Source organism: Hemicordylus capensis, chromosome 6, assembly GCF_027244095.1.
Source record: "Hemicordylus capensis ecotype Gifberg chromosome 6, rHemCap1.1.pri, whole genome shotgun sequence".
Classification (NCBI taxonomy): Eukaryota; Metazoa; Chordata; class Lepidosauria; order Squamata; family Cordylidae; genus Hemicordylus; species Hemicordylus capensis.
Genome location: NC_069662.1, coordinates 39,783,045 through 40,358,902, shown reverse-complemented (window position 1 = coordinate 40,358,902; position 575,858 = coordinate 39,783,045). Strand labels below are relative to the sequence as shown.

The 575,858-nt window shown below is 44.8% G+C and overlaps 12 protein-coding genes, 1 long non-coding RNA gene and 1 other non-coding gene across 31 annotated transcripts; 6 read left to right on the top strand and 8 right to left on the bottom strand.

Moving 5' to 3' along the window:
* Nucleotides 1-9,795: 9,795 nt before the first annotated feature.
* Nucleotides 9,796-11,369, top strand: LOC128328889 (uncharacterized). The gene has a single exon (XM_053259081.1). The coding sequence runs from the start codon at nt 10,062-10,064 to the stop codon at nt 10,692-10,694; it is 633 nt and encodes a 210-aa protein (XP_053115056.1). The 5' UTR covers nt 9,796-10,061; the 3' UTR covers nt 10,695-11,369.
* An 880-nt stretch (nt 11,370-12,249) lies between these two features.
* On the bottom strand, nt 12,250-61,024 carry CALCOCO2 (calcium binding and coiled-coil domain 2). Of its 4 annotated transcripts, none has more exons than XM_053262105.1 (13): nt 60,814-61,024; nt 48,107-48,307; nt 45,864-45,966; nt 45,264-45,397; nt 37,996-38,121; nt 37,124-37,282; nt 36,745-36,872; nt 35,891-35,981; nt 33,461-33,583; nt 30,189-30,284; nt 29,366-29,489; nt 16,591-16,619; nt 12,250-15,540 (listed from the first exon to the last, which is right to left on the bottom strand). In XM_053262105.1, the coding sequence occupies exons 2-13, from the start codon at nt 48,296-48,298 to the stop codon at nt 15,364-15,366; spliced, it is 1,482 nt and encodes a 493-aa protein (XP_053118080.1). In that variant the 5' UTR covers nt 48,299-48,307; nt 60,814-61,024; the 3' UTR covers nt 12,250-15,363. The 4 variants fall into 4 exon arrangements, with proteins under 4 accessions (XP_053118080.1, XP_053118077.1, XP_053118079.1 ...); XM_053262102.1 differs by having other exon boundaries at nt 60,830-61,018; XM_053262104.1 differs by lacking the exon at nt 60,814-61,024 and adding an exon at nt 58,316-58,450.
* A 40-nt stretch (nt 61,025-61,064) lies between these two features.
* Nucleotides 61,065-68,076, top strand: ATP5MC1 (ATP synthase membrane subunit c locus 1). 2 transcript variants are annotated; one of them, XM_053262108.1, is made up of 5 exons: nt 61,065-61,212; nt 63,148-63,196; nt 65,085-65,162; nt 66,844-67,019; nt 67,839-68,076. In XM_053262108.1, the coding sequence occupies exons 2-5, from the start codon at nt 63,158-63,160 to the stop codon at nt 67,951-67,953; spliced, it is 408 nt and encodes a 135-aa protein (XP_053118083.1). In that variant the 5' UTR covers nt 61,065-61,212; nt 63,148-63,157; the 3' UTR covers nt 67,954-68,076. The 2 variants fall into 2 exon arrangements, with proteins under 2 accessions (XP_053118083.1, XP_053118081.1); XM_053262106.1 differs by having other exon boundaries at nt 61,163-61,305.
* Nucleotides 68,077-70,423: 2,347 nt separating this feature from the next.
* On the top strand, nt 70,424-97,838 carry UBE2Z (ubiquitin conjugating enzyme E2 Z). Its single transcript, XM_053265105.1, has 7 exons — nt 70,424-71,041; nt 77,592-77,664; nt 80,389-80,576; nt 85,113-85,224; nt 86,049-86,161; nt 92,299-92,389; nt 95,149-97,838. Exons 1-7 carry the CDS (start codon nt 70,701-70,703, stop codon nt 95,317-95,319), a joined length of 1,089 nt encoding a protein of 362 aa, XP_053121080.1. The 5' UTR covers nt 70,424-70,700; the 3' UTR covers nt 95,320-97,838.
* A 1,973-nt stretch (nt 97,839-99,811) lies between these two features.
* SNF8 (SNF8 subunit of ESCRT-II) lies at nt 99,812-115,662 on the bottom strand. The gene is made up of 8 exons (XM_053265936.1): nt 115,503-115,662; nt 113,287-113,337; nt 112,678-112,816; nt 111,599-111,703; nt 108,888-108,960; nt 106,148-106,289; nt 102,114-102,188; nt 99,812-100,068 (listed from the first exon to the last, which is right to left on the bottom strand). Exons 1-8 carry the CDS (start codon nt 115,554-115,556, stop codon nt 99,931-99,933), a joined length of 777 nt encoding a protein of 258 aa, XP_053121911.1. The 5' UTR covers nt 115,557-115,662; the 3' UTR covers nt 99,812-99,930.
* A 4,562-nt stretch (nt 115,663-120,224) lies between these two features.
* On the bottom strand, nt 120,225-126,318 carry LOC128331907 (gastric inhibitory polypeptide-like). Its single transcript, XM_053265937.1, has 4 exons — nt 126,248-126,318; nt 124,115-124,255; nt 121,974-122,105; nt 120,225-120,315 (listed from the first exon to the last, which is right to left on the bottom strand). Exons 1-4 carry the CDS (start codon nt 126,316-126,318, stop codon nt 120,225-120,227), a joined length of 435 nt encoding a protein of 144 aa, XP_053121912.1.
* Nucleotides 126,319-157,756: 31,438 nt separating this feature from the next.
* On the top strand, nt 157,757-280,137 carry IGF2BP1 (insulin like growth factor 2 mRNA binding protein 1). Of its 4 annotated transcripts, XR_008309844.1 has the most exons (16): nt 157,761-158,413; nt 160,045-160,105; nt 215,248-215,296; nt 217,922-217,973; nt 218,518-218,581; nt 223,981-224,262; nt 226,353-226,487; nt 227,740-227,862; nt 228,871-229,006; nt 230,057-230,179; nt 232,075-232,191; nt 233,754-233,828; nt 235,795-235,926; nt 245,053-245,166; nt 248,364-253,888; nt 279,471-280,137. XR_008309844.1 is itself a non-coding variant. In XM_053261786.1 (15 exons), exons 1-15 carry the CDS (start codon nt 158,239-158,241, stop codon nt 248,454-248,456), a joined length of 1,731 nt encoding a protein of 576 aa, XP_053117761.1. In that variant the 5' UTR covers nt 157,761-158,238; the 3' UTR covers nt 248,457-255,261. The 4 variants fall into 4 exon arrangements, 2 of the variants coding, with proteins under 2 accessions (XP_053117761.1, XP_053117762.1); XM_053261786.1 differs by lacking the exon at nt 279,471-280,137 and having other exon boundaries at nt 248,364-255,261; XR_008309845.1 differs by lacking the exons at nt 248,364-253,888; nt 279,471-280,137 and having other exon boundaries at nt 157,757-158,413; nt 233,754-233,847.
* LOC128329903 (uncharacterized) lies at nt 278,251-281,761 on the bottom strand. The gene is made up of 2 exons (XR_008309846.1): nt 281,692-281,761; nt 278,251-278,629 (listed from the first exon to the last, which is right to left on the bottom strand). It is a non-coding gene; the product is annotated as an uncharacterized LOC128329903 (long non-coding RNA).
* Nucleotides 281,762-281,950: 189 nt separating this feature from the next.
* Nucleotides 281,951-282,022, top strand: TRNAQ-UUG (transfer RNA glutamine (anticodon UUG)). The gene has a single exon. It is a non-coding gene; the product is annotated as a tRNA-Gln (tRNA).
* Nucleotides 282,023-282,189: 167 nt separating this feature from the next.
* ABI3 (ABI family member 3) lies at nt 282,190-339,595 on the top strand. Of its 8 annotated transcripts, none has more exons than XM_053261790.1 (10): nt 293,314-293,350; nt 295,152-295,246; nt 315,665-316,093; nt 318,693-318,860; nt 324,625-324,801; nt 331,566-331,651; nt 333,221-333,307; nt 335,820-336,022; nt 337,273-337,407; nt 339,099-339,595. In XM_053261790.1, exons 3-10 carry the CDS (start codon nt 315,977-315,979, stop codon nt 339,260-339,262), a joined length of 1,137 nt encoding a protein of 378 aa, XP_053117765.1. In that variant the 5' UTR covers nt 293,314-293,350; nt 295,152-295,246; nt 315,665-315,976; the 3' UTR covers nt 339,263-339,595. The 8 variants fall into 8 exon arrangements, with proteins under 8 accessions (XP_053117770.1, XP_053117771.1, XP_053117763.1 ...); XM_053261793.1 differs by lacking the exon at nt 293,314-293,350 and adding an exon at nt 293,718-293,807; XM_053261788.1 differs by lacking the exons at nt 293,314-293,350; nt 295,152-295,246 and adding an exon at nt 282,197-282,371.
* On the bottom strand, nt 295,194-296,978 carry GNGT2 (G protein subunit gamma transducin 2). The gene is made up of 2 exons (XM_053261797.1): nt 296,894-296,978; nt 295,194-295,420 (listed from the first exon to the last, which is right to left on the bottom strand). The coding sequence occupies exons 1-2, from the start codon at nt 296,975-296,977 to the stop codon at nt 295,295-295,297; spliced, it is 210 nt and encodes a 69-aa protein (XP_053117772.1). The 5' UTR covers nt 296,978; the 3' UTR covers nt 295,194-295,294.
* Nucleotides 339,596-340,704: 1,109 nt separating the features above from the next.
* PHOSPHO1 (phosphoethanolamine/phosphocholine phosphatase 1) lies at nt 340,705-364,903 on the bottom strand. 3 transcript variants are annotated; one of them, XM_053265671.1, is made up of 3 exons: nt 364,572-364,903; nt 347,423-347,535; nt 340,705-345,524 (listed from the first exon to the last, which is right to left on the bottom strand). In XM_053265671.1, the coding sequence occupies exons 2-3, from the start codon at nt 347,465-347,467 to the stop codon at nt 344,763-344,765; spliced, it is 807 nt and encodes a 268-aa protein (XP_053121646.1). In that variant the 5' UTR covers nt 347,468-347,535; nt 364,572-364,903; the 3' UTR covers nt 340,705-344,762. The 3 variants fall into 3 exon arrangements, with proteins under 3 accessions (XP_053121646.1, XP_053121648.1, XP_053121647.1); XM_053265673.1 differs by lacking the exons at nt 347,423-347,535; nt 364,572-364,903 and adding an exon at nt 351,897-352,011; XM_053265672.1 differs by lacking the exons at nt 347,423-347,535; nt 364,572-364,903 and adding an exon at nt 347,135-347,399.
* Nucleotides 364,904-378,866: 13,963 nt separating this feature from the next.
* Nucleotides 378,867-445,196, bottom strand: ZNF652 (zinc finger protein 652). 2 transcript variants are annotated; one of them, XM_053262801.1, is made up of 7 exons: nt 414,486-414,576; nt 412,391-412,466; nt 395,785-396,910; nt 389,752-389,899; nt 385,643-385,758; nt 382,668-382,812; nt 378,867-381,739 (listed from the first exon to the last, which is right to left on the bottom strand). In XM_053262801.1, the coding sequence occupies exons 3-7, from the start codon at nt 396,691-396,693 to the stop codon at nt 381,225-381,227; spliced, it is 1,833 nt and encodes a 610-aa protein (XP_053118776.1). In that variant the 5' UTR covers nt 396,694-396,910; nt 412,391-412,466; nt 414,486-414,576; the 3' UTR covers nt 378,867-381,224. The 2 variants fall into 2 exon arrangements, with proteins under 2 accessions (XP_053118776.1, XP_053118775.1); XM_053262800.1 differs by lacking the exons at nt 412,391-412,466; nt 414,486-414,576 and adding an exon at nt 444,559-445,196.
* Nucleotides 445,197-460,897: 15,701 nt separating this feature from the next.
* PHB1 (prohibitin 1) lies at nt 460,898-481,418 on the bottom strand. The gene is made up of 7 exons (XM_053264101.1): nt 481,283-481,418; nt 478,107-478,241; nt 475,924-476,085; nt 474,530-474,672; nt 471,316-471,432; nt 465,128-465,223; nt 460,898-461,948 (listed from the first exon to the last, which is right to left on the bottom strand). Exons 2-7 carry the CDS (start codon nt 478,192-478,194, stop codon nt 461,736-461,738), a joined length of 819 nt encoding a protein of 272 aa, XP_053120076.1. The 5' UTR covers nt 478,195-478,241; nt 481,283-481,418; the 3' UTR covers nt 460,898-461,735.
* Between the last annotated feature and the right edge of the window lie 94,440 nt (nt 481,419-575,858).

Here is a 575,858-nt window from a genome sequence, read left to right as displayed (position 1 = left end):
CCCAATCCACAGGAGTTTTGCCTGTAATATTTTGGGTTCCATACATGGACAGACACTTGAACAGGAAATAAAACTTCTTTACTGCAGAAAGAAATGTTGAGCTGAGCTGAGTACAACTTGCACAAACTGGTTCCAACTGGAATTGGCTCCACCTTCCCTGATGACCTGTGTCAGGGACTATCTTCAAATTTCCATCATAATGTAAGGGAGTGTCTCTAAATTATAACAACCATTACATTGCCAAAGCGATAGGCAAGGAAAAGCAGCAGGGTGCCAACTTGGTGCCAAGTGCTAAGGCACCCAGAACAGCCAAAACACAGCCATGGGGAGCATTGGGGTTCTGAGGCAGTCAAGTAGATGGGTTAGGAACCCCACGCACGGAATGGTCCAGCTTTAGTGGTTCCATTCCAGGTTTGCCACAGTGAATGGCACCTGTGAAAAAGGCCAGTTCCATGCTAGGGATCATTAGGAGGGGGACTGAAAATAAGAATGCTAATGTTATAATGCCCTTATACAAATCTGTGGTGCGGCCACATTTGGAATACTGTTAGGAGCGTAGCATCTGTAGGACAAGGGGGGACAATTGTCCCCAGGACCACAGGATCTGGAGGGCCCCCCAAGGCCCCTCAGCGAGTTCCCCTTGCCCTGCTCGCCCTCTCTCCTGCTCGCCCTCCTGGGCGAGCTCAGCCTGCTGCAGTGCTTCCTTCTGCTTGCGCCTGTGGATTCCATGCCGCAAGACACATAACGGAGTCTGGAGAGGTGTGAGAGGAGCTCCCTGCGTGCTTATCGCTGGCTGGCTGGCTGGCTGTGTGTGACTGCTGTGCCCTTCTTGTTTTGGAGCAGCTGACCTTACTCCTGGCGTTTGGGGGCTTTAGTCTTCTTCCTGATTTGGTGCGTTGTGAGCGAAGTGGTGGTGGTGGTGGGCGATGGTGGCCAGTTTGGATGGCAGCACACAACCTGAGCAGGAGGCGAGCAAGCGAGCACCACCTCCATGTTGCCTGGGATGAGAATGCCTCTTGCCGAGGGTCTGGCTGGCATCCCACCACACCGTCTGCCCGCCTCTCACTCCTCCTGTCACTGTTTCTTGGGGGGGGGCTATGGGCGTGCCCTGCTGGGCGACACGGTTGAGGCCACCGAGTGGGAGACACGTGAGGCAAAGCAGCTGCAGCTGGGAAGGAAGAAAGAGGTGGAGAGCTGGCACCGGCGGTGCCTGGTGGGGCGAGAGAGTTGTTGGGTCGGGTCACCATATCTTAAGATTTGAAGGACATTGTAGAACTGGAAATGGTGCAGAAGAGGGCAACTAAGATGATCAGGGGCCTGGAGCAACTTCCTTATAAATCTTAAGGTTTATTAAGATAACTAGCTGACCCTGCACAGAGCATCGGTGTGCTCTTTGGGGCCAGCAGTTACCTCTCCCCCCAACCTCTGCCCCAGTTTCTGCTTCTAGGCCCAGCCACCTCTCCTCCCCACTGCCACTTCTGCCCCCCCTTCTTTCCCCCCTCCTGGGCCTTGCCTCCATGGCTGGGCTGCCGCGGCAACCAATCATCCTGTGTGCGCCTCAGCCAATCAGGCGCATCTGCTGCCCAGCCAATCAGCTGGGCTCTGGGACGCACATTCCAAGGCACACCCAGGAGAATTAATATAATAGATAGATTATACAATAAGTAGAGGAAGTGGAGAGAAATAATTTTTTCTTCTTCTCTCACCATACTAGAACCAGGGATCATCTCATGAAACTGAAGGCCAGAAAATTTACGACCAACAAAAGGAAGTACTTTTTCACACTGTGCTTAATTAATCTATGGAACTCACTGCCACGGGATGAGGTAATGGCCACTAGCTTGGATGACTTTAAAAGGGACTTAGACAAATTCATGGAGGACAGGTCTATCTATAGGCCACCTCTATCCTCAGAGGCAAGATGCTTCTAAATACCAGTTGCAGGGGAGCAGCAGCAGCAGAAAGGGCATGCCCCCATCTCTTGCCTGTGGGCTTCTCAGAGGCATTTGGTGGTCCATTGTGTGAAACAGGATGCTGGACTGGAGATCCAGCAGGGCTGTACTTATGTTTAGTTATTCTGTCCAGGGGTTCCCAGGCAGTCAGGGAATGGCCTGTAGCAAGCCCACACAGGAAATGGCTCAGAGACATTTCTACTCTTAGTTTCAGTGATGTCCAGGACATTCTTATGCAAGTCTCCCTGCAAAAAGCGAACATAAGAATCATCCAAAGATAGTTTTAGTTTAGGATTTCAGCTCAGAATGGAGATTCAGCAGTCCAATTATTCAGCTCAAGGCGGAAGAGGGTCTTTTGCCAGACATCCTCTCATCTCTGGAAACCCTGGCTTCTGAAGAAAGCAAGGACTGAGCAAGTAATGGCCAACCTGTTGGTGCGAGGAGGGACGCTGGCCTCTTTTGGATCAAATAGCTGTGTCTACCACATTCTGAATGGTTGCAGAAACTACCCTAGGAAATGCAGAGGATCCGCTCATCTTTAATTCTGTGCATTCTTAACGAAGCCAAAATCCCTGACACAGCAGAGAATCTTAAAAAACAACAGACTGTAATAGGGGATTACTATAATTGGGGACTGTAAGCCCCTCAGGGCAGGGGCCTATCTTTTAAAGTGTCATGTACACAGATGGCATTGCATTCATGTATGGACCAGCAGCAAAATGCAATAAAATGGCCTGCATATAAAAAGCTGGGGGGGGGGGGATATGCAATGAATTCTGCATATTCAAGGAGGCTTTGGACCTGTTTTGTTTTTGTTTTTTAAAACACTCTCTCACTTCAGGAAACCTCCTTGTAGCTCAGTGGTAGAGCACATGCTTTGGGGACACCCAAATGACCCACGTTCAATGGAGCCAGCATGGTGTAGTGGTTAGGGTGCTGGACTAGGACCGGGGAGACCCGAGTTCAAATCCCCATTCAGCCATGATACTAGCTGGGTGACTCTGAGCCAGTCACTTCTCTCTCGGCCTAACCTACTTCACAGGGTTGTTGTGAGGAGAAACTCAAGTATGTAGTACACCGCTCTGGGCTCCTTGGAGGAAGAGCGGGATATAAAATGTTAATAAATCATCATCATCATCATCATCATCTCTAGAAAAGACCCCTATCCAAGACATCGCTAGAAAAGACCCCTAACCAAAACACTGGGGGGCCTCTACTACACCCGTATAGACAATACAGAGCTTGATGGACCAATGGTCTGACTTGGTATAATATGTATACAGAAGTGAGTTTTAAAAACAGTTGGTTATATGGCTTGGGAACAAGTACAAAAACCCGTCGAACATGCCTAGCCCTTGAGCACAAGTTGTTATTTGGAACCTTGCTGTTCTGTTCCTGTCCTACCATTTCCCTTCAGACACCTTGAAAACCAACATCTCATTTTAATATAGTAGAAACCAAAGGAAAAACAAAGTGAAACACAACCACAGCACTCAGATTCATAGAGCTATGGCACAAAAAGCTCTCTGGCTGCCCAGGATATACAAGCATGCAGAGTGACTATGCAAACTCTGGTACATCTGTTTTAATCTCTTCTTCAGTCTTCATGGTGATGTTACCCTGCTATTTGCCACTATGAAAATCCCCCTCACCCCATGTACAAAAGAGGTCAGGTGACTCTAACCAGCCACCCAACAGCTGCTTTCCCATTACCAACTGTTCTGATTCCCTAGCCCGCTCTCAATGTCTCCCACCTCTTCCCCTCCCCTGTGTCCTACCAATCTATGTTTCCTGATACATGCTGCAGACTTGCAGTCCCACAGGAGTGATAGTGTGATGGAAATGAGGGAGGGCATGTAGGTAGAACTGCTGCACAGATTTACAGTGCTCACAGGGCTTCCATTAAAATCCTTGACAACTTGTAATTGATGAGCAGGCCCTCCTGCTTCACTAATAGCCCAGACCTAGGAACTATCCTATTCCCATGATGGAAATAGAACAAAAACAAGCTTGGCTGGAGAAACAAAATGTGAGAAGCCTGGTTTGTGAATTTCATAAACCACATCCTTTGCCTGGTTGATAAAACTCAACCAAACTCTTATTTTTAATTGTGCAGCCTTTCTTTTAGAGCCTTCAGGCAACCTAGAATTCTACGGACCAAATAATGTGTGGGTGAATACAGGCTGGGTTCAGACATAACACAAAACTGGAGACCCCTTCACCTCTGGTTTCACTAGCCAAACATATGAATGTGGTGAACTGCAGTTAAATTAAAAAATGGACCCATGGTTTCCATCCCCAAACTCCATTTGTCATCTTAGGTTATTGCTAAGTTTCCTCGTTCCATCCTCCAGTTTGGCAGTGCTAACGTTGCATCCAAATGTAGCCTTATCCACAACTGGAGTTGAGGGAGGAAGCTCCTCCCTCACTTCAGCTGCTATTGGCTGTGCAGGCTGTCCTTCAGGAAAGAAGCCCAGACAGCTAGCTCCCCTGCCTCTTTGCAGTCTCGCTGACTGTAGGGAGGCCCAAATCCCCAGTGTCCGAACATGGACAGGAGAGTGGGGGAAGGGGGCACGGAACCGCGGGTCCATTGGACCATGACTCTGGAGATAGAGTTACACAAGACCCGCGGTTCCGTGCCCCCTTCCCCCACTCTCCTGTCCATGTTCGGACACTGGGGATTTGGGCCTCCCTACAGTCAGCGAGACTGCAAAGAGGCAGGGGAGCTAGCTGTCTGGGCTTCTTTCCTGAAGGACAGCCTGCACAGCCAATAGCAGCTGAAGTGAGGGAGGAGCTTCCTCCCTCAACTCCAGTTGTGGATAAGGCTACATTTGGATGCAACGTTAGCACTGCCAAACTGGAGGATGGAACGAGGAAACTTAGCAATAACCTAAGATGACAAATGGAGTTTGGGGATGGAAACCATGGGTCCATTTTTTAATTTAACTGCAGTTCACCACATTCATATGTTTGGCTAGTGAAACCAGAGGTGAAGGGGTCTCCAGTTTTGTGTTATGTCTGAACCCAGCCTGTATTCACCCACACATTATTTGGTCCGTAGAATTCTAGAATTGGACCATGACTCTGGAGATAGAGTTACACAAAACTGATATCCCTCCGCAAATTTCCCCAATCCAGTAAACGCAACTTTCTAAAGTTTCCCACAGTTCTCTGGGTCAAAATTCTTAAACTTGTTGTATGAAACAAAAGCTCTGTTAAAGTTCTGTGACACTGGAATAATGGGAAATTGTTTAAAATAAAGGCATTGACAACCCCAACACCATACAGTCACATAGAACAAGTTAGGTCCTTAACATTTTATAAAAGAACATGCTTATTTATGGAGTGTTCCCTATCCCTTTCTATTAGAATGTGTAACTAACAGTAAATTAGCACTGTGCCGATCAACAGCATAATTATTTGAGACACTTGGACATTTTGCTGTGAGAAAATTGCTCGCTTTCTTAATTATGTCTTATTCTTTCTTCCTTTTTCACTCTCTTGCATTTTTCCTGGAACCCTCTTACAGACTGACACAACTTGCATACTAAATACGGAGCATTTATTACAAATGAAAGTTAGCAGCTGTATACTTACCTCCTTACCACAAAGAGACATCATGTACGGATAAAGGGACAACATGTACCATGGCCTGGGAATAAATACTGAAAACAAGACTTGTAATTCTATTATTTTTGACATTAACTAGTTTATCTGAAGAATCACCAAACACCTTCATTAAATGCCTCACTTTTCACCATCCTTTTCATCATTTACTATAAATGTCAGCATTTGCCATAGCTGGGAAATGTCCAGAATTCTAACGGAATTGACTGATTTTCAAACATTTGGTTGCATGTATACTTCTTTAAGCACAAGTCGATATATTTCAAGTCTATGCCAACAGACATGGATCGTCTGTTGGCAGAAAGAACAATACGGGAATGACTGAATGACAAGGAAGAAAACAAGACCAAGAGTAGGGCTGAAGGCAGCATTTAACTCATAAGGAAATCTCCTGGGTGTGTGCACCAGCTTGCCATGTGCAGTGCCAAGCTGGGTGTTGATTTATTCACAGGTATATGTGCTCATAGCTTTGTGAGCTAGCCAAGTTTCTAAAATCTAGCGTATTTATAACATATAAGCAGTATATCCTATACCATAAAAGCCTTCGGCGTGCGGCCGTGCTGCCCGTGTCTTTTTGGGCCGATCTGGGCATGCGCGGAGCGCATGCCCAGATCGGCCCAAAAAGACACGGCCGCCCAGACACGGGCGGCCATGTTGGAACAGGGGAAGCGGCGGCCTAGGAGAAGCGGCCACCGCCAACGAGAAAAGAGTGCTGGCGAGGCGGCAGGGGAGCCACGGCCTCGGCCAGAGGTGGCAGTGGCCGCGGCGGGGCGACTGGCCCCGATGGCGGCGGTGGCCGCCAGCGAGAATGCGGGTGAAGCGGCGGTGGCCGTGGCGGGCGACTGGCCCCGATGGCGGCAGCACAAGTGCGGGTGAGGCAGCGGCAGCTGGCCGACTGGCCCCCGATGGCGGCGGCCGCCGCCAAGGGAGTATGGGCGAGGTGGCGGCAGAGCTATAGGTACGGCCGAGGCAGCGGGGGAAGCCAGAAAGGGGAGGCCGAAGGTGGCGGGGCGGACTGGGAAGGACTGGGCCCGCTGGCGGCCGCACTCGGGGGGGCGGGGGTGGTCTACTAGCGCCCGTTTATCTAACGGGCTGAAAATTGCTAGTGTATTAATAACACTGTTGCTCACTTTCTGCTTTCCCATGGTGAGGAATTCCAGGGGCAGTACTGTTTTGGGGAAATCTCAGGCTCAGATCAAATATTATTTATTGTTTTTGTTGTTGTTGTTGTTGTTTACACAGTCAGACAGGTGTTATTGACTGGTTTGTTTTATCCAGACATTGAGTCCTTCCCAAGGACCTGGGATGGCTGAATTTTATTGTCAGTGTTGTTGCTGTTGTTATAGATATCATTGCAGAATATAGGCTGTTCCCAGTAAAGTTGCTTTTTGTAATTGGCTGGTGGTGATTTCTGTGGCCCCTATGGTGTTGAGGTGCTCTTCAAGGTCTTTTGGAACTGCACCCAGGGCGCCAATTACCACTGGGATTACTTTGGTCTTTTTCTGCCACAGCCTTTCAATTTCAATTTGTAGATCTTTGTATTTGGTGATTTTTTCTATTTCCTTTTCTCCTATTCTGCTATCCCCTGGTATTGCTATGTCGATTATTTTGACTTGTTTTTCTTTCTTCTTGACTACAGTTATATCTGGTGTATTGTGTGGCAGATGTTTCTCTGTTTGTAGTCGGAAGTTCCATAATATTTTTACATCTTCATTTTCTACCACTTTTTCAATTTGATGGTCCCACCAATGTTTGGCTACAGGTAGCTTGTAGCTTGTATTTTTTGCAGATGTTCCAGTGTATCATCCCTGCTACAGTTTGTCATGCCTTTGTTTGTAGTCAGTCTGGCTCAGGGCAGTTTACACAGAGAAATAATAAATAAATAAGATGGATCCCTGTCCCCAAATGGCTCACAATCTAAAAGAACACAAGATAGACACCAGCAACAGTCACTGGAGGTACTGTGCTGGGGGTGGATATGGCCAGTTACTCTCCCCCTAAAGAGAATCACCACATTAAAAGGTGCCTTTTTGCCAAGTTAGCAGGGGTTTAAGGCAGAACTTTTCATATGCCTGTTCACAGTCAAGTCCACTGCAATATCTGTTTAATCTACTAATTTATACTGGTCTTCCCTCAGATCATGAAATAAGAGAGCCTCTTCAAGAAGCTATAATACAAACACATGTACTTTTATTTATTAAAAAAAGAAGACTGTATTCCAAACACATGTACATGTTAACTTGTCTTTTTGGAAAAGATAGGAATGCCTGCCAAGGAGAGCAAAACTTGCTGGGGCTTAAGCTCTCACTTTCACATGATGGATAACCACCTATGTGCTAAATTGTAGTGTAGTGCGGAACTAGGACCGGGGAGACCCGAGTTCAAATCCCCATTCAGCCATGATACTAGCTGGGTGACTCTGGGCCAGTCATGTCTCTCTCAGCCTAACCTACTTCACAGGGTTGTTGTGAGGAGAAACCCAAGTATGTAGTACACCACTCTGGACTCCTTGGAGGAAAAGTGGGATATAAATGTAGTAGTAATAATAATGATGATGATGATGATGATGATGATGATGATGATAGAAAAATCCACAACAAACAGCAAGTGCCGCCTTTGTAAAGAATCAGATGAAACAGTGGACCACCTAATCAGCTGTCCGTATATTCAGTAGCGATATAGCAATGGAGTTTGGACTAGACAAGTGTGCTGCATTAATAATGAAGAGAGGAAAAATAACAAAAACAGAAGGAATAGAACTGCCCAATAGAAGCCTGGAACCTGGAAGAGAAAGAACATTACAAATACTTGGGCATTCTCCAGGCTGATAACATTGCACACACTGAAATTAAAATAAAAATTGGAAGTGAATACATCAGGAGAATTAGAAAAATCCTCAAGTCCAAATTCAATGGCGGGAACACCATATAAGCCATAAACACCTGGGCTATACTTGTTATCAGATACACTGCAGGAATAGTAGACTGGACCCAGGCAGAGCTAGAGACGCTAGATCGTAAGACCAGGAAAATCATGACCATCAATCATGCTCTGTACCCCCGCAGTGATGTAGATAGGCTATCTTTCCCTCGCAGCTCAGGTGGAAGAGGAATGCTGCAAGTCCATCAAACAGTAGAGGAGGAGAAAAGAGGCCTTGAAGAATATATCAAGGACAGTGAAGAAGATGCACTTCAAATGGTCAATAATGAGAAACTATTCAACACCAATGAAACAAAGCAGGCCTACAAGAAAGAACAAGTCAAGAACCGAGCAGAAAAATGGAAAAATAAGCCACTGCATGGTCAATATTTGCACAACATAAGTGGAAAATCAGACATCACCGAGACCTGGCAATGGCTTAAGAATGGCAGCTTGAAGAAAGAAACAGAATATTGGCTGCACAAGAACAGGCACTAAGAACAAATGCAATAAGAGCAAAAGTCGAAAAATGTCAAAAGTCAACAACAAACAGCAAGTGCCGCCTTTGTAAAGAAGCAGATGAAGCTGTGGACCACCTAATCAGCTGTTGTAAAAAGATCACACAGACTGACTACAAACAAAGGTATGACAAGGTAGCAGGGATGATACACTGAAACATCTGCAAAAAATACAAGCTACTTGTAGCCAAAAATTGGTGGGACCATAACATTGAAAAAGTTGAAGAAAATGAAGATGTAAAAATATTATGGGACTTCCGACTACAAACAGACAAACATCTGCCACACAATACACCAGATATAACTGTAGTCGAGAAGAAAGAAAAACAAGTCAAAATAATAGACATAGCAATACCAGGGGATAGCAGAATAGGAGAAAAGGAAATAGAAAAAATCACCAAATACAAAGATCTACAAATTGAAATTGAAAGGCTGTGGCAGAAGAAGACCAAAATAATCCCAGTGGTAATTGGCGCCCTGGGTGCAGTCCCAAAAGACCTTGAAGAGCACCTCAACACCATAGGGGCCACAGAAATCACCATCAGCCAATTACAAAAAGCAACTTTACTGGGAACAGCCTATATTCTGCGACGATATCTATAATAATAACAGCAACAACTTTGACAATAAAATTCAGCCGTCCCAGGTCCTTGGGAAGGACTCGATGTCTGGATAAAACAAACCAGTCAATAACACCTGCCTGACTGTGTAAACAAGAAATAATAATAAAAAATAATCATAGAATTAGAAAAATAGAATTACCCTACCACATAGCTTCAAAATTAGTACTAATAATAGCCATCATGGTATGTGGATATGGATTAAAAATGGCTTTCAGCAGCAAGAGAAGCTGTTCCATGGCTTTTACAACCAGAATTCTTTGCGCTTCCTATGAGCTAGCCAAGCTCTGGTTACATCAAAACTTCCTGCGTCAGAGAGCTAGTCTCAAATCCTCCAGCGTGTCTGCTGCCAGCAAGACAGGGAAATTCCTACACCACACCCCCTAGAGTTGAGCCAATGAAATGACAGCTGGTTTCCTATAAGAATGAAGCCGATCCTTCGCTATGCTATACTTTGCTACAACAGTGACTGTATCTGGACTGGAACAGCGTCTGCCATGGGACTTTTACTCAGCCGGATTCAACATGCTTTGCAGAGTTTCTACGGGATGGAAGCTCGTATCCTCCTGTTGGGTCTGGATGCTGCTGGCAAAACGACTCTCCTCTACAAGCTGAAACTGAACGAAACTCCAATGACTATCCCCACTCTGGGCTTCAATGTGGAGACGATACAACCGATCAACAACGTCACCTTCACCATGTGGGATGTGGGTGGTCAAGACCGGATCAGGGCCCTGTGGAAATATTATCATGCCAACACCGATGGGCTGGTTTTTGTAGTGGACAGTGCGGACAGCAGTCGCTTTGAGGAGGCCAGGTTTGAGTTGGAGGCCTTGCTGGATGCAGATGACCTGCGCAGGGTGCCTGTGGTGCTGCTTGCCAACAAGCAAGACTTGCCTGGAGCCTGCCCCCCCATGGAGGTAGCAGAAAAAATTGGACTGAGGAAATTGCAAGGGAACAGGTGGCATGTGCAGGGCTGCTGTGCTGTGAGTGGGGAAGGGATCCCTGAAGCAATGGCGAAGCTATCAGAGATGGTCAAGCTGCATCGCAATGCCTGAGTTAATTAGGAAAGCACCAAGACCCCTAACGTACATAAAGAACACAAGATATCCTGCATCTTAATTTCCTGTTTTGACTCAGATTCTCTTGCTATGGCATTTGCATAAGGCCAACAGGAGTTTATCCTGCTTATCAACAACTTACGAGAAGATGCAAATTCTGTGGTGTCTGATTTTTTTCTTGGTCAGAGACAGAGGTATCTAGCTATACAGGGCTCCTGAGTTTTGCTAATCAAGATGTCATCACTGGCAAAAATACAGAATCAAGGACTCTTAGACTTTGGACTCTCAAACAACCTGAACCACAATCAAATTCTCAGCATCCTTGACTGGAACCACAGTTGGCTATTATAGCCCATTTCTGTCTGATTGCTTATTTCTGCCGTCTGTGTCACTGATTGCATCATCTGTGTACCAGGGAAGGCCTATTTCTTCCTTCCATATCTGTAACCCAACTCAGTTCTCTCTGTTTTTATATGATTTTAGATTTAATAGGTCTGTGACCATTCAATATTCTTGAAACTTGATATGATTTTAGATTGCAGTTTGCCACTGCATTGTTTCATCCTTGTTGAAGTTCTAAAGAGCTTTATTTGAATAGAAGAACAGTATATACATATTTTATATACTACTACTACTACTACTGTAAATAAAGATATTGCTTATTGAAATCTCCTAATGTCTATTTTTGCTTCAGTGTCTGGGTGATCCATGTTGTAAAATACATTAGGACTGTCAGTTATTCAAGAAAGGAGGGTCAGTGGTTGTACATTAGTATAAAGATTTAGAGTTCTTTATAATGGATGTTGCTGATCAATCCTCTGTAATTGTTTTGCACCCTAAACTTGAGAAGAAAATAGCCATGTTCTCCAGTCTGCTAGACACATTTTGCTCCCCCGTGTTCTATTCAGTCTTCTCCCCTTATGATCCTGATATGATTTTCTAGTGAGACGCAAGCAAGACAGATAGATTTCTCCATCCCATTACTATCCCTGTTGCTTCCCATGGAACCCACCACCTACCCTTACACACTTTACTCCTGTGTTGCTTTGTCTCCAATGTTACAAGGCTAGGGATGTGCATAGATCGTGATTTGCAGCACGATTTGAAATACATTCCCAGCACCTTTAAAACGGAGGAGAGCAGGTGCATACCAGCTCCTACACCACTCGCTGATGCTTTCTGAATCGGCAGTGCTCCTCCCATCTATCTCTGTGTGCCGGCACACACATGGCCTCCATGGATGTTGATCATGCACATGGCCAGCGTGCATGCCAGTGTTGTGCAAGGGCAGCTGGGGAAGAACGCCACTGGCATGTGAAGATAGCTGGGAGGAGCACCCCTGATTCTGGAAGCTGTGGAGGAATTGGTATGCATCTGCTCTCCTACATTTTAAAAGGTGCCAGGGATGTGTTTCGAATCGCACTGCAAATCAAGATTCATGCACATCCCTATACAAGTGTTATGCAAATCATACCTCTCTAAATTAAAAATGCTAATGAAAAAAGTGTGTGCAGAATTCAATCCCCAATGACTACTTGAAATGAGAAAAAAGAAAATCTGAAGTATATTTATTTAATTAACTGCAGGTCAAAAAATACAACTGTAGATCTTCAGCACTGGGGGGGAAAACACCCCCTTTGTTTAAAGGAATCACCTTTTAAAAAAGCAATTACTGTATCAAATACAATTGAAAACAGGATGCTGTGAAAACTCCAATAGATTCCTCTACAACATTAGGCATCTATCAGTCATTAATACACTGTATAATACCTGTAGGTAGTTAATCACTGCTGCAGCTTTTGGTCTTGCGTAGGGAAACATATGCGGTCAACATTAACATAAATTTAAAAACATTGTGCAAAAAGCAGAGTAATAACTGTAGGCACTTGTTCAGCTTTAACCATCATGAATATGTCCTGAAGGTAGGTTCTTTAAAATTAGAGAACTGAAGTTTGGACCAAGCCTTGAAAGTTTCAAAGCGGCAGTGCAAGTGCATAGATTGCATCAAAGGATTCAATTGCATTGCTACTTTGATTCTTGAGCTACCTGTCAGCATTTAATAGCAGTAGATAAAAATAAGAGCCATTTATTTTAAAAGAAAGGAAACTTGTTCAAGCTGCATTCAGTAAAACTGCTGTTACTAATAAAGGGTGGCAAGAAGATGCAAGGGCAGATGGTGGAGATGGAAGATGCAAGCAGACCACCAGGCACGTTCACAAGATGAACTACCAGGCACGTGCACAAGAAATAAGATAGGACAAATGTCCTACCCAAGGTCAGGAGCTGTGCATGCTCCCATTTTCCGTTTGTGTGCAAGGTAGGAGGCATTGGCAGTGATTGTCTGCTAGCCTCCTACTGGGTAGGAGGGCTTTTCTTCCTACCCCATTCAGAAATTGGGTACAGCTGCTGTGTAGGACATAGCCCTCCTAACCAGGAGGTGGCTAGCAGACAATTTTTGCCAGCGCCTCCTACCTTGTTTTTCCCTCACACATGATCAGAAAACAGGAGTGTGCACAGCTCCCAAACTTGGGTAGGATGCTTGTCCTACCCTCATTGTGTGTACGAGCCTGACATGTACTCTACATTAGCAGAGTTCCAAGCCCCCAGTGTTTAACTGATGGCTGTTTTAGTGACCACCAGTGCTTTGTACCACTGGCAGGGACAGAGGGATAGCCCAGCCATATTGGTTTGACAGGTTTAGAGCTATTAGTGCTGTCAAAGTCTTTGAGATTGCACCCCTAAGCTGAAGTTTATCCCCCCCCCCGGTACTGCCACCATTTAGAAGACAATTCACTCCAAAGTTCCCTTTAAAGAAATGGGAACTGGATAAGAGCAGGGGCAGGGGGCGGTTTACACCTCCCCTTCATTTCAATATGGGCTTTTGCACAGGACTTCCTGGCGAACTGTGCCTACAGTGGATCAGCAACTGAAGGACCTTGGGGCAAATTTGACCCCCTCAAAGGGGACCAATTGCCACTTCCCCAACCCTTAGTTGCTTACCTGGCAAAGGAGATGGAGAGGAAGTGATGCCTTTGGCAACTAGTTGACAGGCCACTTTAAAGAATAGGGGGGTAACATGTTCACCTAACACCCACCCCTCATTTGCTTCTTAAGATGGCCCTTCTGAAAAATTAGCTGCCACTCAGGGCTGGTATACCTGCAAACAGTGTTCCCTCTAACAGGGTTTTCCAGATATTGTTGACTACAACTCCCACAATCCCCAAGCAAAAGCTATTGCAGCTGGCAATGTTGGGAGTTGTAGTCAACAGCATCTGGGAATCCATGTTAGAGGGAACACTACCTGCAAAGTGGCTATGTGGGACTCATTTGATTTATTTTCAGTTTAGCATCACAGTTCTGTAAAACCACAAAGGAATATTAGACACAAGGCTTTAAGCTTAGAACTTCAATCAAGGCAAAGTTCATGCCTCTTTATTCTGATCTCAGTCACTGGCACTCTTACTGTTACTAGAAGGTCCACTTTTAGAAGAAGTATGACTAAGATCTGATCATGGTGCAAAGTAAGATACACGGACTTGTCTCCTTACTGCTGTACAAATAGCAAGGCGGCAAGAGGCTGGCACCACCACACTTGTGAATTGTTTCAAGATTACTCCCTTCTTTATGTGTGAACTGAGTACAAAGCAAGCAAAGATAGAATTACCATGGTGTATAAAGCTAGACAAACTATATTACAAACCAAAGCTCTTTTCCGCTAGAGAAGCTAGGGCTGTTCCAGATGACAGTAAAATGCTGGATCTGCAAAGCTTCCCCACAGACTTACACACCATCTAACTCACAGTCCACACACACACACTCACACACACAGACTTCCACACTCCTGCCCAGCACAATCTTATCTTCTGGCCACATGCTAAGCAGAGACCTCGTGCAATTTTGACAGCTCCACCTGCTGGCCAGCTCTTGCATTCCAAGAAGAGCCCATACATTTCCACAGCCACCACAAAAGCAGTGGGAAGTGCTTCTTGGAAGGCAAGAGCTGGCTGGTAGGTGGTACTGCAAAAATTGTGCAAGGTCCCTAGTTGGCATGTGGCCAGAGGATAAAATCATGCTTGGAAGATGCACGGAAACCTACATAAGTGTGTAGACTGTGAGCAAGATGGAGTTTGGAGCTTTGCAGATCCTGCATTTTATTATTTGGAAGACCTTCAATTACAGACATATATTGTTTTGTCGGTTTTAATATGCTTTATTGAGTTATCGTATTCTTGTGTCACTCTTTGTGAGGTGCCCTGACAGTATTTTCATCACAGGGCAGCATATGCACTTTTAAAATAAATAAAAATAAAATAAATTTAGAAAGCAAGTAACCATCCAATTTAGTACAAGGCGTGGGAGGAAAGAAGCCTCCTTTTGAAATAAAATACAGCAAGATTTAAGCTGCTGAAGGATTGAGTCAGTTAACAAATGCATATCCTTTCCCACAGCAGAAGCATAATGCTCATTTAATTAGCAGACTGCATAACGGAAGGAAGGAATCGATCAATGCTGCAGTCCCAACAACAGGTTTCACCCTAGCACAGGGAGCTTTACTGCAGCATGTCTTTCAGAAATCATTCTGAGACAGTCTCTGCTAGATCATACAAAGAAAAAAGAGAGAGAGAGGCATTATCCTTTGTAGCTTATGGCTTAAATGGACGGCAACTTAGTCTAAGCCATGGCAGTAGATATGGTCTTCATACACTTGTTTGTTGGATTTGTCAAAACTCTCCTCACAATATGGGCACTCCAGAAGGTGGCTTCGCACATGACTCATGTACTGCTGTTCTCCAATGTCGCTAGGGAAGACTGTATCGCACATGGGACACTTTTTCATGGGTTCCTAAAGAGAGACCGTGAAAGTGGAAGCAAAAAAGAAAGTCTGCTTACAATGCACATTTATGTTGCAGTAAATAAAATGTTGGTTGTGGTGGGATTTGTGGCAAATGACTAAGTGCAGGAACAAAGGATGGTGGGTGGGTGGTACCAGGCAGTGATGGCAAGGGTGAAAGAAACTAAAAAGCCCAGAAGCAGGAAGCTGATTGCCACTCATCCTTCACTTCCTGCTATTTTTAAGTTCAAGATTTGTCATAGTTTAGCTTCCTTATAAGGATTTCTAACGGAAGGAGTAAAATGTCAGGAAGAGAATCCAGGGGAGAAGACAAGAAATTTTCCCCAAAGGAGCCATTCCCAGACATCTCCGCCATTTTAAAGTTTAAGTCATCCTGCCCCTTTTCAGGCAGTTCTTCAAGACTCAGTATCTTTCCCTCTTTTTCTGTGAGAGAGAGTGGCTGAGAGGCAGGTCTCAGAAATTTTCTTTGGAAACACAAAAATAATAATCCTGCATTAAAAATTAAAAAGGAAGCAGCAGCTTAAGATCTCTTTAAAAACAAACAGTCACTAAGTATTCCCACATGCTGACTCCTTCTGAAACATGCCTCCACCTTTGAGCTGCCAGGCTCCAGGGTCTGAGCCTTGGGAGACCTGGCAATCCAACATCCAATTCCATATTGTATAGCTCACTTGTAAAATTTGGGCAATCATGGCATAAGGTTTGGCCTGGCCTTCCAGGCTTTTAAAACTGTAAATGTTTGCCCTGGTTTTCCAGGTTGTTGGGTTTTTTTTTAAAAAACTGTTTTAAATGTTGTAATTGTTAATGGCTTTATGCTGTTTTTATAGAATGTAAATAAAATAAAATAGCAAGCCAGCCATGATTTTGAAGGCACCATACATGCCATGCAGAAGGAAAAGTGGAATGGAGCAAGTGAAAACAATTTTCTGCCCCCTTATTTAGCGCTAATACATTCTGTTTAAATGTAACAGATAAGGCTCCAGCTTCCCAGAATCCAACACTCAAATTCTATCCCCAAGCTCCAGGAGTACTATAACTTACCAAGCTTGTATCAGGAAGTTCTGTGATTACTGCAAAACAAACAGTACGTGTTAGCCATAGAAAGAAAACACAGTGCTCATAAAGTGATCGAAGGGATTTTGTGGTAATAATGGTCAGATTTTCTATGTAAACTGCTTTGAGGTTTTGTTGTTGTTGAAAAGTGGTATATAAATATTCTTCATAAAACAAACCATAAAACAAACAACAATTCTAGCAGTGATTGGCTTAGCTGCCCAACTGAGCAGAAATTGCGGCCCTCTGGCTGCCATTGGGCTGAGCTGCTCTGACCCTACAGAGAGGAAGGGTGTGCCAAATGTCCTAAGAATGAGGGGGTAGAAAGGAGGAGACAAAGACCCGAGAAGGCAGCAAACGAAGGAAGGTGGGGTGTGCTGAAAGAAACGAGGGTTGAAAGAAGGAACGGTACTCTACATGAAAGAAGGAAAGCAGAGCAAACAGAGGCAAGGATTGAACAGAGAGGAAAATGGGGTAAGAATAGGCAAAGGTGGATATGGCCAGCAGCAGCAGCAAAAAGAGCTAAAGTTCAACAGTTTATTTGAAAGAATCATATGTAACTTTGGCTGAAGACTTTTAATCAGTAGCTGACGTCCTGACTAACACTGTACTTATGCAAGGATGTTGTGCTAATGCAAGTGTGTTCCAGAACAGTGCACAAGCATGTTTACTCTTCTTGAAAAAGTGCACAATCTGTAGCAGACCTCATGTGTTTTGAAGGGAATGTTTCCTCAATAGTGCAATTTTGAAAATCCCCGTAACTTTGCATGGGTATGGAGGAGAGCTGGGTTCATGGCAGCAAGCATTAATTGTCCCCTTTGTTAAGGAGGGTCCACCCTGGTTTGCATTTGAATGGGTGACTACATGTGAGAACTATAATATATTCCCCCTCAGGGGATGGGGCTGCTCTGGGAAGATCATCTGCTTTGCATGCAGAAGTTCCCAAGTTCCCTCCCTGGCATCTCCAAGACAGGGTTGAGAGAGACTCCTGCCTGCAACCTTGGAGAAGCCACTGCCAGTCTGTGTAGACAATACTGAACTAGATGTTGGTCTGCCTCAGTAGAACTTGACAACTTCCTATGCACCTTCTTGCACTAACACAACTTTGGCCAATGTTTTTATTAGCAGAAGCCTCGAAGCATCAAATAGGAGATTAGCAATAGCACTTAGCAATAGCACTTACATTTATATACCGCTCTATAGCGGGAGCTCTCTAAGAGGTTTACAATGATTTAACATATTGCCCCCAACATTCTGGGTACTCATTTTACCGACCTCGGAAGGATGGAAGGCTGAGTCAACCTTGAGCCCCTGGTCAGGATCGAACTTGTAACCTTCTGGCTACAGGGCGGCAGTTTACCACTGCGCCACCAGGGGCTCTTTATTTGGGAAACTGAGGACATCATGTGTGCTTAAAACTGCAGGCATAGAGAGTGCCCTGTTGATGGGCAAAAGACTGACATTCTTTCCAAAATAAAAGCACATGCATTCAAATATATATATTAAAACAGACTGGAACACCTTCCCAACAGAACCCAGATAAGTTTCACCTTCTGGTAGCAAATAAAGATATGTTTACTTCAGCAAGTGTTTAATGGATTGGTCCTTGAGGGCACAATCCGGTAAGAAGTTTCCCTCCAGCTCCCATGCACTTCAACAGGGCTTACATGAGAGATCTTTTCGGTTGGATTACTCTTGGCTCCTTTATCTTTATACACTGCTGAAAGCAATCTGGGCTGTGTGTGTGTTTTGGCTATTTTCTATAACCCTCTATAAACCTGTTGCTTTTAAACCTTATTAAGTCAAGCAGCAGAACAGCAGTTGGAGTTTAATTCTAAGTTTTTAAAAAAACTTCTGTACATACAGGGGACCACAGGGTGGCACTATTGGCTTTCCCCACAGGTCTCCTGAATAAAACTCAACCTTTCCCCCACTTCCAAACAAAAAACAAGGGCCCATTACTTCAACTTGATCCCCACCACCAGCAGACTCTGGTGCTTGAAATGAGAGAAGGCGATATTGGAGCAGGCTCCAGTGGTATTTGGAACGAGTCTTACTACCCCTGCTGAGACAAAGTTTCAGGCCTGCCAGGTTCTATTCCCCTGACTCACCCTGGACTACTCCAAGGTAAAAAAAAAATCTAACAAAAGCAGCAGTAGCAACCCTAAGTGATTTGTCTATGTGCTTGTAGAAATCTTTAATTTTCCACCCTTGTTTATTACATTAAGCTTATATTTTTTAAAAAATTGTCTGCTTTGGCCCTATTGTATGAGGCCTGAACACTAGATTTTTCAAATATAAATAGCAGCTGCACAGGGCCCTAATCCAGATTGAAAATGTGATGTGAAGGGAGGGGATTTCAACCCTTTACCCCCATAATCCAGATTCCAACTGCTTAAAGCCCCCCTCTCCCCATCTTGTGGTCCCAATCCATACTGGTGCCACAGGCAGGTTCTGCTTACATTGGGTGGGGCGGCAGGGGAACACACAGGCACCAATCATACAAGAGAAAGTAAGGACCAGATTAGCTGATCCATTAAATTCTCTTCTTCTCATGAAGCAATTATATCGCACTTTACACTGTTCAAAGCACGTCACATAAATTACCTTGTTGAAATTCTTACTGCAATCCTATAAGGCAGTTCAGTATTATGACCCCCATATTGCAGATGGGGAGAGGCTGAGATTGAGAAAGACTGACTTGCCTGAGGCCACCTAGTGAGATTATGGAGCTCTGATGTCTCTTCCTTACCAATTCAAACAAAAGGAAGTGTGCTTTGAAACAGGCTTATCTATTCTAGAATTCTGTTCTGTTCAGGAAATGCACCAAGTATGTACCGTATGATTGGATGCCACAATTCTCTTAGAAGATGGGACTTCAGCCAGTGATCTTTGATAATTCAACTAGGACTTTTAGAGAGGAGAGCTGGTCTTGTGGTAGCAAACATGACTTGTCCCCTTAGCTAAGCAGGGTCTGTCCTGGTTGCATATGTAGAATTATGCTAGCTTTGTGATAGTAGTGATGCATAAAGTACTTGGCTAACTCGCAAGTTTATAAAGATCCAGAAATAAGAAACAATATATTAATTTGCAACAGTGAAATACTTGGCTGAATCGCAAGCTTATAATGATCTAGAGATAAGAAACAATATACTAATTTGTAATAGCTCGTTTCTGTAACCCTATGAGCCATGTGATTTTGACAAATTAAGAAACTTAGGTAGTGCTTACAAACAGTATGTATGGAGGAATGCATGCGTGAGCAACATCGTGTGCCCCAGCCCCCCCACTCTCAATCTCTCTCGAACACGAACAATGTTGGGGACGATGCCAAAGGCCTGAAGAATTGGTGAAAACCAGGGAGAACTGCCAAAGACATTGTAAAGGAGAAAGAACTGGGAATAGAACAAAAAGATAAGATGAGTACATCTTGTGATCACGGAAATGGAAGTGGACTGCAGATGTACCAACCGGAGTGGAAACATCCCTTTATAAGTCAGGCAGGAAACCAGAAGATCCCTGAGAAGCATCACCACCCAGAGGGAGGCCTCCACGCTTCTTCCAACACCCCTTTCACCTTTCAAAGACTGATCATCTTTGGAGTGGGGCTGGTGAGTATGAGAGAGAGAGAGAGAGAGAGTGTGTGTGTGTGTGTGTGTGTGTGTGTGAATTAGGAGCTAGCTTGCTGTTTGACTATAATAAACATGAATCATTGATTGACTAAAACCAGCTGGTGTCTGTGTCCGTTTTCCTGGGGCTGCCTTGTTGTTGGATCGTGCAGTGCTAGAGGACTTAGAGTAAATAAAAGGGTCCCACACATATGAATGGGAGACTAGAAGTGTGAGCACTGGAAGATATTCCCCTCAGGGGATGGAGCCATTCTGGGAAGAGCATCTAGGTTCCAAGTTCCCCGACTCCTGCCTGTAACCTTGGAGAAGCCACTGCCAGTCTGTGAAGGAAATACCGAGCTAGATAGACCAATGGTCTGACTCAGTATATGGCAGCTTCCTATGTCCCCATGTTTAGTGATATTTTAGAAACTATTTATTGTTTATTATTTTTATTATTTACATTTTATAACCCGTTCTTCCTCCAAGGAGCCCAGAGTGGTGTACTACATACTTAAGTTTCTCCTCAGAAAAACCCTGTGAAGTAGGTTAGGCTGAGAGAGAAGTGACTAGCCCAGAGTCACCAACAAGTATCATGGCTGAATGGGGATTTGAACTCGGGTCTCCCCAGTCCTAGTCCAGCACTCTAACCACTACACCACACTGATCTCCTTAATACTAGATAAATCAAGTCTGAACTTTCTGCCACCATTCCATTTTTTGATACAGTTGATTTAGCTTTCCAATGCCTAGCAAAAATCAATCTTACAATTGTTGATAAGCTTAATACCAGTTCTTTCAGGGTCAAAGTAGACGGCCAGCCCACAAATGTCTGCTATAAAGGTATGCTTCCACCTTTTCTCATACAAAGCTCATGTTTCATTTTCTCCTGTTACTCGTTGACTACAAAAACACGTTGCAGTGGTTTTGTGTGGGTGTGGATATGGATGTGTACAGAGCACAAAAACTGTGGGAATTTTGCAAAGACAGGTTGATATTCACTGCTTGAGTACCAGCGATAATGTGCAATATATACAACATTTGTTTGTGCACTAATCCATATATCCTCCTTCCTTTCTGCATGGTGTTCCTAAAACAATTTTCAAAGCCAACTATGAATCCAGAGATGTACAACTTTGGCTCTCCTGCAAATGTTGAACTACAGCTCTCATCATCCCTACTGGCCGCTGTGATGGGAATGATGGGACCTGTAGTCCAATAACAGCTAGAAGGCTGAACTGGTGCAGCTCCTGTAATGAATTCTGATCATCTGCTGCTTTCCCTCCTGTTCACCACTCCTTCTGTGGCAATAAGGCTCCGCAGCTCTCTCAGAGGAGAGCTGGTCTTGTGGTAGTGAGTATGAATTGTCCCCATTGCTAAGCAGGGCCAACCCTGGTTGTATATGAAAGGGAGACTAGAAGTGTAAACAACAGAAAATATTCCCCTCAGGGGATGGAGCCGCTCTGGGAAGAGCAGAAGGTTTCAAGTTCCCTCCTTGGCTTCTCCAAGATAGGGCTGAGAGAGATCCCTGCCTACAACCTTGGAGAAGCCGCTGCCAGTCTGTGAAGACAATATTGAGCTAGATAGACCAATGGTCTGACTCAGTATATGGCAGTTTCCTATGTTCCTATGTAAGGTATAGGGTTAGTGCACAGCTACATGGAACAGTGGTATATCGTTGATAAAGAACATCGCATTGCCCCTTTTACACAGAGAGTTCTGTTGACTAGCGTACAGTAGCATGCCTTATACATGTTTGGTTGCTCCCCGCAGCAAAGGTAGTTTAGATTGTAATGGTATCTTGAGTGATAAAATGCTGGCCAACATCCCCCTTGAATGGTGTGGAGACACAGCACGCAAAATGCCTCGCAGCAAAATGCTGCGTGTCCGCACCATTAGCAGGGATGTTGGCCACAGGATTTTACTCTGGCAAGTCCATGAGCTATCAAGGCCAGGTAGCAAGTGCCTCATCAAATTAAGCTCACATGTAATGGATAAACCATTATTTTCTTCAATTGTACTGCTTTTTCTTGGGAGTACGGTGGAAATGTTACATGGTGAAACATACAACCAGAAGAAAGGATTATTCAGAACTTTTTCCATGCTTTGTCCCATTTCCCTAGATCTCAGCCTTATACAGTTCCTGAGCTGTTGATATCTACTGTACAGAATTTCCAGAATTGCAGCACAAAGCTGCAACATGTACAGGTGAAACTCGGAAAATTAGAATATCGTGCAAAAGTCCATTAATTTCAGTAATGCAAATTAAAAGGTGAAACTGATATATGAGACAAGACGCATTACATGCAAAGCGAGATGTCAAGCCTTAATTTGTTATAATTGTGATGATCATGGCGTACAGCTCATGAAAACCCCAAATCCACAATCCCAGAAAATTAGAATATTACATGGAACCAAGAAGACAAAGATTGTAGAATAGAACAATATCGGACCTCTGAAAAGTATACAGTGTACTGTGCTTGATTGGCCAGCAAACTCGCCTGACCTGACCCCACAGAGAATCTATGGGGCATTGCCGAGAGAAGGATGAGAGACATGAGACCAAACAATGCAGAAGAGCTAAAGGCCGCTAATGAAGCATCCTGGTCTTCCATAATACCTCATCAGTGCCACAGGCTGATAGCATCCATGCCACGCCGCATTGAGGCAGTAATTGCTGCAAAAAGGGGCCCAAACCAAGTACTGAATACATATGCATGCTTAGGTCCGATATTGTTCTATTCTACAATCCTTGTCTTCTTGGTTCCATGTAATGTTCTAATTTTCTGGGATTGTGGATTTGGGGTTTTCATGAGCTGTACGCCATGATCATCACAATTATAACAAATTAAGGCTTGACATCTCGCTTTGCATGTAATGCGTCTTGTCTCATATATCAGTTTCACCTTTTAATTTGCATTACTGAAATTAATGGACTTTTGCACGATATTCTAATTTTCCGAGTTTCACCTGTAGGTGGGGCAAGAGAGATCTGACACATGGCTTCTTTTCAGAGTTCATTTGGGTGACAAAACACAAGCCCAGAAGGCTATGCAAAAGTGCACAAGAAAATGCAGGCAAAGGGGATGTGGTCAAGGAGAGGGATGAAGGAAGAAGACTTTGTCCATTCCATTTCCACAGCTTCAAACAGCCATTCCAGTTCTAATTTCCTGCACTCATGTGAATGGTGTGCTGCCCATGCTGTTCCTTCCATAAAGCAGTGCAGCCTGCTGGTAAATATCAAATATAACACTTAAGCACCAAGAATAACTAGAAACTGTTTAAAGGACAAGGAAGCACAGTCTGTGTCCTTAAGTTTACAATTATCTGAGGTAGGCATGGTATCTCTGGAAATAAAGCGAAACTGCAGAATATGAGGTGCCAAGCTGAAGAGCAGGGAACAGGGAGAGAAAAATAAAGGACGTACACAAAAGAGTAAGTTTTCAGTGGTTTTAAACAAGTTAGATATAGTGGGTAACATCCAGACTCATTAGTCAAGACTAAAAACCATTAAAATAAATGAGACCAGTTAATCATGAATAAAGCCCTATTCATTTTAATGGGATTTAATCATGACTAATTTGGACTGAATGCTGTCCACTGTTTTTTGCCCCATGGGGCAAAAACAACTGCATGTTTGATTTTGCATGAGTGATTTTGCAAAAACAACAGCGTGTGTGTGATTTTGATCAAGAATGGCACGAGACGTGGGAAGTGTTAACACCCCCTTCCCTTTGTCGTCACTGCTCTGAACAAATGGGCTGCCTCTGCAGCCGCCTGTCAGTCTTTCTTCTGAAGTCAAATGATCAATTAGGGATCCAAGTTTGACCGCAAGGGGGGCATGTAGAACTAGTACAAGAGCAACATAGAAAAAGAGAATTTCCTTTTTAGAAATACCACCTAGAAGCACACAAACATCTTGGTGGCGGTGTTAGTCTCCCCCACCCTCTTTTGGGGGGAGGGGCTAAAGTCAAAGGAAGGTAGTATTTTTATTAGGGCCAACTAAACTATCACAAAGTAGTGAGTAAGCAGAGATTGCACAACTTTGGCCCACCTGCAGATGCTGTACTACAACTCCCATTATACCCAACTACTGGCCACTGTGGCTGGAGATAATGGAAGCTGTAGTCTAAAAACAGTTTGAGGGCCAAAGCTCTGCAGCCCTGGAATAAATGTTTGAATTCTTTAGTACTGAATTCCTTAGTACTTTTCATGTTAACTTCTCCCCCACACCCCCGCCCTGGCTTTCCTCCACACCAGTGGGCTTGGATATTTACGAATACAACAATGAATATTCGTATACTGCTTTTCATTCAAGCCCACTGGCACAGAGGAAAGCAGTGGGAAGAAGAAAGCAGGGGCAAAAGGAAGAAACCAGAAAGTGAGGGAGACAGCAGAAATCAGAAAAGTGGGGTGAGGAGCAGAAGGCAGGAAGAAATAATCGAGCAGAAAGTGAAAAGAAAGTAGAAGGCAGAAAGAAAGAAGCAGAAAGAAAATGTTGGGATGAAAATGTTGCTTGTGAACTGCCCTGAGCCGAATTGAGTAGGGTGGTATAGAAATTCAATAAATAAATAAATAAAATAATAAAAACAGGGGCAGAAAGCAGGGGCCAGGAAAAATGGGGCAGAAAGGAGAACCCAAGTGGGAGAAAGCAAGGGATTGCATCCCCACTCCCAACAAACAAAACCAACAAGCTAGCAGGGAAGCTCAAACTTACAGGCAGCCAGCAAATCCTCCAAAGCACGGAGATTCATCTAGTCCCACCTTCCTGCCTGTAACTTCCTTTTTTGGTCTTACTGGCTAGGGCAGTTGTGACTCAAAGCTATTCTAGCTTCTGATTCCTAGGGGGCACCTCCTGGCACCTCCTCAAAAGGAAATTTTTAAAAATGGGTAGAAAATACACTTCCTGGTGGGCTCTTGGGTATCTGGGGCAAACAGGAACTGCAGAACCAGCTCTGCAACAGCCATCACAATTTAAATTCAATCTAGTTCATTGACAAGACAATGGATGAATGGGACTTTCAATGCCATCAATCTCTCTGTTCCCCTGCACATGGTTTGATGAACAGCATCAACGTTGCAGAGAACTAGGAGCCACTTCAAAGCAGGCATTAACAACTCCGCTCCTCCAAGAAAGCAGGAGACTGGGAAGACAACACGGAGATTTAAATAGCTAAAAAAGCCATTTAAAGCCTCAAAACTTTAGAGTGTGTCCCAAGAGAAACTCTTCAAGCTCTTGGGTTGAAATCTGGATGGAATTAAGGCCTCACAAGGGTCTACTGTACATCTGGAATTTAACCCATTCTGAAAAGAAACAACCCAGTTATAAGCAAGTTAGTGATTTCCTATTATAGGCAATGGCTGAAGCATGTGTGAGAAATACAGAAGCATAAGGGAAAATAAAAAATCTCAACAGAAGAATATATGCATGTTTACTTGGAAGTATGTACCACTAAGTTCAATGGGGCTTACTCTTAGGATTGTATAAGACTGCAGCCATGTCATTAAAGGAAAGGTTCTGTGAGAGGAAGCTATTTCAGGAAGTGATTAATTAAAAAGGAACAAATGTCCAGAGCAACAGATACACTCAAAGCATTTGTTGTTTCCACAAATGTCCAGAGCAACAGATACACTCAAAGCATTTGTTGTTTCCACTTTATTTATTTTCTTCTTCTCACTCTCTCTCCCCATTCTAAGCTCCTGGGAACTTAGAAAAGGCTTGCCACAATGGGGAGGAGCAATGCTGTAAAGTATGACAAGCCAGAAAAGCACAACAGAATTTAAAATAATAAAATGGGTACAGCAGTCATTCCATTTCTTTCCCTTCCCTGACAGTAAATGGTGTGTTTCTTCATTTAAATCCATTAAGGTCTGCAACTAATCCAAACCCTTGTGAAAATCAAGCTTCACACCCTCCCCTTCCTAATCTAATGCCGATAAGCCCTAGTTTGATTCAATCAGGTTGCAAAGCCTAACAGATGTTGCTGCGATTGTGCCCGTCTGCGCTCAAGCCAGCAGCATAACCGATGCATGTTTACTCAGAATTAACTTCCACTAATTGCAATGGGACTTACTCCCAGGAAACTGTGCAGCCAAGTCATTAGATGGGGACAGCTGGGGAGGAGGAAAGGGGAACAACTTAGTGGGATTTTCAGGATGTTACTAGGGGTGTGCACGGAACTGCGGAGCTGCAGTCCGGCACTGGGGTGGGGGGTTCCTTTAAGGGCGGGGGAGGGTTTACTTACGCCCTAGTTTGATTCAATCAGGTTGCAAAGCCTAACAGATGTTGCTGCGATTGTGCCCGTCTGCGCTCAAGCCAGCAGCATAACTGATGCATGTTTACTCAGAATTAACTTCCACTAATTGCAATGGGACTTACTCCCAGGAAACTGTGCAGCCAAGTCATTAGATGGGGACAACTGGGGAGGAGGAAAGGGGAACAACTTAATGGGATTTTCAGGATGTTACTAGGGGTGTGCACGGAACCGCGGAGCTGCAGTCCGGCACTGGGGTGGGGGGTTCCTTTAAGGGCGGGGGAGGGTTTACTTACCCCTCCCGCCGCTTTCCCCCTTCTGGCATGCGTATTCTCTTTAATAATCGGGGCGGCAGGATATCTCCCTGCCTCCCCTTCCCCCGCTTGGCTGCAAAAGGCTGCAAGAAGCCTTTTGCGCGTGCGCACATCGCGCGCACGCTTCACATCTCCGTGATGTGCGCACGTGGCCACACACGCACGTTGTGGAGACGTGAAGCGTGTGCGACGTGTGCATGCGCAAAAGGCTTCTTACAGCCTTTTGCAGCCAAGCGGGGGAAGGGGGGGCAGGGAGATATCCTGCCGCCCCGATTATTAAAGAGAATACGCGTGCCGGAGGGGGGAAAGCGGCGGGAGGGGTAAGTAAACCCTCCCCCACCCTTAAAGGAACCCCCCACCCCAATCCCTCCAAAACCCGAACCGCCCACGTCCAAACCGGTCCGGAGGCCTGTAGAATGGCCTCCGGACCGGTCTGGGCACATCACTAGATGTAATTAAGACGTCAGCAACAAAGTGCAGAGGAGAAGATACTCAGTTTCTTCCAATCCAAGCTCCATGGGAGTTTTGACAAAAGAAGGGTAAGAAAATGCTGCCGAAGTTCAGTAAGCTGCAAGTGTACTATTGAGAAACAGCAAAATGTAAATAAGGAAGTAAAATACGTTGCTTTCTGCTCACGCACACATTAAGCACAGAGCAGGGGTGTCGCTACAATTGAGCAAGGGGGGCTGCAGGCTGGGCGACAGCTTGCTCTTTGCTCTTCCTCTCCCACCTCTCCAACAAGGTGAATCATGGCTAGCTGTTCATTTTGGCTTCAAGGTAGATGAGTCCCCTCCAAGATGGAAGGGGGGAGAAGTAGCAAGCAGCATCCCTCCTTCCACCTCTGGACTGGCTGGCTAACGCTCGGATTCAGTTCACCCCATCTCAGCCTGACTGACAGGAAGAAGGCAGTGGGGTGGGTGGGAGTGTTGGCATCTTCACTTTTTCTCCCAGGGCCCACTCCGATCTTTAGAGGTGCTTTAGAGGTGGTGAGGCACAGGAGGGGTGACAGAGAGGGGAAGGGAAGGACTGTAACCTACCATGGCGGCCTTGGTGTGGGCAGAAAATAGTGGAATGAACTAGTGCAAGTACTGCCAGGTGTGGCTGCCCAGCATTAGCTCCTGCAAGCAGTTCTTGCACGAGCCCACCAAGCCTTCCACAAACAGGGATGTTGTGCACTAACCTGTTCGGCGTCCTATTCTTAGAACACCAAACAGGTTCAGAACCCCCGTGTTCGAACACGGGGGCGGGGGCTGCTTTAAGGATGGGGAAGGGCCGCAGAATACCTCCTTGCCGTCCTGTTGTTTCACTGTCCAGAAGTGACCGGAAGTTCCGTGAGCATGTCGCAGGCGGGCGGAAGTCGCATGCACGATGTGTGCACACCTGCCTGCAACGCACAACTTCTGGTCACTTCCGGTCAGCGAAACAACAGGGTGGCAAGGAGGTACGCTGCCGCCCCGCTGGACTATTTATACATGGAGCGCCAGAGGGGGAAGTGTGGCTGTGGCAGCAGGGGTGGGGAGTGCACCCTCCCCTGTCCTTAAAGTGATCCCCGCCCCACCATCGGCTCGAAGGGAGCAGGTTCCATGCATGTCCCAATCCTCAAAAAAACCTCTCCATTGAGAAATACTCCTAACAACATAAAATAATATATACAATCAAAAGTTGTACAAAGAAAGTTACTTCCTTAACCTTCAAGTAGAAATAGCAGTTTTTCATTATTGCAAAATTTGGTTCTGCATGCATGAGAGAATCATCTTAGAGAGCACCTTCTTCTACATGATCCCCACCACACATTAAGGTCATCTGAAGAGGTCCGTCTCCACCAGTTCGTTTGGTGGCGACTCAGAGGCGGGCCTTCTCTGTAGCTGCTCCTGGGCTGTGGAATTCACTCCCGGCAGAAATCCGCAATCTTAATTCTTTATTGACCTTCAGGAGAGCCCTTAAAACCTATCTGTTTGGCCTGGTTTTAAAACTGTTTTAAATGTTTTATTTAATGCTCTAGCCTGGTTTTCAGGGTTTTAATTGTTCTGATTGTTTAATTGTTTTTTAAGATGTTTTAATTGTTAATTGGTGTTTATATTTATATTTCTGTTTTAATTGTCATTGGTTTTAATGGTTTCTATTTTAATTGTAAACCACCCTGAGCCATTTTGGAAGGGCGGTATAAAAATCAAATCAAATCAATAATGATAATGCATTTTTAAACACTCAGGGGTGCTTTCCAGTTTACATCTTGCAACGGGGTTACAACGAATCTCTGAAGTGTGTTCCACACTTCCTGTGTTGTGACACTGCAGTCCCTACACTGAGAGCAGGGTGCCGTTCATATTTCCAATGACTTGTTTCCAATTTAATCGCTGAGATATAGTGCTATGATGTCATATATCCGACGTAAAAAATTTGCTGTTTTTTCAAGTTGGTAGTTTTTGTAAGACTGCTCCCCCCGCTGTTTATGTTTTGAAAGCAATTTGCCTGAATGGAAGCATTTTTGCTGCTGTTGAGTGGCTAATCTGGAAAGTGCCAGGCATAAAGATGAAGAATTCACACACCTATGCCTACAGAAGCATCCAGTTAGAAGTATACTCACATGAATATGGGTTGCCAAACAGAAGACTTGCATTTTCTGCCAACTGGTTTGGGACCCCAGGAGGCATATCAGGTATAACTTCAGGTGAGTATGCCATCAGCTCCTCATTCTTTTGCTTTAATCTCTATAAAGAAACAAATGGCAGAATGAAAAATCAATACCTTTTGAAGCTACAGCTTGTAAGCAGTGGATCTGAAGTAGCTGCTTGCATCCAAAATATAAAAACCAGAACTGTTGCAAAACTCTATTCAATTTAAAAAGCCTATTTTGTTTTTTAACCTGTTTCCTGATCTGATCTATAATACTGGACAATCCACACCAGTTGGATGGGCTAGACTAGAGGGCTTTTGATTGGCCAATTTAGAGCATGCTATTTCAGCTGGAACATGCAAGTAGCACCAGCAGGTAGAGAGGCAAGGATATTTTTTTTTTAAAATGAAATATTTATATCCTTTCCATCCTAAAAACCCACAAAACAAACCCTTAAAGCAACTAATCATCATCATAAAACAATACCACAAAAACCAAGACCAAAACTAATAGCAACAGTTTTAAGAAACTGGGGAAAACCTATTTTCAGACAGTGGGCACTTTCAGACATGCTCCTTGTAGTGCCACCCTGTTCTTGCTTCCCCACTATGTTGTTTTTGTTCATAGAAGCAGCAATCCTTTCCCAGCAACCAACACACTTCGGTCCATTGCACAATGATTCCTGTAAGCTCTTAAACACAGCACATGTATATTGACAGCACTGGAGCATTTCTGCCTCAGAAAGCATGCAGATGAAATCCACCCCCACCTCCCCACTTCTCAAAATTTGAACCTGATTCTCCTTTTCCAGGTCATCCTTTTCTTTCTGCAGGGCCTGAAGCAAAAGTGTTTTCTCCTCCAGCTTCTTATCCAAATCAGCATATTTTTGCTGAGGAAACAAAACAAAACAAAAGCAATGAGCAATGATGAGCCAAATACTGAAAGGAATCTAACACAGCTGCACACTGTTACAGAAGGGTAGTAGTCAGTGCCCTGATGAATTCATCTCTGTATATGTCAAGGGCATTGGCAGAGAAACTGGCAGCACATGGCTACCTGGTGACCTGAATGATGGAATCTCAGAGGGCAAGCCTCTTCCCTTCCCATACTCTCTAAATTCTTGTGAGTCAGCCTCAAATGCCCTGCTTCTTCCTTGCTGTGCTCTACATGGTGTTTCTAAAACACTATGAGGCGAGTCTCATGATCGGTGGGACCTGCCTTCAGAGGGTTTGTCCCCGCAAACAATCCCCAGACAGACGATCCCCGGAGCCAGCGGGGGCTGCAGGGATCGGGGGCTGCACGGCCCCCAGAAGTTCTAGGATGCCCTATACGAGGCATCCTGGAGAGACACACACACACACACACACCCCGGGGTCAGGAAGCTTGTTTCAGCCTCCTGCCGGGGGTCTCCTTGTGCGTTGCCGCGGTGCAGAGCTGCAGTGCGGCAATACATGGCCCAAAAGATGGGGTGAGCAGAGCACTCGCTCCGCTAATCTTGGCTAATGGGGGGGGGGAGAATTGGGAGAGTTTGCTGCCGGGAGCCGCATGGCTCCCGTGGCAGCAGACGATCAGCACAAAGCGGGCTAAGCTCCCTTAGCCCGCTTTTTGCTGATCGGGAGAATCGCCTCTATCTCCGAGTAACCTTCAGCTTTCAGAATGCTTAAGTTTTCTTACTTCCCCATCCTTCAGAAGGTGAAACCACAGAGGCAAGCTTCAACAGAGAAACCATAGAAGATCGCCTATTCAATTGCTTCACTCACCTGAATCAGCTTCAATGAAGAGGCGAGCTCTGATGGGTTCTCCCCCTTCTACTCTTAGCAAGGACATTTCCAGATGGTGGGGGGTTTTTTTTGCAGGAGGTTCAGCACACCTCCACAAGACCTGCCTACAGGACTTATTCTTGGGCACCCACACCTAGCAGCTCTTGCAGTAGCTCATCCCACTATTTCCCATCTGCACCAAGATGGACATTGTGAGATATACTCCTCCCACCCTCACCACTTCTAAGATCCATAATGTGCATACGTACAGAAAGCAACACATTTGATTTCTGTAGTTAAATGTTGTTGTGAAATAGCATGCTTCCAGCCTACTGAACTTCTGTAGCATTTCCCTCCCACCCACATACTTCTCTCAAAATTCTTGTGGAGCTTGGATTCTTGTCCTCTGGACTTGGTTGCTAATATCTTCATAAATTACTTCCTGAAAAACCTGCTGAACTGTTTCCTTTTCCTCTTGCCCAATCATCAGATGCACGTGTGTGTGTGTGATTACAGACAGGTGCATCATTTGCTATCTGTTGTGTCTACTACTGCAGATAGGGCATATCAAAACAAAGGATGCAGTGCTCAGGCGGTGGCATTTGAAGTACCACATGCACACAGATGCCTTTGTCCTGCCCCCATTTGGAGAAGCAGAGCAGAGAAGGGCTCCCCGTCTCTCTTGTGTGCACATTTGCATTCCGTTGCAGAAAAGCATGACTTGACCATGTCACAGATGTCATGCACAGAAAGCAAAATGCTTAAAAGGAAAGGTAGAAACCAGCAGGGATGTATGGATTAGCGCTTGTATTCTTCTCTCCAACTGTATACATTGCTTTACTTGTGGGCATGAAGTGGCGATGGTGGCGGGGATTTAAATGAAAGAGAAAAAGAACACAATGCTCTCTCTTCTTCTAGAGGCAACAACTATTGCCTGCTGCAGATTAGTGCTTTCTAATGGCTGCATCAAGCGGGGAAAGTACAGCTGGTGCATCTGCAATTGGCAGAAGAGAAGCCAAACAAAGAACATGTCCTTGTGCAGACGTGGATTTTCTCTCAAACTGGAGGAGAAAGATTCAATGGCTGACATTCTGCCTAGCAAAACACAGGTGGTACAGACCCTCCCGCACTGTGGTGAACATGTTGAACGCCCACGGTGTTGCAGGATAGGGTTGCTGCACTGCTACCTAAAATGGTGCAATCGCAATTTCACAATGCTACATTAATTAATTAATTAATTAATTAATTAGATTTCTATACCGCCCTTCCAAAAATGGCTCAGGGCAGTTTACACAAAGAAATAACAAATCAATAAGATGGATCCCTGTCCCCAAAGGGCTCACAATCTAAAAGAAACATAAGATAGATACCAGCAACAGTCACTGGAGGTACTGTGCTGGGGGTGGATAGGGCCAGTTACTCTCCCCCTGCTAAATAAAGAGAATCACCACGTTAAAAGGTGCCTCTTTGCTAAGTTAGCAGGGAATACATCTGTTGGAAATAATGGATGGAGCATTGCATGACTAAGATTGCCCAATTTTAAGTAGCCACAATATTATTAATTATTATTATTATTATTTTTACATTTATATCCCGCTGTTCCTCCAAGGAGCCCAGAGCGGTGTACTACGTACTTGAGTTTCTCCTCACAACAACCCTGTGAAGTAGGTTAGGCTGAGAGAGAAGTGACTGGCCCAGAGTCACCCAGCATGTATCATGGCTGAATGGGGATTTGAACTCGAATCTCCCCGGTCCTAGTCCAGCACTCTAACCACTACACCACGCTGGCTCACAATACCATATGGGGAATCACAGACCAAAAACCAAACGGGAAACAACAAATCCATGAAACAGTCTTGAAGGTCAATGTATAGTACACATATATTTACATATATGTTTGTGTCATATACACTGACCTTCAAGATTGTTTCACGGATTTGTTGTTTCCCGTTCAATTTTAAGTAGCAGCACACCAGCCCTGTTCCGCAGCACTGAGGGCATTGCGAGACGCACACAGCAACATGGAAGGGTCTGAACTGCCTGTGTTTTACTGCGCAGCATGTTAGCTAGTGCTCCCTGAAGTTCTACAGCAGCAGCATTCAAACTTCGTTCCTTAGGAAAATCCTTTCTGCACTGAATTGTCTGCCCATCTGCCACAGGGCTGCAGAGGATTTGGGATCATGTTCTGACAAAAAAATTCATGAGCAGGCAAAACGTACGTTCAACCAGTAGCCTACAGTCCCTTCTCTGGGGTTCCCAGAGCACATTTGAAAGCCAATAATGAGGAGGGATGAGGGAAGACTACCTGTCTCAGCACAGTGGCATTCATCTGGCGATTCTCTTCCTTCAGCTGTTTCAAGTGCCTTGATTTGGCTTCATCTGCTTCCTGCAGGTTTTCCACTTCCTGCTGCTGACTCTGGACCTGGGCCTGAGGTGGATCAAGAGGCACATTTCCCCAAATCCAGTTTATAAAAGGGAACACTGAGAACTCAGGTTAGAAGTTTGCTCCCATGATGTTTTGGTGACACTTCCAGATTTATAAATTGCAACATTGCTAACATTCTAGATAGAACAATGGTCTCATGAAAAAGTAGAAAATAAGAACCCATTGGGATTAAGATAAGGAACCTCTTTATTTCTGAGCCACATGGCAACACATATTCAAATTGAGAGCAAATGCTAAATAAATTATTCTGTTCCCCCCACCCCCAAGTCTAAAGATGCAGAAGGAAATGGACGGCTGAGCCCTTTTCTCCTCCACAATCAAAGACAGGATCAGTGGTGGCTGATAACAGGTGGGGCTGGGGGAGGGGTAAATGAGTCGCTGGGTGATCCCCAAACTAGTCAACACCTGCCTGCATGCCTGCAGTTAACACCATGGTGAGGTGACAGACAGAGGCAGCCCAGACAGAGAAAGGCGAGCACAAATGAGCCACACCTATGGCTCATGTTCTGGGCCCAGCCCCGTATTAACTAGGCACTGGGGTGGGGGACTCTTTAAGGGCGGAGGGAGGGTGTACCACCCCTCCCGCCGCGTTTCCCCCGTTGGTGCATTAGTTTTGGAAAGCTTTTGGGGCGGCAGGATACCTCCCTGCCGCCCCTTCCCCCAGTTGTTGGCAAAAGTCTTCAAAAAGCCTTTTGCGCTTGCGCACGTCGCGCGCGCACATCATGTCTCTGTGACGCGCGCGTGCACGTGACACGGAGACGTGACGTGCGCACGCGCAAAAGGCTTTTTGAAGCCTTTTGCCAACGACTGGGGGAAGGGGCGGCAGGGAGGTATCCTGCCGCCCCAAAAGCTTTCCAAAACTAACGCACCGGCGGGGGAAACGCGGCGGGAAGGGTAAGTACACCCTCCCCCTGCCCTTAAAGAACCCCCCCACCCCAGTGCCGGACCGCCCTCATGTCTGGACCGGTCCGGAGGCCTTCAGAATGGCCTCTGGATCGGTCCGTGCACATCACTAGTATTGACTGCCACTGGGCAAGTTTACTCTCACTCGTCATTAATTCCAAGGAGAAACATCTACACATTGCACAGAAGGAGTGGGTAGAATCTGGGGCTGGGTCACATCATCTGCATGCGTGTGTATGTTGAGGGGATGTGTTTTAAAGTGCTGCTGCTTTTTCTTTTTCAAGGATTCCCCTTCATATAAACTCACCAACTGGAGAAAACGAGTTAGTGTGTGTGTCTTCTTGGTATGCCATAAAGAGGAGAAGCTTTTTAGGTGAGTGAACCTTTAGAAATATGACCCCTGCATTGCAGTATGAAGTTATACAGTGCAGGATTCTATTTATTTAGATAATTTTAGCTTGCTTTCCCATTTTTACTAGATTCCCAAAACAGGGTACATTAAACAATTAAACAATTTTTAAAATTGTTTGAATTAAACAATTGTTTGAATTAAACAATTTTTTAAAAAAATTACAAGTAGAGAAACAAAATGAAAATACAAGCTGGCATTAAAACAAGAGCTGGGCAGATCTTTAAAATGGCAGGCAGGAACAAAGCCACCATTTAGAGAAAGGACACATTTTATAATCTCATTCTGCATAGCGTGTAGCACAGCTCAGACATATTTTTAATTATCACATTACTATCACCGCCCTCTTTCCCATTAGAAATCAGTATCTGAGGATGCATTGAAATCATCAGACGGGGAGCATCCAAAGGAGGTGGTTCCTGAATTCCAACAGCAATTGTAACTATGCATCATATCTCCATTTGTAATTGGATGGAATGAACAAGCAGCTGTGATGTGTGAATGAGATCAACCATTGGTGAAGCCACTGAATGAATTTAGCCCTATCCACTCAAGCACTATTTCTTTTCATGTTCTTCAAAATATAGTGGCTGATATCCAGACTAACCCTGTGCTAATATGCCAGGGTTTTCCGTCTTGCAAGGGGCAACTTGCCTTCCACCCCTTCCCTCTGCAGTCAGCTGTCCCCCCAAAACTATGTCCTTGAGGAGTGAAGGGCCCCAAGGGGCACAGTTACAGGAGATACAGGCAGCTGCAGAGGGAATGGTGGTGGTGGTGGATCACCAAAAATTGCTCCACCTTGTGCAATGGAAAAATCTGGCACAGCAGCATGGGATTAGTCTCGATGTTAACCACAGATTCTTTTTTTTTTTTTTAAAGCAGTCTTCTCAAATGCCTATATTCCCATTCAGAAAAGGACTTGAAAAGCTGTCCTGGGCAATTTGTAGGCCTTGAGGAAAGATCTGGGAGTTGCCTACCTGAAGTTGATCCATGCGATCTAGAGTGGCTTTCAGCTTATTTTCTAGCTGATCCTTTGCAGATAACACAGTTTTATTCTCTTCTTTTATCCTGTTTGGGAATAAATTGTGTGGATGAATTCCGGCATACCCACAGACATACACATAGAGGCGGGTCTCATGATCACAGAGACCCACCTGGGAAGGGTAAGCGGGGAGAGCAGGCTTAGCCTGTTCTCCCCGCACACGAGCAGATAGTCTGCTCTGGGCGGCCAAAGTGGCCGCCCACACGACTGCCAGCTCCGTTACACAGCTGGCGGGTGCTGGGGGGAGCGGGGGCCAACTGGCCCCTGAAAGCTCCAGCATGCCCTGCGTGAGCGCTCAGGGCATGCTGGAGAGACCCCTGGAGCTGGGAGGCGGCTTTTCGCCTCCCCTCTGGGGGGGGGTCTCCTCATGAGTTGCTGTGGCACGGAGCCAGGCTGCGGCAACTCACAATTGCTTAAAACGGGTTTGCGGAGCGCTCGCTCTGCAAACCCAGTTTAAGCACTGGGCTGCTTAAGCGGGTGACCCGCTTAAGAACCATTCGGCTCGCAGCCGAGCCTGGTGGTTCTCACGATTATAGAAAATTGGGCTAGCGGAGGCTAGCCCAATTTTCTACAATCGTGTGAATAGCCTCAAAGACTCGATGCCTCTGTGCCTGGTAAGTGGCCATCAGTCCCCTACATTTCCAGAGCCAGTAAAAAAAACTCAGGCTGTCCAACTGCAGGTTCAAAATAGTACATCCCTAGCTTGCAAGACCCTGCAGAGAAAGAGTTTTAGTGTCCCTACCTTCTGACTCCAATCTAAGAAAGAAAGAAAGAGAAAGATGGACTCACTGGTGCAGTTCTGCCTCCTTGGCGCCATTCTGGGTCTCCAGTTGAGCAATCTCAGTTTTAAGAAAATTAAGTTGTAAATCGAATTTCTCATGGCTGCTTTTTAATGTCTCCAAGCTTTTCTGAAGATCCTGAAGAGTCAGGCATGGAGACAGAAATCATATCAGAGGAGATGCCCAATTTCTTATCAGTGTCATACAAAATCTCCATGTACTTGATGCAAACAAAGAAACAATGTGAATGCCCATCATCCATCCCATCCCATCAAAATGTTAACCCTTCCTCCTCCAGTTTCCATTTTTAATCAGTTAATTAATCTTCCCACTGTGGAATGTAGGAACCTGTAGAAACCACCCAAACAACAGTCCTCTTTCTCATTTACCTGGTTTTCCCTCTGCAGTTTCACATTTGTTTCTGTAACAACAGCTAGCTCTGTCTGAGCAGAGCTTATCTCTAAAACCTGTAGATCCTGTGTTCTTTGAAGCTCCATGGTCTCGCTCTGCAGCAAATGGACTTTACTCTCAAGCTCCTTTGCTTTCTCCTAGACATGACATGATGGGGGGGAAAACAGAGTGTAAAAAATATAAAAGCAAGGGTATATATTTATTTCATTTTAATCTGACCCTTTCTCCAAGGAGCCCAGGGCAGTGTACCTGGTTTCCCACCTTCCCCCTGTTTTATCCTTGTAACAACCCTATAAGGTAGGTTAGGCCAAGAGAGCGTGACTGCTGGTTCAAGGTCACCTAGCGAGGTTTTATGGCTGAGTGGAGCTTTGAACCTGGGTCTAGACATCTGTATGGTTACAACTGTTGGGTGCAATCCAGCACTGGATAAATCTTCCTTTTCTAAATCTCCTGCCACTTGTTCTCTGCCACCTTCCTACATTCCATTTTACAGAAATGCCTCTAGGTTCCCCCCACCCCCAGCTTTTTGTAACTCTGTACACTGGAACATTCACTCTCATCCCTCCAGCCTTGCTTTCTGAGAAGGTGCATCATATTCCATGCTTCCCCTTTCCATCCTTCCAATCCCTGCCAAAATCACAATTAAAATGAAGCAAGACAAGTAAGCACTCTGCTTATGCACTCTAAAATAAGCAACCACGTACATTTTATCTGGATATGCATTCTAGTGGCAGAAATTTAGGGGTCTGAGTTGTGACTGTAAATTCTAATGATTCTAGAAAATGTTTAGGTGCTTTAATCTGTGTGGAGAGCTTTTTTCTTTCTTTCTTTCTTTTGAGAACACTGCTACCTGTGCAGCCGTGAGCTTTTCCTGCAGATCTTCATTCTGCTTCTGGAGATTTGTTAGATTTTCCTTCAGCTTCTGGTTTTCCTGTTGCAGAGTTGCATTTTGCTGTTCAATCTCCTCCACTTCTCCCTGCCAAGAACAATAAAAGCTGAAAAGCACTGACACAATTGTGCAGAGCGATACTTGCAAATGTCCCCAAGTATAGTTTGTTCTTCAAGTGGAGGACCTGCTACGTATTTGCTACGTATTTGCGGTAACCCACTCCAACTGCAGGAATCCCTAAGATGGCTGCAAAAAGGTAACACAGTAAAAGACCTACGGCCAAGACAGATGGAGCAGCAGATGCCTCTGGATATTACTCTTGGACAAGTTACTATATGACACAGAGAGGATTGAAGAAGGACCCTTCCGAGAGCACAGCTGCTCACAGTGTCAAATGCTTTGATTAAGTCAGCGCACTTGACACTGTGAGCAGATGTGCTTTCTGGGGGCTCTTCTCTGTTCTCTGGGGAGCTCTTATTCCTCTTCTTCAAACTTGGCTGACTGAAGAGATGAATCAGCAACACTTGATCATAGCACAGCCCTATCGAGTGTCCGTTATGATGAAACCCCAGAAAGCTTTGCTCCTCAATCTCTTCTCATCCTCGTCCTGGAACCCCCCTGGACTCTTCAATGCTTCCACCCATTCTCCCTTGCTGCCTGGAACACCTTGCGATGCCATTGCTTCTTCTTCCTTTAGATCCAAAGCCATGATTTTAGTGGGGGGGGGAGGGAGCACCTGCTCTGCATGCTAGAAGTCTCAGGTATAATCTCTGAGAACTTTGGGTAGTGCTGGGAAGCACTCTTGTCTGAAACCCTGGAGAGCCACTACCAGGCAGTGCAAACAAATACTTAGTTAGACAGGCCAAAGGTCTGATTCAGCAAGGCAGCTTCGTATGGTCATCATATTCATTCATTCATTCATTCATTCATTCGATTTCTATACCGCCCTTCCAAAAATGGCTCAGGGCAGTTTACACAGAGAAATAACAAATAAATAAGATGGATCCCTGTCCCCAAAAGGCTCACAATAAAAAAGAAACATAAGATAGACACCAGCAACAGTCACTGGAGGTACTGTGCTGGGGGTGGAAAGGGCCATATCATCTTTTCTAAGAACCCATTGACTTTCTCTTTAGCCCCAACCAAAATGAAGCCTAAGTCCACATAACTACATCTACACACATTCATATTGTTATCCTCACCTCTCCTTCTTCCCTCTCATTGCCATTTCCTTACTACCACCCCTGCAATATATCTACATTTAGATTCCAAGCTCTCTGCGACATAGTAGTGTTTCCTTCCACTTACTTTGTAAAATGCTAGGCATGTTGGTGATCCTATATGATGGTTAAAAAATAAACATCACCAATGGTACAAAGCAGTGTAATGTTCCCACAATGCTGCTGCTTCTATTTTCTCTGGTGTGCTGCTAAATTATGGAGAGGAGAGCTGGTCTTGTGGTAGCAAGCACGACTTGTCCCCTTAGCTAAGCAGGGTCTGCCCTGGCTGCATATGAATGAGAGACTAGAAGTGTGAGCACTATAAGATATTCTCCTCAGGGGATGGAGCCACTCTGGGAAGAGCATCCAGGTTCCAAGTTCCCTCCCTGGCATCTCCAAGATAGGCTGAGAGAGATTCCTGCCTGCAACCTTGGAGAAGCCTCTGCCAGTCTGTGTAAACAATGCTGAGCTAGATGGACCTATGGTCTGACTCAGTATATGGCAGCTTCCTATGTTCCTAAATTACCTTTAGAAGTACTGAAGACTGGGCAGCCTGCATTAATGACTTGCATGTTGAGCCTCCATCAGCTTCCAGCAAACACCACATGCACCAGAAATGCTTTATCTATGACAACAATGCTCTTCGCCCACAGAATTGCTGATACAACTTTCTTTAAAAAACACTTTGACTCTACAGCTCACTAGGTTGCTCTGACCACTATTGGCTCATCTTTCAAAATGCAACTGAACCTGTCAGACTGGATACTGTCTTAGTGTCAAACTGGACATTACTTTAAGCACGAGATTGGCTAGTAGACTTGTTCATGCTGGTTTGCTAGTATTCCGTAAAGAGCAGCTGGATGGGTCCCCTGTGGATCAGGACCATGGCATGTGTCGGGGGTGGTGGTAACCCTCTGCCCTCGCTACAGTCCTGATCAAGCCTGCTTTGGCCTGGGGGAAAAGCTCCCATTAGTGCCAAGGGGAGCTTTTTATCCCAGGCCAAATAGCAGCCGGGGGTGGGAGTCAGGTAGGCTTAATCCAGACCGGGGCCATGATGGGTGTTAAGCCCCCTCCCTCATGCCACCTTAACTTGGATAAAAAGAAACCGACACCTAGTTGTGTCATATTTATTATTATTTTTATTTTTACATTATATCCCGCTCTTCCTCCAAGGAGCCCAGATTTTGCCTTGTAAAGGCAAATCGTTGCCATTGGGGAGCTGAGCCTGAGAGGGAGTATCATGCCTAAGTCCACTTAGTGAGTTAGAGGCAGAGGCAAAATTAAGATTATTATTATTTTACATTTATATCCCACTCTTTCTCCAAGGAGCCCAGAGCGGTGTACTACATACTTGAGTTTCTCTTTCACAACAACTCTGTGAAGTAGGTTAGGCTGAGAGAGAAGTGACTGGCCCAGAGTCACCCAGCTAGTTTCATGGCTGAATGGGGATTTGAACTGAGGTCTCCCCGGTCCTAGTCCAGCACTCTAACCACTACACCACGCTGGCTCTCATCTGATAATTATATTTATCTCATCTGGTAATTATATTACCAGAGGGAGTCTGGTAAATATTATAAATGCTTCTCTGAGGGAGGGCAGGATGTCTCCTTGTCTTAAGGAGGCTATTATTTGACCACTTTTGAAGATTGGGATCCCTCAGAGTTAGCTAATTACAGACCAATTTCCAATCTTCCATGTTTGGGCAAGGTGACTGAGTGTGTGGTGGCCTCAGCTCCAGGCAGATTTGGATGATGCAGATTATCTAGACCCATTTCAAACTGGCTTCCGTGTGGGCTGTGGGGTTGAGACCGCCATGGTTGGCCTGATGGATGATCTCCAACTGGCTATCGACAGAAGGAGTGTGACTCTGCTGATCCTTTTGGATCTCTCTGTGGCTTTTGATACCATCAACCATGGTATCCTTCTGGACTGTCTGAGGGAGGCAGGATTGGGTGACACTGTGTTACAGTGGTTCCGTTCCTACCTCTCTGGTAGATTCCAGATGGTATCACTTGGAGACTACTGTTCTGCAAAGTGAGAACTAAAATGTGGAGTTCTAAAGGCTCCATACTCTCTCCAATGCTTTTTAACATCTACATGAAACTGCTGGGAGAGTTCATCAGGAGGTTTGGTGCTGAGTGTTATCAATATTGATTGACTGACTGATTGATTGAATCTGTATACCGCCCCAAACTTTTGTCTCTGGGTGGTTAACAATAGCATAAAACAAGTTTAAAACATATACAAAAAACTTAAAACAATTTAACAATTTAAAAATAAACCTGAGATTAAAACCTAAAAAATTTAGGAAGCTGAGAAAGCTTGGGCAAAGAGATGGGTTTTCACGTGTTTTTTGAAAATTGCCAATATGCTGATGACACCCAGATCTACATCTCCATGTCAACATAATCAGGAAATGGTATATTTTCTCTAAATGTCTGTTTGGAGGCGGTAATGAGCTGGATGAGGGATAACAAACTGAAGTTGAATCCAAATAAGATGGAGGTACTGATTGGGGGGGGGGGGCTGTACCTGAGAGATGGTTTAGATCTGCCTGTTCTGGACGAGGTTACACTCCCCCTGAAAGATCAGGTACGTAGCTTGGGAGTGCTCCTGGACCCAAAGCTCTCCCTGGTTTCTCAGGTTGAGGCAGTGGCCAGGAGCGCTTTTTATCAGCTTTGGCTAATGTGACAGCTACATCCATTTCTGGAAATAAATGACCTTGAAACAGTGGTATATATGCTGGTAACCTCCAGGCTTGACTACTGTAATGCGCTCTACGTGGGGTTGCCTTTGTATGTAGTCTGGAAATTACAATTGGTACATAATGCGGCAGCCAGATTGGTATCTGGGACAACTCGAAGGTATCATAAAACACCAGTTTTAAGGGAACTGCACTGGCTGCCAATATGTTTCCAGGTGAAATACAAAGTGCTGGTTATTACCTATAAAGCCCTTAATGGCTTGGCTCCAGGGTATTTAAGAGAGCGCCCCCTTTGTCATGAACCCTGCTGCCTGTTACAATCTTCTGGAGAGGTCTGGTTATGGTTGCCACCGGCTTGTGTGGTGGCAACTCAGGACCAGGCTTTCTCTGTGGCTGACCCAGGACTTTGGAATATGCTCTCTGAAATCTCCTTCTCTGTTTGTTTTCAGAAGACCCTCAAGACTCACCTGTTCTCACAGGCTTTTAATTAGAATTAATTTGAATAATTTGTTTTAATAATTGTTTTATGCTGCTTTTCATTTCTGTTTTATGCTGCTATTTTTATTTCTGTTTTATGCTACTGTTTTAATTGTTTTGTATATTTTAATTTGTGCCGATTTTTAAATATTATTTTAAATTTTGTACACTGCCTAGAGATGTACCTATCAGGCGGTATAAAAACATGATAGATAGATAGATATTGGCTAATTCCTAGTAATCATTTCCCGCATAGTGATGTACTTGAGTGTGTGAATGCATGGAGACATCCGCTGGTCAAAACTAAATTACTGCATGTGCATAGATCTTTCTTTTGGGGCCATAATTTATATTTGTAAATATACAATTTGTAAAATTGTATTTGTAAACTGCCCCAAATATCTATCTCTGGAAAGTTTACAACAACATAAAACATATTAAAATAAAGACCTTAAAACAATTTAAAACCACAGTCCAGTTAAGAAGCTTGGGTGAAAAAATGAGTCTTTAGAAACTTTTAAAAAGTTGTCAGAGAAGGGGAGGCTCTTATTTCAGCATGGAGCGCATTTCAGAGTCTCTGGGCAGCAACAGAGAAGGCCCGTCCCTGCATAGCCACCAGACAAGCCAGTGGCAACAGGAGATGAACCTATCCAAATGATCTCAATGTGCAGTGGGGCTCATGATGAAGAAGACATTCTCTTACAATACCCTGGGATTAGGCTGTTTAGGGCTTTATAGGTTATAACCAGCACTTTGTATTTTGTCTGGAAACTTGCCCGGTAGAGAGTGTCACTCTTTTGGTATAGGAGTAATATGGTCTCTCTGAGATGACCCTGAGACCAACCTGGCTGCTGCATTCTATATCAACTGCAGTTTCTGGACTATACACAAAGGCAGCCCCACATAGAGTGCATTGCAGTAGTCAAGTCTGGAGATTACCAGCATATATACCATTGTTTTGAAGTAGTTTATCTCAAGAAACAGACGCAGCTGGCATATCAGTTGGATAGAAAGCACCTTGGCCACCGCCTCGACCTGAAACACCAGGGAGAGGTTTGGATCCAGAAACACCGCCAGACAGCATACCTGTTCCTTCTGGGAAAGTGTTACCCCATTCAGAACCAGTAGGTAAAAATTGTCTTCTGAGTTCCGACCCCATACAGTAAGTACCACCGTTTTATCTGGAATCAGTTTTTTATCCCTCAGTCAGCCCATCAATGCCTCCAGGTAGGCATTTAAGGAGGTTATGCCTTCACTTGATGATGTTGACATGGAGAAATAGATTTGGGTGTCATCAGCATATCTGGTTGTCATCAGCATAGTGGTCATCACCAGTATGCTGATGACACTCTGCACCAAATCTCCCAATGATTCCTCCAAGCGGTTTCATGTATACGTTAAAAAGCATTGGAGACAATATGGAGCCCCGGGGGACATCATATAAAAGTTCAGATTTTGAAGAGCAAGAGTCTCCAAGCAACACCATCTGTAATCTGCCCAAGAGGTAGGAGTGGAACCACCACAAAGCAGTGCCTCCTACCCCCAAACCCTTCAGAAGCTCCAGAAGGATACTATGGTCAATAGTATCGAAAGCTGCTGAGATCTAAAAGGACGAACAGAGTCACACTCACTGTGAATTCCCAACTGGAGATCATCTATCAGGCTGGCTGACCAAGATAGTCTCCACCCCACAGCTCATGAAGCCTTGTTAGGGGGTGCATGGTGTACACAGAACCCTCCCACCTTCCTGACTTACTTGCATGCTTCAGCAGTGGCTCCTTCTTGGGGGGTGGGGGGGGATCAGGCAGCATCCCTTCCTCCTCCATGTGATTGGCTGTACATGGGGTACACAGAACCCTCCCACCTCCCTTGCATGCTACAGCAGTGGCTCCTTCTCAGGTGCGGGGAGTAATCAGGCAGCATCCCTCCCTCCTCCTCTCCATGTGATTGGCTGGCTACATGCTCAGTCCACCCCTCCCTCAGCCTGACTGACAGGTTCGGCAGGGAGGGAAATGCTCTGATGTCAGTGCCAGCACTGCCCTTGCTGGAGAGCATGTCAGGCAGGCTGAGCGAGGCGTGGACTGAACCCGAGCATTTAGCCAGCCAGTCATGTGCAGATGAGGAGGGAGAGGTGGGTTCAAATCAGGGGTATGCTGTGGAGCTCTAACCATGAGGTTCCAGAGGACAAGAGAAGGAAGGAAGCCACAGAAAATTTAGGGGTTTGGGGTGTTGTTGTTTTTGCCTGATTCCAGGGCAGATTCACTTAGCTTGTATTTAATTTGCCACCAACTCTGGCAAAATTTACTTCTGGGGGCCACAATTCTTGGCTGCTTATATGGGATACCTGAGCTGAAGCTTTGAGATAGAAAGGGGAAGACTTGTTTAAAAAGTTTGAAAACTGGTTTAGACCACCCTATTAAAAATGAAGGCAACAAAGAACAAAAACAAAAACAATCAGGAAGCAAAAATGCCTCCCAGGTGGAAATCTGCTCATAGGAGATTCACAGGAAATCTGCTCATAGGAGATTCACAGGAAAACCCTCCTTTTTAGATCAACTTCAGTAACTATTTATGCCTTTCTGTCCTCTGGCAGTTCATTACTGATAATCTCTGCTTTTTATTATGGATTAACGTGTGCTGCTTATATGTGCTGCAATTGTACTTTTATGACTTTTTAAATGTGTTTATATGCTGTACTCCACCTTCAGGCATCCATGCAAACAGTAGTATGTACATCTAACCATAAAATAAAATAAAATAAATAAATAAATAAATAAATAAAATAAAATAAAAATGGACTGTCACAGAAACCAAGAAAAGAAGCCAACCTGTGTAGTGACCACCAGCATGTCATCCTCAGCCTCTGCACGGAACTGAAAGGGGACGCTGGCTCCACGGACTATCCCATCATGGTCAACGTAACAAAACTGATAATATTCATCGTCCTTTGGCAGGTAGTAGGCTAAAAAAAACAAAAGAGAAACATCGCACGGGTCACTTCTTCAGCTTGCAACATGGCTATAGCAGAAGCCAGAATGCCAGCTAGGAAAAGAGATTAAACAGGCCTGCCTCTGCTAGCACTGCAAGCTGGCCTCTAATGGAAGGAAGGGAAGGATATGGAGGAGTGCCAGAGGCAGCTGGTGTCCAAGACAATTTAACATCCCAACAACAGCCACCAATCAATTTTGAAAAGGGGAGGGGGGGGGAGAAAGAAAGCTACTTGGATACACAGTCATTTGGTACCAGATTCTTTTATAGTGGTCATTGATTATCCAAACAAACCCTGGATTTCAACAGTCCATCCTGTGATCCTAGGTTCTACACTGTAGTTCTCCGGAAACTGAGGTTTTGGCATGGAACGGTAGCAATAACAAAGAACATCTATTGCATGCTTGCACCACCCAATCCCATCTCTTCCTATAACTGACCTTTAAACAGCACTTGCTGGTGTTTGGCATCACTGTTGTCTGGGCCGCTTGGCGAAGGCGCCCACATAAATGTGTAGTATTCACGAGTTGTCTTCCATCCCACCTGCAATGGCAAAATATTTGTGGCAGCCTTCAATTAATGAAAAAGGAGGCTAGAAATAACTCAGAATTAGGGCCCTAGAGAAGGAATTAGACCTTATTTTCCCTAATCCACTGTGCCAGAGAGGCCTTTCTAGGAGAGAGACTCTACATTGTGGCAGTGACAGCTCAAGGCATTAGGCAGCTCAAGGCATCCACAAATGTCACACACACCCCTTGTGCACACTCTCCTCTCCCCTTCCCCCCTTTTGAAAAAGCAGCGGGCAGGAGGATATCTTGCTGCCTTGCTGGCAGCTCAAAAATCTGCTGCCTGAGGTGACCGCTTTGCCTCATGGAAAGGCTGCTCTTGCATCTCGGACTTGTGTAAGTTTCATAACAAGAATTACTTTCCCCCCAAGAATCATGGAAAGTGCAATTCTGCAGGGAGGGCAAGGGATCTCTAATGGACCATTCTCACTACCCACGGAAAACTACAGTTCCAAACATTCTTGGGGGAAATCATAACACTTAAATGGGTTCACAACTGATGCAAATTTGTAGTGCAATGGTGAAACTTTTGCCAATAGCTTCAACAACTACATGGTTCTCTGTGCTAAGAGGAAATGGAAACACTTCATTTATGAATGTTATAGCATTCAAAGGTTAAAAGCAAAAGAGTATCACTACCCAACTTTATCTTGTGAAAAAATTCTTTCTGACCTCAAGATTTGTCTCTCATACTGAGCATACAAGAGTCCCATCTGCTAAATCTGCTTCTCTTCCTACCTTTGAAAAGTCCAGAGTATTCTAGTGTATCTGCAGGGAGCTTGCATTCTCCCCACCACCACAAAAAACACTCTAACTGCCAGTTACCCAAGGACTGCAGAACTCAAGGCAAATGCATGCTGGCCTCTGCTCTGCTATCAACCAGAGGACTAAAAGCCACTTAGAGCATGCACAAGGAAGAACATCAGTGCAAGACCCGCCCACTCCCAGGCATCAGCCAGAGAAGCTGCAGGGAGCCTGCTCCCCCACCCCTCCCGCCCCGCCAGAAAAAACATTGTCAAGGATAGGAGGACTGGAGAGCAGAATTGAAAGCAAATGCAGTCTGGTCTCTGCCAAGCACCCTAACCCCTGCTAACTTGGCAAAGAGGCACCTTTTAACGTGGTGATTCTCTTTTATTTAGCAGGGGGAGAGTAACTGGCCCTATCCACCTCCAGCATAGTACCTCCAGTGACTGTTGCTGGTGTCTAGCTCATGTTTCTTTTTAGATTGTGAGCCCATAGGGAACAGGGATCCATCTTATTTCTTTATTATTTCTCTGTGTAAACCACCCTGAGCCATTTTTGGAACGGCGGTATAGAAATCGAATAAATAAATAAATAAATCCAGAGGACTAAGAGGCCACTGGGTTGCATGTGTACATGTGGGTGTTTCTTTGTTTGTATTATCATAATCTATTGTAAACCACCTTGACAATCATTCACTCAAAAGGCAGGGTATAAACTGGTTCTGCTCCTGTCTTTTCTTTACTCTTAGATGTTTATGAGCTTTCTTTTTAAAAAAACTGGTCTATGGCTTTCTTTCTTTTTGGTCATTGCCCTGCTAACTGGGCAAAGAGGTACCTTTTACCGTGGTGATTCTCTTTATTTAGCAGGGGGAGAGTAACTGGCCCTATCCACCCCCAGCACAGTACCTCCGGTGACTGTTGCTGGTGTCTATCTTGTGTTTTTTTAGAATGTGAGCCCTTTGGGGACAGGGAGCCATCTTATTTATTTATTTATTTATTTTCTCTGTGTAAACCGCCCTGAGCTATTTTTGGAAGGGCAGTATAGAAATCGAATTAATAATAATAATAATAATAGTTATTTTTGTATTACTTGTGAACTGCGTTGGGTATTTTGAGTAACAGAAAGGTGGGATAATATGTTTCCATAAATTAAAAAAAAATATGACTCTCCTAACTTAAACAGTAGGATAACTCTATCCTGATCAGTATTCTTTCTGGATCTGTAGCCATGCCTGACAGAAAAACAGAAGCTTTCATGACCCCAAATGGCTATTACATTGAAAAACAAAAACAGTTTAGAAATCACCAAGAGTCTATTTTGACTTCCATGCAGCATGACCACAAAGGCAGTGATCTCCCTAGATGCAAACTTACCCTGAATATGCCCACCCAGTCCTTTTTACATGGTTTGATGTACTGGGAAAGAGTGTAATGGCAAGTTACATCTGCTCCAGGGACGTAGAACTTCTCCACGGTGGTAAAGATGACCTGAGAGAAATGGCAGCTGTCCAAGAGGGCAATGGAAGTAGGAGGTTCCTCTGAATTATCATTTAATAAAGCTTCCATACTGGAGTTCTGTAAAAGGACACACAAAGAAAAAGTTAAGGGGGAGGGGAGGGGAAGAGACAAGGACAGCTAAACAACCACTGCCAATGCTGACCTCAACTTCAGTGTTGCATCAGGTATATAGGATGACAAGATGGTGCATGTGGAATTTTACCTGAGGAAACATTCCGGTGGTGTTGACAGAACACCAGTGACGAGAAGGTTAGAAGGCAAGGAAGAGGATGTGTGTGTGTGCGTAAGTAACTCCACACTAGGAGAGTACACCTTCTCCTGTAAAAAGCTAGCTATACTTTATATGCAAGTTTATGTAAAAAGAATCGAAATCATTTTGTCTTAGCCCTCCTCCAGGTTGGGGAGGGCTAAAAGACGAAGCTACTACAAATCAGGATGTTTCCGATGACAAGATTCATTAATGAAGCAGGCTCCATATCAAACAAATTGACAAAGCCTGCCAGAAATCAATTCTGTGGTTTCCTAGATCTTTAGTAGCAGAATTGAGAGTTATTTATAGCAGAAATGAACTTACTAGGTGATCTTAGGCAAGCAGTTCTCTTTCTCTCCGTTTCATTCCCACCCCCTTATCTGTTATCTCAAATCCAAACTATCTAATAATGAGGGACACGGTGATGACCTGACCACGAGGCAAGGTGAGGCAGCTGCCTCAGGTAGCAGAATTTGGGCATCATCAAGGGTAGCAAAATAGTGATACCAGGAACTTCTCTTGTGCAAGCTTCACTGAAATGATCAGGAGCTACACAAAAACACTACTACCCACAGGGCTGGCTCTAGACCAAACAACACCCCAGGTGAGAAGTGTCTTGGGCATCCTTTCAACTTTTTCAACATGTGAATACCTTAATTTTTTAAAGTGCATTTGTAGCCCCTTTCACAACATTGATGCATAGTCTGTATGCATGATAGGAGCCCATTAAGCTGCCTTATACTGAATCAGGTCATTGGTCCATCTAGCTCAGTATCCAAGGTTTCAGGCAAGAGACTTTCCCAGCCCGAGTTAGAGATGCCATTGAACCTGGGGCCTTCTGCATGCAAAGCAGATGCTCTAGCTCTGAGCTATGGCCCCATCCTCTAAGGGGAATATTTTATAGCAGATAATATATGTTATAGCTCACATGCGGTCATGCATCCAAATGCAAACCAAGGTGAACCCTGATTAACAAAGGGGACAATTCATGCCTGCTACCACAAGACCAGCTCTCCGCGATGTCATAAAAGATCACACATTTGCAAGAATGGATCTGTAAATCTAAGTCTTTTGATATGAAGAATAAGTAAAATATCCAGAGCCCCTCAAACCCAGCACTCTAGGTAGATGCCTGGGCTGCCTTCCCCAGAATCCGGCCCCGACTGTGCTGTTGTGCAGCTCCTGTCCATGGCATTGAGGCTCACACAGGCAAATTTCTTGGGGGATTGCAGCCCATGTCATTTAGAGGAAGCGGGGAGAGGTGCCTAGCACATCAGGCATCATCATGTTATGGCCAGTCTTGGCTGCCTAGAGAAAAACAAAATACAATGCTCCAGGAGGAACCTGATCACACCCTGGCTAGCCACCAGAGGGGAGGGGCTCTCTGCCGAGATGGCTTTCCTGCCAATCCCAGACTACTCCAGTTCTAGGAAATGAGAAGCACGAGTTTCCCAGCTGATCCTCCCAGCAGTGACCACGAAGTGAGGCATGACCTCTCCAGATAACAGAGATACAGAACACTGAGGGTGAAGGGAAAGGGACACTAATGGGAATGCCAGCAAATGGACACATACAATTTGGTTTCGATGCTATCCTTACTTGGGCCAAGGTCATACTGAATCAGACATTATAACATTTCAAGAATTTAGAGAGAAAGAGAATTTTGAAAATAAGCACAACTCATAATGTTGTATAGCAAATACATACAGATTCTTGATAGAAGTATTGCTTTCACTTTTGAAAGGGAAAAAACAAGCACCATTTAAAAAAAGCCCACTAATGTTTATGGAGAGAAGACACAAACAGCTTGGGATGGAGACAGGAAGTTTTATGACTAGGATCCCCAGATCCTCCTTTTTGTCATTGCTTTCCCCACAAACACCAGAGCTTCACCAAGCATGAGCTGCAGTCAGATCAGGCAAATTCGGTGAGCTTGCCAAAGGTTCTGGAGTTATTTATAGTAGAAATCGGAATGATTTGTGCATGCAAGTGACATACTAGGGGGATATGTTCAGCCAATTCAGTGAGCAGGGAAAGTCCCCTCCTCAAGTCAACTTGGCCTCAAGTTGCAGAGTTACTCCTTTCCCAGCATACCCCAGGACAAAAACTCCCCAAAATCTTTAACAGCCACAGACAGGTGTAAAGTGGCCCTATGAGGGACATCAAACTTCTCATCGAATCTCAAGTAGTAAATGTCTGACTCATGGAGCACAATCCACTGAGAGGTTATCCTGTGTTACCTGCACAAGTCCCCTGAAATTAATACAGGCCATGCAAGAGTGCTCTTGCATAACTCCCACTTGTTTTGATGGGATTTGTGCAGGAGAACGTCCCACTAGATCACACTCCATGTTAATTGTACACCCTTGTACACCCCATGTACATGCTGCACAAGCGTCTTCTTCACTATGAGTCACTATGAGCCACACCGCTCATTGAGGTCATCAGAGGAGGTCCGTCCCTAGCTACCACCAACTCGTTTAGTGGCTACACAGAGACGGGCCTTCTCAGTCGCTGCCCCGAGATTGTGAAATGCACTCCCTGCTGAGATACGATCCTCCCCATCTTTGGCAATTTTTAAAAAACACCCGAAAATGCATCTTTTCACCCAAGCTTTCCCAGCTTTTTAAAACTGTTTTTAATTTTATGACTGTTTTTAAATTATTGCGTTGTTTTAACTTTTATATGTGTTTTAATTGTTTTTATGTTAACCACCCAGAGATGAAAGTTTGGGCGGTAAAGAAGTTTAATAAAATAAATACATCAATAAATTTGGGCACAAGATGGCCTTTTGGACCTCTTGACTCAATCCACCTTATGTGTTGGGCCTTCCCCCCCAGGTGGGGGGAAAGGTAGCACAAACACAAGAAATGCCTTATGTCCCCTTCCTCATCCCAAGCAGAGCTGCCTCCATGAACAGCCCTTAGGCTCTGAAACAGAACCAGAGGATTTCTTCCCGAGTCCTGGAGGAAGATTTCTCTACCACCATCAGGGTTTGCCAGCATTTCCTGTGAATTGCTCCTGTGCCTTTAAGAGCTGCTCACAACACGGAAGTCGTGCCAGGAAAAACACTTGACAAACATATTCTGCACTCCACCAGCTTGCCCTCTCTCTTAGCCTTTGAACCCCTGAACTACCTCCAAGGAGGCAGCAGGAGTGCTGGCTGGGAGACTTCAGAAAAATGAGGTAACAGCAGGCCCACCCATACCTGCTTCTTCCTGGAGGCTTGCTCTCAGACACTCTTCCAGCAAATATATCCCTCAGAGTTCTCCACAACAGGCTCTAGATGCAGAAGGGCAAAGAATGCAGCATAGGCAGCTCTTTGCTATGTGCTACTTGTCTGTATTCCTCTTCCCCATTCTTTTCCAATTAGATATACCGTATAATGGCGGCGTGTAACGGGGCTGACTGCCAGCAATTCAATTTCCTGCCATTAAGAAAGCGTTTCAGGGCCTGTTGAGAACAGAACCACACAGCCGAAAGCTTTCGCTTTCAACATGTCACAGAAAAGCCACACCCTATGCGAGTTCCAGGAATTGTCCCTGCTGCATGGTGTAGGCAGCACACCTGTGTCCTCCTCTGCCTCAGACTGGTTGACTGGTTCTGTGCCTTCCGCAGCAGCCTGACGTGCAGAGATTATTAAGGAGGCTTCCCTCATCACTTTCACTGAAGTTTAGAGTTGGAAGGAGCCTTGGAGGTCTTGTGCACAATACACTCCATCTCTGTGTCAGGAAAAGCTTCAGCTGCCCAATTTCTAAACACCACCACTTAACATTTGTGCAGTACTTTAGGGTATGTCAAGCATTTCACTCATGTTGTCTTAGTAATCCTTACAGCAGCCCTAGAACCAGCGTAATATGGTGGTTAGAGTATTGGACCAGGGAGACCAGACTTCAGCCATAGGAATATAGGAAGCTGCCATATACTGAGTCAGACCATTGGTCTATCTAGTTCAGTACTGTCTTCACAGACTGGCAGTGGCTTCTCCAAGGATGCAGGCAGGAATCTCTCTCAGCCCTAACTTGGAGATGCCAGGGAGGGAACTTGAAACCTTCTGCTCTTCCTAGAGCAGCTCCATCCCCTGAGGGGAATATCTTACAGTGCTCATACATCAAGTCTCCCATTCAGATGCAACCAGGGTGGACCCTGCTTAGCTAAGGGGACAAGTCATGCTTGCTGCCACAAGACTAGCCATGAAACTCGCTGTGTGACTCTTGAGCCAGTCACTTCTCTCTCAGCCTAATCTACCTCACAGGTGGTTGTGAGGCTACAAATAGCCCTGTACACTGCTCTGGGCAGTGCCTTGGAGGAAGAGGAGGACAGACATGAAAAAAATAAAATAAATATTTTCATGCCCACACTGCAGAAAAAGGGACCAGAGAGAACAATTCACCTAAGGCAGGGCTGCTCAACTCTGGCCCTCCTGCAGATGTTGGCTTACAAATTCCATAATCCCTGGCTATTGGCCCCTGTGGTTGGGGATTATGGGAGCTGTAGTCCAAAAACAGCTGGGGGGCCAAAGCTGAGCAGGCCTGACCTAAGGCCTCTTCACAGGTACTATTGTAGTGTTGTGTTGTGTTTTGTTTAAGTCAGCAGCTCTAATTGTCCAGTGAAAACTGAACCACAACCTCCCAGTTCATCGTTCAATCTCTTCACCACCAGCTTACGCTAATTGTCAGGCTGCTTTTAGAGGCACAGGAGCAGGGGCAGCAGACAAATGCGGTGATCCTACTGTGGAATCAAACACAGATTATGAAGTATTTTTTTCTGAATTTATCTCTCAGGCAGTCTAGGACGAATGTGAATACACAGACACAAGGGATGCACACAATTGCACTACCACAGAGAGGCTATACGAGGCACGTGGGAAATTTCAATAGGCACTTTTGCACAGCCACAGTTAGGGGTATAAAGCTATATATCTGGGTAGGGCTGCTCATGTGAAGGCAGATCCCAGTGCTAGAGTTGCCAACATTGTGTTGGCCAAAATCGAGGTACCGGGGGGGGGGGCTGGGGGGCAGGGCCACCTTGGGGCAGGACTTGCATTCACTGCCCCAGGTGGCAGCTGCCGGGCGCACTTACCTGGTGGTGGTCACCATCACCAGGTCCAGGTGTGGCTGCTCCTGCTGCTGTGCAGCGGGGGCAGAGCAAGGATGGCGACGAGAGATCCTCCCGCCTCCCCAACTAAGTGAAGTTGGCAGGCATGCAGGCTGCTGCTCGGGGCGGGCATGCTGAAGGGCGTGCTGAAGGCACTGCAGGTGGGACTTGGGAGAAGGCGGCGAAAGAGTCCCAACCCGACCTGCCTCCCTCCCCCAAACGAGGCTGATTTCAGGCCCGAGCTTTTTACCCAGGCTTTTACCTGGGTTAAAGGGTGCAAGCGCGCCCCTTATCCCAGGTCCGGGGTAGTGTGAATGCACGGGCTGAATGCAGTCACAGAGCTGGGCGCCTAGAGTGCCTGGCTGGAAGGGGAATCCCCAATGCACTGTGCTGCTCACACAGTGCATTTTGGGATTCCTGGAGGCTGAGACTCATTTTCCCAGCCTCAAGTGATCCGCACTGCTCAGAGCAACACAGATTGTGTGAACATGTGCTGGGATGGTGATCGGGAAGCGGGGGGGGAGGTTCAACCTTGCCTCCCCCCCCCATTGCCCTCCTTCCCCTCGCAACCAACGGCCATGAGAACAACCTTAATTGTCAACAGAATATCAATGCCAACGCGAAGCAAGGATGAAGAAATCTGAAAGAAAAAAAGTAAACGAAAGAGGACTGAAAAGAGGGGCAAGGGTCATGAAGAAACAGCCTCAAATCTAGAAAGACTCTAAGGCTGCAAGAACAGGCAAACAACTCTGGTATAAAGTATGTTTCCCAGGAATGGTTGATAGCATCTCTCTAGCTTCCAGGTATCTGACAAGTCTTGTTGAAGGGGCAATAAATAACAACAATAAGTCTTTATAGCATGCTTTAGAGCAGCAGTTCTCAACCTGTGGTACTTCAGATGTTGCTGAACTACAACTCCTATCATCCCCAGCCACAGCTGGGAATGATGGGAGTTGTAGTTCAGCAATGTATGGAGTACCACAGGTTGCGAACCCCTGCTTTAGAGCATTTAAGTATTTCATTTACATTATCTTAGCAATCTCAACCACAGCCCTGTATGGTAGGCCAGTATTAACTCTGTATTGCACAAGAGGGGCTGAGGCTGCACATGGGTGGTTTTCCTAAGACCACCTACTGAGTTTGCAACAGAGTCAAGTTACTGGAACATAGGAAGATGCCATATACCAAGTAGTCCTTCTATCTTAGTACAGTCTACTCTGACTGGCAACAACAGCTCTCCAGGATCTTAGACAGGGGTCTTCTGCAGACTACCTGGAGATGCTAGAGACTGAACCTGGGACCTTCTGCATGCAAGGCAAGCACTTTACCACTGAGCTATGACTCCATCCCTGCTCTTTTACTTAACCGCTAATGCTATATTCACAAATGTAAATTGTGACTTTTTTTTCACAAAACAAGAATGACATACTACATCACTGATATCAGGGTAAGAAATATGTTTTTGTAAATCACACAGATCATTTTGTATCTGAATAAGATGTACACACATTGCTTTTTGTGATTATTTTATGCTAATGGCATTTGGGACAGTATCGTTAGTAGCAGGATCACAAGAGAAATGGGTGAGGGAGGAATAGCATGTGTATGAAGGTAATTACTTCTTCGGGTGTGGGGGTCAGGATCAGAGCAATCCACTGCAACTAAGGTTTTCAGAAATGGAGAGGCATCCCGCTGCCTGCTCATCACTCACCAGCTATATTGTTCATCTTTAGGAAACAAGGCATCATACTTCTGCCCCAAATAAGTATCAGAGTCCACATGTATGCCTTACTTCAGAATTATGTAGTTGGTGGGGGCTGACTCCTTTGCCACCCCTGCCCCTAAATCTGGTCTCACAGTGGCAAATTAAGGGCTACTCCCTTTGAGAGTAAAGGACAAAAAAACCAAAAAAACCACCCTTCTTAAGACTTAAAAAACCAAAACTTTAACCCACTTTCCCATTGTCACGACTGCCATTCCAATGCAGATCCTTCCCTCAAAATATGTCACAACTACATTGCCAGTTTTTTACAGGTCTAGCTTTAAGATACCTTTATCAGCAGCCTGAAAGGCAGAGATTGAAGAAGGACTGTATTTCCTAACATAGAGATAAAAGGATGGGGAAAGTTTCCGATGTGTGTCAGGCTGCTGCTAGAGGCACAAGAGCAGGGCCAGGGGAAAGTTGGCAACTCTAGGCATACATTTTTATGCTGTGCTATGTAAAACTCTATATAATGAAGCTTCCCCCCCCCGCCACTAACAATGAGCAACATTATGTGCCAGTGAGGCATAGCGGACCAGGGAGACACAGGTTCAAAACCCTACTCAGCAATGAAGCTAAAAGGTTGGCTTTGGGTGAGTTATCTTTCAGCCTAACCTACCTCATATGTAGGTTAGTGAGGATCAAAGTCAGTGTGGTATGGTGGTTAGAGTGCTGACCTTTGGTGGTGGAGATCAGAGTACAAATCCCTGCTCAACCATGAACGATGATTAAGCATGGGAGATTTGGGACTAGTCAAGCTAACCTCAAGCTAACCTACTTCACTGGGTGGTTATGAGGATAAAATTGGGGTAGCCTGCCTACATGTATGCCACCCTGAGTTGATTGGAGGTTATCACACATTATTATTTTTTTAAAGCTGGGTGACATTTTGAGGGGAAATTGGATAACCCTCCCAACCTCCTTGGGGGAAACAACAAAATATAAATGCAATAGATAAATCTATAAATATAGAAGTTAATTTCCAATATTCTATCACACTCCAGTGCGACCAAGAACAGAACTGAAAGCAAACCTATGTAGGTAGGAAACTTGATTCTTAACAGCTGAAGTCACCAAGGGGCAGATTGTGCTCTGAGATCTCAGATGTCCTCAAAGGCATCCCCTTCCTTCCTTCCATGTAAGTGAACTGTTGCCGTTCACTCCAGTGGGGGAAATCACACAATGAGGGACTCTGGGCATCCTGGCCTTCACTGATCATAGTCATAAGAGGGATGCAGGGTGCCAAGAGATGTCGTTGCATCCTACTAGATACAAATTCTTTCTCTACATACCCATCATCACACCTGACATTTCATGAGGAACAGTAAACCTTTTTCACAGTTTAAAACCACCTCTCAATAATTTGACCTTTAAAAAGATCATTCCAGGATATTCTGCAACCCCCGCCATCCCTTGTACTAAGTAAGTTCTACTAGAGAAGCAAAGACAAGAGTATAACATCACATTATATCCAATACTTCCACCAACTCTTTTCTTCCCTTGTAACAAAATTACAAACCACTGTCTTGATGTGCAATGCACTTTCATAAATTATCCCTTTCCCAGTAACTACTGAAGAAGGCACTGAACTTGAGCAACAAGTGAATGCTTCCTGCCCCACCACTTACTCACATAACTCACCTTTCACACAGGCTGGGACTCTAAAAGATGTCTCCGCAGATACACTGCCTAAAATAAGGATTAGCTGCTGCTTCCCCAAACAGAGAAGCTAGCGATGACTAGCAGAGATAGAAATCTGATACTTTTGATCATCGGACCAGCCCAGCCTGGAAAGTTACAGCTGAAGGCACCTCCCATTGCAAAGAATGTTGGGAGATGTAGTTCTGCACATATACAGAAAATTAACACTTTCAGGAACAGTTTTCAGCAGCAGCAACTAGGGCAACTCCAGCTAAGTCTAGCAAATGTCAACTGGCTTTGCTTTGGGACAAATGACTGGGCAGATAATCAGTTAAAAAGGGGAGGAACACTATAGTAGGTTTGCTACATTATTTTCCTGACAAAAATGCCCCCAAATCTGGAGTGAACATTATTACTTATGAACATTAGCACAGGGTAGACAGCAGAAGAGAACCATTTTAAAATCAAATGCACATTTCTAAGGAATGTAGAATGCTTTCCTGAGTGACATTGATTTTTAACAAGATTTCTGAATTTCCTGCATCTTGACAGAATGAAAAGCCTTCACTGAATAGTATGTGCACTCTGTTTAAAAATGGCCTGCCACAGCTTTCTGTAGCATATTAACATCCACAAGCAAAGGATTCCAGACTAGTAATAGAATACTATGCATGTTTATTTGGAAGTAAATCTCATTGAGTTCAATGGGACTTACACCTTAGTGAGTGTGCATAGGACTGCAGCCTAAAGGGTATTCCTGCAGCCTGATCATCTGCCTTAGGGTACAATTCTATGCACACTTACTTAGGATACAATACAGTGATTTCAAGAGAATGAGCTGCAAGTCAGGCCTTCTCTGATCTTCTCTGAGCCAGCGTGGTGTAGTGGTTAGAGTGCTGGACTAGGACCAGGGAGACCCGAGTTCAAATCCCCATTCAGCCATGAAACTAGCTGGGTGACTCTGGGCCAGTCACTTCTCTCTCAGCCTAACCTACTTCACAGAGTTGTTGTGAAAGAGAAACTCAAGTATGTAGTACATTGCTCTGGGCTCCTTGGAGGAAGAGCGGGATATAAATGTAAAATAATAATCAATCATCATCATCATCATCATCATCATCTTAATTTTGGCTCTGCCTCTAACTCACTAAGTGGACTTAGGCATGATACTCCCTCTCAGGCTCAGCTCCCCAATGGCAACGATTTGCCTTTACAAGGTTGTTATAAGGATTACATCAAGATAATAGATATGAAGCACTTTCCACATGCAAAAGTGCAATACAAATATTATTTTTATTATTAACTTAATGGGACTTACCTCCAAGTAAATGCAATAGGATTGGATGGACTGTATGTGGCCCTTGAAAAATTGCGGACAGGCATATGGTTTGCTTTATAAATGTGAAGAAATCTGATTCTTAGAGGCAAATCCCAAGTAGGTTCACTTGTAAAGTCCCACTTGAGTCAAATGAGATTTACCTCCTCTTAAGTATACTCAGGGTTGCAGCTGTGCAGTCCAATCCTATGTACATGTCTACTTGACAGTAAGGTCCACTAAGTTCAGTGGGGATTGCTTCCAAGTAAGTATGTTTAGGACTGCAGCCCAAGTGTCTCACATGTGAAAAACACTTCCTATGTCATCTATTCATATTGCACAGACATTCCTTTGATAGGCGAACGTCTCCTCCTGCTGGCTGGTGAGTGAATTGGCAGGTATCTACCCATCCAATTCAAGGATACAGTAACTACAGACAAGACTAAGTGTATGAAGTGTAGAAGAAGGTGATAAATCCCACTTTTGGAGATGGCGGCAGCTTTAACCACTTCACATCATCTTCAAAATAACCTACTGGCAAAACAAATTGTCAACTAGACACTAAGGCTGGGTTCATGTAATGCGAAACCAGAGTTAAGCGGGACAGAGATTGGAACTCTAGTACATCTGAATTTGTGCAATTGCAGTTTTGGTTTGCCTTTTTATTTTTTATTTATTGTTATATTTCTATCCCACTTTTCCTCCAAGGAGCTTAGAGTGGTGTACATAGTTATTTTTATCCTCTCAACACCCCTGTGAGGTAGGTTAGGCTGAGAGACACACAACTGGCCCAGAGTCACCCAGTGAGTTTCACGGCTGAATAGGCATTTGAACTCAGGTCTTCCCAGTCCTAGTCCAACACTCTATGCTAATTTGAACTTTTGACTTTGGTTTGCCACCAAGACCCCTGGCTTGGCCACCGAAGTGTTATGTCCAAACCAGGACACCGCCATAACCACAGTTTCATGCCAATTTTCAAACTGCAATCATAGAGGCGGCAGCACTGATGGGCCCGGGATCATGGTTGCACCATGCCTGTGGAGCTTCTGACTGGCTGCCTCTCTGAGCAGGAGCCCTGCCCCTCCTGTCACCTGCACAACTATGGAGTTAACCCACAACAGTGACGCCGCTACGTTGCATCCCTGGCTTGTCAGTCTGTCGAGCGGCGCAGTCACACGGGTTATTCCCTCTTCCCAGTCTGTCCCTCGCTTCCTGCACCTGGCAAGCAGGAGGGAAAGCTGCAGACAGGATGACTGGATGGGCACAAAGTGCTTTGCTCTCTGAGAAGGAAGTGACAATGATGTATGTTTACAAGCACAAACACTCCAAGTGGCAACATAAGCAGGGGACCCCATCACACTGCCAAGAGTGGAATGGCGGTGGGGTGGGGGTGGTGCCTGGGGCCAGTGCCCGGGGCTGGGTTTAAGAAGCAGCCCTAACCAGGGATTCTCAAGCAGCCAAATTCTATTTTCTTTTAACAGAAAGATATGGCAAATGGGGCTCGGCTCCTTCCCCTTATCACCTAGACTTACTCATGAGCAGGGCCGGGCAGCAAGAACAATGTTGGCAATGCTATTCTTGCTGCCTGGCCCTTCTTATGAGTAAGCCTAGTGGCCACACAGGTACCCCCAAAGGAAAACAGCTGGGCTTCCCCTTTTCTTGTAGCTGTTGTTGACTACAACTCCCATAATTCCCAGCCAAAGGCCATCACAGCTGGAGATGCTGGGCGTTGTAGTCAACAACATCTTGAATTCTCTGTTAGAGGGAATGCTGGAAGTCATCATGTTTCCTTTCTGAGTAACAGGGAAATAGTGCGTGCCCCCACAGCCCCTAGATCTGGTAGGTAACATTTTATGTTCTGCCCTCCTGCTGCCATGCTGTGAGACATGTAACTGTTCCTCTCGTCTTTTCTGATTATAAATAAAGATCAAGAAAGAATATGCCTATGACAGCTGAGATCTGAATTCAGGCCCATATGTCCAGTGATGAAGAGTCAAGTCTTCTTGCCTGGAAGACTTTCCCTTTAATCTATTCCCATATGGGTAAAGGCCTGGCTGTACTGTTTCAGTCATAAGTGGGGGAAAGCATGTGCACATTTTCAGAACTTAGTTCTACCTTAATTGTCCTTACAAGACCAAGCACTGGTTTTCAAATCAGGCCATCTGACGTCTGTATCTACACAAAGTTGCTTAAAACTCCTTGTACTCTGTCGTGTGAAGTTCACGCATGAATTTATATTCCTAAGGCCTGATTCACAGACGTGTAAGCATCCCATTGACGACTGCAGAATCTGCTGATGATATTACGTGTGAATGGGCCATCAAGATAACGTTATTATAAATGTTAAGATGTTAATATCGAATCACACACTCTTCAAATGAGGTTCTCGCATTCAGCTACCAGTCAAGTATAGTGTAAACAAGTATACCAGCTCTACGTGATTACTCACTGGGAACCTCACGCAACGCACCCCCCACCCCCCCAGCAATTGAATACTCAACGTAATAAGACACGTGCCTGATCTTCACACGTGAGACGGCCACCACACGGGCTTTCCCCCCAGCGTCACGAACAGCAGCGGCCTGGGAGTATCACGTGACTCTAAAACGTCCCGCGGTGTTTGCCCTCCGCCGCAACCTCCAGGCTGTCAAGCAGAGCCACGCGATCCGTCCTCTCTTGCCTCCTCCTTCCGATGCACTCTATGGGATGCTCCCTGGAGCGGGATGGGGTGGCATTGTGGGGGGAGCTGTCCAATAGCCATGCGGCGAGTGTTTCAGAACTGCCCAATTCGCACGCGGAGTGAAGCCTTGCGTCCCGTGAGCCACCGGGGCCTGCCTCGGCAGCGTTCCTTGCGTCGCGGCGTCCAATAAGAGCGGAGGACGCTGTGGTGCATTGGCAAGGTGAGCGAGGGCGGGAGGGGCTTGGCTGTGGCTGGTCCTGGTCCTGAGTGTCGCGACTTTGAGGTTTGGTGGAGGCTTGCTTCGCTCTAGAAGGTGAGTAGGGCCCTGAGAGGGGCGAGAGGGATGGGGCTAGTGGGCGGAGGGGGCCTTTTGCAAAAGAAGTGTGCATGGAGGAAATGGAGCAAGAAGGCCCGTTATTCATTTTATTATCCTCGTTGTGACCTGATACTGGCCACCGAAGGCTAGCTTGAGCAAGAAATGTCTCGTATTGCTTTCACAAGCTGCAGAGGCTCAGGCTTTGGCGAGCCTCCGGGGAAGAGAATCCTAAACAGGGAGAATCCTCTGGTAGTTTAGAGGCTAACAGGAATGAAGTTGGCATCGGATTTCTTGGCTAGAGCCTCTGTCTCCAAAACGAGTGGCTATAGCATATGAAGACTTATGCCATGATAAATCTGATTGTCGTTTAAAGTCCACTGGAGACTCCTTCCTTGAGTTTACTGTAGCATGGCTATCTCCTGTGGAGTTTATCAGTAAAAATGAGGGAGAGGCAGCAGCTAAACGTGTCTCGTAAGGCTGTGCAGGCCTGATTTGGTGCATAGTTAAATGTGTTCCTGGTTGCTCTTAAAGGTTGTGTTGGGGCATAGCAAGGTAGTGATATCTTGGGTATACTATGCCCAGACTGTTGAAGGCTCTCTGAGCTATCAACTGGAGTTGAGCCAGGAAAGCAACAGAAATCTTAAGTGGAGAGAGTTGCTTGAAGTCTCTGAAAAGGGCTTGGAAGCAGTGGTGTGTGTCAAGGTGTTACTAGAAAGTATTGCTCTGTCTTGCAAATCAAGTTATGCCAAGCTTGTGGATTAAAGGAAGCCAGTAGGGGACACAAAATGACTGGCTTGAGGAAAATATGGTGTGTTTAGTTGGGATGGGGTGGAACTTGTCTGCATTGGAATGCTGGCAGAAGGGTGAAGCAAATTAATGGGAAAGCCTAGGGAAATCCAGTAGACCCAAGGACAGCAAGAAAAATGGACAATGTGTACGAGAGGACCGATGTGAAGAAAACATAGGACCCTTAAAGTGCTGGCACCCCAGAAAGCTGGTAATGGGGAAGGAGTGTATTGATGAAAATTACAGTCAATGTGTTAGACTTGTGCCTTCAACCTAACTTATGAAGCATGTGACAAGCTTGCCCAACTATTTCTTACCATTGCTAGATGGTATAGGGTTGTGCAGCTTAATATCCATTAAAAAAAAACCCTAGGGGGTTCAGACTGCTTCTATCGTGTGAAACAAAGGAAGATCCTAGTTCATCTTTCTCATAATTGTTTTTATCTGTCACCTTAGCTCATCTAGCTCAGTATTGTCTTCACAGACTGGCAGTGGCTTCTCCAAGGTTGCAGGCAGGAGTCTCTCTCAGCCCTATCTTGGAGAAGTCAGGGAGGGAACTTGGAACCTTCTGCTCTTCCCAGAGCGACTTCATCCCCTAAGGGGAATACCTTGCAGTGCTCACACATCAAGTCTCCCATTCAGATGCAACCAGGGCAGACCCTGCTTAGCTATGGGGACAAGTCATGCTTGCTACCACAAGACCAGCTCTCCTCTCCTCTTCTTAGCCTGTCTAAAGCTGGAGATCACTGTTACACACCAGCTGTCCAGTTCTCTGGTTATCCCTTAAGAGTTGCAAGGCTAGTCTGACCTTCTGGTTTTTAAGTTTGGACTGACACTTGCAGAGTCCTTGTGATAAGGGTTTTACAGTATAGCTATAGCTGCATGGAAGGAAAAGACTACTGCGGGGGGGAATGAAGAGCAAGTGGTGTTTTTCCTGTACAAATGGCACACTTCACTCACATACAGGGTTGTGTTTTTTTTTAAAAAGTGGAATTGTTAGTGTGTGTGTGTGTGCGCGCGCATATATAAACGTGTGTGTTTTACTCTTTCTAGGATAATCAGAATGCAGACTCCAGTAGCTCTCCTGGCTTCGCCAGCTTTGGTAAGAAAGTCTTGGCTCACTGGTGCCACCTTAAAAGGGGAGGGAATAGATGGCTTGTGTGCTTTATATTCCCTTTCTTTTTTATCCTTGCAACAGCCATGCGTGCGTGGTCGATCACTAAGGCTGCAAACCTAAACATACATACTAGAAAGTAAGCCTCACTGAACAAGATACTTGTTTCTGAATTAACATGCAAAGAATTGCTCTATTTCCATCTGGCAGAGAAAGAACTGAGTAAGAGTTACTTGTTCAAGACCTCCAAATGAATTCTGGTTGAGATGTAGTTTGACCCTACATAAAATGCAAAGTACAATGGCTTGTGAAGTATATATTAAGCCAACCTTGCAAATAAGTCCACAACAGTTATATATGAACACAAATGCTTACTAGTCATCTTACCTATGCATTAGGCATTAATGACTAGCCAACTGTCTTCCAGCACAACTTCCCTACTAAGTTGTCCAGAGCTGATTCTGTAGGTGGTAGGGGCAACAAACATGTGGTTATTTGCAGGTCTTGTGTTAAACTAAATGCACTCTTGGTCTATGAAGTTAATGGGGAAGCAACATCAGGTGCTCTGCACATCGAATGTAAAGACTTAGGTATGCTCTGCAGTTAAAATAGCTGAGCAGTCTCCCTGTTAGGGGTTTTATTAGGGCTGCAACATTTCGTTTCAATGATTGACTTAAAAACTTTTTAAATAAACTAAATAGGCATACTCAGCTAATTGAGCAATTCTTTTTCAAAATGGCATGGTTAAAAAAGGCATAGTGCAGTTGCCATCATAGAACAGCCATTCTTGCCTCTGAGAATTAAGACTGAATGCCTTTTCTAAGATAGTATCTGCTGCAACATACTTTCAATCTACAAACTGGGAATTTTTCTTCAGTATGTATGTTTTAAGTCGTACTGACTAGTTGGTTAGATCTGCATACATCAACTGATTAAAATTAATTTGTTCAACTAATATCTTTAATTGGATGACTATCCTGGCAAGTTAACATTTGCCACACTGGTGAAATTCAGCTAGTCCATTGGATTTTCACCAGTAGGTGAATCTGGGTCTGAAGTTGATTGCAACAGTAATACTACTATTATATTGGGATATTGGTGTTGTGAGTTCGAATTGTATCTGCAAAGAGCATTGAAGGTCACTGGCTAATTCATACCTAACTGCAATGATGTCGGGTCTCATCCAGCAAATTTGGCACATTAAAATGTCAGCACAAGTACTCAGATTTTGCTAAGTTGAATGTAGCCAAATACTCTAGATTGTGCCCACTGGACATAACTGGATATTAACCTATGCAATACTTAATTACTCAAATTACAATGTAGGAAGGATCCTAGTATGCTTAATCAAAGAATCATGTTTTATTGACACATTCTATACTAACATTTCCTTCATGTAGTCCCTTGAGGCTGCTAATGATCAACTATAAAGAACACAAACATAAAGATGAATAATAAAGTGGAAACATACATACTTATGACACATTCTTAGTCATATATTTTATGTCTTAAAAGAATGCTTCCTAAACCCAGAACCTCAAGCCAGACTTACTTTGGAGATGGGAACACTTTCCCTACCCCCATATGTTCTTGTACACAAGTAAAATTTAGCATCCCCTCCAAAGAATTTTCACGAGAACAAGATGGAAATAACTGCCTTCCAATCAGCAAAGTAACTCATCAAACTTGAAAGGGTCCTATAAAGCATGTTTTATATGTACTGAGTTCAGTTTCTGGTGTTTCCAGCTAAAGGATCTTAAATAGGCAGTTGGGAGAGATCTCTGCCTTCAACCCTGAAAGGCCACTGCCAGTAAGAATTGACAAGACTGGCACCTGTGTATATATTCTGATATGAATTAAATGTCTTTCTTTCCAGCTCCGCTGCTGTTCTCGAGGCCTAACCAGGCCAGTTTCTCTAGCTGTATTTAGCAGGCCAGAGACTCAAACTGCGCAGGTAAGAATAAACTCCATGGCCTCTCCTTGCTGTCTTATTTTTCCGTAGCTTGAAAATTCATCTAACTTCTTGGCCCTTGAGATTTCATAGCTTACCACTAGCCAGGAGCAGATAAAAATGTAGCCCCTCTTCAGTGCAGTGACAACACTATTTCACCAAAGATAAATGTATGTGTGAAACACTATAGTGGGATGTAAGAATGTTGCAAGCAAAATCCTTGAACAAGAAGCTGGAGTCTCAGTCAGTTTCTCAAGGATGTTTCCTACAAAACTTGCATGGATTTTGTGCATTGTCCAGTTCTTATTCTGGTGAATCATACATGGAAATCTGAATAACCTGTTCACTGTTTGTGGAAACGGGATTCAATGTGCCAACTAGAATTTGAATCTGTACATTTTGTGTCAACTTTCATGTTTTAAAACAGATTCTTAGTCTTCATGGTTGTTGAAAATAGACAAGAATTGCCTACACATGTAAATGTGTAGGCAATTCATGCTAACAGCTAAACAAAAAATCAAGCTTCCTGTTAATGTTTTGACTTGCACACCTAGTACAAATCCCATCCATGTCTGCATGCTTACCTTCTCATTGCTATACTGCATGACTCTCCCTCCCTACTGGCATCTTTTCAAAACCCCAGATGTGTAGGGTCACACAGCAATAGGAAACACTTGGCCTGTAAACTCTAATATGGGGTTCTAATGGGCCCATTTGGAGGAGGAAGGGGGCAGGAACTGTGAAAATTGAGATTCTTGGAATATTGCAGAGCAGGATGTAAAAGATATCTCTTAATCAAGGAAGCCTTTTCTGTGTTGCTCATCTTACATTCTGTTTACATTGTGGGAGCCATGAGAACCTAGAACCCTTGCAGAGCCCATGCTTCAGATCCTAACTACACAAGCTTCACCCCTTCTAGAAATTTGAGGAGAAGCTAGAGTACAGACTTGTGTGTTTTGAGCAGCACTGGAAGGCATTGCAGTGCATTGGCTCACAGTTAAGGAATCACTATTGCAGGGCTGCACAACTTCAGCCCTCCAGCTGTTGAGTCCAACAGTTGAGTTGTAGTCCAACTCAAGCTATTGTGACCTGTTTCCTCAGCTTATTGGACTCTGCTCTTATACAGGGGTTTGAAAAGTTACCCTAACTTGGAGTCCCTTGTGTCAGCAGTGCCCTTCTCCCTCTTCCATCTATATTTAAACTCTTCCGGATCAGATGTTGCATTAATTCCAGCCTTCATAAACCCTGTGTTGAGACACTTCCATTCATACTGTCTGGCGTCCCACAAGATTTACTTTCACCACCTCCTGGAGTCAAGGATGGCAGGATCCTCCATGACAGAGTGGGGTTTTGGTACACACAAGGAATAGCAGAGAAGGTATTCCTTGTATGTACAGTATATACACTGAGAGACTTTCAAAATCTACACATTTTTGTGGTTGCCACATCTCTTTGCTGGATGCAAGAGAGGCCATCTGTTCTTTCCAGGCTTTGATTAGGTGGGCCCAAATTGAAGCATCATATGCACCGTAGACACGTACATTTGTTTTGGGCCATTGTTTGGAAATCTACTTGGTGTCTTCTGTTTTTGTTCCTGACCGCCAGTGCTTGGAAGCTTAGCAGCCCATATATAAAGTGCTTGTTGCCTTTGTTTACTCATACAAATAATTTGCTTCCTCCCTAGTCTTTCGGCATTTCCCATCGTCAACTGGCTCACCGAGAATTCCAGACTACTGCTGTCTCCCATGATATTGATACTGCTGCTAAATTTATTGGCGCTGGTGCTGCTACAGTCGGGGTAGCCGGCTCGGGAGCTGGGATTGGCACAGTGTTTGGCAGCTTAATCATTGGTTATGCCAGGTAAACTAGCTGGTGGCAAGGATAGTGTTCCAGCATCCAATTGTATGTGTTTGAAAATACCTTAACCTGTAAATGAGCCCTATCTTGTGGGGGGACGTTTCTGTGTGCAGGTGGTGGTGGTGAACAAACCAGTCACAGAGGGCTATTACAGAAAGAAGAGGGAAGTACAGGGTTCCCAAAATAACTTTCTCAAATCAGTAACAAAGAAGCCCCTCTTAAAATATTTCACATCTGATGCAGTATATAGATGGAACCCTACCCAAGGCTGCCACCTTGTGCTTTCTGAGACATAGTTTCTTAGGGTGTCTCACCACTGAATTTGCATGGGTTTTTTAGAGTTGGAATAAAGCCCTAAAACTCTGCATGCATGTATGGAGGGAATATCTCTTCACGGCTCTTTACACAGGGAGGTGGCTAAGAAAAAACTCTCTCATATATAATATACCTTTCCCCCTTGAGGTATGGAGACATATTTTTCCTCAATTCCCCTTCTTGCTTTTTGCTCCACTCCAAGGAGCAAAAACTCCTTGTTATCAAAAACTGGTATTCAGGAAGTAAGGCTAAAAAACCCTTGTCTGTAAAGTAGGGCTTCTATTTTGAGAGCCTGAGATGTCAGTGGCTGTGTACTTATAAACAAGGAACCATCCTTAGACTTGAAATGTAACACCTTGGAAAATAAGATGTTTTGAATGTGTTTGCTCTGGCTTTAGCTCAGCCAGAAGGTTCTACAAAGAGTATTTCAAAATGGGCTTTGAAGACACCTTGCAACTTGGTGTATTGCAGAAATTAACTGGACTTTTATCTTCCTTCTACCTACAGGAACCCATCCCTCAAGCAGCAGCTGTTTTCTTACGCTATCTTGGGTTTTGCCCTCTCAGAGGCCATGGGGCTCTTCTGTTTGATGGTGGCATTCCTCATTCTATTTGCTATGTGAAAACCTCAGAGCTATGCTGCAGCTACCGCCTGTCTGTGTCCTCTCCAGTTTGAGCCTGCCTCCCTTGCCAGAGTGTTACCGATTTAAACAAACTTTATCTAAATAAACAAGATTCAAATTTTCTGTTTAGTGTTTTGTTTTTCAATATCTTCACATATCTCAAGTGTTAAGGCTTGGGTTCTTGTTCATTATTTTAAAATATGTATACATATTTAGGGGGAGAAGGTCAGCCTATTGTGAACTTCTTTTGTCGTTAACAACAAAATACTTTGGCTAAAGAGCCAGGTTAATAATTGTTGTCCATGACACTATCACCTCCTGGACAATGAGAGCTGTTCTTTGGGGTGGGGGTCTATTTATGGCTTGCCTAAAGGGCTCCAGATAACTGGCTTTAACGTTTCATGGGTATGTAAAGTTTTCAGACCTACATTTTCTAAAGTTAATTCTGCTAGGGAACAGGAAGCATGGCTTTGTGGCTACCAGACCCTAAGTCTCACAGGCAGGGGCCCTCTACATGTCATGTTCAAAAACAATCTTTTTTTTCATGCTATTGGGGCAAGTCTTTCTTCAGTCCTCTACAGCCATGTACTGGTTCATGCACACTTCTGTTGAACCCTAAAGCCTCTGCTCCACTGTGACAAGAAGGGAAAGTGTATGACTCCATTTGTATTTTGTTCTAGACACATTCAATATGCTTCTAGCAAACTAGTAAAACTGCAAAAGAAATAAGCAGCAAGGGGGAAAATTTAAAATAGTGAGAGTAGTAGTTTGTGCTACAGTCTGCACTTGTTAAAGAGTGAAAGTAGGTGGGTGACCTTCAAAACTTTCCTAGAATGGATTGATTTCCTTGAGGTGGCAACTGCATTAAAGCAACTGGAAAGGCTTTCAACTTCTGGAAACTGCCTTTATTTATGTCTCCTCGCTCCTGTTCTCTGGAGGGCCAGAGTGGAAGCAGAGGGTGTTGGTGGCAAGGACGTTCTCTAGCCGGCGTAGCAGAAGGCGCATGGCTGTTTCGGGAACTGCATAAGACCGTGAGCGTGTTCTAGTCCCAACTCGATGGTTCCGGTGCTGAATCTGAAAGATGGGGATACGCTCTAGGGATGGCAGAGCGAGTCTCTATGATCACTGAAGCGGTTGTAAGATTTGTAGGCGGAAAATAGTTCTATTGTGGTTAGGGGGCGGAGCGCGGCTCTGGAGCACCCGTTGAAGGGAAGGCGGGCCTTAGGTCGGAATAGGTGGCCCTATGCTGATAAAGGTGCAGGAGGGGCACTCCAGGGCTGCCAGCTTATGCATGCTTACGTAAGGGAAAGTCCCAGGAACTCAATGAGACAGACTTCCGAGTAAATATGTGTAGGGATGAGCTGCACGTTTGAAAGCTCTGGAACCGGTAGGGGCGCTCTACCTCGGAAAAACAAACTCTAGAGCGCAGTACGACACTTCGGTCGTTCTACCGCGGCGTTGTACTGGCTGCTGGTAGAGACAGTACACGTAAAGGGTTACAGTTGTTCTGGTTTTCTGATGGGACGGGGTCTTGGTCGCAGCTGGTAGAATCTTCCATGCGCGGGGCAAGAACGTTAGCAACAAATCTAAAGAGTGAAATTAAAGCAGGCAGTTAGAAGAAGCTCCCTTTTGCTGCAGTGTTTTGAGACGATCATGTTCTCTACCCAAAAATATGATAAAGCTATACAAAAAGGGCACTCAGGGTTCTTGTATTTTTAAAAGCCTCCCGTCACGCTGAATGCAGCAGATGGCAATTCGAGGGCGAGGAAGGCTTTCCCTGTTGAATTTGTCCCTGGTATTCGATCATCCCGGAGAGAATCTATGTGGTCACTAAGAGTCGACACCGTCTTGACGGCACTTAATCAATCAATTCGGGTTATTAAAGGCACAAGAGCGTAATTTGCATGCTTCCTTTCTTGCAATGCTTCGAGCACATCGTGTCCTCTCTGTTAGAACTTGCGATGGTGGCAGGATGATTCCCAGCCAGAAAGTGAAGAGTTAATCTCACCTTTAGAGGTGAAGGGATGTGAGGAGATACATATGTAAATAGATTATCTGTAGACCTGCTTTGTATCACGTAGGCACACAGGTACCTCTCTCAATTTAAAACAGTCAAGACACGGAACCTTGCTAGGGGCTTTTCTTATTTTAATTAAAGTTTCTTAGTTTTAAATTACAATTCCGAGTGATTTCTTCAGAACCCAACTCTAACACTGTACCCAAAAATATACAAAGCAAGGCGGCATAAGGTTAAAATTATTTTGGGGTGTAGTTAGACTGTTGTGTATTTAAAGACTATGTGACAGACAGGAAAGTCCCCACGATGGAGATGCAACAAAGGGGAAAGGCTGCAACTGCCCGTTATTCCGCCTTTTAATGGCACGGGTTTCCCCAGCTGGACCCCAAAATGTCAAAGCACTGCAACAAAAGGGAGTCCCTCGCTGCACCCTTTTCTGATTAAAGTTTTACATTTGTTCCTAGGCACGCCCTGCATAAAGAGGATCAGAATAGGAAGGGAGGCCTATGTGGAACTTTGGAAATATTATCTCCTTGGTTTTATGATGTCACTGTTGAGCACTCTCTAGTCTAGCTGAAGGAGCCAACCACAAGGAAGTGGCGTTCTGGCACCCCCAGACTCTCTGGTTGGCGTGTCTTGCCGCCGGTGGTGGGCGGAGCATAGAGATCCGCTCTGCCCGCCCCTGTCGCTGGTGTCGGAGGTCCCGGAAGCGTAGCCGGGACTATCGGCGATGATGGCGGAGAGTCCGGCTGCTGAGGAGGCGGCTGCGGCCGCGGTATTGGCGGCCCCCACGAGCGGCGGGCCCGGATCCGGAGCGGGCAGTGGCGGTCCGGGCGTGTTCCTGCCCGCCGAGCTGTGGGCGGTGGCGGGGCTGGGCTCGACCGGGGGTGGATCCGGAGCGGGATCCGGAGTCGGGTCAGGAGGAACCGCTGTGGCTGGGATTCCGCCTTCTGCTGCCGCCGCCGCTGCCGCGGGGGTGCTCCTCTCGCACTCGGCCTTCTGGGACCCCACGACCAGCGGAGACTGGGACGGAGAGAGGCCGAGCGCCGCCTGCCTGCTTCGGATCAAACGGTGAGGGAAGCAGGAGGGAGGGAGGAGTACTCTCCCCCGCTCTTCCGACCTCGGTTTAAATCTTACCCAGGGCAGCTCTGCTCCAGAAGACGAGGGTCGGTTAAACAGGACAGGGTGCCTCTGAGCGTGTGCAGAGAACGCGTTTCCGTTTTCCCGCAAGCGTCTCGGTTTGCTCCCACGCTTCGGGGGTGGGGAGGTTTCCCCCCACAAGGCACCGTCAACTCTTCCAGGAAGAGTTGTCTTATTTTCTTGGCAGGCCTCCAGGGCTGTTAATAGCTGCATAGTAGGCAACTGGGTGCAGCACTCCCAGGATGAAGATGCAGTGATTGGGGGGGGGGGAGATGCACTGCACCTGTTGAATTTCTGCATGCTGCTGTGCAGCTGTTTAAAGGTGTAGATCCTGCTACGAAAAATGAGTCATTCTGTGAGTGAAAGATTCCGGTAGTGTAGCTTCCAAGAGTCCACCCACATTGTATGATGCCCTCCCTTGGGGCAGTGAATCCCAAAGCCCTTGAAGACAAGATAAATCTCGCCTCCTACCCACCTTCACCTGAGCCTTTAAGTGTCCTTCTAAGAAGGCCATCCTCGGGTGGTTTCTGCCCTGAGCTCAGCTTGCTTGTTTTGCATCAGATAGCAAAAAGCATAAAACGTTGTCTAGTTCAGAGCCTCATTTCCGTTCCTTTTTGGCCATGTACTTGCAGTTTTAATTTTTGCATCTATGCAACCCTCCAGGATGAGACTGCTGCTTCTTTTCTAAAGCCTTTCCTCATAGAACCTTTGTTTTCTTAAGGGTGTTGCTTTGTATTTTTCTTCCCCCACTCCCTGCATCCCCCCCCCCTTCAGCTTGCTTCCTCTGCATGTAATAAAAAGATGAAAAGTTTTACTTTAGGAAGCTTTTCCTCCAGGATAGTGACAGATTCCTTTCCTAATAGGAACATAGGAGTTGTCTTATACCAAGTCAGACCATTGGTCCATCTAGCTCCTTATTGTCTACAGCAGCTGGCTTCTCCAAGGTTGCAGACAGGAGGAGTCTCTCTCAGCCTTATCTGCGAGGGAGGGAACTTGGAACCTTCTGCATGCAAGCATGCAGATGCTCTTTCCAGACGGCCCCATCCCCTAAGGGGAATAACTCACACATGTAGCCTCCCATTCAGATGCAAACCAGGGTAGTAGACCTTCCTGGAATGTAGCGGGGGTTCTCTCTACTCCTAGCCATATAAACTCAGAGAATGTGGTGTTCCCCCATAATGTCTCCTGTACCACTACAATTCTATGATATATGTTCTTTATATCCTTCTGGTTTACCTGCTGAAACAGTAAATAGCAACCCTGCTTTGCACTGTATCAGTGATTTGCAAACTGTGGTTTATGTACCCCCACCCCACCCCGTTACTTGAGGGCTTTGCTGGGAAGTGGGTAGGCATCTTGTCTTTTCCTGCAGGCCAAACTCTTATCTATTCAAGGTCTCTCTTTTGTCTGTTGCTGAACTGCTGAGGCAAAACATCAGCTGGAGAGCCAGTATGGTGTAGTGGTTAGAGTGCTGGACTAGGACCGGGGGGACCCGAGTTCAAATCCCCATTCAGCCATAAAACTAGCTGGGTGACTCTGGGCTAGTCACTTCTCTCTCAGCCTAACCTACTTCACAGGGTTGTTGTGAAAGAGAAACTCAAGTATGTATTACACCGCTCTGGGCTCCTTGGAGGAAGAGCGGGATATAAATGTAAAAATAATAATAATACTTCAGAGAGCTGGATCTCAGATGCACAGCCTGCTAAGGGTTACTAGGCAGCAGGGTTTATAAAAATTGACCATTTTAATAAATAAATGGATTTTTAATTTTTTAAAAAATTCATAAAGAACCTAGTCAAAGATACAATCATGGATATTAATCATAATTATATTATATGAACATCAGAGGCGTAACGAGGGAAAATAGCGCCTAGGGCAAGCACTGAAATTGCGCCCCTGTCCAAACAGAAATGATGGGACTTGTAGTCAACAATATTTGGAAATCCTTGTTAAAAGGAACACTGTACCATCTAGACATGGTTGTTGATCAGAGCCTGAAAACATGAGCCATCTCTGTAAAAGACCTAGAACAATAGTCAGGAGTTATGCGAGGATTCCAAATGTCATTTTCTCTGTCTCATCTCATTCTTTTTTTAAAAACATGACTTTGTCCTAGAGGATCACCTGCCCAAATAGCCACTAGCAAAATAGGGGAAGAAGAAGGTGGTGGTGGGGGTGGGCAAATGATTCCTTCCAGCCTTTGTCTTATGATGACTGTTGGCTCATGATGGGGTATATGTGCATTCACCACACCAGTGCTTACTTTGACATCAAGAGGGAGGAGGATACATTAGTTTGCCACACTAGACAGAGGCAGTTGAAACAGGAGCAAGACAGCCAAGTTCTGCCAGGGCCAAAACCAGTCCCTGCCATACTAAGAAATCATTGTAATTTGCCCCTTCCTGTCACAAGCAGTGTGCTGCTCTTTTATTATTGACTCTAACTCTCAAATATCCCAGTCATGGATGGAAAATTCAGGGTCAATTTACAAGAGACACATTTTCTACATGGAAGTTTCTTCTGTGCAGGTGTTGGCAGAAACCCATGTGTAGTGACCGCCAGGGGCATAGCAAGGTTGGAATGGGCCAAGATGAGATTTTAAAATGGGCCCCCAGCCCCTCAAAGTCCAGGGCCTCCACACACCCCAGGCCCCCAAGGATTTAAGTCTGATATTTCAAAATATGTATGCTGCCTGGAAATACATTTCACTGAATACACACATGCACACTTTACAGTATATAGTGATATACATTGAGTACTATATATTTTTGCTACTTTTAATGCCTAGAACACACTAGCAACACTAATTATTAAAATGGCCCCCTCGCTGCAGATTAGCAAAGGAGACTTTCAACCATGCAGAGTGAGCCTATGTTTGTTTTCTCAGAATTCTGAACAAATTCAGTAAAGTTTGATTCCAGGAGGTTTTTCACACGAGGCTTTTAAAGCCCTTTAACACACATCTCCTCTGGAATGGAGGTGCTGCATTCACATGTTGGCCAGATTTACTCTGAAGTCCCTGCAAGTTGTTGGAGAGCAGTTCACACACAAGAAAAATAAAATAAAAGCACAACACATGCTTCACAGTTCTCACTCAGACCTTCTGAGTTGCAAAACAACTTGAACATAAGTGCATTTATGAATGAATGAATGAATAAATAAATAAATAATTGTTCCAGAAGTTTTTGTAATTTTCTGACATGAAACAAGCCACTTATAGGCCTTTTTAGATAGTTTTTGTTTTTAAAGCCAGCACATTTTTCAGTCTGTTTTAAATTAAATATTCAGAGACTTCTCAGTCTTGCCCCACCACCCATATCAAAGCCCTATGGCAAGCAGATCCCTATATACGGGGGTAACCACAAAAAGGAATTCATAGCCTACATGCAAAAGCTGTGCTGGATGGTCTGGTCTGCAGCAGGGAGGGTCTGCTGCAGGGAGCTCTGCCAGCCTCCTTCCTGGCTTGCTGGGGCCTGCCAAGTTCAGGCTTCAGGGAGGCCTACTCGGAGGCCTCTCTGGAAGCCCCGCCCACCCGCCGATCAGCTGAGAGGCGGGGAGAGAAGAGCTCTGCAGTTTGCAGGCTGCTTCGATCTAGGCCTCGCCGATCCTAGGCCGGAGCTGGAGGCAAGTGGCTGAAGGGCCCTGGGGGTGGGCAATGGGGTGGGGGTGGCAGGAACTGGCATGGCGCCCCCCCCAGTGGAGCCTGGGGCACGTGCCCTGCCTGCCCCCCCTAGTTCCGCCTATGATGAACATGTTAAGAACATAAGAACAGCTCTGCTGGATCAGGCTCAAGGCCCATCTAGTCCAGCATCCCGTTTCTCACAGTGGCCCACCAGATGCCGCTGGAAGCCACAGGCAGGAGTTGAGGGCATGCCCTCTCTCCTGCCATTACTCCCCCACAACTGGTACCCAGAGGCACCCCGTCCCCAAGGCTGGAGGTGGCCTAGAGCCTTCCGACTAGCAGCCGTCAATAGACCTCTCCTCCATGAAATTATCCAGCAATATAACAACAGTATATGGGGATGAGAGAGAACCTATCTGATCAGTCCTATTCTGCAGGTGATACACAGAGAAGCACACACGCACACACACACACACACAATCAAGCCCTTGCTCCCCTCGCTCTCAAGTGCAAAGACAAGGTCAATGGATGAATAGAGGATTTGAGGGGATGGAGTAGATCTGAGCGAGGAGAAGTCTGGATATAAATGCATGGGAGGAGAATAAAAAGTGAAACCAAAAGTGAACAACATTTTCATGTAGTCCTGAGGAAACTTTTTTCCAAGTGTATCCTCCATTGTAGAAGGGAGACACCTATCATGGCAGCAGACTGGTTTGGGAACATTTTAATGAAGTTCCTGTACCTGTGGGTAAGAAAGGCTTGTGTGGAAAATGCAAACAGTGCAACAATGAAATGCAAGGCCTGGTTGCCCAAATGAAACAGCATTATGTGAAGTGTGTACCTATTATAGTGCATGGCTAGCTTCTAAAAATGAAAGCTACAGCTATTTCTAAATATGTATTGTTATATTAGACAACAAGAATGTACTTTTATAGAAAATGATGATTAAATAGAATCTTCCTGACTAGTAATTGTGATTTAAATCATTAAAATTGAGTCCTTCTGTGAAGCAATTTAAATCGATTTGATTTAAATCAAATCAACCCTGCTAGGCAGGTAGTTTATATATCCTGATACAAGGAAGCATCCACAACTGTGCTTTTGAGAAGGAAAATCAAGGGAGGGAAGCACAACGGGACAGTTTGGGTTTGTTCCTATGATTAACTACTTCAAGAGCAGTTAACAGCAGCTTTACGTAACCCAAGGAACAAAAGCTTTATTGTCAGGATAAGTTGAGAAGCATCAAATGAAAGTGAACTTGTAGCAAGCTTCCTTCTCAGAAGATTGTTTGGACTCCTCCCTGCTCTGTTATAGAATAAGCCATGTTCTTTGTGTCCATAGTGGACATCTGTGTCAGCAGAATCTGATGGCTGCCATGAGGATGCATTGTGTGTTAGAAGGGCTGCCTGCAGTAATGTGCTGTTGACACAATTTCCAAATTATGACAGGAGGTGCCAGGCTGTCCTTGTTCATTGTTCGCGAGAAGGAAGTGGCGACTTCAAGCAGAGTCAAAGCCAGTTGCCAGTGACTTATGATGTAGGTGTGTGCTTGTTCAGTAAAGTTCAAATAAAGAACAGTTTTTCTTGGGAATGTGTGTGCTCGGTAAGAGAGAATGAAATCTGAGTGCATGATTTTATTATGGACTGAAGTGGATGAGGAAGAAGTCCTTTCACATTAATACTGTCCTCTTGTGGAATGGCAGAACCCAAGTTGTCGGGTCAAATTGTGGGCTTTTCCTCTTTTCTCCCTTCCTCTTGCTGGGCAATGTAGTGAGATTGGTCTGATTTGAGACTATCCATAAAGTATGTTGTGCATAATGAGGGGGGAGCGAGTGGTAAGTTATGGTAAAGAACGGACTATGTATTGATCGAAACACGATAATATTAATATGACAAATATTTATATACTGCTTTTCAACAAATGTTCCCAAAGCGGTTTACATAAATATAAATAAATTAAAATAGCTCCCTGTTCCCAAAGGGACTAACAATCTAAAAAAGAAACATAAGATAGACACCAGCAACAGCCACTGGAGAGATGCTGTGCTGGGGCTGGATAGGGCCAGTTTCTCTCCCCTTGCTAAATAAAGAGAATCACCACTTTTAAAAGGTTCCTCTTTGCTCAGTTAGCAGGGGAAGAGGTCTAAAAAGGTATAACTTTACATATGGTCTCTGGGTTTTAAAAAAATACTAGCCAATTGTACACAGAGCATCTGTGTGGTGCTTTGGGGCCGGCTGTTTCCCCCTCCCTCTTCCTCCGACCCCGCGCTCTCCAGCCTTCCTGCCTTCCTGTTCCTCCCCCAACACAGAGCCTCACCCGGCGGCCAAGAAGGGCCCTGCCACCGATCCCTCCCGTCCGCCTGCCGCCGCGGCTTTTCTCTCCCCCACTCTGCCCTCCCGCCGCCACCTTCTTTCTCTCATCCACCCACTGCTGCCTTCTTTCTCTCCCCCCACCCCTGCTTGCGGTCCGCCGCCACTTTTCTCTCCCCACCCTCCGCCACCGCTTTTCTCTCCCCCTCTCCTCTGGCCGGCCGGCTTTCCCCTCTCCTCCTCACTGCACTGGAACTTTCGCAGTGTGTCACAAGAGTTCTACCGCCAAATCCTGGGCACGTCTGTCCCAAGAGAATTAAATATATAGATTTTACTGATGGAGTCCTTAGGGCAGACTGCAAAGCTGCGATTGTAAGAGCTAGAAACTTGTGTTTCTGGAGGTTCTGGTTTTATTCTACACTGAAAAATTCAACAAAGGTCTTTGGGGGCTGGGGTGCAAAATCAAGAGCTGCCCAACCTTACCTGGATAAACTTCTAGAGGAACATTTGACTGACTGCTGCTTTAGCTTTCTTTTTCTTTTATTTCTAGAGATATCATGTCAATCTACAAGGAGCCACCTCCTGGAATGTTTGTTGTGCCTGACCCCCATGATATGACCAAGGTAGGTAGAGATCAAAATGCCATTCTCCGTTATGTGCTCTGCCACTATTGTAGTTACCTTGCTGTGACTTAAAACTATTCAGTCAACAACATGTGGGGAGAGGAGAGGAGTGAAGTAATTGCCACAGGAGAAGGAGTTAGGCAAAGCGATATGTGCAAGATGTTTCTCCACCCTAAGAAACCTTTAATTAACTTGTGGTTTGTTCACACTGAGAAGTATGTTGGGGTGAGGAAGGAGGAGGAGTATGAATGCTGTCATACCCAGAAGTACAGGTGAAACTCGGAAAATTAGAATATCGTGCAAAAGTCTATTAATTTCAGTAATGCAAATTAAAAGGTGAAACTGATATATGAGACAGACGCATTACATGCAAAGCGAGATAAGTCAAGCCTTAATTTGTTATAATGGTGATGATCATGGCGTACAGCTCATGAAAACCCCAAATCCACAATCCCAGAAAATTAGAATATTACATGGAACCAAGAAGACAAGGATTGTAGACTAGAACAATATCAGACCTCTGAAAAGTATACAGTGTACTGTGCTTGATTGGCCAGCAAACTCGCCTGACCTGACCCCATAGAGAATCTATGGGGCATTGCCAAGAGAAGGATGAGAGACATGAGACCAAACAATGCAGAAGAGCTGAAGGCCGCTATTGAAGCATCCTGGTCTTCCATAACACCTCAGCAGTGCCACAGCCTGATAGCATCCATGCCATGCCGCATTGAGGCAGTAATTGCTGCAAAAGGGGCCCAAACCAAGTACTGAATACATATGCATGCTTATACTTTTCAGAGGTCCGATATTGTTCTATTCTACAATCCTTGTCTTCTTGGTTCCATGTAATATTCTAATTTTCTGGGATTGTGGATTTGGGGTTTTCATGAGCTGTACGCCATGATCCTCACCATTATAACAAATTAAGGCTTGACTTATCTCGCTTTGCATGTAATGTGTCTGTCTCATATATCAGTTTCACCTTTTAATTTGCATTACTGAAATTAATGGACTTTTGCACGATATTCTAATTTTCCGAGTTTCACCTGTATGTATTGGCTGACATCCAGACTAACACAGTCAGTGTCAGCGCATCAGCATTTTTGTCACACAGGAGGAAGGCATGATTTTTGACTATTTCCCTCCTTCCATCTACGATAGCTTGTGCCACCTGAAAATATGTCCTGGAGGATACCCCAGTCCACAGGGACACTTTTTGAGAAGGTGGTGAGAGCTTCAGGGAAGGGGGGAATTGCTGAAAACTGCATGACAAAAAACCTAGTTGCATTGACATGAAGTTAGCCTGGATGTCAGCCATTGTTGTAATTTCTAAAACTCCTGAATTAACTGATGTGCCACATGTGCATCAGAATAAGACAGAGTCCCGACTTTGCCCTCAGGCCTACAATCTAAAAGACGAAACACACAAGGGAAGGAAGCAAATTAAAAAGGTAATAGGGAGAGAGTGGTTTGAGAATGCCAGAACAAAGAAGTGTGGTGTTCAACTGATGTTTATATCCAAAGGGGGCCAAGCTAAGCTTCCCCTGCTAGTGATGTGATGGAGATGGTGCAACTACCTCCAAGGAGCCCAGAGTGGTGTACATTGTTGTTTCTCCTCACAACAACCCTGTGAGGTAGGATTCAATATTATATGAATATTGCAGGGAAGGGATCATAGTGTTTTATGTTTTGAATTTTTAAAACAAAACTGTCAACCCAAAGCTTCATGCCAAATACTTGGCAAACTGCAGAAATTATGCACACTATTCCATTTTTCATCTGTGTAAATTTTTTTATGTGGTTCTACTTGATCTAGGGTGCTGGTGCTGATGGCAGTTTCCCTCCTCATGCAAACAGCATCTTAGAGGGGAGGGTGTGATTTTTGTAAGACCTGGGTGTAAGGACATTAAAATAAACCCCTGCCCAATCCTAATTGCACCCTATGACTGCTATTTAAACACTAAAGATTGCAAGGGCAAACAATTGACATTGCAACTAGCTTGGCCTGCACCTGAGGACAGATGTGATGAGTCACTGCACTAAAAAAAACCCAAGGTAGTTGTGTTACCTACTGCCAAAGATGATCACTATTCCATCCAAGATGGGAAGCTCTTCATGGCAAATTCTGAGAGTGATCTAGGGAAGTGAAAGGAAATAGTGCTGAGAATCGTATGCTGAGCAGTGCTGACTTTGCCAGCCTTCTTATGTTCCTCATTATAGCCAAGATGGTCCCTCTGTTGAAAGTCAAGTGAGGCTGTGTTTATACAGACAGCAGATTTGATGGTGTAATTGTTTTGGACTGTACCACATCAGGTTGCACAGGAGGGATGTTCTATATTTGAATGCTTTCCTCTTGTCAGTCTCTGCACCTCACAAAATCAGGAGACTGGAAAGCAGACTAGGTTAGAACTCTTCTTCCTGACACTTAGTTTTTTGTTCTCCCTGATTGGTGGGGAAGGAAAAAAATCTGAGGTTGCATTCAGTTATGCTGTCAGCCACCTCCAGTCTGAACTGATGTAGTCCAGGAACAGTTTTACCACCTCACTTGCTGTATGTTTGAACTAGTCCTGAGAGTCAAATCTGTGATTTGCCCAAAACGTTCCTTGAGTTTTCCCTAAGTGCTTGTGACAGATGCTGCCCTCGGTCAGCCTGTGTTTCGCACGGGCTTTGCCGGTGTTGCACCCAATCGGAAGTGTTTGCGCGAGCTGGGCTTTTCTCTTGCAGATTCATGCGTTGATCACAGGCCCCTTTGACACGCCTTACGAAGGGGGTTTCTTCTTGTTCCTGTTTCGCTGTCCTCCAGATTATCCCATCCATCCGCCACGGGTCAAGCTGATGACAACCGGGAATAACACAGTGAGGTTTAACCCTAACTTCTACCGCAATGGGAAGGTGTGCCTCAGTATTCTAGGGTAAGGAATGGAGCAGCCTGAGCTGTTCTCCAGGGGCAGCCCAGGTGGGTGCTTTGGGGAGTAATGCACATTTGCATGCAGTGCGTCTTGCTACCCAAGTCTCTCGATGCGGTCTTCTCAAGGAGTGTGTGTTTGTATTTTCTGTAGAGGGCAGGTGGGCTAGTCTAACGCAGAGACAAAGCTCCAGGCTGGGGATATGCATGCACACAAAATGCTTCCATTTAGTCACCAGGCAGACAGCCATGGGCCCACACACTGCCCCTTGCTGTCGTCTGCTGCAGAAGCAGTCTTTATTGTTCACATGCAGCTTTTGAGTGGTTTTGGACATTTTAAAAAGTGCCGCCAGCCAGCCTGCAACTGGCTAGCAGTGTTTCCTTTCACATCCGAAGCTGCTCTTGGTTTGGCTGCATGACTGGTATCTTTTAAACTTTCTTTTCTGTATGTGTAGGTTTTTCGTTGTTTTTTGTGTTTTTTTAAAGGCATCATAGTTGCAGAAAACCACAAAGCATTCCCTTGAAAATGTGTGCTTTGCTCTTTCCTGTTGTGAGCTTGTGGTCTTTGTTTCCAACCGTTAATTGAGAGCAATTCAAACCAAAGTACCACAAGGAGCCCCCATGGCACAAAGATTAAACAAATGTGCCTGAGAACTCAGTGAACTCTAAAGCGACATACAATTTTTTTTTCTGGCTGTTGATGAACTCCAAACTCTACCCTGACTCTAGATGGGGCTGGGGCATGATCCTGTCGGGGATTGTGGCATTGTCCTGCTCTTCCTGTTCCTTCCCAGTCTGCTGCAGTTGGTACAAGAGAGAGAAGGGGGAGGATGACCTGAGTTTTATTCTTTGGGGCACCTGGCTGGGTGAGGCTTTAAATCTCCCAGATCCTGCCATCTTTGGAGAACCATCTTGGTACTCTCTGATTTTCTTAATTAGAAGCAGAGAAGACTTACTCTCTAAGAGAGTGATAGCCAGCATGAATTGTCCCCTTTACTAAGCAGGGTCCACACTGGTTTGCATTTGAATGGGAGACTACATGTGTGAGCACTGTAAGATATTCCCCTTGGGGATGGAGCCACTCGTATGAAGAGCACTTGTATGCTTGCATGACAAAGGTTCCAGCCCCCACCCCACCCCGCCCAGGATCTCCAAGATAGGGCTAAAAGAGACTCCTGCTTGTAACCTTGGAGAAGCCCGCTGCCAGTCTGGCTAGACAATACTGAGCTAGGTGGACCAATGGTCTGACTTGGTAGAAGGCAGTTTCCTGTGTTCTGAAAAGTCCCTCCTGTGTCCATAGTGACATCAACAACAACTGATACTTTACGTAAGAAGAGCCTTACTGGATCAGGCCCAAGGCCTATCTAGTCCAGCATCGTTTTTCTCACAGTAGCTGGGCAGATGTCTTTGAGAAGCCCAAAATCAGGAGGTGTAGGCATGCCTCCTCAGCTGTCACTTCCTTGCAACTGGTGCCCAGAGACCTCCTTCCTCTGAGCTTGGAGAGAGCCTATAGCAGGGCTGCTCAACTTTGGCTCTCCTGCAGATGTTGGTCTCCAACTCCCATAATCTCTGGCTCTTAGTCACTGTGGCTGGAGATTATGGGAGTTGTAGTCCAAAAACAGCGGGGGGTGCGGCCAAAGTTGAGTAGGCCTGGCCTATAGCCATCAAGGCTAGTAGCTATTGATAGACTCTTCCTCCTATAATTTGTCTAAGCCCCTTTTTGAAGCCTTTTACACTTTGGCAGAGCTTCTCCTTACACTCTTCAGTTGCTCATGCCTTTCTGTTTTCGATTACCCTGGAGGTGGGGAAGACAAAGATCCCTTTGCTTGGTCTTGCCATGACCAGGCAAAGCCACTTGGAGTGACCCTTCAGCTCTCATTTGGTTAAAAATTTGGCATTATTAACCAAAATGAACAAGAGCTTGAATGTAACTGCTGTCATTAGTGTACCTGACAAAATAGATCAGACTGGAACAAGGCTGCATAACTTGGGCCCTCCAGCTGTTGTTGGACTACAACTCCCATCATCCCCAGTCACAGTCATTAGGGATGACGGGTATTGTAGTCCAACAGCTGGAGGGCCAAGGTTTTGCAGCCCTGGACTAGAATATGCTTGCCTATGGATATTATGTAGTAACACTTATGAAAGGGTTTCCTTTTCTGTGACCCATTCCATGCATTAAGGCTATGATCCACTAAGCTCTGCCAATCTGTGTACCATGTTCAAACGCCCAAGGCACAGCATGCATTTTAAATCTAGTTGTGTTTTATTTATTCAAGCACTTATTCCTTGCTATTCAGTTGCAAAACGGCCATCCCCCGCCTCACCACCCCTGGCAGCTTACAGAAATCAATTGTAGTTCAGCAATAGCTGGAGTACCATAGATTGGGAACCCTGGTGTAGACAATGCTGAGATGAATGGACCAATTGCCTGATCAGTGTGTGTTCTAATTTTTTTCATCTGTGAGCAAAATGAGATTTGTTCTGGGCAGCCGTATCAAGGCAAGTGTGTGCACACATGCATTCAGAGTGGGCCCTTCCTGATTCAATCTGAGCAAGATCTAAAATTGACTGAGTTGACATCAAAAGCCGTGTGAGTGTGCACACATGTACACACCTTAGAGGGAACACTGTGTGTCTGCCTCAATTTAAGATAGCTTTGTTCCTCATTCTCCTGCAGCAGTACTACCATCACTGTTGAAAAAAAGAAAAGGGGAGGGAGCATTTTGTTATCCAGTTTCCTGATAAAACCAGCTCTTCCATTTTGAGCTCTCTCTCTTCTTATCTGGACAAAGATGTGGTACAGATAACCTTCCTAAGGTTATCTATATACCATATTTTTAATGCCTTCCAAGAACTGAGGCATAGACAGAACAGTGTGCAGTTGGTTCTGTAACCAAAAAAGTACATTAAAAAACACTGGTGCCAAGAAAAGTAGAATTTTGTGATCACTGCAAACTCGAGAAACTTACATACCTCTGCTTGTTTTTATGTAATTCTGTATTCTGCTTCTGCTAATTATGGGGAAGTCCAAAGAACTGTGTGGGGCACTGAAATGTTATGCCTTGGTTAACGGAAATCTTACTCTGTGCCCACTGGCTTCCAAAGTGGTAGAATATCAGCACACTTCCTATCTTTGCATCCATACAGTCTAGAAACGTAATACAAAAATGTGTGTAGAGGTTCTCAAGATGCTGAATTCTGTGACCCATGGTGCTTGTGTGAGATCTCAAATGCATCCTGCTCTTGATTTAGGTTGTACCCTGGAGGTTGTTCTATCTTTGTTAGGCAGTAAGCATTCATCATTTGTAACTGTGGCATTTTTCCTCTACACGCTGCTACATAAGTCAGGAGTTGGAACCTCTTACCTTCCAAGCCACTAGCAGTTCTTTCTGTCATGCTTTCATATTTATTCTGCCATAATGAAGACTAGAGAGAGAGAGAAGGCAAGGCAAGTCAAGGCAACTGTGACTTTTGGGAAAGTCCACTGGTTGCATTAAAAGTACATTGAAAATTGTGTGCTGTGTTAATGCAGATTTGAGTCCAGCAGTATGGCTTTCCTGAAGTGATTTTTCTTTCTTTCTTAAACACAACTGGTTTATTAACAACTTCATCCAGAGGCATAGCAAGGCTGGAGTGGGCCCTGGGACAAAAAAATTAAGATGGGCCTATGCCCACCTCCTCACTGCCTTCTTTGGAGAGGCAGGAGGGAGAGAGCGAAGAGCAAGGTGTCACTCAGTTGGAGGGCTGCCTCTGCTTCAGGGGCCCAGGGACTTTTGCCCCTATCCCCACCCGTTGTTCAACTAGAGCAGGGGTGGGGAACCTTGGCCCTCCAGCTGATTTTGAACTACAACTCCCACCATCCCTGTGGCTGGGGATGCTGGGAGTTGTAGTTCAACAACAGCTGGAGGGCCAAGGTTCCCCACCCCTGAACTAGAGTGACACCCCTGACTTCATCTAAACAATTTGTGAATCTGCTGCTATGGAGCCTCAGAGGCAAGGGCTCAAAGATTGCTTTCACTTTCACTTTCCTATGTGTCATGCTATACACATTCCCACCCCAGCTGTTGTTAACCCATTCCTTTCTCTGCCTTCTATTCTTCGTGTAAGTCAGCCAGGGCACCTAGAAATTTAACCGTGGAAACTAGGCTAGTATATTCCGAGACAGAGTTATATAATGAAATCTTTTTCTTTTTTTTCTTTTTTTGGCCCAGACAGCCCTTTTTATTTTCTAAGAATGTTACTTGTAAAGTAGATAAAAAGAAGCCCATTTATCCTCCCCCTCCACAATGTCCATCACGGTCTGGTAATTTTGTCAAGTGTCCATTGGCTGGCTCCTAAATTTTTGGACTGGCAGCTAGAGCCAAAGAAAATTGGTCAAGGCCTGGTGTAAGTGCCAAATCTGCGCTTGCTGATAAGAATATTAGCCTTTTGCTGCTTAAGGATATTAAGCCTTTAAAGTTTGAACATGTCGCTCACCCTGTCTTATAGAATTGTGACTTGTATATGTGCAAATCAACTCCCATCTCTTGCTGTCCAATAGCACGTGGACTGGTCCAGCCTGGAGTCCTGCGCAGAGCATTTCTTCGGTCCTGATCTCCATACAGTCTTTAATGACTGAGAACCCCTATCACAATGAACCTGGCTTTGAACAGGTAAGTAGCTCGAGTAAAGATTCAGAAGAGCCGCAGCCAAAATGATCAGAGGGCCAGAGTAGCTCCCTTGTGAGGGAAGGCTGCAACATTTGGGGCTTGATAGTTTAGCAGAAAAGCGACTAAGGGGCAACCTGACTGATGCTTATCAAATCATGCATGGTGTGGAGAGAGTGAACAGTGAGAGGGTTCCCCCCCTCTCCCACAACACCAGAACCAGGAGTCTCCCAATGAGACTGATGCCAAGAGATTTCAGACAGACAAAAGGAAGTACTCTTCCTGCAGCACATAATCTGTGGAACTCACTGCCACAGGATATGGAGATGGCCACTAATATGGATGCCTTCAAAAGGGGATTAGAAAAATTAACTGGAAAGCAATTCTATTAATGTCTACTAGTCTTACGGCTATGTGATCCCTCCAGATGCAGGGGCAGTATGAATACCAGTTGAAGGGGAGCAATGACAGGAGATGGGGTCTGTCTTAATCTTTAGCTTGTGGGTTTCCAGTGGCGTTCCGTTGTGAGAAACAGGATGCTGGACTAGATGGGCCTTGGACTCTTCTTAAGGTCTTAATTAATGGTTGACTGAAGTAACCGACCAGTCTTCTCAAAGGATAAGATCAGTCTCTGATTGTATTATTTATTTATTTATTTATTTATTTATCACATTTATATACCGCCCAAACTGTCATCTCTGGGCGGTTAACATAAATAACGTCATTGTTGTTATTAATATAGTGTTGTTGTCATCTATTAAGTTACAAGTGTCTAGCTGTGCATCTAGAACTTCTTATATGCAGGCCTTTTGGCAACTGCTCTCTTACAGGAGAGGCATCCGGGAGACAGCAAAAACTACAACGAATGCATTCGACACGAAACGATCAGAGTAGCTGTGTGTGACATGCTGGAAGGGAAATGCCCCTGTCCGGAGCCTTTACGGTACGTCTTGGGAGGCACAGTGGTTGAAACTGAAAATTCCAGACTTGGAAGCGGGGAGGGAAAGCAGTCTGTCCCTCAGGCGAGCCTGGTCACTAGCTGCCAATATGAAGTCTGTGACTCTGTATTCACTCGCAGCTCTGTGGTTGATGACTGCCACTAAATGTGTTTTGCAGATACTGTACATATCCTCATGTTCACCCCCCAGTCCAAATCTGTGTTTCACCCACTTGTTTCCAGGGTTCTGAAGTATTTTGGCCAAGTAGAGGATGGAAAGGAATCAGCAGAACCAAAAATCTTGGTTAAGACCCAAGAAATCTCATCCCTGTTTTCTGAATTTTTAGCAGATAGCACTTTCTCCTTTCCATAAGGGTCAGAAACTTGTACAGTGGTCCCTCGACTTACGAACTACTTGACATCCGAATTTTTCAACTTACGAAAGGAAAAAGTGGCTGCATGCTTACGAATTTTTCGACATCCGAACGGAAAACCGTTGGCGGTTTTAGATGCGGTTTCCTCGACTTACGAATTTTAGATGCGGTTTCCTCGACTTACGAATTTTGATAATGTGGTCATTGCCCCATGGCAAGCAATGCTCCGCAGGAGTTTGCAGAGTTTGCGGAGTTTGCATTTTGCATGCCTTTAAAGTGCACTTGATAAAGAGTTTTGCACATAAAACTGGGTGTCTGGGTCTTTTTCCTAGGCTCCGGAACGAATTAATCCGTTTCCAATGCATTCCTATGGGAAACCGCTTTTCGACTTACGAACTTTTTGACCTACGAATGTGCATTCGGAACGGATTAACTTCGTAAGTCGAGGGACCACTGTATGTGTAATGATGAACAGACATTTGACCTATGGGTTGTAAGACCCTTGCAGAACTCTCTTCTCCACCATGATCTCACTGGTCCAGTTGAGATGTTAGAGGAAACTGTGGCTTCCTGCTACCAAAATGACCCTCAGAGAGTCATAGGCTCTCTCTCTACTCCCCTTCTTTTCTTTTGCATGTGAGAGGAGGAAATTTCAAGCTTCCACTTCTGCTTTTGAACAAACCACGGTTTCCCATTGTGTACAGACATGGTTTGCTCTTGCTTTGCTTTAGAAACTCTGGCATGGTCAAAACTGAAAGTGGAAATCTCTTTCACTCACATATGAAAAAGGAGGAGGGAGCTGTGGCTTGTGTATGAGCCTGCAGTTCTCCAAGGCTTGTTGCTGTAGTGGGAGCCTGTGGGTTTCCTGTTAGGTCTGAACTGGCCTGGTTCGGAGGATCGAACAACCTATGCACAGTTTGAATTGTGAGTGTGAGTCTAAGACGCTCTCGGCCCATGTGCTGCCCTTTCCCCTCATGTGCCTGGTTGTGAAGAAGGAATCCTGGTTCGTTAAATTACAGATCGAACCCTGAAGTTGTGGTTTAATGCATTTTGCAAACCAGGAAATGAAACTGAGAACCAATATCATATCCTGGATTGTAAACCATAGTTAAATCAGAGCTCCTGGATTCGGACAACACACAGAACTGTGATTTGATTTAACCAGGGTTCTTTCAGTGCTCTGTGCCCGAGAGTGCGAGGATTAGGAATCTAGGGAAAGGAACATAGGAAATTGCCTTATTCCGAGTCAGAACACTGGCCCATCTGGCTCAGAATTGTTTACAATGACTGGCAGTGGCTCTCCAAGGATTCAGGAAGGAGTATCTCCCAGCCCTACCTGGAGATGCCTGGGGCCTTCTGCATGCAAAGCAGATGCTCTACTACTGAGCCTCTGGCTCCATTGCCTAAGGGGATTATCTTCCAGTAGACAGTGCCCTCATGTAGTCATCCATCCAAATGCTACCAGTCAGTGTAGATAATACTGAGCTAGATGGACCAATGACCAGCCCAAGGATCATTTCCTCAAATGCCATGGGCCCTCGAATGCTCTTCACCAAAAATCCCCATTTCAACACCATCACTGCACTAAACTCCCCAGTATGCTTGCCTGAGTTGCTGGAGCTGCCAGCTTCCTCTATTTAGTCTGCATGCTCAGAGAATTGGCGGCCCCTGAGTCGAGAGTGCATGAACATCACCCATTTTTACGAGAGCTGCAGTCACCCAGTGCGCCTCCTGGACTACAGATGGATTTCCCCATGAGGAACTCCCCCTCTGGCTCCGGCCCACAGCACTACACCCTTACATCCAAGAGAGCAGCATAAAGTTTCCTTCCTGTCCTAGAAAGTGGCAGGCTGGCTTGCCATCTGCAGAGACATCTCCTTCACAGACTACATCTCCCAACACGACGACATATTGGTTCAGGAAACCTGGACAACTGAGGAGCTTACACTTAATGGATTCCACTCATACTCATTTGGAGCAGAAGCCAGTGCAGGATGAGGCAGACCCAATGGCGGACTGGGGGTGTTGATCTCCACCACCTTGTGCACAACATCAGGAAGACTCCCGTACAAGCATTCCACTATAGCAATGACAATCCATTTCAGACACTGCTCCTTACTACTAATTAACATTTACCTCTCCACACAGAGTCGGAAATCCCAGGTCAGAAATCTATGGTCCAAACTGGGAAACTACCTAACGGACCTTCTCTCCTCCAATCCCAATGTGCACATAGTGCTGGGAGACAACCTCAATGCTAGGCTGGGCCCCAAAGATGACACCTTATGTGCACAACACCAGTGCTAGCCCGATCCTGAAGCAGACAGACTCCCTCTCACCTGCCACTTGAAGGACAGGAAGTCAAATTATGCAAGACTCTGTCTGGCCCAAATGGCTAGCAGACTCAATCTCTCTATCCTAAGAGGCTCATTTGGAAATGCCACCCTGCCGAACTCACCTGGACCAGGTCCAGAATGAGCATCACGGATGACATAATTGTCTCTGGAAGCCTGCTCCCATTTGCTGATCAGTTTGAGGTTATCCCCCAATTGGACAGTGACCACTTTCCAGTCTCTTGATGAATGAAGTCTTTCACCCAGCAGCCCCATACTGAGGACTTATACCAACCCCACATTCTGTCAGTGGGAAGAGCTTGCCGTGCCAAATGGACCACTCATCTAGGCAAAGCAATACTACTAACCTCTGAACACTTCCAGCACATTTGGCTGTACCTGACACCAGCAGAACCCTCTGACTCAACCTTAGAGGACTATAGCAGTCTCGTGCAGGAACTACAGAAGCACCTAACCCACAAAACCAATGCTTATCCAAAACTGCACCTGCACCACTCTAAACCATGTTTGGACAACGACTGCGTTAATGCCAAAAAAGCACTTATCAGCAACTACCATGCCTTCAAAACCAACACAAGACCAATGTCTGCGCAGGACCTCCTCAAGAAAAAGAGGCAATATAAACAACTGCTTAAATGCAAGAAAAGAGATGCTATGAAAGCCACCTGGTCACACCTCATCCAGGCAGTCAGATCCAGCGATTCAGCCTCATTCTGGCACATTACAGTGAATCTCCCCAGTAATGGCCTGATACGCCTGGACAGCTACATCCCGCCATCAATTTGGGAAAAACACTTCTGCAATCTGTACAAAAGTTAACCTGAAGAACACCATAGCCCCCAGCACGATGCAGAGGACCTGCCCACATGGCCACCAGTGACTACATCTAAGATTAGACCTGAGAAGGCTCCTGGAGAGGATCGAATTCCCCCAGAGCTAATTAAAAAAACTATTCAGAATAGTGGGCCCCTATCCTGGCCTTGTTATTAACATTTATTGACACATGTGGCTACATTCCTAAGCACTGGGGGCTAGCAGTCACTGTCCCCATCTTCAAAAATGACAGAAAGAACAACCCAGCAAACGATGGACCCATCAACCTGCTCAGCACAGTCAGTAAGCTCTACGACAGATATCTATAGTGGAAGCTTAGAGACTAGCTGGAGCAAGAAAACCTCATTGCAGAGGAGCAAGCCGGCTTTAGGGAGGGATGATCCACAATTGACTAGTATCTAATTCTACAACATCTAATTGAGAAATATTTCACCTATATTACAGCCTCCATATATGCAGCTTTTATAGACCTTAGGGCTGCATTTGATTCCATTTCATGAGTCAAACTGTGGGGAAAACTGGAAGCCTTCTCAGTTGACTGGCGCCTGCTATACCTCATCTGTATCCTACACGATGATATGTCCCTCAGCATAAGGTACAACCCCCAAGGACATCTATCAAGTGCCGTTCCAACCCATAAGGGCATCAAACAAGGCTGTATTCGTGCCCCACTTCTGTTTAACTTCAACATTAATGCCATGGTGGGTCACCTCAATAAATCAGATTTTCACCCTCTGAAGCTCGCAGAGACACATCTCTACTCTGCTGTATTCAGATGATGCAGCAATTCTCTCTAGGACCCCCATAAAAGAGCACTGAGGGTCCTTGCCCATTACTGTAAGGAAGACCAGTTGGAAATCAACTAATGCAAAACCAAAAATAATGGCCTTCACTAAGAGACCCAAGACACATTCCTGGCATATCAATGGGCACAAAATTGAGCAGGTCTTATGCTTCAAATACCTGGGGGTGGGCTTCCATGCCTAGCACCAGAAAAGCTCACAGCTCTCACGCTCACCAAAACTCAGAGGAGTGCCGCTGCCATCCTAAAAGTCTTCCATTCAAGAGGAGCCACTACATACCTGCCACTCTTAAACTGTTTGAAGCCAAGCCACTAGCACAACTCTGTGGTGCCCAACTGGGCCCCTTCTCCAACTTTGCCTCATTGGAGCTTGTCCAGTCCAAATTCCTAAGAACAGTTCTCCAAGTACCATGGTGTGTCTCTAATGCTAGCCTATGTCTGGAGGCAGGTCTGGATGACCATACTCAGCTACTGGTTAAGACTATCTTTTATCCCACTGGGGCCCCCTAACATCACAGAACAACTACCGGTCCACCTGGAAGTGGACATTCCTGACAAAAGTGCCATCCCCAGGACCTTCCCCTCGCTTTCCATGAGCTACGAACAGGCAAAAACACTCCCCAAATGCATGATGGACATAGAGCACCAAACCAATTTAGGCATTGTCCCAAATGTCCTCATCAATGAAAGATTGATACATTGCATCTCCCGCTGTAGCTGGAAGCCCCAAAACACAGAAGGACCTTCACTCTGGCCTGCTGTGGTACTCTCCCTTCAGCTGTGCTCGAAGGCAGATACAGGAGGACCCCCTTCTCGGAATGCCTGTGCCCCTGCAATTCTGGGCAAGTTGAAGCAACAGAGCATGTCCTCCTCCACTGCCCATTCTAAAGGGGCACTCATATTACCCTCATCCTCCTGCTATTAAGCAAGTCCCCAGGTCGCTCAAGCTAATTCTACATCTCTCTTCTACTCTCTGACTCCAACCCTCTCATCACACATAATGTTGCCAAGTTTTGCGCGGCAGCATGTAAAATTTGCCAGGTCCTGACAGACAGCAAGATCTAAGCAGGCCCGACACAGTGCATAGTCTCACAGTTCAGTTTTAGCATTTTATATAGTATTTTGTAGTTTGACAGCTTTACAATCCGATTTTAAGATTAAAGATGTCAAGATTTTAAGACTTTAACCACTTAAAGCTTTTATATAGTCTCACCCATTTTACCCTTTTAACACAATCCGATTTTAAGATTAAAGATGTCAAGATTTTAAGACTTTAACCACTTAAAGCTTTTATATAGTCTCACCCATTTTACCCTTTTAACACTAATTTTACCCATTTTAACTGCCGTTTTAAGATAGCTCTCCTATCTTACTGATATAGCCTAACAGTAGCTGTATAACAGTGTAAAGCGCTTAGCCTCTATACTAGACCTGCTCAACTTTGACCCCTCAGCTGTTTTTGGACTACCACTCCCATAATCCTCAGCCACGGTGGCCAATAGCCAGGGATTATGGGAGTTGTAGGCTAGCATCTGCAGGAGGGCCAAAGTTGAGCAGCCCTGCTCTGTACTCAGAGTTCCGGACATAGCTGTTTTAATGCCATTTTAATGTTGCGCTAATGTGATCTACTTTATGCTGGTCAAAGACTGTAATAAAGATTGACTGATTGATTGACTCAGTAAAAGGCAGCTTCCTATGTTCCTGAATGTTGGTAGAGTTTAAGCCATTCTTTGTTGCAATATAGCTGTGTGACCTTACACTTTGGTTTTGTTTTGTTAGGGGAGTTATGGAGAAGTCCTTCATGGAATATTATGATTTTTATGAGGGGGTGTGCAAAGAGAGGCTCCATCTCCAAGGACAGCCGATGCTGGTAAGGACCAAATGGTGTGTGTGTCTCTGTGTGTGCTCATCCTCATTAATCAAGGATTGGTTTGTTTAAAAACAACAACAATAATCATCATGAGTTGACATCTTCCCTTCCCTTTTGAGGCCTAGGTTTGTTCATTCAGCAGAAGCTTTCCCAAAGAGGAATGTGACACCCTGGGCAGGAGAGGTCACATGATATTGGGGATAAGTTGCAGGAAATAGCTGATGATCTTCAGCACCAGTGGGAGTCATGCAGTTGCAAGAGTGAAGATGAGAGGAGGGGGACTTGTGTACATCCTGGCTGTTGGGCCAGAAAGGAGCAGAGGGGAGTGAGATTTGTCCCTAAAAACAAAAGCTCTTTTAAATCCTCTAAATCAGTTTTCAAGAGGTCTGCTTCACAGTCAGGAGACTCATGAGACCGATCTATTGCTGGGCTGTGCCACTCACACTGCAAGTGGAAAGACAGCAGGGCTATGATCACAATCCTCTTCGGGGTCAGCGGGGTGGCCAAGCTGGGTTTGGGATATGCACCCCGATGGACGATGGTGAGAATTCTACAAGCCATGTAGGTGGAGGAGAAAATGATCGTCTGCAAGCTGGGTATGGAGGTGGGAGGTGCAGGAAGTGCTTTCCCTCCACCCTCGCTCTGGAGCTGGATACAAGTTCTGGACTCGCCACTTGCCTCCATACCCAGCCTGCAGATGCTCATTTCCTATATTGTTTGTAGAATCCTCATGATCACCAGTCAGGAGCACAAAGGGACTCCCGTACCCAGCCTTGCCACTCCTGGCCTGCTAAAGATTGCGAGAACTGGCCCAGCGTGTCTGAATGCTTGCCCACATTTTTCAAAAAATCAAATCTCCCTGCACCTAAAAAATCAGCAGATACGGGAGAGATTTTTCTCTTGGGCATTTTAGTCTTTGTCTGCATGGAGTTTTATATCTACGGGGAGGAATTCAAGCATGTAACCTCATCACTGCCGTCTGAAGCACCACCATCTAGCAACCAGCACGGCATAATTGTGTGATTCAGCTGCAACAGGGAATCCTAAAGACCTCGTAGCAGAGGTGCTCTTACCCCTTCGAGGCCAAAGTCCAAGGCCTCCACCGCCCCTGGGGGCCCCCCAAATCCTCTTTAGTCTGTCTCAAGTGGTGTGGTTGCCCATCGGCGCATGACGATGCTTAATTTACCGGGGGGGGGGGGGCGGCCTCCAAAGGCCTTTAGGTCCAGGCTACAAAATTATCTAGGTACACCTCTGCCTCTTAGCAACTTCTCTGAATAATAGTGTGTGAAATGGCACGTTTGGGCTACAAACACGAGCTTCTTTTTCAGTCCCATGGCTTCCCCCATGGGACTCTGGGTATAGTAGTTTTGTATGGGTTCTGAAAAGCTGATTATAAGGAGCCTCTCCCCCTGACAGAGCTACAATTCGTAGGACTCCTTCATTTTGTGGCGGGAGAAGCTGTTACATCCCTTTATATTTATTTTGTAGATATGCCCAAATTTTCTCACTTAGAAGTCTATATTGAACAAAACTGTAAAAATTGTTGTTCTGATGCAGTTTACTGACTTTGATCATTACTAAATAAAGAATACAAAGTTCTGCTTGAATATTTATAAAACATTTTAGATAAGATTTTAAGACCTCTTTTAATGAATAGATAAAACAAATAAAAACAAAGATCTTACAAACTTGATCAAACATGTTTCAGTGTTGAAACACCATTGTCAATGCTCTATCTCAAACAGCTGGAAACTCTTGACATTAAATACAGCAACTGAAACTAAATGACCATTTGCTGTATTTAATCTCAAGGGTTTCCAGCTGGTTGAGATAGAGCATTGACAATGGTGTTTCAACATTGAAACGTGTTTGCTCAAGTTTGTAAGATCTTTGTTTTTATTTGTTTTATCTACACATTAAAAGACATCTTAAAATCTTGTCTGGAGCAGGAGAGAATGTGTATATCTCCACTACTATATCGCTTTATAAAACATTTTAGTTGTGTTAGCCATAGGGTGCAGCCCCGTGGGAAGTGCTTGATGCAAGTCCTCTCAAAATTCATTTCAGCTACCCTTTACAAAATAATTTCTCATTGGATTGCACTTCTAGACTTCAGCAGCATTTCAGTGTATGGAAGACACCATATAACTGCTAACTTTAATTGGTTTTATATCATAATTGTATTAATCATTTTGTCCAGTTTTTATATTTTAACTTATGTATAGTACCTAGGGATACACATCAAGCAGTACAGAAATATGATGAATGAATGAATATGTATAAAAGGCAAAAGTCATTTTGTTTAAAATTCCAGTAATAACACTCTATAGTTATTTTATTTACATTTTTATTCACCCTTCTCCAAAGAAGCTCAAGACTACATGGGTCTCCCGCTCCCATTTTATGAAAAAATTCCAATCTGATTTAACAACAGATCAGGTTCCTTGGTCTTATCTGGCTTCGGGTTGTTAAAAAGCTGGGGCGTGGGGTAATTCTCATACCTTGGATCTAAAACAGGGCTGCTCAACTTTGGCCCTCCTGCAGATGTTGGCCTACAACTCCCATAATCCCTGGCTATTGACCACTGTGTCTGGGAATTATGAGAGTTGTAGTCCAAAAACAGCTCGGGGGCTTAAGTTGAGCAGGCCTGTTCTAGAAGGTTAAAGAAGGCTTTCACAATCCATTTTTTCCAACTGACCAAGGTAGCCTCAGAAGGTCTCGAATCAAGTTCGTTATTCCAATCTTCTTTCCACTTCCAGGATCCCTTTGGTGAGAAGCGAGGACACTTTGACTATCAGTCTCTTCTAATGCGTTTGCAAGGAATCCGTCTGAAGGTGCAGGAGAAACACCAGCAGGAGAACCCAGACATAGACTCGGAAAGTAGCTCCTCTGAAACGGAGACAGACACTCAAGGAAGCATTAAGGCTTAGATGCTTCCCACCAGATCACTTGGGAATCCAAGACTCAGGGGTGGGGATCTTCTGACTTTAGGCACTGTGGAGGACCCCAGAGAGACCTGAGAACCAGTCGGGTTCCAGAGTGGAGAAAACATGGGTGGAGAAGCATCCTTTTATTGTCTCCTTCAGTGCTCTGGAACACGCTGTTAAACAAAAGAGGATTTGATGCTAAACGGAACTGAGCTGGTGACAGGCTCTATTTTGAAAATGGTCCATTCTCTGCTGGTTACCTAATGAGCACATGGCATAAAGGTATCCCGGAAGAACCTGTGGTGGGTGGGTTTCTGTCCCCCTCTTGATTCTAAAAGAGCATGAGGTAGAGCATGACTCCTCGTTCCGTCTCTTTGTTTCCAAACATAGTGCATAATCCTAGCACCTCCTTTCCAGCTTGCCTCCAAGCCATGGTAGACTCCCAACAGCCGTGCCTGTTAAAGCACTTTTGACAGTGTTTCTGAGGAGCCCCGTTTTCACATTTGCTTTGTAGCTTCCCAGTTGGGTTGGTATTGCCTGTCCTAGACAGACCAAAGAGGAGGAACTTCTGCTGGAACTGGGCTTTAAGATGATTTTTTTAAAAAAAGTTTTCAAAGCTTTACGCAATTCTAGAGCTCCTTTTTCCTCCCCCACTTGGAATTCATGTAGGAAAGGAGTGAAAGACAAACTAGGAAAGATCCTAAATTTCCATGTTCTTCAATCTCGTGAGCAACCATCTGCCTTCAAAGGTAAACTAACCTACCTTGTTTCACATTAAGCATTGTTTTTGGTGATCCTAGGAAGGAGGAGTCATTCTGCCAGTTCATCTTCCTCTGTAAGTTGCATATAATTTTAGGGATCTGCAGGATGTTTAGCACTCTGATTCAGGGAAAGCTGTGGAGAGGCAATTCTTTATGACAATTGTGTTGGCAGGAAGAAAAAGAGCAAGTATAGATAATTGCAGCAAAAACGCCAATGCTTATCTGAAGCTTTTCTGATGCAACTGCAGGCTTTGCTGTTCAAGCAACTTGAGACCTCCAGCTTTTTGAGAGTAGGGCTAGGAGTTCAGCGATATCAAAAGGATGCAAGTACCAGAAGAAACTTGAACCATGCCAGTTCCAAGACTTTAAAGGTGGGGAGCAAACAGGACTGTTGAAATGCTCTGTGGAAGAACTGAGTCTTGTTTTTCAAGTGTCTCTGACTGAAACTGAAGTATGGAGTTGCACATTTGTGTATCTGTGTCTGTCCAATCCGCCATCAGTCTTCTCTTGGATCACTTCATTGTGGCATAGATAGAGAAGCCAGCAGTCTGAGGAACATGCCGTTTGAGGATCAAATTATGGAGTGTTTATAACCATCCGATCTGCTGGAAAACCTTTTTAGTTTTGAAAGAACAAACTGTTTCTAGGTAGAAAGATCAGAAGCTGTGTGAGCGCTTTAGAAACTGCTTTAAGATGTTTGATAACTGGAAAATGTTCCTGACATATGTACGTGCATCCTAATCTAGTGAACCAAAATTGGGCAGGGATGTCGGGCCTCTAATATCATATTAGGCATGCAAATGGCTCTTACCCGGGGAGAGTCACATTTAGCTAACCCAGTGATACACATAAAATGGTGCAGATTACACCCATCCCACCAGTCCCCGGAAGCTCTTATGTGCAGATAGTGTTTATTTTCAGGCATAGCAAAAGGCATTCAATCTTTCAGCTGTTCCTGTGCTACTCTACTATAAATTGTGGAGGGAGACATGCTGCAATTTCAAACTATTCAGGAGCCTTCCTGTTAGCAAACATATTTCCATAGATCTGCGTTTCAGAGTACGATGGACATGCTTTTCCCACTCACTGCAAGCGGGGAGAGGCTATGCACCATGGATGGAATCAGCTAAATGTTTCCTGGTGTAACTTTGCAATTAAGATGCCTTTGTGGAGAGGATCTCATGAGGTGGGCTAATCTATCATGTTCATTTAAATCTCATTGGGTGCAAGCCAGCAAAAACACACACTTAACCCCCATTGAAATCCATGGGGCTTGAGTGCAGAGTTAAAGCTCTGAAATCAATAGAACCTAGGTTGGTCTAATATTCACTGAACTGTTTCCCATTGTTTGTTGGGCTTTCCCCATTCTGTAGTCGCCAAGGCTAGTGGTGCTGCCATCAGAGCACCTGTGATTCAGAGATCTCAGTTTCAGATGCATGTTGGCCGTCGAATCATTTCATACACTTCTTTAAAACAAAAATAAATGAAAATGCCTTATGTGGTTATTTCTTTTCACGTGGCTCGCATGTGGATGTAAGAAAAAAGAATATGGTTTTCTAGCTGCCCATAGTCATCTGTTTCTGAATGTTTCCATTTCAAAAGTGACAATCCTAGATGACTGATCTAGACAAATGTTTAGTGACAGAATTTTAGGCCTAACAAGCTTAAAGAAATGCACAAGGGTCTTAAAAATAAAGAAACCTTGTTTATATACAATTGTACATACAGGTTTTTTGTGCAATAAAGTTTGTTTTGGCAGGATCTGAAGTCTTTGTGTCCTTCTGAAGCAGTTCAGTTTGTGGGAGGGTCCTCATTTTCAGACTGTGTGCCAGAGGGTGACTCTAGAAAGTGTTGCCCCACCTGCTTAATCAATGGGTCAGTTCAGATGAATGTAGCTCTCACTGGTCCCCTACGTGCATTAGAGTCCTTCACCAAGAACATGTCTGCCCTGACATCATTCAAGGACAGGCCAATGTATTCTCAGCCTATGCTTTATTATTTATTAAACTTACATACCACCTGACTCCAAAAGCTCTAGGTGGTTCACAAAGATTAACTTTACTTGTGTATCATTCGAATTTCCCCTCTACCCATGTTGCAGCATGCGTTTAGGAAGCATCTTCATCTGAACTGGCTCTACTTATTTTGAAAAATCCAGGCTTGAATCTATAGGAATGTCAGCAACTCCTGAAAATAGTGGCTGGTGTCTTGATGCGGTGCTTCTGCTAGTGCAAGGTGACTGTGTAGCTGCACAAAATCACAGGGATGTTTGAAATTGTGCACTGGTACAAAAGCTCCATGTCACAGATTGTGCCTCTCGTTGTGCAAGTGCAAACATGCACTAGTGCAACGCTAGTCTGAAATGCAAACTCCTGACTAGATGTAACTAATCTGTGCAACATCCTTATGCGCATACAGCATTAAGATGCTGGCTAGTGTTTCATGAGATCACACCCCTTCTAAATATATAAGCCCCTTTTTCATACTATCATTAGGACCTCTGACTATACTTGCCTAGTTCCTGCACACAAGTATGGCTGAAATTCTTTAATGGCATTCAAATGTGTGTGTATAGTCAACACACACTGAGTAGTTTGAAGCTTTGTCACCTTTCTGTTCCCTTTTTTTTTGTACCCTACTTCCCTACCAGTTTTACAAACAGTCTTTAAAAGATGTGTTTGTTTATTTGGCCTCATGATCTCCAAATGGAAATCTCAGTATCTCAGGAAGCTGTTTAGACCTGCTGAATTTACAGCTAGTTCATCCATGAACTCTATGAAATTTGAGGAAGAGCTGTGCCTGTGGGGCTGCCAGCATAGATTGATGCAACCAACGTATGCTAGTGTTCCTACATAGATTGATGATCAGGTATATGAATCATGCAGAGCAAGAAGGAAACAGATGTCAGGGTGGGGGGAGAGTACACAACAGAACCCAATCCTAATTCAGTTTCCCAAGTCATCTGGAAACAAACATCCATACCTTTCCAGCCATGAGGGCTAGACCTAGTAACAATTGCACATTTCTCCATTTCACAGAAGCTCCAGATTCAGAGTCAAACTATGAGGCTATTCCCATGATCACTGGGAAGCAGGCTAAGGGAGCTTAACCTGCTTCCCAGCGATCGTGGTAACCACCAGGGGAGCCCAGTGCCCTCAAGGCAGCTAGCCCGCCTAAATGAGCTTAACATTAACCTCATTTTTTTGCTCTTGTGTTGCCATGGCGATACACGAGTAGATCCCGACCGGGCGGCTGCAGCCAGCCTCCTGGGCTTGGGGGGTCTCTCCAGGATGCCTCATGTGCTCACATGGGGCATCCTGGGACCTCCAGGGGCCATGTGGCCCACAGTCCCCGCTGGCTTCATTTTGGAGCTGGCGGTTGTGTGGGCGGCTGATCCAGCTGCCCCAGGGCTGCTCTTCGATCATTTGCAGGCCCGCTCTCCCCGCAGACCCAACAAGTTCTCACGAATCGTGAGAAGAGCTTCTATGTTTTACATTAGTTTATTGCCTTTTCTTGTTAAACAGGAAATTATCAGCACCAGTGGAAGTTTCCTTCCTGAGACACACAGCCATGCTTGTCTGCTGTCTTGGGTTAGAGTCCGCCCTTCCCCTACCCCACCCCACAGTCCAGATCCCCATGAGTCTTATTTCAGGAAGAAGGGGGGAAAGCTAGTCAACAGAACATGTAATCCTTAAGTGTCAAATGTGCCTGCTGTAAACAGAAGCATGGAGGCCTTTTCTTATCAGCCTTATTTATTTTAAACATAATTCAACTTGATCATCAAACAGCAATAGTGCTGCCACTCCATTTATCTTCAAGAAGTTCAGAGAAGTCAGTCTCCTTTCCTGGGGTGTCATGGTAAAGCTTCCTTTGCTTCTTCTGGAGTGATTTCTTGAGAGTAAAGCTCTGTGAAGAGGGCTGGTAGCCAGTACTGTGGTTCTGCTGAAGCTTGGGTATCGAGCCAGGCCATTCCTTCTTTCAGCAAATGATCCTGTAAAAAGCCACAGAGTATTACTAGGGAAGGAAGAGCCTCTAATCAGAGGCTGTTTTCCAAAGTGGCCATTAGTCATGGGGGGTGGAGGAGCAAGCTGGCCCTAGCTTAAGATGTTAGAGAGTGGTCTTAAAAGTTGTGCTTGCAAAGGAGTGATGCAGAACAGCTGGAATCAAACAGTTGTCCAATAGGATTCAAGTTAATGGCCAACATGGTGCACAGTGGTACAGATCTCTAATGCTGCACCCCAGGGCTGTACTTCTAAAGCAGCCACAACACACTTAAGAATGGGCAGTAGCGCAAGGAGCAGTCTCCACATTGCCCCACAGCATTGCAGCTCCATAGCACTGTGTCGCATGTCAGCCAGTGTTAAAAATTTAATTTTATGCCATTTCAAATTAAGAGTCTACATCTCAGGTTCTCCCAGGATCTTTTCAAAGGTTACTAAGTGGCCAGAACACACACCAGCCTGTCCTGTGCCTCTCCCTTTGATATGCAGAATGAATTTATTTCATGTATATCCCCTTCTATAAAAGAACTCAAGGTGGCATATGCAGGGTTACTAGAAAGTCTCCCATTAGGTACTAACCTGCTTGGCTTCAGCAAGATGGCTGCATCTTCTGAGCATGCCCTGGAACTCTCAAGGTGAAATCCACAGGTGAAGCTTTTTTTTTTTTTTGCTCTCATTGCCCAAGATTCAGGAGCAGGTTTAATTCTCACTCAGTAATTGGGTAGAGTAGGGGTTCCCTCCCTTGGGTCCCCAGATGCTATTGGACTACAACTCCCATCCAGCTACAGTGAAGGCCCCTGGGGTAGAGTACAACCAATGCTCTTTTCTGTATATCCAAAAAGGAAGAGGGTAGAGACACTTTCATTTATTTTTTTTAATTTAGGGAAAGGACCTGAAATATCTCCAAGAGAAATTGACCCTCCATTGTGGCTATACCCTTCAATCTAAAATGTGGTGGGAGATATTTAGTATTAGTGCCTAACATGCTGCACAACATTTCATCTGCCTTGTAACAGAATGTGTGCACAAGTGTACTGCTATGCAAAATGCAAGAATTGCACAATCCATGCATTTTAAACAAGAGCGTACTTGCACATCTGCGCACATATTCTGTTACAAGGCAGACAGCGCTGTGTAGTATGTTCACCTATGATGGGATTCTTGCCATATATGGATGGATCATTAACCGATTACTTGGAATGGCTCTCAGCTTTCAAATGGAGTGTTTCTAACCCATTTCTGTAGGAAACGGGATGGGCAACACTTGATCTAGGCAGGTAAAGAGAGAAGCAGTATGAATGCAGCAGATACATAGAATGCCTTTCTGGTGAACCACATTCTGTTACCACTCCTCTTGGCATACAGAACACACAGATGAAAGTTTTGACTGAAGCCTAAACTACGTGTGACATTTAAAGCATTATGAGTCCTGACAGTCTTGGTTGTTCATTAATCATTAGTCACCCAAAAAGCACAGACTGGGGCTTTGTGGGTGAGGGGATGAAGTAAGAGCCTCCATTCATTCATTCGATTTCTATACCACCCTCCCAAAAATGGCTCAGGGTGGTTTACACGGAGAAACAACAAACAAAGTCCACCCTCTGCCACAGTCCCAATTCAGCTGCTATCGACCAAAGAAAGACTAAGCCCATCAGCGCAAGTTATGCCTTAGATTTCACATGCAGTTAAAGAATGAAGTCAAAAGGAACATTTTTGTAGAACACAAAGCACACACCGTAGAAACATGCTGTTTGCACAGGTAGGTTCCAGACCTCACCCAGACTACCAAAAAAGAATCCAAAATCCTCCCAAAATTCATTAATGTCCCAGAAAATACAGAAACACTCGCCCATTAGAATGAGACCTCAGAGAGCTAGGAAAAGCCTAGAGTCACAGAGAGATAAGCTGTACATGGGCTCACAAACTGCAAGCCCTTTTACTAGTATAAATATATGCATGCATAATGTGTACTCCCAATGCAATATTTGAGGTTCCCAGCTGACACATTTAGTCCATCTTTTCTTTGCATACTTACCAGCACCTGCTTGGCTCGCTCCGTCTCCCACTTTAAACTGGACTTGATTTCACTGATGGTTACATACCCTTTTTTCTGAAATGGGGTGGGGAGAAGCAAATTATTACAAAGGTTATTCGCCACGACTAAAAAGGGATGTTCAGAATCCTCTGGCCAGTGTTAAACTACTGAAGAGACATGTAATGCATGCCATTGTGTAGGCGAGAGTCTACAGCTGAGTGGTACAGAACAAACTTTTCATGAAGCAAGATGCAGTTTCATTCACCAGCATCCCTAGTTAGACATTACGTAGACAATAGTGAGTTAAAGAGACTAATGATCTGCACACTTTGCAGAGGTTACACCATCTCACATTCCTCTTCCTGCTAGGACAGCCATGTTTTCAGTGGCATGCAGAAGACAGGAAGTGTGCTGTTTATTTACAGGATGACTGTCCAAGCTGTAAACATATGGGGTGCATGTAGAGTTGCCATGCCCCCTGGAATTTCAGGTTTCACCTAGATTTTAAGCATCTCACCCAGATTGCTTACTCCACCCAGATTCACCCGGATTTCAGCTTTCATTAAAAAACAAAAAACAAAAAAAACTAAGTACTAGCCCTTGTAGAGCAGTGTTATGGAGCAAAATATGCAGTCACTATTCTGCTCAAAAATTATTTTCAAGCCAATGTACATAATATGCAAATTAGACACCCAGATTTGGAAAGCCAGAATATGGCAACCCTACGTGCATGCGTGTCTTTGTCACGATGGCAGTACCTCCAGAGCCATTCCTTCCCATGGCGGGGCCAGGGGCATAGCGAGGTTGGAATGCGCCTGGAGACGAGATTTTAAAATGGGTCCCTCACTGCTGATTAACAAAGGAGACTTTCAACCATGCAATGCGATCCTATGTATGTTTTCTCATAAATCCTAACAAATTCAGTAGTTTGCTTCCAGGTAAATGTGTAGAGAATTACAGCCTCAGGCAGCAAATCTAATCACATTTAGCTAGAAGTACTCGTACATTTCACTGAAACCTAAAGGACTTTGTAATTTTTTGTCATGAAACAAGCCACTTGTTTCATGACTTTTTCATAAGACTTTTTTGTTAGTTTTTTAATTTCAAAAATGTTAAAAACCACCAATTTGTCAAATCCACTTCAATTTAAATATACATATTCCTCCCACATCTTTCTGCTCAAAACCAAAGCCTTATGCCCAGTCATTCCAAGTGATCTAAAGGCTGGGGCTGAAATGGGGTTGTTTTTTTATGAAGGCAAAGGGCAGATTCTCCCATATCGGGGTGGAACTACTTTTTTTAAAATAGGATTTTTTTAAAAAAAAAAAATTCAAACCAGCAAATTCCTAAATCTCTGAATTAAATATTCAGAGTCATTTCAATTTGCCCTACCCCACCCCCCTTATATTAAAGCTCTATGGCAAGCAATCCCTAAATATTCGGCGGGGGGTGGGTGGGGTGGTAACCACAAAAAGGAAATCACATCCTATTACTAAGCCTGAGGAGTCAAAAGCTGGGCAGAGCTGTAGTGGGCAAGGGCAGCCAGCACTGGCTACCCTGCCTCCCTCCTTCCTTCCTTCCTGCTGGCACTCGAGTTCAGGCTTCAGGGAGGCCTGGCACGGAGGCCTCTCTGGAAGCCCCGCCCACCCACTGAGAGGTGGAGACTGAAGGGGCTGCAGCTGCTCGCAGGCTGCTTTGCTCCCCTGGCCAGAGCAGGAGGACTAGCAGGAGAGGGGACCAGCAGGCAAGGGGGACTGGCTAAAGGGCCGGGGGGCGGGAGACATTTGTCTCCCCTTGCCCAATGAAACTCACCCTGGACGGGGCCTTAGAGTTTTTGAGGGGAGGGGTTTTTTCCTCACCCGGTTGCTCCTCCTCTGGGCTCCTTGGGGTCACTGTGTCTCTCGCTGGAGGCCTCCACCACTTGCCCTCCAACTGCCCCTCACCATTGACCATGCTGGCCTTAAGTCTTGCTGGCAGCCCACACAACCCCCGCCCACTGTAATTGTGGCTCCGCCCTGCTTTATTAAGCTCCTTTCATCCTCGTCCCCTTCAGCTGCTCCCCTGCTCCGTTCCCTCTCTCCCGCCCTTCCCTGGGAGGCACCTCGCTGATGTCACCAGGAGGCGCCTTGCTATCAGCCTGCTTACTTCAGCTTTTGTTGAAAAGCAGTATATAAATCTTTAACCTCCCAAATGTGTACATTGGGGAGCCTTCCACATGAAGCAGCCCAAACGTACAGCCATATCAGAGGAAGTTACATGTCAGTCAGCAGCTGATACACAGCTCAGCATCCTGTGCGCATTTTAATGCTGCAGACAGACAGTTGCAAAGAGTGCTGTTGCACAAACACAGCTGTATGATGTGAGGTAATTCTCTCTAGTGGCCTACCATCACATAACTGTTTGTGCAGTTCCTGGGTTTGCACAACAGTGTCCACACAGTATTGAAATGCACAAGGAACATTGCACAGTATATCAGCCAGGGTGTCCATGCCAAAGCCTAAAAACGGAAGGCCTGCTCAATTTCTTCTCCACAAAACCAGCTCCTTTACCATTTCTTGCCACCAAGCCGTGATGACAAGGCTGCTTCCATTATTTATTCATTACATTTGTATACCTCCCCATCCAAAAGGGTTCTGGGCTGTGCACAACAACAAAAAAACCCGCTAATCAGTCATTTAAACACAATAGACACAAAAACAAATTTAAAAACCAGTTTAAAAACCACTAAACAATTAACATTTTAAAAGAGTTTTAAAACTCTGGAAGGCCAGACCAAACAAATAGGTTTGAAGGGCTCGCTTGAAGGCCCACAATGAACCCAAGCTATGGATATCTGCCGGGAATGCACTCCACAGCCCAGAAGCAGCTACAGAGAAGGCCCAGTTCTGAGTCACCACCAGATGTACCAGTGGTAACTGGAGACGGACCTCCTCAGATGACCATAACGTGCAGTGGGGATCATACAAAAGAGAGTGCTCTCTAAGGCAAGATGGACCCAAGCTGTTCAGGGCTTTAAAAAAAAGTAATAAACAGCACTTTGTATTTTGCCTGGAAACATATTGGCAGCCATTAATTATATACATGTTTCATTTTATAAATTTTAATCGGGTACATTTGTGTGTGTGAATAAACACATTGCTGAAGGGAAAAAGCACACATTGTTTTAAGATGCTGCACATAAGCGTTGATAGTAGGACTTTTTGTTCCTTCTCTCTCATACAAGGCGGAATGCCCCCAAGATGGCATTAGCTGCCTGTACAAAGGCACATAGATTAAATAAATAGATTAAAGATCTGCTGCCCAATTAAATTGGAGGCAACTTTTTAAATTAACCAAAAACGTTTTAAACCGATTAACCGGTTAATCAACTGCAGCAGTACAGAAGTAGGTGCAAAGAACAGGTGAACTGTGAACGCTCAGCAGAGGTCATATCAAATATCTTAGAATTCCTTATTCATAGACAGAGGCTGTCAATTTCAGAGAACAACTTTGACTCAGTTCCTAGAATGACCTTTGAATTGTGTTCAAAAGCCCTCATACAGTGAATATGAAATATGAATACCTGTGTTTCGATAAAAAGAAAGAAAAGTAACTTTCATATTTAAAATGTTTCTAGTCATTGTTTTAAGAACACACCACTGTCCGTGGTTACAGCATTTGTTTGCCAAGACAAATGCTGCACTTGTGGACAGATTCTTCCAGTGACTGTAACATCAACCAACCATCAAACTGTCCACAAGTAAACATTTGTCTCTGCAAACACTAACCGTGGACAGCAGGGGCAGAGCTCCTGAGCACATCAGCTCAGGGGTGGGGTTTCCAAGCACACTCTTGGGGATGCTGTACATGAATACCATGTTCCCCACTTTTTAAAGCTGCATGAGCAAGTTGTAGCTGTGGTTCAGAGCTAGAATTTAGCTACTTGTGCAGCTTAAAATGGGTGGCACAGACATTCCTGGTAAAGGCATAAGAACAGCTAAAGCCAAAAAGACATCCCAACTTCATAGTGACTTGCCCTCTCCCAGCACAGGTACCTCAGCAAGCTGTATCACAACTGTATGGTCCATGTTCAGTTCAGCCGGCACGGACTGGATCAGGTATGTTCCACCAACAGGGAGGATCCCAAAGCCATTTCCTAGAACTTTCAGCTTCTTAATTGCTCGGATGAGGTCGTCCCTGAGGAGTCAGGGGAGGAAGAATGAGTCTAGGGGGTGATGCCAGAGCACCAGCATCCTCAACTATGTCCAGGGCTAAGTGCTGACTGTGACCAGTGTTCCCTCTAGGGTGTGTGTGCACACTCAGACATTTTTTTAATGTCTGCTCAGTTAATTTTAGATCCCGCTCAGGTTGAATCTAGAAGGTCCCAATCTGAATGCATGTGTGCACACACTCTTTTGAAACCGCCACCCAGAACAAAACTTATTCCGCACACAGATGAAAAAAAATTAGAGAGAACACTGACTGTGACTCTACAGAAGCATAGAAAACCCACAAAAGTGTAGCACTGGGTGCAGAACTGATTCCCAAGAATCTCAGTTTTCTTTAAAAAAACAAAACACAGAACATGGCTAGGCTCACACAGTCACAAAGATCCTGGCTAAAATATAAATCAGGATGAATGATCCCAGTGGAACAGATTGTGAGAACCCAGAATTTCAGGGCAAGACTGGCCAAACCAGCCACCTAATGGCACAGTGAGGAAATGACTTGATTAGCAAGCCAAAGGTTGTCTGTTTGAATCCCCACTGGGATGTTTCCCAGAATATGGGAAACTCCTGTATCAGGCAGCAGCAATATAGGAAGGTGCTGAAAGGCATCATCTCATAAAACACTGGAGATGGCAAAGGTAATCCCCTCCTGTATTCTACCAAAGACAACAGGGCTCTGTGGTCACCAGGAGTCGACACCGACTCAACAGCACACTTTACCTTTACTGGCCAAACCACTGCAGTTAACCAGTATTTAATCAGCATAGATAACCAGGATCCTTATGATGGTGTGAACCCAGCACAAGTTTCTAGTTCTTATGGCTCTGAGGATGACACTGCCAGGCAGGAAGAGCTGGTGTGGTATAATGGCTAAGAGATCATGTTGCAAATGAGAACATCATCAGTTTGGATCTCACCTCCACCATAAACTCATCCAGAGGCCTTAGGCAAGACATGCCCCCTCAGCCTTAGCCACCACCCCGCACATCTGCAGTCTGGGAACAATAATATTAGGTTATCTCACGAGCTTATTGTAAGGATGCAATTGGGGAACAACCATGAGCAGCTCAGAGCCTCATCTGGTATCCCAAATGGCTTTGGAAAGTTCCCTCTGACTGCGCAACCTACTCTCACCCATGTCAGAGATTACTGTGAATGCACATGCTGGGGTGGGGGAAGCAGGATTGTGTCCAGCCCCTACACATGCACAGCCTATCTGAAAAAGCAGACACATGTACAAACTACATACTGTACATGCAAATCAGGAAGTCTTGAGTAGGCAGAATTCCCAGTAACTTCTGCAGAGCCCGTGTAGGTACCGTTTGCGCATATGTTGTGATTATACATACCACATATAATCAACTTAAGGAATTCTCCGCCACAAATTGTGGTGACAGCCAATAGCCTAGATGGCTTTAAGAGGGGTTTAGAGAAATTCATGGAGGACACGTCTATCAATGGCTACTCATCTGAGGGCTCTAGGCCACCTCCAGCCTAACAGGCAAGATGCCTCTAAACACCAGCTGCAAGGGAGTAGCAATAGGAGAGAGCATGCTCTCAGCTCTTGCCTGTGGGCTCCCCAGAGGCATCTGGTGGGCTGTTCTTATAGGCGCTCTCAGACATTATGCTGAATGCCCATAGAGCAAGGCTTCTCAGATTTGGATCCCTAGATGTGACTCGACTACAGCTCCCATCGTCCCCTTTGGCTACTGTGGCTGGGGATGGTGGGAGTTGCAGTCCAACCATCGCTAGGGATCAAAGGTTACATACATACATATTTTTATTTATGGTCCATGGCAGGGTTGAGCATCCCTGCCATGGAGGGAGAGCCAGCAGGCAAAACCTCATTTCGTTCTCTATGCATATGTAACATCTGATCAGTCCTCAAGGTAAAGCACCCTACATGATGCCCTGTCCTATGGCTTCTCACCATAGGACAGGGTATCCTGTCCTGCTGCCTACTTATACTGGTTACACCACTGCTAACTGAAGAGCCATCCTTTCCCCCTGCTCTATACCACCTCTGTGTCAGCCAAGCACCACCCTAGTTTCTTCCTTATTATTTTATTATTACTATTAATTTGATTTCTATACTGCCCTTCCAAAAATGGCTCAGGGTGGTTTCCACAGAGAAATAACAAAATAAATAAGATGGCTCCCTGTCCCCAAAGGGCTCACAACCGAAAAAGAAACATAAGCTAGACACCAGCAACAGTCACTGGAGGTACTGTGCTGGGGATGGATAGGGTCAGTTACTCTCCCCCTGCTAAATAAAGAGAATCACTATGTTAAAAGGTGCCTCTTTGCCAAGTTAGCAGGGGACTCCTTCATTAACAGTAGAGGAATCTTCCCAACTAAACCTTGTGCTTGAGTTGCTTCACTTATTAGATTTTTCCAGTGCTTTCCCCTGCTCTATCCTACACCACCCAAAACCTTGCCAGCAAGATTTCCACAACCACAGTATATTATGCCAATTAAGTTAATTGGATCTGCATAATTTGTTCCTTTCACACTTTGTGGGATTACATTGTTTCAGGGCCTGCACAGTCTTGAACGCAGAGCTTACTGGCTGACGTCTTGAGCGAATTTTCCTCTTCCCTTAAGCACTTGTTGGTGGAGTTCCTCTAACGTTATTAACCCTGATGGGAAAGAGGAAGCAGGAAACATGTTAAGGCATTGCAACAAGAGATATTGGCTCACACATTGTGGGTAGAATATACAAAATAACTCTGCCCTTAAACACATGCAAGTGAATGAAACACAAAATACTTATATTTAAAAAGGTTCTCTTCTAAATGATGCATCAAAAATTTTAAGCAAAGTAAAAATAATCTATCATTCCATTAAATGCTTCTGGATTCCTGGGTGACTGGCTGTTTAAAATGGCCCTGTTCACAACTCAACATTATCAACCAACAGCAGGTCATATGTAAAATTGTGAAGTTATAACAGAAGATACAATTTAAAACATTTTAGGTATTCATCTAAGACTTTAAGATAACTTAATGGATCACTTAATTTATTTAGGAATATTTATATACTGCTTTTTAAAAACAAGTCCACAAAGCAATTTACAGAGCAGAGATGTTAAAAAGCACTATTTATATTTTGCTTTGCATTTTTGATGTTAAAATGTAGCTTTCAATATCAACATTTTTTATTTATTAGTATGGGTGGAATAACTTTTAAAGATGGATTTCCACCCACTCCCTATACTAGTGACTTAAGTGTTCTAACTCTGTGAGGTAATTCACACAATCAAAAAACTGTGTTCGACCCGGGTTTGAGAGCACAGCTCCGAATTTTCGATTGTATGGAAGCAAGATAGGAGGAAAACCTGGGTAGCTTTTCCTCCTACCTTGCTTCCACACAATCATTCACTTCTACCCAGGTTTTCCTCTATCCTTGCTTCCACATAACCAAAAATTAGGAGCACATGCGGCTCCCAAACCTGGGTAGAACACAGTTTTTGACTGTGTGAATGACCTCTTTGATTGTGTTTTTGGAGTGGATTGATTGGCAAAGCTGTATGCTTTAAACCAGAGGTCTCCAATCTTGGGTCCTCAGATGTTGTTGAACTACAACTCCCATCCCTTTGAACATTATGGCTGGGGATGATGGGAGTTTTAGTCCCACAGCAGCTGAGGACCCAAGTCTGAGAACCCCCAGTTTAAAATAATTCAGCAGCATTAGAACAGGGAATGCAAACCATCAGACTTGCAACTTAGGGTGCATCCTTTCATTCCATTTGTCTCCCACACATTCAAGATATAAATCTGGACATTGCAACATTTATAACAGGAGAGAAAGCTAAAGGTAAAACAAAAAGGTAAGATGGGAGGTAACAACTCCCTTTTTCTTAATAGAACATTGACAAGCAACCTCTGCAAAAAGGTGGGAGGTGCACGGGAGTTTGCAGGAGGTTTTCTGGTGGGGAGGGAAGTATATACATTTTTTTAAAAAAGGAAACTGCTCCATATTAATCCTGCTATTAATCCAAGGGGGACAGCTGCTCCCTTGCCTCCCCTGCAGATGTCTGTGGATGGGTGGAAGTGGAAGTCATTGCCTTTTACTTCCTGTCATGACCTGGTCTCAACCAGCCCCGTGAACTTAAGCTTCACTGCCAAGTAGACTTTTATATTTTCTCTGGCTGTGTCTACTGAAACAGCTTTCCAAACCCCTGTTTCATTCAAAGCTAGGTAAGGTGGAAAGGCCCCTAAGTGTGAGGTGAGGAAAAAAGATAGAAGCTACAGTTAGATAGATAGAGAGAGAGAGAAATTTTACTTTAAAATAGTTCAGTGTAAAACAGTAATTCCTTTGGAAGGTTTAGTACAAGACAGCAACCATATGTGCAGAAGGAACAAATAAAATAGGAGAAAAATGCATCCAGTCTAACCTGACCCCTAATACTGTGTCTTAAGCTATAGTCCTTATCAGGAGTTTTCTTATATACACCTTCAATTAGCTTCTGCAGTGAGCATGGCTATTCCCCTTTCTCAGCTTCAGATATTGATCTTCCTTTCCAGTACTGGAGGTTCAGTTCCAGACTGATCCTTCAGCAGCTTTGAGGGTGATTCAGGTCTCAATAAAATTTCAGCTTAACTCTCCCAGTGACTCTTCAGCTCTAATTTAAGCAGCTTTTCTCACCTGGCTCTCCCACTTTTCAACTCTTCAGTTCTCCTTTCAACTAACTCTCTGATGCAGGCAAGCCTCCTTTTATTCTCTTTTTCCTCTCTAAATTTATCTAAACCAGCCAATCAGGACAACTTAAGTTCCATCCATTATTTTACAACATACCCAGTCAAATCAGGCCCTCTCTTCGCTCCAAAGGTTAACTAATAAAACTCTTTTCCCTCCTAAGCCAAACTGTAGAATAGGAGCTGTGAACTTTTGATCCCCGAACAGCTTTTTAACTCTGAACACAGGGAGTAAGCCAATACATTCGCAGTATAGAAATCTGTAACTGAAAAAGAGGATGTTCAGGCCTCATTCTCTCACACCTACCTGCTCACCTCTTGCTCTTCTTTTCATCCAGAGTACTGGATGAAAAAAAAGGGCTTTCAAACTTTGGCCTAAATCAAACAAGAGGAAGAAGCATTGCATGGGAGATAGAAACATGTGCTTTAATGTTTTCGAAAGACTCTTTGAGTGCAGCTGGAAAGCTTCCAAGAACTGACAATAACCATAGAAGACAAAGGCAGGCAATAGGAAGAACTGCAAATCCACCCTCCACCCCACCCCACCCCACCCCCACAAGTTTATGGATGCTGTCCTCACCTCCATTTCTGTGCTTCAGAGCCAGACAGACCTCAATAATCTGGACACCTAGCTCATAGTAGAAGTCTCCAACCCCCAGCATTTCAGACCAGAAGCCTTTACCAGCTACCGAAAAAGAGCAAAAAGGTAGGTGTCAACATATCAGCAACAAAAAGGGCAACACATTTTTGAAGACTCACAGCAATTCAACTTTGCAGCTATGGGTTATTTTAACGTATTTATTTTAAGAGAGTCTTAGGCCTCATCTTTGGAGGATGTTTGTTGAAGAATCCAGATTCTGCCTGTAGCTTCCAGAAGTCACAGGACAAGGCCTTCCCCATCCAGTACCCTAGCAGCGATTTCTAGAACCTGCCCTCTGGGGCAATTTTATATTTGCCAATGAGCAGTCCATGTGCACCTCCCTACCCTAATCTAGTCCTCCTTTATGCTGGGAATTCATTAAATTAAACTTGTGCTTGAACAAGAGAGAAGACTAAAGGGCGATAAAGAGGTGCAGATAGACCCTTTGTCCTGAGTGCATGAGCCAAGCAGGAGGGTTGCACAACATGGTCCTATTGAGAATCAAGTCAATTCTTCCATGAACAGGCACTGCGTTCAGAACAGGATGGATTGTGTCAGGCATATTCACCTATTTCAAGGTCTTGTTCTAGAACTTCTGAAAGCCACAGGCATGTGTGTGTTAGCTTGGTGCAGAATTCTATCTAAGAATGCACCACTGAGAGACCTGAAAGGCCAAGCTGAAGACAGATCATCCTGGAGAGAATCTATCTATGTGTTCAATAAGAGTCAACATCGACTTGACAGCACTTAATCAATCAATCAATCAATCAAAGCATACTCACAGCCCTAGGACTGAGATGATACCTACTCAGGAGGTATCAAAACATACAATATATAATCTCAGGGTTATAGCAGTTTTTGGGGAAGCGATGCTACTTTTCTTTCTTTAAAAAAGAGAAGAAAAGAAACCAAGAATATAGAAGATCCATCAGAGGTGCCAAATATAGTAGGACTGGCAGCAATATGTAGAGTCTGCCAGGAATCTTTCCCCCACAGTCTGTGCCTCTGCCATTTCTTACAGGCGAGTGGATCAACACCGATGGTTGCACACATGTCCTGGAACTGGACCCTGAACTGGGGGTTTTTACGGATCTCTTGTTTGTGTTTGCTGGCAAACTCTTCAAGGTTAGTTTTAAATGTGTCTAGTTGCTTGGACATCTGTAGACAAAGGGAAGAGAGAGGAGAAACAGGTTAGAAATACCGATTAGAAATACAGCACTCTGCTTTTAAAGCTTCCAAGGCTTATAACAGACCAAACAACTATTGGAGGTCATTTCCGAGAAGAAGCAATTTATGATAAGCTTCTTTGCACCCATTTTGTCTTCCTAATAGATTACACACCAATACTGGATTAGACAAATGGATCATCCATTTTAGAATCCCGATTACTGACAGCAGCTAGTTAGATGTTATGGAGAAGTTTGCAACCAGGGATGATTAGTAACCAATGCATTTTTTCTAATCCTTTCCCCAAGCTGTTGATGCCCTGACCATCACAACATCCTGGGCAATGAGTTCTACAGGTAAATTACACATCACACATAGAAGTCTGAGCTAATGCAAGAGGAGCCCTCTATAGTCACACAACAGCCATCCCTCCAAGAGCCAACCTCGATTTCCCACCTCACCTGGGCTAATTGGTCTTCCGCCAAAACTGTCCCACGTTCCTTGTATTTGGCCTACCAAAAAAATTAAAAATTGTTTTGTTAACCACAGAAGTATATAAAAACCACACTTTCCCCCCTCCAGTATATATTTCTACAGGTTCTAAGGTCATCACAGAAAGTCATTATTAGGGTGCCTTGTGCACTTGAGATCCATCTAGCAATCACCCCAAATGTGGCTTTCTCAGTTGTGGCAGATGCAGAGCCATATTTATTCCACTGCAGACTTGGCAATCTGCCTTGCCACATGTCTTTAGGCAACTTCTTAGCACTTTTTAATGTTATCAAAGCCCTGAAGTTAGCAAAATTATTCAGAAAACCTTCTGGCAACACCTTGTTATTCTCCGATGCTGCATAAAATGTTTGTGGCAGTTTTACAACTGGGTTCTGGGTTTGTTTTTAATTAAGGTTTTGTTTTTGGATCATCTTGTATTTTCTGGTGTTAACTATTTATTGCACACCACTTTGGATGGAAAATGCAGTATACCCAATTTACAAGGAAATAAACATTTCACGTACAAGCTATCCCTGTATTTCCTTTACCCAAGATACAACAGCATTATTCAGGAAACAAGTCTTGGAAGGAAAGGAGTTACACAGGAGTTGCCCAGTATTCTTTCTAAGCATCCTCTGGAGCTGAGGTTCCCAATATTGGCTCCCCAGAAGTTAGACTACAACTCCCATCATCCCCAGACACAATGTCCTTTAGGAGTTTATAGCAACTGTATCCCAGCAACATCTGGGGAACTGCTGATGGGGACCCCTGTTTTAGGGGTTCATTGCAGCTCTAGCTTGGCCCAGTAGTTGATCAGAGGAGTCAGTGGTTGGTTGGGGTAAAAGAAGCAGGTGAAAGTTAGCAACAGGCAGTCCCAGAGCAGAATCTTGGGAGTTGAAACCCTAGCTCAGTAGTAGAGCACCTGCTTTGCATGCAGATAGTCTCAGATTTAAGCCCTGGAATCTACAATGCCAGATTGAACAGCTGCCTAACACTGAACCAGAGCTAGCATGATGTGGTGGTTATAGAGTTTAGGGGAGGTAAAAGGTAAAGTGTGCCATCGAGTCAGTGTCAACTCCTGGCGAACACAGAGCCCTGTGGTTGTCTATGGTAGAATACAGGAGGGGTTTACCATTGCCATTTCCTGTGCAATATGAGATTATGCCTTTCAGCACCTTTCAATATTGCTGCTGCCCGATATAGGTGTCCCCCAAAGTCTGGGAAACATACCAGCAGGGATTCGAACCGGCAACTGGCTTGCTGGTCAAGTGATTTCCCCACTGCACCATTAGGTGGCTGACCCGATTTCAAATCCCAATTCAGCCATGAAACTCACTGGCTGATTCTAGGCCAGTTATTTATCTCCCAACCTAACCTACCTCACAGGGTTGTTGTGAGGATAAACATAAACATAACCATGTACACCACTCTGGGCTCAGGGAGAGCAGGATATAAATGTAAAAACAAACAATACAAACCAGAGCATTGCTCAGCCTAACTCAGTACTATCTACATTACAGTCAAATCAAATCTTACCTTTATTTTGCTCTTATACCAGCACCTACACTACAGTAACTGGCTGCCACACAGTTTCAGGTAGGGAACTTTCCTAGGTCTAGCTAAAGATGGTAGAAATTGAATTTAGGATCTTCTGTACACAAAGCATTTGCTCTACGACTGAGCCCTCCCAAATTCACCAGCATCTCTACATAACAAATGCCAGAGCTGAATCCTAGAAAATGGGGAACAAACAAGAATACCTTTGGGGTATTCTTGGGGTATTCTTGGGGTATTATGGGGAACAAACAAGAATACCTTTGAAGATATGCAAAGGGCGATTTCTTTACTCACTCTCTAGGGAGTAACCTCCATGCAACACACCAGCACTTCCTTCTGAGTAAATATGCTTAGCACTTAAGGTTGCTAACTTGACTGAAGCTATCCCTGGAGATTTGCTTCTCAACATTTCCTCCAACATTTTTCACAGTTATCAGGCCATTAAAATCTCCAAGCCAGCTTTCAATAACTCTCTGGGATGCTGATTCCCAGAGGACTGGAAACGATGAGCTGTCCTTTCCCTGGTGACCGGATGCATCCTCCAGATAGGCGCTGGAGCCCCACTGCCAGAAATGCATGCCCTGATCCCCTCGCCCTGCAAGGGCCGAGTTGCGAGAGGAAATCTCACCTCTGCCAGCTTCTTTTTGGCGATGGCACCAGCCCCCACCCCCCGGCGATGCATTTTTGCGCCCGGGGAGGGAGGTGGGTCGAGAGGAAGATGCAATGCCTGGATCTAAGCGGCTTTCCTGAAGAAGAACCAGGAAACAACAGAAGGCGGGGCAGGGAGAGGGTGACACGCCCACAGTAGCAAAGCCGGTGGCGTCATCAGCATGCGACAGGGAGTGCAATGAGCCTTGGAAGCGGGCGGAGAGAGACGTCTGTCAAGATTTTAGTGGCATCTTCAGGACTAGCCGACGGAAGCTTATTCTACAATAAGTTGCAGCAGTACTGAAGGCGCCACAAATAGGCTTTTGTGTGGCAAGGAACTTAGGGAGGAATCTGGTTGCTGTTTCCAGGAACTGGGATCCTAGAGATTTTAATGGCTTCATATTGGGAAAAAGCACCTCCAGGACGAACTTCAGTCAGAGAGTTTGCAACCCTCCCGGCTACTCCTCTGGAGTTGACTTTGTGATCCACTTCGGAGAGTGGCTAAAAATAAAACAGACGCAGATGCCCCCGATTTCAGCATTGCAGGACTGCCTGGCAGGGACGGGGTGGGTGGGTGATGTCCTCGCCAGGTTTAGCCTCTTTTCCAAACCGTATGCAGTTTTCATTTGCACCATGTGCAGCGTTAACGGATAAGGAACATGATCCAACTTCAGCCTCATCATGCAACTTTGAAATCTCTGCATGCATACGCTTCAAGGGCTGCCGTGGTACTTCTTTCCCGTGCACGGTCTTCGCCTTGAAGTGTAGATGAAAAGCGCCTAATAGGAGAGAGATCCTGTCTGATGCTCATTCCTAAATACATTTAGTAAGGAGGAAATCCCATTTGACTCGGTAGGAATTCCAAGCATACATTTGTAAGCGGATTGTGCTTCGTGGAGTAAAAATAATATCCCGTGCCCCCGGGTCTTTCCCTGTCTGTCCGAAAAGTGGGTTAAATGTGCTGTAATGTCGCCCTCTAGTGGCAAGGTGCTTAAATTAAATCCCACAAGAGCTGCAACCAGTGCGGCGGTGCTGAGTTCCCATCCCCAGAAAGCCCCTTCAGCCTTTTATCTCAGGCTCCCATCCCGATTCCCAGCTCACGCCCATAGATAATTTATGTGCCACCAAATACTCTGTGGGGCCAAAGTCTTTTTTTTTTTTTTAAAGTAGAGAACAGTGCGATCATTTGCTTCACAGACGCAGAAGACAACGTGAGCTCTATCGGTATGCCTAATGGCTCAGCGGGGAAACGACTTGCCTAGCGAGCAAGAGGTTTGTGGTTCGAATCCCCGCTGGTATGGAAAATCACCTGTATGGCGCAGCAGCGATATAGGAAGGTGCTGAAAGGCTCTGTGGTCGCCAGGACAGGAGTCGACACCCACTCGAGGGCACAGCGTTGCCTTTAACTGAGGAAAGAATGTCATTGACTGAGGATGCAGCAGTGAGAAGGAAAACCCCCATGCGAATGAACATCCAGTCTTTAGGCCTCTCAGAGTCTTAACATAGGGCATGTGTGAGGTATGTGAATATAAACCAGGTGTCCCCTCCTGTTTTCTGCGTCTGATCCTTCCCTTGTTCAAAAAATGTACATCTGATCATGTGATTGTGGAGAACAGGACTCCTTTGGCAGTGGGAAAACAACAGGACTTGCCCCTCGCCTTAATGTTTGAATACAATGGCCCAATTCACACCTTATTTCAACGCATGTGCAATTTGTGTACAATGAATGCATGTACAGATCTGTATACATATACAGTTGTTCACACATTGTGTTCAATGCATGTATAGTAGTATACTTCCTATCTGTACCCTGTGCTTGAGTGGGCTGAACACACATATTCACACAAAAACATGTGCATGTGTACAGTCATCTGTACATGCATACAACATGTCTGAATAGGACTATTCAGTATCCATTTTCTGCATGTGTAATTTACATTTACATGATATGCAACATTAATTAATAAGAAACTGGGAATCAGGATCCAGTTTTCACCTCATGCAACTTTAATATCTGTGCATGCACTTAGTTAGGAATAAGCCTCATGGACTGCAGTTGCCTTTATCTGAGATATACCGCAAATTTAATGTTGGTTGCTTCTCAGTAATCTTCTACTCATTTCCCATTGGGATATGTCTGGTACTGGATTTTCTCTCCATCCATGTTTCAAAGGTTGGTGGTTTTGTGACATCATCAGGACCCCTCAGAAATATCAGCTTTTTAAATTTGTGGTATTACATGTCCAGGCTGCTGTTAATTATATATCAAGTGTGTTTGAAACCGTGCAAAAAGGCTGAAACAGGAACTGTGTCAAAAATTTTTTAAATCATCTCCCTTTGCTGGAACCAATAAAAGGTAAAATATTCCAAATAAAGATCTCTGTTGTATACGTGAGAGCAGCACCACAGCTTAATCACCCAACTATTGATTGCTGACAACTCATTGGAAAATTAGGGGAGCAACACCCAGCATGCCTTCATCTCCTGCCTGTGGATTTCCCTGAGGCATCTGGTGGGCCACTATGGGAAACAATGCTGGACTAGATGGGCCTGATCCAGCAACGCTGTTCTTATGCTCTAAGCTCGGTTCAGAAAATTGAGGCTGTTGAGTGGGGGGCGGAGGACACAATTTCTTTGAGGATTGTCTCTAGTATCCAGTTCATCTGGGTCTTGGTTTGCCTCTTAAAGAGGCGGTATACAACAATATCATTTTGGTTGTTTTTTCTTCTGTGGGGCAAATACAACTGTGACTATTCTACAACAACAAGACTTTGATTAGATGGACTTGTTGTGACCATAATGGTTTCTAAGCAGGCTTTGCCCATAGTTCCTCCTTGGCTACTTTATGCTTTTTATTTTGGTTGGATTTATATTCCTTATTTTATCTCATGGAGGATTACAGTAAATTATTGTTTTCTTTTATCCTCCTAACCACACTGAATTTCTTGCCTAAGGCTATCCAGTGAAGCAGGGCTATGAGACAAGGCCTTAACAGTTACTGACACCTCAATTTCAGAGCTCACTCCCTAGGAAAGCTTACCAAAGTTTGTCTCTTCCGTGTTTAGGTGAAAACTTTCTTATTTCACTGAGCCTTTGTGGAGTGAGTTATGATGTTACTGGTACGTTATGAAGCTCTTTTAGAAGCATAAGCAGATTATATATTTTCTAAGTAAATAACATATTGTTATAGTTTAGTTTCTAAATCGAATAAATACATAAATAATAAATAAATAAACTTCCATTTGCTGTTTTTGCTGGTTATGGTGTTTTGTTGCTGTCTCGCTGCTTTTAAATCTTGGTGAACAGCCATGACCATTTTCACATGCAAAGGCAATTCTGTATCTTAAAAATAAATAAATAGATCCTGGACCTGGATCTCCCATGACCCAAACACAGCAATCTAATCACTGCACCATAGAACACCTAAATGCAGCTATGTCTGGGTGTGAACCTGGTTTGAGATGGGGACATGCTCAGAGCCACCTGGTGAACCTCATGGCTGAACTGCAAATGGATCCATAGTCTGCTTCCAAACATTTGACCCACTGCGCCGTCCTGGCTCACCTATTAACCCACTGATTAGCAAAATCTGTTAGTCAATTAAAGCAGGACATGTTGTAGTTCCTGATGGGAGCCCTTGCTTATTCTGCTTTGTTCTCATCAAATAACATTCTGAACCACATCTCAGTTTGAGAATAAATTATTTTATTATTGTTGCTGCTGTTGTCATCATCCTTATTGATTACTACTCATTAACAAGAGGTACAGAACTAGGGAAGTTTAGAAGTACATCCATCTTCTCCCTCGAGGAATCTCCTGAACTACTGAGTCAGGACTGAATTGCTGGGAAAAAACAGAAAAGGAAAGAAAGAAAAATATAAAGAGCCTGATGATAGGAGAAACCCACCTAGAACCATTTGGGTTGGATAGTATAGAAATCTGGTAAGAAAGAAGGGTGTGCAATTAGAGTAGACATTCTTGGTTCAAAATAAAAAGCATTTGCTTAGCACAGGGGTTTCCAAACTTGTGTTCCCAGATATTGGTTGACTACAACTCCCATCCTTCCCAGCCACAATGGTCTTTAGCCTTGTGGCTGGGAATGATGAGCATTGTAGTCCATCAACACCTAGGACCCAAGTCCCTGTTATAGGACTTTCAAGTGTCCAAAGCACTTCACATGTATTAGTTTGTTGTAATCCTTACAACAATCCTGTAAGACAAGTCAGTACTATTACACCTATATTGCAGCTGGGGAGGAGCTTTTCCAAGGTCAACCAGAAGGTTCATAGCAGAGATGAGATTCTGGTACTGGTATGTAGCCCATGATTACTCACATCAGTATTCCATCAAGCAGACACAAACCCCACCCCTGCATTCATCTCTGTGCATTTTGACGATGAATATTTTCAAAATATTCACTGGATGTACAAACTTCCAGAAATATTTTATGCTAAAGATCAGGATTTGCCATCCAATCATTTTTCAGGAGCAGTCAACAACTGACGGTAATAAACAGCTGATTTGCTGCAGTGGTCAACATACAAGAGTATCTGGCATACAGCAATCAGCAATGTCCCTTGGCTCTCTGATTACATGTTTAGCACCCCTAAAATATTGCTATCTCCAAGCCACCACTTAGGTTGCCTGCACAGTCCAATTGGCCCCAGCCATCAAAAGGAGGAAACAAAAAAGAGCGACTCACTCACATTGGCCTGCAGAGGTCAGCAGAAATCAGCCATGCCAGACATTCTCCTTCCAGGACCTCCTTCCAGTCTTTATTGGGCAGAGCATGACTACAAGAGAGAGAGACTGTGATGAAGAGACTTTTTCTGCCAATGGGACTCCCGAGATGGCTGGGGCGTGTTTTTTGTGGGAGGGACTGGAAAGAAATCCTAGCTGCCTGGTTGCCTGGGCAACTAAAAATTTGGAATTCCTGGGAATTGGAAACCCCTTTCCAGTTCTGTGTATCGGTAGCAAGAAGCACCAAGTATGTCAAGGCTAAAATAATCCATCCCATTCTTCATTTCTCTTTTTCCTTTTTTTTTTTTTTCTGCATGGAAGGTTGGTTGGTCCATTCTTTTCAGATTTTAAATGGTGTGAATATAATTTCAAGACATATATTGAATATTATACATTGAATATAAATTATATATTGAATATTAATATTATATTGGATCACAGTCTACTGTGCCGAAAAGATTCAGTCAATTCAAGGATGTTAAAAGAATGCTAGAACTGGAAGCTTACTGTTCCAGAATCCTTGGCCTCTCCTCTGAACCTCACATGCTCTCTGAGTCTGGGCTCCTCCGTCCACAGCTAAGCTCTGCTCTGCTCCCAGCTTCAGCAAGCAAGGCTCTGCAGTCAGCTGCTGGGTCCTATAATGAGAGGACTGCACATCTCTTTTATCAACCAGTCCATCTTCATGACTACAGCACATGTATTTCTTGCCTAATTATCCCTGTGAGGGTTCAGTTCCCACTGGCTGGTCTTTCTTGGGGCTCCATCTCCTCATGCCCCCATGCTTCTGGGGCCCTTGTTCACTTCAGTGGGTTTAACACCCCTTTTCTAACCATCTTTAACAGAGAAATTTTCTCGCAGATGTGAATGGAAATAACTTTTGAGTAAGAACCAGTTCACAAGTAGTTGCATGTTTCTTGTTACTCATTCACACAACATGTGCTCCGCTTGATGTCTTAGACCTTTGATTACTCAGTTTTTATTTTTACACATGTAAAATAGCTATCACAGGTCTAATGCTGCAGGCAATGCTTTCATGCCACCTGATGTCACCTTATTTTCCAGGAGAGGCAATACAGCAATGCACTGTCATCAGCTGAGTAATCAAAAGTCAAGACATTGAGTGGGGTGTGTGTGTGTGTTTCACAGAAAGCTGCCATATACTGAGTCAGACCATTAGTCCATCTAGCCCAGTATTGTCTACACAGACTGGCAGCGGCTTCTCCAAGGTTGCAGGCAGGAATCTCTCTCAGCCCTATCTTGGAGATGCCACGGGGGGAACTTGAAACCTTCTGCTCTTCCCAGAGTGGCCCCATCCCCTGAGGGGAATATCTTACAGTGCTGACATGTAGTCTCCCATTCAAATGCAACCAGGGTGGACCCTGCTTAGCAAAAGGGACAATTTATGCTTGCTACCACAAGACCAGCTCTCCTCCCTGACCTTCCTTCCCATCCCCATGTGCATGCCTCCAAAATGTCAAATAATCTCTGAGGCAGGGGTTAACAGCAAATCCTCTTTTAGGCATGGATAAGAGGCATTTAATTAGCTTGTATCTATGAGGTTCTGAATTCCACTTCATTGTCCAGCGATAGTGTGGAGGATTGTGGCAAGTTTCTTCTCTGAGCCTCAGCACTCTTCCTCAACTCTTCCTCTGACCCTCAACACTCTTCCTGTGTTGAAACTGAGTCTTATTTCACAAACCGTTGATCTCACCTTTGTTTTCTCATGTTTTTCAGAAGCTGAATAAAGACATCTTTTGTCTTCAGGGATCCATTTCCTGTGCCTTGACTGCGTACACCTAATGCAGGAGATTGGGCTTCCCTTTTGGATGGCTCAATGCTGTTCCTGGAAAAATTGCACAAGAGGGTATGAATTAACTACTAAGAAGCATTAGATTGCCTCAGCTCTGTTAAGACCATCTCTTCTCTTAGAGATTAATATGGTACCTTTTAAATAAGCTACCCCAGGACATGCCAGTAGATGTGCTCAAGTATGCCTGGCTGGCTAGGAGTAACTCAAGGGGTAATGAAAAGCCTGATAGAGTGAAAATAAGAATACTATATGTGAATACTTGAGAACAAAAACTCACTTTTGTTAGTTCTGATCAGTTCACATCAGCTACTGGCACACATAGTACAGTTTTTTGTGGCACATAAAAGTAAAGTTGAGCCATCATAAATTTGTATTAACCTGGGAAGCTACCATTTGTCCCAGACAGCAATAAACTGTGAGATGTTCAAAGCTTTCATGCAAGTTCCAGGCACAATCTTATCCCATGCAGGCTTCTGTGATCCTTCCTAGTGTGCTCTTACCCTCTGAACACGTGTTCAACAGGGGCTTCCTGCAATTTTCACAGCCCTACCTGCTGGCCAGCTCTTGCATTCCAAGAAACACTCACCTTTTCCCCCATCAGCCTTCTGTTGATCCAACAGCTCCACTAGAGAGCTCATGATCCTAACCAGCTTCGCTGCCTCACCTGACCTAGGTATGGACCTGTAGTGAAGAAGTTTCATGAAGGTCTACAAAATCAGGCTGTGGTGGAGGTGGTGGTGGTTAGAGGAGTTGCAACTGGAACCTGGTTACTTTCCTGTTTGACGCACTTTCCTTTCCATCACATCTGGGCGGGAATTCCATAAAACCTGGACTGGATGCCTGGATCAGAGTCCCACTCTGTCAATTGCCCTTCTCTCCCCAAATGATTTATCTCTAATAATTGTTTTGGAAGTAATATGAAGCTGTAGCTACCAGCAATTCCTTCTTAGTACAGCCACCAAGGGGCTGGAAGAAAGTGGCTGTGTACTACTGTGACTGTGTACTACTACTACTACTACTACTACTACTACTAATAATAATAATAATACACCACTTTTCAATACAAAAGTTCTCAAAGTGATTTATACAGACAAAGAATAAAATGGTTCCTTGTCCTCAAAGGGCTCACATTTTAAAAAGAAACACCAAGTAGAAATCAATAACAGCCACTGGAGGGATGCTGTGCTGGGGTTGAATAGGGACAGTTGCTCTCCCCCTGCTAAATATAAATAGAATCACTGCTTTTAAAGATGTCCAGTTTGTGGGGTGACTGGACAAAGTGTGCAAATCCTGAATTCTCTATATTCAGCTACCAGCACTATTGGAAATCTTTCTGGAAGGGAAATGCATCTTGCATAAATTAAAGCTACCGCGCCACCCCCAATTTTTGTGAATGTTGGTTCCCAGCTGTAGGTGATGTGGGCTTTTTTCTAAACTCACCAGAAATGGGCCAACATTCTGGGGGATGTTGCACTTTTAAGGCTGATCCATGCTTGAGAATGCTACTTCATGTTGAGAATGGTATGTGCTGTACATGTAGGGAGGGGGAATTCTGGGCGAAGAAACAGTGTTCTGTTCTTATTTATTTATTTAAGAATATTTATTTCTCTACCAAAGATAGTCCAAGATACAGCCATAATTAAAGACAATAAAACCAGCCAACCAACTTCTGTGCCACTTCAGGTGTAAACAATAATTCTTGCATTTTTCATGGAGGAGCACACCAATTGCAGTATTTGCACAAGACAGCAGTGAGCCCTACTTCCCTCCCACTCATCCTTCCAAACTTCAGTCTGAGCAAGGCTTTCCCCACAAAAATAGTATTATACGTGTCAGAAGCTGGTCTCTTTCATGAAAATGGACGCATCCGACCCTGCAAAAGCGAGAGGTAGCTCTCAAAACGTGGTGTTTCCTCTCACATATACCCTTGTGGAAAGAGGGATTCTTATCCCCATCTTTCCTCTATCAGGCGTCTCACAACCTTTTGACTTACACCAAGTCAGTCAGGGCATCTCTGATAGCAATTGGTGCTACAGACTCACTCAATCGCGTTCTCTCTCCTGGTCAAGAGCCACTCCACAAAGTTCTTCTTCAGCATATTGTCCAATGTTTGGCTGTAATCGCTCGCTAAGGTTCCTTCCGAATACCTCCTCAGGAGGATCTTAGGATTCTTTGCATTTGCTCTGGAGTAAAGAAGAAATACACACAGAACACTGGAACTCCCATAGTCTCTAGGTCTAGGCCAGGAGTAGGCAACTATAATCCCCAGTCACAATAAATTGTGGCTGGGGATGATGGGAATTGTAGTTCAACAATAGCAGGAAAGTTGCCTACCCCTGCTCTAGGCCAACACTCTGAGTAAATCAAAACTCTAAGCGCAATAAAACAGGAAGGAAGGAAGTGGCAGAGGGCCATCAAGGAGGAGGAAAGAAAAACCTATCTAGGAAGGGAGTTCCAGAGCTTGGACTCAGCCACAGAGGAAGTCTCTTCTCCCATATCCTAGCCAAATGTCATTATGTTATGGGCAGGAGAGCCTCCTGGGGCAGTCCCTCCATAAGGCTAAGTGAGGCGGTCATCTCAAGCAATAAATTTTTGGGATGCCAGTGGGGCAGCAAGATGCCCCCTGCTGCCTCATCTGCTTCCGTCTGCTACTCCCAGCATCTAAGCCACTCTTCACCAAGTGGTGGCCCAGCAAAAGTTCTCCTCCTGACACCTCTCTGCTTCTTTCTCTCTGCCACTGCCACCTCCTTGCTCACTGCTGGGCTGATTATGAGAAGGGGAAGGAAAAGGAAATGAGGAAAGGGCACTAGAGTCCTGGAGATGTTCAGTATATACTCTAATGCCATTTTCTCCTGTCCTCTTCTGCCCCTCTTCTCATGTATCAGCTTGTTGGCAAGGGATGAGATGGAGGACAATGAACGCAACAGCCAGCAGAGATGAGCATGTGCATGAAATCCAATAGTGGCGAGTACTGCTGCCACTTGGAAAAGGAGAGGTAGTATTTTGTGCCCTGTCTCAGGCACCACTGCCGGATTAACCTATTAGCAAAGGTAGCATTTGCTACGGGCCCCGCACTTTCAAGGGCCCCGCACTAAATGTTTGCATTGCAAGTTTTTCTCCTATTCCTATAATCTCCTCTCGTGTCTGGAGATCTCTCCTTCTCTCTGCTTCGGCAATCCACCCTAGGTGGGAAAAGAACCATTGCGGTCTTAGTGCTCACCGGTTACCCAGCCCTTGTAGCTTCATTCATTCTGTCCTGCCCTCTCTTCCTTTAGTGTAAAAAGTAGTGAATCCAGTTAATTTAAGTGGCAGGGCAAGGGGTGTGTGTATGTGTGTGTAAGAAAAGGAATGAGAGAAAGAGCAGAGAGGAGAAGGTAGACAGAAGGTGGCGTGAGGTGGGTGCAAGGCTATGTGTGGCTCCCCAGAGGTGCATCGGAATCTAATCTGGCCCACCACCAGATTTGCGTTTGACACCCCCTGGCATTTGCATAATGCATTTGCAAGAGACAAATAAAATCCAAGCCCCAATATTTTTATTGGGGGGGGGAATCTTTTAGCTGGGGGGATTATTGTTGTACCCCCTGTAATTTCCTGCTGGATCTGCCCCTGGCTCTTGGAAATTTCTTGTCACACCCGCTTTTTATGTGCATTTTGAAAATTTAGGGCCCCTTTATAACATATGCTACAGGCCCCGCACTAGCTTAATCTGGCCCTGTGACAGGCGCAAAGAGGTCTTGGAGCCCACTGGAACCCTCCCCCCACCCCACCGCCCAAAGCAGATTTTATTGTGCAAGGAGTGGGTTGCCATCCCAGTGGGGTGCAATATCTGCCACCCGAATTCCAATTCCTAGTTGTGGAAATCTTCCTGAGGAAAGGAGCAGGACCCAGAGTGACACTGAAACAGAGCTACAGATTTGTGAGAGCCATCAGCACACAGATTTGTTCTTAAATGATAGAAAAATACACTTGTTGAATTCGAGGATCTCCAAGGATCTCTCATCAGTCCCCACACAAACAGCTAGTTAATATAGCTTGCCCTCTACTCTATTACAGGGAACTGCTGGAAAACAAGGATACATATTCAGTTTGATAGAGCCTTAAAGCATTAGTCAAGACATGGGGGTAAACCTGGCTCTGGAAATCCCTGTGCAGTCATGTCTGATACATGCACTTACCTGGTGCCATTTTCCTCCATCAGCACAAAGCTGAGAGAGACCAGAAGGAGGGAGAGAACCTTGAAAAGCATGTTCACGGCTTCGGGTTCTGCAATGTAAAAGCAGCACATGGTGTTTGTGTTAGAAAAGCTTGCCTTTGAATTGCAACTGAAAGGGATAGTGGGTTCCCAAGGGGGAGTGCTTGTGCTTTGAATCATGCTCCAGTTTTTGGGAACTCAGTGCAGTCTTATGGAGGGTTTCTGCAGTGGCATCAGCACTTGTACTGGTCAGCGTTTATCTGTATCTGAGCCACTGACACTTGGTACATGGTCCTGAGCGGATACCTATGCTTTGCGGCCATCATGTTGCAATGGGATACAACTGGCCCAACACATTTCATCCATCCATTCATTCACTCATTCATCCATTCTACTATGCCTCCCACTCAAATTATCTCTAGGCAGTTTACAAAAACTATTAAACTCAACAATTAATGTTAAAACAGTTGAAATAATTAAACAATCCAGCACCAAATTCCTGATTCAAAAGGTATGTTTTCAAGGCCATTTTTAACACGGGCAGAGAGGTCAAACCCCACATCTCTGCAGGGAGTGCATTCCAAAGCTCAGGGGCAGTAGCTGAGAACACCAGACTCTGAGTTGCCACCAGACAGGCAGACCTCATAAGAACAGCCCTGCTGGATCAGGCTCAAGGCCCATCTAGTTCCGCATCCTGTTTCACACAGTGGCCCACCAGATGCCTCCGAGAAGCCCACAGGCAAGAGGTGAGGGCATGCCCTCTCTTCTGCTGTTGCCCCCCTGCAACCGGTATTCAGAGGCATTTTGCCTCTGAGGCTGGGGGTGGCCTATAGCCACCAGATGAGTAGTCATTGATAGACCTGTCCTCCATGACTTTGTCTAAGCCCTTTTAAAGCCATCCAAGCAAGTGGTCATCACCACATCCCGTGGCAGATAATTCCATAAGTTAACTATGCCCTGTGTGAAGAGGTACTTCACCTCCCCAGGTGATCTTAATAAACAGCAGGGGTTGTGCAGAAGCCAACATTTTGAAGCCTGCAATGAAAAATCCAAATGTCATTTTCCTCCTCCTGCTAATGAATATGGGAGCCCAATTGGCCAGGAAGTTCTGCCATGCAAACCCTCATTGCTCAGCTCTCATTCAGCTTCATGTCAATGGATTTACACAGGAGAACTTCCCCAGGATCAGTGGACAATTAAGCAGAGCTGACTGTATCCTGCTCTGCTGACAGTACATCCAACCACCCAGGACGTAGAAAGATTGGAGCAGGCCCTGGGACAAAAACTTGATCGGCCCCCACCCTACCTTCTTCTTCAGAAAGGCATGAGGGGGAAGAGTGTGTGGTCCCTCAGGGGCCAAGGGACATTTGCCCCTGTCCCCACCCACTTATTCAATCATAGCTACACCCCTGCATCCACCACATCTTGTCTCATGATGGGATTGCCTCGGCAACATTGCGATGTGCCAGCTTTGGCTTTCATATGCAGGCTGCATGCAGTGTTGCACATAAGCAACACTACACGCAATCTATTGCATACGAAAGCCAAAGCTGGCGCATGGCACTGTTGCATGGCAATCCTATCCTATTCCCCTCCCACCTGCACTGGACTTAATGACATTGTCCTGTCCTGATCAGTTGCTAGACTTCATTGTAAGGCTGCACCAGTGCTTCAGCAATTGCCCAGCACTAAGTGCCTTTTACTTGGAAGTAAGCCTCACTGAATTCACTGGATTCAATTGTAATTATTGAGATGTATACACACTTCCTTGAGAGAAAGTCCCTTTGAAAACAAGGCACTTACTTTTGAGTAAATGCGCATGGGATGGGGCTGCAAGACTCAACAGTGTTTCATGCTGATCCCGAATCTTAATTATTTTTTTGCCTTGCAAAACCAGAGGATCGGGGTTTATATATTATCTTGAGGTAAGGTAAACAGGCTCTCTAACTGACATCCTAACAGTGCCCTTGCACAATGAGCAAAGTTGACTAGCGCCAGGCAATTCCGTCACTGCACAAAGGCATGGGGGTTTTCAGGACCCCACTACTACGCAAAAGTTCTTTTTAAAGCAGCTGACGCATGCCACAGGTTGCACACCTGTGGCACTAGTGCAAACATACTTGTGCTATTATGATGAGAAAATATTCATAGTCATCATAGCCATACTACTAGAAATATTTATACTCCACTTTTCAACAAAGGTTCTCAAAGTGGTTTACACGCTAAATAAATACATACATAAATAATTAAAGAGATGGTTCCCTCTCCCCAAAGGGTTCACAGTCAAAAAAGGAAACATAAGAAAGACACCAGCAACAGCCACTGGAGGGATGCTGTGCTTGGGATGGATAGGGACACTTGCTCTCTCCTTGCTAGATAAAAAGAGAGCCACCACTTTAAAAGCTCCCTCTTTCCCCAGTTAGCAGGTCTAGTGCCACACTAGTCTGGAACACAAGCTGCAGACTTGCGCTAGTGTGAGGAACCCCTCTGTGCCACTCAAAAATATGTCCCTGATGGTTGCACAGCCCCCAAGGACATATTTTTAGATGGCACACAGTTTTTTCTGGAGCAGGACAGAGTGACAAAAATTGCCATTTTCCCACTGCACTGGTGCATTTAGGGATTTCTGTTAGGCTGCTTTCTCGCTATACTGATGCATCGTTGCTCTCTCTGTCAGCCAGGGATTGACTAAAGTGAACTCAACAGTAAGCATCTCTCTATAAGCTAGCATGGTTGTTTGTTGCAAATATGTATGCATAACACTGTATGGGGGGACAGCTGCTAGGGAGGAGCAGTTTGGGGCAGGGGAATGGCAGGCTGGGAAAGAATTGTGCAAAGCAACTCTTCTTTGAAAAGGAGAGAGGTGAGTGGGGTCAAATGTCTTCAGATCTGTTAAAAGAGCCATCAGGCTACGGTTCCATGTCTTGGTGTGTAATGCTCAGCCTGCCTGGCCCTCAGATGGATGAATCAAATGTGAGAGTCTTACCTTTTGGATCGTTCAAAGCTGCTTCTTGAGAAATAGAGATTCTGGCATCCAACAAGAGCCCCAGGGAGTCTTTATATACCCATGGGTGTGACAAAGCGAGGCCATTTCCGTTGCACAAGACAGGAAGCTCCGCACCTAATCAAACCAGATTAAAAGCAATTTAGATCAGGGACTAGGTTCACTGACCTATGGAGCATGAAAATGCCCTTTCAGAGTATGTTTGCATTCATGGCAATTAAACTTTTGCTGTGTTGCTAAAATGAAAATCCGGTGCATTTTCTATAATTAAAGCCATTAACCATCCAGATTTCCCTAGAACCATTCCTCTGTTAATTAGCAGACCCCTGTGGACAATGTCCATAGAAGTGGCCTTGTCTGTGACCTGTCCTGCATTTTGGCTCATTTCCCCAGTTTTCCATCAAAATTAGGGCTACTCCCTTTGAAGGCGGCAAACAACAAATAGTCCAGCCATTCACCAACCATTCACTATGGAGTCAAACAGGTTATCAAGGGGCTTACTGCAAGTGCAGTTTAGTCTTGGGTATTTAGTAACTATGTCTTGTTATATATATTAAATACAGAGTTGGAAAACAAGTCGCTAATACCTAATGGTCACTGTAGCCACTTATTTTTGTACACAGCATTTTCTCAGAGTGCTATTATGGCAGCAAAATAACAATGTTATGCATTCTGTTATTTCCTACAAAACAGCCTTCCCTTACTATGCACGGGTTCACACAATTACCTGCAGGTACGTACCAAGTAGGAATGTGAGGAACTAGAGATCACAAGGAGCATACGCTCCCGACGGACATGATGTCAGAATGCACCCCACACCCAAGTCCGGTTCCTGATGCCAGTTGGTTTCTACATGCCCAATGCCTATCTTAGTTTTTACAGACTTCAAGCCAACATCCGTAACCAAGATTTGAAGTCGGCTTGACAAAGTCAGAAAAACTAAAGCAGAAGTGGGTAATCGGCATCACAAACTGGACTTGAGCAATTTCAGATGTCACGTCCAACAGGAGCGCATTCCCCACTTGATTTCCAATTCCTCTTGTTCCTATTTGGTAAGTACTTACAGGTGGTTGTGTTAACCTGCCATATTAGCTTTTAGTTTTTAAAAACATATTTGCTGTTAACCTTTGTAGCCTCCAGAAGCCTTCACAGGTTGTTTCGAGTGTTTTGAGCTTGAAACAGAACACCCTTCAAATGAAGGGCCTGTTTCGAGCTCAGAACAGAAAGACCCCGTTCCAAGTCAGAACATTTTGAGTGTCCTGGGTGCCATTTTGGAGAGCTGTTTTTCCCTTGCTGACTGGTTTTGGCCCTGGCTTCTGATTGGCTTGCAATCTCCTTGCTTGTTGGTTGGCTTGTTATCATAAAAATCAACTTGATTTGTATGATAACAAGCCAACCAAGAAGCAAGGATATTGCAAGCCAAATGGAAGCCAACGTCAAAACCAGTTAGCAAGAGTGTTCATGAGGGGGCCACAGAAGTGGAGAGAAGCCTGCCCTGCCACTTGGATTTATGACATCACAGGGGAGGTGACCAATTGGTGGGAGGTGCTGGGGGAGCAGAGGATCCCTTGGCCAAGCCTTCTCTCTCCTGCCTCAGTGTGGGGCTCTGTCGGGCGGGGGGACTAAGCGTGGAGGGTAGGGGAAAGAAAGAGAAATGCTTTTCCTCATGAGCAGGGTGCTGGGGGCAGGCACTGTAGAGAACCTGAGGGAGCAAAAGGCTTATCTGGAAACTGGCACAAGCCCTTCCCACCTGCCTAGCATCCTCACCCCGCTCTCTGGAATGCCTGTTAATTAGAAGATGAATCTGTTTGCCCTCCAGTGGGGTCTATAATGGAGGTGGGCAAGAACAGTCCTACAGAATGGTGCATTTATACCACATAGCAGAAAATCCAGCTATTCTGGACATTTTGATCATTTATTAATCACCTCAGAGGGGCCTTAGCTAGTGATAGAGTACCTGCTTTGCACGTAGAAGACCTCAGTTTCAGGCCTGATATTTGTTTTTGGTATTTTTAACATTTTATATCCTGCTCTTCCTCCAAGGAGCCCAGAGCGGTGTATCATCATCATCATCATCATCATCATCACATTTATATCCCGCTCTTCCTCCAAGGAGCCCAGAGCAGTATACTACATACTTAGGTTTCTCTTCACAACAACCCTGTGAAATAGGTTAATCTATCTATCTATCTATCTATCTATCTATCTATCTATCTATCTATCTAATTTATCAAATTTATACCCCACCCAAACTTACATCTCTGGGCGGCTGGTTAGGCTGAGAGAGAAGTGACTGGCCCAGAGTCACCCAGCAAGTATCATGGCTGAATGGGGATTCAACTCGGGTCTCCCGGGTCCTAGTCCAGCACTCTAACCACTACACCACACTGTCTGAAGCCCTAGAGAGCTGCTGCCAGCCAGTATAGACACTACTGTGCTAAGTGGACCAACCAGTGGTCTGATTCAAAATAAGGCTGCTTCAGATGTTAAGTGTCAGCTTTTGTTAAAAAGTCCATGGCCATCATGACCATGGTGTGCTGGTAATGTTTGCACAGACTGGAAACTGGTGAGACCTTGGTTCAAATCCAAATCAACCACAAATTGCACTGAGTGACCTTGGGTCAGTCATCCCAAGTGGGGGGGGGAGAGAGAGAGAGAGAGAGAGAGAGAGAGAGAGAGAGAGAGAGAGAGAGAGAGAGAGAGAGAGATTGTATTCAAACTTTGAAATGCTTATTTGCTTATTTAGTTATTTATCTAGCACATTTTTGTACCATCCCATACAAAATCTCTTGTGAGGGGCGGGTATTACAAATTAAATCACAACAATTAAAACCTTAATCACAAATGACAATAACAATCAACAAAATATTAAAACATTATAAATTAAAAACTTGATGAAATAGGTGCATTTCCAAGAGTTTGTTAAAAACACCCAGAAATGGTGGGAGTGGGGGGGGGGATGTTTTCCCTGATTTCATTGTTAACATTTTATAATGAAATGTTGGCTGACAGCCAGAGCAAGGAAGCACCAGTGCAGTGAGAGAGCAATCTAACAGAACCTCCCAACTAACTGCACTGGTACAGCAGGAAAGCAGCAATTTCAGATGCCCTTCCCCAGGAAGCCCACTGTGTCACCCAAAAATATGTCCCTGAGTGTTATGCAGCCCTTGAGAACATATTTTTGCATCGCTGTGGATCATGGCCTTGGAATCAAATAGATCTGCCTCCCACCCTGCCTCCATGAATGATGCCCAACATTTCCCACCTCCCTTTGCCTCAGAATGATGCTGTAATGATGCTACAATACAAAACAGCAAACAACATGTGCACAAGGCCAGTCCACTCAGTGTAACCAGGACGGATAATCAATTAGTGGCACTTGTTTAGCCAATGACTTTATGGCCTCTGTTCCAGGCACGGCACTCCAGACCAAGCCAGATATCACGTTTCCACAAAGTGCTACTTGCCCATTTGTTTTTCCTTCATTAAGTGCTTCTGTAAGATGGGGAGTTAATAGCATGAAATAAATATCTAGCAATATTACAGACCTGCTATTATGAGCTATTGCTTGCCCTTTCATCCTATCAGCTTGGGGGGATTTACCCTGGAAATGCAACATTGCTCTAAAAACACCTTATCGCACCCTTTGAACAGGAAGCCTGCGGGAAGGAAACCACGCTGGCAACCTTGATGTGTTTGGTTTCACACCAGTCTCAATGCTTCTCTAATGACAAATATTGGTTGTTCTCCCCCTCTCCCATTTTTGACTCTGATGGGGCAGAAATGTTGGTGGGTTGGTTACGCTAAGATTGCTTAATTTGGTAAGAGGGGAGGGGGAGGGGTGCAGCTAGGGAGGAGGGGGCCCATGTTTGCCCCTCTTCCTGACAACCCCTCTGAGTGAGGGAGATAATGAAGACAATAAATAGGGGTGTAACTGAGCGGCCCTCAGGAGCTGCCCCCCCCCCGGATCCTTGAACCCATCACTACATCCTGGGAGGGGATTACAAGAGCTCTAATGGGCCAGAAGAGGCTTTCTGTCAATACTCTGATCCACACCATGGTGCAGACCATCATGGTAACAGATTTAGCTGGTTTATACATATATGTCCATTATATGAATGAAAAATCAAGGGACCAGGGGTGTAGCTATGAGCAGAGGGGTTCAAAGAACCCAGCCCCCCCCCCAGTTCCAGAAGGCCCCCCAGCTCCTGCCCTCCCTACATTCTTCATTATCCCACTCACTCTGAGGGGCGGTCGGGGGGAGAGGTGAACACAGGCCCCCTCTACCCTAGCTATGCCCCTGCAAGGGACAAACTTAGACAGGACCAGATGCATAGCAAGGATGCCATCGGCCCTGGTCCAGCCTGCCATCGGCGGCCCTCACTACCCCAACCACGCCCCCTGCGTCTGACATCAGATGCAGGGGGCATGGCTACATGAGCAAATGGGGCCACACACCCCATTTGGAATTAAAATTCAGCCAGCGCTGCATCTGCAGCATGGCCGGGATGGCGTCTCTCTGCTTGCAAAGGCAGGGAGAGGCGTTTCCAGCCAGCCTAGGAGCCCAGTGGTGGCTGAAAGTTCTGAAAAACGGAGCCGCGCAGTCACGCTGCAAATGCGGCGCTGGCCGAATTTTACTTCCAAACAGGACTTGCAGCCTCATTTACTAACGTGGCCACAGCCCCTGCACCTGACAACAGATGCAGGAGTGTGGCTGGGGTATCAGACGCAGCACCTGGGTCATGGTGGCCCAGGTTCTTTGAACCCATTCGGTCAATGGAGGCGATGCCCCTGGATACGACTAAGCACCATTGAAAAGAATAAGCCAATTTAGTCATGACTTACTCAGACTGTGCCTGAGGCAAGGTGACAGATGCCACCTCCTTGCACACAACATCCTCCCTCTCTTTCCCCTTTTTTAAAATGGGAGAGTGCAGGAGGACATCTTGCTCCCTCCCTTGCTCCCTCCCTGGCAGCCCAGAAATCTGCTGCCTGAGGTGACCATCTCACCTTGCCTCATAGAAGGGTTGACCCTGACCCTGGGGCAAAGTCCTGTGTGGGAACCCACATGTCACCCTGGGCCCTTGTGCTTCCACAAGTTTACCAGTGGGCAATGGGCAGTGATTCCTTCATTCTCTCCATTGACAAATGGGGAATAATAATAATAATAATAATAATAATAATAATAATAATAATAATAATAAGAAGAAGAAGAAGAAGAAGAAGAAGAAGATGATTGATGATGCTATTTACACACAGTCTACCAGATGTTATTGACTGGATTTGGTACTTTAATTATCGGGCCCTTTCCAAGGGTCTAGGATAACTAAAGAAAAATTAAAGATAGTGTCATAGTATTCGTGCTGTCCCGGGTAGTATGGCCTTCTGTAGCTGATGTGTTGTAATTTTATCGATGCCCAAGGTGTCAAGATGGTGTTCAAGTTCTTTTGGTACTGCACCAAGGGCACCAACAACTATTGGCACCACTACTATTTTCTTTTTCCAAAGCCGCTCAATTTCAATTTGAAGGTTGATAGTTTAGTTGTTTTCTCCAGTTGTTTTTCGCCGACTCGTCCATTTCCCTGGGATTGCAATATCAATTATCAGAACCTGATTCTTCTTGATGACTGTCAGATCCGGCGTATTATGTGCTAAATGCCTATCAGTTTGTATTCAAAAATCCCAAAGGATTTTTGCCTCCTCATTTTCTGTGACCTCAGATTCCACCAATTCTTACTTGCTGGCAATTTGTAATTCTTACAAATTATTATTTCTTGTTTACACAGTCAGAGAGGTGTTATTGACTGGTTTGTTTTATCCAGACATCGAGTTCTTTCCAAGGACCTGGGATGGCTGAATTTTGTTATCAATATCGTTGTTGTTATTATTATAGATATCATTGCAGAATATAGGCTGTTCCCAGTAAAGTTGCTTTTTGTGATTGGCCGATGGTGATTTCTGTGGCCCCTATGGTGTTGAGGTGCTCTTCAAGGTCTTTTGGAACTGCACCCAGGGCAACAGTTATTACCGGGATTATTTTGCTCTTCTTCTGCCACAGGCTTTCAATTTCAGTTTGTAGATCTTTGTATTTTTTTTCTATTTTTTTTCTTCTATTCTGCTATCCCCTGGTATTGCTATGTCGATTATTTTAACTTGTTTTTCTTTCTTCTCGACTACAGTTATATCTGGTGTATTGTGTGGCAGATGTTTGTCTGTTTGTAGTCGGAAGTCCCATAATATTTTTACATCTTCATTTTCTTCAACTTTTTCAATTTTATGATCTCACCAATCTTTGGCTACAGGTAGCTTGTATTTTTTGCAGATGTTCCAGTGTATCATCCCTGCTACTTTGTCATGCCTTTGTTTGTAGTCAGTCTGTGTGATCTTTTTACAACAGCTGATTAGGTGGCCCACTGTTTCATCTGCTTCTTTACAAAGGTAGCACTTGCTGTTTGTTGTGGATTTTTCGACTTTTGCTCTTATTGCATTTGTTCTTAGTGCCTGTTCTTGCACAGCCAGTATTAAACCCTCTGTTTCTTTCTTCAAGTTGCCATTCTTAAGCCATTGCCAGGTCTTGGTGATGTCTGATTTTCCACTTATATTGTGCAAATATTGACCATGCAGTGGCTTATTTTTCCATTTTTCTGCTCGGTTCTTGACTTGTTCTTTCTTGTAGGCCTGCTTTGTTTCATTGGTGTTGAATAGTTTCTCGTTATTGACCATTTGAAGTGCATCTTCTTCACTGTCCTTGATATATTCTTCAAGGCCTCTTTTCTCCTCCTCTACTGTTTGATGGACTTGCAGCATTCCTCTTCCACCTGAGCTGCGAGGGAGGTATAGCCTATCTACATCACTGTGGGGGTGCAGAGCATGATTGATGGTCATGATTTTCCTGGTCTTACGATCTAGCGTCTCTAGCTCTGCCTGGGTCCAGTCTATTATTCCTGCAGTGTATCTGATAACAGGTATAGCCCAGGTGTTTATGGCTTGTATGGTGTTCTCGCCATTGAGTTGTTGTTGTTGTTATTGAGTTGTTGTTGTTGTTTTACTGTGGCAGTAGTTCTTTCCCCTTCTACTCTTGGTGGGTAAGGGGGAGGAGGAGGTCCTGTTGCTGCCTTCCATCCCCATTCGCTGATGGGAACAAGGGTGGTGGTGGGGAAGAGCTGCCATCATTGTTGCGTCCTTTAGCAGCCATGGCAGCTCTTCTTTCTTCCATCCTTCCCACTGACCAATGGGCTTTCTTATAAAGGCCCCTGTGTCATCTCAGGGACTCAGGGGTGGAGCTATAACTGAGTCACAGGTTCGAAGCACCAACATGCTCCTGCCTCCAGGGCCGCCTCGAGGCTCCCTAGGGTCACCTCACTCACATCCCTCAGCCCACTGGCTAGTTATTCCTGGGTCTGCTGTGCATGTGTGTGGTGTGGGGAGGCTGAGAGAGCATGTGTGTGCCCTGAGGGAAGTGGCAGGAGCGTGGAAGTCTCCAGCAGCACTACTACGTGGATCCCCTTCTCCCCACGTGCGCTGCCCATCCCCAGCGGCACACCACCAAGAGCTTGCCATTGCTGGTGGTTGGGGATGGGGAAGCTGCCACCACCACTGCGGCAGCTGCTGCTGCAAGCGGGAGATACAGGGAAGGGGAGCTGCAGCCACCACCAGAGGGAAGACCACACAGGCCACCTATTCCCTTCCTATGCCACTGCAGAGGCTCTTGAGAGAAAGCCCTTTGGGCGATGTGGAGGGTGGAAGACATAGTAGCTGCTGAGCGAGTCACTTAGCCTAGAAATTCGGGCAACAGCTCCTCCTTCTCTCTCTGCTCTACAGCAGTCAATAGGAGAATCTCCTAGAGGCCCCACAATGATACAGCCAGAGAGCAAGGGGTCTTTGAGGAAGATGCCATCCCTTCATCTCCTGCAAACTGCCAAACTCACGGTGGCTGGCTGCAGGGAACAGTCCCTCCATGCTCTCCCCTCCTCTCCTGGGATGCACACCTGCCCATCCTGGCACAGGTAATGACTGTAAGACAGTGGCAGGCACCATAGCTGGTGCTGTCCAGGGTGCCCTGGCTTCCATAGATCTGCCTAATCCAATCCCGGGCTTCAGGCAGGGCTGTCCAATTGCACAGCGCACCTGTCCATTCAGTCCTTGATGGGCCCTTTCAGTGCGCCTACTTGCCTCCCTTCCTGCTGGGGTGATCCGGGGTCCCGTGGCAGGGAAGGGGTTACTGTGGCTATTGCTTGCTTCAGTGGCTCCCCCACCTCCCTGGCCAGCCCAAGGAGCCAATGATAGTGGGGCTGGTGCAGCCCTGAAACCATTCCTGGTTGAGGACAGGGCAATCGCTTCTGGAATGGCATCTAGGTCCTGGGAGGCCAGTGCAGTGGGGTGTGTGGTCTTCAGCAGTCATGCAGAACTGCTGGAAAGTCAAAGACAGTGATTGTGACAGTGATGGGTTCAAGCAGAGATGGGTATTGTGTGCTCCACCATGATCCTGATTGTGATTTGGGGGGCCCTGCAGATCTCCAAACAATTGTGTGAACTTGCCCATACACATACGAGAATCAAAGGTCTTCTTTATGCAACTCTTGTGTGCAAATATGTGAGAATTCAGGGATTCTCAGTGCAGAACTAGTTTGAGCAGCACAGTAGCAGTACTGCGTGGGACCAACACATCTTAGGCTCTAACATCATATGATATTGATCAAATATTCCTCCCGCTCCCTCCACCAGTTCCCTAGCATTTTTTTAAAAAAATTTTAAATGTAGAGCGACATCAGGGAGTAGAGTTGCCAATTCTCCACAACTGGCCTGACGTCTCCAGGAATTGGCACCCAGCTCCAAGGGATTGTTGAAAGCAATCCTAGGGATCTTAATACCATGATAGTGCAGAAAATATTGGAAGAAATACTGGGGTGGAGGATCCCTCCCGGAATGGCTTCTGTCACAGTTGCCAACCTTAACAGAGAGGCTGGCACCAAAGTTCGGGGCAGTGAGAAGGGGGGAGAGGGGCATCTTAATTCCTTCTATTTTCCCAACACCAAATCAGCTCTCCCAGCTGCGTTTAGCCTCTCAGAGGAAAAGACATGGGGATCTGTATTTTTTCTAGGGTGGAGCTGTAATAGAGCAGGGGAGTTAAAAGAACCTGTCACACTTTGCGCCCAGGAGCTGCTGAATGTGCAGGAGGAGCCCCACCCCCTGGTTGGGGCTCCTGCTGCCACTGCTGCCGACCACCTGCAGTTGTCTGCTTTGGCTGCTCACCCAGCTCCGCCCATCCTCCTTCCATTGGCCGGGAGTTTGGCTGATGGAAGGAGTTTGGGCGGACCTGGGTGAGCTGAAGGAGATGGTTGGTGGTGGTGGTGGTGGTGGCAGGAGCCATGGCCTGAAGGAGGAATGAGCGGGGTGCACTGCCACGAGTGTGTTCAAGTTCATTATGCGAACATGGGCCCACGTTCTCCTCGCTAGGCCCCTGAATTCTTGTGCTTCATGGGACCAAAAGCAGAGAGATGGAATATTAGCAATGAAGAAAGCTGCCCCCCCAACCCCCCACAATTCTGTGCCAGTTTCTCAATGGAGATTGCTTAAGGTTTTAACAAAACAAAACAAGAGATGTGTGCAGAGGAAAATGACAAACAAAATGTGTAGTTTGAGCTGCAGACAAAAACCATACGTGGGTGGATGAGCTGGACAGCAGGCGGGTATTCTATGTATTTCATCAATAATAAAATAATCATCATCATTCATAAAGCTACCCAATAACAATAGCTCTCTGGGCAGCTCACAGAATAAATAATAAAATACAATTAAAATATAGTTAAATGTTAATAAAACACATGAAAACAAAACAGAAACATTTAGATTGTGAGCCCTTTGGGGACAGGGAACCATCTTATTTATTACTTATTTTTCTATGTAAACTGCTTTAAGAACTTGAGTTGAAGAGCGGTATATGAATATTTGTAACAGTAGTAGTAGTAATAGTAGTAGTAGCAGCAGCAGTAGTATTATTTATTTATTTATTTATTTATTTATTTATTTGTCTCTGGGCGGTTTACAACAAGATTAAAAAGTAAAACATTAATTAAAAACAAAAGCAAAACAAAACAAAAATTTAAAAGCAAGAAATGTATGTTGTCCCACTCTCCCTCTAGGGAGTTCAGGGAGGCACACAGGGTTCATCCCTCTTTTGATCCTCACAACAGCCCTGTGAAGCAGGTTAGGCTGAGAGATATTAGGCTACTTCACACGACCGCTGACAGGGTCAGAGGAGCGCCCAGCTAGGGTGAGAGAGCTGGGTGCGCTCCCGATCGATGATCGGGTGCACCCAAAAAACAAGGTGGGGGGAGGAAAGTATGATAGTGTGCTGCAAGGAGGGAGCTGGTTGGGGCAGGTTGTCCTTCTACCGTGGTAAAATTCTGGGGAAGGAGTCAGGGTGACCGAGCTCCCTCCTCACACATTATTACACTCTCCTCCTCCCCGCTTGTGGTTTGGGTGCACACAGCCCCTGACTGGGAGTGCATCCGACTTTCCTACCCTATCAGCAGTCATATGAACTAGCCTAGTAATTGGCCAAAGAGTGAGTTTCATAGCAGAGTATGGAATCTGCTCTGAGTCCCCCACTCAAACCAAACTGGCACTGTACTATAGGTTCTCGTACTGCTGTTACTCCTGATTATCAGCCAATCAGAGTGCCCAGAAGGTGGGGAAGTCTTTTTCTTGTAGCTACTCAGAAGTATCCAATCACCATTCTGGTAATCTGGTTAGAGAGCAGGTAGGCTGGCTGTTTGGTTGTTGGTAAGTCTGATCTTTTGCTGGATTCTTTGTGTTTGTTTGGAGGGAAGAAATAAAACCTCTACTTTCTCTCCCTTGCTCTCTGATCTGATCTGTATGCAAAGCATTATAGCTCATTCCCAAAATCACATGCTGCAAAACATCGGAAGGAACAGCAAACTATAAGACTGAACTAATTAGATTAGAGAGTGGTAGAAGAAGTCAGAAAGTTATTTTCGGGCATATGTATGGATTTCTGAGTCCAAACTCCTTTTCAGATAGTTGCAGAAGTGGCTTTCCATGTGGGTGTGGCATAGAGAATATGTTGGAAGGAAAATAATTTTAAAAATCAATTTATTATGCAAAGAGATAACTAGATTTTTCTTTGGATTGTGGCAAGTATCTGTAATGTTAATATGTCCACTGGTGGTTATGGTTCAATGGACAAGGATTAAGGAAGTGATCTCTATTTTAAAAAAAACATTTGTTGCTTGCTAGGATCGACACCCAAGCTAGGTGGTGGGGACCCAAGGTGGGCAGAGAGTCTCAGCCAGCTGTTCAGAAGGCATGGAGCAGGGAGAGGTTGTCCCCAGGCATCTTTGCTTCCCTTGGTGTCCTCTAAGTTACAGGAAATGGTTCATAGCTGCAGCAAGCATCATTGAGAAACTTGTGATTTTTTCTATTATTTATGTATGCATTTTTGAAATAGGCAGGCCCTTGTAACTTCAGAATGACTTTGTTCTCCATTTTTGTAGTTGGTCTCCGCTTTGCCTGTGACTTATATATATTTATTTACTTCTACATGTATCGCTTGTGCTTCCTCCAAGAAGCCCAGAGTGGTTAACATGATTACATTTATCCTCCCAACAGCCCTATGAGGAAGGTTTTGCTGAGAGATAAGTGACTGTCCCAGTCACCCCATTCATGGCTGAATGGGGATTGGAACTTGGATTTCCCCATCTAGTCCACCACACTAACCACTGTACCACTCCGGCTCAGCGTTCTTTGATGTTGTAATTTATTAGTAGTAGTATTCATTTTTTAAATAATCAGGCAGACAGAGCTGCCCTGGTGACTTCAGAATGTATTTATTTCCCATAGAAGCAGCCTTCTGTAGCTGGTCTGTGTGCTTTACTTGTGGCTTGTACAGTTCTTTTCCTGTGTGTGTGTGTGTGTGTGTGTGTGTGTGTGTGTGTGTGTGCTTGTGTTTTGATCCTGCCACGCTAGATACAAATCTAAACACTGTAGTCCCGTTAAGCATTATCAGGGGCATAGCAAGGTTGGAGGGGGCCCAGAGACAAGATTTTAAAATGGGCCCCTCGCTGATATACACACACAAACACACTTCACAATAGATCGTGCACTCACACTCACATCCCCATTATGAATACGGTGAAAATCTAGTACACATTGAATCTAGTTTTTTTACTCTCTGCTCCTGCCGATGTCCAAGAGACTCAACATAATTCATAGGGGGTGCAACATGGGCGGGTGGGGAGTCATGTGATGTGCCTCTGGGGGGCCCCTCAAGACAGTGGGGCCCCAAGATGACTGCCTCCCCTTGCCTAATGGTAGTTACGCCCCTGAGCATTATAAATCAACTGATGTTTTCCATATTTCTGTATTGCTGATGAGCAACTGAGATTTGTGTGCTTGTGTGTGTGTTTTTGTATTTTGATCCCACTTATTAGGTACAAATTTGCACTTATTAGCTACAAATTTGCAAATATTGCTAGGCACCTCCGTAGTCCTGGCTCCACCTCTGCAGCTGCCAACAATTGGCTCCACCTCTCACTACTTGTGGCTCCACCCATCACCTGCCCTTCCTAGTGCCCCCCCAAGTACCAGGAACAACCAGCTGCCACTGCTGCCCGCGGTGGCTTGGTGCACGTTCCAGTTGTAGGTCACCTTCCCTTTGTAGCACCTGATGCACTAACTACAGGGCAAGCAGCTTCCTTCCCTCTTTCTTTTCCTTCTCAGTTTGTCTAGGTGGGTTGAAAGCGGCTTCTCTCCTCTGACAGTGTCCCTGAGGGAGGGGAGTGGAGTGGAAAAGACTGTGCATTTGGGTTTCTATAGCTTTGTTTTAGCAAGAAAACATAGTCGGAAGAAGCACAGAAGTAGGAAGGCACCCCTTTGAAATAGGTTAGATGTAGAGGACAGCTGATAGCATCTGTGTCTGCTGCTGGCTGGGATAAGAAGAAAAATCACTGAAAAAATGGGCAGCCATGCTGTCTGAGGCCCCTTCCTGAGGAGAATCAGCTTATGGTGCTGTGAAAGAAAGTGAGCAGGAGGAGAATGTGACTGGCATCTTTCTCTGCCACCCCCATTTTATTTCTTCTTCTACTACTACTACTACTACTACTAATAATAATAATAATAATAATAATAATAATAATTATTATTATTATCCTAATATTTATATGCCACTTTTCAATAAAAGTTCTCAAAGCAGTTTACATAAATAGGTAAGTAAGTAAGTAATTTGGTTCTCTGTCTCAAAAGTGCCCACAGTCTAAAAAGAAATATATAACAACCACTGGAGGCACACTTTGCTGGCATTGGACAGGGACAGTTGCTCTACCCCTGATAAACACGAGAGACAACACTTTAAAAGCGATCTCTTTGCTTAGTTAGCAGGGGTCCTCACAATTATCACAGAGGTCCTGACAAGAATGTTGAGGCATGATATGGTTATGGCTGCTAAATATATGGCTTTAAAAGAGGATTTGAAAAAAAATCAGGCACAGGTCCATCACAGGATATTAGTCATGATGTGGATTATGGAACCTCCATGTTCAGAAGCAATATACCTCTCTGAATACCAGGTGGTTGGGGGGCAGCAGCAGGAGTCTTCATGCCCTGCTTGAAGCTTCCCAGAGGCATCTGGTTGCTCACCATGGGGAACAAGAAGTTGGACCTGATGGAACTTTTGGTCTAATCCTACAGGGCTTTTCTTAGGAGGCTCTGAGATTAGTATTCCAGGTATATAATGTTGCCAGATATCCCAATTTTGGGGAAGCCTAGAGAGCACCTCTTTATATATATTACTTTGAATGAATGGCTATACAGCCTGAGACTGTGGGATCGTGGTCCCTATGGTTAACCTTTCACCTGCCTGGGTTTGGCATGACCCATAGCTGGTCACTCAGCATGAGCAAAGCATGAGGCAATGTGCACCATGGTCAGAATAGCAAAAATTGAATGGGGACTCCCCCACCCCTCTCTTTTGGAGAGAAGGCAGTGGCCAGCACGCAGACTCTATTTCAAAAGGAGAATCAGCCAGGAAAGGAATCCTCCCTTTCACAGCAGATAACAGTGGAGCACTCCTCCAGAGGCACACAGATAAGCGGTGCATTTCCTGACCCATTCTAAATTGACAACTTAGAGACAAGGACTCAGAGAAATGAGTGCCTTAAAACTGGAGATGTGCCATCTTCTACACCTGGAAGGCATCCTGTCCCTGAGATAGCCAGTCCAGCTGCTCTATTCAACATGTACAACACATTTACATAACTTTCCCCTTGCCTTTGTTGGGCAAGCTACATCCTGAGTGATTAGACTTGAGTAACCATTAATTTTTGTCTTGCAGGAATCACCTTACAGCAGGCATCCCCAAACTGCGGCCCTCCAGATGTTGCTGAACTTCAACTTCCAGCATACCCAGCCACAAAAAATTGTGTCTAGGGATGCTGGGAGTTGTAGTTCAGCAACATCTGGAGGGCCGCAGTTTGGGGATGCCTGCCTTACAGGATAGGAGAAGCCCCCAGGTAGATTCAATTCTTGCCTCGGGGCATGATTTTGAGTATATCTGCCTTTAGCAGGACACATGGTCTCAGAGTCCTGCACCCATCATCTCAGAATCTGTTTGGGTCGCTACCCTATGGACTCTCAAACAAGTGAGTTGGAGCCCTTTGCTCCTGGCTTCTCTCCCCTGACTCTCTGCTGTTCCTTACGAGGAGATTTCGGCTAACATGCAATGAACACACCACCTTAACCGGGAAGGATTGGGAAACTAACCTCTTGCCCTTCTAAGCCTCCTCTCCCCCGCTCCCGCCCCCAACTCTTTTCAGCCTCCCCACTTTCAAGCATTTTCCATGGCAAGCCTTAAGCCAGGCTCTGGTCTAAGCACCTTAGCCAAGCCGATGAATCTCTAATTAGGACTTCAAGCTATATCATTGTTAGCCTTACTCTTGCCTAGATTATCAGCTAAGATTTATTGCCTTGCCTAACTAAACATTTGCCTTCTGTGCCTCCATATACCCTTATTAAAACTTTTGAGCTGAATTCTGACTCCCCATCTTTTCCAATACTGGATACTGGAACCAAACTGCTACCTATAATCAAGCTAATTCCACATGCGAAGCCAAAACCACATTCGGAGCTTTTAGCCAGCGCTCTGGGGAAGTTCTTGTAACAATAACCTGGCAATGCTGAATTTCACCCAACATATGTGGTAGCTGTGTAATAAAGCTCTGGTAGATGATAGTACAAATCTGTCTTTTTAAACACTGGACCCAGTCTTCGGTCTGCTTAATAACGTGTAACATGTAATACTTGCTGCAACATTACATGAAGTTATATTAAGCCTTGTCATTACTGTAAGATTCATTTATGGTAGACACTGAAAGCTTTATACTATTCCCTCAAAGCAAGAGTGGCCGTGGAAGATATGGGACATTTTTCCATTTGTTAAACGGCCGCCTATCAAAAATCTGGGACTGAAGATTTTACAGCATCTTAGTAAATGACACATTGTATCCAGTGCGGTTCTACATCAAGAATGACCATTGGCTTCATCCTGTTTAAACACAGCCTTTTCTGCTGGGTATACAATTGTTACAATGATCACGAGTCTCTATGAGAAGCTTTTCATATGTTTATTTAATTTAATTTTTTATTTATTTAAAATATTTCTATACCACCCAAAACTCATCTCTGAGTGGTTTACAATTAAAATCATTTAAAGCATCAAATCAATTAATTAAAATCATTTAAAGCATCAAATCAATTAACAAAATCATTTAAAACATCAAATCAATTAACAATTAAAATAATTTAAAAGATTAAAAACATTTAATATGTTGTGTAAGCCTTCACATTTCATTCCAATCGATTTGTAATTTTCTAGTTCTGTATGTTTATAAAGGAAACCAAACGCGAGTTGCACCTTTGGAGTTGTTTCCAAATACCGATGCCTTTCCTTGCTTTTGTTTTCCTCCTGCTTGGCTCCCTTCTTGTCCTGCACTTATCCATGCCCCTGTGCAACCCTTTGCCGTCCTCATTTGAACTACCTGCATAAGACTGGCCTCTGCTTATCTCTCCCAGCTTATCTCCTGCACACCCGTCAGCATCTGAGATGAGGTGCAAATTGTCGCTTTGCTGCACACCCTTGGTGGAGGCCACGCCCCTTTCAAAAGCAACCCTTTAAAGCTTTTCAAGAGCACAGGGGACAGTGAAGAGGGACACTTGCCAGCAGCCTCCTTTTCCCATGTGCTTCCTGCATGCTTTGCAGGGAGTATGAGGAATGGTGCTCTCTGCAAAGCTTGCAAGGGCCAGGTCGGTCCCAAAGAGTTCCTCTAGTGGCAGCCGTGGGGTGCATCTTTCTGCCCTATTGGTGCCCCAGTAATCCACCATCTCAGGTGACCGTCTCACCTAACCCCTGCTTTGCTCAGCATCTGATCCTCCATAGGAACATAGGAAGCTGTCATATACTGAGTCAGACCATTGGTCCATCTAGCTCAGTATTGTCTACCCAAACTGGCAGTGACTATTCCAAGGTTGCAGACAGGAGTCTCTCTCAGCCCTATCTTGGGGATGCCAGAGGAGGAACTTGGAACCTAGATGCTCTTCCCAGAGTGGCAACATCCCCTATGGGGAATATTTTGCGGTACTCACACATCAAGTCTCCCATTCATATGCAACCAGGGCAGAACCCTAAGGGGACAAGTCATGCTTGCTAGCACAAGACCAGCTCTCCAGATACTGAGCCTCATTTGCAAACCTTCAGCCCTTTCTGAGGGGACCTGTCCCTGAACTTCCCCACAAAACTGGAACTATCAAGGTCTGCCAGTAAAGTGTATTTAAAATGTGGGAGGCTGTATCCAGAACTGGTGGAAGTTTGCTTGCCCAAAGGAAACTTGGGCAAAGGAGAGTCAGCATGGTGTAGTGGTTAGAGTGCTGGACTACGACCGGGGAGACCTGAGTTCAAATCCCCATTCAGCCATGATATTTGCTGGGTGACTCTGGGCCAGTAATTTATCTCTCAGCCTAACCTACTTCACAGGGCTGTTGTGAGGAGAAACTTAAGTGTGTAGTACACTGCTCTGGGCTCCTTGGATATAATTTTTTTTAAAGGGCTTACAGTCCATGTCAAATGGACAAGGCAGGATGTGAAAGAGGGCAGGGGTTGGCAGTTGTGTGGGCTGGGAGAGACTCTCGTGTATTAACTTGGGTTGTTGTTGTTGTTTTAAAGGAAAGATCATTGTCTTGACAATGGAGACAACGAGCTTGTTCCAAGTCCATATGCTCCAAGTGTCATTATTAAGCAGGTGGAGTCACTCTGTCTTGGCACCTATCGCTGGCAAAAACAACAGCCACCACCCCTGTTTTGTTTTGTTTTTAAAATAAATTTTAGGAAAATGTTGGGGCTGACTTTTAAAAATGTTGCTGGAGTACATAAACATGCACTAGCTTTTCTGCCCTGGGTCTCTAGAAGCTGTGTTTTTTTAATTTGGGGATAGATGTATCTTGACTCTAACTAGCCGTTTCAACCGTTGGCTTTCTTATATTTAACAGGGGGAAAGCAACTGTTCCATCACACCCTCTAGTGGCTGATGCTAGTGTCTCCCTTTTGTTTCTTTTTAGATTGTAAGCCCCATGGGGACAGGGGACCTATTTTCTCAAGCCTTTTGTTGTGTAAATCACTTTGAGAACTTTTTTGCTTGAAAAGCAGTATGTAAATACTTTAAATGACAACAACAATAATAATATTTGCACCCATGTGAACCTTGTTTCCTTGATAAGCTCTCTGCAGCTAAGAAGGGAGTGGACCAGTTAAGTAGAAAAATTGTGAATGTTATACACCTTGGATTTTGCTAAGATTTTTGAATTACAGTAATTTATTGATTGCTAGACCCTCTTGTATTACTTCACCGATATACTACTTTCAGAAGATTTGGCACCTTTTGTAATTATGTATAACAGTTGTTTTTGTTTGTTTGTTTGTTTCTCTTTATATGGTTAAACAGGTATTTAGGTATTCCTAAATCGGGCAGCAGCGATATAGGAGGATGCTGAAAGGCATTATCTCATACTGCGTGGGAGATGGCAATGGTAAAGCCCTCCTGTATTCTTCCAAAGAAAACCACATGGGCTCTGTGATTGTCAGGAGTCAACACCGACTTGATGGCACAACTTTACCTTTATTCATAAATACAGCATTTTTTTAAAATCATGGACAATCATGCTTCCCTTTCTTTCTCTCTAGAATAGCCTATCCAGACAGTTAAATGTTGACTGAATGTGCTTGAGTTGCACGTAACTCAAACACACACATGCAAGACAGTACATGGAAAAAATTACTTTTTGTTTTTATTGTTGAAAAGTAAACAAGGATCTGTGTCAGGACACTCCTATTTAACTTCTTAATAAAAGATCTGGAGCACTGATGAGCACTGAGGTCTGTGGATTACACCAAATTATTCAGGATAGGGAAATCCAAAGTCAAATGTGAAGAACTCCAGAAGGCTCTCTTCAAACTGAGTGAAAGGGCAACGAACGGCAAATAATAAGATTCAGTGTAAATAAGTCCAAAGTGATGCAAGTTGGGGCAAAAATTTCTGACCATATATTTGCTGATGAGGTCTAAATTGGCTGTGATTACCCAGGAAAGAGGTGTTACGCACTGCTCAGTTAAAATATCAACTCATTGTGCAGTGGCGGGGAGCAGGGGGAGGGAAACAAATTCTGTGTTGGGAATGGGGAAGAATTGAAAATAAAACTGCAATTATTGTAATGTTTTAAGAGGAATGTATGCTGTGTCTGACTTTGGAATACTGTGTATGACTCTGTTCAACCCATCTCAAAAGGATAGCACAGTCCTGGAAACTGCACCGAAAAAGAGTAACCAAAATGGTTGGCACATCTTCCTTCCAAGGAAAGCTAAAGCGTTTGGCATTTGACTAAAGGCTTTTTAGTGTAGAAAAATGACAATTAAGGAGTGGGGTATGATAGAGGTTTATAATTATGGATGGCATGGCAAGAAGTCCCTTCTGCAGATGCTAGACTACAACTCCCATAATCCCTAACTTCTGGCCACTGTGGTTGGGGATGATGGAAACTGTAGTCCAAAAACAGCTGGAGGGCCGAAGTTGTGCAGCCCTGGGACAGAGAGACCTGCTTCTACTCCTAATACTAGAACTCAGTTGAAATGATTGACAGTAAATTCAGAACAGACAAAAGGAATTACTGTTTCACACAATGTGTAGTGAACTTGTGGAATTAGCTGTCACAGAAGGTGGTGATGGCCGTTAGCCTAAATGGCTTTAATAATAATACTTAGCATTAGTATAACACTTCCAAATGCTCAAACTGATTCACATAAATCATTTTATAATCCTTACCACAACCTATAAGGCAAGCGTTCTCAAATTTGGGTCTCAAATTTGGCTGATTATTAGAGAGTGGAGGTGCATCCTGGTGAATGGGCCACCCTAATTTCGGGGACGTACAACAGGAGAGGCTATTGCCTTCATACTTTGGGGCTCCTTAGAGGCTTTTTGGCTGGTGCAAATGGAAACTCCATCTGATCCTGCATGGCTTTTTATGTCCTCTCACCCTCACCCATCATCTCCTCTCCCAGCTGTCACCCGTCTCCCTTCTTTCCTTCCTCCAAACTCCTTCAAATAATGTCAGTTCAGTCTCTGACTTATAGCCTGGCTGCCATATGACGCTGAACTGTTTGGATGCAATGCTGCATGGCCAAACATTAGGGCTGCAAAACATTGTCGTCGTCCCCCAACTAGTTTTGGACTATAACTCCCATCATCCCCTGCCACAGTGCCCAATAGTAAGGTATGACCGGGGTTGTAGTCCAATGTCGGCAGAAGGGCCAAGGTTGTGCAGCCTTGGAAGACACCCTCAGGAGAACCACATGGTGCGGCTATGGACTATGCCAGTGTTTTTGGAGTCATAGGCCGGTACATTCTTCATGCACAGTTTCCTGGACCAGCAGTTAGTAAAGGGGTTGTCCCCCTCACCCCCCACTCCCAGGCACGCCCCCAAACAATTTCAGGCCAGAGGGGGCCGCTGCTACTGGGAGCTCTCCAGAGCTCATTTCCAGGCAGCCTTTGCGGCAGGATAACGTTCATTTTGAGGAAATGAAATGAACGTTATCCAGCAGCGAGGGCTGCCTGCCTAGAAATGAGCTCCAGAGAGCTTGGCCGGGCTCCATGGATCCCAGGCCCTGCCCTCTGCACATGATTTCATGTGCAAAGGGGGCGGTACCCAGGATCCATGGAGCCCGAGCGAGCTCTCCGGAGCTCATTTCTAGGCAGACAGCCCTTTGCTGCTGGATAACTTTAACTCATCAAAATGAACGTTATCCAGCAGCGAGGGCTGCCTTGAAATGAACTCCGGAGAGCTCCCAGCAGCTGCCCCCACTGGCCCTAAATTGTTTTTTTGGGGGTGGTTTTTATTAGTGATGCCCCACGGACTGGTACCCAATGCTTTGCGGAATCGGCACCGGTCCTTGGACCAGCACTGGTCTACGGACCGGTGGTTGAGAAACACTGGACTATACCATTCAGTCTACAGAAGTGGTGGGGAGGTTGTATCTTTGAATGTTCCCCCAGTTAAAAGAAACAGAATGTTCTACATCTGCAAAATTACTATGTAAAGAGAAGGGTTCCAGCCTAGCCCTGATACGCCTGCTTTTCAGGTGAAGGGAAGCTTTTTGCTTTTGTTCTTAATATGAGGGAATATTCAAGCAGGAAGTCTGAACGCAAGCAGCAAAGCAAGAACTGCACTGCGTGATTATTCTCCTGGCTGTGTGTTTTAGTTCCTCAGTCCGGTGCAGTGCCTTCAACCATGCCATCACAGGGGATTTCTGATTAAATGGCTAAAATTGCCCCACCTGGGAAGGAAGGTTTGTACTACAGAAACTGCTTGCCATGGAGCCGTGTGGATAGTTCTGTTTCAGTCAGTTGCCACACGGCTGTGGTACACATGAAATGGACCGAGGAAATTTTCCTCAGACTGAGGAAAACACAGACCTGCTCAAGTGAGAACAGAGTCCCTCCTCCTGCTTGCGGGATCCTTTTGCTTCCTCATGTGCTTCTTCTTGGGGCTATTCCTGGGTGGGGGGTGGGGGGGTGGGCAGAATCCCAAATTTTTTCATAGTATCTCAAGCCACTGAAATCTCCAGGGTTGCATTCAGTAGTCGCTTGGAGATGGATGCCAGTTCCTAGAGACTCCAGACCACTGGAGGGCTGGCAAAACTATTCCTCTTTCCCGTTCCAGGTGGATGGAAAGGGCTGTTACTTTGCAGAAGAGTACCTATTTTGTGTGCAGAAGACCACAAATTAAATCCCTGTCACTGCCATGTAGGGCTGGAGAAAGACCCCTGTCAGCAAGGATACCTCAAGGTATCCTAGCTCCTGAGGTGAGGGGCCAAATGCTACCTTGTCCCATGACCCTGGGGAGAGGATCAGCCCCCTTTCAAAAGAGGGGAGGGGATGCTTTGAAAAAGGCCAGGGGGTGGAGGAGAGGGACGATTGCTAGCAGCCTCTTCTTCTCTCCTCATGCTTCTTGCAGGCTTGCAAGGAGTGTGAGGAGAGGCATTCCTTATTACGCTTCCATCTGTCCCAAAGGGTTAGTCTGAATACAGGGGTGGGGGCAACTTGCTGCCCAGGCGATGCACCAGTAATCTGCTGCCTGAGGTAACTGCCTCACCTTGCCTCATGAAGGGGGCGCCCCCACCTGTGTTGGAAGCCCTGGAGAGCTGCCAGTCTGTGCAGACGATACTGAGCTAGATGTTCCAGGGGTTTGGCTCAGTGAGAGGCAGCTTCCTGTGTTTTCACTTGTACATGGTGGGAGGCAGCTGCAACTGGATTTGACAGCAGGCCACCTTTGGGAAGCAACCTGGCTCTCCCCCCCCCCCCCCCACAACACACACACAACTGAAACTGTACTGCTTGTAAAACAGGAATATAAACTCACCACATTATATGTATATATCAATCTGCTTTGCTTGTAGAAAATTTCCAAAATGCTTGTAGCATTTCTTTTAAAGTTAGGCTACTGTCATGCATCACCATAAAAGTTTGCCATTGTCAACTCTATACCTTCCACAAATTGAGCAATATCATGATATGTTTCATTGTGGGGTGGGGTTGGCTAAATCATGGCAGGTCTGAGATCCTAATGATCTGCAGCCTGCCAGACGCGTGAAGGACTATCATTTTGACCCACTGCTCGTATTGGTGGGCATGTCAATTAAAAGCAGGATGTTGGCCCCTGTGAATTTCTTTGCATTGGTGAGGGGGTAAATGAATGAATGAGATTGTAAGGTTAAGAGGAAAAACCTTGGTACCTCTTCATCAGGAGGCATTATTAGGTCCAGAAAACTTTTAGAATGAAAGTACAGTTTCTTGAGACTTGGCATATGCTCAGTGCAGTAGCATTCAAATTTATCAGGCTATATTTAATTCCACCCTACAACACAGGACACAATTTAAATTATTAATTACATTCTTGATTACATATGTCCATCTTTTCTCTCTAGGATAGCCAGGAGGACAGGGCTCCTGCAGTTTTTAGTTTTGTTAAAGATGGAAGATGAAAAGATGGGGAGAAGAGCTGAGCTTGAGGTAGCAAACATGAATTGTCCCCTTTGCTAAGCAGGGTCTGCCTTGGTTTGCATTTGGATGAGTTTTTACATGTGAGTGGTGTAATAAATTTCCCTTAGAGGATGGGGCTCAGTGATAAAGCATCAGAGAGAGACACCTGCCTGAAATCTTGGAGAGCTGCTGCCAGTCAGTATAGACAATACTGAGCTAGATGGACCAATGGCCTGACTCAATATAAGTAAGCTTCCTATGTTTCTACGAATCTCAGCTGGTTTTGCTTGCCATGCAAGGATGAGAAAATCTGGACGCTGAAATAACTTCTACTACTATTAGAGATTAGAACTATTAGTGATATAGGAACCCTGTCTTCTTTTGCATCCGGTAATTCTCTTTCTCTTCTTCAGCCTTTTGTTTATTTTTGAAGCTAGACAACATAAAGAAAATTGTGATGGTACCACTGTTATGACTGCCTAAACTCAGGACATGTCTCTTCCTGACCCACCAGCTGAAGAGCAATGCACGAGGGGATCTTTAAAACTTATGTTTAAAAAAGTAAACTAGGGCAATGGTCTTTGAGACTTAATGCATTCATTTCAGGTAGACACAGACAGGTGTGCCTTCCTTCAAATATTTCTAAACAGCCAAAACTGACTATTTGGAAGCTGAATGAAACTGACAAACATCAAATTTATTAGACACAATGCAATAAATAGGCGGTAATTAGGGAGGAATAATGGAGATTAGAAGGTGATGTTAATGGCATAGGAAAAATTATTTCCCATGATGGTGACATTTGTTCAAGGTGTCAAAGCCCTGTGTGTTACTTGCTTCATTTTTAACCTGAAACACTTTCGTATTCTGATCAACAGCAACAAAATGTACATAGAACAATTTTTAACTTAAACAACAAGCTATACTGACATTTCTATATTTTTCTGATTTTTGTATTCCTGTTATAACAAAATCTTGACAAAGTTACTGATTTTGTTAACTCCCATGAAAAAGCTGGAAAACTGTGACTTATTTCTTATATACCAAATTATTGATTTCATAAAGATGTGGATTTAAATTAAGATTGCAGTCCTATGGATACTTACCTGAAAGCAAGACCCATTGCAATGAAATGAACATGTTTAGGATCAAGATATAAGCTTCACAAATGTCTAGAATAAGTGATGTAATTCTGTGAATTCCCAGCATTAACTCCTTAAATTCCATACAGAATGTAAAACAAATGTTCTCTATGGCTGAAGCAAAGGCACTTCCTAACAAAATCTCTTCAGATGCATCTATTAAAAGCTACCCTGTGTTTTATATCATGGATATTTGATATTAATTTCAAATTATTCAAACATCTGATAATTAAAAGATGCCTTGTGAAATTGCTGCTAAATTATACTTTCCAAAGTGTGATTTTTAAAAAATCAATAAACTGGAATGTTATGTAAATGTATTAGTAGTTGCTTAGGAAAATAAATTAAAAGTTGATCAGATAGATAAAGAAACATCTGATTTATAGCAAAAATCTGATTTATAGTAAATATTTGATTTATAGCACCTATGTCCATTGATGCAAATTAATTATAAACACCTAATGGTTTATTATGTATGTAAAGTGGGGAAACAGTTTTATAACAATGGGCACACCATGTCTGTTCTTTGTTCTTGCCTCTTAAATTTGCTTTAAAAATTAAAAAGTATCAATCCTTGAATATTATGGGGGCAACATAGCAAGATGACTGTATAAACAGATACAAAATACACATCTATCAAGAAAGAAAACATACTGAAGGGAAAATAAATAAAAATAAAAACTTGCATAGAAAAATGACTCAAGGTTTTCCACTTGAGGGAGTTCTCATTTAAGTTGAATGTTCTCTTTCAACTGTCCAGAATGGCTTTAAATAATGTAACCAAATCAAAAGAAATATGAAAGAAAGGGGGGAAGCACTGAATGAAACAGAGGAAAACAATCCAGTTCATATAATGTTTCTTGAGTGCAGTAGCTAAAACTGGAGTTCTGGTTCATGTAGAGGCAATATTTGCAGTCTCAGGAAGAAAAAAGTACTGGGAGAAAGGAAAGGGTAATGTTAATTTCATTAAAATATGCGATCGCCACAATTTAAACCATGCCAGCTTCTTCTCTATTGCCTTTCTTGTTGTGAATGGCTACAAGTCCACCCTCCTCCACCTCTAAAATGATTTAGTTGCCTCTTCTGTGGACATTCTCTAAATGTTTTGCATCTGGAATGTTTCCATCAAGGGGACACTGTTGATTTATTCTAAACTGAAGCCCTTGCTTGGAAAAACAACAAAGAGTCTTGTGGCACCTTAAAGACTCACAAATGTATTGTGGCATAAGCTTTTGTAAGCTGGCAGGCATAGACATACATGGATACAGACAGAAAACAAAAAACAAGAACAGTTTTTACACAGTGGGGCCAAAAACCCTGGCTGTTTTTGAGGTTGTTTTCACTGACTTCAGAATACATGCAAAGAGTATTTATAAGGTGAATGGTATGAGCACGCTTCTATAAACCAAAACAATCAGATTCTAAAGTATTTTAAATTCGTTAGCATGTACAAATGACTTTTGCTCCAAATGAAATCTCATCACATTTCAATAACTCTTTTTGCCTTTAGATTTAATATCTGGTATATTTTAACAACTTTAATAAGTTGTATTTAATAAAAGCACTTTCTTTGTAAATACACTATTTATTATTCCGTTTAAAGGACCAAGAGGAATGCAGATAAAACTTTTCTTGATTAAAAGCAACTGGGCTGGATCAATCACTGATAGAAGACTATTTGAGATTTTAATCAAGAGGGTGAGGTTTGTTTGAGGAATTTGTCCAAAGATTATACCTGAATATATTTATGGTGTAGGGTGTATTTAAAGGATATACTTACCTGAATTTTAGTTGAGTGAATATGTGAATTCATTTTTAAAAATTTGTTGTTAGTTTAAAAGGTTGCTTGTTTAAAATATTCCTCAAAGCAGCCTTTAGTACTTCCATGTTTAAAGTTATTTTTGAACTGAAAATTTAAGAAAAATGTTTTTAAGGGAGTTGTCAAATTGTTGTATCACATTCTTGCCTCAAATACACTCATTCACAAATATCTGTACCATTTGAGGTCAGAAAAGTGAGTCCAGTAATCAAATACTATCTCCAACCAGAAAAGATTAATTAAAAGGGGGGGGGGTCAAAACCTTAGAATGATTTTGGTTTTGTTTGTTTTGTTTTGTTTTAACGAAGCAAAGGAGAGCTTTGAATTTAGGCTTACTACTTGAATTACAATCGAAACCTGATGTTGTAGCTTACTAAAACTTTATGAAAGATTAAAAAATAAATCAGTTTCTGTGGTAGATTTCAGTGCAAGGAAAACGTTAAAAGTAAGGTCTATTCTTGTCTAGATTCACAGATACTACGAACCTTGTTAATCATTTCTCTCCTAAATGTTTAAAAAAACAAACACCCAGAGAGGCTGACTCTCATTTGAAGAATGCTACCACTTATTTCTAAAGCCGAAAGGAATTCCAGTCATGGGTGTATCAAATTTCTAGTTCGATCAGGAGAATCGATCCTTCCTGCCCACCACACACAGTCCATATTTGTGATGGGATTTTTTTTTTAATGGTTTGCTCTTAAGATCCGTTGCTTAAAAAGCAAAACCCAACCACCTCATGGTGAGAGCTCCATTCATAATCATGCAAATAAAGGTTCCAAATGCAATAGTTTAGTTCTAGCCGGGATTTCGGGGGGGGGGGGTGTATACCCACATGCTAACACTCTCACAGCAGCCATTTAAAGGTCCAGCACATTCCAGCGATGTAACCTCCCTGCCCCATCCCCCACCTCGCAATTTCCCTTCCAACCCCCTTCCCCCTACTCTCCTCTCCCTTCCCCCACCCCCAGCTCTTTGGATTGGTGGGTTGTGACTGGCATGCTTTAAAAGATTTCCCCATCTCTTCTTTATAATGGCAGGGACCAACGTTGCTGAGGGACAATTGGCGCCTCTTCAGAGCCAACTTCGCTATTGCACCAGCCCTTTAATTTTGTCCCCTCCTCCTTGGGAACCTGGAAGGACATTAAAAGTGAGGCTGGGGGAGGTAAAGGCTTGCAGCATCCACCATCTTCCTCTTTCTCCCCCACTCCCTTTTCAGGAAATTCTCCTCCTGACAGCATCTTTTTGATTCCTCTGGGTTGCCAAAGTGACTCAAAGAGGTTAGAGACGTAAAGAGGTTTCCCCATCCCCAGAGTGACTGAAAACTCAAGCATCACCGTCACTCTCTCTCTCTTTTTCTTTTTCCTATAGAGCAATAAAACCGAAGTTCTTTCCTTTGCAAGGCGTTTATTGCAATAACTCGATCCATTTCCTCCCGAAAAGAATACACATGGATGGGCTGGGTGGGGGGAAATAAATAAATAAAGGGAAGAAGGAGCACATGTTGCCGAGTGCTAGACAAGGGTTAAGCGGAAGCAGCCTTCAATCGCCACCCTTTTGGTTGGTGGAGAAATATATATTTAATGTTGATGGCTTCCCACCGATCTCCATTCATGGAACCCAGTGGCTGCTCCCATAGAGCGTGCACCATGCCCCCCCACCTTCTGGATTCCCCTTTATTTTCGTTACATAGTGGGGAGAAGACTTGTCCCTTTCAAAGCAAAAAGAACCTACACATTTAATCAGAAGCGGGGTGGGAGGGGAGACCCTCATCTATAAAAGTAGCAACGCAAAGGTGTAGGGGGTGGGTGGGCGTGTTGCTTGCATTTCTTCCATTCCTGGGCAGTGGAGAGAAGCGGGAGACCAAATACATTCACATCCCTCTGCCCCCACCCCCCGCCTATATGGATATATGGGGAAGACTGTTCCCTAGTCGAGAGGCACTCTTTATTTTAAAACCATTTATCTGGGATCGGGACATGATTTGTTAAACATCGCCTTTGAGGAGGAGAAGCACCGGCTTGGAAAGACACTCCCCCCCACCACACACACCCTCCAGCCCTTATTTGTGTATTTTTATCCCTTTCCCTCTTTTCTTTCGCGTACAGAAGGACTAGCGTGTGAGGGGGTGTGTGTCAAAAGAATCGTTGCACACGCCTCTGTGTTCCTCCACTTTCCCCGCTGAGTAGCTTGGTGGGCACAGAGAACAATTGCACTGCGAGATGTAAGTTTGGGAATCGGGCTTGATATAAATAAATCTCTTCGTGGTGGTGGGCCATCTTTTTGCCATAAGTCTTCATAACTATTCACGCAGAGCAAGAAGATCCAATATGGCTCTCATCCACCCCCACGCCACAACCCACTCCCCTACTGCATTTCGTGAACAATTGTTGCCTTTTATCCCTTATAGCCCTACTACAGGGAACCCCAGATTCTGCAGTATTCTGCAGGCAGAATAGAGGAAACTTTGGGTCTAACACGCACACGGAGACTCCCCCCTTCCTCCTAGCTCCCTTTGAATAAGTAGTACACCCAGAAAAGCCCATTCAAACCCTAAGCTCATGGGGGGAGGGGTGGGAGAAGGCTAGGGAAAGAGGAGGGGGAGGAGGGAAATTGTGACGGCGGGATTGGGGAGGGAGTGGAATAGGGAAAACTGGTGTCTTGCAGATGTGCTTCTGATGGGAAATGCACCAGCTTGGAAAGGGTTTTTTCGGCGGAGGGGTGGGGAAAGTAAATAAAATAGTATTTGCCATTAAAGCAAAAAAGCAGCCTTCCTTCTGAACACATGAGTGTGTGTGCGTTGTGTGTGCGCGCGGCCGCCCCTCCCCTTGGAGGGGGTGGTCCTCTTTTGGATCCACCACGTGGCTTCCTCTTGCAAACATTTTCACTCATTTTTCCAGGTCGATTTTATTTCGGGGCGGCGCCAAAGCCTGCCTCGGCCTCAGAGACATTCTGTGTGTGTGAGTGTGTGTGTATGTGTGTGTGACACATGAGTTGCGACTCAAAAGGAGTTGGGGGGCCGCTGGAAGGAGGGGAGGGGAAAAAAAAGAAAGAGCCATTTTCCCAAGCCCGCCACACGAAGTTGCATCCAAATCCATCAGCCCCATTGATTCTGCAAAACACGGAACATTTCCCCCCCCTTTCCTTTTAGATTATCCCCCCTCTTTCCTTCCCACACCCCAAATAACTGGCTTTTTAAACTTACTGGGTCACCAAGACTGAATAAGAAACTTTGTTTGAAGAGAGGGTAAAGGATTTTTTTTTTTTTTAAAGAATCCAAAGTTTTGGCACCGCCACCCTCCCTTCATCACTCTCCTTTCCCACCCGGTGTGTGAGTTCCCCCCCTTCCTCCCACCTCCCGTGACTCCCTCCCTTTTTGGACCTACCCAACATTTTGTGCAAAACGCATCAGCCATGAACAAGCTGTACATTGGGAACCTCAACGAGAACGTGACTCCGGCGGATCTGGAGAAAGTCTTCAACGACCACAAAATCTCCTTCAGTGGCCAGTTCTTGGTGAAATCTGGCTACGCCTTTGTCGATTGCCCAGATGACCAATGGGCCATGAAAGCCATCGAAACTTTTTCTGGTAAGCCAAATGGATCTCTCTTTCTCTTTTCCACCTCTCTTTTTTCTTTTTCTTTTAAAATTCCTCTTGCAGCCGTGGGACTTTTGAAAAAAAAAATTCCACCCCCACAAACATACAAATTATAAAAACACCATCTCAGCACCCCAAACACTAGTGATTTTTTTTTTGTTCAAAGAGCCATAAAACGTGCTTCGTAAAGATGCGTTCAGCCACACTTCTCCCGTGCTCGTGGTTCTTCCGCCCTGTTTCTTTCTCTCCCTTTCTGTGTCATCAATGAAAGTTCACTTTCGTTTCGTATTTTTTGCACACCTAGTGTGTGGGTGTGTGTCGGGGGGGTTGTTTTTCTCCCTCCTCCCACTTTTCTGTCTGATCCCGGAGTCCAGAACCAAGGTGTGTGTGCCCGTGTGTTCATTCTCGTGAAAAATAAATAAATGCCTCGTTGGGCCTAGGGTTTCCCATCTACTTCCATTGGATTTCAAGAGGGCCCCCTTAAAAAAAAAAAATCATTACCCGATTCTATTTCACGCAGATTTCCCCCCACCACCATAGTGGACGACCCCCCCCCGATCTTTTTACCAACACTTGATGGAACACCTTTTAAATACATAAAATTTGGCAAATCTGTTCCACTACTGTGAAAATAGAAAAGTGCAAAACAGACTCTTTCCTTCTTTGATCTCCTGGTGGTCTCCCTCTGTGGACAGCGCTCCCCAGAATCAGGCCTCCTCTAACTGGAGATGAAGTGGTGCAAAAAATAAATAAAGTAACTCTCATGTCCTTAAACCTGGTTCTGGTATCAACTCTCGTCTCTACCCCCACACAGTTGTTCATCTTGCAAGACCATTTGGGATTTCCCATGCAAGCAAATGCTGTTTTTTTGCACTTTGGGTGAGTGGGTTGCTTTGGCGGATGGAAAGGGTCTCTTCTAAAACAGGGATCTGAGAAGGAAGGAGGGGAGGTGTTGGACTTTGGCCATTTTGATTTTAAACTGGGTTTCCTGGGGCATGTGATGTGTGTATTAGCGCGAAGGTCGCCATGCTGCTAAGAGAGAGGAGAGAGAGGCACAGGGGAACTAGCAAGCAAACCTGATGTTGACTTTTGCTGAGAACAAATCTCCTTTACCTCCTACTCAAAATGAATCCCTAGAAAATTAGAGCCTGTCCTTTTCGTTTCACATTCTTTCCCCCCTCCTGCATACAGTTTTCATTGATTTTCTTTTTTTAAAGAAAAGGACATGAGTGCTTCAAAAGCCCAAGCAAGTTGGGTGGAATAAACCAATAGAAGAGGCCTTACAATTCTTATTTTCATCTTCACTCTGATGAAACAGATCTTTCAGCATGGAAATGTGAAATGAGTTCAATTTGGGTTTGTTTGTTTTTTTAAGTATGACACTGAGAAAGCCTCCTTGCTTGGCTTCTTCTTTTGTTTAGTCATCTCCATTTGAAATCTACTTTATCTATAAAAAATAAAATAGTGGGGGGGAATCAGACAAAGTGATTATTTTTTAAATCCACCTGCATTCCCTAATAAAATACAAGGAATTGGGGCGCAGGGGAGGAGGGGGTTGTACATCAGAATGGTGTCCAGATTCTTTTCATACATATTTTTTTAAAAAATACACTTGTTTTTAGGCAAAGTGGAGCTACATGGAAAACAGCTAGAGATTGAACATTCAGTACCTAAAAAACAAAGGTAATCCAATGGTTTAATTTCTTTAATTTTTTTTTCATGTTGAAAGGCAATGTTTGAAATAGAATAAGAAAAAAATATGTTTAAAAATCCAAATTTGTGCAACAAAACCTCCCGTTTGGAGTTGGGTGTATTTAGGTTTTCATTCTCCACTCCAGAAGATAGCTGTTTGAATCAATTCTCCTAGCCAACCAGTATATTTTCTTTCAACTCCTTTTTAAAGTTACTTTTGACATAGTAAAGTAAAAAAAAAAGTAAAGCCCTCAGTGATAACTTAAAAACTGGAAGCAGTGGCTCTGTTGTTAAAACTGTTATGTCATTTACTGTATAATTCTCTACTTGACAAGGTTTTCTTCTGTGATATTAAAAGACGAACCCCTCAATCTTTCTGTGTTTTCTTTTAATTTTCTTGCTAAAATTAAACAAGCAGGGAACTATTGGCCCTGATTCTTGAAGTGAAAAGAATGTATTGGTTTTTCATTTGTTGCTGCTCCTATGAATATTATGCATTTTTATGGAGATGTAGTTATTTCACCATGCTTTTAAGAAGTACTACTAGATTTCATATGTTTTGGGTCTTTGGTTGCCTAAATTATATTTGGCGTGTTTGGTTAGGCATACTGTAGCAAATATCCCCAGCCTTTAGGAAAAAAGTTACAATTATCCCTCGTTCATATGGAAACTAGAAAGTAGACACAAAATTCATAATTCTACTAGAATTCCAAGTGAACATTTATTTACTAAGTAGTTTAATTAAATAGAATAAAGTTAGGAGGTGGTGAGTGAATGTGAGAGTGTCTGTTTGTTTGTTGTGACATGACAACTTCTCATTTTTGGATTTCTTGGGCTTTCAAACTTTGTAGCAGAATGTGCTGATGGAGGATAAAACAATTTATGAATGGCTTCCCACAGCTCCCTCTATGGATTGGAAGGGTCCCAAAATCTATTTGATAATTTCTTTTATTGTAGCAACAGGCATAGAGGCCTTATGTAATAGAGTGATCAATAGACTTGTAACAGTCTACATAGTGTAGCAGTAGTCTTAAATGACAATTGGAAGAAAAGTTTTTGGGAAGGCAATTTCAGAATGAAACAAAGCATAATAAATTTTGGGGGGTGGGGGAGGAAAGAAAGAAGACTAGAATAAAAGGTTATCCTAGTTTCCCCTTAATACTGCTTAAAAAACAACTATCAGTTCTGTAGAACATTGGTAATTTTGAGAGATTCCTAAATTCAGTTTCCCTTAAGACTTTAAGTAATGCTAGCAAGCCACCATATGCTGATTGATCACTTAATGATTTTTGTAATTCAAGCAAATTATGTTTAAATGTGTATTCACAGAGAAAATAAGCCTGCTATTAAACTTGAGAAAGATACTTTTCTAGAAAAATCAAGTTGACTAAAGAGATGTCCAGACTTCTTATCACTTGGTGTGCTTTACCTCCATGAATTTGCTTTCTTCACATTCCCAGTGGCCATGTCTGACTGTTCAAAGTCCTCCTTAAAGGAGGTGATTTGACATCACTACTAAGATTTTATTTGTAGATTGACATAAGATACATTTTCAACTTTGTGGCCAGGATGTGTGATAAAGTTTCCCAACAATGAGTTTGCATTTCTTGCTTGTGGAATGGGGGTGGGGGGTTGATTGGTTGAGACTTTGGCAAGTTGTTAAAACAAGAAAGGGTAGTCTTTATTTCATCATCTTTTCCATTCCCTTTTGATAAAAATGTATGATCCTATGTTAGATTGAGTATTTCAAGTGTGTGTGTGTGTGTTCCCTCACTTTTCTTAGGACTTGATTTTCCTGTTTTGAAATGATACACAGATCAGGAACTAGTTAATTAAATATGATTAGCATAGTCTTGGTAACATGTGGTTAGAAAGAGTTATACACACATACACACACGATCTGTAGATATGTTCACTTTTTAGGTAGAATACAACCTATAAAAATTAAGTCTCCTTTCCTTTTCAGTGATTTTTTAAAAATAAAATCCCTTGGTTTATTGAACACCCCCACCCTCCCAAATTCAACCTGTTTGTTGAGCCTCACTAACTAGAAATTAAGAAGAATGCTTAGGTTGGCTGATGGAGTTTGTTTAAGGGATGAGTATTATCTCTGATGGCTTTATGAATGGTAGATATGCTACATCAAAACTATGCCACATTCTCTCAATTTGGCTATCTTTAATAGGAATGAAAACAGATACAGAATGTGCTAGTTACCTGTGAAATAACTGTTGGTACTGGGTATATGTCTGAAGGGTTTATCTCCATCAAAATTGATGGCTTATTTCACATTCATGTTAAGTTCAGTTAATTAATTGGCTGCTGCAGTATTTTATCTTAAACCACTTTTGAAACTCAATAAATAAGATCTGAGATCCCAAACACAGACTTTATTTTGAGTCTTTCCTAAGTAAATGGGACGTACATATGGGGAAGTGAATTTGGAGTTTCCTACTTTAAAAAAATGTTCTGCATATCAACAAACAACTTAATTGTAAATTTTAGATCAATACTATTTTGGGATGGTCATAGTTCTACTCTGTTTTACCATTCTCAGGCAAGGCCCCTTGATTTCTAGGGAACTTGAGTAACAAGAAAGTGCTCTAATTTGCCATATAAGAATGTGTGGAGTCAGGAAAAGAAGAAGACAGTGTGTGGTTGGCATGTGTGTGTTTTAAGTTGTATGTTTATTAGAAAAAGGCTGAGGGAAATTTGTAGTGTTATTCCTTAAAGAGTCAGCAAATTCCTTTTTGTGGTGGAAAGGGTTAATTAAAATAGCCTCAAAGATGTTTTAAAGACTCAAGAATGTTCAGAAATGTTTGGAGTTTATGGGTGGGGTTGTCTGAGACTGAAAAGATTGAAGAGGATAGAATTGTGAGGTGGGGGAGAGAAAGAAAACTATGAATGGTTGAAAATGAGAGTAGGGAAAATTAAGTGAATCCGTCAAGCAAACATTCCAGATATGAAGACTGGAAGTGACTTGCCTGGAGAGAATGAAACTTGGTCACTGCGGAAACAGTGATTGTACCTCACTAACCAAAATTCTAACTAATGGGAAATATTGCAAATGATGATGGTTTTAAGACAAGCTATCAACAGGTATAGTTGTGTTTTTCACAAAAGTGACCTGCTTTTTAATTCTTAGGATTAAAAAAAACCATTTTATTTGGTTTGAAATGATTTCTGTAGAATTCCAATAACATTTGCTAAAGGCATCTTGTAGAACAGTAGAGTGTGCCAATCAATACATGTGCTCTGTTTTAAGTATTACTATACTGTAAATGTTCAGTGCGTTGTAACAGAATGTGTGAAATCTTAGATCTTTGTAATATATGTTCATGTGGTCTTGTAAAGCTTTAGCTGAAGATAGGAGGGTTGTTGTTTTTTTGCCCTCAAATCAATAAGTCAATCAATCGCGCTTAAAGGATGACTACAAAATTCTTTACTTTAATTTACATTATTATCCATGTTCCAGCAAAAGAGTTAGCATTAACATTTGTTTGGGGCAAAACCCAAGTTGGAATATCTTAATCATGCTAAGGTTTTTGCTTAAATATGTGAAACGTATGATTATTTTGTAATGGTTTTGTTTTGCTTTCTGCAGATCTCTTTAGTGGATTTACCTGTTTAGTATTGCTTCATTTTTTTTTGTACAGGCAAAACATTTCTTGTCTTATGAACTGGGTTAAGGTGTAAAAGTAAACTTGAAGGAACAAGTATTAGGGACAGAAAAAGGAAAAAAAAAATTAGACAAAGATCTTAATCTTTGGGGGGTAATTATTTAAGTTTAAGTAGAATTGTTCCTGTATTAGAAAACCATAGCACAAGACTATACTACACACCCTGTGTTCATAGAAACAAGATTACAGCTAAAAGATAGTACCACACTTTCATTACTAACAACCAGAATTCAAAGAATGGTTGCAAGGAATCAAAGGTACCCCAGAATTGAGTGCCTAGTGCTATAGTTCTATAGCTTGTGCATAGATTGGGATGTAGGGAGCCCTATAGGATACATGTAGTTTTGCATGCACAGCTGGCTTGCTGGATGCATTCTGGTGACCCCATGTGTCTGGCTTTTGCACATTAAGCACAGTAGATCCACATGTGAAACCACCCAGACTAGGGAAAATGTGTCCAATTGCAATGTGGAAAATGGTCCCTTTACAATCTGAATTGATTGAAGGAGTATTTTTCTGGTCAAAATGATGAATTGGAGAGAGAATTCCAACCACCTATTTTGTTCTTATTTAAGTGGTTTTGTTCACTAGTGTAAGGTGGGGAAAGAATGTTTAGGAGAACTAGTAAATATTGCTGGTGTTTGTTTAGGGTTTGTAGGAAAACGAATTTAAAAGAACAAATAGCCCTTCTTTCTTTTCTTTTTTAAGTTACTCTGCTCCAAATACATCTAGAATGTGAATCTTTGCTAGGACTGTACCAGCAAGCATTTGGTAAAGTTCAGGAAAAAAGTAGACCCTCTTGAAAAATAACACATGCTTTGTGTTTGAAATTAACAACCACTAAAGAGAGAGAATACACCTCAAGTCTCCTCCTAGGAGGGGCTGTTAGTAGCTAATGAGCAGCCTCCTCGGATACTTGCTCAATTTGTGAATAGAATGTATTTCCCTTGGTGAACTATGAAAGTTTTTTTTTATAAAGTAGGGAGGAGAAGCCCTGGTGGGAAAATTTACAATTTCTTGACAGTGTAGTGAAGCTTGGGCCAAACAAGAATATTTGTTGTAGGAGGAAAAATAAATCATCTGGGGGAGGACAAGTTCTAGAAGTGGTACAGCTAAGTTGTTGCATCCTCTCTCCTCTGAAAATAACTCAAAAAGGTGTGCAAAAGATGGTGTGGCAAAGATTTGTGGAAAGAAAGTGAAACTCTGTTGGTTGTGAGTTGCCTTCACCTGCCCAACAAATATAGTTTTATGTCTGTTGCCTTATTTGTGCTCTGCCAATTACGCTTAGGGTATCAGAAGAAAAAGCATCTCTGCATATAAATGAGGCAGCACTGTCTGAGCCAGGATCCAAAGGACTACCGTTCTAGCTTACCCAGGACAGTGGAATTTCCCCATTTTCCTCTCTGAACAGTTGATCCCCCATGCCATGTCACAAAGCTTTTGAAGCTCCTTTCAGTTTTAAAAGTGATTTCCTGTGTATCATTGGTAGGGAGAAGCTGCTGTTTGAGAATCATAAGCTCAAATCTCCCCCACCCTCACTTGGGTGCACAACATTAGTTGCACGATTCTTTGGATCTTGGCTTAGTGTGTGGTTCTCCATGTATTTGAGGATCTCAAGCTGTAACCAATTTGGAACAGGTAGGAATGATCCTTTGAGATTGGAAGTTTAGTCTAGTTTTTGTTTTCAGTGTGGCTTCTATGGACTTCAGTGAGAACACCCTTGCTTAGGATGAAAACGAGGCATACTGTTGAAGGCTGTAGATTCTGTTTCCACTCCCCTCAAAGAAAAGTGGTAGTGAAGCAAAGGCGCTCTCTCTCTCTCTCCCTCTCCCTCTCCTTCCATTTTTTGTTGGATATTCCTCTGGACATCTGATTAGTGTATTAGAGACTGACTAGAACTCCCAAGGAAAGATGAACAATTTGTTTGGTATCTAACCAAGTGCTCATGAATGTTCTCTAAATCTAAACCAGCATTGCCACTGGTGTGCTTGTTTTTTTGTTGTTCAGAACCATACACTACTGCGGATCTCCTAAGAAGCTTTTGAGATCAGGTGTCTCGCTCTGACAAACATTCTCATGTCAGATAACTCTTTGCCCTTCCTCCATATATCCTACATATCTCAAGCTCACACACGGTGCAGCTGCTCTGCATACCCTTTACTCCGTTCCATTGGATGTAGCTGCCAAGTGAATATTTTGGAAATATAGGGCCCTTGGTGCTTGCATGGTGAAAAGTGTCTACATTGTGGAGTTAGGTATCTGTGAATGTCTGTTATGGGTTACATGATTTAATGATGTGAATGTATTTTGTGAACAGTTCTATGGATATTCTGTGTTCATTAAAACTGGTGGTCCTGTTTTAGGAAGTCATGGGAGAGTTGTCATTGGCTTTAAATTTGAGGAAACCCAACATTTCATTCTATTACTAGCTTCCATGGTATATCAGAAAAGGAGAATATGCAAGGATCCTGTCCTTTGTGATGCAGAATAGCTCTGAGCCCATTCCAGCCCATTCCAGCTAAGCCTGCTCTCCCTGTAAACCCGGAAGAACCGATTGTGAGAAGAGCTTCTGTCTCATTCTCAGTTTTCCATCTGTAAAGTAAAATAGGAATAATACTGACATACCTCATGGGGAAATCATGAAGACACAAACGGGAGAAAGAATCATCATCACCACCATCATCAGTATTATATTGCTTTTCAACAAAAAAGTTCTGAAAATGGCTTACTTAGCAAAACAAATCTAAAGCACTGTCCAGTTACAAGAAACCTCATTGAACTTCTTGGGATTTACTGAGTAAACATGCATAAAGATAATCTGCTAACCTTAACTCTGTTCAGACATTGTGTTTCTTTGCACATGTACATGTTTTTGTGTTTATGAAGAAATGTGTTCATTTAAAAAGTGAACCTTCAAAATGGATGTATGTTAAAAAATACAGTTTTAATTGGGTATTAGGAGTAGACATTTGTAAATATTTCTGTTTTTCTATTTATGTAAAAGTAAAGTAAAGTTGTGCCCGTGAGTCTGTGTTGACTCCTGGCGACCACAGAGCCATGTGGTTTTCTTTTTGGTAGAATACAGCAGGGGTTTACCATTGCCTCCTCCCGTGCAGTGTGAGATGATGCTTTTCAGCACCTTCCTATATTGCTGATGCCTGATATCAGTGTTTCCCATATTCTGGGAAACATACCAGCGGGGATTTAAACCAGCAACCTCTTGCTCACTTGGCAAGACATTTCCCTGCTGTACCATTGAAGGAAATATTTAAAAAAACAAGTGTACTTGGGTACAGGCCCCCTCAAACACAGGGTAAATGTAAAGTGTGCCGTCAAGTCATTTTTGACTCCTGGCGCCCACAGAGCCCTGTGGTTGTCTTTGGTAGAATACAGGAGGGGTTTACCATTGCCTCCTCCTGCGCAGTGTGAGAGGATGCCTTTCAGCATCTTCCTATTTTGCTGCTGCCCAATATAGTACCAGCGGGGATTCAAACTCGCAACCTTCTGCTTGTTAGTCTAGCATTTCCCCAATAGGAAATGTACCACTGTATATGCATTGAACATGCAGTGTGCAGAACTGTAGCTACTTACCAAGGACCCACAAATTTTGGCTTAACTCACTAGCCAGCTCTGATATGTAGTCTCCACCAATCATCTCTTTCTCTCAGGTCCTTTTCTGGCACACAGGCAGAGGTCTTGAGAGAGAAGCAGGGTCTTCTGTCATTTGCAGTGGGATATAGAAATAGTAAGAAACAGTGTGAGCCTTCTCCTACTGCTCAAAAAGGAGTCTTGCTGTTTCCTAACTTCTCAAAAATGGCAGTGGAAATGGATCCTCTGGGAAGGAGATCTGTGTGGTGCTGGTGTCCTACTTTAATATGTAATAATAATATGTATGTAATAATAATATGTAATAATATGTAATAATAATAATACTTTTCAGAGGGCTGGGGGCATTCGCTACTGATGAGCTGGCAAGTGGATTTGTATATGCCTGAACAAATCTGTACACACTACACATATTGCATATGCTTGAACGTAATGTGGGAATATGGCTGTTGTAACAGAGTTCTCCGGTGTCACTATGACTTTAACAGCAAATCAGTGCTAACCGTAAATCAGTGCATTTTGCAGGGTGAGGTGTGTAATTAGTTTTGTGAAGGTCTCAAAAGAGTTGATGATATTTTTCTGGGTACAGGTCAAAGTGCTGGTCATAATCTGAAAAGCGCTAAATAATTTGGAACCTAGGTAACAGAAGGACTATCTTCTTCCACATGAGTTGCCCAAACCATTGAATTGTCATCAAAAGCCCTCTTTCAAGTCCCTCCCTCTTCTGGCTAGGTGAATAGTGACCAGCAAGAGAGGGTTGTCTCAGCTGTGTACTGAAGAAGAGAATCTTTCCTGGTGCAAAATCTGATGTCTTTCTGGTGCCATACAAAGATCTTTTTATTTGCCTGCATTGGTGAAGCTAATTTTAATTAATGCCTCTATTCACTGGATTGTATCACTCTGATGTGTCCTTGTTACTTTCTGCAGTTTTAAATTGGTGTGTACTTTATTGTTTTGTGTTGATGACCCTGGAGTTTTCTGACTCTCCCTCTCTCTCTCTCTCTCTCTCGTATAAATGAAGGGTAGCACATACATTTTACAATAAATAATGTTGGTGTCAGACTCCCATGTAGAGCCAGTAGGTCAAGATTTTGATTCGGTTCCTTAGTGTTTTCCAGTGTGCAAACTGCTTTAAATTGTTTTAATTTATAATAAACATGCTGGATCACATCTTTTGACTCTGGATTAATTCATCTGGAGTAACTAGCACCCTTGGTTTGGACTCGTAGGCATGAATGCCATTCATAGTTCCCATTTCATGCTTAAACATAATGTGAATGCGTACAAGGCTGAAAATAATCCCAGGCATTTAGAACAATCGGTGCTAGTGCCTAAGAATGTTGCCATTTTCTTTGTCATCCCTGCCCAGGTTTAATGCCTTAAAAAAGTTGATGCTTGTCCCTGAGTAGTTGAATTCCCCCCCCAGACTGCTTATGGTGGTTCTGACACTGGTAGCTTAATGATTCAATAGGGATGTACAAAATGTTTTGAACTTGAAATGGGCCGTTTCAAGTGTTTTGAGCTCGAAACAAAACAACCCCGCTTTGACTTGAAACATTTCAAGTGTTTTGAGCGCCATCTTGAAGGGCTGTCTTTCCGGGGAGAGCTGGTCTACCAGTTGGGGTCAGTGGGTAGACCAGTCCTCCAAGGCAGGCCTACATGCCAAGTCTGGTGCGGAGGCCTGGTCTACCCACCGCACACAGCGGATAGACCAGGCCTCCACCTCAGACTTGGCGCATCAGCCCGCCTTGGAGGACTGGTCTACCCACCAACTCCAATTGGTATACCCGCTCTCCCCGGAAAGACAGCCCTCTAAAATGGTGCTCAAAACACTCAAAACTTATCAAGTGTTTCGTTGAAACAGCTGGCTTGGTCGTTGTTTCGATGAAACGTTTAGAGCATTTTGCATTTCGTTTTGAGCTTGAAATGAACACAAAATCCATTTCATGCACACCCCTATCATCCAGGGCTACACCAGAACAAGTCAATTAACAACAATCACAAAAGGACAGGTTTTTCAAGCACAGTACACTGTGCCTCTCTCTATTTCTACAGAGAGCTGGCACCTGAGACTTAGCGGTAGGGACTTCCAGAGGGGCTGATGTGGGGTGTGTCAGGGAGAATGGGTTGAATCACAGAGGGCTCAGAATATGCACACTTGTGTCCTGTTATTCCAATAGGCAACCACCTTGTTGCGAGACACAGGATTTGTTCGTTAAAATTAAATGTTAGGAGTGGGGAGAAAACAAAAAGGAGGGAAATGAGCAAGAGAGGCAAAAAAGGGAAGCCAGTCAGAACGAGAAAGTGTTAAAGTGCTAGGGCTTGTGGTCTGGAGTAAGCAGGGAGCCAAGCAGGATTGGTTAGGCAAAGCACAAGCTCAGTCTGTACAAGCAACCAGCAGCTGTATAGGACTGCTTGAAACCCTATTGGCCCCTTGGGCCACCTGATTCCTGCTGAGTTGGTATCTGCAGTGGTGTCATTGCAGCACAACAGAGAACAGTCCATGATTTCTCTCTTCCAGCAAGCTGCCACAGAGTGGTGCAGAGAGTGGGGCGACCAGGTTCTTCTGTTAGAATTCCCAGACCCTTGTGGGATGGAAACCCCGGTGGGAGACATAGGAAGCTGCCCTATATGGAGTCATACCATTGGTCCATCTAGCTCAGTATTGTCCACACTGACTGGCAGTGGCTTTCCGTGGTTTCTGGTAGGAATCTTGCCTAGCCCTACCCGGAGATGCCCGGGATTGAACCTGGGACCCTCTGGATTTAACACAGATACTCTGCCACTAAGCTATGGCTAAATTCCCTAAGGCAAATTCCTGCTTTACACAAGGCATTCAATTACCTTTAGGATCACCCATGTTAAAAATCCTACCACCATTTAGGCACATATAACCTGATTTCTGCAAGGCAGACTAGCATTCAGTGAATGTTCCACACACAAAGAAGCTCTCCTTGTGATCAGTGAGAAGAGCTTCCTCGAGGTCTGCAGGGAAAGTGGGTTTCCTCGAAGGGAAATGCTGCCACATGGTGCCCCCCCTAGAGCCCCCGTAATGCACTGCGCAAGTGCGCGGTGCATTTCTGGGATCTCCCTCCCCCCGCCCTCTAGTGTGTCCGCAGATACACGACCAGGAAAACGAGGCTAACAGAGCGCCCTCTCCGTTAACCTCATTTAAGAGAGTGGCTAAATTGGTGGGCTTGTCGCCATGGAGCCACCAGGCTCGCCCTCAAGCCCGCTGGTTCTCACAAGCGAGCAAAACCGGGCTGGGCTCCCTTAGCCCAGTTTTGCTCGCTCGTGAGAATAGCCCCAGGGGCTTCTCACTTTGACCAAGAGTAATCAAACTCTTTGCCTTTAATCATCATCTTTAAACAATCACCCGGTCCAATCTATATATGTCATTCTCTTGGGGCCATGCGTGCCCAGGATTTGGCGGCGGGACTCTCGCAACACGCTGCGAGAGTTTGGGACTGAGGGATTGGAAACGTCGCTTGGGGGTTGGAGGAGCCCGCCCGGAGGAGGAGGAGGAGGAGGCCGAGGGGGTGCCGCTCCGGCAGCTGGGGGCCGCAGCTAGCGAGGGGCAATGAGAGGAGAAGGGGCTAGGAGAAGAGGAGAGGAGCCTGGCTGGGTGAGCAGTGGCGGCGGGCTAGCGAGGGGCGGCTAGAGGAGAAGAGGCGGCAGGCAGTTGAGCCACGCCGCCGAGAGGAGCCCGGCTGGGTGAGTGGCGGTGGCGGCGGGCTTCTGAAAATGGCCGGGCGGAGGCTGGAGAGCAACTGGGGCTGTTGTGGCGGGCATGGGGGCTGGGAGGGGAGAGAGCAGTGGAGGAGGCAGCGGGCCCTGGCAAAGGAGGCGGCCAGCGGGCAGAAATGACAGGGAATAGATTGGGGCGGAAGGCTGGGGGAAGCGGCAAGGAGAGACTAGCGGCGCAGATGCTGTGTGTGCCGGTTCAGCTAGTTTAATATATTTTTAAAACTTCCAGCTCTTAACTATTCGTTAAGTCTTGACACTTAGAAAGCTCAAGTGATTTCATGATCGACTTGGGGAAACTTGCTGGGAACGGCATTTGAGAGACAAAGCCTATGCTGGTTTGTATACACCGTCAGAGAAGTGGAGATCAGAAGTGATGAGGAGCTTGTGGTTCCCCTGTCTGTGTAGCATACCTGGATCTAAAACAGCTGAAGGCATCTTGGAAAGGTCAGTGTTCTCCTGGCCGTCATATTGGAATAGATGTCAAAGAGTAGTTCTGCTAGTGCGGGAGGGGAATGGAGGTAGACTTGCTTGTGCCATTTTTTATTTTAAAGTCTAGGTGAAGCCTGCAAAAGAGCGATATCTTACTGGAACTGACTCATCTGAAAGGGAGAGGAGAGCTGGTCTTGTGGTAGCAAGCATGACTTGTCCCCTTAGCTAAGCAGGGTCTGCCCTGGTTGCATATGAATGGGAGACTTGATGTGTGAGCACTGCAAGATATTCCCCTCAGGGGATGGAGCCGCTCTGGGAAGTGCAGAAGGTTCCAAGTTCCCTCCGTGGCATCTCCAAGTTAGGGCTGAGAGAGATTCTTGCCTGAAACCTTGGAGAAGCCGCTGCCATTCTGTGAAGACAATGCTGAGCTAGATCGATCAATGGTCTGACTCAGTATATGGCAGCTTCCTATGTTCCTAGAAGGTGGCGAGAAATCCCTTACTGGTTTCTCTCTCTTGCCTACACACACACATACACACACACAGCAGCAGCAGCAAGTAGGTTGAATCTTGAGACTTTGAGGCCATTCACACAATCAAAAATTGTGTTCTGCCTGGGTTTGGGAGCTGTGTGTGCTCCAATTTTCTGTTGTGTGAAAGCAAGGTACAAGGAAAACCTGGGTAGCTTTTCCTCCTACCTTGCTTCCACACAATCACTTCTACCTAGGTTTTCCTCTTACCTTGCTCCCACACAACTGAAAATTGAGAGCACACACAACTCCCAAACCTGGGTAGAACACAGTTTTTGAATGTGTGAATGGCCTCTGTGCCTCGATAATTCAGTTCAGCTAGCTGGCTGTTTTGCATCTGGCAAGAGGCATCTCCACAATTTACTGTGTTTCAGCTCTCTTCAGGGCAGCCCTTCCACAAGGCAGAGTGAGACAGACTCCTCAGCGTGAGTTCAAAGAAGGGGGCAGGAGGTGGCCAGTGCTGGGTTCCCACTACCACAGACACTGCCCCACTGTCCAAGGGTCCTGTCGCCTTCATTGCTCCCCTGGGGCACACTGTTCATTTCCTTCTCTTTGCTCTTTTGCCTCCCTGCCGTTTGAGCTAGAAATGCTCCTACCACCACATAGGAAGCTGACTTATACCAAGTCAGACCACTGACCCGTCTAGCTCACTATTGTATTGAACCAGGGGTTCTCACCCAGTGGTACTCCAGATGTTTCTGAACTACAACTCCCATCATCCCCAGCACAGTTTACGTTCCGCAATATCTGTAGCACCTGATTGAGAACTCCTAGTCAACACTGGCTAGCAGCAGTTCTCCTATGTTTTCAGGCAGGAGTCTCTCCCAACACTACCTGGAGATGCCAGGGATTAAACCTGGGACCCCCTGTATGCATGTGGATAATGCAAGCAGATGCCCCGTCCCCACTGCTTGGCTTGGTGGCATTGTCATAGAAACATAGGAAGCTTCCATATACTGAGTCAGATCATAGGTCCATCTGGATAGACCAATGGTCTAACTCAGTATATGGCAGCTTCCTATGTTTCTATGTTCCTAGCTCACTATTGTCTACACAGACTGGCAGCGGCTTCTCCAAGGTTGCAGGCAGGAATCTCTCTCAGCCCTGTCTTGCTCTTCCCTGAGCAGCTCCATCCCCTGAGGGGAATATCTTCCAGTGCTCACACATCAAGTCTCCCATTCATATGCAACCAGGGTGGACCCTGCTTAGCTAAGGGGACAAGTCATGCTTGCTACCACAAGACCAGCTCTCCTCTCTGGAGAGGGCTAGCACATCGCCATCGCTGCCTCGACAGCATGGCCTGAGAATCCTGAGCACTCACCCACAGATGGGGCTAGGGTGTCATACTGTCCTTTGCCTTGAGTAGCAGAATGTCTTGGACTATCCCCGGCTCTCATACAGGATGAGTACAAGGAAGAGTGGATGTGTGGGGGTTGGTCACTTTTTGTCTCTTCTAACTCAGGCACTATCTAGTAGGTGTCTATGACACATGCTAAGCAGCATTCTACATCACAGTGACTCCATTAAACAGGGGAGAGAACTGCGTTTCTATATGTTACCATTTGAATGTGGGGGAAATGCCATACTGTATCCTCAAAACAGGTGGGTTTCCTTGAGGGAAGATGCTGTGCTCCAAATGAGCAACAGCTGCATGTGTTACACTTTAAACTTATCGGTATGTGAAGCATGTTAAAATTGCTAACGGCACATCTTGGGCAGCCAGAGACCTTATTACGCTTATTATTTCAGATGATTTTCCAGTTCACAAAAAAAGTTGTCATCCCCACCTGCTGCATGTACAAGTATGTCAAAGAATGGGTTGAGTGGTGGGCTTTCTTGGAAGCAAATATCCCCCCTCGGTGAATGGCAATACTTCATTATTTCATACCTTCAGAACTACTGTCACCTTGTCACTTAACCTTATGGGATCGGCTATTGCCCAAGCTGCATTCATTTTATCCCAGAGACTGCAGATTTGACTGGCTATTTTGAATCCATATTTCAGTGTTTTCCCCTTTACTTCTCAGTATCATCTCCCACCAAGAGTACATAACCTCCTTTCCCCTAACCATTTCTTTCTTGCCTCCTTCATCCCACTTCTTCCTTCGCTCCCCAGCCATGCTGTAGCATCCAGCCTTGGCTGTCTCTAAACCTGTGTGCCGTTTCTCTCTAGTCTCACAATTCAGAGTGCTGGTGCTTTACATCCAAAGCCCTGAATGGCTTAGGTCCTGGATACCTGAAGGAGCATTTGCCTTCATATGAACCTGTCCGCCTGCTAAGAACATGTTATGCCCGTTTTGAAAGAGCTGCACTGGCTACTGATTTGTTTCCAAATCCAATTCAAGGTGCTGCTTATTTAAAGCCCTCAGCAGTTTAGGGCCTGGATGCCTGAAGGACCACCTGCTCTCAAATGGGTTTGCCTGCCAAAAGGTAATCAGAGGGGACTTTGCTCCAGGGCTGCTCAACTTTGGCCCTCCTGCAGATGTTGGCCTACAGCTCCCACAATCCCTGACTGTGGCTGGGGGTTATGGGAGTTGTAGTCCAAAAACAGCTGGGGGGGGCTAAGTTGAGCAGGCCTAGTGACATTGAGAGAGGCTTGATTGTAGTGCACACAGGACAGTCACAGGACCTTCTTGGTTGTTGCCCCCAGGCTTTGAAACGCTCTCCTGGTGGATTCTCATTCCCTGACTTCCTTTGCTGCCTTTAAGAAGCAAGTAAAGACCTTCCTGTTTGTTCAGGCCTTTGCCCCTTAGGTGGTGCTGGTTTCTCTGTTCTCTTGCTGCTCTCCTTCTGTTTTTTATTGTTTGTATTGCTAGTCATTTTATTATGATTTTATGGATTGCTGTTGTATTTTAACCTTGTAAACTGCCTTGGCTAAATTTATGAAAGGTAATATAGAAATCTAACTATGAACAAAATAAGGCAAATAAGATAATTATCAGATTATATTATCACATAGAAATATCAAATTATATTATTATAATTTAGGTGAGGCATAGCTCCATAGTCAGCATTATTTTTAGTCCACCATTCTGCCCTCAGATCCTTTTTCTGGCACGTAGGCGGAGAGAAGAAGGTCTTCTGCCATTTGCACTGGGCTATGGAGATGGAAGGAAACAGTGGGAGCCCTCTCCCGGTGCTTAGTAAGGATTCCTGCTGTTTCTTACCTCCTCAGAAATGGCAGAGGAAAGGAGACCCAGGGAGGGAATCTGTGTGGTGCTCGTTCTGCTCACCAGAGGGTTGGGGGCACTTATAGATGCCTGATCAGAGGTCCTTTCTCGTAGCTCCCCCATCTTCAAAATGAGGGGGATTGTGACCAGGGATAGATTATCTTGATCACGGTGTCCCCATTGTGGAGTCTTCTCCCCAGGTAAACTTTCCTGGTGCCTACGCTAATGTCCTTTCCGAGCCAGGCAAAGACCCTTTTGTTTTTCCAGGCTTGTTTGTCAGTCATTTTGTGTTCTTTCATGGTGTTGTTTGTTTATTTATTTTTTAAAAAAAGACTTTAGTATGTTTTCTGGTTTTATTGTGATGTTTTATTTTGATTATTTTTATTATTGATATTCTTTATGATTTTAAATAAGCCACCTGGAATACTAAATTATTGAAAGATGGGGGTATACATGACTAAGATAAAATTGAATCAAGCAAATCTCTTTCCTGTCTTCTTTGCTTTTTTGGTGCCTGGCTTCTGTCAGCATTGAGTTCTATGGATTGCATCCCATGTTTGTGAAATTCTGTCTTAATTCATGAATTCCCATGCCTTGTATAGTAGGGCAATAGAAGACAAATCAGGCTTGTTTTAAACATGGAAGTGGGCAGAAGATTCCGCCAGGAGCCCTTTCGCTCTTTTAGGAAACGGGTCATTTATTTTATTGCAGTTGATACTTGAGAGCCATGACATGATCAGGAATGAAATTAATTATTTTCCTGGCTGCTGCAGTAGTTTTAAGCCTACACTCCTAAAGACAAATTGAGGTGGGTGCAGCGGATATGCAATAACCCACATTGGTGGGAGAAGCCGGGGTGAATTTGGGAAGCTTGTCACAAAAGTCTTTTTTCAGTAAGTAGCAGAGCGTCGTTAACCCAGCTTTCTAAGGAGTTGATGGGGAAAAGCCAGGCTTCCCGATTCAGCGAACACAATCCATGTGCAGAAATAGATTCCTTTATGCCGAACTGCTGTACTGGGTATGCAGATTGACTGCAGTGAAGGGACACATGTAGAATTCCAGCCTGACCTTCATGTGAAAGCACTATTTGAAATTAATTGCCTAAATTAAGAGAGTCGTGAGGCAGACATACAACAGTGTTGGTGGCTCTAGAACATTTTCATCGGCAAGCATTTACAACGTTTAACTGGCCTTGACAGATATACAGAATTGTGGTAGCCATGATTCTGCCCCATCCCCTTGGGAAGGGTGGACTTGTATCTCTTGACATTATGCCTAGTACAACATGAGGTCAGGGTTGACCCCCTACTCCCCTCCCCAGCTCTGAAAAGTAGGAGGAGGACAAGGACTTGTCCAAAGCATACTTTGGAGCCCGTGCTCCCTCTAACAGAGATTCCCAGATGTTGTTGACTACAACTCCCAGAATCCACAGCTGTGAGGGGGATCCCTGTTAAAGGGAATACTGTTTGGAGCTGCTTGTACAAGGTGTCCTCACCCAGTGTTGGGGGATTTCCTCTTTCCCCTGTGGCCACACATACTGCATCCCATTGCCAAGATTCCCTCAGCCCTTAAGAATGGCTTTGAGGGGCTTTGGGCTGCAAGGAAAATAGCTTACACTGGGAGGAGAGCTGGTCTTGTGGTAGCGAGCATTAATTGGTCCCTTTGCTAAGCAGGGTCTGCCTTGGTTTGCATTTGCATGGATGACAACATGTGAGCACTGTAAGATTGATAATGATACCACCACCAACAACAATAAATTTTATTTGTTAAATAAAGTTTGTTTTAACAAATTATTCTCTGGGTGGCTAACAACAGAGGATTAAAACATACAATAATTGACAATAAAGAAGGAAAGAAAATACAAAATACAATACAAAGGAGCTTAAAAGTTCATTTTGAAGTTAGTTAAAAATCAGATCAAATCTGAACACCAAAATTCTGAACACCAACATTTAAAAGGCCTGGTTAAACAAAAAGGTATTTACTAAAAGATATTCCCCTTAGGGGATAGGGCCATAGCTCATTCATTCATTCATTCATTCATTCAACTTTTATACTGCCCAAACTTTCGTCTCATTGGCAGAGCATCTGCATGCTTGCATGCAGAAGGTCCCTGATTCATTCTCTGGCATCTCCAGGTAGGGCTGGGAGAGACTCCTGGCTGAAATCTTGGCGAGCCTTTGCCAGTCTGTGTAGACAATACTGATCGAGATGGACCAATGGTCTGATGGTATAAAGCAGCTCTGTATGCTATTCAGTATCTCTGTCCTCCCCATTAGAAATAGTTGACTGGAGTGACCCATTTAAATGCAGCAAGACCAAAGTTGGCAGAGGTTGGGGACTTCAGTGCTTTTAGGGGTCCCCTTAGGAATGACAAAGTCTCTCCCCACCCCACATACACACAATTTGCATTAAAGGCATACATGCAACCTGCTTAGCAGAGTTTCCCCCAAAGCGGCTTGAGCTGAAGAGAGAGCTGTGTAAGAGCACAAGGAAAGCCCTCCTGGAGGTCTGGTTCAGCATCCTGTTTCCCAGAGTGTCCAACCAGATGCCTGCGGGGAGCCCACAAGCAGGGCTTGAAGGCAATAGACTTCCTGCTGCAGCTGTTGCTCCTCAGCAGCTGGTATCCAGTAGCTCACCGTAGGACTTCAGCATGTCTAGACCACACATTAAAAATATATCACACACCCTTATGGATGAGGGCCCTTTCCAAATTTAATTAAGCTGTGGCGTGAATATGAATACGACGGATATTTATATACCGCTTTTCAACAGAAGCTGATCACAGGAGGGATTTTCCCCGCGTCAGTGAGTTCCCAAGGTGTTTGACATAGATATAAAGGAGACTAAAGGAGCCAGCGTGGTGTAGTGGTTAGAGTGCTGGACTAGGACCGGGGAGACTCGAGTTCAAATCCCCATTCAACCATGATACTAGCTGGATGACTCTGGGCCAGTCACTTCTCTATCAGCCTAACCTACTTCACAGGGTTGTTGTGAGGAGAAACTCAAGTATGTAGTACACTGCTCTGGGCTCCTTGGAGGAAGAGCAGGATAGAAATGTTAAAAAATAAAATAAATAAATAAATAAATAAATAAATAAAATGGCTTCCTGTGCCTAAAGGCTCACAATCTAAAAAAGAAATATAAGATAGACACCAGCAACAGCCACTGGAGGGATGCTGTGCTGGGGCTGGTTAGGGCCAGTTGCTCTCCCCCTGCTAAATGAAGAGAATCACCACTTTTATTAAGTGCCTCTTTGCTCAGCAGGGGAAGACTTAAAGTGGTGGTGGAAGGCTGGGTAGTTTCCACAGTACATTATACAGTAAATTTGGCCCTGCTTCCTTGATTGGTTAACGATTGTAAAAGTTGAATAGGGAGGCCACAGTATTTCCCCCAGTGCATAACATGTGCCTGGGGGTGAGGTCCACCATCTTTTCAAATGGGCCCTATACCCGTGCTTTTGACAGTGGCCTGGTTATACAGGAATTCACAGTTTAAAGCTTTTCATAGCGCTGAGATAAACAGAATCATCTGCTAATTGCTACAGCTAAAGCTGTTAGAGACACAGCTGTAAGAGCTGGTTGGAAAGTGAGCAACTCTACCTGAGACTAACCCGAGGAACAGGCAGAACCTTGGTAGCAGGCGTGTTGTAGTAGACCTGCTGAAGTAGAGAGAATAAAGCTCAAGCTACTACCAAGACATCAGGGAAAGATCATAGGCCTTTTAAGAGTTAGTGCAACTTCAGTCTCTAGTCTCTGTGAATGAGATCTCCTTAAACAATTGATATCTGCAATCTTAAATGAAATATTTGTTTAGCCCTTCCTGACTTGAGGATAGCGATATTCATGTAGAAGTGTCTATAAGTGAGATGCAGGTCTCTGAAATTTCGACATTATGAAGCTGTGGGCTTCTGGCCATTTTCTTTACTTACAGAGAAAGGCTCTCCACACGAGCAGTGTGGAGAGCCTAAGAGGGTTCTGCGGGGAGAGCAGATGATCAGGGAGGTTGCCCTGGGCAGCTGGATTACCGGCTCCGTCATGGAGCTTGTTGGGGCGATGGGGATCAGGGGCCTCCTGGCCCCCAGAGGTCCCAGAATGCCCTGCGCAAGTGTGCGGGGCATTCTGGGAAGCCCCCTGATGCCAGGAGGCTTGTTGTAGCCTTCCGGTTGGGGGTCTCCTCGTGAGTCATCACAGTGACATACGATTGGAACGGGGTCAGCGGAGTGCTCACTCCGCTAACCTCATTTAAGGGGGGAGGATTAAACGGGCTTGCTGCCGGGAGCCACACAGCTCCCAGCGGTTCACACATGCGGTGGAAACCGGGCTGGGCTCCCTTCGCCTGGTTTCCACCGCGCGCGAGAATAGCCTCAAGAGTGTGGCTAGGTAACTATCAGGGCTAGACTCAGGCAAATCAAAGGGAAAGGTCAAGGCTGCCTTTCAAATGCATGGCAATTTACAGAGGGTGTAGGTGTGTGGTTCTGTAGCAGCAAACACACAGAGGCTTGTAGCACCATAAAGACATACATTGAGGCGGTTCCTACGATCAATAGGAACTGCCAGATAGGGTTAGCCTGCTCTCTCCACAGACGAGCACCTGCAGAGCCCCGGCGGCCGGAGCGGCCGCCCACACAACTGCCGGCTCCATCATGGAGTTGGCAGGGGCCGCAGGGATCGGGGGCCATGTGGCCCCCAGAACTTCCAGCATGCCCTGTGCAAGCGCCCAGGGCATGCTGGAGAGATCCCTGATGCTTTTTAGTCTCCCGGTTGGGGATCTACTCGTGAGTTGCCGCAGCGTGGCAACACACAATCTGAAAGCCCGGGTTAGCAGAGCACTTGCTCTGCTAACCTGGGCTTAGGGGAGGGTAAGTTTAGCGGGTTACCCGCTTTGGTGAGACTGGGCTCAGCTGCGAGCCCGGTGGTTCTCATGCGCGGGCGAAATCGGGCTAGGCTCCCTTAGCCCGATTTTGCCCAATCGTGAGAATCGCCTCTCTATCTATGGGTTATTAAGGTCGTGCAGAAATCTAGGCTCACGGGCAGCAGTGCCAACATAAGAGAGTTAATACAAGCAGCACCAGGGCAGCCCCCAAGCTTGCCGAAAAGGCATTGTTGAGGGACCCTGAGCAATAATGTGGACTCCCATCGCAGATGACTACTGGGCAACCGCCGGGTGGAAAGCCAGAATCCAGGCAGAGGACATCTTCTGCTTGCAGAGTGCCACTTGATTTTCACACTCTCCCCCTTCAGCCCACATCCTTGCTAAAGGTCCCTTGACAAAACGATTTCAGCAGGCTCAGGGGGCTGCAGCAGCAGCAGCACTGTTAGGGCTGGGTCATGGGCAGTGACCACTGGAGGGGACAGGCCCCAAAGTCAGGACCGGGCTTGCTGGGTAGACGAGCAGGAACCTCTTTCAGGGAACAAAGCAGGAGTCAGAGGCAAAGCTAGAGGTCAGAAACTGGGTCAGAGTCAAAACAAAGCAGCAGGCCAGGGTCACACCAGCAGACAAAGCACACGGAGACCAAGTAACTTGGATACTGAAGCTTACATCAGACAGGAAGCCCTTACATCCTCCTTGTTGCAAGGGGAGCCAATGATTGGTCTGAGCACTTTGGGGCTCAGAAGCTGCTGCCGTGCAGCAGGATGCTACAAGGAGCCGTGGTACAGGGCATCTCAGCCTGAGCCCAGGCAGCTCCTGACAGTTGCTTGCACTAACTCTCTTCTGCCAGCATTGCTGAATATGTGAGCCAATGTTGTTTTTAGTAACATGTATGATGGCTTCCATCACAGTGGGGAAGGGGGCCCTGTAGTGCAGTGATCCTCAGACTGTTGAGGTGGGGCCTGTTTGGGGCAACTGGAGCGGGGGAACAAAGTGGAGGGGGCAGGATCCTGGAGGCAGGCAGAGTCCTCATCCTCTCATTGACCAAGGTCTGGGTAGGCTGAATACCCCATGGCAGAGGACTCCTATTGATTCATATTGGATTTGTGGGGGCGACTGCACCCTTAATATCCCCAAAATGATTTATGGAGCTCAGGAAAGAGCTGCTGCTGTCTTTGGCCTGGTTCAGCTGTAATGCGAAACCATAGTTTCCCACTACACGGATGAGCCCTAGAGAGCTACTTCACAAGTTAGGATCTGGAACCAGAGCTTGATCCAGGTTTGTTTGAACAAAAGGAAAGGTAAAGTTGTGCCATTGAGTTGGTGTTGACTCCTGGCAACCACAGAGCCATGTCGTTGTCTTTGGTAGAATACAGGAAGGGTTTACCATTGCCATCTCCTGCGCAGCATGAGATGATGCCTTTCAGCATAATTTGCTGCTGCCTGATATAGGTGTTTCCCATAGTCTGGGAAACATACTAGCAGGGATTCAAACCGGCAACCTCTTACTCCCTAGGCAGTTTACTTCCCCACTGTGCCATTAGGTGGCTTTGCTTGAACAAACCATAGTTAAAACTGATCACAGTTTCCCAAGTTTGGATAATACACAGAGCTGTGGTTAGCTTAAAAATCAAAAGCAGAAGCTTTTTATCTCTTCTTTTGTCAGATGAAGGTGAAGGCGCAAGGAGTGAATATGTCCAAGACTTGTTCACATATCAGTGAAGCTGTGATTAAGACACTCGTGATTTCTTGTTCGACTGAAACTGGCCTTTGTATGATGTCTTCTTATGCATGGTTTTGGGAGGGTTCCTATGATGGGATTATTTCTTAATTAAAATATTTACACCCTACCTTTCAGTCATGGAAGATATCTGGGGCGACTAACAACTGTAGTCCTGGCCGTGTTCTCATGATGATGAGGAGTGTGTTTAAAGAATTAACTACCATTGCCAAGCCTTCCTTGCTTCTGTGGAGTGTGATGAGAAAATCTGGAATTTCTGGTCAATCCCAGTCAAACTGCTGTGCTTAAGCAGTATTTAACCCTAATTATCCATCCCAGTTCAATGCTGTTTAATGGCATCAGTTTGACCAGGGCTGGCTGGAAATTCCAGGTTCTCACATCACGCTCCATGGGAGCATATGAGGCTCTGCTATCACAGTTAACTCTTTAACTGTGCTTCTTGTTTTCGTGAGAATGTGTCCAATGTAAAAAAGGATTTAAAATACCCTATCCGACAACTTTTAAAAAGTTTTTAAAGACGTGTCTGTTCATCCAAGCTTTTAATTAAATACTGTTTTAATCATTTTAACATTGTTTTAAAATATTGTTTTAAAGTTTTAAATTGTTGTAATGTTTTAACTTTTTCTGTTTTCATTTATTTATTTTTAACTTATGTTTTAACCTTTTCTATTGTCATTTATTTTGTTTTGTTGTAAACCGCCCAGAGATGTAAGTTTTGGGCAGTATAAAAATATGCTAGCTAAACAAACAAAACCAAGAAAGTCCCAGCAACTGCACATCAGTAATAAAATACTACTAGCCAACCCTGCACAGAGCATCTGTGAGGCGCGTTGGGGCGGGCTGTTTCCCCCTCCCTCTTCCTCCTGCCCCGTCTCTCCTCTTTTCCCCTTTCCTCTGGCCCACGCTCTCCAGCCCTCCTCCCCTTCCGTTCCTCCCCTCACACAGAGCCGCGGCTGGCGGCCAAGAATGGCCCCGCCGCCGCTGTTTTCCCTCGCCCCGTCTGCCTGCTGCTGCCTTTCTCTCCCGCTGCCTGCCGCCACCTTTCTCTCCCCCCCCACCTTCTCTTGCTGCCGTCTTTCTCTCCCCCCCCCCCCCCGCTCCACCCGCCGGCCGGCCACTGTCGGCACTTTCTTCCCCCTCTCCTCCTCAGTCCTCACTTTGGAACTCTTGCAGCATGTCGCGAGAGTTCCGCCGCCAAATCCTGGGCACGCATGTCCAAAGATAATTAAATATATAGATGATCCACATGTGCTGTCCTCCCAGTAAGCTAAATTTTGATTATTTACTGGAAAGCAACAATAATGATGCCAGGTGGGTTTCCTTAGAAAGTGCATTCTACATTTGGAGAACAATGACAAAAAATGCTCTGTGTTGTGTACTTTACCGGCTGAACCTTCAAATTTAGTTCTCCAGTGCACAGACCCTTACAGGCTGCAGCAGTCCATATGCCTGCCACCGTGTAAGAAGATTGTTGCATGTTTGCCTGTGGAAACAGTGGTTGATGTTGAATTGGGGGACCCAGGAGAAAGAGTAGCTTTAGAAGTGTTGAAGGGAGAGAGTTCTAGTGTCCTGGTCTGTCATAAAATCTGTCTTCTAAAAAACAGGAAAGGGAAGCATGGATGAGCACTTCACTTCCTGGGCTGATCATAAAAGCTCTTCTGGCTAAGAAGAGCCGGAGAAGACCTCCAAGCCATTCTCCTAGCAGCTGCCTATCTTTCCTTTAGGAGGGCCGTCTCGCACTTTGAGAAACTTGGCTTTATTCACAGGGGAGCGAGAATAAAAGAGAGAGATCACAGTGTTCTGTGCCGTGGGTTGGATTTGCAGCCTGGCACGTGCCCGCTTTTCAGCTGCAGCTGGCTTCTCCCGCAGCTCTGCCAAGTCCGGGCAGCTCTGTTGCTTTCTTTGGGATTGCAGCATTCGGTGTCATGACATGCAGGTCTGTATGCTGCCACCCTGCTTCCCTGAACACTGCCCCTTATGCCTGGGAGGAGCTCCCTATAAAACCTGGGAAGGCTATTATTGCAGCATGCTGCCGTAACTCTTGCTCCTTCCAACATGCCATGGCCTCCAGTAAAACTCACTTGGCATCTGGCGTGTTCCGATTCCTTGCTAGAAATGCTGATCGCAGCTGACTCACTGCTTCTGTGTGTGCCCTCTGCTTTTCATCATCCATCTTCAAGTTGGACTGTGTTCACATTCTGCAGTTTAGGGGGACCATGAACGGGATGTGTGTTTGAGTGTTGGGGGGAGCTATCTGAAAAGATTGCCTGTCCTAACATTCTCTAATACTCTCTATCAAAACAATACCACATGTGTTACTATATATTGTAGCTTTTACAGGGACATTCACAATGTGTATATTACCCCATATTTATCAAATCTTCTGTGCTATTCTGATGATTTTTATATATGTCCTCTTTTATCAGACCATGATGGCAAGATTTCTAATGTGGTCGCCAAGTTCTGCCTAATTGCTAGTAGAATTCGTAAGACTATGTTATGTAATTGAATGGTCGGATTTTACTATCTATTGAAGATGGTTGTTATGATCTGTTAAGTTTTTCCTTTCCCTTTTTCCTTTTAATGTCTTTGTGAATTTTATATATCTCTATTTTTTGGGTCATTGGCTGAAAATAAACTACCATTACTAATATTTTGTGATCAGTTTCTGTTAAAGTTCTACCAGTGACAGTCCTCTATAATATAACTATATAATTGGATAAATTGGTTGACAGCCCTAGAAATTAGGGACACCGTCAAAGTTGTGTTATACTGAGCCTGATCCTTTATACTGAGCCTGATCCTCTGTCTCACTTAGTATTGTCTGTGTTTTAAAAATTTTTTTAAAGTGTTTATATTTTTATACCGCCTTTTGTCCCTAGACTACAAGGCAGTTTACAAATATTAAATATATATAGATATATAAACCCATAGGAAGCTGCCTTATACTGAGTCAGACAATTGGTCCATCTAGCTCAGTATTGTCTACACTGACTGGCAGCAGCTCTCCAAGATTTCAGGCAAGAGGCTCTCCCAGCCCTGTCTGGGAGATACCAGGGAGTAAAGCTGCAAGCATGCAGATGCTCTTGCACTGAGCTATGGCTCCATCCCCTAAAGTGAGTGAGGCTCTTCACACAATTAGTGTGAAGAGCTGTAAGGGGATTTGTGGGCAGAGCGGGCTTAGCCCACTCTCCCCACAGACAATCCAAGGGCAGCCCTGGGCGGCCGGATCGTCTGCCCACACAGCTGCTGGCTCCGTCACGGAGCCGGCAGGGGCTGCGGGGACCGGGGGCTGCGCTGCCCCCGGAAGTTCCAGGATGCCAAGCGCGAGAGCGTGCGGCATCCTAGAGAGACCCTCAACCCCAGTGGCTGCTTGCAGACTCCTGGTCGGGAGTCTATTCATGTGTTGTCGCGCGCCACGGCAACACACGAGCAAAAAGATGAGGTGAACGTAGTGCTCGCTCCGTTAACCTCGTCTAAGGGGAGGGGTATTTATGGAGGCTAGCTGCCGGGGGCCACGCAGCTCCCGTTGCAGCACATGATCTCCCCAAAGCGGGCTAGGCTCCCTTAGCTCGCTTTTGGGCGATCGTGAGAATAGCCTCAATATCTTATGGCAGTCAGTGCTCACAGGTAGTCACCCATTCAAGTGCAATACAGGGCAGACTCTGCTTAGCAAAGGGGGCAATTAATGCTAGCTACCGCAAGACCCGGTCTCCTCCCTGAACTAGTTCTCCTCCCTACAATCACTGCTCACAATAGGAATTATTCCTTCTCCTCCTCAGTAGTGATGCTCCTAAAGGGCTCGATGGAAGAAGCTCTCCTCTAGGGCTCTTGGTCACTGGCACTGCTCTCTCTTGGTGCATCTCCTATAGGGAGCTCACAGCTGCACTGACTAGCAGCAGTTCATCAAGGTTTCAAGCCATTTCCTGCCACAGCCCTACCTGGAGATGCCAGGGACTGCACCTGGGACATTCTGCGTGGAAATCATGTGTGCTACCACCGAGCTATGTTCCCTCTGCAACTGTCAGCATTATTGAGGAATGTAAAAATATGTCAGATGTGCATCTATTTATATAGCAATTTATGTAGCACAGTTTTGCTTCGAAGATCCAGGTTCCTAAAGAGCTTGGGATGATTTTGCAAGGATTGGGATGGGACGAGTGAGGAAGGTGAAGAATGAGAAAGGGGAAGGGCCTGGAAATTGTGCTTTTTGGCATGTGGAGTTCAGCAGGGGTTTCCTGGGCCAGCCAAGTCTTCCTGATGCCTGAGGTGGTGTAGTGCAGTAGCGCTGGCCCACCTCCCCAGTAGTGCATGGAGCATGCCATTCTCCGGCCCCGCTTCATTGGAAGTCTTGTACTTCCAAGACATACTTATACTGAGTATATTGCTCTGTCCCCTCCATCTTTCCATGGGGAAAAGATGAGGAGTGGGCAAGAAGAAAGATGTGGGTGAGGGAAAGAAGGGAGATTCGGGGTTGGTGGGGGCAGGCAGGCAAGTGAGGTGGTGCCTGCAGTGGGTGGAGCTGCTCCTGTTCCTGCAGTCACCTGACTTAGTCCCACTACATGAAGGGCTGAAGGGCTGTCACTGAAGGTTGCCTCTCGCCTCCCATACTGCTTAACACTTAGATGAAATCACTGGGAAGATTGTCTTGGGGCTGCTTCATAGGAACACCGGCCAAAACATGTGATCAGGACAGGGGTGTGCCAAGAACACTCCTGCCCTCAGATCACTGGAGGACATCCTAAACACTGTTGGGGCATCCCTTAATTGAGTTGAATGGTTTTAGAGTGTTGAATGGTTGAATGTTGAACGGTTTTGGAGCGTGAGCAGAGGGGTGATTCAGATGGACGTGGCTGAAGGGATGCGACACATCAGGATGTGTTCCAGTGGCGTCAAGGTGGGCGCACCCTTGCCGCGACCTCATCCTGCTCTTGTGTTGCAGCTGGTGCTTGTCTTGAGGTCCCATCCCTATGCTGATGAAACTCGGCACCATCTCTTCTGTCCTCGAGGTGCAGGCAGTATGGTTCTGAACAAGTTGTCTGAGGACAGTGGCGGATTCTGTGTGAGTGGCCAAACTGAGACTTTATCCAGACAAGATGGAGGCGCTGTCAGTTGGCGGCTCAGCTGTTTTGGATCGGATTGTAAAGCCTGTGTGAAGCACTCCCTCCTGAAACATTGGGTTTGCAGCTTGGGGTGGCTTCTGGATGCCCAGATGGTTTCACCAGCTTGCTTCATCGTCCTGGGGAGGACGGACCTGGCCATGGACATTCATGCTTTAGTAACAGCCAGACTAGCACTCTGTACTCTGTGTGGAGGTGCCTCTGAAAAACATTGAGAATAAATATGGTTCAGAATGTGGCAGCCAGATTGTTATTTGGTGCATGTCATACAGAGCACATAACTCCAGTATTTCATTTGTACTTATTATTTCTGAGTCCAAATCAAAGTGCTGGTTATTACTTTTAAAGTCCTAGATGGCCTGAAGCCAGGATATCTTAAAGACTGCATCCTTCCATCTGAACCTTGAGGGCATGACCTCAGCTCCTGCCTGGGGGCTTCCCAGAAGCATCTGGAGGGCCACTGTGTGAAGCTGGATGTTGGACTAGATGGGCCTTGGGCCTGATCCAGCAGGGCTTTTCTTATGTTCTTAACCTGCCTGCACACTCAGATCAACATCAGGTGTCACCCACCATGCAGTGGAAGGAATTGCAGTGGAACTCTTTCTCCAGTTAATGTTGTCAGGGCTAGCCCCAGCAGCCTTTTGCAGGCCAGGGAAAGTGTGGAAAGTATTTGGAAGCGTGGCCTACTAACCTGGATAGGTTCTCAGCTTTGCTAGCCTTCCTTGAGATGCAATCCTGCCTGTCAACTTAGTTCTGGAGAGGGAAGGGTGGAGATAAACTCTGGAGTCGGAGGAAGACTATTCCAACAGGCCTTGACAAGACAAAACAAAACAAAAACAAAAAAAACAAAAAAACTTGGATCTAGGAGCCTACCCCCCAAATTGCGAACCAGGCAGTGGACACTTGACAAAATTACTGGACTTTGTGACAGACATTGTGGAGTGGGAAGGTAAATGGGCTTCTCTTTATTCCCTTTAGAAGTAACGTACCTAGAACAGAAATGGGTCTGCCTGGGATAAATAACGATTTTGTTTAATAACTCTACCTCTGACTAGAAATATATAAATGCAAAATAATAAGTTTTTTAAAATCTCCGTTAGGTACAACTGTTCAATTTCTAGGTGCCATGGCTTTCTGATGCCTGGGATTTGTGTATAGGGCCACAAGCCACCACAACAAGCTGCTTGCCTTTTTCCGGCAGCAGACCTAGGCAGTGGCGCCATTTTCCATTGACGGAAGGAACTGTGTTCGTTTTGCAGGCTGGGCAATCAGCAGGAAGCTTCTCTTTTCTTTGTCAGGCAACAGCCGGAGCTTGCCTTCCACCCGCCTGAAGTAGCTAGCTTGCTCAAGAGGCTGCCACCATCACTTTCCCTGAACAAGCTAATAGTTTTCAGCACCAATGAACTTTCTTGTGCTTTACCTCGGATTTTTGAATTGCAAATTACAGTCTTGGAGTTGGGGAACTAAGCTGGTATTCCTGGAGATGATTAGCTGGAATCGTCTGCTAAAAGTAACTTTTGAGTGTGTTTACACAAAACATCAGCTCTTGGACGACCCAACGAAAGGCAGTGCAAATTATACATTAAATGTCTAGATCAAGGAGCTGTATTTATTTTTAGCCTTTCCCTGCCTGTTTCATTACAACCCTTGTACCTCTAGCCATGTGGACCACAGCCCTGGAACCTGTTTTCATCATGTCTAAAGTAATAAGAAAGGAATGCCTCCTAACATGTGCAGTATTGCCTTTCCCTTCACTAATGATAAGCACAGCTGACCCTCTCACATCGTGCATTAGACATTTCTAGATTCACCTCCCTCTGCGTTTCCCTGCATATCCCACAGAGACCACATTACCCACTAGGCTACAGCACTGCCCTTTCTGCTTCTAGGGCGAAGGATTTCAGGAACGACTGGTTTGAAATAAAAGGGAAGCCTCCCAGCCATAGCTTGTTGGTATAGGCCAGCATATTTTCAAAATAAGCAAGCGCAAAATGCCCCCTCGCGACATCTGTTATCAGAAATGGTGATGATTATTTATTTAACTTTCCATGGTAACAGGGGATGGCGTTAGCTCGCATTTCAGAGCATATATGAGGTTAGGAAAAAATTTCCCCAGATCAAATTGGCTGTTGACTAAGACTCGTTTTTTTAGTTCAGTTTCTTACAAATTTGCTCAAGTATTACCTAATCTGCTTTTCCTCTTGTCTCATCTTTCTGCTTCTTTTCCATTCCCTTGCTTTGTCTCCCATTTCTCTCCCCCTCCAATTCAGTATCACCCCCTCCCCCCCCACAATAAATAGATGAAGGAGACATGTTTTCAATTGCATTGGCTTTGGGCAATGGTTATCTATGTCTCCTTACTACTAGATCTTGAAATATTCGTGTTTATTTGATTTATATGCGGTATTTACTTTATAAAGTATATACTTTACTTGTTTTCTGGGTATTGGTGGGTGGGGTGGATGGGCACTTCCAGCTCCTTTTCAAAGCCCTTTCCCTTTTAAAACAAAACAAAACAAAACAATTTGAGGTTTTTAGGTGGTTTTTAAATTGTTAAATTGTTTTAAGTTTTTGTCTATATTTTAACTTGTTTTATGCTTTTGTTAACCGCCCAGAGACGAAAGTTTGGGGCGGTGTACAAATTTGATTAATAAATAAATAATAAATAAAACAAAACTCTGAAATGGCTGGTGAAAAACAAAAGAGTTTTAAATACCTTTCTCCCTTTGGAGCAGAAGAGGTTGTGTGAGTGTCTTGAGGGAATGTTCTTCAAGCTGATAAATTTACTGCTGTTTTTGTTAAAGCCCTCTTCCTCACAACAGAGTTCCATTACCTCTGCCCACCTGCTTGTCTGTTAACTGTTAACTGTTTTAGATTGTGAGCCCTTTGAGGACAGGGAGCCATCTTATTTATTTGTTATTTCTCTGTGTAAACTGCCCTGAGCCATTTTTGGAAGGGCAGTATAGAAATCGAACAACAACAACAACAACAACAACAACAACAACAACAATTATTATTATCAATAACAACAACAACTGTCTGAGCTCACAAACCCTCCATCCCATTGATTAAGATGGATGCAGTTTGTGGGCGGGGGGAGGTTGGGCTCCTTACGTTTTTTTTCCATCAGATTTTTTTGAACATTGACATATCTGAGTCATCCCAAGACTGCCAGTACTTGTCCACAGGCGTTCTAGTTATCCATCCGCAAAAGTCCCAAATTCCATCACTTCTGGAAATAGTATATAGATACCACTTTTCAACAAAAAGGTTTTCAAAAGCAAAAAGAATGAGAAAATGGTTTCCTTCCTGCAAAGGACTCAGCATCTAAAAAGAAACACAAAGGACTCACAAGCAGCAGCCAATGGGAAGGACCCTATGCTGGATTAGATATTATTATTATTATTATTATTATTATTATTATTATTATTATTATTTGATTTCTATACCGCCCTTCCAAAAATGGCTCAGGGCGGTTTACAAAGAGAAATAACAAATAAGATGGCTCCCTGTCCCCAAAGGGCTCACATTCTAAAAAGAAACATAAGACACACACCAGCAAGAGTCACTGGAAGTATTGTGCTGGGGGTGGATAGGGCCAGTTACTCTCCCCCTGCTAAATAAAGAGAATCACCATGGTAAAAGGTGCCTCTTTGCCCAGTTAGCAGGTGTATAGAGAGAGTTACTCTCTCTAGTTACTCTAGAGAGTTAGTTACTCTAGTTACTATAGAGAGAGTTACTCTCCCTCTGCTAAACATAAGAGAGCCATCACTTTAAAATATGCTTCTTTGTTCAGTTCGCAGGATTGAAAAATGGACAACCCATGCAGGCTAGGATATGGGAAATGGAAAGGAATTCGGGGCTACAGATGCTCATTCTTCTCCCATCTCTATGCTGGTTTATGAAGATCAACCTATGTAAATGAGAACACAGTGGCCTGGTCTAAACTCTGTTTGTTGGATTGTGAACAGACCCCTTTGGAGCATCAAACAGATATACTTTCTCCCTCCCTTGTACACTCAGCTATGAGCTAGAAATCCTTGTTAGCAGATGTTGAGGCTATTCTCATGATGGGGGAAACCAGGCTAAGGGAGCCCAGCCCAGTTTCCCCCCATCGTGAGAACTAACGGCAGCTAGCCCACCGAAGTAGCCCTACTCTAAAACGAGGTTAGCAAAGCAAGTGCTCCACTAACCTTGTTTTTTTAATCATGAGGCTCCGTGCAGCAGCAACTCACAAGTAGACCCCTGTCCGGGAGGCTGCAGCAAGCCTCCTGGCGTCGGGGGTCCCCCCAGAATGCACTGTGCACTCATGCAGGGCATGCTGGGATTTCTGGGGGCCAGATGGCCCCCAATCCCCATCGTCCCTACGGGCTCCGTGACGGAGCTGGTAATCGTGTGGGCGGCCGATTCGGCCACCCAGTAGGGATGTGCACAGAACCAGCTCCCTCCAAGCTGTTGGTGGGGCTGGGTGACTTTAAGGACGGGGAGGGGGGTGATGCCCTCACCCCCCCCCACACGCTTCCCCCTTTGGCACTCTATGGATAAATAGGCAGTTGGGGCAGCAGCGTACCTCCTTGCCGCCCTGTTGTTGCAATGACCGGAAGTGCCATGCGCACATTGGGTGTGCGGCACTTCTGGTCCCACTTCCGGTCGTTGCAACAACGGGGTGGCAAGAAGGTATACTGCTCTCCCGAATGCCTATTTATCCACAGAGTATCTGAGGGGGAAGCGCGGCAGCGGGGGGAGTGTAAGTACACCCTCCCCCGTCCTTAAAGCCGCCCCGGTGTTTGAACCGGTTCGAACATGGGGGTTCCGAACCTGTTCGGCATTCTGAGAATAGAACGCCGAACAGGTTTGTGCGCATCCTTACTGCCCAGGGGGGACGGAATGCTCAAGCCCCGCAGGCTCTCCACACTGTTCATGTAGAGAGCATCACTGAGTTCATATCCCAGTTTGCGAGTGGTAATTAAGCCAAGAGGAGATTGGCTCAGCTCCTGAGTTCTGATGGCACACATCTGTGGCTTAACTAACTAGTATGCTTACATCACATCAGGGCTCAGGAAATCCAGTAGTCTACTTGTCTGTGACAAGTGAGAAATGATGCCTAACAATCCAGAAAAAATCCTGACAAGTAATATACCAACATAGCTCAACGAGTAAAATTTCTGACTGGCTGATGAACAGAGCCAATATTCCTTGACCCCTGCATCACAGTTCTGCAACAAAGAGAGGTGAAGAGGGGAGTGTGAGGGTTCCGAACGCTTTAGGTTTGCATTTTCAGTCCCACAAGCCGTGGGTTGTTAGATCATCTGAACCAATCCAATATGGCCTGTACAGAATAATTGCTTAGAGCAAATAGCTCCAGATGACTCAGTGAAATGAACCCTGCCACAGGGAAGGGTGGCACAAAAAATCTAAGTCAACAGCTAACCTCATCTAGGGAATTCCCTTTCCAACCTCATATTTTTAGTGGTCAGCTTTGATGGGTGGGCAAACCTCATCTCCAGAGCCCATATAACCATTTGCTGCAAGGGGTATTTGGCATCCATGTACTTTAAATTAGCATACACCAATCAGCGGTGACTGGAGGGATTATCTGGCAACACTACAAACTACCAGTCTCTTAAATCCTTCACTCTCACAACAATACTCAGTTTATATATAATTCTTTCAAATGTTCAGTATGGTTTACATGCATTATTGTGTTGTAATGATTACAACAACCCTGTCAGGTAAGTCAGTCTAATGACTAGACTAATGCTGCGCTGTAAAACATGCACTAGCCAGATGTTCTAAAAAGGAGCTTGTATTCTGCAAATAGGAATACAACAATTATGTATATACCGCTTTTCAATAAAAGTTTCCAAAATGGTTTACATAGATAGATATAAATTAAATTAAATTAAATTAAATTAAATGGTTCCCTGCCCCCAAAGGGCTCACAATCTAAAAAAGAAACACAAGATAGACACCAGCAACTGGAGTGATGGTGTGCTGGGGATGGATAGGGCCCGTTGCTCTCCCCCTGCTAAATAAAGAGAATCGCCACTTTAAAAAGGTGCCTTTTGCTCAGTTAGCAGGGGTATTCTAGATTAGTGTTGCCAGAGTGCAAACATGTATTGTGCTAGTGCAACAGCATCTGCTGTGAAACTTCTTCCTCATGTTTTGGAGGGAATTTTTGTGCAAGAGCACAACTGGGATCATCCATGCAACTTCGTGCAGTGACACGGCTTTCTTGTGCTAACTGAGTGTGTGTGTGTGTGGTGGCGGGAGGCACCTTTAACTAAATTACTAGGTGCTTACCTCCCCTGCCACCACACCCCTCAGGTGGTGGAGGCCATTTGTGTGGCCAGCAGATAGCCTCCACGTGCGTGTGGAGGCCAGATGAGTGGCGGAGGCCAGTCCTCCACCGCAGAGGGTGCTAGGCGCTGCGCCACTCCTCAAAACAGCTTTCAGATGTGGCAGGAGGAGAGATAAGCACCTAGTAATTTACAGTTAAAGTTGCCCCCTTGTCTACCACAAGAGAGCTGGTCTTGTGGTAGCAAGCATGACTTGCCCCCTTAGCTAAGCAGGGTCCGCCCTGGTTGCATATGAATGGGAGACTTGATGTGTGAGCACTGCAAGATCTTCCCCTCAGGGGATGGAGCCACTCTGGGAAGAGCAGAAGGTTTCAAGTTCCCTCCATGGCATCTCCAAGATAGGGCTGAGAGAGATTCCTCCCTGCAACCTTGGAGAAGCCGCTGCCAGTCTGTGTAGACAATACTGAGCTAGATAGACCAATGGTCTGACTCAGTATATGGCAGCTGCCTGTGTTCTATGTCCTATGCCTCCCGCCACCCCTCCGGCGGTGCCTGCACCAGCTGCTGCTGGTGCTAATGCAACTTTGTCTATAGTGCAAGTGCGGCATTAGTCTGGATGTCAGCCACTGTTCTTATTCACATATTCTAGATGAGGGAACTGTGGCTGAGAGAGAATGACTTGACTAAGGAAGTGTTAGCGAATTCATGGCAGAGACAAGATTCAAACCAGAGACTCCCTGATCCACTGCTCAGTCTCTCAGCCATGACACCAGTTCAGAAAGCAGTTCTGGTACCTAATAGGGAGTGTGTAGGGTATGCAAGGAAAAAAGAGGGAGATAGTTAATGTCTAATGCCCAATGTGAAGAGGCCGGTTGTGGTTTGATTAGTTAATTGTTATTAACATTGCAACATTTTTTTGAGGGGGAGCATGATAAAAAATTCTAGCTTGGGGCAGCAGCATATCTTGGGCCAGCTCTGGTTCTGCTCCATGTGCGCTGCCTGTGATCCTGCAAAGATGATGATGTTTGGCCAGCAGAAGCAATGCATTGCAACTTGCAATGTATAGGCGGCAGCTTGCCTTGTTTCGGGGGTTTTTTTTGGCAACAGGGACTCCCTTCTTCTAAGCTGCATTCTTAGTCTCTGTCCCCTTTTTGGGAAACTGCTGCTTTCTACAGAATATGTTGTTCAACCCGCACATAATTTCCTCCTATTTTAGGGTTTCAAGGAAATACATGGTGGCTGGAGGTGTTTGGGTGCTCGTAAGAACTGTCTTGTTTCTTGAAGTGCTGGCAGTCAGGGAGATGGAGGATGTTCCAAGAACTGCGCTTTAAGGTGTAGGCTCCCCATCTTGTGCCTACCTATGAGCCGCATTATGTCCTTGCAGCCACGGAACGGAGGTTCTTGCTGGGTGTTTGTGTTTGGAGTCCAAGAAAGAATCCCTGTAAAGGGATCTGAGAATAGATGTGTTCTATATCTGTCCTTCCTTCCAGTGTTCTCTCTAATTTTTTTCGTCTGTGTGCAGAATGAGTTTTGTTCTGGGTGGCAGTATCGAGGCAGTGTGTGCGCAGAATGAAGCCTTCCTAATTAAACCTGAGCGGGATCTACAATCAACTGAGCAGACCTCAAAAAATGTGTGAGCACGCTTACGCCTTAGAGCAGGCCTGCTCAACTTCGGCCCTCCTGCAGATGTTGGCCTACAACTCCCATAACCCTTGGCTATTGGCTACTGTGGCTGGGGATTATGGGAGGTGTAGTCCAAAAACATCGGGGGGGACCTAAGTTGAGCAGGCCTGCCTTAGAGGGAACACTGCTTCCTTCTTTTCTGTGCTCATAACTTTGGCTGTTGGCTGTTTGGTGCAAAGGATTCCCTTTGCATGGAGTTCCCTTTAACCAAAGTTGCCCAGCATGAACGCTTCCACTTATTAACACTCACAGTTTTAGAGACATGCCACACACCTTGAGAGGTAGACTCTGTCCCCTTGCTAGAGTTTGTGGGTGGATTCACACATAATGGCATCAAGTACGTACTGTGGAAGAGCTGCTGTTTCCCGCTGGGCATGCACTCCTGCTGCTGCCACCATTTCCGTGTCATGAGAATGTTGGGTGGGTACTGTCGGGTACCTACTTCGGCCCATTATTTTGTAACCAGTGTTTGAAACTGACAGGCTGCGGTGGGTACTTGACATTCTCTCTTCTGGCCTTTCTTGCCACCATTATTTGTGAACTCACCTTATATATTCCTGGTGCTATATCAAGATTGGTTACTTGGTTCTTTGGGATGCTGTCTTCTAACATTGTGGGGTGGAGTTGGCATCTGAGGCTCTCCACTGGGTTTATTATTTATTATTAAATAATAATAAAAATAAATATTTATTAAATAACAACAGTTATTTTCCATGTGTAAATTTGAGGGAACAGGACCAAATTCTGAGGAAACATGGGATTTTAACTGAACTGGCCACTCCTCAGCCCTTCCTTCAACACACCACCGACTCTGCTCTCCCCCCCCCCGCCCCCCCCCCACACTTATGCTGGTGTAGCACTTAAACTGGCTTAAAAGTTATACCAGTGCAATGCCTTTGTAGCTTGGAGTTTTTCCAGCTCAAGGGATTCAGTTGCACTCCTATCCTTGTCCAGCTGGCATAACTTGAGGATAGATTTGCACTGTTAGGGGAAGGAAGGAGAAACTAATTTTGTGGCACTCAGTAGGAATGGGATGCTGGAGCAAAAGGTTGGCACGGAATAAGGTTTTTGCGCATGGCAGGTGGCCAGAGGGGAGGCTTCAAGCTGCCAAATGGAGACTGCCAGATAAACTGTTTCTTCCTCTCCATCCATGTTGCTTTGAAATGTCTATTTTTGCTCTTTTCCTGCTGACCTTTCATCCTCACCAAAACCTCACCTTTCATCCTCACCTTTCATGCAAGCTGACCTTTCATCCTCACCAAATCCCCAACCCTCTTTCCTTCTTCTCCTTCTGCCAATTCCAATGCCTGACAAAACCCACATCCTCGTGAGTCTTTCACACTGGGGCTGGGGATGTGCCAGTTCTGTGCTAAATTCCTTGTTAAGCAGGTTGATCTTGTCCCTTTTGTTGCAGCTGGAATGCAGGGTCCATGTGTGGCAGTGGCGGCAAGGATTACTTTTCTCCCTTGCAGGTTCATCTAGCTGGATCTGACAGATGAGAATCTACTTCCTGTAAATTCGAGAGTAAAACAAAACTGTGTGTGCGAGAGTGAGGGAAAGAGAGATTGATGCGGCCACTCATTCGTGATTATTCCTCTTGGAGACTTTTGGTACCAGATAAATGAATGGTTCTTATTTGAGGCTTCTCAGTTTATTTCACACTACAGAAATGCAGAAACTGCACTGAGGTCTTTTGCAGTTTTCTCTTTTCCATGGCTTAACTGCGCAAAGAGGCACCTTTCAAAATGGTGATTCTCTTTATATTAGAACTAGTATGTTAAAGCCCGTTTTAAATACGGGCTCTAGTTATGGCGCTCCTGGCCCCCCGCCGCCATTCCCCTCTTCACCGCCCGTCCGGCCTCCCTCCCTCCCAGCTGCTTTTTCCCACCCATCCCCCACGTTTAAGGGCCAAATTGGCCCATTCACTCACCCCTGGACGCAGAGAGCCAAAAAAGGGGCCTGACGGGGCCAGCGCGCCGCCGCCTCACCCGTACTTCCGCGGCGGCGGCTGCCGCCATCGGGGCCACTCGGCCCGCCGCTGCCTCACCCGCACTTCCCGTAGGGTGGCGGCCGCCTCCATTGGGGCCAGTTGCCCCGCCGCGGCCACTGCCACCTCTGGCCGAGGCCGCAGCTCCGCCGCCACCTCGCCAGCACTCTATTCCCGTTGGCGGCGGCCGCTTCTCTGAGGCCGCCACTTCTGGGCCCCAACATGGCCGCCCGTGTCTGGACGCCCGTGTCTTTTTGGCCCGATCTGGGCATGCGCTGCGCGCATGCCCAGAACGGGCCAAAAAGACACGGGCGCACGGGATCACACCGTAGCCTTTTATTATATAGGATTAGGAGGAGAGCAACTGGCCCTATTCCTGCCCAGCACAATGTCTCTCCTGTGACTGTTGCTAGTGTTTCTATTTTAGTCTGTGAGCCCCTTTGGAGACAGGGAACCTCCTCCTCCTCCTGCTATAAAGAAATAATTTCAGAAGACATTTTCAGCAAAAGAACTTCTCAGGGGGTTTTGTTTGGTTGGTTTTTTTTGCTGAAAAGCAGTATATAAACAATAGTGGCATTCTACACAGCAAAATGTCCCTCTTAGAAGTAATCCACAGCAGAAGACTAGCTTCAGTCCCATGGCATATACTTAAGATGGTTGTAGAGAGCTAGGTGAAGATGACTGAAGAAATGTGTCTTTCTAACATTGAAATGCTTCCAGGGAAGTCTGGCACATGTGGCTGGCAAAATTCCCCTAAGCTGGCCCGCCCATTGCATATGTCAGACTTGTGTCTAACTGCTATGGCTTAGAGCTTCCTGTCTATTTTCCTCTGTACATATCTTCAAGATGAGATGTTGAAATTTGCTCAGAGAGAGAAAAAAATCCATTAAAATAAATGGGATGTAAGTTAATCCTGACTACCTTTTCTTGTTGATTTCAGTGGTGCTTAATCAGTCCGGATGCTGCCCAATGTATTTAGTGGCTGAGATTGTCAGTATCACATAACACATCACATAACTCTTAGAAAAAATGACAATTTTGGAAGAGAACTTCCCCAGAGTTATTGGGAAAAGAGACAGTATGTGAGGTGATTGTTCAGTCCTTATCTCAAAATGTATAAGACCAAGGGGAATATGGAAGGTGATATTTGTTCTCAGAATTAAAGTTTGTGGATGGTGTGTGTTGGCCAACATTCCATAAGAACTGCCTCTTCTCAGAGGCAGCATCTGAGGAGATTTTCTCAATTGCCTTCTCTTCAAAAACACCCATATACTTTGTGCATAGCTAAATAAGGATGACTCCACACTGTATTACCTCTGTTATTAGAGGTTTTTATCACCACCCAACACCTTAGAGGCATTTGCCTCCAAATCCACCCCAACACCCTCTTCTTAAAGCATGGAGGCTGGTGCCTGTTAACAGACTATCCCTACCCTGACAGACCCTCTTTTTACACCTCTTCCTTTTGGTGCACAAGTTGCCAGTTTCATAAAGCCTGTTAAGTTATGACTTGCATTCTGGGCGGTCAGTTTCCAAAGGGTCTTGCCTATATTTGTGTCAGCGACAAAGCACAATTCGTTAACTATCTTCAGGATAGTTAAGCTAAGACCTTAGTTCAGAGATGGAGCGATGTGATGATTGTCCCAACCCAGCAAAACCGATTTCCACACATAATTCGGCTATACCTGCTGTACAGGGGGATAACAGACCACACCCAATAAACTGATAATGCACACACAACCCTGCAGGCTATCTTTAATGCATCTCCATAAAGTGTTGCCCTGTATATTTGAGATGGCTAAGGGTGTATAGATGTGCATGAGTGTGCATGCATGCACATGCATGTATATATGTTTATATTAAAATTGGAAGGGGGTGGGAATGAAACCAGAATTGTGCATGCTTATTTTTTCTTACAAAGTTATATCTCCCTCACACCCCAACTCAGTGAAAATTTAGTTTGTACCCTCGTGTTAATATAGCACTTTTGTTCAATTCTGCTTCAGCTTCCTATTGTTTTGTGCGATTTTCTGCTAGTTTTGCTAGTGTTTGCTGATCATTCTATGGCGGTTTTGATTGATTTGATTTTTTAATCTTCAATATTTATTTAGTAATAATTTTTTAAAAAATGTTTTGCCCTGGGAACTGCAGCCTTTTGTTGCTCCTGTAGTTGATGGGTCAGAGCCATCAACAGCTAGATTTTTCAGTTCCATTCAAGGAATCTGAAATATTTCTCCATTTGTGCCTATGGGTTTCTATTAGGTAGTCATCACCATTTGTACATAAAAACAAACAAACGGACATTTATGTTTTGTGAATGTGAACAGGGTAAAATGAACACCTGAGATTCTGTGCTAAGGTAGCCCAGATTCTGCACCAAGAAAAGCCAGATTCTGTGGCCTGAACAATATAGGATGTGGGTGTTCTGTTCCTACTAGTTTGTGCGAGTGTGTAGCGGGGTGTTGTAGCAGCATTGGGAGTGCTCAGTGGAGTTTATGTTCTCACACCTTTTCTGGTTTTTCCAGGTACTACATGTTATCCATCTTATTTTCATGGCCATAACTCCTTCTGTTTTTTCTTTTCTTTTTAAAATTAAACAAATGACGACATTCTCTAATTCTGCACTTTCAGTATTCCACAGTAATGCAATAGTGGAAATAAAGAACACATGTGGCCCAGAATATAAAGATGATTGGATGCACAGTATTCTGTGCTACAAAAAATAGAATTCTGTATTCAAGCAATCCTAGTTTAGTACCAAGAAACGGAATTTTGTGATTTGTATAAATTATGCAAATTGAGTAATTTTACATACATAATCACAGTTTGTATAATTTTTTTTTTAATGTTGATAGTCTTGTCAGAGGAGAGTAAAAAGCTTTGCAAGGTACAACCCCACCCACAGCCGCTGGAAATCTCATTTATCTATCTCTCTGGCTTCCAAGATTTCTGATATCATTGCTGCCATAAGGATTAGAACCTTAATTTGTTTGTGGGTTTCACCCCCCTTTTTAAAAAGAAAGCTAAGATTCTCAGGAAGCTGAGTTCTGTGCCCAACATCACATTTTCACTTTTCTGTACTTCTGTGGCATCATAGCTGACATATGATCTTTGGTTTTCTGCCCCTTTTCTTTGCCTCCTAAAATCTACTGCAATTGATTTCTTTTGCTCTGCGTTTTGTTTTTTGTTCATCATTAGTAGCCATGTTGGAAAAAATAGACACCAAACTGTTTAATTTGCTGGTTCAGTTCTGGTTCAGCTGTGACTGAAATACAGACTTCTAAAAATCTGACAACAGGTTTGGCACTCTTGAACCAGTTCACTGCTGGTTCGTTTGTCTAGAATGACACTGCTGTAGAGCAGTTGCTTAGCATCATCTTGGAGGTTCTTCCTTGCTACTACTAGAAGAGTTAGGGTTCGAAGCCAGTTAGAGGGGGGCATACAGGCTGGCCCCACTTAACTGAGGCCGAGGATGAATGCAGTTCTGCCTGTATATGACAAGAAGTAAGAGAATCTTTTTTCATGAGCAGTGAGGTGCTAAATTGAACTGGATCGCTAAATTGAACTGGATCCTGTCCCATTCTTATTCTCCCCCCCCCGACCCCTGCTTCTCAGTGGTACAAGTGCATTTGTATTTGCCCTGGCCCAAAGTCTTTTTACTTAGGAAAGCGACTTTTTAAGGATCCCAAGGGATTAGGCCGATTGCAAAGCTCAATCAAAACAGGGTGTTTGAAAACGTCCAGTTGCAAGCCTTGTCCTTTTAGACAAAAAAGTCTTTCTGTATTGTTAATTCTTTTCATCCTGTTGTTTTTCTGCTTATGTAGATGCTCTCAGAAGTCTTTGGGCATTGAGGTGATTAAAAAAATATATATATTCAAACACCACCCAAATCATAGTTGTGTTTGGTAGCATGGCAGAATCTATCATATAAAGTGAGAAACAAAAATGTGTTTCTTGTTGGAATGAAGGTCCTGTCCCATTTTTATTCCCCCTCCCTTCTCTTCTGGTGTGTGTGTGCGCGCGGGGTGGTGGTGGTGGTGGAAATTGTAAGGAAATCTCTTGCTTGAATGCTGTTCCATGTCCCCAAATGAATGGAGGAGCCATTGTTTAAGGAGTCTGGAATGTAAGGAATGCTGTGCTATAGGAAGGGGTCAGAGGGATTTAAGTTGATAGAGGAAAACATGTGTCTAACCAATTCCTACCCCAGCCAGTTCTGCCAGACATCTATAGAAAGGGTGGTTCATATGCTGTGCAATCTTGTGCAGAGAAATTCAAACTCTCTACTCAACGTATATTTGCAGCTAAAATGTCGTCTTGCTGTTGTTCATATGGTTGCTTAGTTTGCATTATGACTGCGAGCTTTAATCGATTTAAGTGGTGCGATTAATCAACTAAAAGCTTTCATTAAAGATTAAAATATGTCCTCCCAGTTACATGGTAAGGCAGATAAGAAGCAAATACGCTAGCTCCTTTCTTTCCCTGCCAAATTTGCTCAGGGGGGAAAAAATCCTTAAAGACAGCTTTTCCCTCCCATTTTCCCTCCCAAGCCAGCATAAAGTTTTGCCTTTCAGGGCGAAACTGCAATGCCTTTTGTTCTTGTCACAGGCAACTGAAGCTGACAATACTTGAGATAAATGTCAGGATGTTTTTCAAAACTGGATCTTCAGCAATAGCAATGTGCCTTCAACTGGTCGACTAATTTTGGAAGCCATTTTGAGTTGTTACAATTATAATTGGCTTGAGAATTTTTAAGGTGAAAATTGTGTATAAATATTATTAAAACAATAGGAAATGTTCCTTGTTCATACATTTAATAAATACAAAAGAAATTATTAAATATGACCTAGATTTCTACCAGTGAGTGGTATCTTCTGTTCATTCAGTTCCAGTATTCTGGATTCCCTGCAGGCCTTTAAGAGAATTCTAAAGTCCCATCTCTTTAGGCAGGCATTTTGATTTTGATGGCTGTTTTTAAATTGTTTTAACTGTTTTAATTGGTTTTAATTTTGGTATTTTAATGCTTGGCTTTATTTTGTAAACACAGGAACATAGGAAGCTGCCTTATACTGAGTCAGACCATCGGTCCATGTAGCTCAGTATTGTCTATACAGTCTGGCAGCGGCTTCTTCCAAGGTTGCAGGCAGGAATTGCAGTCATTGATGAAACCCTTATTCTTTTATTCAGTTTGTTAATTTATTAGAATTATATGCCTCTCCATCCTATGCGCTCAGAGTGGCTTGCAGCAATTTGTCCAGGGAACATTTTTGTACTGAAGGGATGGTCTTAAGTAATTATATTATTTGTGGGGCAGGGTAGGGACAAAAGAGGTTACATTCAGGGTGGGTTCACAATAATGGCGGTAAGCAGCGTTCCCTGTAACAAGGATTCTCAGATGATGTTGCCTACAGCTCCCATCACCCCCAGCTGCAATGACCTTTGGCTGGGGATGCTGGGAGTTGTAGTGAACAACATCTGAGGTTCCCTCTTACAGGGAACACTGGTGGTAAGTAAGGTGGTGCCAGCCCCCGGTTCACAGCGAGCACATGCTCCTGGCACAAGCCACACGTTCCACACATTTTGTGATGTTTGAACCCAGAAATGTTGTTTTGCCAAGCAGCACTCCTCTCTGCCACCTGACATCTGTAACCGACGTTTCATGGTTTGTGGGGGATAAAAGAAGCAAATGAAATAAAAATGACAATGTGGACTATGGGTTGCATCCAAAGTGGTGCTGGCTCCAACAAGCCATTTCCCCTGCCCTTTTCTTGCTACAGCCCCTCAAAAAGCAATTCCTGAGGGTTGAGGAGCCCTCTGCAGAGGTGTGGGATGCGACATAGAATCCAAAGTTTCAAAAACTGGGTGGAAAAACCTCCTGTAAGTCCTACTCTCAGAAGGTTCCCTGTCCATTTTCTAGGGAGGGATTTCTCCCTCTTCCTGCAGCCACTTGCACCACATCCCACGCTGCTGCCAAGGGTCCGTTTACTCTCAGGAGTGGCTTTTTGGGAGGCTTGGGGAGCTGCAACTCAGGCGAAGAGAGCTGGTCTTGAGGTAAAGGTAAAGTGTGCCGTCAAGTCGATTTCGACTCCTGGCGCCCACAGAGCCCTGTGGTTTTCTTTTGGTAGAATACAGGAGGGGTTTACCATTGCCTCCGCCCGCACAATATGAGATGATGCCTTTCAGCATCTTCCTATATCGCTGCTGCCTGAAATAGTACCAGATGGGATTTGAACTGGCAGCCTTCTGCTTGTTAGTCAAGCATTTCCCTGCTGAGCCACTAGGTGGCTATATGGTCTTGAAGTAGCAATCACGAATTGTCCCCTTTGCTGTGTAGGGTTTGATATGGTTTACATTTGGATGGGCCACTACATATAGTTCTTTCTGCTTTAAAATATTTCCCTCAGGAGATAGGGCCATAGAGCATCTGCTTATATCAGAAGGTCCCAAATTCAGTCCCTGGCATCTCCTCGTGGCGTTGGGAAAGACTTCTGCCAGAAACCTTGGATGACTGCTCCCAGTCAGTGTAGGCAGTTCTGAGCTAGATGGACCAATGGTCTGACTCAATATAAAGCAGCTTCCTGTGTTTCTGTGAGGAGGTAGGGGAAATGACTTATGCTGGTGCTGCTCTGAATGCTGTGCAATCTATTCTGAAAAAAGCGACACTGAAACTCCCATACCACACCATACACAACCAGTCCCAACAAGCCATTGACAGGCAGTGCTGTCTTCAAGTAACCACCTGCTGAAATGGCTATTTGCTGAAGAAGTGCTGCAGAGTGGGATGGGTTTGGTGGGGAGTGGAGCTCAGCCGTGGTGGCAGTAGTAGTAGTAGTGCTCTCGAGTCGGTGTCGAATCCTGGCGACCACAGAGCCCTGTGGTTGTTTTTGGTAGAATACAGGAGAGGTTTACTATTGCCTCCTCCCACACAGTGTGAGATGATACCTTTTCAGCACCTTCCTATATTGCTGCTGCCCAATATAGGTGTTCCCCATAGTCTAGGAAACGTACTGGCAGAGATTCGAACCAGCAACCTCTTGCTCCCTAAGCAAGTCATTTCCCCGCTGCACCATTAAGTGGCTTGGTGGTGGTGATAGTAGTGGTGATGTCTCTGGAACTCTGTAGTTAGATGCTCACTGTCTGGAATGCTTTCCCACCTTCCTTCAGAATCCTCAAAATGGCAAATGCTGAGGTTTTGCAAATAAACAGGTTTATTTAAATTTGCTTGATTACTCAGTTGCAAACCAGTTGAATTAAAAACAACAACACCAAAACCTGATTCCAAGGTTGACAACTGAGAGAGAGAGCCAGCGTGGTGTAGTGGTTAGAGTGCTGGACTAAGACTGGAGAGACCCGAGTTCAAATCCCCATTCAGCCATGATATTAGGGTGACTCTGGGCAGTCACTTCTCTCTCAGCTTAACCTACTTCACAGGGTTGTTGTGAGAAGAAACTCAAGTATGTAGTACACTGCTCTGGGCTCCTTGGAGGAAGAGTGGGAAATAAATGTAAAAATGAATGAATGAATGAATAAATAAATAAATAAATAAATAAAACTTGTGATGATTTTATGCTTTAATGTGAAAGCAGCATTTTGCCTAACCACAAAGCCTGTATCATCTCTATGGGAGGAGAGCTGGTCTTGTGATGAGATAAAAGGTAAAGTGTGCTGTTGAGTCGGCTTCGACTCCTGACAACCACAGAGCCCTGTGTTTGTCTTTGGTAGAATACAGGAGGGGTTTACCACTGCCATCTCCCGCGCAGTATAAGATGATGCCTTTCAGCATCTTCCTATATCACTGCTGCCCGACATAGGAATACCAACCTGTTTAACCATATAAAGAGAAACAAACAAAAAAGATTCTATACATCATTACAAAAGGTGCCAAATCTTCTGAAAGTAGTATATCAGTGAAGTAATACAAGAGGGTCTAGCAATGAATAAATTATTGTAATTTAAAAATCTTAGCAATATCCAAGGTGTATAACATTCACAATTTTTCTACTTAACTGGCCCACTCCCTCCTTAGCTGCAGAGAGCTTATCAAGGAAACAATGTTCACATGGGTGCATGTATTATTATTATTATTGTTGTTGTTGTTATTTAAAGTATTCACTCTGTGAGATGATGCCTTTCAGCATCTTCCTATATCGCTGCTGCCCGATATAAGTGTTTCCCAAAGTCTGGAAAAACATACCAGCGGGGATTTGAACCAACAACCTCTGGTGATAAAATAAAGTGTGCCATCAAGTCGATTTTGACTCCTGGCATCCACAGACCCCTGTAGTTTTCTTTGGTAGAATACAGGAGGGGTTTACCATTGCCTCCTCCCACACAGTGTGAGATGATGCCTTTCTGCATCTTCCTATATTGCTGCTGCCCAATATAGTACCAGCAGGGATTTGAACCAGCAACCTTCAGAAGCAGCAGAAGACTGTGTGCATGCTGCTGCATCTGTTTATGAACAGCCTTTAGCAAGGGGATCATGAAGGGGTAAAGTGTAGTTGCATGTGTTTTATTGCATTACTGGGCATGTCTTGTCTGCAGAAACCCATTGCTGCACAAAGATAAGATTCACTGATTTGGGACAATTGACTACTATCCTCACCAGTTTCTTTCTCTTTCTTTTTAAAGTTAATGCCTCCACTACTTCAGCTCTTTTTGATTCAGTAGACAGAATGTTAGGTTCCAAACAAAATCACTGTAAGAGACCTAGTGAGTAATCTTGTCTATCTCTCCTCTGTACCTAAAGCTCTGAGTTCAGATTTTGCCTCTGGCATGGGCAAAGCTGGAAGAGTTCTGGGCACATGAACTACTGTGCACATTAAACTACTCCAGTACCCAGGAACTGGAAATAGTTTCTTAATGCTGACCAGAGTTATAAATTTGAAACTGAGGTAGTTGGTGCCTGATATTTAGAAATACTTTAATAGCTCAGACCAGGGGAAATGGGTTTCTCTTTGCCTCATTGCCCTGTCTGTAAAAAGGGAGACAACAGTGATTTGCCTTATAGGTTTGTCGTGGGAACAAATGAGGTAAAGGTTTTGCAAAACATGTTGCACATTAAAAGTACATGACTGACTATGATTATGCATACCTGCTATTTGCATCCTATATTGCAGAATTCAGATGGTATTTGTACAGTGCTCCTTCTGTGCTTTGTTAATTTATTATTTATTTTTTTATTTGGTATATTTATATACTGCCCTATACAAAAAGTCCCTGGGCGGTTCACAATAATAAAAAAACATTAAACAACAATGTAATTAAAACAATTTAAAATACAATAAAAAGTCTAAAAACTGAAACTTTAAAACTATAAACTAAAAGCCTGACTGAATAGGTATGTTTTTAGTTCCTTCTTAAAAACATTCAAAGGGGAAACTCTAATTTCATTAGGAAGTGAGTTCCAGAGTCCAAGGCAACTCTAGAAAGGGCTCTGTTTTGAGTCGCCACCAATCACGCTGGTGGCAACCTCAGCCGGACCTTCTCAGATGATCTTGAGAGGTGGTGGGGTTGACGAAGAAGAAGGTGTTCTCTTAAATCCCAAGCCGTTAAGGGCTTTATAAGTAATGAGCTCTGCAGGAGTTCTTTTAGCTCTGTAGGTAGGATGGGAAATGATCAAAGTTCTAGGAAGTTTTCACATCTCCCATTCTGAATGCATGTTGAAATCTGGTTTACAGTTATCTAAGAAGCACTTCACACATTACACACAACTGCCATAGCTACACCTGTGTTCACACTGCCTCTGTCTGCAACAAAGATACAGAGGACAACTATAGCATCTTAAAAATTTGTGCTGGTGAGTCCTGGTTGTTCACAGCTCCCAGGTGTGTATCTACTGTATGTTCAGGAATGTGTGTTTACCCTTCAAGCGCCATGATTTGTTATGGGGAGCACTGCTATGCCATGGTGTCAAGTGTGAAATGGTCCTTAGAAGTGAGTGGGCTTTCTGGAAAATTTGGATTCAGAAAATTTTCTGGAAACTTTTCCTATGACTTAAATGGTGTGTTATATTATTTGGCATATTTACTTCACTTGTATATTTAATAATTTAAAAAAATTACATGGTGTATAAATAGCTCAAGAGTTTTGCTAATAGCCACAAAGTATTTAAAATGAAATATTTGATTAGGAAAAATTCAATAAAGCACATTTAATGTGATTTAAGTGTTCAAACCAATTCAAAGCTTTATATGGAAATTACTATTATTGGAATACTTGTAAAAGGTTTAAAGACAGCACACAATAGTGTTTTATACAGCACTTTCAGTCATGTGTGATGCAGAAATTTTCAACCTCCCCAGCTCAACAAAAAGGATGAGATGCTGCTTTATGTGTTTTCTGGAAAGAAATCAAAACTAATCACAGTTTTAGTTTTGCTTTTACTTGCAGTGTGAGATGGAATAAGAAGCTTAGCTTTGGCTTTGCAAGTCAACTCAAGATCAATCTGGTGAATTTATATTTTGTGTTTGGATTTGGATTATGTGTATTTTGATTTGATTTCCCCTGTTTACAAATCAATATCATTTTGCGGGGGGTGGGGTGTCCGTGTGCATGGGCGAAAGAGAGAGCGTGCGTGGGCACAATTTAAGGGATAGATTTGAAAACAATATCAGGAAAAGTAGCCATTCATTGTTGCAGTTTTAGTGGGATTACCTCTAGGAAGTATGAGGGAATCCCTCTTATTTTGTCCTGATAATCAGTTGAAAAAAATTCATTGCAACTTTGACTGCCTGATACTGTATTCATATCAATTCCTTAAGTTGCATTATTTCACGAAAGCAATATGTTCAGAAATGGAAAATGTTCAATGAAAAAATACAGCAATGGAAAATTTTCCACCCTACATCACTGCCCTTATATAGTTTGTTTCCACTGGCAAGCCAGCATGGGGTTCTATAGCTGGGTCAATTCAGAAGTTCATAGCTAGAGAGTCCATTTGTTATTACCTGGAAAAAAGCAGTTTATAAGATAATTTCCCATGAAATTATATAATTATAGTTATATAATTTCTATTATATTATAACTAATATAATAATTAGTTATAAGATAATTTCCCATGAATTAGTGCAGCTGGAAAGAGAAACAGACTAAATTTAGGATTAGTAATTCAAGTAGGGCTCAACCCTACTTTTCCCTTGCCAAATTTAGCAAGCCTGTGATGGTGAAACTATACCTGTTTCTGAGCATGTGCAGAATGTCTTTCCTTAACTAAATATCTGCAACCAGCACCCACTAATTTATGTGTTACGGAGCTTTAGGGTTTTGTTTTTTTTAAAAAAAAATACTATATTGATATGCCTCATTTATGGCAATGCACTTTGTTTATAAGGCAGTTAACCATTTAAAATAATGGCATACATTCTGATAGACACAATGTGCAAGGAAAAAAAGAAGGAAGAAGAAAATATGCAAATTTAGGTGCCACTTATAGCATTGTTAGTAATGGATCTGAAGGTATTAAGGTTGGGATGCCAGTCACTTCACCAGCCAGTTGACTGCCTTGGTCAAATATTGTCAAATATTCCATGTCCTTGTGTGGAACAGCAGGAGAAACTGACAATACTGTACCAGTGTTGACTACTCAAATATCCAGCTACTGGGGCAGGAGATTGATATCCAGAGCCCCACTGCTTCACTTTTTACAAATAAAAGCCTTTCCCCAAGAAACTAGTATGCAAACAAAAAAAGAGAATGGGAGAAGATGCAACACTACCAAACTCCTACATGCAAATAGTATGTCTAAACAGAGCTGGTGTTCCCTTGTAGAAATTGATGGGTGGTGGGTTGGCTTCAGAGTTCACAGAATGTGGAGGGCATAGATGGATAAAATATGGATTTGCATGTGTAAAATAGTCACAGCAGGTAGTGACATATGTGGCCATGGATCTGTTACAGTATTTGCATTTCACCACCCGTAAATCGCAGCTGCTTGGTGAGTTGAGGAATGTCCTGAAAGTCTGATAAAGTGGCCTTGTTCCACCTGCAGTTGTGTGGAGCAGCTGTTGCAGAGGGATGGGTTAATTTTGGCACTGAACATTCCCAACAATTCTATTTTGGGAAGCTGGAGTTAAGAAGAGCAAAATGAGGAAAAGACGGGTTGCTTACCGCTCTCAGTTTTGAACACTTGTTAAAATCCACTGTTGCCACTTATTCCTCTCTCTCTCTCTCCCTCTCTCTCTCTCTCTCTCTCTCCCTCTCTCTCTCTCTCTCTCTCTCTCTCTCTCTGCTGCGATCTTTTAAAGCCATTAAAACAAGAGCATGTTTTATAGACAACCCCTAGGCCCTTTATAGAGATTTTCTCTCTCTTTATTGACCCCCTGAGATTCAAGCTGACGCTCTCAGAGTGTAATTTTGCTCGTCCCTATCTCCTTCCGACGGATGCGCTTTTCAGAATGTTCCGGAGCGTCAAGCAGGAGACAAGGACCCAGATCCCAAAGACCTGGATCATTAGGAGACTGAATTACGTCTTGGATTTGCCTGCAGGATGTGGTAAAAGCCAAGAGTCCTAGGAGATGGGGCCGGAAGGTAGAATGGCTGATGGATGCTGTTATTTTGCCTCGACCAATACTTTGGAAGAGTTGTGAGATAATCCAGCTTGCAAAATAATTTAATACCCAAAAGAGGAACCTGTTGAAGATAAAAGGCCACACCTAGAAGCTTTCAGTGAGCCAGAGGGCTGTTGCACGATACAGCACAGAATGTGATGGTGGCAACTACTTTAAGGCTAGACCATGGGCAGTTGCTGCAGGGGACTTCTCAGTCTGAAGTTGGGACTGGGAGGACCAGGCAGGGAACAAGGACTAGAAGGAATAGACCAGGAACCAGGAACAGACCAGAAACCAAGACCAAAAAGAATGCTGAGATTCATAGACAGGGACTGAAGCCAAGCAAGTGTTCAGGAATAGCAGACATAGTGCACCAGGACCAAGAAAGCCTTGATAGTGAGGCAAAGCTCAGCCCAAGCAGGAAGTTTTTATATCCTTCCTGTCCTGGAAGGATCTGGTGGTCAGCCTGACTAGGCAGGACCAGTCTGTGGCCAGAGGGCTTTAGGTCCTGGTAAGACTGTTTCAGTTCAGTGGTCTGTTCTACAGGATAGCTGTATACAGAGTCCATGACTCTCAACTTCATCCCAGACAGCTCCTGACAGTTTCTAATAGTATCATCAAGAATTATATTTACAAAATGTTGGCACCAGGAAAGGAGGATAAATCTTGGGACTGTGCTAAACTCACCAGATATAAGAGCTAGCTGAAGATGCAGCAGAAGTGATGGGTAGAATGACGGGGGCAGTTTTTTGTTTTCTGTGTCACCTTTCTCCCTTCCCATTTATGTTAGTCTCCTTTTTCTGCCTCTTTCTGTCCTTATTTTCCTTCCCTTTGCCTGGAGTTTTTCCAGACAGCAGACTTTACTGCGGGTTTACTGCGAGGCTTTACTGCGCATTCTAAGTTGCCAAAAAAGAAAAAACACCCCCGACACAAAAACTGGATTTTTTCACCCTGTATATTAATCTGGCTACACTCTAACGCATAATGAAAAACCCAAATTCTGTGTGAAGTGCTCCCCGATAGCTCCCAGGGACTTTGGAGTAAATTTGGCTGATATGTGAACACACACCTCCATCCTGGAAGAGATATGAACAAAAACCCGGGTGTGAAAAACTTCCTGGCGAAGTCCTCCTTTCTCCTCCTGCTCCTCTTGTTTTTCTGGCCCTCCACCCCTCCTTTCTCAACCTTTCCCTGCATTTCCTTTCACTCTTGGTGACTGTTGCTGGTTTTATGTGCCATGGTTTTTTGTTACCCTCCCCCCTTTTGTGCGGCTGTATTTTTAACTGTGGTTTGGAGAATTAGCGATACTGTTTCTTTGATGGCCAGCTGAGGTTTCCAGTCGACATGAGCATTGTGAAAAGGGATGGAGATGGGGACCTGAAACATAGAACAGTAAACATTGGTGGCTGCTTGCCGAGACCTGGTCCTCCATTAAAAACAGTGGCACTTATTTGAAGGGTCATTAAATGTAATTACACTTCTGAGGTGGCGGTTTTCTATAGGGGATGGAATGTACCTCAGGTCTGAAGTTTTTAAACCCTTAAATGTCTCAGAAGATGATAGGAATATGGGTTTTATAACATGAGGAACAAACTCATGGCACATACATGTTAAACAGACATTCTAACATACATAGAAAGACAAAGAATAGATACTGATGTGCTTCACGCGACACGCTGTGGTGACACACGCGCAACGGAATGCGGTTAACTGAGCACTCACTCCGTTAACCTTATTTAAGGGGAGGGTGGTTTAGGCGGGCTAGCTGCCTTGGCAGCTCTGGGCTTTCTAGCCTGCTTTCCAGTGATCATGGGAATAGTTTCACTGTATTTCACAGGGGAAAGTGGCATCCTTTCATCAGTCTAAAAACATAACTGAGTGCTAAATAAATAAATATGGCAAATAGGCTTTTTGGTATTTTTGTTTTTTTTCTTTTTGGCTTGAATTGCATAATGTTTTAAACATATATTGTTGTTGTATTATTCTAATATGTGCTCAGGACTCTGTGCCCTCTTCAGACCCAGAAGCGAATAAGTGTGTTCAGTCTTGACCTCTGCAACTGGCAGGCAGTGAGACTGTTCACACAACTGAAAGTTGGGAGTCTGCACGTTCCCAAACCTGGGCAGGACATTTGTCTTCTCTAGTTTTTGGTTCTATTAACAGCATCAGTAAGAAGCTTCTAGATTGGCCAAGTATGCTGTAAGCACTAGGTTCCTGGCCTTCTGCCCTTGCCAACAGAATTGTTCGCTTCTGCTTGCTACACTTCAGGCTCCAGCTTTCAGCTTAAACCACTAGTGCCAGGAACTGGAAGGTCTAGATTTGGCTACAACCCCTATGACCCCAGCCTGGCTGTGAGACCTGCAAGTTAGCCATCACCCAAGACTACTCTCTGAGTGAAGCTGTTGGGGTAATACCGCTGACCTCACTGAATTCCAAAGACATCCTGACAGCACTTCATAATCATGTGTATCAAATCATGCTGACAGGTCCAGTAAGACCTACCCGGTGGTCCATCCTTTCCCATCCCAGTCCATCCCCTTTTGCACCTGGGCAAATCAAACCTGTCTCATAGCCAAATGTAAAACCAGATGGCTTAGGGGTGGGTGGGGGATAGTTTCATCCAGTAGCACCTGGAGTTGATTTGCAGCCACACATTCAGCTGCCTTGCCCTGAAAGAGTAAATTAGAAACTGGCTGGATGTCATTCTTCTGGATCAAGCGGTAGATATTTCTATTCTGGCTGCACTATTATATCTTAAGGCAGATCTCCTTTCTTGATATGAAGATGCATTCACCATCACTAAGGCATCCAGCTTCTCCTACAATCTGTAGCAAGCCAGGATTGACAAGGATCCAGCAAGTCCTTAGACAGGCAGGCCTTTCCAAGCTCTCTTTCTGCCTGCCTACATCAGGCAACAATAAGTGCTGTCTGCTTAAGCAGACGACACTAGAGATAGTATTTTACATATCCGGCTCAAGCCCTGCCACAACTACAGTGTCATAACTGGACCAGACTGGATGTGAGCCATTTTTGTCCACCAAATGAGTTTTCAGAAAACTTTAAAAACCAGTTGAGACCATACGTCTCTGGGGGAAGACCATCTTAATATATTTCACATTATTGAAAAGATCTAAAGTGCTGTGTGGACTCAAGGGTTCTGCAAGATAGGAGGGGTGCCACTGATGGTAGATATCCTATACCTGTAGGAGTTTGGAACAACATCTTGTGCCTCTCAGAAATGCATGCGTGCTTCCCTCCAGCTGCAAGCGATCCTCACCAATGGAGAATTGTGTTGATTGAGCGGAGGCTTCCCCCTTGCAAACACAAGGCCTACCTGTTTGCCGTCTGCCACCACAACTCATGATGTGCTGCACTGTGACAGAGGTCCTGGACCTCTTCCTGGTTGGTTTTTGAACACCCTATTAGTGTATCCCAAGCTCTCCTAACATAGGGTGTGGTAGCTGACTACTCGGAGCCCTGCTGCCTGCCAGGCAAGCATCCTCAGTTGCTTCAGGAATAGAGGAAGGCCTTAGTGTTCTTTCTCTCCCATTTGCTGCTGAAATGGGGGCTCCCCCTGCTAACTTAGCAAAGAGGCACCTTTTAACGTGGTGATTCTCTTTATTTATCAGGGTGGGGGAGTAACTGGCCCTATCTACTCCCAGCACAGTACCGCCAGTGACTGTTGCTGGTGTCTATCTTATGTTTCTTTTTCGATTGTGAGCCCTTTGGGGACAGGGATCCATCTTATTTATTTATTATTTCTCTGTGTAAAATGCCCTGAGCCATTTTTGAAAGGGTGGTATAGAAATCGAATTAATAATAATAATAATAATAATATTATGCTGCAGCAACCAATTACAAAAAGCAACTTTACCAGGAACTGCCTATATTTTGCTACGATATCTATAATAATAACAACAATATTGATAATAAAATTCAGCCATTCCAGGTCCTTGGGAAGGACCCGATGTCTGGATAAAACAAACCAGTCAATAACACCTGTCTGTGTAAACAAGAAATAAAAATAATAAGAAGAAAAGCAGTTTTACTGGGAACAGCCTATATTTTGCGACGATATCTATAATAATAATAATAGTAACAACAACAACAATATTGATAATAAAATTCAGCTATCCCAGGTCCTTGAGAAGGACTCAATGTCTGGATAAAACAAACCAGTCAATAACACCTGTCTGACTGTGTAAACAAGAAATAATAATAACTAGCTGAACCCAAGTGCTGCCGCCGTGGCTGGGCCGAGTGCTGCCGCCGCAGCTGGGCTGAGTGCCGCGGCCGTGGTCGCGGCCGGGCCCGCCACCACCACCACCATGCTGCTGGGCCACCCCCACCCCGTCGCTTCCGCACCACCATCACAGCGCTGTCGGGCCGGGCCGGGCCGCCCCCGCCGCCTCACATCTGCGGCCTGGCTGGGGCCCACCGCGGCTGCCACCTGGCCCGCGCCACCTGGCCCGCACCGCGGCCTGGCCCACCGCCTTGCCTCCACAGTCACCCAACAGGCCATGGCCGCCACCGCCGCTGTTCTCCTGGGTGCACCTTATCCAATCAGGCGCCCCCTCAGCCCAGCCAATCAGCTGGGCTGCTGGGACGCACGTTCTAAAGGCACACCCAGGAGAATTATATATATAGATAATATAAGAACTTCTTGTCCTTTGTGCCTTGATGCTGGAAGTGTCCAGAAGACACTACTGTGGGGAGGGGTTGGGTAAGGATGAAAAAAAGTGAGTGAGTGAGTGGGGACATGTGATCTCAACACTGACCGCCAGCTTTGAATGTTTACACCAAAATAGTCAAACTTCAAAATGACCTCTTTAATGCATAAAAGGTATTAAAATAACTTGCAGATTTTTACACAAAACATGTAAGCTAAAACAAAACCAAGCAAACCTTTTGGTGTAGTACACCATCCTCAGGGCTCCATTTAGCATGCCATCAACTGGCCCTATCCAGCCCTAGCACAGTATCCCTCCAGTGCCTGTTGCTGGTGTCTATTTTATGTTTCTTTTTAGATTGTGAGCCCTTTGGGGACAGAACAATCTGTATGTATGTATGTATGTATGTATGTATGTCACTATGTAAACTGCTTTGGGGGAATGGTATATAAATATTATTATTATTATTATTATTAGTAGTAGTAGTAGTAGTAGTAGTAGTAGTAGTAGTAGTAGTGCCACTAGTGCATGAACTGTCTGGAACAGCAGTTATTTTGTTCATGCAACTTCCTTGCACCCCATCCTATGCTAATGCAGCAGCATAATCCAAGTGCTACAGTGATGCTGATATCATCCCCCGAGTCTTTACATTTAAAGCATGCAAAACCTTTCTCTGCTCTGCACCCCTCTTTTTGCATTTCCAAGCTTTTATATTCTGGTGGTACAAATCAAAGTACTGTATGGATAGTGTTCCTTCCATACAGATATCTCTTTGTCATATTTTTATTTCTATCTATCTATCTATCTATCTATCTATCTATCTATAAATGTATTATATGTATTATATATATTTTTTTTGTGTGTGTATGTATGTATGTATGTGTATGTGTGTATATATACGTGTGTGTGTGTGTGTGTGTGTGTGTGTATATATATATATATATATATATATATATATATATATATATATATAAAAGACAGCTTCAAGATGGAGTGGGCTACAAATTTAAATAATCTCCTTTCCATCCTCCTCCTCTTTCTTTTCTTTCTTTTAGGAGCCGCAAAATTCAGATAAGAAACATCCCCCCTCAGCTACGATGGGAGGTAAGTTAGGAGACTGAAAAGTGCATAGTCTATCATGTGAATTTCTCCTTAGGCAAATGAAACAAGTGGAGCCCCACACAATACTTCCAAGACAATACCTGTTTGGGGCATAGGTAAAGAGATCCTTGGCCCTTCTATTTCTGGCTGTACATATGCTGAGGTTGAGTCCAGTTCTTGGAAAGGCTAGCCTTTCCTTTGCATGGTGGGTGTCTTGGTTCTAGAGCATGGTCTGAGTAGGGCACATCATCCAGCCACTTCATTGAAGCTAAGCAGGTTTAGGTTTGGTCAGTGCCTGGATGGGTGACTGCTTGGGAACTCTGGGTATACCATTTTGAATTTTTTGATGAAGAAAGCTGGGATTTAAATTTGATGAAGAAAGCTGGGATTTAAATTTGATGAAGAAAGCTGGGATTCATCATTTTAAACAAAGTATGATTCAAATCAGGTTTCTCACTGTTATTTCATATATTTCCAGGTATTTCATATATTTCCTAAACCAATTATTCATGCTAACTGGTTGATTTAACCCCTGAAATGTATTAATTATGTAAGAAGGTGTGCTTCTTTGCAGTCTTACTGCTTTCTGTTTTGATGCTGTTCCTTCTCCTGGACTGAATAATTGCCCAATCTGATCCTATTACCACCCCAAAAATTCAAAGTAGCTCTCAGTCTGAAACTTGTTCATACCAGGTGTTTGTTGGTTTTAATAAACAACTAAAAGTCCAGTATATTCCAGAAGCAAAGGCCAGTAGTTATTTTCTGGTCGGAATTGATTATTTTCATAAGATGAGAAGGAAATGTCCTTGTTTGTTTATAGCAAGTAAACATTCATAATTTGAGAACTGAAGAAATTACAGAGGTCAGATTGTTAAAGGGTATAATAGAAGTATGCAGGATCACCCAGGTAGACACAGTAGATTATCTTACTGATGGCATATATGATGGCATCTCCTGAAACCGGGACCTGAAGGCCAGTGCCTATGGTGACTTGGCAGTCCCTGGTCCCCAGTATCAAGCTCATGAGAACAATAGCATGTATTTTCTATTGTGCCATATTATACTGTTGAACCTAAAAAAGATGTTTCCCCCATAATTCTTTCTTTACATAGAAAAGCAGCCTTTAACAATGTGACTGACAGAGAACCATTGATTTTTAAAAAATATTATAAGCGTGATTATAGGTGTAACATGCTTGTGTACCAATTTAATTTAAATAATGCTTAGCACTTCTTGAGTGTTCAAAACACTTCACATGGATTATCTAGATACAGTCTTTACAACAGCCTTGTAAGAAGGACATTGATAAAACAGAACAGATTCAGAGGAGGTGATTGGGAAGGAACCATAACTCAGTGGTAGAGCATCTGCATACAGAAGGTCGGAGGTTCAGTCCCTGGCAGCATCTCCAGATAGGGCTGGGAAAGATTCCTGCCTGAAAACCTGGAGAACTGCTGCCAGTCTGTGAAGACAATACTGAACTAGATGAACCAATGGTCTGACTTGGTAGAAGGCAAGTTCCTATGTACCTAACGAGTGCCACTCACCCAGAGGCGTCCTACAGGTTTCTCCCATTAGTAGACTGCCTAAACTGCCATGGCCAACCCTATCAAAGAGGGGGCTGTCTTCACACCGATACCATTTCTCTATTTCGATAAAATATATTCGGTGTCATTTTTGCCCTGCCTGTCCTATCTCATCCCTTGAGCAGTAGCAGCCAGTGAGGACAGCACTGGAGGGGGGCGGCGGCGAGAGATATCTTTTAAAAATGAATCAGCGGGTGCGTACCAGCATTAGGGTAGCACCTTCAAGCTGCCTCAAGCAGTGGCGCTCCACCCAGAATCCCGTGTGGAGGCGTGGCCGTGGCCTCTGCGCATCTGCAGCTCACGCATGGGCAGAGGCCAGGGCCACACGGCCACCCCGAGGGATCCCAGGCAAAGCACTGCTGTCGCCACATGGGGTTTCGGGTGGAGCACTACTGCTTGAGGCCATGTGCAGGTGCTGCCCTAATGCTGGTAAGCAGCTGTTGATTTATTTTTAAAGATGCCTCTCGCCACTCACCAATCCACTGGCGCTGCCCTTACTGGCTGCTACTTCCCTTGAGTGAAACTTTATTGGCCCTGAGTTATCTTTGGTAAACTTACATGTACTCGAGTCTTAACCAGGTGCTAAATCTGTACTCCTGGGCTCTTTGGGATGTGTCAAGTCAAAATAATAAAGAGAGTGGCTGGTATGCTGCATGGCCTTAGGAGGCCAGACCAAACCCTTAAAGCAAAGTTTTGGAGTGTATGTAGAGGGACAATTCAGATGAACACCCCCTTCAAGTTATTAAGGGATGCCTCGACAGCTCGTCAGGGTGGGTGTGCCCTTAGTGTAACCCTGTCCTGATCACATGTTGTGGCTGGTGTCTTGTGAGGAAAGCTAATGGCAAAAAAGCATGTTGGGCATATAACAGATTATCATTAATTGTTTGGGTTTTCTGAGCATTCGTTTGAGGCCTTGTTTTTTGTTCCTGGTTTTGCCCCTCTGTTTAGTGCTTCCTTATATATATTTTTATCTTGCCAACATTTTCAGAGTAACGCAAGATTTCCCCCACCCCCTTTCTTTATTTCTTTTACATTTGAGCAGGTTCTGGATGTTTTGCTAGCCCAATATGGTACTGTGGAAAACTGTGAACAAGGTAAGATCCTTTGAGACGTTTCAGAGAATATATGAGGATAGGGCCAGAACACGGGCTCTTAATAGGGACCAGTGTTCCCTCTAACAGGGATTCCCAGATGTTGTTGACTACAACTCCCAGAATCCCCAGCTGCAGTGGCTTTGGCTTGAGGATTATGGGAGGTGTAGTCAACAACATCTGGGAATCCCTATTAGAGGGAACACTGATAGGGACAGTGCCACTTTCCTGCTTCCTTTCTGCCCATCCTTGTTTTACCCCCACTGAGAGAGGCAGGATGTGAAGAGAAGGCTGGGCTTCAGTTTTACAGCAGAACATTGCAGGATGGGCATTCTCCCTCTAGGTTCTGTCTTCTCATGGGAGAAGGAAGTGGCCTTTCATCCATTTTTGCTGGGAATGCTAAAAAACAAAAATGGATCTCTTTATCCTCTACCTCAGTTTTCTCTCATGCACTGGGGTTGAGTTGTTAATACTGAGCTATTTAGTCAGTAATAATAATAGTGCAAATTTTAGCTAACCCCATTTCCCTTTTTTTTCTTTATGTAAGTGAATACGGACAGTGAGACAGCAGTTGTCAATGTCACCTACTCCAACCGGGAGCAGACCAGACAGTAAGTTCAACATGCTTTATCGGCTTGCAGTTGATTCAGCCTTGGCCTTGGGAGTGTTTGGAACCCAGGATATGGTCTGAGGGCATATGATACAGCCACTTTGCTGAGGTTCAGCAAGCTTAGCCTGGTCAGTGCCTGACCATCTGGGAGTCCCATGTATGTGTTCAAGGGAGTCCCTTGACAAAGGGACTCCCTTGACAAATCAAGGGAGTCCCTTGACAAAAAGTGGGGTAGAAATGCAATAAATAGAATACCCAGAAGATTGACTCGTGCAGGGAGGAGTAGCTCCTCTGAGTAGGGATGTGCTTCATGGTTTGACACGCAGTTTGAGCACTTTCAGGGAAATTGTACTGGGAACTTGAAAGAAAAAGGAGAGCAGGGAAGAGAGAGGCCAGCGTTGGATGTCACCTTTGCATGGGGCGGCGGTAGAGTGTGGGTGGGAGAAGGCTAGTGCTCCTTTTCTTGCTCCCCTCTCGCTCACCAGCAAAAACCATGGTTACCCAAACCCCTTACCCACAGTTAAGGGGCTCGGATATGTGAAACCACGAGTAATGGAACCGCGGATATGGAGATTCTCCTGTACATGGTTATGTTTATCCTCACAACACCTCTGTTAGGCTGAGAAATAAATGAGTGGCTCAGAGTCACCCAGTGAGTTTCATGGCTGAATGGGGATTTGAACTCAGGTCTCCCTGGTCTAGTTCAACACTCTTAACCACTATGCTATGCAGACTCATATGAATCTAGTTTAAGGATTTACCATTGGGAAGCCCTGCCTCAAATCAAGCCCTGATGTAGCTATCCAAAAGTAGGCAGGATTTCTCTCTCTCTCTCTCTCTCTCTCTCTCTCTCTCTCTCTCTCTCTCACACACACACACACACACACACACACACACACACACACACACACACACCATTATCAATGTGTAGAAACAGTGGAGAGTGCCATGTTATCAAAACTAAATTCAGGTTATTGGAGCAGATCACTTGCTCTTGGATGTTTGAATGAGATAACAGGTTGCCCCATAATGGAGTCTTATTAATGTGAGTATCCCCATCTACAGGTCACTTTCTGGAACTGCAGTCTTGTAAAATTATATTTGAACCTTGCTTTCTGTGGCCACATTATACTATTATTACTACTACTACTATTACTAAGGATAGTTATATACCGCTCTTCAACCAAAGTTCTCAAAGTGGTTTACATAGAAACAACACATAAATAAGATGGTCCCCTGTCCCCAAAGGGCTCACAATCTAAAAAGAAACACAAGAATCACACCAGCAACAGACACTGGAGGGATGCTGTGCTGTAGTTGGATAGGGCCAGTTGCTCTCCCCCTGCTAAATATAAGATAATCACCACTTTAACAGGTGTCTCTTTGCTCAGCTAGCAGAGTTACTCAGTTAGCAAGGTTATTATATCTAAATTATATCCACATCATGTCCAAATATTATGCAGAAACAAATCTGGGTTTGTCGTTGAATTACCACCAAGGAAGACTCCTTAGCTAATCCTAGACCTCTCACAGATGTACCTGTATGAGAAACATTTTTTTTCTGTTTATCTCATTCACACTTCACATTTTTTGGTGCTCAATTAAAAATTTAAAAAATTTCATTAAAAAAAAGAGAAAGGTGTTGTACAACTAAAAATGCAGTGTGTGAAATAAACCTTTAAAACACTGACTTGCATCCTGACCAACAAAGCACTAGTGCTGCTTTTGAAGAGTTCCAGACTTAACACAGCATTGGTGTATGTATGTGTGTGTGAAATTTCAGTGACCTCCCCTTGCCTCAGAAGCCCTCTGTATCATCCAAAAACATGTCCCTGAGGGCTGCATGACACTTAGGGACATACTTTCATTTAGCACAGAATGCTTTCTGTGGAAGGGGAGGTCATTGAAATTTTGCCCCCACTGCTGAGTCAGCAGTAAAGCTGAACTAATTGAACTTTTCAGAAGCACTGGTGCTTTGTTAGCCAGGATGTCAACCACTACCACCTAGAGACCTGCAACTAAAGTAGTGGTTAGGTATCGATCTTGGTTCGATATTACTCTGATTCTAAAAGATCTACACTGGCTGCTTATAGATTTCCAGGCAAAATACAAAGTGCTGGTTATTACCTATAAAGCCCTTTACAGCTTGGGCCCACGGTATTTAAGAGAACACCTTCTTTATTATGAACCCCGTCGACTATTTAAGGTCTTCAGGGGAGTTTCATCTGAGGGTGCCTCCACAGTTAAACCTAATCCTCCATGATTTACCCAAGGCTTGGTTTTCTGTTGATCTGTGTCTGACCGTATCTCCCTGTACCATTAACTGGGGGATCAGCTGCAATGCCAAGCCAAACCTCAGAGTAAAGAGGAGGGTGTTAGCAACACCTGTGTCTTCTTCTTTTGGCACATCTTATCAAAGGGGATGGCTCCTCACTGGGAGACTATAGCCCACTCTTCTCTCTGCTCTTCATCATGGGCTAGCTCCTTTTAAGGCTGCTTCGCAAGCCAAACACTCCAGCCTCTCCCTTCCTGTTTCTGCCCCATAGCCTTTATTAATTTCCCCAGGTCATCCCCTTCCCTTCCTTTCCCCTGCTTCTCTCCTGATGCTGGTTCCTCCCCTCCGGCAACCCAAATTACTGCAATGCACTCTATGTGGAGCTGCCTTTGTGCGTAGTCCGGAGACTGCAGTTAGTTCAGAACGCGGCAGCCAGGTTGGTCTCTGGGTCATCTAGGAGAGACCATATCACTCCCACGTTGAAGGAATTGCACTGGCTGCCGATACGTTTCCAGGCAAAATACAAGGTGCTGGTCATTACCTATAAAGCCCTAAACAGCTTAGCCCCTGGGTATTTAAGAGAACGTCTTCTTCACCATGAGCCCAACCGCCTGCTAAGATCCTCTGGAGAGGTTCGCCTGCGGGTGCCGCCAACTCATCTGGCGGCTACTCGGGAACAGGCCTTCTCTGTTGCAACCCCTGGACTTTGGAATGCGCTCCCTGTTGAAATAAGTGCCTCCCCATCTCTGGCAGCTTTTAAAAAGGCACTGAAGACACATTTATTTACCCAGGCTTTTAATTACCCAGGAGAGGAGAGCTGGTCTTGTGGTAGCAAGCATGACTTGTCCCCTTAGCTAAGCAGTGTCTGCCCTGGTTGCATATGAATGGGAGACTTGATGTGTGAGCCCTGTAAGATATTCCCCTCAGGGGATGAAGCCGCTCTGGGAAGAGCAGAAGGTTTCAAGTTCCCTCCCTGGCATCTCCAAGATAGGGCTGAGAGAGATTCCTGCCTGCAACCTTGGAGAAGCCGCTGTCAGTCTGTGAAGGCAATACTGAGCTAGATAGACCAATGATCTGACTCAGTATATGGCAGCTTCCTATGTTCCTAGATTTATAGTTTTAAATAATTTTATACTGGGTTTTAAATGTTTTTAATCTTTTAAATGATTTTAATTGTTAATTGATTTAATATTTTAAATGATTTTCATTGTAAACTGCCCAGAGATGCAAGTTTTGGGAAGTATAGAAATATTTTAAATAAATGAAAATAAATACCCCCCCCCACCTCTGTCAGCCAGGTTGTGCTGCTGACATCATCAGCAGGCGCCTCCTGGCCATTGGGCCAGCCACTGTAGTCCAGCCACCTCCTCTGCCTCCGGCCGACCCAGGAACACCGCCAGCCTTGTTCGTCCCCCCATCCAGCCTCCCTCCCGGCCTCTTCATGCTCCTGCCTTCTCTCCCTCCTCCTTGGGAAGCTGGGATTGCGGGCTGGCCAGCTGGACAATCTGCCACTTCAAACTTTGGGTACAGATTGCAGTTTATTTTAAGTAAATAGGCGAGAATAAACTGAGATATGTTGGTTTGGATGTGACAACCAATCATGGTTTATTTTTACCTCAATTGGAAGTAGATGCTCACGCAAGCATGAGAGTGAGGAGGCATGCACTCCTGAAACTTGGGAATGTCACATGGGACTAGGCCAAACTATGGCTCCACATTACGTCTGAATCAACCCATTAATTTTACTTGCATTAACTAGTCACTTCACTGCAGTGGCTGACATCCAGATTAAGGAAGCAGCAGTGCTCCCAATGACTTTGACTAACACAGCAGCAGTGACACAGGGCCGGGGAGCTGGGGAGGATTTAGATACTCATCCATTTTCATGTGGCACAGAGCACTACCAGGTGGAAGGGGAGGCCGTCTAATTTCCCCCACTCTGTGTGAGTGCCAGTATTGCGCAAGCCAAGAACACATTGGGAGTGCCACCATTTACTTAGTCTGCATGTCTACCATTATTTGGGGGTTTCTTCAGTTGCAAGTTACCTCAGTCCTTGCAGAGGTCAACGTTATCCTATGTACACTTGGAAATGTCCCACTGAATTCAACATGACTTACTTCCATTGAGCTGAAAAACCAGTTAGCACTTTAACCTCTATACTGTGGACAGGATCTTTAAGAAGAAACAATGCATCTCTTTCTGCAGTCTTGTGGTAAGAACATAAGAACAGCCCTGCTGGATCAGGCCCACGGCCCATCTAGTCCGGCATCCTGTTTCGCACAGTGGCCCACCAGATGCCGCTGGAAGCCACAGACAGGAGTTGAGGGCGTGCCCTCTCTCCTGCCATTACTCCCCTGCAACTAGTACTCAGAGGCACCCTGCCCTTGAGGCTGGAGGTGGCCCACAGCCCTCCGACTAATAGCCATTGATAGACCTCTCCTCCATGAAGTCATCCAAACCCCTCTTAAAGCCATCCAGGTTGTTGGCTGTCACCACGTCCTGTGGCAGAGAGTTCCACAAGTGGATCACGTGTTGTGGGAAAAAGTACTTCCGTTTGTTGGTCCTAGACCTCCTGGCAATCAATTTCATGGAGTGACCCCTGGTACTAGTGTTGTGTGAGAGGAAAAAGAATCTCTCTCTCTCCACTTTCTCCATGCCATGCATGATTTTATAGACCTCTATCATGTCTCCCCGCAGACGTCTTTTTTCTAAACTAAAAAGCCCCAGGTCTTGTAGTCTTGTCTCATAAGAAAGGTGCTCTAGGCCCCTAATCATCTTGGTTGCCCTCTTCTGTACCTTCTCCAGTTCAACAATGTCCTTTTTAAGATGTGGTGACCAGAATTGTACGCAGTACAGTACTCCAAGTGTGGTATGTGCTGGCAAATCAAATTGCTAGGAAACCAAGAGGTTATTGGTGGCTGGGCATACACTTTTAGGAATCTGGGATAGTTGGATTATATTTTCACCTGGTTTTATTAATACTATGTACTAATTCTGGATTATGACCTATCCTGAAACTTGGGAACAAGTGAATTAGATATTTCAGTATATACGTGAGATGCAATGAAATTATTTGTGTGAGTTTCTCCTACTTCTTCTCTCTCTCTCTCTGTTTCTTCTTCAGAGCCATCATGAAACTCAATGGACACCAGCTGGAAAATCATGCACTGAAGGTCTCCTACATCCCCGATGAGCAAACTGTGCAGGGTGCAGAAAATGGACGCCGAGGAGGCTTTGGGACACGGGGTGCCCCCAGGCAGGGTTCTCCTGTGGCTTCAGGAGCGCCTGTGAAGCAGCAGCCAGTAGACATCCCCCTCCGGCTTCTGGTTCCCACCCAGTATGTGGGAGCCATTATTGGCAAAGAGGGAGCCACCATACGCAACATTACCAAGCAGACACAGTCCAAGTAAGGCCCCACTTGCATCACAATCCTTCCCATTCACTACGTTCATTTACTACCAGGAGTGTGCTAGTGATGTAGAGATGCAGTGGAGGCACAGAAGACTTAAGAGGTTAAAGAAGGGTGAGCAGAAGGGTTCAGGGAACTAAAGCACTGCCTCTCTTGGGTCCAGAGGTTGTCTTGCTATAAGGCACGGTGAGGTAGTCACTTTAGGTTGCAGATTTTGGTTGCTATATGTATGTATTTACAAATGCATTTAACACATTCTCTGTGGGAAAAAATGGCAACCAAAGCAGTGGACAATAAAAGAATATTAAAGTAAAGACAGTGGCTGACATGCCTGACTAACAAAGTTCTGGTGCTTCTGAGAAGTTCAACCAGTTCAGCTCCACTGCTGGCTCAGCAGTGTGGGCAATTTTTGACAACCTCTCCTTCCTCAGGAAGTGCTTTTTGCCAGCTTAAAATATGTCCTTGAGAGCGGCACAGCCCCCAGGGACATAATTTCAGATGACACAGAAGGCTTCCAGAGGAAGTGGAGATGGTTGAAATTCTCTACACACACAGACACACACACACAGACACACACACAGACACACACACACACACACTAGCACCAGTGCAGCATTAATCTCCATTTGTTAGTCAGAATGTTGGTCACTAACAGATGTTACTCTTTGTGTTTAATTAAAACATTAGTTAAAACCTCATAAGACAACCAGAAAGAAAGCACAGCCAGATAAATTCCACATAGATAAAAACAGAAAGAACCCAGCCCACTCAGAGACAGGCAGGATATTTTCTCCATATCTCCACCCCACCCCCCAACATTTTTCACAACTCCAGGATTGCTTTCAGCATTCACCTGGAGATTGCTGCAGACTCCAGGCCAATTCTGAAGGGATCCCCTTGAAAGTCGTCTTGTTCAAGGCAGTGAATGGGAGCTACCCAAGATTCAAAATTTCTATTAATGCAAAAATTGTTATTTAACAGTGTACCTAGCCTAGGTGGCCTGTAGGAGACATAGGCTGACATCCTGATGAACGGGATGTCATCCCAATGAACGGAACACAAGAAGTTCCGAGCCGCAGCATGAGTTCCAGACAAATGCAGCACCAGCACTTGAGTTGGGGGAGATGTGTTAATTTCCATGACCTCTCCTTCCCTCAGAAGTTCTTTATGCTGCCCAAAGTTATGTCCCTGAGGACTGAACAACCTCAGAGACATATTTTTTTTAGTGGCACAGAGTGCTTCCAGGGAAGGGGAGATCATCAAAATCCATCCCCCTCCCCCCCACATGCATGCGGGTGCTGGTGCTGCATCAGATCTGTCAGCAGCAGGTGCTTCATTAGTCAGGATGTTGGCCGTAGTTCCTGCCTGGAGAGTTTGCAAGTTGTTGTTCAGTGGACTGGGTGGAGGTGGAATAGTGGAATAGAGTGTTATTTTTCTGTGTAAACCGCCCTGAGCCATTTTTGGAAGGGTATTATAGAAATCTAATTAACAACAACAAAAAACATCTGCCACACAATACACCGGATATAACTGTAGTCAAGAAGAAAGAAAAACAAGTTAGAATAATCGACATAGCAATACCAGGGGATAGCAGAATAGAAGAAAAAGAAATAGAAAAAATCACCAAATACAGATATCTACAAATTGAAATTGAAAGGCTGTGGCAGAAAAAGACCCAAATAATCCAGGTGGTAACTGGCGCCCTAGGTGCAATTCCAAAACAACTTGAAGAGCACCTCAACACCTTCGGGGCCACAGAAATCACCATCGACAATTACAAAAAGCGACTTTACAGCCTATAAACAGCCTGTATTCTGTGATCATATCTATAATAACAGCAACAACATTGATAATAAAATCCAGCCATCCCAGGTCCTTGGGAAGGACTCGATGTCTGGATAAAACAAACCAGTCAATAACACCTGTCTGACTGTGTAAACAAGAAATAATTAATACCGGTAATATGAGGAGCTTGGCTGGAAGTAGAAGAGCAGGCAAGGGCAGCTGAGGGCTTGACGCTTCTTCTGTGGCATCTTCAGGTGTCCAATTCTTTAAGCACATGTTGTGACCCTCTCCATCCCCTTCAGGATTGATGTGCACCGGAAGGAAAATGCAGGGGCAGCAGAGAAAGCAATCAGCATCCATTCAACCCCAGAGGGCTGCTCTGCTGCTTGCAAGATGATCTTGGAAATCATGCAGAAGGAGGCAAAAGACACTAAGACGTAAGGCTGGGCTGTTTATTGATTTCCTTATGGGTGATGAGTATTTGTATCCTTGCATTTAATACAAGGCGGTTAAATAACAAAAGAAACCATAGTGACAACCATGCTTGATTTGACCTTTTATGAGGGTTTTATTGAGGAAGGGAGGGGGTAAGGTTGGTTGGTGGGGAGAAGGTCCACAGTATTTGTAGAGCCTATTCCCAAGACAAGAGGTCTGACAAGGAACACAGAAAGCTCCCTAATGCTGCTTGGTCCCTCTAGCTCAGTTTTGGCAGCAGCTCTCCGAGGTTTCAGGGAAGAGTCTTTCCTGGCCTCCCTGGAGATGCTGCAGAGTGGACCTGGGACCTTCTGAATGCAAAGCGCATGCTCTGCCACTGTGCTACAGCCCCATCCCTGAAGGGAAATACAGCATAGCGTAGTGGTTAGAGTGTTGGACTAGGATCGGGAAAACTCGAGTTCAAATCCCCATTCAGCCATGAAGCTCACTGGGTGACTCTGAGCCAGTGGCTTCTCTCTTAGCCTAACCTACCTCACAGGGTTGTTGTGAGGATAAACATAACCATGTGCACCACTCTGGGCTTCTTGGAGGAAGAGTGGGATATAAATGTAAAAATATATAAAAAATAAATGCAGTCACCCATCCAAAGGCAAAGCAGGACAGACCTGCTTTGCGAACGATTCATGCTCACTACCACAAGACCAGATCTTCTCCCCTATCCCCGCTCCCACTCCCACTCCATTTAGAGGAACATACAAAACTGCCTTATGATGGGTCAGAGCGTTGGTTGATCTGGCCCAGTACGACCTGCCCAGGGCTTGCCCCATAATAGGGCATGGTGAGGCAGTTAACTAGGGTGGCAAATTATTGAAGGAGGGTAGCTGCCACCTCCTGCCCATCACCTGGTCTGCTGGCTGTCTCAGTACCCTCAGCTTCACAGTCCTTCTTGCACCTCCTCATCTCCTCTGCAGCTGGTGTGCTCACTGTACTGAAAAGGAGAAAGGCAGTGGAAGTGTGGAGGAGAGGAGAGTGACACTTGGAGTGTCTCCCACACTTCCTCTTCTGCTCTTCTCCTTTACAACATGCCACACCCACCGAGGGGAAAGGATGGAGCTGGAGCGACCTTCAGGATTTTACCATCTCATCCCACTGCATGTGTAGCTTGTACCTGAGACATGAAAAATATCCTGGAATTGTTCAGCAGCCGATGTGCCCATGCCCTCACAACTCTCTTGATGCATTTCCCCCCCCAAGTGCTGATGAAGTACCTCTGAAAATCCTGGCCCATAACAACTTCGTGGGGCGACTGATTGGCAAAGAGGGCCGCAACCTGAAGAAGGTGGAACAGGACACGGAAACGAAGATCACCATCTCCTCGTAAGACTTTTGGGTCCTCTTTCCCCCCCTCCACTCTCAGCTTCTCCTCAGGCACACTGAAGTCTGGCAAGCCACTTCCCGGGCAGGAACCCAGCAGTGGGTGGGATCATGTCCCAGGAGTCTCTGATGATACTCAGAGGCCGTGCTCTCACGCGTTTTACATAGGGAGGGAAGGGTGTCTGCCAGGATCCTGCAGGTACTTTTCCATCCCTGTGAAAGTAAGAGGCGAGCCATAAGGTGAGAACCCTCCACATGTGTATTGAATGTAATGGCAATAGCTATGTCAGGCCAAAGACTAGAGCAAAGCTGGACAAGATTCTGAAGGACTTCTTTGCCCTCTGCCTTGAACATAGGAAGCTGCCTAATACCGAGTCAGACCATTGGTCTGTGTAGCTCAGTATTGTCTGTGCTGCCTGGCAGCATCTCCATGATTTCAGGCAGGAGTCTTTCCCAGCCCAGCCTGGAGATGCCAGGGGGTGGCAACCTGGACCTTCTGCATGCAAGCATGAAGATGCTCTTCTACTGAGCTATGGTCCCATCCCCTAAAGGGGGACTGTCTTATAGTGCTTACATGTAATCACCCATCCAAATGCAAACCAAGGTGGGCCTTGCTTTGCAAGGGGACAAGTCAAGCATGCTACCACAAGACCCTTCTCAGGGATGAGCACATTATTGGGCATTCTTTCCCACTCACACATTAGCAGCATGTAGCCTTCACTTTGTGACATCAAGAACCTTGCCGGGTAGAGCTTCCTGATACAGCACCCTTTGCCTATTGCTTGGTAGTAAGGCAGGACTTCCTGCAGTCTCTGCTCCTGCCTGTGACTTGATGCCATAGCACGCCACGGTGTTGGGAGCCTTGTGTGAAAGTGTGTGTGAGAATTTTATAGTACAGAGGTTGTGTGGAATGCTTTCTGCTGTAAACAAGGTGACCCACAAAAATGAGGAGGGGTGACCCACGAGTTGTGAGCCAGGTGCTTCTGACACTCCTGTCTTTGTCCTCCTCAGTCTGCAGGACTTGACCCTGTACAACCCAGAAAGGACCATCACTGTGAAAGGCTCCATTGAGAACTGCTGCAGAGCGGAGCAAGAGATCATGAAGAAAGTGAGGGAGGCTTACGAGAATGATGTGGCAGCTATGAGTGTGAGTGTGTTTAGGTCAGATCTTTCCCTTTCCTCTTTCCTTGAACTCAGGTGCATGGAATTTGTCCTCCAGACTTGGTCGTCAACTGGACCATTAACAGAATTAACTGGATTATTCCCTTTTGAGCAAGCTGGAAATATTTTGGGTTATTTTGGGTTAATAGCTTTTCCTTGGATTATAAAATGTACGTAGAGGTCTGGACCAAGAAGTGTTTAAAGATTTAAAGTCTGTAATGTTTTGTTCTTTTGCAATTATTAATGCCCATTTTATTTTGATGATTCATAGAGTGCCTTCTTTAAGTGCAAGATATATAGTTGTTTGGTCTTTTTTCTGGTTCAACTGCATATACGTTTCCCCTCCCCCCATATATATTAATTGTGATTGACATTCTTACTGAGACTGTTGCCATTCAATGAATTTGTGTGTGTGCAGGGATAAAGGTGCATTTCATTCTTTAAAAATGGGTAGGAGAAAACCGAGTAAAGAAGAAGTATTAAAAATGGATGAAGACAAGCTAGGGAAAAGATAACACTTTTTATTATTAGAATTGTGGGGTTTATTTACATCGGAATTACAAAATTTGAATAAAAATTTATGACAGTTGGAAGATAATATGACAAAGAAGACTGAAAACAAACTGAACTTATTTAAAGCAGATATGAATTTGACATTGGAGACATTTGGAAAGAAACTAGACCAGCATGAACAGCATATTAACATGATTTTGGGTGAACAGGAGGCACTAGCATCAGAGCAAAAAAAGTATGGCACAGTTTTGGGGAAAAATGCAAGATAGGTTACATCACTGCTTTGTATTAATGAAGTGATTCAAAAGTCATGGCTTATAGTCAGTGCTTAAATAAGGCAGTTTGACAGGTCATGGAATTAGGTCAAACTGACTGATTGTAATCAATTAGCTGAAAGCAAGTCCTGTGCAGTAAAATAAGGATGTCAGCATTAACAATTAATACACACACACACACACACACACTGTAAAACTGGTGTTTTGTTCCCCCTGTTTTATTTTCTCTCTCTCTTCTTTAATTTTAGCTACAGTCACACCTGATACCTGGTCTCAACCTAGCTGCCGTCGGCCTCTTTCCAGCCTCATCCAATGCTGTACCACCTCCTCCAAGTAGTGTCTCTGGGGCAGCACCGTATAGCTCTTTTTTGGTATGTAGTTGGCATGAACCTTGCTTCCATGTAGGAACTAGTTACACGGGTCTGTTCGCACCCACCACTAAAGTGTAAAAAAAGATGATCCCAGTCCCCGTGGTATACTTTATATACCTGGGGCCTCTGTTGGCATCCACTTAAGGACATAAGAACAGCCCTGCTGGATCAGGCCCAAGGCCCATCTAGTCCAGCGTCCTGTTTCACACAGTGGCCCACCAGATGCCTCCGGGAAGCCGACAGGCAAGAGATGAGGGCATGCCCTCTCTCCTGCTGTTGCTCCCCTGCAGTGCAACTGATATATAGAGGCATCTTTCCTCTGAGGCTGTAGGTGGCCTATAGCCCTCACTAGTATCCATTGATAGACTTGTCCTTCATGGATTTATTTAAGCCCGTCTTAAAACCATCCACTTGTTTCCCAGGTACAGTTTAGAGCAATGGTTTTGATTTAGAACACTCTTAAACCCTATTCATGTGACGTCTAACTCATGGATAATCTGTGCACAATGTACACACATACAGATCTCTATGTATGTGCAGTAATTCATACATTACGTTCACCGTACCTGCACTTCCCATCTATACCTTGGATTTGATGGACCCTGTACCCAGGTTCACTTTTTAAATGAAGGTGTGTACAGTCATTCACATGTGTACAGACACAGCACAGTGTCTTAATAAGAATTTAGAGACTGCCTTCTCTTCTTTGTCTCATCTCTGACCTCAAGATTGATCTGCACTTCAGAAGCACGTAGGGAGACATTCTTGGTAGTTGCTGTGTGATTATTGAACTTTTTCCTTGCAAAGGTTTGCCAGAGCCCTAGCCTGAGCTGAAACTTTCTCTTTTTACACGGGCAGGTAATTGAATGGGTTAATCGAATACACTGGAGTTTTAAAAAAGAGTTTATATCTGAACAGAATAAGGATGTGTGTTTAAAAAGCAGCAAAACTGCCTCTTCCACTCTCACAGTGGTTTGTACTTGAAATTGACAAAACAAGGAACCAAGAAGAGAGACCCAAGGACCCTTCAGACTTCTGCAGCTCAACCTGCTGCCTATTCTGTCCTCTTTAGCCCTCTGCCCCTGGAGTCTTATCCAGCTGCAACTCCCAGAATCCCCAGCTGCAGTGGCCTTTGGTGGGGGATTATGGGAGTTGTAGTCAACAACCTCTGGGAATCCCTGTTACAGGGAACCCTGATCTTATCCCATTAATCATTCCTGCCCCTTGCCTCACAGTGCTCCTGTCTTTTTGCCTTGAGCACATGGCCTCTCCTTTTCCCAGAACCTGTGTGAGATTCTCCCCACCGCCTGCCCATCTGAACTTCAGCTCATCTCTCTCATAGAGCCTGCATGGCTTGTCAGTATTTTGTGACAAAGGCTTAGTTTTTGTATATAGCAGCTGAGATGGTAAACATGTAAACACCTGGACTGTACCATTTTAGGCTGGTGATGGCTCAGTTGATAGAATGCCCCTCATGAAAAATTATTCGTAAACACACACATTCAAAAATATAATGTTGGGGAGAAGGGTTCTAGCCTAGCATTCTCCTGTATGTCCAGAAGAATGCTAGGTTAGAATCCTTCTCCCTGACATTCAGTTTTTATATGAAGAGAGATTTCTTTTGTATGGAGCAGTATTCAGTCATGTGAGTCTCTACCTCGCAGTTTGAAGTGGCACAGCCCATGCACAGGTTTACTACCTTAACTACTGTTTCTGAAACATAAGCCAAAGCCTTTCATCACAGCTGGCAGAATGTATATAAATTTTCTGTGATGTCATAGCAACTCAGCCAGTGGTTGGTGAGGAAAAGGCAACAGTTTTTAGTTATATATCAGATTGGGATATCCAGGTTGACGCTTACTGATTAGAGATCACAAAAAATCTTCTTTTGGCAGCCTCCTGAGCAAGAGACAGTGCACGTCTTCATCCCTGCTCAGGCTGTGGGTGCGATCATTGGCAAGAAAGGACAGCATATCAAACAGCTCTCCAGATTTGCAAGTGCCTCTATCAAGGTGCCCATTCATTTCTGTCACTTCAATGCTTTAATCTCTCAAATCAGTTGATTGCTGCAAAGTGTGGTGTCTGTCACCATTTTGTTCTAGGAAATCAGTAGAAACATACTTCTTAAGGAGGTTTTTCTTTTAATTGCACCAGCATTCATAGGTGAGAGAGCCAAGTTGTTGTTTATAGAGTTTGGGCCCAATCCACCAGGAAATTATCCTGTTCAGGTCCCATTGAACTGACAGGGATTACTGTGCTCTTATGCAGCTCCCTTTTATTTGGTTGGGGCTTACGCAGGAGAACTTCCCAGTGGAATTTGTCCTTGGATGTGAATTTGGGTATTCAAGACGCAGCTCATAGTGTGGCATCAGGCAAGTCACCGTATCCCTCTCTCTGTTTTCTGCTCTTATAAAATAGGAACAGCAGAGACACACCTCAAAGCGAGGGCAGGTCTTACTAACTGTTCTGCTTAGTACATAAGAGAGCTTGGGCTCTCAAAGTGCCAGATCTCCTAAAAGAGGAACAGCCATCCCCTCCCAAAGCAGGCGTTAATTCCTCCCTGTCACTTTTCCATCCCAACTCCATGTTGGATGTCCACTTTAATCTACCTGGATGGTGTAGTGCACACTAAAGGTAAAGTGTTCCATCAAGTCAATTTCGACACCTGGCACCCACAGAGCCCTGTGGTTTTCTTTTGGTAGAATACAGGAGGGGTTTACCATTGCCTCCTTTCGTGCAGTGTGAGATGATGCCGTTCAGCATCTTCCTATGTCACTGCTGCCCGATATAGTGCCAGTGGGGATTTAAACCGGCAACCTTCTGCTTGTTAGTCGAGCATTTCCCCACTGTGCCATTAGGTGGCCTACACACACCTTTATCTTATGGTTGAGATATGAGTGTCTGTTGTCTGGTTAGGGTCTGAAAACCAGTGGAGAAGTTTAAAAGAGTTTCTTCTCCTTCACCCCATTCCCTGTGGTTTCTGCCCATCAGGCTGTGGGGCTCCCTCTTCATTCAGTGACCTGCTGCCACTTTAGCTTGATTTTTTTTCAACCCACTTGATGTCGTGTTTCTTGTTTTTCTTTCTTTCTTGCCTGTCTCCTGCCTGGCTGCTGCAAGCTGCCCACTTGGATACAACACTCTTTTGCCTTTATACATGGATAGATTGGCCTTTGACACAACTTGCTTGTCTTGCTGGACAAAACAAGCATTAGGTTTGGTGGACAGATCAGGCTTGCTTGCCTTGAGAGAGTTTTCACACACATACACACAGACACCCCGACTAAAATTGCATGGATGCTTCAAATAATGGCACGCATATGCAGTGCTAGAGCACAAATACTTTGAAGCTCTCCTCATGTTCCAGAAGCACTCTGTTAAACATGAAACAGTCTCTGAGGATCAGGGACGTGTTTCTCAAGAATGCCCATGCTTTGGAAGCATGGGAACTAGCCCCTGAGCATACTGTTGTTTGAAGCATGCACCCAGCATTAGGATGTCTGCCAGTGAATTTTGTATTGATGCCAGATTCTTGACAAAAGTGTTTATTTTTTGTTTTTCCCTGTTTTTGCTCCAGATTGCTCCTCCAGAAACGCCGGATTCCAAAGTGCGGATGGTGATAATCACTGGACCACCAGAAGCCCAGTTCAAGGTTTCTTCTATCCCATCTTGTGTGCATTATGTTTGCAATTATGGGGGCTACACATGAAGATGGGCATTATCTTACTAATGTTTAAACCATATTTGATTCATTCTCTGCTTTCCAATTACTCAATGACATACAATTAAAAATAAAAATGTAGAGCAACATCATTAAAACAGCATCTGTTAAAATAGGCCAGCAAAGTCTAAAGCAGCAGTGATTGCCAACGCTATAAAACAAAAGAAGACAGACATAACATTCTAAGATGAAGACAGATGTAATGACAGATGCAACATTCCAAGTGATTTGAATACACATTTGCTGCATTCTGAGGTGTTAGTTTCCAGAGCAGATAACGTGCGCTCAAACTTTTTCAGAGCACTTTGCATGTTATATCTGTTTTCACCAAGAAATTTACAACAAATGTGCAAAGCACAGTTAAGAAGTAGCATAAATAATGAGATTCAGCAGCTAGAAAACAACTTCCTAAATAAAATACTTCCATTTGATAGTATACGCAAGCAAGGAGGCAGAAAGACATTCACAGGTTCTACTGTATGGGTGCCACCACTGAAAAGACCTTGGGGCCATTCTTGTGGGTGGGGAGAAGGCTGGTCCAACTCACCTCCCCCCCGCCCCCGGACAATAGCAGAAATGTTGCTGGGAGCACGGACCACACTCCCAAATGATCCGCGCCGAGCCATGCAGCACGGAGCTTTGGGTGTCAGGGTGACGCATCCCGGGCTCCAGATACCCAGCAATGCACTGCACCATGAGTGTGGTTTATTGACAGGATCTTCCGGGAGATGGGCACTCCAGACGCACTCCATCTTTATGTCCACTCAGGCTGAATGCAGCCTAAGCGAACATATGATCCTGGAGCTGGGGTTAATGGCCCTTAACCCCAGCTAAAACCCGGGCTAGGCAGCGCTGCCCCTGCCGGGATTGGGCCCAATCCTGACAGTTCTCACATGCAGCCTAACCCAGGCTGGGCTTCCCTAGCCTGGGTGAGGCTGTGCATGAAAACAGCCTCCTTATCGGTCATCCTAAGAGGTCTTGCTAGAATGAATGAGAGAGCATGAAGCAAAGTCTCCCCAGCTAGTCAAAGCCAGCTGGGAGGTGCATATGGGCAAAGGTGTTCTCTATCTTTTTTAAAATTTATTGGTTTTCCAGTAATGAACAATTAAAAATAATCATTTTGGCAGTCATTAATTTACATCAGTTGTGTAATTTTAATTTTACAACTGTTGTGATGTATATCTTAACCTTGAAAGCTTGAATTGGGTTAGAGCTGAAAAACACTGGATCTTCTTCTCCCTTTCCCTACTGAAAACTCACAGGCTGCACTCACATGAACTCGGGATGGTATACTTTCTGTCGAAACTGTTCACACATGCTTAGGGTACAGGAGTACATCTCTCATGTTTCCCCCTATAAAAAGTATTGTGTCCACTGAATAGTTGTGGGAGGAGATCACCTAATTCTTTGTGGTTCATTCTTGATTGGTAGTTGTAGGTGGTAGGCAGAGGTCCCCTGCGAAGAGGTGGAGTGGGCTGTATTCTAAAGAAACTTAGTTCTCTTTAAAGTGGTGTCTGTAATGTCATTTGCACAATTTTTGCGTTTGGGCGACTTGTATGCATGCAGCGTTACTAGACTGATGTCCTGTTGTAATTTGCAGTATATCTGCCAATATTATAATGGTAGTAGTTGTTATGCCACAGTCATTGTACATGGTGATTTAAAGAGTAACATAAGCAAACAGGTAAAAAAAAGAAAGACCCCTGCCCCAAGAAGTTTACAATCTAAATTTCAACAGCAGATGAGACAACAGAGGCCATTTAAAAATGTGTCGGTTTTAAAGCATAACTAATCCTGTGTTGTCAAGACAGGCACAAAGTGTAATACATTCATGAATAAATTAACCAGTAATTTAATAGCACTCTGCTCTTTTTTATTTCCTTCTCCCTGCTTGCAGGCGCAAGGACGAATTTATGGCAAACTTAAAGAGGAAAATTTTTTTGGGCCCAAAGAAGAAGTGAAGCTAGAGACGCACATCCGAGTCCCTGCCTCAGCCGCAGGGCGAGTCATTGGCAAAGGAGGCAAAACGGTGAGCTTCAGGGCTCAAGGTCCAGCTTGGGAAGAAACCATTTGGGGCAGTTGAGACTACCATGGCTCAGATGGGGCATTAAATGATTTGAACTGTTCCCCAGCAAAACTGCTCTTCATCTGACGTGATGATATTGGAGTTTGATGATGGATGATCCTTTCTTTAGAATATGCAAATATATTAGATTTGGGTCTTCAGTGCTTCAGATAACTGAAGTACACTAATTTTCTGAATTAAAATTGGAGGCTCAATTTACATTCACAAAGGGTTTAGATAACATAACACTAAACAGTGGTTGAGCATGAAGTCTGAACCGTCATCACCCAACAAACCATGGTTTGTAAGTGACAACTAAACCAGGATCTGAGCCACAGTTTGAAGCCAGTTTGAAAACCACAGTTTAGGTTGGAAGCCAAACATAAGAACACCCCTGCTGTTCAGGCCCAAGGCCTATCTAGTCCAGCATCCTGTTTCACATAGTGGACTACCAGATGCCCCTGAGAAGCATAACTTGGGAAGACAGCTGGTCTTGTGGTAGTGAGCATGACTTGTCCCCTTAGCTAAGCAGGGTCCACCCTGGTTGCATATGAAGGGGAGACTAAAAGTATAAGCACTGTAAGATATTCCCCTTAGGGGATGGAGCAGCTCTGGGAAGAGCATCTAGATTCCAAATTCCTTCCCTGGCATCTCCAAGATAGGGCTAAGAGAGATTTCTTCCTGCAACCTTGGAGAAGCTGATGTCAGTCTGTGTAGACAATACTGAGCTAGATGTACCTATGGTCTGACTCAGTATATGGCCCTCAGTATGTAAGCCCCTGAGGGCATGCTCACTCTCCTGCTGTTGCTCCCCTGCAACTGGTATAGAGAGGCATTGCCTCTAAGGCTAGAGGTGGCCTATAGCCACCAGACTAGTAGCCATTGATAGACCTGTCCTCCATGAATTTGTCTAAGCCCCTTTTAAAGCTGTCCAAGGTAGTGGCCATCCCCACATCCCGTGACAGAGAATTCCATAGATTACATTATGTGCTGTGTGAAAAAGTACTTCCTCTTGTTGGTCCAAAATTTCCTGGCCTTCAGTTTCATGGGATGACTCCTGGTTCTAGTGTTGTGGGAGAGGGAGTAAAATTTCTCTCTGTCCACTCTCTCTACCCCATGCATAATTGTATACACCACTGTCATGTCTGCTCGTAGTCACCTCTTTTCCAAACTAGAAAGCCCCAGATGCTGTAGCCTTGCCTCATAAGGAAAGTGCTCCAAGCCACAGATCATCTTGGTTGCTCTTTTCTGCACCTTTCCCAGTTCTACAGAGTCCTTCTTAAGATACAGTGATCAGAACTGTACATAGTACTCCAAATGTGGCTGCACCATAGATTTGTATAGGGGAATTTTTATTTTTATTTTTCAATCCCCTTCCTAATGATCCCTAGCATGGAATATGCCTTTCTCTGCTGCTGAAAGAGGACATCTTCTGGGTTATACTTTCCGGTTGCTCCAGAGGCAGGACTATGCAAATTAACTTAGAATGTTTGAATAGGAAGGATAACCCTGCCCAATTCTGATAGCCCTGTGTTTGCTCAAGAGACAGCCTTTTTTCCTCTCTCCCCAAAAGCCTTCTCTTTTTCAATTCTTTTGTTTTACCAGCTTTTCTTCCTTCTCGTGGTTACCCAGAAAAGAGCCCCCTTTTCTGCTCTGTATTCCTCACTATCCTGCTTCTCCTCCTAACCTCACTCCCCCTTCGGGTGCATTTGATTCAGTACCTCCAGCCTGGCAGACCTCGATTAAAGTCCTGCTGGATAAGTCTCTTCAGCAGTCCAGGTCATCGAAGGGGGCAAGATGTAAATGGAGAGACCCATCTTCCTCTTTCTTGTCCTGAGAAAGCCAGACTTCTAGAAAACCAAAAAAGAAAAGTAAGGGTAAAGGGAACCCCCCCCCAAAGGCATAGCTCCCCTCATTCCTCTGAGATCTCAGGCTTCGAGTCATCCAATCTGCAAGTACCCCTCAGACAGGTGCCACAAGCCCCGGTTAATGTTGAGACGGTCCCTCTTCCAGAACAACTGCTCCAGAGGACCCCATCATTCCAGAGGACTAGGATCCTGCTGATGACTTCAGAGAGGAAGGACAGCTTGCATGATGACCAACTTACTGAATCCTTTTCTTCCTCTCAGGGATTGTTGGTCCCAGATTACTTTGCCCCTCTCCAACTGTAAGGCAGTTCACACCCTGGGCTTGCAACTGGGCTCCTCCCAAGAGGACCAATCCAATTCCAGGGGAGCCCTCGTATTTCCTAAAAATAAGAACAGGGGAAATAATTTTCTTTCCCCAGAATTTTTCAGTGACACAGTGAAACAGGAATGGGCATCACCTGCTATAACCAGGAAGCCTAGTACAGTGACCAATAGATTTTCAGGTTCTCTGAAGAAAGCCTTGAGCTCCTCAAAGTGCCTCCCATTGATGGACCTGTAGTGGCCCTTTTTTGAGGCACAGTGCTCCCAAAGGATAGAGACACCTCCCTCAGGGACCCTTCTGGGGGAAAAACATAGATCCCTCCCTCAGAAGGGCTCATGAAGCCTCTTCCCTAACTATCCCACTCTTCTGCAGCGGCCTCCATCATCTCCAGGGCTTCACCCTTATGGGTTAATGATGCAATTCAAAGCCCACTAGAGGACCCAATATGCCTAAAACAAATGTTATTAAAGATCCAGAAGGCACAGGTCTTTATGTGTGACGCCACTATGGACCCAGTACACTTCGCAGCCAGGTCCACCGCTTCCACCTTAGTGGCCAGACAAACCCTAGGGTTGAAACATTGGCAGATAGATGCCATCTCTCACTCCAGTTTGGCAGCTGTCCCTTACATAGGTTCCAAGCTCTTTGGTGATAAGGCATTAAATGACCTACTCATCATAACCAAGGATAAGAGAAAAGCCCTTCATACAACACATAGGGAATTCTGTAGGCAGAATAAATGGCCCTTTCCATCCTTTTGTCCCTTCAGACCCAGGGACAGAGACAACAGAGCACAACGTCCCTTTTGGAGCAGATTCAGACCCAGTGACAAACCTACCAGACAAAGACATCAGCCCTTCATGGGACAGACTAAAACAACTAGACAGCAGTCCTGACTCACTCCTGGTGTTGGGTTGCTTAACACACTACTTTCATGCCTGGGAACTCTCCACCAATGACAGGTGGGTCCTTCAGACCATTCAGCACAGAATAGATATCACTCTAACCCCAAACAGGTTTTTGCCAACTCCATGTTCATGCTGACATACCAAGCATTCAGGTCTTCTATGGGCCATACAACATCTGGAAAATATAGGGGCAGTAAAGCCCGTGCCTCTTCAACAGCAAGTCAAAGGGGTTTACTCCATTCTGTTCACTGTGCTCAAAAAGGACAGGTTTTTTGAGATCCAGGAGTAGTTCTGGATCTCAAGTTTCTCAACAAATTTGTCAGACAAAAAATTCAAGATGGAGACTCTGAAATCAGTTGCAGGATTCCTCCACCATGTGGATCACCTCACTTCAATAAACCTGACAGAGGCCTATCTCCACATTCCAATTCATTTAGACAGCCAGACATTACTCCGCTTCAAATAAGCATGCAGGCACTGCCAATACAAAGCCTTACCTCCCAGTCTATCCTCAGCACCCAGGGTGTTCACCAAGGTCATGGCACCACTGATACCACACCTCAGGCTCCAGGGTGTCAGAATCTTTGCCTTTCTAGAAGACCTCTGTAGTTCTGGATCTATTTTCAGCCCGGTCAGACCTGAGCCTTTCGCTCCAAGTGTTGTTCACCCACAGGTTCCTAGTCAATCACTCAAAGAGCTGACTTTCTCCCTTTCAGAGACTACATCATTTGAGGATAGTAATAGACACCACACTGAACAGGTTAATCATACCCAAGGAATTTATTTGATTCCCCCAGGCACCAGGGTACCGCTTCTAACTCTGGCTTGTCTATCGGGGCTAATGGTGGCAACCCTGGAGGTGGTAGACTGGGCCAGGATTCACCTGCGCCCACTGCAGTGGTTCTTACCAGAATGTGATATCACTAAAGTCCCACATGAGAGTCTTAGCACCCTTCAATCTCCATCAGTCCCTGAATTGGTGGACAATCCTGAACTGTTTTTTTCCAAGGAAAACTATTTCTAGAACTACCTAGAGTTATCATAATGACTGATGCCAGCCTCTGGGGATGGGGAGCCCACTGCATCCAGCATTCTTGTGGGGAAATGGTTCCCACAGGAAAGGGATCACAGAAGCAATTGGTTGGAGCTGAGGGCCATCCGTCCTGCATTGATGGTTCTTCAACACCTGTTGAGAGGCAAACATGTCCTGATCACAGACAATGTCACGGTGAAAGCCCATGTCAGTTGCCAAGGAGGAACCAGGTCACTCTCCCTACACCAAGAAGCAACAAGTCTCCTCCAGTGGACAGAAACACACCTGGCATCCCTGTGGGCACATCATGTGAGTGGAATTCTAAACACCAAACCGGATTGGCTCAGCCAGAAATTCAACCATAGAAATTCACCAGCAGAATGGCGCGTCAGCCATCTAGTATTCAGCCAATTCTCAGTGCACTTCTGATGCCCACAGGTCAACCTTTTCACGGCACCCAACAACACCAAACCCAGGGTTCTTTGCCCACTTCCCGTGCCAGGGCGCAGAAGCAGTAGATGCCCTGTCAACATCATGGCCACAGGAGTTGCTGTAGGTCTTTCTTCCTGTGTCTCTGATTCCTTTGCAAGGTCCACCTGTACCAGATGAAGGTCATCCTAGTGGCTCCATACTGGCCAAGGAGACACTGGTTTCCAGAGGCGTAACTAGGGAAAATGGCGCCGGGGCAAGCACTGAAATGGCGCCCCCCGCGCCACAACATACTACATTATACTTAGGTGTTTCCTCACAAGCGCCCGCTGCCGCCGCCAAGCCAAGCCACTGACTGGCCGCCAGGCGCCAGCAAAGCAATGGGGGGGGGGCGCGGGCGGCGCAGAAGGGACCGCTCGTGGGGGATGGGCTGCCTACGCGCTCCCTTGACTGCTGCAGCGCTGCTGCACTGAGCAGGAAACATTTGTATTAACAAAAAAATTTTAAAAAATTTTTTAAAAAATTTTGTCATGTCGGCGCCCCCCATGTGACCAGAAAAGATGGCGCCCGGGGCACGTGCCCCCCCTGCCCCCCCTATAGTTACGCCTCTGCTGGGTTCCAGAGATCCTCCATCTCGCCGTAATGCACCAGTGGTTTCTGCCAGTCTCAAGACTTCCTACATCAAGGACCCATCGTGCACCATGACCCAGCCTGGTTAAAATTAGCCACCTGGAGACTGAAAGGAACCACCTGAAGCAGCATGGATATTCCAACAAGAACACGATATTAGCTTCCAGGAAAGCTTCCACTAATTATATTTATCAATTCACTTAGTGGGCCTTCTTGCAATGGTGCACTAGACACCTGAAACATAGGGAAACGTGTGACCTCAAGGACCTCCTTGATTTCTTACAGGTGGATTTGGACAAGGGTCTGAAAGTGAACATGCTGAAACGACAAGTAGCAGCACTCTTGGGACTTTTGGCCTCTTAACACCCATCAGCAATGCCTCATACAATCTCACCTCAAATGTTTCCTCAGAAGAGCTACACTGCTTTTTCCTCCTACTGTATACTGTTTCCCAACATGGAATCTGCATACCATACTCCAGGCGCTACAATGTCTCCCATTCGAGCCCATCTGCTAGATTCTGCTCTGCCTTCTATCCTACAAACTGGCATTCCTAGTAGCTGCTACTTCTGCCAGAAGGGTGTCAGAGCTTCAGGCTCTGTCAAGAAATGAGCATTTATTCATAATTTCACCGGCCTCAGACTGATCCCTGATCCAACATTAGTTCCTAAAGTGCTGTCTGTATTTCACAGATCCCAGTATGTTATCTTGCCCTCTTTTTGCCCTAATCCTTCACATCTGTTGGAGTGAGCATGGCACAAGCTAGATGTCTGCTGATGCATAAAGGTCTACATCCAACATACTGAGCCATGCCAGACTTCGTATGCCTTATTCATGTCATATCTCCCTACTTCCATGGGCCAGAAGGTCTCAAAATCCTCTGTAGCCAAGTGGATCAAAGTCTGCATTTCCCTGGCATACGATATGTTGAACCTACCAATGCCTCTACATCTCTCGGCTTATTCGACCAGGGCAGCAGCAGCAATGGCACCCTTTTCTACTAACGCTCCTCTGTCAGAGATATGTAAAGCAGCAACATGATCATCCCCATCTACCTTTACAAGACATTATAAGATGGACACTCAACGCTTTGCTGAAGCTGCATTTGGTAGAAGAGCGCTACAGCGGTTACACCCTCAGCAGTAGTCCCGGATGCTCCCACCTGGGCTCATCAGCTGTGGCATGTCCCATGAGATTTCCTCTTTCAGCAACAGGGAAAGGAGCATTGGTTACTTACTGTGAAGGCTTCTTTCTGCTGCTGGATATGAGGACAATTTGGCCCACCCACTTGGGCTGTCCTTGTATACTGTGGGGACTACAATTTTTCTCTATTTGCTGTTCCTTACAGTTCTCTTCATTTGATCTTCTCTGTTCTCTGTTATCTCAACTTAGTTCAGCTGTTCAGAACTGGGTGGGGCTATCCTTCCAAGGTCTATTTAAGCTTTTTCTAAGTCAATTTGCTTAGTCCTGCCTCTGCAGCAATGGAGAAGCATAACCCACGAGATGTCCTCATATCCTGCAGCAGGAAGAAGCCTTCATGGTAATGTTCCTTTTTCGCAGCTGCCGCACTCTGAGAACACTTTCAACAAAATGTCCACCACGACCCCAAGAGTTTTCTCCTGGTCAGTCACTGACAGCTTAGACTCCATTAGTGTATATGTGAAGTTGGGGGGGGGTTGCCCCAATATGCATCACTTTACACTTGCTTACATTGAGCCACATTTGCCATTTTGTTGCCCACTCACCCGGTTTGGAGGGATCCTTTTGGAGCTCCTAACAATCTACCCTAAATAGTTTAGTATCTGCAGATCTGGCCATTTCTCTGGTTACCCTAACTTCTATATCATTTATGAACAAGTTAAAGAGCACTGGTCCTAGTACAGATCCCTGGGAGTCTCCACTTCTGAATTCCCTCCATTCTGAAAACTGCCCATTTATTCTTACCCTTTGTTTCCTGTCCTTCGACCAGTTACCAATCCACACATGAACCTGTCCCCTTATCCCATGGCTGCTAAGTTTACTCAACAGCCTTTGATGGTGAACTTTGTCAAAAGCTTTTTGGAAGTCCAAGTATACTATGTCAACTGGATCACCTTTATCCACATGCCTGTTGACATTCTCAAAGAACTCTAAAAGGTTAGTGAGGCAAGACTTTCCCTTGCAGAAGCCATGCTGGTTCTCCTTCAGCAAGGCCTGTTCTTCTATATGTTTAACTATTTTGTCCTTAAGTATGCTTTCCATCAATTTACCTGGCACAAAAGTTAAGCTAACTGACCTGTTGCCGGAACCCCCCTGGATCTCTTTTTGAAAACCGGAGTTACATTAGCTATGTTCCAGTCCTTGTACAGAAGCCTGATTGTAGGGTAGACATTTTTGTTATTCCCCTTGACACTTTCTGATTGTAGAAATTGTTGTTATTCCCCTTGACACTTCTAGCTATATGCTCCTCAAACTCTCTCTTTGCATCCCTTATTGTCTCCTTGCATTTCTTTTGCCAGAGTTTATGTCCCTTTCTGTTCTCTTCATTTGGGCAGGACTTCCATTTTCTGAAGGACGTCTTCTTCCCTTTCATAGCTTCCCTGACTCTGCTTGTTAGCCATTCTGGTGTCCTCCTGAACTTGGTGGTATCTTTCCTCCTTCTTGGTATACATTACAACTGCGCTTCTATTATTGTGGTTTTAAATGTTTTCTGAAGTGACCCTCTTGACTTTCCCTTTCAGCTTCCTTTTTACCAGTCTCCTCATTTTTGACAGGTTTCCTCTTCTGAAGTCCAACACATCTGTGCTGGACTTCTTTGGCAATGCTCCACTCACATATAAGCTGAATTGGATCACGATATGGTCACTGTTCCCCAATGGTTCTACAGATCTGACATCTTGCACCAGGTCCTGGGCACCACTCGGGATTAAGTCCAAGGTCACTTTCTCTCTGGTTGGTTCTGCGATCAACTATTCTAAGGCACAGCCATTTAGCATTTCTAGAAATTTGGCCTCTTTGTCATTTCTTGAATATGAATTTACCCAGTCTATGTGAGGGTAATTGAAGTCACCCATTATTACAACTCTGTCTCTCTTTGATACCTCTCTGATTTGCTTCCCCGGCTTCAGGTTACTCTCAGCATTTTGATCCAGAGGGTGATAGCATCTCTCCAGTAACACATTTCCTGTCAGTCCTCATATTTTCCCCCATAATGATGCTGTGGAGGACTCTGGTCCTCCTAGGTTTTCTAGCCTGTTGGATTCTATCCCTTTAATAAACAGTGCTACTCCACCCCCAATCTGCCCCTCCCTCCTCTTTCTGAAGAGGATGGGGCTATAGCTTAGTGGTAGAGCACCTGCTTTCCATGCAGAAGCACCTGCTTTCAATCCCTGGCATCTCCAGGTAGGTCTTGGAAATACTTTTGTCTGAAACCCTGGAGAGCTACTGCTAATCATTGTAGACAGTGCTGAGCTAGTGGACCGATGGTATGACAGTATAAAGCAGCTTCCTATGTACCTCCTGATTTTATTTTGCAGCTGAACCAACAAGCCATGATTTGGGAGTTTGCGCCAACTCAGAATTCCCTGTTTGGGGTAGGATTCCCACAGAAGGTGGGTAAAGAGATAAACCTCGCAAACTGTGGCTCGTCTGAACGTCTGAAACACAAGTCATAGTTTAACTATGGCTTTAACTATGATTGGCGCAAGCCATGGTTTGGCATTGCTATGTGGAAGTGGATTAGATGTGGTTCATATTTCAAAACCCCTTGGGCACAATCCAGCTTTACTTTTTTTTTTTTTTTTTTGCATGGTTGCACAGTGAAGCTTGTGCAAGAGAACTTCCTGCTCAGTTAAGGCTGCTGGCTTAAAAATACATAGATACATGAATACAGTTACAAGTTGTTGTTCTTTCTAATTGCAGGTCAATGAGTTGCAGAACCTGACGGCAGCTGAGGTAGTTGTCCCGCGGGACCAAACCCCTGATGAGAATGAGCAAGTCATAGTCAAAATCATTGGACATTTCTATGCCAGCCAGGTAGGCACCCAAGATTGGTCGCTCTTGCCTAGTTGGATTTGTTAGAAGAGGGTAGAGGAGAACTGTATCATAAGCATGATGGTATGGCTCAATGGATTTTGTTCTTGGTGCAAGCACAGTGTTAGGATATTGGCCAATGAGCAGGCATCTATAAGCCTCATCACTACCATTGGTGAGTGCTCCCAGTCTCTGGTGAACAGGACACCTACCACCACACAGATCTCCTCCCCAGATCTCATTTCTCCTGCCATTTTTGAGAAAGCAAAGCCACCTAATGTTGCAGCAGGGATGCAACTTGCCTAGGGAGCAAGAGACTGTCAGTTTGAATCCCCGCTGGTATGGGAAACACTATATCGGGCAACAGCAATATAGGAAGGTGCTGAAAGGCATCATCTCATACTGCACAGGAAGAGGTGATGGTAAACCCCTCCTGTATTCTACCACAAAAACCACTTGGCTCTGTGGTTGCCAGGAGTCGATGCCGACTCGATGGCAAAATCTTTCCTTTTTTTCTTTCCTAAGATACAGCAGGAATGCTTTCTAAGCAGTAGGAGAGAGCTCCCACGGTTTCTTACCATCTCCATAGCCCAGTGCAAATGACAGAATATCTGCTTCTCTCCTAAGAGGAGGATCTGAGGGATGGGATGGGATGGGATGGGAGGAGAGCACAAAAAATGGCTGACCTAAGCCTAAATTTGTAGTAGTAATAGTAGTAAGTTTATTTACGGTCCATGACCAAATTAGAACACAGAAAAAGTTAAAATTCTAATAAAAATGTTAAATGCAGAGTAACATTATAAAACATTATGATATAAAAGGGGGGGAAATAGGCACATAAATATACATATTAAAAAAGATGTTTAAAAACTAATTTGGTCATTCCTTATCTTTATAGCCGTTACATAAAATCTTGCTGTGGACCCAGTGATTCCCTTATACCGATCTGACAAAAAATAGGCAACATAATACTCATCGGAATGACCTGGATATTTTCTAAGATGAGGCTCAATCCAGTTGGAGCGAATAGATTTGTAGAAAGGGCAATAGAGGAAAACATGAGCGATTGTCTCAGCCACTCCTGTGCCACAAGGGCATAGGCAATTCCTCCAGGGAATTCTCTTATATCTTCCCTCCAAAACCACAGAAGGCAGAGCATTAAACCGAGCTTGAGAAAAAGCTTTCCTCTGACTTAGGACCAACAAGTGCGTAAAATAAGCTGCCAGCATAGGGTAATTAAAAAAATTATCACAGTTAGTTCCAAGGGAGGCCGCACTTAGGTTCCTTTGTTTCTCTAGGTCCAGAATCCTCTGTTTCAAGATCTTTTTAGCTACATCAGGACCCAGGGAACATAAAAACTGATCTGAAAAGCCACAATTGCCCAAGGTGGCCTGGACATTCTTGGCCCAAGATGACTGAAATTCATCTTTTAAAACCCATGGGACAAGGCCTAAGCCATGAATATGGATTTTGAGCCAATAATTAATCGTACATAGCCAAGCCAGGGCCACAATCCTAATTAGTCCTGCTTCCAAATGTAGGGCCACATTTGAGACAGTGCGGGAGCAGGAAAATGGCTTGTAGAAATCTCTACTGTACTGCCTCAAGTGGTTGTAAATTACCTGTCAAAAAGAACTGAATTCCATACAACATCTGGGCTAAGATTTTGGCTTGAAAAACCTTTAAGTGCTGCAGGAATATAATAAGCACCCTTGGTATGAAAATTTTTTAACACCGCTGTAACCATGTTCTGCACACTTGCGGCCACTTACCCACAATGGGATCTCCATGAATTACGTTCATGAAACACAAGACCTAGCTATTTATACGTTTTGACTTGTTGGATGCTATCGCCATTAATAACCCATTTATGGGGGGGGGGGGCGGGTTTGGTCTCTTACTAAATACCATCACCTTTGATTTCTGGGTATTAATAGCCAGAGACTCCTCAGCGCAAAATTGCAGTTCTCAGGGCCCTCCTCATGCCGACCAGCGTGGTAGATATCATAGCTGCATATACTCAGCGTACAATAAAATAGAAATAGCTCTTCCTGCTAATTTGGGCTGATGAAAGGCGGGATCATCCAAAAGAGGGATTAAAAAGTTGATATAAAAATTAAATAAGAAGGGTGCCAAAATGCAGCCATGTTTAACCCCTTTCTGTAGTAAGACAGGGTCCGATAAATGCCCGTCATTATCACACTTAACCCTCAATAATGCCTCAATTTGTGGATCTCTGCCAATGAGAATTATAAAACTTAAACTGCTTTCACAGGAAAGCAGTGAAATTAATTACTTAATTTTCTGCATCTCTGCAGTGAGTTCGGATATGCTTGCAACGTTTTGTGTGGCTACAGAAGTATCACCTACTGCTTTCTAGTGCAGGAAAGTGATGCAGGCCACTCCCCCAAGGGGGAAATTATAAATATAGAATGATATTGGTGTCGGATAATGCGTGTAAATAATGCCGCGTGGCCCCCGAGCTCACCAGCCCCCGCCGGCTCCGTCACGGATCCGGCAATCATGTGGGCAGCCAATCTGGCCTCCCAGGGCTCCCTCCCTGCTCACCGCCCCAAACCGGGTCTCACTGATCATGAGACCCGGCTCAAAATATGGCAGGGCTATGGACTGACCAGCACTCATGTAGTTCAGACTCCAGTGTGCTACAAGGAGAGAGCAGAGAAATAGCTCCAGATGACTCAGGCAAGAAGGAAAGGTTCCTGCCAGAAGCTGAAATGAGTCCTTTACAACCATATTGTTTCAGGAAATGTTCACTGTAGTGTTAGAAGGCAACTGCAGATACAGGACCTTTCTTTAAAGATCAGGACTTGCAGATGCCCTAAACCAATGGATTATTTATCTTGCTTTTGCTCTTTGAGATTGGAATCTATGAACTATTGCCCTTCTTTCTTCAGATCCCTTATTGATCCCATATTGATCAATCACTTTTTAAAAGCAAACAAATACTCCCAATTTTTTTCTTAATCAACAGGGACACTCTTTGTTCTACCAGCTGCCCAAATGTGAGCTAATTTTGGGGGGAAATCATTAAATTGTATTCACCCATTACACAGTAAAGCCAAAGAATTTCTGGGATTACTAGGCAATCTGACCAGGAGGAGGGAGGGGATGGATTTCCTTCACCATACTGGGCCAGTGGCATTGGCACAAGTCCATTTGCCTTTATTCTCTCTTTCCAGATGGCGCAACGCAAAATACGTGATATCCTCGCTCAGGTGAAACAGCAGCATCAGAAGGGACAGAACAGCCAGACGCAAGCACGAAGGAAATAGGAAATTGCTTTACCCCTAGTGCATGAGAAAGAAAGAGAGAGAGACAAAAAGATGGACGAATGGACGACATTGACAACGGATGAAACAAAGCCAAGCAGAAAAAGTGATGAGCTGATGCAGAACCCTAAGAGTGTCTGGGAATCAGTTTACCGTAGGCGGGTATTAGTAATTTTGTTGTAGACGGGTGACTTAATGTCTCACGAGCCAAAGGCGGTTTTGATTGGCTCCTCAGGCATGCTGCAAATATATATATATTTGAGGGGGGGTGGGGGGATTAATTGGATCAGCCAGTAGGAAAACAAATTCCTAACCAGACCCCATAATCTGTTTCAATCAAGTAGTGTGTGTGAGATTGTCTAGCAGGACAGGAGTGTTCACACATGCCATCTGCTGAGCAGAGCAAAGGAGCATAAAATCCACTCCCTCATGCAATAAGTTTTAGGGTTTATTTGAACAATCGTTCCCCTAACAAACATTAACTTTTGCAGTCACCAGGAAAAGGAAATTAAGTGGGACCAGATTTGAGGGGGAGCTGAGGTTCCAGTAAACCTTGGATTCTCACCATTTGGACAAGCAAGTTCTGTTTGATTGCCTGGCCTTGGTGACTGTGAAAGTCAGTGCATGTTGGGATGAGGACTGGTTGTCAGAATCTCTTTTAATCTAATCATATCCCTCATTCAGCTGGAGTAGTTCAGCATTTTAACCCAAGATAACCCTACCTTCTTTGGTACACCAAAACAAGATCCTTGGGCTGGTTTTTCTGCTATAGAAAAGCAGCCCAAAGTTCTGATCAGGTGGTTTGCCATGACGCCATGCAACATCTTCCTGTTGTGGCAACCAGAACGGTGTAATCATTGGCGTGGCTGACTTTGTCTCCAGGAATATCATGCACTGTTCTGCATAGCAATTTCCAGAACCAAACATGGCTGCCCGGGGAGGGGGGGGGGCTCTACAATCCTGCTTGTTCTGCGTGTTTGGTTGTTCTATATTGCTGTGCCCCAGTTAAGACTTATGGGGCTGGTGAAGGAGGCTGAAGGTTGCATCTGGACCCTCATGCCCTCAGTTGAGTATTCCTGCCCTAGAGGTAGAACCCACCATAATCTTTCATCCCAGGGTAGCTCCCTTGGCAGGCAAATCTTTGAAGGGCTTCCTGTCAGATTAAAAATATTACTTCTTTTTGAGCATAGAATTATTTCTGCATATTAATAGAGGTTTTCTCCCTTCTCAGAATTTGTCAACAAATATGGTGGGATGTTCTAGTTCAAATTGGTCACATGATCCCAGTTATCCTAAAACCAAATAAAAGTGGGCAGGGAAAACAAGGCAATAACTCTGCCTGTACAGCGTTCTCTCTGCTGGAAACCAAACACTGGTTCAATTAAGCCACTGCACCAAACATTGGTTTCCACTGATCGTAATTTTGAACCCAAACCATGATTTAAGCTTCCAGATGTCCAGGCAAACCATGGTTTAGTGCTTCTTGTCTGCTTTAATTTTCCATCTGCTTAGTACTCCCATTGGTATAGTGAATGGAACTCTGGAGGCAGAGCAATGACTATAGCCATGGTTTGTTCAGATATCATGGCAAACCACAGTTAGCACAAACCATGGTTTGCAATCCCACCTCTAAGCATGGTTTATGATTTTGTTTTTGCTGGCTGATTACAAAGCATGATTTGCTAATGCAAACATCATACCAGACCAAACTATGGTTTAGTGTGTTGTCTGAATTGAGCCAGTTTCTTTGAAAAGCCTTATTAATTCAGAAGATTACATTCTTTCTCTTTCTCTTTCTCTCTCTCACTCTTCCCCCTGCCCGGGACAACTCCACTTGCTAAGCCAGGGAAACAATTTAAATGATTGGAAAATCAAGCAAAGGAGGAACTTGCCTTGGTTTTTATCCATCAAAGATTCAAATCAAAATACTTTTTAATGAAATGCTGAAATGGTAAAAATGTGTCCTAGAAAATTATAATAATCAAACTATCAAGTCACCAGGATGCAAATATTTTCACATCCGGTTTTTAAAAGAAATGTGTTTGGGTTGGGCTTTATTTTGGTTTTGGGTAGGAGACTCACAAACCTAGTCATTTCCTTTATCTGATTCTTTTGAAAAGTCAAAGTCACAAACCAAATTTTAGTTGTGAAGCACAGGTAGGACTGTGCACAAGTGTAACATTTTTTGAAAACGTGTGAGGATTTTTTTAACCTAATCGGTAAGGTGGTTTTGCCTTATTTTATAAAAAGCATTTTATACTCCGGTGCTCCTCTTTTGATTTTGTGGGTGCACATTTTAATATGGAAGTCCAAACCACAGCAAAATCCCTATTTTAGATACCCTATAAATGTCATTAAACATCTCAGGGTTCACATTTCTGGCTGCAGTTGACATACTCCTCTCTCAACCTGGGGACTATCCTGAAGAAAATTTAGCATGCTCAAGTCCAATGTGACTTCAGCACATGTAATGTTCTCTGGAATGTCCCTGCGTACGAACTTGCGATGGATTTCAAAGTCTTTGCAAGGAGTTTGTGGAATGCAGCCTAAAGGCTTGTTTATATATGGCATTTGTCTGCTCTTGTATCCTTGCTGCAATTTCCCACTCTTCACCTCTAGCGTATTGCCTCTAGCTGCTGCTTTAGAGGGGTCAGTTGTCACCTGGTTGTAAATGCATAAGGACAGTCTGTGGGTGGGTGGAAAGAGGATGTTTGCATGGAGTTCTACCTGATTGGAGGCCTTCTGCCTCAGGATACAGTGAGGCATACAATCATGCAAGTGTCCCTTTGAAAAAGACCTCTAGGCAAGGTTTTTCTGCTTTTGCCAATTCCTAAGGCTGCCTCTGTAAAATGCAGTCCTTACCACTTGGCAAATAAATGGAGAGAAAATGCGATGTATGCACAAGCCTTTAGATTGCATTCCATGTATCATAACCTGGCTTTGAAACATGCCTTTGGGGGGGGGGAGAATTGGATGAAAAATTTGCACACATATCCTCTAAAGCGACTAATCTTAAAAACCACTTGCCCTCCAGAATAAATTATTTGAGGGTCACAGGCTATGAGCATTAGGTCCCTGTCCCCATATTCTAGGATGGTCTTCTGCCCTTTCAAAAGCTTCTGCCATCATAGTGTGACACTTCTGGGGTGGAGTAAAGCCACCCCAGGCTTTACCTGCTGAAGAACCTCTTAAAGGGGCAGAAGCACTCTTGGTATAATGTCACCCTACTTTTTGGGAACCTCAGCACCCAGACATACCAAAAAAAGAAGAGATGGTTGTCCTGGTCTACAGAGGGCTGAATGCATGTTGCCGCTGAAATAACAGTGCCCATCATAGAGGCTGTTACGTTGCATGGGAATCCTTCTTCATGCATTACCATGTTATTGGATATGGCCTCTTCTTTTCCATATAGCAAGCTTTTCTACACCTTGGTATAGAAAGTCCACATGTGCAAACCTGTTACTGCACACAGATGGCATTCTCTAGATCAGGACAAATGGTATTGATCAGCTTACATGGGGATTTAAGGGCCTAACCCCAAGCTTAAAATTACTTCCAGGGAACCGCTGTAGAGAATGAAACAGTATGCCTGTTTGAAAATCACACAGAAAAGGAACAATTCATTCCATTAGGAACAAAATCTTAATTTTAAACAAGTACTTATAGGGAAATTTGGATTTCTTTCTGGGACTTGGGAGGGGAAAAGAAGCTGGGGATAGAAATTAAACCAAAAGTAATTTCTTGAAAATTTTGTGATTTTAAAAAAGAAAGAAAAAACCCTCCTGGTTTTGAAAAATGATGTTTTCTGCCACAAGAATACCGAGTGTCTTTATGAGGCGATACCAAATATAGACATCAGAAGAATGTAATGTGGTTACTGATCCCAGTCACTCTTACGTGAACTTTTAAAAGAAAGAAAAATGTGTAAAATATATACAAATGGATTATGAGTATTTGTGGAGGACAGGAATTGCTTGCCTGGCAGCCTGCACACAGAACGAAGTTTTGTCTCTGCGTTTAAAAAAAAGAAAAAAAAGAAAAAGCACTCACCTGATGGGGCCATTCCTCTAAGGGAAACTTTTCCCACAGTGCCCCAGAGAGCTTCATACTCAGGTAAATCCAACATGAATCCTTCTGGATTGTATCCATCATTTATTTGCATTTGTATCATTAAAAGTATGCTGTTGTTTTAATGCCCTTAAACTAAAGCCTGCCACCCTGAGACACTGTCATTTTGTATAGGCTTTTGGCATCAGTGAACCTTTGATGATATATCCCTTTCACAGTGTCCTGTGCTTTGCTTCCAAGGACTTAACTTCAAGTTACTGTCCGTAGGATTGCATCCTTACAGCACAATCCTGCACATCCTGTTTTCTTGAAAGTAAGTCTCACTGAGTTCAGTGGGCCTTCCTCCCAAGTGACTGTGTAGTGGATTGCAGCCTTAACAATATTTTATGCACCTGCTGTTGCCTAGTCTTACAGAACAGAACAAGAAATAAAATCAGTCTTGCAGACAACCGAAAAAAATGTACTAACCCACCAAAAAGCAAACAAAAAGAATAAGTCTTTCCTGGCACACCTGTCTATCCCAGGGTGGTCTAAGCCATGGACATGGACAACTCCTGGCCTGAGAAGAATTGTTACCCTTCGCAAATGATTAACTCAAAGAAATTGATGGAAAATAGTGTCCAAAGTCCTTAATCCTATTCCGGGAGGCTGCTGTGACAATCCTGTTGAATTCATCGTTATGTGGTAATTGGATTTCTGGGTCTTAAGCTCTATGATTTAGAAATAAAATGCTGTTGGAATAATTGGAATGGAGCCAAGAGGCATATGCTGTGGAGTAAACCAGAATTTTGAGGTGGATACTGTGATCCTAAGCACATTCATTTGGTTGCAAGCGCATTGATATCAATGTGTATTTAGAAACACAGTCATATTTTTAATGGATCAAACTTTGCTGATCCTTTTTAGAGGAGGGTAGGTAGGGAATAGGAATTTTGTGGGACAAATCAACCTCTTTGCATTGAAATATATGAATTTTTAGCAGAGACAAGACTTCTGTTCTAACTTGACTTGCTAGGTGTCCAGGCTGACCTTTGAGACTGGACCTGTTTGTGCCACTACAGACTGGGCTCCAGGTTTGGGCTGAATGACAGCAGGTGAATCTAGTTCCAGTGTATTTCCATGTGCCTAATACTCAATTCAATTTTGAAATAATACTCAATTCCATCTTTGAATTGCGATGAAGCAGCTGCATGGAACTTCTTGTTTACACTGAAGCAGTTACTGTCCTTTTTAATCCCTTGCAACAAGGAAGTGTGTGTGGAAAGGTCAGGCATTGCTGTGTGTTTTAAGGGAAAGGAGAAAAGAAGAAGAAAAACAGAAAAAAAAGAGAAAAGAGAGAAAAATGGGTGGGAAAAAGCTACCTCAAGGTATGAAGTTACCTCAGCAATTGTTTTGTTTTTGGGCTTGCTGATATTTTATATAAAAGCTGATAGTCTTGAATATTTTATTTTTTTAATGAAAAGAGAAGTTAAGTTTCATAATTTCTTATGAGCCAGAAGTTGTTATGCAGGTCGGCAGTGTTATGAGCTCTCTATGGAGAACGACAGAGACTTCAGACATAGTGGAAAAGACGGCAGATTTTGCTCACTTCCCAATTAACAGTGTAATTTTTGCCTTCTTCCGGGGGGGGGGGAATATATTCTGACCCTTAAGACCAGTTTAAGACCTGTGAATCTTAATTGTTGAAAACATCCCTGTAAAAGATATATCAGTGGTACACACCTTTTGTGGTCTATAGACTGGCTGATTCTAAGCACACTTAATTTGGAATTTATTTAGGGTGAGTTTATTTAATCATTATAGGTGGTTGTCATTCTGTGGTTGGTTATTTGGGTTAGGATGCTGGCATGTTGAGTTGGAACACAGTGGTTTCTGGTTTGTATACGAAGGTTGGGGTTCATTATGCATATTTTCCATCCCTAGGTGTTGCTAAAGCACTGTTTGAATATACAGTGGCACTATAGCAACAAAATGCAAAGAAAGGTATTTTGAAAACAGCTGGTCCTGGAGACACTCATTTCTCCAGCTCCATGGGACTCTACTGTACTTCATTTATACCAGCAACCATAGGAGAGGACCACCAAAGAACCCACATGGAATCCAGAAAAAGCAAAACTATCCCATGTGGTTCTTTGAATACATAAACTCACCCTCCATTGCATTGAGAGCATTTAAGTCACAAGAAGTTAAGTATGTTTAGAATTAGAATGCCAGTTGACAAGACTGTTTGCTGAGGAGCTATAGAAACAGTCGAACCGGTACGACTGTCCAGAATCTGTGAATTGGAAACCAGCTCTTGTCCTTGTAAAAACTTGGGCCCTCTTTTCCGCTATGGTGCTGTGAAATATTTTACAAAGACTACCTCAGTTTTACTGAGGAGAAACAGGCCATTATTTTTTAAGAAAAGAAATGGGAGCCAAATTTTTGTGTGTTTTTTGTACATTCTCATGGAAATGAGACAAACCTAGCGGCCACTGTTTGAAAAGTTTATAGGTTTGTTTGGTTTCCCCCCTAAAAAAAACAACACAAAAAAGGCGTATGTGTTACTCTCCCACTGCACCTGGAGCAGATAACCCTCTCCGAATGTAACATTCAAAGATCAGTGGTTGTGAATGAATTCACAGGAGGCCAAACTGATTCCTGCCTAGAGACTCTTCATCTATACTCAAGCTGGGAATTCTGGCTTCTTGACAATGGTGTATAAGGCCTCTAAATGTATGCCATTCTTTAAAATGGAAAAGTGACTACCCTTTTTCTGTAGTGTTTGGAGGTTGGGGGGAAAGCAGCCCACAAAAGCCCCTGGATCTAGAACCATTAAAAAGTATCAGATTTTCCCCTTGACAACAAACACAATTGAAAATGTAGGTTTCTAATCTGCTTTTTTGGATGGAAAACTCTGACATAGCCCTGATAATGTTTCTGGCCCTTGATATGCACAGGATGTTGCAAGGTACTCTCAGTTAGGAAAGCAACCAGAAATAGATTGGGGAGGGGGGGAGAGGAAGGTGTTGTATTGAATGCATCTATTGCTCTTGTCCCTATATAAAGTGGGTGGGGGAAACTAGTTTTCTTCTTTAAAAAGAAAAATCTCTGACTTCTCTGCTTTTAATACAGACTTGCATAGATCAGTTGTATTTTATTATGCTTTTTTAAAATTCAGACATCAGCCATAGCAAATAAGGTGGGTTTTTCCCCCCAACAGCAAGCACATTTTGGCATTGTGTTCAAACTGCATCCTTAGAGGGGGGATACAGTAGAAACTGCATCTTCCCAGTGCTATTAGAATCTAATTGCTGCTGTGCTCCGTTTTAGAATTTCCAGCTAAATGCATCAAGTTTGTCTGGGGTGAGGGTAGAAACATCTGATATATCCAAATAAGTATAATGTTAACCATTGGAAGTAGGCAGTGTTAAGATCCTAGCTTCAAATCAGGAGGCCTGTGGAATTCTCATGGAAGTCAACATGCAGTGTTTGGGAGACTGAAGCTCCTGGACCAATTGAGGATGCAGCTACTTTAATACCTTATTCAGCTATTAAATATAGAGCTAGAGGTAGGCAACCTTTGGCACTCTAACTGTTGCTGAACTATACCTATCATCATTCCCAACCACAATTTATTTATCCAATCACAGCTGGAGTGCCAAAGGTTGCTTTTTCTGGATGTAGAGGATGTTTAGGCATTGCAGTGATAGAGTGCTCTATAAAGCTGGTCCAAGGATTCCACCCCTGCTCCCCACCAAAAAAATAATAATAATAATTCCTGTAAGCACACTGTTTGGTCCTGCCATGTTGTGCCAGAGAGGCGTAGTAATGTTGCCCCTAAATTTGAGTTTTGCACAGGATTTTGAATCTTACTACATTTTACAATTTGGATTGCATTCAAATGTTGAACTCTTTTCTGTTTTGAAATTGATGTGGGGTGCTAGTTACAACTATCAACTTCTAGGAGCTGAAGCCTCCTCTGGTTTCCAGCATAGTTGGTCTGTGTTCGTGGCTTCGGTCAAGATCTGAATTGGACCGAATCAGGCTCGGATCTAGCTCTCTGAGATGAGCTCACTGGCTGCCCTACTGCACAACATTAGGTGAACATTGCAATGTCTTGTTCATGCTGTTGTGTGAAAACACTCGTGCGCAAATGCAAGAATTGTGCAAACACAGTTGTGTGGTGGTATAGCTGTAATTTCCGATGGCCGTACCATCTCTGCACTGTTTTTGCGCTTGAGCAAGATCCCTTTTGCACAACTGCACAATGGCACATTACAATATGCATGTAATGTGCAATATATCAGCCACTGTCACCCTCCCCCCACCCCCGCTTTTCTCATTTGTCCGCCTTTTCCTACCCTTGATACTGTCATTTTGAATTTCTTGTGTGTATGAAATTCAGTAGGATGTTGGCAGTAGTGGCAGAGGATAATGACAATAGCAGTCAAGCAGGCTTTGACCCACCTTTGCCCACTCTGCTACCATGTACTTATTCCTAGCTTTACCTCGAGCAAATGACTGGTCAGCAAGGCAATAACAACTAGAAAAGATCTGAAAACCTCAGGGGCTTCTCTCTTTTAAAAAAAGTAATCTTTGAACAAGCTCTTTGATAAAAGGAATGCTGGGATAAACTTTTCTACATTTAGGATAACTCAGCCGTTTGTCACCTACTTTTGTTTGTGTTAAATATCATGATTATATAACCGAATGGTTTAGAATATCTCAACTATTCCCACCCCCCTTTTAACCACCACATGGTCTGAAAATGACTCCGTGACAGCACATCCACAAGTCTTCTGCTTGGTGAAAGTTTGACAAGCCAGTAAAACAAACTCTTTACAAAAGCAGGGAGGGAAAATACCTATTCTGCTGATTACATTAGTCCCTTAGCGATCGCTGGCTTGCATTCTATGCAGCGAGCTGCCTCTTCAAGAGAGAGCCACACACACATGCTTCTGCAGCAATTTAAACCCCACTGGTGCCCCATGCTCCATGCCTACTAACTGAGCATGTCCTCACACTTCTGATGGTCCTTCCACTGGGAATGATGGGAGTGCCATCAGAAGTGTGAGAACACACTCCTTTAGTAGGCATGAAGCCTTCCTGCCTCCAGAAGCAGCACTAGTGGGGTTTAAATTGCCATTGAAGCAGCATTCACCTCTCCCTTAGATCGGTGGCTCGCTGCATAGAATGTAAGACACTGTGATCTTGCTGTGTATCAGAGGTTAACCTGGTGGGTTCCAGCCCTCCTTTTTATCCATCAGGAAATGCTGTGAGCGAGAGATCACAGTCAGTGGTTAACCTGGCTGTTTGAGGTTTATTTTTCTTGCCCATGACCATCTGTGGATGAGAGAACACTTTTAAAGGCTCAGGTGTACCAGGCTTCCACATGAGCAGGGGTGGCCTTGTTTATGGCTGCTGCAAGGAACTGTTCATGGACACAATCCCAGTTTGCCCCATCATGGAGGTTGAAGAGGGCATCTCCTGCTTACTCAAAGCTCCTGATCTCAACCTAGGTCTACATGATCCTGGGATGCAGTCTGGAGGATATGACATATGATCATATCCACAGGTCCACAAATATCAGCTTGGCTTAATAGCCAAGGATTGATGTGACTCTAAGCACATAGATAGAAAGTAGACTTCCCACGCTCCAGCAACTCCCAACCACTCAAACACTCCAAACTGCCCCCCAAACATACATGCACCATCAGCATCCCAAAGCATATTTCCAGCATACCCACTTACCCACGAAGGGTCTACAACTATGAAATCCCCCAACATGATACTGCAGCAATATTCTATGCATTTTCAAAATGAATAGCAATTTCATCAAACTGAGTGGAGTTATGTATTAACTCAGACTTTATCTAGGTCAATGAACACATACAATTATTATAATTGTTTACTTTTCATCTGTGATTTCATGGTTTTCAGCTTCTCCCCCCCCCCCCTTCTGATTTTTAAGGCTGAGCTTTCCCTTCCCTGCAAATATATTTATATGATTTTATTGAAAACTCACATATTATATGGCATTAATATTTTCTGATGTAAAATCCAAGGTTTGTGGATTTTGGCCAGTAAGATGCTTTTTGTAATTCCCTTCAAGACATCTCGGCACAAAAGCAAAGAATGACAGACAAGTTTTTCACAAAGTAAGAGTTCTGTGGCATCTTAAAGACTAACATCTTTTTTGTGGCATTAATTCATATGGACTAGAGTCTTTTTGTCAGAAGCAGATTTTTCAGGCTAGAATGTTGAATTATCTGCCTACAAGTTTGAAAAAACTATAGTCTGGACTTAATTTTTTCTTAGTATTCTTGATCCAACCAGATTTTTGACATGCTAAAATCCATTTAAGGCTCTCAGAATGGCCCAAAAGGTTCTAATAAAATTTTGAGCAATTGTCTCTATTTAAAAGAGAGAAGGGAAACCTGCTGTATTCCAGCTATAACAGTTCCTGACTAAACACTTTGGCTGAGATCCATATTCGTACAGCAGTGCTCGATCATGTGCATTTGCGAAAGAATGTTGCGCTAGAAGATGCACCAAGTCAGAAGCTTACATTCCTGACTAGCATTGTGCTAGTGCACATGTGTTTGCACTTGTGGAACAAGGTGGCACACCTTCTGCTGTGAAACCTCTTCCTTAGGGAACTTTTGCACAAGAGTACAACAGTGAATATCCCTGCAACTCTGCACTTCTGCATGACTCTTGCAGTAGGGCAACTTTATTTGTTGCACCAGCGCAGCATTACTCTTTATGTTGGCCTTTGACTCTTTATGATACTCCTAAGATTGCAATCCCATGCACACTTACATGGGAATAAACTTCACTGAAATATGGGGGATTTACTTCTGAGTAAACCTGCTTAGGCCCCAGCTCAGAAAGAAAGATTTGCTTAATAAAGGCTTTCTTCTGCCAGCTGTAATGCAGTGTTTGCATTTTTAACAAGCTAAATGACCGTGCAAAGGACTGTTACCATTTCCAAATGCTTGCTTTATTTTTCTGAAGGTTTGTTCTGACTTCGAAGCTCCATCACAGAAATGGACAGAAATATCTAGCCCTGCCCTGCATGATTTTTTCTTTCCCTCCCTCCCTCCTACCAATCTGTCTGTCTTTCTATCCACCTTTTTCTCACATTGATCTGGAAGCTTTTCCAGTCACACTACCTGCCCCCCCTTTTTTTTTTTAGCCTGAAATCCCTGCTAGCTCTGATGATCAAAGATAAGAGTATTGGTCCCACTCGCCAACGCTCCTTCAGAGAGTGGCTTGGCCAGCTTTCTACACCTTTAGCATTTGTCCTCCAAGCAAACCTTAAAGCCAGTCTGCTGCACTTTATCAGGTTTAAACCAGGAGTTCCTTTGGCACTTATTGTAGGTTTCTCAATGAGATCAGCAGACAACAAAATTCCTCACAAGGCACCTTGACTGTTTTTGTCCATCTGTGCCTGCAAATTGAGGCCACGGCAGCATGCGGAGTGTGTTCTAGGTCAGTGGTGGGCATTAGGTAGCTCAGGAGCTTCTGGTAGTTCCCAGCTTGTTGCCAGATTTGGCTTTTTTTAAGCCAAATTTTGGGTTACGGCCCATTTGACTCATGAGTATACCCCTTAGGTTCTGGCCGCACTGGAAACTTCCCGGGGCTTATCTGGAGTAGCTCTCGAGGGCTTTCGGCTTGCTTTTCCCTTCCCTTCCCTTCCCGTCAGTGCTGAAGGTCTTATTGGCCGACTGAGCGGGGGCATGGCCCTGTCATTTTTAATCTCTCTTTGGGTGCTCAGGATGGCTTTTACTTTCTCTCCAGTTTCTTCCCTCATCAAGTAGCCCCTCTTGCTCCCCACCTGTCCTGCAAGAAAATTCTGCTGGAATTCAGGGGGTTTGATGTTAAAATTCCATATTCTGTGGATGCACATTTTTGAACACGCTGCCATTTTGCAACCTGTTCTGCCTCCTCAAGCCATCATTATGTGACTGGCTCCACCTTCCCAAGTTGCTGTTTCATGCTGGTCGCTCCCAAAGCTCTGGCAAAAAAAGTATTTCCCAGAAGGCTTAGGTCTGCCCCTATTCTAAATGTCATTTCCATTCATACAGGGTGATGGGTGAGGCCTGGTAGGTGCCCCACACAAACTGTGGATGCACCCTAGGAAATACCACAAAATCCCCTGCAATGCAGCAGGGTTCTGTTGCAAACAGGCAGCAGTTCTATGGTCAACAAGCCAATGCAGAAAGGGTCCACTGGAGGTGGAAATTTTGAGAAACAGTTGGACTTCTAAGGTGCCACAAGAGACTGCTAGTTTTGCTACCACAAGTTAACAAGGCAAATTTTCGAGAAGTTGAAGTCATTTACATGCTGGATTGGGTTTTTTCTTTTCTTAAAATTGCTGCTACAGTTGAGGGAAAGGAAAGGAGAAGAGGGAAGATAACATGGATCGGAAGCATAGAGTTCTGAGTTTATGAGAGCTGGATAGTGAGATTTGCAAGGCAAACAGCCTGTAACTATAGAAGTTCTGTCCAGGCTGAGTTCTCGGTTTTACTTTTTCCTTTCCTCCCATTTTTGTCTTTTTAGCAAATGCACTGTCATGAGGCCTAGAAACTTAAAGCAATTCCCGCCGCCCTAGATACTTAGCACATTTTTCAGATTCTTTGTGGACATATGAAATATACACAGACAGTTAACACTGGGCTGGTGGTTCCACATAGAGCTTTAAAACAAGGATTGCCATGGATCTCTTAACAGCTAATGTTTTTTTGGAAAGTTGCCTGAGTGCAAACACTTTGGTTCTCTTTAGGGCTATGTCTGTAATGTATATAAATGAACTCTCATTTTCAGAGTCCGGAAGCTGGCTTTCTCTTGTGCTTAGAAGAAATTATGCCTTCAGAAGTTTTCTCCAAATTATCCCCAGTCTTAAGCTGTCCAAAAGTGCCAGTCATGGCCAAAATTCTTTGTTAAGCACGCTTTAGAATTAAAATTAAACTCTTGGGATCCAAAGCCAGGACAAAAACTTTTCAGAGGGATTGGGCTCAGGGGTCAAAGGAATTCACAGCCATTCATTTGAACAGGCTTTTAAAACATAAAATAAAATAGGGAGTGTCTTCCTCTTTTCTTATTCTTTTCTTTTTAAAGATGCATGCCATTTGTAAATGTGCGTGGCTTTTCAAAAAGAAAAAGAAAGGAAGACTGACATTTGCGAAACTGTCAAAACTATTACTTTGAGGATATGCAGATGTTACAAGCTATGGAATTTACACATATGCAGAAACTACCTCAAGCTTCACAGTAAGATATGGATTTAAAAGATTGGTGTATCTGTGTGTATGTGTGTGCGAATGCACACGTGTGTGAATGGGCATTATCCACTCTGAGGATATATCCCTTGAAAAGAAAAATCTGTACAGGATGATCCCTTGCCAATGTCTCCCCTTTAAGTGGGATGGTTACCTCAAGGAAGAATATAAGGGTATGTTCCCTGCTCCTTTCCAGAGCTGTGTCTCAAGGTCACTTTTGTTCTGGTGGAATGGGATCCAGTAAATTCTCCATTGGGGTACTGCCTGGCCAAAATACAAGATTGTGACCTGGGCTAAAAATAACAGCAGATGAGTCTGTGAATTCTGCACCACAAAATTCCAAGTTCTTCATCGAGAAAGCCCCTTGTTCTGCAAGCTGAAACATCAGGCAACACCCAACTAAGATAGTCATGACTAATTTGTCTCACTGTTCTTAATGATAACTTAATCATCGTAACTAGTTTGGATGTTGCCCAGTAGATTTAACGACACATAATTTCAAGAATTGGTGAAATGGGTCAAAATTACTCTATCATCACCATGTATCCATACCAATTAATCATCTATTAGCCATGGGTTATCTTGTGGAAGCTGAAATTTTTTTGTATGGTGCAGAACATAAGCGAGGCTTTATAAATTTTAAGAAGCCGTGCCTTTATCCTAGACTTCCATGATTCTCCAGGTGTATCTTATTTCACATCGTTTCCAGACTTGTTTGACTCAACAGAATAGACCTGTTACACTATCACCAGCAAGTAGTGTCTCTGTTTTCATTAAAAGGCTCCAAACTGCTCCTTCAGGTCATTCAGTAGACCATGGCCTGCAAGCAATTTACCAGAAGCCCATGACATTAGAATTCAAATGTTAAGGTCCTCTTAGCACTTAGCTGCCCATCCTGTCTAGCCATCCATCCCTCTATGATCTCAAAAGCAGCCAGAGGTGCCATGACTCCTCAGTTCTTATATAGGTCACTGTGACATCAGAGCAAATTAGCCAAATGTTGGTTGATGGCATTTGCAGGCCAGGGGCTGTGAGCATGATAATAATTAGAGGGGTGAGGGAGAGGCTAATTTGGATGTGTCAATCATATAGCCACCGGGGCAGTGAGTTGTGAGGAGAAGATAGGGGAAAGAAATACAGATTTGACAAGTGGGTAGTTGACAGAGACTATATCAGTTGGCTTGGTGTTTTAGTTGTGGATTTTCCTGAGAAATTCTGTAGAGACGGCCACATTCTGCAAACATTTCATGTGATTGCAGAAAACGTTATGGGTCCAATCCAAAGGGAAGTTCTACTGCACAAGTTCCATTTAAATGAATGGGAGCTGTGCAGCAATCCAGTGGGGTTTGTGCAGGAGGGCTTCTTGCTACATTGGGCCCTATGTCTCCTGATTTTTATCCTCTTGTGTGAGGTCAAGCCCAAGAATCAGTTCTCTTGTCAGCCCGGCCTCTCCATTTTAAAATGAGAAGTTTTATAAGATCTTCAAGGATCTTAGCTGGCTTCTACTGCACCAAACCTGGTGATAAGGCTGAGAGAACCGTTTCCCCTGCTCTAGGATTCCCTCGGCGGAGCTAAGACATGTGAAGGCACTACAAATCTTGATTTAGATTCCTCAGGAGGTCAGAGTTTGAAAGAGCCTGGGGACCAGTGCTGGTGCGACGTATTTTTTTCAGCCAAGGAATGATGTAGGAAATCATGAAAACGTTTTAAGTGAGCAGACGGTCGGCGTGGTTTGTTCAATGGTGTCATGTAAATTGGAACTTTCTGGAATCATGCCACGGTGGGTAAGATCAATAAATAGGTTGCATGGGAGATCTGTTCACATGAAAACATGTTCACATGCACACAGCCACCAGAACTGATCTAGGAGTTGTTCCACAGCACCTAAAAAGTGTTACATTCTGAACAGGCCTGGGAGTGGACAGGAAGATTTTCCATGTGTTGTGAAAACAGGAAATCTTCAGACGGAGGGTGGATGCAGACAGCTGTTTATCCAATGGCAACTTCTCACAGTGTGCATGTGACTAGAAAGGAAGCTGAGCTTTTGTAATGTCCCGTCCAGTGGTATTCACCAGACATCTGTCCTGTAAGAAGAAGGCAAGTGGTACATTTGGCAGCACAATACAAACCATCAGTTTCCAACATGCTCTCACACACACATGCTGTCTAAAGTTACCATTTGGTAATTTAGCCATCTATTCACTCAGGTTTGGTTACCCAAGCCCCTTGTTTTTAAAACAAAAAATGCCCCCCCCCACTCATTCAACTATGTGTTTTGAACCCTGCTGCTTTGTTGTCCATTGCCGAATATTGTATTTTTAATGTTTGACTTTTGCAAAGATGAATACCTCTCCGACATGCAGTTGGTGTAAAGGCAAAACAGGGAAGCGGCTTCAGGCACCGTAGGTGTGTAAAGAGGGCTTTGTCCTCCCCAGGCAGTAGTTGATGCCTTTCTCACAAAGATTGATTGGAAATGATTGGCTATTTCCCCAGTTCACTGCCATGCTACTGAAAAAGTGGGACGTGGGAGCTAGCTGGAATGGCTCTGATAATAAACTAAGGCACTGAAGGGAGAGTGTCAGGCAGGAGGGGTCAGATCCTCCCTCTCTTACAAAATTCTACTTAACAAGGTGTTCAAAATAAAAATGGGGGGTTTGTGCTTTCCCATGGAATCAATGGCTTAACCAGCTTTCAGAGATATTGAAATTTATTTAGGGGATTTCACTGCCTACGCACAACATACCACCCACTTGACACAGATGCTAGAATGAAAGTAAAAGTAACCGTTGAAAATATGGGGACGGGAATCACTTTTATTAATATAACGGTTGGTTTGCCTTCCAAAGGTTTTTATGAGAGCCAAATAGTTCAGGACATAGAGAAGTACCTTACATTTTGGCTTCTATAGCCCCAAAGGCAACATTTTATCAGTGTAAGCCAAATCCAATCAGCAAGAGCTAGCTGTGTAGATTCCAGACAGCAGGGCTGTCCTTAGGGCAGGGCAAGCCGGGCGACTGCCCTGGGCCCCACTCTTTTAACCCCCATGAGAATTAACTGGAAGGGGGCCCTGCACTGGCTGATTTGCCCAGGCCCTGCACCCCTCTAGGGCTCTCTTAAGAACAGCCCTGGCAAACAGCCTCCCCAATCCAAAATAGCAAAGGGTTGCATGCATGCCTTGCACAGATCAACCCTGTGCATGGGTGATGTTTGGGATGGTGCATGTATTACTAGTTTGCCATATACATTATTTCCCCTGCATTCGGCAACCTTTTACATACAGCAGGTCCATATATGCTTCCACCCATGGATTGCATTTGCAAAATCAGGGTGGCTCTGTGCTCTAAGTGCTTGGTATTTGTTACTTCTAAAAACCAGCCCACACAGTCCAGTGGCCATGAAACTGGCCATACCCTTTCTGTATTTAGTTTCGCTCTGAACAACTAAGCCTAATAATGTTTAACTCAAAGGCTCACTTCCAACCATTCAAAGACTGACTGGTTCAGTATTGCTTCAGCTATTGGAATCTAAGCCATGACTTTTGAAAAACCTGACACTCTTCTCTTCATCAGAGCCATTATATGCATCGAATGGAAATGAGGGGGAAAGCCCTAGCAGTCTTTTGGCTAAGCTCAACCCCCACCCCACCCTGGCCAATGTATCAATCAACACTCTGTTAAGTGCCTGTTGAGCTGCACTTCATGTCAATTTAGGGGCATGATGACCATATATACATATGATATGAATATAACCAATTCATGTTTGTTTATCTACCTCTTAGCACCAATAGATTAAAAAAATAGGTAGTGATAATACCACATGCTGTGTAGTGTAGGGAGAAAAATGCTCTTTTTTTCCAAAGAAATATTGTTCTGCTTAAAAAAAATAAAAAATAGAAATGGGGTCTCTCCAATTTTGAAACAGGCTTGGTGAATTGTAGAGGGCTTTGAAACTAGGTGAGAGGCAGCTGTCCTGCATTGCAGGTAGGGAGGACGGTGTCCCGGGCCATAGAGCACATGCTCCAGTATGGCCAGTGGATGCATGTTGGGCTTGGAGGCAGCTTCCTGCTGTGTCAGGGAATCATTGGGCAAGTCACTGATCCTGACCCCGAGAACAGAGGGAGCAGCAAAAGGGTGTGTGTGCGTGCTGCTGTGCTCCAATAAACAACGTCAAGGTACACACGAGTAGCACACCCAGTGATCACTATGAGGCGATACAGGTTGTCGCATTGCTGGATGTGGTCCAGCCTACACAGCAGGCATTTGCACACAGATCACCCATCTGTGATTGGGACACAGTTTGCATCGTGAGAACCCAGTAGAAACAATTCAGGGCTGCAAGTCACTGGCATGAACCTCTTGGACAGCAGCTTGTGTTTCACTGAGGTTGCTTGCCCAGCTCCCCCCTACAAGGTGATTAACCCTGATTTTAAAGTATTTGTTAGTTTTTAAGAGCCCCCAAACCTCAACCATACTCTCCCCCTTTTATGACTATTTTTAAAAATGCCACCTAATATTTGTTTTCTCTTGATCCTAAGAACTCCCATCAGAACTCATCACTCCCATTTTCTTTCCATGTTCTTAACATAAGTGATGACAGAGTTTAGGCCATTTCTTATTAGCAATTGATTGAATTGTGCCTTAAACCCACAAGAGTGTAGTCTCTTGCAAATTGTCTGTCCCCTTCCTTGGATGGTACCAAACATCTGCATTTCATTTTTAACCCAATAACTTCAAGGGATTATTGGGGGTTTCGGGATCTCTTGCCAATTAGCTTATCAAAATAGCTTGATCATAGGGAAGGAATCATAAGAACTGCTTTGCTGGGTCAGATTAAGGTCTATCTTCCAATATTCTGTATCCAACAATGGCCAAATAGATATCTTTGGGATGCTCACAACAGGAGATGAAGGGTACAGCCCTCTCTTTTTTCCAGCGTCTGGTGTTCAGAGGCTCTGAACATGGACATTAAATTCCATTATCAAAGGCCATAGCTGTTGGTAGACCTATTCTCCATAACTTGTTCTTTCTTTAAGCCACCTCAGGCAAGAAAAAACCAGCAGCAAATTGTTCACATCTTCCAGTTGCTTTGTTGGAAATGATCTTGTATTGAAACCTTTTGTAACATGCGCGTGGGTACTGATTATCTTCTGTCACAGCAATCAATTGTTATGGTCTCATTGGACAAATGATGTATGTGCAAAATCTTATGTAGATTTGGAAAGGAATCTGTTTGCTGTACAATATTATACTGACTTCAAAAGTGTATCATACCGTTTTCTCCCTTTTCTTCTAAGCCATTGAAAATCACCATGAGTTCAGATCCTTTGGCAGAAAGGTTATACTAAACAATTGTTTTCCTCCCTTTTGGTAATCTGTTAAACATTTTTTTAAATTTTTCCTTTGATCTTTCCTTTCTAATCCCTGTCCTTTGACCCCTTGTATTTTGCATGAGGCAGGTTAGTTGGCTTGGATCCGAAGTTGCGATTATGGATGGACACCAGCTCCATTTTCCTTCCAGCTTGGTTATTGCCACAAACTGCTTTACTCCACCGTTTCATTTTTAAAAATAAAAGGAGAAAAAAAAGTCAACTTGTAATTTGTGCTCTGGTTTGTCTATCAACTATGAGGCAACTTCTGGCTCTCTGGGCCCAATTCTAGCTTGCTGGTAGGTCTTAGGCAAGACCTGCTCCTCTTAATAAAAACTATTAAGAATCTGAACACCAGTTTCCCACACAGTAATTATCTTAGTGGCCTTCCTCCATCCTCTCTGAACACAGTGCATAGGTGGAGATGGGGGAGTGCAGGGAAATCCGGTACCAATGGACCCTTCCCATTCTAACCAGCTACCAGCTTCATTAGAGAATTGAGCTAGTCACAGAGCTAGTCAGGAAGTACCGTGGAAGGTGGGATGAGTCTATCAAGCCAAAGAGTTGGAAGGGGGCCTTGAAAGCCATCTAGTCCAAGCTCTTGCTCAGTGTAGAAAATGATAGCCATCTGTTGGGGAAATTCTGTCCAGAGATTCCAGACTATGTGAAGACCTGCTGGAAGGAAAAACTTCCCCACCCAAGATAACGGATTGCATGGTTGCACTGCTTTTGCCATAAATAAGTTTCTCCTCATGTTCAACTGAGAAGGACTTGCCTGAAATGTAAGCCCATTTGTCCTTGTCCTGCCCTCTGGAGCAGCACAGAACAGGTCTCCACACCCTCTTAACAGCCCTTCAGTCTTCTCCAAGTAAAGCCTTTTCTCGTGGACTTATTTTTCAGATTCCTGGCCATCTTGTTTACTCAAAGAGAATAATATTCATGGCAATTGCCCCAGTATACTTCTGTGTTCCATCACCACATCCAAGAACAAATGACTGAGAGTACACTTAGGATTACATTAGAAATGAAATGTCACATTATAAGGGACTGAGGAAAGCAGATGAAGTGGAAATGCAGGGCTGGGCAGCTACTAGGAACATGGTAAGCCAGACTGCTGCCCCTGGCTTGGCTATAATAGATTCCAGGTTGGCTTCTTGGTCTTTGTCCTGCAGAACAATGTCCTTTGTCCTTCCTTCAACAGGGCACAGGGAGCCAACCTGGCATCTATTCTAGGCAAGCCAGGGACACTGAGAGCCAAGTATAAAGGCTAAGGAGAAGGAAACCATCCATGTCTCCTATTTTCAACAAGCACAAGTAGTTTCTGCTGCAACAGACAGGTGGAATACAGAGGTTCCTTGTTTGAAAAGTTGATCTTGATCATCATGAGTGTCTTACAGTTGCAGAACTTTCATTGCCTAGGGATCTACCCAAGGTGGATCATCATACAAAAAGCTTTATTTATTTATCTGACACATTTTTATACTGCCCCATATACAAAGAGCAATTAAAACAAAATCAATTAAAGCAGTTTAAAATAATCACTAAAACTTTAAAATGTATGAACTAAAAGCTGGATCAAACAAGTATGTTTATTATTTATTTGTTTTACATTTTATATCCCGCTCTTACTCCACGGAGCCCAGAGCAGTGTACTACGTACTTAAGTTTCTCGTCACAACAACCCTGTGAAGTAGGTTAGGCTGAGAGAGAAGTGACTAGCCCAGAGTCACCCAGCAAGTTTCACTAAATAAATATCACTAAAACTTTAAAACGTATGAACTAAAAGCCGGATCAAACAAGTATGTCTTTAGTTGATTCTTAATCTTGATTTACCAGAGTGGAGAGACTAATTTTGTTTGGGAGCACATTCCAAAGTCCTGAGGCAACCCCTAGAGAAGTTCTGGTTTTTGGTCAACACTAAATGAGCTGGTGGCAACCTTAACCAGACCTCCCTCAATGATCTTAATTGGTGGCAGAGCTCATGAAGAAGAAGGTGCTCCCCCCACAAAAAAATCCCCCCCAGTATTGCACAATAACTCTGCACTAGATCAATGGGAAGGTCCAGCCACTGTAATGGAGCACTCTCCAAATGCTGTTTTGTGATCTTCCTGTGGTTGGGGTGTGGTTGGGGTTCCTGTGGTTGGAGAAGCTTCCTTCTGGAATGGAAACACTTCCCATTCTTACTGTCACCTGGAGTTTTTAAAAATAATTTTATGTTGGTGTGTTTGTGCAAGAACACCAGGACACTAGAGGAACTGCAAAATCTACCACATCATTACCTAACTGAAAAGGATATTATTTTATATATCTCATGGGACAACAGGGCACCATGCAGACACCCTCCCCAGACATCACAAAATTGTTTGTGGAAGGAAACATTGCTGGGCTGCTCTGAGGTACTAGTGTTCTTGCACAAGAACAGCATGGAGGTGTATTTTCAAAAAATAATCAAGTGGAAGGGAACATGAGCTTCCCAAGACGGAGAGGAGAGCTGGTCTTGTGGTAGCAAGCATGACTTCTCCCCTTAGCTAAGCAGGGTCCACCCTGGTTGCATATGAAAGGGAGACTAGAAGTGTGAGCACTGTAAGATATTCTCCTCAGGGGATGGAGCCGCTCTGGGAAGAGCATCTGGGCTCCAAGTTCCTTCCCTGGCTTCTCCAAGATAGGGCTGAGAGAGATTCCCTCCTGCAACCTTGGATGAGCCACTGCCAGTCTGAAGACAATACTGAGCTAGATAGACCAATGGTCTGACTCAGTATATGGCAGCTTCCTATGTTCCAAGACCTCCCCCTGCAACTGCTTTTTCTATGAATCGAGCATGCAGTCTCCATTATTTCCCACATCCTTCCATCACAGAGCTTGAAGCCTGCAATGGATTTTGCAGTAGCTGGACGACGTGCACTGCTGTTAGGGCACTAGAACACTGGGATTTTTTATTTATGTTTAAAACAGTATTAGATGGAGCTCTGAGCTAGAAGTAGACTATGGTGCAGGAAACAAATCTGCCCAGAATTGAGAGGGGTGGTAGGCAGAAGTGAAACTCTCCAAAGTCACTCCCAGACAAGCCACATACGGCTTCACAAAAATACTGGCATTTCACACGCAACCATTTAACACTTCCCCCAAAGTGCAGCTTTTAGAAGATGTGTCTATTAGGCCTTAAGGTCTAATTGTCATGAAAAAAACTGAGTAATGCTGCTGGCTGTATGAACAGCACCTTGCTGTTTCTATATTGAAGCTACTTTAAATACCCTCCTGGTCTGAACTGCCTCCCCACCAGCCTAATTGTAGAGAAGCAGGAGTCAATCACCACTTGGAGGCATTATTAATCATAATCTTAAAATGTACTCCAGAGTTTGTTTGTTTTAAATTCTGAATGACAAGGTCAAACTTTTCCCCCCTGGAAGTTATTCAGTTCAATGGGGCTTTAGCCAACCTGCCTTGTCAGGCAGGGCTACCACATTTCTAGGTGGGGTTTTTCAGACATGAATGGAAAATCACCAGTTTCCCCATATCCAGCCGAAGCCTCTATATCCACATTGCTATAAGCCCAAATGTCTGTGTCTATTCTTGTTCTGACATGTCAGATATCGATAGTTTATCCACCTGTCCTTTTAACACAAGGTCTGTGTTCAAGGAAGATGTTCATTAAAAATACAGGGACATCTTCTGAACTTCAAACAAACAGGTGGGAGGGGAAAAGAAAGGTTGCATGCATCTTCTTGGGATTGTGCCCATATTAAGATGGCCATCTGACAAACTATTCTTGGATGGTTCCCCCTCCAATATTCTTCACAAAATCAAGCCATAAAGTTCTAGGACTGCTTTCAAGGGAGATTGCTGACAATTCCTGGAGGACTGGTACCCCTAGCCCCCTTGTATTTTCTCTCTTTACCAACTTCAAGCAATCCCCCCAAATATGAGGAGGATTACAGTTCTGGCAGATTATTAAGAGGGATAAGGGCAAACGAAGGCAAGCTGTTTTTCAAGATCATTGGAAGTTACCCATCATCCCCTTTAAGCACCCAACAATACTTGCAGCCATAGTACCTGAGGAAACTTGCCTTAAAGACCACGGAAGCATGAAAAGGGCACTAATGCTTTAGGCTAGTATCACCCTTGGGAGAGCCTGAAAAAAACCCCTACCTTTTAGTCACGGGTTTGGCAGGAACTTAAGAGGTAGCCAAGTAAAGGGGTAAGAAATGAATGGTGAAATTTTTCCCTGATGCCTTCTAAGCATGCCCTACTCAAAATTGTAACAAACAGCCATTTTTCCAGGGTCACTTAATCACAAGATGGGCAATACTGGCCTTGAAAAATCCATCCAGAACCAGGGGGATTCTTGGAGGAGCAGAGCCAGGTAGGTGGAGTTTAGAGCACCATCATTTGGGGAGGACAGCAGACAGCACTGCTTTTGTTTGTTAATACATTTTGTTCTACTCCAAAACAAACTCACCCTGTTTAAAAGTGAATCTGTGTGCCACAAATATAAAAAGCCCACTTCTAAGAAACAAAACACCAAACAAAAACCATCAGGTGGTGTGCCGCAATCACCCTATAGTTAAATAGTAGGATTCAGAATGTGAAAAACCAGATCCATCCAGGGTTATTGCTTCGTCCCCTGCTAACTGAGCAGAGAAGCACCTTTTCAAAGAGGTGGTTCTCTTTATTTAGCGGGTTTGGGGGGAGCAACTGGCCCTATCCATCCCCAGCACAGCATCCCTCCAGTGGCTGTTGGTGTCTATCTTAGGTTTCTTTTTTAGACTGTGAGTCCCTTTGGGGACAGGGATCCATTTTCTATCTATCTATGTAAACCGCTTTGGGAACTTCTGACTCAGTCCTATATCAAGCAAATGCTGTTCCTGAGACGGTACTGTCAGCAACGTTGCCTACCGCAGACCGTGTTCCTCGTGCTTATAATTGTTCAGCCTTTCTTGTTTCAGCCTGTCCTTGTTCTGTTCCTTCCTTGCTCTTTTATTTCAGTTATTGCTCAGATATCATGGGGGGGGGGGTACCTAGTTTAGTTTCAAGGGGACTTCATTTTGGTTCTGCTACTTTATTTTTGAGAGTCATCCTTCGCTTTCTTCCGTGCAGCTAAGCTACTACTTTCTTATCTACAGAATGTCTATCTTGACTCACAGAAGTGGAGCTGGAGGGACCATAAATCCTGTCGGGTCAGTCGTGCCAACATATTTACAACACATCATCACATACCACACCATTTGGGCATCCCTATGTGCCCCTACAGCTGTAGCAAATTTGGTTCAAATTGGTTAAGTGATTCACAAGTTAGCCTACTTGTGCCTCAAAAGTTTACACGTCCGCCATCTTGGATCAGGGTGGATGACATCATCACAAACTACGCTGTTGAGGTGTCCCTATGTGTCCCTACAACTGTACCCTATTTGGTTCATATTGGTCTAGGTGTTGCAAAGTTGATGGGGGGTAGACACATGGACACACACAGAATGCCAGGTGATCTCATAAGCCTACTGGAAAGTAGGCTAAAAATCCACTCCTTAAGCCACTTTTCGCCTTCTTTAGGCCTTGCTCACAGTCATAAGGTGCATTTCTTTCTTTTCTTTTTATCCTTCAAGTGCACTATGGATGACAGTGACCTTGAAAAAATCAACATTGAACCAGTAATAATCTTAGGAGAAAGGAAGTCCGGTGCACTCCTATTGTAATGAAAGATCCTGGAGGAAAATCTCCAGGAAGCACTTCAGTCAGAATTGGCAACTTGGCCTTGGTAGCTAGCACATGCTAACTTCCACTGCCCCCTGCAGCTGGGTTCCCACTGCACATGAGGGCTGCCCTTTGCCGCTTCCGCTGCCGTATTCTGCAGCTGGGTTGCTGGCATAAGGGCCACCACCCTCCACCCTCCCCACTGCGCTTGACAGCTAGGTTGCCCCTGGGTCTAAGCCCCTCCTCCTTCACCAAATCTCCCCCTGGCATCTGGTTTGCTAGAGAAAGGGAAGGGACAGAGACAGAGAGGAAATGGGGGGAAGGTGCTTGGGTTGTCCCTCATCCTTTCCGTTACAACCACACAGGGGAGCGGGGCGGGTGGATCAGTGACAGAGGAGGCAATAAAGGGGAACACCTGAAAAGCTCCAGCTACGAGTGTGCCCCTCCTTACTGTCTCCTTCTTTTTAACAAGGTTGGGGTAGAGGCAGCCAATAGGTCCAAGGTCCCCCCAGCCAATCAATAGGGGCCTGAGCCCCCTTAGCCAGGTGCTAACAACGCTGATGTCCATTAACCCTAAAGTTTCATCATGAATTTGACTGAGTAGAAGAAAGACGTGTACTTTTCTTTGAGAGAGAAAAAGGCCTTTTCCGGACTGTAAGATTGTCCTGAACGGTAAGATTATGGAGTATAATTTATTTCTCACCAGTATGAAGATGATAATGGAATCTGTAATTGATCTCATTCCGTATCATACTAGGATTATCAATTATATATTTGTAAGAATTTGTTTGTGCAAAATACAGTCATACTTCCCAATGACTTACCGATACCAAATTGTGCATGAACAATCTTGCCACTGAAACTTTTTACACTGGACAGCCACCTAATGGCACAGTGGGGAAATGGCTTGACTACCAAGCCAGAGGCTGCTGGTTCGAATCCCTGCTGGTATACCTATATCAGGCAGCAGCGATATAGGAAGATACTGAAAGGCATCATCTCATACTGCATGGGAGGAGGCAATGGTAAACCTCTCCTGTTTCTGCCAAAGACAACCACAGGGCTCTCTGATCGCCAGGAGTTGACATCGACTTGATAGCACACTTTACTTTACTTTTACACTGGAATATGCTCAGTGAAATTTCAAATGATTTTTTCTTACTTACTTACTTATTTATATCCTACTCTTCCTCCAAGGAGCCCAAAGCAGTGAATAGGCTTATGTTTAGCTTCACAACAACCTTGTGAGGTAGGCTAGGCTGAGAGATATATGACCCAGTGAGTTTAATGGCTGAATGGGGATTTGAATTCAGGTCTCCCTGGTCTTCTTTATAGAAGAAATCTTGAATATCATACTTCTGGATGCAGATACCAAATTTTTAATGAACAATCCTGCCACTGTAATTAGCTGAAATTAGCAGCACCTTTTACACTGGAATATGGTTGCTGAGCAGTTTAATTTTCCTTTAATATAAAATTCTGAATATAATATGCAGATTTTAACTGTTATTGTTCTCAACAGATTTTTAACACTCAGTAATCAGATAGGTAAAACACCTAATGGTGCAGCGGGAAAATGACTTGACTAGCAAGTCAGAGGTTGCCAGTTTGAATCCCTGCTGGTATGTTTCCCAGACACCTATATTGGGCAGCAGTGATATAGGAAGATGCTGAAAGGCATCATCTCATACTGCGTGGGAGTTGGCAATGGTAAACCCCTCCTGTATTCTACCAAAGACAACCACAGGGCTCAGGAGTCAACACTGACTTGACGGCACACTTTACCTTTTACCTTTAATTAGATCTGTAATTCAAAAATGGCATCATGCCCAAGAGAAGCAGATTTTTATTAGATTAAAAGTTACCATATATGACAACTATTAAATTAAATGAATAATGTCATTGTTCTTTTATTTCCCTTTTGCAAGCACATCTCCAAAAAATTCGGTTACATATATTTAATTTCTTGGACTTCCCTATCAGTGTAACCTACGCAAAATGACTTTGCCTGGTCAGTGATGGGCCTCACCTACTAGTCAGACATAAACCAGTAAGGTTCAATCTAAATATTATAATCAGGAATCTACAAATTTAGGCATATATCAGTAGCCAGTGATCATTTATGTTCACCACCAGGCCCCTCTCCTCCACCAAATCCTTATCTGGCACACAAACAGAGAAGTGGGTCTTCTGTCATTTACCCTAGGAGATGGAGAGGGTGAGAAACAGTGGGAGCCCCCGCCTACTCCTCAGAAAGGATTCCTGCTTTTCCTTATCTTCTCAAAAATGGCAGGGGAAAATAGACCTCTGGCAAAGAGATCTGTTTTGTCATGGATGTCCTGCTTGCCAGAGGGCAAGCACTCACCACTGGTGGTCTGGCACGTGGATTCAGAGGCGCTCTTACCCCTGGACCTCGGGGCTAAAGTCCAGGGCCTACACAGCCCCTGGGGGGCCTCAAGTCCTCTTTAGTCTGTCCTGGGTGGTGTGGTTTCCTGGTGGAGTATGATGATGCTTAATTTGCAGGGGAGGGGGCCCCTCCAAAGGCCTTTAGGTCCAGGCTCCAAAATTACCTAGGTGCACCTCTGAATTGATTTGGGAATGCCTGTTTATAATTGGTTTCTGCTGTTAATGATCCAGGTCCTCCTTTTATAGAGCTCTTCTGCATTTTATTTATTTATTCTTGCACATTTCTTCCCAGCTCAGTTAATTAAATTTAGTGGGCACAATGTTCAAATATTCTGTTCAAATATTGAAATGGCGCTACTACAGTGCAACCATATTTTCAAATCCTTTAAATTACCATTCTTCCATCTTCTGGTTAAATCTGTTCCCAGGTACCTTGTGTTCCTCTTTTCCCAAGGAACTGACAAATATTAAAACTTAAGGAGAAATATTTCTAACTTTGTTTAATATATAATTTTACTATAATATGTCCAGATTGCACTCAGCTGTCACAGAGATTAACAAATTGTTCTAGTAAGAACTAATCTGCCAACTTTCCTTTCACCATCTCTACAACTTTACTAAATTTAGTCCATATCGGTTAGGCAGTTCAGAAGTTAGCCCACCTGTGCCTCAAACATTAATGTGTCCACCATATTTTATTGGGGTAGATGACATCATCACAAACTATGTGTTTGAGGTATCCCTATGTGTCTCTACAACTGTAGCAAATTTGGTCCAAATCAGTTCCCACTTGCACCTTAAACGTTCACGTGTCCATCATCAGATTATGTTTTAATCTTCTGTTGTGAGCTGCCCAGAGAGCATTTTGTTATGGGGCAGCTAACAAATAACGTTTGTTTGTTTGTTTATCATCAGCATCTTGGATCAGAGTGGATGTCATCATTACAAACTATGCCCTTGAGCCATCCCTATGTGTCTCTCCACCTGTAGCAAATTCGGTTCAAATTGGTTAGGTGGTCCACAAGTTATCCCACTTGCATCTCAAATATTCACGCGTCCATCATCTTGGATCGGGATGGATGACATCATTCCAAACGACACCATTGACCCATTCCTATGTGTCACTCACTGCAACTACTCAAATTTCTGGTATAATTTTAGTTCATACTCTACTACCTACCTTGATTTAGGTAAAATATGCAGTCTCTAACTTAATGTGTCTTCTAGAGTGTAGGGAAGAGAAGAGTTTAGCCATCCACAAGGTACCCCTTATATTCCCTGTGTGGTTAAAGTGCAGATTCCTTTGGCTAATTTTCTCCACCATTTTTCATCAGAGGCAGTACTGGAATGATGTCTAGAAGGGATGTGCATGATCCGGCATTCAGCTGGTTTGGCGGCAGCGGGGGGGGGGTTACCCTTAAGGAGCACGGAGGATGCCCTTAACACCCGCCCTCCACCGTGTTTCCCCCACTGGTGCCGTCACCAAAATCGCTGGTGTGGGGCAGCAGCATACCTCCTTGCTGCCCCAGTCCGTGTCAAGCTGGAAGTGCCCAACACATGTGTACATGTGTCAGGCACTTCGAGTTTGACACTGACCGGGACAGCAAGGAGATTAAGCTGCCACCCCGTGCCAGCGATTTTGGTGAATATGCTGGTGGGGAACACGTGGTGTGTGTGTGTGTGTGTGTATAAGAGCACCCTCTCTGCTCCTTAAAGGTAATCCCCCTGCCACCAAATTGGTCGAACGCCAGACCACCGGACCGGATCTTCGAACCAGCGGAAAAGGACCGCTGAAGTGGTTTGTGCACATCCCTAATGTCCAGGGGCGTAACTATAATAGGGCAAGGGGAGACAGTTGTCTGGGGGCCCACTGCCTTGGGGGGGGCCTCCCAGAGGCAAGTCACATGACAGACTCCCCCAGCCACACACCCACCTGGGCTTCCTTCAGTTGGATTCATCCTCTGAAATTGATGTGAGTGTTAAGACCCGGAGCTACCAGAACAGCATGTCTTTCTCTAGGACCATTCAATGACTTGCATTGTCTACAATTGAATTTTACTATGCTTTTTGTTACCACTATTCAGCCTCATTTAAGATTTCTTTACTTCATGAACTGAGCTTCGGGGGGGGGGGCATTGTAAAATCTTGTCTCTGGGCCCACTCCAACCTTGCTACGCCCCTGCTAATGTCTAGACCACTGCCCTCTCTTTAGCCTTTATGGGAAGTTCCAGTTGAACCAGTAGAGGGCAGTGGCTCACAAGTGGAGCAGCAACTGTGAAAGAAAATCATAATTTTGAGTTGTAGCTGAAGCATGTTTTGCATATTAACCTGTACCCAATGGTTAAAGTGTAAAAAGGGTGGAGCGGGATGCTGGGGGTTCAAGATGTGTCTACAAGATTCATCAAGGAGTACTGTGATGCAGTGATTAAGCACAACTGCCTTGCATGCAGTGGCTGTAGGTTTGATTCCTTGCCAATCAGCCATTGTATCTGACTGCTTTATGGAATTCACTACCACAAAATGTGGGGACACTCCTTTAAAAAGGTTAGTCATATCCATGCTTAAGGGCAGAGGTTCTCAACCTTGCATCCGCAGATGTTGTTGGACTACAACTCCCTTCATCCCCAGACACAATGGCCAAAGGCTGAGGACCTCTGCTTCATGGCATGGTAGTCTGTGGAAGGGGCAAAGGGGCAGGTAGGAAGTGTACTGCTCTACCTGTGTTCCACGTAACATGTGAATAGCTGTACCTGAGTACAGATCTGAACTCATGTGCATGACAGTTCCTCTGAGTTAAACTTCCCGGTGAATAAGATGGTGGGGGAGGGGGCGGGCTGGGAAAGGTGAGGTTTGCATGCTTTGCCTGGATGAGGGCATGGTAACATAAGGAGAAGAGCGGCGTGACTGAGATCCAGCTGGAAGCCACATTACCTGGCTTGGAAGCTTTGGTCATAAAAAAGATGTGGTGGGGGAGAACAAGAACAAAGGGGATTTGGGGGGAAATGAGTGTTGCCCTACATGTTTTATTCATTCATTCATTCATTCATTTGATTTGTATACCGCCCTTCCGAAAAGGCTCAGGGTGGTTTACAATGAAAACAGAAACCATTAAAACCAATAACAATTAAAACAGAAATATAAATATAAACACCAATTAACAATTAAAACATCTTAAAAAACAATTAAACAATCAGAACAATAAAAACCCTGAAAACCAGGTTAGAACATTAAAGCAATTTAAACTAATTAAAACCCTGTAAGGCCAGACCAAACAGATAGGTTTTAAGGGCTCTCCTGAAGGTCAATAAAGAATTAAGATTGCAGATTTCTGCTGGGAGTGCATTCCACAGCTCAGGAGCAGCTACAGAGAAGGCGCACCTCTGAGTCTGAAAGAGAAATAACAGTATGTTTCACAACAATGTTTCCATTCTATTTTAACTGAAGTAAGTCCTATTGGCTTTGATGGAACGAACTTTCAAGTAAGTATGATTAGAATTGCAAACTTATTTTCATTTTCAGTTTATTATTCAGTGAGACCAGCAGTGAATAGGGGAGGTGAAGGGTTAGCTGTTTGTCTGGGGGCCAGTTGTCCCAACATAGGTGCCACCTATTCTTGGGCCCAATCCAAGGGTCACAATGAACCAGCATATCCTCCTTTGCAACCTTCACTGAAATACATGGGGACTATACAAGAACAGTATGCAAGAGTTTCATTCATAGCAATGGGGCTAGCACAAGAGAGCATTCTTGTAGAGGGAGGCTCAGGATTCATGAAGACTGGCTGTGGTATCTCAGTACCATATCACAGCAGGAAATGACTTACCTAGCAAGCATGAGGTTGCTGGTTCGGATCCCCACTAGTACCTTTATCAGGTAGCAGCGATATAGGAAGATGCTGAAAGGCATCATCTCATACTGTGCGGGAGGAGGCAATGGTAAACCCCTCCTGTATTCTACCAAAGAAAACCACAAGGCTCTGTGGGCATCAGGAGTTGACACCAAATCGACGGCACACTTTACTTTACCATATTTATTAATCCTCTTCCAAGCCGTAGCCACACTTTTTATTCCCTATAAAACTTGACATGTAGTCTGACTGTAAGCATGTTGTTGTTTTATAGGTGTTCTGCTCATAAATACAAAGTAATCTTATGTTTGTTTAATGAAGACTTTATTCCAGGAACACCTCCATTTTCTCCTTCTCCTCTCTTTTTTTCCTGATTCCAGCCCACCTCCCCCCTCTCTATAGGATCCTCACACTGGGACAAAGTTCTAATCAACAAAACATAAAGGACTACTAGACAGAAGAATAGAATTATTATCAGAAGTCAAGAAATATGCCGCAGACTAGCACTTGGTAGGGTTGCAATGAAGGCCTTTGAAAGGATATTTAGAAGCTGTGATGTGTCTATACCTACAAAGATTAGAATCGTTCGGACAATGGTTTTCCCCGTGACATTCTATGCATGCGAAAGCTGGACTTTGAAGAAGCAAGATAGAAAAAGTATTTATGCTTTTGAACTTTGGTGCTGCAGAAGACTTTTGAGGATACCATAGACAGCCAGGAAAACAAACCAATAAATCATAAAACAAATCAATCCAGATTTTTCACTCGAGGCACAAATGACCAGGCTCAAACAATCATACTTCGGACACATTATGCGAAGACCCAGCTCCCTTGAGAAGTCCATAATGCTGGGAATGGTTGAAGGAAAGAGAAGAAGAGGATGACCAGTAGCAAGGTGGATGGACTCAGTTACGACAACAATGAATGCACCACTGAGGGACCTTAAAGGCCAAGTTGAAGACAGATCCTGGAGAGAATCGATCTATGTGGTCACTTCGAGTTCACACTGACTTGGCGGCACTTAATCAATCCGATAGAATACAACACATGTTTACTCAGAAGCAAGTCCTACTTAGTTCAATGCAACTTACTCATAAGTAAGAGCCTACATGTTACACAAAAGGAGGGTAACATCATGACTGAGGTGGTAAAGCTGGTATGAAAGTCATGACCTGACCAGAGTTCCCTGTAACAGGGATTCCCAGGTGCTCTTGAGTAAAGGTAAAGTGTGCCATTGAGTCAGTTTTGATTCCTGGCGCCCACAGAGCCCTGTGGTTTTCTTTGGTAGAATACAGGAGAGGTTTACCATTGCCTTGTCCCGCTCAGTCTGAGATGATGCTTTTCAGCATCTCCCTATATTGCTGCTGCTGCATATAGTACCAGCAGGGATCTGAACCAGCAACTTTCTGCTTGTTAGTCAAGCATTTCCCCACTGTGCTACGTTACAACACTCATAATCCCCAGTTGCAATGGCCTTTGGCTGGGAATTATGGGAGTTGTAGTCAACAACATCTGGGAATCCATGTTACAGCAGGGAAAAGTGGGCCTGACCTGGTAGTATTCTGGAGTATTCCATTTCAGACCACAGGTGGGGAGTTATATTTCCAAATCTCCCCCCCTGCAAAAGAAACCCCATCCTGCATGTAGCAAGCTAGCAGATCAGGCAAACAACTGAACTAAACCTTCCCCTCCCTCCATGTGCTCATATTCTAGCACAATGAGCTTTTTTGCTTAGGGATGCATTCTAAAATATGGCCCCACCACACACCTTCCAACTTGAAGGACTACATTTCAAAATGTCACCCCTTAAGTTGACAGCCTCATTCTGCCTATTGGCTCCCTCAGAACTGCAGCTCTAGGGTGCGGCTCCCATTCATTTCCAGTGAGGCTTGTCACGGGATAGTGGATAGTGCCTGCCTCAAAGTCTTGGGGGGGGGGATCGCAAAAGTCGGGCGGGGGTAGATTATATGGTCTTTTAATAACAATTTGCAGCCTGGGGCAAATTTTGTGGGTGTCAATTACAGCTCATTACACCCTGTAGTTAGGGGACCATGGCATCATTCCAGTCTACAGGTTTGTGTGTGTGTCACTTTAAAAAAAATGCTTCCCTATGGAAAAATGACCCTGCAAGTAGAAGCTAGCACAGCAGGGAGGGGGGGTAAGGACAGAAGATTCTACAATAATATAGGGAGCATTTATGTGGGGGACGCATTCAAAAACGTCCACCTGCAGCCTGCAGAGGAACGAACCATCCGTGCTCTTAGTCAGCTGTTCCGCCACCTCATTCTGAGGTACGGCTCGACCAAGGCCAATGATTAGCAGGAGGAGGGGCGTCACGGGCTATTCCCTTACCAGGCACCAAAACGTCTTGGACGCCGGTGGGTCCTGCTTGGCGTGCCTGGCATTTTCTGGCGTGCCATTGCCTGGCGTGCCTGGCATTTTTCTGAGACTCATTTGGCTAGCTAGCTAGGGGATCATGGGCGTGTTTTCCTCTTCCGCGTCTACAGACTGTATTTTAAAGCTGGAGGACGCCAGAGGCTACAGCACGACATAATATGGTCCGCTCGCCCCAGTTTGTGCAAACCTTGTGCAAGATGATACCTGGGTCCGTATTTATAGTCTATACGTTGCATGAGGCGGAGCGCATAGCGGGTGGATCCTTCCAGTCATGTACCATGTTTGCTTTATTCCCCGCCCCCCCCCCCCGCAAACTGTTAGAATATTTTCCCGCTCTCTCCCTTTTCCTACTCAACCCACGCCGCTTGCGTGTGTGTGGCCTCAGTGTTGCTAACGGTAAATATTGCGAGGTAAAACATTAACAGTGACTGAGGAAGCCTCCTGCTTCACAAAGAAGTCAGTAGGTCCCATGGTGTAATGGTTAGCACTCTGGACTTTGAATCCAGCGATCCGAGTTCAAATCTCGGTGGGACCTCGTGGGACATTTTTGCAGGACGCCTACATAAATTTGTGGGAAGGCACTTAGGGCAACCAAGAGCCACCGATGGCTAAATTTCCAACCGGGGGAAGGGGGCTGCCTTTTGCGGTTGCAACAGCACTGGCTTAGTAACTGCGCATGCGTCGGACTTTGGCAGCCAGAAGGAAGAGGGAAAGCCAAGAACAGCCGGAGGAAGAGGAACATTCTTTTATCTCTCATTGGGTGCGGGGATGGAAGGCCGCACCCACTGTGGCTCCGTCATTGGTCGAAGCGGGCAAACGCGAGAAAGCCACTTGCATTGCTCGAGATGGTCTATTAGTGGCGCCAAGAGAAAGTTGAATGCAAGGTAATATACACAGTCAAGCGGTTAGGCGTCTGCGCAGTCTCTCTTCTTTCCCTCCTATTTTAAGTTAATATCTTCAATTCATTAAAGGAACCGTCTTAGGGAAGACTATGCTAACTGGATGCTAGGCATGGCCATGTTTTCTACCCCAGTCCCCCAAAATGTTTTATTGAACCAGTGTTTTTGGACTTTTCAACGTTGCTTGACTGTAGGTTAAGTGCGAGCTGCGTTTGCTTCACTAGAGAAGCACAAATAAACACTCACTGCAGGGCTTACACATGACCACCTAAGAAACGGTGCAGGGTTTTGAGAATGCACACTTGGGTTTTGAGCACAAGATGCTTAGCATAGTTTTAATTAGAGCTGCAAGCTTGAATTGGTAATTAGTGAATGCTTAGCTGATTAACTCATGGGGGGCAACTTTATTAGGCAAGGGTGGGTTTTATTTGGTGGGTGGTGAGCTGAGGGTACAGATGGTTGTTTTAGAGTCTGCTCTGGTTCTGATCACCGTAAATAAAAGGTGATTATTATTTACTATTAAAGGTTAGCCTTTCTGTCTAATAAGTGAGGAGTTGTCCTGCATTATATATTGGTTTACGCTTTCTTCAGTGTCATAAAAAGACACCATGTAGAGGTTTTGGTAATACATAAATCTAATTAAATGTAATTCATGAACAAGGAAAAACAATCAATTGAGATGACTGCCTTTGCTGTAATTTAGCTAGGCAATTTGAGGTTAGCCATTCCTCCAGGCTGAATGAGTTTTAAGAAGGTGCATTGCATCATGCATATAATCACTTCTGCCATGTGCAGAGGTGCACCTAGTTAATTTTGGAGCCTGGACCTAAGGGCCTTTGAAGGCACCCCCTCCCCTGCAAATCAAGCATCATCATGCTCAGCCAGGTAACCACACCACCCAGAACAAACTAAAGAGGATTTTGGGGGGTCCCAAATGTGGAGGGAAGAAGTTCAGGGGTAAGTGCACCTCTGGTCATGTGTGTAATCACTTGTGTGTAGGATTGTGTTTCTGCCATAGAAAAGGCAGAAATTGTGTTTCTGCCTTGTGTTTCTGCCTCAGCTTGTACAGATAGTTCTCTACCATTGTTTATTGTGTAATGGCTGCTTTTATTTAATATATGTATTCCATTTAGATCCTACTTTTTTTCCATTAAGGCAGCCAATAAAGGGTTCTCAGGCAGTCTCCCACTCAGACAGTGAGGCTATTCTCACGACCAGCGAAAATTGGGCTAGGAGAGCCTAGCCTGATTTTCGCTGGTCGTGTAAACTACCAGGCTCGCAGGCGGGTAACCCGCTGAATTGCCCCTGCCCTTAAACTGGGTTTGCAGAACGAGTGCTCCGCAAACATGTTTTTTAAAATCATGTGTTGCCACGGCGCAGCTCCGCACCGCGGCAGCTCACGAGTAGACCCCCGACTCGGAGGCAGAAGAGCAGCCTCCTGTCTCGGGGTTCTCTGTGGGGAGAGTGGGCTTAGCCTGCTCTCCCCACAAACCCGATTTGGCTCTTCTCACTTGATCATGAGAAGAGCCTCAATGTCTGAATCCAATCCTGCTTAGCTAAGGGTGACTGTCATGACTCCTACCAGAGCCAGAGGAGGAGGGGGTATTTCATTGGGGTTGAATTCTTGACTGCAAGAGATTCACAGTAGGTTGCCACCACCCGCTTTATTTGATTTTATGTTAATTTTATTCCCCCTACTAACTGAGCAAAGAGGCACCATTTCAAAGTGGTGATTCTCTTTATTTAGCAGGGGTAGCTGCTAAATAACTGCAATTGGGTAGCTGCAAACATAACCCTAACCCTTTATGGGCCTCCAAACTGGTTTGAAGGCAGCGGGGGTCTCCCTTTAAGAGCGGAGGAGGGTGCACTTACCCCCTGCCCACTGGCAACAGTTTTTTTAAAAGGCCCATTGGGGTGGCAGCGTACCTCCCTGCCACCCCGTTACCCTTGTCTTCTAGATATGACCAGAGGTTACCTGTGCACACCCATGCCAGCACATGCGCAGGTGTGTCAGCGACTTCCGGTCATGGCTGGAAGACCAGGGCAATGGGGCGGCAGGGAAGTACGCTGCCGCCCCAATGGGCCTTTAAAAAAACACCCTGGCAGCGGGAAAGCGGCTGGAGGGGTAAGTGCACCCTCCCTCCGCTCTTAAAGGGACACCCCCTACCGCCTTCGAACTGCCCTGCCATGGTTCCTTGCACATCCCTACTCAGCCCAGTGCTTCCTCAGGGCACTCCGGGCACAGAAGTAACTAACAGCCCAAAGCTTTCTCTTCTTCCGTAGGTGGCTGTGTGGGTAGTTGGCCCACCCTCTGGATTGGCCCTTCAGTTTTGAATGTCCTGGGCTTTCCCCCTTATTAGGGAAGGCAGTTGCTCTAAGTGAGGTCTAGTCCTCCCCTGAAACCTTACATTCACTGCAGTGACATATGTGGGATTCGTCCTATTTACTTGCGACAGACTGTTGAGGTAGCTTAGGCTCGCACTACAGAGGGATAGTGACTGATCCTTGCTAACGCAGTGAGCATGATGGCCAAGGGCGGCTCCACATAACCGCTGGAAAGTAAGTTGGTGGGAGCTGCTGGTTCCCAGTGAGCACACACTCCTGGCGTGAAAAGCTACTTCCGCCCATTTCCATGTTGTCCAAACCTGCCAGCCTCTTTTTCTGAGCTGCACTTCCTTTTGGGAACCCAACATTCTTACCTACATTTGACGTTGGGTTGGGCGGGGGAGGTAGCTTGGGAACTGGAGGTTGGTGGGTTTGGATGACATGAAGTGGATGAAAGTCGTAATAATAATAATAATAATAATAATAATAATAATAAATTCAATTTCTATACCGCCCTTCCAAAAATGGCTCAGGGCGGTTTACACAGAGAAATAACAAACAAATAAATAAGATGGAACCCTGTCCCCAAAGGACTCACATTCTAAAAAGAAACATAAGATAGACCCCAGCTACAGTCACTGGAAGTACTATGCTGGGGGTGGATAGGGCCACCCTATCTAGAATGTGAACATACACATATGCTAGGAGTGTATGTTCACTGGGAACTGGCAGTTCCCGCCAACTTACTTTCTGGTGGTTGTATGAAGCCACCCTGAATGGGGATATTTCTCACTGGTTCAAGTCCCATACTCTGGTTGTTATACCAGCCCATGGAGAGAAACTCTGGCCGATCATTCTGGAGCCTCCAATTCTAAGCAGTCGTGTCAGTATAGTTAAGATGAGGAGTCTTTTCAACATTCCACCAGTATAAGCCTTGAACATTCTATTACTTATAAAGTTGAGTGTATGTACCCAATCCCTCTGAAATCATGCATGCAGCAATCGGGGACAAGAGATCCTACTCCTCCGAATCTGGTGCAGATCCATTGCAAATTGGCTGAGATTCAGCAGTTTCCATGCACCCACACTTGCCTTGGTCTTTCAGTTGGACATTGGGCTGGGTAGGGATGCATCCAGGCAGACATTTAATGGGTGCAGCTTCCCTAATCAATTCCTAGAGAAGCCCCTGATGAATTTCTGCCTGATACATCTCTGATCAAGGCAAAATGTGGGTGCATGTCACCTCATTTCGAAAGTCATCATCATATACCAGACTGTACAAAGTCTTTACAGCTTGTATGGTGTGGAAGTTAAGATGAGCATAACTTAACTTGCAATTTCCATTCTTTTTAGAGCATGAGTGAAAAAGTAAAGCATCTTAACTCATTTTAAACTGAAGGTTTTTGGATTACATATAGGATGTATGTGCACAGACACCTATGTAATGTATACAGGCAACATAATGTCGAATTTGGCATGAAGTTGAAAAGCAAATTGACTAATGCATTAAGAACTAGGCTTGTATCAGTCAATGGAAGACCCATTAAGAAATTAATTCTGTGTGCTGTCATCTCTGAAATAAAAAGAGGAAGGAGCTAAGGGATGTCGAGGCACTGCTGTCATTGTTTCTCATATTTTCTTCATGTTACCCTCTATTATTCTATTTATTCCAAATGCCTTCATCAAATTCACCTCTTCCCCTACATGGTCCTTTCCATCCGGGACTCTCTTATAATAGAATGTTCTCATTCCCCATTCAGCTAGGACGAGCGAGTGTCCCTTTCACTAGTCAGGAAGATTCTATTTAACCATTTTTTCCTAGTAAAAGTGCATTCTTGTTGTCTGATAAAACCTTAATACATATTCACTACTGTACTTAATACATATTTATCACTATTGTATAATACACACTATATAAGCAATTATTTATTCTGATTTCCACCCAAAAAATTATTTCTCATCAAAAAAATGGGATGATGATTTGGTCATTTTATTTAGTACCAAAGCAGATACACACTTGCATGTTCAGACATGCTCCCTTCAGTATCTTCAAATAAGGAGCTCTTCTTATTATGCTGTTTCATTTGGGCCTCCAGCCCTTGCATTTCTTTGTTGCACTGTTTGCGTTTTGCACACATACTTGTCAGGTAAAGGGACTTCATATTCATTTACCTTCTTTCTGTTTGCATGTTTAGAGAGAGAGGTAAGGGCTTGAGTGTGAGTGTGTACACACCACCTGCAGGTTAGAACTGATCAGATCTGCTATCTTTCATTTTCATATACTTTTAAACAAGTATGTTGATAGAATATAATTAGAAGTTACTATTTATGATTATTACTATGATGATTATAGATGATTACTGTTTATTTATTATTACTATTTATGATGATATCTTTGACCTAGGTTCATTTTTTAAACAAATTGTATTAAAACATTAAAATTTGGTTTAAATGTTTAAAATTTGATTTTTTTTTTTAAAAAGGAAATACGTTTATTTTTATCCACCCTGCTTTTTCCAGAATAACTGTTTTGGAAGACTAGTAGCTTTTTTCTTCAGTACTTTTTGTGTGTAGCAGGGTGAGGCCCTTGTGTTTCTTTTGGCAAACTGGCCACAAGGGGGCACAATCTGCTGTCTTCCATTATTCACTGGGGAGCATAAGATGCACTAACTTACTGCGAGTTTACGGGGAGGTTTTACTGCGAACTTGAAGTTGTCCCCACAACCCAACACAAATAGTGGATTTTTTTTACCCCGGATATAAATTGGGTTACAGTCTAATGAAAAACCCAGTGAAAAACCCAAATTGTGTGTGAAGTGTTCCCCAATAACTCACAGGGACTTCGGGGTAAATCTAGCCGATATGTGACATAGGGACATAGGAAACTGCCATATACTGAGTCAGACCATTGGTCTATCTAGCTCAGTATTGTCTTCACAGACTGGCAGCGGCTTCTCCAAGGTTGCAGGCATGAATCTCTCTCAGCCCTATCTTGGAGAAGCCAGGGAGGGAACTTGAAACCTTCTGCTCTTCCCAGAGCGGCTCCATCCCCTGAGGAGAATATCTTATAGTGCTCACACTTCTAGTCTCCCTTTCATATGCAGCCAGGGTGGAACCTGCTTAGCTAAGGGGACAAGTCATGCTTGCTACCACAAGACCAGCTCTCCTCTCCTGTGAACGCGCCCCCTCCATTCCGGAGGAGATGCGAGTTAAAGGGCTTCAAAAGTCCCGTGTGAAGAGCTTCCTGGTCAATAGGAATTTCCTGAGAAAACTTGGGAAGTGGTGGAAAAATGGTTAATTGGTGAAAGGAGAGTGAGAATGTCTGGTCCAGAGGAAAACCATACTAATGTTTAACTTCTAAAGAATGCACTCAAAAACCCTGTCCAGGGCCAGTTGGTATGAACATGACCCAAAGACATCTTTCAGTTGCGTGTGGGGGCTGTTTATCTGCATTGCCCCTAAACATGCACTCCAGAACCCTGCAATGCGTGTTTAGAGGCCATTCAGATAAACAGCACCCACACTTGATTGAAGGATGCCTCCCAGCAGCACATCAGAACGTTCTTCAGTGACCTTGCAGTATCATCTTGGCACATCCCTGCCCCTCTTTGCATGTTTGGGCTGTGTTCATGTGAACTGGCCCTCATGTGTTTTGTTCAGCCCATGTACAATTTGTGTATAGTGTGTGCATGTGCAGTTATTTACGAATTAGGTCCAACACTTATACAGCAGTAGACTTCCTATCCGTCTCCTTCGTTTGATGGGGCCTGTATCCAGGTTCACTCTTAAAACGAGCTCATACACAGTCATTCACACAAATACACGTACATGTGTACAGACAACTGTACATACATGCAGTGGAATGTCTGAATAAGGAAGGAGACAGTGTTCTCTCTAATTTTTTTCATCTGTATGCGGAATGAATTTTGTTCTGGGTGGCAATATCAAGACAGTGTGCGTGCACATGCGTTCAGAATGGGGCCTTCCTGGTTCAACCTAAGCGGGATCTAAAGTTAACTGAGCGGACATCAAAAAACTTGTGAGCGCGCGCACGCCTTGTGGTAGCAAGCATGAATTGCCCTCTTTGCTAATCAGGGACTACCCTGGTTGGTGTTGAATGGGAGACTACCTGTGAGCATTGTAAGATATTCCCTTTAGGGGATGGGGCCACTCTGGGAAGAAAACCTGCACGCTTGCATGCAGGGCGTAGCGAGACCCCCGGTCGCCCAGGGACAAAATCCTTGTAGCCCCCTCATCGCACAGGTGAAGCATGCATGCCCCAAGACACGCCCCCTGCGACTGATGTCAGCGCAAGGAGCAGGGCAATAGACATCTCCCACCACCAGCTCTGCCCTTGCCCCACCACTGCTTCTTATCTTTGCCCCCGTGACGGCGGGGGACACTGTGGCTGGGCTGAGCTGGGCCTCTCTGGCTGACCCGCATGCCTCTCTCTCTCACCAGTTGGCTGAACTGTGCGCCTGCGCACCACTGCATGGGGGCAAAAATAAGAAGCAGTGGCTGGGCAGGGGCACATCAGGGCAGTCTGTTTTTTGGGGGGGCTGGGCCTCGGGACATTTGTCCCTGCTTGTCCAGTGGATGCTATGCCCATGCTTGCATGCAGAAGGTTCCAAGTTCCCTCCCTGGCATCTCCAGATAGTACTGGGAGAGACTTCTGCCTATAACCTTGGAGAAGCTGCTGTCAGTCTATGTAGACAATACTAAACTAGGTGGACCAACGGTCTGACTTGGTATAAGGCAGCTTCCTGTGTGCCTAAGGCTAAAGTGTTTCAAATACATTATCTTGATCATTCCTGCAGCAATCCTATAAGGCCAGCCAGCCTCATAATCCCCATTTTCCTCATTCTGACATAGGTTGCAAAGTAGCAATAGCAATAGCACTTACATTTATATACCGCTCTATAGCCAGAACTCTCTAAGCGGTTTACAATGATTTTAGCATATTGCCCCCAACATTCTGGGTACTCATTTTACCGACCTCGGAAGGATGGAAGGCTGAGTCAACCTTGAGCCCCTGGTCAGGATCGAACTTGTAACCTTCTGGTTACAGGGCGGCAGTTTTACCACTGCACCACCAGGGGCTCAGCTTTGTTTAAGTACACAGTACACAGCTTTGTACACAGTACACAGCTTTGTTTAAGTAAATCCGCTGTCTTGCAGAAGACCAATATTGTGAGTGACCTTCACAAACATATTTTTGGGGGGCACAGGGTGCTTCTGGGGGAAGGAGAGATAGACACTGGAGTGCCTGAGGAAGCTCTCTCCAGTGGGGATGCTTCTTCCCAGCATGTTGGCACATGCTTAGAATGCCAGCTACCATGTCAAATGCTAAATATCATTGCATGTTGGCTTTCAAAAACTCTCATATTGGTGTGCATCATCTTTCTGTGGAGTGCGTTCAGAACAACTTACAAACAGAAATGCAATAAGCATCAATGATCAGATATGAAGTACTGGAATCAAATATAGTTGGGTGTTGAATTGAATGCAAATCTAAAATACTCAACAAATTTCAGAGTGTTCAGAGAAATTTCTGAAATATATTGAACAGAATTGCCATGGAGAGAGCCAATTAGTTTCAGCTCTACAACTGATTCTTCACCTCTTCCACCACCTGGAAGCCATTAGTTTGGAAATGAAACCAAAGGTTGTTCACTTCCTACTTAGTGTGGTCACCTGAGGACAGCCATCTATATTGCCACAAGACTGTGGACCTGTATCAAATCATGAAAGCTCTGGAGTGCTGACCATGACCTCCTTGCTCCCTGTATTGTCAGGGAAATTATCTGAGAAGAATCCAAACAGGAAAGGCCTAGACGCCCAAATCCCTTTAAGAGAGATTATTGCATTCTGACGTAGGTTACAAAGTACGTTGCTTTGTCTAAGTAGGTCAGCTGTTTTGCAGAAGACTAAGGGGCCCTCAACCTGTTAAGGGCTGACTGACTTATTCATTACATTTCCCAGAAAGATGGGCATTTTCAGCTTGTACAGCAAAATGCACTTTCTGGGTTTTTGCAAAATTATACTGGTCCAGAGCAGTGTTCCCTGTAAGAGGGATTCCCAGATGTTGTTAATTACAATTCCCAGACTCCCCAGCTACAATGGCCTTTGGCTGGGGATTGTGGGAGTTGTAGTCAACCACATCCCATTGTGGGAGTTGTAGTCAACCTGTTCTCTTACAGGGAACACTGGTCCAGAGTGAGAGAACAAATCTCACAAATCTCAGAGTGGTGAGAACAAATGCAGTGTGCCCACAAGTCGCTGTGCCTGTGGAGAACACTGCTTGTGCAGAGCCTTCTATGCAAGGAATAGGTGTGAAGTGAGTTATCTGTTTACACAGATGTTGTATTACAAGCAGAACATGCTCTGTTTCCCCCTGTTTATTAGAGGTCGGCCAATTTGAGCTCAGGCCGAGGGCTATCAAATGGCCTATGGACAACCTGATGATAAAAGGTGATTACTGCCAGAGCAATCATGCTGACAAGTGCTCCAAGCTGCTGCTGCTGCTACCACCAAGATAAACCTCCCCGCAATCCTTCTGGGGGCTTACTTTGGTGGCAGCTTAGAGTGGTCTTCAAGTAGACGCATTGGCAGCTGCCATTTTCCTATGTCTAGAATGCATAACTGCATTACTGTGGCCCTTCTGCAGCTCTTGGACCACAACTCCCATATCCCTGACTGTTGGCCCCTGTAGCTGGGGATGATGGGAGCTGTAGTTCAAAAACTTCAAAAGCTGTTGTTCAAAAGCTGTAGTTCAAAAACTTTGGAGGGCCAAAGTTGTGCAGCCCTGCAACAATACAATGCCCCTGTCATTGCATCCAATAGTGCAAAAGTGGGAATGAGGGCATTGCATTATAGTGTGACTGCCCCATCTCCCAGCACTGCTAAGGGGGCCTGGAATGGTTGAGGGCTGCTGTGAACCTAGTGCTGGCATTGCCTGCTTAGCACCTCTTTTGCATGCTGGGTACAGAAGATCTGCATGAAACAAGTTCTTGATGTACAAGGATTCACATTTATGGTGGGTCCCACCAGTGTTCCCTCTAACAGGGATTGACTACAACTCCCATAATCCCCAAGCAAAAACCATTGCAGCTTGGGATTCTGGGAATTGCAGTCAGCAACATCTGGGAATCCCTGTTAGAGGGAACACTGATGCCTACCCAGAATGTGAGAGGGCCACTGTCATGCAGTACTCATGAAGAGGCACTGTTTGTGAGAACCATGGTGTCGCCCTCACAGTTTAGGCTGCCACCTTTAAGAGCACTCACAGTCTGTGCCTGAGGTGGCTTAGTAAGCAGGGCAGATTTATTTAAATTACTTTAGAATGCTTTACTAATGCTTTGCGGGTGTGTGTGTGTGTGTGTGTGTGTGTGTGTGTGTGTGTCTGATCTGACCATACAGGCAGACAGGGAGCCATCTTATTTAGTTATTATTTCATTTTTGGAAGGGTGGTATAGAAATTGAATTAATAATAATAACAGTAGTAGTAGTAGTAGTAGTAGTAGTAGTAGTAGTAGTAGTTCTGCTGCGGTAAAAAAAACCTGTTAAATGAAAGGTCCCACCATTTTTATCATAGAATCTTGTGGTGAAGTACATTTCTCCAGCAATGCTTGCCTGAAGCTTCCAAATAAATAAATTAATTACTCAAAACAGTGCATTTCCAATGCTGCACACAAAAATCTGAATTTTTAATTAAAACATCCAGTTAGATTATTGTATTTGTACATTACCATGCAATGAAGCATTTATAAACCAACTTCAAAACTAATGTTACTTTACAAGACAATTAAAGGTGGTGATGCCGTTAAAAGAACAAACTCTATTACTTTTAGAAAAAGGATGTGAAATTGGTCCTTGACAATAGTTATGGGCCTTATTTCAGAAGGCTTGAATCCAGGAATATGTTCTGTGTTGCTCAGTAGTAGCACCAAAAATAAAAGTGCCACCAAAGTGCATTTTTGGTGAGCAAAGTACATTTTGGGGAGGTGAGCTTTGCATGTTAGATTTCTGAAAGAGAAATAATGGTGTATATCATATTAATGCTCCTACCCTAAACGTGAACAGAAATGACCCCCATAGGAACTAGTCTTTATGTGTATTGATGCTCTTTATATATGCTGAATGGCTTTTAAAAAGCACACTCTGAGTATGTGGAAGTCTTTCTTTCAAGTAACCAAAGGGGTCCAGCCACGGAGAAGGGGTGAGGCAGTGAGCGACTTGTCTGGGGGAGGCTCTTGCTCATTTGCCCCCCTCCCTATGGAGCTGCTTCCTTCCTTTCTAAATATTCCCTGGGCTAAAATATGTAGCCTAGTTCAGAGATTTAAAAATAATAATAAAGGTGGGCAGCCCATCTGAAGAACAGGAAGAGGAGCAAGACTGACTGCTGACAACCTGTTTAGTTTGATAGACTTTACAACTTTAATAGAAAAGATACAAAGCTAGGAGGCTTTATTTGGAATCCCATGAAGGGGAAAGTGGACAGGATTAAGCTGGAGCAGAGAAGCAATGGGAGGGGAAAAGATTCCGCCCCCCCACCCACCCACAATCCAGCTTCACTTCTCCAGATCTCCAGTTCTCGTCTCCTGACGAAAAGCAGTAGGGGTATGCAAGGAACCGCTAAGGTCAGTTTGGTTCGAGTTCAAACCAAACTTGAACTGAACCGCCCAGGCTGTGAGCTGATTTGTTCAGCTCACCGATTTGTGAGCTGATTTGTTCAGACCACTGGCGGTGGTCTGGTACAAGCAGTCGAACCAGTTCTACCCAGTTCGGATGCTTGTAAGGGACAATCCAGTAAGGATTCCCCTTTTCAAACATGGGCTGGGGCGGGGGGGGGGGGTTGAAAAAAGGAGGGAGGGTGGGTGGTAGTTTACCTAACACTCCACCACGCTGCCGGCGGTATCTCCCCTAGGCCCCGCTGGTGCTCACTCCCATCAGTCCAGGCTAGTGGGGGCCTGGTTTGGGCCTCCATACTTCCGCAGAGGTCTGAACAGGGCCCCCACCAGCCCAGGCTGATGGGGGGGGGATCCCATTGGGATCAAGGGTGGCCCGTTGCCACCGAGGAACCATGCGGTGCATAAGGTAACTTCCCGCCCACCCTCCTGCCTGCCTTTTTTCAACCCCCCTGATGCTTGTAAGGCAAAACTTGACCGGATTCCCCTTTATAAGCATCCGAACCAGGCCTAACCAGTTCGATCCAAACCAGGCCCGGTTTGGCTCAAACTCAGACTGGCTCCTTTTTTTGGAGGGCCCGTCCGGTTTGAGCTTGAACCGGTCAAACTGGGCCAGTTTGACTCAAACCCGGTTAAAGCTTGAGCTGTTTCTCACACTCCTAAAAACGAGACATAATTTTTTTGTTACACACACATTTGTACAATATGTAGCTAGGCTTTAAGGATTTGTGAGAAATTGCTTTTCCCCAGCACTCAAAATGCAACATTCTGCAGCTGGGGAAATATAGTATTTCCCCCAGATACAACATGCATAGATTGAACCGTCCCTCTCCTATGCTGCCACCCTTAAGAGCACTCACAGTCTGTGCCTGAGGTGGCTGCTCCATCTTGCCTCAGCATAAAACTTTCTCTGCACATGCTAGTCCCTTGCTAACTTGGCAAAGAGGCGCCTTTTCAAAGTGGCGAGACTCTTCTGTTTAGCAGGGGGTGAGCAATTGGCCCTGTTTGTCTCACAGCATCCCTTCAGGGGCTGTTGCTGGTGTTTTACCTTGTGTTTCTACTTAGACTATGAGCCCTTTGGGGGACAGGGAACCATCTTATTATTTGTTCTATGTAAACTGCTTTGAGAACTTGCATTGAAAAGTGGTATATAAATAGTAGCAGTAGTAACGGCTAAACAGTTTGGGCACTTTTGACTGAATTCTCCAAGTAGTGTAGATGTGTGCCTAGAAAAAGACCTGTCATTGCCTGCCTCTTGTAAACGTCCAGTCAATCAGTGCAATGCATTACATTACTTTACAGCACAATCCTATACATGTTTACTCAGAAGTGAGCCCCAGTGAGTTCAGTGGGACTTACTCCCATTGTAAGTGTGCTTAGGTGTGCAACTTTAGGTACAAATATGGATTTCTAACTTGAGGTGCTCCCTTTCCCTTGAAAGGTACTCGCCTCTTAAAAAGAAATATCCTGCACAATGATCAGTCCTTTTCTACTGCTCTTCTATTTCAAGCTGGTAACTACTTTAAAACAAGAAACAAACCCTCTCAAAATCATAAGCTAACCAAATTCAAGCCTGCGTTGTTGTTTTTGAGCCAGCGACTAAAACCAGGCTTCTGCAGGGAACTTTTAAAGACTACAGTGTATTTACAAAATAGACATTGGATAGAAAATCAGTTCTTAGACAGACTGAGGTTGTCTTCTCTTGGTTTGTCTTGGTGGTGACCTCTTCCCAATTTCTTTCCTTCGTGGGTAGGTTAGATTCCAGCAAAAGAGTCCAATTGTTTTTCTTGCAGAGGATAATTGACGCTGTTACGCTAGAGACAGATGAGCAAAATTCTTACAGCCCAGGTATGGTATAAGGAGGGCGGCCGTGATCTTTTCTCGGTGGGGCCGGGGTCAGCTTATTATACAACCTCCCTTCTCCTTAAATGGGTTCTTGTCTTCTGGGATACCTTTTAAGAGTGGGTCTTCGGCAGACATGGATTCTATGTAGTCCTTGAGATCTTTTGCTGTCTTGGAGACCTGTATGAGGAGGAAAAGATTATTCTGAGGACTAGTCAAGGCTTTCTGAGGCAGAATATCTAAGTGGCACCCCTTTCCTTCTGAATTAACATGGGGCAATTAACATGCACTGGGATGTGCATGCACTCATACATTTCAATTGGGCTTGTGTTATGCAGGAGAACTCGCCCATAGATTGTGCACTGTGGGTAATATGTGTCCTGCTCTGTGCCATCCTAAATGGTGCCCCAAACCCACTTCCCAGAAGCGTATCTAGGGGAGAGGGGGCCCATGTTCTCTGCTCTCTCCGGTGGCCACTTGGAGTGAGGGAGATAATGAAGAAAATAGGGAGGGGTGGAGCTGGGGGGCCCTCAGGAGCTGGGGGCCCCGGGTTCTTTGAACCCATCCATTCAGTTATAGCTACGCCACTGCCTGTAGTAGGTGCATCAGCTTTCCTCATGGTACAACTGGCTCTGGGTTTTCTGAACGACCTGAAATCAGACTTAATTCTAAGTAAACCTGCTGGGAACTGGGATGCTAGACACTAGAACCAGGGGTCACCAATGAAACTGATTGCCAAATTTTTTTAGGTCTGACAAAAGGAAGCACTTTCCCCACACAGTGCATAATTAAGCTATGGAATTCTCTGCCATGCAACGTGGTGATGGCAACCAGCTTGGATGGCTTTAAAAGGGCCTTAGACAAATTCATGGAGGAGAGGTCTCTCAGTGGCAATTCGTCTTGATGCCTATAAGCTACCTCTACGTTCAGAGGCAGGAGGCCTCTGAATAACAGTTGCGAGGAGCAACAGCAGGAGAGGGGGCATGCTTTCATCTCCAGGCAACTGGTGGTGGGCCATTGTGGGAAACAGGATACTGGACTTGATGGGCCTTGGGCTCAGTCCAGCAAGGCTCTTATGTTATTAAAAAAAACAAAGGAATCTACAATGCTGGCTCACTACATTAAAAGAATCTGAAAACTTTAATTTCAAGCCCTTAGAGGTTTTTGATAGCTTGGCATAGAGTTTTGACTTTTAAATACATTTGAGTGGCAGGGGAAGAGAAACGCTCAAGCAGATTCTCCTAGCTTGAATTTGCTTGCAAAAGTATAAGTGCATATGGTCTTAATATGTTTTGTACTTTATGTGTTTGAAATGCTAAAGGTTGTTGTCATTAGGCAGTTGTCTGCTTCAAACAGCCTCCCCTAAATATTTGCAGCAGCAAGTTACATTGGGCACAGTCCACCATTTTAATGCTTGGTCACTGTTCTTGTACAACCCCCATTCATTTCAAGATGCCTTGTGCAAGATAACTTCCTGGTGGATTATGCCCCTTTATATTTTATCAAAGCAAAGTTGAACTACTTCTCTGACCATTCCACTTCACAATCTGTTCTGTATAATTCAAAAGGTTTGCTCACACTGGCAGCAATTGGTTGGTCTGACAAAAGGTGGCACTTCACTGTTTTGTTAGAAGAGGGTATGGAAATCATTACCTTTTGTCTTTCAGTTTTAACTTCCTTTTTCAGCTGGTCTATTTCCATCTTCAAGAGTTCTTTCTCGGTCATATCCTGGGCCATCTTGCCCTATAATACAAACATGAATCTGCATTAGCCATGTAAATGGATTTTAAAGCATTTTTAAAGGATTCTGTGTGTGGCAAATCTAAACAAATTATTATCTTGAGGAATGCTTTAAATGAGGGTGGCCAGTGGCCACAAGTACAGAATTTCTGTATTCTGAGTCACATGACAGCTTTTAGTGTAATAAAAGGCCTATTCAGACATTATGTTGTATGAGTGGATGTCTGGACACTTGTACATGTTTTTATGTGAATCATGTCTGTGTTTATTTTAAAGGCGAATCTGGGTAAACGCCCCTTCAAATGCAGGGTATGGATAGGAACTGTTCTGTTATACTTTGTGTGTGTGTGTGTGTTTGTTTGTTTGTTTATTGTTAAATTTATACACCGCCTTTCATTAGAACAATCCCAAGGCGGTTTACAGCAAAATTTAAAAACAAGATGGTAAAAAAGACACAATTAAAATATTAAGTGAAAAATATTAAACAAATCTGATTAAAAATTTAAAACAAAAGCATAAAAGTAATACAGAGTACAAAGAGCAGCAGCAGAGAATCAAATAAATGCCTGGGCAAAAAGCCAAGATTTTACACTCTTTCTAAAAGCTGTGATGGAGACCGAGGAGCGAATAGCCACCGGGAGAGCATTCCAGAGTCTGGGGGCAGCAACAGAGAAGGTCCTGTCCCGTGTGCACGACAACCGAGCCTCCTTCATTGTTGGCACCCGGAGCAGAGCCCCCTCAGATGACCTCGTCAAGTGGGCAGTAACCCTTGGGAGCAGGCGGTCCCCTCAGGTATCCCGGGCCCAAACTGTTAAGGGCTTTAAAGGTCAAAACCAGCACCTTGAATTGGACCCGGAAACAAACTGGTAGCCAATGCAGCTCTTTCAAAATGGGTGTGATGTGCTCCCACCAGGCAGCTCCAGATAAAACCCTAGCTGCTGCATTTTGCACTAGCTGAAGTTTTCAGATATTCTTCAAGGGCAGCCCCACGTAGAGTGCGTTACAGTAATCCAGCTGTGACGTGACTAAGGCATGGGTAACTGTGGCCAGATCTGCCTTCTTGAGAAAGGGACGCAGCTGGTACACTAGCCAAAGCTGTACAAAGGCACCCCTGGCCACCGCCTCCACCTGAGCTTCCAAAAGCAGAGCCGGGTCCAGTAATACCCTCAAGCTGCGTACTTGCTCCTTCAAGGGGAGTGAAACCTCATCTAGAACCGGTAAAATCTCCTCATCCCGATTGGCTCTCCTACTGACCAACATTACCTCCGTCTTGTCCAGATTCAATTTCAGTTTATTAGCCCACATCCAACCCATCACGGCCTCCAGCCCCCGATTCATGACATCCACCGCCTCCCTAGGATCAGATGACAAGGAGAGATAGAGCTGAGTGTCATCAGCATATTGCTGACAACTCAGTCCAAGTCCCCGGATAACCTCTCCCAACGGTTTCATGTAGATGTTAAACAGCATGGGAGACAAGACCTAACCCTGCGGGACCCCACAGGCCAATGGCCACGGAGCCGAGCAGTAGTCCCCCAGCACTACCTTCTGGACCCTCCCCACAAGAAAGGACCGGAACCACTGCGACACAGTACCTCCGATTCCCATACACGAGAGGCGGCCCAGAAGAATGGTATCGAATGCCACAGAGAGGTCCAGCAGAACCAACAGGGACGCACTCCCCCGTCTAGTTCCCAGCATAGGTCATCCACTAGAGTGACCAAGGCAGTCTCAGTCCCATATCCGGGGCGGAAGCCAGATTGAAAAGGGTCCAGATAATCCGTATCATCCAAGACCCTCTGCAGCTGGGACACCACCACACGCTCTATCACCTTGCCCCAAAAGGGCAGGTTAGAGACCGGTCTATAGTTGTTGTTGTGTTCAACATAATGTGTGAATAACTGTACCTTTGTACAGATCTGTACCTGTGTATACTGTACATGTGTATGGGTGTTGAACATAACATCTGAATAGGGTGACAGCTATGCTGTTGGGTGATGGCTATTGTTCTTTAATGATTTTCATTAACATAATTTTTTAAAATCAAAACATTCTTAATTTGCATGTCCGAATTGCCATAAGCCATCTTGGGGACCTGCTTTGGAGGCAAAATAAGTTTAAAACAAAGCAAATTAATTAACTAACCAGCTTGATCCCGTTCATTCCAGGAGCAGCTGAAAGCTGTGAGCACACTGCACTATCTACAGAAAACACCACCTAGTGTTTGAAATCCATGCGGATCTTTATACAGTAATCCCTCGACCTACGAACTACTCGATTTACGTTGTTTTCGAGTTACGAGTGACAAAAAAGACCGGAAGTAGTTGCCGGTTTAGATTCAGCTTACTCGACCTACGAATTTTTAGATGCGGCTTCCTCGAATTACGAATGTTTTCAGACTTCCGTGGTGCGCTCCTGGACTTACGAAAATTTCGACCTCCGAACATGCGTTCGGAATGGATTATTTACGTAAGTCGAGGGACCACTGTAGTGTACTGTCTTGACTATCCCTCCCTCCCCACTGTCTAAGCACTCAAGCTTGGCAGATTCACACATAGGAACATAGTAAACTGCCATATACTGAGTCAGACCCTTGGTCTATCTAGCTCAGTATTGTCTTCACAGACTGGCAGCTGCTTCTCCAAGGTTGTAGGCAGGAATCTCTCTCAGCCCTAACTTGGAAATGCTCCCAGGGAGGGAACTTGAAACCTTCTGCTCTTCCCAGAGTGGCTTCATCCCCTGAGGGGAATATTTTGCAGTGCTCACACATCAAGTCTCCCATTCAGATGCAACCAGGGCGGACCCTTCTTAGCTATGGGGACAAGTCATGCTTGCTACCACAAGACCAGCTCTCCTCTCTCATGTACACATGATGCTGTACATGCATTATGCTCACTGGATCAAAGCGTGTGTGTATTTTCAGATTGTTACATGGATAGGGTGAGTGTTAAAAGCAACACTTTATAAGAACTTCCACAGAGCTGCTGATCTTTCTCCAGGTCCCTCTCAGACTATCTCCTTCATCCCACTACCACAAGGAAGTGGTTTTGTTGTGGTGGAACCTTGGCATTTAAAGCAGCCAATCAGGGCAGAGGTGCAGTGTTCTAAGCCTTTGGCCAGGCTCCAGTGAGGATGGTAAGATTGCTTCCATTTTTTTTAAATATGAAAACAGATTCTCCGGAGTCCACAAATGTCTGGTTTGTGTTTTTTTAAAACCAATTGCACGCTCTATGATGCAATTGTGGAAGTGAAGCTATCCAAATTCTACTTGTAATGACCAGTTTAATCAATTACTTCTGTATTTAAGCAGCTTATTCAAAGCCCTGTTACCACCATATGTCAGCACCTTGGTAATCATTCCTCTTTGTGGCTTCTGAAACCCTCATGATTTCATGCCTAAAACATGGAAGTTTTGCACTCAGGAAGCAGAAAAAATGCTAAGAGATGAACAACCCCTTTTAAACCCCTGCTGATATCACCCTTGTCCTCACATCCCTTGTGTCTTCTGTTCCACATCTCCTTTGGGACAAATCTACAGTACAGACATAAACTAGCTTAATGGTCATTCCCCCTCTCCAGAGCAGGAAACCTGTATTTTTCTGAAGGTGGGTTTGATGTCTCTAATCAAACTACAGTTCCCAGAATTCTGGGCTGAACTGATATAAAACCAGTTGTACATCTGTAATGTGGCTCTGTGTGTATTTGTTACATTTATATCCCATCTTTCCTCCAAGAAGCTCAGACTGAGATACATGGATATCCCTTTGTCTCCTTCTCCCACTTCTGGATCAGTGCCTTCTGCCACCCTGCATTCTCTGCTTAGATAAGCTTCCCCGCCCTGTTTGTTAAGCCACTGCCTTTCCTTCTTCTAGGTCCCTGCCCCACTTCTGTCACAAAGCCTTCCCCAAGCCCTCCTAGCCTCACCTGACCTCCACCTACTCTCTACCACTCGGTTTTCTACTAGTCCTATGAAAGCCCTGACCTTATTCTCATCCTGATCATTATAATAAGCCCCCAAACCAATGAATATGTTTCTGCACTCTGTGCAGCATCTGGCATGTGATGCAAGCTATATAAATGTTAGTATGCTGTGCTAAATGTTAGTAGACTATGTATAGACTATGCTATATGGTTAGTGGAGTCAGAAGCAAGCTGAAAAAAATTAACTCTGGTTTAGAACATTGCAAATTTGTTTGATTCTTTAGACTCAGTTTTGCATACTCAGCATCACAACTGTTTCTGGACTCTCCCAATTCTCAGACTGTAGGCAGGGAAGCTGCATGATAGAATGCTGCCTCTTCTCCTTCCTTCCTTCCTAACTAGGCATAATGGAGAAGGATTAACACCTAATCTTCCTGTCATATTGTTTTTCTGTCTGTAGAGATTTGTGGATGGAGAGCATTCCAAGATAATGATGCCTTACCTGCAATCCTGGTGGTACAGTCCAGGAATGGGTTTATCATATAATTTGCTGTTCAGATAACCCATGTTTTAAAAAGAGAATTATCAAGACTGAGATCCAAGCTACCCTATCAGGTTATCCTGACCTCTAATGCCAGATTTGAGAATGTGAGGAGGCACTCTGCACATGACCAAGGATGCAGTGCATCTGTTCAGGAGCTGCACTTTGACAGGCTGAGGGGTTGAAACTGAGTCCTGCATGTAGGCTGAAACAAACATTACCATTGGCGTATGGGAGCTTCTGCCACGTGATTTCAGTCTTGCTCTGCTCCAGTAGCACAGGAACCATATGGGATACGTGCATAACGTGGCTGCATCCCATATCCGATATGTCTTTTCCAGAAAATGTTCCCCATTATTTGCATAAAAATCACATTTTTAAAACCTACCAAAAAAGATTTTCCTGATGCCTTAAATAGACTGTGGTTTAATTTGGCATGATGTTTGACTTATTTGTACAGTTTAAAAAACTCCACCTCTACCATATTAATTTTCTCTCACTATATATTTAAAGCTCAAATAGCCAAGTATAAATTTTTGAAATGGAAAATTTTTCATGGGGGAAATATTCTGGAAAATGCTCAATTTTTGACATTTTTCCATTGAAAATTTCTTACCCCACATCTCTGCTGGGAGAGCTTTTTCAGTGGAAAAACAGATTAATATATAGATCTCAAACATAATGTGAATAAAGTAATCTTTCCATGAATTACAAGTGCTCCAAGACTATTTACCAGTTTAAGGAGTCTGTGTTGCTGGAAAATTGCCTGAGTATTTACCTATGAATAGGTGTTAGAATGATATCCCTTTACTGTTTCAAATCTGCTGGGGGGAAACTACCAGCTATGCTTCCTGACTTCTGAGGGTGGGGATAATTCTTTTTCAAGTGATGTTGACCTGCTTCTGATATTGGAGACATTTTGCTAACCTTGTTGCTATTTCCAGGCAGACGTTAAGAAGTTGCACTTTTTCCATCCATGAGATCCAAAGCACTTTATTATCTCTAATTAATTAAGCCTCAGCATGCCCCTGTGTGGAAGGTAAGCCTCAGCTGCATTTTGTAGACCTCTGAACTTGCAGGCGGATGGTTTTAGCAGCTTCTCCAAGGTCACTGAATAAAACCAGGTTGAAATTTAGGTTCTTGTTTGCCCAGAGCTGAAAGCCTCTCGGTACAATCATTGATTTCAACCCTTGGCAACTGCAGGCAAAGGTTACCCTTCAGCGATTTCTGGTTAGTTAGTCCATTCTGAGCTGCTTGTGTGAACACATGACTCTGGTTTCAGTGTTCAAGACATACTTGAAATTGAATTTATACGGAATTCAGTGCAAGCGCATGAATACATGGTGAACTGAATCTTATTAAGACACTGCCATGTGAAGATTAGGGTTCCTTATTCAATCTTAGGAAAGCCTTGAGGGGGGGAAATGTCATGATTTTATGTTGTTGAGGAACCCAAGAAATAATTCTTTCAAGTCCCCAGATAAGCTGTCCAAAAGGACTTTCATCTGATGTTCATGACATACTATATAAAGTCTGGATTGTGACAGCTTTTGTGTACTCAAAAATGATGTAGATATTGATAACTATATTTAGTTTCAGTTAAGACTTTAAGTCTAGTCAATACAGATCAGTAAGAAGATTTTGAATATTTCTAAATAAATATAACTTTTCTCAAAAAACATTTGACATTTTGGAAATAGTCAAAGAACTTTGCCACACTAGATTTTTTCCTCTGAGGAATTTTGCTTCTTTTCTTCAGAATGCTTCCCCTGTCCACTTTAACTATACAGGTACTACAATGCTTTTAGTATGAAAAACAGTAAACATTGTATAAAATGGTTGTGTGGATTAGATCAAGCACGTTGGTCTTCCATACTTTTCTTCTCTTGTTGTATTTATTTACTGAATGCATCCTATGGACTACAGGATGGCAAAGATCTTAGAATATAGCGGCATAGTTATATATAGGTGTAAACCCCACCCCCGCACCCCTGCCCCAATGATCCCAACTTATCTAGATACATTTGCCCCAGTCCAGTGAATGCAACCCCTCATAGTTGCAAAAGCTAGCTTTAAAAGTCCCAAGCCCGTGAACCAGAGGAGTACCAGAAGTCTGCACCATGAGCAAAAGCATCTTGTGCATATGAGAAGATCTATATGAGACTGTTCATGTTTTATCCCATTGCAAGGTGTGGTCTTTTCCAACCCAGTATACCTAGGAAAGCAGACCTATACACTTCTGCATATGGGTTGGAACTGTTGAGTTAAAGCACAGAGTTCTTAAAGGTTTCATGATTCAATCGAACCTTAGTAAGGCTTCCAGTACCTTCAGTGGTTTTGGTGGGTCATGGAAACAGCAGAGGTTTTGATACTATGGTGTCTGAGTGCAGATGTAATGGAAGTTTTGATGACATGTGATTATCTCCTGGGTTAGCTGCAAGGTTTTATTGGTCAATGAACTATTGGTCAGATATTTATCAAAGGAAAAAGATAGGCAATCACCCAAGAAGTGATTCTATCTGCCTAACAGCTGCCAAAGGCAGAAAAGACCAGTTTGGTAGACTGATGTGAAGATATATTAGAATAAGATGTATAATAGCAATAGCACTTACATTTATATACCGCTCTATAGCCGGAGCTCTCTAAGCGGTTTACAATGATTTTTAGCATATTGCCCCCAACATTCTGGGTGCTCATTTTACCGACCTCGGAAGGATGGAAGGCTGAGTCAACCTTGAGCCCCTGGTCAGGATCAAACTTGTAACCTTCTGGTTACAGGGCGGCAGTTTTACCACTGCGCCACCAGGGGCTCATTGGAACTAATCTGTTCTGTGGATTTTGCAGGTTGATGCAAAATTGTTTTAAGCTTTTAAAAAGTTGTTTTGATAGGTTTTTAATATTTAATATTTTGACAGATCCTTTAAAAGATCTATTTTTAATCTCTTAAAAAGGTTTTAATCTAAGGCAACAAATGACAATTATGCATAGCAATGTGCTTGGTTATTTGGCGCTCTCTGGATACTTTAAGATGCTAAAATTAACACAAAAGCAATTACTGTTGGCAAACGACCCTAGAACAATGACTTTCAAATTGGGTTCCACAGAAGGTTATAAAAGGGCTCTGCAATCAATGAGCCTTTATTTTTTTAAGTATTATGCTTTTATCCCATCCTTCTCCAAAGGAGCTCAAGATAATATAGGCTGCACTTCCTTCCCCACATTTCATCCTCAGCAAACCTGTGAGTTAACTTGCGCAGAGGGAATGACTGGCCCAAGGTCACCCAGTGGACTTCATGACTTAGTGGGGAATCTGAATCCTAGTCTCCCCGTCCCACTCCAGCACTCTGACCACACTGGGTCTCCACAATAAAGATCAGTAGTGGGTAGTGAGCTTCTCTTAGAGCAGGGGTTCTCACCCTTGGGTCCCCAGATGTTAGATTAGTCACATTTCTGGGGATGATGGGATTTGTAGTCCAAAACCATCTAGGAATTCAGGGTTGAGAACCAATGTTCTATGAGAACCACCAACATGTGAGAGCACCAGCATGGTGTAGTGGTTAGAGTGCTGGACTAGGACCGGGGAGACCCGAGTTCAAATCCCCATTCAGCCATAATACTAGCTGGGTGACTCTGGGCCAGTCACTTCTCTCTCAGCCTCACCTACTTCACAGGGTTGTTGTGAGGAGAAACTCAAGTATGTAGTACACCGCTCTGGGCTCCTTGGAGGTAGAGCGGGATATAAATGTAATAAATAAATAAAATAAATAAATAAAAATGTGAGTCCTCTAAAATGCACAGCTGCAGCAGCAGTGTATAAGTTCATGTGGAGTAACGGTGGGGCCCACCAGGCTTTGCTGGTACCTTGTACATCAGGGCGGAGCTACCAGTGTTCCAACATGACCCATGAACACAGGCCCATTGAAAAGGGTTCAGTCTCCCCCGCCCCCGACTGCCGCTGCCTAGACACTCTGCAGCCAGGAGCTCTGTGTGCTGGCGCGGAGGCGAGCCAAGTGGCAAGGAAAGTGCAGCAGGAATGGAGGAGGGGCCAGAGCCAAAGCCTCTAAAGTGCACGCTGCCTTAGGCCCACCCACAAAGCAGCTGATAGGCGGGCAGGCAATGCAGGAGCAGTAGGAGCCTGGCGCTCCTCAGATGCTCCAAGGGAGCAACTCCTCAGATGCTCCAATGGAGCAACTCCAAGCCTGCCTGAGCGAGCCCATGGGTGGGGTGGAAGGTTAGGGATAGCAGGGAGCAAGCGAGGAGTGTGGGAAATGGCACGGGGGCAAGCAACAGAGCTGACGAGCAAGCCAGGGATGGTGCAGGGGCAAGCTGGCCAGGGTGAGCAGAGCTGACCGCTGCAAAGTAGAAGGAAGAAAAGGAAGATGGAGTATAGAGAGCAAATGCAGACCCTTCTCTGCCCTCTCCCCCAACCACTAACTGGAAGGTTACCATTCACCAGTCACTGTTCTCTTATAATTACAATACTGTTTTTCCATACTTGCTCCAGCTTCTGTTATCCTGTTCAGCAGTCTGGAACTACTTATGCTAAGTTTGTATCTAATGAATCAAATGCAACTGGTCTGGTAGGATCTGTCTAATAATACTATATAATTGTTATTAAATGTTTATTATTCAAGCACTTAAAGTGTTGTACACACACAAGATTAACAATAAGATCCTGTCTACAAGTTTACGGTCTAAATAATATTGTAATATGGTCTAATATTTGTCATCTCAGTGCCACACTACATGAGACAAGAAATGCGCTATCATTTATCACATTTCCATCTCTTTAATTTTTTATTTTTTTTTTAAAGAATAGCAGCTGTGGGAAACCCCAATTTGGATTGGGAGGGAGATTTAATCCTTTTCTCTACCGTTTTCTCAAACAAAAATCCCCCTTCAAAGTTGCCATTTGTCCCAGAGAAGAATGGGTTCAAATAGCTTGCTTGCTTATTTATTTATTTGATTTATATACTGCCTTTCCAAAAATGGCTAAGGGTGGTTTACATAAAAAAACCAATTAAAATCAATTAATAATTAAAAACAAAACTATAAAAACAGCATAAAACTAATTAACAATTAAAACAGTTAAAAACCCTGGAGAACCAGGCTAAATATTTACAGCAGTTAAAAACAATTTACAGCAAATTAAAAACCCTAGAAAGCCAGGCCAAACAGATAGGTTTTAAGGGCTGTCCTGAAGACCAGCAATGAATTCTTACGGATTTCTACTGGGAGTGCATTCCACAGCCCTAGGGCAGCTACTGAGAAGGCCTGCCTCTGAGTCGCCACCAGACAAACCAGGGGTAACTGGAGACAGACCTCTTCAGATGACCTTAATGTTCAGTGGGGATCATGTAGAAGAAGGCACTCTAAGATAATTTGGACCTAAGCCATTAAAGGTAATAACCAGCACTTTGTATTTTGGCTTTAAAGGTAATAACCAGCACTTTGTATTTTGCCCAGAAACATATCAGCAGCCAGTGTAACTGTTTCAAAACAGGCATAATATGGTCTCTCCGGGTTGCCTCAGAGACCAATCTGACTGCCGCATTTTGAACTAACTGAAGTTTCCCAACTACGTACCAAGGCAGCCCCATGTAGAGCGCATTGCAGTAGTCAAGCCGGGAGGTTACCAGCTGATGCACCACTGTTTTGAGGTCATCCTCTTCAAGGAATGGGCGCAGCTGTCGAATCAGCCGGAGCTGATTGATAGAAAGCACTCCTGGCCATTGCCTCCACCTGAGATACCAGGGTGAGGTGTCTCTCTATCAGGGCAAAGAGCCCCTTATGTGTATGCTGGGAGTGGATAATTTTTATTGGAAGAACTGCACCAGCGGATTAAGCCCCCTTCCCACACAATAGTCCTTACCCTGGATCACGATCCCTGTGGCAACTTTTTTAAAAAGTGTAAAGAGACAGAAATGAGACCATGCATTTCTCATCTAGTTAGGTCCTTCTAAGTGCAAGGCATAAACTTTCAAAATGGTTCAGAACAAATATGCAGAATGTGACTTCCTGTGTTGTAGGGTTTCAGTTCCTTCACCTACTGTGAAATGATGCCCCAACCTCCAAGCATCTCTAGGTCAAAGAATAATTTAAGATACTTCCCCGTTTCTGTTTTACTATATTGGAATTTGCATGCATAGTGGGTGGATCAGCATGAAAAGCTCCCAAGTTGCTGGGCACAGCATTTTAGCCTTACATTGTCAAAGCTGTCCTTCAAATAGCCTTACACTGTCTTCCAGGCAGCCTAATATGCCATGCCGTTAGCAGTGATTTCCGTAGCCTGCCCAGAATCCATCATTTCCGTCATATGGCTTAGATGCACCAAGCCAGCAAATTGAAGCTCTGACAAAAATCTTATGTGGACATTCAGGCTGTGAAACATATCCTTGAATTTTTGTCTACGTTCCTAATTATGAGCGTTGAATAGTTACTTAAAATTACTAAGTGGAACTTAAGATTGAGTGCTTCCCCCCACCCCCAAGGTATCCCTTAAAGTCGAATTTCAGAAGTGCAACTTGACATTTTTCAAAACTGAAAAACTAAAATTCGGACATTTTGCCAAAAGTTAAATTTGTGCAAATTTTTGTTTTGGTTGAAGCTAGGGGTGGAGATTCCTTTTGCCAAGCATTTGAGGAGTCCCCCCTCATTTTACTGAACCACCCATATCTCTCCCCCGCAATTAAGTGAAAAGTTGCTCCTCAAACTTTCCCTCTCTCTGGTTGCAGCACACAAGCTTTAAGGTAAAACTAGATCTTATATGCAGTTATGTATATATTCTCCCAAGTTTTTTTTTTTTTTAATTTAAGCCGTCTTGGGAAGCTGCGAGCTTAATCAGAGAACCAGTGGGGGAGAAGGCTACTTAGCCCTTTCATGTCGGACTGTTTTTCAACACAAAATGCCCCCTAGCTGCTTTCCCCTTACCCAGAGGAAAATATACAAGTATCTATATCTTATGTACAAGTTTCTGTAGAAAAGCCACTGGGGGGACCTTTAGTGAAAAAACAATTGGTGGGGTGGGGGTGGGGGTTAAGCACGCCCTTCAGCCTCCTGAGGCAGCTTTTGGTATTTGAAAAACAAAGAAAAAAGAGTGTGAGGGAGAGATAGGTAGAACGGCATGTAATGTCCAGGCAAGAGGCACCATGCTGCTCCGGAAAACCCTTAAAGAGGACAAAAAAATCTCCTTTTTGCCCTAGAATTTTGGAGCCACGGGACCAATGGTTGATTTATCCCCATAATTTCCACATCTGCAGTCCTTTATATTCACTCCACTAGGCGATCTGCAAATTATCACACTTTGGGATACAAGGGTGTAACATGCTAACTTGTGAATTCCTTTGAAAAGAATGGAACTTCCAAATCAATGTGTGTAGAGTAGCCTATTTCATGCTTAAGCCATATTCTCCATCACAAACAATCCTGGCCTGTTAATGGAAAGATACCTACCTCTTTCGGTGTGTTTTCCCCTCCAAAGTTCCAAGGTGTTTTAGCGATACATCTGCGCGAGTTGCTGGGGTGATGTTTTCTTCAGTGTCCACTTCTTGGTGAAGAGATGTCGTTGGTTTTAGGTGATGGCCTGCTTTGGAACTGATTGTCTTCTGTCCTTAATCTGATAATGGACTCAGCAGTTTAAAACTGGTCAGGTGTTGAGAATTAACCTCAAAGCCCAGGGTAAGCACAGAAGGAGAGAGACGACAGCAGATGGTACATTTTAAAAAGTAGATCAATAGATCCACCCAAACTGCAGACGAGCATTTCCGTTCAAGTGCCTGTAGCATTAGACCTCCAGAACTCTTGAGTCCCCATGGTCCCATAGTAATGGAAGAGATGCAATTGATGGGGCGATTCTCACGATCAACAAAAATCGGGCTAGCAGAGGCTAGCCCAATTTTTGTTGACCGTAAGAACCACCGGGCTCGCAGCCAAGCCCGGTGGTTCTTGAGCGGGTAACCCGCTCGAGAACCCCTGGTAAAAAGCAGGTTTGCTGCACACCTTCGGCTCCGGGGGTCTCCCGCAGGGCATACTGGGGCTCGTGCAGGGCATACTGGGGCTTGCGAGGGCCGTGCGGCCTCCACTCCCCCCACCCCCCCGCCGTCTCCATCACGGAGCCAGCCATTGTGTGGGTGGTCGATCCGGCTGCCCAGGGATCCCTGTGTTAGTGTGTAGCCTGATTTATATCTGGGAGGGGGGGGATCCACTTTTTGCGTCAGTTTTTTTGGGCAACTTCGAACTCACAATAAAACCTCGCAGTAAACTTACTGTAAAGCCTGTTGTCTGAAAAAACAGTAAGGGGATAAAGAAAACCCCATTTAACCTTCCCCTCTAAATGTGTGTCACTAAGTCTGCTAATCTGGTCAAGTGTCTGGCTCCTACATTTGGGGGCTGGCTCCAAGATCCAAAGAAAATTTGTCGAGGCTTGAATTTTAGAGTAATTGCAAAGTCTATTCTGCTCCCAAATCTGTTTTCACTGCCACAATTGACTCCAGGGATATTTTTAGTAATAGTTTAGAGGCTGTGACCTCTGATCATAGCCAGATCGTGTTTCCCTTTCTCTACACAACTATAAAGCAGAACTTCCAGGTCAGGAGGGCATAGTGTTGAGGCCGATATGAGCCCTGGTCCCCGCTTTTTTAGAAATTGAGCATAGTTTCATGCTTACCTATACCAAGGTCAAATTCAAATTGTGTTTGTGTGCACACACTGGCAGGTCATTCTGTAGGAGTTAGCCTCCTAAAGTTACTTAGTGGCTTAATGTGAGCAGAGCTGGATGGTTGTCAAGAGGGATGTGTGTGCGCGCGCATGCATGTGCGTGCTCTGCCCTGGTCCAAGGAGTGTATCTCCTGTCTCATCAGGGATTTAACATCCAGAGTATCTCCAAGAAAAGGAATCCATACTTGGGCATTAATTTATCATTTAATGACAACTGGGAAATACTCTAGGCCTATTGAGACATAAAGGTTATTCACACGACCGGGCAGGCGGGGAAGTGGGTGGGTGGAGGAAGGCTGTGCAAACCTTACCTTCCCCCACAGACAAGCAGACGCATGTTGCTGGGAGCGCAGATCTGCTCTCTCAGACGAGCAGTGTGCAGCTCTGGAGGCCAGGATGACACATTCCAGCCTCCGGGCATCCCACAATGTACGGCGCACCAAGTGTAGTGCATTGCAGGATTCCCCCAGGAGAGAGGCGCTCTAGGCACCCAACTCTGTGTGCACCTGGGCTGGAAGCAGTCCGAGCTTACACACAATCAGGGAACCAGGGTTAATGGTGTGCTGGCGCCTTTAACCCTGGCTAAAAAGCTGGGATCAGGCCTGATCCCGGCAGTTCTCATATGTAGCCTAACCCAGGCTGGGCTTCCCTAGTCTGAGTTAGACTGCACGTGAGAACAGCCTCATAATGTTCAATGCACATACAATCTGTGTACGGTGAACACATGTTCAGATTTAATTTGTACAGTGAACACACATTTGGATTTTAGTTTAATTTGTATGGATGTACAGTTGTCCACACATTATGGTGAGCACAGGTACAGCAGTACACTGTATTCTGTTAAAATGAATATAGGTACAGTCATCCACACAAAAACATGTACATGTGTACAGACACCCGTACAAACATATAACAATGTTTAAGCAGGGCTACCGTAACGACTCAATCCTGTGCATGTTTACTCAGAAGTAAATCCCACTACATTCAAGGAGCCTGATTCCCAACAACGTGTGCTTAGATTTGCAGCCTAAATGTGCTTAAGACAATTAATTCTATGAGAGATGTTTATCGGATTTGTGGGCAAAGACTTGGCTTTAACTGTTTCCAGATTATACCAACAGCTGTGTTTGTTATCTGCTTCAGTAATATAGATTATAAAACATGTATATGTATTTGCATCTCAGGGGAAATAGCGGGCCCACTGCATTGCCTTGGCCCCTTTAGTTTAGACATGGGATTGTCCTTGTGGTGCCTGTTCTAACACAAGCTGATAGTTGAAACCAGTACTGTTAAAGAGAAAGTAGTTCACTTGCTGAATGGCTATGTACAGTATGTGTGCTTGTCAAAATTATCATGGACCATACATAAAGGATGTTGTACTTTCAAAGACCTTTTAAAGCCCTTTTTCACCTCTTGTTGCACTTTGCCCCATTGGTTAGCCCTTCCACTGAAACTACTTCTCCCCCACCCGCTTACTCCAATGTGTGGCATACTTTCTAAATGATGCTCCATGAAAAAACTGGTTGCTGCTGTAAATAGTAGGGAAGTTAATTACTCGGATCATGACGGAATGGGGTCCCATTGTTGTCGATGGGAGCTTTTTTTCCTGAAGTAAATAGTGGCCAGATTGGGGCTGAGGTAGAGGGGAGGTTTAAACTCCCTGCTCCATGCCATGGTCCTGATCCGTGGGAGCCCCCAATCTAGCTGCTATTGGCTAAAGAAAAACAAAGTCTATCAGGACTAAGAGTGCATTAAAGGTCACATGTCGTTTGGCCTTCAACTTAGGGTGAAAGCACACAATGTTTTTAGAGCAGTGGGATTGCAGCTAATAAATAATAATAATAATAATTATTATTATTATAATTATTAAAGCACCTAGTGTTTCTAAGTGCTATACAGATATTAAAACAAAACAACTGATATGATCTCTTCCTGATGTGTTGCAATTTCATAGACATGATACCAAAGAAAAAACAGAATGGGGCGGGAAAGAGGAAAATATAAGTTTGTTTTTTTAAAAGGTATGTCATTGGTGACTAATGAAGACTCTGAAGGAATGATGCTGTAAGATGTTTGTCCACCAGGCCTTACATGTTGCTGCTTTGCCTCTTCCAATATTCCCCTCAGAAATGTGCCTTATTAGCCAGGGAGAAGTAGCACTAGATTCTTTTGGTCCCTCGGGGGTATCTCCTCACTGGGTAATTTGATGGTTTGCTGTTCTTGGCTCTTTCCAGTCGGACAGGTGACAGATGATGGTTCTGAGGGAACCATGTTCGATGTCCACCCCCAGGCCTCGGGTATTAAAAATGGATGTAATGGAAATTTTTCCACTGGTATATTTTTCTATGGAGATCTTTGTTTCTAAAAATATTTATTAATTTTATGAAACAATGCCATGTAATTCCCTAGGGAAGGAGTGGGGCCAATTCACTCTGCCTGAGCAGCAGCCATAAAACTGGCAGGCTGTTCCAAGAATGCACTGGAACAACATCCCTTTTATGTTGCCAATCCTGGTTCTTGTGTTCCTGCTTGGAGCTAGCCAAGGTGCTAACTCCTTTGCCCTCAGAGTCTGTGTTGCTCCTGACTCCTTGCTTTGATGGAGACTACAGCTCAGCTTAGAATAGGATGCTATGTGTTAATTGCTGGTCCCTCCCCCCATCCCTGTTTGCCTATCTCTTGTTGTACATTGTAAATGCTGTTGGTAAGTATGGCGCCATGCCTAGATTCTGGACACACTAATGCACTGGGCGTACTAATAGCTCTACACACATGTTGTACAGTAACAGCTTTGTGAGACTACACTTTAAATCTGATTGAACTAGTCAGAATTCTTAATTCGTCTTGGTTCTGCATTCATAATTGCTGTGGGGATGGGGTTTTAGCCCAGTGGTCAAGCACATGCATTCTAAAACATTCTATGTTATGATGGTTGAAGTTAGATGAGAGGATGTTTGGAGGCATGTGCCCTAACCTAGCAGATGCAACCATGTGCAGAGACCCATGTGCACCAAGAAGCAGTCTTACTGAGCACAGGAAGTTTGTTGGATATGTAGGAGGGGAACATCCCACAATGGCATAGCACCTGTTCTGATTGACCAGCAATGTCTCTCCAACCAAACATGTCAAAAACAGCCTCCATAACGAAGAGTCCTAAAGAGGTTACTCTTTATCCACCACAGATCCAATCCTCGCAAATCTTGGACAACTTGCTCCCTTTTATTGCTTGTATGCAGTTTAGTCTTTGCCACTGTTTACGGAGAGTCCAAACAACATAGTTGCCAAACTGTTACATTCCAGTATTTGAGTTGTCCTGTTTCCCCCCCTTCCGTCCCGTTTTTGAAAGAGAGAGATTTAAACACAGTTGCAGTGGCAACCTATCCTGTGTGGACTGGCAAAGCACAATGAAGCTTTTCAGACATGTGTGCCTTTAATTAAAAGCATTCTACTTGCCCCAATATTGCTGCCTGTTGAGCAGAGCAGTGGGATTACTGATGAATAGCCTGTTAATTGGCCATTGAATGATCTCTCTTAACCCCTGCCAACTGAGCAAAGAGGCACCTTTCAAAGTGGTGATTCTATTATATTTAGAAAGGGAGGGCAATTGGCCCCATTGCAGCATCCCTCCAGTGGCTGTTGTTTTGTCTTTAGGTTATGAGCCCTTTTAGGATAGGGAACCATCTTATTTATTTATTCTTTATTTTCTATGCAAACCACTTTGGAACTTGGTTGAAAAGCGGTATATAAATAGTAGTTGTAGTCGTAGTCGTCTGAATTTTATTATTTTATTTATTTATTACATTTTTAGACTGCCCCATCCAAAGGCTCTGGGTGGTGCACAACAAGTTTACAAAACATAAAAACAAACACAATTTAAAACTCACTGCTTAAAACAATATAAAACAATTTAAAAACTATTCAGAACCTGTTAAAACCAATTAAAATACTTAATAACAATTTAAAAACCTCGGAAGGCTAGGCCAATCAAGTAAGTTTTTAGGGCTCTCTTAAAGGCCGACAGCAAGCCTAAACTGCGGATATCTTCTGGGAGTACATTCCATAGGCCAGGAGCAGCTACAGAGAAGGCCCGGCTCTGAGTCGCCACCAGACGTACTGGTGGTAACTGGAGACGGACCTCACCAGATGACCTCAATGCGCGATGGAGATCAAATAGAAGAAGGCGCTCTCTGTTTTGAAACAGGCATAATATGGTCTCTCTACCCCAGAGACCAGTATGGCTGCCACATTTTGAACTAAGTGAAGTTTCCAAACTACGCACAAAGGCAGCCCCACGTAGAGCGCATTGCAATAGTCAAGCCTGGAGGTTACCAGCTGATGCACCATTGTTTTGATCCTTAATGTCAGTTACACTAGCACAGCGATGCTCGTGGTGACCCATAGCTAGATATTTTGGCAGCTCCCACCACCACCGCTAGCCTCCGCCTGCCTGCCTGCCTAGTTCCCTGACTCCTGCTTGACCACAGACGGACCGCCTCCCTACCCGTTGTAGTCCACTGATGTCACTGCCCAGTGTGTGATGCAGGGTGATGATGTCATTAGCCTATGTTGTCACCGGTAAAGGGGGTGATGAGTCTACACTCTACAGCTGATTGGCAGCCACGAAGGGAGGGAGGCAGGCGGGCAGCGTGTGGCTCCTTCCGCCTTGGCCCCACTGGGCTGCCCGTATCCTCTGCACACTCTCCGTTCTTGTTCCCATGGGGGTAGGGAAGATTTTAATTATTGATTTCCTCTCTCTTAAAATAGCTTTGCTGAATGAGATTAACTTCTGAATAAGCAATACATAAGGCTCCTGGCTATAGATAGGGACAGGCATTGCTGAATAATACAGTGTTATATTAAGTGCTATATAGAACCCCTATTTTAATTCTTCAGAAAAGTAATGTCTCAGTGGAACTAAAGGCCCTAACTGTGGAAGCAATACCTCCCTCCTTTGCCTAAGCCCTTTTTGACTCCATATAGCATCCTGGTTTACATTCTTTCCAAGATATTCACAATGGAATTTGGAAGAGGCAAACTCTTCCTCGATGTTGGAGCAAAATTAAAAAGGTAGAATGTGCTGTCGGGTCGGTTTCGACTCCTGCCGACCACAGAGCCCTGTGGTTGTCTTTGGTAGAATACAGGAGGGGGTTACCATTGCCTCCTCCTGTGCAGTATGAGATGATGCCGTTCAGCATCTTCCTATATCGCTGCTGCCCAATATAGGTGTTTCCCATAGTATACCAGTGGGGATTCGAACCGGCAGCCTCTGGCTTGATAATCAAGTAGTTTCCCCACGGCACCATTAGGTGGCTGGAGCAAAATTGCCACCTCTTAAAAAGCTAACCTAGGCATCCACTAGCTGACTTAGTAGTAGAAGCCTCCCCGGCTTCCAAGGTCTCTACAATCAGAGACCGAGTAAGGTTCTAAAAATACTGGTTTCCTCTTTCAACAGTTCCTCCCCCCACCCAACATTTCCTCAATTAATTTGTATCACTTTTGTTCCCACACAGCTCATAACCTTCAAGTCTCATGCGTCGAATGGAGGTGTTCACGCTCCAGAGGTGGAGGGGTGCCCAAGGGATTCTCACACACACTGTCAAGTCGAGAGCCGCAGTAGATCTCAGGACGTCAACAAGAAGTTCTCTGGGCAAGGCGAAGGGGAGGGATCAGCTCTGTCGCAGAAGACAACTCAAGTATAAAAGAGTCCCCAGCCAGCCTGTGCCTGGACTTGCGTTGCCAAAAGCGGTGAGGTTCAAAACCTCTGTGCTGAGGCAGCGCCGACTGAGGAGGAAGTGGGGAGCCCAGACCGGCAAAGCGGCGACATGTCTGAGTTCCAGCAGCTGGTGCAAAACTCCATCCCCTGCGCAAGGGGTGTCCTGCAGGACAATTACAGGAACCTGCTCCAAGTGGCAGATTACTGCGAGAGCAACTATGAGGCGGTGAGTTGCACCATTACGGGATCGGGGCCAGCCTTGCCATGCAGAAAGACGGGGCAGCTGCCTGGGGCAAGCTCCTGTGTGGACAAGGTGTGCCTAGCATGTGGGAACAGTGTGAGAGTCTAGGCTCCCCTGCTGCTTAAAGTATGGTCAGCTCTGAATGCAAATGGAAAGGGTGGTGCTGGAATTCAGTTTTGTTAACTAAAAATTGGACATCGCACTCTTCCCTGCCCAACATGGGGGCATCCAGAGCAACTAACAGTTAAAACAACAACAACAACAACCCTCTGTGGCATTGTGGGGGATAATGAGAAGGCATTCTCTCTGTTAACATTCGCTGCTGTCCACTGCAGGAACCTGGGCTCCTAGTACAAACTGAGGTTGGGCTTCAGGAATTTCTGATGATGTAGAAAGGCCTAGAGACATTCTCATCAGGACCCTGCTAGGGGGTACAAGGAAGAACCTCAACCCAGCCCTGGAATCACAGAATCAGAGGGGCCACAATACCACCTAACATTGCCCCTGCCCCCAAAGTAGAACCTTTCACCTGCCTACTCTCCCCAAGCACTTCAGACCATCATCACTTATGTACAGAAAGCAGGCACCCTGCAGGGGCTGACAGAGCAAATGGCTCCTGGTAATTCAGGCAAGTGAGCCAAGACACACAGACACACACTCTGCAGGGGTTACAGCAGAAAAACCTTCAAGAGCTAATTGAAATGTAAGGTGGTGGGAATCCTTCCCAGCTCCCCACGAATCTTGCTCCTCTCATGAGAGGAGAGCTGGTCTACAAGAGGAGAGCTGGTCTTGTGGTAGCAAGCATGACTTGTCCCCTTAGCTAAGCAGGGTCTGCCCTGGTTGCATTTGAATGGGAGACCACATGTGAGCACTGTAAGATATCCCCTCAGGGGATGGAGCCGCTCTGGGAAGAGCATCTAGCTTCCAAGTTCCCTCCCTGGCATCTCCAAGAAAGGACTGAGAGAGACTTCTGCCTGCAACCTTGGAGAAGCTGCTGCCAGTCTGTGAAGACAATACTGAGCTAGATGGACCTATAGTCTGATTCAGTATATGGCAGCTTCCTATGTTCCTAATCTTTCCAAGGGATACATGAATGGGCACAACCTTTTTTCTTTGTCAATATCCTGCCATCAGTTGTGACCTGGCCCCAAACCAAGACGTGGCCTGAGGGCGCCAGGTTTCCCTGCCCCCAGCCATATCTGAGGTTCTCCCCAAAAGGTTGTCTGCTTTGCATGACAAAGGAAGAGACATCATCAAACTAAAAGACTTATCCAGCCTTTGGGACGGAAAGCGTCTAATTGTCCAGATCGGGTTAAAGGCAGCCAGAGGGAGAGAGAATGTTTATGCCCGCCCCGTCCTTCCATCCCTCTGGTCAATTGTATCATGTGGGTATGTGTGCTGCTATTCATTTCTCTTTTCTACATATGGGCTTGCAGCGAGTGACTCTTGAGTTAGGCACAAAGTGCTGACTCAAACACTCTCACTATTTTTGACTTGGATTCGGGGCTACCAGAGGAATCTAAGGGTGTACAAAAATTGAGGTGATTTCCCATTTCCCCCTTTATCTGGGTGCAATGTTCTCAGATTTTGAATGCCTGAAGAGGGCTAATGTCACAATGAAAACCAAGGACAGGGCCGTGCCATGTAAAGTTGTACTTCTCTAATAGAGCATGAGAGAGAAGTTATGTTTCATGCCCAGTGGTGGCTTGCTGGTGCTAGCATGAACCAGCATGAAGGAGGCCAATGGACTGTTGGAAATTCTCTGTGGTGAGAGAATCCTTTTCTCATTATAGCAGAGTGCACAGAGGCACAACACAGCGGTAGTTTAGTTAGGCATGCGTGTTTGCTGAGAGTAAAGTAACTTGGAGCCAATTCATAGTTTCAAATCAATATAAAAGGCATTTATTAAGGAACTCCATTCTAGATAGGAAAGTGAGGAGTTAGGATCTCTAATCTATCTATCTAGCTGGATGCAGATGGATTCTGCATCCTCTCTGAACACATGGTGCAGGGAGAGGGGCTTGCCATGTTGCAAGGTAGGAGGCCAGGTAGGGAAGAGAGAGAGGAAGGAGGAAGTTGAATTCCCTAAGAGTAGCAATCTACATTTCAAAGGGATAGCATCAGAGCAGTGGAGAAGGGATGACCAATGTCTTGACTCTCTAGCCCTCTGACTTACTAATCTGTCCTCCACTGTCTGAGGCAAAGAGACAGCGCAAAGTCCTTTAACTTCCAACATGGACTGTGCAGCAGCATCTCTCTCCCACTCTGCCCTGGCTGCGTATCCCTTTTTTCGCCCCACCTTGGCTGTAACTGGAGGCACATGACCTGGTCATTTTGCCTGGGGAATGACCAGTCCACACTGCTCCAGTTACAGGGCAAAAAGCGAGAGAAACACCCAGCTGGGATTGGGTGGGCAGTGAGTGGGAGAGAGACTCAGCTGTGTCCCGTTTGCCCCCACCAGCCCTACCCTCCACCCTGCTGGCACCGGCCACCACTGTTCATACCTGGGGAGCAGCCGCGAAGGACACCTCAGGATGTGCCTTTGCTGTTCTGATATGTTCCCGTTTTTGGAAATACCTTTTAGGCACAAGACAAACGGAAAGCCCTGGAGGAAACCATGGCTTTTGCAACCCAGTCTTTAGCCAGCGTGGCCTGCCAGATCAGCAACCTAGCCAGCGACATCCTCAAAATGTTGGACTTGCAGGCCACTGAAGTCCGAAAGGTGGAAGCCAACGTCTGCTCCATCACACAGGTATGCAAGAAACCCATTTGAGAAGTCAACAAGTAAGATGTGGAAGACACGCTTGCGGGTTAGGGTGTGACTAGAGATGGGACCGCGCTGGGGCCATTATCAGAGGCCAGGATAGTTGGGTAGCTGCTGAAGGCCCCAGAGGACCTTCAAAAAGGGGTGCTTCAGACTGCCTCAGTGCCCAGTAGTAGTCATGTGGTTGTGGACAGCTGGAGACTGCCTTGTGGCTGCAGCAGCACCTCCGAAGCTGCTGGAGGCAGTAAGTTCTTTAAAAAACAAACAAACATTTTTTCACTCCTCCCACCTCGAACCAGGCCTCAACCAGTTCGGACTCAAGCCAGACTGGGGCCCAGCTCAACGTGCACAAAACCGGGCCGGACCTGATTTGGCTCGATTCCGGTTCAACTCGAACTGGGTTTTCCAGTTTTGTGCACACCCCTGGTTCCTTCTGTGTTGCTTTGTGTGCTCCTAGGCTGAACTCTGGTATTCAAATAGGTTCTGGGGCTAAACCCCTAGTGAGCTGTGACTGCTTTATGTTTGGCCAGCATTTTGGTCCCTACTCCAGTGTTTTCCAACCCTCCCCAACCTGAGGTTCACCTAAATTAGTTTTTTTTTTTAATGGGGGCACACTGGTTCTCCCCGCCCCCCTGCCCCTCAACAAAGAGTAAATTTGTTTTGCAGCAGCAGAGCCATGGCACAATTTTTTCTTTATTTACCCACCTGGTAAATATGGAGCGAGTCAGCTGCAAATGTTTAGAGCTTAAACTCCGAGCATTCGCAGCTGTCTCACTCCTGTAAGCATCGGGAAGGGAAGGAGGTGCCTCATTCTTGAGCCCCTGGTGGCGCAGTGGTAAAACTGCCGCCCTGTAACCAGAAGGTTACAAGTTCAATCCTGACCAGGGGCTCAAGGTTGACTCAGCCTTCCATCCTTCTGAGGTCGGTAAAATGATTACCCAGAATGTTGGGGGCAATATGCTACATCATTGTAAACCGCTTAGAGAGCTCCGGCTATAGAGCGGTATATAAATGTAAGTGCTATTGCTATTGCTATTGCTCATTCTTGGTAAGTCTCTGGAAAAGCAGAAAACTCCTCCCTTCTGCACCTGAGCGAGTCAGCATGGCACACTGGCAAATGTCCCATGGCATACTATTGTGCCACAGCACCGTGACTGGGAAACACTGCCGAGCCTACCTTCTGTTGTCTGTTCTGTCAGCTGCTCCCCAAGGCAGAAGGCAGAAGTCTTTCCCATCCCAGCAAGGAAAATGCCAAAGTTTAATCCCAGATCCTTCTTACATGCTGAGCATGCATAATTGGCCTGATAGACAGCTCTCCCACTTGTACTGTCGATGGGAGGCAGCCGTGGGACTGCCATGAGCAGCATAGATGGACCACCAGAGGACCAAGATGGATGGTGGCCATCCATCTTGGAAAGAAGCCCCTGAAACAGCTGGAGAGCACACACACACGGCAACCTTCTTTCCAAGCCCCTCTGGGTTATTGCTAACCCTAACCCCAAAGCAGACACACGCCTGCGCTGCCGACCTCTCTGGGTCAGTCAAAGGGATTTTTCCTCCCTCCCCCTTCCCGGCATACATGATGTTCTCAGATACAAGTTCTCTCTTCCTGTTACTGAAAAGATTGGAGAGCTGCCTGATGTCTTTCCTGTTTCCCTGAGAATAATACCGTAAGGAAAGCCTAATGGATCAGGAAACATCCATGGAATGGAACACTTTAATCACCTCTGCTGTCCCACCAGTTTGATAGCTCTGAACAAAAGCTGCTTTTAGCCCAATTTCATTTAGTTGTGGGAGGAGTGTGTAGATGGTGTCGGGGAAGTTGCAAGGAGTAACAGTTCACATTGTGCTTAATTAATTTGAGTTTCCTGACGCCTTGTCAAAAGTTGCAAATTTTGCTTTTTCTTCTGTGCCTACGGATCACTCTCTACCAGACAGGGTGCCTGCTTCTGACTATGTGCAAAACCGTCATCATTAAAAAATATGTATGCTGCTGAAAATGGTTCCCGCTCGCAAAGGGGGTCACAGTCTAAACAAATGCACAAAGATGACCTTAGCAGCAGTCACTGGGGAGACGCTGCTGCTCTCTCCCTACCAATGTTCCTTCTAAATTTTTTCCACCTCTGTGCAGAATGAATTTTGTTCTGGGCAGCAGTATCAAGGCACTGTGTGCACAGATGCATTCAGAGTGGGGCCTTCCCAATTCAACGTGAGTGGGATCTAAAATTAACTGAGCAGACATCAGAAAACCTTGGAAGGAACAGTGCTCCCTACTAAATAGAGAGCACCCTTCCATGAGACAAGGTGAGGTGGATGTCTCAGGCAGCAGATTATTTGCATGACAATAGGGTGGCAAGTTGCCCTCCTGTGACCCTGCTTTTTTTTAAAAAAGGAAGTGAATTGGGGGAGGATGCTACACACAAGCAGGGGTTGCATTGGGTACCCAGCCTCAGGCACACAGAGGTCTTGAGCCCTCATTGTGGCTAAATATTCTCTCTCTCTCTCTCTCTCTCTCTCTCTCTCATTTGTATACCACCCACTACCCAAGTCTCTAGGCAGTTGACAGCAATAAAACCAAGAAATTTTAACAGTTAAAACATAAAAAGGTCAAATTAAAATACGCATCAAAACCACCAAATAGCTAAAAAGCTTGACTGAAGAGATGTGTCTTTAGTTGTTTCCTAAAACCAACTGTGATGGAGCAGCTCTGATATCAGTATGAAGTGTGTTCCGCACGAGTAGATATTGTTAATGTGTGTAATGTGTGTTCTAATGTGTAGATATTGTTAATGTGGAAACACAGGCCTTGATGTCCACTTGTCATGGACAATTTCCTGCAACTTGAATCCCCTCCTTGTTGCAGTGCTCAGTTATAGAACGGGTGATTATGACAGAATGAAGATGGCAGCTGCCATACTGGAAGTAGGGGTCCAGCAGAGTGAGCTATCTAGTCTGTCAAGCTCCCTCTGGAAGCTGTGCCTTATGACCAGGGAGCATAAGGGCGCAGTGGGGAAGCAACCTGCCTAGAGAGCAGGAGGCTGTTGGTTCAAATCCTCACTGGAAACTCCTATATTGGGCAGCAGCGATATAGAAAGGTGCTGAAAGGCATCATCTCATACTGCACAGGAGATGGCGATGGTAAACCCCTCCTGTATTCTACCAAAGAAAATCAGATGGCTCTGTGGTCTCCAGGAGTTGACGCTGACTTGACGGCACAACCTTTCCTTTTTCCTTTTGAGATATGAAAATGAGTTGTTGACTAGAGATAAGGAAAAACATTTGCCCTCTCCAGTGAAAACTTATAAGAAGCCATGGGTTTCCCCTGCAAAATATGCAGGTTTAGGTTCAGTATTAAAGGGGCGGAAATCCCTACCATACCAAGAGTCATTAAGTAGCCTAGAAACGTATGAGGTCTTTGAATCTTCCCTTAGATCTTAATGTCAAGAAGAGATTAGCCAGGCATCAGTCAAGCATGCTTTAGATTGGATATCCTGCTTCATTGGGGTAAAAAGGAAGAGGTTAATTTGAGCTAGGACTCTGTCCCAGAACCAGTTTTGAACGTAAAGATAGAACGAGGCTAGAGTCACACAGCCTGAACTTGTAGTGTTATATTAAAAATGGGCATTGATCTGTTTTGGCTATAATTCTTATGGAAGCAGAGAGTGGTGTCATACCCCTGCCTTTTTATGGCAAAAGCCCTAGACAGTTTGTATTATAATAAGAACCTACTCAATTTATTAATACCAGAGAACCATTAAGGACTGCATTTGATACTGTGCCCCCTGCCTCTGAATGCCGGGGCTCTGCATTATAATGTACAAAACAGTAATAAAGAGGACAATCATTTGGAAAGAGTCCTTTCTTGCTCTTTCTTCTGATACACTTTTAAAGGAAAGCTACATCAGCATGGTGTACTGGTTAGAGTGCTGGACTAGGACCGGGGAGACCCGAGTTCAAATCCCCATTCAGCCATGAAATTCACTAGGTGGACTCTGGGCCAGTCATATATCTCTCAGCCTAACCTACCTCACAGGGCTGTTGTGAGGATAAACATAACCATGTACACCATTCTGGGCTTCTTGGAGGAAGAGTGGGATAGAAATGTTTTTTTAAAAAAATCATTTCCCCGTTTATTTTATTTTCTCTAGCTCAGGGGTCCTCAAGCTTGTTGGACCACAACTCCCATCATCCAGCTACAATGGACAAAGGCTCAGGGGTCCTCAAGCTTGAGTCCCAAGATGGACTACAACTCCCATAATCCAGCCACAATGGCCAAAGGCTGGAGATTATGGGTGTCATTACCCAACACAGCTGGGGATCTGTGACTGGGTAACCCTGCTCTAGCAGGGCTTCATGTTTTCTGTGATTTTTTTTTTTTAAAGACACTTAAAATTTTATGCCAAATTCTGTAAGGAAAGAAATCAGGGGTGGTGTCAAGTCACTGGGAGCTGTGGGGAGCACCACGGAGTATTGGGAGCCCAGTACAGTACCTTCCATGGTGTTTCACCCACTGGCCGCATGCCTGTCCCCACTGCCTAGTTTATCTGAACGGGGAGGGAGGGAGAGGTGGTGGGCAGGCGGCAGTGATGGGGTGGCTGCTCCCTCCCATGCAGCCCTTTGGCAAATGGGGAGGGTACGATGCAAGTCAGTGGTAGAAGCTCTTCCCCCGCCCCACCTTTCAACCTTGGAGAGTGGGGGAAGAAGGAGGAGCTGCCGTGTCCCCACCCTTCCATTCACCGAAGCTGCTGCTGAGCCTCCGCCTCCCACTTAGCAAATGGCCCTTCCCTCCAGAATACCCTGCATGGCTGCCGATTTGCCTACTTACATAGAGGCAGAACATCAAAACCATCCCTAATCACATGGATCACTAGCATTCAGATGGTCCACCGCCCAACTGAATATTCGAGTGGCATGGCAGGTGGTGGAAACGGGGTGGGCGTGGCCTCACTTTTAATTACAGGGCCAGCAGATGGCATCACCCTAATCAGCCCACCGACTGGTAGTAACTGTCCAGGGTTTCGCACAGGGGTCTTTCCAAGCCTGACTTGGGGAAGCCAGGGACGGAACCTGGGACCCTGCAAAGCCAGGGATCTGGTACCACTGCTCTACAGCCCCTTCCCAATTAACCAATAGCCCAACACGTTTTGGTTCCTGAAGTGGAAAATTATTATTATTATTATTATTACATTTATAACCCGCTCTTCCTCCAAGGAGCCCAGAGTGATGTACTACATACTAGAGTTTCTCTTTCACAACAACCCTGTGAAGTAGGTTAGGCTGAGAGAGAAGTGACTGGCCCAGAGTCACCCAGCTAGTTTCATGGCCGAATGGAGATTTGAACTGGGGTCTCCCCGGTCCTAGTCCAGCACTCTAACCACTACACCACGCTGGCGTATCCAAATGGCGCCTCCCATTTTGGTGCAAACATAACAAAACTAAATGATTGGCAATTATATAAGCAAGGACAATTATTTATAAATAAAAAATAAATTATGAATAATCTATAAACAACGTATATATAATTTATAAATTATATATACATAATGACCATTTCTGTCAAAGCTGTCCTGCAGCTGTCTCCCAGGATTGTCTGCCTCGCCAAACCTAATGGTAGGGCAGGCTCTATTAGTTAGTGGTGAGAAGTTAGTGGAGCTGGTTTAACTGGAGTCTCCAGTTAAACCAGCTCCTGGCCCAGCCTCATGGTGTGCCCCAGACAAGGCCGCCCCTCCTCAAGATTTTCTCTCTGCTGCAGGTTGTAGAGATGCACACCGAGAAAGTGGCCCGTCGAGAGATTGGGACATTTGCTGTTTGCAAGAAATTTCCGCACTACCAGAAGATCATCTACCCAGACCACATTGAACCCTTGGAGGCCTATTACAGGAAACCATTGAACTTCAGCAGTCTAGATGAAATTGGCCATGGGATAAAGGTAAGAGTTAAGCAGATCTTTTCCCTAGTTTCCATGTCTCCCATGAGCCGAAATAGGTCATCAAATGAGATGCGGAACGCTCCAAATCTTAAGGCCTGTATCGTTGCTGTCAGTCTAGAGATGGAAATGCTCTTGTCCTCCTTCTTTCTTCTGTAGTGCTTTGGTCACAGACATAGGGACGTAGGAAACTGCCATATAGTGTAGTGGTTAGAATGTTGGACCATGGAGATCTGAATTCAAATCTCCATTCAGCCATTAAACTCACTGGGTGACTCTGGGCCAGTCTCTTATTTATCATACCTACCTCACAGGAGTGTAGTGAGAATAATCATAACATGTACACTGCTCTGGGCTCCTTGGAGCAAGATAGAAATGTTAAAATAAAATAAAAAAGCCAAAAGATAAAACAAAACAAAAAACCCTCCTCAGTTCATTTGACCTGAGCGGGAAATGTTCATCTTTTCTGTATCTCTGTGGTGGAAAAAGTTGACTTTTTGCTGATCTTGCAGCTAGAGCCTTAGCAGCAAAGCATAGGGTGGCAATCATACCTGGTGAAGAGATGGATCATGAAGCAAAAAAGAATTAAACTAAAAATAATTAAATAAAAGAATTTAAAAGAATTTAAAAATTAAATGATCTTTATAGATGTTTCAATGCCTCTAACATTAAAAAAAAAACCCAAACCACCACCCTCTGCGAATTAAAACAAGAAAACAAAAGAAAAATCCCACCATGGAAATGACATACATATGGAAAGTAAGGGCAGTTACCTCAGTTCCTTTTCGGAACCAGCCATAAGAGTCGGAAATGCTTCTGGAGCAAAATGTGGAGAAGATATATCCACCATCAGTTCTGTTTAGCAACGCAGTGCCAAAAGCTGTCATGCTCTGCCTGGACCTGTCACCTAGCCAGGACATTCCTGGGCAGTGCAATGTTGACACTCTGAGACAGGAGGAAGCTTGCGATATCAGATCTCCACCCAAACAGTACTGGAGCTACTAAGCATAGGAACATAGGAAGTTGCCATATACTGAGTCAGACCATTGGTCTATCTAGCTCAGTATTGTCTACACCGACTGGCAGCGACTTATCCAAGGTTGCAGGCAGGAATCTCTCTCAGCCCTTTCTTGGAGATGCCAGGGAGGGAACAACCAGGGTGGACCCTGCTTAGCTAAGGGGACAAGTCATGCTTGCTACCACAAGACCAGGTGTCCTCCAGCAGCAGCAGCAGCAGCAGCAGCAGAACAACTTCTTATTGGTATTTATTGTTGGCGTTGTTTAAGAATATTTATATATTCTTCAGTGTGGTGTAGTGGTTAGGGTGCTGGACTAGGACCGGGGAGACTCGGGTTCAAACCCCCATTCAGCCATGATACTTGCTGGGTGACTCTGGGCCAGTCACTTCTCTCTCAGCCTAACCTACTTCACAGGGTTGTTGTGAGGAGAAACTGAAGTATGTAGTACACCGCTCTGGGCTCCTTGGAGGATTGAAAATGTAAAAATAAATAAATAAAATTAAATATACTGCTTTTCAACAGAAAAAGTTCTCAAAGCGGTTTACAGAGCAAAAGGAATGGAAAATTTTTTTCCTTATCCCAAAAAGACTCACAGTCTTAAAAAGACAAGGGAGACACTGGCAACAACCACTGGAAGGGTGGCTAGCTATGCTGGAAACTTGTACTTCCACTGGGAGACCAGTTTAGAAAGTGCTTCTTTGCCTAGTTGGCAGGGTTAGAAATGTGTGTTATATGGGGCCGCTTGCCATGTAGAAAAGCACCCTCTGCATACTACTATAAACAACAAAAGCAATAATCAATATTTTTATTAATCAGTTTGGCTGGCCTAATTGCTTGCTGCACTTTCTGGAGTGGCATGTCTGATTAGCTCAGGTCTTGATGTGAGAAACTGGTTTGGCTTCCCTAGAAGATTTGATGACATGTATAGAGATAGAAACTCAACAGCAGACAGCAAGTCTCCAAGCACTTCCTCACTCGGTGGAAAAGTTTAGTCTTTTTAATTCACCGCAGAGCAATGCTTCTTCTTTTAAACAAAACTAATGAGAACAGAACATGCATGATGAGCATCATATCCTCATTAGGATATAATGATGGTGAACCGTCCTAAGCCATTTTTGGCTGAGTGGTATATAAATAAAATAAATGAATAAATTAGTTTTGAGTTGGAAGAATAATTAAAGTGGATTGGGAGGAAATTGCTTAATTCTCGTGATGACAGGGAAAATACGGAATATATTGACTGTGTTTCTGAAGGAGGAGAAACCAGCATCTTGGGAAGGACTTTCTGTGGTCGAATGTGTCCATCTGGGGAAAGGAACCTGGAGGTGGGAGCATCTGCTTTTTCAACTACTGACTCCTAGTCTCTGAAACTTGTGTGTAGAATCTCCTGTTTACAACCCCTGCCTCCCTTTTTTGTGCTCTCATTTCAATTCTGGTCAAACATTTCTGAAAAGCAAATAACTTCATTTCAGTGTATTAGCTTTTCTCCTGAGCCCAGAGTCAGAGAGCATACTCAGTCCAAAACGAACACACATAAGAGCAAGAGGAACCAAACTTTGACTTAATCAACCCACTTGCTTTGGAAACAGCAGCCTCTCTTCCCCCAACACAATATATTTCTTTCTAGTCTGATTTGTACTTGTCTCCTGTTTTGGTGACCAAAAAAAGGGGGGGGGCTTCTTTTCCCATATTCTTTAAATTAGAGGACTTGTCATCCTCATGAGGACTAATAACATGCAAAGCATGATCATCTTAATAGTTGAAACATTATTTGGTTCCATCTTGCCCGGAACTCTGTGTCTAATAGTTGAATGGCAGGCAGAAATTCAGTAGGTAGAGCTTCCCCCACCATCTGGAGACTGGAACTGCGCCCATTGAAATTCTGACTGTCATGCAGCTGAAGTACAGGCAGAAGATATAAACAGGTGCTGCTTCAACCCTATTATGCTAGGTAAAGTTGCACCTATTGAATGCCTGCCTGTCATGCAACTGTCCCAAGTCCTGGGGTCTCTGGGCCCTCTTAACAGCCCCTCCCCTTTATGAGATACAAGGTTGGAGAGTGATAAAAGCCAAAAAGGAGCACTGAGACCTAGCAGTTCTGAGGCAAGAAGGAGGAGGAGGCCACTCTCAGATAGAAGCAATCACAGCTAAGGAACTGAGGCCTATGTTAAAGGAGAACAGGCCCCAGAGACACAAGTTAACCATGTAAATGTAATAGTTGCCCTTTATTTTCAAGACCAGGCCTGCTCAACATAGCCCCCCCAGCTGTTTTTGGACTACAGCTCCCATGACCCCCAGCCACAGTGGCCAATACTCAGGGATTATGGGAGTTGTAGGTCAACATCTGCAGGAGGGCCGAAGTAGAGCAGCCCTGTTCAAGACATTTCTCCATCCCTGGGGCATCCAGATTTCACTGCTCCTGACAGAAACTCTTCTCATCTGTTTACAGGGCTAAAGACAAAAGAAGCTGGGTTTATTGACCAGCCACTGTATGCTCCTCCACACAGTAGCTCCATCCCATTTTTGTTTAAAAGGGGAAGAAAAATGAAATAAATATAGTTCTCCCTATACTGCCATATAATGGTGGTTTGTGGTTTTTGTTATTTTGGTTTTTTTTAGGGAGGAGGATTTTTGAGTTATAAAACCAGCTCTAATATCTTCACACTGCAAGAGAGAACAGGGAAGTTGAGCAGGCCTGATGTCATAATCACTTCAACCAATGCCAGAGACTTCTTGCTCTGCCAGGGAAATGTAAATCTTTCAGCAGGTTTTTAAAACCAACTACTTCAGGTCAGATAGGGGGAAAAACCTGCAACACTACCAAATGGAAGCTGCTTAATGGAGTAATACCACAAAAATGCCACATGAGATTTAGGAGGCATCCCCATTCTTTGAGGTTCACCCCTGTCCCATGGGGCTATAGGAGTTAAATCTCTGAAGTGGAAGTGCATTGTGTCTTTAGTGCAGTGATCTTCAATATTTTGGCAGCCCCTTCGGCAAAAAACCCACCCATGTGGGAGCCATTTCCCATTGAACTAGTCTCTGCATCGTGCTGTGCTTTTCTCAGTGCTGGGAGGGCCCTTTAAGGGAGGCTAAGACCTCTCTTAAGAGCTCTAAGAGGAAAGCACCAGGAAGGGCGACACTTCCCAGCACTCTGTGCATGCCTTCCAAGATGGTGCAGGGGCTCAAGCGGGCTCAGTTTCCCTTAAAAGAGTACCACTGGTGCTGGGTAAAGTACACAGTGAGATAGCTCCTCTCCGTATAGTGCCAGGACAGGAAGACTGTGCAGAGTATTCAGCTTTGGCTAAAGCTTTACACAGGCCCAGTAAGCAATGTTAGGAAGCCGCACTTCTTCTTCTTAATTAATTAATTAATTAATTTTTACATTTATATCCCGCTCTTCCTCCAAGGAGCCCAGAGCGGTGTACTACATACTTGAGTTTCTCTTTCACAACAACCCTGTGAAGTAGGTTAGGCTGAGAGAGACGTGACCGGCCCAGAGTCACCCAGCTAGTTTTCATGGCTGAATGGGGATTTGAACTCGGGTCTCCCCGGTCCTAGTCCACCACTCTAACCACTACACCACGCTGGCTCTTAGGGTTGATGGGGGCCACCACTGGCCGTCGGGCCTTACAACGAAGGACTCTGCTCTGGCATATGCATGGTCACAGAGACACCAGACCATACAGAATTTGTAGTTTCACTGCAGCTGTGCATTTGGAACTTTGATAGACTATAATAAGAAGTTTTGTGTTTGTAAAGGTAAAGTGTGTCTTCGAATCGGTGTCGACTCCTGGCGACCACAGAGCCCTGTGGTTGTCTTTGGTAGAATACAGGAGGGGTTGACCATTGCCTCCTCCCGCGCAGTGTGAGATGAGATGTGTGAGCACTGCAAGATATTCCCCTCAGGGGATGAAGCCACTCTGGGAAGAGCAGAAGGTTTCAAGTTCCCTCCCGGGCTTCTCCAAGATAGGGCTGAGAGAGACTCCTGCCTGCAACCTTGGAGAAGCCATTGCCAGTCTGTAAAGACAATACTGAGCTAGATAGACCAATGGTCTGACTCAGTATATGGCAGTTTCCTATGTTCCTATGAGACCTTTCAGCATCTTCCTATATTGCTGCTGCCCAATATAGCACATTTTAAACCCAACGAACAAATGTCACCTTGGCTTTTAAGCCGGTGAAGGATCGGCTTTTGCAGAGGAAAGAAATATAGCACGAAGAAGATGTGTAATGTCCATCAATGTGTACGGATGGTGGTGGAGAGGCCTCGGTGTGTAAGAATTGGGATGTGAGTGTGAAATGTTGGTGGATATGACATATCTTCTTTCAAAACAACTATTCTCCCACCCCCACCACTCCGTGCACACGTCTACAGATCTTAACCATTTGTTTTCTTTTTGTGGGAGCAATTCATTTCTAAATTCGGAATATGAAAATGTTGCAGCCGTAACAATGTGACTATAAGCAGTCCTTCCTTCCTGCTTTGCAAGCAACGTTTAGGATAAAACGAAACTTGGGCTGTCAGCTGTGGCTAGCCATCGCAGCCGATCAAAACCGCAAGCGTCTGAAACTGAGGTAGAGATATTTTGAACAGAGAGGGAGGGAGCTCTGTGTGAGCTTTCTGTTCCCACGCTGGCGTCTGCTTTCCCGGCGGTGTTCTCACAGCAGCCGAGGCTACTGCCACAGCAGGCGCCTTGCAAGACTTTTGCTGGTCTTTGTTGATGCATCACTTCAGCTCAGCAAGCAAAGTCGGGCAAGCAAAGTCGAGGGACGGGGAGGGCTAAAGACTTGACCCAGATTTTCTAAAGGTACACGTCTGTGGATGGGAGGGTTCTAATTTGGTGTTCTGTCGCTAAACTTGGAAGAATGGAAAGAGCTGGTCTTGTGGTAGCAAGCATGAATTGCCCCCTTTGCTAAGCAGGGGTTGACCTCATTTACATTTGAATGGGAGGCTACATGTGTGAGCACTGTAAGATATTCCCCTCAGGCGATGGGGCCACTGGGAAGAGCATCTGGATGCTTGCATGCAGAAGGTTCCAAGTTCCCTCCCTGGCATCTCCAAGATAGGGCTGAGAGAGACTCCTGCCTGCAACCTTGGAGAAGCTGCTGCTAGTCAATAGTATAGACAATACTGAGCGAGATGGACCAATGGTCTGACTCGGTATATGGCAGCTTCCTTTGTTCCTATTCATTTGCGCTCTGCCCAGAAAATCCACAGTCCTGCTAGACATCTACAACTTCACATGGCCAGTTGACTCCATTATTTAAGTTAAGTTCAAGTTGCAAAAAAGTTGCCAAAATTGTACAAAATTGTATTTCTACTCTAATTGGGAACTTAAAGCCTATCAATTAAAACTTGATTTGCTGCCTGTGTGACCTCGGCCCTGGAACATATGCCTTGCCCCATAAGGGTGTGTGTATAGGTTTTGGGCTCCTTAGAGGAAGAGCGGGCTATAAATGTAAATAAATATACACCTGCCAATTGCGGATCTTTCATAAATCTGATGGAAGTAGAATCTAGTAGTCCATGAAGGTGTCACAAAGCAATAATATTAAATACTGTATTCCTTGGGAAATCCAGTGGTAGGTTTCTCTGAATGTCTTCAGTGTATAAATTCCTTGCAAGGAAAAAAACAACAACAAAACCCCTAGAACATGGGAGAAAGTAGTTCTAGTGTACCCGTGTACAGTATGCAGATTGGATTTTCTCTCTCTCACCTATTTCCCCTCTAACATCTTTCTTAGGATCAAAACACACAGTTGGCCAGAACGGGAACTCTGGCCCGAAGAGGAACCAAGACATCAGCATCGCAGTCTTCTGGGAGCCTTGGGTGAGGTTGCATCATTTAGAGGCAGTATAACCAGAAAAGCTTATCTGACCCTCTGGCACACCCAACTGTTTTCCAAAGGTTGTCCCCCACCCCCACCCCTCCAACTTGGAAAATAACCTTTCATTAATGCTGCAACACTTGGTCAACTAATTGGTTAAATTAAATGATTTTTTTTTTACTAAGAAGGTGCTCCTGGTTAATTAGGCCACACATTTAAAAACCTTAATTTTAATTGGTACATCAAAAATGCAGATTGAAGGTAGAATCTTAGAAAAAGATTCCATTTCTCTAAAAAAGGAAAGAATTCCTCTTTTAAAATAGTTCCTGTGGTGATACACACATGCATCACCTAAAATGTTGTTTTAAAAAATGTTTTTATATTGGGGTGTGCCTGTGATACTTTTAATTAACTTTTCCAAGCTGCCTTGGGGTGTATTGCACTCAAATGGCAGGGTAGAAGTGTATTAAATAGAGAGAGAGATTTACTTCAGAAGTATGGTTTTATCCACATTCAGATTCATATAGCTTTGACTGATTAATCAACTAAGATGTCTTACCAGCACAACAGCCATCCTTTCCATGTCCATGGCACACACCCCTGGGGCTCCTCACACAGTTGTGTGCTTAAGAACATGAGAACAGCCCTGCTGGACAAGGCCCAAGGCCTATCTACTCCAGCATCCTGTTTCACACAGTGGCCCACCAGATGCCCCTGGGAAGCCTACAGGCTGGAGTTGAGGGCGTGCCCTTTCTCCGGCTGTTACTCCTGAGCACTCTTGAGGCCCTGCACCATACTGGAAGGTGTGCACAGAGTGCTGGGAAGTGTAGCCCTTCCCAGTCCTTTTCTCCCAGGTCATAGGCATATAATCTTCCTGTCCCCACATGCCCCCTCTTCAGAGAACATCAGAACAGCCCTGCTAGACAAGGCCAAAGGCCTATCTAGTCCAGCATCCTGTTTCACACAGTGGCCCACCAGATGCCCCTGAGAAGCCCACAGGCAAGAGCTGAGGGCACACCCTCTCTCCTGCTGTTGCTCCCCTGCAACTGGTATTCAGAGTCATTTTGCCTCTGAAGCTGGAGGGTGACCTATAGCCACCAGACTAGTAGCCATTGAAAGACCTGTCATCTGTGAATTTGTCATTGAAAGACCTGTCATCTGTGACTTGGACATCTTCATCATAAACAACAGGATATTCCAATAGACTATAGACAATGCAGGGTTCTGCCAATTCCTCTGTCTGGATTTCCTGTTACATTTTCATGTATGACTTTGTATCATATTTGATTTCATTTATAAACTCTTCAATCAAAAGTTCAGTTTCTCAACCTCGATTGTTGTTGTGGCTTATGGAAGTATAATGATAATGGAATATTCCTTACCCTGTCTATGAAATTTTAGAATTTCAGAATAAGAGAGAGCTGAGCCCCTAAAAGGGAGTTCGAGGAGACCCAACTGTATGGATAAAGCTCTTGATAGTCCAGTGAAATTGAAGAATTTAATCCTGTTACATATTAATCCTGCCTCTTCATAAGCAAAACTCATATATGATCCATGTCTCTTTGGTTTAGGAGAAGCCAGCGGGTCCCAGAGCCAATACGGCCACCTGTCATCCCAGATGGCAAACTCTCAGCGGCCTCATCATCGTCATCTTTGAGGTACCACCCCTGGGATCTCAGTATCCTAGCAGAAGGGAAGATGGAAGGGGGAAATCTTCATTGATATTCACAGCATTGGTTGCAGTCTGTTCAAGTAGCTTCACAAGTAGTTCTAAGTAGAACTAAAGAAGCCTGCTTTTTGCTGCTTTTAACATGGTGACTCTGACCTTGGACACCCCTCCCACATGCTGTGGATTTTGTTTGTCAGCACATGGATTATAAAGGGATGTTGTTTATACTTTCAGGGGTTGCCATCTTGTTTCAAGATGGCAAATCAGCCACACACACACAAGACCCCCAGGGCCCCTTGGATGAACTGTGAATTTGGTTTGTACTTGGTGAATTTGTGAACTGTGAATTTGGTTTGTACTTGACTGTAAATAAAAATGTTGTTAGGTGGAATACACACATGGACATAGTGATCTTATAAACTTCCTTCTCTTTTGAAAGCAGGCTAAAAATCATGTTATGTTCCAAGGGAGTCCTGCTCCAAGCAAGATCAGCATTTAGAATTATTGTTCCCCATCTCTATAAATAAGAATTATTGTTCCCCATCTCTATAAATAAAAACTACAAATACTACCCTGCATAAGAAGTTATGCTAGAAGGGTGATAAAATGGCAAAACAGTCCTTGTAATTGTTGAAAGTGCTTCACAATCCTCCTTTTACTCCTCCTTCGAGTGATATGTCCCTATCAGGAGCCAAGTAGAAGAATAACATCTATTGGCCGCTGGAATGCACTTGCGCTCTCCAGCCACATTCCAGCCTGCTTTTCTCTTTGGCCATTTGGATTCAGTACCTAATGCAGGGGTAGCAAAACTGTGGCACTCCAGCTGTTGTTGAACTACAACTCCCATCATCCCCTGCCACAATAAATTATGGCTGAGAGCCAAGGTTTTGTCTGCTCTGGACCTAAAAGCTACTGAGTAAGCAACTAACCACCTTGGGTGAATGTGTTCTATTTGCCATTCGAAAATTCATTGTATGCCTTTGGTCATTTGGAAGTGCATTCCAATGACCACTTGATGTCATTCTTTTTTAGTATCTCCCTACCAGTGTTCTCTGTAACAGTGTTTCCCAGATGTTATTTGGCAATTGCAACTGAGGATTATGGGAGTTGTCGTCAACGTTTGAGGAAAACCTTGTTACACTGCTCCCTACCATTTCCATTTTATAGATGGCAGCTGGGGTCAGGCAGAACCTGAAGTTGAGAAAGTGCCTGCTGCAAGGCCACCCACTGAGTCTAAGCTGGGGCTGGGAGCATGATTCCAAGACCCTGGCTTGGGGATGAGGCTGTATCTCATCTGCCTTGCATGCGGAAGGTTCCAGCTTTAATCCCCAGCATGACTGGGGGAAAGAGAGACTCCAGTCTGCAACCTTGGAGAGCTACTGCCTGCCAGTGTAGACAGTGTGGAGCTAAACTGGACTAGTGATATGACTTGGTACTGGGCAGTTTCCCATGTTTCTACTGTCCCCAGGAATTCCTTGGATGGCTAGTGAATCTCTAACTAAATGCAGTTTTGCTTCAGGTTCTGGAGACAGGGAGATGAGAGGTTCACAACAGTGTATGCTTTCTTCTTAGTAGCTTTGGTCAGACTCTTTATAGCTGAGTGGTCCTCAGCTTTGGGTCCCCAGTTGTTGGACTACAGCTTCCACCATCCCCAGCCCACACAGGCCATTGTGGCTGGGGATGATGGGAGCCTGTAGTCCAGTATTTGGGGACTCAAGGTTTAGAATGTTTGCTCTATAAAAAGGTGGCTCTTGTGGCTAGGGCCTTGTCTGCACAGAAAGAGGTGAACCATTATGCAATAAAGTGTGCCGTCATGTCGATTTTGACTCCTGGCATCCACAGAGCCCTGTGGTTTTATTTGGTAGAATACAGGAGGGCTATGTTGTAGACTATGCCATTTCAGATGTGGGGATGCCATTTTAAAAAAAAAGGCTCTCCCATGTAACAAACTGCCTGCAAGTGAATCATTAGCATATCAAGGAGAAACATTCTAACCCAGCTAATTGTTGCCTGCTAATTCTTTATTTGCAGCAGCTTGTTACATGGGGGAGTATTAAATTTTACAAAAAGGCATCCCCCCCACCTGCTGTCTGAAATGGTACAATCTACTCTACCATGTCACGATTCCCCTCTTTCGCTGGCAAAGGTAGACTAGGCCTTAGCTACAAGACTGGAGTCACCTTTTTATAGTCAGGAGGGAGATACCAGTTCTGAATGCTCCCTTTCTGTGTTAAAAACAAACCAAAACCTCCCTACAAATAGAAAAATAGCACATCAAGATGAAATGACCTGGCCTGCTCTCCGTATGCAAGTTTTCTGCTTGCAGGGAGGAGTATACATATGTGTGTCCTTTTGTACATATTCAAAAATGGTACCTCTCTTTTGCTGTCTGAAGTGATATAGTCTGCCCCCTCATTCTGCTGCATATGTGCAGCAAACTGAAGACTTTGACCAATATACTGTGCATTAACCTGAAACCATTCCTTGTTTGACTATTACAGTGGCCCCACAGGAACCTCAGGTGGCCCTGGTGTCAGCGCACCAACTGAACCGCCACCACCACCGCCACTGCCTCTACCCTCTTTATCACCAGCTTTCCCTCCACCTACAGAAACGGACGATGTTCCTCTTCCCACTCAAGAAGATATATTGCCGCCGCCACCACCTGTCACAATGGATGATGCACCTTCACTGCTCCTCTCTGGTGAGCTGCAACACAGTCAGCTTCAAAATCAGCTTGGGCAAGCAGCTCGGTGTACTCGGATCATAACTCATGAGTACAGTGTTGGTTTCAGCAACCTAATAAGAGGGTCTTTCACTTTTGTTTCAAAACGAAAGTAAGTTTCTAGTCCTTATTGTTGCAAATATGAGGACAATCTCTGGTGAACTCTCATAAGTGCCTGCCTGGAGGCTCTGCCCTAAGTGCCTGCCTGGAGGCGATATGGGCTGGATAAGAGATATCAGACTGAAGTTGAATGCAAACAAGATGGAGGTACTGTCTGTAGGGGGTCGGGATCCGAGAGATCGTTTAGATCTGCCTTTTCTGGATGGGGTTACACTTCCCCTAAAAGATCAGGTTCATAGTCTGGGAGTACTCTTGGATCCCAAACTCTCCCTGGTCTCTCAGGCTGAGGCTGTGGCCAGGAGTGCTTTTTATCAGCTTCGGCTGATACGCCAGATACGTCAATTTCTGGAGACGAATGACGTTAAAATGGCAGCACATATGCTGGTAACCTCTAGGCTTGACTACTGTAATGCACTCTACATAAGGCTGCCTTTGTATGTAGTTTGGAAACCACAATTGGTACAGAATGTAGCAGCCAGATTGGTCTCTGGGTTTACCTGAAGGGACCATATATCACCGATCCTAAAAGAACTGCACTGGCTGCCTATATGTTTCTGAACAAAATACGGATTACTGGTTACTACCTATAAAGCCCTTAACGGCTTAGGTTAAGGGTACTTAAGAGAGTGCCTTCTCTTTCATGAATGCTGTCACATATTAAGATCATCTGGAGAGGTCTGGTTATGGTTGCCACTGACCCGTTTGGTGGCGACTCATGACCGGGCCTTCTCTGTGGCTGCCCCAGGGCTTTGGAACGTGCTTCCTGCTGAAATAAGAGCATCTCCTTCTCTGTTTGCTTTTAGGAGGACCCTGAAGACATGCCTGATTTGTGATTTCTATCTGTTTTTATGAATTTAAATGTTTTATATTTTATATTTTAATTTGTACTCCGCCTAGTGATTTCTATATTAGGCAGTATAGAAATGCAATACATAAATAGTTAGTGAGTGACCAAACAGGGCTTCTAGTTCTTGAAAAATGAGGTGAGGGAGGGGAATATTCAGGGCCTCAGTACCCTACATAACTGTCTATTCTCCTTGGACTAGCAGAAAATAAAGCAAACATCAACAAATATAAGCATGTTTGATTACCAGCCTGTTTGTTTGCAGATCTTGATTTCCCATCATCCCCACCACCACCACCACTGGACCTTACTAATTTGGAACACCCGAGGCCTCCACTCCTTCCTCCTCCACCACCTCCAGAGAAATTGCCATGGGCCCCAGATACCTATCTGGAAAAAGGTACCTTGCTTAAGACCTACCACCGTCCTCTGACTCAGCACTCTTTCTGCCTCCTGGCAGTGGACACAGAGGTGGTTCCCAGGGCGAACTCTAAAACAAGAGGTCTAAAACAAAGCTTTCTGCTATTCAAATTCTTACACCCCATTTCCTCTGGGACTAGTTGTAGTCACTCACTTAGTACTTACAGGTGAGGCCTTCTGTACAAGTTTCTGGCTAGTAATCAGTAGGGATGTGCACGGAACCTGGTGGGGGTGGATCGAAGGCCGGTGGGGGCAGACTTTAAGGGCGTGGGGGGGTCACTTTCTCCTCCCTCCACTTTCCCCTCCTTCCACTTTCCCCCTGCTGGCACTCAAGTCCTTCAGGGCGGCAGCGTACCTCCCTGCTGCCCCGTCCATTTGGCCAGAAAAACCTGGCGCGCATGCACCTCTCTGCCTCGAAGGACTTTACAAAAACCGAGCACCAGTGGGGGGAAAGCGGAGGGAGGGGTAAGTGCATTCTCCGCCGCCCTTAAAGTCCGACACCTCCCCCCCACACACACACACTACTTTCGAACCTGCCAGTGTTCAGACCTGTTCGGAGGTCCGTAAAAGGGCCTCCGAACAGGTTCGTGCACATCTCTAGTAATCAGCCATCAGCTGTGATGGATTGGTCCTCCATGGATGTATCTTACATTATCCTTGCTAACTGCGCAAGAAGGCACCTTTCAAAGTGGTGATGTTCTTTATATTAAGCAGGGAGAGAGCAACCCACCCTATCCAACCTCAGCACAGCATCCCTCCAGTGGTTGCTGCTGGTGTCTACTCCTTTGATTCTGTTTAGACTGCCAGCCCTTTTGGGACAGGGAGCCATTATTTATTTTTCTATGTAAACTGCTCTGAGAACTTTTGCAGTATATAAATATTTGTAGTACCTGTGGTAATGGATTTTAAAAAACAAAACGTATAAGTTTTATCAGAGTCAAAGACCCTGCTAACTAAGCAAAGAGGCACCTTTTATATGTGGCAATTCTCTTTATTTAGCAGGGGGAGAGCAACTGGCCCTATCCAACCCCAGCACAGCATCCCTCCAGTGGCTGTTGTTGGTGTCTGTCTTGTGTTTCTTTTTTAGACTGTGAGCCCTTTGGGGACAGGCAGCTAAATAATTAATTACTGTATGTATGTATATAAACCACTTTGGGAACTTTGGTTGAAAAGCAGTATATAAATATCCGTCATATTCATAAAGACACCTGAAGCACAATATCCCATTTTCAAAAATATCAGGAGCTCAGTAAGAACACGGTAGTGCTTTTCACTTCAGTGGGGCTTGTGCAAAGGAACTTCTAAATGGGTTCATGGAGATTAGTCTGTCCTTCACTTTTAGTAGCACCCAGCCTCTATCTTCTTTGGCCTTTCTCTACCATGGAACTGTCTGGACAATGAATTCCATAGGTTAGTATGTATCAGTTGGATTGGATGTTCCCAAGGCAGTAGAGTGTCTGAGGCAAGGTGCTTCAGGCACCTAGTGGGGGCCATCTTGCTGTCCTGACAGGGCCTCAGTATTCTGCTGCCTGAGGCAACAGCCTCACCTTGCCTCAGGAAAGGGTTGCCTCTGACTCCACCTCTCCCCTTTCCTTACAAGGTCTGAGGAGCTTGTGTTCTGTGTGTTCCAGTCAACTGACACTTTCTCCCTGTTCTTCCCATTGCTTTCAGTGGTGACCCTCTACCCTTACGCTCAGCAGAAGGGGAACGAACTCTCATTTGAAGAGGGGACTGTGATTTACATGACACGGAGATATTCGGATGGCTGGTGTGAAGGGGTGACCAGCGAAGGTGAGGGCTTCTTCCCAGGAAACTATGTGGAGCCTTTGGCCTGAAAGAAGGCGAATGGAAGCAACAGATATAACTTCAAAATACAGGCGACTGACCATCTTGCTTTGAAAGTGCTTGTAGGAGTGGTATCTTACTGTAATATAGTTGTCCTTGAGTCCCCATTCATGTTGCTCTAAATCAGGCTGAAGTGGGGGGCCACCAAAGAGTTAGAAAGGAGCCTCCCCACCCTTTATTGAAGCACATAGAAGAATCTTCTCTTTGGTTCCTTTTGCTCCCCACTGACCAGAAAGCCTGAAGGCATCAACTATCTCCTGACCCAACACAATCCACCCCATCTTCAATTCAATACTGATAGAATTAAACATAGCTAAAGCTCACTGAAAGAGGCTGTGTGGTGGTTCTTGGTTCGTACATGCGTGTGTGGATATACACACACGTGCACATTAAGGCTGCAAGATTTGGCTGAATGGACCAATGGATTGACCTACTATGAGGCAGCTTCATGTGTTGGTATCGGGTATCTACAGATCTGCTTGCCTGTGGTGAGTGGTCCCAGCCCACTGGTGAGCAGGACACCTGCACCACATGGATCTCCTCTCCCCCCCACCCAAAGGTCTCCTTTCCACTGCCATTTTTGAGAAGGCAAGAAGCAGCGGCAATCCTTTCTGAGCGGTAGGAGAGGGCTCCTAGGGTTTCGTACCATCTCCATAGCCCAGTGCAAATGACAGTAGACCCCGCCTGTGTGCCAGAATAGGACCTGACGGAAGCTCGGTAGCAACCCCAAATAATGGCTGGCCTCAGTTGGTGGAGCCTCAGTTTGCTGGTGCCTGTGGAAATGGTTCCCCCTTCCACTAATTCACACAGAGCAGGTGCAACCCATGCCTTTCCAAGAGACTTGTGCAAGAAACTCCCCAGTAGATTGTGGCCCGGGTTCCATGCAGTGAGTCAGTTGCTGCAGGTGGCAGACGATTGGAGCACCAGCAAGGAGGCAAGATGCCCTTCACCCACCCCCACCCCATCGCTTTAAGAAAAACAGAGAGTCTGGGAGGTCAGAGTTCACCTATGGCCCAGTCTTCAGGGGTACCCAAACCCATCAGCCAGTACACTTTGCCTTATGCAAAAGGAGGACAATCTGAAGGACACATATTCCCACACCAATTCTCTGCCACTTGATTCATTCTTTTGGAGAGGGTCAGGAGACAATGTCAGAAGGATTTCCAATGGCAAGGGATTTTGCACTGGCTGGGAAGCTACTTTATGAGAAAGGAGGTAGCGGCCCCTGTGACAAGTGGTGGTAGGGAGAATAGGAGGGGCAATCCCAAATACTGTTACCAAGGCAGAGCAGAATTCAAACACGTCATGTAGCAGGAGAACTCTGGTAGCTGTGGGGACAAAACTGGTAGCCATGGAGACGAGTTGAAAACGCAGAGGCCGAGCATGCCATTTCTGCTAAATACCCACACAGTATATGAAATGCAACTCAAAGTTAGAATTACTTGCTGGATCTTTGTTTTGCTTACAAAAGAGTTTCCATGGCTTTTAAGTTCCAAAGGGAATGGACAAAACAAAGACAAAAGGCAAAAGAGGCAAACAGCAAAAAAAAGGAGCATTGCAGAGAAAACTGAATACATACATTGGATCAAGAAACACAGACACAGGTAGACAGCCTGGTTATGAAATCTGGAATGGAGAAGCAGACCGCAGTTGAAGGACAAAGGCATCCAGGTAGTTTCTGGGGAAGCAACTGGAGATTGAGACAGGAGGCTGCAGTCCAATAAAATGAAGATTTTTGCAGGAGCTATGGTGCACCCACAGTAATGCCTTTAGGTGCAATCTGCTGCAGATCATGGGGCACAATTAACATCATACCCCATGACCCATCACCCATGGTTGCAATTTAGCACACTTCCACGTGGTGGTGTGAAACGTTGGCTCTTATGGAGGATACAAAAAACTTTCCCAAATCTGGTCTGGTTGAATGTTTTGCATGGTCCCTCTTGCCAGTCTTTGTCCTGCCCCTTTTCAGCCATCACTAAAACATTTGGGCAGATCATCCTCTCTTCCCAGAGAACTGGAGTTTGGTTAAGGGTCTAGGGATTTCTAACAGAATGCTCAGCACCCTCAGCAAACTACAATTCCCAAGATACTTTGGGAGAAACCACAGCAGGAAACCTGGTATAAAACCAATATCAATATTTAGCAGAGATCAACCCTTTAAAAAATTATAGATCATGAAGTGGCAACATGGCACTTGTTCAACAAGTGCCATGTTGAACAGCTTGAGAAAGAGTTCTGTTGATTTCAGATGATGAGCCTAAGCCAGACATTCAAATATTTCATGTTCCTGTCCGTTCCACCCCCATCCCCCACCCCCAATTTACTGGGGAGGAAGGAGGTTCAATCACACAAAATGAGTAGGGAAAATTAAATCGGCAATGAATGTGCAAAGATTAGTACAAGGTCAGCAAGGGACAAAAGTGCAATGAAATGTAGCAAGAACACGTCAATATTCTGCACAGTCTGACTTTGGCAGTAGGAAGCCACAAGGACTGCTATGCATATAAGAAGCAGCAATGGAAACCATGGATGTAGCGAGATGCAAGTGCCCGTACACTTAGTCCATGAGACTAACTGGCCATTACCGTCTCCAGGGACAGATGCCCATAGTGATTTTTGGCAGTCTACACCCCCAGAGATGGAAAATAGGCGACAGCATTGTTTAGGGTAAAATTGCAGGTACTTTGGCACAGAAAAAAAGGGTTAGGATCAGGGTAAGGGCAATTGTATGCTCTCCATGGCGTAATCTTTGGAGGACATTCCTGCCAATTTTCAGTTTTCTAGTCCTATGACATTGAACACATTTTGTAGTAGTTTTTTGTGTTTTTAAAACTTTTAAAGACCACTGCACATTTAAACACTGCAGGCCAGATGGTCAGGACAATAAAAGCATGACAACACACAGAGCTGAAAGTACTGCAGTACTATCACCTATTTTCCTTCTCTAGATGTCAAGAACTCAAGTTAGACCTTGTCGAAAACCACAATGAACATTTGTCCCTCCAGGTGGTACTGACTACCCCTGTACAAACTGTTTTAAGGAGATTTGCAACATTTTGCCTCTGCCACATCTCCAGGGCTGTCTTATTTGCACAGTAGTCTCGGCAGCTTCCTACCACTGAGGATAGACTGTGCAGAATGTTGGCCACTAATCTGACAACACCATTAAAACTGACCAGTTCTTGCCCCAAGCAGCTGTGCCCAATTAGAATCATGAGCTTTCTTTTTCCTGCCTGGAAATACTAGCACCCCTACTTTTCTCCCCATTTAGAACAATAAAAGAAGATTATGTCATGTTAATGGATGGGGCAGGTCTTGAGACTGCAGGGAGAAGACTTATTGTAACATCTGCTCAGCTGTGACTAGTTAAATGCTTGGAGCCTTAGGTGATGAGAGCGTGAAAGGGATCAAGGATAAGGAGATTGTAGCAAAGCTGAATTGAGTTCTTTGCATCTGGCTTCATGGCGGAGGATACTGACCACATACCCACTCTGGAACTGAGCTTCTCAGGCTTGGAGGCTGAAGAAGTGGACCAGTTTGAGGCAACAAGAGAGGATGTTCTAAAACAGCCTTGAAAAACTAAAAAAAAAAAGCCAGGGGCAGATGCATCCACCCAAGAGATTGTAAGGAACTCAAATGTGAAATTGCTGACCCCCTAGCAGAAACATGTAACTTGTCCCTACAGTTAGGCTCTATACCAGAGGGCTGGAAAGTAGCTAATGTGACTCTGATTTTCAAAAAGGGATCCAGGAAACTACCGTCCAGTTAGCTTAACTTCTGTGCTGGGTAAATTGATGGAAAGCATATTTAAGGACAAAATTGTCAAACATAGAAGAACAGGCCTTACTGAAGGATGGCTTCCGCAAGGGCAAGTTTTGCTTCACGGACCTTTTGGAGTTCTTTGAGAGTGTCAACAGGCATGCAGATAAAGGTGATCCAATTGACACAGTATACTTGGACTTCCAAAAAGTTTTTGACAGAGTTCCTTACCAAAGGCTCTTGAGTAAACTTAGTAGTCATGGGCTAATGGGACAGGCTCAATTGTGGATTGGTAACTGGTTGAAGGACAGGAAACAGAGGGTAGGAATAAATGGACAGTTTTCACAATGGAGGAAAGTAAGAAGTGAGGTCCCCCAGGGATCTGTACTGGGATCAGTGCTCTTTAACTTATTCATAAGTGATCTAGAAATTGGGGTAAGCAGGGAAGTGGCCAAATTTGCAGATGACACTAGGGTAGTGAAATCCAAAACAGATCTCTCCAAACTGGGTGAGTGGGCCACAAAATGGCAAATGCGCTTCAATCTAAGCAAGTGTAAAGAGATGCATGTTGGGGCAAACACTCCAACTTCACATATACACTGATGGGGTCTGAGCTGTCAGTGACTGACCAGGAGAGAGAATTTGGGATTATGGTGGACAGCTCGTTGAAAGTGTCAACTCAGTGTGCAGCAGCTGTGAAAAAGGCCAGTTTCATGCTAGGGATCACTAGGAAGGGGACTGAAAATAAAAATGTTAATATTAAAATGCCCTTAAACAAATCTATAGTGCAGCCACATATGGAGTACTGTGTACAGTTCTGGTCACCCTATCTTAAGGAGGACACAGTAGAACTGGAAAAGATGCAGAAGAGGGTAACCAAAATGATCAGGGGTGTGGAGCACCTTCCTTATAAGGCAAGGCTACAGCATCTGGGGCTTTTTAGTTTGGAAAAGAGGTTACTACAGGGAGTCATGATAGAGGTGTATAAAATTATGCATGGGGTAGAGAAAGTGGATAGAGAGAAATGTTTCTTCTTTTCTCACAACACTAGAACCAGGGGTCATCCCATAAAATTGATGACCAGGAAATTTAGGACCGACAAAAGGAAGTACTTTTTCACACATAATCTATGGAAGTCTCTGCTATGGGATGTGGTGACCACTAGCTTGGATGCATTTAAACAGGGCTTAGACAAATTCATGGAGGACCGGTCTATCCATGGCTACTAGTCTGCTGGCTATAAGCCGCCTCCAGCCTTAGAGGCAAGATGCCTCTGATTACCAGTTGCAGGGGAGCAACAGCAGGAGAGAGCGCATGCCCTCACTTCTTGCCTGTGGCTTGATGCAGCAGGGCTGTTCTTATGGCTGGCCACAGAAACATTGCCCATAGGCCTTCTGAGAACCAGACCAAGAAGAAATAGTTTAGTGACTTTGGGGAATGCAAAAGCAGTTGAAAAAAAATAAGAACAAAAAAATTAAATGGCCAATCACCCACCCATCCTTCCTTGAGTGGATTTCCTAACTGCATAGAGAGCCCTTATCTCGAGACCAATGGAAAGGAAATCCAGAGACAGAGGTTTTGAGTGTCAAGAGGGAGAAAACTCAAGAGTGTCTGAGCTGAGCATGAGAGAGAGAGAGAGAGGTGCTGTTAATAATTCAAAGATTCTCTTTCCAAAACTGCTCGTTTGCTGGATCAAGAGCAGCGGCTTCTTCCACCACATTCTCCTGCTCAACATTTCTTCTTGAGAACTTCTTGGAGGTAGCTGCAAACTTCTACAGCCGAGTCCCAAGGGACTACAGCGGCCTGATAGGCCCCCGGTTGATTTTTTTCCATCTCCAAGGTCAGTTGGTGCATCGGATAGCCTTTTCTCGGAAACGCAACATCAGTTGCCTTCATAGCCACAGATGGGCAGAAGTCATTGGCTCCATCTCCGATGTAGAAGACCCTCTCGAATCTGGCTCCTTCCTGAGCTCTCTCCGCCAGGTATTCCGTCAGGATCTTGCGTTTGCACATGTTGGCTGGGCACCGGGGGCAACTGTGTGAGTGATAAGGACCTAGGGTGAAGTAACCCCTTTTGTCAAAGCTAGAAGGGTTGCTGAAGATTTTGCGGAAGAGGGAGTAAGCCCTGGCAGCCTTCAAGGCACACTCAATCCCAAACATGTTGGCATCGGAGATGAGGATGATCTCAAAGAGGTCCTGCTGTTTGGAGAGGAACTGGAAGAGATCACGCATGCCCGGAGAGAGCGGGATCTTTTCATAGATCGCTTTGAAATCCGTCATCTTCACCCCTTGATCTCCCATGTACTTCAGGACCCCCTGCATGTAATCGTTGTAGAAACCCTCCCGGTAGGTTTGGCGGATGGACTCCGGGAGCTGCTTCCCAGGAAGGGCGTGGATGATGGAGTCATCGCTGTTCTCATTGACGATGGTTTCATCAAAGTCAAAAATGAGGAGGTATTTGGGGGGCTGAGTGGCAGCCATGTTCCCATCCTGCAACAGACATAAGACCCATTAATGGAGGCTGCTTGTATGTGCACCGATGCATTTCCATTCATTAGAGTCTGTTTCATGCTCTCTACAACAGGCATATACATGCTCTACATGTTACATGCTCTACAGGGCCTTTCTCCTGGTGAGGGAACCAAGCGTGAGGGAATAAGTGGCAACATGCACACGCTACTGGGTCTACAGAGACCTAATTGGGCATTTTAGCTCTGCAAATTGCTCTCTCTGATTCCAGCTTTGCTTCCTTTCCTCATTTCTACCCTAACTGGCTCTGGGAACTGCAGAAGGGTTTCTGGGGAATCCGAAAGGGCAGATCAAGCTTACAAAAGCATATGCATGAAGCCAGACATTCCCAGCAGACTCCTTTTCATATGTGGAGATTTTTGTGCAAACTGGAAGCTCTGTTTTGCCCTAGACAAAGCAAAACGTTCATAATAATTCTTGGAAATAACTGAAGCCAGCCAATAATTGAATAAGCAAATAACTTGCTTATTTTGGTCTAGTCATATGAAGCAGACTGCTAGGGTTGTGGGGGTGGAGGAAAGCTAAAATAGCACTGGCAAGTTAGGGGAATCCTACTCAGTGACTGCAGGTCCTCTCCAGGTTGCCTCTGGTCCCTGATGGGGGATGCAGGCACAGCTCAGTGGCAGAGCATCTGTTCAGCATGCAGAAGGTCCCAGGTCCAACCCCTGGCAGCATCTCCAGGTAGGCCTGGGAAAGACCCCTGTCTAAGAGTCTGGAGAGCTGCTGCTAGTCAGTGTAGGCACTACTGAGACAGATGGACCAATAGTCCGACTTCATGATGGCAGCTTCCTATGTCCCTGTCTGGTGAAGCAGAGCAGACATCCCTGCCTTTTCAACGCTTGCATTTGCAAAGGACTAGTGGCTTTGGATTCTTTAGCATACTTGTAGACATGGAAGAATGCAACAGAGTCTGCCATTCACAGTACAGCCATGCACTAGTTTCCACGGACCATGCAATATTTTTCACCTCTCTGCCTTGAATATCGGTGACCGGCTTTCCATTTTCTTATGGAAACCCCACCGTGATGACAAATGCCTAATGAGCTGAGAGGGGAGCAAAGCTGGGAATGCAGCAATCTCAAGTGAGCCACTTAGATAAATCGTTGCCGCCGACCTGCCTTTTTGGGCATCCTTCAAGCTTTGCTGGGACCATAATCTTTTCCTCATATATCTTCAACTCTGCCCATAAGAGGCTTAGCCTGCCAGTAAAGGGGATCAGGGCTTGCGTCTCTTAATCTCAGTTGTGTACTTTAGCGAGCAAGGCGATTACTGCCCTTGAAACTTCCATGCCCCTGTCCCAAAAGGACAGCGATGTGACAGCCGAGAACTTCAGGATGCCCTGAAGATCTGAAATATGCACATCTCTGTTTATCATGACCGCCCCTCTGCATGCACAGGGTGGTGCAGAAGTGGCCATCCTGAGATGTTTAGCTTTGAATTAAATAATAATAAAGGGACTAGTCCTCATTATTATGAAGCTACTAGGAGCACTGGCAAAACCTTTCAGCGTTTTGTCTTTTACTTTCTCCCACACCATTTCCAGTCATGCACCTTTTACCTCACTCACTTACCTGCACTTCTGCCACCACACTCCCTTACACAGATTCAGCCTGCCAATCAGAAATGAGGAGTGCCAACCAATGAGGAGAGAGAGAGGTGTGGCCTAGAGATTGCAGGTGGTAGAGGCAAAGCAGGTAAGCGAACAGCTGACAATAGTACTGAAAGTATTGGGGCTTTGGCCCTTTAGCCTATGGAGGCATAAGCTTGAACCTGATTGGACCCCACCGTGTGGGTGCAATCAATAATTGTGAGATCTTCACTTCCTTTCAACTATCCTGTTTTCTGAGAATCATGCTCACCTTCAGAAAGCATCGCAGCCCGATACCCTCGAAGCACCTTTTCATCTTCAGTGCTTTAGTGGCTAACTCGGTGCATCCCCCAGTGCTGACACCCACTCTGCATGAGGCCTTTGCTGCCAATGAAATCATAAATCACAACTTTTGTGAACAATACTTTGCTGAGCCCAGCCTGTTCCTTCAGTTCCTTTCCTATGTGCAGGGGGAAACCCGACATTCTGCCCCAACATTTCCTCCCAGATAGCTCCGCTAACTGCTGTAGAATTCTTATCATTCATACATCAAGACTCCCCTAGATGCTAGACCAAGCATCACCCACTCCAAACAGAACTTCCATATAAAATACTTGCTTATTTTCTACATCTTGTTAGCACGTGATTGCTAGGTCCAGAAAAATCTCGACGTAAAGTGGAACAGGTGAGAATTTGAATGCTCCTGAACCTTCAGTGGAGAGAACGCACCAGACCTGGTTTCTCCATCACTGGCGCACTGTGAAACACTGGCGATATCCTGCCTTCTATGTATCCCTCAAGAGGAGTAGTACATTCAGGATTCAAACCTGGCAAGCCCTAGATTGGGGAGGGCTTCTTTCAAGGCAAAGAGATAGTGATCCATTCCCATCCCAATTTGTCCTCTGTTTGACTGCTTCCAGGTGGTCATCAGATGCTGCAGCAACCACCAACTCAAACTTGGTGCTTTCCCTTCTGGATGTCTTTCCTTCAAGGTCTCCCACTCAGTCTTCTTGCTTCTGGGATGAACCACTGCCCTCCCCAACTTAGAACCCTAACAGTTATTGGCTGATGCACAGGTTTTATTGGCCATCCATAGGTTGCCATAAAGCGGTTGACATGATTGGCAACTCTGGGCCACGCTGCCCTCAGGGACCCAGCCCTGCAAGCGTAAAGGGCATTTGGAGGGAGAGGAGAGAAGCAAAAAACCACCCATCTCCCCTTGGCTTTGCAACGTGCCATCATTGAAGGGCTCCTGGAAGCGCCCTGTGGGCTTGTAGCCCTTCCCTACAGTGACTTGTGGGTGTGCAGCAAGTTGGCCATTATTAACGTTTTTACCTCTGAGCTCAGGGTGGCATACAGGATTCCCCGTGGCTTTTGGCCCAAACACCACTCTGTGAGGTGGGTTAGGCCGAGTGTGTGTATTTGGTCCAAAAACACCCAGTGAGCTCCCTTTCTAAGTGGGGGTTTGAATGTGGGTCTCCTAGTCCCTAACCACTACACCAGGCTAGCTCTCATTGTCTTAGGAGGTGGCAGATGCTTGTATTGCTCATGCCCAGAAGAGAACACATAAGTGGAGCCCACTTATACTCTTCCATGGTAACTTCTCAAAGCTAGAGAAGGGACCTGAACCCAAGTTCGTAAGGATTCAAACAAATGTTATTTTGTCAAAGAGAAGCAGGTCACGTAGCTAGAAATCCTGAAGGTGATGCTCGAAAGGATCTGGGATGCTGCAGGACTGCACATTATGCAGCATCAAGTCAAATGTGGCAGCTAGGATCACATGCATGCACAATTTGTTTTCAGCCATAAACTCATGGAGGTGTGTGCGCGTCTCAGCAGGAGGACAAGTCTTCTCGCTACACTCTACTGGCCTCTTGTGGTCAGAAAGTGTAAAGGTGCAAAAAGACAGATGAATCCGAATTCACTGCCTCTGAGGAACGATCACTAGTCCATGAAAGCTCAAGCTATTAAAGTTGCCACAAGTCTCTTTGCTGTTTCCAATCATCTCTGAGAGGAAATAAATGCTACACAGAATCTTAAGAATGCATACAAGCATACCCCCAAATTAGCAGTTATTTCGGAGAGTGGAAGCAGCTCAGCTTTCTCCTGCCTTTGCTGTGGCAAAGACAAATATACAGTACGGACTAGGGATATTCATTTAAATGAAATACTGAGCAGAGAGGCACTTTTTAAAAGTGGTGATTCTCTTTATTCAGCAGGGGGAGAGCAACTGGCCCTATCCACACCCAGCACAGCATCCCTCCAGTATCTGTTGCTGGTGTCTATCTCATGTTTCTTTTTTAGATTGTGGGGACACGGAGCCATTTTATTTATCTGTTTATATACCAGTGGCATCTGGTGGGTCACCGTGTGAAACAGGATGCTGGACTAGATGGGCCTTGGGCCTGATCCAGCAGGGCTGTTCTTATGTTATCTATAAAAACCGCTTTGGGGACTTCTGTTGGAAAGCGGTATATAAATATTTGCCATATTTGTAAATATGTACTTTTTTCAAAGGAATATCATATGCTAAGAATTGTAAAACTACTCTAGGAATGGATTGGGTTAGTGAGACAAGTCAGCCATTTGGTGCTGTGTGCACAACTAGTAACTACTGCAGTCAGACAGGATGGCTTTCCCCAAGCCTGAAGGATAATAGGAGAGCTAAAGTAGCGTGTGCTTCCACAGCAGCTGGGCGACACACACGATGTGTGTCTGTACACACCCAAGCTTCCGTACAGAGCACCCCGAGATGTGCAAACTACATGGCGTCCACGTGCAGCTTGACCATTTACATGGCTGACTTTGGGAATTCTGAACGGAGTACTTGTGTATATAAAACATCCCATCACACACATGAGACAAAGCAATGCTGGAAAGACAGTCCAGTGCTGCATTTGTAACTGCCTCCTTCTCCTTCCAGTGAGGCTACATTAATGTGAGAGATTCAGCATCATACAGAAGGCCCACCAAATTAAACTGATTTACAGATCCCAATAGGAACGTAGGAGAGACAGCGTGGTGTAGTGGTTAGAGTGCTGACTTGGACTGGGGAGACCCGAGTTCAAATCCCCATTCAGCCATGATACTTGCTGGGTGACTCTGAGCCAGTCACTTCTCTCTCAGCACAACCTACTTCACAGGGTTGTTGTGAGGAGAAACTTAAGTATGTTGTACACCGCTCTGGGCTCCTTGGAGGAAGAACGGGATATAAAATGAATGAATGAATGAATGAATATAAAACATAGGAAGCTGCCTTCTACCAAGTCAGATCATTGGTCCATCTAGCTCAGCATTGTCTGCTGGTAGCGGCTCTCCCAAGGCTTCAGGCAGGATTCTTTCCCAGCCTTACCTGGAGATGCCAGGGATTGAATCTGGAGCCTTCTGCATACTAAGTAGCTGCTCTGCTACTGAGCCTATAGCTTCGTCGCCTAAGGGGAATATCTGACAGCACTCGCATGCAGTCACCCATCCAAATGCAAATCAAGGCAGACCCGGCACAGGAACAATTCATGCTAACTACCCACAAGACCACCACCTAATGGCACAGTGCGGAAATGACTTGATTAGCAAGCAGGAGGTTGCCGGATGATTCCCGCTGGTATGTTTCCCAGATTATGGGCCAGTCACTTCTCTCTCAGCCTAACCTATGTTTCCTATGGGAAACACCTATATTGGGCAGCAGCGATACCACTGTGCAGGAGATGTCAATGGTAAACCCCTCCTGTATTCTACCAAAAACAACCACAGGGCTCTGTGGGCGCCAGGAGTTGACATCGACTCAACGGCACACTTTTTACCTTTACCCACAAGATCAGTGCTCCTACCTAACAGATCACCCAGGTGGAGGGGTGTTCACAATATAGTGGAAATATAGTGTTCACAAGGGTGGAAATATTTCAAAGTGAGGCAGCAATTGCAGGATACAAGCCTAAATTGTGGCACTGCTCTGAAAGCTTCCAGCCTGAAGAGCAGTGTATTACATTTCTGGCAATAAATAATGTGGCTCCGAAGAATGAGTCGGGCGACAAGATATTTGTCCTGAGCACCAGCTTAATGTGAGAACAGTTAAGGTGGATTGTGTGTCCACCCTGCTGATGCCAATGACAGCAGCTAGATTCTGCTCTGCAAGGAAAGGCTTGCAGCCTCGAAGTTCTGGCCACGGCCGCAGTGTGAAGATCAAGGCATGTCCTAAAGCAGCCGATCTGACCGCGGTGAAGGGAGGCGGACTCCCATGAATGCCTGGAGTTTGTGTCATCCTCTCTCCTTCCACCTCCTTGCAGGTACAGAAAAATCAGAACTGCTGCCTTAAGAACAGCACGGCTGCTGGGGTAGACCAGTGGGAACCCTGCTCCAGCAGATGGCGAAGTTCGAACACCAGGAACGGCTGGAGTGTTTCCCCGTCTCACAGGATGTTCTCTGTCCTAGGCTGCCCCCGACTTGGCAAGCACAAGGCAGAGCATGTGGGATGGGCCGAGTCAGCAATGCCACATGCGACCAATTAAACACAGCGATACGTGGCACTGCAGGCAAGGATTTTTCTTCTTTTTTGAAGAAAAAAATCTTGGGGACAACTTGACCTGGCCCAATTTCTGGGATGGGCTATACCACACACAGCCGCCTATTTCTGTCAATTATCTTCCTACAAAAGCAGGGCAAACTGCAAAGACAGGTCCAATTATCTCCACATCCCATTCATGCTGGCAAGCTGGAGCAGAGCTGCAAAGAACAAAAGGAGCGGGCACCTGAGGCAAGCTTTTGAGAGCACCCCCGGAGTCTAGCAAACTGGACTTGGGTCTAGATTCCACTCCCGGTCACCTCTGCCACAGGTTCCCCTGCCTAGCCTTGGCCAAGTCATCCTCTGCCTTGCCCTTCCAAAAAAGTCTCTTTAGCAGCCTGCTGCATGTGACCACTGCAAGGGGAAACAGAATAAAGATTTTAAGGCTCTTCTGCGCTTATGTAGCTTCCGACTGCGTCTGTCAACACACTAAGTAAATAAAGATGTTGATGGATGCGTCTAGGCCAGGCCTGCTCAATTTCGGCCCTCCTGTAGATGTTGGCCTACAACTCCCATAATTCCCAGCTATTGGCTGCTATGGCTAGGGATTATGGGAGTTGTAGTCCAAAAACAGCTGGGGGGCCAAAGTTGAGCAGGCCTGGTCTAGGCTATATGTATAAGGCCAGAAACTATCGAAAGTGTGCAGCTAAGTTAACATCCCCCTACTGTTGCTCTTAAGAGATTAGCAAAATACCCATGGTCTTTACAAGTGGGGTATCTACGGGGGGTTGAGGTAGTGAAGGGACCCTTGGGAGAGGCAGCGCATCTCACATTCTGCGCGCACACACAAATCACACAACCCTAAAACCATCCCATTCAGTAAGAGCAGGCTACCCAGCAGGAGTGCTGCCCTCCACACAACAGCAACCCCACGCTCAGTGCAGATGATTTCCTAATAAGAGGAACCTTTTACCATGGTGATTCTCTTTATTTAGCAGGGGGGGAGTAACTGGCCCTATCCACCCCCAGCACAGTACCTCCAGTGACTGTTGCTGGTGTCTATCTTATGTTTCTTTTTAGGTTGTGAGCCCTTTGGGGACAGGGAGCCATCTTATTTATGTATTATTTCTCTGTGTAAACCACTCTGAGGCATTTTTGGAAGGGCGGTATAGAAATCAAATTAATAATAATAAATAATAAAGCAAACCAGCAGCACTGAGCTTTTGCCTAGAGGAGTGAATCGCAACGACTGTATTCACTTTTATGGGGGCAATAAAAGGGCTGTACTCACGGATACTGCAGTGTGTGAAAACCTTCCCTCTAGCCCTGTTGACTCTGCCTATCAAGAATCACCTCTTCCTACCAGAGTAGCCTCTTCATAGGCAGAAAGCAACATTGCCCCCCCCCCATTTATTTGCCCCAAAAGAGTATGATGCCATGTTTGGAGACTGGGATGGGATGACAAAGAACCAGCATTTAAATAGGCAGGAAGTGCATTTGTATAGTGCTTTTGAGTGCCCAAAGTGCATTGCATATATTATCCTGCTGCAATCTTTACAGTCCTATAAGACAGTGTTTCCCAACCTTCCTCATCTTGAGGGACACTTACATAAAAATCACCAGGACAACGCCCCCCCCGCCCCCACTCTTTTCGATTTAACCATTTGATTTAGCTCCCTTTCTCCCCAAGCCCAGCGCCATGCCCAGCCAGTGAATCATAGGGTGCTAAATCCCAAGTGTGTGGAGTCGAAGATCCTCCTACTTGGAACAGACGGTGCAGGCACAGGGCCATGAAAAAAGCCTGCTGGGAAAGCCTGCTGTAAGGTAAGCCGGTATTTCCCCTGCCACCATTTTTCAGATGGGGAGACAGAGAGGGGGGATGGATGGATGGATGCAGTGTTCTCTCTAACAGGGATTCCCAGATGTTGTTGACTACAACTCCCAGAATCCCCAGCCAAAGGCCACTGCAGCTGAGGATGCTGGGAGTTGTGGTGAACAACATCTGGGAATCCCTGTTAGAGGGAATAGTGGATGGATGGCATGCCTAAAGCCACCGAGTGCAGGAAAGAAGTGAAAGTCAAATTGGGGGCTTCCTACGTCATAGCTCAGTGTCTTAGCCAACACACCACACTAGAGTTTTATTTACCCCTGGATCACCCCTTGTGGCGCTCTCCAAGTGTGCATGCTCTTTTCCCAATAGGGCAGCTGTTGGTGTCCCAGCATCTTGTGAGCTTTGGGCTAATGGAAGCCTCTAGTTGGCATGCAACGCAGCCTTCCTCCCATGGCCCATGCCATTTCACCTGGAACGGCAAGAAAAGACGTGTAGCTCCATAGCAGCAGCATCATATGTGGGCCCAACATTCTCCTCTGTTAGAAACATCTCATGGCAGCCTTGACCAAAGTCCCGCCCCCTTTGCCCCAATTCCCTCATTAACAGGCAAGAGTGCTGCAAGCCAACCTCCAGGGAGCTGTAGACAGACTCCTGAGCAAAGGACCGACTTCACAAAGGACGTAATCAAAGTCAGTAATATCCAGGTTGCATGCAGAAGGAAGTGTAGCGAAAATAGGCCACCATGCAGCCACCACTCAAGGGCTTTTGAAGACCTCAAGAAGCTTGGATCCCATGGCACTGCCATTAGAGAGCAGGGCCTTGGGTCTTAGAGCCAGCCCAAAAATTCAGGAGTCGGACAATGGACACTCTGTGGCAGGGGAGAGGTGGGTAAAAGGGCTTCTTCCTTCCTTCCCTGCATATATACTTAGAACACAAGGAATAGGGCTGCCTGGGACAAATAGAGATTTCATTAAAATAATGCTACCTCTGAATATCCTAAACCTAGGCACCATAGTTAATAGCTCGTGTGGCAAGTTTTTTTTGTTTTTGTTTTTTAATAAAGTGGCCCCATCCTGGAAAATAGTGAAAATCACTGGTTGACTGCCATTCACTATAAGGAGGACTGAGCAGGACTCCTAGTGGTCACCAGGCAAATCTCAGCAGCTGAAATCTTTTTCCATTCCCAATAAAGCCGCCCCAAGCAGTAGTGCACTGAAGGCGTGGGGTATAAATAAACAAAACAAACACAAAACAATAAAATAATAATAATAATAATAATTATTATTATTATTATTATTATTGATGTTGATAAAAATGATAAAGCCACATAAAGCAATCTTTATCTTGCAATCATTATCTTGCCCTGCTAACTTGGCAAAGAGGCACCATTTACCATGGTGATTTTCTTTATTTAGCAGGGGGAGAGTAACTGGCCCTATCCACCCCCAGCACAGTACCTCCAGTGACTGTTGCTGGTGTCTATCTTATGTTTCTTTTAGATTGTGAGCCCTTTGGGGACAGGGTTCCATCTTATTTATTTATTATTTCTCTATGTAAACCGCCCTGAGCCATTTTTGGAAGGGCGGTATAGAAATCAAATTATTATTATTATCTTCCATTTGAGCTCAACAGTGTTTCTTCTAACAGGGATTCCCAGATGTTGACTACAACTCCCATAATCCCCAAGCAAAGGCTATTGCAGCTGGGGATACTAGGAGTTGTAGTCAACAGCTTCCGGGAATCCCTGTTAGAGGGAACACTGGAGCCCACCTCATCAAGACCTTCTGCTAAATCTTACTCACATTAAGATCTCTCTTAGAGACTCCACTCTGTGTGCCCACTCCTACCGGCATCAGCACTGTGGCCCTTCTTCCCTAAGGATATTATTATTATTATTTACACAGTCAGACAGGTGTTATTGGCTGGTTTGTTTTATCCAGACATCGAGTCCTTCCCAAGGACCTGGGATGGCTGGATTTTGTTATCAGTGTTCTTGCTGTTGTTATAGATATCGTCGCACAATATAGGCTGTTCCCAGTAAAGTTGCTTTTTGTAATTGGCTGATGGTGATTTCTGTGGCCCCTAAGGTGTTGAGGTGCTCTTCAAGGTCTTTTGGAACTGCACCCAGGGCATCAATTACCACTGGGATTATTTTGGTCTTTTTCTGCCACAGCCTTTCAATTTCAATTTGTAGATCTTTGTATTTGGTGATTTTTTCTATTTCTTTTTCTTCTATTCTGCTATCCCCTGGTATTGCTATGTCGATTATTTTCACTTGTTTTTCTTTCTTCTTGACTACAGTTATATCTGGTGTATTGTGTGGCAGATGTTTGTTATTATTATTATTCAATTTCTATACCGCCCTTCCAAAAATGGCTCAGGGCAGTTTACACAGAGGAATAATAAATAAATAAATAAATATGGCTCCCTGTCCCCAAAGGGCTCACAATCTCAAAAGAAACATAAGCCAAACACTAGCAACAGTCACTGGAGGTACTGTGCTGGGGGTGGACAGGGCCAGTTACTCTCCCCCTGCTAAATAAAGAGAATCACCACATTAAAAGGTGCCTCTCTGCCAAGTTAGCAGGGGTGGATGGTGGATATGCACTTCACTTACTCCCTGTTGCTTTTTGGGCTGCACTGTTCTAGTGTGCTTTGGGACTTCATGATACCTGGCATGAATTCATCTTAATGGCTGCTATTAATTCTCTTGGTGGTGTTCTGATGAATCGCTGTAGGTTATGTTGTAGCTTTCATATTTTAAATTTTTTTAAAAACAAAACAAGTAATTTGTCAGCGGCCTTGTGGCTTGTTTGAAAAAGGCTGAACACAAAATAAAATTGTGCAAGTTATACAAATCCCAGTTTTTCTTTTCTTTTCAAGGCACAGAGAGTACTACCAGCACTACACGCATTCTTCAGGACTGCTGTACAATAAGCACTAGGAACATATTGCTTTCTTACCTTCCAGGGGAGTCTTGCAGTCTTATTCTATAAAGAAGGCATTGCACAACACAGGATATTTTGAAAGCTTAAAACAGCTGCTGCCGGCTTCCTGTGCAGCACTTTCTGTGCCGTGGGTTATAGGTGCTCTCGCTAAAGCAGTCATTAATTTACAAGTGCCTTACTGCTGCATCAAGGGGGTACTCTTCCGCAAATGACAGCAAAAATAAACGAGCCTATCAGAAATGAAGATCAAGTTCATTTTGTAACATTATCCAAAGTCCAGATGACTTTGGACCAAAGGGGAAAAAGAGACCGAGGAGAGAACAAAAGCTTCCTTATTAGTCTTCATGGAAACATTCATTAAGAACACACAATGCTAAGAAGCGTCCCCTTTGCAGTAAGAGGCAGAACTGAGTCAATGTCCATAATGTTTCACCTCACTTAACCCATGATGAGCAACTTCTTGGCTTGCACCCAAAACCACCACTAAAATAAACATTAGTGAGCTGCTCTCTACAGCTCAGCTAAATCACACACACATTTGTCAAGTTTCGTATCCGAAACTGGGGAGTGGAATCAAACTTTTTTTTAAAAAACGCACAAAAGGGAGCTACAGACATGGAGTAGTACCTGGCAGAGAGGGACCAATTGAAGGAAGCAGAGATGAAATTTGTACACTAGGTTAGAGCCTGAAAAGACCCAATGCATTATTTAGTCCCAAGCCTGGATCTGAAGGGAGGACACCCTACACCTAAAGCATCCAACAGCTGGCTATCATTTTTTATAGCACTGGGAATAAGTCAAGGACATTACAGGTTATGTTCCTCACCAAACAGATTGGGAAATCCAACAAAATATTCCCACTTTACAGCTGTGACACGCCCGTGGCCACAGATTAAAGTCTATGGCCCAAGTGACATTTGAATTTGATTACAGGTTCCCCATATCCCATGATCTATTCATTTCCACTCATTTTGGAGCAGGAACTCTCAGCCAGGGTGAGGGCTGGCAGCCTGGGAATAAAGCTGAGTTCTTCCTTAGAATTCCTCCACGTGGCCCACATCATGCTATTGCTGATGTGAAGGAAAGGAAAGGAAAGGATAGAAGCATAGGGAGATGCCTTATATCGAATCAGAACATTGGTCCATCTAGCTCAGTACTGTCCCCACTGACTGGCAGTGGATCTCCATGCAAAGCAGTGGCTCTACCGCTGAGTTAAAAGCCCCGTCATCGAAGGGATCTTGCAGCAGATAGTGCTCACATGTATTCATCCATCCAAATGGAAACCAAGGTGAATCCTGCTTAGCAAAGGGGACAATTCATGCTTACTACCACAAGTTCCCATCTTGTCTCTAGGACGAAAGGAAGAGGAGAGCTAGTCTTGTGGTAAAGGTAAAGTGTGCCGTCAAGTCGGTTTCAACTCCTGGCACCCACAGAGCCATGTGGTTGTCTTTGGTAGAATACAGGAGGGGTTTACCATTGCCTCCTCCCACACAGTATGAGATGATGCCTTTCAGCATCTTCCTATATCGCTGCTTCAAGTCATTTCCCTGCTGCGCCATTAGGTGGTCTTGTGGTAGCAAGCATGACTTGTCCCCTTAAGCTAAGCAGGGTCTGCCCTGGTTGCATATGAAAGGGAGACTAGAATTGTTTGCACTGTAAGAAATTCCCCTTAGGGGATGGAGCCGCTCTGGGAAGAACGTCTACATTCCAAGTTCCCTCCCTGGCATCTCCAAGATAGGGCTGAGAGAGATTCCTGCCTGCAACCTTGGAGAAGCCGCTGCCAGTCTGTGAAGACAATACTGAGCTAGATGGACCAATGGTCTGACTCAGTATATAGCAGCTTCCTATGTTCCTGTGGGAACTTTAGGGGATGGGGCTGCTCCGGGAAGAGCTTCTGCATGCTTGCCTGCAGAAGGTTCCAAGTTCCCTCCCTGGCATCTCCAAGACAGGGCTGAGAGAGACTCCTGCCTGAAACCTTGGAGAAGCCGCTGCCAGCCTGAGTAGACAATACTGAGCTAGATGGACCAATGGTCTGACTCGGTAGAAGGCAGCTTCCTATGATCCTAAGACCACCTTGGGATTGTTTTAATGAAAGGCGGTATACAAATTTAACTATAAATAAATAAGACCAACTTTCCGCCCCACCAAAAATAGCAATGTTCTGCTATGTACTGCCAATGCAAACCGCTGGTTCCTAGGAGTGGCAGATGAAGCACTTTAGATTTCAAAATGCCTTCCTGGTAGAGCGTAAGAGGCCATCCACTCTAAGAGGCACAGTTGAGTCAAATGTGAAGGCGAAGTGTCACCTGCCCTTGCTTAATCTGCGATGAGCAACTAACTAGCTTGCAGTCAAAACACAGGCGACACATGAGGAAGCTGCTCTCTATAGCTCAGAACTAGGGAGGGGGAGAATCCTAAACTTTTAAAAAGGTTTTCAAAAGAAGAAGGAAGCTACAAGATGAATCGACAATTCTTTTGAGACACTGAGCACAAGACGACCAAAAAAGGCAGCAGTCTGCATATGGCAGATCCATCTGACCTTAAGCAGCCTTCTCTGGAGCAAGCAGACTGTTGCAAAGCTTCACCTTGCTAATTGCTCTTTGCCCAGAGATTCACCTAAAGGACAACTAGACCTTGGCAGTGTTGCGGGGTGGGGGGGTGGGGAGAAAAGAAAGTTGAGACAGCAAAGCAAGAGATAAGAACATTTGTCTTCCATTGATCACTTTGGCGATCCCTTCAAAAAGGTAGTCCAATTTGAAATGTTCAAAAATCAGACCGTCCTGTCATTACTCGATACAACCCATTCATATTGCATGATCCTTTTACTCTGTTCTGAGTAGAATGAACAGAGCTTACTTTCCACACCTTCCAACAGGGTGACTCTGACCTGGGACGCCCTCCCATGTGATGTGAATTTGGTTTGCAACGGACTGTAAATGCAAAAGTTATTTGAGGTGGACACGTGGACATGGTGCCCTTATAAGTCGTCTTCTCTTCAAAAAATAGGTTTAAAATGGGACTTTATCCACTAACATGACGTTTGTCAATAGGAGAGGGTTGCATGTGTGGAGGGTTTAATATTTTGAACACATGAAGGTTCCTTATTCTGAATCAGGCATCCATCTAGTGCAATGTCATCTACTCCGACTGGCAGTGACACTCCAGGGCCATCAACAGAGGCCTTTCCCATCATCTGCTACCAGATCCTATTCATTCATTCATCCATTCATTCAATTTCTATACTGCCCTTCCAAAAATGGCTCACTGGAGATGGCAGGAATTGAACTCAGATTGAACTAGCAATCTTCTGCTTGTTAGGTAAGCATTTCCCTGCTGCGCCATTAGGTGGCTTGAATAAGTGTACCTGTGTGGAAAAAAGAAATTCTCTCCTCACAAAACTAGCATGTCAGGTTCTAGCTAAACCTTCGCTCCAACATACTAGTTTTGTGTGTGGAGGAAACTTTGTATGGAGGAGCAATCCTGTTGAGGGCTATAGGCCACCCCTAGACTTGGAGGCAAGATGCCTCTAAATCCCAGTTGCTGGCGAGTAAGAGCAGGAGAGAGGGCATGTCCTCACCTCTTGCCTGTGGACTTCTCAGAGGCATCTAGTGGGCCACTGTGTGAAACAGGATGATGAACTGGATGGGCCAAGGTGCTGTTCTTATGTGAACCCCTCATCTGTAGTTTGACTTACAAGTGAGAAAGAGAATTAGGCCTAAGCACAAAACCATTTACAGTTCTTCTTTTTCTAACAATCCTGCGAGGTAGGACAAAAAGGAGCACTTTGCACACAGTCATGAGTATCTCCACAAAGCTGCAGTCTGAACTCAGGACTGTCAATGAAGGGATTGCTCAGCACAAAACTGGGAACAGGACTTGTTCTTAACACGCATCTGCTGCCATCCACTCTGTGTGTGTGTGTGAAGGAGAACAGTGACAGGCTTGGGAAAGGATATTTGCTTCAGAAAGGATTCAAAAAGGTATCCAAGTGGTGCCCAAATTTAGCTTTCACTGGTTGATTTTTCTTTGAAAGAGCTGGTGTAGTCTGAAATCCCTTTTTCCACAGATAAACACATGCCTTGTTTGATGGCAGCTGGTCTGTGGGAGTCCCCAGAAGGGAAAGAAACACACCCAAACACTTGACCCAGAAAAAGAGAGAAGCCCAAAGAAGAAGCAAGCAAGCAAGTAGGGAAATTAATAGGGAATGAAATAAAACTTTGTATGGAGAAGCCTGTATTTGTATTGGAAGGTCGTCTGCCCAGAAAAACAGCTTGCTTGTTTAGGGAGGATCTCCAGGATGCTATATTTGAAGGTGTCTAAACCACCATGTCAAAACACATCCTAAATTCAACACCATCCCTTTCTGCCAAAGTAGGCTAGGAAAACATGAGGGTAGCAAATTTGTATGGCAGTTTGTTGTGTGGAAAGAAAGCGAGGCGGAGGAAGGAAAATGGGATAGGATGTTCCAAGGACAAAGGGATGAGAAACTAGAGAGGCGATTGATTAAGGGGAAAGTTAAGCTGGGATACCAGAAAGGTGAGTAGAGGCTTAGGTGGTGCCCAGGAGGTAAGAGGAAAAAGCAAACAATTAGGGCAGCATGGGTGTGTATGTATGGAGAAGTGTGTGGCAGAGGATGCAAGCAAAACAGCATCCTGCTGTGTTTTAAATTTGATAATTGATAGCTACTTTGAGCATCCTGTAACTAGAATTGAAAGGCGAGTGTGTCTACGTGTAAAAATAAATATTGGGGGCTGAAAAAGTGAAGATTTGCACTTGGGTCCCCACCACCAGTAACCGCCAGGATCTTTTGCTAAGATCAAGATACAACTCATATTTAACCACATTCTATAACCTTACCCTCCAGTGACTGGTTAACACCTTTATCACAGACTGACATCTGACCCAACTGATCTAGGAGTATGTTTTTGGCAGCAAAAACCATTTCTTATGACCATGGCTATGGGTATTCCACAGGTGCACTCATCACTCAAACACAAGATCTGGTATTATTTGGCAAATAATTTAGTATTTTGATAATTTCAGCTTTCAGTAGCAAAAAAGCCCAAAACAACACACGTAAGATAGGTTTGAAAAGGCATGGACAATGATCAGTGATGTGGCCAGAGGGGATGGCTTGAACATCTTTTCTAATAGCCAGGGCTTCAGAGTCCTGTATAGACTGGCCTGAAATAGAATTGTGCAAAATAGGCAAATATGCAAAATAATTTGTATGGTGCACAGTATACACAAATAATCCTGCAGTTTTCTGGCAGAGAATTCAGATTTGGGAAGGAGAGGGTAGAGTACACTATTTCTTGCTTATGGTACAGGGACCAACTGGAAAAGAAGTTTCTACCTTTCCTATAATTCCTATTGCACTGTTAATCCTAACATATACCAATTCGAAAAGCCTTGGAAAAGAGCTGAGCTGGTCCCAGCTGAGAGGAGAACTGGTCTTGTAGTAGCAAGCATGAATTGTCCCCTTAGCTAAGCAGGGTGCACCCTGGTTGCATATGAATGGGAGACTAGAAGTGTGAGCACTGTAAGATATTCCCTTCAGGGGATGGAGCCGCTCTGGGAAGAGCATCTAGGCTCCAAGTTCTTTCCCTGGCATCTCCAAGATAGGGCTGAGAGAGATTCCTGCCTGCAACCTTGGAGAAGCCGCTGTCAGTCTGTGTAGACAAAAATGAGTGAGATGGACTTATGGTCTGACTCAGTATACGGCAGCTTCCTATGTTCCTTCCTGATGCTGTTGCTTCTGACAATGCCACCAAAAAGAACCTGCAGTTTCATTTAAATATCCTTTAGCATGGGTCTGAAACGTCCGTGGTTCAAATCTTTGTTCAGCTCATGGGCTTTAACAAGCCACCCTTTTAATCTCACTTTCCTAGTTATAAAACAGGAGTATCAGCAATACACAAGGCAGCTTTGGAAACCAGCAAGGTATGCATTGCCTTTTTTTTTTTTAAAGTGCCACTTTGAAACCAGTGCAGTCGAGTGTTGGACTATGCCCTGGAAGACCTGAGTGCAAATCCCCATTCAGCTATAAAACTCACTAGGTGACTCTGGGCCAGTCACTAACCTCACAGCCTAACCTACCTCACAGGGTTGTTGTGGGGATAAAAATAACCCTGTATACTGCTCTGCACTCCTTGGAGGGAGATATAAAAGTATTCCTCCTTGGAGGAAGAGCAGGATATAAAAGTAAAAACAAAACAAAAACAAAACAAAAGACACCACCACCTTGCTTCTGGCTGCATGCTTCCCAGCACACCAATGGGCATTGTGGCTTGCTTCCTTTGAGTACTCCTAAGCTCCTCTTCCCTCTGACACACTGCACAGTCAGACGCCTCAGCCCAAGTTTTGACAGCCATCTCACAATCCCACGACTTCTCAGATTCCTCTGGCCTGCATTGTTCACACTGGAAGTTCCCCATCTGACTACTCCAGATGACTGACAGACCAATCTGCTGAGCTGTTTCCCCAGCATCTCCTCCCAACCTCCAAGTTGCTAACAGTATCAGTTTCACCTCTTTGCTTCCTGAGCCTTTAAACTGCCATCTGTATTCTTTGCTCTCCTGCACGAGTGTCTCCACATCCTGGATTGCTGGCCTTACAAAACCTCCCAGAATCTGATTTGTCTCTCTCTAGTTTGATCCTCCCCCTGCACCGGCCACCCAAGGGGCTTTGATAAATGGGGAGAGGTCTCCCTCCAGGTCCTGTCCCCTCATTAGTGAGAGTTGCCCCCCTTTTACAAAAAGGCTGTTGGTGAGGGGAAGGATCAAGCATTCTAAATCTATGGAATTCAAGGCAGCATCCATAGGGTTCCCAGGTAGTTCCCCCATCCAGGCTTCAGCAAGGCTGATGCTGTGTCATGGTCCTGGACCATGGACTGGGACAGCTAGTGAAACCATACCTACTGTTCTCTTCCAGCACTTCTCAAAATGCTGTCACACTGCCTAGAGATGTACATATCACATGGTATAAAAACCATGATAGATAAATAAGTAGTGAGCCTCCCTCACCTCAAAAAATGGTCTAAGCCTTTTCCATTCCCAAGACAGAAAGCCAAGCCTGAAAAACCCATTCTTGAGTCCCCATGGGCAATCAAGTCCAAAGTCAAGTGGGGTTTCGTGAACTCACAACTCACTTTAAAAGATGCCAGCCAAGCAGTGGTGCTTGGGAGGAGAACTCACCTCCCTGCCCACCCACCCCCAACCCCAGCCAGCGCTCTGATTCCAGGGTGTCTAGACAACATTTGGAATGAGATCAAATCCTCACTGAGTTGTGAAGTTCACTGGCTGACCTAGGTACTCGCCTACTTTCAGCCTAACCCACCTCACAGGGCTGTTGTGAGGATAAAATGTGAGCGAGAGCAGGGTACACTCCCCTGATCCCCTTGGAGAAAGGGTGGGATAAAAATATCCTAAGTCGGGGTGGGGTGGCAACCTCAAGGCAACTCCTACAAGCATCCGCCTGCTCTAACGCTCTTCAGGCCAATGCCAAATGCTCTGGACACTGCAGTGCAAATGGCTAGTAACCACCTCACTGGGTCCTTGCCAGCTCCCTTTTCATCATCCCCATCCAGTGCGCTAACCCTTCTATAGGGAATTCTTCTCCCTCCCCAACAGATTAATCAGGTGCTTATAAATGTCAAAGTGCAGTGCTTTATAAGACTCAGACTGCAGGTTTTAATGGCTAGAATATAAACTCTACCCACGCCCCAATAGTCAAGTGTATGTTCAGCATCTTTGCACACGCGCACACACAAACACACAAAATTCTAGCCTATTATGCTCCAGAAAGCCAAATCCTCACTTTCTGGCCTGTGGTCCTCATTCCCACTCCTGCCCAGGAGACGAAGCTACCAGCTAGACCCTTCTCTCCCGCTCCCCAACTTCTCTGCTAGCCACCCCTCCCCCCGCCCCGACCCCAGATTCCCTTTGCTACTCAAGAGCACTTGGACTTGATCTCCCTCCCAACACCCCCCTGCCTCCTCCCCGCCTGCGCCTTAAGGGTCCTCTTCCAGCACCTTCTGCTCCCCCCTCCCCCCCGCCGCGCCTCCTGCGTCCCTTTTGCCCTTGGCTAATTCTGATCTCCCTCCTTCACCGCCCCCCTCCTCCGCCAAGTGCGGCAGACTCACGTGCGTTCTTGGATTGGATCTCGGTAGTACAAGCAGAGGGTGGGGTGGGGGAGCCTAGTTTCGGTTCAGACTTCAACTTTGCTCACTGCATGGCGCTTCTTGAGCTTCGGTCAATGGGGAAAAGCTCTCCCTCCCTCCCAGTCCAGCCCCCTTAGCAGTGAGACCAGGAGGGAGCTGTCCCCTTCTCCAAGGGAGGCGGCGGGGGGTGGGGGGGAGACCAAACAGGCCCGGGTTCTTGTCGCGTCTCCCCCCCGCACCCAGCCAGCCCCTGCTGCAGAGAAGCCCCGCGATTCCCGGTCTCTCGAAAGAGACGGAAACTAAGCCCGGCGCTTGCTACATAGGACACCCGCAGTCCCCTCACGTCACAAGGGGAGCAGCCAATAGGAACGGCTCCTGGGCACAGATCAAAAGGGGAGAGACCGCAACCGAGAAGGAACATCCATTACCCACCCCACCCCCGCCACCGTGCAGCTAGGGACGCTCCAAGAAGTCGGCCCTTTAACTTTGTCCCGTGGTGCTGCTGTTCTTTGCCCCGTTAACGGGGACATGCAAACAAATTAAGAGAGACGCAGCCGTTGCATCCGGGCGTGAAGGAAGATGCTCCTGATAAGATTGAGTTGAAGGCTGAATACAATGCTCGGCTATCTATAAGGAGGACTTTTATCCAAGTCCAATCACACTCGGGGCATGCGTGGGTGTTGCTTCAACAAGCGCCCACGCGGGCAGGTGTGTGTACATTTTGCGATTCTGTGGGAGCAAAAGAGCACAGAATGCAGAAATGGCAACAGAATTCTGCTTCCTGAGTTTTGTTTTGTTTTAAAAAGAAGTGTCTAGTTCATATGCTTACAAAGATATACGGGGAAGCATATGAGCAGCAACGTCTGCAAGAACCTCAAGGCTAGGGGAGGGGAACCAAAGATCCCCAGAAGTTGAGAGTGGGGTTTCAGTGTCCTGCATTACAATTTTCCTCCTCATGACAAGCAAAAAAAAGAGGGGAAAAAAAAGAGGCATATTCTTTTGGGCGGGGTGGGGAGAGCCTCAGTGACCTATGCAACGTTATATCCAAGCTAGACTACTACAAGACTCTCTCTGTGGGGCTGCAGCTTGGATGCTGCAATTAGCACAGAAAGCAGTGGGGAACAGACCAGTGTCCCATATTATACCCATACTGGCTCTGTGCTCACTTCCAGGCTGAATTCAAAGTGCTGGTTTGGGCCTTTAAAGTCCAACACAGTCTGGGATTAGGGTGTCTCAGGGACTGCCTACTTCCATATGACCCTGCCTGAGCAGAATTAGTGAATTAGTGGCAGGCCAAAGTGTAGGCCCTCTGATGCTGATTTGAGTTTTGTTTGGTGGACACCAAAGCTGGCCGTCTCTTCAGTGGCAGCGCCACACTTTTGGAATTCTTGCCCCAGGGAGTCATCATAGGCTTCCACTTTTGTGGTTTTTAAATGGAGTCAGACATTTGTGTTTCATAGGTATTTTAAACTTTGTTAGTGAAACTTGGTGCTTTTAACTGCTGCTTTTAGTACTGATTTGTTGTATTGTTATATTTTTTCATCAGGGAAAGGCAGGACAGACATTAAAATAAACGCATAAAGGCCACAGAACCGATCTCTTCTTGGCACAGAATTTTGACTGAATGGGCACAATTTTATTCTCTTTCGTGCAGAGTGCACAACACTACACACTGGTTGTTCTCACTGGTAATTAGGAGCAACACTTAAACAAGGGAGGGATAATAACTGTACCAGAGCAAGTTTTGCTGCAGAAGATCCCAGGTTCAATCCCCAGCATCTTCAGTTAGAGAACTGGGAACTGCCTCTGCCAGGGACCTTGGAAAGACCAGGCTAGACAGACCAGGCAGTAGGGTCTGACTCCATATACCTGCTTCATATAATCCAACACATAACAGAGGGATATCTGGCAAGCTCCAATGCAAACCAAACAGCTCCGCTCCTACAATAGGCTACACACACACACCCGCATGGTATTCCCTCTCCCACAGTGTGGCACATGCAATAAAGTTATGCAACATATAAAACAAACCTTGCTGGAAGGAACAAAAAACATCAAATTCATCTTTCTGCTGCAGCGTGGGACAATTCAGCACAGATCAACTCATGCAATTCAAGCCAGTGTGACACAGCACATGATAAAAGCTCCTTTTGTTTTGCTGAACACAAGAAAATGAACCTAAGAATCATTTGGATGCACTTGCCGATTCTGTGATCAGAGGACATTAGCTATACTACAGGCTTAAACCAACTAGTAGTCATTCCCCTCTTTCCAGAGACCCTGGGAACTATATTTCTGGCTACGGATTTGTGTCTCTGCACTCTCACCATACAACAATTATCATAATTTGGTGGGGTGGTGAGTCTCCCCTGGCTCCGGTGAAAACACTATTTAAGTGTTTGTAGTTTGAATCCCCACTAATATGTTTCCCAGACTATGGGAAACACTTATATCGGGGAGCAGCAATATAGGAAGATGCTGAAAGGCACCATCTCATACTGTGTGGGAGATGGCAATGGTAAACCCCTCCTGTATCCTACCAAAGACAACCACAGGGCTCTGTGGTCGCCAAGAGTCGACACCCACTCGACGGCACACTTTACCTTTAGTAGAGACATGCCCTAGTGATGCAGGTTATGCTGTGATATGCAATTGCTGTGAGTTGAATTTAGGTTTTTAAGTGTAATGTGTTTACTGCGACACATAGCCTCCTTCCTCTAATGTAGTAAAACCATATTGCTGGCACATAGAAGGACAGACATTTATTTAAAGATTTCCTGAGGCAAGATATGCTTGCTGTCAAGGCTAGTCACCTGAAGTAGCAATCCATTTTTTGACATACCAATGGAGGAGCCCTTGGAGTAAAAAGACAGAGCTAGTGGGGCCACAACCAGCCAAACATTTCCCCCCAATTCCCTGCTGCAAATTGCAGTCCCTGAAAATCTCCACCACCATTCCAACAATCCTAAACCCAGGGGCAGGCTGCAAATGTGAGCAAGGTATGCCTTGCCAGATACTTTGGCAAAAAAGGCAGACAAATAGTCTTAAAGAACTGAATTAACCAAAGCCAATTTCACAGGCTCAAAGAGAACATGGCAGTCTAAGAACCCCTCCAGGCCCCTTCCAAACTTACAATTAAAAGTTTTAATAAAGGGGTAGCTATGTTAGTCTGCTCTTGCAAATGCAATGAAGAATCTTGTGCCATCCTGAAGATTAATCAGCAGACTGCAGTGGAAGTTTTCCAGACTACAGTTCATTTCATCAGATGCAGCTGGCAAGTGGACGCTGGCCCTTGAAAGCTTTTGTTACAATACATTTAAGTCTGTAAGGTGCCACACATTTTAATACATCATGAGAGATCCATTTCAAAACCCCAGACAGTGAACAGCTCTAAGAATACCTTAAGAATGGTATTAAGAATGGTAAGAACTCTCTCTTGAAGTGTGGAAGTGAAATAAGCAAACATTCACCTATCCTTGCCCCATCCTACATTTGAAGAGAAAGTTATCTCATTCTTTAAGCATCAAGCCATACAATGGTGCCCATTTCTACTAATCTAGGGGACCCACCTCCCCCCCCACCACACACTCAAATATATTACGGAGAAGCAAACAATCCTTTCTGGCCTTAACAGGCTTATTCATGCTTTAGCAAGCAATTAAGAGAACACAATCCACCGCCTTAGAGGTGGGCAAGCCGAGTGGTCATCCAGGGCACCTACTTGAGTTTGGTGGCTTCACTGTTTGTTGAGTGTACTATTAACCAGGCCAAGTTGATGTGATAAGGCATATTTATTCAAGGACTGTCCCTGCACACATCTGCATTGGTTGCACCTAGTTTGCATGAGTGTCGTTTATAATATTACTTCAGTGCACTTTTCAGTTCTCTCCCTGAAAAAAAGGCCACTATACCAGCTCACTGGAGAAAACCAAGATGTGCTTTATAATATCCAATACTTCTCTCCAAATAGTCATTTTTAAAAAATGGCTAAATCTTCCAGAAATGTTTGGCTGGTTGTGGCCCCACTAGCTCTGTCTTTTTACTCCAAGGGCTCCTCCATTGGTATGTCAAAATCTTCTAAAGCACCTACATTATAAGCGGCTCCCAGTTCACCAGAGAAAGACTTGGAATCCAAAGAAACAAAAATAGAGTTCACTAAGAGAAGTTGCCACAGCTGGAAAGCACCACACTGCTAACGGCTAACTACAGATTTCAAGCTCTGCCAGAGAACATTAGATTACAGGGTACCAAGAAAAGGATGGCATGTTAAACAAGCTGACCCACACCCTAAAATACTATGGAGAGCTCACTGAGGCAGCACCCAAAGTATTTAGGGTACCTACTTGAGCTTGTTGGCTTGCTGTTTGTTGAGTGTACTTATTAACCAGGCCGGGGGGTGGGGAGCTGATGGAGCACGGCATCTCTCTCTCTCTCTCTCTCTCTCTCTCTCTCTCTCTCTCTCTGTCCCTGTACACATCTGCATTGGTATCACAAATTATCTTTTAATAATTTGAGTTGTATCTAGTTTGAAAAACTGTAGTTTATAATATTACTTGTGTGCACTTTTCAATGCTCTCCCCTCAAGAAACTTAAAAGGGGCGGGGGGAACACTACTAAATCACGATGTGCTTTTTAATATCCAATACTTCTCTCCAACTATTCTTTTTAAAAAAACAAACAAATGACTAAATCTTCAATCTACATTATAAGCGGCTCCCAGTTCACCAGTGAAAGACTTGGAATCCAAAGAAACAAAAATAGAGTTTACTGAAAGAAGTTGCCACAGCTGGAAAGCACCACACTGCTAACGGCTAACTACAGATTTCAAGCTCTGCCACAGAGAACATTAGATTACAGGGTACCAAGAAAAGGATGGCATGTTAAACAAGCTGACCCACAACCTAAAATACTATGGAGAGCTCACTGAGGCAGCATCCAAAGTATCTATGGTTTTGCAGAGCCTTCTAATTCAGTACCATATGCTTCAGACAGATAAGGGAAACACCTTATTAAAGCACAGGGTGTGGTCCTTAGCATATGAGAGTTTTAGCCTAGAAGAAAGTTGCAGGCATTTCCCCTCTTTTTGAAACACATACTCAAGAATGACTAAGGTCTGCCCCAAATTTAAGAAAGCCTTCAAGGTAGTACAGTGCCACAAATCCTGTCCATACTAGGCAATGTCTATCCAAAAACCTGCTCATTAAACCAACTGTTTTAATTACACCTTCTACACAAGCTTCTCTTATGAGTCTCAAACTTTAAGAAATGTGCATGGTGACTTTCCATCCCAATAGTCTCACAAGGCTTGCTATATGTGGTGTTTGGGGTTTTGCTTTTGCCATTGTACGTCTTAGAATTACTTTGGGGAAAGGAATACAAACATGGAGGCTGGCTTTCTTTGTACGCTCTTCAACACAACTGCCCTCATCCAGAGAGCCACAAACACACCACAAGGCTAAGTAACCACTGTCAAGGATACAAGACTACCAAAAATGCCAACCAGATCTCTGGATAGGATGCTTTCCATCTTTTGATCACAGTGAGGCTATGGGACAAAGGGTACAGGGGCCACATATGACTCCACCACAGGAGGCAGCCTTCCCCACATCAGCAAGCTCTTGTACACACTGACTTAGTTTAGTGAGTATGAACCTTGCATTTGTGAGCAACCCACTCTACATGAGGGGAGAGGACAGGACAGGACATTAAAAGCTTCCACTTTTGGTTGGGAATAAACCACAACTATCTGTTATGTATGAACACAGGAAACCGATTTGCCCTAACTGGTTAGTTAGCAAATGAGGATGGTTTGATTCTGGTTTCTTTGAATCAACCACAGGTAGAATAAACCAGTTTCCTAATTCAGATATCATGGGAAATTGTACTTTATTCAAAACTGGAAGCGGAAGCTTTCCATCTCTCCCCCAATCACATGGGGTGGGGGCCAGGGGGAGAAGCTTGCAAGTCTCATCCACATAATGAGAAATCAGGCCACTGTATAAAAGATCCACAAGCAAAACCAGTTTGTGGTGGGCTGCATTCTCACAAAAATCCTGGGTTGGTTTTTGGGGGGCTATTAGTTTTTATTGAAATGCATTACGTGATTTACAACATGGCCATTTTCCACTCAGTATCTCCTCCTCCCCTCCCCATACCCAACCTGAGTCAGCCCTCCCCACCCCAAACCCACCTTCTCCACTCCCCATTCCAGCTGGTGGGGAAGTGAGAAAAAGATGGAGAAACAGGAGGGGAAAGAAAGAAAAGGTAGATAGAGAAGGCAAACAGAAGAAAGGGAAGAGAAGAGAAAGAAAAGCAAACACACACACACACCCTTTTATCTATGGATATAGGTATGCAAAAACATTCTTCAAAGCTTGTGGAGGATTCCTGCATCTCAAAGGCCAGACACATATTCAAATTCAAAGCTCAGTGTAAGATTTTGAATGAGAACAATCAGTTTGATTCATTTCAGCTTTCAGGAATGTGCAAATGCAGTCCAAACACAGGTATTCACAGCCACAAAATAATTCCAAATATGGAAATTACCCATGCATCAGTATGGGCTAAGAGCCTTTTAAAGATAGAACCTGCAAAGCAGTTGTGGGATGACAGAGGCAACAACAAACAATCATCATTCTAGCAGAGTTACAACAAATTTCATTGCTTCATTACTTCTCCTTCTTGAACAATTCCATATACAAGCTGAGTATGTTGTTAGGAACATAGGAAGCAGCCTTATACCAAGTCAGGTCATTGGCCCATCTAGCTCAGTGTTGTCTACACAGACTGACAGTAACTCTCCAAGGTTTCAGGAAGAAGTGTTTCCCAGCCCTATCTGAAGATGCCAGAGATTAAACCTGTGACCTTCTGCATGCAAAGCAGATGCTCAATCTATCACTGAGCTATGGCCCATCCCCTAAGGGGAAAGGCAAGGCAAACCCTGCCTTGCTAAATTCATGCTCTCCACCCCTAAACTGGCTCAGTCTCTACATTGATTGTGCATGAGAGGAATTTGATATTGGATGCAAAATGCACTGTCTAAATCTCAGCATGTATTTTTGAAAGGCAAGTTTCCAGTCCCCAGAAGTTGTTTGGCTACAGCTCCCATCATCCCCAGCCACAAAGGCCATGGCTGGAGATGGGAGTTGTAGTCCAACATCTGGGGACCCAAGGTTAAGAAACCCTGCCTTAGGGCAACAGGAACATAGAAACATAGGAAACTGCCATATACGGAGTCAGACCATTGGTCTATCTAGCTCAGTATTGTCTTCACAGACTGGCAGTGGCTTCTCCAAGGTTGCAGGCAGGAATCTCTCTCAGTACTATCTTGGAGAAGCCAGGGAGGGAACTTGAAACCTTCTGCTCTTCCCAGAGCGGCTTCATCCCCTGAGGGGAATATCTTGCAGTGCTCACACATCAAGTCTCCCATTCAGATGCAACCAGGGCAGACCCTGCTTAGCTATGGGGACGAGTCATGCTTGCTACCACAAGACCAGCTTGATGTGGTTGTGGATGAGGATGTGGTTAATGCACAGAACGTTATTATTCCGTTTATTCCTTTCCCAGTCTTGACCAGAAAAATTATATGTAAGGCTAATATACAAAACACAAGAAATTATATGAAAAGCAAATATAAAAACCAGAACAAACAAACAAAGAGATCATACATTTCAGCTTATCTCCTACTACCTGGACTTTTGGTGCAGTGTATTGCATAATTTCTGATCACAGCACCTCTCTGAACAACTCCTCTAGAGTCCCTGCTGTTTCTCTTCTTTTTCCCAATCTTTTGGTGTGTTTTGGTTTGTCTAGGGTGGGTTTTAGGTTGTTCCTTAAAGACAGAGGGTGACCAAAGTACTTCAAAGGAGTACACGTCTCCCGTATCTTTAACAGTTATGCAGAAAGAGGAAATTTCTCGAAGGAATAGCTTTACTCATTCCTGCATGACATATTGTATCTGTTAAAATTCCCTCTTCTACACAACATTAAAGATACAGGAACTGTGTCCTCCCTTGTACTTGGTCAAGCTAAAGAGAAGAACAGCAAGAAAGTCATGCATGGTTGGGGGGGGGGGGGAGACCCAGAACTGGATCACATGTTGAAGGCTGTATAAGTGGATCCTGGCTCTGAAAATCTTGAAGACTACTGCTCTGATAATCTCCCCTTTCCTATTCATTTTCTCAAACTGCCCATGAGCTGCATTTCATCTGCTCAGGACAGAGCCAGATATAGCTGCAATGCCAGGAGTGTCCAGCTGTGGCTTAAAAAAAAAGTTAAGAAACCCAATCCTGTGATAATCTAAACCAGGGATCTTCACTATTTTTGAAGCTGGTGCCACACATGGGTGCTTGGGACAAGCACCACTGCAGCAGATAAGTACCTGCTCTCCTTTAAAAAAAGATCCTGCTACCTGTGGCGCCAAACCAGTTTGGACCTCGTCCAAATCAGTTCGGCACCAAACCTGCGCACAAGCCTCAGTTCATGCACATCCCTGTACACCAAATCCTCCAATATAAATGTGATTTCCCACTATGCCTACCTCCATGCAGTGTTGCAGCTTTCCCAGCACTGGGGATGGGCTCTTTACACAAAGTGGAGCCCTGTCAAGCCCCGACACCATCTTTGAAGCTGGACATGAGATGCTGGGAAGTGTAATCCTTTCCAGTGCTTTCCCCATAGAGCTCTGTGGGGAAAGCACCAGGAAGGACTACACTTCCCAGAGCTCTGTGTGCCACCTTCCAAGATGGTGCTGGGGAATGAGAGAGTTCCCTTTGCGTTAAAAGGAGCCCCACTGGTGCTGGGCAAAGCACAGTACTGTGCAATGCCACTTCGACAAAGTGCGGGGGGGTGGGGCTGTGCCAAGTATGTTGCTTTGCAATTAGTCAGGGAGCTACACTACGGGTTGACTGGAGCTGTCACTGGCACCCAGACCTTGCAATTAAGAACACTGATCTAGACTCTTAATATTCCATAAGCAGAGCAAAGGCAGGAGCCAGAGTGCCCCATGCCACAGTTGGGTATCATATTCCATTCCACAGAGGTAGACAAGGTTATTTGTGTCAATTACACAAACTAAATCATAAAATAATTCTTCAGTTCCATGCACCTCTCCTGATGGACATTTATGATTCAAGAAACTTGCAAAGTTTCCTAATGCAATGCTGATTTCATCTTCACTGGGGGTGTGGGGGAGATACTGGAATGCATTTTCTTGAAAATGTGCACACTTTCATAATAGTCTGGATATCAGGAAGACATAGTGTAATGCAATTTAGAATTTTAATTTGCATAGAAATTAGAGAGAATAGCCAAAGTACAAGACTAGTGATCCTATCTGTTCTCAAGTGTTTCCTATCCCACAAGCAAATATACATTCAAATAAGCAGATTATTTTCTCTCTTTCCCAAGTAGTTTTACATTTTATGTTTTACAACAAAACAAGATCAAAAGAGCCTTTGTATGGAACGGCAGCTATTTGAGCATGGAACAAGAAATGTTACATCAACTTGCAACTGTTTTGTCTGCTGAAGTTTGAGAAGCGTCAAGACAGTTTGTTGGAATGTGCCTTTAAAAAAATGTAAAATCATATTTGCTGCAGTTATTACGGATATACAGAACAGTGGTGATGGACCCTGACAGCTCCACCATCCCTCCTTGGTATCTATTCAAGGAACATGTTTGTAGCCTGAATGATTTTCTTTAAACTCCACAAAGGATGAAAAACTATTTTGCACATATCTACACTCTCTTTAAGAAACGTCATTCCCAATATGCAATTATTTTGGAGTGTGGACAAATTCTATAAGTTAAAAAAAGCCTTGTGCCACCTTAGAGACAAATATGTCACCCCAGCTGCATATGAAGAACACCCACATTCCAATTCTGAATTGTGCTAGAGATTATGAACATTATACAAATAAGCATGATTCATGTAATTTAACCAACATTATTTCCTTTGCAACACTGGGGCTTTCACAGCATCTGTAATATACATGAATTTGTAATACATGAATGGTAAAAAGGTCAAGGAAAGAGAGAACAGAAAATGTAACAGGCGCCTTGCAGCATGTGGGCAGTACAGAGATGTTGTGCAAGCACAGAACTCAACAGACCCTTGGTCCCAGAAAATAGAACTTCAGTTCCATTCAGATTTTAAGCCTTTAAGCTCACACAATTCAGACATTTCCCAAAACATACTGAGGAAGATGCTCAGGAGTTTCCTTGCATTCCTTTTAGTACCACTACTGCTCCAAAATTATGCATTTCTACTAGCATGCTTAACAAACACACCCAAAGAGACTGGGCAGAAGGAAATACCAACGCTTGACAAGAAATAGCTGTAATGGGTTGGAAAGAGTTAATTCAACATGTGAAGCTGTCTCACATGGAGTCATATCATCCATCGGTCTATCTCTAGCTCAATATTAACACAGTAGCTCTCTGGGTTTTAAAAAAACCCCAGAGGTATTTCCCAGTCTTATATGGAGATGCCAAGGATTGAACCTGGGACCATCTGCATGCAAAGCAGATGCTCTTCCACAAGGCTACAGCCCCTCCCCTCAAGCAAAGGCACACAAGGGACTAAAGCATTTAAACAGCCCTGCACTCCTCCATCCCAAGGCAGGCCACTCCGCACCATCAACTCTCAAAGATTAACCCACGATAAGTTCTCATAACACAACTGATGAGGCAAACTTAGAAATTTAGTATCTATCAGTACAGCGCACCAAGATAACAAAGCAAAACTATGACCCTCACCATGAGAAATGAATCAAATTAAAAGCAGAACCTGGCAAGAAGAAAGGTCAACGCATGCCTATCAATCTGCTGCTGTGGCAGTCTCATGTAAAGGCTATCAACAGCATTAAATTAAAGTGAATTATGGGGTTTTGCAAAGGTTGCAACGGAAGAAATCCAACTTTAAACTAGGAAAATTTGAAGGCGATATTCAGGTAAACTCCAGTACTAACCACCTAGATACCAGTATCTTGGGCAAGTCACTTTTCCTTGAATTCAGCTTAAGTATATTAAATCTTTTCCCGAGTACAAACACCAATGGGAAAAAAGTGTAATAAAGGATGCTATCAAGCATAACAGGAAAAAATCCAACAATTCTTTGCATCTTTGAGGTATAACCTTAAGGTTATATTTTTTCTTTTTTGCTATTAATTTAAACAAGTGTGGAAGCCTATAAAAATGGATGACAGAAAAAGGAAGGACAGTATTTTATTTACCAATCCACAGCGGAACTGCCAAAGGAAAGAGGTTTCTTGTTTTAAAAAGAGCACAGTAGAGTCTGTTTTTTTACAGCTTGCAACCTTACAAGTTTCTAATTTTGCAAGCCTGCTTGGATTGCCAGCCAACTTGATCGTTCCAACATTAATGACTAACTATATACACACATCTGTACAGATTCAGTAGAGAAGCTGAGGCATGGTCCCAGTGTTTGTTCTCTCCCTCCCCCCTCTCTCACACACAGATCTATATTTACCAAAACACACTGACAAAACATGCCACTTTCCACTCACCTCTCCAACCATGCAAGGGTGCTACTTGTTGCCATCCTGAATGTGAAACTGTAAGAGCAGACTTAACGATTAGGTCTCATTCAAAAACCTATGTTGATTTATAATTGAAAAACAAAATATAGATTTAAATTCAGTATCACAGACTGCCGGGGAGGAGAGAAGAGAAACGATACATACAATTCCCCATTACTGTTTATAATACAAATTTTAATATGATTGCTTACTTTTGTTACTCCCTCTCCCCCACCCCATTAGCAATGCTCTGGTTTCCCTGGGAATTTATTTTACTTATTTATTGTTAAATTTGTATACCACCTTTCATTAAAACAATCCCACGGCGGTTCATATAAAAATTAAAAACAAGACTATAAAAATGACACAATTAAAATATTAAGCTAAAATATAAAAACAAAGCTGTCTAAAAAGATTTAAAATACAAATATAAGAACTGTACAAAATACAAAGCAGCAGCAGAAGACACAATCATATAAAAGCCTGGGTAAAAAGTCAAGATTTCACATGCTTTCGAAAAACTGTGATGGAGATTGAGGAACAAATAGCCAACAGGAGAGCATTCCAGAGTCTGGGGGCAGCAACAGAGAAGGCCCTGTCCTGCGTGCATGACAACCGAGCCTCCCACATCGTAGGCACCTGGAGCAGAGCCCCCTCAGATGACCTCATCAAGCGGGCAGCAACTCTTGGGAGCAGGCGGTCCCTCAGGTATCCCGGGCACAAATTGTTAAGGGCTTTAAAGGTCAAAACTAGCACCTTGAAATGGACCCAGAAACAAACTGGTAGCCAGTGCAACTCTTTCAAAATAGGTATGATGTGATCCCAGCAGGCAGCTCTAGATAAAATCTGGAATGAAAACTCAGAGTGATTTTTGAACAGGGATAGGAAAGGAGGGGGAATAGTCCATTCATGCAATCAAGATGGTTTAATTCCTATTATACACAATGATTTGCAGCAAGCAAACACACCTTATAACTCACCACTCAATCAGGGCAAAAAACCAACAAGTAGTTTGAGACACCATCTGCTCAAATTTTTCTGTGACATGACGGAACTCTATAGTCAGGCAAAACTTGTAGTTAAAACGCTTGAGGAAATAAACATATTTTACACAGACACATGTAGCCAGCAAGATTTTTTGTATTTGAATTGGATCTGCAAGTGTCAGAAGCAAATTACACAAAATGTAAAAATGTTCAGCTAGGAATCAGGGATTGATTCAAGATCGGTTTACCATACATACAGGAATATAGTGATAGAAAAAGGTTGGTGCTGCTCTTTGCTAGGTTGTAACCAAACGTTGCTTGTCAGAACAACCAGTGCTGGACTAGTGAGAACATTAACAGGAACCACAGATCCTGTCTTGAGCAAATCTACATTTCATTGCCATTCAAACATTTGAGATGAGGTGCGACAAGGACTGCCTTCTCCCAAAGAAAGCTGCCCATATGCAGAGGACATTGTTGGAGGCCCTTCTCCAGGTGCTGCTTCCCCCCACCCCGGGCAATTCGATATTCAACAGCTGGATGGCAGCAGGAGATAGGGCCTTCTTGGTTATGGGGCTCCATCATTGGAACACTGTTCCTAGGGAGGTTGGCCTAAGAACCTTCTCACCCACCCACTAGGGCTTTTAAAATTCCTTCTGGAGTTTTATTTTGCTGCTGTGATGCTCTCGTTATGGCCTCTGTTTTAATGGTCTTTTGTCTTGATATGCTTTATTATTTTAATTCTTATTTTAAAGTTGTCCTAATGGCGCAGCGGGGAAGTAACTATCCTAGGGAACAAGAGGTTGCTGGTTCAAATCCCCACTGGTAGGTTTCCCAGACTGTGGGAAACACCCATATCGGGCAGCAGCAATATAGGAAGATGCTGAAAGGCATCATCTCATACTGTACGGGAGATGGCAATCTCCTCTTGTATTCTACCAAAGACAACCACAGGGCTCTGTGGTCACCGGGAGTCAAAACCAACTCGATGGCACAACTTTACTTTACAACAGTATATTACCAAAGGATGGAATTTAGATTCTTTCCACACACAAACACACCACAAGATTCTTGGGCAGCTTCTGAAAGTGTTGACATAAATGTCAGTGATACCTTCTTAACAGATCTGTCTATGTGGACCTCATTCTTCTGGGCCAGAACATCCATTTTCAGAGGTATGTTATAAAACGTTCCAGAAGAGAGATACCCCTGCAGGATGTTTCCTGGGCATCCAAGAATAGATGCCACCATTAGCAAAAGCATAGCTCCAATATACAAAGCTTTGTACTAGGGCAGTGGCAGCTCCTCCTGTTTTCCCAGTGTTGGGAAATGCTCGGTGTGGACATCTCCAGTCTGAGCACAGTGAATTTCCAAACACCGAGACAACCTCTGCTCAAGACAACCTCTGCTCATGAAGAAAGAGGGGTGTGTGTATGTGAGTAGCCATTATATTGAGGTTAATGTAATATGAACAAGCAGATGGCAGATCCATGGACTACTTTATCACTGTGGTAAGATGTGACGTCACTACAATGGCTCAGATTGCTGAGGGAAGTTGATTTCTGTGACGACAGATTTTGATAGGGTAAAAAGTGGATTAAAGTCTACCCATACTAAAATGTTAGTCAACTTGAATTGCACCTGCTCACTTTCTGGAAGTCCAACTTTATCCACTGAAAAGTATAAGAAGACACCCCCAAGATCCAATAGAAGCAAATAGGTTTAAAAAAAAATACAGCCATCTCAAATAGTAGGATTCATAAATAGCAGCCAAATACTGTAAATTTATTGAGAAAACTCATTGTTGCAAAATTGGATTACAACCGATTTACCATGGTGGTTTCCCCCCCGCCTTTAAATGTATAAAAGTAGATTAACAGACCACCCTGTTGGCCTGTGGCATAACTACACAGAAATGTGGGTTTGCAAACATGACATGGAATGTATAAAACCATCCAGGGTAGTAGATGGCAAACCGTTAAGTATCAATTATTCACTTTTATAGCTAGCTTTGTGGTCACCAGGAGTCAACACCGACTTGATGACACAACTTTACCTTTTAACTACCTACAAAAGAGAAGGAACAGATAGATGTTATCAAATCTTTGATTTTTCCCCCCAGAAAAAGGGATTAAGAAGTTTTTGTTCAAATATGAATAGGTACCCAAAAAAAAGGCCTAATACTATTTTTATGCAAAATCAAACTTAATAATTAGAGGGTAAAATACAATTATCAGCAACCTTGGGGGTGCAATGGTGAGGGCTTTCCATTTTATCTAATGCAATATCCCTCACCTATTTAGAACTAAATCCTCATTTTTCTAAAAAGGTGGGGAACCAACAAAATATGGTTTGAGTGGTGAAGTAAAGCTTAGGAAAAATTAATCATTAGGGTATCTCTGTGCCTTCTCCTAAAGGTGCCAACAGCTATTTCAGCTGATTAAATGGTGCTGCATTTCAACTTCTGTTAACTATATCCAAATGAGAACTGTGACTCTTTGCATTTACTTTGCCACAATTTAGTGCCACTGGCAATTGAGAAAACACAACTAGCAACTTGTTTAACATTCAAAAGTTTCTCATTCGTTACCTGAAAAACCTCAAGTCAAAGCTGAAAAAAGGTACCCTATACAATATGCATCTGTTACTTCTACTTGACACAGCTTCATTTTGTGCATGTACTCTGTGGTAAACATGACAGCCAACATGACAATCACTGTCTTACCAGATTCCTCAATTCAGATTTATGTTTTACAAATCTAGCCAAACAGCACCATATTTGTGGTTCCCACTTTTCTTCTAATGAGCTCAAGAACCTTTGCGCACCGGGGCGGGGGTTGGGGGGGAAGGGAGGAAACCAAACAAGTAGCATCAAATGTGATTCTTAGATTAGGAGTCATAGCTTAAACACACATTTATATAATGAACCAGGTAATAATGTATGCCCAAGAAATGACTGCCTACAAACTTGAAACTGCCCGCATTAATCCTCACTTCTGGTTGAATTTCTCTGACTTGCAGCTTCATATCTCAGTTTTCCCCATGAGAGAGTATATCCTTTCTGGAACACTTCACACTTCAGTCCAGCAGAGCAGAGTAAAACACATTTTTTGAAATACAGTAGTTTAATGTCTTTATCTAGCAATCCCCAAACACTGAAAAAAGATAATGTAAGGTTAAGAACCCCCCCGCCCCCTACAAATAAGTTATATAAAGTTCTGAAATCATCTTCACTTCTGAGGCAGCCTTACCAGAGACTTATTGTGTTACTTTCTCTCCCCCACAAAGCACCTTTTTAGAGTACAACAGATGTAAGAATAATTTTTACTATAGAAGCTATTTGCATCTTTTTTCCTTAAAGAATCACATTTGAATGATTATAAAAAATTATCTATTATAACAACATAGGTCCAGCTACACTGAAAAAAATTACACCGCTTATTTGAAATACATTTCATTTTAGAAACAGGCTACTAAATAGATCTATACAAAAACTCTAAAATAATTTTTCTGTATTAAAATAAAGAGTGTGTTAGGAGAACTACTCAAATGAGATTAAGTTTTGTTTACTGTCTTTTTGCTATAATGCTTGATATTCTGCAATCATGTGGCTGGCTCACTCCATAACCAGCACGCCACATATTCATTCTCTCTCTCTCTCTCTCTCTCTCTCTCTCTCTCACACACACACACACACACACACACACAAAGCTGAAAAGAAATTAACAATACACAGTGATAATTAATGCTCTGGGATTTAGTCTCACAGTCTTTTTGATTAGTACAAAGGAAACCAGGCCCATCCCCTCTTTGAGGAGAAAGTCCAGGATATAAAAGCAAGCATACCTCATCAGCTGATATGAAATTATAAAAAATTCCACAAGTCTTAGTCATTTTGAAATCTATAAAAGTCAACAGTAAAACGTGCAAGCCAAGATGGGCTTCTGTCCTATCGGTTCCCCTGGGTTTGCTGACCACTTTGCTGAACAGCCAAGATTAATTCAAAGATCTTTTACGTGAGGGCTGTGCGATACACCACAAACTCTCTTAGAGGGGGCACACTTCCAGGTGCATAAGAACAAGAGAATGGCAGGCAGAAGACAAAGCAGTTAGTGGTGCTGTACTGAACTGTTCTTTTCTGCTAGGTGTCGCAGAAAACTGTCCTCACCTTGGCCCCTATGATTTAAAGGCTCACTCTTGAACAGAGCTGGAGGTGGGGGTAAATGAGGGACAGGGGGGACAGCGAGGTGGTGTGGATGATGGGGGTGGAGGTGCAAATGAGAATATTGATGGGCAATGGGGCGGGGAGGAAGCGTGCTTACTGGGTTCATATTTATTGGTGGAGTAGGGGCAGGGGCACTGGGTGTGTTCACAACTGAAGGTACGGTGGTGACAGGAGAGGTTGTGGCAAGTGCGATCTGGGCAGCAGGTGGTACATTAACCGGACTGGTGACGCGGAAACACTTCTCCTTGTGCGCCTTAAGCATGTTCGAAAAGCGGAATCGCTGGCCACACACATCACACGGATATGGCTTCTCCCCTGTGTGAGTTCTGCGGTGTCTCTTCATGTTGGGACGACTGGTGAAACTTTTGCCACAGATTTCACAGATAAAAGGCTTCTCTCCTGTTAAAAATTAAACACGGAACTCATCCAGCAATTGGACATCATTCTTGATGTGCTAAGATTACTAACCAGATTCAAGATTTTCATTTTTAGAATTGTAATGTTACAAAGTACCCTCTGCCATCTTCTTGGCTAAGCAATGCTATCATACCACCATGGTTCCAACTCCCATGCTCCTCTGAGACCCTAGTGCCTGCACCTCTACGCACCCACCCACCACCACCACCACCCCTCACTGACACTCAACAACTGAAGCTATTCACAGTGGTCCCTTTTCACACCCATGAATCCTCTCCTCCTCCTCCAAGCCCGCATTTAGTGAGGTGACCACTATGGTCCTCAAGTGCCCCTGGATCCTATTCCCTTCCTACTTTTGTTTATCATCTCTTCAGTCATCCCTCCTGCTCAGCATAATGAAACACTTTCTGCCAGTCCTTCTCTATTTAAATCCATCCCTATTTTTCACATTCTGAAAAAATCTTCCCTCCTAGAACAAATGCACTGTGATAACAAGTCTCTCCTCAGAACCCTCCTTTCGTATCTCAAGCCTTTATATCTTATTTTCAACAGAAACTAAGGGCCAATTTACATGTTACATTAAATGCATAGTTTTGCCCTGCATACTTTGTTTTTAAAAATGTACAGCACAGCTGAAGGGAGCCCATTGAAGACTGGTACTGCACTTGCAAGGAGGGGATATTTTACCCTTTTCCTACCATATCCAGAAACTATTATTGGCCCCAGAAGGAAAGTGTCCCTCCTGGAGCTAACAGCAGCTTTGGGGTCACATTTAAATACTCAATCCCTGCCACCCCCTCACGGCTTAAGTTAAGTGCTGATTGATCTCTGAACCATGGATAATATTCAGCTTTGGAAAGTCTAGTATACTTTCATTTTGCAGAATTATTATTATTATTTACAATCTTACCAGTGTGTGTTTTCATGTGCTCATCGAAGTACTGCTTCATGTTGAAGTCTTTACCACACCACTGGCACATAAACTGCTTGTGTCCAATATGGATGCTCATATGGGAACGGAGCTGGTACTTGTACTGAAACCTTTCGTCACAGTTCTGCAACAAAGAAAGAGGAGCAGTTCCTTCATATGCAGGCAAGAAAGCAGGTAGCACAGTCCACAGTACAGAGAATGAAACTTACTCAATGTGAATTACATCTGGGGATGGTTGCTATATGGTCTCACAAGTGAAACACAGTGGACAGCATCCAGATTAAGTTAGTCATGACTGAACATCACTGAAATAAATGGGACAAGTTAGTCATGACAAACCTAAGTCCCATGAACTTCAATGAGGGCATAACCTCCCTAAATGCCTGCCTGGAGGCGGTAATGGGCTGGATGAGAGATAAACGAAGACTGAACAGATAAGATGGAGGTACTCATTGTGTGGGGTCGAAACTCGAGAGACTATCTTGATTTGCCTGTTCTGAATGGGGTCACACTTCCCCAGAAGGAACAGGTATGCAGTCTAGGGGTGCTTCTGGATCCAAGTCTCTCCCTGGTGTCCCAGGTTGAGGCAATGGCCAGAGGTGCCTTCTATCAGCTTTGGCTGATACGCCAACTGTGCCCGTATAAGAGATAGACGACCTCAAAACAGTAGTACATCTGCTGGTAACCTCCAGACTGGATTACTGCAATGCGCTCTATGTGGGGCTGCCCTTGTACGTAGTCCAGAAACTACCATTGGTCCAGAATGCCAGGCTCGTCTCTGGGTCATCTAGGAGAGACCATATTACTCCTGTATTGAAGGAGTTACACTGGCTGCCGATATGTTTCCGGGCAAAATACAAGCTGCTGGTCATAACCTATAAAGCCCTAAACAGCTTGGGCCCTGGGTATTTAAGAGAATGTCTTCTTTGTCATGAACCCCAGCGCCCGTTGAGATCATCAGGACAGGTCCGTCTACTTTTGCTACAGACTCGTCTGGCAGCTACTAAGGGACGGGGCTTCTCCGTTCCTGCCCCGAGGCTTTGGAATGCGCTCCCTAGTGAAATAAGAGACTCCCCATCTCTCACAACTTTTTAAAAGTCTTTAAAGACACATCTGTTCACCCAGGCTTTTAACTGATATTGTTTTAATTGTTTTAATGTTGTTTTTAGAATATCATTTTTGTTTTTTAAATTAAATTGCTGTGTTTTAAATTTCTTGTTTTTGTTTTTAACTAATGTTTTACTGCCCAGAGGTGTAAGTTTTGGGCGGTATAAAAAAAGTCAAATACATAAACAAACAAATAAAATAAAGGGACTTAGCCATGACTAACCTACTCTGGATTCCTGCCCACTGCAGGAATTCACCCCCACACCCGCCCCCACACTCTGGATTATCACATTGGTAGAATTGAAATAAGCAATTTTTTAAGGTTTAAAGACTACTCATTTAGGGCATGATGGGACAAAATGAAACAAGAAATGACTACATAGCAGGGATGGTAAAATAAGCAGCAATTTTAAAAATCAGTTTTTTAAAAATTAGATCATGTTTAATTTTTAAGAATGCAAAATTTTTAAGAATGCAAAATCTCATTTAAAAATAGCATGATTAAACAAACCTCATCATTGACATGATACACTAAGATGTAATCTCTTAAAAATGAATTGATGGTTCTCTCACATACATCAAGTTACCTATCAATCAAAAATGGGCATTCATTTCAGTTTAATCTCATGAAAAAGACTGTAGTCTGCTTGGCAGTGCCCAGCAACTACCCAGTAAAGTAAATACATTTTCTGGAAATTTCTTGGGTTTTAGTTGTTGTTTCTAAGCAGACTAAAATCACATGTTACGAAGACAGCTTAGATAGTAGGGTTATTGTTTGTGGAGGGCTGGGCCAAGACAGGGGAGTTAATGAAAGAGTTTGGTATTATTCACTCAAAGCAAATAAATCAACTGGGAGCTGAAAAAGCAGAAATGTGTATTTGTTTCAGTCTATGAATAAAAATGACAGTGGGAGTCAGGAAGATGAGCTACAACTTTAAAAGTTTTAAGGACAGCTTTCAGTGCTGTGATGACTTGCCAAATTTTCCACACACACAAAAAAAAAAAGAAAAAAAAAAGAAAGAAAGAAAGAAAAGAAAAGAAAAGAAAATTAAGAGCTTTAAGGACAGTCTAGGCAATTCCGGACACAGAAAACTGCTGCAATTGCAAATAGGGGAAAAATGTACATTTAAGATTTAAATGTGCTATTTTGTTTGTGGTATTTCCTTCTTGTCTTGTAATGTTCCTACATCTGCAGCTTGACACAGATAATGAGTAAATGCACCAATTATATAAAAAAACAGGTGTGCAGTATTTTCTAAATTAGTAAAAATCAAGTTATTTTAAAAATTACATAAAGTATACCCTCCTAAAAGTTGTAAATGCTTTATTGGGTTGTAAATTAACATGTTTTAGTGACCATTTTTAAAGAAATATGTGAAGCAGTATCAGTGGGAAATTTGATTTAAATCACTGACCTACGTCAGGCTTTGGCTTTTCTCTTGGTGACTTAAACCAATCTACCCTGCTACCACGTAGTGATGAATATTTTACCATGCCCCTCCTACTTCATATCTTTGATCAACTGTGAAGATGTGGCAAGATTAATTTCTCTAGATCAGGCCTGCTCAAATTAGGCCCTCCAACTGTTTTTGGACTACAATTCCCAGAATCCCTAGCCACACTGGCCAATAGCAAGGGATTATGGGAGTTGTGGGCCAACATCTGCAGGAGGGCCGAAGTTGAGCAGGCCTGCTCTAGATGATCAGGTGCTACAAATTACTGCTCCTAGACATGGCTGCAGTCACCCTACAGCAACTTTAAGCAGTCACTACAGGGCAAATAAGATTATTTTTCAAGTTCTATATCATTTCCAATTCTATTCCACACTGAATAATCAGAGTTCATACCTCACATCGAAAAGGCTTTTCTCCAGAATGCTGTAGGGAATGAACCTTGAGTGACATACTGCGTTTGAAGGATTTTCCACAGGTTTCACATGTAAATGGCATATCCTTGGTATGTGCTGAAATATCAAAACAGGGAATATGTATTCATATACCCACACGTAAGAAATCAATCAATCATGGAATACAGTTCCTTAAGTTTTGCTTTACATTCCACAGAATGTTCCTCATCAAAGACTCCTGAGGAAACTTAGCAGTCATGGGATAAGGGGACAAGTATATGTGTGGATTGCTAACTGGTTGAAGGACAGGAAACAGAGGGTAGGTATAAATGGAGAGTTTTCACAATGGAGGGAAGTAAGAAGTGAGATCTAGAGATCTGTACTGAGATCAGTACTCTTTAACTTGTTCATAAATGATCTAGAGTAAAGGTAAGCAGTGAGGTGGCCAAATTTGCAGATGATACCAAACTCTTTCGGGTAGTGAAATCCAAAAAAGATTGTGAGGAGCTCCAAAAGGATCTCTCCAGACTGGGTGAATAGGCGACAAAGTGGCAAATGCGATTCAGTGTTGGCAAGTGTAAAGTGATGCCCAACTTCAAGTATATGCTGATGGGATCTGAGCTGTCAGTGACTGACTAGGAGAGGAATCTTGGGGTCGTGGTGGACAGTTCATTGAATGTGTCAACTCAATGTGCAGCAGCTGTGAAAAAGGCCAATTCCATGCTAGGGATCATTAGGAAGGGGATTGAAAATAAAATGTCTAATATTATAATGCCCTTATACAAAACCATAGTGCGGCCACACCTGGAGTACTGCGTACAATTCTGGCCACCACATCTCAAAAAGGACATTGTAGAACTGGAAAAGGTGCAGAAGAGGGCAACCAAGATGATCAGGGGCCTAGAGCACCTATCTTATGAGGCAAGGCTACAACATGTGGGGCTTTTTGGTTTAGAAAAAAGACAACTGCGCGGAGACATGATAGAGGTCTATAAAATGGTGTGGAGAAGGTGGCTAGAGAGAAATTGTTTTCCCTCTCACATAACACTAGAACCAGGGGTCATCCCATGAAATTGATTGCCGGGAAATCTAGGACCAACAAACGGAAGTACTTTTTCACACAACACATAATCAAGTTGTGGAATTCTCTGCTACAAGATGTGGTGACAGCCAACAACCTGGATGGCTTTAGAGGGGGTTGGATAACTTTATGGAAGAGAGGTCTATCATCGGCTACTAGTTGGAGGGTTAAAGACCACCTCCAGCCTCGAAGGCAAAATGCCTCTACCAGTTGCAGAGGAGTAACAGCAGGAGAGAAGGCATGCCCTCAACTCCTGCCTGTGGCTTCCAGCGGCATCTGGTGGGCCACTGTGTGAAACAGGATGCTGGACTAGATGGGCCTTGGGCCTGATCCAACAGAGCTGTTCTTATTTTCACAGAAAAATTGATAGCAAGTTATCTCTCACTACTGTGGCAGATCAAACAAACTGTTTGGAAAAGATCCAAAAGTGATTTAGTTTATCCCTGTATACCAAAGCAGTGTACTCCACAGCCAAGCTCTGAAAACTAACTGGTATTATTGTGCCTTATAGGCACAGAATAGGAGGGGTCCGAAAAATATTATATCAGGGTTATCTTTAGGACAATGATTTATTTGACAAAACAACTCAAATGAGCTTTACCACTGAACTGAAGGCAACAGGTCTACCAATCAGACTGATAAATCATTCTCTCTACCCCCAAATTATGAAAAGAACCTCAGTACAGTATAAAATTTATAAAATTCACCTTTCACACCACCAGAGGAATCTACTTTTACCAGCAGTTCAACATTTCACCTTTAAGCTTAAACCTTCTATCCATTTGCTGCCTCAAGTAAATGGGTTCAACCAAGTCAGAATGATATCTTAAAGGCCAGATTTAACAGAACAAAGATTCAAATGAACAGTGCAATTATCAAGTCCTCCATTAACCGTCATTCAGACCCATCCATTCAAGGCAGAAATGGGCAACTTGTGATGATTCCACTACAGTAGAATTATACGAGCCACATTCTAGAAAATTAGGAATGTTCTCTCTCTCACACACAAACATACACACTCACAACACACTTACTTTATCCGATAGCTATTTCTATAAGAGCTGTATATGTTATGACCCTTATGGACACATAACTAGGGATGTTCAGGAACCGAGGTTCGTGCACTCGTTGCCACTTTGGGGAGGGCAGTGCAGTTTCCTACTGGGCGGCGCTCATCCCAAGAACCCACGCATGGCACTGGCACACGCAGTGGTGTTGCTGATCATGCAAATGGCACTGGTGCATGTGCGGATGCCCATAGGTGTGCTGGAGCCACATGCGGGTTCTTGGGTCAAGTGCCATCCCAGCAGGAAGCTACATGGGGCAGTAGAGAACAGGTAAGGACCTGCTCTCCTCTTTTTTAAAGCTCTCGCTTGTTGTTTCCCTCACCATGGTGTTGAACTCATCATCAAATCAGTGCATGAACCTTGGTTTGTACACATCCCTGCATATAACCGGAGCACCTGTGGGTGAGAGGGAGGTACCAGAAGACTTGAGGTAACCCCGCAGATAGATCAGTTTCACAAAATCTGAAGAAAAAATCCTAAAGGGGCAAAAAACCCATCCCAAACTGACCCAATGTAACTCAAGGGAGCAGCATGCTCATAGACTCAGAAGGCACTTAACAGACAACCAGATGGATAGAGCTAATGGAATTCAGGGGTGGGTGAACAAAAAGCAGGAAATTTCTCAGTTTGGAAAATATTTCCTCAGGACAGTCACAGTCCCTTCTGCTTCTAAGCAGGAAAGGTGTCTAAAGCTCTTTAATTTTCTCACCAGCCATTTCGCAGCTTTGTTTTTCTGAGATGGAAGGGGTTTGACACATTTTAGCTTTCGGTGTTGGGAGTTAACCACCCAAAGTTACATAAGAGAGAGAGAGAGAGAGAGAGAGAGAGAGAGAGAGAGAGAGAGAGAGAGAACACGAACACACTCCTCTGAGGAATGGAGTGGGGAGTTACGACTGAATCTGTTAATCTACTGATCACTGTATGTACGCACACATACACAGTCACACAACAAAAACACTCACCTATAGATATAACCTATTTCATTATCTCTTTTCCTCTATATAACCTCAGCAAATATTGATGAAAACACTGAACTTATCCCTCACCAGCCATTAGCTCTTGAAACTTTAGGACTGGATGAAAAGGAGCTGAGCACCAATGTTCCCCCACCCCACCACAAAATTTTTTTAAATAAATCCAGAAAACATAACACAACATTTGCATATGGGGACTCCTGTCTTTGTTGCAAAATTATTTTTTCATCATGCTTAGTCACAGGCTCAAGTAACACATGCACACCAGGGAAATATTGCAACATTTTGTTGGGAGTCCATACTTCTGGATGTCTATTTTTACTTTAAAAAGCAACCATCTTACTCCTACATTATATACCCTGCATTTTTCCACTAGCTCTAATCTAGCACTAAGTTTTCCTTTTCCTTCCAACTTCCTTTTGTCTCGTGTCTTCTTCAGATAATAAACCTATAGGAAGGAACTCTATTTTTGTGCCCGATATGTACTAGGCACTCTACATTTTAACTAATAAAAGGATTATTATATTCTTCCAACCTATGCTCATTACACAATTAGGAAAGGAAGGAGCTCAGTCAAAATACAATATTCCTTGACTGTACCAAGAGAGCATAACCTGCTATCTCTAAGATGCATTTACTGCTTTCACACATCAGCCCTAGGTATTACTGTGTTGGGCTGATTTTACAAGGTAACTGAGGCTGGTTTTAGAAATGCCAAATGGAGATGTCAAGGTCTGATGATCTGCTTTTCTCCCACATGGACATTTTTCCAGTTTTGAATCTCAACTGCAAAAAGGGACAGCAACGGCTGTGTAAGAAGGAATATAGTGGAGAGCACACTTGCACAAACTGAACCACACAGCATTCAGACACTTATATCATAGGAAATATTTGCTATGGTATTGGGCAATGTTCTGAATGGCCTTCGAATCAAGCAGTAGAAGTAAGGAAGCAAAATGCTGAGCAAGTACAGGCAGCAAGCACTCACCAACCATGTGCTTTCGCACGTGAGCCATAGTGTAGAACTTCTTTTCGCAAATCTCACAGGAGAATTTTTTCTCTGCATATCCGTGGACAATCTTGATATGCTCATGGAGGGACCATAGCTTCTTGAATGATTTATTACAGGAAACGCACTGAATGGGTGGGATAAAGAAGTGTAATTCACACAGAGCTTTTTTCAGATGCTACAAACCTGTTGTAACATAAACCTAAGCAAGTTTGACTACACAAAGGAAGAAATTTCAAAGAATGGTAGCAATTACTACAAAGGCATCCACTTCAGAGTAGTTTTGCTGCATTTTGTAAAGCTTAAAAGATACAAATTCAACAATGAATGAGTGGCTATTCTTGGGACTGTGACGCCACCTGCTGTTGCCTTGAGAGCAGAACAGCAGTTACATCCTGGTTTCAAGAACCTGGCAGGTATTCAGCAGCTGAATCCATCTGGTCCTGATGAGGAAAAATAGCTTCTAGCAGAGAATGAGGGAGAGGGGGAGAGTGTGTGCACTTGTGTGTGTTTAGATTTAACAATAAACTGACTCCTATTTAATGCCTGAAGTCACCTTGAGCTGATCTTAGAAACTGACATTCTACACTATTGAGGAATTTTGTGGTGTGTTTTTTGGAGAGCATATTGGAGGGCAAGTTGTAGAAACATGCTGCAGTCAACAAGGAAAAGAACAGCTTGAAGGATACACTTTTGAAAAAGAAAAAAAGATTTTGTTTAGACAAGTCAATCTTTGGAAGTGAGAAAACATTTCTACAAACAATTGACAGACATTCCATATTTCTAGCACACAATGTATGGATTCAGAATAATGAGAAATACCAGGTATGTGCCTATTCTGGACAATATATAAGCAACATATTTGCATTTAAACACACTTTGGTCTAAGTAGAACTGGTGAGTGCTCCATTTTATGTGACCAGGATAAAGCATACAGAGTAAAGCACATTTGCATTTCTTATCCAGGCTGCAGAAATCTGGAAATTTTTGCAGAAATCTGGAAATTTTTGCAGAAATCTATTTGACACAAACAAGTGCGGGAGGGGAAAAGAAGAACAAGGCTTATCAAAACATTTTCCTTCTACCAAGACTGTATGGCAGAGCAAAACTAGACAAAATCATGTGGGGCTACAGTGTTGAGGCTGAGCCTTGGTTCTAAATTAGAGTGAATTCGAACACACTTAATTAGTGGTCAAATAACAATACAACTACATCAATTATATGACAGCCAAGTATGAATTGGAAATTTGTATAGCCACAAATATCAACTTCAAATTAGTCCGTTATATGCAGTGATGTACATGCTCTGTGCTCAAATATTAAAATTATGTGCCAAGAAAAGCTAAATTTTGCAACGTATAAATTATTCAAATATATAACATGCATAATTTGTACACATTAAAAACCATTTTAAAAATAAAACACAAATATCTGGAGAAAATATAGCCTTACAAGGATTTAACCCCTTTGCACTGAAGACAAATCTTTTACACCATATTCCTTTATTAGCCTACTATATATTTTAAATGAGCACAGCCCAAAATGTGATCCTTTAATCTGCTCTCATATCTAGCCAAAGATTCAGAAAGGTAGACATGGACATAGAGGCAATAGGATTCCAGTTGCAGTTGTGGAGGGCATAAGGATTCTGGGGCTGAGGAAGTCCAAGCTGAGACAGGAGTACACAAGAAAGCTGTTGGAAAGGCGCAGCAGCCAGATTCACAAACTCAGGTTCTGTGTCTCAACCCATCAGGTTTAAACAGATAACCAAAATGTCACAATTAGTTCATAGTCAAAATACCTGTAGGTACAAAATCAGAACTTGGAACAGTAGAGGCCTCTATGGCAAACTAAGAGGACTCCTCAGTACTAGATCCCATCGATGAAAATGAGCACCCGGAACTCACCATAGTTGTTCTGCCCGAGTCACTGCAAATTCTGATTCTTTGACCATAGTATCTATCCCCCCAAAGCCTGAGGAACCAGAGTCAATTAAACTTCCTCCGCTTAGCCAAGAGACCCCAGAGAATGTCACCATCTATTCAGCAAGGACTAAAGAGGCCTAAGGTAAGGAGCATTTAAAGGTCGCCTCTATAGTCCCCTAGTCCTGTCACTGATTAAAAATGTTAACAGAGTCCAGCTGACTCCAGTCTATTGAAACCTTCAGATCCAGTGCTGCAGTTGCTGTTGCAAAGTCTTGCTGACTCATCTTGTGAACATTTGCTCCCCAAAGGATCCTCTGATTGCACATGTACCCAAAGGAACCCTGCTTAGGACAGTTTCTAAAGAACCCCTCACTTTCAGGCCCTGCATCCGCAGTAGGAACCAGACATAGCAATTTTTTTGATGAAATACAGCCTCCTTTGCTAAAGGGCTGCCCTAAGATTAAGCCTAGTTCACTAGCAGTCCCAACCCTGGAACAACCTGTTGCTTTCACTCACAATGATCCCCTTACAGAGGTTTCAGATTAAAAATCATGATGACAACCTTCATATATTTATCCCATTATGTCTAACACAAAACACCATAAGCAAGTTCAAAGTACAGTTCAAAACATCCCGAATGCTTTTATCAAGAAGGTTCCAGACATTTTAATATACACAGTCCTTTCAGGACCTAGGGATAGTCTAAACTCAGTGTGCTAAGTGGCTTAGAATGAACTTCAAAGAGTGTATAGCCCAATGTGATGCATGTTTACTCAGAAAGAAGTCAGAGTTCAGTGGAACTTACCCCTGAGTGTGCATAGGACTACAGCCTTTATGGCCCTATTTCACAAATCAATTAATAAAGGGAAATGTTTATTGAGAGCACTTGCCAAATGGGAAACACATTTACTGCTCCACAGTCTTGTGTGTGCCAATTTATCTCCAAATTTAAACAGTTCCACGCACACTCAGTGGGTCAATTTCACAGTTATCTATCAATACATCATAGTGTCATTTTAAAAATAGATCAATCACATGTGAACAACTTACAAAAAGCAAAACAGGAAGATGAAGTTAACTTTATAAATCCACACCACCACTCTGTGGTGTGTACAAGACTTCTGAGAAAGTCTATGCATCTCAACATTGCAAATAAATCCTGCAAACAGAGTAAGATGAATGTGAAAACATGGAGTTTTACATCAGTTTTGGTATTAGCTAAAAAAAGCTGTATTATAACATGAGCAGCAGGAAGAAAAGTTAAACTGTATAGGGTAGTTGACTGACAACTTGAAGGAAATATACAGAGGTGGAAACAGTGGTACATATGCTGGTAATCTCCAGGCTGGACTACTGTAATGCACTCTATGTGGGGCTGCCTTTGTACATAGTCCATAAACTGTAATTGGTGCAAAACTCAGCAGCCAGACTGGTCTCCGGATGGCCCAAAGGGACCATATAACACCAATCTTAAAAGAACTGCATTGGCTGCCGATAGGTTTCAGAGCAAAATACAAAGTGCTGGTTATTACCTATAAAGCCCTTAACGGCTTGCGTCCAGTGTATTTAAGAGTGCCTCCTTTGTCATGAACCTTCCCGCCTATTAAGATCATCTGGGGAGGTCCAGTTATGGCTACCACTGGTGGCTCATTTGGTGGCTACTTGGGATTGGGCCTTCTCTGTAACTGCCCCAGGGCTCTAAAAGGCACTCCCTGTCAAAATCAGAGTGTCTCCATCTCTGGCTGTTTTTAAAAAGACCCTTAAGACACACCTGTTTTCTCAAGCTTTTAACTGGTTAATTTTAAATGGTCTTTTAGATCACAATTGTTTGAGTCATTTTATTCTGTTTTATAATTTAACTTATGTACACTGCCTAGGGATGCACGTCAGGCAGTATATAAATATGATAAATAAAATAGGCAGGATATAGACTAGTTAATCAGGACTAAGCACCACTGAAATCAATGAGAAAAATTAGTCATGACTAACTTAAGCCTCATTAATTTCAGTGGGACACAGTCATGACTAACCTATTCTGGATCCTGCCTAATAGATTTTGCAGCTTTTTTGACTTCTTGAGAGGAAAAAATGTCAATTTGAAGAAAATGTCTACCATTATAGAAAAGTAATGTCCAGAAATCTACATTTTAGGTATAGAAGTGAAAATGGCAGGTCTCCGGGTAAAAAAGGGGATCATCTGCAAACAAAAAAGAGTCATTCCTCATCAACTGCAAGGGTTCAGTTCTGGCAAAACCTCACTGCTGGTAAATATGCAGTTGGTAAGGCATTAAAGTCTATGGGGAAAATGGGGTTAGCGGAACCGCGGTTGTGAAAAGACTGAAAACTAAAAGAAAAAATGTTCAAAAATCACCCCAAATCCACAGAACTCCCTTAAAATTGCTAAGCGTCAGCAAGAGGAGTGCACATATTGAACCTCTGGACATTTTTTTAACCCTCCGAAATAACTAAAAAGTACTTTTTTGGGGGGGGGAAACCCAATCAGTAAAAATCACTTTAATTCGTGAGTAGTTTGCAGGGTCAGCAAGAGGAATGAGTGGATTGAACCTCTGAATCTTCAAAAATAGCAAAAAACCCTCCCACATATCACAAAAAAATATCACTGAACCACAGTTACTTGGGTCGCAGTTGGCAGGACTGGTTGCAATTTCCCAGTGGTGGATACTCAAAACCATGATTGGGAAAACCATGATTGTTGAAGGATGACTGTATTCAATGTTGGATTTTGTTTCAGCACTTCAGATAAGAGGACTGACAGGTTTAATTATTCTATTCTTTTAGAATCATTTCCACATGCCTACATTTGTACAGACACCAAGGAACAAGACATACCTCATCTTAGTGAGTCCCAGGAAATGAAGGCCATTTTTAACATTTTGATTGCCTAATGTCATCAAGTGACCTCACCTGCATGATCTCACCTTTAATATATTTGTTCCTACGTTCTTATTGCACAGAAGGAAACCCATTTTCTATGTATCTGATGTTATGAATTTGGTGCGTCAGATTTTCAAAGGTGCAAAGAATGTAAGACTTGTTACACTGGTAGCATGTAAGAGCTGTGTGCCTTCATGAGTTCTGTGCTGCATAGAATCTGGATGTCAACATGGATTGGGCTTCCCACAATTCTGAAGCAAGTAGGAAAGTTTAAGAGAAGGAGAGAAGTGAATCCTGAGCAAAGGTTTGTACTGGTGGTATTGTGTATAATTTCCACAGGACTTCACATTCCCTATCTCATCTTATCTCATGGGTGGCAGGAGCTGAGAGACGAAGCATAGGCTCAACACTGCATAGAAATCTGTCTCTTCCCTGTCACACCTTCACACAAGATTTTCTACACACTTCTACAATGCACAAATACAAGTGTATATTTCACAACATGCAAATGTAAGCAGGAAGTTGTGACTAGCCATTCAGCATATATGTAGTACAGATACCTGTCAATTTGTTACATATTTTCCCCACTTGCAGGCTTCCCAAATGCACCTGGTTGGTCACTGCGTGAAGCAGGATGCTGGACTGGATGGGCCTTGGCCTGATCCAGCAGGACTTTTCTTATGTTCTTATATTATGATGTTAGTTACAGTTTTCCAACACAGAAGTGATATCCATGTAGAAAATAATTTTGAGTGAGGCAACATGTGGTTTCACCCTTCTCCCTAACTGCACAACTCAAGATTTGTGTAGAATTATTCAAACTAAAGAAGTTTTCATTTAGTCTGTTCTTAGAATCTGAATTGCCAAAGAGCACAGCATACTCAGCCTTCCTGTTTATATTCACCGTTTCTGGAGAATCAGTTTCTGCCAAAGCTAATCAGTGCAGTTCCATTTTGATGTCCCATTTCCCCAGTGGTGTTGTGTAGAGAAATCCTAACAGCCAGCCATCAGTCCCTCCCTCCCTACCCCACTCTGCTTCCATACAGATTGCTTTATTAGGTGTGCAACAGGAAATGTTGATAGAAGTAGAAAGGCTTGGGACCTCGATCTCCTCAAAGGATTTCCCCCCTTTCAAAGTGTCCAGGGGACAGCAGAAGGTAGGGAAATCTGGCAAGCAGGCAAGAGAACCTACCTGAATGTTTTTTTCACAGTCTGTTTGCTGGTGAAGGGAGAGCTCACTTTCTAGAACAAATTTCTTCCCACACTTGTCGCAGATCTGCATGCGCCTGTGAGTGACGTTCATGTGCTTCTCCAGATACCAGCGTGTGTTAAACACCCTGGGGCACTTCTCACAGGTCAAAGTCTCCTTTTCTTCACACTTTGATTTCTGCACAGGTGCCTTGGGCTCCTTTGCAGCTTTCTTCTTACGCTTGGGGGGCTCAACGCTTTTTCTACGGCCCCTTGTAGTTCTGGAAGTAGGGGAAGTTGTGGCGGCTGCAGCAGATGCAGCTCTCCTTGTCCTCCTTTGTGCAACACTATCTTTCTCCTCTCTTTGCTCTTTTTTCTTCTGCCTCTCATTCTCCTCCTCATCATTACTGTCTTCAGTGGCCTCTTCCTCCCCACTGTCACCCTCCTCTTCCTCACTGCTGGTCTTAAGAACAGCAGTTTCTTTGGACTGGGAGGGGACCCCCTTCTCCCCTTTTGATACATTTAATGTTTGGTTGTTAAGGTTTACCTCTACTATTATCTGCTCCCTTTTGTAAGTCACTTCTTCTTCCTCCTCCTCCTCCTGCAAGTCGTCAGAGTTCTCCCTGTCTTCTTTCACGGCTCGGACCTCTCCTACAGTTCTGTCCTCCCTGAAATATGGCTGTTCTTCTCTTTCATGAAGATGTGGCTTACTTGCTTTTGGGTCCACCAATACGGAATAAGGACTCCCAGACTCCCTTTTGTACACTTTGGTGGACAGATCAAGTTCCTGGCTGGCACCATGATAGAAAGTGGATGGCACCTGACCCCGGTGGCTGTCCTCTTGCGCCATCCCTGCTACATGTGTGGTGCAGTTTTTAGCCATCTGCTGGCAAGAACTGGCTGCTTCATTCATGGGGGCTCCCGATTCATTGAGCACCTTGTATTCCAGAAAACCAGTGAAGTAACTCCTCTGGAACAAGACGAATTGTCAGAAATAACTAACACACAACTGCCTTTGGGGAGCAAAGCACCAAAGCACGTGTAGCTCATGGAACTCTGGTTTTACAGCACGAGGACGTCAGCAGCAATTCACAGGAAGAAAGCTGCCAACCAACAGCTGAACATTTTTTCTAGAAAAGAAGGAGAAAATTAAGTCAGCAACTTAAGGATAACTGAAGGCATTTATTCCTGAAATCACTTGGCCCCTAATCTAAGCAGAGTACAGGATTTGCAACACAAGTTAACAATTCTTATTCATAATGGCATATTCATCTTATTACCTGGAAGGGGAGGGTGGGGGGAGCTTAGTTCTACTGCTGACAAGTATGGAGCTTTCATCTGTTCTTAAGAGAACAATGGAAGAACCTGAAATACATTTCCAGAACTATGGCTTCATCCAGTTAAAAATGGCACATATTTTCTTCCCTATCTTTGTCACCCTGTTCAATCATATCTTAAAGATATAAATTCCAGGGTTCTCTCAATCCCATATTTTGAACATTGCAATTAATGTACTTGCCTCTTCTTCTATATTCAAAATGACAGCAGGATTGTGACAGATGTCACACAAACTTAATTCAGAGAAGCAAGCGTTAAATTAATTAAATTAGTTTTGGCAGCAAAACAAAATATGAGCACTTCAGATTAGAGACAAACAAAGCTGTTTGTATTCTGTACATCTTCAATGACAATTTCCCTAGAAATTGGCAGCCTGAAAATTATTGGTATTCTAGCCCTTAGGGTTGCAGAAATCACCTTGAAACTTGTGGGTGGTGCCTAGTGAAATCTCAGAAGAGCAGGGGTGAACAGAACTCCAAAGTGATAGCATGAAAGATGGACTTCCAATGTCCTGCATAGCTCCTTTTCCATCCCGGCAGATGCACAGAAATCAAACAATTAGATTTTCAATTTTTTAAAAACCCAGCTGAGTGCTACGTTTCCACCACTCACAATGAAGTAGACTGAATTGTGTGCTTCGGTCTCTAGTACATCTTCAGAGAAGTCATAGCTCATGGTACGTTTTGCATGCTGAAGGTTCTATGTTCAATCCCTGGTATCTCCAGATAGGGCTGGAAAAATATCCTTCCCTGAAACCCTGGAGAGCTGCTTACTAGTCAGGGTAGACAATATTGATCTAGATGGACCAATGGTCTAACTGGTTATCAGGTAGCTTTATATGCTCACATATGTTCCCCTGTGACCTGATGAAGCCCATAACTTCATTTAGTATCACGTTTAAAACTTGGAAACTTTTATTTCCATTCTCTCTAAATGAAAAGAGGACGTGCTTAGGATGGAACATATGGAACACACACAGTTCTGAGTATAACCGTAGTGTAATGGTTAGTGTTGAACTAGGACCAGGGTTCAAAGCCTCCTTTCAGCTGTGAAGCTCCTAGGTGACTTTGAACTGGCCACTGTCTCTCAGGCTAACATCACATCACAGGATTTGTGCAAGGATAACATGGGAGGGGGCAGAATCACATATGCTACCCTGAGCAGGATAAACATGTAAAATATACTAAACCAGCAAGATGGCCTGGTCTATTGTCTGTTGTCCCTAAACATTAGCACTGAATGGAACAGGGGAGGGGAAGCTGCTTGGCTGTTGCAATGGCATTTAAATTATTCTTTACATTTGAAGTTAGTTGCTCACCTTTCCCACTCTTCCTCTTCTAAAATATAAAATAATAGTGCCTAGACAGATAGACATGCTCTGGGCAATTCCAAAGGTAACAACTACCCATGTTATTACCACCCACCCCCACCCCACACACAGACCAACAACTGTAGTCATGAAAATGTTTCCAAGTTGATATTATATATATATATCCACAGGCTAGAGAACATCTACTATAAAGCCATTAAAATATATAGTGTGTGAAACATTCAAAATGTTCAACAGAATAATCATTTTTGGACATACCTTTTTGCACATAGTATGGTTATATGCAAGCAGGGTTGATAAAAATTGATGATTTTAAAAAACAAAACTAAACACAGTTTTTATTTAAATCTGATTTTAATTTTTTTAAGCAATTTATAAAAAAGAACCTAGATCAAATATATCATGAATGTTAACTTATAATTATGTTATATGAACATGTTAACAGATATGGGGATGAGAGAGAACAGACCTGATCAATCCTATTATGTGGGTGATGTACATGCAACACACACACAGTCAAGCCCTTGTCCCCGCTCCCACCCTCGCAAAGTGTCATGACATTAGGCCCATTCATATGTTACGTTAACACTTGTACAAAAACCAGCAAAGGGAGTGAATACCAGTTGCAGGGGAGTAACTGCAGGAGAGAGGGCATGCCCTCAACTCCTGCCTGTAGGCTTCCAGTGGCATCTGGTGGGCCACTGTGTGAAACAGGATGCTGCACTAGATGGGCCTTGGGCCTGATCCAGCAGGGCTGTTCTTATGTTCTAAGTATACAGAGGTACAGATCTGTACAGCCACACACATTATGTTCAATGCAGGTACAGCAATATACTTCCTATCTGTACCGTGCATTTGAAGGGCCTGTATCCAGGTTCACTTTTAAAATGCACCCAGGTAGCCATTCACACAAACATGTGTACAAGTGTACAGACATCTCTATACTCGTACAGCATAATGTCTAAATTGGGCTAAAGGAGGCCAATGAATGAATAGAAGATGGAGTAGATCTGAGCAAGAAGAGGTCTAGATATAAATGCAAGGGATATGGGAGGGGAACAGAAAGTGAACAGAATGTATTCATGCAGTCATGAAGAAACTATTAAGATTATATTATCTATTTATTTATTTATTTATTTATTTTTACATTTACGTCCCGCTCTTCCTACAAGGAACCCAGAGCGGTGTACTACGTACTTGAGTTTCTCCTCACAACAACCCTGTGAAGTAGGTTAGGCTGAGAGAGAAGTGACTGGCCCAGAGTCACCCAGCTAGTATCGTGGCTGAATGGGGATTTGAACTTGGGTCTCCCCGGTCCTAGTCCAGCACTCTTAACCACTACACCACGCTGGCTCTCTTTCCATTAGAAAGAGACAATATTAGACAACAAGGCACTTTTACTAGATAATGACTGAATAGAATCTTCCTGACTAGTGATTTAAAGCATTAAAATTGAGTCTGTCTGTGAAGCAATTTAAATTGTGATTTAAAATGATTTTATTTAAATCAAGTCAACCCTGTATGCAAGTACAACCCAGTGCACAATCTTGGACAGATTACTTTGCCCCTATAAATTACACTCAGTCCTCAAAGTTTCGCACTCAGTTTCTCTCTGCATATTTTAATTTAGCCAGAAGAAAAGCCAACACTCCGTTAATTGAATCACCTTGTACAGCAACAGAATCATTTAGTAGTGTTGCTCGATAGCCAACAAGATTAATGATTAATAAAAAAGCAGGTAAGTGTTGAAGCACATACATATACTTTTTAACATTAACATTTCATTAACATTAAAGCCTTAACTAACTTTGAGACACTGGGTGGCTTCGCGTGACACCGGGAAGTCAGGTTGGTGGGAACTTGGCTGATAGCAAGAATGGACTCCTGCATGAGCTGGTGCTTCAGCTAATTTCATGTCATCCAAACCCTGTGCGGTGTTGGAATATTATCCACAATAGCTCTCAACAGCCAGAAAGCACAGTTGGTTTGCATAGCACTTAGCTAACTATGATTTACACCTTATCAATGAAGCCTGCAGCAGTTGGTAGATAAACCCCACACCTTGAGGATATTTTATGATGGCACTGCTTAAGGGTATGTCTCAATGGGGAGGGGAAACCAAGGCTGCAAGCCAGATGTCTTAAGAGTGTAAATGGAAAACTTAACACTTGTAGGCAAATCGGAACCTTTGGGGTTAAAGTAACACTTTAGCTTCTATGCGATGTGCAGGTGCGAAAGTTGTTTGCTCAAGGGTATAAAAAGGGGGGTGCCCTGCCAGATTGAGCTGGTGGCTGCACCCCAAAGCTTTTGCTAGCACTGTTTTGTTCAAGCTTTGTTTGAAACTTTTGATACTGGTGTCTAGTGAAATACCTAACCAAGAGACGAATGGGATACAGGGATTAATCTCTCTAACAGCAGGGACCAGCCCCCACCCCAAAGATTCTGTTACCTGCAGGGGTCAAGGGACGGGAGAGGATGGCAGGTGGCATCGAGTCCAGGGCGGGGAGCATCTCCCGCAATGGAAAGGCAGTCGTTGCAGCAGCAGAGAGAGCGCTGCGGAGCAGACAGAGACCAGCCATGCTGATGTTGTCTGACAATGCACGGCCATGTGAAACAAAAGAGCTAAACAGCAGGCTGGCTCCAGGAACAGGACAGAGGCAAGAGCAGCATAGGGAAGGGCAGGGAGAACCTTAATCATGGGATTTTGGGGATGGGGAGAACATGGGAGAAAGGGTGGGCAGAGCCTCTATGGCTCATTAAAGAGTCCTGGGTAACAGGAAGGGGCAGAGCTTGGCAAGGAAATGGCAGGGAGCTTCCCTATTTAAGCTGGTGGTGGCCAGGGATGAAGGCTACTGAATGCATGGAGCTTGGGACCTCCAGTGAGAGGCCAAGCAATGAAAACAGCTGGTCCCTGTGCATAGGTGAGGGGAACCCTGAGACCATCCAGACCGCCGAGGGACTGCTTCTGGGCAGGTCAGGTACAGGGCAGACATCCACCAATGTCAGGTTCCTGGAGCAGCACTTCTCTTTGGGAATCCAATATTCATAACCTACATTTGAAGTTAGAATTCAAATGTCGGGCTCCTGGAAGGAAGTGCTGCTCAGAAACCCAACCTTTGCAGGTTTGAATGACATGAAATAAGTGGAAGTATTTGCTAGCTAATAATAATGATGATTTGCTAGCTAATAATATGGCTAAGGCATAGGTTAAACATGCATGAGTTACTGACATTCAAACACTTCTCTACAAAATGACACCAACTTTGATCAGTTTGCACCTTTTTAAATTGCCCACATCTATATTCCTGTTTCCATGGAACTGACCCTCGGGCTCACTGATGGATGGGAAGAGAGAATCTGTATTAGGTCCCTCAGGAAAAGGAAGACTTCTGCAGTTCACATAGACACACACCCTCCAGAGCCATTTCCTTGCTCATAATTCTTGCATTTCCCACCATATTCACCAGTTTCTGTCTACATAAAACATTTTCAAACTGAGGTGTGTTCCACAGCACAGGATCTTTAGATCTGAAAATGGAGAAGCTGGGTTCAAAGCCAACATTAAACCACACACTCACTAGTTCAACTTGGCCAAGTCACCCAGTCTTCCATCTGAAAAACCTGGCCTATTTCACAGAGTTTCCCAAAGATACATGTAAAGCAGCAGGGATATTAAATAGTGCAATATCTTCCATGTCTCAGAAGTCATCTTATGGCTTTCACTTGAGAGAAAGTCTCCAAATGCCCTGTCTCCCAAGAAACACCAGTGGGAAACAAGCTCTCAATGTGGAGTAAAGTGTGGCAGTTGTAACACTACCGGACAGAAAACCAACCCTCTCCCTCTACCCTTTTTGCATGTTCATAAAATGCACTCCAACTAGAAGAGCTGCCTGTCAGGCAACTTTAAAAGGCCTAGGATATGTGCCAGGAAAGAGAAAACTGAAGAAAGGAGGGACCAAAAAGAAAGACAGGTGAGACAAAGCCAGTTCAGAAGAGATTAGGCAGCTACTCACCCCCTTATACAAATAGCCCATCTCTGAATCAGTCACATTTCAAACATTTGGTGGGTATGCTGCTAACATGGCTACAATGAAAGCCTGCAATTGAATACAATAAGAGGGGGAAGAAACTGGGATAAGGGTACAGACAAGGCACAAGACAGAGGTGACTGTACAAAGAGTTGGGAAGCAATAGATAAAGGAAAGAAATCTGCAGCAAAACCAGATGTAAAGACATGGAAATTCATGCCCACCCCAAAGCTATCTATGGACATGTTTCCATACACATTCCACTATTTGGTGGGCAGGTGAGGTCGTGTCTTGAGCTGGGAGGAAGGGGGGGGGGGTAACAGAATATGTCTGAAGAACCTGCATTCTTCATCTAGAAGCTCCTCAAATACTCCTCTCCCTAAGAATTGCATTGAAAAAGCAGGGTTTGTGACATCAGCAGTCATTATGCAACCTCCAACTATGAACTCAGTCATCCTTACATGTCTAGCAAACAATGCATCTAAGAAAAGGGACACAGGGGCCTGAGACAATGGTGGCGATTGGTATGATAGCTGCTTCTGTCACAAAGGCACCACTTTCCCCTTAAGTAACAAAAGCCCAATTCAGACATTATGTTGTGTGTGATCAGATGTCTGTGCAGATGTACATGTTTTTGTGTGAATGACTGCATGTGTTCATTTAAAAAGTGAATCTGGGGACAGGTCCCCTGAAAAGCAGGATACAGGTAGGGAGCATACTGCTGTACATGTGTTGTTATTATTATCATCATCATTTTTTACATTTATATCCCGCTCTTCCTCCAAGGAGCCCAGAGCAGTATACTATACTTAGGTTTCTCTTCTCAACAACCCTGTGAAGTAGGTTAGGCTGAGAGAGAAGTGGCTGGCCCAGAGTCACCCAGCTAGTATCATGGCTGAATGGGGATTTGAACTTAGGTCTCCCCAGTCCTAGTCCAGCACTCTAACCACTACACCATGCTGGCTCAACATGATGTTCAACATGATGTGTCAATAACTGTAGGTGTGTACAGATCTGTACATGTATACACTGTACACAGAATGTACATATATAGAACATTACATATTACTAAGGCTAAAGTCATGACATGAGGCAAGAAGGCAGAGACTTGAAATAAGTATGCAGATGAACACAAGCCCCAAGAGACACAGGAGGATGTATGAGGCAAAGGAATTAAAGCTGGCTGAGAAGGGGAGGCCAGTGATCACACAGCCCATCTCTGTGATCCCATTTCAACACACATTGTGATTGTCTGATCGTCACCTGACTGCTGCATGAGTAAGATTCTTTACAAACTCAAAGTTTTTAATTGGAATAAGTTGAACACAGTTAATTCACACAAATTTGGTGGTTTGGGGGTCTTCTTTCCATATTTGGGCTTTGCGGTGCTTGTTAAAAGTAAATATACTTGTTGAGTAAATTACAGTATATCTGAAAGAATATTTTGCCAAAATGCCTCTAACATGCAGCAGGCAAAAAGAGCTTTAGCATTTCTCTGATCTACAACATAAGAATGAGAAACAGACACTTCTAAGACATACTTTGTACTAGTACTGTTCCTCTCTAGTAGGGCCATTACTTTGCTCCCAGAAGTTAAAAGGCTGGCATGCTTAAAACTGGAACACACACTCTTAAAGCTTTTGCTTAGCTGAATGTTTGAGGGGGGAAACCAATGGACTTGCACACACTACGCTCACATGACACCAAACTTCACCTGGTAGCACCTTTTTACAAGTTCACTTTTTGTCATGCAACACAAATTAAAGGCTGCAACTACCAACCTCAAACCTGTTTTCAATTTACCAAATCATTTCCCCCTGGAAATGCACCTGAATATTCTACAAAAATAAGCCAAGGAGAAGCAGAATTATTATATTACCACTAACAAGTTGTACTAGTAAGAAATAATCTGCCTACTTTCCTTTCCCTATAACAGGACTAAATTTGGTTCAAATCGGTTAGGTGGTCCACAAGTTAGCCTATTTGTGCCTCAAACATCTACACATCCGCCATCTTGAATTGGGGTGGATGACATCACAAGCTACGCCACTGAGATGTTCCTGTGCGCCACTACAACTGTACCTAATTTGGTTCAAATTGGTTAGATAGTGCACAAGTTAGACCACTGGTGCCCCAAAAGTTCACATATCTGCCATCTTGGATCAGAGTGAATGACATCATGATAAACTACCCCATTGGGGTATCCCTGTGTATCCCTACAGCTGTAGCAAATTTGGTTCAAATCGGTTAGACAGTCCACAAGTTAGATCTTTTGCACCTCAAGCGTCCACCACCTTGAATCAGGGTATATGACATCATTACAAACTACACCATTGGGGCATCCCTATGTATCCCTACAGCTGTAGCAAATTTGGTTCAAATCAGTTAGGTAGTTCACAAGTTAGACCACTTGCGCCTCAAACGTTTACACATCCGCCATCTTGAATCGGGATGGATGACATCACCAGCTATGCTGCTGAGGTGTTCCTATAACTGTACCTGATTTGGTTCATATTGGTCCAGGGGTTGTGAAGTTGATAGGAAGGGACACACACATGGAATGCTGGGTGATTTCATAAGCCTACTGGAAAGTAGGCTAAAAAAAGGGAAAAGGATACAGCCAGTCATGTAAATTGAACTCCACTGTACACTGAAGGAAAAGACATCTGTTTGAGTGTGTGTGTGTCATGAAGGATCCACAGTACCTTAATACGATTTATCAGGCAGCTGATAAATCAAGGAACATTTAAATAAGACCTCAGTGAAAATAATGCCAGGCACTAGGAACAGGCGGGAAACAACTTTAGGTCAAACTCCGAATAACAATGTTACTATTATCTATTTACGGTGTCAATTAAAAGCATACAAAGATATAAGTTCTAAATAATCTCTGCAAGTGTTCCTGATTCCAAAACCATGGATTGTTATTATGTAAGTAACTGACACAAACATAGCATGAAGGAAATCTGAATGTAGGAAAGATAGTGAAACCAGAAGCTAACTTTTGAACAAGAGTTAAACGAACCATAGCTGCGTTGAAAAGCTTCTTGATGAGGTAGGATGGTCTCAAGGTGGAGCTGCACTAATGGAATGGTGCCTCTACTCAATTTCCAGGTTCTTCCCACTTCCCCTGCACTGCTGTGCAATCCATGTTGTTGCCAAGGTTCTATCAACCCTCAGCAACAGGTTTTTTTTGAGGCTCTGATGGGCTGCCTGGGGAGGAGGCAATGGTTGTGCCAGCTCTGCCTTCTGCTAGCATCACTTTGGATGCTAGCCATAAGTTTTAAAAAGAAGACACATTGTGAGTTCTTCCCAGTTTTGTAACTGAAGAGTCAGATGTATATCAGCAAATCAATTGCTGGTTCCAATCCAACTTCTGTCTCTCCCTGCTTGCCCAATGACTACTGCTATCACCACCTTCCCTCTTGCTGAAGAAAGTTAACAATGTATACTATAGCAGAGTGCCTGAGATGGGTGTAGGGTGTAGCACTTTCTCCCTTTCCTTGGGAACGCTGTGAAAACACCTACCCACGCACTATGCAGCAGACTAGAGGCGAGAGGCTGTGATTCACTTCACACAAGGCTTCACCTACCCACCCACTATGCAGCAGACTGGAGGGGAGGGGTTGTGATTCACAGCACACAAGACTTTAAAAGGAAGTGGCACAGCCCATTTCATACACCCAGCTACAGGTACTTTAAAAACTTTTCTCAGGAGAAGGGCAACAGACAGTTTAGTTCACTGTTATGCTCATATTTTTAATTCCAATTGCAAAGTGCAGCCAAAGAATGTGCTGTGAACCCCCTCCTTATATTACAACTGTCCTCACCCTGAAAGAGATCCACAAAGGGAATTCAAGGATTTTGTATACCGACAACACTAATACCTACTACTGGGTGACTGAAATCATTGGCTAATATCCAGAGCAGCGTTCACACTCTTGCATAAGTGGAAGCCACTGCCCTGTCTCCTCACTGGTGCATCCTCCAGAATAACTGGGATCGCCATTCTGAATGGTCAAAGGATCCTTGGCAGTAATGTGAGATGAAGCACAGGTCGTCAAAGCGGGAAACAGGCGGAGACAGGAATATGCTTGGCACTGGTGGAGCAATAGTCTGGATGCCACTCTTTGTCTTCACTATTAATTGCTAAATCGTAATACAAATAAGGCCACCCTTTTAGGTACATATTTTAGAGATCGTTTTATCGTATATCAGGTAGTATATAATAATTACCCAATACAAAGTAGCAACTAATTCTTTCATTATTCAGTGCAGACATTTGAAAGTGGAATCTATGTAGATCTATAAAGCTTGGGAAACACCTAGCTTCAGCACCTAGGCAGGTTTCCCTCCACCCCCATTTATAAATCTTTCCACACTGACAGACTGGCAGAAACTGTGTGAGACTTGCGTCCAGATAAACACATGCAGAACTGAACTGCAAGGTTCAATTAAGAATGTCCTGATACAATAAGCTCAATAGCATGGACACACTTATCTGAATTATTGGTAGCAGTTGTTGATGCAGTACCAACATGCTGCATCACTGAAGAGAAAGGAACACTGGTACTTACTGTGAAGGGTTCTTTTTCTTAGGTGGATGGAGGTCATCCACTTAGCAACTTAGTATGGGTTATCAACCTTCATATGGCTCCAGACAGGAATTGGTTAACTTTTTTCAAAACAAAACAGTCTGGCTTCCGGCTAGTCTGTGGGAGGTGCCAGAAACCCAGTTTTGGGACTGTAGCACGAAAAGAGTTGTAAGGAAAGACAAACACGAAAAGGAATGTGCAAAAAAGGAAGATAGCAGACAGAAGTCAAAATGTATAGGCAATAGTGGATAGGCAAACTAATTTGACCCTGAGAGTCATCCCCCTCACCTAAAACTGGCGCCCATTCCCCAGACACATTTGCGCGTGGGCCTGATGGCCTCTGTCCAACTATGAAAAACAACCCTTCATGGTAAGTACCAATGTTTCTTTTTCCTTATGGTGGATGGAGGTCATCAGCAACTTAGTACAGGACATGCCCAAGCCAGCTGACGAAGATGGATGGTAGTGGATGATTTAGACCACTTGTTGCAGCACCATGAGGCCTAGCGCCACCTGGGCTGCATAGAAGGAAGATATTTTGTAATGCTTGATAAAGGGTGACATGAATGCCCAAGTGACAGCCCTACAAATCTCTAGGAAGGGAACCCTGGCCAAGAAAGCAGCTGAAGTGGCTGCACTACGTGTGGAATGAGCTGAAATTCCCCTGCAGGCCACGAAATCCAAGGATTCATACGCCAGTATAATGGTTGCCCGTATCCAGCATGATGTAGTGACTTTGGAGACCTTCTTGCCCATGGATGATGGCAGGTACAAAACAAAAAAAGAATCCACCTGCCAAAGGTTAGCGGTGCGCATGAGGTAGATTTTGAGGGCCCTGTGCACGTCTAGCGTGTGCCATGCTTTTTCCTTGGCATGTACTGGAGATGGGCAGAATGACGGTAGGATAATGTCCTGTGATTAGTGAAAAGCAGAGTTCACCTTAGGTAGGAAGGTGGGGTCCATCCATAATACTACCTCATCCTGGTGAAAAATGCACAATTCTTTACAACTAGAGAGTGCTCCCAGCTTTTTGCGTGCCAAAGTGATAGCTACGAGAAAGAGGACCTTGAAGGACAGAATCTTAAGAGGGACAAAACGTAGAGGCTCAAAAGGGGCTTTGGTCAGAGCATTGAGGACCTTATTGAGATCCCATGAGGAAAACCTGTAAATAGGTGCTGGTGTTCTATCCATGGCACCCGAGAAACCTTTGCAGATGTGGATATAGACATGATGGCACATCTGGCGAGGTGAGCTTCAATATGGAGGCAAAAGCTGACATTTGGTGTCACAGTGTGCTAGGAGGAGCGTTAGGGCCAGCCCTGATTGCAAGGTGGTCAGTACTTCTGGGACTCCTCCTGGCAGAGCAGCAAATTGTTTTTGCACACTCAACGTGAGAATGCTGACCAACCAAGTCAATTGGTAGATCCTACTAGACGGCCTTCTTATTTATTTATCAAATTTGTACACCGCCCCAAACTTTCATCTCTGGGCAGTTAACAATAACATAAAACAAGTTAAAACATACACAAAAATCTTAAAACAATTTAGGCAATCTATAAATCAAACTCAGATTGCCGTAAGCGAATCTGAAGTATCTGTGGTACTGTTTGCATATAGGCATATGTAAGTTGCTCTGATAGGTCTATGGAAGTAAGGAATTCCTGAGGCCTGACTGCATCCTTGAATGACCTCAGAGATTCCATACGGAATGATTTCTTCTTTATGAAGCAGCTGAAGGGCTTGAGGTCTAGCACTGCCCTCCAGCAACCATCTTTTTTGGGAACCAGAAACAAGATGGAGAAGATGCTTTGCCATGACTCTGTTGAAGGTACTGGTTCTACGGTGTTGATTTCCAGAAGATGCCAAATCACCATATTCATTTGCAGATGTTTGGACCAAATCCTGGATGTGGGGATGGAAATGAAATGGTCAGAGGCAATAGCCTCAAACTCTAGGGCGTACCTGTTTAAGCTTGTGTCTAATACACAACTGTCTGGAGTGGAGTCTAACAAAGCTCAAGAACGTAGTGAGAGCCTGCCCCCAACTGGGGCCGAGTCATTGTTTTCGGGTCCGGAACTTGGGAGGAGGATGGTATAAATTGTCTAGATTGTTGAGGTCTAGATGATTCCCTAGGTCAATGTTGCCACTGGGGGCACCAACCTTGTCTGTTGGCCATAGGTTTTTGTTCCCTAAAGCTCGGTGTCGAGTTTTTGGAAAAGGTTCTGTAGGAATGAAAGGAGTTGTTATTAAAATTGAAAGATTGATGTGAGTCCCTCCCTATGCCCCAGGGTCATGGCTTTTTTCTTGACCCTGGTCTCCACTAAGATGGGTTCAAGGGAATCACTGAATAGCCTGCTCATCCAAAAAGGGAGTGGCTGCCAAGCTGAGCTTAGATTTTGAGTCTGCGTTCTAGGATTTTAACCACAGAATTCTATGCACTGCTACAGCTGATGCCATGGCTCTAGAAGCGTGCTGTATGCAATTCAGATTGGAGTCAGCCTTAGCAAGCTTGTTTACTCCTTGCACCATACATTTTTGTTTTCTGGAGATATATATTGAACTAGCTCCTTTGCCCAGAGAATGGCTGCACGTGCAAATATGGAATTTGCTGCTTTGATCACTGTAGCTGATGCCTTGTGAGCCTTTTTAAATATCCCATCACATTTTTAATCCTGTGTGGATTTCAGTTGCTCTTCACCCTCCCTATGCATAATTGCCCCTGAAGTTAAATGGGTCACAAGTATGTCCACCTTGGGTACCGCCAGTAATTCCATAATATCTGGAGGGAGACTGTATAGCTTTTTAGGAAAGGATGTGGAAGGTCTCGCTGACACTGGAGTATTCCATTCTGCCACCATAGTGTTTTGGAACAAAGGTGGGAACGGAATCATGGCTGAAGATGTTAGTTCAGATGGGAAAATCTGGAGGTCTAATCCAGAAGTGGCCTGGGGCTTCTCTGGTGCTGACACGTCCTGGCAGTAACTGGAGACGGACCTCTCCAGACAACCTCAGTCGGCAGTGGGGCTCATAATAAAAAATACGTTCTCTTAAATACCCAGGGCCCAGTGGTCCCTCTAATGTTTTTCATCTCTGTGCAGAATGAGTTTTGGTCTGGGTGGCAGTAGCAAGGCAGTGTGCGCGCACATGCATTCAGAATGGGGGCTTCCTGATTCAACCTGAGCAGGATTTAAACTGAACTGAGCAGACATCCAAAAACATGTTAGCGCACACACATATGCATGCCTTAGAGGGAACAGTGCCAGGGCCTAAGCCTTTTAGGGCTTTATACTGGCAGCCAGTGTAGTTCTATCAACAAAGGGGTGATATGGTCTCTCCAAGATGACCCAGAGACCAACCTGGCTGCTGCATTCTGTACCAACTGGAGTTTCCGGACAACATACAAAGGCAGCCCCACATAGAGTGCATTGCAGAAGTCAAGTCTGGAGGCTAACAACATATGTACCACTATTTTGAGGGCGTTCATCTCAAGAAATGGGTACACCTGGTGTATCGGCCGAAAGCTGATAGAAAGCCCCTCTGGCCACCACCTCAACCTGAGATACCAGGGAGAGATGTGGATCCAGAAGCATTCCTAGACTGTGTACTTGTTCCCTTTGGGGAAGTGTGACCCGATCTAGAATACACAGATCAAAGTCATCTCTGGAGTTCTGACTCTGCACAGCAAGTAGCTCCGTCTTATCTGGATTCAGTCTCAGTTTATTCTCCCTCATCCAGCCCATTACTGCTTCCAGGCAAGCATTTAGGGAGGTTATGCCATTTCCTGTTGATATTGATATGGAGAAGCAGATCTGGGTGTCATCAGCATACTGATAACACCCCCGCGCCAAATCCCCTGATGATCTCTCCCAGCAGTTTCATGTAGATGTTAAAGAGCATAGGAGATAGTATGGAGCCCTGAGGGACTCCACACATAAGCTCAAATTTCAAAGAGCAACAGCCTCCAATCCACCATCTGGAATCTGTCCAAGAGGTAGGAGCGGAACCACTGTAAGACAGTGCCTCCCACCCTTAACACTCTCAGACATTCCAGAAGGATACTATGGGCTGAATCAGCAAGAGGAAAAACGTGGTTTGGATTTTAGTAATTAAAATGAAAATGATTCTTTCCACCCTTGCACACTCAGAAAACAGAAGAATAAGTGAGAAAGCAATAGCAATCCACGGACTAGCCTGCAAAATTCCCAAAGAAGCAGAGCTCGATAGAATCACTGCCGATTGGGAGCCAGACAGGAACTGGGTTTCTGGAACCTCCCACAGACTATCCGGAAGCAAGCCTGTTTTGTTTCGAAAAAAATTAACCTGTTCCTGTCTGGAGCCATGTGAAGGTTGATAACCCCTACTAAGTTGCTGATGACCTCCGTTCACCGTAAGGAAAAAATTCTTTTCTAGAGTGAGAAGTAAGAAATGTAGATATGCTTACAGATTGCACCATCATTAATAGGTACTAGTTGGCCCAGGTGCAGAACATCTGCGCCTCTAGTTCTCCCTCTTTCTCAGCCCTCCCCCCTCTTCTTCCAATGTTTTCTCTTTCTGACTGCCCGCCTGGCCCGCCACTTCCCGGCCACCACCGCTTTCTCTCCCAGTCCATCCACCCGTTCGCTAGCCTGTCTGTTGGCCTTATGTTTCCTGCTGCCTTTGCTTTCCTCTTCCCCTCTCCTCGCTTGTGAACTCTCGCAAGAGCTGCTACACATGGGATTAGCCATGGGTACGTCTTAGAGAATGATATATATAGACAGGGAAAATGTCTATTATAATACAGTATCACTTTAGTTTAACAAGGAAAATAAAAGCTTAATGAAATTTTTGTTCCACAAGATTTCTCTATAGTTACAGCCTACAAAGCTGAAACTAAGGACAGCTTTATACAAACCATACAGCAAGTAACTTTATACAAACCATACGACAGCAAGTAAACAAAGATGTACAAAACTAGCAGATCCAGCAAAAACCATCCTATGTGACATGGTACAGCTCCGTCTAATTCTGCTAATCACTGAGGCATATAAAAGCTATCCCAAGGAAATAAGTGGCAAACAGCTTTACCCAAGGTATGCTTCCACTAAGGCTCAAAGAGGAGGAAGTTGAACATATGCCCACTCTCCTCAGTGCTTTCCTTCAGCTTAGAAGAGAAAGAAGCAGTTCACACAGCAGTAGCTCAGGGATGAAATAGCGGATAATTCCTGCAGTTGTATTTTGCTTCTGAGATGTTCAGTGTACCTTAAAACTGGGGGATGATTCCCTTCCTATTCCCCCTTCCCCAACTTCAAGCTCAGGAGGAAGGTAGAGGATCACACTCACCAGAAGGAGAGGGACGCTTGCCAAGATGAACAAGTTTGTGGATCCCTGCAACCATCCGTCAAGCAACTTCTGCACACTAGAAATATGCAGTTATAATCCAGGTCAAATACTTTCCATATAAGCCCTCCATTAGAATAACTGGAGCGATATAATTTTACTCAATTGTTTAAAATACTATCTGTACTACTGATATTTTAATAATTATATGCCTATCCACCTTTTCAACAAGGGTTGCCAAAGCAGCTATTACAAATTGAATTTACAAAAATTAAAACCCAGTTAACCCTATCTGAAGTACAGTCCCTACCACAAGCCAGCCAACAAGAACAGCAAATCCCAAAACACATGCACCAGTAGTACTTTATTGTTTTAAAGGAAATTTCTGAACAAGCAACTCATTTTCCTAAGTGTCTGGAGACAGCCTGCTCTCCTTTAGGAGGGGGTTCCACAGAAGAGCCCTGGATCAGGTTGATGCAAGCTGAACTTCAGATGTTGGAGGCAGCTGCAAAAGGATCTCTCCTGAAGCTCTGTCAGGCATGAGGGGTGGACTGGGACCATGAGATCTATTTCAACAACTCTCCAGACAACTTTCCCAGAATGCTTAAACAGCTTACAACAGGTACACCACAGACATCAACCAAATGAAAATGGACAAAGTTGTTAAAAGGTGGGTGGAGAGCACCTCCTCACTTCAGTGGGCAGAGCATTTCAGAGTCTAGGGCAAAGCTGCACAACTTCAGCCCTCCTCCAGATGTTGGACTACAACTCCTCTCACACTTGACTATTGTACACTGTGGTTTGGGATGAGGGGAATTGTAGCCCAAAAACAGTTGGAGGGCTGAAACAGGCCTTGCTCCTCAATATCACTGCTTTAATCTGGCATTAAGGCAGCATACCGAGCAGGGTCTCACTTCCTAACTGCAATAGCACAAGGGCTGATCACAATGAGATGCAGTCCCTTAGGCACTGTGGGTCCAGACTATGTAGGACTTTTACAAGTCAGAACCAGTACTCTGAATTGAGTCTGGAAGCACACAGTCAGCCAGTGTAGCAGATACAGCACAAGAGGGGGTTTCTTTGCATTATCTAGGGCCAAGACCTTTCAAAGTTTTAAAGGTTAACCTAACACTGAGCTTGGGAACTAGCTGGCAGTTAATGTAGTTCTCCAAGGACTTCTGATGTTGATTTTTCTAATATACAAGAACCTTTTGAATTAGCCTGCTATTTGTTACTACTAAAGAATACTGCTAATTAAGTAAGAGTCATGTTATACCTGCTTTGCATGCTGCCATGGTTAACTTGTTGGAAAGGTGGCATAAACTAAATGACCAGGATACAAAAAGCTACTTTAGGCATGCCCAATGGAATTGTTGACCTCTTCCCTTGGGGAAAAAAACCACTCCACATCACAGCATAAATAGATTTTGAGATTGTATTCCGTTTCAAAATGTTTGTCAGTTAATTTGAATGAATCCCTTTGGGCACAGAAAACTAACTGCTCAGTTTTTTGTGTCCCAGCCAATTATAATCAGTAATCCAAAAACCTTCAGTTTAAAATGAGAGCTAATCTGCTTTACATTTTCACTCGTGCTCTAAAAAGAATGGAAATTGCAAGTTAAGGTGCCCATCTTAACTTCCGCACCATATAAGCTGTAAAGACTTTGTACAGTCTGGTACATGATGATGACTTTAGAAATGAGGCTCCATGCAGCCACACTTTGCCTTGATCAGTGAGGCATCAGGCAGAAATTCACCAGGGGCGTCTCTAGGAAGTGGTTAGGGAAACTGCAACTGTTAAATGTCTGCCTGGATACATCTCTCTCCAGCCCAATGTCCAACTGAAAGACCAAGGCAAAGTGTGGGCACATGGAATCTCATTTCTAAAGCCATCAAACACTAGATTGTACAAAGTCTTTACAGCTCATATGCCAGGTAAGTTAAGATGGGCACCTTAACTTGCAATTTCCATTCTTTTTAGAGCACGAGTGAAAATGTAAAGCAGATTAGCTCTCATTTTAAACTGAAGGTTTTTGGATTACTGAATTTCCAGGTGAAAATAAAAAAATATTATTAAACACTATGGGGAAGAGCTTACCCAAACCTCAAGGTAGAACTTCCTGATGTTGAACACCAAAAACTTTGTAAAACCTTCAACTAAGATAAAGTCACACTCCCCTGAAAAAGTCACATGTCTGAAAAAACACAAGTAAATGAAATGAGTGGATTCAGTAATAGTGACAGTGTGATCCCACCTCATGATTATTCAGCAGTGAATAAGGACACAAAACTTTAAATCTGTACTTCATTTTTCCTTTTTCATTAGCCCCCCACCCCCCGCTGCAAACAATGATAATTAAAAACAATGCTTTAGCAATAGTGTCCAAAACTACAGATTATCTTCCCAGAAATTTCCCATAAACCCCACAGATCTCCTGCTTGATTTAATTTCCTTCAGGATGGAAATAGTGTAAAAACTGTACACAAGGACATAGCCATCCAAATACACACACAGGCACAGACACACTGCAGCCATGGACAAGCACACAAAAACACAGGCATGCACACACCCTCACCCATTCTGCTGCACTCCTCATCCTGGCTCCAACAAGCCAGCGCTACCTGCTGGCTGCTGCACCCTCAGGGCTCAAATGGCCTCCATGTATACGTGGTGGCTGCATACATGAGTGGAGGCCATCTGAACCCTAGGAGCGGAGGCCAGAGCAGCCAGCAGGGAACACCGGCTTGCCGGGGCTGGGTGCACACCAGAATAAGTGAGGGGCATGTGCCAGAAGGGAGTGGAGGGTAGGAACAGCGGCCGGTGGGCAGGAACGGCGGCCGGTGGGAAAGCCCGCCACTGTATGCAAATAGGGCACCATCTGAGCACCAGAAGCTGGAGGAGCAGAGCAGCGAGGACAAGGAGGCCCCAGCTGCACTGGGCCAGCACTGGAGTGTGGTGCTGAAGTCCTGAAGGGATTGAGTGAGGTCCCGAAGGGAGTGAGTGACCATCAGGCCAGAGGAGCATGGTTGGAACAGCTGGAGGGGCAGAGCACTGAGTCAGCAACCATGTTTATTGCGGACAGCTCTGTGGGCACTGTAACCTCAAACTTGCTACTGCACAGACTGTTAGCACTAAGAATTCATTGTTCTACCTCTTAAAACTCAACTTTGATTATCACCTGTAAAAACAATCAATTGGGTCCCAAGAGGATATACAAAAGGCATTTTTCTGGCATGTAGTCTAAAGGATGAAACTATGCAAACGGACTATAAAATCATTTAGATGGCACTTTCTCAGTCCAAAAAAATGTCACCAACCCAACTGCTCTATCAAAGCCATTTCCCAACAAATCTTCACCAAATTTGCAGGGGAGGAGTCTCTTCTCATCTAGTGAATTTGTACTGATGGGCAGGCAGATCAGACAAATGGTTTTTATTATATATAAGCAATATTTATTTTATTTCTTATTTTTTTTAACATTTATATCCCACTCTTCCTCCAAGGAGCCCAGAGCAGCGTACTATAGTTTCTCCTTACAACAACCCTGTGAAGTAGGTTAGGCTGAGAGAGAAGTGACTGGCCCATAGTCACCTAGTTAGTATCATGGCTGAATGGGGATTTGAACTTGGGGCTCCCTAGTCCTAGTCCAGTACTCTAATAATGGTGGAACACTGAAAATACTCTCCAGCTTAACTATACTGGCACAATCATGCAAGTATTTTGAATCTCTGAGCATTAAACTATTGGTAATACCTTGATCGGCTTGATGGATGATCTCCAATGGGTAACTGACAGAGGAAGTATGATGCTTTTGGTCATTTTGTATCTCTCAGCGGCTTTTGATACTATCAACCATAATATTATTCTGGACCGTCTGAAAGAGTTGGGAGTGGGAGGCACAGCTTTGCTTTTGGCAAGAAAGGCAGGAAATATATATTTTACAATAAAATCAAATATGTGGGGTGGAAAATTTCCCCATACTTAATTTTTCCATAGCTAGTTTTCCAGCCCTAAAATTTAATTGGCTGACATCCAGATTAGCACTGCACATACAAAGCAATGTGCATCACTGTTCCCTTTAAGGCGTGCACATGTGTGTGCACTCACAAGTTTTTGGATGTCCGCTCAGTTCATTTTAGATTCCACTCAAGTTGAATCAGGAAGGTGCCATTCTGAATGCATGTGCACACACACAGCCTTGATACTGCCGCCCAGAACAAAACTCATTCTGCACACAGATGAAAAAAATCAGAGGGACCACTGGTGTGCATTCCAGACTACCACTAGGAATGTTCATGAATCAAGGTTTGGACAAGGTCCAAACTGGTTTGGCACCATGGGGAGGCAAGCGGCGAACAGGAAAAAAAAGAGGAGAGCAGGTCCTTACCAGTTCACCGCCGCTGCATGCAGCTTCCTGCTATGGTAGCACTGGCCCTAAGAACCTGTGCGTGGAGCTGGCACACACATGATGCCCACATATGCGTGGGTGCCATGTGCATGCCAGCACTGCTCGCCGATTCTTGGGAGTAGAACCATCACAGCAGGAAGTTGCATGCAGTGGCAGAGAGGTAAGGACCTGCTCTCCTCTTTTTTAAAGGTCCCGCTTGCCACTCCCCTCCCCACAGTGTCAAACCAGTTCAGACTGAACCCATTCAGCACAGAATCAGTGCACGAACCTCAGTAAAAATTCTTCCCATATAAAGCCCTGAATTTGTTTCAGTATATCATTTAAATTAAGTGGCTTTATTTCTCCCACTTATTCCAATATGTCAGTTTATTTAGCTACTTGAAACACTTTGAGATACAGTGTGGGCAAGCATCTACAGATCCACTTGCCAGTGGCATGTGCCCCCAGCCCTCTGGCAACCAGGACACCCAGCACCATATAGATCTCTTCCTTGGAGGACTTACTTCCATTGCTATTTTTGGAAAGGTAAGAAACAGCAGGAATCCTTTCTGAGCAGTAGGAGAGGGCTCACACTGTTTCTTATCTTCCAGTGCAAATTACAGAGGAACTGTTTCACTCCTAAATCCTTTGCCTTTGTGCCAGAAAAGGATATGAGGGAAGTGAAGGGATTGAGGCAACCACAAATAATGGTTGGCTAGTGAGTCAAGCCTAAATTTGTGGATCCTGGAGTGTGGGAAATTAATACAGTGAGTGTTTTTAAAATTAAATTTACAGGTAAAACAAGATGTCAAATCAGATCACAATCTATCTGGGACATCAGGAAAAGCAGCATAGAGTTTTGAGGGGAGAAATTCAAATTTTATGCAAAGAAAAAATTGCACGGGAAATTTTTCCAGAATTTTTTTTCTGATTTCACCCCAGAAAAAAAGTTATAAAGTTTTCCAGAAAACCTACCTATGAATCAAATATTCATTTTGTATTGTTCATACATATTATGGACAGACACAAAGTCCCCAACTCTATCCTCCTTATGAAGATACAGTTTAACAGTGTCATACAGGGATGTCTCAGCATTTTCTTCTCTCTTTTGTACACATCAGATTGCCCTACTCTGTGTCAGCTTAGAGTACAGAAGAGGCACCCACTTCTAATATTCACAAAACCCATGCAGGAGTTGGTACAACTTATCTTTAAAGAGAAATGCTAACACAAAGTTGAAGGATCCTATTGTATGCAAGTTCTAGTTCCTTTAGAATTATCAAATGCTTTGCAAAATTGTGCACTCTGAACAAAAACTGGGTCAGTATCCAATGAACTGTTATATTTGTTGTATGAACTCAAATGAAGTTTTAGATTTGTTTCTCCTCAAAGATCTCCCATTCTGAATGCCAAACTGCTTTTGAAATGAGGAGAGGGTTCAAAAGCAATGTGCAATATGACACAGAGGTTAACTGTTAAGAAACGGAAGCCAGTAATTCCACTGGACTAGCACATGTCCCATATGTGAGCCTAAACAAACCTCAGCTTGTAGAAACTTCTTTTTACATTTACAAGACACCTCTGCATTTCAAAAGTATATGAGGGAAGAGAGCTGGGAAGAGAGCTGGTCTTGTCGTAGCAAGCATGACTTGTCCCCTTAAGCTAAGCAGGATCCACCCTGATTGCATAAGAAAGGGAGACTAGAAGTGTGAGCACTGTAAGATATTCCTCTTAGGGGATGGAGCCGCTCTGGGAAGAGCATCTAGGCTCCAAGTTCCTTCCCTGACATCTCCAAGATCGGGCTGAGAGAGATCCCTGCCTGTAACCTTGGAGAAGCCGCTGCCAGTCTGTGTAGGCAATACTGAGCTAGATGGACCAATGGTCTGACTCAGTATATGGCAGCTTCCTATGTTCCTGTGTGGTGATGTATAAAATACCACTCTATAAAGCCACATAAGAATCACAATAAAATCCAATTACAAAGGTCCTGTTAAAATGTAAATGAAATAGCAGCATTAATTAATCCCAAAAGTCTATAAAATTTGCAGAACAGGCAGGTTCTCCTAGAACTTAATGTAGCAATATGGGTCTCTCTAGGGAGGGCATTACACATCAGGGGGAGCACCTTGAAGGCAAAAGACCTCTACAACTTAAGGGATAGATACAAAATACAGCTTTACCAGATCTCATCTTGCAAGGTACTACATATGGGAGGACGCTCTCTGGATCTAGCCATCTATAAGAGGAGATGTGGGTTTCCGGGGGAGGGGGGGTTGAATCAAAACATTAACTGGTGCAAATTTTCCCCTCATTCGTGTAAGATTTGCACTCACTCTCTCTCTCAAAACATTATACAAATTTTCCTGAAGCCCTAAATAGATTATGCTCTGATTTGGCATGTTTGACCTATTTATAGAGTTTAAAAAACCATGTCTCCACCATATTAATTTCCCACATTGTGTTTCAAAGGTTTTCCAATATCCAAGTAGAAATTTTAGAAATGGAAAATTTTCCATGGAAAAATAAACTATGCAAAAACTTTCCACCTCACAGATCGGCCTATAAGTCAATACACATTCTGTCAATTGTACTCAGAACACACAGGCAGTTAGCATAGCTATGAGAGTGCTGGCGTTATTTACAATTTAGTTATACAATGTGAAAAGCAGAACCACCATTCTGGACCAGCTGTAGCTTCTAAACACACTTCAACAAGAGCCTCATTACAACAGTTGATCTTCAAGGTTACCAGGGCATGACCCTTATTCATTGGAAAGGGCCCAACCTATCATGGACCTGACACTATATCCTGAATAGTAGTTATCAATTCATGACTACTCAAGTCAGGTAAGAGTGCATCCCTTGCAATGCAGAGCCCAAACATCTATTAATCTTTCCAAACAACCCTGAAGAATTTGACAGTCAAAAACATCAAATTCAGATGAGAGGGAAAGAAGAATCAGTACAGCAGGCCTTGACAAATTTTCTTAGGATTTAGAAGCCAGGCGGTGGACACTTGACAAAATTGCCAGATGTCATGATGGATATTGTGGAAGGTAAATGGGCTTCAGCATATCTCTTTTACAAGTAACATACCTAGAACAGGAACAGTGCTGCCTGGGACAAAATAATTTTATTAAGTAGCTCTACCTCTGAATAGCCTAGCCTAGGTGCCATGATTAAATTTCTAGGCACCATGGCTCCCTGGTGTCTGTCTGGGATTTGTCAAGCCCTAAGCAGACACACAGCCCATTCATCTACTGTAATGTATATCCACCGATGTGGAGTCTTTCATGGACAGATATATCCTAAGAGTTCAAGGGGGCAAGTTATCAACCACATATCTTCAAATACCTTGTCCCCTTCCCCCTGAAACTGACCAAGATATTGTGATGAATAGGTGCACTGGATGACTCCCCAACAAAAGACCCTCAGTTGGGATGGACAGACAGAAGCAATTTTATCTACAAAGCATCACAACAGGCCTACAATAATACTCCTTATCAGTCCCTTAACTATTCTGAAGAGTGCCACCAGACAATACTTTGTAGATATGAAGAAGAAGGTTCATCACCACCAGTGCCACATCATTGCTTCCAGGTGCACTCTGTGAAGAACCTGGGTGAATTAGGCCTGTATTTTCCACTATTTGTATTCCAGCCATTATGCCGGTTGCTTCATTATTTTCTGTGTCTTTTGCAATCCCAACTCCACAGCCAAAAATGACAAAGTCATCCACAGGATAGCTAGCCATGTGAAAACATCTTAGACTAGAAACCAAGTGGTTACCATAAGCCTCCAAGGATGGATCATCTTACTGAATTGTCTACCTGTGCAGAGGTCAAGTGTGCGCAAGATCTGAATTCTGATCACATTTCCCAAACAGAGAGGCATGTTTTTTCTGAATTAAAAATAGAGGTACACTTTATTTTTTCTCCAAACAGTACAAGGGTGCATAACACAAATAACTATTAACTCATGAGGGCCATTGCTACATTAACTACAGAAAAGCATTTTAATCCAAATTCTTGTGTACATCTGTTTTATTCATAAAATAAAAATTCATGCCCAAGTAGTAGATGAGATTGAATCAGTATTCTCCCTCAAACATATATGAAACATATTTCAATTCTACAAATGAATGCAGTAAGCCATTTTACAAATATTTATTATTATTTAATATATTTTTATACCACCCAGAACTCAAACTCTGGGCAGTTTACATCAAAGCAAACAAATAGAAAAAAAGTTAACAGTTAAAATAAATGACAACAAAAATTAAAAATTAAAATTTACACTAATGAAAGTTGCTAGACTTCTTTAGTCAATTATTTGTTATGAAACAAAAGCCAGTTCAGGGGTCATGACATCCCATTACATGAAGACAACTTCTAGCCTCCCTAGCTTGCAAACTCTGTCTCTCACTGGCTCCATTGTAGAGCTGGTTTCATTCTAAACCACATCTTTGCAGCTCATGAGAAGATGGGAACTGTGGTTTAAATCTGGCTTCTAAACCAACCTTTGAAGCCAAATTCAAACTCAAGTTTTAAATTCTGGTTTGGAAGTTAGAGTGAAACCACTTAAACCACTAACTTTGCACAAGCCATGGCTTAAAACGGGTAGGCAACCTTTGGCACTCCAGCTGGTGTTGAACTATAACTCCACCATTTCCAGCCACAATAAATTGTGGCTGGGGATGATGAGAGTGGTAGTTCAACAGCCGGAGTGCCAAATGTTGCCTACCCCGCTATACAGAAACTAGGAGTCTTGGCCATGAAGCAGAGGAAGTAAAAGCGTGTGTGTGTGTGTGCACACACGCGCATGGGCACAGCTCTCCGGGACTCACTCTTGTAGCGCGATACTAGTTTCCTACAGTTTCATCTGCTTTTACCAGAATAGATGCCATCTGTTTTATCATATAAAATGCAGTTTAGATGTTAAGTAGTCAGGCTGCCTAATTAATTCATGTGATAATCAGTTTTTTATTTCTCAGCTCTGAATTTTGCAATATTTGAGCTCTGACTAATCTTTGACAGATGTATCAAAATCCACTCAAACTAGATGCAATCCTGTCCAGTTTTACAACTGGTCCCAAATCATGTTTCAGATCAAATCAGATCATGCTGACAACTCCAGGTGTCGACTCCTGGCAACCACAGAGCCATGTGGTTTTTGTGGAAGAATACAGGAGGGATTTACCATTGCCTCCTCCCGCGCAGTATGAGATGATGTCTTCCAGCACTTTCCTATATCGCTGCTGCCCAATATAGGAGTTTCTCATATTCTGAGAAACACACCAGAGGGGATTCAAACTAAAAACCTCTTGCTCCCTAGGCAAGTCACTTCCCTGCTGAGCCATTAGGTGGCTCACTTACACAGAAGCAATTTCCAGAGAGCTTAACAGAGCTTACTCCTTAAAACTGCAATTCTATGCCCGTATTTGAGAGTATGCCCCATTGAACTCAGTAAGAATTCCTTACAAGTAAACATGCATGCATAAGTTTGAGCTGCACACATGCTTTAGATTGCATCCTCTGCATATCTGGAAGTTGCACTGAACTCAATGGGCAATGTTTCAGACTAACTCTGCATCCATGTGCCAGTGTTTTCCATTGTGTGGAGGGGTGCAATTTTCAGCACCTTCTCCTTGCTTCTGCAGCTGTCTGAAGTACAGCAGCTGCAGAGGGAAGTGTGTGTGCGCAGGGGGGGGGAATCATGTCCCCCTTCACAACTGAAAACTGACACATCAGTGCAGGATTAGTTTGGATGTCAGCCAATGGGATTTACTCTCAAGCAGCCTATGGTAAAAACACTACTTTTAATGATCCACACTGATGAGCCTGATCCAATCATTTTTCAAATGCAAGAACAGCCCTGCTGGATCAGGCCCAAGACCCATCTAGTCCAGCATCCTGTTTCACACAGTGGCCCACCAAATGCCTCTAGAAAGCCCACAGGCAGAGATGAAGCCATGTCCCCTCTCTTGCTGTTGCTCCCCTATAAATGGTATTCAGAGGCATATGCCTCTGAGTCTGAAGGTAGTCTACAGCCATCATGACCAGAAGTGGCACATATAGAAAGAGAGAGAAAGCCTAAGGCAGCAACATGTTAACAACCAGAACATTACAGATAAGAGAACATAGAGGTATATACACAGTAGACCTGTTTCCACCCAAAACTGGTAGACTTCCCAAATCATATATACATCCGCGGGTGGGCCTGATGAGCTCCAGTCACAGGGAAAGAGAACCCTTCCTTCATGGTAAGTTCAGTGTTCCTTTCCCCCCTGTGCTGGAGCTCATCAGAATGGGACATGCCCAAGCAGTCTGAGAAAGGGGGTGGGAAGGATGTATACCCTAGACTACCTGTTGTAAGACCCGATGGCCAAAAGCCGCTTGGGGTGAGAGAAGGAGGCTATTTTGTAATGCCAAATGAAGGTAGTAACAAGAGGGCATATAACTGCTTTACAGATATCTATCAGAGGGGTGTGTGCCGAAAAGGCCGCCAAGGTTGCTGCGCTGTGAGTGGAAGGTACCCTAGATTGGATGTCCCCTTGAGGAATTTTGTAATGTTTGGGTGAAGTGTGGACCACTCAGGAGAGGACTGGTCCAGAACTGCCACCAGGGTGAAGGTCGGGTATTTCAGGGTGCTAGGGCAGAACTGCAACTCAAGCCCAGACTGGAGGAAAGCCAGGACCTTGGGAACTCCTGCTGAGATAGGGTCAGTGTGTTTTCTACATGACCATCAAGAGAAGGCTGTCCATGTGGCCTGGTAAATGTGATTGGTGGCCAGGTACCTGGAGGCCAGAAGAGCATCTTGGATGGGGGGGCGCATAGCCCTGAGCATTTAGCTTTGAGCGCCAACCTCCAGGTGGAGAGTTGGAGCCTCTGGAGCCGGGTGAAGGAAGGGACCTTGTGAGAGGAGGTCCCTTCAGGGGGGGGGGTTGCCAGGACGGGTGGACTGACAGAGATAGTAGTTTGGAGAACCAGGGTCTCCAGGGCCAATGAGGAGCTATGAGGATCAACTCTGCTTGTTCTATTACGAGCTTTCTGAGAACTCTTGGGATGGCTGTCAGAGGAAAGGCATAGAGTAGGGCCTGTGGCCAAGGAGCCGTGAGGGCATCAGTCGCTTCTGCCAGGGGAGACTGAAACCTGAAAAAGAAGCACGGGAGAATATGGTTTGTTGGGGAAGAAGTCCACCTCTGGCTGGCCCAGGTGTGACGTCAGCTAGTGGAAGACATCCGGGTAGAGGCTCCACTCTGCTGGATCCACTGTGTGCTGGCTGAGCCAGTCTGCCTGAAGGTTGTCAGCCCTGCTAAGATGTTCTGCTGTGACTGACGCTAGATGGTTTTCTTCCCACTGGAATTGGAGATCGGATTCCGCCGTCAAGAAGTGAAATCTGGTGCATCCCTGACATGAGAATTGGTGGTGATGTTGTCCATGTGGATTAGGACATGGCGTTCCTGCAGAAGATGGCAAAATTGTAGGAGGGTGAGTCTGGCAGCTCGGAGCTCTACCCAGATGATGTTTCGGTGTGACACCTCAGGGGACCAGTGTTCCTGGACATATTGGTTGAAGCAGTGGACACCCCAACCAGTGAGGCTGATGTCTGTGGTCAGTACTATTCTCTGAGGGTCCATCAGAGGGAGGCCTTTGTAGATTGCTGGAGAGATCCACCAATGGAATGACTTGCACATCCCGAGGGGGATGTTTACCTGTTTGTGTATGCCGGCCATGACCAATTCCTGATAGGGAAGGAACAGCCATTAGAACTGGGTGTGAGCGCCACATGGACCATGGAGTGCACTCCATGCAGGCCACCATGGATCCCGGTACCGTGGCCAAGGGCATCAGGTCCATCTTCCTTTGGTGTAGGAGAGGTGTGATGAGAGTTAAAATCTTGTCTTTCCGTTTCTGGGGAAGGGATACCGACGCTTGGACAGTGTTGAATAATGCTCCCAGGTGCTGAAGGGACTGTGTCGGATGGAGGTGGCTCATTTCCTGATTGACTATGAAGCCATGGTCATCTACGCACTGGATACGTCTCTTCAGGCTTGATGGAAGGAGGCTGATGTGATCAAAAGATATGGAGAGGCCTCTGCAGTGCTGTCTCCATTGGGACCATTTGAAACCCCTGAAATTATTGTTCTTATTTATTTATTCGATTTCTATACCGCCCTTCCAAAAATGGCTCAGGGCGGTTTACACAGAGAAATAATAAATAAATAAGATGGATCCCTGTCCCCAAAGTAAAAAAACAAAAGATAGAAACCAGCAACAGTCACTGGAGGTACTGTGCTGGGGGTTATCCCTATACTCTTTGGACTGGTTGGATGGTGATCCCTGGAATTACCTGTGGGGACAATGGGAAGGGTTTGGAGAGTGAAAAGGCCTGTGTGGGTCCTTGCGCACTGATGGTATCGCCTCTTCCTTGTCCCTGGTCTCCACTAGGATGGGGTCTAGGGAGGATATGAATATGTTGGCTTATGAAAAAGGAAAAGATGTAAGTACTGGTTTGGATTTAGGATCCACATTCCAGTTCTTCAGCCAGGGAGATCTGCAGACCACACCTCTGGACCCTATTTCACTAGAAGCATACTGTATGCAATCCAGGCTGGAGTCAGCCATAAGAGCAGCTGCTTTCACCAATTTATTGAGGCCTTGGCGGAGTTTGGTATTGTCAGGCAGAATAAGCGATACCAGTTCTTTCACCAAAGGATTGATGCTCTGGAGAAGATCGATTTCATGGTTGCCGCCTTGATGACCGTGGTGGATGTCTCACGAGCTTTTCTGAGTAGATCACACGCTTTCTCCTCAGGTAGTTGGAGTTGTTCCTGTCCCTCAGGATTCAGAATAGAGCCAGATATGAGTTGTGTCACAAGGCCGTCAATGTCAGGAACCACCAGAAGCCACATAACGTCTTGTGGAAGAGAGTAATGTTCCTTAGGGCAGACCCCCACTGGCTTAGAGCAGATGGGTCTTTCCCACTCTGCTAGCATGACCTTATGAAACATGGTGTGTGTGGGGGGGGTGTGTCCATGGTAGAAGGGGTGGAGGAGAACAGGAAGACATTTTAGTCCAATTCTGTTGAGGGCTGCGATTCCCCAATAGGAGTAACATCATGAATAGTCTTCTTAGCCTTAGCAAGGAGGACTTCAAAATCTATGGATGAGAATAGACAGGAGGAGATGGGTACTTGTGTAACCTCTTCCTCAGATAACTGTCCTTCCTCCCTATCAGACAACCATGTATTACGAGGGTGAGAGTGAAAGTATTCAGAACCTGACCTTAGCAAAATCGTATTCCCAGAAGTATGTAGTAGAATTGGTAGCGGTGGAGGCTATACAGGTACAGGTGGGGGCTACACCAGGGGTATCAAAGGAGGGATAGGGACTGTTGGTTGCATATGTAGGCACTTAGGTGGAGGTGTTTGGTCCTCAGACAACACACCCTCCTTTTGTGTCTAGTATCCCTTCTCCTGAATGATACAAAAGGGCCCCGTTCTGAAAGTAGAATGGCCTCCCTCCTGGGGCTGGAGTCAGGAGAGGAGGAAGACATTTGCAAAGCAGTTCGTCTATAGGAGGCCCTGTCAGGAGAGCAGGGGCAACCAGCTCTGATACCACAGGGGCAGGGAATGAGGCATTGCATAATACCTTGCATTCCCTCGCAATGAAATCCCTCAACCAGTCAGCAACATCTGGAGTAAAGGAAATCGTTGGTCCCCAAGAAGGGACATTGGTACTTGCATCAGCAGCCACTGTGGAGGCAGATCTCAGGGCACTGGAAGGGCGCCCTCTGGTTACTCCACTGCTTCCTCACGAGAAGAGACCCTGCCAGCAGAATCCACTGGAAGCGTGGCACAAATTGTCCCAGTTGGGATAGGGCACAGGGGGAATGCACAGGCCAGCCAGTTCCCCCTCCACCATAATAATCACTGGGCTAGCTGGGTCTGAGCCTCCAGATGCACTAAATGGGAGGTAATTGGGAACCTACATCATTTTGAGGCTGTCAGGAACAGCAGGCAGAGGGTGCATCTTTTTCTGCTGACAAACTGCCTGAATCAAAATGCACTCTCTGAACCAAACAGATGAGGCTGGCTTCTTGCACTTTTTCTTTTTTGGAGGCTTTGCCTGGCTCAGAACAATGCTGTTTTCTTCTCTGCCTTTTTGGGGGGCCACGGAGGAGGCTTCCTCCACTGTGGAAGGGGCAGGAAGAGGTCATGGGAGAGGCTGACCTAGCCCATTTTAGGGCGGTGGGGGGAGTGTTCCCATGCCAGGCTTCTGCCCCTAGAGTTTGGCTGCATGCCCTCAGAGGGAGCCAAGCAGAAAATTGCCAGCCTGAGATTGCTCCATGTGGAGCAAATCAAAAGTGAAACTAAAAACCAATTAGCCAAATTAGAAATTTTAAAAGGCTATTTGGGAATTTAAGTGATAACTATAAACAGTCCCCTTCCCACCCTTGCACAGTCTGGAAGGGAAGATAGAAGGAAAACGCCAAGTCAGGAAATAGAAACTAGCCTGCAAAAATCTCAAACGCTGAAGAGCTTTTTCCAAGACCTGTGAACCCGAGCAAGACAGGACTGGAACTAGGGCTGTGGCGCCTCCTGGCAACAGGAAACTAGTATCATGTGATCTGGCCCTGTCTCATGTATGTTCCACCTACAACCCATTCTGATGATCTCCAGCATAGGGGAAAACAGAATGAGATAATCCAATCTGCCATACATCTAGGAACCATCTGTCAACTGGGATGGAGCACTGGGGTTAGCAATCATAACAAACAAAAGCTGGAATATTGGCTGGAAGGGGGACAAAATATGACAAGGAAGGATCAGGTTTTAAAAGGCTTCAAAATGTAATATATGTTATGGACTCCTTCAAACGTTAACTGCAGCAAATGGAAACATTCTTAAGACAGCTTCACTAAGTACAAACGTAAGTAGATAACAGTCAATAATAATTTTAAAAATGCAATCTAGGGTTGGCACGCTGGACAATTGACCAATCAAATATTGTCAGCCAACCGGTCAACTGGCTGCTGCCAAACATTACACGAAGCCATGAATGCCACTGCAGATATAGCAGCTTACCTTCCTCCCCACGATTGTGTCATTTGTTAAGGAAGGAGTAGCAGTCAGAAACAAACTAATGATGAATCTGAAGATGCAGCTGGAAGTGAAAAACCAGCTGATGCTGCCTGAAGAAGATGCCTGCAGCTTACTTCTAAAACTGTCTAAAAACTGTCTAAAAACTGACTGCTTAAAATCAGTGAATGATGAGGTTAACAGGTTTGTTTTAAGTTGGAAAAAATGAACATGTTTGTTTAAAGTTGAAAGCAGTTACTAATCAAACTTTGTTCAGTAAATTACCACTGAACTTTATCTTACTTCCAATTAGCTCCCCAACTAAGAGATGGGGAGATTTGTTTTAAAGGGTGTGCCAGTAGGAATGGGGAACTAGATTATTTACCATGAATCCTGCTTGTTTTTCATTATATCTATAAAGTCATTCCACTCTTCCATTGAAAAAGGAAGCCAGTTACATATTAAAGTCTTCTTCATTCTGAGACTTCCCTCCAGCAGCTCCAACCCTCCTTCAGAAACAGACATTAAGATGAGGAGTTGAGTGAGCCAACCAGCCCTTCACTGTCAAACAGTACTTACTCTGCAAATTGCCAGCAAGCATGACACCAACTCACTCACCCTCTCTGCTACCAATTGAGCCCCTTCCCATGATCACCTGTGACATACTGGGCAAAAAGAGAGAGCTGTGATTCATGGACATACCCCAAGCAGCTTTCAAGTAGAGAAACAAAAGGCCAAAGGGACATAGGCAAGCCACAAACAATGAAAAAGTGACATTCTCCTGGGGGCCACAATCTACCTGCAAGCCATATGTTTTAGAGGCTTGAAATAGCACATGATATACAATTCAGAAATCAGAGATAGACAGCTATAGAAGACTGTGCAGAGCTTTACAATATTAAACTTGCCTCTACACTACTCCTACCCTCTGCCACACACCCCAAAACTACATAGAAACATTGACAGATATCCATAGCAGTCATTTTCTAGGGCTGGACCAGTGTTCCCTCTAAGGCATGTGTGTGCTCACACTTTTTTGATGTCCGCTCAGTTAATTTTAGATCCCACTCAGGCTGAATCAGGAAGGCCCACTCCGAATGCATGTGCACACAGACTGCCTTGATACTGCCGCCTAGAACAAAATTCATTCAGCACAGAGATGAAAAAATAGAGAGAGAACACTGGACTGGTCTGTTGAGCATATCAGAACTCCCAATAGTTCCATTTGCTCCCACCACTTTGGGGAGGCAGTCGGATCACGGGGCAATTGCCCCATTTCTTCCCATGGGAGAAGCTTTATGAGCAACTAGAATTCCCAGGCATCCCTGTGCTTTATCCCAGCTTCACCTGTGTGATTCCCCACAGATGCACCTGACACCCACCCACCCTTCCCTAAGCCAATACTGGATCGAGATTTAAAGAACACCCATCTCACCCCATCGTACTACCTGGGGCAAATGCCTCACAATCGGCTGCCTCCCCATGGTGGGAGGAGGGAACGGGTGTGCAGAAGCGGTTTGAATAGAACTAGGTTCAATTAGAACTGGCCCAGTTCGACCAGTCTGAGCTCAAACTGGACCAGCCCCCCCAAAAGGGAGCCGGTCTGAGTTCAAACCAAACCAGCTTGTGAGCACAAGCTGCGCTCACGGTTTAAGTGCCAAAAGCAAGGAGGAAGTCCCACCTGGTGCTGTTACTCACTCCTCCAGTAGGTTGCTCACAGTTACAGCTCTTTTTGTCTAAGAGGGAAGTGCTGTACCATGATGGCTGGCACTGCTGAGTGGCAACCTCAGGTGATCCAGGTTGTTACACAAATGCTGAGCATCATAGTTACAACAATTCCCCCTTCAGACAAGGAGCCATAACTATGAGCAGTTATCCTGGCTGGAAGGGCTGAGTGACAGCGCCAAGGCAGAACTTCTTCCTTGCTTTTTCAGTGATGAAATCATGAGCACCCACTTGTGCTCATAACATCTGAAGAGGGCTAAGATCTTTCCCAATTTCAAAACAGAATTATTGATCACTCTAATCAATTGTGCCTACACATAGTTTAGGGGTAAACAGTACCCCAAGGAGATGACAAACATATTGTCTCAATCCAGCACTGGGGTAACAATTTTCAATTAGTGTCCCAAGGGACACTTCACACATTTAGTTACTGGCTTAAACTGCATTTTTGCCAATAAGGCCTTGCCCCCACGGTACTGGAAGATGAGTTCAACTCCAATTGGTGTAAGGGCCTTTATGATAAATTGGGTAGATATGGACTTTCACCAGTTTCTAATTCCAGTGGGATAGGACATTGCCAAAAGGGACCATTTAACACCACATGGTGGATATGGAGAAGCAATCTGCTTTAAGTTTTACTGCCTCTAGCAGCATTGCAGGTGGCTTCTTGAACTACCCCCAGCCTGCTGCACACCTCACAAATCTGACTACCTTAAATCAAAGGAGAGTTTTTTCATTGGCATGGTTCAATGCCTTGCCATCCACTGTTTTGGAAGGCAGATTTAAGATAATACCCCTGAGGAACTAATTATGCCCATGTGGCTTGGGTAATGAGTCTACTACACATGTTTTTAAATATTATTTTACATATATTCACACTGTTATGATCAAACCCCTTTTAAAGAATATGCCAGGCAGATCGGAGTATTAGCGGAGTATTAGGGTTTTTTCCTTCTGGCAGACCAGTATGTACCAATCACAGCTGGGGCGGCAAGATTTTGCACCACAATGTGTAAGTAGAGACAGGAGTTAGTTGATTAATTAACAATTGAGACTTCTGCATGTATATGTTATGTTTCTACCACTCAAGCTTTGTTGTTTTGACTTTTGACTGCACTGACTGTAATAAAGTTTCATCCATCCATCCATCCAATTACTGTTACTACCTCAAATCCTTCAGATGCAATCAGGTAGTGGTGTGCCCCATTGGAAAGACCGCCGGACCGGTCCGGAGGTCCGGCAGGGGGGGACACTGTGACTTTAAGCAGGGGGGGTGGTAGTACTCACCCCTCCCTGCCGCTCATCCCCCTCCGGCACTCGTCCGTTGAAAAATCTTCTTGGGGTGGCAGAGTTCCCCCTGCCGCCCCTGCCCCCGTCGCTGTTTGTATTAGGCTGAAAAGAGACAAGTGCTCGCAGTGCGCATGCGCCCTGCGCAGCATGCATGTTCGTCTCTGACGCTGCCGCGCCACATATGACATATGCGGCGCGCGCGCAGCAGCGAGCACTCGTCTCTTTTCAGCCTAATACAAACAACGACGGGGCAGGGGCGGCAGGGGGAACTCTGCCGCCCCAAGAAGATTTTTCAACGGACGAGTGCCGGAGGGGGAAGAGCGGCGGGGGGGGGGGGGGAGTACTACCACCCCCCCACTTAAAGTCACAGCCCCCCCTGCCGGACCGGGGGGGACTCCAGAACATGCACACCCCTACAATCAGGTCCCTAAACACATCAAATTTTGATTCAGAGGTCTCCTCTGCTAATATCTTTCTAACTCAGGACCAGGCCTTCTCTGTGGCTGCCCTGAGGCTTGGGAATGCGCTCCCTGCTGAAATAAGAACACCTCCTTCTCTGTTTGTTTTTAGGAGGACCCTGAAGATGTACCTATTTTCCCAGGCTTTCAAGTGAATTTGAAATTTTAATGTGTTTATTTATTGAGATTGTTTATTATTTTATTTATTTAATACATTTCTATACCGCCCCAAACCAAAGTCCTGGGGCAGTTCACAATCATAAAACAATACAAAAGCACAAAACATTAAAATCAATTAAAACTCCAAAAAGCTGCCTAAAACGAAAACAATTTACAATATTTAAAATTACAAAAGCTAAAAGACCTAGTTAAAGAGATGAGTCTTCAAAGATCTTTTAAAAACCGCTGGAGATGGGGAGAGTCTTATGTCAGCAGGAAGCGCATTCCAAAGTCTCGGAACGACAACTGAGAAGGCCCGTCCGAGTGGCCACCAAACGACTTGAAGGTAGCCACAGACGAGCCTCCCCTGACGAACGCAGTGGATGATGGGGATCGTGCAGAAGAAGTCGCTCTCTTAAATACCGTGGGCCTAAGCTGTTTAGGAATTTATAGCTTATAACCAGCACTTTGTATTTTGCCCTGAAACCTACTGGCAGCCAGTGTAACTCCTGTAATATAGGAGTAATATGGTCTCTTCGAGATGACCCAGAGACCAACCTGGCTGCCGCGTTCTGTACTAATGGTAGTTTCCAGACTACATACAAAGGCAGCCCCACATAGAGAGCATTGCAGTGATCAAGTCTGGAGGTTACCAGCAAATGTACTACTGTTCTGAGGTCATGAATCTCAAGAAACGGACGCAGCTGGTGTAACAACCGAAGCTGATAAAAAGCACTCCGGGCCACTGCCTCAATCTGAGAAACCAAGGAGAGGCGTGAATCCAGAAGCACTCCCAAATGGCGTACCTGTTCCTTCTGAGGAAGTGTGACCTCATCTAGAACAGGAAGGTCAATATCATTTCCTGAGTAACAACCCCACACAACAAGTACTTCCGTCTTGTCTGGATTCAGTCTATTATCCCTAATCCAGCCCATTACCGCCTCCAGGCAGGCATTCAGGGAGGATATGCCTTTTCCTGATGAAGTTGACATGGAAAAATAGATTTGGGTGTCATCAGCATACTGATAGCACCCAGCACCAAACCCCGGATGATCTCTCCCAGCGGATCCAAGATAGGCTTCTTAAGAATAGGTCTAATAATTGTCTCCTTTAAACAAGGGGGCATTCTGCCCTCCCTCAGAGAGGCATTAATAATTGCCACCAGGCCCTCCACAACAACCTCCATGCCAGATGGTATAAGCCATGTCGGGCAAGGATCAAGTAGACAGGTGGTAGAACGCACCATTCCAAGCAGCTTGTCCACATCCTCAGGAGTCACAAACTGGAACTGATCCAGTTTAACCACACAAGAGGAGTTGATGGATACCTCTGCATCTGATACTGCGCTAACTGTGGAGTCGAAGTCTAAATCGGCCCGAATACAAGAGATTTTGTCCAGAAAATTATCTGTTTTATGAATTTTAGCTGTTTTATATTGTTTTTATATTATGTCTTAACTTGTACTGGAGATTTCCATATCAAGCGGTAGAGAAATTCTCTCTCTCTCACACACACTCTCTCTCTCTCTCTCTCTCTCTCTCACAGTAAATAAGTTCTGCCATGCTTGCTTTGCTTTTCAGAAGCCAAATGCAGAAGATGCAGCCAGCCCCTTGCTGGAAAAAAGTGTGTTTCTCTGGAGAGATATGTTCGTTTTCCCCTGGGGAAAATTTGTTTCTGTTCTTTGAGGGAAATGATTGGCATCTCCCTCCTTAAGCATGCTAACCAGATAGCCAGGGTGATTTCAGTAGTCTTCTAAATCATTAATAGCTTTCTTCAAGTCTTCCAGACACTTTATCCAGAGAAAGTCTTTATATAAAGAAGTTAAGAGGGTTACCTGATGGCACTTCACTGTGATATGCCAAAAACCTGACCTGCTTCTGAGATGAGTCAATTTGGGTTGCTCACACAGGTTTGCAGATGCAGTGGGGTTGCACATACCCCAATGTTCAACTGGTTAACATAAAATCTACAAAGAGCTATGAGTTAAATAACCAGTTCTGATAGTTCACAAGGAAGGCTCTCGTGATGAAACACACGATTACAATTTTGGTTTGTAAAGGAGCACCTTACCTTTACTATTTGTAGGGAAAGAATGGCAGTTCAGCCCCCAAATAGCAAAGCAAAACCATTTTGGTGAGAAAGCAGCAAAGCAAGAGGTCTTGAGACAGTTCTTTAGTATTGATGAACTTCAAGGATTTATTTAAAGAAAAGGTTACAAAAAAATTCTTACAAAGGTTACAAAAAAGCCTGCAGCTTAATTACAGCTGTAGCTCATGGCTGGAGAGACCAAAACCAACAGCCACCTCTGGAGACAAAATTGAGATTAACACTGGAAGTACTAAGAGGGGAGGAGTCCAGCACTTTCACCCATGACCTAAACCACCACCCCCAGTGGTCACTATGAGACAGTACAGCTGAGAGCTGATGCTGCCAGGGTCCTAGTCAGCGTTCCCTCTAAGGTGTACACACGTGCCTGCATTCATAAGTTTTTTTTAATGTCCACTCAGTTAATTTTAGATCCCCGCTCAGGCTGAATCAGGTAGGCCCCATTCTGAATGCATGTATGCACACACTGCCTTGATACTCCTTCCCAGAACAAAACTCATTCCGCACACAGATAAAAAAAGATTAGAGAGAACATTGGTCCTAGCTCCAACACTATTTATTCCTCAAGAGGTACTGAAAGGAATAAGCATTTATTTTATTACAAATCTAGGAATTATCTTGTGTGTTCAGCCTCTATGCTTTTCCCCTTATAAGACATGGAAGAAGCAGGTTCTGGCCTAAGCCATCTATGGCCATAATTTGCTTACAGTATTACAAAAGCATTTTGTGGGGTCTCTTTGACCCCAAGAGCAGTAAGTACATGGTACTTTTATTTCTCCATGCAATACAATACAGATTGTCAATATCCTAATATCCATATTTGTGAAAAGTACATTTTTAGACAATATAAGGAGAGGTGGTATTGGCGGCGAAACGAAATACCACAGGGCACTTAACCTCATTAAGGTTGATTCTGACCTGGAAAATGGAGTTGCAGAACACTGAACATAAAGTTTATTTTCCCCCCTTCTCAAGTGGGGTAAGATCCATTCCAATTTTGACTGAAGGTTACAGTTATAGTAATCCAGTTTGTTCCCAGTTCCTCAAATATAAGGATTAGTGAAGGAATTTAAACCTACATGAAAGGGATTAATTATATATCTGAGTTGAGCAACAATAGATCAAAGAAGAACAAGCAAGCAAGTTATACATGCTGACTAGTTTTCTATTAAGGGACTGGAATGCTGACGTATTTAAGATAGGCATTTCTGTAGAGTCAGGAAAATTTTAGACAAAGTGGTGTACATTAAGTTAGATGGCAGATACCTCAACCTGATTTTGGGCAGCTTACAAGCAGAGCTGTGGTAAGGTTTTGAATTAGGACTCAAGCTCCTTGGAATTACTCTTCATGTAAAGCCCTTTGTGATCTGTTTTGATGCTTTATGCTGTGTCTATGCTATAGGTTTAACTAGAAATAATCTGAGATTTTAATAGCAGCTTTGTCTCAAGTTTTTACTATAACATGTGAAAAGGCCCTAAGAAATACTGCCCCTCCCAAACTTCACGGGGTACTGAAAATGTTTGTGTACCCTCAGGAGAGAGCAGAAACATCATCCAGTCTAGGGAGCTTGTCATCAGCTCCTACAGAGTCCAGCACTGGCCTGTAAGTACTACTGGTACAGTCACTCTCTGACCTTCCCAAAGGTGTGTGCCCTTAGGGGAAGGCTGAAGAAGCACTCAGGCAAGGGAGCTCTGGTCCTCAACTCCTGAGAAAACCATCCACAGTCTCAGGCCTGCTTTTAAATCTTTTGTAACATGCTTGATTATTTTTAATACTGTAGACCACCTTGGGTGCCTTAATCAAGGCAGAAAAGCAGTATATATAGTAAGTAAATAAATACATGTAGCACAAATTAAAGTTAGGAGGATTCTGTGTCATCTTACACTAACATTGATTGATTTGATTAAGTGCCATCAAGTCGGTGTCAACTCTTAGCGACCACATAGATTTTCTCCAGGATGATCTGTCTTCAACTTGGTCTTTAAGGTCTATCAGTGGTGCATCCATTGCTGTCATAATCAAGTGCATCCATCTTGCTGCTGGTCGTCCTCTTCTTCACTTTCCTTCAACTTTCCCCAGCGTTATGGACTTCTCAAGGTAGTCACTAACATAGCTGGCCCAATAAAAGTGAATACTCAAACCATTTTGGGATCCTATCACATATAATAAAACCCTAAGGTACCTGCGTCCGTGTCTCTTGCAGGTGTTCTGCGCAGGCTTGGCACACGCGGACGCAGCAACGGAACCTACGCACACAACTGCGTGCCCCTTGCAGGTGTTCTGCGCATGCGTGGCGCGCGCGGACGCAGCAATGGCAACTACGCACACAACTGCATGCATGCGTAGTTACCGTTTCTGCGTCGTAGGTCTGCGTAGCAACCCGTTAAATCTGCAAACATTTCTACACAACTCTTCTAGTGCCCGTTAATGTAACGGGCTTAATGTCTAGTATATATATAAAATATGCAACTATAACATATGAAACTATTCTCCCAGTTGAGATTTATACAGTTTAGATATTTTAAACAGCTGTTCAAAGAGTATCTGACTCCCAAATTAAAACAGAAGAGAAACACATTCTTTCACAAAAAGAAGTCCAAGTTTTTACTATACTCTTAGATTTAATGACAAGATTTCATAAATCCAAAAAGAAATATATTCATGTGACATGCCATATTGATTTTTTAAAGAAGTTGTTCTGGTAACAACTCATCTGCCTACTTTCCTTACAAAATAATCTTAATTGATAATTACCATCCCAAGTAAGCCCACTTCAGCCTTAAACAGTCACATTCCATCATCTTGAATTGGGGGGATGACATCATCACTAACTACTCCACTGATGTGTCCCTATGGGTCACTCACAACTGTACCAAATTTGCTTCAAATCGGTTAGGCAGTCCACTAGTCCACATATGCCTCAAATGTTCATGTGTCTGCCATCTTGAATCACGATGGATGATATCATTACAAACTACACCCTTGAGCCATCCCCATGTGTCCCTACACCTGTAGCAAATTTGTTTCAAATCAGATGGTTTACAAATTAGTCTCTTTGCACCTCAAACATTTACGCGTCTGCCATCTTGAATGGGTATGGATTACATCACTACACACTAGGCCATTGAGGTGTCCCTATGTGTCACTCACTACAACTGTACCAAGTTTAGTTCAAATCAGTTAGGTGGTCCACAAATTAGCCCACTTGCACCTCAAGTATTCACACATCTACCACCTTGAATTGGAGTAAATATTACAAACTACGCCCCTGAGGTGCCCCCATGTGTCTCTACAACTGTACCAGATTTGGTCCAAATTGGCTCCCACTTGCACCTCAAATATTCACACGTCTGACATCTTGAATCAAGCTGGATAACATCACAAGCTACACTGTGGAGGTGTCTCTACAACTGTATCCAATTTGTTTCATATTGGTTCCGGCATTGTAAAGTTGATAGGGACACACACATACACACAATATGTCGGGTGATCTTAAAAGCTTACTTTCCATAAATTTCCTAAAAATTAAGCGACATGTCTTATATTTTGATAATTTACAGTCTAATCTTTTTTTTCTATTTCCCAGTCAATTATATAATCCTTAAGATGGGACAGACTGATCAGCATCTCAACTGTTATAATTCTGTATGCATCTCATAATATGCAGCATGAAACTTAAGACTACAATGGTTCATAGTCCATAAGGATTTTCTACTAGACCAGCACTTGCCAATCCAAGGCACCAGGAAGTGATGGTGCCTAGAAATTTAACTGTAGCACCTAGGACCTAGACAGATATGTAAATAAAATCTCTGTTTATCCCAGACAGCCCTGTTTCTATTTTAAATATGATACTTATAAAGAGAACACTAACTGGTAGTGATTTGCTCAAAAGGGGGGGGGGATTTCTCCAGTTTATTCTTCCTTGTCTGATCACCTTGAAGCAATTCTTATCACTAGTAAATGGGCAGATGGCTGTTCCAAGGTGAGCATACTATATTTTCTGAATGTAATCGTGTGCAAAATCTTCATTATAATGTTGGTCACTACAGAAACTATTTCGCTCAACAGTCTTTGAGCAGGGGCAGGGTAACCTCACAAACACATAAGGCTCTATTAATCTAAATAATTTCCGATTTGCCTTTATAGATTAAATATTTGTGTGCTTAATGAAGTTGCAAACACTGGATTTGTGCTTTGTTGGATGGAAGATTTACCGAATAAAGTTTCCAGTTAGCCTCAAAATACATGAAAATGCATATAGTGGAAACGAGAGTAGCCGTTTCTGGAGACTGACTCCTTCACACCCCAGACCTGAGCCTGAACTGGCTCCTAACTTAGGGGGCAGGCCCACAGATTTCATCTACACTGCTATAAGTGCTCATCAGGTGCTAGGCTTATCTCACCTGAATTGAGACAGCTGAAGAATGCTGGCCACTGAAGTCAAAATTAAGCTTCAGGGACCAGCTTGCACTGCTTTCTAAACCCAAACTCTTCACCCTCCACAAGTATGTATTCACCCAACATCCAGCCCTAAACACATTGCAGCAGCAAGAGTGGCATATCCTCATCTCCCTCAAGTTGCTGGGGTATATCTCATACAGCAAAAAGCAGTATGCAAGTATTAGCCACAGACATCCAAGGAGAGGAATGCTTTGAAACTGAGTTTTAAAGTGAATAGAAGTATCAGGCCAACAAGTCTCCCCCTTGCCAATAAATGTTTTGATATCCAAAACAAGCTCAACTGGTCTTAGTTCCTGAAGCAGCCATGGAGGGAGAGATGCTTCCTTTGAGACCAAAGTATTTTCTGTTCTATGCTCTCCCCATTACCCAAATCCAACCACCCTTCATGACAGCTGAAGGCTCCAGTCAATCTATGGTCTGCCTTCAAAGTGATCAAACAATGGGGCATGGGATGAAGGAAGGAGATTCCTCTTCTCCAGTCACAAGTGTGCTGAATGATCAAGACACACACAGTGTGAGAGACAACATGGAAGGTGACCACTGAAAGAGACAAGAAGGGTGTTAAGTATTCATGGGAAAATAACAGATGGAGAACCAAGACATGGCGAGTGGGAAACACAGTAGAGAGTTAAGAGGAAGAGATGTGAATACCTTCTTTCCAATGTACAGTATATGTGTATGTACAGAGTGCATGCACAAATACCTGTGTGGGTTGATTTAAAATAAAACTGCACATTTAGTAACTGGTTGCTATAACAATTCACACATATTGGTTTACAATTCAATAGAGTCTTTATACAACCTAAGAGCATAATGCAAAACCTTTGGTCATGCAGCACACATGCACTGCAGAACTATATCTACTTCAAGATAAGAGATTACTACTGGATCTGTCCACATGCAAGAATACGAAGTAACATCCTTGATATTACTTATAAAAGATATTAATAAGTCTAGAGCTAGAACTACATTTCTATACACAGTAAACAACTGAACAATTATTACAATGAATAAAGTGGGACTTATATGCATACTTGCGTAGGGTTGGGTTGTAAGTATCCAGAACTTTATGGGTCAGACAGCTACTCTAAATGACATGGAAATTAAGTGTTCATGCTAATGGTTAGCAGAATTATAAAAATTCATAAATTGGGAACTGAACACATTGCAGAACTCCAGATATTGCACAAATAAAAAAAATGAGTACAAGATATGTATTCTGTGGGTGAAACTGGCTATATACAAGATGGGGTATATCGTGAGGTCACTCCTGAGGTCAGACATCCCCTCCCCACAGGTGAATTTTATACAGAAAAATAGCCTTTTAGGCAATCTGTTTGATAATGGTCACAATTCAGCTTTAAGAGATAAGCATACATCTTGAATTTATTTGTAGTATATTCACATTTCATTCTAATAAAGCTCACTTTCATATTTATATAGACATTTACAATAACTGAAATTTTAAGATGTAAAAATCCAAACATTTTTAAAAATATCAATTTTTATTGGCCTTAGCATCTGCATATGTATATGTACGGGAGAGTGGCATGGGAGGAGACAAGAAAGGTATAGGAGCATGCCAAAGTTCTCTCTAATCTTTTTCATCTGTGTGCAGAATGAGTTTTGTTCTGGGTGACAGTATCAAGGCAGTGTGTGTGTGCACATGCATTCAGAGTGGGACTTTCCTGATTAAACCTGAGTGGGATCTTAAATTAACTGAGTGGATATACAAAATGCGTGAGCATGCACACCTTAGAGGGAACACTGGTCAGTGTGCTTGTTTTTAAGTGTATCTGCACGTGGATATACAAGATGAAGGGGAAGGGGTGAAAACTAAGAAAATTTTTCCAACTCTACCCAGCCCCTTTGGTAATTGTTTGTGGGTCCTCCCTTTATTTTAAAACTATAAGAGCACCAGAAACTTTACTATAACTTACAGCATTTATGTATGCAATGGTGATTCAACTACACAAATTTAAATTACTCCATAATGGAATTTGGAGTGCAAAAAATTGGGAAGTGTAATCCTACCTCATAGTTTACATAAAACAAAAAACGGAGTGCCTTAGCCGGATCTGGTGATGAAACAGAGAAACAGTTTTCTCAGATTGCTAATAATTATACTATGCACATGTATGCTCCTGTTCCTCCTGGGTTCTCTGAGTTGGGGTCAACAGATGCAATACAATGCACAGTTGAAATCAATAAAGTGCACATAACCACACTAGACTGCAACCATTGCATTTATGAGGTACTGAAGTTCAACAATTCCATCTTCATTTATGATGACCTCATCATAACACACTGAATATTAATTTCACAAGGGAGACTCCAAAGCTACGTATGTTGGATACAAGGACAAGTCAAATTGAAGACCAGCCATAAATCAATCTATACCACTACTGCATTTAATTCAGGCAATTACCAACATGGGCCACTGCCAGTCCTGGATTAAAGCCACATTTCAGCAGCGAGGCGGGATGAGAATCAAAAAGAACTGGCACACAACACATTATGTGCACTCCATATATTCAACTTTTACATCCCCTGTTCCTTATTTTAAATTGCTGGTGCTTTATAAAGTCCATGAAACTCAACGGAAACTCAAATGAAGGGCAAGAAAGAAAGGAAAGGAAAGGAAGGATTGTGCAGTCAAGTCATTGTCGACTCCTGGCAACCACAGAGCCATGTGGTTTTCTTGGTAGAATACAGGAGTGGCTTACCATTGCCTTCTCCCACACAATATGAGATGATGCCTTTCAGCACCTTCCTATATCGCTGCTGCCTGATATAGGAGTTTCCCATATTCTGGGAAACACCAGTGGGGATCTGATGAACCAACAGGCTCCTGCTCTCTAAGCAGGTTGCTTCCCCGCTACACCATTAGGTGGCTCTGAAGGGCAAAAACTATGCTGTAATAGATTAACAGGAAACATCTCAAAGAATAATCAATATACTCTTAACTGCAGGTGCTATCAAAAATATTCCCAGGACCAAAAGCTGCACACAATCCTGTCCTAGACAATCCCAAGCATGCACTTCTATTACTTATATTAGAAGTATTTTTAGTAGTGAGCATCCCTAATACAAAGTATACAACTTTTTAACACACCTGTCCTTTCATTTCCCCCATCCCACAAAACAACCTGACACTAAAAAATTCCAGACCAGGAAACAATATGGATAAAACCACTATGGTACTTAATCTCATTCCCAACTAAATTCTTCAGTTTGCAAGATATAAATTCATTTCACAAAAGCAATATCATTTCATCCAAGTCAATGCATCCTGCCTGCAGAATGTATCCATTGTAGAAGTTGAATCAATGCAGCTCATTCTAACCAAGGAGTCAATATATCCCAAAAATCTTCCTATGCTCATGTTTTGCCAATCCCAGGCTACTGCACTAAGTGCAACCTTGGTCTATCCTGGTTTGCATTTGAATGGGAGACTACATGTGTGAGCACTGTAAGATATTTATCCTGGGGTACGGGGCCACTCTGGAAAGAGCATCTGCATGCATGTATGCAGAAGGTTCCAATTCCCCTCCAAAATAGGGCTGAGATATGGTGGGGGGAGTGAAAGCCTGCAACGCTGAAGAAGCCTCTGCCAGTCTGTGCAGACAATACTGAGCTAGATGGACCAATGGTCTGAGTTGATACCGTGTTTCCCTGAAAATAAGACAGTGTCTTATATTAATTTTAGCCCCCAAAAATGCACTAGGGCAATTAGCAGTACATCAGAAATTACTGCTAGGTCTTACTTTCGGGGAAACAGGGTATAAGGGAGCTTCCTGTGTTCCAGCTGCTGATGTGGTGAACACTTTTTCCCCCATAGGAAGACCTGGCACACCTGGGCAATATTCAGAAGCCAATATAATTCTTTGCTTTGACAGAGGTGGATCCATCTGCACCTTCTTTCTCCACTTCATTTAAGGTATACCCTGCTCTGACACAAAAACCAATTGCCATCCTGTAGTCTCTCATCCATCTCTCCAAGTCTTTCACTCCCACAACCATCTCTCACCACTCACATGGTACAGACACCTGTACAGCTGTCACTCCTCCATACAACAGTATTACAAGAGTAATAATTGGCAAGAGTAGCACTACCTATACACCCACTGACCTGAAGGCATTCTTCACACACCTCACATAATACTACCACTACCAACAGGGTATGATCAGTGCAAGCATTTTCTACTGCAGCAAGTAATACATTTCCACTAGTGCAATCTGATCTGGTGCAACATGTAATGCCACTCTCCATAGTACTATTCTCCAAGTACTATTTTGATCCACACCATTGTATATTAAAACTGTTGCATACCTTTCCTAGGTGTTCAGCTGATGAATTGGGACTAAGCAAGTTTTGCAATTCCACTTCCCACATAAACATGAAGCTCAGAACACCAAGGAAGAGAGCAGAAAAAGGCAACTTGGCTACATCCAGATGAACTAGTCCCCAAGATTGTCACACACTTAAGTATGCACTCACACACATGCACGCACCCCTCCACTGCCCACACCAATCAACATTACCCTCCTTCTGCCAAATCTTACTGCCAGTCACCATGAGAGTTATGATCAGCAGAACATGATACTACCAAGTCTGAATATACACACACACAACTTATCTAGGTGTAACATCCCTGTCCCATTTCAAGTAGTACAACCCTCCCTTGTAGAATACACAGTTAATTGTATTCCTCAGTAATGCTTTTGAGTTAAACTCCTCCTGATCCTTATCTCCAAAAGTATAACTGCTGCAAACAGGTCCCCCACCCCACCCCCGGACAGTACAGAGCAACTTCATAATATGCATGCCATTCAGCAACCATGAAACAAACTCACCTGGATATATTTCTTGCACCAGGTATATCAAGGGGAGTGAATGTTCACCTTAATCAACAACATTGCTCCAAGTACTACCTAATCTCCTGTGCATCTTTTTCATATGAGTGAAACCATTCCCTTTGTGTCTTCTGCCTTAGTTCAGGAATCACTGTCTTGCTTCCCACTGCAAATCTCCAGAGTCAAGTCCCTGAATCTACTCCCCTCAAAAGACAGTGGTGCAGCAATATTAGTATCCAGAACTTGCCAAATGCAACATTCTAACAGTTTTCCAATCTATAGTCACCGAACAGTATTTTTAAAATATGGAGCATTTTAAAGGTTACATCTGAAATAAAGGCATTGGGCATTTTTCTATGAAAAGAGCTGTTGGGGCAGGGTGTTGGATATAGAGCCAAGAAGGCATTTTAACTTTCATAGGTCCTTTCATGCTATTTGAATTAATCTCAGTCATCCAAAAGGATAGCACAAGGCCATCTTTTATGAGTACCAGCAGTTGCTGTAAGAATTTACATGCCAGGTTTCAACCAGGCAAAGTCAAAAATAAGTTTATTTACAGTCTTTAGGCATCTGCAGTAAATTTGCAGAACCAGAGGCTGTGTGACCATCTGAGATATTTTAACCCTGGTTTTAACTATAGTACACATTAATAAAACATTTATTTAAAATTATAATCAGCAGTCATGACGTTGCTTTGAAAGGTAATCGTATACCTATAATCTAACCCTCCAACACTGGAAATATGACTTAACACTTCCCACAACACCACACTGCGCCATTCTTACATCACACTAGTCAGGAAGCCTACCTTGCTTGATGGGATCCTGAAATTAGGAAAGAACTTAATATAAGTATGTATCAAGTATGACCCTCCCCACCATTTCTAATTTCATACACAGTTAAATATCACAATCTCAAGAATGTATGGGATGGTGCAACTCATCCTCCAACCATCTACACTTAACAGGTGCAAAACTAAATTATTTTCACCTGCACCCCTCTCCTCAAACAGCTTCCCTCTCAACTCTACATACATACATGCATATGAACCAGCTCAAATTCTGCACAGTTTTTCTCCGTTAAAGGCAGAAGCTTGACTTTGAAGAAGCTTTTGGCACAGTCAAGCAGAGGCACAATTCCATTATTGCTTTGGCTTCCATTCCCTTTGGGACAACATATAAGGAATGTGTACACATGTGGCTTGGAAGCCACACACACACTTCAAACAACCAAGTTCCCACCTGCTCAGCTGGACTAACAAGCTCTTTTTACTTTACTCAACATATGACCGTGACAAAAAATGTTGCTTCCCACCACAATAGTTTGAAAGAGGGAGAGAGCAGGGTGTGGGTGTATGTGTTTTGTGGCCTCCAGCTTGTCTGAAAGCTTTGTTTCCTAATCTGAAAACTTGGCAATTTTATCCCAACTGTATGGGGAATCCTAGCAGACACTTCAGCCGGAGATAAAAGATACTTTGCACACGTTCAGAGACACGCTTTCCTATTGTTTCTCATGCTCCAGGTTTGCGTCATGGCAACTCAAAAGAATATAAATCAACAAACAGGGGAGGTTCCGGGGCTGATCCAGCTAAGCACTACCTGCCCCCTCGCCAGCTGGGCCTCTCTCCCCGCACGCACTCACCGAGGACGGGACCCTCCTGTGCCGCCGCCGCCGCTGCTCCACCGCCATCGCCGCCTCCTCCACCGCCTCCTTCGCCGCCGCCGCCTCCTCCTCCTTCACCCGCACCGCGGTCCATGCCTGAGGAGGGGAGGGGGGAAGGCGGAGGGTGACCAAGGCCCTCCTTCCTTCCTACCCTCCCCTCGCGCAGGTCCCCCCCTCCGCCGCCGCCTCCTGAGGACCAGGCCTAGGCCCTTCAGCCTCCGCAGCTGCCTTCACCGCCGCTCTCTCTCTCTCTCTGTCGCGCGCCCTCCCCTCAGCCGCCGCAGGGCTACGTGGCCGCCGCCGCAGCCAACCAAGTGAAGCAGGCAGTCAGCCTCGCGACGACACCTCCCTCCCCCCACCCCCCTGGCTTTTCCTTGAGCTTCGCTCGCTGGCTCGTCGCGAGAAAATCACAAACGCGCTTGCGCGCAGGACCTCACGCGAGAACGCGCGGGGCTTTCCTTGGCTTCCTTTTCCAGGGAAGTCTCTACTTCTCTCCCTTTCGCCGCTCCATTTCCTGCGCGCGCATAGGCGCGAGACCCCCAACCTGAGCGCTCCTTAAAAAGCCTAGCCAACCGTCTCTCTCTCCCACTCCCCTCCCACACTCACTCACTCATCCACCCACCTCTCCCCTGGCGTGAGAAAGGAAGAGTTGGTTGGTAGGTAGGCTAGTTAGGTCGCGCGTGCGTGGTAGAAATTAACGTCTTCGGTTCGGGCTCGTGCGCATCTCTCTTCGTTTCTCACCTGAGGTGGGAGGCGGAGAAAGAACACAACAAAACAAGAAAGTGCGGGAGAAAACATATACGCATGCGCGCGAAGAGAAGACCCGTTGTATTTTAGCTGCATGACTAGACTCCGCAGGAGAGTAATAAAGTAATAATAACACGACTTTTCAAAACGACTTCCCCCAGCTTGTTATTGGTTCCTAATGGCATAAACCAGATCGGTCTGGAATAAAAAACCTTATGAAATGATTCACCCTAATCAATGAAGACAAATATAAACTCGCAGTTATCAAAATGAAGCAAGCAACGCTGACTTGATGTAAGGTTGCAATTTATACAATTTAAAATTGTGCAGCCTAATTGGGCATCACAATTGGCACACAGAATAATAAATTACCTATCATCATGCTGGAGATGTTCTGAATTGAATGCTTATTGTGTGCAACTTTTATTATGGCCATGTAAATTTGCTTATTCATTTTTGGGAGGAAGTTATTAAGTATATATAATTGGCTTTAAAAGTGATGATATACTTTATAAGGCAGCTTCATATATTCCTATGAGATATTTATTTTTTAAATACAGTATGTAGGCATACCCCTGCTAATGTGGCAGCTCTGTGAGAGTTTGTGAGCAGAAGCACCTGATTGGGCAGTGGGGATTCCATATGCAGATAGGGGGAGGGGCCTGTGGCACCATAGTGACTGGGCAATGGGGATTCCATATGCAGATAGGGAGGAGGAGCCTGTGATGGTTAAGATCAGTTGGAATGAAACTGTTACTGGTTGGAAGATGTCCTTGACTGTAGAGGAGAGGAATATATATATACTAGCCGACCCCCACACAGAGCATCTGTGTGCTCTTTGGGGCAAGCTACCTCTCCCCCCACCACACGTGCCCCAGTCCTCTCCCCCCACCACACCTGCCACCACCACCCATGCTGCCGGGCCGCCCCCGCCGCTGCTGCACCACCATCACCGGGCCACCGCGGTCGCGGTCGGCCCGAGAGTGCTGCCGCCACTGTGGCCGGCCCCAGAGTGCCACCGCTGCCAAGCCCGCCCCCGCGGCCAGGCCCGCCGCCTCGCCTCCGCACCCGGGCCCGCCTGGCTCCCCGGCCATGGCCGCCGCCTGGCATAATTCTCCTGGGTGTGCGCCAAGACCAATCAGGCGCCCCTGTAGCCCAGCCAATCAGCTGGGCTGCCGGGACGCATTTTTCCTGGGCACACCCAGAAGAAATATATATATAGATGGAGAGTGGGCAGGGGTCTTCAAAGAGATTCATCCTGAGGGAGGAAAGAGCCCCTTCAGGAAAAAAAGTCTGTTGTGTTAATTAGATGAGGAAACAAGATGAACAAGATCTGTTAACTCAGGAAGGGAGAGAGAAAGAGAGAGAAAAAGAAGGGAGGGGAAGAAAAACACTGGGGAAGAGTGAGTGGAGGGGAGAGAAAGAGAGAAAAAGAAGGGAGGGGAAGAGAGAGAGAAGGAAGGGTGAGGGATGGGCCCCAGCCTGGTCAGTGGCCTGAGGGGAATGAGTGGCCATGGCAGTGCAGCAAGGAAGGGCCCAGTCAACCACCGCTGTTGTTTGGGGCTACCAAGGCCATTGCGGGGCGGGGGGGAAGCAGTCAGGCAAGGGACAGGCCCGGGTCTGTTAGCGGCCTGAGGGGAATGAGCGGCCATGGCAGTGGCAGCAGTGAGGAAGGGCCTGGTCAACCACTGCTGCTGCTCCTGTGAGGAGGAGCAAGGTGTGGGTGGGGAGGTTTCTGGGGATAGGGGGCTGCAACTTGGCCAATAGGTGCCAGCAATGTTGCAGCCGTGACCAAGAGGGGTGAGGGAGATGGAATAAAGGGATGGAGGAATGACCAAGAGGGGTGAGGTGGATGGAAGCAACGGGATGGAGGAGGACGAGCAGGAGTGCGGCTCAGGAGAGGGGGGCTCCGGGGTGAGGAGAGCAATCAAGTACTAGTGCACAGATGCTCTGGGTGGGTTGAGCTAGTATTACTTATTACTGAAGCACTCTAAAAACAGTATAGTTGTAAGCCTCTTTTTAAAGAAGAACCATCTTTTGTTGCCAGAAAATGTTCGTGGGCGACAGGCAACATAGAGAATGTCCCAAGACAAAGTATGATTTGTCTGGCAACTATAAAAACTCTCCTTTGAGCCCAAAGTTATGGGATATAACCAAAAGGGCATGTATAAAGGAGAAATTATTTCCTGCATTGGTAAGCACATTGGCACTTTGCTCTGCAAAAAGAGTCTTATACATAGGGACACCTCAATGGTATAATTTGTGATGATGTCATCTGCCCTGATTCAAGATGGCAGATGTGTGAATGTTTAAGGCTGTAAGGGGTTAACTTGTGAGGATGGTAATTATCAATTAAGATTAGAGTGAAAGTAAAGTAGGCAGATTAGTTCTGACCAGAACAACTTGTTTCACTTTTGTTGTGAGGCATCATGCCAAGAAGTCAGGATAGAAATCTATTAAATCCATTTCCTCAGTGGCAGTTGTTCCCAGCCAAGTCAGCAGAGCAGGCCTTTGTGCATCAATTCTCCTTCAGCCAGATGGACTGCTGCGGAGGAAAAGTTTATAGTTTTTTAAATAGTTTTAAAATTTTTAATTCTGGGTTTAAAATGTTTTAAATGATTTTAATTGTTAATTGATTTGATGTTTTAAATGATTCTAATTGTAAACCGCCCAGAGACACACGTTTTGGGCAGTATAAAAATATGTTAAGTAAATAAATAAAATAAAAAGTTCTGGGACAGGGAGAGCCAAACAGCAAAAGGATCCAGCTGAACTGGTGGTGTTTAAGATTTTATAAGTGATTTTGAACTTTTTTTGTTCTTTAGGTTGGTCTACAATGCTTTAAGTAGTATGCAATAGGAAATCATATATATAATTTGAAAAAATAAATGATCATCATACCCAGTATTAGGCGATTATGTTTCCGGAGCAGAGGGTATGGTTCCAGAGCCTCATCACCTTTAGTTTTCACTCGATGAAAAAGGTTACAATACACCAAGTGTTGTTTTTCACAGGGCCCATATAAGCGCCTTCCAAGTACTTGGGAATAACTCCTGAATTATATAGACACTTTTTAGGTGGCAAAGACATTACAATTTGACTTTTCCAGGCAATGTGTGGTGTAGCATAAGGATCCCCAGCCTTGAGTCCCTAGATGTTGTTGGACTACAACTCCCATCACCCCCCAGCCACAATTATCAAAGGATGGGGCCGTAGCTTGGTGGTAGAACATCTGCTTTGCATGTAGAAGGCCCCAGGTAGGGCTGCAAAAAGACTCCTGCCTGAAACCATGGAGAGTGGTTCCAGTCAGTGTAAACAATACTGAGATAGATGGACCAATGGTCTGACTTGTTATAAGGCAGCTTCTTATGTCCCTATGTTCATTGGTCAGCTAGGAGGGCTCTTTTGCATATCCCCCCATGGGATGAGGCTTGGTTGGTGGAAGCTAGGAAAGGGGGTCTTCTCCTCTTAACTGAAAACAGACCAAATGCTATTGTGACTGACGAACATAGGAGCTGTTGTCCAACAACATCTGGGACCCAAGGTTGGGAAGCCCTGGTGTAGTGAAGTGATATTTTGAATGCTCTGACTGACATGTACAGATCACATCTCATTGCACCCTGAAAAAATATACATAAAATTGGTTGTTGATCTTGAAATGTGTTTCAATCAGTGTCCTTCCTCAGCAACTTACAGTATATTTTCAAGGAGACATGACTCTTTAAAACCAACATCCAGATCTGCATTACGACATCTAGTTATTCTTTCACCAGTGGATAGCTGTTCAACACAGATTGCTTGTCCTTCCTGATGTCCCTCTGCTCACCATTCCAATATGAAAGCTTACATGTGCTCCATTTTAAAGGTTTGCAAGATGCTTTGAGGAATAGAAGATGCTTTTCTTATTTAGGGCACGTGGGGAGCCGGTTTTGCAGTAAGGTAAAGTGTACCATCAAGTCGATTTCGAGTCCTGGCATCCATAGAGCCCTGTGTTTTCTTTGGTAGAATACAGGAGGGGGTTACCATTGCTTCCTTCCATGTAGTATGAGATGATGCCTTTCAGCATCTTCCTATATCACTGCTGCCCGATATAGGTGTTTTCTATAATATGGGAAACATACCAGAGGTGATGCAAACCAGCAACCTTCCGCTTGTTAGTCAAGCATTTCCCCACTGTGCCGCTTAAGGCGTAGCAAGCATGAATTATCCCCTTTGCTAAGCAGGATTCATGTTAGTTTGCATTTTAGTGAGTGATTCCATGTGAGTGCTGCCTGCTGTAAGATATTCCCCCTTAGAGGATGGGGCTGTAGTTCAGTGGTAGAGCATCTGCTTTCATGCAGAATTTCCCAGATTCAATCCCTGGCATCTCCAAGTCGGGATGAAAAAAAAAGACTCCTGCCTGAAGAAAAGCTTGGAGAGCTGCTGTAACGTAGTATAGACAATACAGAGCTAGATGGACTAATGGTCTGACTTGGAATCAGGGCCGTAGCTAGGGGAGAGGGGCCCCATGTTTGCCCCTCTCTCCAGCAGTCCCTTGGAGTGAGAGAGATAATGAAGAAAATAGGGAGGGGTGTTGCTGGTGGCCTGGGGTTCTTTGAACCCCTTGGCTCAATTATAGCTACACCCCTTCTTAGTATGACTTCCTATGTTCATATGTTCTCCAGTTCTCATACATATAACTAGTGCAGGGGGGAAAGCAGCTCCTCATCCAGTGTGCGGATGTGTGCTTTAAAATGTGTGGTGCAATGCAGTCTGTTGAGAAGAGTGTACAATTTGATACTAAGAAAGTATGCACTGGAACCCTTTTTAAAAAGGATACACTAGGAGATTGGAGTTCACTGTGAGCCCCAAATGCCATCACATGTTCAAAGTGTCCCATGGGCAATTATGCAGTTCCTGTTCTCACAAGGCTGTTTCGGTTGTCTGCAATTCCCCCCCCCCCACACACTTTGATCTCCATTTTGACATGAAAGGACATGTCATCTGGGCAGAGAAAGAAAGGAAAACACACCTGTCCTTGTACTGCAGCAGTTTGCCAACACACAAAGCGACACGCCTGCCTCTGAGCTGCAGATCTTAGCCACTCTGTGATTTCCCGGTTCTCTCCTTGGCTCTGGAGGCTGCAGATGCCTAATCCACCCTGCATCCCTTCCAGGCACCCTCACCCCAGAATATTTCTCATGGCATTTTTCTCCCCAGGCATCCTGGCCAAGATCTCAACAGATATCCTCCCTTCTACATCCTCCCTGTGGTTTCACTTGGCGTCGGCTCCGATCTTCAGTTCTTGTCCTAAATTGCTGTGTAAAAAGTTGTCTGCCAAGCAAACAGCTATCCTGTTCCAGAAACAAGTGCTGGTGGTGAGGGAGTTTCTGAATGAACAAAACTTGACTTAACCTCTGATTAATATCTACATATATTTATTAAGGTGCATTGTTAATAAAAATATTATTCTAAAAGGAGGGTTGTCTCCAAAGCAAGTTAGTTATAGATTTGCAAACAGGGCAGAGGCATCTTGCATGTGGTGAGTCCCTTATTGAACTGGAAAAGGTGCAGAAGAGAGCAACCAAGATGATCAGGGGCCTAGAGCACCTGTTTAGTTTAGAAAAAAGACGACTGCGGGGAGACATGATATAAGTCTATAAAATAATGCATGGAGTGGAGAAAGTGCATAGAGAGAAATTCTTCTCCCTCTCCCATAACACTAGAACCAGGGGTCATCCCATTAAATTGATTGTGAGGAAATTTAGGACCAACAAATGGAAGTACTTTCCCCACACAATGCATAATCAACTTGTGGGATTCTCTGCCACGAGATGTGTTGACAGCCAACAACCTGGATGGCTTTAAGAGGGGTTTGGATAACTTCATGGGGGAGAGGTCTATTAATGGCTACTAGTTGGAGGGCTATAGGCCGCCTCTGAGTACCGGTTGCAGGGGAGTAACAGCAGGAGAGGGCATGCCCTCAACTTCTGCCTGTAGGCTTCTAGCAGCATCTGGTCTTGTGGTAGCAAGCATGACTTGTCCCCCATAGCTAAGCAGGGTCTGCCTTGGTTGCATCTGGATGGGAGACTTGATGTGTGAGCACTGCAAGAGATTCCCCTCAGGGGATGAAGCTGCTCTGGGAAGAGCATAAGGTTTCAAGTTCCCTCCCTGGCTTCTCCAAGATAGGGCTGAGAAAGATTCCTGCCTGCAACCTTAGAGAAGCCGCTGCCAGTCTGTGAAGACAATACTGAGCTAGATAGACCAATGGCCTGACTCAGTATATGGCAGCTTCCTATGTTCACTATGTGAAACAGGATGCTGGACTAGATGGGCCTTGGGCCTGATCCAGCAGGGCTGTTCTTATACTTAACAGGGGAAGAGTAACTGTCCCTACTCAGCCCAGCATAGGCTAGCATCTCTCCAGTAGCGGTTGCTGGGTATCTCCCTTGTGCTTCTTTTTGGGTTGTGCACCCTTTGGCAACAGGGAACTATCTTCTTCTTCTTCCTACGTAAACTGCTCTGATTTTTTAAAAAGTGATATATAAATGTTCCTAAATAAAAAAGTAAATATTCCTAAATTATGACAATGTCACATTGAAGTTAATGGGGATTAAGTTAGCCACAACTTACTTGCCTCATTGATTTAAGTGATGCTTAGTCACAACTAAACTTCTTGGGATACAACTTGGAGAGTCTAGAGATTAGGTAAAAGACAGATTTGGCATTATCTTTAGTATTGTGTCTTGTCACTGTTTCTGAGATTGTGGATGATGCACACCATTTGCTTATGTGTTTGTTGTGGATATAAGAATAAAACCAGCCCTTCTTTCCTTCAGCCATCTGAATCAGCTCTGGCCTAGAAACCGATGACCTTACCTGTAACCTTTTCACCTGAAACTTCATGCTTGTGTTTTTCAAGACGTTTCTCCGATTGAAGTTATTGAAGTTCCTCAAACATAAGGATTAGGGTAGGTAGGTATGTATAGCTACACGAAAGGGGTTAATTATATATCTGAGTTGGAGTAACAATAGAACAAAAGGATAAAAACAAGGCTCTACTTGACAGCCTGTTTTCAGTTAAGAGGAGAAGGCCTCTTCCTCCATTTCTACTAACCAAGCCTGTGGTAGGACATGCAAAAGAGCCTTCCCAGCTGACTGCAAAGGACGCAATCCTTAAGGCAGGGGTTCTCAGACTTGGGTCTGCTGATGGTGTGGAGTGGGACTACAACTCCCACCATTCCCAGTCACAATTGATTACTGCCAATGGGGGGTATGATGGGAGTTGTAGTGCAACAACATCTGGGGACCCAAGTCTGAGAACTCTTGCTTTAAGGCAGGCAGTCCTAACTTTGGTTTAACAAGTAAACCCCTTCTGTCACAAACCTTCAGCTCAGGTACCCCACAGAGATTTTGTAATAAAAATTATATTTTTTGTAATTAAATGTTACAGTTATAAGACAGGCTAACAGCCATACTAAGTTAGTTATGAGCACTCCCACTGAAATTATAGGTACTAGTTTCATTAATTCCTGGTCTTGTGGTAGCAAGCATGAATTGTCCCCTTTGCGAAGCAGGATCAATCCTGGATTACATTTGAATGGGAGACGTGTGAGCACTGTAAAATATTCCCTTTGGGATGGGGCTGCTCTGGGAAAAGCATCTGCATGCTCAGAAGCAGAGGGAGGCTGGCGGTGGCCCATGTTCTGCTGCTGCTGCAGCCCCCCTGGCCCTGCCCCCCAATATCAGATGCAGGGGGCTGGCTAGCCACACTCCCACATGGGACATCAGGCGCAGGGGTGTGGTCTCCCTCCTAAATGGGGGCACGTGGAGAGACGTGCACATGTGCATGGACTATTTCTGCTTACTTCCTGTCCAGGGAGAGGACAAAGTGGCAGGGAGGTTTGCTGCTGTCCCTCTGGACCGGTTTTTAAGTGAGCGGCACCGGCAGGGGAAATGCAGTGGGGCAGGGGTGTTAAGTGCACCCTCCCCCACCCTTCAAGTTATCCTCCCGCCAGTTCTGTGCACATCCCTGTTTCTTGGTCCAGGCCAGCTTTTAAGTGAAGCTTTAGTTTCTTGCATTCTAGTCTTGGAGTAGAGGCAAGGCTAACAAACGCTCAGAAACAAGAGCATTGAAAAGCAGTCTGCTCTTGCCTCTCTGTACATAATATCTATTTCATTAAACTATGAATATTCCTGATTCCACTCCACTGCCTTATCCTTGCACATACCGCTTTACCTTGGATTCTACACCTTGCACCTGAAAATGAACTGAAAGCCCATGAAGTTGGGATAGAAACAGAGTAATATGGCCCATACCACTGGCTCCAGTTAAAAGCTTTAGAGCTGCACTTTGGATTAGCTAGAGTTTCCAAACACTCTTTAAAGGCAGCCCCATATACTATGTTGCACTGATTCTGTCTCAATGTAAAGGAGTGTGGAGAAAGGCATGGATAGTCCCCTTTGATAAGCAGGGTTTACCTTAGTTTGCACTTGGTGACATGCGAGTGTTGTCTGCTATAAGATATTCCCCTTAGAAGATGGGGCCATAGCTCAGGTTCAGTCCTGGGAATCTCCAGGCAGGGATGGGAAAGACAGCTGCCTGAAACCATGGAGAAGCTGTTGTCAGTCAGTGTAGAAACTATACTGAGCTAGGTAGACCAATGGTCTGACAGTATAGGCAGCTTCCTATTTTCTTATGTCTAAGCCATGTGTAACAATGGGCAGAGCCACTTTTTTCAGAAATGAGTGCAGCTGATGCACCTGCCAAAGTTGAGCAAAAGATGCTCTTGGCTACCACCTCCACTTCAGAGTCCCAAAGTAGTATAAGATCCAGAAATACTCCCAAATTTTTGAAGGGGAACGCTACCCTATCCAAAACAGTCCAAGTCCCTATCACATCTGCTGCTTTACTGACTAGGAGCATTTCTGCCTTAAGTTTCAGGGGGTTTTGCCCATGTCCAGTCTATTACCAATTTCAAACAATGATTCATAGGCTCCAATATAGTCCTTATTATTTATTTTAGTGCCTCTGAAGACTCTCTACATGCCAAATCATGTTGGGCATATTACATTCCTATCTACAATTTTTAAATTTTATTTTGAGTCTTCATCACTGTAGCGGATTACCAGTCTTTATCTCAGAGCAAGCCCACGTGAGGGGAAGAAAAATGCTGAACCATCCCCTCCATGCTTTCTGAGCAAAGGCTTCTCCCAAAACTTTCCTTTAATCTTGGTAGGATCTAGGCTGCCCTTTCCCCCCACTGCCACCCAATTAATTGACAGAGTTTACCACCACTACCTCGCCCGGGCTTGAGTGGAATCCCAGGGAAACTCTCCTTTTCCTACTGGAAAAGAATACAAAAACTTTCCACGTGCAAGCTTACACGTGGTGAGAAAACCGGTAGTTGCTGAACATATGAATATATATTGCATCAGAGAAACCTCCTTCAGCCCCCCCCCCATTTCCTGAGTCAAAAATCCACTCAGAAAGGCCTTTTAAAATTGCAAAGAACAAAACAACAACAACAACAACACCCGTTATTCAAATGCTACAGATTGCATTGGTCTGAGGCTCTCTCAACTTTTAGTTACAGGTAAAAATATTCAGTGATTACAAGAATACTTCAAAAAGCACCCCAGATTATATTGGGGTGGTACAATTTAAAAATCGTGGTTACTCAGTTGCAAAGAACATGAATGTGAGTAAATATGAAAGCACCTTTAAAAGCTTACAGACAGACAATCCAAGAACAAGATCAGAGATTTACAAAGCACACAAAAGCAATATACGTTTCTAATGCAAAATCTGACTAACAAACTGTTCCCTAGGCTAAACTTCCAGAAGCCAAAGTCCTGGTGTCCTTTGTCTTGAACTCACCAATTCCTAGATGAGGATTCAAGTTTCCTGCTCTCCTGTCTTTCAAGGAGCTGCAGAGGTCCTTCCATGAGAGAAATCTCCAAGCTAGCTTTTGACCATGAGGGAGCAAAACTCCATTGCTCCTCACATAGCCTTTCTGCCTGTCCTTCCCTCACCTTCAGCCTAGCGTCTTCCAACAAAGAAGCTCTTCCTTCTCTTTCACAGTTATGGCTCTCTCGGTCCCACCCACTTGGTGTGCTGATTGGCTGAACTCTGGAGTTCACCGGCCTGTCAGTTAGAACAGGGTTCACTTCCAGTTAACTTTTTAGGGGAGAGGAGGAGCTGGTCAGTGACTGATCACTATAGTAACTTCACATCCCCATTTTGGTTTCCATTGAAGTTTCTGCCCCTGCCATTTCAGAAGTTGGGATGGAGTCTGACTGCATAGGGAGTATCTGCCTTCCTCTTACTACATCTTGATCTGTCCTCCTTTCTTACTGAAAGACACTGCAGACACATTTCTAAACTAACTAGATTTATTCAGGACTGTAAGAGTGATGGCCCTTTTTAAAGCTTATCTGCATATGGTTGTGAGAAGGCTTGATGCTTAGTTCTGACAAGACAGTAGTGTTGATAGTGAGTAGGACCTAGAGATGAGGCAAAAGTGGTTTTACTCCTGTAGGATGAGATCAATCACATTTCCCTTGAGAGGCTCAGTACTCAGACAGACCTGTCCCTTCCCTCACTGCTTAGTGGTGTAGCTTGATGTGGCAGAAAAACTTTTGAGAGGTTAGTTCAAAAAGAAATGCAGAAAGTCTCAGGTTCAGTCCCTGGCATTGGATAGCTGTGTGACAGACTCCTGCCTGTAACCTTTCCATCAGTGTAAACAGTACAGAGCTAGGTGGACCAGTGGTCTGTCTCATTGTAAGGTAGTTTTCTATTGGGGATGAGGCCATAGCTCAGTGGTAGAACATCTGCTTTGCATGCAGAAGGTTCCAGGTTCGATCTCTGGCATCTCCAGATAGGCAGGAGTCTGTCTCAGCACGTAAACCTTGGAGAAGTTGCTGCCAGTCAGTATAGACAACATTAAACTAGATGGACCAATGGTCTGACTTGGTACAAGGTTGCTCCCTATGTTCCTAAGGTCACCAGTTGTCGGCTTAGCATCATTGTCTCACTTAAGGCTTAACAGCAAAACCAGTGGGCAACATTACATACCACCACAAACATGGCATTGCATAAAACAGTAACTTAAAAGAAAAATAAATGGTTGAGAATTTTGTATCAATCCACTGGGTGGAAGCTAAGTCCTGGCATGTGAGATGTCATCTAAAACATGGATTCTCAACGTGTGGGTCCCCAGATGTAATTGGACTTCAACTCCCATAATTCCCAACCAAAGGCCACTGGGGCTGGGAATTTTGGGAGTTGAAGTCCAATAACATCTGGGGACCTACACGTTGAGAAACTCTGATCTAAAATAAATGCTAATGTATGTCTTCAAAGCAACCATTGATAGGTTCCTTAACATTACAAACCAGTCAAGATGCACACCAAGCCATGACTAAGCACTATTGAAATAAAAAGACAAGTTAGTCCAAAACTAACTTGTCCTATTAATTTCAAGGGGACTTGGGTCTTGATCCTGCCCAATGTATAAGATAAGAACTAAAGCTATAGAGAAAGGGCTGAGGAAATGAGAGCCAAGACAACAGCAGATCTAAGTGTTATTTGGGAATTAATTATTCTGCTAAGTAATTTAATATCAGTACCTCATCAGGAAGAAGCATGTAACCACACCTGTCAGCTGGAACAGGATGACAACAGTCAAGACTGCTGTGCAAGCACTGAAGCTGGGAGCTGGAACAGAATGATTTCATTTCAACAGAGCATTTCTACCCTTCAGGGATGTGGAGGAAAGCCTGAGTGTCTGGTAAAAGTCACAGGAACTTTTGGCCAGCAATCAGAGGTGGAGCTCAAACTCTCTGTATAGCTCCTTGTTTCATCTGCAGGGATCCAGTTAGTCTGTCCCTGCCTCTTTGGCCCACCTACAGGTGAAACTCGGAAAATTAGAATATCGTGCAAAAGTCCATTAATTTCAGTAATGCAAATTAAAAGGAGAAACTGATATATGAGACAGACCCATTACATGCAAAGCAAGATAAGTCAAGCCTTAATTTGTTATAATTGTGATGATCATGGCGTACAGCTCATGAAAACCCCAAATCCACAATCTCAGAAAATTAGAATATTACATGGAACCAAGACGACAAGGATTGAAGAATAGAACAATGTTGGACCTCTGAAAAGTATACAGTGTACTGTGCTTGATTGGCCAGCAAACTCGCCTGACCTGACCCCATAGAGAATCTATGGGGCATTGCCAAGAGAAGGATGAGAGACATGAGACCAAACAATGCAGAATTGCTGAAGGCCGCTAATGAAGCATCCTGGTCTTCCATAATACCCCATCAGTGCCACAGGCTGATAGCATCCATGCCACGCCGCACTGAGGCAGTAATTGCTGCAAAAGGGGCCCAGACCAAGTACTGAATACATATGCATGCTTATACTTTTCAGAGGTCCGATATTGTTCTATTCTTCAATCCTTGTCTTCTTGGTTCCATGTAATATTCTAATTTTCTGAGATTGTGGATTTGGGGTTTTCATGAGCTGTACGCCATGATCATCACAATTATAACAAATTAAGGCTTGACTTATCTCGCTTTGCATGTAATGGGTCTGTCTCATATATCAGTTTCACCTTTTAATTTGCATTACTGAAATTAATGGATTTTTGCACGATATTCTAATTTTCCGAGTTTCACCTGTATTTGCACTGTGCCAAAAGCAGTAAGAGAATTACTAGCTTCTGGAAGTCAAATGCCCACCAATGCAGATATATGCAAACCAATTTTCATTTGAGTCCAATTATATTACCTTGAATCCAATTATAACTGAGTCCAATTATATTTGAGCTTCCTTATAACTGAATCCAATTATATTTGAGCTTCCTTATCACAGAGTGGGGGTGGGTGGGGATATTTTGCTTAGCAGAGGATGTTATACAAAGACAATGAAAGTCTTGTGGATTTAGTTTTCAGCAAACCATTAAGAATTAGGGCACACGCTATTTGGTACTGTACCCAGCTGCTGAAAGAGGTAGGAGGAAAACCCCTCCTCCTGTTTATTTATTTAATTTATTGAATGCATATACTGCCTAATATTGAAATCTCTAGGTGGTGTACAGAATTAAAACATAATAGAATTTAAAATTTTGGTCTCAGTTGAAGGCCTTGGAAAATAGGTATGTCTTCAGGGTCCTTCTTAAAACAATCAGAGGAGATGCTCTCTTATTTCAGTAGGCCGCAAGTTCCAAAGCCCTGAGGTAGCCACAAAGCCCAGTCCCGAGTTGGCAGCAACCATAGCTGGACCTCTCCAGATGATCTTAATAGGTGACAGGGTTCACGACAGAGAAGGTGCTTATCACAGAAAGAACCACTGACCTTGTTTTCCCCTCGCAGATGATCAAATATCAGGAGTGCGTACAGCTCACAAACTAGGGGTAGGAGGCATCTCCTACTAGTAATCATTGTGTGAATCACCCTAGTGTGTGGCAATTTAGTATCCTTGATAAGGTAGGTTAGACAAGACTCCATGGATAGACCTGTTCAAAGCTACTTAGTGAGCTTTGTAGCTGTGGGGATTTGAACCCAGAACCTAATGGTCCAAATCTAGCATTTTATCATCTCACATTGGCTCTCAAGTAGGACCCCCCACTTAAGCATTTTGGGAATATGACCTGCTTTATTTCCTCCCCTCACTTTTTGGGGCATAGTTATGCATTCACATACAGATGAAACATGTTATTGTTCCAGTATCATCCAAAGTTGTTATAGGTTTCTCCGAAGTGCACTCCTGCATGGAAATGTAACTTTTGTTGTGATGTTTGTAGTTGTCATATTCCAGGCACAAGGTAGCGAGGCAGCATTCCCACCGTTAAACATTTAGTGCAAGCTACAGAACACCCACCAGCTAATTTCCCCACTATTCCATACTTCCAACACACAACACATTCTAGCCAGTCCAATATAATTCCCCCTTATGTTCCTTTCAAGAATTTCTAAACTCATGATCTGATCCAGGAAAGGAGCACAGAATGAGAAAAGTCATATTGCCAGCATGGTGTAGTGGTTAGAGTGCTGGACTAGGACCAGGGAGACCCGAGTTCAAATCCCTATTGAGCGATGATACTAGCTGGGTGACTCTGGGCCAGTCACTTCTCTCTCAGCCTAGCCTACTTCACAGGGGTGTTGTGAAAGAGAAACTTAAGTATGTAGTACACCGCTCTGGGCTCCTTAGAGGAAGAGTGGGATATAAATATAATAATAATACTGAATCCAGAGTTCTTCCATCTGTGCAGGACTCTGCACAACTTCTTTTTCAATATATATATTTTGCTGCCCCAATGGCCTTTGGTTGGGGATTATGGGAGTTGAAGTCCAACATCATCTGGGGACCCAAAGTTGAGAACCCCTGCACTAGTGCTTGAGCAAATGTTCACAGAGCAGTAATTCATCTTCTCCTTCCACTCTTGGTTCTTTGAATCCAAGCCACTATGTTTGCATATTTTTTAATTAATATATTCCTGGTTCCCAAGCTATGACATGTTAAATTGTAGTTTGAATAATTTGATAAAAGGAAAGACCTCTAAGCACCTATTATGACCCATCCTACACAATAAATGGCTTGCATGCCTAGGCTTCATGTAGCATAGCATAGCCACTCCTAAATTACAACATGCACAGTGATATCACATGAAAGCTAGAGGTGAGAGTCAACTGTTTCCTCACAACAAAGGCAAGACAAATTGGTTAGCTTGGGCAACTCCATGGGAAAGGAGAGCTGGTCTTGTGGTAGCAAGCATGACTTGTCCCCTTAGCTAAGCAGGGTCCACCCTGGATGCATATGAATTGGAGACTAGAAGTGTGAGCGCTGCAAGATATTCCCCACAGGGGATGGAGCCGCTCTGGGAAGAGCAGAAGGTTCCAAGTTCCCTCTCTGGCTTCTCCAAGATAGGGCTGAGAGAGATTCCTGCCTGCAACCTTGGAGAAGCTGCTGCCAGTCTGTGAAGACAATACTGAGCTAGATAGACCAATGGTCTGACTCAGTGTATGGCAGCTTCCTATGTTCCTAACAAGTGCACAACAAATATTGGAATAAAGTCACTAATGTTGGGTCCAATCCACAACAATCAGGTTTCTAGACCTTATGAGATTCAGAAGCCAAAATGGGATTGATGAGTTTTACTGGTTAGGTGCAAGCCTTCTCAACTCAGCCCCTGATTGACCATGCACTCCTGAGAACTACCAATTGCCCTCCCACCTTTTGATGAAAAATGCAAGGTGTGCCAAAAGCAAACGAGAGCCATAAATGTTAATGTCTTATTAAATACAAATCAGTGGCTGACACTCCCCACAGTACTCTGACAACGGAGCCCCCTGGGACACATTCCTGTAAGTCAATAGTCCTTTAGGAGAGAGGGGAAAAGTAGTGAAAATCACTCTCCCCCAACCCCCTTGCTGCTGCTGGGCTGCAGAAGGAGGAAGAAATTTAACTGTTTTCCAGGCTTTTTGCACCTTTGCAGGGCTCCTTCTGTTGTTGGAGCACTGCGGGGCATGTCACCCACTGTACTTAATAAGATCTTATTAATTACAAATCACAGTTAAGAGGGACGTTTTATTCATTTATTGAAAGCTGGTTAATACAATCTCATCTTTTGCAGCTTCACTGCTAAGTGAACTTCCTTCAAAGAAATTAAGAGACCTGATAATACATTAATGAATGTGTGCTAGCATCAGGCTATCAGTGTAATAAACCTGCCGTACCCCTCTTAAACCTGGAATTTCAGGCATATGAGCCAATGTCTGCAATTTGCTAGATCAGTCCTTTTTCTCCACAAGGATAGATAACAGCCATGTGGATGCAGCATTAAAGAGAGGTGGGGGGATAGTTGTCCCAAAGAAAAAAGAGAGCAAGAGAGACGGGTCAAGGCCCAAAAGAGCGGTAATAACACATGTGGGAACATTCTACTCTCAGCTCTGCACAGAGCTGAAACGCTCTCAGGTTTCATAATGTGCCCATTACAGTTCAAAGTGTGCCTCAGAGCAGAGCTAGGCATTAGGTGAAGAAAGCTTCCTCAGCAGAGACACCTGTATGATGTTGGATTTGGCAGGGAAAGATAGAGAAAAAGCTCCCTAAATGCATCCTTTTCTCAGGGGGATGAACTGGGCTCCTCCTTAAGTCAGTTAATACAAAGCACACCCTCTCGTTGCCTAACCACCCCCCAGTTTATCTCCTTGGCTCTCAAAACTGATCTGCTAAAAGATGTTCTAGGAGGGGAGAGGCCAACTGATTGCCTCTATTAGATTAAGAGATATTAAATCCATTTTCATTCCCTGTGTTTTTCAACTTGAAAAATTGGGAAACCTCAGTGATTACTTTGGACTAATCTGTTATTTTCAAGGGAACAGTAGAAAAAAAGGAGTGGGAATGGGGACCAAGACGACACTCATTGGGGTAGCTGGAGCAACATGGACGGTCCTGATGGCAGGTAGGTGATGTTGCGGGATCGTGAGAGCTGGTAAGCGATGTCTTCAGCGGCTTCGAGTTTACGCAACTCAATGAGGCCGTCGCCTGCTGAAGTCAGTGAACTGGCAATGAGCTCAGCAGCCTTTGAGTCCCCCTCAGCTGAGATGATAGCGGCTTTCTTCTGTTGCTCTGCCTGTGGGAGTGGGGAAACAAACAAACAATGAGTGTAGGCAGGGAGTAGGGTTGGCCAATGGGTTCTCCTCATCTCTGGTTAGAATGCTGGACTAGGCCTCGGAGTTCAAATCCTCAAATCAGCCATGAAACTCCCTGGGCCAGTCACTTCTCTCTCAGCCTACCACCTGACAGGGTTGTTGTGAGGATAAACATAGCCATGTGCACAGCTCTGGGATCCTTGGACAATGAGCGGGATATAAACTTTTTTTAAAAAATGGCATGGCTGCCGGCATATGGTGCGAACCATATGAAACAGCACATCCTTCAGAATGTTAAGGGAAACTTCCAACTTTGCCCTGCAAGACAGCAAGTTTCGAGTCCTCATGGGAAAGCTTTTAAAGGAGGGCAATTTCGGCGGGGGATGGGCTGCATCCAGACGAACATTCCACTTGGGGAAGGCAAGATTTTCACTCACCCCCCTTGTCTCCTGAAAATATGTCCCTGAACCCCCCAACCCTTAGAGGCATATTTTTGGGGCGCAGCAAATGGAAGGGGGAAATTGGCGGAAGTTGCTCCACAACATGCCAAAGGGAAACATACTTCCCCATGCAGAATTTTAGTCAGGATGCTGTCCAATGTCCAATAGTACCAACTGCATTGCTATGTCCTAGGCAGAACACACATAGAGCCAATCCTTATCCCCTTCAGAAGGCTTACAGTCAACTTGCATGCAGCTGAAAGGCGAGAAGAGAGACTGACACCTGGGCAAGGTGGTACAAGAAAAGCGAGGCTAGGGTAGCTCAGGAAGAGCTTTAATAGAAAGGTTTTTGAGGAGTGTCACAGAAGAGGAGAGAGAAACTGCAGTTCCCATTTCTGGAAGTAGGAAGAAAAGCACAGTGTGAGGAAAGCGCGATAGATGGCTGGTTTCGTGCGGAGTACTTCATTAACCCTGCAGCATGGGAAAGCTGGTCTACAAAGACAGGGGCTTATGTCATGGGTCTCAAAGGTCCCCTTTATCTCTGTGTCCCACTTCTGTGTATTCTGATGTGCACTTCCAATTCATCTGAACAGTCCCTTTGGCCCAATTCACACATACACTAATGGTGTGGTTGCTTTTCCATGCAGTGAGCCATTTATTCAATCTCAGCAGTGGCCATGCTGCTGCCAGAAGTACAACTGAGCTTGCTCTTCTTTTTCAAGTCACTTCCCCCAAGATGCACATCCTTACCAAAGTCTCCTTCAATGGCTTGAACCAACCTTATTCGCCCCTCTCTCTACCACACAGCTCCCTCCTATCCCATCTCATCTTTCTAAGCTCTTGCATCCTTTCATGCTTCTCATTTTTAAGCTCCCCACCTCTGTTCATTGACCACTCCTCCCCATCTCAAATTCTCCCCTTTTAGCTGCCTCTGTTCTAAAACAGCTTGCTTGCAGTCAGTCCATTTAGAATCATTCTTGCCTCCATGCTATTTAAGCAGCCTTCTGTTCTGTATTTATCAAACCACAGTGTCTCTCTCTTCGTCTAGGACCTTCTCAAAAGCCTTTTCTTTGTTAAAACCTGTCTCTCTTAGATGAACCTTTCCTGCATTTCCCTATCACTTGTCAATCCCTGCTCTCTCCTGCAGATGAAAAAAGCCCTTTGGACAGAGGTGGTGTAACACATACTCTGCATAGCACAAGAGCATGAAATGAGTACTATAGAAACTACAAGAGAACCTCATTTTCCGTGGTTCTGTGTATCCACGCAGGGGTGTGTGTATGTCTAATAGACAACCATTTCCAGTATCAGCCGATACGACAAGGTTAAAATCCACGTATTCACGGTTCTTAGAGGGCTGGAAGTGACCTCAGAGGCCACTTTCGCCCACCATTTTGTCTAGAGGAGCAATTTTGTGGCTTGCTTCTTTTAAATATATATATCAGACATCCCCCCGCAATTTTTTGCTGGTTTTGGAGGCATTTCTAGGCACATGGGGGACCTGCAAAGCATGCCACAGTAAGTTTTTTTTGCTGTTATGGGACTTTTTTTTTGCCTTTTCCCCTCCACCCTGGAACATAAATCCCCTTTCACCATAGCTGTAATGCCTCGTTACTTGTGGTTCTGTTACTCACGGTAGTAGTCGGGGAATGGAACCCCTGTAAGTAACAAGGTTCTCCTGTATTAATGTATACATAACTGAAATAATAATGTTTAAAGTTATAAGCTCTTTGCGGAGGAACCTGTCCACTTATGCTCTGTAGGGCATCATGCACACTGATGGCACAACAAAAATGCAACAGTAATAGCAAGAGGGAAATGCAAAGGTTTGGTATGTTGGAGGTGTGCAGTGAGGCTGATGTAGGATTTAAAGGATCACAGAGAAGAGCAGTCAGGTGGGTAGTGTTCCCTGTCACTGGGATCCCCAGATGTTGTTGACTACAACTCCTATAATCCCCAGCCAAAGGCCACTGCAGCTGGGGATGCTGGGAATTGTTAACCACATCTGGGAATCTCAGTTATAGGGAACACTCCAGGTGGGCTCTGAATGATCAGTAGGACTTCATTCCATACAGCTACTTGCTGGAGGATCTCAGCTCCTGTCCCTCTATCCATCTCTATATGCCAATGTCCTATTACACCTCTCTCCACAAATGCATGGAAGGAAGATGCCAGCTTCAAGTTAAAGAGACTCCTATGTTTTTTGTGACAAACCCCCACCCCCAAAATTTGTTAGAACATTCTTAGCCTCTTTTGCCACTTTGGCTCTGGTTATAGCATTTAGCAGGGATGTGAGAGTCCAGGTTCAAATACTCATGAAAGCTAGGCAGCCTCATCTTTTGCAACCTAGCCTATGTTTACACAATTTTTCTTTTTATTAAAACAAATGGATGTTGTTTTAATAAAATGGATTCCAAAGGCCACTGGTACACTGGATAAAAGAAAGCACTAGAAGGGATGGAGTCTAAACTAGAATGCCCTAGAGCAGGGATTCTCAACGTTGGGTGCCCAGATGTTATTGGACTTCAACTCCCATCATCCCCAGCCCCAGTGGCCTTTAGTTGGGGATTATGGGAGCTGAAGTCCAATAACATCTGGGGACCCAACGTTGAGAATCCCTGCCCTAGAGCATTGGATAAGCAGGTGAGAAACCCTCCACGGCTGCTGTGGCAAGGAACAAGATCATATTTAGGTCTAACTGGCAAGTTCCACATTCTCACCTTTTCCACGATGAACCTGGCCCTCTCGGCTTCTTGTTGGGCTACTTGCTTAAGTTCTACGGCTTCTGTGAATTCCTTCCCAAAGGTCAAATGCGTCTGAGAGAGAGAGGAAAAGAGAGTTGTCTGAGAACTATGATAAAACAAGTTATCAACGTCAAAGGTGAAGAGAGACAGGTAGGGATGTGCATGGAACCAGTGGGGCTGGGGTGGCTCGAAGGTGTGTGTGGGGGCATACCTTTAAGGACGGGGAAGAGTGCCCTTATCCCCCCCCCCCGCCCACATTTCCCCTGCTGGCGCTCCATTTTAAAAGTGTCCATCAGAGTGACAAATGTACCTCCTTGCCACTCCGTGTCCTCTTCAGCTGGAAGTAACAGAAAGTACCCGGGGCTTATGCATGTTGGGCAGCTGTGTGCGCGAGTGAGTGTGACGTATGCACACTGGGTACTTCCTGTTACTTCCGGCCGAAGAGGATATGGGGCGGCAGGGAGGTATGCTGCTGCCCCGGACACTTTTAAAATGGACTGTTGGTGGGGGAAATGTGGCGGGAGGGGTAAAGGCACCCTCCCTCACCCTTAAAGGTATGCCCACCTCACCTTCGAACTGGCTGAACAGCTGGTCATTCAAACCGGTTTAGAGGCCATTAAAAGGGCCTCCAAACAGGTTTGTGCACATGCCTAGACAAAGGCAGTTCCAACAGCAGTCATAACCTAAGGACTACAGCTGGTGTGCAGGCTTTATGTACACATCACTGGCACTGAATCACGGACAGTTGTGGCTATTGAATGCACTTCACTTTCCCCAAGATGCCATTAGCATTATTTCAATAAATGAACATGTCCATTCATTCATTTATTCTCTCTCCCGTGCTCACACACACAGAGCATAAAGAAGAAGATGGCTTAGGGCTCAGGTTTCAAGTACTGTACAAATCTGCAAAACCCTCTTCAAAAGTTTTGATAGTGTTATTGAGGCTGTTGGCTTCTCTTAAAATCCCTCAGATTTTTTTCAAATAAGAAATGTCTGCATTTATTTGCTTTAGGCAAAATTGAGCCCACAAAGAAATTTCACTAGTTATTAAAATTTCTTGCATCCCTCTGTCGTGGATATCGAGAATAAAATCACTCCTTCTTTCCTTGAGTCATTTCACTCAAGTTTGGCTTAGGAAATGACGACCTTATCTGTAAGCTTTTCAACTGAAACCCCATGTTTTCCAAACCAGATAGTTATCCAGTTTAGTTATCTAGTGCTCTGTGCTCTATAAACATACAGATTAGTGAAAGAATTTATATATAAACATGAAAGGGGTTAATTATATATCCAAGTTAGACATCCTCCATTGTTCTATTGTTACTCCGCATGACAACTAGTTTTCTATTGAGAGGATTGGAATACTGATGTAGTTCTCTTAATTAAGATTTTCAGTTTGTTCATGAGAAATTTTATAATAAAAGAGGTGTTAAATTCAGCTAGATATCAAGTTGCTTTTGGCACCTCCTGACTTTTCTTTTGCAATTTGTATTACCGCTCCTTGAAATTACCTTTCCTGTAAAACTCTTTATAATTGATTATATTTTGATGTTTTATGCTCCAGATTTGTTCTCTGGACAGTTTATCTAGGGCTATATGACACTTATCACTGGAAAAAAACATTAAGCATCAGCAGTGATTTTAATATTCAGTGGACCTGGTTTTAATTATCTATCTTCTATATATCTCTCTAAGGTGTACCTGTCGCTAATCCCATGTGTGGCAGCTCTCTTGAAAGTTTGCAAACAGCTGCCAATTAGTGATGCCAATTAGTGACGGTGATGGGCAGAAATTGCTGGCCAGGAGAACAGCCAAGTAGCCGGGGAGGAGACGTGGCAGCCAGGCCACCAAGGAAGAATGTACTGGGGCTGGGGAGAGAGAGGTAGAACTAGCTGTGCAGATGCTCTGAGCCAGGAGAGAGAGAGAGAGAGAGAGAGAGAGAGAGAATGTATGTATGTATGTATGCCCAATAGGTGCCAACAATGCTGCAGCCACGACCAAGAGGGGTGAGGAGGGTGGAAGCAACGGGATGGAGGAGGATAAGCAGGAGTGCGGCTCAGGTGAGGGTGGAGAGATTTCTGAGGTGAGGGGGGCTGTGGCAGGGGAGGGGAGCAATCAAGTACTAGAGCGCAGATGTTCTGCGCGGGTTAAGCTAGTAGATAGATATTTATAGCCTACTTCCCAGTAGGCTTATGAGATCACCCAGTATTCTGTGTGTCCCCACCATCAACTTCGCAACACCTGGACCAATATGAACCAAATCGTGTACAATTGTAGGGACACATAGGGACACCTCAACAGCACAGTTTGTGATGATGTCATCCGCCCTGATTCAAGATGGAGGACATGTGAACATCTGAGGCGCAAGCAGGCTAACTTGTAAAACGCCTCACCAATTTGAACCAAATTTGCTACAGCTGTAGGGGCACATGGGGAAACCTCAACGGTGTCATTTGTGATGATGTCATTCACTCCAATCCAAGACGGTGGGCACATGAACATTTGAGGCGCAAGTGGGCTAACTTGTGGACTGTCCAACTGATTTGAACCAAATTAGGTACATTTGTAGTGAGTGACACCTCATTGGTATAGTTTGTGATGATGTCATCCACCCTGATTCAAAATGGTGGATGCATAAACATTTGAGGCTCAAGTGAGCTAACTTGTGAACTACCTAACTGATTTGAACCAAATTTGCTACAGCTGTAGGGACACACTGGGATGCCAAAATGGCGCAGTTTGTGATGATGTCATCCACCCCGATCCAAGATGGCAGATGCGTGAACATTTGAGGCACAAGCGATCTAACTTGTGGACCTTGATTTGTACCAAATTTAGTCCAGTTGTAGAGAAAGTGAAAGGTAAGTAGGCAGATTAGTTCTTACTAGAACTTGTTATAATATTTGAATTAACATGTTAAGTCTACTTTGATTATAGAGGAGAACCCTGTTAATTGTGGGTCCAGCACCTGCAGTTTGGTAATGGACACCCAAACTCATTATACATGGGGAGGGGGAACAGCAAAACATGGGTTAAACCTGTATAACTGTGGGTTGCGGGTGACCAGAAATGACCTCGGAGGTCATTTCCGGCCGCCATTTTGACTTGGAGATTTCTTTTTTTAAATGGGGCCAAAAAAAGATTTTTGACCAATTTTCAACTCTTGGGGGGCATCTTCTGACTCCTTGTGAGCAGTGGAGCATGGTAGGGCAGTTTATTTGGCCTGTTTGGGGGGTGATATGGAGTGGTACGTGAACCTAACCACCTAATTTGCATTCACTTTAATGCCCCATTATTCACAGATTTAATATCCCTCCCCCACCCCCGACGCGGAAGAATGGAACCCCTGTGAATAACAGGCTTCTCCTGTATTCTCCTGTAAAAATAAACATTAAATTGATTTTTATTTTTTTTTGGACAGTCACTTTAAGATGGGGGGGGAGGGGAACATGCCACTGTAAATCAAGGTAAAGGTAAAGTGTGCCATCGAGTCAGTGTCGACTCCTGATGACCACAGAACCCTGTGGTTTTCAGGTAAACAGGAGGGGTTTACGATTGCCTCCTCCCACACAGTATGAGATGATGCCTTTCAGCATCTTCCTACATTGCTGCTGCCCGATATAGGTGTTTCCCATAGTCTGGGAACCATAGCAGCGGGGATTCGAACCAGCAACCTCTGGCTTGCTAGTCAAGTCATTTCCCCACTGAGCCATTATGTGGCTTGCCACTGTAAACAATTGCTCCAAATTTGTTCACCCTTTAATCTGACCCTTGATGCTGCCTCAATTTTAACTGTAAAAAGCCAGGGCCGACGCTCCATGCAACTCTGTGTGTGTTGCATGTGGGTGTGCGTTGCAAAATATGGGTGCTGCTGCATCTTCCTAATGCAAGGTGCAAAAGGACAAATTGAGCAAGGGGACTTGTGTTATCACACAGCCAATGAAAATAACATCTGTGCAATTGCACAAGTCCATTGCACAATTGGTATTTCCAGACATCTGTGTTTTCGCAAAGGGAAACACAGGAAGATGTAGCACTGCTACATTAGAAGATGTAGCAGTACACATGCTGCACTATTTAATTAATTAATTTATTTGTTAAAATTTGTATACCACCTTTCATTAAAACAATCCTAAGGTGGTTCACACAGAAAAATTAACACAAGACTATAAAAATTACACAGTTAAAATATTAATCTAGAATATAAAAACATAGATCTGACTAAAAAGATTTAAAATACAAGCACAATATAACCACACAAAATACAGAGTAGCAGCAGTAGAGACAATCATATAAAAGCCTGGGTAAAATTTCACACATTTTCTAAAAACTGTGATGGAGAAAGAGGAGCGAAAAGCATTCCAGAGTCTGGGGGCAGCAACAGAGAAGGCCCTGTTCTGCATGCATGACAGTTGAGCCTGCCACATTGTTGTCACCCAGACAAGAGCCCCTTCAGATGACCTCGTCAAGCGAGCAGCAACCCTTGGGAGCAGATGGCCCCTCAGGTAGTCAGGGTCCAAACAGTTAAGGGCTTTAAAAGTAGAAACCAGAACCTTGAATTGGACCTGGAAACAAACTGGCAGCCAGTGTCAATGATTCCAGAGTTTTGTCAGAGGTTCTCACAGATATGGATGAAACCTTGATTTCCTCAACATAACCAGCAGGGGGAGCTCCTGAACACACCCATACTTCTCAATCTTACTTTGATCATCCTTTGCCAGAGTAGATTACATTGGTATAACTAGGACCGTGCAAATATTCCGTTCCGAATATTCAAAGATGGATATTCAACACAGCCCCCTGGCACCATGCAGAGGTGACGGTTCCCACCGCTTACCTGTGCACAGTGCTGTGCTTTTCCTGGTGCTGGTGGAGCACCTGAATGAGAAACTGAGCCCTGCCTGGCCCAACCACATCTGGGAAGGCACATGGGGAATGCTGGACGGTGGAACTCTAAGGAGAAAGCTCAAGAAAGGGCTCCACTTGTGCCCTAGGTCTAAGAAGCCCCAAAAGTCCTACCTCACAACAGGCTGAATAAAACAGGAGCTTTTGTGGGCAATGGCCTCTTCCATATCAGATGAATCTTTAAAGCCCTAAACAGCTTGAACCTTGCCTTTCTTAAAAGACATACCTCTTACCTTGTGCCCACCCCTTTGATCCTCCAACACCACCCTCTTAATTATTCCATGCAGTTGATGTGCAAAGAGGCACTCTTAGTGGCTGACCTAGAGTTATGAATACCCTTTCCCCAGGAGACTCACCCAAGCCAGAGCCTCTTTCAGATGCACAATATGTTACTATTTGGGTTGGCCTGCAATGAGCAGGATTAGGTTTCTCAACTGGGAATGAGGTTTCTAGCATACATTTTCTTCAAGCTGATTTTTATCTGGATCCATCCTGCTCTGTTATAATCTGTAACCAACCCCCCATGCCCTGGAGGGTAGACTCAAATGTCTAAATGAATGAATAAATGTCCAAATAAGATGTATAAATAAATGCATGAAGTGGATCAAGATGTCAGTGCAGTACATGTATATAAAGGCATGTGTGTGCATGCGTACAGACACATTTCATTCACAAATACCATTCATAAAATGGTATCAAGAGGAGGAAAACTGTAAAAGTTTATGACTGCACTTCGAGTGCAGGGAGTCTTCTGCGCACGCGCGCGCAGAAGGCTCCCTGCACTTCGCAGAAGGCAGGGAAGGGGGCGGACGGACGGAAGGACATCTCCCCGCCACCCGCCCGAGCGCTATAGGACTCAGTCCAGGGCGAGATTTAAAGAGCTAAAATGGCTTGAGGGGGCTTCGGGGGCGGCAGGGAAGTATCCTGCCGCCCGGTTTTTGAAACAAGCAGGAGCCATGGGAGCCATAGGAGCGGGCGGCGAGCGATTCTGCAGCCGCATTTTTTAAGGTAATTACGGCGCCAAAGCTGCAAAGCACGGGAGGGGTGAGTAAAGCCACCCCCGCCCTGAATGGAACCTCCCACCCCAGTGCCGGACCGCAGCTCCGCGGTCCGGTGCATACCCCTAAAAGGTGGTATATAAATTTAACAATAAAAAAATTCAACAACCACCCAGAGACAAAAGTTTGGGTGGTATATAAATGTGATGAATGAATGAATGAATAAATAAATAAATAAATAAAAGAAATGCTCCTTACCAAAGAAACATCATCTAGGATAAGACCAAATGTTGCTGCTCTTTCTGTGAGGTCTTCACTCACTTGCCTAGAAACCAGCTCTCTCTGTGTAATCAGCTCTCCAGCATCAAAACGAGCCTGAAACAATAAGATGCACACTAAATTAAATGACACACACACAAAAATCATTTTAAAAATGACAACACTACAAAAATTGAATTAGGTTTGGAAGCTGCCTTGGATTTAAAAAAAAGAGGTGAGAGAAACTTTTAAAACATTTTTAACAGAATGCCATCTTCATCATGAGCCCTACCACTGATTAAGATGGTCTGAGGAGGTCCAGCTACAGTTGCCACCAGCTCAGCTGGTGGCTACTCAGGACGGGTCTTCTCTATAGCCACCCTGAAGCTCTGGAATGAGAGGTTCCCCAGGGCTATTGAAATAAGAGGTTCCCCATCTCTGATAGATTTCAAAAAGACTCTAAAAAACACACCTTTTCAATTCCTCACCTGAGGAATTGTAAACAATTTTTAAATGTTTTAATTGTTTTTATGGGTTTTTTGTGTAAAATGCCTGGAGACTTGAGTTTGCGGTGGTATATAAATGTACCATATCAAATCAAAATCCAAAAAACAAACACAACAGGTCTGTAATGAGAGCAGCAAGCCCAAACACTCTAAGGTGCCTGGAAGGGAAGATTCTGAAGCAGGAGAAAAGGATCATCTAGACTTACACTCTTGAAGTGAGCAACCAGAATGCTGCATTTACTTCTGGTAAAGGAACTGAAGGATGAGAAGTCAACACTGTATAACTTTTAGAGTGGATTTACAATTGTCTTAGGCTGAGAAAACAGGATATAAACTAGAGTAAAGCAATGCCATTGTCTTACAAATAAGTATTTTTCCTACACTGGAAACTAATATTTTATATCACACTAGTCAAATGAAGTAGAAAGGAAAAAATATAGAGAGATTTCTCCCCTATCTACATACATAGACAAATATCACACGGGTAAGGTGAAACTTGAAGTTCCCTTGCTTTTCCCACCATAGTTCTATACAGATGAGGGCTGAAAAGATGGCAGATGGGGTGGAAGTCCCTACTGTTGCCTGGGGACTACAGACCAGAAGGGAAGCACACTCTGGCCTCTGCCACAGGTCTAAGGGCTGCTGGGTTACAGGTAAGTTTTTGTGTTGTAAATTATTACTATCATTGTAAGCTGCCTTGAGAATCTTTTGGTCAGAAGGGGGGGTATACCTCTTCTAAATAAATAACGGACAAGTGAAAAGAATGCCGCAGAAAGCACTCCACTGCTCTTGGAGCCTGAAGCAGAGAATTGGACATTATGGTAGATAGAACAGAGCTGAAAATGATGGCAAAGGCTCCCAGGGTTCCATGATAGCTAGGGCAACATGCACGTGTGCGGCCTTTGGAAAGCAGTCCTCCTCCTCCTCCTCATCAAAACTTTGTTAGCCGCCCCATAACAAATTGTTCTCTGGGTGGCTCACAACACAGGATTAAAACATACAATAAAAACCACATAACACATTATATCATAACAGACAAAAAGGGAGAAAAGAAAATACAATACACAATATAAGCAGTTTACAAACTCATTTTAAAATTAGTTAAAAAATCAAATCGGATCAGATCTGAAAATCAGAATTTAAAAAGCCTAAGTGAACAAAAAGATCTTTACCTGGCATCTAAAAGAACAAAGTGATAGAGGCAGGTGAACCTACGGGGGAGGCTATTCCATAAATGGGGTGCAACCACCAAAAGGGCCTTCTCCCTAGTAGCCACCCACCTCACCTCATTTGACAGGGGCACTTGGAAGAGGGTCTCTGAAGAAAGGTCCAGGTTGGGACATATGGAGCAAGGCACTCTCTCAGGTAACCCAACCCCAAGCCATTTAGGGCTTTAAAGGTTAAAACCAGCACTTTGAATTGGGCCCGGAAAAGGAATGCCCCAAATGTCCAGTCCCAATTAATAATCTTTCAGCCCTATTTTGTACCAGCTAGAGTTTCCGGACAGTTTTCAAAGGCAGCCCCACGTATAAAGCACTGCAGTACTCTAAGCAAAAGGTTACCAGAGCATGAGTAACTATGGCCAAGTTATCTCTGTCCAGGTAAAGTCGCAGTTGGCATGTCAGCCAAAATTAACTTAACCCCTGCAAACTAGGCAGAGAGGCACCCTTTTTAACAGGGCAATTCTCTTTATTTAGCAGGGGGAGAGTAACTGGCCCTATCCACCCCCAGCACAGTACTTCCAGTGACTGTTGCTGGTGTCTATCTTATATTTCTTTTTAGACTGTGAGCCCTTTGGGGACAGGGATCCATCTTATTTATTTATTTGTTATTTCGCTATGAAAACCATTTTGGAAACTTTTGTTGAAGAGCGATATATAAATATATTTTGTTGCTGCTGATAAAAGGTGCTCCGAACCACAGAGGCCACTTGAGCCTCTAGTGACAGTACTAGATCAATGAGCACCCACAAGCTGTGAACCTGGTCCTTCAGAGGGAGTACAACCCCATCTAGAACAGGCTGAACATCATTCACCCGGGCAGAGGAACCACCGACCAACAGTACTACTGTCTTGTCTGGATGGAGTCTCAGCTTATCCACTCTAGAGTCCATTACTTTATCCTATTGGGCCCAAGATAATATAGATGCTGCCAGATGGCTGCAAATGCAGAAAGAATGATAACACTACATTAAAAAAAGAGCATGAAAAAGAACAAGAAGCGGAGGAGGAAAGACCAGTAACCCAAGAGCACTAAGAAAGGCACAGAATGGGACAAGAATTATGAGGCCCAAAGGGAGAGAGTCGGGGAAGAGCTCACATTTTGGCCAGTCCACTTTCAAGTCAGAGCAAGTCCCCACCCAGTACCCCAATTCACCAGTCAGCTCCCAACTGCCAAGCCAGGATGTGTCCCCAAGTTCAGGAAACTACTTGATAGGAGCTCCAGTGCAAAAGGAGGGCGTCAGAAAAACTTTTAGAGGTGTAGAATAGAAAAGGGGACTGGTGCCATTGGTACCCTGCGCCTGCGGACCAAGGTAACTGCAAAGGTCAGTGCTGTTCTTCCTTTTCGGTAGCCATTAAAGGCCTGGACCAAGCCAGATGCCCATGACAAAGTCAGCAATGCACGAACCCCACAGGATACCTAGCTTTCCACTTCTCTCCCCTGCTCCCCGTAGTATATCACACCAGTAGCCATTGCCTGGGTCTTACCACCACAGATTTCAAGATCTCAGTTGTGATGGAAGGCAACACTCGCTCATCATAGTCCTCGCCGATGGTGGTGAAAATCCGGGGAAGCTGTGCAGCCACCGGCCTGAACAAGATTCTCAGTGTGATATTCACATTCTGTAGATCTAGCAAGGAAACAGGGCGAAAGGGTTAGAACAGGAACACACCTCAGTGAGTCAGGGAGCATGCTGTTCCCAGGGCCAATGAGCAAAAATGAAGGAGGGCAATTTGGACAATGTGTCCAAATGCATTCATTCAATGCTTCCCGGGGCATGTGAATGGGCAGTTCCCAGGGCTAGCCTCTCCTCCAGGGCCCAGTCCAAGTCTCTCACCCCACCCTCAGTCCATGCCAAATTAAGTATGGATGTACATGATAAGGGGGGGAAAGGAGAAGGACTGCCTATGTGATGTTTTCTGCAGGAAATAATCCTATCTAGCCAAGTTTTGATTTTACAACTCTGCTCCTGGGCAGCCTTTATCCAAGCAGAAGGAGTCAAGGAAGCAAAACAGAAAGCCTGCTAAAACTGGGGAATAATTCCCTATGCCAGTGGCTTTAAATTTTTTTTTTGTCTTGAGGGAACTTTTTCTAGATTTATGTATCTGCTAAGGAATTCCTGCATGGAATCCCATTATTCTATACAGCCGGATACGAACTTCTAGTCCGTATTTTTAAAAACCACTGACTGACAGCATATCTTCCCTAGTTTTCCCTCTGCTAACAATTCTCTTAGTCAAGCAATACATTTTTAGCCTGCTTTTCTGCAAGGCCATATTCAAAGTGCCGACAAAAAAAAGATACCATTCAATACAGAACTATGGTGGTGAGGCAGCTGCTGAGAGAGGGGTGAGTCACATGGCGTTAAAAAGCCTCTGGTATTCCTGCTGCTGCTGCCCCTGTGGCAAACTCAAGTGGGAAAAGTCCTGTTCTAAGAAACCTGCTGCTAGGCCGCACCAGATGCAACTGTCACTGGGAGGTGGGGTTTCTCCTCACACAGGCCAAGATGGAATGCAGCTCCTGCCTCAGTCTTAGTCTCCTCCTCCCACGACAGGCAGGAAGACACTTATTCCATTGGCAAGTATTTGTACCTCTTTAGTAGGGTACTTGCACCTCCATGAAGGCTCTGGAGGCTCACAAAGAAGTCACTCACATTCAGCTCACTGATTGTGAAGTCCAAAGGAGCACTGGCACCCATTGCTAAAAACCGTGGAGGTGAGGGAAAGCGTGTTAGCAGCTGCTGCTATGTTCTTCGTGTCATCTTCTGTCACAGAAACTATGAGTTGGCTTGTCTGTCTTTTAATGTTTCATTACCCACCTCAGACTTTTGACAGTCAGTATAGAAAGGACAATCTGTATACTTGGAGCACCCACTGCTCACCTTTGCTGCCAGTGACGACGGGAAGATTGCGGGGGCGGGAGCGGCAGTCGAAGATGATTGGCTTCTGCACCCAGGGGATGAGAAAGTGGGTTCCTTCTCCTACCACTATGTCCTGAACACCTCGGAATCGGTCAAAGATGACAGCCCTGTGGCCTGCATCCACTACAGAAAGAGGACACACAAAACAGCGATGTCACACTCAAAAACAGCATTGAACCATTTTGGCCACCATCAGTACATCTAGAAGTCTGACAAGCTGGGGTTGACACACATGTAGAGGCAGACATGTCTAAAACCACATAAGAAAAACTGCCCTATGAGGATTGGAGAGGCAGGAAAAGACAGTGGCCAACATGCTGTGCAGTCTTACACCAGCGTTTCCAATCAGCCTGCGCTGCTTCAGCAGTCTTGTGCAAAAGCACACATACTTAAGACCAGTTCTCACAATCAAAATGTTCTCTGGTAAACATTAAATCCCAGATCCACATGGCACTCCCAATTTCCAATTGTGAGAACCTGGAAGTTTTCACTGATCACCAGCTGGCAGTGCAACAACCTAGAATTTAACAGGATCAACTGACACGAGTTCAGATCTAAAATTCATGTTCCCAGTTAAATGCCGGGTTGGCCCCGTGAAAATGGGGATTTGCAGAAGCTTCCAGGTTCTCACAACCAGAAATTGGGAGTGTGTGAATGTGGTGCAGATCAAGGATTTCAATGTTTACAGGAGGTAGTTTTGGTTGTGGGAACTGGCCTTTAATGTTGTGCACTCACACTTCAGGAATGCAACTTCCATTGTTTCCAATGAATTTGCACTGCACTCCTGAATTGCTAGTATGCAACTTTAAATATATGCACTCTCTCTTGTGCAAGACTACTAGTGCTCCCTTAGATGCCTGCAGCAGTGTGGAGCTATCAGAAACACCAGTGTAAGACTGTGCAACATGTTGGCCACTATCTTTGTGCCATCTACTGGATTATCAGTGACTGAAGATTCCTTACCACAAGAGAAAAATGGGACTTAATGAGACCTCTGTCCATTAAGAAAAGTCAGCAGAGTTAGCATAGCATAGTGGTTAAGAGATTCCTGGTTCAAATCCCTGGCAATTATCTATTCTTTTCAGATTGTTTTCACTCCTTCACTGACTTTGCCTTTTTACCTTTTTATTTCATATTCAAGAACACAATCATATCACATGCAGTGCCAAAAAAGCCTTGTAAAATTATTGAACGAGATGTAGCTAAAAACATTGTACTAACCGCCAAATCAATTGGGATGGGCCCCTTTCCAATCCCCCCTCCTCAGTGGCTACACAGAGCAACTGACCCATGAGAAGGGCCAAGACAGGAAGATTAAGGCTACATCAACATAATTATTAAGTTTATTTTAAAGATATATTCCCTGCCTTTCGATCAAGTGATTTCCAAGCTGGCTTAAAACAAAAATTCAAGACAGTAAAGAACAATACCCAGCATCCTTTGCTCCGCCGGCCAGTGGCGTCTGCAATCCCAGGGTAACTGGCAGAGTGAGAAGAATTCTTCTTGGCAAGGAATGGGCAAGGAAGCTCACTGCAGCTGTATAGGCTTCCTGCTGCCACTAAGACATCTGGGATTGTCTCCTTCCAACCCAATAAACCATATTCAGAAGAACTGTCATACAAATGGGCTGGGTTTGTTTGTTTTTAATGAATATTTTAAAATGTTGCCTTGCCATGTTTGGTGTTTAATCTCTTCAGCTGTGAGCCACATTGTGAACACAGACCCATCTATGCTATAGAAAACTGTGATATACTGCAACGTGAGTATATGGGATCCCACAGGCGTCCATCCTAATGGACATTCCAGTCATTTCGTGGGAAAATCAAGAGAGAGCCAAGCAGACCTCAAGTCCTGCTGAAGTCAAGAATTCCAGAGGAACAAAAAGGGAACACTATTAAGTCAATCAACTCTCCCAAAAATTAACCTTAAAACCCAATGCAAGCATCTTCCCCCTTACCTGTTAAAGAAAACAATTTTTCAAAAGTGTCTAGGCCAAACTATTTTAGATGTCTATTTTAAAGAGTAACAAGCATCAGATATCTTCAAGGACAGATAGTCATAGTCAATCACAGTGGTGTGCACAGAATTCCCACTAAGTGCAGGGGTGTGTGTGTGTGTGTGAAGTGAAGAAAACACCGCCTCACCATTATAAAGAGCAGAGTTGACAACTCCACCAGCAACAGCCAATCCCAGGCCGAGTTTTCCAATGGTCTCAAAGATCCTGGCAGTCATTGGGTCAGTTTAAATTCTGCTTCTGCGTTCCTAAAAAGAAGTCACACCTGACACACATCCAGAAAAGGTACAGCCATGTTAGAATCTTGAGGCAATGAACTGGCTTCCCACAAAAAACCACCAGAGCAAAGAGTTCTTAAAGGCCAGGCTGATGTAGCGGTTAGTGTTGGACTAGGATTGGAGACACCCAAATTCAGATCCCCAGTAATGACGCTCATCAGGTGATTCTGGGTCAGTCACTTCCCTCTCAGCCTAGTCTACCTCATAGGGTTGTTGTGATGATAAATATAACCATGGACACTGCTCTGGGCTTTTTAGAGGAAGAGTGGGATAAAAATATAAATAAATAATTTAGGCGATAAGCTTAGATAGTCCTGCTTATTCCCAAGCAGTTACTTTCTCCCAACTCCCACTGAACTCAGAAGGAAATATCCATTGGATTGGGTTGTTAGTATTGCAGGACCCCAATTCAGAGTGCCATTAATTGATTGATTAAGTGCCGTCAAGTTGGTGTTGACTGTTAGCGGCCACGTAGATAGATTCTCTCCAGGGTGATCTGTCTACAGCTTGGCCTTTAAGGTCTCTCAGTGGTGCATTCATTTGCTGTTGTAATCGAGTCCACCCACCTTGCTCCTGGTCGTCGTCTTCTTCCCTTTCCTTCACCCAGCAATATGGATTTCTCAAGGGAAGTCCATAGATGGTATTATTTATGGATTTCTGCTCTGCCTTTCTACAGGAGTATTCAATGCAGCTATGAAATACATGCTGCGTTGAGAGCTGGTCTTGTGGTAGCAAGGATGAATTGCCCCCTTTGCTAAGCAGGGTCCACCCTGGTTTGCATTTGAATGGGAGATTACATGTGAGCACTGTAAGACATTCCCCTTAGGGGATGGGGCTGCTCTGGGAAGAGCAGAAGTTCCCAAGTTCCCTCTCTGGCATCCCAAAGATAGGGCTGAGAGAGATTCCTGCCTGCTACCTCAGAGAAGCTGCTGCCAGTCTATGTAGACAATACTGAGCTAGATGAACCAATGGTCTGCCTCAGCAGAACTTGGCAGCTTCCTATGATGCCACACTCCTGGAGAAACAGGACCCAGTGCTGAATTTGGAGAGCGATTCCTGAGCTCTCAGGCAGATGCTTCTGTACTGCTGGTTGCAGTTCCTCATTTCCTCCCTGCCCCACAACGTCTCACAGTCGTGTTCTGCCCAACAGGTCCACTAGACGAAACCCCTTTGCTCAGGCAGATTGCAGCAATTAATTTGGAGCCATCAAATCAAGATCCTTGATTTGATGGTTCCAAACCAGACTCTTCAGGATTCCAATTATACAAACCACTAATTCTGCAACATGACAGAAAACCCCAGAAATGCAATAAATGGCATTGGCTGGGCTCAAGACGTTTGCAGAAATTCCTTCTGCCACATCCTAAAAACATCTGGGAGACTTCTGCTCCAAGTGCCTGACTTCAGGGAGATTAAAACCATGGTACTAAAGGGATGGCCTTTCCCTGTTGTAGTGACACAATTGTTAAATTTATTCTCCAAGGAGAACACCACTCTATTGAGATTTAGGCAGCATGTAAAACTCAACTATTCCAGCAGACTTTCATTAACTTTCTTCTAACAAATTCTATTTATCTTGCTATTTTAATGTGTGTTTAATTACAGTGCTTTTAATCTGCTTGTTTTATTCTTATGGTTCATAAACTGTCTTGAACACATATTTGCAGCAACTAAGGTAGCACAGTCTTTATGAATGAGTTAGATCAATTTCCACAGCTGAACTTTTTGATTCATAAGGGTTTCTTTTTTTGCATTTTCTGTTTGGTTGTACAAGGAAAATGGAAAGATGAATGCACAGGAATGCCAACCAGGACTAATGCAGGAGAAAGAAAAAGGTTTATGGTTTTTAAAGGCAAGATATGAAAAGCAGGCAAATTAGATATGAAAAGCAGGCAAAGGCTTGTGTTATATGGAGAAACAGTGGCTACTAGACTAGCTTTGTATTTCCTCATATTTAATAAACACTGCTTTAGCTTTCTGCAACCACACAGAATAGAAACTTCATATTTTAAAGGAATACAGAGAGTGCCAGGACACCAACAAGAATGTAATATCAAGCATCCTCCTCAGTGTGCTCATAATCTCCTAAATCCCAGATTGCGCCCAGGCACAGAACCAAGGGCCAAACACATAAACGTATCCACTTGCCTGGTCAGCTCCCATGATGTTATTAACCTGGCTGTTTTTGTTCCTTCAGAGCAGTGTTTTTAGATATTTTACCTATGGGTTACCTGCTTCATGTTGTCTACTGAGGATCTCCTTCAAGTAACAGAGGACACACTGTGGCACACTCTAGGGCACATGCACAGCTTGTGCAGGGCACTGATCAGACCTACTGGGTCTGGCAGGCAGCCCAGAACACTGAAGATGGTACACTCCCAACTCTCCCCAGCAACTCTAGATTGTAGGGGGAGACTGGCAGTGGTGGGCGTCATTATTGATCTTCTCACTGGGAGCCACCAATATGCACCCATTTAATGTGCAGGCTCCCCACAAACACAGCTTTTCTACACTCCTTTTCTCCTCCTCCCAGGAGCCACCCCATCCTTTTTCTCCCCGCTTCTGAGAACCATTTCCCTATTTCTCACTATTACTCCTTACTGCCAATATTGAACGCATATTTATAGCAATCATGAAACGGGATGCATAATTCCTTCCTCCCCAGAGCCCGCCCACCCATCCACTGCAGGGACCCTTCCCTATTATTTCCCCCTCTCTTTCTACTCCATTGCCACGCCTTTCAGCAACTGGTTAGCACTTCTCTAGGGCCAACGTTGTGGGAGGTGCTACCTAAGCTTGCACTCCTTCCTTCTGCCAGAAACTGGGTGAAGGAAGCCAGGACCTCCCTCTAGCCGCCATTCCTTGCCACTTGCGCCCTCCCAACCCCACCAGAACCCTTCTTTTATTTCTTCCGCACCCCCTTTTGCTAGTTCTTGGTGCTTATCACTAGCGGTGCCTGCAACCCTTCCAGACTCAGCTAAAACCGAGAAAGCGGGGGGGGTGGAATCCCAAAGGCCGCTTGACTTACTTGCTTAGCTCAACTCTCGGGGCAACGCTGACCTCCACATGAATCCCCAGCAAACCACCTGGCCCCTTTGCGCACGCGCACAACCCATAGTGCGTGCACCAACCCGCCATTGGCCTGCGCCGGCCTCTCGCAATGCCTTTCGGGATTCGTAGTTCTAACCGCCGTGGGCCGGGAACGGTGAGCGGAAGCGCAGCGCAAGTCTTGCGGAGCATCGAGGTAACTAGAACTACAAATCCCGAATAGCATCACAAAGCAAGGAAATCCCTTTTCTCTTATTGGGTGGGAGCTGCAGTGCTTCTTCGGAGGAGTACATGTGGCCCACAGTAGAAGAAGAATATGATGTGGGCCTGGTCCAGAGAACTAGAAGCTTCCTGCATCAGCAGTCTTGCCTCATTCTGAGCCAAAGAAACGGGACTCAGTAGCAGCAAGGTTGTTTCAAAAGCCCTGAAAGAAATATTAAAGACGAGCGCACCCCTGAGTAGATGCAGAGTGCTTTTCCTGCATTGATGAGCCCTGTGCATTTCTAGGCTCAGAGAGGAGGCTTTTTAGACAAGCATGATTTCTAGCGCATCACGGCTCCCAAAAGGCGGCGATGAGGGGCGAGCACGCAAGCCCCACCGCCCACCATAAGTGGGTTGCTCACTTTCATTGCTGAACCCCTGTGGTAACTTGAAACACTTTCATATATTCCGAATTCTTTTCCTTATTATAAGCGGCATATAAAGAACTGTTCTCCACTCTTCACATCCTTTTTTGTTGCTGTTTGGTTTGCATGTGCAATTTCAGGAATTTAACATATTGGACTTCTTGTAGGTCAGGGATTTTCCATCGTTCGTCCCTTGGTTGGGTAATTTACACCGGGCACCAGTATCACATTTCCAAACAGAGCTTTATTAAAGTTTTTGCTAGCAATCAAAGCTCATTGGGTTGCAGCCACGCCATCTAGCAGGTTCTACGTCTCTTTTATATTGAGATAAAAGTACAGTCCACAATTGTGCATTTCATACAGGCCAATACATCCCCTTTTAACTCAAAAGGTTCCAGATGGTTTCAAGTATGACTTCTCTCATTCACATAATCAAGCACCTTCAAGGCAAGGAACAGAATGTACCCGATACGAAAAAAGTGCCATCTATCTCAGCTAGCTTGCTGCTTATTCAGACGAAGTCTTTTCGCTGCTTAAGCACAGAAGCTCTGTTTGGAAATGTGATACTGGTGCCTGGTGTAAATTACCCAACCAAGAGACAAAGGAGGGAAAATCCCTGACCTACAACAGACATTAGCTGCCTCCCCACACTAATGCACTTTACACCTTATATGCCCCCAATATGTTTTTTTCTGGTGCTGCTTCTGCCAGATCAGGAACACTCCCTCCACCCCCGACTGAGGGGGCGGGGGGAGCTCTCAGAAGCATGCCTTATGTTTTCCTAAGAACATTTAGCTAGACTATCTATCTATCTATTTGATTGATTGATTTATATACCACCCTTCCAAAAATGGCTCAGGACAGTTTACATCAAAAGAAAAACAATTAAAATCAAATAACAATTAAAATAAAAACTAAATCAATTAAAATCATTAACATTAAAATCATTTAAAACCAACGTTAAAAATTGAAAACCATAAATCTAATTAAAAGCCTGGGTGAATAAATGTGTCTTCAATGCCTTTTTAAAAGTTGCCAGAGATGGGAAGGCTCTTCCGGGGAGCACATTCCAAAGTCCAGGGGCAGCAACGGAGAAGGCCTCTTCCTGAGTAGCTGCCAAACAGCTACCCCTGTCTGTGGACTAAAGACAGGGACACTCAGAAAGAGGAGAGCCCATGCACTGAGCATTTAGATGTGCTTCCTCTTCTCAAAGCGTATCAGTGCGACAAGTTGGGAGCAGTTTCATAACAGTTTAGCTGGCTTTGCTTTGCTCCGAGAATTCAGTGAATTGGACTTTGGTCTATCTCTTCATGATTTCTAGCTTCCCCTCACAGAACTATAGTTAAATTAAAACCAATGCCAATATAAACATTAAAGAAAAAAACCTTCATTCCAGAAGTCCCTGCTTCCTTTAATTCAGCTGATAATTTAAACTGTGAGTAATTTACCAGTCCTTTTGAAGTTAACTTTTAAATATATGCATAACCTGCAGCAAGAGAGCAACACCCTTCAGTAAAAAGTCATTACATTCCAGCAGGAGTCCAAAGTTTGTTTGCTTTTCCCCCTTAAAGAAAATACTGGTGTATTTTTGAGCAACAGCTCTTCTTCAAGGGAGAAAAAATCTTTAAAAAGTAAACAAAATGTGCAGAAAACCCCACCTTAAGTTTTGCATTCTGAGCATTAAAGTGTGCCATTGAGTCTGTGTTGATTCCTGGCAACCACAGAGCCCTGTGGTTGTCTTTTGGTAAAATATAGGAGGGGTTTACCATTGCCTCCTTCCACGCATTATGAGATTATGCCTTTCAGCATCTTCCAATATCGCTGCTGCTAGCTTGGTAGTCAAGCCATTTCCCCACTGCGCCATTAGGTGGCTTATTCTGAGCATTAGGTCTGTTATATTAACAGACCAAATGCTCAGAATGCAACCAGAAAACTTTGAAAACCCACTGGAATGTAAGAACTTTTGCTAGAAGTATGCACAGTCCACTCAAACATTCCCATTACAAGTTGCAAGTGGGACTGCATCATACAAATATGAATATGATGGATCTAGAGATAGATAGATAGCACTTTTCAACAGAAGTTGCCAGAGGGAGTTACATAGATATAGATAGATAGATAGATAGATAGATAGATAGATAGATAGATAGATAAGTAGGCTTCCTGACCCCAAAGGGCTCACAGGTCTAAAAAAAGAAACATAACCCACTGGAGGGATGCTGTGCTGGGGATGGATAGGGCCAGTTGCTCTCCCCTTGATAAATAAAGAGAATCACCACTTTTAAAAGGTGCCTCTTTGCTCAGTGAGCAGGGGTCATGGCTACTTCCGCGCTGCAGTAGATACTGAGCGGATACTGGGCTAGTGCAGGGAGAGCAGGCTTAGTCCGCTGTTGGCCACACAATTGCCAGCTCCGTCAGCCAGCAGGGGTGGCAGGGATTGGGGGCCGCATGGCCCCTGGAAATCCCACGATGCCCCGCGCAGGTGCGTGGGGCATCCGGGAGAGACCCCCGAGGCCAGGAGGCTTGTTGGATCCTCCCAGTGGGGGTCTCCTCGAGAGCCGTCGGTGTCTCACGACCTCAAAAATGCAGTTAATGGAGCGAGCGCTCCGTTAACCTCGATAAAGGGCAGGGGTTGCTAGGCGGGCTAGCCGCCATAGAACCACCAGGCTTGCCTGCGGTCACTGGAAAGCGGGCTCAGCTCCCTTAGCCCGCTTTCCAGTGATCATTGGAATAGCCTCATTGTATATTTTGAGAACACAGTTGACTGACCCCCCCTCCCCCCCACACTTTTCATCCCTTCTGTTCTGTTGTTACCAGACAGCCTGCCTCCCACCCCAGAAATACCATGGCTTCTGACACAAGTGAGGCAGGGCAAAGTATGGAGAAGCACTTGGTGCCAAAAGGGAAGCTGGCCTGTGTCTGGGCCAAACAGCTGGATCATGCAAAGCGGAACCCATGTAGAATGGCCTGGAAAAGGATGCACCCATCCTGCACTCCTAGCGCACTAAATTGAACTAGTTCTGAACAAAGCAAACAGATCTCGAGATAAAAGACCATCCGAAGAATGCAGTCCCAGGGGAACAGGGTGATTTCACCCCAGAATGCAATCAAGGCCAAACTCCTATTCAGCTATGTCATATAGCAGGCCTGCTCAACTTTGGCCTCCCAGCTGTTTTTGGACGACAACTCCCATAATCCCCAGCCACAGTGGCTAATAGCCAGGGATTATGGGAGTTGTAGGCCAACATCTGCAGGAGGGCCGAAGTTGAGCAGCCCTGTCATATAGGAACATAGGGAGCTGTCTCATATCAAATCCATCTAGCTCTTTTCTCTACACCAGAGGTTCCCAACCTGGGTTCCTCCAGATCTTGCTGAACTACAACTCCCATTATCCCCAGTTACAATTTAGTGTGGCTGGGGATGCTGGGAGTTGTAGTTCAGCAAGATCTTGAGGAACCCAGGTTGGGAACCACTGCTCTACACTGACTGGCAGCAGCTCTGCAAGGATTTGGACAGGAGTCTCTCCCAGCCCTACCTGGAGATGCCAGGGATTGAACCTGGGACCTTCTGCATGAAAGCATGTAGATGCTCTTCCACTGAACTATGCCCACATTCCCTAAGGGGGATATCTTACTGTGCTCACATGTAGTCCACATCCAAATGCAAAGCAAAGGGGACAATTCAGGCTTGCTAGTGGTGTGCAGAACCAGTTTGGGGACAGGGATCCATCTTATTTATTTATTATTTTTCTATATAAACTGCTTTGGAAACTTTTGTTGAAAAGTGGTATATAAATATTTTTGTTGTGATTAATTGATTGATTGATATACCGCCCTTCCAAAAATGGCTTAAATGAGCCTTCCAAAAATGGCTCAGAGCGATTTACATCAAAACAAAACCAAAACAATTAAAATCAAAACTAAATCAATTAAACAGTTAAAATCATTTAAACATTAAAATCATTAACATTAAATAATTTAAAACCAACATTAAACATTTAAAAATCAAAGGCTGATTTTTATGCTACTCCTTTTTCTCTTCTCTCCCACTCTTCCCATCCATCATTCGCATTCGGACACTCACCACCAGTCACCTGACTAACCAAGACTCTGCCCCAATGCCTCCCTTTCTCCAGGAGTTGAGCCACTCTTTGGCTCGGCACTCTTTGAGCCACCAAGATTGTACTAAAGTTGCCAAATACCATTTATTCACATTGTGCCTCTGCTTTACCAAATAAACTTTATTTCTTGTTTTCAAAAGCCTCACCCCTGAGTCTGTATGCTCTTCTAGGGTACCCTGCCACGCCTCTTCTCAGACTGCAATCTGTTTGTTATTCATGCTTGTAAGTTTGGTTTTGAGTACATTCCCTCATTTTGGACGAAAAGTGTAGATACACATGTGAGTAGTGTGCACAGGTAGGGGCAAGCATGGCAGCACTGTTGTGGTCTGTTGTATCTGAGCATGTGTGCCCATAAAAAAAGGGAAGAAGGTAAGAAGCTCAAGATAAGGAGATCTTCTTTTAAGTCCCCCAAAACAAGTGTTTTCAGTGCCAGGGCTCAACACTGGAATGTGTGATGTACTAATAAAGAAGAGGATGTCTCTCTAGGTAAAAGGTAAAGTGTCCCATCAAGTCAGTGTCGACTCCTGGCGCCCACAGAGCCCTGTGGTTTTCTTTGGTAGAATACAGGAGGGGTTTACCATTGCCTCCTCCTGTGCAGTGTGAGATGATGCCTTTTAGCATCTGCCTATATCGCTGCTGCCCAATATAGAAGTTTCCCATATTCTGCGGAAAACACCACTGGGGATTTGAACCAACAACCTCTGGCTTGCTAGTCAAGTCATTTCCCCACTGTGCCGTAAGCAGGGACAAAATGACATGGGGCTTCTTTCTGTCCCAGGTAAGGCACAAGTGAAAGTACCCCAAGAAACGAGCCCTTGGCCACACTTCTCTCTGCTTCTGTTCAGCCAGGCCCCCTTTTGGCTCTCTTCCCAGCTGACTGTGGCATCACCATCCGTTAAGTACTAACTAAGCAGAATCCGAGCAATCGGTCATTACTTTTTATCTTCCATTAAATGCGAAGAAAAGGCACAAAATTGCCTTTCCTCCCTCCAAGATGCTGCTGAGTAAGCAACATTTCTAGGAATAGAGGTATATTATTGAGCAAAGACCGATAGACCTAGGAATCTGCTGACAATGCACCTTCGGAGGGCATAATATACACTCACCTGTCTCGCCACTGAGTAAGAGTGATTGATCGAAGGCCATATCCGCAGTGATAGGCTCTCTTTCACTGCAGTGCTTTGTGTTTAATCACGGAGGCTCCTGGGCTCCAGTTTGCCTTCAAGCTATGCCTTCTCTCTTCAAGACCGTGCTCCCAAATCCTGGTTGGTGTATTATTATCTATTATATTAATTCTCCTGGGTGTGCCTTGGAATGTGTGTCCCAGAGCCCAGCTGATTGGCTGGGCGGTGGAGGCGCCTGGTTGGCTGAGGCGCACCCAGGAGGATTGGCCAGCCGGGTGGCCACGGAGGCAAGGCGGCGGTGGGCCCGGCCACGGCCACAGCCACAGCGGTGGGCCTGGCCGCAGCAGCAGTTGCAGTGGGTCCAGCCGCAGAGGCGAGGCATGGTGGTGGGCCCGGCCGTGGATGTGAGGCAGTGGATGTGAGGTGGCGGATGCGAGGCAGGGGCGGGCCCAGCTGCGGATGCGAGGCAGCGGCAGGCCCGGCCGTGGCGGTGGCACTCGGCCTGGCAGCCTGGGCCCGGCACTTGGCCTGGCCGGAGACTGGGGCAGGTGGCGGGGGGAGAGGTAGCCGGCCCCAAAGAGCGCACAGATGCTCTGTGTGAGGGTTGGCTAGTTATTATTATTTACTAAACACTGATATCTCACCAACTCAGGGGCACATATGTTATTCTCCTCCACCCCTGCCTTTATTCTCACAACAACTCTGTAGGAGAGATTAGACTGGGAGAAAATGAGCATGGTCACCCAGCAAGCTTCAGGGCTGAGTGGGGATTTGATCCCTGCTCTAATCCAGCACTGTACTACACCACAGCAGCTTTTGGAACGCCGTTTATTTATTTTTACATTTATATTCTGCTTTTCCTCCATGGAGGCCAGAGTGGTGTACATGGTTATGTTTATCATCACAACAGCCCTGCGAGGTAGGTTAGGCTGAGAGGAAAGTGATTGGCTCAGAGTCGCCCAGTGAGTTTCATGGCTGGGTGAGGATTTGAACTCAGCTCTCCCCGGTCCTAGTCCAACCACTACACAACGCTGGTTCTTATGAAATTGTATTAGGTAAATTTGGAGGATTGGTCCAGCCAGGCTAATGTGTATTCTGACCGCTCACAGCCATCAAAGGTCTCAGGCAGAAGTCTTTCCAAGTTACAATATGAGATCCTTTCCAAAGATTGAACCTGGCAAAGCACAAAGCAAGTTCTTTGCTACCAACCTCTGGCCCTTCCACAAGTTTTGTTTCTTGTTGGAATGGTCCAAGAATGGTCCAACATTTTGCTGCGGGAGGTGAAGGACAATACAACACCTCCCCCCATCTGCAAGAGGGCGCTCAGCATTCTCGGACAACACTGCCAGACAATGGCAGTGATCTGAGCATTCTCAGGCGATGCCACCATGCCAGGCAGTGGCAGCAGGGGTGTTTTTAGCTTGCATGGATTGGGGGAAGAGGGAAAGAAGGGGTGTGCCCCAGTGGGGCAAAGAGCGGGAAATGGACCACTAGTTCCTGGTGGCTCCATGCCATTCCTAGGAACTTAGGAAGCTGCCATATACTGAGTCAGACCATTGGTCTATCTAGCTCAGTATTGTCTACACAGACTGGCAGCGGCTTCTCCAAGGTTGCAGGCAGGAATCTTTCTCAGCCCTATCTTGGATAAGCCAGGGAGGGAACTTGAAACCTTCTGCTCTTCCCAGAGCGGCTCCATCCTCTGAGGGGAATATCTTACAGTGCTCACACTTCTGGTCCCCCATTCAAATGCAACCAGGGTGGACCCTGCTTAGCTAAGGGGACAAGTCATGCTTGCTACCACAAGACCAGCTCTCCTCTCCGAGCTGGAGGGATGGCAACCCTAGCTCAGGCTCAGAACTATTTTCTAATGCCAAAGCTCAACCCTGGAAGCTGCAAAGTTATTATAAAAGCAAATGTATCCCTGAGCATGTACAGTGTGCTCCTTTATCACCAACTAATCACAACCAGTCCACAAACATATGGAATTTAGAGGAAGGGTGCTCAGTTGAAGGATGTGACCAGGGCATTGGTTTTTCTGACACTAGATGCTGCAGAAAACAAAGCAAAGCAAGCCAAAACTCATTTGGTGAACACAGTCTGCACACAGAAACATATCTCCACAGGTACAAATGTACTGGATCCACAAACTCCTGTTTACTGTGTATGTCCATGGGGGAAACACATCCAGCAACCTGGCAAGGCATGTGTAAACAAAGATACGAGCTCTACAGTTAAGTCAATAGATTAATTGGATAAATGTATTTACTTTAGTTAATACAGCAGGGCAAATGTTAATCAAGGGAGACAAATTTTAATCAGTGGGACTGAGACTGTAAGTCATATTATAATAGGTAAAGAGAAAAAATATCAAAGGTGGAGATTTCTTTTAACAATGAGCAGTAGCTTTTGTTTATTAAATTTGCATGATATCTTACTGTGCCTTCAGTATTCTCAAGAACACACCTAGCCAAGTTATTTAAATTTGTTCTATTAGGTAATTGGTTAAAAGAGAAGGCTAGTAATCTAAAGGCTGTCAATTAAAAGAATTTCAGCTGATTAATTTAACTTAATCAGCATCTTAGTTGTTTTATTAATAAATGATTTGATATTTAAATACGTTCCCATAGTACCCATGTTTTAATATATTATGTAATATTATTTAATAATAATGATTAAAAAAAAAGATGTAGGCATGATGTACCTTACAATTTAATGAGCTACACATCTTGTGTGTTTTTTTTAATCCATCTATTTCTATATGTAAATTCCCTGATACAGTAATATGCCAGAACTACTCCAACAACAACTACAAATATATATAAAGGCCACTTTGCGACAAAAATTCTCAATGAGGTTTACATACAAAAATAAAGAATAAATAAACAAGATGGCTCCCTGTCCCCAAGCAGCTCACCCTCTATAAAGAACTATAAGGTGGTTACCAGCAAGAACCACTGGAGGGATGCTGTTCTGGGGCTGGATAGGGTCAGTTGTTCTTCTCCTGCTAAATACAAGAGAATTACCAGTTTAAAAGGTGCCTCTTTGCTCAATTAGCAGAAGTTAACAGAACCAAAATAATCCATAAAAATCATGGATGCTAGTGAACTTCTCCAGACTTGAGCTGGGATATGTTTGCCAGCATCCCATCCAGTTTTCCCTGTAAGAGGGATTTGCAGATGTTGTTGACTACCACTCCCAGCATCCCCAGCTGAAATGACTTTTGGCTGGGGATTATGGGAGTTGTAGTCAACAGCCAGGCACGGAGCCAGCCGAGCGGTGGCCTGGGTCCAGCCCCTCCCGGAGGCCCCTCTGCTGTCCGTGTGCCCCGCCCCTCCATCCCTGCCCCTGCCCGGGCTACCGGGAGCCAGCAAGCACTTGCCAATCTTTTTCAGGCAGCGTTTGCAATGTCCGTGAAAAGGGGGGTTTGGCCTCGAGCTCCGAAGAGCCCAAGCGAGCCCTTCCCTTTCATTTCAGGCAGCGCTTGCTGCCTGAAAGCATCTATTCTCCCTTTCTCTCCCTCTCTGAGGGAGAGAAAGGGGAAAAGACGCTTTCAGGCAGCAAACGCTGCCTGAAAAAGATCGGCAGGTGCTCTCTGGCTCCCGGTAGCCCAGGCAGGGGCAGGGGGGCGGAGGCATTCGTTCGGGGCTCTTCTGGAGCCCAAGCCATGCCCCCGGGGGCTTCTTTGGCGGCTCCTAACATTGGTGGCGTGGGTTCTTTGGGCATAGCCACAACGGTGGCTATGCCCCTGTCAACAACATCTGGGAATCCCTCTTACAGGGAACTGCACATTCCTGATCCCACCACACATTCCTATCAGATGAGTCTACCAGCAGCACACTCCCTTCAGCCCTTTACTCCCCGTCTGGGCAGGAGCAGCTGTAGTGATGTGCTAGTTCTTGGGATTTGTAGTCTTCCCAAGAACCGCCATACCACCTTTCCTCCTGGTGTGTTACTTTGCTGTGTGTTGAGGGAGGGAGGAAAAATACCTCTCAGTTCTTGTCTGCTGCTCTTCCTCTCTGGAATGGTAAGTAAAAGGGTGGGAAATGAGTGTTGGAAGGTGGGGCAGCTGGTGGACAGGGTCACTTCACCAGCCTCAGGTTGTCTTTGAAACCAATCTGATTTCTGAGCCCCAGAACATGGTCTTAGCAGGCCCATGATGGAGCGAGCCCAGGGGCGTAACTATAATAGGGCAAGGGTAGACAGTTGTCTGGGGGCCCACTGCCTTGGGGAGGCCCCCAGAGGCAAGTCACATGACTGACTCCCCAAGCTGTGCACCCGCCCGGGCTTCCTTCAGTTGTATTCATCCTCCAAAAGTGATGTGAGTGTTAAGACCTGGAGCTACCAGAACAGCATGTCTTTCTCTAGTACCATGAAATGACTTGCATTGTCCATAATTTACAAAACCTTTAAAAAAATAATTTAGGATGATGTTCTACTGTGGCACATAGGAGACACACACACAAATTTTACTATGCTTTTTGTTACCACTATACAGCCTCTTTTCAGATTTCTTTACTTCATGAGCTGAGCTTCAGTGAGGGGGAGGCATTTAAAATTTTTGTCACTGTGCCGACTCCAACCGCTATGCCCCTGAGTGAGCCCTTAGAGTAGGTAGGTAGGTAGATATTGTAGTAGTCGCACCCACCAACACATACAGTATATACATTTTTAAATGTTAGAGGGTTCAGTCACAAATCACATGTCCCGTCCCCCCCGATCACCGGGGTATGCACAGCCTTCTGCTCTTCTCATGGTTCTCCAGATGGGAGTATTATGCCACCCTCTCCTGATCTCTTGTCTTTCGAAGCCTATCCATCTTATGAAGTTTCCTCAAGGCTTTTCCTATTGGGGGTTAATCAGAACAGCACAGATTAGAACATCCATGTGTTCCACAGCCATGGGTTTGGCAAGGCACCCATGTTGGTGGGAAAGAATGTTCTTAACGACAAGTCAGAAACATGCAGATTAGCTGCAGGCCTTCTGTCTATCAAATGTTTCCAGTGGGACCTGCAGTGACAAACTAGTCGCCCACCCAGGACACAAGGAGGAGAGTTCCGGTTTCCTGCCAGAGCTACCCTGGAGCAGCCACTGGGAGGCACTGTTGCCTTCCTCTCTTAGCAGACTTGGGTGAAAAATGATCAGTTTTGCTGAAGATCTGGAGAGAGAAACCTTTTGCCTCTAGATTGTGTCCAGGAATAAAAGGAAGGAAGAAAAGATAGCTTACATCTAACTAAGCATCTATCAGCTAAACCAAGCCCCTCATGGTCCCCCATGATAGCAACTTCTTGTCTCAAGCACCTCCAGTTCTTCAACGTGATACCTTGAAGCATGGGGTCTTCATTAAGACACAGAGCTGGTGATTTGTGAGAAAACAGCTTAGATCTTGACATCCATCAAGTATCAGATAAACATAAGAGGGAGAAGGGGGGGGATCGGGGAGAATCAGCCACTAATGGAGGACTCTCCTCCCTCACTGGCATAGTGCTGATTTACAAGCTCCTAAATAAATCATTTTTATTGCAGTCTCTTTGTCTTGCTGTCTTACATTTAACCCAAAACATCAGTCAGTGACTGTGGAGGGTCTCTGCTTGTATCGAGCACCCAAGCTTGCATCCCCCCAGCATGCTATGCTCATAATGAACCCTAAACTCACATTTCCGCTTCCTGGCCCCCACAGATATGGGTGCACTATGTCCGATGTTATGTCTGCTGCAGCCAGATTGAATTTGACCCCACCCTGTTCATGATGAATGAATGAATAATTTTGTTATGATCATAGATCAGACATAGAAACAAACCAATAATACAGCATTCAGATAAGAGTTCTATATACAGTACACCAGCAGATGTATTCATGATGTATTGTTAGTGTTCCTATAGCTCATTAAGATTTGCAATCTACTTTTAGGGATATTTTAGTTGGAAAACTAGTACCTCAGAAACAGGTGCCTGCCACCTCTATTGTGTTGCCTGTTATTATGACGGTTATTGTTTTCATGACAATTATTAATGGCTGACATTATGAGGGAAGTTTCTCAAAGTAGTCCCAACAAAATTAAAAGGACATATGATGCCTAATGTGTCCTTTTAATTTCAGTGGGTCTACTTTTGAGCAATGTTCCTCATCATATCAGCCATTATGATGATAAATATTTATATACCGCTTTCTAACAAAAAGTTCTCAAAGTGATTACCTAGAAAGAACAAATAAGATGGTTCAACGGGCTCACAGATTCAAAAGAAATGTAAGGTAGACACCAGCAACATCCACTGGAAGAATGCTATGCTGCAGTTGGATAAGTTGTTATCTCCCTGCTAAATATAAGAGAATCACCTCTTTAAAAGCTGCCTCTTTGCTCAATTAGCAGGGAGACAGTAATAACACAAGGCCCAATATCATACGAATATGAATACAATGAATATTTATATACCGCTTTTCAACAAAGTTCCCAAAGCAGTTTACATAGATATAAATAAATAAAGACAACTCCCTGTCCCCAAAGGACTCACAATCTAAAATATGAAGCTGCATTGGACTATTAGTCCATCTAGGTTGTGCCATCGAGTTGATGTTGACTTCTGGCAACCACAGAGCCATGTGGTTTTCTTGGTAGAATACAGGAATGGTTTACCATTGCCCTTCTCCCACGAAGTATGAGATGATGCCTTTCAGCACCTTCCTATATCGCTGCTGCCCGATATAGGAGCTTCCCATATTCTGGGAAACATACCAGCGGGGATTCAAACCAACAGCTTCCTGCTCTGTGGGCAGGTTGTTTCCCCACAGCACTGGCTGTGGAGTGTGTGTGGAATTACTCTTCTAGTCATGGGGCTGAGAAGATGGGGGCCACATCACCCACAGGTACCTTCAAAGCCAGCCAGGACCTTCCCCGGTTGCCGGGGACAGCCAGGAGACCAGTGAACTGTTGGACCTTGGGTTGGCCAGCTTGGCCCAGCAGGTTGCTGCCTGGTGACAAAGAGGAGAAGGCCAGGCCTCAACAGCTGGCGATGAGACAGGCAACAGCTGAAGGAGGAAGGGTGCAGGCCGCCAGACTGGAGAGGGTGACTGGGAGAGGGTGACTGGGATTGCCCTGATTGCAGGGCTTTATTCAAGGTTTGGAAGGCCAGGGAAGAGGAGCTCAGGAGAGATGGGAGTGACTTGGCCCTAGAGACCCTCCAGTGAGGAGCGGTCTGGCCCCTCTCCCTGACTGCTGGTGGAGGAACAGGGTGACAATTAACCTCTCCCCAGCACTTCTGAGGCCCCTTCAAAAGCCTTTGAACAGGAGCAAAGGAAGGTAGGCAGTTGGAGACTGTGTCCACAGGCCAGTGCATGACAAGTATGTATGCTGAGCAGAGGCAGCTCTCCAGAGTTTCAGACGGGGTCCTTTCCCAGCCCTATCTGGAGGTGCCAGGGACTGAAACGGAGACCTTTTGCATGCAAAGCAGGTCCCCCACCCGTTGAGCTATAGTCCCTCTTCAGTCACAAGGAGTTCTCCTGTGCCAGCCTAATTGATGTGAATAATGGGAAGAAGCTGCAAAAGAGCACCGTTGGACTCATTCGATAGTGGCTGGTCTATGTAATAAAGCCTATCAGTGTCATGGACCCACCCACACCACCACACCATGCAGAGGCGGACAATGAGAGCTTAGAGGACGAGGCTTCCTCTTGGACTCCGAGTCCCCTGGAGACACCCGCACAATCCAGCCCCAAGGGTCCCCTCCGGAAACCATGTGTATCATTCACCAGCCACATTGGCACAAAGCTCTGAGGATGAGGAAACGGAAGAGAAACTTGTTCTTGAGGAGCCTCCACCTGTGCCTCGCCCCAAGGATACTCCGTTGCCCATATCCTCTGACTCGGAAAACGACCTTGACCCTCCTCCAGGGGCTGAAGAATCACCTCCATAGGAGCCTGTGGTTTAGAGATCGGCCCCTTTAAACAGCCGCAGTCTCTGGAAGAGGGGGCGGAGCTAAAGACTGTAGCCAGCAGCCAGACTATATAAGGGCTCAGTCTGCTGTAAGCAGCTGCTGAAGCAACGTTATGGCCAAAGTGCCTGCCTGTTGTTCCTTGTTGGTCTTGACTCCTGGTTCCTGATACTTGGCTCCCCTGCCTTGACCACGCACTCACCGGCTCCTGTGTGCTGCTCCATTTAGACTCCTGGCTTCTGACACATGGGTCGGGGTGTGCATGGAAGCGGTTCGAAGGCCCTTTATGCTGCGCGGTTCGGAACCGCACGGCAGGTGGTTCCACCGATTCAAAGGCGGGTGTGTGTGTTCTGCTTTAAGAGCAGGGGAGAGTGTAGGTGCATCAGATACTTCCGGTTACTTCCGATAAGAGAAGTACGCTGCCGCCCCAATAGACTTTGGAAAAACGGAGTGCTGGGGGGGGCAGGAATGGAGGGAGGGATAAGTGCACCCTCCCCCACCCTTAAAGCAATACCCCCCTCCCGCCTTTGAGCCTCACCCATCCGGCTCCGTGCACATGCCAAACACATGGCTACACCTCACGTCTCCTCCTGAGTGGTTCTCTTGGCTCCAGACCACCATCTCGGCATAGAACAGGATAACCAGTTGCTTCTCCACGCCAGCATGTCTTAGGGAGGCGACAGCCTGTAGTGCAGAGGTGTTGGCAGGGGAGAAGTGATTAACCCTTTCCCTCCCTGTTGTGGCATGTTTCAATGGAGAATGGTGCAGGGGCAACTCATCAATGAGGCCAAGTGAGGTGATGGCCTCACCTGGCTCCTGCTGCTGTCATCACCACTCCTAGATCTTTGCCACCCCCCTTCCATCACATTTGTCTCATGGCTGCTGAACGAGAAGCTGGCTCCCCGCTGACCTCCAGTTTAAATGCCTGGTGGCTCAGAAGGTTAAGCCGCAGGAGAGCCTCACTGGAGGAAGGTGGGGCGGGCACTGCCCCCCTGCCACTGAGGTCGGGAGCATGGCCAGCACCAGGAGACATGGCCAGTGTCACCTTGGCAAGTGGCAGGCCAGGTTGAGCTGGTGCTGCAGTTATGGGATGGGAAAAGGCTAAGCACCCCTCTTCCCCCTACTGACATTCTCCTGTTCTGAGGATGCTTTGGAGCCATCAGGCGAATGGTACACATGGCTAGAATATAATATGTAGTTTTTTGGTCCTCAGGGACATCACAAGACTGTTAGAATTTATCTTCTGAGTTAGTGCTTCCGTGAAATTAAAATAAATTCCTGGTAGCAGAGCACAAATCAGGATCAAAACACGATAGCCGAATGTTAGGTGTAAACCCCTCAGGAAATGATGGATAAAAAGTGTGAAACCAGAGCCCTTTCCTTGTTTTATCACTGTACAGTGGGTCATGCAGTATTATATTCAATATATCTTTATTTTAAGGAATACTGACGTGCTGCTTTTCAGCACAATGTTCTCAAAGTGGTCTACAGCAGGGATTCTCAACATTGGGTCTGCAGATGTTATTGGACTTCAACTCCCATAATCCCCAACCAAAGGCCACTGGGCCTGGGGATTATGGGAGTTGAAGTCCAATAACATCTACAGATCCAATGTTGAGAATCCCTGGTCTACAGAACATGAGAAGAGGATTCCCTGTCCCAAAGGGGCTCATAGTCTAAAAAGAAATACAAGGAAGACACCAGCAACAGCTACCGAAAGGATAGTGTGCTGGGCTGAAAAGGGACACTTGCTCTTCCCCTGCTTAAATATAAGAGCCATCGTTTTAAAAGGTGCTTCTTTGCTCAGTTAGCAGAGATTATATGCAATGATCATCACCACAACCATTGTACTGTTTATAAAGATACTTGTGGATCTCTCAGTGGATTTTGATACCATTGACCATGGTATCCTTCTAGGTCGCCTGAGAGAGGTGGGATTGGGTGGCACTGTTTTACAATGGTTCCATTCCTTCTTCTCTGGTAGATTCCAGATGGTGTTGCTTGGAGACTGGTGCTCTGCAAAGTGAGAACTAAAGTATATAGTTCCATAAGGCTCCATACTATTTCCAGTGTTCTTTTACATGAAACTGCTAGGAGATATCATCAGGAGATTTGGTGCAGAGTGTTATTAATATGCTGATGACACCCAGATCTATTTCTCCATATCAACCTCATCAGGAATAGCATAACTTCTCTAAATGCCTTGCTGGAGGTGGTAATGGGTTGGATGAGGGATAAAAAACTGAAGTTGAATTCAAATAACACGGAGGTACTGACTGTGGGCGGTTGGGACCCAAGAGATGGTTTAGATCTGCCTGTTCTGGATTGGGTTACACTCCCCCTGAAAGATCAGGTACGTAGCTTGGGAGTGCTCCTGGATCCAAAGCTCTCCTTGGTTGATGCAGTGGCCAGGAGTGCTTTTTATCAGCTTTGGCTGATATGTCCTCTACACCCATTTCTGGAGGTAAATGGCAAAAAAACAGTGTTGCATATGCTGGCTTGACTACTGTAATGCACTCTGTGTGGGGCTGCCTTTGTATGTAGTCTGGAAACGACAATTGTTACAGAATGTAGCAGCCAGATTGGTCTCTGGGATAACATGAAGGGACCATACAACACCGATTTTAAAATAACTGCACTGGCTGCTGCTATGTTTCTGTTTTATATTTGTTGTGTTTTAAAATTGTGTACACCGCCTAGAGATACACATAGCAGGTGGCATGAAAGAAAGAAAGAAAAAGAAAGAAAGAAAGAAAGAAAGAAAGAAAGAAAGAAAGAAAGAAAGAAAGAAAGAAAGAAAGACACCTGGGTGCTTTCCAGACTAGACCCTGCAACGGGGTCATGGAGTATCTCTGAAGTGTGCTTCCACACTTCCTGTGTTGTGACACCACAGTCCCTATGCTGACAGCAGGGTGCCATTCACATTTCCAATGCCTTGTTTCAGATTTAATCGCTATGATTTATTGATAAAATGTTGTATGTCTGGTGTAAAAAGGTTGCTGTTTTTTCGGGTTGTTTGTTTTCACGAGATTGCTCCCCCTGCTGGGCACTTTGCTATTTACGTATTGAATGCAATTTGCCTGAACCGAAGCATGTTGCTGCTGTTGAGTCGCTAACCTGGAAAGCGCCCTGGTATGAGCTGGTGCATCAGCCCTAACCTTAGCAGAACACACACTTTTTTTGTTTTGGAGAAGGGCAGTTAACGATGGAATGCTTGCCTTTTCTCTCTCCATTTCCTCCACACCAGTAAGTTAGGGAGCTCAAGAGATGCCTAACTGAAAAGGTACCCCTTGAGGAAAACGTGGCATTTTTCTGCTTTGGGGCCAAAACAAAAGCATCTCAAGTGGTGCTGAGTCACAGCTAGCAGAAGAGACAGAGGGGAGTTGAGAGTTTGGGAAGGTCCATGTGATGCAGGGCATGAAGAAAATTCAAAGTAGTGATGAGTAATGATCAATGACAATTAATCATCCACAGCAAAAGGCAACCTCTGTCTGCAGCTGGAAATCACCCCACCTCTAAGTTCAGGTCCTCCATTTGAGTAGTTCTAACTCCCTTCCATAACATCAGGAGCGAACTATGTGTGTTTGTGTGTTTGGGGAGTGCCATCACAAACACTTTTGTTTTCCATATATGACACAAACATCGAAATGCAAGAAACTGGGATGAACAGACTCTTTGTGCGGGAAAGCATTTGATGGAACTGTGCTACAAATGCAGTGAGTCATCTCTTCCCGTGACTGCACTGGTTAAAATCGATCTCAAATGCTTACAGAAAAAAATGAATTTGAAATCAAATAACAGCTGTGCATGTAGCTGACTTGACATTTCACAAACAATGGAAGAAAAGGAGAGTGCAACGATCTATCTGTCTTCTAATACAAAGCCAGCATCATCATGGGTGGAACCCACTAGTGGTGGCCCCTAGGCACACCAGCCACACCCCTTGCGCCTGACATCTGATGCAAGGGACATGGCCAGATGCGGAAACGGGGCTGCACAGCCCCATTCGGAAGGAGCTTCAGCCAGTGCTGGGTTTCCAGCTTGGCTGAGAGTGCCTTTCCCTGCCTCAAAAGGCAGAGAGACACGTTCCCAGCTAGCCCCGTTTCCATTTATTTATTTATTCGATTTTTATACCGCCCTTCCAAAATGGCTCAGGGCGGTTTACAATTAAAACAAAACCATTAAAATCAGTTAACAATTAAAACAAAAATTATAAAACAGTATAAAACAATTAACAATTAGAACATCATAAAACAGCAATTAAACAATCACAACAATTAACACCCCCCGCCCCGAAAAACAGGTTACAACATTAAAACCAATTACAACTATTTAAAAACCCTGGAAGGCCAGGCCAAACAGGCCTTCTCCTGAAGGCCAGTAAAGAATTCAAATTGTGGATTTCTGCTGGAATATGGCCATGCCCCCTGCATTGGATGTCAGACACAGGGGGCGTGGCTAGGTTGGATGGTGCAGCTCCATAGGAAGTGGTGGCCGGGTTCTTTGGACCTGCCTGCACAGTGGTGGCTCTGCTCCTGTTACAAGATTTATAGAGTACATAGGAACGTAGGAACATAGGACACTGCCTTCTACCAAGTCAGATCCTTGGTCCATCTAGCTCAATATTGTCTATTCTGACTGGCAGTTGCTCTCTGGGGTTTCAGATAGGAGTTTTTTCTAGTCCTACCTGCACTTTCTGCATGCAAAACTATGCAGCTATATTTCCTTAGTAGCCATTGGATAGATTTGTCTTTCATTAATTTGCTTAGTGCCTTTTTAAAGCCATCTGAGCTGGCAGCCATCACCACATTAGGTCGATGTTTTCGTTGACCTATCCACCACAACTCCAAGAGCTCTTTCCGACAACTCAGACCTGACAACTCACTCACCGACAACTCAGATGCCTCATCAGTTGTGATGGGGGGATGATATTGTGAGGTTGCAATTTCTTGTCCCAGTGTGCATCCATTTACATTTATCTACACTGATAACAAAATTATCACAGTTGTTATTCTGTTGCCCATTCATCCAGTTTGGAGAGAACCTTTTGGAACTCTTCACAATCCTTTCTGGTTCTCACTGACCTGAATAGTTTGGTGTCATCTGCAAACCTGGCCACCTTGCTGCTTACCCCTAACTCCAGATAATGTATGGATAAGTTAAAAAAACACTGGTTCTAGTCCAAATCTTAGGGGGATTCTACCTCTTACTTTCCTCTATTGTGAACATGGTCCATTTATTCCTGCTCTCTGCTTCCTATTCTTTAACCAGTAATGAATCAATAAAAGGATGTATCTTCTTATTCCAAAACAGTTAAGTTCATTCAAGAGCCTGTGGAGAGGGACTTTATCAGATGCTTTTTGAAAGTCCAGGCATAACCTGCACATAGACTGGGTAAATTCACATTCAGGTAAACATAGAGGCCACATTTATAGACATACTAAATGATTGTGCCTTATAACAGTTGGTCATGGAACCAACCAGAGAGAAGGTAACCTTGGACTAAATCCTGAGTGGTGGTCAGGACCTGGTGCAAGATGTCAGAGTTGTAGAACCATTGGGGAACAGTGACCATAGTGTGATCCAATTCAGCTTACATGTGAGTGGAATATTGTCAGAGAAGCCCAACACAGATACATTGGACTTCAGAAGAAGAGACTTCTCAAAAAATGAGGGAACTGTTCAAAAGGAAGCTGAAAGGGACAGTCAGGAGGATCAAATCACTCCAGAAAACATGGAACTTATTTAAAACCACAGCTGGAATGCATACCCAAAAGGAGTAAAGGTACCACCAAGTTCAGGAGGAACAGCGTGGCTAACAAGCAGAGTCGGGGAAGCTATAAAAGGGAAGAAGACGTCCTTCAGAAAATGGAAGTCCTGCCCAAATGAAGAGAACAGGAAGGAACATAAACTCTGGCAAAAGAAATGCAAGGAGACAATAAGGGATGCAAAAAGAGAGTTTGAGGAGCATATAGCTAGAAGTGTCAAGCAGAATAACAAAAACTTTTTAAAATACATCAGAAGCAGAAAACCTGCCAGGGAGGTGGTTGGACTCTTAGAGGATGAGGGCGTGAAAGGGATTATTAAGGAGGATAAGGAGATTGCAGAGAAGCTTCTTTGCATCTGTCTTCACAGCAGAGAATACTGACCATATACCCTCTCCAGAACTGAGCTTCTCAGGCTCAGAAGCTGAAGAACTGCACCAATTTGAGGTGATGAGGGAAGATGTTCTAAACTGTCTTGAAAAACTAATTTTTCACTTAACAATTCACTAGAACCAGATGGCATTCACCCAAGAGTTCTGAAGGAACTCAAATGTGAAATTGCTGATCTCCTAGCAAAAATATATAACTTGTCCCTACAATCAGACTTGGTACCAGAGGACTGGAAAGCAGCTAATGAAACGCCGATTTTCAAGAAGGGACTAGGGATGTGCGTTTCGTTTCGGATACAAAACGTTCTGTGCACAAAACAGGCCATTTCGGCTGTTTTGTAGCCAAAACAAAACACCCAATGCTCAAAACAGAAAATTTTGTAGCCAAAACAAAACATCCCTGTTTCGGATACAAAACGTTTTGTTGTTTCGGCTGTTTTGGAACTCCATTTTGCAATTGCAAAAAGTCTTTCTCCTTCAGTCTCCATTTTGAGTTTTGACATCTGTTTGAATTTCCAGCCCTTCCAGCCCGCAGATTGGCCAGCGAAGGCATTAGCTGATCTGCTGGCAATTGCCTCCTTATTCCTTTTAAGCAAATTTAAGGGTAAATTTTACCCTCACTGGCTACTGGGGCACCTGGTGGGCCACTGTGTGAAACAGGGTGCTGGACTAGATGGGCCTTGAGCCTGATCCAGCAGGACTGTTCTTATGTTCATACATTGCCAACTGCTCCTTCCCTATCCACATGCCTGTTGATACCCTCAAAAAACCTTTAAAAGATTAGTGAGGCCAGACTTACTTTTGTAGAAGTCATGCTGATTCTCCAACAGTGCTTGTTCTTCTATGTGCTTAATATAATTATTTATTTAATGATGCTCTTCATCAATGACTCTGGGGCCGACATTAAGCTAACCAGCTGGTAGTTTTCTGGATCTAGCTCTAGACCCCTCTTTACAAATCAGTGTTACCTTGGTTACTTATGCAGAGCAATATTGCATAAAGCCTGTTATTCAGATCAATATTGACACATTTCAGGTAAGATGCAGGATCCTAAAGCCTTGCTATGTAGAGCTGTATCTAAAGATGCTAAAGAAATAACCACATCATGCACTTCAGTGCAGATTGGTTCGGATCGGGTTGTTCTTGTGAATTTTGAATGAAGTTGCCTGCTTCAGAGCCCTCAAAAGCTGCTTCAAAGTCATTGTACCATGAAGGGTGTTGTGCAAAGAGATCAAACAAAGGTAGGGGTGCATATTGGGCCCAGGCATCACACTATACCGCTCCCCAACAAAGTCCTAACTGCCCCAAAGTTTTCCACCAACTTTAATCTTGTTCTGATAACTACCTCTCCAACTTGGAGAGCCATTAAGAGGCCTTAAGATGTATGGCCAGTTGTTGTTTTTTTAAAGGTTGTAGGGGACAGTGTTTATGGGGAAAGAAAACAGCTGCTGTTATTTACAAATAGACAGAGGGATGGTGGGTGGCCTCCAAAGCAGCTGGAACGAATATGCGTGTCTACAACCAGCACCGTGTCCAGAGAAAGTTACCCAGATGTAGATGATCTTGAACTGCTGGGGGTCTTTCTCCATCGAAGATCCAAGAAATGACCTCCTTGTTCCACTCAGTATGAAACTCCCAAAGCAGTGAGGACCAAGTTCACAGCTGATTTTACTTCTGGCAACAAAAGTGTTCCTGTTTCGCTTAAAAAAATAATGTGTGCACACCCAAGTCCCTTGCTGCCCTGGAGTGCAGCTGCATAGAACAGATGTGTGGTAGCGTGGTTGGAAATGGGGTTTGTGCTTCTGGCAAATCCTTTTCCTGCATTCACAAAAGATCTTTTATGTCTTGACAGCTCTGGGAAGCGGAAACTTAAGAGTAAAGGACGAGAAGGGAAAGGCGTTTACAGGTGTGTGGGATTGTTCTAGTGTCTTGTCTCTTGGGATGGAGGGAGGAAAGGGGGCCTTGACGTCAGCAACGGAGGTTCCGCAAACGTTTCTAATAATCCATTTGCCGGAAGCAAAGGGAAGAGGTGAGGGAACAGAATCCGCAAGGGAACCAACCTGGGTGGAAGAAAGGGAGAGAAAACTGGGGATGCCAGAACATGTTCTTATAAAAGAGAAAATACGAATCACAGGAGACTCTGGGTTGGATTGTTTCAGGGGTCGAAGACTGTACTAGACTCGCCCTTGGGGATGAGATGTAGGTTTCTAAAGCCATGTGGAATTGATCTCATTCAAATACAGGACACATGGGGGACAGAAGGTAAGCCTGAAGAGAGGAAATGGGAGGCGCGTGAGTTGGAAGTACACCACAAAAGCTTTAAGCACACGTCCCAACACCAACATCACCTCCACCAATTAATGCAGAATTAGCATACTAGACAAGGCACTGGCACCCAGAATGCAAACATTGGCCTGGGTCAGACATTGAGGAAATCGTGGTTTCCTGATAGATGAATGAGGCTTGAGCCCTATCAAGCTGAGGACTCAGGCACTCCCCTTGCCTCAGTAGCGGCCGCTGAGGGCACCGGTGGAGGGGCAGCGAGAGGCACCTTTAAGAGTAAAAGAATTGGTGCTTACCACCACTCTCGCCGCACCTGAACGCTGCTCGGAGAAGCAGCATGCCGCGCAGCAGCCCCTGCGGCAGGGGATTGCCTCTGCTCTCACCTGGCCACAGGGAGGGGATTGGCTCCATAGGTGAGTGGCGGAGGCGATCATCGCAGGGGGTGCTGGGCAGCACACTGCTTCTCTGAGCAGCGTTCAGGTGTGGCGAGAGTGGAGGTAAGCATCAACTCTTAAAGGTGCCTCTCGCCCCCTCTCCACCGGCGCCCTCACCGGCCTTGCCCAATGCCATCATGTAGCAAAGTAGAAAACTGAGAGCAATAAAACTAATCACAGCTCTGTGTGTTGTCCAAACTCAGGGAACTATGTGGTTAGTTTATGGTTTGTTTACAAACCAGAATAGAATTGAATCCTTACTTGGTTGGCTTGAACACACCAAAGTTAAAGCAAACCACAGCTCTCTAAGTTCAGATGACTCACAGAGCTGTGGTAAGCTTAACATCAAAAGCAGAAACTTTCATCTCCCCACTTCAGTTCACAGTGGAGGAGGACAGGGGAGCACTTGAGAGTCCACAGAGCTTGATGATCATATATCAGGGAATCATGGTTTCTGTTACTTCTGGACCGGCTCATCACCAGTGCTATCGGCCATATTATTATGCATTATTGGAATTCTCTCTGCTGCAAGATACTGCCATGCATACAGAAATCTTCTGAAGTTTACATGGACAGAGTGCTTAGGCCCTTGTTTACAAATGTATCTGTTCCTCTTTAATGAATTGGGATTGCAAACCAGGACTGGACTAGATGGCCTTTTGGGTTCCATCGGGATAGCTAATTCTAATTCTAAGAACAGAATGGTACCAAAAAAATGAAGCTTTTCTCCTGAATTTCCTCAAAGGCACATTTGATTACTGATCAGCTTCATCCATATGCAAGTCAACAGAACAGAAGAAATTAACACCTATCTGCTCTCCTGATTAGATCAAGAGGCAGGGGTACTAACTGAGTAAAGAAGTACCTTTAGAAGTGGTGGCTTTCTTATATTTAGGAGGGTGGTAGCAGCTGTCCCTATTCAACCAGTATAGCATATCTCCAGTGGCTATTGTTGGTGTCTCCCTTGTGTGTCTTTATTGTGAGCACTTTGGGAAAGGGGAGCCCAACAAGGCCCTTCTAGTGGGATCTGCCAGAGCTGAAACATGCCGAGATCTGCTAGCTTAGTACTTCCACCCCACCCACCCCAGGTGTTGATGTTAAAGAGTGGGAGACCAGAGAAGATGAGGATCTTAGCTGGCTGGGCTAGCTGCAAACACAGTCAATGACAGGTTTTGGGAGGAGAGGTTAGACCCTTTAGTTGGAGAGAGGAGAGCTGGTCTTGTGGCAGCAAGCATGACTTGTCCCCTTAGCTAAGCAGGGTCTGCCCTGGTTGCATATGAATATGAGACTTGATGTGTGAGCACCGTAAGATATTCCCCTCAGGGGATGAAGCCGCTCTGGGAAGAGCAGAAGGTTTCAAGTTCCCTCCCTGGCTTCTCCAAGATAGGGTTGAGAAAGATTCCTGCCTGCAACCTTGGAGAAGCCGCTGCCAGTCTGTGAAGACAATGCTGAGCTAGATAGACCAATGGTCTGACTCAGTATATGGCAGTTTCCTATGTTTCCTGTGTTCCTATGTTCCCACCTTTAACACAGTCAATGACAGGTTGTGGGGGCGGAGCTAGACCCAGCCACTCTCCCTGCAGACAATAAAAAGGCAGCCCTGGGCGGCCGGATTGGCCCCTCACATGACTGCTGGCTCCGTCATGGAGCTGGCGGGGGCTGCGGGGATCGAGGGTTGCGCAGTACCCAGAAGTTCCAAGATATCCTGTGCAAGCGTACGGGGCATCCTGGAGAGACCCTCGAGCATGGAAGGCTGCTTGCAGCCTCCCAGTCGGGGGTCTCTTCGCGTGTCACTGCGCACAATAAAAAAACCAAGGTTAACAGAGCGATCACTCCGTTAACCTCGTTTAAGGGGAGGGGGATTTAACAAGGTTAGCTGCTGGGAGCCGCACGACTCCCATTGCAGCACACGATCTCCCAAAACGGGGCTGGGCTCCCTTAGCCCACTTTTGGGCGATCATGGGAATAGTCTCAATGTGTGTTTACTTAATAAACAACATGTATTCAGCAAGATTTGAAGGTTCCGTATGCTCTGTTCCAATGATTCTTAGCCAACCCACAGGGCCCTTTGAAATAGTTTCCTCCTTGGGGGAAAATGACACCCACAGATCCATTTTCTCTTTCATTTTGCTATGTAAACTGCCTTGATAATTTTTCTTGTTGACAAGTGGCTAATATACCTCTCTATATAATTCTCTAAGGTGTACCCGTGGCTAATTCTGTGTGTGGCAGCTCTCGAGAGATTTCCTGGCAGGGCAGTGCACAGCAGGGGAAGAACTGGCTGAAGGGATGCGGGGGGTGGGGGAGAACGAACTGGCTGAAGGGATGCGGTGGGGGAGAGTGAACAGGCTGAAGGGATGCGGAGGGGAGAACGAACTGGCTGAAGGGATGCTGTGGGGGGGGGAGAACGAACTGGCTGAAGGGATGCAGGGGGAGGAGAACGAACTGGCTGAAGGAATGCGGGGAGAGGAGAATGAACTGGCTGAAGGGATGCGAGGGAGAGAACGAACTGGCTGAAGGGATGCGCAGGAGGGGGAGAACGAACTGGCTGAAGGTATGCATAGGAGGGGGAGAACGAACTGGCTGAAGGGGTGCACAGGACGGGAGAACGAACTGGCTGAAGGAATGTGCGGGGGAGGGAGAACGAACTGGCTGAAGGGATGCACGGGACGGGAGAACGAACTGGCTGAAGGAATGTGCGGGGGAGGGAGAACGAACTGGCTGAAGGGATGCTTGCGGGGGAGAATGAACTGGCTGAAGGGATGCGGGGGGGGGAGAACAAACTGGCTGAAGGGATGCGGGGGAGGAGAACAAACAGGCTGAAGGGATGCGAAAGAGAGAACGAACTGGCTGAAGGGATGCGGGGGGAGGAGAACGAACTGGCTGAAGGAATGCGGGGAGAGGAGAATGAACTGGCTGAAGGAATGCGGGGAGAGGAGAATGAACTGGCTGAAGGAATGCGGGGAGAGGAGAATGAACTGGCTGAAGGGATGCTGTGGGGGGGGGAGAACGAACTGGCTGAAGGGATGCGGGGGGAGGAGAACGAACTGGCTGAAGGAATGCGGGGTGAGGAGAATGAACTGGCTGAAGGAATGCGGGGAGAGGAGAATGAACTGGCTGAAGGAATGCGGGGAGAGGAGAATGAACTGGCTGAAGGGATGCTGTGGGGGGGGAGAACGAACTGGCTGAAGGGATGCGGGGGGAGGAGAACGAACTGGCTGAAGGAATGCGGGGAGAGGAGAATGAACTGGCTGAAGGGATGCTGTGGGGGGGAGAACGAACTGGCTGAAGGGATGCGGGGGGAGGAGAACGAACTGGCTGAAGGAATGCGGGGAGAGGAGAACGAACTGGCTGAAGGGATGCGGGGGAGGAGAACAAACAGGCTGAAGGGATGCGAAAGAGAGAACGAACTGGCTGAAGGGATGCTGTGGGGGGGGGAGAACGAACTGGCTGAAGGGATGCGGGGGGAGGAGAACGAACTGGCTGAAGGAATGCGGGGAGAGGAGAATGAACTGGCTGAAGGGATGCGAGGGAGAGAACGAACTGGCTGAAGGGATGCGCAGGAGGGGGAGAACGAACTGGCTGAAGGTATGCATAGGAGGGGGAGAACGAACTGGCTGAAGGGGTGCACGGGGGGAGAATGAAGTGGCTGAAGGGATGCACGGGAGGGGGAGAACGAACTGGCTGAAGGGATGCGCGGGGGGAAGAATGAACTGGCTGAAGGGATGCGCGGGACGGGAGAACGAACTGGCTGAAGGAATGTGCGGGGGAGGGAGAACGAACTGGCCGAAGGGATGCTCGGGGGGGAGAACGAACTGGCTGAAGGGATGCGGGGGGGGAAACGAACTAGCTGAAGGGTTGGGGGGGAGAACGAACCGGCTGAAGGGATGCGCGGGGGGAAGAATGAACTGGCTGAAGGGATGCGCAGGAGGGGGAGAATGAACTGGCTGAAGGGATGCAAGGGAGGGGGAGAATGAACTGGCTGAAGGGATGTAAGGGAGGGGGAGAACGAACTGGCTGAAGGGATGCGGGGGGAAACGAACTTGCAGAAGGGATGGGGGAAGAATGAACTGGCTGAAGGGATGCGCAGGAGGGGGAGAACGAACTGGCTGAAGGGATTCTCGGGGGGGAGAACGAACTGGCTGAAGGAATGTGCGGGGGGGGAGAACGAACTGGCTGAAGGGATGTGCATGGGGATGAACTGGCTGAAGGGATACGGGGGGGAACGAACTTGCTGAAGGGATGGGGGGAGAACGAACCGGCTGAAGGGATGCGCGGTGGAAGAATGAACTGGCTGAAGGGATGCACGGGAGGGGGAGAATGAACTGGCTGAAGGGATGCTCGGGGGGGAGAACGAACTAGCTGAAGGAATGTGCGGGGGGTGGGGGGAAGAATGAACTGGCTGAAGGGATACACGGGAGGGGGAACGAACTGGCTGAAGGGATGCGCAGTGGAAGAATGAACTGGCTGAAGGGATGCACAGGGAGGGGGAGAACGAACTGGCTGAAGGAATGTGTGGGGGGGAGAATGAACTTGCTGAAGGGGTGGGGGGGAGAACGAACCGGCTGAAGGGATGCATGGTGGAAGAATGAACTGGCTGAAGGGATGCTTGGTGGGGGGGAGAATGAACTGGCTGAAGGGATGCACGGGAGGGAGAACGAACTGGCTGAAGGGATGCGCAGTGGAAGAATGAACTGGCTGAAGGGATGCACAGGGAGGGGGAGAACGAACTGGCTGAAGGAATGTGTGGGGGGGAGAATGAACTTGCTGAAGGGGTGGGGGGGAGAACGAACCGGCTGAAGGGATGCATGGTGGAAGAATGAACTGGCTGAAGGGATGCTTGGTGGGGGGGAGAATGAACTGGCTGAAGGGATGCACGGGAGGGAGAACGAACTGGCTGAAGGGATGCGCAGTGGAAGAATGAACTGGCTGAAGGGATGCACGGGAGGGGGAACGAACTGGCTGAAGGGATGCGCAGTGGAAGAATGAACTGGCTGAAGGGATGCACAGGGAGGGGGAGAACGAACTGGCTGAAGGAATGCGCGGGAGGGGAGAACGAACTGGCTGAAGGGATGCTTGGGGGGGGGGGAGAATGAACTGGCTGAAGGGATGCACGGGAGGGGGAGAACGAACTGGCTGAAGGAATGTGCGGGGGGGAGAACGAACTTGCTGAAGGGGTGGGGGGGAGAACGAACCGGCTGAAGGGATGCATGGTGGAAGAATGAACTGGCTGAAGGGATGCGCGGGAGGGGAGAACGAACTGGCTGAAGGGATGCTCGGGAGGGGAGAACGAACTGGCTGAAGGGATGCGCAGGAGGGGTAGAACGAACTGGCTGAAGGAATGCGCGGGAGGGGAGAACGAACTGGCTGAAGGGATGCGCGGGAGGGGAGAACGAACTGGCTGAAGGGATGCTCGGGAGGGGAGAACGAACTGGCTGAAGGGATGCTCGGGAGGGGAGAACGAACTGGCTGAAGGGATGCGCGGGAAGGGGAGAACGAACTGGCTGAAGGGATGCGTGGGAGGGGAGAACGAACTGGCTGAAGGGATGCTCGGGGGGGAGAACGAACTGGCTGAAGGGATGCTCGGGAGGGGAGAACGAACTGGCTGAAGGGATGCTCGGGAGGGGAGAACGAACTGGCTGAAGGGATGCGCGGGAGGGGAGAACGAACTGGCTGAAGGGATGCGCGGGAGGGGAGAACGAACTGGCTGAAGGGATGCTCGGGAGGGGAGAACGAACTGGCTGAAGAGATGCTCGGGAGGGGAGAACGAACTGGCTGAAGGGATGCGCGGGAAGGGGAGAACGAACTGGCTGAAGGGATGCGTGGGAGGGGAGAACGAACTGGCTGAAGGGATGCTCGGGGGGGAGAACGAACTGGCTGAAGGGATGCGCAGGAGGGGGAGAATGAACTGGCTGAAGGGATGCTTGGGGGGGAGAACGAACCTGCTGAAGGGATGTGGGGGGGGAAACAAACTGACTGAAGGGATGGGGGGGAGAATGAACTGGCTGAAAGGATGGGGGAGAATCGCTGAAGGGATGGAGACGAAGTGAAGATGGGGCAGCGAGCCGGATTGGTTCCAGAGGGGTGGGGCTAGGGAGAACTAGGGGCCAGATGCTCTGCACCGCGTCAGCTAGTTTTTATTGAATTGATGAAGAGGAACTGCTTTCACAATGAAGAGAAAATAGATGAGGTCCACAGGCACAACACTTCACAGTGTTGCTATCTCCAGTCCAATTCTTCAGCTGAACTATCCTTTTGCACAAGGGTGCCTTGACCATGCTGAGAATCATCACATGCTCTCCCAGTCACTGCCCGGTCACCATCTGGTGACACATTCCAGAGAGTGAGATGGTTATGGTTTCTGGACTGGCTGTGGGGAGGCAGCCCAGGGAACCAAAAAATGGCCTCATTGTCTGAGGAATATCTCGAGGGTGAGTTCAGCCAAGACTGACGCCTGACTGACACATTTTTCTTCTCTCAATTGTGAGGCCAGGACACTGTGTGCATGTGTTAGACTAGAAACCTTGCATAATGGGCGGCACACATTTCTATGAATTAGGTAGTACTGGCAGCATTGTTAGACACAGAGTGCTGCAGTTGAATTATGGGTCAGCATTTCCTTTGGCCTTCGGAGTAACCGTGCCATGAGCCTGGGATGTGGCAAGGTTGGAGTGGGCCCTGGGACAAGAAGTGAAGCTGGACTCCTAGCTCCCCGCTCTTACTCCCCACTCTTATTCCCCTCTCTTCTTATCTCCCCACCCACCCACCATGTCTTTGCTGAGGAAGAACTGTTAAGCCTATGGTGGAAAAGGAAAACAAAACCTTGGGCTGGTTTGCACAAGCAGCTGGCCCAACATGCAAAGAGGGTGGGGATGTGCTGCAAGCACACCCGCCCTGATGTCATTGAAGGACTGCTTGGATGGCCAGGAAGTGCAGGATGCTGGACGGCTTGGATGGCCAGGATGGTTTTTAAAAGGGGATTGGATAACTTCATGGAGGAGAGGCCTATCAACGGTTACTAGTCGGAGGGCTATAGGCTACCTCCAGCCTCAGAGGCAAGATACCTCTCAATACCAGTTGCAGGGCGGGGGGAGCAACAGCAGGAGAGAGGGCGTGCACATACCTCTTGCTTGTGGGCTTCCCAGAGGCATCTGGAGCGGGGGGGGGCACTGTGTGAAACAGGGTGCTGGACTAGATGGGCCTTGAGCCTGATCCAGCAGGGCTGTTCTTATGTTCTTAAGGACATCCCGATGCACGGTTGGGGTGTCCTTCAAGCCTGTGTGGGGACTGTTCATCTGAATGGTCTTTCAGCAATGTGAGCACAGGCCAGGGGTGTAGCTGACAGTGTTCAAATGTGTCCTATGAATGTCATCAGCCTGCCCCCCCTCCCAGCAGCCACTGGGCCCCTGCCACCCACCCGCCACCCACCCTCACTCCTCACCACTGCCACCGCTTGCCTCCTGCTCTCTGCCTCTGCCGCCTCTCAGTTGGCTTGCACAGTGGCAAGGGGTTCCATGGCCTCTCTCCTCCCTCGAGCTAGAAGAGAGGCCATGGAATCCCTTGCCGCTGCACAAGCCGTCTCACAAGCGGTGGAGGCAAGGAGCCGCAGGGCAGGAGGCACATGCACCTTCCATTTTTTTAGCCAGTTCGTGCAGTGGCAAAGGGTTGCATAGCCTCTCTTCTCGCTCAAGTGTACATTAATATTTGACTAGTGCTCAAGTTCATCATGAGTCCTGCCAGATGACAATTTTACTTTGGAAGGCAGGTGAGCATTCACATATCATCCAGATCTACAGCAAAGTCCCTGCAAGCTATCAGGGAGCACTCCACATAGGATTCGAGGTTTTCATTGCACATTGGAGCTTAGCCTGATTTATATCCAGCATAAAAATTTCCACTTTTTGCATTGGATTTGGGGGCAAATTAGAAATATCTGATATGTCCCATAACTTGCAGTATTTAACCCTCTTAATCCCTTAAACAGGCTTTTCAGACAGTAGACTTTAATGCGAGGCTTTACTTTGAGTTCAGGGCATAATGGATACTCCTGTGCAAAAAGAGAATCCCCACCCCCCCCGGAAATAAATTGGGCTAGGTTCCAATATGGAGGGGAAACACGAATCGAGTGTGAAGTGCTCTCAAAGATCGCATGGACTTCGGGTAAATCTGGCTGATATGTGAATGCACACCCATCCTCCCAAAGTAAAGTCGCAGTAAAGTCACCATGGATTGTCACACACATGGCTTTAGTTCGCATCTCTTCCAGAATGGAGGGTGTGAGTCCACATATCAGCTGGATTTACCCTGAAGTTGCAGAGGGCTATCAGGGACCAGTTCACAAACAATTCTGCTTTCCCCCGAATTACTGCTGTGCATTCTAGCTTAGCCCAAATTATGTGTGAGGTAAACAAATTCTCTATTTGTGGTTGCTTTAAAAAAAAGAAAACAAAAGCGAGCTTTCTAGTATGCCCCAACACTTCTCACACGATGTGTGGAGGGGCCATTGCCAATAATTCAGCTTTCCCCAAAAAAACTCGCATTTTTGTGAGTGTTGGGTGTTTTTTTTTAAACTGCAGGCGGCGCTGATCAGCTTCAGAAAGAGCCTGCAGTTCAGGAGGGGCTTTCACTGGGGATCAGAAGAGGAGGTGTTAAGCCTTACCTGCCCACCCTCAAACCCAGCCTCCCTCCATTTTCAGTCCATAAACAAACTTCAACAGTACAAATATTTTCACGAATGTTCAAATTCAGGTTACAAATCTGTCCTTGGTTACTTTTTGGTTGTTGTTATTGTTATTATTATTATTATTACATTTATATCCTGCTCTTCCTCCAAGGAGCCCAGAGCGGTGTACTACATACTTGAGTTTCTCTTTCACAACAACCCTGTGAAGTAGGTTAGGCTGAGAGAGAAGTGACTGGCCCAGAGTCACCCAGCAAGTCTCATGGCTGAATGGGGATTTGAACTCGGGTTTCCCCGGTCCTAGTCCAGCACTCTAACCACTACACCATGCTGGCTCTCCTTATCAGTTAACCTTTATTGTGTTTGGAGAGGGGGAGATTCTGCTCTCTGTGTCACTCATCTCAGTGGAGAATTCCATGGGCACGGATGCAAGGGAAAGCCAATGCCTGCTCTACACGCCTGTTTCTTGACAGAAGAAATGTTTGTTTCTGGAAACATTCACTCCCCTTTTCCAGGCTTTACATATGCAGATGTTGTTGGAGGATGCCTGGAAGCTTAGCAATGGAGACTACAGGTTCGATGTAACCTGAGCCCTTTGTGTCTGAGCTGATTCCATGAAGCTGCATTTTTCTTCATCACAGAGAGAAAGCAATGATTTCTACCTTAAACTTCCATGGCCTCTTAAATGGTCTGGGTTGGGGTGGGGGGAACATGAGGTGATGAAGGCAGTCACAAAGGCAAGCTCATTGTAAAAATCAGCAAATATTTGGGTTAGATTCGGCAGGTTTGGGTTAAGCATTCTGTTGTTTTGACTAGTCAATCTTGTGGAAAGCCGACTGTCAAACTAAAAAATGATGATGATGATGATGATGATGATGATGATGATGATGGTGATGATGATGATGGGAGGCATCTCTTGCCTCCTCCTGGGATGTGATTGGTTGGAGAAAAAACTCGGAGCAAGCTGTTGGAATGCACACAGGAAAAAGAATTCGGAGAGGAGCCGACCATGTGAACGGCCCATCTAATCATCTGAATTAAACAGCTGTGAATCTGCTGTGAATTGGGCTTTGTGTCCCAACATTCTAGCTTATCTCGTTGTATTTTTGGGTTTTTTAAATGCTGGTTTTAAGCTACTTTTCCTGAAAACTCTGGAACAAATAGGGAGAGGCACTGACGTAGAATCATTAGCATGATAGGAGGGATACTCTCTTTAGAAATGCAGATATAGCTCTTTAGTAATCTCTCTCTCTCTCTCTCTCCCCCCTCATTGGCTAGAAGGAAAACACGGAGGGCATGTGATGTGAACTTGAGCAGAGGGGAGGGGCTGCTTCTCTCAGTGCCACTAGTGTGAATCAAAGTGGCTTCGCTCAACATTTACCCTGCAGCATGAAGCCATGTGCAAATAACAGATGTTATCTTGGGTTTTCTGCGAGACTTTACTGTGAGTTTGAAGTTGCCCCCCAAAACTGACACAAAAGGTGGATTTTTTAACCCTGGATATAAATCGGGCTACACCCTAACCCGTAATGAAAAACTCGAATTGTGTGTAAAGTGCAGGACTTTGCAGGGTCTTGGGGTAAATTTAGCCGATATGGGAACGTGCGCACTCTCCATTCCAGAGAAGGTGCGAACTAAAAGTTGGGTGTGAAAAACTTCCATTCTGCCATCATGCTGGCTGCAAGAACCACGCTGTTTCTGGGATACCAAGCATGTGGTGGCAGTTAATGCATGCAGTTATAAAGGCCGCTTTAAAAAAGAAATAAAAATAAAAAGAAGAATGTTGAGAGTCTTCGCACCCGAGGAGGTTCAGGCGGGAAGAGTTTTATGATCTCCTGCGGGCTCCACATGAAATGGGGCTAATGACAACTTCAATTTACGGCACTTCCCAGCTTGCCCAGCGTTCAACGGGAGGACGTGAAGAGCACTCGGATCTGGCCTGCCTGAGAGTCTGTTACAGAATGCTGCACCCCTGGTGTGCTCAAATCTGGGCTGGCTGAGTGGTTTGATGTTGCCCAGAGAGGCGATTCCCCGGGCAGTTGCTAATTAGCTGCTCTTGAACAATTGATGAGCTGCTAATTGCTGCTCCTCTCAGGATGAAATCTGGAGGTTTATTGCAACGCTTTTCGGCAATCGCCTCAGTAAGTGTGTCCCGCTGCGGGATGAACTTTGCTGCTTGCTGAATTTACAGATTTCAGTTTTGCCCTCCAGCCTTTGCAAAAACAAACAAACAAACAAACAAACAAACAAACAACAAAAAACCCCAACTCTAAAAAAACAAAAGATAAAAAGCCTCTGTCGGGCAGGAATGGGAAGCAAATCATCAAAAGGTGATCCATCTGCATGGGGATTGCTCCGAGGGACAGCCCCCAAACCATTAAAACACAAAACAAAACTGGAGAACCCTACTGTTCCAGCGCTTAACTACTGCAGGAGCTCTTGACCCTAGGATGGGATATATTTTCCATGCTAACCTTGGAGTATGTGTAGCAGTAGTAAAGTGCTTCTGAGCAGATGCAGAGGGCCCCTGTCCCCCACTGAGTCATTGCATACTGTCCTGCCAGCTGGAACTAAGGGGTCAGAAGTTCAGAGTCAATGGGCTAGTGGAGCTTCCAGACTTGATCCTTCTCTGGCAGTAGATCCTTCTCCACTGCCCCTAAATAAACTCTTGGCTATTGGCAATACTAGAGAAGAAGCAGCTGATGTACACATATAAAGGTTGTGCCGTCGAGTCAGTATCGACTCCTGGTGACCACAGAGCCATGTGGTTTTCTTGGTAGAATACAGGAGGGGTTTACCATTGCCTTCTCCTGTGCAGTATGAGATGATGCCTTTCAGCACCTTCCTATAGCGCTGCTGCCCGATATAGGAGTTTCCCATATTCTGGGAAACACACTAGCGGGGATTTAAACCAACAACCTCCTGCTCTCTAGGCAGGTTACTTCGCTGCCATTAGGTGGCTTGATATACACATATACAATCAATTGAATTAAATATATCGCCTACCAAGATGTAGTCTTTTCCCAGATATACAAGATTCCCAAACTAAGTTCAGTACTGCCTACACTAACTGACTTCTTTCAGACAGGGGTCTTTTCCTGTCCTACCTGGGTGCTTTCCAGATTAGCCGCTCAACAGCGACAAAATGCTTTTGTTCAGTCAAATTGCATTCAAAACGTAAATAGCAAAGCACCCAGCAGGGGGAGCAATCCCATGAAAATGAACAACCCTAAAAAATTGCAACTTTTAAACACTGGATATACAACGTTATAGTACTATATTGCAGTGATTAAATTCAAAACAAGGCATTGGAAATATGAACGGCACCCTGCTGTCAGCGTAGGGACTGTGGTGTCACAACACAGGAAATGTGGAAGCACACTTCAGAGATATGTTGTGACCCCATTGCAGGGTCTAATCTGGAAAGCACCCTTGAGCATAATGGAATATCCAATATGGCCCAAATTTGTTGTAAAGCCTCACAGTAAACCCACGGTAAAGCCTGTTGTCTGGGAAAGCTCCTGGAAGCTTTTCACATGGGGCTTTTGAAGTCCTTTAACTTGCATCTCCTCCAGAATAGAGGGGGTGCATTCACATATTGGCTAGATTTACCCCGAAGTCCCTGCGAGTTATCAGGGAGCAGTTCACACACAATTCAAATTTTTCACTGCATGTTAGAGTGTAACCTGATTTATATCCAGGGTAAAAAACAAATCCACTATTTGTGTCTTTATTTTTTTGACAACTTCGATTCGCAGTAAACTCACGTAACTCAAGTTCGCAGTAAAGCCTCCCTATAAACCTGCTGTGCGTAAAAGCCCCTGGAGAGAGAAGGGATTGAACATGGAACCTTCAGCATGCAAAGCAGACGTTCTTCCACTGAACTACTGTCCTCCCCCCAGTAATTTCCTCCACGTGGCATTTCAAATACAAGTTTGCAGTGATGATACTCCAGCACAGCTGAGATCAGGTGAGCAGTTCCTTCCATTTGGGGGCTGGCATAGGGAACAATGCAGCTCACATCACGAGAGCTTGAAATTCCTCGAGCTTTCCCAGACAGCAAACTTTACCATGGGTTTACTGCGAGTTTGGGGCATATTGGATTTTGAACCCTGGACATACATTGGGCTAGGTTCCAATACAGAGGAAAAATCCCAAATTGTGCACCGAGTGCCCTCTGATATGTTGCAGGGACTTTGGGGTAAATCTGGCCAATACATGAACTAAACACCCTCCATTCTGGTGGAGATTCAAGCTAAAAGCCCCGTCTAGGAATGCTTCTGGTGCATTACAAAGAGCCATCAGCACCCTGTGAACACCTGGTATATCTATTGACACTTTCATCCCAGACTTATTTGCCTGCCTAGCCTAGCAACTAGGAAGTTGAACTGAACCTTAATCGGAAACCAAAAATGGTTCAAAGGGATTAAAACATAAGCAGCATTTTACATTCACATGCATTTTCCCCTCTAGTTAAATTGTTTATTCTGTTCATTTCACACTGCAAGCAGTTACACGGCAAGCAAACTGCTGCACCTCCTTTCTGGGAAAGGTCACGGAGTAGGGAGGAGGCTGATGAGATTTGGGGCTCTGAGCAATTGGGGGCCCATGCCCCATGGGCCATCCCCCTAACAATGCCTCTGGTTCAAAGCTTTTTACAAGCTTTGACGTAGTTCTCTTCATGACATCCTGATATGGCAGACCATTAATTAGGATCCCAGTTTTACACAGAGTGAGGAAGCTGAAGCCAACAGCTGCTTGCTCACAGTTGTCCCGTGAATCTGTGACTGAGCTGGATTTGAACCCAGGACTCATGGGTGCTGGTCCAGAGTTCATTCCAGGAATGCAGCACTTTGCAATTGATGGTCGTGGCTGCCTAGGGAACAAAGGGCTGTAGACCTCTGCTGAATTAGGAGTTCTGAATAGCAGTGATGCTGACTCAGGACAGAGAACTTGCTATCAGCTTCCACAGACGAATGCTGGACGGCAGCATCCTCTTAAGGCTGAATTGGCCTCTTCCTCTTCCACACTGATTGTCACTGGGAGTTTAATGAGGCTGGCGGACCGCTTAGGAAGAGCTCTTAAAGAATCCCGTTAGTTGGATTTCACTTTCCAATCAAGTTGCTGAAACATTTGCTTATTCAGCACAGATGGTCACAAAATCATTTTGCAACAAATTATCAGACTGACATTTTTCTTTGGTGTGTGTGTGTCCCCCCAACCACCCCCCGTTTGCCCTGCTTTGTGCAGATGATCAGCTCCAAACTTGTGCCCACTTTCTGAACATGGCTATGAATGGATGCAGAAAGAGAAGACTATTATGTGGGGGAGTCCATCAAGAAGACAGCATGATGTGTGTGAACACACTGCACAAAGCAGCAGAGCTGAAAGGAGCATCCGTTCTGTGGGCTGGATCAGTGGTTTTTGACACTTTCTGCCTTCCAGGGTCTCTTTCCACATCAGCGGGTCAGCCGTGAAACTCCTGCGTGTTGCAGAAGATTCTGAGGCATGTGCATAGGTGCAAACACAGCCTGTTGGGCCTCACTGTCATCTCATGTAAACTGAAAGGCGGCACCCTTGAACCCATCCAAAGCTGCCCCAAAGCTGCATATTGCAGAGGGAGGCCAATGGTGTTCTTTCAGAGACGCTTGAGCAGTCATGGAATGATGACAGCTCCTTGGGCTCCCTTGGCATCATAGAACAAAGCAGTTTAGGTTGAACTAGTTGGCCCTGCGCAGAACATCTGCGTGCTAGGACTTTATTGCTCTCCTTAAAGTCCCGCCACCACACACAGGTCAGCCCCTGCTTTATTGCTCAGTGTCAGCCACCCCACTTGCAGTCACCCCCCTCCTCCCCACCACCACTTTCAGCCACCCCACTCACAGCTATCATCTCCACTCCCAGCCACTCCACACACAGCCACACCCTCTCCTCCCCACCACCATGTTCAGCCACCCCACTCACAGCCACCCTCTCTCCTACACTCACTCTTAACCATCCCCTCCAATCCCCCACTAGCCACCCCCTATCCTCCCCTCCACCGCTTCTAGCCACCCCACTCACAGCTATCATCTCCACTCCCCAACTCCCAGCCACTCCACACACAGCCACACCCTCTCCTCTCCACCACCATGTTCAACCACCCCACTCACAGCCACCCCCTCTCCTCCACTCCCACTCTCAACCACCCCCTCCACTCCCCCACTAGCCACCCCCTATCCTCCCCACCACTACGTTCAGCCACCCCACACACAGCTACCATCTCCACTCGCAGCCACCCCCTCCACTCCCCCACTCGCTGCCACCCCACTCGCAGCCACCCCTCCCCTCCCCTCCCCACCACCACTTTCAGCCACCCCATTCACAGCTACCATCTCCACTCCCTCACCCCAGCCACCCCACTCCTCCCCACCACCACTTCCAACTACCCCTTCTCCTCCATCCCCCGACTTTCTCAGCTCACCCAACCACTGCTCACTCCCCCAGTTCCAACCGCTGGCCTCTGATACCCTACAGAGTTTCCTCATGAGGAGATGGCCAAGCTGGGGTGGGAGAGAGTACCGAGGGCCATCCGTGCAGGCTGGATGGGAAACCTCAGCTTTGCCATCCTCCTCGTGAGGAGACTCGGCAAGGCATCAGAGGTCAGTGGTTGGAGCTGAGCAATGCCGCTGCTCTTTCTTCGGCCCTCCTGCTCGGCAGCAGCTGCTCCTCCATCCACTCCTCAGCCTCCTCCTCCTCCGTGTCTTCTCTCTCTCCCTCCCCCCCCCAGTGTTGTCAGAACCCTCCCGAGATGTGCCATGTACCATGGGATTTGTTAGATACCGTATTTTATGGACTATAAGACTCACTTTTTTCCTCGAAAAATATCCGCCCAAATTCAGGAGCGTCTTATATGTTTTAACAGTTTAATATGTTAAAACTCGGAAAAACTGGATTAAAATTAAGGTGCGTCTTATAGTCCGTAGCGTCTTATAGGCCGTAAAATACGGTATGTCCTAAGGCTTCTAAATATAAAGATGACAGTTCCCAGAGCTCCCTGGTCAGATAGGGACGACAGTCAGGCAGGTAGGGACCATGGAGCAAGGGTCAGGGGAGTGTACCTGGGCCAGGGGAGCCACCAAGCCTCCCCCTCATCCCCAGGGTGCCCTTCGCCACCCTGCTCCATTGTGCACTGGCGGCATTTCTCCCCTGCGTTGCCTTGCCTCCCCTCTGCTGCATTCCTCCCGGCCACGCTTCCGCCACCCCACAGTGGAGGCTCTCAGCAGAAAAAGGAAGCATCCCGCCAGCACAAAGCAAATGCTTTGTGGGCTGGAGAGAGCAAGGGGGCCACCATGTTTCCCTCCCTAGTCAACCCAGAATGCACAGGGGAGCTGAGTGTGGCCAGCATGCCCAGCCTGGTGGTAGCAGGAGGCTGCACTTCCTCCACCTTCCCACCTACTACTAATTCTTCTTAATCAAAAGCAGTTTAGGGAGGTTGTGAGTTTGAATGGACAGATGATGGGGGAAGGTCCACTTCATCCTCTTCCCTCCAGGCAATTTTCTGCTCAAAATCCCCCCAGCTATTTTTCTATCCAAGAGGGGAAAAGATACAGGTATATTTGCGGGGAAAGGATACAAGTATCTTTCAGGGGGGAGATGTATGTTGCCACATCTAATTTAAGGCAAAGTCTGTGGTGTAGGCAAGCCCTTGGATTTCATAGATGTCAAGAAGCGGGTATAAACAAATGGAGGAGTCACAGTCAGAACCTCAGATGAGGGCTAGAACCTTGAAGCTGAGCATGACAGGTAGCAAGGGCAAGAATTTAAGGAGCTGGATTATGTGACTATTAGAAAGCTGCATTTCAACAAAGGGATTATAAATCAGCAAAAGAGATTGGGAAGAGTTGAGAAAGAAGAGGAGACAATATCATAGGAGGGAACGCCTGGACAGAAAAGCTTAAAGTTTTCTAGACCGGGATTCTCAGCATTGGGTCCCCAGATGTTGGACTACAACTCCTATCATCCCTAGCTACAATGGCTGGAGGCCAATGTGGCTGGGGATGATGGGAGTTGTAGTGCAACCACGTCTGGAGACCAAAGGTTGGGAACCTCATGTCTAGGCGTTTTGTAGGAGATGACGAGCAGAAGAAAAAGCAGAAATGCTGAAAAGGAAGACCCGGAAGGAATTATAAACTGGCCGGAGAGAACTACTGGGACTGTCCCTGCTCAGCCTTCCCAGGAGCTGCTGAGAGAGAAGCTGAAGAAGCTGAGAGAAGGCAGAAGAAGAGAAGCCCAGGCCAAGAAGCAAAGACTACTACTAACTCTTTTAGAGACCAGCATTTGCCCAAGACTGCTCTGCTCTTTTTTTATTTTGTCTTTTGCAACTTTTCTTTGTTTCATATTAAATCGTAAACTGTCTTGAATGCCTTGGCAGGAAAACGTGGTCTATAAATGCAGTCAACAGCATGTGGACTTGTCCACAGCTTTCGCCTGCTCATTACTGCCCATGGCAGACATGTCTACGCAGCATCCCGTGTCTGTTTGCATTGCCAACAATGGCCTCATTTTTTGTGCCATTGTGTTGATGTAGTCGTTTTCCCTCCTGCCCCTTCCTGAACCTTTAGCACAGCGGCCCATAAGGCTGGGCCGCCAAGATTATCAGGAATCCAAAAGGACATTACTTTGCCCTTCCCTGACGGCTGACAATGGGATTTCCAACAGATGACGACTTGTGGAAACAAAGAAAAAGTCTGAATTGGGGCTCTGTGTGGGAATCTGGTATATTTTAGAAGATCCATTCCAAGATGGGGGCAGAGCCTCCACTGGGCAAAGCCGCAGCCTCAGAGCCAAGAAGCACCCCATTGTATTTCTCCGCTGGGAGTCTAGGCTGCCTCATGCTCCTTGCTCTGAATGGAGAGAGCAGGCCATGAGGAACAAGGGGGACCCTTCTTCCTCAACCCTCCCCAATCCCTTGCCCAAAGACAATGGTGTCCAAAGTCCACCCCAGGGGAAAATTTATGGCATGAAATTTGCAAACTCTGGAGAATTTGAAGCGCTTGTCACTAAGTGACCCCAGAGATCTTGTCAGCTATAAAGACGGCTATTGATCTCTTCCCATCTTGCTTTGGGAATCCTTGGAGTCGCTGTGAGCTCCATGTTTCACTTCGGCTGTGGGATGGAAGCAGTTTTGGAGCCTAGATATCTCAAAATGGCTGCATTGTTAGGAAATGCCCATGAGACCAGGGGTGCAAATCCAAGGAATTCCTCCCTCATTTTAATGAACTCTCCCCCAAACAATTTTTTTCTCCCCTGCAAAAGTGACTTTCTTCTCCCTCCTGTTGGGGAAAAAAAGCTTCAGGGGTGGGGGGAGAGGAAAGACACTTTTGTAGGGGAGAAAAAATTGTTTTGGGGAGAGTTCATTAAAATGAGGGAGGAATTCAGACTAATAGGTGTTGATAGAACTCTCCTCCATGAAGTTATCCAAACCCCTCTTAAAGCTGTACAGGTTGTTGGCTGTCACCATATCTTGTGGCAGAGAATTCCACATGTTGATTATGTGTTGTGTGAAAAAGTATTTCCTTTTGTTGGTCCTAAATTTCTTGGCAATCAAGAGAGTAGGGTTACTCCTACTCTCTTTATCTTCATACCTGTGAGGTAGGTTAGGCTGAGAGAGTGAGATTTGCTCAGTGGAACTCATGGCCCAAACAAGGGTTTGAACCTGGATTTTCCTACTCCAGCAACCACTCCATCTTTCTCCTCCTGTTGCCTTTCTGAGAGTTTTCCAAGCTTCCCCGCTCTCATAGTGCTAACTATTTTACAAGTACAATTGCTATGAATCCTCTCCAATCCAGACGACATACAATGCTGCACAGGTGATGTGGGGAGCAGCTTGGGGTTGATCCTTTGTTGTGCACTTGCTGCCTACACAACCCTTGAGGGTTAGGGGGACCCTCAGTTAGACATTCAAATCAAAAGCCTAATGCTCACAAAGAGCAAATGAGGAGGTAAGCCACTTTCTGGGCTGTCCCACTTCAGAGTGTAGGTGAGGACACACATGATAGAATGCAAAAAACCTCTAGGTTACTACCCTTCTCCCTGACACCTAGGGAGTCTGTTCGCAGGGAAGTTTTGGTATATGGAGAAATGTTCAGTCACACAAACACTCATCCCCCACTCATGTGAAATGGTGCAATCCATAAAAAAAGGTTTGCTTCTTTGTTTTTTGTTTGTGTGAACTATGCCTTAAGGCAGTAATCTTCACTAATTTTCAAGCAACGTCCTTTCCAGAATATTCTCTATACAACTCTATGGGGAAAGGACGGGGAAGGACTACACTTCCCAGTGCTCTGTGCACATCTTCCAAGATGGTGCTGGGGCTAAAGAGGGGTCAGTTTCTCTTAAAGGTGTCTCACCATTTCCGGGAAATAGAGGTGGGAACATTTGCCTCTGCATGGTGCCCAGGAACTGTGCAGCTTTGGCTGAAGTTTTGCACAGGCCTAAGAAATAATTAGTCGAGGAACTGCACTTAGGGACAATGGGAGCCATCCCTGACTTTCAGGCCTTTCAGTGAAGAACACTCCTGTATGGTCTTGCCTGTGGAAAGCAGCATAATCCAAAGGGTCCATTTGAATGGGGCAGTGGGCAAAAAAAAGTGACGTCCTTATCTAGCAAAGGAGATTGGCATGCAGAAAGCTGACTTCCATCTTCACAGCAGATGCAAATGTACATCTGTGGATCCGTATCCTGTTCATGTTACAGTGCTAACTGGAAGCTCATTGTACTGGCTGGATGCAGCTTTTGATGGGGATGAGGATGCATATCTCCATCTGGAGCTGTCAGTGATTATGTGCAACAAATTGCTCATGGCTAGAACAGGAGCCTCCATACAGCCTGCCAATAAATGTTAAAAAAAACCCTCAACATGCCTTTTATCCACAGAGTGAAGCACTATTATACCTGTACACATGTTTTGTGTGTGTGGTGTGTGGTGTGTGGTGTGTGTGTGTGTGTGTGTCGGGACAGGGTGCAGAAAAGCAGGATGCTGAGTTAGGCAGTAGCCAAGCTTAAATGTAAAGGTAAAGTGTGCCATCAAGTCGGTCTCAACTCCTGGCGACCACAGAGCCCTGTGGTTGTCTTTGGTAGAATACAGGAGGGGTTTTCCATTGCCATCTCCCATGCAGTATGATAAGATGCCTATATCATACCTATATCACTGCTACCCGATATAGGTGTTTCCCATAGTCTGGAAAACATACCAGCGGGGATTCGAACCGGCAACCTCTGGCTTTCTAATCAAGTCATTTCCTCTCTGTGCCATTAGGTACATACATACATGTATATACACAGAAAGCAAGATGGGAATCCCCAAGGAATGGAGCTGAAACACATTTGGGAGGGACATTCCCAAGCAAATCATCTCTTGCTTGCAAAATTTCAATCTTTTATTCTCCTAACCTGAAGTTTCACCCTGCATCAACCATTCTTATTTATGGGTGCTGTTGTTTGTAGGAGAATTTTTTTTAAGAGAAAACAAAACGTAAATTACTGTACTGGATTTAAGTACTGGGTCCTTAACATTATTGCCTTCAGTTTCATCAGCAAGAATACCATCTTAAAAGTGCCCTCACAAGTTAAATTTTGAAAGCAAAAAATGTTCCCAATGTGAACTGTTACATTTTGCCGAATTGTGAAAGTGTGTGAAATTTTGTTTCAGTTCTAGCAAAAGGGCTGTCCATAGAGAGCCCTGGTGCAGTGCGGGGTCCAGGGCAAATCAGCCAGTGTGGGGGACCCCCTCCAGTTAATTCTAATGGGTGTGAAACGAGCGGGGCCTGAGGCGGTTGCCCTGCTTGCCCTGCCCTAAGGACAGCCCTGTCTAACAAAGAGGGGTCTCAGCCACACCATGAACCATCAAACATGGTTTGTTATGATTGCCTAGCAGCCCCTGGAAAAGCAGAAGTTATGCTGGACATGGCAGCCTCACCACAACCTTGATTTACCCTCCGCACCATATTGCCCCAACGCAGAAGGAAGAGGGGAGAGTGATAGTGGGCCAGTGGCATAGCCACCACTGGACTTGTGGGGGGCGGGGGAGGACAAATGTCTCTGGAGCACTGGTGTCCTGGGGCTTCCTGGGCCCCTAGTCCCCACGCCCCCCCCAGCCAGCGAATGAACTGCTTGCCAGCTGGGGGAGGGTGATGGGCGGCACTTCTGTGTTGCAATGCAGGCCATGTCCCTTGCACCAGCATCAGAAGCACATGGATGCTGGGTGTGTGTCTGGCATTGGGGCATGACTGCCCGCACCACCTGCTGTCCACCCCTCTCCCAGCTGGCAAGCACTGGCCGGGCTACATCAAGAAGCCTGTGCAGCTCCTCTTCTCATCTGAAAAGCTAGAGGAGGAATGTACCACATGCCAAGGGGGTACTAGAGAGCATCTCCCTTCCCACAGGTCTATAAATAAATAGTTAAAAGGGGGACACATTTGAACATTGAGAAGATTCTGAGTAAGGGGGCAGCACCCCTTGCCACTAATAGTACAGAACACAATCCTCTGTGAAGTTTTGCTACTGTCTCTGGGAAGAACTGTGTAGCAGGAGTCACTCCAGCTTCCTAACCTGGCCACTCTGAGCCAGCATGGTGTAGAACAGGCCTGCTCAACTTAGGCCCCCCTGTTGTTTTTGGACTACAACTCCCATAATTCTCAGCCACAGCAGCCAACAGCCAGGGATTATGAGAAGTGTAGGCCAACATCTGCAGGAGGGCCGAAGTTGAGCAGGCCTGGTGTAGAAGTTAGAGTGCTGGACCTAGGTGGCCAGATTTGGCTTTTTAAAAAAAGCCAAATTCTGGCTTACGGCCCATTTGACCCACGAGTATACCCCTTAGGTTCTGGCAACCCTGTGCTGGACTAGGACTAAGGAGACCAGAGTTCAAATCCCCATTCAGCCATGATACTAGCTGGGTGACTCTGGGCCAGTCACTTCTCTCTCAGCCAAACCTACTTCACAGGGTTGTTGTGAGGAGCAACCCAAGTATGTAGTAGACCGCTCTGGGCTCCTTGGAGGAAGAGCAGGATATAAAATGTAAGCCACCTTTTGCTGTGTAACAATTTTTTTGTTGACAACTGTGGTGGTTGCTGAAAAGCAGTATATAAAAATTCTAAATAAATAAACCTGATTTTGCACTTCTTGCTAATTTCCACAGGGCTCGAAGAGGAGAACTTCCCAGTGGGTTGCATCTCATAGGTCAGATCAGTCTGTCTCCTGCCCTGCTGCCCTTCATGCTACCTGAGATGGCCACCTCCCCATGCCTCATGGCTGGCCTACCTTTGTTGATAGACAATAGGCTGATTTGGATGAGACTTCCCCCAGTGACTTGGCCCACACAATTAAGAAGGGGGAAACCACAAGTGAGCGCCCATCCTGATGTCTGTTCCAGACAACCTGATATTAGTTTGGCAAATTGTTTTATTTCATGGAGGGTTTGTCCAAACTGCTACTTAACAGCCCCGCCACCAAAATACTAATGGTGGTTAGGACAAACCATCCCCTCCCTATATGATAAAGGAACGCTCTGGGCAGACGTCAGGATGTCTGGGAAAGACGTCAGGATGGGCCTGCTCTTGGTATGTACCCCTTCTTAATTGTGTGGGCTGGTTCTAGGGGGGAAATATAGTCCGAATCAGCCCAGTGATAATGAGCCAGATGGCCAGGCTCTCTCGGAGGCAGCACAGCCATTCATACGTTCCTCAGAGGAAGACATCCCTGGCGATGAATTGAAGATCTGAAGAATCAGCCCATTCCCAATAGGACACAGAGGAGGCATTCACGCCCAGCCTCCCCCACTCCCCTGCTCTCCAGAGTGGCTGCGGCAGCATCTTTTGTTCGACATCGGTTAAAAATAGCTTCCTGGCAGTGGTGGAGGGTTCGTAGAGGAGGAGGGGCTTTTAAAAAAGAAAAAGAAAAAAGTGGGGGGGTGGGAATCATTTGTATTCACCAGGCCTGCTGTGATTCAAGCTATCACTTGTGCTGCAATTACATGAAGCCATTCATTTAAGAATGGGAACAGCACAGTTGTGGCAGGGAAACAGATATAGTCAGAGTGAAAGCCCCAGACGTATCGATACTAGTCTTTTAAAATGTTGGAATCTATATTGAACCATTCGGGTTGGGGTGAAAGAATTCAAAGTTGGGTGGAGCACAAGGTGTGACTCACCAAGCCAAGTGCAGACTACCTGCCATGTATTTACCCCCTGCTAATTGGGCAAAGTGGTGGTTCTCTTATATTACTGGGGTAGAGCAACTGGCCCTATCCAACCCCACCATAGCATCTTTCCAGTGGCTGTTGCTGGTGTCTCCCTTGTGTTTCTTCTCAGATTGTGAGCTCTTTGAGGACAGGGTACCATCTTGTTCTTTCCCCCTCTGTGTAAACTGCTTTGAGAACTTTTTCATATACTGTGAAAAGCAGTATTTAAATATTCTTATTGATGATGATGATGATGATGATGGTTTTTATTTATTAGAAACATTTAATATACCACCCACTCCAAAGACTCTGGGCGGTGTACAAAAACATGCAAAGCAAGACAACAGTAAAATTACATTCTAAATTAAAAACTAAAGTAACTAACAAAAAAGAAAAATAACCAAATAGGTAAACTACAGGGCAAAAGCCTGGCGAAAAAGAAAAGTCTTCAATAGAGATTTAAAAATTGGTAAGGAAGGGGCTAAATGAATCTGAAGGGGAAGGGAGTTCCAGAGAAGTGGGGCAGCAAATGAAAAGGCCCTTTCACGGGTCCTAGCACCCCAAACCTCTCGGAAATCAGGGACTGACAAAAGGGCCATCTGAGATTATCTGAGCTGATGGAATGTAACTGATGATGATGATGATGATGATGATGATGATGTAGGGTTGCCATGTGCCTGACAATGATGGTAGCAAGCATGACTTGTCCCCTTAGCTAAGCAGGGCCCACCCAGGTTGCATATGAATGCGAAACGATGTGTGAGCACTGTAAGATATTTCCCTTAGGGGATGGAGCCACTCTGGGAACAGAAGAAGGTTCCAAGTTCCCTCCCTGGAATCTCCAAGATAGGGCTGAGAAAGACTCCTATCTGCAACCTTGGATAAGTTGCTGCCAATCTGTGAAGACAGTACTGAGCTAGATGGACCAATGGTCTGACTCAGTATAGGACAGCTTCCTATGTTCCTAATCCATTGGTTTTTGTGCAGCTCCAGGCAGGCAGCAAAACACAAAAGAAAGTAAACCTGCATTACTGAGTTTCTAGTGGAGGTGGGTAGACCTGAAGACAGACAGACAAACTGAATTCTATCTACTTTTCTCCATGCCATCTTCTCCAGATACTCCTTAAATCTAGCTCCCAGACACAATTTATCAACTCCAGTTATCTAGTCCTGAAATTCTCTAGCCTGGACAAAGAGGAACCTTTTAAAGTGGCTGGCTGTTTTATGTTTAGCAGGGGGGTGAGCACTTGTCCATGTTCAGCCCGGCATCTCATCCCTCCTGTAACTGTTGCTGGTGTCTCTCCCTTGAGTTGCTTCTTAGATTGTGAACCCTTTGAGGACAGAAAGCCATCTTCTCTTGGAGAGTGTGCAGAGTGGTAATTTGAATGAATGTTCCTCCCATGTGATTAAGGGATGTGCCAACAATGTGTCAAGACATCCAGTAGTGATGTCAGGACAGGTGTGCTCTGTCCTGCTCACACATTGGGGTCAGTGTTCATTTGAACTGGCCCAGGGAGATTATTTATCTGAGAATAGCATATCTGTCTTTAGACAAACACTATCCTCATGAAGAACAGAGGGGCTAGTTTTCAAATCATGACAGCATGGGGCTTTCTATGAGCATTTGCAACCATGCACGCTCTTCATGGTTACATAATATCTGGTTAGGGCTACTATCTTTGTGTCTTCTATATCATGTTCCCATCCAGGCATGGAGGAAGGGCAGTGGCAGCCCAGGTTCAGCCCGCCACCGTGGCCCCATAGCTGCGCCCCCTGTAGCTAGCCACACCCTGCATCTGACATCAGACATAGGGGTGTGGTTTAGGTCCCAAACCTGATGGGGCACATGACCCTGTTTGGGACCTAAACCACACCCCCGCATCTGGCGTCAGATGCAGGGTGTGTCTCAGGGGCGTGAGGTGCGGCCCCTGAGAGGTAACGGCCCGGATTCTTTGAACCTGTTTGCTCAATGGTGGCTCCGCCCCTGTTCCCATCACATTCCTTTACAATCATTCTTGCTTTCTGTATTCCACATATTGCTCTCATTGGTCCCCTCTCCAGTCTCTCTGCTGCCTGGAACCTAAATCCGCCATCAGATTTGGTGCCAATGGGAGCTTCCTTGCAAGGAGAAATAGTAGCCATGGAGTGGGTATCCAAATCAAGACTGCAGCAGAGAGAAATGAAAGCAGACAGCAATAAATTGCACAAGTTCAAAGAGCCATCTTGCTGATTGTACACATGCTCCCTTAGGTTTCTGTGTTTTCCCCTATTGGGATCTTACTGTTACACTGATTAGAGACTATGTGCAATTTTTGCAGCGCCACCTGCTGACCAGTGCTTTCATTCTGAGAAGAACCAGTTCCTTTTCCAATACAGGCATGCACCGAGTTACAAACATCCAATTTACAAATCAAACGAACACAGTACATATGTTTTCTGAGTTATGAATGTCTGACTTACACATGAACTTTTGGAACACAACCAGTTTGTAAGCTGGGGACTACAAAAAGGATGGAGACTACTTTTGTGGTGACTGCTGGTTCTTCTCAGCAAGCAAATGTTGGCCAGCTGGTGGCACTGTGAAAATTGTGCAAGGTCTCTTAGTGTGTGGCAGCAAAGTAAGACCTCAAAAGGAAGGAGCAGAGATGTTTGCAGGAGTGTGTTGTCCATCAGTAAGATGATGCTTTGAACTTGTGCAGAAACTTTCAACATTGTGCAATTTATTGCTATCTGGGACCCAAAGTCTTCTTCCTCCCATACTGCAGTCTTCCTTCCTTGATCTTCCTGGTGGAGCATCTTGTGGTTGCTATTTGCATTTGAAAAATCAAGCATTCAGGGCCAAACTATGTCGTTTGACTCTAAGGTGATTGCTTCACTTTACTGCAAAGAACAATGGTTTCTGAGCAGTATCAGCACATACAGCAAAGCGTCTTGCAAATGACAGTTTCCCTTGCTTAACAAAAGAACATAAGAGCAGCCCTGCTGGATCAGGCCCAAGGACTATGTAGTCCAGTATCCTGTTTCACACAGTGGCCCACCAGATGCCTCTGAGAAGCCCACAGGCAAGAGGTGAGCATATGCCCTCTTTCTTGCTGTTGCTCCCCTGCAACTGGTATTCAGAGGCATCTTGCCTCTGAGGCTGGAGGTGGCCTTAAGAAACCCAGATAGATAGCGGCCTAGTGTTAGAATCTTTAAGTACTTACATTAAGCTGCAGGGAGTTTATAGTCTGTAATCCCTGTTATAATCGCCCTCCTTCATTGACTTGCTTTCTGTTTGGGTTTTTTTTTTTAATTGTTGTTTTAACCTGGAGTTAACAACCATTTTGCCATTTAACAGCTGGGGGCAGAGCAATTAATGAGCAAAGCCTACTGGTTGTTAACAGCAGCAATGACTAATTTCCAGATCCCGCAGACATGGAAAAGTCCAGTTTACAATAGCAATAACATACTGTGTATATTTTAGTGAAAATATACTGAGAATATACTGAATACTGAAAGCCACCATAGCTTTGTTGGAGATTTTTTTCCTGATGCTCAAAGCAGAATACTTTCAGTAGTCAAGCTAAGATACATTGCAATGACTGGCTGACATATGGAGCGAGGACACACTGGTGCAGAGGGAGGGCAGCCTAACAGAATTTCCCAACTAACTGCACTGGTAGAGCAAGGAAGTGCAATTTTTGATGCCCTTCCCTTCTCCAGGAAGCCCTCTGTGCTACCCAAAAATATGCCTCTGAGGGCTATGCAACCCTCAGGGACATATTTTTGGGAAGCTCAGAGGGCTTCCTGGGGAAGGGGAGGGCATTCAAAATAGCTGCTTCCCTGCTACACTGGTGCAGTTGGGAAGTTCTGTTAGGCTGCTTTATTGCTGCACTGGTGCTTCCTTGCTCTGGATGTCAGCCACCATCTCTAAAAGAAGCAGTATGGTTGCTCTTTACTATATTTCCTGGCTTCAGGGCCTTAACACACACTTTCCCAACCTTAGGTCCTCAAATGTTGTTGAACTACAACTCTGATCATCCCCAGCCATAATGCCCAAAGGCCACTGTGGCTGGGGATGATGGGAGTTGTAGTCCAACAAGTCCCAACCTAAGGTTGGGATACTCTGTCTTAAGACATATAGCCACCACTTGTGTCCTAGCATTATCATAAGGTTTAGAAACTGGCTATATCTGTAGGAAGGCAGAATACTCTGATATCTACAAGAAGCCACAAGCCTGTGTAACCCGAGGCATACCTTGGCAAATATGTGTTCTTAAAACTGCTTTTGCTGAGGTAACATGAACATGGGGTAGAGGATATTTGTAGGGGAGACTGAGTGGGCAGGAGGAAAGTTGCTGACATCTTCACATAGCTGCAGATTCCGCCCAGCAAACAGAGGGCGGTCCTAGACATTTTGCTGCCTGTACTGAAAGACAATACGATGCTTCCTCCACACCTGCAGGCTCAGCATTCTCAAGCTGTGGTGTTAAGACAGGGGTGTGAGAGCACTAGGCCACCATGCCCGGTAGTGGCAGCAGGGGCACTCTTAGCTTGCGTTGGGACAATCTCAGGGGCTTGTGAGGGGGCAGAAGAGGAATGCCCAGTGAGGCAAGGAAGGGAAAATTAATGGCATGCCTCAGTGGGGTAAGGGAAGTCGTTGGCAGCTGACAGCAGGGAAACCTGTGGAGTGGTGCCCATCATGGTACAGGAATAATGCTTGCTACTCTCTGCACCCCTCCTCGCTCCCACACCTGAGGCGACCAGCTCTCCCTGCCTCAGGGAAGGGCCGCCCCTGCTGGCAAACAACCACCCCCCCAATTTACCTTCAGTCGTGGAGCCTAATTGAGGGAAAATAGGCTAAAAATGGCAGGGGGAATTCCTGGGCTCCCCGTCCTCAATTCTGTCCTGAAAATGACTCTCTCACCCCAACTTTAGTGCTACAAGATAAACCCACATGTGTGTCTCGTAGCATGCAGTTTGCCCATCAAAATGCAATAATTCATTACAACATAAGAACAGCCCTGCAGGATCAGGCCCAATCTAGTCCAGCATCCTGTTTCACACAGTGGCCCAGAAGATGCCTCTGGGAAGCCCACAGGCAAGAGGCGAGGGCATGCCTTCTCTCTTGCTGTTGCTCCCCTGCAACTATTCAGAGGCATCGTGCCTCTGAGGCTGGAGGTGGGACTGTCTATATGGGTCTATCTTCCTTGAAGACTACTTAGAAACATCCGTTTAAGAACTGGTGGTTTGCCTTCTCATGGAGGTCAGACACCAGAAGCCTGTGAATCAAAAAGTGTATGAATACATGCAATGGCCCTCTGTGGTCTTATTCTTCCTAATTGTTCAACAACAAAACAACAACTTCCTAATTGTTCATTTCAGCCATAAAGGCCAAAACAAGTTAAGCCCAGCCGACTCTAAGAATACATGCAGACAGTTAATTTTTCATATGATTTGCTTTTCACAATTTAACAAGGAGGCAATACAACCCATTCTGGATTCTGTTATCTCTCATCCATTGCTCCTATTTAACAGTATGCTTGTGCAAACTTTGTAGCAGCTCTGCTTCTTTTGAAGGGGAGAAGGAGGACAGGGAAAGAAGAAGGCTGCAGTGTTTTATTGATTTATGGGTTAGATTAATCCCCCCCCCCAAGTGAAAATTCCACCCCACCCCCATGAGGCAAAGCATGCAGATTCTTTATGGGTACCTGTATGTTTCCCCTGTGGACCAAATAGCAGATTCTGGGAGGGGGCATTGAAAAGGCATGGGGGGAGGGGAGGGTATAGGAGAAAAGGTTACCGCCCTCCCCCATCGTGTTCCTCAGCACTGCATTATTCATTGAAAGCAGCCCCACCAGCAGCCTTCTTTTAGCTTTGCGGGGGACGGGACTGCTGTGTGGGGGAGAGATCCAGTTATGAGTCTCTTGTCATCTCCTTGCATTTGCCCCTAAGTGCCAACTGGTTATAAAGTGGACCAGCAGAGGGTGTTCTTGATGGCTGTTCCACAACTGATGGACTCTGAGGGGAGATTTGGGGTGTTTATGGAAGTGATGTAAGGACTTCCTGCCTGGACTGACACTGAGTGGCCTAGAATAAGTGTGGCAATTTTAATTTGATATATTGTTTTTAATATTTTGTGGACCAGCTATGGCTTTTTTTAATTGTGCTATTACCCACTCCATTCCCTCGGGAAAGAGGATGTTAGAAACATAATCAAGCCAATAAAAAATGGATGCATCCAGAGCTTCGTGCCAGTGTGGTGCATTTTCCCCTGCACCATAATCTCTGAGTCCCACTGAAGGTTTTTTTTTAATTTTTTTTATTTTTTAGACTATATATTTCCTATCTTCACATCCCTCGAGAATGAGAGAAATTGCTTTTTGGCAGCAGAGTACCAGCAATTAAAAATTTCATCGTCTGCTCAGCTCTATTCTCATTCAGCAATCAAGTAGCGGATAAATATTAATGGGGGGAATTCATACGGCTCATTTAGAACAAAGAACTCCAGTCACTATGTTATGGGCCACAGATCAGATTCTGGGAATACTTATGACTTCTCTGGGACAAAAGCATTGATGGGACCCTCAGGGTTAGCACATGGCACCTTTATGCAAATGCCAGGGTCTAAGCACTCTGGGAGGTGTGGGTGGGAGTGGGGCATGCCTTGGACCTGGGAGAACTGGGCCCAGCTAGCAACACATGGATGTTGGCTGCATGAACTGACATGCACGTTCCTTTTCTCCCTTCTGCCATTCTGGTGGCGGTGGGCTAGTATCAATAACAGCCATGTTCTAGCCAGCTGCCACCTACCAGGTTTTCCCTCCCAAGATGTTCTACATCGTATTGCACATCTACAGGCCCTTTGCAATGCTTTGTGCAGGTATGTGGTGGTGGTGGGGAGCATGGTGAGTGTCATGGCCCAGCCTGTCACAGTCCCCCCTCAGTAATGATGTTGGACACCAAGAAGGTAGGACCAGCACTAACCCAAGCCTTGGATCATGATACCAGGCTAGAATCGGAGGAGGCAAGCACTTTACTGGGCCCAGCCCTGGATTGTGACACCGGACTGGACCTTGGGGGAGCCCCAGGGTGGGGGTTCCCCAAGGAAGCTCCCTTGGGTTCTGGGCTTCCTGAAGCAGCATTCCGGCATACAGGGCTGTCCTTAGATAACCCTGGCGGGGTGCAGGGCCCAGGGCAAATCAGCCAGTGTGGGGCTCCCTTCTAGTTAATTCTAATGGGGGTTAAAAGAGTGGGGCCCTGCTTGCCATGCCCTAAGGACAGCCCTGTCGGCACAGGAGATCACCGCAGAGCTGGCCTCTTTCAGACCATCACACACTCTGATATTTGCACAGGAAGAGTGGAGGAGAAGTGCCCAACTCCAGCGGGCTGACTCTTTAAAGCTTCCCTTCTTCAGTCAGGGAGGTGGGGCCCAGGATGGGTAGTCTGGGCTCAGGAGTGCTGAAGAACTCAATCTGCCTCTGGGAAGGTCAAGCGGTTCCCTTAGACCTCTCCAAGGTCCTGCCACCACACCTCTGCCCTGCCCTTGCCTCTGCCTTGCTTCGCCATGCCTTTGCCTTGCCATGCCTCACAGGCAACAAGGGCAGGACACTGAACAGCGGCTGGCTAGAATACTGTTGCTGCTGCTAGTGGTCCAACATGAGTAGAAGTGGCAGGAAGAAGAAAAACAACCTGTATCTGCCACACACCCACTGCCAAGGGAGGGGGCCCACTGAAGTAGAAGGAGAGAACCTTACTGAGAACCTTACTGAGGGCTCCCTCAAAGCCAGCCCTGGAGGCCAGGACTTCTGTTCACCTCCAAAGAGGACAAGCGGTCGTTTTGACAATACTTCAAGCCACTCTTTCAATTGCATGGTGGAGGAGCATAGGTGTGCATATCCCGTCCCCACACATCTGGTGAGCTGGTACATTGCCTCCTAATTGCCCAGGGGCGGTTCACGCAAACTGCCCCTGAATGTGCAATTTCACCCCCACGCAATTAGGAGGCAGCATCTCAGTGTGGGAGATGTGTGCACACTCATGCTCCTCCCTCATGCGTCCAGGAGGGGATAGAGGATGTATAATCCAGCTGGCCGAAGGAATTCAAGTTATGCAGAATTATTATGATTTTTACATTTATATCCCACTCTTCCTCCAAGGAGCCCAGAGCGGTGTATTACATACTCAAGTTTCTCCTCACAACAACTCTGTGAAGTAGGTTTGGCTGAGAGAGAAGTGACTGGCCCAGAATCACCCAGCTAGTTTCATGGCTGAATGGGGATTTGAACTCGGGTCTCCCCGGTCCTAGTCCAGCACTCTAACCACTACACCACGCTAGCTCTGAATGACATGGCTGACAAAAGTACTAGAATTCTGGACTGTGCTACTTCAGTCTGTAAGTGGGAGAGGGAAAATATTTTTTTCAATACTTCCTCAAGTAAAAAGATACCTTTATGTAGTAAACCAGCAAATTAGAGAGAGGGCTATGCTAAGTCTTTTTTCCTGATGTGTTAATCCCCTAAATTCAGTGAAGTTTTTGTTTTGTTTTATTCTTCTTATTATTATTACATTTATATCCCACTCTTCCTCCAAGGAGCCCAGAGCGGTGTACTACATACTTGGGTTTCTCCTCACAACTACCCTGTGAAGTAGGTTAGGCTGAGAGAAAAGTGACTGGCCCAGAGTCACCCAGCTAATATCATGGCTGAATGGGGATTTGAACACGGGTCTCCCTGGTCCTAGTCCAGCACTCTAACCACTACACCATGCTGGCTCATGTGGGCATTATGTGGTTTATGTGGGGCAGTGTTGAAAAATCTCCTCCTCCATCTACAATTAGGAATGTTAGTACCTCAGCCTGCCACCTGACTCTGCATAATGTGTGGAACAGCTTGCCTGCCTCACAGTAGATCCATGCGTGCTATGTTCTGTGTGGCATTCTGGATGACAGCTTCAACTCCTATTAACACACGGCATTGCCAGAGAGGTCCGCCATGCCGATCCAACATGGCTGGTGGTCTCCAGGTGGAAACTCTGCAGCTTCTTAAGGAGGGAAGCCTGGGCCATGTGGTCGAAAGGAAGACGGTGAAGAGAAGGGCCTCCACATCTGGACAATGTCCTGCTTCTCTCTCCTCTCCTTTAATGCCACTTCCAGATCCCTATCGTCTTTTAACAAAGTTGCCTCCTCCGCAGACCTGGCCTGCGGTCTCAAATGTGCTGCGCTCAAGCCCGGTTCTGCTCCAAGGAAGGTCGTAATGGCTGGTAATTGCCTGCCATAGGTAATACGGAGGCCAAGAATTGGAAAGCCAAACTGCAGGTGTCTGCCCTCCTCATCACATCACACCCTCTCTCTCTCTCGGCTCCCTCCCACCCACACTCTTCTCCATTTCAGGGTTCTCCCACTCCATTATCTCCTCTCTCCATTCAACTGCTAATCGCTCTCCCATTCAAAGAGCTGTTTCTAATTTAGGAGCAATGATTATGTGCATCTGGGCCTCCTATATGCCCCCCTCTGGGCTTTGGGGAACTAAATTGTGGATGGAATGTGCTGCATGTGCTTCTGGGGCAGAGCACTGTTGGTGTGTACGAGAGAAGGATCTGGAGCAGTGGAAGGCCCTGTAGCAGGGCTGCACAACTTTGATCCTGTAGCTGTTGGACTACAACTCCCATAATCCCCAGCCACAGTGGCCAATAGTCAGGGATGATGGGAGTTGTAGTCCAACAGCTGGCAGACCAAAGTTGTGCTGCCTTGCCCTAGAGGAAGGATTTCCAAATGTCTTGGTCTTTGCAATGCAGCCTGGAAAAACCAAGAGCTCAGCTAGGCTGCCTATTAACTGCAAGAAACAAGTGAGGCTTTGCAAAAGGTCAGCTGCACGTTAATGAGCAGTATGTATGGTTTTGTCAAAAGGATCCAAAAGAATGGTGGCAGGAGGGGACAGATTGTGAAATATTGTGATATTTTTCTAGACACTGAAGAGTGCATTTCTGTGCCATATGGACTGCAATAAGCAAATTCCACTTCGCAAGAGATCAGCTGCAAGCTAATAAAGAAAGTGTGCATGCCAAAAGAATCTGAAACAGTTCGAGGAGCTAGAGAAGGAGCTGACAAAAGTCATCATCTGTTTTCTAAAGCAGTATAGAAACTGAAGAGCTCATGTCTACTGCATGTTTATGGCAATAAGCAAAAGGAACTTTGCGAGACACAAGATGAGGAACTTAAAATCAGAGCAGTGCAAAAAGAAAGGAAAAGGCTTCAGCCTATCTGTCAAGCTCAAAGCAGGACTACAGAGCAGCCTAATGGGTCAGAAGGAGTTTATGGATTTCAGCCTCAGCAATTTCAATGGCAATCAAATCATCATACTATTCTTAATATACGACGGAGGCTGCTGTGACTGCAGCCTTTGAGTCCCCAGTTTATGTGCTTCACTGCTCACATGTAGTAGCCCATGGGAGTGAGAAAGCAAAAGAATTAAAAATACTAATAGTGTCATTTCTGTTATTTTTTTCAACAGGCTCAGTTGACTCGTTTCCTTTGCAAGTTATCCTTCACAACCATGAGACGTGCGACAGAGGGATTCAACCTGAGTAGGATCTAAATTGAACTGAGTGGACATCCAAACACTTGTGAGTGTGTGCACATGCACACGCCTTAGAGGGAATAGTAAATCCTAACCCTAAGAGCATTAGATCTGGTCACTCATGGGCTTTCAGAAAGAGAGACTACCTAAAGAGACTCAATAGGAGCAATTTTGGTTGTAGACCCAAAATGTGACAGTGCCTGTTACTTGAGTGGAATGGACTCTTTTCTTTTGGACTATTTTTTGCTTTCTAGACAAAATTGCTATGTATGAGGATAAGTTTTGTCTTTAACTGTACTGAGTGTATAATATCGTTATCTGGTATGTAATTCCAATGGTGTATTGAATTTAAAAACAAGCATTTCCTTAAAAATAAATTGTTTCCTAACCCCCAACCCTAACGCTACCCACACCTGTGATGGTGTTTCTATCTTCAACTTTATTGGAACACTGTGAGCAAGTTGGTTATAGTTGTATTTTTTGATGGTGTATGTAGTGCTATTGATCTGCAATATCTTTCTGTAGTATGGAACAATAAAATTAAAAAGACTCGCCCTAATCGTAACCCCCAACCCTAACACCAACCCCAATATTAACCACATGTTAACCCTAACCCTAACCCATGATTTTTCAATGGGAGAGTTTTCCTGCATTTTCCTTAATTAATTTCCCCTTTAATGGGTAAGTCTGGGCAAGGTCTGGAACCTACCTGCAAAAATGGCATATTTCTGTCTTTTGTGGTTTGGTCTGGGAGTTCCAATGAGCTGGTCTGTGAGGCCAAGCAGAATCTTTGTATCACACACACACAAACACAGTGCAGGGGCGTAGCGAACTTCCCAGCGGCCAGGGGACAAATTGCAGTTTGGAGGCTGCCAGTGCCCCAAGCCACACCCCCTGTGTCTGACATCAGATGCAAGGAGGTGGGGCAATATAACCCACCCAAGCCTTCCCCTCCGCTGGTTTTTGGACTTACCTTCTGCTCTGGCTGATCGGGGCAGAGTGGGAGGGTGGCCGCCACTGTGGCTAGCAGCAGCGCTGGCTTGACGGCGTGGAGGCGGGTCAGGCTCAAGGCTGCTGGGAGCCACCGTCCTCCGGTGGGGGCGGCGGCAGTGGATTGTGGCCAGGCAGCATGGCTGCGGTGGCCAGGAGCATTGAGGGCAGTGAGGGGTGGTCCACTGCAGGAGGAAACGCGGGGGGAGGAAAAAGGAAGCCCAGGCCCAGTGCACTCCTTCTCTTCCCATCACACACGGAAAGCGTGTGCGCACCCCAGCTGCAGGACACCAGCGGCTGGTGCAGAAAGGGTGGCAGCATCAGGGCGCACACCGAGCCTTGCCAGGGGACAAATGTCCCCCTTTGCCCAATAGGCGCTACACCCCTGAAACAGTGATATGTGTGTATATATATATATATATATATATATATATATATATATATATATATATACTGTGTGTGTGTGTGGGGGGGTTGATTAGGAAAATGAATCAGAAGAAAAGGGTTTAAAAAAAAAAAAAAAAACACCATCCAGGGCAACCCCAGTCTGGTTCAGGAGACCCTGTGGCTGCTTTTAACTTTAAAAGAAACTGCGGGGATCTTGATTGTGGATCTCCTGCATCTCATCTCATTTGAGTATGTATAACAGAGAGAGAAAAGAAGAATGGAGACCACAAGAAATAAGACAAGGGGGGGGGGAGGGAGAGAGAGAGAGAGAGAGAGAGAGAGAGAGAGCGCAGAATGAATGAGGGGATTTTTTTTAAAGCAAGAAACAATGGCCCCACTGCTAAAACAATCTGTTGAATTTCTCTTTGGCACACATGTTATAAAGAGGGAAAGAGGGCTGGTTATCACATCGAGACTTTTCTGGGATTTATTAGTGTCAGGCTCACAATCGCCGGGAGGCAAGCAGCACAGCCCTTCGGTCATTAGCTACATTGACAATTAAAAAAGCTGCTGTTGGGTGTAGCTGTGATCGAGACACAGTAAACGAAGTCCTCTACTGTCTCTCAGGCAACAGACAACAAATGCAAAATGGAGTTCTGGTGAGCAACATTTTAACCCGGCTTCAAGGTCAGTCTTAGGGGTCAGAACTGTTGGATAGCTGCAGAAGGCCTAGGGAGTGAAGAAGGCTCCACTGGTGACTCCTGAGACCGTAGCCCTATTCAGACACTATGATGAATGGGTGTAGAGATGTCTGTCCAATCATGGATATTTTTGTGTGCATGACTCTACCTGTGTCCATTTTCACAGTGAACCTGGGTACAGCCCCCTGAAATGCAGGGTACAGATAGGAAGTGTACTGCTGTACCTGAGTCCAGCGTAACATGTGAATAATTGTACTATACAGACTTGTACCTGTGTGCACTGAACACTCGTATGATTGTTGAACATAACAGATGAATAGGCTATAATCTATCTACCTACCTACCTACCTACCTACCTACCTACCTACCTACCTACCAAATTTATATACAGCCTAATATAGAAATTTCTAGGCGGTGTACAGAATTAAAACATAATATTATGAATTTTATGAATAATATGAATTTTAAAAACATTTAAAATTCATAAAAAGATGAACATCATAATAGATAAAAACATTAAAATTTAAAAATTTGGTCTCAGTTGAAGGCCTGGGAAAATAGGCACGTCTTCAGAGTCCTCCTAAAAACAAACGAGGAGATGCTCTTATTTCAGAAGGGAACACGCTCCAAAGCCCTGGGGCAGCCACAGAGAAGGACCGGTCCCAAGTTGCACCAAACAAATTGGCAGCAGCCATAACTGGACCTCTCCAGAGCAGGGGTTCTCAATGTTGGGTCCGCAGATGTTATTGGACTTCAGCTCCCTTAATCCCCAGCCCCAGTGGCCTTTGGTTGGAGATTATGGAAGTTCAAGCCCAATAACATCTGGGGACCCAATGTTGAGAACCCCTGCTCCAGAGGATCTTAATAGGCGACAGGGTACACGACAGAGAAGGCGCTCTCTTATGTACCCTGGACCTAAGCCAGAATAGTGTCTGAATAGGGCTTATGCCTGCCCTTAGACCCATGGTGGCCAGTAGGGGTGGGTCAGAGGGGACAGAAAATGAGTCGCAGGTGCAGCTTGTTTGCCCTCTTCTCCCCCATCCAACTGCCTGTCTCCCTCTCGCCTTGCCCCATCTGTGACATTAACCCCAGGCCTGTGTGGGCTGCTCATTCACCAGGTTGGGGAACCCAGCGAATGAGCAGCCTACATGCCTGGGGTTAATGCCACATCAGTAAAAGGCAATGAGACAGGCAATCAGATGGGGCAAGAGGAGTGTGAACAAGCTGCATGTGCAATTCATCCTGCCACCCTCCCCGTCACTCTGCCTCTGCTGGTGGCCACTGCCCTAAAGCCTTCATGTGGGAGTGATGAAGTGACTCTCTTAAGGCCACTCAGGTAGGAAATGGCCCATGGAGGCCAGTTTGCTGAGGGCTTCCTGAAATCTGGAGACAGCCCTGCCCTGCATAGCTCTCCATTTAGGAACTCTGGTCAGCCTAATCGGATGTGACCTTTGACCTTCAGCAAGCATTGTCAAATTGGTTCTAACCTACTCAGGTGCCATTTAAGGAAGGAAGACTGCACCCCCCACCTTTGTCTAGGCGACATGTGACTATTCTTCAGGAGCATGCTATATTTCTGGCCCACTCACTGGTTTTACACACTGAATGACGGTTATAAACACTTAACTAGGTTTATGCATGAAACAGGCTCAAATCCCATTTGCTTTTTAGAAGTGTGGCCTATGTTGATATCATCACAGATATGCGGTATAAGAAAGGAATTGCAACAGATACTTTTAAGATACTTTGGGGCAGGGGGCAGTTGAATATATCCAAGAGCTGTTTTTTTTTAAAAAAAAATTGCTGAGAACCGTACACCCCATGACCAAAATGTATGTGTTTTCCATCACTGGAAATGGTGCTGCTGCTGCCCCTACTGCCAAGGCAAATGTTGCACCAATGTCAGCAGAAGAGTTTCTCTCAGTGGCCACTGGCTGGCAGCTGCCATATTCCAGCTCCCACATGCCAGGCCCTCAGCATTGTGTTGGTCCAAGGCATTGTGTGAAAAAATGGCAGCCACCACAAAAGAAAGGTGGCTGCTATATCTTTCCCCTTGACAATGCTTCGGAATGACACTACATTTGGGGCATTGTAGGGAAAACAAAATGGCCGTTGCTGGTGAATGGTAGCTGCTGTAGCCTAGTTCTCCCAGGAGCCCCAAGAGCGCAGATGTCAGTGCAATGGGCCCTGCCAGGGTGCTACGGCCCTGAGAGCTGATCAAGGATGCCATGTGCTGATGTTGAGCCTGGGGCAAAACAGAGGGAGCACCATGCTGAGGTCAGCACTGCAAAGTTCAAAATCAGTCTCTTGAATCGTGAAGGAATGACAACCAGACCACAAATGATGCTGGAAGTGTGGATAAATGTACACTTGGCAATGAAGGTAAAATGTGCCGTCAATTCCTGGTGACCACAGAGCCCTGTGGTTGTCTTTGGTAGAATACAGGAGGGGTTTGCCATTGCCATCAATAGGAGATAGATATTTTGTATATGCTGAGCTCCTGGAGTTCCCAGTGTTGAAGGGTGTTAACAGAGTTGGGTTCTGAAGAAACCACATGGAACCATAATCCATAACTGTAAGAAACTTTACTTAAACTGGTTTTAATGATTTTAATGTTAATGTTTTTAATGTTTAAATTATTTTAATTGTTTAATTGATTTTGTTTTTGCCTTTAACGGTTAAATTGATTTAAATTGTTTTTATTTGTTGTAAACCGCCCTGAGCCATTTTGGAGGGGCAGTATATAAAACAATCAAACAAACAAACAAACAATCATAAGAAAAAACTTAGCTGAGTTACATGTCTGTTTTGGATGGAGAGAGCAGTCTAGGCTGTGAGTTGGTATTCCCACATGATCCAAAGCTGGTATACAGATAACCCATTTATATATTAATCCCCCACACACATACACACCACCTTCAGATGTAAGGTAGGATTAACCCTTTACTTTCTAGCTGGGAATAATTCAACTGCCATTGCTATTTCCAGCAACAGGTAAAGTGGGGGACCAGAGACTGCAAACGAGTGTGTGTGGTGTGTGCAGGCCTAGCCATGATCCAGAATGCCTAATGCCTAGCGTCGGCCCTGTGTGGCTGGAGTTTGCATTGAAGTTTAATGGTTGTTTAATACAGTTGCTTTTCTTGCCCTAGATTTGATATTCTCTCTGAAATGTGGCAGGAAAAAAGCCAGAAGTGAATGTAATTAAATAAGGAAAATCTAATGAATGAATGCTCTTCAAAAGAAGCTAAACTGTAAAAGTTTCATTACAGCATTTTGCTTTTTGTTTCAATATTATTTTTTGTTTTGGTCCATAAAACAACTGGATGTAAATAAACAGGGTTGGGTTTTTTTTGGTGGGGTGTGTGTGTGTTTGTTTGGCGGTAGGTGTGTGTATTTTTGTGACTCAAACAGGAGTATGTGACTCAAACAGGAGTACTTTCGGTACAATATGATGTGGTTGGTGGCTGCTATGAAAAACAATAACCTGGAAATCGGAACCCAAATCACAGTGACCAAAGGCTGCAAAGCACGGAGATCATTAAGTCAAACTCCTGTCCTGAGGTGTTGTCTTTCATTTGCCAGCCATCATAGATGTCCCGTGGGGAGGAAAAATGTGGGTGCTTGTGTTGCCCCACAATTTTAAATTTAATAGAATATTGTTTTGATGCATTAGAGAGCATCAAATTAGGGAGCCCCCATACACCTGATAAGTCAGCAGGAGGTTTAGTGATATGATGCTTTCCCCACATCTGCAGGCCGCATTCTCAAGCCGTGCTGCCAAGGCAGTGGCATGTCATGTGAGCACTCTGCCGCCAAGCCAGGTAGTTGCAGTAGAGGCATTCTTAGCTTGCGTTGGGGCAAGGGGAAGGGGGGAGAGAAGAGGAGCACTGCAGAGGGGCAAGGAAGGGAAAATTAATGCCATGCCTCAGTGGGGTAAGGAAGGTCATTGGCAGCAGGGAAGCCTGTGGAGTGGTGCCCATCATGATGGGGGAATAGCACTTGCCTCTCTCTGCACCCATCTTTGTTCCCACACCTGAGGCAATCACCTTACTCTGCCCCATGGAAGGGCTGCCTTGCTGGCAAATGAACCCCGCCCCCCCCCCCAGTTTTCTTTCAGTCTTGGAGCCTAATTGGGCAAAAAATGGCAGGGGGCACTCCTGGTCCCCCCAGTCCTCAATTCTGTTCTGAAGTGAGATATCTGACCATTCCTAGAGACAGAATAGTAGCTGGCTCCAGTTGCCACCAGGTCTGGCAACTCTGTTCTGGAGGGCAGAACCGGCAGCGGCACCAGAACAAAATTAAGGTGGGGAGGGTCATAGAAGGGGCGAAGTCCATTTATGGATGGGTGAGCTGTGTCTCATATATTCGATTTCTGAAAGGGGGGGAAGGTGGGCGGCAAACTACTTGTCTGAGGGGGTGCTTTTTCCCCTTGTCCCACCACCCTTGGAGCCATCCTCGAGCAGAACAGCAGCTCACTGTTCTGATTAATGTTGCTTGTTCTGCTCTAATGATTCTGCTTTGGATGCACTGTTGCAATCTTACAAGATCTGGACACCTCATAAATACAAAGATAATATATGCATGGTGGAACACAGGTCTGCATAAACATTCTTAAGCATAATAGGAACACGAAGCTGCCATATACTGAGTCAGTCCATTTGTCTATCTAGCTCAGTATTGTCTTCACAGTCTGGCAGCGGCTTCTCCAAGGTTTCAGGCAGGAATCTCTCTCAGTCCTATCGTGGAGAAGCCAGGGAGGGAACTTGGAACCTTCTGTTCTTCCCAGAGCAGTGGCTCCATCCCCTGAGGGGAGTATCTTATAGTGCTCACACTTCTAGTCCCCCATTCATATGCAACCAGGGTGGACCCTGCTTAGCTAAGGGGACAAGGCATGCTTGCTACCACAAGACCAGCTCTCCTCTCTATTACAGTTGTTTTAAACTCATACCCATCCTGAGACACCAGACAATTCAAATACCCTCAACCCCCTCCAAGTTTTGGTGCAGTAACCATGTCTTGTTTAATGTACATTTTGCATAAGAGACATTATGGAGCCGAAGTTTTCCACAGCAGTGTGGAAATATGCCTAACACAGTAACAGTGAATTTACCAACTTATCAAAACTAGTGGGTGGAATGGTATTGTTTCTGTTGTGTAACCATAAAAGCAGTGGACATTTCACCTCAACAGTTAAGCAACAGACAAAACGAGAGACCTTGAATAGACAGAGGCTGGCCTACAGGGAACTACAAGGTATCCCCAGAAAAGCCTTCAGATACCCCCTGGGGTACAAAAACGACCCTTTGGGAATCACTGATCGGCTACAATTTACTTTCAGTTTCCCCCTCATGGTAATTGGCTTGCTTGTAATAGCCGAGACTTTCCTGGCCTCTGCTCAAATGCACCAATTTTTCCTCCCCAGGCTTCAGCCTTCCCAAAGGCCTTCATCTCAGGCTGCTTTGGCTCTAAGCCTTCTTCTTCCCCCTCTCCCCAAGCAAAGAGGAACATTAGCACTGCAGCCATCTCTTTCATCTCCGCTATAGAGGGTAGCCCAATATATGCAGGTTGAAGGAATAAAGGTGGATGGTGGTGTGGCCAGTGTGTTTAAACTGGAGGGGTTCAGGCAGGACGGCGGGGTGGTGGTGGTGGTGGTGGTGGGGAAGGCCCAAAGAGTCAAGTTTTCAGACTGGGAAGGGTATGAGGCTGGGTGAGTGGTCATAAAATTGCTGTTTAGGTGGAGTGGAAGGATGGAAAGGTCGAAGAATGAATTGATTAGCTTATTATAATCATTGATCAAATACGCACCACAGCAATAATACAATCAGTTTAACAATCCATCACAAAAGATAATATAGTTCTCCACTCCAACAGTAAATGCTTAACGCACCCACCTATGTAGAACCAGATATTAACTGTTGTCTAATCTTAACAGCTGCCACACAGAATTTAGCCACATTGTATTTATTTGTTTTACATTTTAATTTTATTTTACATTTTATATCCCACTCTTCCTCCAAGGAGCCCAGAGCGGTGTACTACATACTTAGGTTTCTCCTCACAACAACCCTGTGAAGTAGGTTAGGCTGAGAGAGAAGTGACTGGCCCAGAGTCACCCAGCAAGTATCATGGCTGAATGGGGATTTGAACTCTGGTCTTCCTGGTCCTAGTCCAGCACTCTAACCACTACACCACGCTGACTTATAAAGGTAAAGTTGTTCCGTTGAGTCGGTGTCGACTCCTGGCAACCACAGAACCCTGTGGTTGTCTTTGGTAGAATACAGGAAGGGTTTACCATTGCCATCTCCTGTGTAGTATGAGATGATGCCTTTCAGCATCTTCCTATATCGCTGCTGCCTGATATAGGTGATAGTAAACTTCTTATCTGATAAAGGTGGAAGGTGAAGTGGTGGGTTTGGGGAGCTCATAACACAGGGCAGATAAATTTTAAAAAAGAATTACAAGATGAGATTCTTTAATATAAATCATTTTTTTGGTTATTTTTTTTCTTTTAAAAATATCTTGGTTAAAATTGAACCTGAGAGAGTTAAGTAAAATGTCACACAAATTAAAGATGTCTGTCTGTCTGGTGCCTTGCTAAATTGTTGTTAAATGAGCAAATTAAAGCAGTTTGTTGCAGGTTAGTTCCAAAATGTATATTATATAATGCAAAGGCATATGCACAATCCAGACCTCAATGGTCCACATACCTGATTGGTAAAATAAGGGATTACCTTATTTATTCAGAACAGCAGTTCAGGGTGCTGTTCTGTGTTTTGATAGATATGATACCTGAAGTGGGATTGGGAGGGGAGCACTTGCCTTGATTATTCAGTAGTGAAGGAAATGCATTCTCCATATGTTTAGAAACATTTTCTTGCCTGCAGAGTGCCAGGTAATGTTAACATAGCTTGTTATGTGGTAGATATGAAGTGGTTTGGGAGGGCTGTGATGATTCATTGGGTGATGATTCAGCTCTCAGAGAGGAGAGCTAGTCTTGTGGTAGCAAGCATGAATTGTCCCCTTAGCTAAGCAGGGTCTGTCCTTGTTGCATATGAATGGGAGACTAGAAGTGTGAGCACTGTAAGATATTCCCCTTAGGGGATAGAGCCGCTCTGGGAAGAGCGTCTAGGTTCCAAGTTCCCTCTCATCTCCAAGATAGGGCTGAGAGAGATTCCTGCCTGAAACCTTGGAGAAGCCACTGCCAGTCTGCGTAGAAAACACTGAGCTGGATGGACCAATGGTGTTAGAGTGTAGCCAAATTTATATCTGAGGTTAAAAAAATCCATTTTTTGCATTAGGTTTTTTTTTGCAACTTCGAACTCGCAGTAAAGCCTTGCAGAAAACCTGCAGTAAAGCCTGCTGTCTGGGAAAGCTTTAGGTCTTTGAATGTTCTGAAAGGTATATAACCTGGGTTTTGGTGAATCTGCAAAGAGAGGGAATTCTATAACTTGGAGGGGGCAGCAAGACACTAGGCACTAAGTTCAGCTTCTCTAGTATTCTCTTGGCTTTGCTATTTAAAAACCTGAAACACAGATGCTCTGAACAAGAAGGTGCCCTGAGCTGATGAAAAGCAATATATAAATATTTGTAGTAGTACTTGCAGTAGTAGATAGATAGATGGTCTGACTTGGTAGAAAGCGTATGTTGAAAAAAATCATGAGACTACAACTGATGCAAGAAAACAATGATCATTGCTCATTGCTATAGCCTGAAGTCATTGAATTTCCAGGATGTGAGTATTCAGCAGATATTCAGCAACAGCACTGTGGATTTTTATAAGGAAGCCAACATTCGTACAGTAGAGTTAATAAAATTGTTAGAAGCATCCAAAAGGTAAACTAGCCTCCCCACTGCAACAACCACCAAGTAGGATTGTTTGATTGATTAGTTCCATCACTAATCACCATTAAGAGGTGTTGACTCTTAGCGACCACATAGATAGATTCTCTCCAGGATGATCTGTCTTCAACTTGGCCTTTAAAGTCTCTCAGTGGTGCATTCATTGCTGTCGGAATTGAGCCCATCCACCTTGCTGGTGGACATCCTCTTCTTCTCTTTCCTTCATCTTGATTGTTTACCCAAGTAGAATTATCTACCACTGGGATCAGCCCCTGAAGCCCAGCTCATAGTACGATGCTATGAACATGCTAGGAAAAAAGTGTTGGTGCCTGGGTATTTAAGAGAACCTCTTCTTCGCCACGAGCCCCACTGCCTGATTAGATCATCTGGAGAGGTTCATCTGTGGCTGCCGCCAACTCGTCTGGCGGCTACTCGGAAACGGGCCTTCTCCATTGTAGCCCCTGGACTTTGGAATGCACTTTCTGTTGAAATAAGAGCCTCTCCATCTCTGGCAACTTTTTAAAAGGCACTGAAGACACATTTATTCACCCAGGCTTTTAATTAGATGTATAATTTTAAATAATTTTAATACTGGGTTCTAAATGTTTTTAATCTTTTAAACGATTTTAATTGTTAATTGATTTAATGTTTTAAATGATTTTAATTGTAAACTGTCCAGAATCGCAAGTTTTGGGGTGGTATAGAAATATTTTAAATAAATAAATAATAAAAATAAAATAAAGGTGCTAGGAGAAAAAATAGTTTTATATGGTTCTGACAGGTTCATCAGTAAATATCTCCTTGTTCTACATTGCCAGAATAGGCCAAAACAAAGTTTTGCTCAGGGAAATGGAAGGATCTTGACCAGACAGAATCTTTCCCCTAATGTGAAAGTCTGCCAGAGACCTTCTTTTTCCTTAGGCACCATTTTCCGCCAAGCAAATACAACATGCTAAAAAGCCAAACATAATGCACAGGCACACCCACAAGAGATGGTCATATAATTTGTTTTTGGCAAGGAAGGTTTTCTTTGCTTCCTGTCTCCGCACTGGTTGGTCTCCAAATGAGAGGTGCAGCTCTCGGCCAACTCTTAACTTACTGTAATGCTCATGGCACAAATGGAATTGCCATTAGAGAGTCTCTCCAAGCAGAGGGCCAGCCAGAGCTCTGAGTGAAGTAAGTAATAAATATAACATGAACGGCAGCGCAAACGCCATTGATCTGAAATCTTCCTTGCCCACCGAGTTCATTTGTGCTTTTTAATGGATCACGTTTTCTCCTTACAGGCTGTTGCAGCTGTCTGAGGGTTCAGAGGGGGTGGGGGTGGGCTTTTAATAATTGGTTTTCAAAATGTGCCGCTATTTGGAGGAACTGCAGGTGGAACAACAAAAGCCATCATTTATTCGGCAGAGGAACTAGATGACTGAATCACTTCTGTACCCTAGACTGTCACCTGGGATTGAAAGAGAGACTCTAAATATGATTAGGAAATGCTGCATCAAGGGAAACCGATGTCCCTGCCAGGAAGACTCATTCAAAAGCCACTGACTCGGGGTCTATATGCCATTTAGCATTGCTCCCCCTGAAGGAAAACATGTGCAGAGAGTATACAGCTCACATGTTTCATCTTGGGGCCAAAGCTCACTAGGGTTTAGTGCTGGCTGGCACTAGTGATGTTGCTGAATGTCACATTTGCTGGTCTGGAAATAGAGATTTGTAATACTTTCTTGAAAGTATTACAGACTTGTAATAGTATTATAGACCTGTAATACTTTCTTAAAATGCAGGGTGGGAGCTCCAGCAGCCTTCATATTTCTCCTCCAGCTTGGTTAAAATCTAAGCCGGGGAAGAACTTAAGTATTCCCACCCATCTGCTGACCCTCAGCCCCGTCCCACCCACTCAGTTACCCGACTTGCTCCTCTGGTGAATGGAGAAAGGGGGAGGGGTCTCTCTCCATACCTGGGTTGCAGCTACAGCTGCTTGCCAGGGGCAAGGCGGGGTGGGGAGAGAGATCTCCCTTTCTCCATTCCACTGCCTCCACTGGAAGACCACCCCTGGTAAGCAGGAGTCCTGCCAGACGGCAAGTTTACTTTAGAAGGGCAGGTGTGCATTCACATATTGTCCAGATTTACATCGAAGTCCCTGCAAGCTATTGGGGAGCAGTCCTTACACAATTCGGGTTTTTCATTGTGCATTGGAGCTTAGCCTGATTTATGTCCAGGGTAAAAGATCCCACTTTTTGCATAGGGTTTGGGGGCAAATCCGAAATATCCGATATGTCCCGTAACTCATAGTATTTCACCCTTCTTAATCTCACGGTAAAGCCTGTTGTCTGGAAAAGGCCTAGGTGGATATGAAGGAAGGGATTCTGGAGGGAAGTGAGCAGCAGTGTTCCCTCTAATGTTTATAATCAGTGAGCGGAAAGAGTTTTGTCCTGGGGGGGGCAGCATCAAGGCAGTGTGTGCACATAACACACTCTCTCTCTCTCTCTCTCTCTCTCTCTCTCTCTCTCTCTCTCACACACACACACACACACACACACACACACCCCATTTAATAACTATTGCACAAAATATTTTTCATGCTTCCCCCCCATGCGGGGGGAGCAAACACTGCCTCCCATCCTCCTTTGCCCCCTACTCCAGGCCCCAGCTCCGGTCAGCTGGGAACAGTCGGTACAAAACCAAGTCATACTAGATATTTGCAGGCTGCCACACAGGGGTGTAGCAAGGTTGGAGTGGGCCCAGAGACAAGGTTTTAAAATGCCCCCCTTCACTGAAGCATAGTAAAATTACACACACACACACTTACACACCTATGTGCCACAACAGAGCATCATCCTAAAGTATTTTTTAAAAGGTTTTGTAAATTGTGGACAATGCAAGTCATTTAATGGTACTAGAGAAAGACATGCAGTTCTGGTAGCTCCAGGTCTCAACACTCACATCCATTTTGGAGGATGAATACAACTGAAGGAAGCCCGGGTTGTTACACGGCTGGGGGAGTCAGTCACGTGACTTGCCTCTGGGGGACAGTCATGTGACTTGGCACGTGACTTGAAGAGTCAGTCATGTGACTTGCCCCAAGGCAGTGGGCCCCCAGACAACTGTCTCCCCTTGCCCTGTTATAGTTACGCCCCTGCTGCCGCATCAACACTTGCCCACTGGCAACAACAAGAGACAACAAAAGTCCTGACCACCAGTTTGCAGCTGCCATCTTAGGAAGGTTTTAGAACAGGGCTGCTCAACTTCGGCCCTCCTGCAGATGTTCCCGTTCTACGTGATATCCCTGGTTGTCTGAATAAGCCCGTCATCTCTTTTAAAAGGAAAAAAAAATCTGAAGGACATATTGGTGAGAATTGAATATAAGGAGGAAGGGAGAGAAAGTCTACATACTTTACCATGTTCCTCAGAACCTCAGCATCATTATCCTTGTGGATATTGTGTATATTGCCAATATACATATTCAGCTAAAGATTTTGTAAATCATTTTAATCAGAAATGTTACACACAGCATTCTTTTACCAATTGCAGTACGGCTGGTATGGTATATGTCATTCAGTGCCCATGTAAGAGAATGTATATTCGAAAAACTTTGAGACCTTTAAAGAAGCGGATTGGAGAGCATCTGAGTAATATTGAATGTGCCAAGATGGGTGCCCCTTTGGTGGCCCACTGTTTGGAATACAAGCACTCTTACAAAGATTTATGGTTTGGGGCTGTTGAAAAGATTAATTCTGGCCATGATAGAATCTTACTTAGGTGGGAGGCTTGGTGGATTATTGAATTCCAAACCTTGATTCCAGGTGGTTTACATGAGGAGTTAGATCTTGGGGCAATGCTCAAGGGAAGATTGTTCTCCTTTAATTAGCATGACTTCAGGAGTTGGTTAGGCAATGTAGCACAGCTGGGATGTTATCTAAGGGTATAAATTTGCAGGGAAATGGAGACATGTGACAAGCCCACATTAGGAAGATAGCAGCAAATGTGTGCTATCAACTTTAGCTAGTTCAAGATGTAAGTCCTGGCATGTTTTTCAGTGTTATTTGTGGTCAAGTACTACTTTGCAAAACTGAGCTTCTATTTTAAATTTTCTAGATTGTTACCGGTTTTTAAAGGAGGGTTTTTGTAACAGGATTACATTGGATAATATGTAAGTGCACAAGGATTACAGTTTTCATAAAGGGTCATTTTAATATTATTACTTTTAAAGAGTTTTATGATGATGATGATGAGAATATATTTTAACACTTTTTATGTTATCGTGTGTCCTAGTTTGCCCCTGAAGAAGGCTTTGGCAGATATGCATTGGGCTCAAATAAACAAGTTTACAGTACTGTGGGATTTTTGTCTCTTCATTTACATCTGTATTTGGTGGTTCTTGTTTTTCTTCATCTTCTGTTTTAGAATGACTGACTGAAGTTTTCCCATGAAGTTTATAAAAGCTCAAATACACAAAATGAAAATCAAAATCAAAAGAGAACACATGAAAAGTTGCATCCCTCCTTCTGGAGGAGCTGGAGGCAGCATGTGGGAGATGCTCTGGGATCTCACTTGACTGAAAACTGTATTTTGAGAAAGCAGCATCTCCCATCCTGCAGGCCCAAATTACAGTGTGTGAGCCCACATGCCTGAAACCTAACTATAGTCCTCTGAACTAAGAAAACAATCCTTAGGGGCACACTAGATGGGGTGTCATCTCATGGCCCATTGCTAGAAAGCAGGCTGTATCAAATCCCTTAAAGGGGGTAGACTTGGCAAGAGTGGAGGGATGCAGAAATATTTCCCCTACCCATGCTTTTCTCTGGGATACCCCGTACTCCCCCCCCCCCATAAAACCAGCAGGGAGGAGAAAAGGTGGCTTCAAGAGGGAAAGTGCAGACTGAGAAGTTCAGCACCCTGTACCCACCCAAGCGGTACTCAATCCCCACCTACCCACCCCCGCCTGGCTTTATTGGGATTGAGCAATGATTAAATTCTAACATACAGGTTTGATGTCATTACAACTCACTGGCCCCTTGCATGCTAGCTTCACATTCTTTCACGCTGTTGCTGAACTGAAGAATCTTGCTCATTCAGTAATGCAAGGAAGCTTTTACAAGTTAGCACACAAACATAACAAATGGTCAGAAATCAAAATGACAAGCTTGGTCCCCTGAAATTCTAACCAGTGTGGTGTTGCTTTTGTACATCGCCAGTAAACAGCAGGTGTATGTTTGCATTACTAATGCAATACTAATACAGTTGGAGTCTGTAGAATCTCAGAGAGCAAAGAAACACACAGAACATTTGGATTGGTCTGAGGAACGTTGTATTGTTTATTTTTTAGGAGATAGGCATGAAGTTACTCATAGGATTGCTTGTTTTTGTTCGGAGGCATGGGAAATAAGGTATTTGCAAACTGGTTCTAAAATTTTTACTTAGGTTGTTGTATTGTACTGCATTGCTCTTTGCTGTAGTGTTTATTTGGTCATTGACCGTAAATAAATGAAATCAGTTCACACAGAACAATTGAGCACATCATCTTTTCACTTCCCTTCCTCCCCCTCCGCCCCCAGCTCCAGTCTCTCTGGGCTCTGTCTGGGCTGCTTGGGGTGGGGATCACTGCCACCTCCCACCCTCCTCTGGCTGCTCCGACCGTTGGAACTGGAGAAGGAGGCCCGACTGTGCGGGGAGGGGGAGGAGGGGGAGGCGGCAGCACCCCTGCAGGAGAGAGGGGGAAAGTGCAGCAATGCTCCCCAGCTGTGGAGGGGGGAAACGGGGTGCCAGGAAGTTGGGCAGCAGTGGCAGGTGCAGCAGAGACTGCACGCCCGCCAGAAACTGCTACGTGGGGGCCTGGAAGTTGGTGCATGCGCATAGTTGTGCTCTTACCCCTGGACTTCGGGGCCAAAGCCAAGGGCCTCCACACCCCCTGTGGTCCCCCCAACTCCTCTTTAGTCTGTTCTAGATGATATGGTCGCCGTTGATCTGCACTGCGCTGGGCTGCCAAATGTGATTATGAGCTGTGCTGGGTGCTTTAGAGACAGAGGGGGGAGTGGGGAAAAATATATGAGATAAGAATAGGGGGATGATGCTTAAATTTCAGGTGGGGAGTGAAGGGCGGGGCTTCAGCAAGGCAGGGGCCTCCAATGACCTTTAGGTCCAGGCTCCAAAATTACCTAGGTGCAACTCTGTGCGCGTGTGCATGCGCACACCTTAGAGGGAACAGTGGTGAGCAGAGAGGTTTCAAGGCTCACAGGGAGGGGAGTGTTGAGGAGGAATCAGGTATTGTTGGGGGGACACTATGGGGCCTGATTTGGCTCAGAATAAACCAAGCTATTTTCTGAGCGCAATCCTGACTGTGGGAAGTTGCCCCATGGAAAATACTTTGTACATGAGTATGTACGAAGTGATTTCTGTCACCACTGAGTTACTCTAAGGAATCCTCATAGAGTCAAGAAACACTGTATTTCACGAAGAGTGACTTCCAGACAGGTGTACACCCTGACACCTTTCATTTTAGAAATTATACTGTGCTTAGAAGCTACTTAAGGGAGCTGGCATTAAAGCTGCCAACTTTTTAAAAACTGCCATTACTCTTGTCCTGTAAAAGCAGTCTGATACACAGAGCAGACATTTAGCAGGTGAAGCTTTTCCTGGCATGGAGACAAAGTGAACAAAAAAGCCTTGCCTGCTTAATTTCTGTATGTCAGGCTGTCATTAAACGTATGGGATTAGAGTTCTTTCTGGTATTCCTGTCACTTTCTTTTCTTACTAAGATAATTGGTAACCCTATTAACGTGCAAAACATATTAAAATGTATGTGTTCTCTAAGGATCAGTGCCAGTCTGAGATGCATTAACTATTTGTTCTGTAACAAATGCTCGTATCTCCCACAAATGCTTGCATCTTCTGCTTCCTTCACGGGACTTGTACTTGTGTTCAGTATTCAGTTTCTGGACTTTCCCCTACAATAGTTAGATGAGCCATGAACATTCTCTGACATCAGAGCAGCTAGGCTAATGGCTGGGCTGCTTTTTTATTTATTGAAAAATGTATATATATTGGCTCACATGTTCCTCATCCTAATGTTGGCGGTGCTGATCTGCCCATGCTGCTGCAGGTTCCTAACAAAGTCTTGACCTTTTGCACAAAAGTGCAAATATTTAAAGTAGCATGCCCGTTCCAGAAGTGCTGCCTACTGTAAATCAGAAGCACTAATTGGTATTTTGGATTTATTACTAGATTTATTTCTCAGATTAAAAGCAATAAAAAGTCAGTAAAGATTTATATTGATAGTGGGGGAAGGACAAAATTTTTTGTATGACACTATTAATGTATGTGTTTCTTTACAGAATAATACATTCCCCCAAGGTCAGATATCTGCTCCTAGAGTCTTACCATTTGAATTACAATGTACATTTATTTATTACATCCTGATCCACCCTTCTTCCAAAGAGCTCAGGATGGCATACACACCCCGCCCCCATTTTATTCTCTCTCAGCTGTGTGAATTATGCTGAGAGAGAGTGACCAGTTCAAGGTCATCTCATAAGCTTCATAGCGAAGTGGAGATTTGAACCCTGGTTTCCTCCAGCTAATTGCAACCACTACACCACATCAGCTCTTTTGGTGATATCTGTTTAGAATATATTATAGCTCTTTCAAAATGGGATGCAGCAGTTACCTTTGGAAACCCACGGCTCTAGCTATATAAATGTGAGGTTTTATTCTCACTATCAGGAGGCTCCCTCTTTGTGCTTCGCAAAGCTGATGTCCTATTGTCTCTTTATGAATCAGAATCTCTTCATCTCCATGACTTGATTGACAGGAGTGAAGACATCTGGGATGGGTAGCCGGTTGCCATGGAAATAAGCAAAGAGGGTCAGGGAGAGGTCTGGGATGTTTCAGTCTTCCTGTAATATCCTTAATTGCTCATTTATTTAGTGCAATTAGTCCCAGGTGCTTGTTCTCATTCGTATGACCCCAGGCGAAGCACCATTTGCAACCTTGTGATTCTATTCCAAGATGTTCCATTGATTTCCCGCCTTCCCGCCCCCCCCCGCCCCCGCTCTTAAAGATGTCTGCTGAGTGAATGGTAATACAGGCATCAAATTGTGTGGGAAGGGTGTGCATTCTTCTGCTGCTATGTATAGAACTCTGCATGTTGAAGCTGCAACATAGAATCAAATCAACCTTTAATCAAAGATGCAAATGCTTCAATTATTATTGTTGTTGTTGTTAAGATCTTCTGCAGAGATTCTGTTCCAGGTGACACCTCAGAAATAAAGTTGGGTGGATATGGGAAACAGGGACTTTTCTGTGGTGGCATCTGGCCTTTGGAATTTCCTCCTCAGCTTCATTAATTAGGTGCCTACACATTGCTAACTTTTCAGTTCCTAGTAAAAAATTTTGTGTGTGTTATTTGTCCAGGCATTTGGAAGGACTCAGTTATCCTCCAGTCAGTGGTTGGTAAGTTGTCTGCTGCTGATTTTTGCTGTTTGCTGCTGGAGGTGTTTATTGTGTTGATTCTAATATTGTTGGATTGTTTTAAATTATTTCCTGAACCACCTTCGATGCCTAAATCTGATATTCAGTAATCCAAAAACCTTCAGTTTAAAATGAGAGCTAAACTGCTTTACATTTTCACTTGTGCTAAAAAGAATAGAAATTGCAAGTTAAGGTGCCCATCTTAACTTCCCTGCCATTGTTACCGAAACAGCTTGTTTGGGGGCTGCAAACGGCACCTCTCTATGTGATTTGGAGTTGCAGGCTTATAACCTCCATCTTGGACACCTGAGCTTATAGGGATCATGAACTCTGCACATTTGATTGGCAGAAGCAAACATGGGGCAACACTGCCCAAGGTCAGAATAACAAATGACTGTAGGGAGACCCCCATTGCCTCTCTTGAAAAATGGAGGAAGCTAGCAAGCAGACCTGGGTCAAAGAGACCTTCACAAGAGAATAGCTAACTCCCTTCACAATGGGATTAGCCTCCTACAACTACCCAGTTAAGTATGGCACACCCCCAGCTGGCAAGGACCCAGAGGTAGGATCATTAACAGAAAATAAAACATCTCTCTCTCTCAGGAAGAGATGTCCCGATTTCAGATAAACCTTTTTTAGTTCACCCATTCAGTACTCCACGCACACCTCTCAGCCAGCCATTCCATCTTTTGTTTCTTAAAGAGCACACCCACCCACTTGATTGGTTCATGCAAAATGAACTTATTTTTGTTACTCCTGAGTTTCAGTCCCTGCAGTCAGGGTGCCTGATTTTTGCATTGCCCAAAGGCATGGTTTTGCCTATTTCTACTTCTGATTCCAACACATAGTCAGAAGAAGGTGGAGGGAAAACACAACAGAAAACTCAGAGAAGGATCCTGGAGAACAGAACACCCCATGACCTATCCTGGAACCAAATATTATCCTGGTTCCATGAGTGGTCATGCGGAGCCACTTGCTACCTCTCTTTCCTGTCTTTCTACTTTGCTCCTGCGAGGAAGTCTACCTGCACACCCCAACCTGCAAGTGCACCAATGGATCGGGGCCAGTAATACTAACTGTCTATCCCATTAAATCTCCTTGCTCCCTTCTTTCTCCTCCTAAAGTTTACATCTGGGTTCTTTCTCAAGTAAAGCCTTAAGCTGATTCATTGAGACCTTAAGCTAAAACGCCTCTACATGATGCTCTCGATAATACTGTTAGTTAAGATTTTATTGCCTCCTCACCTTGCCTAATCAATCTTTTTATTTTCCTGTACCCCTTTTATCCTCAAATAAATCTGATTATACCATATTTCTGTCTTCTCATCATTTCCAGACCAAAACTTGCACAAATTGACATTGTAATGAACTGTTCCATACAGTCATGCTGATTCCCTACGCTAGTCCAAAAGTACCACTGGAGTGTTTAGCCAGCACTCTGGAACAGTTTCATTAACACCATATAAACTGTAAAGACTTTGTACAGTCTGGTATTTGATGATGGCTTTAGAAATGAGGCTCCGTGTACCCATACTTTGCCTTGGTTTTTCAATTGGACATTGGGTTGGGGAGGGATGCATCCAGGCAGACATTTAACAGTTTCACTAATCACTTCTTAGTGATGCCCCTGATGAATTTATGCCTGATTAGCGGCGGAGCGGGACCGCCAGTGGCCCGTGTGCAGCCACACCGGCTGCCCCACTAACCCCACCCCCTGTGTCTGACATCAGACGTGGGGCTAGCCACGCCCCGTGTCTGACATCAGACGTGGGGGGTGGGGTCTGGCTCCCGAACGGAGCCTTGAGGCTCCGTTCGGGAGTTGGAGTTTAACTCCTGAAGGGGCCGTGTGGGCGGGAACATTCCCTGCTGGCTGCCCCACCCTTGGGGCTCAGATTGCCATCTGAGCCCTGGGGGTGGAGGCCGGGGCAATTGGCAGGAGGCCTAAATGGGTGAGGAGTGCACACCAGAAGACAGAGAGAGAGGTGGGAGTGGTGGGCAGGAGCGGTGGCAGCATGCAGCAGGATCAGAGCAGCTGGAGGGGCAGAGTGGTGAATCAGCCACCATGTTTATTGTGGGCAGCGCTGTGGGCACTGTCACCTCAAATTTGCTACTGCACAGATTCTGTTAGCACTAAAAATTCCGTTTTTTGCCTCTTAAAAACGAACTTTCAGGATCAATTGTAAAATAACAATCAATGGGGTCAATAACAATCAAAGAACACCAGTCAATCCCTTATTTAAAAACAAAACCAAACCAAATAAAATAAACAGAGAAGGGATCAAAATGAGGGCCAGATGGGTCCATGTTACAAGTGTGTACCAGGCCCAGATAAATTACATTGTGTGCTGAGGAGAGGTGAGAGGCATCTGGGCTAAAGCGGATGGCTAGGCAGCAAACAGTTTTAAAAACCCCCCACAGGTTGGTTTGGTTTGAACAGAAACAGAACTAACCCTCCCAAAAACAAGAACAACAAAACAACAACAACCCACCATGTGTACTGTGAGTTATGATGGCTGTACAATATTGCATCATATTTTCCGTACATGGTTCTAGTATATTCGGAGCTAGTTAGTCGGGAACCTGTACTGACTCTACCATGGGACTATCACCAGGAAGTTCTCCACACAGCTGGTTTTACCACGAGTTTTTTTTGTTTTGCGAGGCCTTTCTAGTTATTCCAAAAATCCGATGCAAAAAGTGGATTTTTAAAACCCCAGATATAAATCAGGCTTCACTCTAATGTGCAGTGAAAAACCTGAATTGTGTGTGAAGTGCTCCCCGATCGCTCGCAGAGACTTTGGGGTAAATCTGCCTGATATGTGGACACACACCCGCCATTCTGGAAGAGATGTGAACTAAAGTGCTTTAAAAGCCCTGTGTGAACAATTTCCTGTTGTGTTGATTTACTATTCTTTCTCAACCTGTAAATAAACAGATTTTCACAAGGGCACCCAGAATCCTCCAGTGCTGTTATCCAAAAGAAACGGGGATGCTACAGGCTGCCCTGAATGTCACACTGCTCAAGGAAGTGGGAGCGAAATATCTTATTGGTTATGGTTTGTTTTTCTCTCGGGGCTAGTAGGCTGGTAGACCACAAAAAAAGAAAAGAAGAAGAAGAAGAAAAAAGAACAGTGACACTCTTTGTAGAGGCAAAAGAGCTCTTATGTGAAGATAAGCAAGAAAGCCTCTTTCACTTGACCAGTGATATAACTGATTTGGTTCATTTCATTTCTTTATTTTGTCTGGAAGGCACAGAGGAATTCATATTTTTCCTCCCACCAGTTTTTTTGGCAAAAGTCTTCCCACCCACACAGCAGGAGCATAGGAAGCTGCCTTATACTGAGTCAGACAATTGGTCTATCTAGCTCAGTATTTACTGCACAGACTGGCAGCAGCTCTCAAAGTTTCAGATAGGAGTTTTTACTAGCCCTACCTGGGAGTTATTCGCACTTGACTTCAGGCTTCGGGACAAACGTTGAGTGAAACCACTTCGAAGTACACTCGCGGCATTGAGGGAAGCAGCCCATCTCCTCTGCTCTCAGTTTTCTTTTGAAACAAATCCACATGGCAGGTGTCAGTGTTTTCCTTCTAGACAATGGGGGCGAGGAGAGTACCCTGCAGTGATAGATCTGCATTTGTAAAGAGAGTATCCTTCTTATCATGCTAATGATTCTACGTCAGTGCCTCTCCCATTTGTTCCAGCATTTTCCAGAAAAGTATCTTAAAACCAGAATTTTAAAAACCCGGACAGACGTTAAGATAAGCTAGAATTCTCACCACAAAGCCCAGTTTATTTGTGGAGTGGGTCAAAAAAATCTCTAAGGGGCTTCAAGGTAAGTTTGGCTGGTGTGTGAACACACACATTCTCTTCTGAAGAAGATTTGGGGTAGAAGCCCTGTGTGTAAAGCCTCCAGGAGATACCAGGGATTGAATCTGGGACATCCTACATGTAACACATGTGATCTTCTCCTGAGCTGCAGCCCCTTCAGTGAAAGAAGAAAAAGGCCTCAGATGTCACACCCCCATTTTTGACCATATTTTTATGATGCAAGAAACCACAAAAGAAAGGACAAATGAGCTGAAGTGGAGAGTGCGGAATGACTCACTCCCTCCCCTACAAAGTGGTCATCTCAAAGTGGCATTGGATAGTAGTTGGAAACCATCCAAGGAAAAAGGTCATTCCAAGCGATTCATTCTGTGACAGGGCTGGCACTGGCCATAGGATTCTTCAGTCCCATGCCTGCATAGCCAGGCCTCGTGGACCCATCATGGACTACATCCATGTTTGCTGAGTGTGTGGCCTGCTGATTTCTGACAGGACTTTCTTTCTTCTTCCCACGCCATGTCACTGCCACACAAGAAAGCTCTACCCTCTTTCAGGAACAACCTTCTAATAGTATTATTGTAGCACTTGCTACGTGCAATCTGAAGGGCCTCTATTTAAGTGGATGTGCATCTCCAGCAGCTGTGTGTGTGTGTGTGTTTACCAGACAACAAGCATGGATCGGCTGAGGTACTCACACTCCATGTTTTAAAAAGAATAATTTGCAACATTCAGCAGATGTCCACTTATTATTTGTCACAATTTATTTTGCTTATATGAATCACAGGGAAGTGCAAGGGTGTGTGCAGGATACTAAAGCCCCAGTCACAGACCGCTGGAAGTCCTGCTGAATCCCACCTGAGACTTTGTGAGACATGGTCCACACACTATCAGGTCTGTCTGTCCACCCAAAAGATCTGGGAAGCTGATTTTTAAATGAAAACTGTGGGGTAAATGAAACATGGTGGCAGCACAACACATTTGTTCGAATGTGGGCTGTGTGGAAATCCTATCAAATGGAGGCAATTTGAGGCAGAGCATGAGGGGAAGGGTTGCCGAATCCTCCCCCTTCCATATTTTTCACTCTGAAACTAGCTGATTTTTTCTTGGCAGGGGTTATTTCCAGTCTCGGAGACCTGCCAAGGGAAAAATGGATGGGGAGAAATCATTTCAGGGGTAGGAGCCACTTCGTGAGGAAGAGTCAGCACCTCTCACCTGCCTATCCTGCACTTTAAACTATCCCCATCTTTTGCTTTTAAAGAATTCAACATAAAACTGCATCCTAATACATAGGTTGCGCCACCATTATATTTAGGTTACCCCTGAGATTCTCAGGGTGTTGCATTCTATACTCAATGCAGTATGTCATATTCAATATTTTCCTGTGTTTATATGGGAATCACAGGGTGCATACAACTCTGGCCACAGATGATGGGTTGGTGGACTGAAGGTAGTGCTGTAATATTTAGTTCATTAATTGGTTAGATGAATCATTGTAAAACAATTTGAACAACTAACTGCATACCCCAATTAATGTCAGCATTTTTTTCCTTTAAAAATATTTTAGAAAAGGACTAAAGGACTTTGAAAAGCTGCACATGGCAAGTGCCATCTTAGAAGAGGCCTTCCCTCCTAGATGAGAAAGAGTGAGCGAGAACAGAGAATGCCTCTTTTAATAATCCACCCCTCTGACTAGATTAGTTGTGAGGGCACTGCTTCATGTGCCAACACCGGCTGAGGCCCATTTGTCAAGCACATGGGACTGGGTCTTCTCAGTGATTGCCCCCAAGCTGTGGAACCTGCTTGCAGCTGAGATCTGCATGGTCCCTCTCTTCCAGCCTTTAGGAGGAAAGTGAAGACTGCCCTTTTAATTCAGGCTTTCGTCCAATGAGTTGCCCCTTGCTCTCTGAGAGTTTAGCTGTGTTTGTTCTATTTTTAGGTTGTTTTGTTGAAACCTTATTGTTTTTAATCAATAAAAAGAGCCCTGGGGTTATAGGACAAAGTGTGGTATATAAATATAAATATAAATAAACAAAAAAGTAAGATGTGACGTGTGCATCATCTAAAAAACACAGCATGTACTCTCCCCCCCCCCCCGGAATTATTGTTTCCCCTCATAAGTATAATTAATATATGATAAACCAATTATGTTTTCTTTAATCAGGTGACAGCATCCCTGCCAAAAAAAGCCAGATCTAAATTGTGCAACCTGAATGCATCTGACAAATTTATATATGTTTATTTTGTACAAATTATCCAGCTATGAGACATACAAGAAGTTACAGAGATCACTAAAGCTCTATCAGGCCATTTCCTGACCAACGCAAGCCTTGCATTACCTATACATTTCCACCGATATTTCTTTGGCCATACTTGCTTGAACAAACAAACAAACAACCCTCAGCAACAACAGCAGAATGCCAAGATTATCTGGATGATAAATTCTGCACAAGATATAAAATTGCACAAAGCTATTTCAGACCGGTAGAATATTCATAGCCCTAGGAAGATGTGGCTCCTGCAGCAATATGCCAAGCATTGCAAAGCGTCAGGTGGAGACAAAGGGCATACCTGCCTGCATTACAAACTTTAGCAGTTTTCAACTAGTTCAATTGTCATGGCTTCCCACAAAGAATTCTGGGAACTTCATTTTGGTGAAGGTGCTGATAATTTTTTGGGCAAACATTCCTGCCTCCCCTCACATAACTACAATTAGAGTTCCTAGAGGAAAAATAATTGTTAAACCAGCATAAGTTTGTGATGTCAGTATGCCCAAACAATAGTTTAAAGACAGTTGAAGTTGGTATTGTGGTGTTTTTGGTTAATCCATTCCTTGATCCAGGCCAGCTTTTGCATGGGGCTTTAGTTACGTGTATTCCAATCCTGGAGTAGAGGCGGGGCTAACATACAGCCAGCAGCAAGAGCACTAAAAAGCAGTTTGCACTTGCCTCTCTGTACATATTATCTATTTTATTAAACTATTAATATTCCTGATCCCACACCACTGCCTTGTCCTCGCACCAGAGGCGTAACTATAGGGGGGACAGGACTATACTACTGACAGGGGGGGCACGTGCCCTGGGCGCCATCTTTTCTGGTCACATGGGGGGCGCCGCCATGACAAAAAATTTTTTTGTTAATACAAATGTTTCCTGCTCAGTGCAGCAGTGCTGCAGCAGTCAAGGGAGCGCGTCGGCGCCCCCTCCCCCACGAGCGGTCCCTTCTGCGCCGCCCACGCCGCCCACGCCGCCCACGCCCCCCCATTGCTTTGCTGGTGCCTGGCGGCCAGTCAGTGGCCTGGCTTGGTGGCGGTGGCGGGCGCTTGTGAGGAAAAACCTAAGTATAATGTAGTATGTTGGGGGGGGCGTGGGGGGGCGCCATTTCAATGCTTGCCCCGGGCGCCGTTTTCCCTAGTTACGCCTCTGCCTCGCACACCACAACTCTTTCCTACAGGTATGATAAAATTATTATAGCTTATTACTCCTATCCTATTGTGGTCAAGCAGTTTCTGGAGTGTTTCAGACACCTATAAAACTTATATGACCAGAGACTGAAGTGGTCCCAAAGAGAAGCATTTTTTCACTACTGGGAGCGATGCCCTCATTCAATTTGGAATGAAGTATTTGAAAGTGATACCACCTTCAGCTCTCAAAAATGTTATGTCAGATTCCTCTTTCTCTTTTTGGTGCACCTTATTCCTAACCACCTCTACTGGATTGAGATTACGGAATGTGTGTGGCATTCCCTTGAAGTTATACTGGTATCCGAAGCACAGCGAGGAATGTGGGTGAAATGTTTTTCTGGAACTGTTAAATGTTTTTTCTCCCTGGTACTCTGAATATATCCTGCCTTCTTTCACTGTGGTTTGGCACGAGGAATGGTGTTTCTTAGGGCTTTTAGGGCTGTTACCTTTCTCAGCTATGTCGGAGACTCTAGGGGCTGTGCAATCTGAAAGAGGCTGAGGGCAGCTGGCATTGATCAGCCAAGTCCAGAGGCTGTGCACTCTGGATTTTTATTTGCCTTCCCCTTTCAGGCTGCTAAAACGATCCCAGACCTTTTGTTTTCAGTAACTGGAGAGATTCTCTTAGCAGCTCCTTCACGGGTCTCCAAGGCCCACTTTGGGCCATACTAACAGCTTGTATGTTGTTTGCTTTAAGTGAGATGGTGAAAATCTAATGTTAGACAAATGTATGATGGCCAGGGCTCCTGATTTTTTTTATCCTCTCTGCATTCAGGCCTTTGGTGATGAGAAAGGAAAAGCCCACAGTTTTGTGTTTTTTTAAAGACTTGTCAAGTGGAAAGGAACCAGAAAGATGGATGGAAGCTCAGCCATGCAGAGAAATTATGTAAATAAGTTGAAGTAAATATCTGAAAAGTTCCTATGATGAGTTGAGCAGTGAGAATTCTCCAAGGCAAAGAAGGGAGGTCTTTCAACATCTGGTTTTCAGACCATGAAGCCCCAAACGTTACTCAGTGCCCATCTGAACTGCCAGATCACACAGGGATGCAAACCGGTCTCTGGGATTCACGTTGGGTTTGGTGCCACAGCATATACTCCAATTCATTTTTTAATCATATTGCAAAATACACTGTTTAACAGAACTGAAATGGTATTTGGAACACATTTTAACATTGCAGTTTTTAAAATGGATCTCGAGATACAGATTTCACCATGCAAAATTGGAATTTGGAGAACATGAATAGGGTTTTTCCCTTCCTTAATTTGCCTTTGTAAATTAAGGCACAATGAATTAATTAAGCATTGTCCTCTTAAGTACAACCCAGCCCCAATCTCCCTGCTTCCTTTGACCTAGGAAAAAAGCCTTGCTGCAGGCCCTTGGGAAGGACCCTGTCAGGAACCTGTACAGAATCTTGTTAATAAAAACCACCAGGTACCTGTACAGATTCCTGCTAATAAATTGGTAAAGTACTAACACCTGTGCAGAATTTAAATTCAGTGCTCATGAGTCAACAGACAATACAGTGGTCAACATGAGTTGCATCACTTTCAAAAAATTGTTTGGATCCAAAGTACCATGGTCCATGAATGGAAGGCAAATCGCTATGCGTCCTATTCCTCACTTGTACAAAACTTTGTGCAAGTGCTCACACAGTGCTATCATAGGTTGGCTCTACAGTAGTTCTCAAGTTTCCACTTGTGTAAGATGTTGCACACGTGGAACAATATCTTTAGATTTAGTTTCACTTTTCTCACACAGTGCTGTACTAAAACAGTCCCTCTGTGAATGGCATATGCCTTCTGTGGGGGAGCATCTTTGGATCCAACCCATCATGTTGCATTCTGGATGTTAAAGGAAGATGTTGCTATGATGGGGTGGAAGAAACAACAGAGGAAAACAAGGAGCTGTGACATTATGAAGGCTCTACACAGCAAATCCTGAGAATATGCTGAAGGAACTTGGGTTTGTTTTGCCCAAAGAAAAGAAGATTCATGTGCGTGGAGGCATCTGCTGAGAATTGCTTTCATTGAAAAGGACCTCTGAGCCCCACAAAGGGGAACCTCAGCCACTGACATCAGGATAAGAAGGAATGGGTTTAAACTACAGTAAATGAAGGAGGGACTTTCGAGCTGGATGAGCTGGTTTATTGGTTTATTCATTCATTCACTCATTTGATTTCTATACCAGCCTTCCAAAAATGGCTCAGGGAAGTTTACACAGAGAAATAATAAACAAGGTGGGTCCCTGTCCCCAAAGGGCTCACAATCTAAAAAGAAACATAAGATAGACACCAGCAGCAACAGTCACTGGAGGTACTGTGCTGGGGATGGATTGGGCCAGTTACTCTCCCCCTGCTAAATAAAGAGAATCACCATGTTAAAAGGTGCCTCTTTGCCAAGTTAGCAGGGGTTATCCATGCAGGTTCCATGCAGGTTCATCACTACCATATTAAGTGATAACTTGCATATGTGAAAGGATCATCACAGATTTTTATTTTATACCAAAGACAACTTTTGTATCACCTATTAGTATACATTTTCTCAGCATCCATATGTTTCCTGTTGATACTAGCTTTTCCTCACCATTACCAGAAAGCCTCTAGCTGAAATTTAGGATGGGTTAGATTGCCCATACAAATTAGGGAACAATGTGCCATCAGCGCTGAAATGAAACATAAATTCAGGAGTCTTTTTGATTAAACTTGCTACTGTGTTACAATGTATACCCTGACAGCCACCACTTCTCAAGGTGGCTGATAGGTCCTTGCTCGCAAGCTCTGATGTTAGCCAGCAGAAGTGGTGGGGAGTGGGTGGTGGGCAGGTCATGTTCTTCTGTGCAAAGGAGGAGGGTGTGCTGTGTCTTCATATGGGATTCATTGCATTAGGACAAGGGCAGCCAGCCATAGAGGGCTCCCAACTGAAGACTGCTAGTCTGACCTGACTCCTTGTTTGACCTGACTCCTTGTTTGACCTGACTCCTTGTTTGAAATCCTGGCAGATGCTTTCATTTGCAGCTTGTTCCTACTCTCACTGATGCCCTTGAGGATTCTGCAATTGACCCAAAGGGGAACAGGATTGGACCTTAGAGGCAAAACAGTTAAATGAAAGTGCATTGGTCTTGAGTGGATTTTATAGCCCTCCTTGTTCACCCTGAAAGCTTCTAAGAGCAAAGAGGGACTGCCTGCCAAATGCACTGGCATCACTCCCCAGATATTTCCTCCCCAATCTCTTCCTCCTCATCCATCTATATATTTCCCAACTCTGACACTATCAAAGAGCGATAGATCTTGGCAGATTAAACCTTTCTGCTTGCACATCTCCCCATAAAGCAAAATGTCAGCAAGCTTTAATTGGTAACCTATTTGATGCACATTGAATCCCCCAGAGCCATACTTAATGCTTATGCTGGAGATACTGGGAATAAAAGTGTCCCAGGGTGCACGAGCAAGGCTTGGCAAGAGACTGGCCTCCTTATACAGGAAGGGGAGAAGAGTGGTTATTCCTCCTGCTACAGAACTGGACGGAGCCTTAACTTTCTGGAGTTCGATTAGCTCCAGATCCTGTTAAGTAAAGGAGAGCTTGTCTAAGGCTGCCCAATGATTTTAAGGCTAAGCGAAGGATTGAATGGAGGACTTCTGGGTTATAATGCATAACTTTAACCGCCCTGCAAAAGAAGTTTATTATTCTGAAACTTCATTCATGGCCTACTGAAGTCAGGAAGGCTCACCCTCTTCCCCTAGGGCATCAGGGATAACAGATATGTTTTTGATTTTGCTGGACTTCATGTCTTGCTTTGTTTTTGTTTGTACTCGGGATGTCTTGGTGGACAGGCTTCCTCATAATCACCATGTTTGGACTTCTGAAGGATTTTTCTTCTGGTTCAAGTTGGCTAATGGCTCAGACATTTTGTCTTTCTCCTGGAGGATGTGGCTTAGCACACTTGCTTGGGTCAGCAGAGTCTCCTTAGATCAGCAAAGGGGAGGTAGCTCAGTGGTAGAGCACATGCTTTCCATACCAAAGGTCTCTTTGGTCTTTAGCACCTCCAGATAGGGCCGGAAAAGACACCTATCTAAAACCCTGAAAAGTGAGCCCTTTGCTTTGCTTGGGGTCCATGGTTGTGTAGGCCAGTCTGTAGGATCTGATGGGTGGATTGGAATCTTGATAATCTGTTTTCATTTACAACAGATGTCATCTTTTGAGCCCTTGCAATTACAAAAGAGAGAGAGAGAGAGTGGGGAAAGTATATTGGCTATGTCAGGGGCAGAGCAACCACTGCACGGCAGGGTTCAAAGAACCTGGGCCACCAATGAAAAGGCCGCTTGTACCCTCCTTGCATGTTATGTCTTGCACAAAGAGGGCGTGGCCTGATTGCCGGAGGGCCCACTCCAGCCCTCCCAATTTCATTTCCAGCCAGCATTTGTCGTCGCTGGAGGGAGAGAAAGGGAAATAAACACAGCCAGGCAGTAAATGCTGGTTGGAAATGAGAACATAAGAACAGCCCTGCTGGATCAGTCCCAAGGCCCATCTAGTCCAGCATCCTGTTTCACACAGTGGCCCACCAGATGCCACTGGGAGCTTGCAGGCAGGAGTTGAGGGCATGCCCTCTCTCCTGCTGTTACTCCCCTGCAGGGTCAATAAAAATCAATTATTATTATTTTAATCAAAAAATTGGATTTTTAAACATTTAAATCAGATTTTTAAATTTAAATCAGATTTTTTTAAAAAAATAAAATGCTTTCTGAGGAAAAAATCTATGTAAAGATACTTTTCTATTTAAGATACATTATAGTCCAAAAGTATTCATCATGGAATAAGAATTAGTTTTTAATTATGTAGCATGAGGCTGTATATATGCAATGCTTAAATTTTATGGTAAATGAATTCCATTAATCCATTCACAATGTAATGCTTAAGATTATTTTGGGCAATTTTTCTATCTAGAAGAGGACCAAAAATGAAACCTTCATCTGGTTGTAAATATAAAGATTATACCAGCAAGAATGAGTCTTTATGTAAAAAACCATGACTTAAATCTAGTCTTACTGACTAGTGATTTAAATCGTGATTTAAATCGATTTGATTTAAATCAAATCCACCCTGCTCCCCTGCAACTGGTATTCAGAGGCATCCTGCCTCTGAGGCTGGAGGTGGCCTAGACTAGTAACCATTGATAGACCACTCCTCCATGAAGTTATCCAAACCCCTCTTAAAGCCATCCAGGTTGTTGGCTGTCACCACATCTTGTGCCAGAGAATTCCACAAGTTGATTATACGTTGTCTGAAAAAGTTCTTCTGTTTGTTGGTCCTAAATTTCCTGGCAATCAATTTTATGGGATGACGCCTAGTTCTAGTGTTTTGTGAGAGGGAGAAACATTTCTCTCTAATAAGAACTCTCTAATATGAACAAGCTCAGGAGAAATTACATGGGTTATCCCAAGCCTGGGCCATGGCACCTTTGCAAATGTCATTACTCGTATGGGGCTGTGGCCTGGGCTCGGGACAGCCTGTGCAAGCTCCAGCGAGGGAGAGAAAGGGAAATAAATACTTCCAGCCAGCGTATGCTGGCTGAAAATGAAATCGGGAGGGGTGGGGAAGGATATCCCAAACAAAAAACCCCCAGGGTGGACCTGAATCCATCACTTTTGAAAAGCTGCAGGCAGGAAGGATGCGTGAATCATGATCTTGCTCTGCATCTGAGCATTAAAAGTAAGATTTATATACACGAAGTCTGGGCACAAGTAAATACACTTGTAATCATTGATAAGCACACTGTGTCAGAAATAGTTTAAAATGGCCCCAAACTGAGTCGTGTAGTTGCTACAAAGAGAGTTCTGAAGCTTCTCTGTAGGGAAAAAGTAGCCACGTAAACCCACTTCAGTCTTCATAAAACCTCATTCATTTTATTAGATCTGTACAAAGAGACAGAGTTTATGCTAACGAATGGGAACTCCTCAAAAAGTATCTTCAATGCTCTTTGCAAGGGAGGATTGCTGTCCAAATCTTATGTCCTCTTCTGCACCAGGACTGTTAAGACTGATGGTAAGCGAGAGGGTGAGTAGTAGGCCTTAATTTATACCTGAACTGAGCATAATCTGTCACTGAATGATGTGCTCTTAGTTTCCTTGAGTGAAGCCTTCCGCTGGTTTGGAAGAAAAGTACAGGATGGCTACATTCCAAGCCAAACAGAAGTTCTCTAATGACACTGCATGGAAACTTTTATTAAAGAGAAAATCATCAAGCATACAGAAGAGCAAGCGTTGCTGAGGAAGAAGCAACCTCAGCAAAGGTAAGTCTTGCCTCACTAATTATTTGAATATGTCAACAAGCAGATAGATAGTGGCGATCCAATAGATATTAAAGTCATCCACACAGTCACAAACTGTGTTCTACACAGGTTTGGGAGCTGTGTGTGCTAAACCTACTCCCTAAACCTGGGTAAAAGTGACTGTGTGGAAGTAAGGTAGGAGGAAAACTTGGGCAGCTTTTCCTCCTACTTTGCTTCCACATAATCACGTCTACCCAGGTTCTCCTCCTACCTTATTTCCACACAACCTAAAACTGGGAGCACACAGCTCCCAAACCTGGGTAGAACACAGTTTTTGATTTTTGTGAATGATCTCATTGTATACCTGGACTTTCAAAGAGCTTTTGACAAAGTCCTTCACTAGGTTGGCCACAGTGTGAGGCAGGATGCTGGACTAGGTGGGTCTTTGGCCTGATCCAGGAGCGTTTTTTCTTATGTTCTTAAGGGGATTGCAGATTAGTCCTGTGCCTCTATGAAAAGAGGCTGGAGCTTCCAAAACAGAAATAATTTCAGGTGGATATCTGCAGATAAGGTTGATGACAAAGGCACCAAAGTTGGCCAGATCAATTGTTTTTCTAGTCAGCTGGCATACCCTGGTTAGATACTTGGAATATCACCAATTAGTACCATTTGATGGGAAGAGAAGAGCAGTCCCCCTGCTCCCCATTCTGAACAGCCAATCAGTGGATTTTAAAGGATCTAACCAGGGCTATGTGTGTACAGCTCATACATGTGATTTTCCATCTAGGCAGGAAAACAGGCTCAAATCCCCATTCAGCCATGAAACTCACTGGGTGGCTGTGGGCCAGTCACGTATCTCTCAGCCTAACCTACCTCACAGGGTGGTTGTGATGATAAAAATAACCATGTACACCGCACTGAGGTCCTTGGAGGAAGAGCGGGATAGAAATGTAAAATAAATAAATAAATAAATAAATAAATAAATAAATAAATAAATCTATCTCCATATTTACTGTTAGCTACGAATCTGTAAATTACATTATGGTAAGTTTCATTTTTTGAGCCTTTTTTGTAGCAACATACACTTTCTAAGCCAAATAACACAACTTTTCTATTTGTTTTCCTCAATGGCTGGCATCTATTTTCAGGTTCTATTATTTTTTGTATTTGCCAGCTGGCAAAAAGAAATTATTCAGTCCCACAGGGTACAGGAACTTGCAGCCCTATTCCTTGCACTGAACATGTTTGCAATTATTTTTTTCAGTTCTGTGATTAGTCATTTCTACACCTCAGGCAGGCTCCCAGTTCTATGCCCCATCCAAGAACTGGAACGAATTAAGAATTCCAAGTTCTTACAGCTCATATAGACTGCCCCTGCTCAGAAACTGCAGTGCAGAAAATCTGCCGGACATGGCTGAGCTGAACATCAAATATTCCACCCATGTCTTCAGTTTTATCCTCCTTCCAGGGGCGTAGGGCAAGGGGAGACGGGGCAAGGGGAGACGGGCAAGGGGAGGACGGTTGTCTGGGGGCCCACTGCCTTGGGGGTCCCCCCTGAGGCAAGTCACATGCTTGCACACCCGCCTGGGCTTCCTTCAGTTGTATTCATCCTCCGAAATTGATGTGAGTGTTAAGACCTGGAGTTGCCATCACAGCATGTTTTTCTCTAGTACCATTAAATGATTTGCATCGTCCACAATTTACAAAACCTTTCAAAAAATAATGGGGGGGAGGAATTTTAAAATCTTGTCTTTGGGCCCACTCCAACCTTGCTATACCCCTGCCCCCTTCACTAGCAGTATTCAGTGTGCTATACTATGTTAGGCTGCAGGCATAGGGAAGGGCCAATGGGAAGGTCAAGATGCCATTTTGTTTGACCTACTGCTCTCACTATTTATTTATTTATTTATCAGATTTGTACACCGCCCCAAACTTTCGTCTCTGGGTGGTTCTAGTGCTTGTAAAGGGGAATCCGGTAAGGATTCCCCTTTAAAAGCATCAGGGGAACTCTGTGAGATTGAAAAAAGGCAGGCAGGGGCGAGGTTACCTTATGCATGGCTCCTCAGTGGCAGTGGTGGGCCAATGGGGGATCCCCTAGGCTCCAACAGTGCTGCCCCCATCACTGGGCTGGTGGCGGTCCGGTTTGGTCATTAGAGTGATTAGAGCCCAAATTGGGCCCCCGCTGGTCAGGAGTGATTTGGGGGGAGTGCTGACGTGGCCTAGGTGAGCTGCCGACATCCTGCCACTGCTGCTGAGCAGCCATGCAGCCGCCACACATAAAATAACCATCCGCCCACCCACCCGCCTGCCTTTTTTCAACCCTGTAGGGTTGCCCCAGTGCTTGTAAAAGGGCTGTCTTACCGGATTCTCCTTTGCAAGCACTAGAACTAGTCAAACTGGGCTGAACTATACGATCTGAACCAGGTTAGGCTCAAACTTGGATTGGCCCTCCATTTTGGAGGGCTGGTCCAGGAAGAACTTGAACCAGTCAAACCAGGCCAGTTCAACTTGAACCTGGTTTGAGCTCGAACCGGTTCACACCTGCTTACCAGTCTGTGTAGACAATACTGAGCTAGATGGACCAATGGTCTGACTCAGTATAAGGCAGCTTCCTATGTTCCTATCTGTCCTTGTCCAGGACGAGCCCAGGATAGGGGATCCTTTTGTTTCTTCCTAGTTACAGTGCTAAAGTATTTGAAGGAAAAGCATGCAATGTATATTATTTAACTTCATAAATGTGCCAGTCCTAAATGCATACTCAGTTACATGTAATACATTTCCTGTTCTTAAATTAATAAGTTGAAGTTGAAATATAGGGTGTATTTCAATTTTTCTTTGTATTGCATTCAGGTACAATGAATTAATGATGCACTGTCCCCTTATATACAATCCAGCTTCCTTCCTTTTCCTTTGGACTAGGAGAAATCCTGCTGCAGACTTGCATTAAGAGCTCTACCAGGGAGCTGTATAAAATCCTGTTAACAAACTAGTGAAATTACAACACTGATGTGGAGCTTCAATTCCACAGTCTTTCAAACTTCAGCAGACAACATCCATAATACTTGCTTCTAAAGAAGAAAAAGAAATCAGTTTCCCTTCATGGCTCCACATTTCCAGAAATGCTTCCTTCAGTCTCTGCTCAAGAAAGGGGAGGAGTGGGAAGTGGCAGCTGTGGATGGAGCCCTGAATTGTGTGCTCTTTCTTCTCCCCTTCTGCAGGTATAAGAACACCTGGAGGCAGAAGTGTAAGTGCAAGGGCTCTCATCCTCACTTTCAGGTTGTGGCCTGCAAGGAATTTGTGGGGGTATGTATGTATGTATGTATGTATGTATGTATTTTATTAAACATATTTTCAATATGTTAAATAAAAACCAGTTGGGATAGGGTGATTCAGCCAGCTCTGGATGGGGTTAAACTCCCCTTGAAAGTGCAAATGTACAGCTTGGGGGTGTTGCTGGACCCAGCTTTGTTTTTGGATGCTCAGGTAGAGGCGGTGGCCAGAGATGCCTTTACAAGTTTTGGCTGGTGCGCCAGCTGTGGCCTTTTCTCCAGAAGGCAGATCTGGCCATGGTTACCCATGCCTTAGTCATGTCGCTGCTGGATTACTGCAATGCGTTTTACGTGGGACTGCCCTTGAAGAACATTTGGAAACTTCAGTTGGCGCAGAATGCAGCTGCCACGGTTCTCTCTGGAACTGCTTGCTCAGAGCATATTACACCTAAGAGCTGCACTGATTGCCAATTTGTTTCTGGATCCAATTCAAGGTGTTGGTTATTACCTTTAAAGCTCTTAGTGGTTTGGGCCCTGGATACCCAAAGGACCGTTTGCTCCCAAGCGTTTCTGCCCACTCAACAAGGTCATTAGAGGGGCCTTTGCTCCATGTGCCGACGTTGAGAGAAGCTAAATTGTTGAGCACATGGGACAGGGCCTTTTTTGTTGTTGCCCCTGGGCTCTGGAATGCTCTTCTAGTGAATATCTGCTCTTTGACACCTGTGGCTGCTTTAAAAAAACAACTCAATTAAATATCTTCTCATTTGTTCAGGCTTTTACCCCTTAGGGTCTGCCGGGTCTCTCAGCTTTCCTGCTTATGTTTGTCTTTTTTAAAATGGTTTTTTTTGGGGGGGGGTGTTTTATGTTTTACTATTTACTGTTTTAGGTTTTAAATGTAATTTTTATGGAGTTTTATTGTTTTTTTTAACTTTTGTAAACCCCCTTGGGATGTCTTAAGAAAGGTGGTACATACTGTAAATTGAACAAACTAATAAATCATTTGTTACAGGATGCTCTAATTTGGGTCAATTCCTGGAGCAGTCCCGTATCAAAAGGTGATGTTCAGACCCCGTTCTTCCCTTCAAGGTTGACGCTTGGGATCTCAGCCAACATGTCTGCATGGATTTAGCTGGGTCAGAAGCGCCAAGCTGTAGCTCCCTTGTCCTCCTCGCCATCTCATTTAAACAGATTAAGTTCTGGGCCCAGGAGTATGTTTCCAATTCTTCTGCAGGAGACCCTGAGTTCATGCCCCCAACCCTCTTATGAAGGCAAGACCAGCAGCCAAAGGCAAGGGCATCTCTTCTTCCTTTTCGAAAGACCCCTTTTCAGCAGCCGATTAGGGAAAATGTCAACAGTGAGAGTCAGGAATAATGAGTGAACGATGAAACAAAGATGAAAAAACAGCCCAGCTAATGACTGGGCACCAAGGGGGGCTTTGAAGTTTTATTACAGCCAGACTTAAAGAGCTCCGTCTTAACAGATATATTAACCCCAGGATGCGTTCAGCATAATCCCTCCGACGTCATTTTTTTTTGCCAGAGAGCAAAGACCATATTATCACGATGGGTCATGTACAACAGTTTAGGAGAAACCAGGAGGAGCAGGGCATAGCCAAACTCCTTTCTTCATATATTCTCCTCCAAATGAAGGCTGCCACTTGATTAAAGAAATCATAGTTGATTAATCAAAGTAGTCTGAAAGGTTAAAACATATATTTGCGTATGACTAAAAGGAATAGTTCTGAAGACAAAAACCATACTTTCCTTGGCTTACAGGATGAGGGAAATTCTCAAAATAGTACCACTGAAATTAAAAGGGCAAGTCAGGCATTGCCGAACTTGCCTTTTTAATGTCAGTGAGACTATTTTGAGTAATTTCCCTCATCCTGTCAGCCCTTGTTTTAAGGCATCGCATGTATATGTCCCAGCTGGTGCTATCTTAGAAGAGAGGTTTCATCCTGTGTGAGAGTCAAGCAGTAGAGGAAAATGTAAGGTGCCACTCTCCACCCGCTGTCTTACTAGCCTTTCTCCCTGCTTCACCCCCTCATCCGGTGCCCCCAACCTGCCCCTTCCCTCCCTCGCTTCTCCGTTTGATGCTGCCCCTTCCCTCCCCCCATTTCGGGGCACACTCTGCCCGCTGGTGTTGCTCTTGCTGTAGCATAATTGTGCTTGGGCTGCTTCTCCTACTTGGAGTCTGCAGGAGCATTTTCAGACTGCAGGCTTTACCATGAGTTTACTACAAGGCTTTACTGCGGGTTTGAAGCTGTCCCCCAAAACCGACACAAAAAGTGGATTTTTTTTACCCTGGATATAAATCGGGCTACACTCTAACGTGCAATGAAAAACCCGAATTGTGTGTGAAGTGCTCTCCGATAGCTCGTAGGGACATCGGGGTAAATCTGGCCAATATGTGAACATACACCCTCCATTCCAGAGGAGATGCGAACTAAAAGCCGGGTGTGAAAAAGTTCCAGGGGTGCAGATTTCCCCTAAGTATTTGAGAAGTTCCCACCTCATTTACTGAACTCCCACTGCCAAACTTAATAAACCTTATCTCCCTCCAAAAAGTGTCTTTCTCCCCCCACCCCGCAAGAAAAACTAGATGAGGAGTTGGTCCTCAACCTTTCCCTGTCTGTACCCCTGGGGGGTTATCTTGTTGCCACTGCTTCTCTAGCCCTGTTCAGACATTATATTGTACCTATGTTCAGATATCCGTACACTCGTACACGTTTTTTCTGTGAATGACTGTACCTGCATTCATTTTAAAAGTGAACCTGGGTACAGGCTCCCTACAATGCAGGACACAGATAAGAAGTGTACTGCTGTACCTGCATTCAGTGTGAATAACTGTAAGTAAAGTAAAGTGTGTCGTCAAGTCGATTTCGACTCCTGGCGCCCACAGAGCCCTGTGGTTTTCTTTGGTAGAATACAGGAGGGGTTTACCATTGTCTCCTCCTGCACAGTATGAGATGATGCCTTTCAGCATCTTCCTATATTGCTGCTGCCCGATATAGTACCAGCGGAAATTTGAACTGGCAACCTAGTGAAGCGTAACTGTACCTGTGTACAAATCTATTCCTGTGTACATGTGCACAGATTGTACCAGTGTTGAACATGATGCAAGAATAGGGCCTGCTGTTTCCCAGTAGATGAATGGAGAAGGTGAAGCCATGCAAGTGTGGTATGTGCTGGGGAGGCAGCGGAAGAAGGGATGGGTTAGTGGGTCCTGCTGGA

Excerpts from the sequence above, each read along its gene's own strand:
- LOC128328889 (XM_053259081.1), top strand. The coding sequence starts at position 10,062 with ATGAAGCCGATCCTTCGCTATGCTATACTTTGCTACAACAGTGACTGT.
- CALCOCO2 (XM_053262105.1), bottom strand. The coding sequence starts at position 48,298 with ATGGAAGCTTTATTAAATGATAATTCAGAGGAACCTCCTACTTCCATT. Across the intron at positions 38,122-45,263 it reads TGCTGGTGGTCACTACACAG|GGAGAAGTGGAGGAGATTGA; the intron begins GTTGGCTTCTTT and ends TGTTCTTGGCAG. Across the intron at positions 29,490-30,188 it reads ACCTGGAAAAGGAGAATCAG|AGATTAAAGCAAAAGAATGA; the intron begins GTTCAAATTTTG and ends GTTTCTTTATAG.
- ATP5MC1 (XM_053262108.1), top strand. The coding sequence starts at position 63,158 with ATGCAGACTCCAGTAGCTCTCCTGGCTTCGCCAGCTTTG. Across the intron at positions 63,197-65,084 it reads TCCTGGCTTCGCCAGCTTTG|CTCCGCTGCTGTTCTCGAGG; the intron begins GTAAGAAAGTCT and ends CTTTCTTTCCAG. Across the intron at positions 65,163-66,843 it reads CAGAGACTCAAACTGCGCAG|TCTTTCGGCATTTCCCATCG; the intron begins GTAAGAATAAAC and ends CTTCCTCCCTAG.
- UBE2Z (XM_053265105.1), top strand. The coding sequence starts at position 70,701 with ATGATGGCGGAGAGTCCGGCTGCTGAGGAGGCGGCTGCGGCCGCGGTA. Across the intron at positions 71,042-77,591 it reads TGCCTGCTTCGGATCAAACG|AGATATCATGTCAATCTACA; the intron begins GTGAGGGAAGCA and ends TTTTATTTCTAG. Across the intron at positions 92,390-95,148 it reads TCCAAGGACAGCCGATGCTG|GATCCCTTTGGTGAGAAGCG; the intron begins GTAAGGACCAAA and ends TTCCACTTCCAG.
- SNF8 (XM_053265936.1), bottom strand. The coding sequence starts at position 115,556 with ATGCATCGCCGGGGGGTGGGGGCTGGTGCCATCGCCAAAAAGAAGCTG. Across the intron at positions 111,704-112,677 it reads CGGTGTTGATCCACTCGCCT|CTGGTAAAGGCTTCTGGTCT; the intron begins GTAAGAAATGGC and ends CTTTTTCGGTAG. Across the intron at positions 102,189-106,147 it reads TTGTGATACAGCTTGCTGAG|AAAAAAGGGTATGTAACCAT; the intron begins GTACCTGTGCTG and ends ACCCCATTTCAG.
- LOC128331907 (XM_053265937.1), bottom strand. The coding sequence starts at position 126,318 with ATGCTTTTCAAGGTTCTCTCCCTCCTTCTGGTCTCTCTCAGCTTTGTG. Across the intron at positions 124,256-126,247 it reads ATGGAGGAAAATGGCACCAG|AGCAAATGCAAAGAATCCTA; the intron begins GTAAGTGCATGT and ends TCTTTACTCCAG. Across the intron at positions 122,106-124,114 it reads AGGAGAGAGAACGCGATTGA|GAACAGCATTGAGCCATCCA; the intron begins GTGAGTCTGTAG and ends CAATTTTTCCAG.
- IGF2BP1 (XM_053261786.1), top strand. The coding sequence starts at position 158,239 with ATGAACAAGCTGTACATTGGGAACCTCAACGAGAACGTGACTCCGGCG. Across the intron at positions 227,863-228,870 it reads ACGAAGATCACCATCTCCTC|TCTGCAGGACTTGACCCTGT; the intron begins GTAAGACTTTTG and ends TGTCCTCCTCAG. Across the intron at positions 232,192-233,753 it reads TTGCAAGTGCCTCTATCAAG|ATTGCTCCTCCAGAAACGCC; the intron begins GTGCCCATTCAT and ends TTTTTGCTCCAG.
- GNGT2 (XM_053261797.1), bottom strand. The coding sequence starts at position 296,977 with ATGGCCCAGGATATGACCGAGAAAGAACTCTTGAAGATGGAAATAGAC. Across the intron at positions 295,421-296,893 it reads TTAAAACTGAAAGACAAAAG|GTCTCCAAGACAGCAAAAGA; the intron begins GTAATGATTTCC and ends CTCCTCATACAG.
- ABI3 (XM_053261788.1), top strand. The coding sequence starts at position 315,977 with ATGTCTGAGTTCCAGCAGCTGGTGCAAAACTCCATCCCCTGCGCAAGG. Across the intron at positions 324,802-331,565 it reads AAATTGGCCATGGGATAAAG|GATCAAAACACACAGTTGGC; the intron begins GTAAGAGTTAAG and ends CATCTTTCTTAG. Across the intron at positions 333,308-335,819 it reads TCATCATCGTCATCTTTGAG|TGGCCCCACAGGAACCTCAG; the intron begins GTACCACCCCTG and ends TGACTATTACAG.
- PHOSPHO1 (XM_053265671.1), bottom strand. The coding sequence starts at position 347,467 with ATGAAAAGGTGCTTCGAGGGTATCGGGCTGCGATGCTTTCTGAAG. Across the intron at positions 345,525-347,422 it reads GGCTGCGATGCTTTCTGAAG|GATGGGAACATGGCTGCCAC; the intron begins GTGAGCATGATT and ends TGTCTGTTGCAG.
- ZNF652 (XM_053262800.1), bottom strand. The coding sequence starts at position 396,693 with ATGAATGAAGCAGCCAGTTCTTGCCAGCAGATGGCTAAAAACTGCACC. Across the intron at positions 385,759-389,751 it reads CGTGCGAAAGCACATGGTTG|CACATACCAAGGATATGCCA; the intron begins GTGAGTGCTTGC and ends TTGATATTTCAG. Across the intron at positions 381,740-382,667 it reads GCACATGAAAACACACACTG|GAGAGAAGCCTTTTATCTGT; the intron begins GTAAGATTGTAA and ends AATTTTTAACAG.
- PHB1 (XM_053264101.1), bottom strand. The coding sequence starts at position 478,194 with ATGACTGCCAGGATCTTTGAGACCATTGGAAAACTCGGCCTGGGATTG. Across the intron at positions 474,673-475,923 it reads CGTCGTCACTGGCAGCAAAG|ATCTACAGAATGTGAATATC; the intron begins GTGAGCAGTGGG and ends TTTCCTTGCTAG. Across the intron at positions 471,433-474,529 it reads AGATCTTGAAATCTGTGGTG|GCTCGTTTTGATGCTGGAGA; the intron begins GTAAGACCCAGG and ends TTATTGTTTCAG.